This window comes from Periplaneta americana, chromosome 5 (genome assembly GCF_040183065.1).
Source record: "Periplaneta americana isolate PAMFEO1 chromosome 5, P.americana_PAMFEO1_priV1, whole genome shotgun sequence".
Taxonomy (NCBI): domain Eukaryota; kingdom Metazoa; phylum Arthropoda; class Insecta; order Blattodea; family Blattidae; genus Periplaneta; species Periplaneta americana.
Window position 1 is genome coordinate 192485872 of NC_091121.1, and position 576716 is coordinate 193062587.

General features: G+C 35.5%; 8 protein-coding genes across 14 annotated transcripts in view; 6 read left to right on the forward strand and 2 right to left on the reverse strand.

Moving 5' to 3' along the window:
* Positions 1 to 1933: 1933 nt before the first annotated feature.
* Positions 1934 to 253684, forward strand: Galphas (G protein alpha s subunit). The gene is made up of 11 exons (XM_069826965.1): positions 1934 to 2300; positions 2424 to 2496; positions 105461 to 105515; positions 119386 to 119505; positions 177314 to 177411; positions 214392 to 214446; positions 223897 to 223970; positions 233081 to 233260; positions 236453 to 236651; positions 242086 to 242295; positions 252287 to 253684. Exons 1-10 carry the CDS (start codon positions 2162 to 2164, stop codon positions 242230 to 242232), a joined length of 1140 nt encoding a protein of 379 aa, XP_069683066.1. The 5' UTR covers positions 1934 to 2161; the 3' UTR covers positions 242233 to 242295; positions 252287 to 253684.
* A 28799-nt stretch (positions 253685 to 282483) lies between these two features.
* Positions 282484 to 315348, forward strand: LOC138700379 (trafficking protein particle complex subunit 12). 2 transcript variants are annotated; one of them, XM_069826966.1, is made up of 10 exons: positions 282484 to 282766; positions 284147 to 284900; positions 292358 to 292569; positions 296102 to 296221; positions 296474 to 296584; positions 299466 to 299717; positions 302333 to 302479; positions 305913 to 306085; positions 309342 to 309492; positions 313099 to 315348. In XM_069826966.1, exons 2-10 carry the CDS (start codon positions 284225 to 284227, stop codon positions 313342 to 313344), a joined length of 2088 nt encoding a protein of 695 aa, XP_069683067.1. In that variant the 5' UTR covers positions 282484 to 282766; positions 284147 to 284224; the 3' UTR covers positions 313345 to 315348. The 2 variants fall into 2 exon arrangements, with proteins under 2 accessions (XP_069683067.1, XP_069683068.1); XM_069826967.1 differs by having other exon boundaries at positions 284178 to 284900.
* A 3194-nt stretch (positions 315349 to 318542) lies between these two features.
* On the reverse strand, positions 318543 to 324813 carry LOC138700380 (NADH dehydrogenase [ubiquinone] 1 beta subcomplex subunit 9-like). Its single transcript, XM_069826969.1, has 3 exons — positions 324651 to 324813; positions 321333 to 321475; positions 318543 to 318993 (listed from the first exon to the last, which is right to left on the reverse strand). Exons 1-3 carry the CDS (start codon positions 324749 to 324751, stop codon positions 318800 to 318802), a joined length of 438 nt encoding a protein of 145 aa, XP_069683070.1. The 5' UTR covers positions 324752 to 324813; the 3' UTR covers positions 318543 to 318799.
* An 802-nt stretch (positions 324814 to 325615) lies between these two features.
* On the reverse strand, positions 325616 to 330424 carry LOC138700381 (NADH dehydrogenase [ubiquinone] 1 beta subcomplex subunit 9-like). The gene is made up of 3 exons (XM_069826970.1): positions 329966 to 330424; positions 328753 to 328895; positions 325616 to 325939 (listed from the first exon to the last, which is right to left on the reverse strand). The coding sequence occupies exons 1-3, from the start codon at positions 330070 to 330072 to the stop codon at positions 325758 to 325760; spliced, it is 432 nt and encodes a 143-aa protein (XP_069683071.1). The 5' UTR covers positions 330073 to 330424; the 3' UTR covers positions 325616 to 325757.
* An 817-nt stretch (positions 330425 to 331241) lies between these two features.
* On the forward strand, positions 331242 to 346468 carry Der-1 (derlin 1). Its single transcript, XM_069826971.1, has 7 exons — positions 331242 to 331429; positions 331536 to 331702; positions 334021 to 334132; positions 338845 to 338936; positions 339115 to 339263; positions 341192 to 341302; positions 346150 to 346468. Exons 2-7 carry the CDS (start codon positions 331550 to 331552, stop codon positions 346304 to 346306), a joined length of 774 nt encoding a protein of 257 aa, XP_069683072.1. The 5' UTR covers positions 331242 to 331429; positions 331536 to 331549; the 3' UTR covers positions 346307 to 346468.
* A 9712-nt stretch (positions 346469 to 356180) lies between these two features.
* Positions 356181 to 363623, forward strand: LOC138700383 (uncharacterized). The gene is made up of 2 exons (XM_069826972.1): positions 356181 to 357400; positions 363334 to 363623. Exon 1 carries the CDS (start codon positions 356485 to 356487, stop codon positions 357397 to 357399), a length of 915 nt encoding a protein of 304 aa, XP_069683073.1. The 5' UTR covers positions 356181 to 356484; the 3' UTR covers position 357400; positions 363334 to 363623.
* Positions 363624 to 374266: 10643 nt separating this feature from the next.
* Positions 374267 to 415766, forward strand: Cep89 (Centrosomal protein 89kDa). Of its 5 annotated transcripts, none has more exons than XM_069826975.1 (12): positions 374286 to 374329; positions 375076 to 375149; positions 379821 to 380009; positions 381598 to 381767; positions 385158 to 385381; positions 393557 to 394092; positions 398736 to 398874; positions 401943 to 402123; positions 406363 to 406530; positions 408814 to 409045; positions 413873 to 414042; positions 415607 to 415766. In XM_069826975.1, exons 3-12 carry the CDS (start codon positions 379839 to 379841, stop codon positions 415746 to 415748), a joined length of 2133 nt encoding a protein of 710 aa, XP_069683076.1. In that variant the 5' UTR covers positions 374286 to 374329; positions 375076 to 375149; positions 379821 to 379838; the 3' UTR covers positions 415749 to 415766. The 5 variants fall into 5 exon arrangements, with proteins under 5 accessions (XP_069683074.1, XP_069683075.1, XP_069683079.1 ...); XM_069826977.1 differs by having other exon boundaries at positions 374312 to 374329; positions 381603 to 381767; XM_069826973.1 differs by lacking the exon at positions 375076 to 375149 and having other exon boundaries at positions 374267 to 374329.
* Positions 415767 to 500446: 84680 nt separating this feature from the next.
* Positions 500447 to 576716, forward strand: part of LOC138700385 (uncharacterized) — a 690392-nt gene continuing 614122 nt past the window's right edge. For both annotated transcript variants that reach the window (XM_069826983.1, XM_069826984.1), the window contains exon 1: positions 500447 to 501075. In XM_069826983.1, the coding sequence (XP_069683084.1) occupies positions 500973 to 501075 (103 nt within the window). In that variant the 5' untranslated portion in view covers positions 500447 to 500972. The remainder of the gene's footprint in view (positions 501076 to 576716) is intronic.

Below are 576716 nucleotides of genomic sequence, written 5' to 3' on the forward strand. Positions count from 1 at the left end.
GAGTACAAAAAAGGTATATTGAAATCACATTTTATCAGTGTCATTAACGGTATGCCATAACTGGCTCGTTTCCCAGGTTTCCTATGCATATTCGGCTTATATCGGCACATTTAAGCACTGATTGCTCGCCTCACAGCTGTCTTCAGTCATACGAATCGTATCCATCCCGAACTATTAGAAATTGTTGACCCTTTATATGAAAAATGTATAACAAAACCACATTTCTGTACTATAGCCTATCACTTACTGCACAAATGTATTTACAACCTTAAACTGTTTGAAGTGGATAAGTGATACCGATGACCTTATATAAAGGTAATTAAATTTATATTTCATCAGTCTTATTAACGGTATGCCACTTATTTCCCAGGTTTCGTAGCGTAACCGGCTCATACCGGCCCACTTTCAGCACTGTCTTAGTTTAAGAAGAAATCCTGAACGTTGTTAGAGATTGATATTGGAGAACGGAAATTTAGTCCTAGAATATCAAACTAATAATATCCATTAATATCAAAATAAACTGAACATTTGTGACATAAGAGTTCGCGCGTACGGTAGCGTTTGTGATTCGTATTCGGGAGGTAACGGGTTCAAACCCCGTGGCGGGACAATCTGACAGGGGTTTTTTTTATGACTTCCCTCAGTCACAAAGGCAAATTCGGATTGGAAATTTACATACCATGATTCACCACCGCCTCAGTCACCAATATCATGAACGTTATTCAAAATATGAAATCAGTTACATGAACACAAGCCATCTACAACAAAAACAGGAACTCAACAATAGTAACGACTGGTATACCCAGAGTTGTTAAAGCGTGTATAAATAAAATTAACAAAATAAAGAATAAACATACACACCTCAGAGAGCACTAACTTAAACATCAATAATCTTCATTCTATGACACAATAATGAATAACTTAAACCAGGCGGATCACATTGTTTAAACATATCAGAAAGCCCGCTTTATGGATCAATCAGGGTGTAGCCAATAGAAATGAGACTCCATAATGGCTACACACGATCTCAAATTACCATTTTTACTCTGCCATCTGTTGTCATCTTTAATGAACTTTTTGTTTAGATAAATGCATGATTCATTACGATCATATTATTTTATTTAACGTACCAGTAGTTCTATTTATATGGATTATGGTTTATGTGGAAATCACAATTATGCTACACTCAATTCATATGCATAAATTTCGGAACTCGTTTCTTTCTTTTATTTGTACTGGCACTGCGCATTAGAATTTCTCATTGCTGTTATCTCATGTTCTCGTTTGTAAACTCAAAATAACATGGAATAAATTAAGAAATTAAATAAAACGTACATAAAGTCGAAGATTAGCAATTAGTTGAATAGTATTAATTATAGAGTATATTACATTGCATACATTACTTTCTTTTCCATAAGATATCTGTATTTTTTCATTTAATTAATTTTTTAATACCAGGCCACTATTAGATCCTTGGGAAAGTAAATATTATGTAGCTGAATTAATACAGTTTCCTGTGGTTTGCTATACAATTATACAGATAACGAGAATAGCCTCACGTTCTTGTGGTAAATGGAGATAATTCATACTTGTCAGCAATAGATGGCAGAGTTGTCCGGGAAACAAGTATCCAGGGAAAGACGTACAAGCTTAGTAGCATTTAGGTCATTTGTTTCACCCGGCTGCCACCCAGCAGTGTTCCGGTCGAGTTCGGTATCGCGAAATGGGAATCAAGCAGTGGGGGGTTGCAGAAAATAGGAAACTCTAATATGTTTGTGACCTATTTTTGCTATAAGCTACATTTAAAGTGATCAGATATGTCTTATATTTTAATGACGTTGTAATATTACCTATTCGTTTGAAAAAAGGAACCGCGAGAGGAATAGGCTGCAACTCCCACAATGCATCTTGGCAGTAAGTGCAAGCCCTATCTCAAGTGATGTCTTACCTATGAATAGTTTTCGATAAAACAGTGTGTTAGCGAATTTCTAATGGATGACAAGTGTTGGAAAGTGTTTCAAGATATGTGTCGTTAAGTGTGTTGTGCTTTGCGTGTATTAGTAACGCCTACAAAATAGGGAATCTCGCCGTAAACGAGAGGCAGCGCGAGTCCCATCGGTGCTGCCTACCCACCATATTTCTTGATAACTGGCCTGATGCCATGGGTTGTTTTGGAGGTGGGGGCTCAAAAGCGGACCATGAAGAAAGTAAAAAGAGTAAGGAGACAAACAAAAGGATAAACGCACAAATCCAAAAGGATAAACAATTATACAGAGCAACGCACAGATTGTTATTACTAGGTAAATATTTTATCGCAGAGCTCAGTGTCCATTCGTCTAGTTTTGTCAGCCATATTGAGCAAGTAGTTTTGTTGATTTGTGTTTGTATTGCTGCTAATATGTAATGTTTTCATCTCTTACAAGGTGCCGGCGAATCGGGAAAAAGCACAATCGTAAAGCAGATGAGGATATTGCACGTAAACGGATTTAGTGAAGAGTAAGTTCAGTCAATTACTTACATGCTTGTTAGCCCTCTATGATTTTTTTTGTAATCCCCTAGCCTTATTTCTTCTAGTTTATTATCATTAGTTGTAAAGCACCGATTTTGTTTATTATGTAAATGTCTTCTAAGGCCAGAGGCCACCTAGAGTGTCAGTTGTAAATTATTTTAACATACATCATCATTTTCATTTCAAATGAGATTGATGATTTTAAAACTGCACAATTATTTTGACATAGTGCAGTCCCAGGCATATATTGTTTGTTTTATTTTTGTTGAACATGATAATGTGTACAGTGGGATAAAATTATTAGTGGTGTCATTTGTCTTTTGTTGCCAACATAAGACATCAAACTAACACAGTTCTGTGTGACAGTTCGTATGACTGTTCATACACTTCTGAAATTTGATATCGACATGCAGGAATAATAAATTAAAATATGTATTTCTACTAAGCCTACCGTAAATGTCTCACGAAAATACGGGACACTTTTATTACTGTCGTTTTTTTTGCAAGGAAATTGAAGTTACGAGGTTATTGAAAAATATAATAAGATTGAAAGAAGGGAGTTAACAAAAGAAAGAATATTGTTTATTGCCTTTAATGTTTATTCATGTCAAATTATTTACGTCATTTGAGAGTACTTTGCACTTATCTTATTGTCTAACAATACCTACCCTTCATACCATGTTTATTGATTTCAAAATGAAACATTTGCAAATATTTATAAAAATCAAATCAATAATTCCAACACTCCTAATGGTGAAGTAAATATCATTTAGAGAAATTTTTGATTTTGATATATTATGAAATAAAGTTTGATTAAAATACGGGACTTTTCCGCGTGCCGACAAAAATTGCGGGGACGCCGGAAAAAGGCCAAAAGAGGCGACTGGCCCATTTTTTACTGGCCGTATTGTAAGCTTACACAATATTGCCTGTAAATTAACAACACTTTGTGATGTACATTTAAATGTTTTGTCAACAGATTATCTAAATCTAAAGTGTTACGGTATTAGAAGTTTAATTTAATAATATTTTGTACTTTTAAAGTTTCGATTCAGCCTCTGTAAATACATCTCGAAGTTCAGAATGTTCATATAAGCCTATAAACATAAGTTCATTGTAGGTACTGTAAATTTTTTTTTTTTTTTTTTTTTTTTTTTTTACATGGAGCTCTAGACTTGAACAGGTCGTCCAACTGTTGCATTCATTCTCTTAAAAGAAGACCAAAGATTATGATACCGATTTTCGATCATTCTTTAATACATGGGAATATTTACAATTTAGTAGTTTTATAGTTTTGAAATGTCATGCATTTCGTCGGAGACATTTTTACCTTCTAAATATTGTGTTCCCATCTTCGTTTTTCCCTCTTGTAAACATTGCTTTGATGTTATCATACTCAGTGATAGTAAACCAATTAATTACACTAATTTCTAAACTCTGAAAGATGTATGCTGCAATATACTGTTTATAGTCATATTAGATGCATCACGTGTATAGTTTTAGTAGCTCCGTTAATGGTCATGGTTTTTAATGCAGTAGGCCTAAGTGGAGTGGGCGATTTTGCGTGTTTTGTCATTGACTTCAAATTTTATTTAACTTATATTCAGAGTTTATAGTTTCTATATTATTTATAACCTGCATTTCACTGTATTTTCAGATTTTTCAATTATGACATTGTTCATGTTATTTGAAAATATGATAATTTAAAAAATATTCCATCTAACTTACTCTTGAAAATCTTGAGAGAATGAAGAAATCAACTGCCGTAATTTTTTAATATGTAAATGACTCCACATAACATAAGTACTGATACAGCTGGGACATGCCTAATTTTAGTATCTTTCTTTTAACACTAGTGCTGTCGTTAAACATCTATGTTGATTTATAGCCTATCATACGTAAATTGTTTCAAACAATACTGTGTCTAATTTTCACTTTCTCTTTAGGCTTGTATGAAATGTGAAGAGAAAGTATTCAGATAGCCTACTTCAAATATCGATTTCGAATAGTTAGCGGAAATACAATTTGTGAGGATTTTTGGTACCCTAAGAGTGGTTTTGGGCATACGGTCTGGGTCCAGCGATTTCTTGTGAACCATCTCACCGATTTTGTTGTTAATGTTCAATAGTCCGGCTAATGAAGCATTATCATGCAATGATGCACGTGAAATATACACATTTTTACTGAAATATTAATACTTTCTTTTTATAAAGAACTAGCTGAAAGTACCCGGCGTTGCCCGGGTTTTCCTTTGTGCTTCTGTTTTCAAATGAACTGGTTGTTAAATTTTCGGAAATTTCGGAAAACCAACTATAGACAACCAAAACGAATTGTTTTACTAAGCTTTCCTCGCACATAAAGATGAATCTTTACTTAACTTCACTACTCCTTAGCCAAATGCCTGCCAGGTTTAACTAAATTTAAAACAATTGTAGATTAGGCACCGAAAAGAAAATATTTCATCATATGCCTGACATTCAACTTTGTTTTAAATTTATATATTTATTTGTTTTGTTTATTTATCTCTCCCGGTCAGTTACCGCTAAATTTCAAGTGTTTTATCTTAGTCGTGGCTGTCAGCGTATTAAACACCATTAATTTTTCTGCTGTCTCCTTTCCTCCCCGCCACAAATGTGACGTTGTACAGAGGCAGAGAAAAAATAATTATAAGATCTGTACATTTAACTGAAGCTGTGCTGACATACATTTCACGTAATTTCATGTCTATGTGTGCTTTCACTTGAACTTCAGAGACAGCTGATGGTAATTAGAGAATTCTCTTGTTCCCAGTCTGAATCGTTGGGGTGTCATCGTGAGCCTAAATTTATCTATCGGTTGTACCAAAGAATCAATATATACGTAGGCCTATGTAATTCAATTTATATTGGAATATTTTTTACTCCTTGACAGCTGTACATCCACTTATATCATACCCGGCCTTTTTTAAATATTACTTGAGACATTATATCTAACAAATTCAGAACACATTAAATATATTACTTTTTATTTTATATACAGAATGCAGATAGAGGCAAGAAGTCATTGTTCAGCATAAATAATAATATTCTGAAAGACATCCTATGTTATAGAAAATGAAGTGACCATTCTTTCCACAACGCTTGAAATACTACACTGGCAAGCTGATTACACAGATAAAATTTTGCAATAACACATTATTGGACATGGGCAATAATATTTTGAAAGATATGCAGTAGGCCTAACCATACAGTTAAAGAATCATTAGACAGTTTTGTTAATGATTTTTAGGCCTACGTAAATTACGTAGAATAAACCGTCAAACAGGATGGCGAAGGGTCGACAAAAGACATATTTTTTATAGGCTACATTATAATGTTATACAGACGTGGACAAATCATTAGCAAAATTGGAGATTTTTATTATATATTTTTACAAACTATGGTTCTTCAATTTAGACTACAGTTGACATCTTTACGTATTTCCAAATTATTAGAAAAAATCGAAGATTTGTATTGTATATTTTTACAAAATTTCACTCTTCAATTTAGTATACCTACAATTGATATTTTTGCATATTTACAAATTATTAGCAAAAGTGAAGATTTTTTGTATATTTTTACAAAATTCGACTCTTCAATTTGGACTACAGGTGACATTTTGGATATTTCCCAATTATTAGCAAAACTGAAGATTTTTATTATATATTTTTACAAAATTTGACTCTTCACTTTAGACTACAGTTGACATTTTTGCATATTTACAAATTATTAGCAAAATTGAAGATTTTATTATATATTTTTTACAAAATTTGACTCTTCAATTTAGAATAGCCTACATTTGACATTTTTACATATTTATATCTACTGTTATGATATAAATATGCAAAATTGTCAACTGTAGTCTAAATTGAAAAGTCAAATTTTGTAAATAGAATTATCATAAAAATCGTCAATTTTGTTAATAATTTGTCCACGTCTGTATTATAAAATTTATGTATTTGGTTGCATATTTGGCCCAAGTTTCAAATCCTCCCTCCAGAAACTCGTACTGTACTTTTAGAGCGTCTTATCGTCAAAATATTACCGATTCTTTGTCTTAAGCCCATTTGTTACGCCTGTTAGTGAACCACTGGACCGAGGTAAGATATTTCTAAACGCCACTTTTCGTAAATAGAAAAATACCCTAGTACCGATATTGACAGTTATTACATATAATTATGTATACTACAAGTCGTCATAAATGAAGTTGGATAACTGTTGAAATTATTTAAAAAAAAAATAACTTTTTGTGCAATCCAGAAAAGGGTCATTCCATGAAAATAGTGACACTAACTTATAGTACAAAAATTAAATTTAATAATTTGATGAAATTTTGATTTGGTTAGATTGGTAATATTATTAAAATATGTTGATAACATTTCATTTTAACTAAGACATCATTCTTTTGTTATAACTGTTCCTGTTTGTCTATGTGTGCAATTGACAAAGCTGATGTTCACAAATTTGAATGTATAAAAGGTAAGTAATGTTATTGTTTGTGAGAAATTAGGCACTAAACTTTTCTGTCATACTATTAAACTTTATCTGTATCTTAAGAGACATAAACGATCTGTGAATATTGTTCACACCATTCAAAGTTGAGACTTTTTAAAATAGTGGTTATATGTGTAACCTGAGTTACCAAACCATGTTTTTTTTTTCGTGTCTCAAGTTTAATAAATAGAATTGGTTCTTTTTATGATTTCTTTAATGTCATTAAATCATAAAGTACTGACTTATGTATAAAGAAGGGACTTAACCTAAAATCAAACGCCTGAAATTTATAAATGAAATATGGAACCTGAGTTGCCAGACAAACCATTCATAGAGAATAATGTTGATTTATGCCATATAATATTATAATTCAATTAAATGAAAACAGTGTTAACTGTAGTAACAATTTTCGCGTGTTGAGGTTATTCAGTAGGGTTTCCATATGTCCTCGCTTTCCTGGATGTCCTCCTTTCTTAGGGTTGAATTTTCGTCTGGGTGGGTTTCTTAGATTTTGGCTAATTGTCCGGGTTTTTAGGTTAAGTTTAAAATACGATGTTACTAGTGAAGGAAAATGCCTCAGACGTTTATAACAGTTACTTTGTAGTAACTGAAAACCTGTTCATTGTTACAGTTAAGTAACGCTTTAGCCCACCCAACTTTAAATGCTCTCGTGAACTTCCCTTTCTGTACTCTTTGACTGCGATATTATCGATGTTCTAGTTTTGTAATGTTTGAAAGTATTATTTTCAAGATATAGTACCAGTACTTTCACATCTATACAGTGCAAACGGAGCACTTAAAACAGTATTGCGAATTTGTAGACATTGAATACAAAAAACTGTTTTCTCATAGCAAGACAAGGTGGTTGTCATTATTTCCAGGTATCTCTCTAACTCATTCACATGTTTTCAGCTCCCAGTGCATTTTTTCTCTCACTCAGTAAGCTATGGACTGTGTTAAAAAGTTCTTTGAAGACTAGTTTAGTGAATTATATTTATTTCATTTGGTGTTTTTTTTATGAGTAGGTATGTTTCACTCGTATGTTTCAGAACATGATAGGGAAAATGATTCGGTTATGGAGGTTCTGAAAATCCTCATTCGTGTTCAGGCTAGGTATGCTTACTGAACGTAAGATCACCAACTTTATCTTTCTCAAAATTAAGAGCTTTCTAGAAGAAAATCGTAAGAGGAGTCTTGGTGCCTTGTCACAAATTCTGTGCTATGACAATTGCATAGAGTAGGCTATCTTGAAAATTGGTTGGAGCCCATGAAAGAGATGTCGTGCTTCATTTGGATGTCTCTTAGTGAATCACTTGACTGGGACAAGGTACAATATTCCATCAAATTTCTTACGAATAGGGATGTCTCCATAGATTTGTATTTGTATTTATTTATTTACACTGCAAGTGGGCAAGCACCTCGTGGCAGTGGTAGACACAATATAAACAATACAAAATACAATTATACAATACACAATACAATTCAACACAATAATTACAATTAATAATAATACATAAAATAACCTAATTAATAAGTGAACCTAATTTTACAATAGAACCGGGTCTTTCCCGGGGGTAAAAGGCGGTCAGAGCATGGTGCCGACCACACCACCTCATTCTAGTGCCGAGGTCATGGAAAGCATGGGGCTCTACCTCCATGCCCCCCAAGTGCCTTCATGGCATGTTACAGGGATACCTTTACCTTTTTTACCTACATATTTATAGGCCCTTCATAATTTTCACATTGGTACTGATAATAATCTTTCACTTTACTCTCATCTCACTCGCTGTAGTGGCACTATGACACATTTCACTGACACTATAGAACACATTTCATTGACACTATAAATTATCAGTGATCGGAACTATTCACTGCACTGTAAAACCATAACTTAACTGACTCACCACACTTCACTGATGCAGGAGCTCAAATAAGACATAATTACACCCTTATGCATACTTATAAACAGAACTACATTTAAACTAAACATTTCTAGTCTAAGGCCCTCTTACACGCTATTTTTAAATAATTTACAATTCAAACCAAGGAAGTAACTCGTCAGGCCAAATAAAATCATGTCACCTTAAAAAGTAAGTGTTAAATGTCACCTTAATTTTAATTCACACTTTATACACAACTTTTTAAGTTATTCTTGAATCTCCTTAAGGAAGGACAGCCCTCAAAGACCGCTGCAGGTAGGTCATTCCAATCATTTATAGTTCTATTTAAAATGAGAATTTACCTACATCCGTTTTCTGTTTCCTACATTTTATTTTAAAACCATGATCGTTCCTACCATAGTACGTTGGCTTCTCTAACCGAGCCGTTATGTCTACCCATGCTTTCTGACCTAGATGTACTCTATACAATAATGTTATTCTAGTTTTCCTACGTCTGTTTTCCAAAGTTTCCCATCTAAGTTCTTTTATTGTATCGTTTCCATATTCTCTTTTACCTTTAACAAATTTAGCTGCCCTATACTGGATTCTTTCTAAGGAATTTATCTGATATATTCTATAGGGATCCCAACATGTAGTTCCCTATTCCATTAATGGTCGCACTAATGTTAGATATGCTATTTCCCTCGATTTGGGGCTAGTCTTTTTCAAGATTCCCATAATAAAGTGAAGTGCCCTCCATGCTTTACCCGTAACATTATCAACATGCTCTCCCCAAGAAAGTTTGGAGTTTAAATACACTCCTAGGTATTTACAACATTGTTCTTGCAGAATTACAACATCACTGAATTCGTAATTTAGACTAGTTTCCTCTCGGGTTTTACAAAATATTATAAATTTATTTTTAGGACCATTTATTTTCATCCTATGCATTAATGCCCAGTTATAAATTTATGATGTGAAGTGCTTTGATCAATTCTGCAACCTCGAGAAATCTATGAATCAACACAAAGATGAGTTCGCTAATCTTCAGGCATATCAGAAGTGGACCAAGTATTTTGAGACTTCTAACATTGTGTGCCACTGAGAATTTTTGAAGATTGCACAGTTTGTTTTGGCTATTGTATAACCTAATATAAACGTGGAATGCATTTTCTCTTTCATGTAAAGTAAGTGGAGCAAAGAAAGAGGAAACATATCTGTGGAATCAGTGCGAAGTTTATTGCTAGTTCAGTATAATTATAAGCATGTTACTAGCAAAAATTTCAGAATTATCTTTTAAGTAATAAGAAATTATTAAACAAAATCAGATCTACAGAGAAATACACTTGGGGCAGTCAATATCAGAAAGATGGACGAAGTGTATCTCGAAGTGACAGATCATAAGGTAACTTTTTTGTAGCAATATAGGATACGAAAATATTGAAATCGTGTGTTATTTTTATTGTTTTTTTAATTTATAATTAGACTCATAGTTATAAAGATTAAATTATAACTAATTCACTTATTATCATTGTTTTGTTATTTAAGGTTAAGAAAATTGTTCTTGTTTTCTAATATCAGGCATTTGACAATGAAGTCATTTGACCTCTTGCACTTCAATATTTTTCAAAGATATTATCATGGTCAGCCACTGAAGCACAGCTTTTGAGGTGTTCTGAATCCATTTCTTGATTTGAGTTGCACAATGGGCAGTTAGGGGACTGATATATTCCAATTCTATGCAGGTGCTTGGCCAAACAGTGATGGCCTAGGTTAAGAAAATTACTACTATAGTCCCGTCACTCTAATTTCCAGCAGCCAATCACATTGCAGGTCGGCTACATTTAAACGTGTGCATCTTGTGATTCGCTGATGAAGATGTAAAGTATTTTCTAAGGCTGGATAAATACTTAATATATAATCGCCCGCCATTTTGGCTCTTTCGTTGGCGTTCACAGAAAGCACACGAGGACATTATTTGCTAAATTACAGTGCGTTTGATTTATTATCATAGGAGCTACGACATGATAATGTTTAAGGGTGTGGCAAATAGATCCTTCGTGTGGTAGCTCGGCAACGAAAGAACAAAAATGGCGAGCGATACTACCTACCTAGACTTTATAGACCCTTGACTTCCTAAGATGTAAGGAAAGAGGAGGAGTCATGCTGGGAATAACAGCGTTGCGACGATAGCAATATTTCTCAGCTTCAATAGTTTACATATTACATATATCAGTATTGTACATTATCTATGATAGCAATCTGTTCGGAAGTAGGTATCGATAAAATGTCCTCTTTTTTGCTTATAAAAATATGGCATTTCTAGGTTTCCATATCATTTATAGTGATCAAGATGCCATTGACACCAGCAGAGAAAGTGGAGGTGGCAGCAGAAATTAAAGGATGAAGGAAAATATGAGGAGTTTAAAACAGGCCATTCTGAAAAGCATCATCCTTTGACAATTGTGTCCTACAATTTAGATCATGGCAAGGAAACTGTTGTTGCATATATAGTGACAGAATTATAGAAGAAATACCATAAGCTATTGAAGATGTGTACATTTGGTCTGATGGTCCAAGTTCACAATTTACAAACAAATTCATCATAGCAAGTTTGACTGTTGTTTGAAAACGGCATAATGTAAGAATTATGAGGAATTACTTTGTGCCACATCCCATGGCAAAAGCCCTGCAGACGGATTTGGAGGTTCAGTTTAAGTGGCAAGTGAGGAATTCTGTCATAAGACGAGAAAATTTACTAAATGCTAAACATTTTGCATGTGTTGTAAAAAAAAGTTTCAGCTATAAAAGTCTTAAGAAATTACATCTGATGACATTAAGAGTAGGAACAATGTAATGAACTTGAAAGGAGTTTTTTGATAATGTAGCTCCTTTTCCGGGAATTTCCAAAATCCATTGTCTGCGCTTGGAAGACATAAACCACAGGGCTACATGTTAACAAGACATGCCACATCTGCAAAAGAGGCTAATCATAACAAGCCCAACAGAAGAGGAAACAAATTTTACCAGGCAGTATATGGATCCTTCTCTTCAGAAAGTGAAAGTGAGCAAGAAAGTCCTACGGCCAAGAAGGAACAGCGCATTCCGAATCTCACCGGACCGGTGGACAACAGTGACGTCACGCTGCAGCGAAATAGGAACAAAACTGCTGGAAGGTTCGATGGCTGTCATGGCAACTATACAAGTTGTTGTCTGTGCTACTCTAGCAAAATTTTGCGAAATTTCTGTACTGCTATCTCGTTCAAAGAAAAGAGAGCATAAACAATTTATTTCTTGAGCCAGTAGTAATAACTGGTCCGTTGACATGTTCGCTCATAAGCCATTAACATATTGGTTTTACGTTGTGGTCATTATAAACAATACAGTAGAACACACCGCCATGACACAACAGTGCACGATGTGATTCGTCTGCTAATTCCAGCCCTATACAAGAACCAATCAGATTCACTGATGGCGGCTGATGGAGACTGCCACCACCTCTGCAAGCTGATGGAACCGGTGCAACACCAGTGGAGCATCAGTGACGTCATTGGTGAAATTCGGAACACCGTGATGCCATCGGGTTGCTCAGCGCTGAGATTCGGAATACGCTCGAAGATATTAAACTAGGAACCTATATTCTGGTTAAGTTTGATGGACCAAGGAAAGCCACATACTATTATGTGGCAGTATGCCAAATTGAAATTGAAGTCAATGGTGATATTAAAATCATGTCTGAAAAAGTATGGTGGTAATGGCATTCGCTACAGGGTTGATGATTCAGATGTTATGTACATTTTGACTAAATTATGCATCTTTTACCAACACCAACCTTGGTTATGCAAGGAAACAAGAGTTTTCTATGATTTCTTTGATATAATTGATGTACATGAAGAGCCATAAAGGCAACGAGCTTATGTTAGTTTTAAGAATGTTGGCAAAACGTGCAACCTGAGTTACCATACTTAGTTACCAGAGTTACCATTCGTTGTTATATTTAAAAAACCATTTGTTATGGTATATGCTTTCCATTCTACGGAATAATAAGAGTGTAGCCTAATTGATGTTTTGTTATTTGATGTGTTATATCAGTGAAGAAGTGTGTTGTGTCAGTGAAGTGTGTTGCATTAATGAAGTGTGTTTGTGTCAGTGAAGTTTTATAGTGGTAGTACAAAGTATTTGAACAGTGAAATGTTTTGAAATGTCAGTGAAATGTGTCGTAGTTTCAGTGAAGTGAGTGAGTTGAGAACGAAATGAATGTAGTGCTGTAAGATACTTGTGCATGTACAGTATGAACATATATATATATATATATATATATATATATAATTTCGAGGGAAAAATTGTTCCGGAGCCGGGTATCGAACCCGGGACCTTTGGTTTAACGTACCAACGCTCTACCATTGAGCTACTCGGGAACTCTAACCGACACCGACACAATTTTTCCCTCTATATCCACAGACCTCAAAGTGGGCTGACAACCGTCAAGCAACCAACTTCGAGTGCACACTAACTCCGTGTGACTTAAATTGTGGTTTTCTGTTCACGAACAGTGACGTGTATTATGCAAATCAAGATTTCAGGTATAACTCCCTGTAAAGTTGATTTGAATAATTTCGAGGGAAAAATTGTGCCCGAGCCGGGTATCGAACCCGGGACCTTTGGTTTAACGTACCAACGCTCTACCATTGAGCTACTCGGGAACTCTAACCGACACCGACACAATTTTTCCCTCTATATCCACAGACTTCAAAGTGGGCTGACAACCGTCAAGCAACCAACTTCGAGTGCACACTAACTCCGTGTGACTTAAATTGTGGTTTTCTGTTCGGTGTCGGTTAGAGTTCCCGAGTAGCTCAATGGTAGAGCGTTGGTACGTTAAACCAAAGGTCCCGGGTTCGATACCCGGCTCCGGAACAATTTTTCCCTCGAAATTATTCAAATCAACTTTACAGGGAGTTATACCTGAAATCTTGATTTGCATAATACACGTCACTGTTCGTGAACAGAAAACCACAATTTAAGTCACACGGAGTTAGTGTGCACTCGAAGTTGGTTGCTTGACGGTTGTCAGCCCACTTTGAGGTCTGTGGATATAGAGGGAAAAATTGTGTCGGTGTCGGTTAGAGTTCCCGAGTAGCTCAATGGTAGAGCGTTGGTACGTTAAACCAAAGGTCCCGGGTTCGATACCCGGCTCCGGAACAATTTTTCCCTCGAAATTATTCAAATCAACTTTACAGGGAGTTATACCTGAAATCTTGATTTGTATATATATATATATATATATATACTCGTGGGTTTAAGTTCGAATTTAGGGTTAAGATGCAAATTATATTTACTTTAAATGTTATTTTAAGTGATTGCGCTTCATTTAATTTAGGATGCTGCTTGTTAATATTATTATACTACTATTATTATTTTAGTATTATTTATTATTATTAGTATTATCATTATTAATTGTCATTATTGAGTGTAATTAGTTATATCACTGCCACTGGGTATTTACCCATTTGCAGTGTGATTACATACATACATACATACTTACATATTCTTGTGTGCTAAGTTGTTGATAGAGATCAGCTGCATTCATATCGCCAGCATCAAAAGTTGTTAATAACAGAGGTCATTTACTATTTAAAGTGCTGAAGGTAGTTTTGTTGAAATGCAAGAGGCAAATGAATTCAGAATGAAACTTTGCCTTTTTTTTTTGTCCCACTCTTAACACTGTCAGCAACTTTATTTAGTTACTTTGCTAGGTAAATATATATTTTAAGGATCTTGGAAAAATGATTTATCATTTTTTGGACTTCTATTTCTTCTTTAATATTGATATTAAAATTCTGACAGTAACAGAAGAACAGAAAATGTTTGATTTAATATTTATCACAAAAATGCTTTTCCAGTTTTGTCCCACCCGTAACAAATTCTAAAAATGTTATTTCAAATGCATTAATAAAATCTTAAAAGTTTAAACAACGTGCATTATGTAGGATTAATATGTTTCATTTGAAAAATTCGAACTTGAAAGGTTGTATTGCATCATTTAAGGTAATATTGCAGTTTGAAGTTTAAAAAAAAAAAAACAGAGTAGGCCTAAGAATGTCCCACCCGTAATTATGGAAGGGCTGAATTTGTAAGTCCATTAGACATTTATGCCACAAAAGTTGTTCCAGAGAAGCCTCACACGAATATGAAAAAACCGATCATTCAAAAATTACATCATGCAAGGAATGCAGAGCTCTGTAATATTTAGAGGCCTTTACAAGAACATTGTAAGCTTTGAGTAAATAGTGCAGATTTTATGTCATTATGACGTGTTTATTTTGATGGTAGGTAATTGTAATATATATCAGCATTGAATTAAGTGTGCCTAAGCATTGTGTATGATGATGATGATGATGATGATGATGGTGGTGATGATGATGATAAAAATAAAACTGTATTACCAAGAATATTAAATTTCTACTTTCTTGTACAAACCTTTAATTTCATATCGTCTACAACTTCAAGGATTGTGTCCAGAAGTCATTGCAATCTGTTTTTAAGTGAGTATTAATCGTACTGAACAAACACTAGACATTCATAAGTAGAGTTCGGATTTTTATGTAAATTTACCCTAAAATATGCTCATAAATATGTAACTAAAAATCCTCAAAATATGTACTAAACATGTCATATCAAAATTGCACAGGGAGTTAAAAATAAATTATTTTATTTTAACTAAATAAGATTAATTTCATACAAATTTTACACATTTATGTACAGAATGATTCACGAGGATTAATGGTCACTTACAGAGTATATTTCCGAAAACATTCTGAGCAAAAAATGCCGTATAAACATTTGTCCTAATCTCAATATTTTCAGTGTTACACTAATTTGAAGTTGTTAGTAAAATACCTTTATTCTTTAATTTTACATTAAAAATATTACAGAAAAAGAATGAACTATTCAGGAGTATCATTCCTTTAATTAGCTAGTATTCTGCAGCTAAAAATGTGTTGTGAATTCCATAGTTGCTTCTTACAGATATTTTTCTCAATTTTTAACTACAACATTACATTATTCTTACGCATTTATCACATAGTTCTTACAAATCACGCCACTCTTGTAAATTCTTCAAGACTGTACATTAGGATACATAATTATACTGTAAATAATCAAGTTCGTAAAGTCGTATGATTTGTAACAATTTTTGTGATAAATGCGCAAGAATAATGTAATTTTTAGCTTCAGAACACTAGCCAATTAAATAAATGATACTTCTGGATAGTTCATTCTCTATTTGTAATATTCTTTTACCCCTAAAACTAAAGACAAAAAGATATTTTACTAACAATTTCAAATTAATGTAACTCTGAAAATATTGATATTAGGACACATGGTTTTTTTCTATTATTGTATCTTCAGTTGAGGGGAAGGGGGTAGCCCCATTTTACACATGTACCTATGTTAGGGCAATAGTTTTACACAAAAGAGAGAACCATAAAGACAAATGGAAAACAAAATAAAGTAGTCTACACAATGTAAACAAAACATAAACAATCCGTAATTTAGACATTGCGATTGCAAAGCAAACATCAGGCATCTATTTGAGACAAACAGAAAAGCAGTTACAACACACATACGTAACACTTCTTAAAAGCCGTTCTCTGTAACACAAATATGCGGCTTTCCCCAGGACACATATGTTTATATGACATTTTTTGCTCAGAATATCTTCGGAAAAAAAGCTCCGTAAATGGCGGTAAATCCTCGTGAATCACCCTGTATGTCACGGCATAGTTTTTGATTTGTTTTTAAAGTTAATCAAGGCATGAAGCACAATCTGCTGTAAGATATTCCTCAATATTTTCAGGAGTTGAAGTTTTGTCTGTGATAGAATAGTATGTTCTTATATACCGAAAATGATTTCTTAACATCGCATGAGGTTACTGGTACATATTTAAAGAAATGCATGTGGCTGTCAGCAGTGTCTTTTGGAGGACTTGCAAGGACTGCTTCGAATTCTTTGACGACCACATGAGTGATTGTCTTGCCCTGAATGCCAAAATATGTACTGACAACATTTGAGTTTAAAAAAGTGTATACATATTTTTATAATTTCATTTCATTTTAGTTTATGCTAAAATATTTATTTTTTTACGAAGAATTTAGTTTAACGACATTTAACATGGATGTTAATTTGGTTAAACGAGCGTTGAGCGGATTCCGCCGTTAATTTTATATAAAAATATGTACTTATCTTAAAAATATGTACTATTGTGCGAAATATGTAAAATTATGTTCTATTAAAATTAAATATAATGGTCTTAGCAGCTTAAATCGCCAAAATTTTTAGTTTTCAGATATATGCATACTAAGGGGGGGGGGGAGGGCATAATATACAAAAATCCGGACTCTATTCATAAGTAGTGGCACTCTTTGATCTTGTGCTCAGCGTGATATTTGGCCAATATTCTAAATAACACGACAAGTACACCAGAAGAGACTCATATGCCTATATTGTTCTTATTGAAAAAGACATATTTCCACTTCCTTTCGGGTATCGAAAAGGCTCCTCTCGATTTGTAGCTAAAAATGCTATCTCTTGAGATACAGAATGAAGACCCTTATTAGTACCAGCGTAATTAATTATTTCAGTACAAATTTGTGCCATTGGAGATGCTCCATATGCTACCATTTTAAACATAATTGAAATAAGGGTCGTTCAAAAATCGCGCCGGTTTTGAATCGCGTGGTATTTTTTTTTTTTTTTTGTTTGTTTGTTTGTCGGTTGTCGACATTGTTTTATTTCATTTCGATATCCATAAGCATTCCGATTGTTGCTTCAATCTGAATTTCTCGCATTTCGTCATTGTGTGTCTAGCCATGGAGCAGTTTACTGTTGGTTCGTGAAAGTGTGACTCTTAGTCCAATGAAATCGGTTCTTTGCCATTCCCAGGAATTAGGCATAGGATGTTCTTCAGAACGCTGAATTCTCCGATATGATCTCCATTACCGCCATGGTGCCACCACTCACTCTGCCCACGAAACAATTGAGTTGCTCCATGAGCGGTTCCCGGATCGTCTCATCTCGCGTAATGGTGACCACCAATGGCCACGTGATTTAACGTCTTGCGATTTTTTCTATGGGGTAATCTTAAATCATTGGTGTATGTCAATAAACCCTGATACATCCGCAAGTTAAAAGAGGAAATTCGACGAGTTGTCGGCGAAATTCAAGTGGAAATTTGTCAGGCAGTCATAGCAAATTTCACGGACAGAGTTCTTGCATGCCAGCGCAGTAGAGGGGGTCATATGCCATCATTTTCCATATCTGAAATGGGAAGGTGAGTTGAACATGTTTATGTCCTAGTTTAAAGTATTTTGTAAAAAGTAAAGTTCATAATTTGATATATCAAAACCGGTGCATTTACGCTCTTGCGTTCTTTCATGATTCCTAATCTATAATTTGTCACACAATCCTCCTGTTCATACCTCTGAAAGTGACCGCTGATTGATTTAGACGCAGCATATCAGAGGATTGAAGCTCTGTGTACGAGTACCTTCTGTGTAAAATGATATAAATTTGGTGGTAGAGGTTCACCTACTGGGTTTTTTTTTTTTTTTTTTACTGTACTGAAATCCGTCGCACAATTTACGCTACTGAACCAAAATGAAATATTCATTGTCATAAAATAAGGTAAATGATACGAAATAATGTTTAAAAACGATTGCTTAATTATTTATGAATAGGCCTATGTGATTTTCAGTAAACAGTTACCTGTCATCCACGTAATCTTGATAATATTGAAATTATGCTTATAAGTAGAACCCGGATGTTTAGGCATTTATAACAGTTAAAATAGGCAGGCAAAAAAGACAATAAAAAACGTAAAAAAAAGGCACAATAATCTTTGAAAAAGGTATTATAAATTTTAAAAAGGCGTAATATAATTTAACAATAAATTTAAATTATATCAACATAACTCACATATTTACTTCGTAGGTGTCATATGTTGACTTATAAAATACTTTGTCTTCGTGATTAACTGTCTTTTCGCAAACCTTACATAACAAAACTGTTCCATCGGTTGAAAACACATGGGCACCAAATTCACTAACGTAAGTATGAAGTTTACTTTTCAATGGTTTACTGAATTTAGGCTTTCTAGCCAACCGATCTTATACCTTCTGTCACCCGACAATAACTGACTGTTCCTCACTCATATTTCTTTCTCCTACAACAACAAAGACGTGTAGCACACAATTGTAACAGTAAGATTTGAAAATATGAAATCAAACAATTGGAAATGCAATGTGACAACTTCTATGAGAACGAGCTTAATATTTTAAAATTATAAAGCTGATTGTTGGTATCGTGAAGACATGATTCGGAAAAGTATTGAAAAAATTGAGTTGTGAAGCAAGGAAAAAAATAGATAAAAACCTACAAATCCGGTCTCTAGCCATATTGTATGTTTTACCCTAGGCTAGGAGTTACAGGTTTTGACGGTAACAACTTTTATCAGGTTTACTGCGCTGCCATCTAGTTGTTACATAAGGAGTCACGTCATAACTCCCACTTGAATTGCATTAGCGACTGTACTGCCATCTCGTGTTCGTTTACGGCGGACGGGTGGCGATCCTGGCGGTTGTTCTCTTCAAAGTGCAACCCATTTTAACATAGGAATGAGCAATCTATATGTGATCTGGGGTTTTACTTTAATTATTACACTTTTACTTCGTCATACTACTTTTGACCAATAAAATGGTACGAAAGCACGTCTTTCAACCAATCATGGCTGCTTATCGCACAATTTTATCGCATCCCTAGCATTTAATTTTATCGCGTCCCTAGCATTTGTTTCTTTGTTTGCCAACATTTCAAACTGCACTGGTCTGGACGTCAAAAAACAGAAAATTACAAACCACTCCAGTCGATGCACAGCAATTTCAAATATGACTCGCATTGGCATTCAAGAACAAGAATTAATAAAGATCACTGGTCATAGCTATGCATCTTCCCTGAAACTCTATTTACAAATTAATGAAGAGCACCATTCGGAAATCCTGAATAAGTTGAGGAATACACCACTTCTTTTACGCATACGTCCAATATAACGTCGACTGAACCACCAACCACTAAAACTTTAAAATTTGAAAATTGTACTTTCAATAATTGTTCCTTTTAAAATTATTCATGTTTATTAATCCTTAATTAAAACTTTTCTTGTCTCTAATTAAAACTTTCCTAACACTTGTTTATATTATTTAAGTTATGTTTGTTTATAGCTTCTGCTATATGATATTATGGATAGTCACGTAACAGAGATTGTTTAATACTAAGATTTATTGAAAATCATCTGTCAAGTGACGTTGATTACTGGGATCCGGATGATTGAAGTGGAATGCAAATGTTTTAATAAAAATGAAACTGAATCAACAAAGCCTTCTTGACTAGTAACCGTCCACAGAGTTCAATGAAGATTCCATAGTTGGCACAACTGATAAGAAAACAGCTATTCATAACACACTACTGCCATCTACAAGCGTAATATTTATAATGTTGAGATGGTACAAATTTGAAGACAGTTTTCTATTTTCGTAAGTGAGTTAATATTTTATTGTATTGGAGTACTTCGTTACTTCTAATCTTTATATACTTTCTTCTAATCGTGTAATAGTCAATTAAATCCCACTCGAGTTTTGATTTTCTCTAGATAAATCAAAACCTCTAGTGAGATTACTGTTGAGAAAAAGTCTGTAATTTTTGTAACTGAACATTTTACAATTGAAGAGTTCGCGGGAAAAACGATGAATGTCACATTTCTGTTAAGGATTAGATAATGATCTAATTGAGTCTATAACTGCAAGATGTAGTGCTGCTTCTATGGAAAATAAAGGAAATGATTACTGTATTCGTGGTGATAATTCTCCTTTTTACCGTTTTTCATAAGAACAACATTAAATTTCGCAGTGATCCATTGAATTAGATAATGACATCAACCTTAACAAAACTGTGACATTCATTGTTTTTTCCGCGAACTCTTCAATTGAATCTTTCTCCTAGATAATTTACAATAACACTTGCACTTTTTATCATTTCCTCCGGTACATTTTTTTGTCCAACCAAAAATAGCCATAAATCATTAGCAACATTTACAGCTTCGGCAAGATACATTTTGTTCACTATCATTGTCACGCCACTACATACAGATTCTTCATCACTTTCACTCACACTATCTTCTTCTTGCATTACACTACTGACATTGTCTTCTGTAACCTCCTTTTCAACAGTCACTGGATTGTCGATATCAATGAAATCTTCTGGCTTCACGTCTGTAGGTGTGTTATTCTTCTCACATATGTCTCCGGAGTTCTGGGTCCAACTCTTCAGTGTCATTGGCGGTCTCTTTTTTTTTCTTAAATCACTGACAAATTTCCGGACTTCCACCAGCAATTCATTATAACTGCTGAGGGCAAGCTTCTTCATGCTGAAGTGAACATTTCCATGGCTTCTAAAATTGATATGTTGGTGATACCACTTCGTTGTAATGATATGTATCATGAAGGGGAAATTTTTTATTTTTGTTGTAGTGAAAGTTTCGTTATATTGATGTTCGTACACTTGAAATAATTTAACACGAAACCTTATGCAGTTATCGGTTTACCGGTTATTTTAATAGTAATATGCGTTACAAGAGCGGTATGTTGAAGTTTTCATGTCCGAGGAAAAGTTTGAAAAAGCGAAACGTAGTAGAGCTTTTTTAATTTCCGAGAATTGAAAGAAAACATACCGCTCGTGTATCGTACATTATTTTGTGCGAAGATCGTTTATTATATACCTGAAAGAGGAATTTCTAATTAGTTGCAATGAAATCTCCATCTTGGTTTCTGTTCAATGACGGCAATTTGCAAAACAAAAATATCTATCTTCAACATTGTTGCTTTAAAATGTTTTCTGTGTTTACTATACTCCAGCAGGCCATCTTCCCCCCCCCCCCCCCCAGTCTATGTTGAGTCTGGAATCTTGTTGATTTTTTCACGGCTTCCTTAATATTACTTGCATCACGAATGCAGTAACTTTAGTGGAGTTGTAGAGTTTACTTAATTTTTGCAAATATTTAAAAACAATAATTAACAGTGCAATTTAGGTGAAATTGCAGTGGTAAGTTTCCAATTTATAATTATTACTATATTGAACGTCTCTAAAAATAATATGTTAAAAGCCTAAAGCAGTAAAAGCAATATGTCACTTAAGCGGTAAGAAGAGGGAAATTGTTGTTATGTGTGTTAGGTTGGGAATACTGAATGTGGAATTTTAGACTTTCCGCGGATTGGTTTTGTGCGGAAACCAAGCAAATACGCAAAATCTCGCACAAAATTAATTTAACCTGAAGAAGGTTAACCGATCAAAAATAACCGGTTATTTTTCGGTTATTATTATTTGAAATTTTAAAGTTAGAAAATTAGTCAGGAAAACAAATTGAGAGGTTATTTAAAATAGAAATCAAATAACAAGCAATCAACTACAAACCAACCAGAAGATAGGTGAGAGAACGTCATTACATGCTGAAGATCATCAATGACGTCCCTGATCAAAATACGAGTACAAATAATAAGAGGTTATGAAATTGAATTTAGTTAATTACTTTACTCACATTAGAGTCATAGTAAGATAAATAAAAAAATAACAAAATTGCCTAATTTTTATAATAATCTCGATTATGAAACATTTTGACGCGCAATTTATTCTCCTAGAACCAATAAATATTGACGTCAAAATTTCTCGCCGTTTGAAATGCTTCAATACCCGGAGATATATTATAAGTCAATCAGAGAAATTCGGCGATTAAAATAGATATAGATTATTGATATTAAACCGAAATCTCATTTCATTTTGCCATCTATGGACAGATGAAGTAAGTAAAGCAGTAACCCATACACATCTAGAATGGCTAAGAGACAATTTGTATACAGAATTGATTGCAAAGAGTACAAAGTAATAAAAATAAACGATGTTCGACTGACATTAAATTTGAGATAGACTTAAAATACATTTGATTCGATGCATATTTTAAAAAATAACCGGTCGTCTGGTTATTGAGGAAAATGACCGGTTGTTAGATTAAACCGGCAAGCAAAAATAACCGGTAATTAACCGGTTAACCGTATGAAAATAACCGGTTATCAAAATAATAGGTTATTTTTGCCCATCCCTAATGCAGGTAAGGAAGGAAATACAATTTTTTTCGTTGTACTGACGAATTCGTTAAACTGGCGTTCGTTAAAACGATATTTGACTGTATATGGACGAAGCTAGGAGCCCATGATCAGTAATTTGCCATTTTTTGACCAGGAAATGTGTAATAATACTTCCCTAGTGTTCTCTCGTTCATTTATGTATGTATGTATGTATGTAGGCTATGTATTTATTCACACTGCAAATGGGTAAATACCCAGTGGCAGTGGTAACTACTTAATTACACTCAATAATGGCAATTAATAATAATAATAATAATATTTGTACTGGTTCTTGACCATTGAAAGGAATATTAGCTTTGGGAAACGTATTATATGTCTTTCACGTGTTAAATTTTATGTTATCTTGTTAACATATTTCGGCCTGCTATTGGCCATCCTCAGAACTGATTGTTGCTGGTCTTGGCGCCTTTTGTTTCCTGTGGGGGTATGTTTGTGTAGTGTAATGTGGAGTCAAAGAGTTGTATGTGTTCTGAAATTGAGTTGTGTGTTGAGAATTTCATTTGGATGTGTTTTTGTGTGTTTGTATATTTCGTATTACACTACACAAACACACCCCCACAGGAAACAATACAAAAGGCGCCAAGACCAGCAACAACCAGTTCTGAGGATGGCCAATAGCAGGTCGAAACATGTTAACAAGGTAACATAAAATTCAACACGTGAAAGACATATAATATATTTTACAAAGTGATACAGTGTTAAAAGTTGTGTAATCAAGACGAATATTAGCTTCCATTTTTTTTTTTTGCCAGAATATGAATTATTTCGTATTTTGTACTTGGAAACATATTTTGTCCGAGATCGTGCGTATTTCCTTGGTTTCCGCACAAAACCAATCCGCGGAAAATGGAAAATTCCACATTCAGTATTCCCAACCTAACACACATAACAATTTCCCTCTTCTTACCGCTTAAGTGACATATTGATTTTACTGCTTTAGGCTTTTAACATATTTTTAGAGACGTTCAATATAGTAATAATTATAAATTGGAAACTTACCACTGCAATTTCACCTAAATTGCACTGTTAATTATTGTTTTTAAATATTTGCAAAAATTAAGTAAACTCTACAACTCCACTAAAGTTACTGCATTCGTGATGCAAGTAACATTAAGGAAGCCGTGAAAAAATCAACAAGATTCCAGATGCCGATGTTATTACTGCAATATGTTATATAAATAATATTGTTAAAATATTAAAATGAAAAATAAATCATTACATAACCTTACCGTTTGTTTTAAGTTCGCATTTATAGACTGGGGGGGGGGAGATAGACGTATATCACGGTCTGCTGGAGTATAGTAAACAAAGAAAACATTTTAAAGCAACAATGTTGAAGATAGATATTTTTGTTTTGCAAATTTGCCGTCATTGAACAGAAACCAAGATGGAGATTTCATTGCAACTAATTAGAAATTCCTCTTTCAAGTATGCAATAAACGATCTTCGCTCAAAATAATGTACGATACACGAGCGGTATGTTTTCTTTCAATTCTCGGAAATTAAAAAAGCTCAACTACGTTTCGCTTCTTCAAACTTTTCCTCGAACATGAAAATTTCAACATACCGCTCTTGCAACGCATATTACTATTTAACATCTAGAGAAATACTTTGTAAGAGTTTAACTGTTGTACCAAATTTCACATTATCGGAAGCAGTATGAGGAATACGGTAAAATATGTCATTTATGCTTGAAGTTGTTATTGGAGTTACATACGTAGTGTCAGGTATTTTCATATTAGATGGCGCACTTAAAGGCTACCTATTAACTTGAGTCACGTGACTTACGGCAGGAAGTAATTTTCTCGTAGCGCATCGCGATGAACACTATGACGTCAATATTATAACCACGTGATTCATATTTACGTTACCATTCATTTTGCACACGTCGTGTCCATGGGTCATAGTGGGGATAGGTGTTCTGTCATTCGTTGTTCTTACTTTTGAATGGATGGAAAAATAGACGAATGAATGAAAGAAAAATGGAGCAAGAATATGAAGCACTTTTGTCGAATCTTTGCATTGAGATATGGTGCTAATTATTGTGTAAGGTATCTAGTTAGGTTCTAAATCCGTAGGCGTCAAGGGTACGTTGTTATACAGAATAACGTGAATAATTAGGAAAGGAAAAAGTCCGAGAAGAGTACTTACCCTGATAGAATTCATATGGATGGGAGAGAATTTTGAAGGTGAAATGATATATGATATGTATTTCATGTCAACATTTACATCCATGTAATGTGGACCTCACAATTTTATATCCAGTGCCATAATTACATTCATTACAGATATACCTTTTGTAGACGCTCTTATAATTTAGATTCATACCTCTTACCTCATATCTTATTATTGTATCCTTCTCTTTCCCTTACACTCATTCACCATTTACTATGATCTCTTACTTTTGTCCCCATCTAAATTCATCTGTATTCCGCCTTTAAAATACTTACTTACTTACTGGCTTTTAAGGAACCCGGAGTTTCATTGCCGCCTTCACATAAGCCCGCCATTCGTCCCTATCCTGAGCAAGATTAATCCAGTAGTAAACATTATAAAATCTAATCGATCAGATTTAGATGCTGAGAAATTAATATAGGAAAGAAAGAGTATCTGGAAAACTGTACGGTAACCTCTAATTACATATGCTGATAGAATTTAGACCATACTTGCTGTGTGTTCAAAACCTTATTACATTTGTTTTCTGCACAGTTCGTAAGCCAATTAAGAAGGTGCAAATTCAAACAGCAGAGTTCTCTGAGAAGGAGCTAACGGTGAAAATATGTTAAATTTGCAAATGAGCAACAACCCATACAACATCTATCTTTCCATAAATATCATATCCCTCCTTCCTCAAATCCATCATAATATTATCTTCCGATCTACGTCTCGGCCTCCCCAAAGGTCCTTTTTCCTCCGGCCTCCCAACTAACACACTATATGCATTTCTGGATTCGCCCATACGTGCTACATGCCCTTCAAACTTCTGAATTTAATGTTCGTAATTATGTCAGATGTAGAATACAATGTGTGCAGTTCTGTGTTGTGTAACTTTCTCCATTCTCCTGTAACTTCATCCCTCTTAGCCCCGAATATTTTCCTAAGAACTTTATTCTCAAACACCCTTAACCTCTGTTCCTCTCTCAAAGTAAGAGTCCAAGTTTCACACCCATAAAGAACAACCGGTAATATAACTGTTTTATGAATTCTAACTTTCAGATTTTTTGACAACAGACTGGATGATAAAAGCTTCTCAACCGAATAATAACAGGCATTTGCCATATTTATTCTGTGTTTAATTTCCTCCCGAGTATCATTTATATTTGTTACTGTTACTCCAGGTATTTGAATTTTTCCACCTCTTCAAGAGATAAATTTCCAATTTTTGTTTCCATTTCGTACAATATTCTCATCACTAGACATAATCCTATACTTTGTCTTTTCGGGATTTACTTCCAAACCTATCTCTTTACTTGCTTCCAGTAAAATTCCCGTATTTTCTCTAATCGTTTGTGGATTTTCTCCTAACATATTCACGTCATCCGGGTGTATATGTATTTAATAATAATAATAATAATAATAATAATAATAATAATAATAATAATAATAATATTTATTCTGGCGAAGTTATGGCCATCAGGCCTTCTCTTCCACTTAGCCAGAAACAAAAAAACCTGATGCAAGTTGCAGTAATACAAGTTAATGATTACATACTAATATTTAACTCATGTCAACATATACATCAATGTAATGTAGACCTCACAATTTTGTATCCGGTGCCACAACTACATTCATTAGACGCTCTTATAATTTAGATTCGCACCTTTTCCCGTCATTATTGTACCCTCCTCTTTCCTTTACGCTCATTCACTTTTTACTATGATCTCTTACTTCTGTCCCCATCTAAATTCATCTGTATTCCCACTTTTAAAACCCAATGACTTAGTTCATTCAAAATTGACACTTTTACAACTCCTTTTTGATTTCCAGTTCACTTATATCGAGCACACTCTGCTTCAAATAATACTTCTTGTTGCTAATCCTTACTATGCTATTATCCAATCTGATTGTTATTATGTCTGTTTCTTACGTGCATTACATTTTCTTATCTCATTTATTTTCTCCATGCTATGCTTCGCTATCCTGGCTAGCCTCCCCCACCATACTCCTCGCCCATTTTCATTATCTCTATCATCTCACTTAACTTTCTACTACATTCTCCTAATTTATTATCTACTAGCCGTACCCGTGCGCTCCGCTGCACCTGTTAGAAATAAATATAAAGTAATTACATAATTAAAATAGAACGTTTCGTGTTTGATAGAAGGATAAATCGTTTAATATGTTACTTAGTTTAAATTATATTTACATAATTAAAATGCGATCATTTTGGTCCAGAGAGCACTCATTTGGTGCAATGACAATTCCTTTAATATGTTTCTTATTTGTTAATACATGCAACCATAGTTTAATGAAGACTGACATATAATTTAGTTTTAATGTGTAAACTTTATATTACTTGCTATATGTTTCCATTGAATTATGGTAATAACTTAATTTTAACTCTTGTTTTCTACGTCTTCAGTAAATTGCGCTTGGCCCACTATGGTTCTGAACCCTTCAAATAACTTAAATAGTGAAACAGCATACATAGTGATATTTATATTCCTTTCTTTCGAAAATGTAAGAATTCACGATCTCCTATGTACCATTGCCATAGAATGAATAAGTGTGTTTTTTTTCTTCCTACTCAAAGATTTTATATTTGGCACATAGGAGTTACTGCAGGAACAACAACGCTATAATCTGAGGCGGCGGTGAAAATGTATTGTATTGTTATTTTAAAAGTCTTGTATATCCTTAAATATCAGTCCTATCAAAATTTTGCAAAGAATAAAACTCATCGGAAATCATTTTCAAAGAAACTTTTGTTATGTAACATATTTCACAAAAATCAATAGTAAGCGAGATATTTTTAGATTTATTTAATTCAGGTCCCCTTATAACCCCCCCCCCCTTTTAAATAATGTATTTTGAATGTCATATAGCCTAAAATCTAAGTTACAACGAACTTAATTTATATTCCAATTTTCATCGAAATCCGTTCAGCCATTATTGTGTGAAAAGGTAACAAACATCCAGACAGACAGACATACAAACAAAAATTTCAAAAAAGCGATTTTCGGTTTCAAGATGGTTAATTATATATGTCAGGACCAATTATTTTTGTGAAATCGTAAATTACGAGAAAAAAAAGTTTGGCTACAGATTTATTATTAGTATAGATTATTCTTACAAAATTATCTATATCGACTTTCGCTGGACCCGAATCAACTTCACCCGTAACTGTTATAAACACGCCATCTTTTTTCTTCTCTTCATCTCTCCACATTTCATCCCTTGCACTTACAAAAACACTTTCACATCCCTTCTCTGCACTGACCTTCATTCACTTCCCGAATGACTTGAATTTTTGCTCGTGTCACTAGACTTCATTGCACTTGTGGTACTTAACCCCTTCTTATCTGTTTTCTTCACATAGGTTATGTTTTCTTCTTGTGTATTGTTTATTATGGATTTATTAATTTGTCCTGCAGAATAATATCTGTAATATTGACAATTAATATTTGAGGAGAAATATTCGCTCCGGCGCCGGGGATCGAACCCGGGTCCTTGGTTCTACGTACCAAGCGCTCTGACCACTGAGCTACGCCGAATTCAGTTCACAGCGCCGGATCGAATTCTCCTCCTTCAGTGTTTTCCTTTATGGCCTTACTCCAAGTTAGGCATATATGTTGACGTTTATGTCCAATGTCAACTGCCATTATACTAGGAGCGCACTCAGCTGAGTGACTTGTTTGGCCGGGATTCCGCAGTTAAGTGCACTGCTAGCTGTGAGAATATTATGGATTTATTAATTTGTCATACAGAATAATATCTGTAATATTATTTGAGAGAAAAATTCGCTCCGGCGCCGGAGATCGAACCCGGGTGCTTGGTTCTACGTACCAAGCGCTCTGACCACTGAGCTACGCCGAATTCAGTTCACAGCACCGGATCGAATTCTCCTCCTTCAGTGTTTTCCTTTATGGCCTGACTCCAAGTTAGGCATATATGTTGACGTTTATGTCCAATGTCAACTGCCATTATACTAGGAGCGCACTCAGCTGAGTGACTTGTTTGGCCGGGATTCCGCAGTTAAGTGCACTGCTAGCTGTGAGAATATTATGGATTTATTAATTTGTCATACAGAATAATATCTGTAATATTATTTGAGAGAAAAATTCGCTCCGGCGCCGGAGATCGAACCCGGGTGCTTGGTTCTACGTACCAAGCGCTCTGACCACTGAGCTACGCCGAATTCAGTTCACAGCACCGGATCGAATTCTCCTCCTTCAGTGTTTTCCTTTATGGCCTGACTCCAAGTTAGGCATATATGTTGACGTTTATGTCCAATGTCAACTGCCATTATACTAGGAGCGCACTCAGCTGAGTGACTTGTTTGGCCGGGATTCCGCAGTTATATGCACTGCTAGCTGAAGAATATTATGGATTTATTAATTTGTCATACAGAATAATATCTGTAATATTATTTGAGAGAAAAATTCGCTCCGGCGCCGGAGATCGAACCCGGGTCCTTGGTTCTACGTACCAAGCGCTCTGACCACTGAGCTACGCCGAATGGCAGTTGACATTGGATATGCTTAACTTGGAATAAGGCCACAAAGGGAAACATTGAAGGAAGAGAATTCGATCCGGTGCTGTGAATTGAATTCGGCATAGCTCAGTGGTCAGAGCGCTTGGTACGTAGAACCAAGGACCCAGGTTCGATCCTCGGCGCCGGAGTGAATTTTTCTCCTCAAATATTAATTATGTATTGTTGATCTCAGCATATTCTTCTCCTCGTTATTCTTTTTTATTTCCTGGTTTTATGAAGGTGAAGTGACCGAGAAGGGAACGTAATCTACTAGTAGGCATCAAGTGATACAATGAATTTTGAAAAAAAAAAAAAAAAAAGAGAGAGAAAAAAACGAAAAGTTATTACTAGAAAAGATAAGGAAGGGGGGAAAGATCGAAATGAGGGATGAACTCTTGGAATACGTAAGCGATGGAAATAGGCCGCAAAGCGGAATAACGTACTAAGTCGCATAAAAGGCCAAGCATTTTAAAGCATAAAAGGAGAACATAAAGTGGACTAAACTACTAGAACTTCTTAGGGTGACCATACATCCCGATTAATCGGAATTGTCCCGTTTTCGGGCCTTGAAAAGTCTGCCCCATAAATTTTACCTATAATAATTGCATACTGTCGACATGGAAGATATTTCTCTATGCTATAGATTGTATCTATTAATGATAACAATTTTTAGGTTGGTGCAACCCGTTTTGTTTCTCGATAGAACGAAAATATTAGAGATTTTTTTTTACCTTTTTTGTTCAGGCGCCAAGTTCAGCTAGGGTTTTGTCAATCTAATGCATGTTTATAGCGAACATTAGAACTGTGTTTTATTCCTTATAACAATACCAAAGAGAAATTCGCCGAGTTAGTTCTGTGGTAGCGCGCCTGCCTACAGACTAGTCCGCCCGGGTTCGATTCCCGGCGAGGCCAGAAATTTTCATGTAAAATTTCTACCTTGGGACTATTCGCAGTGTATATGTAGAGAAGACAATATGCCACTGTTGATAGTGATTCGTCCGTCGGACGGGGACGTTAAGCCTGACGGCCCCCTTGGTACTATTCGACAGGAGTAGGCTACGTGCCGGCACCGGGTTTCCCATTCTCCCTTTGTCACCATCCTCCTCACCAATTCGCCACACTACACTCACTCTAGTACACGATAAAACTCTTCACAGCTACACATCATGCATAACGTGGCCCGCTGAAGTTGTGTGCAACTTGAAAATGGGTCACAGTCCTGCCATCTATCCGCAATATGAGGAACCCGAATCACGCAAGTGAAGTGGGTAGGCATTAGATATACACACAATGCTAAAGAGGCAATGTAAATTTACAGAGGAGCTTGAAAAGAAATTTCCTTGCTTTAGAGCTATGGCAAATAGGCCTAACTATTCAGTTCAATATAACTGCATTGATCTTTATGTATATTTGCTTGCAAAACTTGAGTTGCTGAATGCAATAGCAACTTCTGCCAAGTATGATTGTTGTAAAGAAAGTAAATAAACCTCTTTAGAAACCTAATTTCTGACTTGAGCTAAATATTAATGGATTTGAAAGTGCATTTAATTTCTTCTTATTGCTATAATATACTATTTTAACAAGTATAATTTGAAATTATTAACATTTGTTCCTTTTAGTGTTATTTACGTTTCATTTTGGTATGTGCATTCGTTTTAGGATTGTATTTAAATCAAATAAATACTGGATTTTATATAAAAAAACATGGTGTCCCACTTTTTCACTAAAGATAGTGATTAAAGTCTCACTTTCACTCAAAGAAATTTTTGTCACCATAACAAGAACACGTAAACGGAGAAATGATTTTATACAAGAAAATGACAAAAAAAAACTATACTAGCTAAAGAAAGGAAACTAGTACCTTTTTCCATATGTTACTCCACCAAAATAAATTATCATAAATTACATGTTACGAGTAGGTTTTATTTTGTGTTAGAAGAAAATACTGATATTTGACCATTTTTTAAAACGAATTTATTTTTTATCAGACCATCTATCACAGATAGAGAAGTGATCTTGCATCATATTGTAGATATGACATCCATAAATACACACAAAAAATTTCATCACAGAATGTTCGATAGTTTTTTTAGTTCTGTGGGAAACGTTTCATCACTGCACAGTGAACTGAATTTTGAAAAAAAAAAAAAATAATAATAAGTTAATAATAATTTTTTTTAATTGTAAAAATATATATATTTTTTCATATAGTAGGACAGTGTTTTACACATACTAATTTTTATTATTGTACAAAATACAGTAAAGGAGGAAAAAAATGTTGAATATTTCCAAAATTTTACTGCTGTAAGGTGTACCTAACCCCTTAAACCGTGTGAGTGGTAAGATGTAAAATATATCACAGGGTTTGGTAAAGGCTGGTCAACAATAAACCGGGAACGTAAACGACAACGAGAACGAAAAAATTGTTGAAATACTTATATTTAAATGTGAACCATCACAATTAACGAGAAGCTTGCCGAAGCCCGAGAACGGGAACGTGAAGGTTGGCGAACTTTTAACTTTGCCATTCTCGTTTCCGGTCACAGCCTACTAGATTCATTCTGTTGTCATTAAAAAGCTATTTGATCGTCGTATATTTTGTAGCTAGGAGGCCGTGACATAATTTATTCTTCATCCATTGCTTTTAACTAACCCAGAAATTCAGTAGACTCACTTTCAATATGTGCTACGTGTATATGTGACCAAACTACCACGTGAATTGAATTCTTAAGTATTCAGTGCCATAAATGTTGAAGTTGGTTAACCTGTGCTCATGTTGGCTGGCTTGTACTCATGAGAGAACGCCATTGGTCAATTATACAGAAATATCAGAATGCGTAATATCGACTTTACATATCGATATGCATAGCTGTTTCCGTTCTCGTTCTGATTCTCGTTCCCGGTTTATTGTGGACCAGCCTCTAATTGGTAGGGTATTCAATACGGAAGAATAAAATTATGGTTTTGAAAATTTGACAATGTTTCTCTCGTTACTGCATAAATTATATGGAAAAGTATGTGTGAAATTACAGCGATAGCATTTAAATTTAAATTTAATCCTCATGAATACCATACGAGACAAAACTACAGTTTCTTTCTAAATACTCCCAAATGCCACACAACTGCTGGATTAAAACAGCAGTAATTTTAGTCTCAAAATATATAATGAATTAATTAGAGCTTACCCTCAGCTAAGTACACTTAACACACATAGATTTAAGAAACAAATCAGATTAATTATTTAATTGTTTAAGCTAATTGAGTTAAAAATTGATACTCTAATATTCATGTACTTTTGTATTTTCTATTTGTATATAGACCCTATTATTACATGTTGTATTATTTTACCATTTATTAATGTTATTGTGCTCAATGAACTCTCTTAAGTCCACACCTGTGGAGTAACGGTCAGCGCGTCTGGCCTCGAAACCAGGTGGCCCGGGTTCGAATCCCGGTCGGGGCAAGTTATCTGGTTGAGGTTTTTTCCGGGGTTTTCCCTCAACCCAATGCGAGCAAATGCTGGGTAACTTTCGGTGCTGGACCCCGGACTCATTTCACCGGCATTATCACCTTCATTTCATTCAGACGCTAAATAACATAATGTTGATACAGCGTCGTAAAATAACCCAATTAAAAAAAACTCTCTTAATTTTGTGATATATTTTGTATAACTGATCTGAACTGCGCCCGAGTACGAGCTTCTGCTCTTTCGGGCTGCAATGCCTAATGTAACTCAAGTGTGAAGTATTAAATAAAATAAATAAATAAATCTGTTGGTACTTGTCTCCTGAATTTAATACCTAATTTAAATTGCCGTATTTGTTGCTGTTTCTGATGTCCGTGGCAGTATTTTTGACCATGTTGTAACATGTAGTGGACCTTGTCTTGTAACTCGTAATGCCAAACAAATTAATACTTTATTACATCCTGAGCCACAAACCTTGCTATAAAAGCACGTCGTATAGTACAGGAGAAATTGCTGTGGTGCCGCGAGTTCAGTTTTGTTACCATGCCATCGCATTAGACTTAATAACGACAGTTACGAAAACAAAAAGCATAGTTGAAATACCAGAATTGCTTTTTTACTCTCTCCGTGTTTATGTATATGAGGAAATTAACGAAAATAATAAATTTTGAATTTCTCTTGCATACGTTTTCATCACGATTATGCGTCCACCCCTGCACAGTGTGTAATAATGCAAATCTAGGTAGGCAAAATAACTTCTCTGCATTCCAATGGATTTTTATGAAACTTTGTACAGGCCTTATAAATAGCAGTTATGTTTTGTGTACAAATTCTGACTACGTTTGTGCAAGAGTGGTTTTAGACTAACGGTCTTACTAATACAAACTCTATATACAGACGTTTAACTGTCTTATACAATGAGTAGCTCGTTTATAAGTCGTGTGTAAATTCCTTACTAATAATCACTTCATACGTCGTGTATAACAGTTTGTTACACAGCTACGTCATAGTTTCGTCATTTGAATCTCCCTAATTACTCTAAATTAATTAATAATTACATCTCTCCCCTCTCTTCGTAATTGAGTCACCATAAAGCCAAATAGCTGGTCTCTAAATTGAGACGATTCAACAAGGCTCATGACAGCAATCACCTCCTACATAATAGCCAAATTGGCTAGTCTCTTATATATGAGACAACTCATCCTGCCTAAGGTATTCCGTGGTTTTCCTAAGGCGTAAGACAAATGTCCTATAAGAAATGGGCCACGGACCTATATGCCCTTCCCCATATATAAACGACGTATGCCCTAGTTCAGAACCTATAAATTGTCTATTAAATGTACGAGGTCACTCAATTAGTCGCAATTTGAAAGGACAGGGACCTCTCAAATTGCAGATTTAGATTTCACGGCGCTTCTTCTGACGGCCTTCACATGTCTTGTCATCGAACAACAGATGACAGCGTCTTGCCATCCTAACGGCAAACACCAGCCATCTCCTCCTCGCCCCGTTCCGTGATCACTTGATCAAATCTCCGTCCCCCTCGCGTATGTGGTACCTAAGAGGTTACGTTCAATTTCGGCTTCCCCTTCAAAATTTTCTAGAGCTCCTTCAGTGGAGCAGCGTAACCCGGAGTGAGACTAGTGGCCACCAGGCTTGGAGCTCACATATTTAGTTTTGTACAGCCCCCAACCCCTTGCAAGGACGCGTTTTGCGTACCTTTTAAATTTGTCCTCTCAATTCTCTTTCGAGTTTTCGATTTTTTTTCGATTACTTCGTTACGAAAGGTAATAGAATATCTGAGGTTCTCTATTGCACCCGGTAGCGCGCTCTAGTGTGCCGTGTTAAGTATCGATAGTACAACTGGCTCTGATCGATTACCACACTATATTTTGGTCAAAGAGTACAAGCTACATCAATATTATTTTAATCATTCTTTGTTCTTTGGTTTGTTCTTCTGTGAATACAAGGCAACCATCATCAAAAAAAGACAGTCGATACGAACAGCTGTTAGAGGGGCGGCCATTTTTTCTCTATATACTACGCTTAAACAAGGGATTTCGTGTATATAACTACTGCAAAGCAATTCCCATTGTATAGTTACAGCCTGTTTATACGTCCATCGCTTATGCTTGGTTTATTAGTAACGTTTTCTGTCCCAACTCTGCATAAGTCTCGAATAAAAACTATACACTGTTTATTAGTAAGACCGTATAATAACACCTTCTCTCCTATCTAACAGATTTTTATGAAACAGTTTACGGAAGTTACAGGTGAAATATATTTTTGTGTACAAACTACAGTATATTTACGGTTGCATACTGTAAGAGGAAGTACCCCTTTACGGGGAGCGCATTTACGCAAAATTAACTTCTCTCCTACATAATAGATTTTTATGAAACTTTGTACAGGAGTTACAGGTAGCATATATTTTTATGTACAAGTTCTGATTACATCTGTATGCTACCTATAGGCCTAATAGTTGTACAAAGTTCCCTAAAAATATATTATATAGGAGAGAAGTTATTAATTTTGTCTAAATGCGCCACTATAAAGTGGCAGATCCTCTTATAAAACAAAAAATAAAATATTCCACCTGTAACTTTATACAAAAGTTTAATAAAATCTGTTAGATAGGAGAGAAGTATTAATTTTGTTCAAATGCATCCGCTAAAGGGGTAATTTTTCTTGTGCAAACGTAATCATAAAACATGTGTGCCACCTGTAAGGCATGTACAAAGTTTCATAATCGTTGGAATGCAGAGAAGTTATTAATTTTGTCCAGCTAATGATTTGCGTTTTGATTCACTGTGCATTTATTAAGATTAGATAAAAATGTGTCCAATGTATTTTTAACGTTATGTTCGATGTCATGTGAATAATTTTGCAGACCTGAAACACTCACAAGTGATTAAAACTTCCGTATTACATGATTCTTTTCTGCTGTTAAGCCAAATATGGAACAGTTACCGTATGCATCACCACTAAAAAAATAATTACTGATAAATGTGCAAGAACGCGCTAACTTTAAAATAGAGATTCAACGCTCTAAATGATGCTGCAGAAAATGGTAAAAGATTTGTTGTAACCGGACGTTGCAGCGATATTTTACTACTTAATTAACTTATTCCCAGAACATGAATTTCACCAGCAATCGAAAAGTATTGGGAATAAATTTGAATAAGGAACAAAAAAAATTTTTCCTTCCCAAGCACGATTCGAATCACGAAAGTCTTAGTTACCAGTCTGTCGTGCTCTGGAGTGAACAAGGCTCTGAAATCAGCTATAAGGGTCGGTCCGGTTTTTTTTGCCACTACTGTACCAACTGATAGAAAGTTTAAACTAGACTTTTCTTTCGTAGAGCGTAGACGAGTTTTGGATTGAAAGAATGCAAGAATACCTCGTGCTTACAAAATTATGTAGATCTTAATTTTTTTAATAATATTTGCAATCTCGTATTTATGCAAAATAAATTTGTCTATGATCTCCATCAAAACAAAAACGAGTAATTTCCTTCAACCTAAAATAGTAATATACGTTACAAGAGCGGTATGTTGACGTTTTCATGGTCGAGGAAAAGATTGAAAAAGCGAAACGTAGTTGAGCTTTTTTAATTTCCGAGAACATGAAAACAAACATACCGCTCGTGTATCGTACATTATTTTGTGCGAAGATCGTTTATTACATACCTGAAAGACGAATTTCTAATTAGTTGCAATGAAATCTCCATGTTGGTTTCTGTTTAATGACGGCAACTTCGGAACACCAAATATCTTTCTTCAACATTGTTGCTATAAAATGTTTTCTGTATTTACTATACTCCAGCAGGCCGTGATATACGTCTGTCTTTTTTTTCCCCCAGTCTATAAATGCGAACTTAAAACAAACGGTAAGGTTATGTAATAATTTATTTTTCATTTTAATATTTTAACAATATTATTTATATAACATATTGCAGTAATAACATCCGCATCTGGAATCCTGTTGATTTTTTCACGGCTTCCTTAATGTTACTTGTATGAGGAATGCAATAAGTTTCGTGGAGTAGTAGACTTTACTTAATTTTTGCAAATATTTAAAAACAATAATTAACATTGCAATTTAGGTGAAATTTCAGTGGTAAGTTTCCAATTTATAATTATTACTACTTATGTTAAACGTCTCTAAAAATAATATGTTAAAAGCCTAAAGCAGTAAAATGAATGTGGCGCTTAAGCGGTAAGAAGAGGGAAATTGTTATGTGTGTTACGTTGGGAATACTGAATGTGGTATTTCACACTTACCGCGTATTGGTTCTGTGCGGAAAACAAGCAAATACGCACGATCTCGCACAAATGATATTATTGTATGTATGGAATACAAATTCCAGATTTGAGAAGCTACTTTCTGAAAAACAGGCACATTTATAGTATTATTTTTTACTTTATAACTATTGAAATATTTTTATTTCTATTTTTATTTATTTTAGTAGTTTATTTCACGACGCTTTATCAACATCTTAGGTTATTTAGCGTCTGAATGAGATGAAGGTGATAATGCCGGTGAAATGAGTCCGGGGTCCAGTACCGAAAGTTACCCAGCATTTGCTCATATTGGGTTGAGGAAAAACCCCGGAAAAAATCTCAACCAGGTAACTTACCCCTATCGGGAATCGAACCCGGGCTACCTGGTTTCGCGGCCAGACGCGCTAACCGTTACTCCACAAGTGTGGACTTTTATTTCTATATTCAGCATTGTTTATATTTGTTTCTAAACACAAAATGTATGTTAACAAGGCGCTTTTTGTCTTATTTTGTAATTCATATCGTGACTCCCCTCAGCTTCTTACACGACTCCCAGGGGATCGCGACCCCCACTTTGGGAACCACTACTTTAGACAAAGAGACTGGAATCTGGAAAGTATCCCAAATTGATTTATAGGTATAAGGTCAAGAGACAAGAACAATATTGTGGTTGAGAATTGCGTTACGATTTCATGGGATCCTATGCGAAGATTTAAGTAGAGAAAAGTAAATCGAGAGGGAGAGTGTGCAAGTGTTAGAGAAATAAAGTTTCAGTTAAAGGTTATTGAATTTGAGTTGTTCAAGAAATAGAACACAGTGTTGGAACTAATTTTAGCATGTTGTAATTAACTTAGAACAGACATGTGAAAAGTGTCCTTGAGAGTTGTCTAGACAGATAAGTAAACAAACAGTGACTACTATTGTGACCTTAAGGCTTACAATAAAAAAAAAAACTTTGGAGTAGTTTCAAATTGTCTCGAACTGCCTATTTTTCAATTAATGTATATGTAGTCATGCATCATTGTGATTAAATCTTTAATTTTTAATACACAAGATGTGTCCTCGGTATTCACTGAAACGCGGCAACCCGACTCTCGGCCGAGCCGCTCGCAGACTTCGTTCATGCAGAGAGCTTATCAGTAGAGACCGGATTTTTATGTAATATCAAGGTGTGAAATATGTACATATTTATGTAAGAAAAATAAGCTGAATATGTACCAAAATTTGTAAAATCATGAAAATATTTAATATCAATATCTGGCAGGTATAGGATAGGTAAGACTCTCCAGTTGTGATTTCATAGAGCACCTGACATTTTTACCGCACACATTACTATTGTTCCATCTGTAGTGAAAGCTTCATCCATCGCAATCCATGATTTTATTTTTGTCGTTAGTGTTGAAGATACAGGGGCCATTTTAGTTAGTTAAAAGCAGTAGATAAACTCTTACGATGGAACAAACATATTACATATTTATGCAATAGATTACGTAAAACAATTTATATCTTTGTTATACTTCGGTCATATTTACCAATTAATATTTTACGTCTCATTTATTTAGCTTTATTTCAATCCATTCTCCAGTATGGAATTTTAGCGTGGGGAAATGCTTGTAATTCTAATCTCACTCCACTAATACTTATTCAGAAAAGAATTATTAAAATATGCCTTAATAAACCAATTGATTACTCATCGGAGCTTTTGTTTACTGATTTTAATGTTTTGAAAATTAAACAGATTTATTATATTGCCTTATTAATCTTCATACATAAAAACCGTAATAAATTCAAATTGTATCATCATAAATATGGAACTAAAAGATCCGATTTTATACGACTAGAGGAACCAAAGTGTTTAACAAGCACAGCTCTGAGCCATGGTACCTACTTTGGTCCAAGGTTATACAATAAAATAATTCATAAATATCCAGATTTGCAAAATTTTAGTAGCAGGAATTTCAAAAATAGCGTTAGGAATTTAATTTTTAAAGAATATATATTGATTAAATATGTACATGTATTTGTATGACTTAAATTGTTAAAATTGAAATTGTATTTTTAAATTTAATTTATTCCTGTAAATTTTTTTTTTCTTGACCCAGTTTGTATCAAAAATTATCTTTGTGTTTAGATATCTCTCTGAGCACGGGTTTTTTTACTCCTTCAGGGAAGAACTAAGATTGTATTTCTGTCAATGTTATTTTATTAACAATAAACACTAAACAATATACTTGCACTTTATACTGTAAGTATTAAAACTAGAGAACTGAGTGAAATGAATGACACAACAGTACTGCAAGCACTGTTTCGCTTTATTTGATTATTTATTTTAATCTTTCAACATCTTTCCAGTTTGTTCTTTTACTTCAGTTTCTTTTCAAAAGTCGGCTACTTTATTGTGGCTCATGCCAGACTTGACACGGGTTTTCCATGGAAGGATTAGGGAGAGGGTGGGTAAGGTTGCAAATTGCGTGGGAACGGCTTGTTAAGACGTGTGCAGTACAATTATAGTTCGAGACAAATCATGTCGCCCTCGTCCCACTTCACCGCATGAAGGCAACGCTACTTTGAGTAATTTTTACAATACAAGGTAGTTGTATGAGAAAGGTTGCCTTTTGTTCACTCATATTTACAGTGGGCGGTAAGGGGTGAGTGCCTCTTTTACTTCCTGGGACTAAGATGTTATGTTTCGTCCCGAAATATATCCTTTCTCGAGTAGGTAGGAAGGGTTTTTAAATCTGTGTATTTCAAATTGAAGAGTTCACTGCAAGAATGATGGATGTCATTTGGAATACATTTTCCAGGGGAAGCAATTGAACGTTTGAAATGCTTAGCGCTCAAAGCTTAACTGTGATTTTCCGATCATTACTAGACAATGACTATCAGTGTTAATGCCATATAACTCTCTATGTACATTCTATATGTCTTAAGCTATGCATTGACAGTCTTGGTTCATTTTCGACAAGAAAGTGACATCCATCATTGTTGCAGTGGACTCTTCAATTGTGAACTTCCCCAGCAGAAGTTTTCTGTTTCCTTTTAAAGAAGTAAAAATGATTAAACCCCCTAAATATGTAGATTTATGTAATACCAAGCCATAATATGTAATGTGGGGTAAATATGTAAAAATATGTAGTATCAAATATTAATATATTAATGGTAATTACAAGATTCGCAAAGATTTGTTATTTACATAAGGTTAGGTTGAAAGGAATATAACATGTAATTACATAAAAATCCCGTCCCTATCTTCATCTCATTCAGACGCTAAATAACCTAAGATGTTGATAAAGCGTCGTAAAATAACCTTACTTACTTACTTACTTATTGGCTTTTAAGGAACCCGGAGGTTCATTGCCGCCCTCACATAAGCCCGCTATTGGTCCCTATCCTGAGCAAGATTAATCCACCTCAAATCCATTTTAATATTATCTTCCCATCTACGTCTCGGCCTCCCTAAAGGTCTTTTTCCCTCCGGCCTCCCAACTAACACTCTATATGCATTTCTGGATTCGCCCATACATGCTACTTGCCCTGCCCATCTCAAACGTCTGGATTTTATGTTCCTAATTATGTTAGATGAAGTATACAATGCGTGCAGTTCTGTGTTGTGTGACTTTCTCCATTCTCCTGTAACTTCTTTCCTCTTAGCCCCAAATGTTTTCCTAAGCACCTTATTCTCAAACACCCTTAACCTATGTTCCTCTCTCAAAGTGGGAGTCCAAGTTTCACAACCATAAAGAACAGCCGGTAATGTAACTGTTTTATAAATTCTAACTTTCAGATTTTTTGACAGCAGACTGGATCGTAAAAGCTTCTCAACCGAATAATAACAGGCATTTCCTATATTTATTCTGCGTTTAATTTCTTCCCGAGTATCATTTATATTTGTTAAGGCTCATTCACAATGAAAATTGAACATAACGTAAGCGTTAACTTAAGAATGTAAGCATTACGGTAAAATTAAGATCATTCACAATGGGAACATAAACATAACCGCAAACATACTTGGTAACCATGGAAACATAACAACGACGCCATTTCCTCATATTCTGTCTTATACTTCAGCGATCCACGATTGTGTTGTTTGCAAATCACATAAGCATAAGCATGAAAGTTTGGAGTTTGCAAACTTATATGTTAACGTCTTACGGTAATGTTTATATCAATGCTTATGTGAATCATTGTGAATGAACCCATTTGGTAGCCTGGGCGCAAACGTCTGTATTCATGTTACGATTATGTTTAATTTTCATTGTGAATGGACCTTTACTGTTGTCCAATAACCTACTAAAATAAAATATTTACGTAAAAATCTTATTTTTACGAAATCAGAATGCATTTTATTTTTTTATTTTATTGGGTTATTTTACGACGCTGTATCAACATCTAGGTTATTTAGCGTCTGAACGATATGAAGGTGATAATGCCGGTGAAATGAGTCCGGGGTCCAGCACCGAAAGTTACCCAGCATTTGCTCGTATTGGGTTGAGGGAAAACCCCGGAAAAAACCTCAACCAGGTAACTTGCCCCGACCGGGATTCGAACCCGGGCCACCTGGTTTCGCAGCCAGACGCGCTGACCGTTACTCCACATGTGTGGACATCAGAATTTATTCTCTATAGCTTGCTGCTTAAGGAAAAGATTCGTATTCTGCTGGTTTTGTCTGGAATTCATTTTATGTGGCATGAGAAAACACTTTCTTCATTCGAATCCAGGACGCTGGGACGAGTGTGAATTGGCTTGCCATTTTAGTTACCCCACCACGACGAACAGGATGTCGGTCTTGTACTTGACATGTGAGACAGTTGGATCCTGATTGACCAGTAGCCCTCCCCCAGCTAATTTAAATGTTCGCTCCTTTTGAATCCGGTCCATCCTATTTATTATAACATATAGTGTGTGTAGGATGTAAGCTGTGTGTCCAAAGTTTTGTGAGGTCCAGTTGTCTGTTTGGGTAGAACTTGTAGTAATGGACTAATCCATTTCGCTGTGATTTGGCTAGGAAATTATTTATTGCTTAATTTTAAGAACATAATGTATTACATTATATGCTTCGAAATACCAAGAACATTTTTATAGTCCAGAAATTTACGAATGAAATAGTATATTACGGTGCAAGATTGGGAAGTGCTTTTTACAAAATCGAAGAAAAGTTTCAAAAACGCTCTCTGCTCGTTTTTCAGTTTCCAAGATTTTGTATTGTACAGTGGAACTCCACAAATTGATACAGCAATGGTCCGTGTGCGAGACGAGGTACGAACTCTGTCTTTCTACGGAGCACTGCGGGCATTGGTAAACATAAGGGCTGTGCAATGCTTTTTATGGCGTGCGGACCGAAACATAAATAATTAACATACATACTTTTAAGTAATATATCGTAGTATAACCAAAAAATATAACAAAACAAATCCGTGATTAAGTATAATACATACGTGATACTTCTGAAACATAAAACAAACTTATGGAGGAAAAACTGTCTAAATGTATCTACATACAGGGCTTTCATTTTAAAACTTCCCACTCAAAATAACTAGTTAATTAATTGAAATTCAATTTAAACAAAAAAAAAAAACACGTAAATTTAGATATTGAGGGGGAAGCTTAATTGCATTTTAGATTTCACCTCCCACTCCCAGTCACTCCCACTTTGAAATTTCAAATGGCACCCCTATATTTTTATACTTAAATACTAGCCGTACCCGTGCGCTCCGGTGCACCCGTTAGAAAAAAATATAAAGTAATTACATAATTAAATTAGGACATTTGATCCAGGGAACATTCGTGTTTGATATAAGGGTAAATTGTTTATTATGTTACTTAATTTAAATTGTATTTGCATAATTAAAATGCGATCATTTTGATCCAGAGACCACTCATTTGGTCATAAAAATTATTTTAGGAAATACAGGAAACGAATGTACAGAATAGCCTATCAAGTTTTCTGTGCATAAGAAGCTATTTTAACCTTACCTGTCCTCGATTCACTCAGAAGTTACTGTAATAACATTATAGCATTATGTCCATCTAGAGAAACTACACTTTCCAATGGTGAATTAATAATTAATTATACAAATCGGTTAATTTAGCTTCCGATATTACTTCATACAAACACAGAAACATTATCTGTAGGCTATCTTTCATAGCTTTCGATTGTTGCTGTCCAAGGCCCCTTATAGACGAAGTCATTTGTTTTTTAATTCATTACAAGGCCTTAGGTGGCAGTTATTCTAATTTTAAAACTCATTTATCTCATTAAATATCAGTCCTATCAAACTTTTTCAAGGAATAGAACTTATCGGAAATTATTTTTAAAGAAACTTTTGTTATGTAACATTTTACACAAAAATCAATAATAAGCGAGATATTTCGATTTATTTAATTCAGGCCCCCTTATAACCCCCTTTTAAATAATGTGTTTTGAATGCCATATAGCCTAAAATCTAAGTTACAACGAATTTAACTTATATTCCAATTTTCATCGAAATCCGTTCAGCCATTATCGCGTGAAAAGGTAACAAACATACAGACAGACATACAAACAAAAATGTCAAAAAAGCGATTTTCGGTTTCAGGGTGGTTAATTATATATGTTAGGACCAATTATTTTTGGAAAATCGAAAATTACCAGAAAAATTTCGGCTACAGATTTATTATTAGTATAGATAACGAAAAAATATAACAAAACAAATCCGTGATTAAGTATAATACATACGTGATACTTCTGAAACATAAAACAAACTTCTGGAGGAAAAACTGTCTAAATGTATCTACATACAGGGCTTTCATTTTAAAACTTCCCACTCAAAAGAACTAGTTAATTAATTGAAATTCAATTTAAACAAAAAAAAAACACGTAAATTTAGATATTGAGGGAGAAGCTTAATTGCATTTTAGATTTCACCTCCCACTCCCAGTCACTCCCACTTTGAAATTTCAAATGTCACTCCTATATTTTTATACTTAAATATGAAAGAGCATTCAATTGTTTATACACCACATTCATTTGTTTTCGTTTCTTTTCTTTTCTATCGTCGCCTGGCAACCTGCATTTTTGTTATTGTTGGTTAGAGCTGAAGAGAATAAAGCTACAAAAATTTATTGAGCATTTCATGTAATAGTTGTGTTCGTGTATTAAATTATTTTAAAATGGTGTATACCCTTCAAGAGAGAACATAAATCATCCTTATTGATTGAATTTAGGAAATTGCACAAAATAAGCTGTGTTTTCATCCTACAATCAACTGATAATAACAAAGCTTCTTATAATCACTACATAATTCCTCGTAATTAGATGAATTTTGTTTTATCCTATGCACTGTTCTGATCGAAATGTCAAATTCTTGAGCGATGGCTCTGATTGATTCACCTTTTTTAAACCGTTCCAATATTTGTAACTTCTGCTTCAACGTAAGTAGACATTTCTGTTCCCTGCCTTGCTGCCAACGTGTACCAGTATCTGCACACTACTGCACTGGTTGAACTGGTTAGCCCTGTGCAGCACGGGACAGGATGCGTTGACTTGCCTTGTATCGTGAAGTATACGAGAGCTAGCGTCTATTTCTGGAGTTCCACTGTACAATATTTTTTTATGGAATCATATTTTTAAAATTGCAAATACAATATACAGAGAGAACCGTCATTAATAGGCTTCGTATTCCAGCTACCTATAAACTGGAATGAAGTTGCCTCATTCGAAGTATATGTGACGTCACAGCGCAGGTATAAGTACGTTCGTATACAAAATAGTTACGCATCCTCTGCCCTCTTCCTCTATAAAACCGGGACGCAATTCTAATGAGTAGTCTTATCGATCACTGCTCTTACTAGTCTAGTCGTATTATTTAAATAACTACATCTTTGTGGCTGATTGAAGGTTCATTGCAGAGGTAAAATGCCTTAGGTAAGACGCTCAAGCGTGTAATATTGCAGGGTATAGTTGATATTTGAACTAATATTTTCACTATCAATATAGACAACATCTATACTAATAATAAATCTGTAGCCGAAATTTTTCTGGTAATTTTCGTTTTTCCAAAAATATTTTTTTTTTTTTTTTTATTTATTTAATAATAACATATACATAAAAACGTTACATTAAAATACCCCGAAAGAGCAAAGCTCGTGTTCGGGGACAGTTCCGTTACATAGATACACATACTTTGTAGACAAAATACTTAAGAAAAAAGCTCACATAAAGATTGTAATAAAATTAGTAAATAATAATACTAATAATAACTGAGTGAAAAAAGAGACGATGTTTAGATTGATGGATTAATATTAAATTATTATTAGTAGTATAATTAGTGCAGGTCATGTTGATATAGTAACCAAGATAAAATAGAAAAATACACTTAGGATAGAAATAAACTTGTTTTACAATACATGGTACATAATATATATACAGGGAAGTCTGTCATATAAATTTTTTAATTCTGGATCTGAAAATTTCATTGCTTAAAGTAGTCAATTCTGGATGAAATTTTATTATCGAATTATATAGCCGTGGACCATAATTTGTACTTTGTAGTAAAGCAGCAGATGTGAAATATTTAGGTTCAACTAATTTAAGAACTTCATTTCGTCTCGTATTATGAGCATGTGGCTGAGCTACAAATTTCATTCTATTTTTATGATAGAATTTCGTTAAAGAGTATTTATAAATTTGGTCAATTCTAAAAACATTCAATTCAGAATGGATCAAATTTGTTGGATAATCCAGTCGCCTTTTCAAACAAATTTTGATTATACGTTTTTGCAACATAATTAGAGGAAAAAGAGCAGTTTTTGTAATGCCTCCCCATCCAATTATACCATATTGGATAACAGATTCAACTAGAGCCAAATAAACCAAACGTAATACGTGAGTAGGCAAGTAATGGCGAAGGTTTACAAATTTGTAAATTGTTTTACGTATCCTGTTGCATAAAAAGGTGATTTGTCTATCCCATTTCAAGTGCTGATCAACAATAATTCCCAGGTATTTCACACCTACAGATTCTTTCAGGCAAGGGCATTTACAGGTTGTAGAGAGTTTACAAAATGAGTTGTGGATTATTATTTTTAAATGAGAAAGTGATTTCAATTTGTTCAATCCAGAGACTGTTAAAGAAAATGGCACCAAAGTAGTTTTAGTTATATTTAGAGATAGCAAATTTGCATCAAGCCATTATATAAGTATTCATTCTGAGACCGAAAATCGCTTTTTTGACATTTTTGTTTGTATGTCTGTCTGGATGTTTGTTATCTTTTCACGCGATAATGGCTGAACGGATTTCGATGAAAATTGAAATATACATTAAGTTCGTTGTAATTTAGATTTTAGGCTATATGGCGTTCAAAATACTTCATTTAACGGGGCCTGAATTAAATCGAAATATCTCGCTTACTATTGCTTTTTTGTGAAAAATGTTACATAAGAAAAGTTTCTTTAAAAATGATTTCCGGTAAGTTTTATTCTATGCAAAATTTGGTAGGTCTGATAGACTTTTAAAATAATAATACAATACGTTTTCACCGCCGCCTCAGATTGTAGCGTTGTTGTTCCTCCAGTAATTCCCATGTGCAAAATATAAAATTTTTGAGTAGGAAGAAAAAACACATTTATTCATACCATGGCAATGGTACATAGGAGCTCGCGAATTCTTACATTTTCGAAAGAAAGAAATATAATTACATATCACTGTTTATGCTGTATCACTGTTTGAGTTATTTGAAGGTTTCAGAACCACAGTGGGCCAAGCGCCATTTACTGAAGATGTAGAAAACAAGGGTTAAAATTAAGTTATTACCATAATTCAATGGAAACATATAGCAAGTAATATAAAGTTTACACATTAAAACTAAATGATATGTCAATCTTCATTAAACTATGGTTGCGTGTAATAACAAATAAGAAACATGTTAAAGGAATTGTCATTGCACCAAATGAGTGCTCTCTGGACCAAAATGATCGAAATTTAATTATTTAAATGCAATTTCAATTAAGTAACATATTAAACGATTTATCCTTCTAACAAACACGAATGTTCCCTGGATCAAATGTCCTATTTTAATTATGTAATTACTTTATATTTATTTCTAACAGGTGCAGCGGAGCGCACGGGTACGGCTAGTTGCATATAAATTGTGACAAAAATTACAAAAACAGTGCACTGAAAGACACTGCAATACCAAAAGACGCAGAAAGTGTGTTGAACGTAATCAAAAAGAACCAGTACCATCAAAATATGAAAATTATGGAGATATTAACTCGACGTTTAGCACGGATTTATGTAGCCTACCATACTGTTCAGTGCCAACATTCCAATTAATGAGTTAAATAATTCACATTTTAGGAAATTTCTAGAAAAGTACATATAAAATTAGTGGGTTTTCAGTGATGAACGACATGCAATATCCTAATGAAACACGAAAAAGTATCAGACAATAGGAATATCTTGTACTAATCATGCACCAAAAACGTCATGTGCTATTGAAAGAGTTTCTTGCAGTATAAAATCATTTCTAGTGACATTCGCATATGTTAAAGTTCCGTAACTTAAGTGGAATTGGGCGTTATCGCATGCAAAGTAATGGTAAAAATAGCCTATCTTCAAGCAGTCATAGATGTAAAACTATTTATCACAGCTATTTCATTTTTTAGTGATATATGTATACACATTAAACTTTAAAATGAAAAAAGAATGGTTAATCTAGTGTAAATCTTACCCCTAAATTAATTTTTTAATTTCAACATGTTTTATATAAATTCACTACATACCTGTGATTACGTACACTCTATTCACTTATCATAGCACACATTGAATTAAAATTTTGGCCACTTACTGCTAACAGATACTAAAACATACCCTACTAAAATTATTAAAATATCTGTAATATTATGGGCATAGGGCTTATACTAATCTTCAATTTTTTTTTTAATTTATTGACGGTGATGATTACTATAAGCCCTATGCCCATAATATTACAGATATATGAATAATTTTAGTAGGGTATGTTTTAGTATCTATTAGCAGTAAGTGATGAAATTTTCAATTCAATATGTGTTATAATAAGTGAATAGAGTGTACCTAATCACAGACATGTAGTGAATTTATAAAAAAATTGTGCTTAATTAAACAAAATAATTTAAGGATACAGATTTACTCTAGTCACCATTCTTTTTCATTTTAAAGCTTAATATGTATACACACATAGCTAACAAAAATGAAAGACCACTGATAAATAGTAGACTATTATATTTATGACTGCTAGAAGATAGGCTATTTTTACCATTATTTCGCATGCGATAATGACCAACTCCCCTTAAGAATACACATTATCACTGTATTCACTGCAAAGATCACGACGAAAATGAACGTCACGGTTGAAGCATGTGCTACTAGTATAGCTTCAGAATGTCGGGAGTTGACTGTACTCCACGAACACGCAGCGACAACGTGTTTATTTGTATCATCCGTTGCATTACCTGTGTTCGGCGTACTATATACCCAATGTGTCTTTAACTTCAGTCTTTAGGTAGATGGAATACGAAGCCTAGTCATTAATTTCAGGAGGCTATTCTTTGAGATATTTCAAATAAAAAAGTTGAATACAGTTTAGTTTGTTTTTTGCTTCCTTTTCCACATAACAAATATTTTATATAAAATATTTCATCGCATATTTTGGGAAAGCCATTGATTTAATTCCCAATAGCTATGCTCAGTCAATTATGTTAATAAATTATTGAAAGAATTTTAGTTTTGTCCTTTAAATGTGCAGAAATTTGATCCGAAGAAATGTAACATTTTAAAATTCCTTTTCAGAACGAAAAATTAAATTTGTTCAGATCAAATTTCTGCACATTTAAACGACAGAACTAAAATACTTCCGATCAATTAATATCATAATACACCGCTCTCTTAAATTGACTGAGCATATTGGAAATTAATTAAATGACTTTCCCAAAATACACCACGAAATGTTTCATAATTCCATGTTTCTGCCCCATACAATGCTACACTCCACACAAAGGACTTCACTAGTCTCTTCCGTAGGGTTAAGTATTGTTTCGTATTTCCGCTATGAGTAGTTGACAGTAGTACTTAGTATGCCATGATAGCAGTTTAACTTCATTACATGGAAATATAATAATGTATTATTGCTGTGTTTTATGATAATTAATTATTTACGTAAGTAATTCGGTTTTGTAAGTTATTTAATTTTATTCGTTGAGTAATCTTACTAAATTGCACTCGTGGTTTCACCTTACTTACTGAAGGAACCCGGAGGTTCATTGCCGCCCTCACATAAGCCCGCCATTGGTCCCTGTCCTGAGCAAGATTAATCCAGTCTCTATCATCATACTGTATGCCACCTCCCTCAAATCCATTTTAATATCATCTTCCTATATACGTCTCGGCCTCCCCAAAGGTCTTTTTCCCTCCGGCCTCCCAACTAACACTTTATATGCATTTCTGGATTCGCCCATACGTGCTACATGCCCTGCCCATCTCAAACGTCTAGATTTAATGTTTCTAATTATGTCAAGTGAGGAATACAATGCGTGCAGTTCTGTGTTGTGTAACTTCCTCCATTCTCCTGTAACTTAATCCCTCTTAGCCCCAAATATTTTCCTAAGCACCTTATTCTCAAACACCCCTAACCTCTGTTCCTTTCTCAAAGTGAGAGTCCAAGTTTCACAACCATAAAGAACAGCCGGTCATATAAATGTATTAGTACAATTTGACGAGCCCAAAGGTGAGCTCAGGAGGCTTCTTTTTGTGGCTTAATCTAAGTACACTGTGTTTTTGGAATCATTTTAAAGACCTTGTTTACTCTAGTCTTCAGATTTCATTCCGCTTGCCCTTGTTTTTTCTGAATGATTACGACGAAAGTAATTGATGAAATGTGTTGCAGGAGAAACGGGAATATTCTGAGAAACTATCCTAGCACTGTCGTTGTGCATTATAATTTCAACTTGGCGACGCTGGGATGTGAACACAGGTGTCTAGAATAGATATCCGACGCTTCAGTATATCGATGGCCCAGAACCAGACTGTTCAAAGTTCATTTTACTATTTTTTTTTTTTTTCAGGAGAGCTATTTTAAGCTCCTGACATTCATAGCTTCATGAAACAATTTGGAATAGCTTCATACCAACCTTATGGAGAGGAATATTTACAATTTTGTTCGATCATATATGCAGACAAGAACTGGAACAAAATGAAACACAGATTCCTTTCTTATAAGAAGTTGGTATGTTTATATACTCCGAGTCCACACCTGTGGAGTAACGGTCAGCGCGTCTGGCCGCGAAACCAGGTGGCCCGGGTTCGAATCCCGGTCGGGGCAAGTTACCTTGTTGAGGTTTTTTCCGGGGTTTTCCCTCAACCCAATACGAGCAAATGTTGGGTAACTTTCGGTGCTGGACCCCGGACTCATTTCACCGGCATTATCACTTTCATTTCATTCAGACGCTAAATAACCTAGATGTTGATACAGCGTCGTAAAATAACCCAATGAAATAAAATAAAATAAAAAATAAATAAATAAAGATATACTCCGAAATTAGTTATGTTCAGTTATCTCTATTGCAAGAATTTCAGGGCACAATATGATCCAGAATTCACGATTATTAGAATTAGAATTAGAAAAGCCCATTACATCCTTAGCAGGCAAGAGCCTCCTACCATCGGTAGGGCAGCTCTACTTTTGCTCACGGGGTGAGCTAGTCCCTGTGGGCCTTACTCAAAGTTGAGTCACTTCACTTCACTGTTTTGTGTTCTACTGTTACTTATTCTAAATCTAAAATTATGTCTTTCCACTTTTCTCTGTCTCTCTCAATACTCGTCCACTGCGGTCCTATCACTTCCACGAAGTCCTGTGCCCATCTCCTTCTTGGTCTTCCCCTTTCTCTTCTTCCCCTCCTTGGGTCCCAGACTGTAGTGGCGTATGCCCTCTGTCGGCGGGTAGTCCGGCTACACGTCCTCCCCATTTCCATTTCAGTCTTCTCGCCGTCTTGCAGGCCATTTCGATACCGCTTTTTGATCTCAGTACTTCATTTCTTACTTTGTCCTGTAGTTTAATCTCTAATATCTTTCTCTCCATTTTGCGTTGGCATACCTGTATCTTCTGTGCTTGTTTCTTAGCCAACGACCAGGTTTGGCTGCCATAAGTTATGGTCGGTATGATACAGATCCGTAGGGCTTCCAGTCTTAATTGTATATTAATATGTTTGTCTAAGAGCAGGAATTTGAGTCCCCAGAATTTCCCCCATGCTAGGTTAATTCTTATTCGAATTTCTTTGTCCCTCTTTTCAGTTAGGCTGACTTCTTGTCCCAAATATATATACCGTATTGGCCCGAGTGTAAGCCGCACCCGAGTATAAGCCGCACCCTTAATTTTAGGGGGAAAGGAGAAAAAAAAAGAAAAATTGAGTGCAGAATGAGAAAAAAAGGAAAATTGAGTGCAGTGAAATTTACCTGTCACATTATCCAGTTACAAAACTGTTTACACTATTTAAACACTTTTTCTTCAATTACGGTATTACGTGGGTAAATCACCAAAAATACCGGTACAACTAATCACCGTCTTCTCCAATGTCACTGCTGACTTCACTACTACCGGTACCGGTATTTGTTTCATCACTGTCACTTTGTTCATCACTCTCCGCTCAAAGTACGTCGTCCTCACTGCCATCCAGCGCACATTAGACTCATCCACACTAAACTTTTTGCCGGCTTCTCTATTAGACGTACTCCTAGCATGACGAATAACTGCAAGTTTGAAACTAGCGTCATAACTGCGCCGAATTCCCAAGCTTGTTGAAGCTTTTCTTTCTACGTTTCCGCTCATGGCTGAACCCGTAGCTACGTACAAACTGTTTTAATCTGTCCTATCATACAAAAGAGTACGATCACTGTAATATGAAGACTGGTACATTGTTGCGTCATATACCATACGACTGCTGACAATTTCAAACACGAGCGCGTGGCATTGTTGCTCCATTTCAAAATGATAAAATTACCGGTAGCAACATGCGCCACATTTCAAGTTTAAATTTATCGGCCGCGCAAATAAGCCGCACCCCAACTTTTCGAGTTTGAAATTTGAATAAAAAGTGCGGCTTATATTCGGACCAATACGGTATATTGTTTACAGTACTGAATGTGTCTGCCGTCTATCATTATTGGTGTCTCTATGTCGTTTGTCGTTGGTTTGGTCTTTGTAGAGTTCATCTGTTGTAGAGTTTATTACTGGTTGTTCTGTATGGTTGTGAAACTTGGACTCTCACTCTGAGAGAGGAACATAGGTTAAGGGTGTTTGAGAATAAGGTGCTTAGGAAAATATTTGGGGCTAAGCGGGATGAAGTTACAGGAGAATGGAGAAAGTTACACAACACAGAACTGCACGCATTGTATTCTTCACCTGACATTATTAGGAACTTAAAATCCAGACGTTTGAGAAGGGCAGGGCATGTAGCACGTATGGGCGAATCCAGAAATGCATATAGAGCGTTAGTTGGGAGACCGGAGGGAAAAAGACTTTTAGGGAGGCCGAGACGTAGATGGGAGGATAATATTAAAATGGATTTGAGGGAGGTTGGGTGTGATGATAGAGACTGGATTAATCTTGCACAGGATAGGGGCTTATGTGAGGGCGGCAATGAACCTTCGGGTTCCTTAAAAGCCGTTTGTAAGTAAGTAAGAGTTCATCTGTAGCCCCGCTTTCTCGCTTTCTTTGCTCAGATCTGCTAACATTTTCTGTAGTTCTGTGGCGGATTTTGCGAACAGCACTATGTCGTCTGCAAATCGTAGGTTTGATAGCATTCTTCCATTGATATTTATTCCTTTTCTCTTCTGGCTCCAGTTTAGTTTTCTGAATATCGCCTCGAGTGTGCATGTGAAGAGTTTGGGCGAGATGGGGTTCACGATTATTAAAATGTCTTAATTACGACTGGGATAACCTGCGTGGGTTTCTTCCTCTTTTTTGACGCATTCAAACAATATCAGTCACATAACCAGGAATTGAACTTCAATTTTGATCAAGTTTTGGATAGCCCTGATTTCAGATTCATTGTGTTTCAACCGCCTGTTCACATTTTCATCGAGCTTGAATGCGAATTAGTTTTAAACCGAATTTTTTTTTTCCCTATGTGAGCAGATAAATTAATCGGATAGACAGGACGAGAACGGAAAGGCATGTCGAAGACAATAGCATTCTGTAGGTCTCAACCTGTGTGTGTACTTAAGAAGCCGCCGGATATTCGAACACGCATAATTTGTCTGCGTAATCCAGGCATGTCAGTTGATGCCCACAGGAGCAAGCGCGCGCTTTAGAGCCCAGGAGAGCCTGAGCGCTTTACAGCGGAAAGGAAAGAGACAGACGAAAGAGCTGGTATATGCCGCTTGGTCGAGCTATATTCAGGGATGGCCGGCACTGATTCAATAGATAAAGGGAAGAGAACTTATTAAAACTGTATCCATGTTAATTTTTAGATTTGCCTGAGAAGTATAAGTGCATTATAAGAATGCAAGTTTTAATTTTAATGCTCATTTTTCACAAGTTTGATTTTTTTCATTCAAAAGAAATATTTTCTCAACTTTTGGTATAGAAAAGTGAAATTTTCAGGTATGGGCCTATTTATTTAGTAGCCTTACAGAATGTTTTCGTAAATCTAATATACCGTATACGGTATACGTATTACTGAAGGTAGTGTACTGAAAATTTTGAAAATATTCGCATGGAAATTGCTTGTAAGGAAATTAATTAACAGAGCAACTACTGTTACATCATAAGCAAAAGATACGTGCCCATGTGTTGTAAAAATGTCAGCTCTATAGCTTCAGCAGATTTCGAGAAAATAATTTAATATTCTGATGATAGGAAGTTGCTCACAAATATCACCTTAAAACGATATTGCGATAAGAGTTTTGTTATGTAATATTAGTTACACTTAAAACAGATACAGTACCTAGGTAACTTTGCTTTGTACTGTAATATTGTTTTGATTAGTTTATTGATTACTTTTGTAAGGCTAAAGATACCATCAATATAAATTCCAACTTACCATGTCATACTCAATCTCTTTCTTTGGAATATCACTTTCTTTATGAATGATGTGTTTCATCCACTTAATACAGTATAATATTATACTACTATGGAATTTAAGTGAGTATTCCTTCTTAACTCTCTATTATGTTATTAAGATTTAAAACAAAGTGCAAATTAAGAAATCAGTGTTAGTACTTTTGTTTTACAGACAATATAGATAATATTAAACAGAAAGAAGCCATATAAAAATAACGACATAAAATTTCACGTTCCGTTTGAAGTTTGTGCACCACTGTTTTATTAATCCAACAGGTTGCTTATTCATATACACAACCCTTCCTCTTTCCATACTTAGCCCTTGCTGCCCGCGCACGACGTCAAGGTCAGAAAAATGCGCTTGAATTGACATCACTGGCGTAATCGAAAGAAAAGTCGGGTGTTAAATTATGAAATGAGAATTTGTTCATCTCTTGTTCTCTTATTTTGAGTTTAGATAATCAGTTGACATACGTACATACTTGTGATTTAGAACAAAGGGGATCAGTTTTATGACTGATACATTTAAGTAGGTTCTGTAAACTGTATCTGTTATGCTTCAGATTCCTACCACTATTTTTGTGTATTTTCTTTCGATTTCTTACTTTGCTCTTCCTCCCTTTCTTTTCTCTCTTAACTCCATCCTCTCCATTTCACGTCTCTCACCTCATTCTTCCTCTCGCATTCATGCCATCCGTCTCCCATGTTCCACCTCTCTTCCTCGTTTGTGTCTTCGCCATCGTAATAGTAATATACGTTACAAGAACGGTATGTTGACGTTTTCATGGTCGAGGAAAAGATTGAAAAAGCGAAACGTAGTTGAGCTTTTTTAATTTCCGAGAACATGAAAACAAACATACCGCTCGTGTATCGTACATTATTTTGTGCGAAGATCGTTTATTACATACCTGAAAGACGAATTTCTAATTAGTTGCAATGAAATCTCCATGTTGGTTTCTGTTTAATGACGGCAAATTCGGAACACCAAAATATCTTTCTTCAACATTGTTGCTGTAAAATGTTTTCTGTGTTTACTATACTCCAGCAGGCCGTGATATACGTCTGTCTTTTTTTTCCCCCTCAGTCTATAAATGCGAACTTAAAACAAACGGTAAGGTTATGTAATGACATTATTTATATAACATATTGCAGTAATAACATCCGCATCTGGAATCTTGTTGATTTTTTCACGGCTTCCTTAATGTTACTTGTATCAGGAATGCAACAAGTTTCGTGGAGTTGTAGACTTTACTTAAATTTTGCAAATATTTAAAAACAATAATTAACATTGCAATTTGGGTGAAATTGCAGTGGTAAGTTTCCAATTTATAATTATTACTATGTTAAACGTCTCTAAAAATAATATGTTAAAAGCCTAAAGCAGTAAAATGAATGTGGCGCTTAAGCGGTAAGAAGAGGGAAATTGTTATGTGTGTTACGTTGGGAATACTGAATGTGGTATTTCACACTTACCGTGTATTGGTTTTGTGCGGAAAACAAGCAAATACGCACTATCTCGCACAAATATCTTTTCTTTCTCCATCGTCGCTTTTTGTACTGTACCTCTCCCTCTCCATAACTTGTGATACTTTTTATTGCAGAATTTCAAAATGAAATTTTAGATCGGTGGTTCCCAACCTTTTATGACTGACGACACAATTTACTGAATGCCCACGATATCGCGACACACTTATTTGTTCTATCAATAACAATAATATAATAATAAGTATAACAACTTCTATGTAGTGTCGGACATCCAATGTTGTAAATAGGTCGATGTTAATATGTAATCGAAATTTCTGTCAAAAAGAAAAAGCTGCAACTCGAGTGGCATTCGAAAAAAACAAAGGTATTCCCAACCTATCTATGCTGGATGTCGGATAAAAGATTGTTGTTTTTGAAAACTCACCTATTTTAATTAATGTGAAGCCTGCGCTTTGTGGATTGCACAGAGTTTCTTATGTTTATCATTTCAAAACTTTGTAGTGTTTAACTAACCTCTCCTTAGTACAACTACAAAACTTGCTTTAAAATGTAATATAAATGTTGTAGGTAAATGTTTTTTTTTTTCACACGAGTGATTTTGTTTTTTGCCACATCTGATAGATGTTATTGGATGTAAATGTAATTATTATAAACGGAGATCACAATCACGATAATGCAAGAACGTGGCAGAGGTCTGCATCGGACGTTTTCGCTCGAGCGCCAAATAGTTCATAGCATAATCCGATAGGTAGTACACATGCATGATGGGTAAAATTGTCACGAGCGATAAATCCTCGAACGGTATAAGCCGAGCGTTAGACATTCGTTCTTGTTACAGTGATGAACTGTGTAGTAACATCATAGATGTTTATCATTTCAAAACTTTGCAGTGTTTAACTAACCTCTCCTTAGTACAATACAAAACTTGCTTTAAAATGTAATATAAATATTGTAGGTAAATGTTCTCCCCCCCCCCCCCCACACACACACACACAGGAGTGATTTTGTTTTTTGCCACATCTGATAGATGTTATTGGATGTAAATGTAATTATTATAAACGGAGAACACAATCACGATAATGCAAGAACTGTATCAAGTTTTATAGTAATAATAATAATCTCTAATAATTAGTGTATCAATCTTTGCGTCTGTAACAGTTGTCCCGCATGATTATTCGTTTTATTATATTTTCTGTGACGTTATCTCTGTACTAATATTGTTATTAATCTACTGCTATATCAATAATATTTTGTAAAACGTTTCTACATTGTCGCAGTATATAGGCGGAACACTATGTGTGGACCTATCATATTATATGTGATAAATCAAATATTGAATAATTATTAATTAGCAATAATATATATCGAAGTTTTTCATACTATTTTATTTATAACTTCATGTTCCTGTTTCGGTACGTTCCATTGACTGTTCCATTAAACGTTTGTCATAAACGCAGAAAATAAAGCCTAATTTTTACCGTGTGGGCAAAACATATGTGTATCTTATCTGTCGCCTTCCATACAAGATAAGACATGTCAGTGAGATGACCTTGTACTGTGCTTCTATTTATTACGAGCGTATCACGACCGATCGTATCTCACTCGAGGGTGCGACACTCGACCGAGTTTAAGTGAGCGATTTAACTCCAATGCAGCACTCTGATACGCGGCCTTATGGTTGACTGGCCAACACGTAAATCATCTTCAAGATACAGCAATCTGTTCGTTTGTTTAAATTTCACTCTTTTATGGTGAGTCACTTTATTTTATTTATTTTAAAGTTTCTGTGGCACTCGTTGAAATAGTATTTCTATTCATTGCAGTGTAAGTACCTTATTGTAGGCGGCGTTCTTTGAAAGGAAAACAGGGTGGGAAGCTCGTATTATAAACATAGCAATCAGCGTGAGTAGGTACGTACAACTGCAACTGTAGCGGGAGAAGCTAAGCTCTCTGAGAGAGGATCTTTCCCGTCCCTGGGAAACCTCTACAATGCGGCGACAATGTAGATTGTAGGCTATATAGTAGGTGGCGAAAAAAATAACGTAACAGTTATTTTGTAACAGTTCCAAGCAAAGAACTGTCCCAAAATGCAACAGCTTCTTGGAATACTACGTTTCAAAATAAATGTTGTTCTGAGCTAGTACAAAATACTTGCTGTTACAAAATACTCGTTTCACTTTGGAACTACAGATGCCTCAAACTAGGAAGCTGCCTGGAGAGGGGAAGTAGTAGAGCTAACGGAGGGGCTCCACGTAGGCTCCGATACCCAGGTATAGTCATATTATCTGAAAAGTTGACCTCTTGACAATGTATTCAAGATGTACCCTCCCTATACAGCCTTCTCAACTGTTATTAGATCTAAGCTGTACCGTTCTAGTCCACAGTACACAGCAGTAGGCGGACAGTGGTAGGGGAGAAGTGCTCTATGCGCCTGCGCGAACGAGACAGCTTGCTAGTTTGAGGCATCTGTACATTATGACAACGCCTGTTCCACAGAACGGAACATCTTTGGCACTATTGGGAGCAGAAGTGGGAATCCTTTCGTCACACTGAAAGAAATGTTAGAAATTAAAGTAACAGATACGAGAAACTAAAGTAAAATATACGAAGAACTTCTTCAAAAAAATGTACAGATTATCTTGAAACTGTTACTGAGTATAGGATTCTAGTACGGCCGGCCCGGATGGCTCAAGCGGTAGGGGCACGGCATGTCTCTATCGCTTGGTCCGAAGGGTTGTGGGTTCGAGTCCCGCCTCGGGCATGGGTGTTGTGTTTGTATTAGTGTAAGTAAAACAAAAAGGAAAAGGGAAACAAACGAAAAAAGAAAAACAAAGATAAAAAAAGTACACAATAATTATTAACATAATGCCTGTATTACAGTATAGTAACTGTATTGTGAATTTTACCAAGGGGGATGAAAATATGTAGGTTAAGTTTTATTTACAAAAGTTTCCATTTTTAGTTTCATTATCAAGTCTTGAAATTAAACTAAATTATATTCAAACGTGACTGTATTGCAATCTAACCACTCAGCCATCCCAGAGATTTAAACTTACGTTACAATAACGAATACTTTAATTCAAATTTAGTGCTGGGTCCTAACGGTAGAGCAGTGTCGTTACATTAGTGTCCCGACACTGGACATTACTGCCCTAATGGAGGCACTCTAGCAGTGTCCCGGGATCCGATCTTGGTGTTTCGACATCAACTGTAGCGAAAGAGTGCCTGAAGCCATCCTGACGGGCTGCTCTAGGTAGAGCTGAATGTATGTATCCAGTCGTTCCTGTTATGTCCTCGCTACCGCCAATGTTATATCGCGTAGAAGAAGTTCAAGAAAGAGAAAACATAGGCCTAGCAGTGAATGGCTTTTGATGAGAAACACATTATGTGCTTACGTATGTCTTGATGGTGAATGGGTCGATTAGTGAACGAATCGTTCATTCCAACGACTAATAGTAAATAATCGATTTGTGGTATGAACGAATCTTAACGAATCACCATGGTATCGTAACCAACAATACGATTCGATTCTATTTACTTGATTGAGGTAACCTGTCAGCTGTCATTTGCGAACCGTGCCGAATGCTCCAGAACAAGCAGAGAGGAAGGATTTACGTTACTTTAATAAGCTGGGTTAAATAGTTGATATAGGCTGACCAGCGAATAGGGATTATAAAGAATGGACACTTCGCGTCGGTACCTTTGATGTAGCCGGACCGATTTCAATGACCTTCAAGCCAGCTAGAGCGTCAGATTCTGCTCTCTCCCTAGAGTTGGCGCTGACATCACACCAGCTAGCAGTCGACACAGCGGAAATATAATACATATAATTAATACATCTAGGTACATTATGTACTTAAATAAAATAAATTGGATCCATAAAATAATAAATCCTTCATTAACTGTAATGTCTAGACTCTAGAGTTCCTTTATAATGAGAGTTCAGACGTTGACCCCTACAACAATTAAAATATGTAATGATTTAATAGCGCTGAAAATGGAAAAACAAAACTCTTACGAGAATTAAAACCATATACCTATATTATATTATATACAAATATTAAACGAATTCGATACTTAATTTTATAATGCATTGTATTATTTTATAATATAATTTATGATATCTGAAATATAAAATATTATTATTACAACTAGTTTGTCACTGAGAAATAAGGAAAAGCTGTTAACTTGAATTTATTTGAAGCAAAGCGTTACTGGATTATACAATAAGGTAGGCGATGTTTGGATCCTGTGCCTTAATTCTATTCTCAATTATTATCTTAGCGTATGCTCGATTACACTACCTCTAGCGCTTGAAAGTGGAACTAGCCGCTGGCGCACAGAGAAACAAAACACAGGAAAATTCGCGAAGTGTCCATTCTTTATAATCCCTATTCGCTGGGCTGACCAGATTTTTTATGGTCCAACAGGGGACATCGGCAATTTCAAGAAAAACCACAAACACTTATCTGGGCTATTCCATATGAAATCGATCAGTAAAAAACCTCGCATTTTTTATACTCTAATTTTTCCCCTATTTATACAAGGTGCTGAGGAGAGTGCATTTTTCAAAAATGTACTATCGAAAGTCAAACGGTTTTCGTATTGTTGAGCGACAAATTTAGCGTATTTTATAAAAACAAGCCTCTTTCAGCACTCAGAACTCTGGAACCATTTACTGCAGAACATTGAACGAAAGCTCATTTTGAAGCTGACATTTGGTAGGTTATGTTAAGAAGTAATCCTTATTTTTATTGTACACAGAGAGACAGATAATCTGATTTTACTTACTTTTAGGCTTTTTGCCAATTTGTAAAAATGTAAAAAAAAAAAATTGAGAAATAAATCTTGCATTATTAATGGGGACTCGGCATGTTTGCTTAGTGGTACGGCAATAAGTTTCGAGGGTATTAAATAGATTATTTTCACACGCCTGGACTTGAACGGCGCAGTACCGCACGCACTGGCGGAGAGCTGAAGATGAGCGAGTGTTGGGCGTCATTTTACTCCTGTGTTTATGAAAACCTGTGATAAAGGTAGCACAGCCATGCGCTGCTAGACGACACATCACGTGTTTATGTCTCCTGGCCTTACCTGTCTCGGCTAGCTCCCGTCTCACAGTCAGCTGGTTAGTTCACTCGCGTACTATTTATTTTCTTTATTTGATATTTTCAATGCGGAATCTAACTATATATTTTTTAAATATTTTTTCCTTGGCAAAGGCGTCTTAATGAGGAAAAATCTAAATTTCTCCATTTCCATAAAAAGTAAGAAAATCCGTTTACTGTATATGGCAATATAAACTTTAATTTCTCAGCATCAAAATAAACCATGATTTTGATCATTGGGTGAAAGGGTTTCGGAGCTACAACAGTTTAAAGTTGCAAATTTTATGAAAATACGATAAATTTAAATATTTTTAATTTAAACACTATGAAGTTGTGATGCCTCAAACTTTGCACAAAGCATTGTATCACAGTTCTCTACATACAAAAAAAGTTTCATTGTATTTAGAAATTATAAGGTCAATTTTCTCTATATTTCGGTCGATTTGAGATGGAATAACTCATCTAGTCACTATCCGTTGAAATGTTGCAGAAATTATATGTAACCATAGATACAATTATAGAACTTTGCACACTAAATTTGTAGAGTATCTTAACTTTCTGAATTAAATGAATAAACACACACAATTATGGCCACTAAGAATTCAATTTCAGTACTGGCGCATATATCGAAGTCTTTCACATAATATTGTACACATTGAATTCTAACACACACATTTTACAAGTACTATGGCCGGTTTCACCGACCTTCGTTATCATTATAACGTCTCGTTAAATAATTTAATGACACGTTAGCCAGATTTTGTGTTTCACCAAGTATCATTATTGCTAACGCATCTTTAAATTCATCGTTAATTTATTAGGACCTATTCGTCGCGTTAAAACAGTGACGATGCGTTAAGAAGTCAACAACATGGCGGACGTAATTATTCGGTGATGAAGTTCTTTATTTAGAACTTAAACGTAACGACGAACTTTTATGTTGTAATAACACTCGGAATAATCATTTTGAAGATTTAAGTGATAAAGAATTCCACGAAAGCTACACATTAAGGAAATAAGTAGTAAGAATGATTAACGCCTCTTCAACAGATTCTTCTCGCTTTAAGATAACGTTGCGGGAAGTTTTGAAATAATAATTGATGATATGAACGGGGTATCAAAAGCTGTATTGTCTAGATATGTGAATAAAATATCAGAAGTACATCAACATTACAATAGTCATTATTTCTATAGGCCTAATCAGCTTATAGCTAAATTTTATGTTGTCACAGACAACATAGATTGTGTACATGTCCCAATCGTATATTCTGGCAGAAATATAGCCAAAAGATTCTGCAATAGAAGATCTGTTTTTCATTCAATATTCAAACAATTACATAGGCCTATGTAACGCTCCGCATAGAAAAATTGTGGCTAAACTAGCGCTGAGGTAGTTTCCTTCGTACTTTGCTTATACACCTTGCACATACGAATCTGTGACAGGTTACGTTTGATTAGTTTAGGTTTTTGTTATGCCTTGCATATACGATCAACTGCATTACCACAAAAAATCACTTATAAATTCAACGATTTTCACTTCTGAAACCAGCAGAACTACCTCAGCGCTAGTTTATTGAAATTGTAATAGGTTAGAATACGACAGACAGGAATCACCCACTTAACGCTTCTCCAACAGATTCTTCTCGGTTTAAGATAATGTTACGGTCTACACGGATAGCACAACATTCCAAAGGAGGATGCCTTTTAAATGGAAAGGGTGCAAAGAGATTTTCTTTTAGGAGACAATGGATACCCCTTAAAATCCAATTTAATGACACCTCTCCTGAATCCTGCCACACAAGCATGGCAAAATTGTTACAGGGTACTACATAAATCTGCATGAAATATTGTGGAAAAGTAGTATGCAATTTATGGAAGAGCGATTTCCCGCCCTAAATTTAGGCTTAATATAACTGCTTAGAATGCTTTGCATATAATTAATTGTGGCATCAATTTTTAAGCTGTCGACCTTGTAGTCCGCTAAATTTTCTCAGATTTCCTTTAGAAGTTATAATTTAACTGCTCTACATTTCTACTATTTACATTTGGAAGCATCTGTCTTTTTGTTTTCAACTGCGGTATGACAACATACTGTATTTAGGAAGATGTTCTTAAAATTACTGCCTCTTACCCGTTTGCCTATGATTGTTTCCTCATGCCAAACAAAGTCAGCCATGATCGTATGTAACCAATGAAATTCGCGATTTCGAAGCCATGGTTGTATGAAAAACAAAACATGCAAGATACAAGTACAAAATCCCCTCGTTAGTAAACGCCTGTTAATTTTAAAGTTACGAGGCTTGGTGAAACCGTCAACTTTTAAAGATCCCATTAAAATTAAACGATCCATTTGTTGACAAGTCGTTTGTGCTGATTTAAAGAAGCTTGGTGAAACCGGCCACTAGTCAGAAGAATATATCTTTTTAAGGATCTGTTCATTCCCATACAGCTTCATACTAAGTTCTTCACATGAGAAATGAAAGTTTGTTTTCACTTGTAACAAAGCTGTTTCAATTTTCATTCCTGACTTTTCATCAGTCCAGATTGAGTTCATTGTGGAGAAAAGTCTTTCAACTGGCGAATTACTGTCTGAAAGACACATGATTGACGAGACTATTTTGAGAAGATTTTCAAATGGAATAGATTTCTTTTTTAATGTTGAAAAACATCACACCAATTTTCACCTGTTGGTTTGTCACAAAACTTTTCATTTTTTGAACTACTGTACTTAAAAATGGACGCTGCGGCAGTTCTAACACTTCCGCACAACGCGAATGAAGACAAAGTTGGTATATCGTGTGCAGAATATCTTACACTGTACTCGCTGGTTCTTCTGTCTCATACTGAGAACCGTTCAGAAATGTGCATGAATCACAGCAGTTTCATCACTATACTCAAATATTCATGTGTAAAATGTCATTGAAACAAAATCAAAATTTCTGGGGACAAAAAGGGGACATTTGCTCCCCGGGGACAGTAACTCAAAAATTGGGGACTGTCTCCGGACGTGAGATGTTAAATGTTATGATTTATTTAACGACGCTCGCAACTGCAGAGGTTATATCAGCGTCGCCGGATGTGCCGGAATTTTGTCCCGCAGGAGTTCTTTTACATGCCAGTAAATCTACTGACATGAGCCTGTCGCATTTAAGCACACTTAAATGCCATCGACCTGGCCCGGGATCGAACCCGCAACCTTGGGCATAGAAGGCCAGCGCTATACCAACTCGCCAACTAGGTCGATGGACGTGAGATAAGTTCGGAAAGAATTACCAATGACAACAGACAAAAAAAAAACAATTTGTCAGCTGAGTGTATGATTAAAATTACATATTATGTAAGTTTCTTCAGTACTTGACAGGAAAAAACAACGTAAGTCCAGGACTAAAGTCGTTTTACCCCTTAACCAAATATTCTGCTGCTAATAAAAACTATACAGAAGTCGTGGATTAGAGTCATTCTACTAAACGATGCCCCTTGCACACAGTGACATAATCATTAGGGCTAGGATTTTGATGAAATTGCATCTTTTGTCTGGTAAGCCAGAAACATTGCTGCGTTAGTATTTATATGTTATGTGATAAACTGAATGTTTTAACAGATATTTGTTACGGCATTTTTTTTTTGCATTTTTTGCCTCTCACAACTCATAAGAGCATCTTTTATTTTATTCGGACATTTTTGAGGCATTTTCAGTTAATTTTGGCCATAAATCCCCAATATTAATATAAAATGTTTATTTCCTTTGATATTTTGTCCATTAATACTCATTTTTTTACTTGGTTATTTAACGACGCTGTATCAACTACGAGGTTATTTAGCGTCGATGGAATTGGTGATAGTGATATATTAGGCGAGATGAGGCCGAGGATTCGCCATAGATTACCTGACATTTGTCTTACAGTTGGGAAAAACCTCTGAAAAAACCCAACCAGATAGCAGCCCAAGCGGGAAACGAACCTGCGACCGAACGCAACTCCGGATTGGCAGGCAAGCGCCTTAACCGACCAAGCTATGCCGGTGGCTAATACCCTAGATCATATATGTAACAGATATGTCGGGCTTATAGACTTTGAGGTTAACAACTTTTGTCAGGTTTACTACGCTGCCATCTAGTTGTTACATAAGGAGTCACGTCATAATTCCCATTTGAATTGCATTAGCGACTGTGCTGCTATGTCGTGTTCGTTTACGGCGGACGGGTGGGGATCCTGGCGGTTGTTCTCTTCAAAGTGCTGCCGATTTTAACGTAGCGAGGAGTTATCTGTTACATATATGATCTAGGCTAGTTCCAATTATTTTGTATAGTATTTTAATTGTTTTACTACACAAATATTGCCATTTTAACGTAGTACACTCCAACCACTCCATGTTGGGTAACTTTCGGTGCTGGACCCCGGACTCATTTCACCAGCATTATCACCTTCATCTCATTCAGACGCTAAATAACCTAAGCTGTTGATAAAGCGTCGTAAAACAAAATAACCTAGTAAACCAACCACTCCTTCAATATAGACTCCTCTATACCTGCTAATTCCGGATAAGAGTGGCCTTGTGGTGGACTACATGGAAACTACATCAGGTAAAAAGTGTACCACTTAGAAAAAATTGTGTAAAATTAAATAAACTTAAATGTTGGTACTAGAATTTAATTTAATTACTGCGGCCGGGTAGCTCAGTTGATAGAGCAGCTGGCTACGGACTGAAAGGTCCGTGGTTCGATCCCAGGCGGTGACAGGATTTTTTCTCGTTGCCAAACTTTCAGAACGGCCCCGAGGTTCACTCAGCCTCCTTTAAAAATTGAGTACCGGGTCTTTCCCGGGGGTAAAAGGCGGTCAGAGCGTGGTGCCGACCACACTAGTGCCGAGGTCATGGAAAGCATGGGGCTCTACCTCCATGCCCCCCAAGTGCCTTCATGGCATGTTACGGGGATACCTTTACCTTTTTTACCTTTACTAGTCTAAATATTAAGTAGTACAAAACCTCTTTTCCTACTTAGCCAATTATGTATGAACAATTTTTAGGACATTTTGAAAGATTTTTAGTTCATAAATGCATTGTTTTCAGGAAATTTTTTCATGATTTATAGGTCATCAAAATCCTAGCCCTAATAATCATACTCTCAACTCAAAACCCCCAAAATGTGGACTTAAGCCGTTTTGCAAATTCACCATTCATTTATAATCCTCATAAATAAGAACCGATTACATAAAAATCGAAATGCCACACTAACACTCGATTGAGAGAGTAAATTTTTCGCGAAATAGAGGGATCCTTTTAATCTCTTGTCACTTTTTTATTATTATCTAGTGAACACGTTGATTTTTTTTTTTTACTAAATATTCACGGTTACAATGTCCGACAAAGAATTGAATCCAGTGATATGCGCTTTCTTGCCTTGTGAGGAATGTATGGTCCGATATTATGGCACGTGAATCGATAGAGGGAACGAGACGGCCGATCTGCCTGCTATTTTTGGGCCCTTATAAAAGCGAGTGGCTGCATGGAACAACAGAATGGAAACGTATTGACCGATTTTCTGCTTGAAGCGCGTTTCATTCACATGAAACAACGGGTGTTGGTACGCTATTTTGTCTCTCCAGATGCTTTGTCTGTGGACTGTATCAAACTTACAATTCATTCTCTTTCTGTGAATTGACACGTTCCGTCTGTTGAACATTAAGTGTTTGTAAAGAGGAATAGTTTTTAGACATAAACAATGCCAACCAAGAAAGCAAAATGGAAGTTACCGCGACACATAACGTGACTTGAGATGGGTGTTTTGAGAGCTGAAGTGTATAAATATTCAACTTTATTTTATAAAACGTAGATTTTATTAATGCCTTCGCTACTTACTTCCGAAAGTTTAATTATTTTAGTTCCTTTTACAAGTAAAACTTTGAGACGTTAGTTGTACGCGCATATGGTTTTCCGTCCCTCAGATCCCGACGTTACTTACTTACTGGCTTTTAAGGAACCCGAAGGTTCATTGCCGCCCTCACATAAGCCCGCCATTGGTCCCTATCTTGAGCAAGATTAATCCATTCTCTATTATCATATCCCATCTCCCTCAAATCCATTTTAATATTATCTTTCCATCTACGTCTCGGCCTCCCTAAAGGTATTTTTCCCTCCGGCCTCCCAACTAACACACTATATGCATTTCTGGATTCGCCCATACATCTCGGATATTTTCCCACATGCTAACTCTTCCTCAACTTCGTCGGAACTGGCTAATACGGCAAACCTATTTGAAATTTCGACCTGATAATGTTGCTTAGTTTCCTCGTCCTTTAATGTCGGAATATTGAATCTTCTAATATTAACTTGTTGCTCTACTCGCTTGGCTACTGATAGTCTTTCTCTTAGTTCTCCAATTACCAAATAGAATTACAGTCTGCCCCCCTGAAGGTTCGAATGTCTACTATATTAGTATGTCTTCTTTTATCTATCAAGATGTGAGCTATCTGGTTATGTGTCAATCCATCTGGAGAAGTCCAAGTATATTTATATACTAGCTGTACCCGTGCGCTCCGCTGCACTTATTAGAAATAAACATAAAGTAATTACATAATTAAAATAGAACAATGAGTCCAGGGAACATTCGTCTTTGATAGAAGAATAAATAGTTTAATATGCTACTTAATTTAAATTGTATTTAAATAATTAAAATGCTGTCATTTTGGACCAGAGACCACTCATTTGGTGCAAATATAATTCGTTTAACATTTTTCTAAATTAGTCTTGAATGCATCCTTTAATAAATCACCCCAAATTAATATAGTTGATTGTGTAAAAACGTAAGAATTCACAATCTCCTATGCATTACTACCATAGAATGAATAAATTTGTTTTTCTTCCTACTAAAAAACTTCAATATTTTGCACATAGCAGTTACGGAACAACGACACTATAATCTGAGGCGGCGGTGGAAATGTATTGTATTGTTATTTTAAAACTCTTGTATATCCTTAAATATCAGTCCTATCAAAATTTTGCCTGGAATAAAACTTATCGGAAATCATTTTTAAAGAAATTTTTGTTATGTAACATTTTTCACAAAAATCAATAATAAGCGAGATATTCCGGTTTATTTAATTCATGCCCCCTTATAAATAAAGCATTTTGAATGCTATATAGCCTAAAATCTACAGACAGACAAACAAACAAAAATTTCAAGAAAAGCAATTTTCGGTTTCAGGGTAGTTAATTATATATATGTTAGGACCAATTATTTTTGGAAAATCGAAAATTACCAGAAAAATTTCGGCTACAGATTTATTATTAGTATAGATATCCTTATGGGGGAATGTTGTACTTTTGACAATACATTTTTTTGTTGTGGCAAAGTTGACTAACCTAACTCCATTGTCATTATTAGTTATGTGTAGGCTCTCTTTTCCAATTATGTCTCTTAATCTTACCTGAAAGTTGAAAGATTGTTTCGTGACTGAACACTAAAGATTCCGAAAAACCATCGGGTCCACACCTGTGGAGTAACGGTTAGCGCGTCTGGTCGCGAAACCAGATGGCCCGGATTCGATTCCCGGTCGGGGCAAGTTACCTTGTTGAGGTTTTTTCCGGGGCTTTCCCTCAACCAAATATGAGCAAATGCTGGATAACTTTCAGTGCTGAACCCCGGACTCATTTCACCGGCATTTTCACCTTCACCTCATTCAGACGCTAAATAACCTAAGATGTTGATAAAGCGTCGTAAAATAACCTACTAAAATAAGAAAAAAAACATCGGTTTCTAGTTTTCATCCTCGCGCAGAAAGAACGTCGGAGCACATTGTTCTCCGGCTTCACGGCCAGTAGCAATTTGTAGGTAGGGATAAAAGCGCAATAATTAGTTTTCCTTTATTACAGTATACGTACAGCAATTCCTGAATATAACTTACTTACTCCTCTAAGGAAGACGAAACGGGACATTTCTTTCTCTTCTCATTTATTCATTTTAAGATATTTTCTATTAAACAGAATACTGGTATGGACAATAACATTTTATGGTCACTACAAGTTAATTGATAAACTTACTGTGACTTGTCTAGAGTAAAGGATATAGGTACATTTCTCAAATTATAATTCTCCCTTCACCCTTCTAATCACTTATTGTAATTATTACGTACATTACAAAATAATTAGTTACAACACTAGGTTAAAGTTACATTTCTTACTTACTTACAAATGGCTTTTAAGGAACCCGGAGATTCATTGCCGTCCTCACATAAGCCTGCTATCGATCCCTATCCTGAGCAAGATCAATCCAGTCTCTATCATCATATCCCACCTCCCTCAAATCCATTTTAATATTATCCTCCCATCTCCGTCTCGGCCTCCCCAAATGTCTTTTTCCCTCCGATCTCTCATCTAACACTCTATATGCATTTATGGATTCGCCCATACGTGCTACATGCCCTGCCCATCTCAGACATCTGGATTTAATGTTCCTAATTATGTCAGGTGAAGAAAACTATGTGTGCAGTTCTGCGCTGTGAAACTTTCACCATACTTACTTACTTACTGACTGGCTTTTAAGGAACCCGGAGGTTCATTGCCGCCCTCACATAAGCCCGCCATTGGTCCCTATCCTAAGCAAGATTAATCCACTCTCTACCATCATATCCTACCTCCCTCAAATCCATTTTAATATTATCTTCCCATCTACGTCTCGGCCTCCCCAAAGGTATTTTTCCCTCCGGCCTCCCAACTAACACTCTATATGCATTTCTGGATTCGTCCATACGTGCTACATGTCCTGCCCATTTCAAACGTCTGGATTTTATGTTCCTAATTATGTCAGGTGAAGTATACAATGCGTGCAGTTCTGCATTGTGTAACTTTCTCCATTCTCCTGTTACTTCATCCCTCTTAGCCCCAAATATTTTCCTAAGAACCTTATTCTCAAATACCCTTAATCTATGTTCCTCTCTCAAAGTGAGAGTCCAAGTTTCACAACCATACAGAACAACCGGTAATATAACTGTTTTATAAATTCTAACTTTCAGATTTTTTGACAGAAGACTAGATGACAAAAGCTTCTCAACCGAATAATAACAGGCATTTCCCATATTTATTCTGCGTTTAATTTCCTCCCGAGTGTCATTTATAGTTGTTACTGTTGCTCCAAGATATTTGAATTTTTCCACCTGTTCGAAGGATAAATCTCCTATTTTTATAGTTCCATTTCGTGCAATATTCTGGTCACGAGACATAATCATATACTTAGTCTTTTCGGGATTTACTTCCAACAAGGAAACATTAATCACCAATTAGGTACAGGATTCCTTGTACATAAAAGAATAAAATCAGCAGTAAAAAAGGTCGAATTTGTCAGTGACAGGTTATCGTATTTAGTACTTTAGGGTAGATGGTGCGATATCGTAGTTATATATGCTCACGCCTCTACAGAAGAGAAAGACGACCATATAAAGGATAGCTTCTATGAGGAATTGGAACACACTTTTGATCAGTTACCTAGATATGACATGAAAGTTTTATTGGGGGATTTCAATGCTAAAGTTACATTTCTTAGGTTTAAAAAAACAGCTGAAGTTTGAACTTTCGACCTCATCCTCTTACAGAAACCATCTATAATGTTTACCGATTTACCACAGAGACAGCAATATTATATCCCACATATTTCCAAATATATCACTATGCCACATACAGGTTCAGTCAGTGACTCAGTGGCGTACTGGCCCAAAAATATTTCACGGCAATTCGTGCAAGTTTGAGCCCTTAGTTCCCTATTTCAAAAATATTTACGTAGGATCCTTCTACAACCTCTTAAATTAATTCGGTTGAATTCTGAAACATCCTGTGTAAAGCTCCTGAGCTTCCTCGACTTAGCGTTCTAGAAGATGGCAGCACTACGTTCAGGCTATCTTTTTTACTCTCGATTAAAGGGTTAGGTACAGCTTACAGCAGTAAAATTTTGGAAATATTTAACATTTTTTTTCTTCCATTACTGTATCTTGTAGAATAATGAAAATTAGCATGTGTAAATCACTGTCCTTCTGCTATATGAAAAAATATTTTTACGATTTAAAGAAAATTATTTATTTATTTATTTTTTAATTTTTTTTCTTTCAAAATTCAGTTTACTGTACAGTAACGAAGCGTTTCCCACATAACGCAAAAATTATCCAGCATTCTGTGATGAAATTTTTTGTGTGTATTTAAGCATGCCGTATCTACAGTATGAGGAAAGATCACTTTTCTACCTTTGATAGATTGTCTGGTAAAAAATAAATTAATTTAAAAGAATGGTCAGATATCAGTATTTTCTTCTAACACAAAATAAAAAAATATATTATTTATTAAGGAATGTAGTTGAATCTATTGTAAACATGAGTTTCAGCAATAAAATAAAAGCGAGAGAATATGAAAAAGTTAAGCTTATGAGTTATGAGGGAAATGCTTCATCACTGCAGAGTGAAGTACCACCATTTTTAATTTTGAAGAAAATATATATAAATAATTGTTTTTAAATCATAAAAATAATTTTTTTCATATAGCAGAAGGGCAGTGTTTTACACATACTAATTTTCATTATTGTACAAGATACAGTAATGGAGGGAAAAATGTTGAATATTTTCAAATATTTTACTGCTGTAAGCTGTACCTAACCCCTTAAGGCCTCATATTATGAATTGTGGTGAAATAGACCATGGGTGGGATGCTTGCAGGAGAAATAGGAGTACCATCTAAAAAACGTACTCAACACCGATTTTGTCTAAGAGTTTACTTGACCTCCGGCACGGAAAGGTGACGTTTCAGCCTTTCAGACAACGGTGTAACTCTCATCTTTCATGAATACATTCTACTCTGAAGATTATGTATCTGTAATTTAAACCGACTACTGGAATTTGAATAATTGAAGTTTGACAAACCGGGGTTTCTTAAATTACCGTTAAATGTGGTGAAGTATTTCAACAAAGTTTACCAATTTTTAATTTACAATTCAGGTTGGAAAATGTTCAGCTAAGCCTCGTGTTAACAACAAATATCAAAATATGATTAATTATTATTCAGTCAATATGGCTTAAGCATTGCATTACATATGAAATAAAAACATATGAGAAAAAATATTGATGTGTTGCATCCTATTTAATCTTGATACAAACGTTTTCGCCCCTAATGGGGGATCTTCAGGTACAAATATAAGTATCATCTAAAATCAATTACAATACAAGCTTACATTTAAAACTACCTTGACTAGAATAAAGTACGACATGGTGACTATGTTATCTATATCAACATTAATTGTCCTGTCAAAATTAAAAATTAAAAACGAATTCATTTTAAAACAATGTGAATGTGCTTAGCCATGCTAAGTAGATCCCTTGTATGGTATCTCAAATGTATTGTGTTGTCAATAAAATTATTAAAATACTAAAACTGTACAAATTAAAATCTAATATTATCAAATGTGGAGTCATAAAGCATGTACAGCTAATTTCGTGGAGCAATTGGAATTCTCGTAAAATGTTCAATGCCCTCGTATCTGAAAACAAACATATATCTGTGATAGGTGAAATAGAGATTATTATGAAAAGTCATATGAAGGTATGAAATTACTTACAACATCATGTGAGTCTAAGCATCATACACGAGTTGTTGAACAGAAGGGATGTGTTTTTGCCCTTTTATAATTTTAAAACATACAGATTAATATGAATACAAACAACTTGTCATCGGATTGCAGCTTATTCCATTAGACCGATTACGGGCAAAAACACATCCCTTCTGTTCAACAATTCGTGTATGATGATTAGACTCGCATGATGTTGTAAGTAATTTCATACCTTCACATGACTTTTCTTAATAATTTCTATTTCACCTAGCATAGATATATGTTTGTTTTCAGATACGAGGGCATTGAACATTTTACGAGAATTCCAATTGCTCCACGAAATTAGCTGTACATGCTTTATGACTCCACATTTGATAATACTAGATTTTAATTTATATAGTTTTAGTATTTTAATGATTTTAAAATGAATTCGTTTTTAATTTTTAATTTTGACAGGACAATTAATGTTGATATAGATAACATAGTCACCATGTCGTACTTTATTCTAGTCAAGGTAGTTTTAAATGTAAGCTTGTATTGTAATTGATTTTAGATGATACTTATATTTGTACCTGAAGATGCCCCATTAGGGGCGAAAACGTTTGTATCAAGATTAAATAGGATGTAATACATCAATATATTTTTTCTCATACGTTTTTATTTCATATGTAATGCAATGCTTAAGCCATATTGACTGAATAATAATTAATCATATTTTGATATTTGTTGTTACCAATTTTTGTTCGTATTTATATGAGATTGAAATTCATTTATGTGCCACAATTTTCAGTTTGTTGCTGTGCCCAGTGTATACAGAGTCCGGGCTGTCCTACGCCATTGCGAGGTCGCGGCTCTGGCAAACTAAACCGGCACTGACAGAGGTTAAGGCTACTATATTTAGTGCCCATGATTGAAGAGAGAGTCGCAGTGTAGTAACCCGTTACAGGGGTTCACAAACTATTCCGTCCCCATATTGGCTAGCGATGAAGACTCTTATTTTAATGTCGTAGTTTTATTTTCTGTCCTGGAAAACCTTACTTTCACTTTCATTGATAAGAATCACATTAAAATAATCGTTCATTAACCAACCTGACCTCCCTTTCACTGAGTGGCATTGCGAGCAAAATTATTGGATAATATAGAATTTGGTAAATACAAGTTAGATCTGTGGACTAGTGTAAGAACCAAGATAAAATTACGAATCACAGAAGTGTAAAGTGCAGTGGCGGACGATAGGTTTGAAAGTTCAGGAGGCCAAGTCGTGACTGATGAGAATATAAAAATATAAGGCCTGTGACGTACCTCATTACCAACCGCGGAATTTATAAGTTTTAAGATACTAAAATTAGGTTTTCCGATCTATGTTTTAGGATTTCTTTAGGATTTTAAATCATATGTTTAGGAAATTATATGATTTTACAGGGGGAAAAAAATAAACACTGTTAACATATTACAACAGCTTGGTAAAGATTGCTTCTCTTTAGGATATTTGAAGTCCTAACCTACCAATTAGGTCTTTTAGATCATATTAAATTTAAGAATGTTATTCGTTGTTACATAAAACGGATAAGAAAAGCAATATTTCGAGAATAACGAGATAGCAACAAAATTGATTCGAACCTAAGAATCCGGGGCTTGCTCATTACTATAAAATAGCCTAATTTTACAGCAAATTCACTCGACGATCCTCTTTCTTCACAAACCAATAAATTAGGTCACAACATACTGAACAACTGCTACTAGAAGAAGTTAGAGACAAATCTGCATTTGTTTCTAAACTCTCGATATATTTTAAAAACTGTATAAATAAATACATCTCGTAATACAAAATAAAAAAATAACAGGAACACCCACAAACAAGAGAAAAATCCACCAACATAAAAGAAAATTTCTACTCAGGGAGAGGAAACTAACAACACGTGACTCAATTTTCTAAAACCAAGAAGGAAAGAAAGAGAGAGATCTTCCCAATACAGCCGAAAGCAGCTGTGATTATAAGTTGTACAGTTGTCAGCGGTGGGTAGGACGTCTCCAAATTCAGCTCCCCTCGCGCGTTCTAGTCAAGTTTAAACACTCCTCTAACCAGCCATCTTATTGGTTGAACTGTTGTTGTCATGGTTACCGGGGAGCAGAGTGATGTAGCTGTCTCCCGCTCTCGCATAGACACTGCAGGCTGCTAGATGTCGACTATACAGGTTACAGCGCTATCTGTTATTTTCCGGTACGAATTATTGGTAGTTTCTACAGTACAGTATAGCGAGCGGGCATCGCCAACTGGTTATGGTCGACTTTACGTAACATATCTTAGTCGTAGTGAATAGTAAAATTAATATAAAAGGAAAAATGTTCGTCATTTACTATAACTTGTCTGTGATCTTAATTTAGCTGGAATTAATACTGCCATATTGTGTGCTGGTAAAATATTAGGGGAGGCATGGCCTCCCTTGCCTCCCCATGAAAATCCGCCGTTGGTAAAGTGAGTCAGAACCTTGTAAAATAATAGACAAGTTGTAAACCTTTCTGTATCGGTGCCTTTGAAACTTAAAAATATACAGGGTAGAAGTGAAATAACCTCCCTGATTGAAAGCGATGATAGGGTACACTTAAATGAATAGAAAACGTATATTACGTTTTGTGATTAAATGCACTGTTAATTAGAAAATTACATTTGAAGTTTCAGCAGTCCGGCAACATCGCCGCGAACACACAGTTCTCGTGATACAGATGTAAGAGATTGCAGCGATATTTTACTACTTAATTAACTTATTATTCCCAGGACATGAATTTTTACCAGCTATTGAAAAGTATTGGGAATAAATTTGATTAAGGAACGAAAAAAGTTTCCTTCCTAGGCAGGATTCGAACCACGAAAGTCTTAGTTACCAGCCTATCGTGCTCTGGAGTGAACAAGGCTCTGAAATCAGCTATAAGGGTCGGTCCGGTTTTTTTTTTTTTTTGACACTACTGTACAATCAGAGCCACGAATTTAATGTTTCGCGATGTTGCCATATATTTTACTGCAAATAAGTTAGTACTAAACCTTGTATGCACATTCGTCCATAAGTTAATTTTATACAACATATATAGAAACTAATCTCAAGCTATTTACTAATTTTCAGTTAAAAATAACCTATAGTTAGTGGCTTTTATTCATTGGCCCCAAGAGTCTTTACTGATATCGACTTTGGACTTCACAGACTGATTCTGTTAATGCATTTGAACATACATGGGCACAATTTTGGGTTACGTGAGGCACTCGATATGAAATAGTTTGTTTACTAGGAGAGGAGACTGCAGAGTAGGATGGGAAATATAAACTGTTGTGACCTGCGTCATCTTATCGTAATCGCTAAGGCGGTCAATGGCGAATTATTAGGAAAGCGCTTGGTTAACGCGAGAGACTCGAGAACTTTTATTCAATTTGGCCAATTAATTCGGCAGCTTTAATCATAAACCTCTTTACTATTTCTCCATCATTAAATTGATTTAAATCACGGGCGAGAAATAGCGTAACTAGCCAATAATATTCCATCACGTTGTCTACGTTTATTTTCTTGAATATTCTGGCGTTTCTCAAGATTACTTAATAGATTTGCACGTTCTCGACCTAAAATAATTTCAGAAAATCATATTTCGTTTTCTACGCACATTTGATATTTTTTTTATAAACTTCGTTTGGAAATAATACGTACAAAAGACATTTAATTCCTCGTACCTTTTAATGCAGCGTGTTTAAGGTATAATGTCGTATTTAGTATACTATGCAAATGTTAAGATGATAAATTTTCTTCGGAATAGTACGAAAAATAACACTTAATTTGTCTTACCTTCTAATTCAGCATGTTCTTTATGACATAAGGAGTAATGTCATTGTATATTAAATTTATTAATGCCTAATAGGATTTTCGAGCATAACATACATCGTATGTGCTCCCCTTCTAAACAGCAAAAAAAAAAAAAAACTCTTCCTCCCATTTCTCATGAAATAATCGTTTTCTAGCGCGTATACGCTGCTTTGATAATGCCATTATGCCACCACTGATATTGCTTATGAAACTGATATAGAACCTGCCCACGCCTAGGAGCTACGTGAGGGAGGAATGGGGACTGTGAAGATGATGTCACTCAGAGCGATAAGCTCTGTGACGGTCAGTGAGGCACAAATTCTCAAGTGAGGCACGATGCCCATCTCTGCATTTGAATAACATAATATAAACACTCCTTGTGCAGAGATGTATCCAAACCGGGCCATTTTAAGCGTAATGACTAAGCACGAACATAACGAAACAAGAAACGTACAACCGCACGTGTTTTTGTTTACTCCGTGTACACATTCTGTCGCGGCCTCGATAGTAGCCACGCCCACACGACAGCAACGGTCCTGTGTTGTGGTATACCAAAGCTTTGCTCATCCTGTACAGTGAGAACAAGACTATGAATAAAAATAGCCTGTGGAATCTAATGAGAGCACATGCCTCCTACAGCAACTACGCTAGCTCAAGTTTACCTCACTTGGTTAGTCCGATGGAAATTTAATTATAGTAATAAACTAATTTCGTATTCCCAAGAAACTAGTTCGATTAATTAAAATATGTCTCAATGAAACTTACAGCAGAGTCCGTATAGGCCAGTTTCTATTTGATGCTTTTCCAATTCACTGCGGGCTAAAGCAGGGAGATGCACTGTCACAACTTCGCTCTAGAATATTCCATTAGGAAAGTTCAGGATAATAGATAGGGTTTGGAATTGAACGGGTTACATCAGCTTCTTGTCTGTGCGGATGACGTGAATATGTTAGGAGAAAATCCACAAACGATTAGGGAAAACACGAAAATTTTACTTGAAGCAAGTAAGGCGATAGGTTTGGAAGTAAGTTCCGAAAAGACAAAGTATATGATTATGTCTCGTGACCAGAATATTGTACGAATGGAAACAAAAATTGGAGATGTATCCTTCGAAGAGGTGGAAAAATTCAAATATCTTGGAGCAACTCGAGAGGAAATTAAACGCAGAATAAATATGGGAAAAGCGTGTTATTATTCAGTTGAGACGCTTTTTGTCATCATTCTAGTCTGCTGTCAAAAAATCTGAAAGTTAGAATTTATAAAAGAGTTAAATTACCGGTTGTTCTTTATAGTTGTGAAACTTGGACTCTCACTTAGAGAGAGGAACAGAAATTAAGGGTGTTTGAGAATAAGGTTCTTGGGAAAATATTTGGGGTTAAAAGGGATAAAGTTACAGGAGAATGGAGAAAGTTACACAACGTATATCTGCACGCATTGTATTCTTCACCTGACATAATTAGGAACATTAAATCTAGACGTTTGAGATGGACATGGCATGTAGCACATGGGCGAATCCAGAAATGCATATAGAGTGTTAGTTGGGAGGCCGGAGGGAAAAAGACCTTTGGGGAGGCCGAGACGTAGATGGGAGGATAATATTAAAATGGATTTGAGGGAAGTGGGATATGATGATAGAGACTGGATTAATCTTGCACAGGATAGGGACTAATGGTGGGCTTATGTGAGGGCGGCAATGAACCTGCGGGTTCCTTAAAAGCCATTTGTAAGTAAGTAAATAAACTAGTGCTACGTATACATAATTTTGAAGTTACATGTAGTGCTGAGAAAATTCGTTGATTAACACATTTTTCATCCGTTTTCTCAGCCCTACATATTTCTTTCTACTGGTTGTACTTGTAATGTTTTTCTTTCTCTGATTATTGTCTCGGCAGCGTGCGGTTATAATAAGAATAAGAATATCCTGTAAAATCCTATAAGGATAAAGGCCTCCCGTACGATACTCCCGGAGTAGCTTGTATTAATTAACTTACTGAGCTATTCCAAGTGATATCTTAAGCTTTCCTAACCTAATTGATAGCTAACCTTGTATTTACAAATATCATTGTACAATTTTTTCATGTATATGAGGTTGCTGCTGAAGATATTCGTGTTGATAGTCATGAGTAGATCGCGGAACTTCATTGCAATTGCATGTTTTAACTGATGTGGCATATTGAAAATGTAAAAGTGATTCTTTGCCGATCAAGAGTTTACGTTCGAATGAAACCAACTTTATTTTGCATATTTAAATGCATATATTAACATATTTCCTTGTTTTGCCCGATTTATTGTCTAATTTCTCTGTGATAAAAATAAAAAATCTCAAGAAATATAAAAATTATTATGAGAAATAAAAGCAGTAATTAATTACTGTTGAGGAAATGACATTGCTTCGACGATAATGAATACTTCTTCCTTGTATAGGCCTATAAGTTGGATCGTTTTCCACTTTAACATGAGGCTAGCTACTGCTCTGTGTACATACTAGCCGTGTAAGTGTAATGTTCCAGAAGCAAGGGCGAAAATACACTTCACCTAGATGTAATTTAGACTTTTACCACTTTTACTCTGATTTCGTAAAAACCAAAAATGAATGTATTTAGACACTTGCGACAATAAAGTCACGTATTGTTGAAGTCCTGGAACTGCTGCAAAGACAATGCTGCCAGTGCGCTCTGATTTCATAGAAACAAAACAATGTATTTTAACACCTGCGACAGTGAAGTCTCGTGGAGTCTAAATTTTCATTCCAACAAGTAATATTAGAGGAGAAAAATTCGCTCCCGAGCCGGGGATCCAACCCGGGTCCTTGGTTTACATACTAAGCGCTCTACCCATTGAGCTACGCCGAAGTTCGATCCGATAGTGTGGATTGAACCTCGGCGTGGCTCAATGGTTAGAGCGCTTGGTACGTAGAACCAAGGGCCCGAGTTCGATCCCCGGCGCCGGAGCGAATTTTTCTCCTCTAATATTGTTACCGTAACAGGCGTATTCTGTAGGACCAAAAAACAATTAATCTTTACGTAGATTCTTAGAGCAACAGTACATATTGCTGTGAAATCCCGGCCACCAAGTCACTTGGAGTCAGGCCACAAAGAGAAAAACACTGGAAGAGAGGGATTCGATCCGATGCTGTGAATTGAACTTCGGTGTAGCTCAATGGTTAGAGCGCTTGGTACGTAGAACCAAGGACCGGGTTCGATCCCCAGCGCCGGAGCGAATTTTTCTCCTCTAATATTAATTGTTACCGTAACAGACGTATTCTGTAGGACCAAAAAAAAACCTTTACGTAGATTCCAACTAGTGTTACTGCACAATCAAATAACCAGTGCATGATCGATCTGCTTACAAGTTTAAGCGCCGACATGCCGAAAGAAAAAAGTAGCAGGAAAGTTTTATTGAAGAAACTAGCCGTACCCGTGCGCTCCGCTGCACCCGTTAGAAATAAATATAAAGTAATTACATAATTAAAATAGGACATTTGATCCAGGGAACATTCGTGTTTGATAGAAGGATAAATCGTTTAATATGGTACTTAATTTAAATTGTATTTAAAATATTAAAATGCGATCATTTTGATCCAGAGACCACTCATTTGGTGCAATGACAATTCCTTTAACATGTTTCTTAATTGTTATTACCAATTATTTTTGGAAAAGCGAAAATTAACAGAAAAATTTTGGCTACAGATTTATTATTATATTATATTATATTATATTATATTATATTATATTATATTATATTATATTATATTATATTATATTATATTATGTAAGAAGTGTGTTGATAACGGATGTACTCGAATTAGAAAGTTTTTAATTTGTTGTGGGAGCTCTTGAATCTCAGGAGGAACAGCTTTTACAACAGCGCAACATAATCTGCTTGGCTCATTACCCAATTTCTTTGCATTGCATTTATTGCATATATATTTTATGTATTTTAACACGATTCAATTGAGCATAGTTAAAATTTGAATTACACAATAATGGATTGCTAAGCTAACGTACTATTACTGCATACTAAATCAATACACTCTCGTTGTTCGTTAATTCTCTGAGATAAAAATGAATATGTTCATAAACATTATTTTAAGAAATACAGGAAATGAATATGCATAATAACCTATCAAGTTTTCTGTGCATATGAAGCTATTTTAATCTTACCTGTCCTCAATTCACTCACAAGTTACTGTAATAACATTATAGCATTATGTCCATCCAGAGAAACTACACTTTCCAATGATGAAATAATAATTAATTATACAAATCGGTTAATTTAGCTTCCGATATGACTTCATACAAACACAGAAACATTGTCTGTAGGCTATGTTTCATAGCTTTCGAGTGTTGTGTCCAAGGCCCCTTATAGACGAAGTCATTTGTTTTTTATTTCAATACACCGCCTTAGATGGCAGTTATTTTAATTTTAAAACTCATTTATCTCATTAAATATCAGTCCTATCAAAATTTTTCAAAGAATAAAACTTATCAGAAATCATTTTTAAAGAAACTCTTGTTATGTAACATTTTTCACAAAAATCAATAATAAGCGAGATATTTCGATTTATTTAATTCAGGCCCCGTTATAACCCCCCTTTTAAATAACGTATTTTGAATGCCATATAGCCTAAAATCTAAGTTACAACGAACTTAATTTATATTCCAATTTTCATCGAAATCCGTTCAGCCATTATCGCGTGAAAAGGTAACAAACATACAGACAGACAGACATACAAACAAAAATTAAAAAAAAGCGATTTTCGGTTTCAGGGTGGTTAATTATATATGTTAGCACCAATTATTTTTGGAAAATCGAAAATTACCAGAAAAATTTCGGCTACAGATTTATTATTAGTATAGATGTTTTTCTGACGACAAATGTTTTTCTACTGATGAGAAAATCATCTTCTGTGCACTATGGCTTCTTAACACGAATTACTTCAAATTATTTTATTTTATATCATATTATTAAACCCCTAAAATGTACCTATATTTTACTACATATAACCTATTTCAATTTTTTCCCATATTTCATCAGTTTTCACTGCATAGTTGCATGCATATTTTCAAATTTTTTAGTGCATGAAGTTCCGTGGTCTAGTGATGGGTATGAAGGTAGTCATGAAGATTGTGATGGTAGTGGTGGTGCTAAGGTACTGTGATATGTTAAAGATTACTATGGTGAAGCAGTTGAAGTAGAAAAATAAAATTAGTATGAAGGTTATGGCGAATATAATTTGTGAAAGTTAATTTTCCTCGTATTTTTCAGACTCACAGCGAAGTGAACGCGTTTCAGTGTGCAACATTTTAGCTTTCTTTGCTTATTGCTGCTTGGACCAGCTGCTGCTAATTTTCTTTTTCCCATATACGATATGCGTCAGAAGTCGCGACCTCCGTTTAGAAATACAAATTGGTGACTACTTTGGAATGGCGGGATCTTATTGAGTCTAATTAAGCTCTGGAACAGCACGTGTTAAATTGAGTGTATGTGTTGCTTAGAGATGTCATCGCAAAGCAAATGTAACAGACTTTTGTGTAATTCGCGACGAATGGTAACTTCACTATTTGACAATTACAACATCATAACTATATGATTTATCTCAGTTATTAATAAAATAATAGTCACAACATCAATTTTTGTAGCTGGAGGATATGTCTTTATTTGAAACTTATTAAACGTTTGAGGCACAGAACTCTTAATTAACAAATTTGAGGTGGATATAATCCATGTATTGTGGGTCTCTATCACCACGGCATGGCGCGTCCTCAGGTTGCGGATCGAGGAGACGGCCTCCAGATATGGAGGGTAGCTGTGAATATATTGAATAAGCAGTCGCGGACAGCCGATGAGGGGTAGTCCTCCAGCTTGGGGGTTGGGCGAAGGGCTAACAACCTATCACCGTAAAAAACAGCTTTTTACGAAACCTTCAAATAAGCCTCGGAATGGGAGTAACAAATATAAATGATACTCGGGAGGAAATTAAACACAGAATAAATATGGGAAATGCCTGTTATTATTCGGTTGAATAGCTTTTATCATCCAGTCTGTTGTCAAAAAATCTGAAAGTCAGAATTTAGAAAACAGTTATATTACCGGTTGTTCTTTATGGTCCAGGTGGCCCGGGTTCGAATCCCGGTCGGGGCAAGTTACCTGGTTGAGGTTTTTTCCGGGGTTTTCCCTCAACCCAATCCGAGCAAATGCTGGGTAACTTTCGGTGCTGGACCCCGGACTCATTTCACCGGCATTATCACCTCCATTTCATTCAGACGCTAAATAACCTAGATGTTGATACAGCGTCGTAAAATAACCCAATAAAATAAAAATAAAAAATTTTTTATGGTTGTGAAACTTGGACTCTCACTTTGAGACTGGAACATAGGTTGAGGGTGTTTGAGAATAAGGTTCTTAGGAAAATATTTGGGGCTAAGAGGTATGAAGTTACAGGAGAATGGAGAAAGTTACACAACACAGAACTGCACATTGTATTCTTCACCTGACATAATTAGGAACATTAAATCCAGACGTTTGAGATGGACAGGGCATGTAGCACGTATGGGGGAATGTAGAAATGCATATAGAGTGTTAGTTGGAAGGCCGGAGGGAAAAAGACCTTTGGAGAGGCCGAGATGTAGATGGGAAGATAATATAAAAATGGATTTGAGGGAGGTGGGATGTGATGATAGAGACTGGATTAATCTTGCTCAGGATAGGGACCAATGACGGGCTTATGTGAGGGCGGCAATGAACTTCCGGGTTCCTTAAAAGCCAATAAGTAAGTATTGGTCAAATGAAATGAAATAGAGATAAAATTTTCAAATTTTTGTTTTCATAAATTTGCATACAAATTAGGAGATGGTTTTATTTGAAGCCACTGTGGCACAACTTCACGACATTAAAACAAAATAGAAAGTGTGATGGATTCAAATGAAGCCACAATGCCTCAAAGAGTTAAATAATCGAAGTTACAAAAATCAGACTATTCGGGTCCCTGTTAATCTACATATTAAGGAGCGCATAAGAAAATTGAAATAAACGTTCGGAATTGAACCAAGAAAAAGCGTGATAGGATAGCAGTTAGTAATTAAATTATTACAGTATGATATATTGCTTTACAGAAGAACTTTTGGGGGGGGGGGGCTGAATTGAATTTTGGTAATTTCTGAACTATGAAAGATATATCGTCGTGCTTCATGCAGTAACTGTATGTGCAAAATATACAATTGTTCAGTAGGAGGAAAAAACATATTTATTCATCCTATGGCAGCCGTACATAAGGGATTGTGAATTCTTACATTTTCGAAAGAAAGAGATATAATTACATATAGGGGATTTTATTATTTGCTGTACCACTATTTAAGTTATTTAATAGAGCAAAAATCTGAAAATCCATAAATAAGTCACATAGAAGTTATTGCGGGAACAACAACGATATACTTACTTACTTACCTATTTACTAGCTTTTAAGGAACCCGGAGGTTCATTGCCGCCCTCACATAAGCCCGCCATCGGCCCCTATCCTGTACAAGATTAATCCAATCTCTATCATCATATCCCACCTCACTCAAATCCATTTAATATTATCCTCCAGTCCACACCTGTGGAGTAACGGTCAGCGCGTCTGGCCGCGAAACCAGGTGGCCCGGGTTCGATTCCCGGTCGGAGCAAGTTACCTGGTTGAGGTTTTTTCCGGGGTTTTCCCTCAACCCAATATGAGCAAATGCTGGGTAACTTTCGGTGTTGGACCTCGAACTCACCGGCATTATCACCTTCATCTCATTCAGAAACTAAATAACCTTAGATGTTGATAAAGCGTCGTAAAATAACCTACTAAAATAAAAATACACGCCATTGCAGAGTGTGTTCCATGCACGAGAATAAGGTGATACGGTCAGCTGCGCGCTATGAACATCTTTTATTTCTGTAAAATATGAAGTACGGTACTCGATTTTTAACTGACTGATTAGCCCTGGAGACGTGGAAGTTAAGGCTGGTTCACAATAAACCGGAAACGAGAATCGGAACGAAAACGGTAAAATTGTTAAAATGTATACATTTAAATGTGAGCATTCACAATTAACGAAAAGCTTCCCGGAGCCCGAGATCGGGAACGGAGAGTTGGCCAAGTTTCAACTTTGGCGTTCACGTTTCCGATCACAGCTCACTAGATTCATTCTATTGCCATCTAAAAGCTATTTTGTCGTCATATATTTTGTAGCAAGAAGACCGTAACATAACCTATGCATTATTTTTTTGTGTGCTGTGCATCATGGAGCAAGTTTTATTTGATGAGATTCTAATATTGAGTGTTGAGGAAAATCCTCACGTTTACGATAAGCGGCGCGCCTCGTATAAAGATGAGAAAATGAAGGAGAATACGTGGCTTTCAATAGCTGCGTCTTTGAACACCGATCGTAAGTGAATCATATTTTATTACTGTATTGGTTGTATTACACACTACATATTCATGCTTCAATTCAATAACTACGGTTGTGTTCATTTTTGTTCTATTACAAATGTTTCTTCTCTAATTATTTTAAGTTATGGTAGACTTAAAATAGGTTGTAATGATAAAGATGCATGGGCATATTTATAGTACCGTACCTAATGAAATGTTTCAGTTTAAATTTCGAAGTTGGTTAACCTGTGTTTATGTTGGCTGCCTTGTACTCATGAGAGAACGCCATTGGTCAGTTATACACAAATAACATCAGAATGCGTAATATCGACTTTACATATCGTTATTGACATGCATATCGATATGCATAGTCGTCTACGTTCTCGGTTTATTGTGAATCAAAAATTTTCATATTCACGTCCTCTGCTTCTCGTTTTCATTCTGGTTCTTGTTCCCGGTTTATTGTGAACCAGCCTTTAACTGTCTTCAACATGAGTCCATGTAATTAATAGTGTTTCGCTTTACCGATTGAGCTAATCCAGCTTCTCTGGTAGTTGTAGTATGAATAAATATCCGTAACAAAGGCTCATTATATTACACACAGGCACTCCGCATTTGGTACTAGTGACGTGTGTTCCTGGAATGCCAAGTAAGAACAGATTTTCCTTAGAAAAACATGTATTATACTAGAGGGGAATTGAATCCAGTTGGTGTTCTACTGTATTTGACGGCTGCAGTGTACGCAACGGCTATGGTGCGCATTATTAACGTTTCATAGAAGCTATAGTCATTGATTCGAATCCTACTTACACATGGATATTTGTCCTTTCTTAGTGCGGTGGCCTGCATATACAGGGTGATACAAAAGTCCAGCGACATGACAAACTTCTTTATTAGTGCAGATAGCGAAAAATTCCATTCTCATTTAATGTATATGTCATTTATTTGGGGACATAATAAGAAAACTGCTTTGAGACCTTTACAAATTATTCAAAATAGAGCTTTAAGAAATTTATTGGGTTTTCATTACTTGACTCCAGTTAAATATCTATATCAATTTTCTTTCGTTGTACTAGTTGAATCAAGTATCAAATTAGGTGCTGCTATTTTCATGTACAAAGTTATTAACAATTTAATACATAGTAATATTACATTTCAGTTTAATAAAGATATACATACTTATTGAACAAAACAAAAAGACAATATATATTTTTCTCAGCATAGCTCCGTAACTTATGAAACGAAAGGACTTAACCATTTTTTAATAACAGCTTTTAACCAACTTCCTTTAGAATATAGACTTTTACCAAATTGCCGGTGTTTTAAAAATTGTTTAAAAATGCGTTTTTGGGAAAATTATTTATTTTAATTCTCAGTTGATTTATTTATTTCATGGTTTCAAACTTTTTCTTCTTTGTGCCCAAAACTTCATGTTCTGTTATTGTTTGTTTTTCACAGACTGTAGTTTCATGACTTTTCAATTACATTGTACAACATATATATGTGTTCTTGTATAGCCCCTATATATGAGTTATACTCGTTGGGGCATACTCAATAAATTAAAAAAAGTGGGAAAAAGTGAAATTTGTTGGAAATATATAGTTTTCAATCTAATATGCCTGAATTTTCAACGTAGAATACGCCGTTGAGGCTGTAAAACAGTACGACACATCCGACAGTCCCAGTGCTGCCAAATTAGTGGCTTTTCCACTAGTTCTAGCGGATTTCAGGTAAATATTATTTTAACGGATAAAAATAGTTGACATAGCCTACAGAGTTTATATAACTCCTCAGAGAGCAAAGAAACATTTCTTTGCATTGACAGCATAAGAATTCAGAGGAATTTCCTGGCGGTTTTTCCTGAACTTGTATTGGGAACACTGCTAATTTTATTATCGTCATAATTTCGTAATTTACCCAGTACCTCAGTACACTATGGTGACTGCTATAACGTAAATGCCCCCTTTAAGGACGAAGCATTTTACAACGGTATTTTCCACTTTCATTGTACCAGTGTACAGTCTCAACGGTACATTTGCGTTGAAAATTCAAGCACGTTAGATTCAAAACTAGATATATTTTACAACTTGCCCTTTTTCCATTTTTCGCTATCTGCACTAATAAGAGTTTGTCTATTTCGCTGGACTTTTGAATCACTCTTTATACTTGGCTACGTATCTTATGGCATTGTTGCATGCTCCTCGTGCATCGTTGAAAGTTAAATTATTTTTAAATACGAATTATAAAAAAAAAGTGATTGCTTACTGCAAAAGTTCGATTTCGCGCAAATGTTTTCAATATAGGAAAAGTGGTTTTTAGTATACCTTCGTTAAGTACAGCTATTCTGTCTGAACTACTGGATAGGAATAAATGCATGTCAAATTCCGTATATTACTTAGCAGTTCTTCCCCCCCCCCCCTCCCGAACATTTTGTCTCAAATTTTCGGAGGGGGGGGAGGAAGAATTATGAGTCATTAGTGATTGAGTAGCGTTTTGTAACTTTACGAAGAGAGAAAATATAACTTCGGAATATGTATGATAAGTCTTTGTGTTAAATTTTAACGTACCTTGTTAACATGTTTCGGCCTATTTTGGGTCATCTTCAGAACTGGTCGTTGTTGGTCTTGGCGCCTCTTGTTTCCTGTGTGGGTGCGTTCGCAGTGTAGAGTCAAAGAGTGTATGTGTTTTGAAATTGAGTTGTGTGTTGAGAATATCGTTGGAGTGTGTTTTCGTGTGTCTGTATATTTCATATTGTTCTAGTGTGTTGAGTTTCTGGCTTTTTGGTTGGATGTGCAGTATTTCCATGTCTGTGTTGATGTCTCTGTAGGTGTGGTTGGCATTTGTGATGTGTTCTGCATATGTGGAGGTGTTTTCTAATTTTGTTATGGCTGTGATGTGTTCTTTGTAATGTGTTTGAAATGATCTGCCTGTCTGTCCTATGTAGAAGTTGTTGCAGATGTTACATTTGAGTTTGTATACGCCTGTGTGGTTGTATTTGTTTGTGTTGTTTGTGTGTTGAGATGTTTTTGTAGAGTGTTATTTGTTCTGTATGCGATGTTGTAATTTAATTTCTTGAATGAGGTGCAATTTTATGTGTGTTTTTGTTTTCGTATGTTAGTGTGATATATTTTTTGTGTTCTTGTGTTTGTGTTGTATTCTTCTGTTTTTCGTGGCTTTGTTTTGTCTTACGTATTACTATTATGTTGGGGTTGTATCCGTTTTCTTGTGATGTAGTTGATTGTGTTTAGCTCTTCGTTGTAATCCTGTTGGTTCATTGGTATGTTGAGTAGTCTGTGTACCATTGTTCGGAATGCAGCTTGTTTGTGTTGTGTGGGATGGTTGGATGTGTTGTGTATGTGTGTTGTTGTTTTTCTGTATACTTGGAATGTGTGTTTGTTGTCTATTTTTGTTATTGTGATGTCTAGAAAGTTTATGAAGATGACCCAAAATAGGTCGAAACATGTTAACAAGGTACATTAAAATTTAACACAAGAAAGACTTATCATACATATTCCGAAGTGATACAGTGTTAAAAGTTGTGTAATCAAGATGTATAATGTAGAAATGATAAATTAATATTATTTCAGACAACTAGAATGCACATAAATAGTGTCACCACCGTGTGAATCATATCTTTTCACCCTCACACTTACAATGCAACTAGTGTAATTGTGGTTACAGGCTAAAATAGAAATATATGAATAGTGCCTGAGCCAAAGTTACAAAATAGTGTTCCCACATCAACACATCGTTACATTACCGCTAGAACTTTTCACCAGAAGATACGGTACCGGAAGTATTAGTATTTTATATACTAAGTATGCTGTATCGAAGTGAGTGGGTACATAATCCGATTTCCGTTTCTTTTTTTACACTCTAGTTCAATATCGAGATTATGGGATTTCAGTAATTTTAGTTTCTCTATTGAGATATCTGTAGGGGAAGCAGGGGCAAAACGGAACCCGTAACATTAAATTGACCATAAGGTGTTAAATATGACGTAGAACAATCTGAAAATTTGTAGATATGTTCTTTAATACGAATTTTCGTAAAATAAAACAAAAATGGCAAATCAGAATACATAATGCACACCATATAATAAGAAACTATCAAAATGGAAATTGGTCCGTTCTGGCCCATGCCTGGGGCAGAAAGGAACCGTCTGCCTCACTGTTATTACACAACCTTCCGTAGATTTTGAATATAGGTCGTTGCAATACAGACATTGCGAGTCACTCTCGTTTCTTCATTGAATTCAGATGGTTTATCATTTTGGGGTTAATGATTTTTATTTCTTGTTTTTTTTTTTTTTTTTTGTGATCACTTTCAATGTTTCTTTTTTCAGAGTTGAATTCCAGTCCTTTCTTCTTGTTTCTCTATTTTTCCAGCGATCTGTTTTAAGTCCATTTTTGCACGAAGTGTAGTCTTTCGTTCGTGCTTCGCAATTGAATGTTACATCTCTAAAAGTACAGATGTAGATTTATGCCCACGTGCATCAACGTCGGTTAGTGTAACCATCGGTTAAAATTGTCACCTAATCCCTAATTAGGCATTTTTACGGTGGATCGACCTCGGTTACGACTTAAATAGAAGGTTAACCACAGTAATCTCTAACCGGCCAAATATGAGCGGTTAAAGGAGATAACCAGCGATTAGTAGAGCAAGTAAAGCAAAATGGCGGCCAGAACCACAGGTGATTATTTCTAAGACGATTATTATTATGCAGTACTTGAATTACTTGGATAGAGCGTGAGCGTGGAGGTTCTTTAGTGGAAAGAGAGAATTCTTACGAGGAATTAGATGACAGAAAATTTCAGGAGGGGTTTCGTTTATCAAAATCTACAAATGAATCACTTGAAATAACACAAGAACAATCATATTTCTCCTACGGATCGGTTGCTTATATTACGATTCTATGTAACTGTTATTTTCTGTATTTTAAGAGGGAATACTCGAATACCGGTATCTCTTTCTCTATGTCACTGGCTAACAAAGAGAGGTTATGGATGGATCTTACGATAATGCACAATTCCCTGGTTTAATGGAGTCCAAGATCGTACACACATTCCTACCAATCTTCTGCATCCTTTTCCTTTATGGATATTCCATCTTTTTTATATAATACATTTAAATCTAGTAAATAAGTCTATCGATACTTCAACCTAACATTGGGATATAATCATTTTTGGATTCAATTTTCCATTTTGTACGATTTTAACCTAACAATACTGAAAAACAAAGAAATGGAACTCACAAATATAATAGCGCCCAAAGGCAAACAAATGCAACGCGAAAATGTAGGATACGTGCATTTCGATGTAGAACATAGTGGGCGCAGTCGTTTTTAGACATTGACTATTATCTTTGCAGCGGTATGGATGCTTTCCTTTAGTCATTTTGTAGAAACAATGTACAGTCATAGACTTTACTCTGGTTAAATGAGGTGTCAGTTAGCCATGTTTTAGTAATCGGTGATTATGAATGGTGCACATAAATTACGTTTTAACCACAGCTACTGTTTAACCGTCGTTTCGTAATCTATGATTACTGCGTTTTTAATCAATGTTGATGCACTTCGCCATTAGAATGGAAGTTTTTCAACGACAATAAGAGCCAAGTAAATAACCAGCACTTTCATTTGCGTGTGAGCAGTAGTATGTTTTTTGACTTGGTTATTTAACGATGCAGTAGCAACTACTAGGTTATTTATCGTCGATGAGATTGATGATATCGAGGTGAAGTCGAGGATTCGCCATAGATTACCTGACATTTGCCTTACGGTTAGGGAAAATCTCTGAAAAAAACCCAACCAGGTAATCATCCCAAACTGGGATCGGACCCGCACCCGAGCGTAACTTGGGATCGGCAGGCAAGCGCCTTAGCCGACTGAGCTACGCCGGTGGCTCGTGTGTATTTGGCGTTTTGTAATTTATTTATGCATGTATTTATAGTTTTATTTATTAGTTCCTTCCACGCAATAATTATGAATATATGTTAAATATTTTATATTTTTTTCGTAATTTTTTTACATTTTTCTTTGAAGTAAAAATTGGATACATACTGTAGCGAATAAATGAGAACAGAAATAATTTTAAGGAATAATAAAAATTCTAAATCTTTTTTTTTTCGAAATACTCTCTATCACCACGGCATGGCGCGTCCTCAGGTTGCAGATCGAGGAGACGGCCTCCAGATATGGAGGGTAGCTATGAATATATTGAATAAGCAGTCGCGGACAGCCGATGAGGGGTGGTCCTCCAGCTTGGGGGTTGGGCGAAGGGCTAACAACCCATCACCGTAAAAAACAGCTTGTTACGAATCCTTCAAATAAGCCTCGGAATGGAACTGATTCTCTGGCACGACCACAGCAAAGATGCATATAGAGTGTTAGTTGGGAGACCGGAGGGAAAAAGACCTTTAGGGAGGCCGAGACGTAGATGGGAAGATAATATTAAAATGGATTTGAGGGAGGTGGGATATGATGATAGATAATGGATTATTTATTATCTATTATTGGTAGTATTGTTACAATAATACTAGATCTTATAATCTTATTAGTGTTCAGGTAAAAGGGCGTATCCCACAAAAGAATTTTTTTTTCATAAACAGCTATAATTAAATTTTAACACATTATTATTAGTTACTATAGCCTATATGTAGAAATTTGTCAAAAACATGTCTCCACGTTTTACTTACTTACTGGCTTTTAAGGAACCCGGAGGTTCATTGCCGCCCTCACATAAGCCCGCCATTGGCCCATATCCTGAGCAAAATTAATCCAGTCTCTATCACATCCCACCTCCCTCAAATCCATTTTAATGTTATCTTCCCATCTACGGCTCGGCCTCTCTAAAGGTCTTTTTCCCTCCGGCCTCCCAACTAACACTCTATATGCATTTCTGGATTCGCCCATACGTGCTACATGCCCTGCCCATCTCAAACGTCTGGATTTAATGTACCTAATTATGTCAGGTGAAGAATACAATGCGTGCAGTTCTGTGTTGTGTAACTTTCTCCATTCTCCTGTAACTTCATCCCTCTTAGCCCCAAATATTTCCCTAAGCACCTTATTCTCAAACACTCTTATCCTATGTTCCTCTCTCAAAGTGAGAGTCCAAGTTTCACAACCATAAAGAACAACCGGTAATATAACTGTTTATAAATGAAGAGTTCGCGGGAAAAACGATGAATGTCACAGTTTCCTTAAGGTTGATGTCAATATTTAATTCAATGAATCACTGCGTAATTTAATGTTGTTCTTATGAAAAATTGTAAAAAGGAGAATTATCACCACGAATACAGTAATCCTTTCCTTTATTTTCTATAGAAACAGCGCTATATCTTGCAGTTATAGACTCAATTAGATCATTATGTAATCCTTAAAGAAATGTGACATTCATCGCTTTTCCCGCGAACTCTTCAAATTCTAACTTTCAGATTTTTTGACAGCAGACTGGATGATAAAAGCTTCTCAACCGAATAATAACACGCATTTCCCATATTTATTCTGTGTTTAATTTCCTCCCGAGTATCTTTTATATTTGTTACTGTTGCTCCAAGATATTTGAACTTCTCCACCTCTTCAAAAGATAAATTTTCAATTTTTATATATCCATTTCGTACAGTATTCTGGTCACGATACATAATCATATACGCTTTATAATTACATTTTAATTACACTAATTACAGCAAAAAGCCAAATTAAAAAAAAGAGGGTTAAGCCCTTTCACCTAACACCATCGATATGATAGTCTAGAAATGCACTGTTTGTGGTATTAAGTTCAAACTGTGTACGAACTTCATCGCGTTAGTACCATGTTTGATTCAAGGAATATCTAGGCGTAAATGGCAGCCCTCCAAGTGGCCTTGGACAGAGTCCAGCGACATATTACAGCTTTATTTCTCGCGCCGTGCTGGAATTATAACTTTTGCGCCACGTGTGTGAGACGGGTTGTCTAAACAGTAGGCTGCATGCTTAAAGACGCGTACACTGTTCTACATGAAACGTTTCTCGTACAGTATGCAGCGTTTCATGCCCGCTATAAATTGAATCCAGTAAATTGGACCTTTAAGCTTCACCCACGAAAGGTTTATTCTAATGCTTAGCCAGAACGGAGACCTTGGTCGGTTTCATCAACCATAGTAAAATTAAGAAAAGTTGACAAATGTAGAATATTTCATTTTAATTTTATAATTATTACTCTCTAGTTATGAATAGGGCGAGTTAATTTAGAAAAGATTTCTATAGCGCTAAGGTCTTACAGAATTTGGAAGAGAAGTTAGGTATCGTTCCTCTTGCTCCAAACATCAATCCCGTAACACTGATATTTCGACTCGAATCTCAGCTGGAATGCACAGGTAAAATATGTCTGTAAGAAAACTTTCTCAATCTTGCATTCTCTGAAAAGACTGAAAAATGTCTTTCCTTCTAAACTGAAACAGATCTTGATACAGACCCTGGTGATGCCTTACTTTGACTATTGCGACGTTTTGCATAGTGATCTTAGTGTTGAATTATCATTGAGGCTTCAGCGTGTTCATAATGCTTATGTTCGTTTCATTTTTAACAGCCGTCGCTATGATCATGTCTCCGAGTATTTCTTACAATTATCTTGGCTTCGTTTACGGAAGAGACGTTCAGTTCATTCACTCTGTTTGCTGTATCAGATTTTAAATAATTCCACACCTATTTACCTAGTTCCTCGCTTCACACTTTTAGCATCCCACCACAACCGTGATACACGTTCACAGCATAACCATGTTCTATCAATTCCACTCCATCAAACATCTCTCTACTCTGCTTCCTTCACAATACACACAGCCCGTTCCTGGAATTCCTTGTCACAGGAAATCAGGAGCAGTCGGAGTCTGAAATCTTTTAAGTACACACTACTTAGAAATGTTTTTAATGAACAGAACTAGACTCTTGCGGAAGTTTCTAAATAGTCTTAAATTACCAAGTTGTTATTTTTTTTCTCTCTGTCTTCTTCTTTTTTTTTCTCTTTTCTTTTTTTTTTATTATCTTTATATATTACTTAATCATTTGTGTTTGTATGCCATTTAGTAGGACTTTGCTAATCAACATTTTATGTCTTGTCACCCATATGTATTCTCCAATTAGTATATTAACTGAATAATATATCTCAAGTAAATTAATCGTCCAATTTGTCTCGGGCATTTTAGATCTTATAAATTGTGTGTGTGTGTGTGTGTGTGTGTCTGTGTGTGTCTGTGTGTGTGTGTCTGTGTGTGTGTGTCTGTGTGTGTGTGTGTGTCTGTGTGTGTGTGTGTGTGTTTTTTTTCCCTTATGTTATGTAACTGATTTTGATTATGTGTAATTTTCTACTTTATTTTATATATTATGTAACTGATCTTGTCTATTGTAATTTCCTACTATATTTTATGTAATTTCTAAGTTGTTTTCTTTTGTGTTGTTTTGTAATCAAATTTTGTATCTCATGTATTTGTATTATTGAAACCTGGTTGAGTGGAAGAGAAGGCCTCATGGCCTTAACTCTGCCAGGGCAAAATAAACCTACTACTACTACTACTACTACTACTACTACTACTACTACTACTACTACTACTACTACTACTACTACTGATATCGTGAAGTTGGTATTTATCTTTATAATACGGGATGGTTGGAACGTAGATTGCTCGTTTCTCCTCATGTACGTCTTCAGTCTGTCCTTTATATGTTTCAAACCTGATGATGGGGTCAATGATCATACCCTGAGACAGGGATTCGCTAATGGCGATTATGTCAATGCGTCTGTTACTGCCATTGTCGGCAGTTCCGTGGACTTCTTCATAGACGGTGTATTTTAGTTGAAGGGTACACGGGAATAACGATCAAGGTCCATTTTAGAAAGTTTCGAGAAAAACGAATTTTAAAGTTTAAGCACTTAATACTTTGTTATGTGTGTATTAATAGAAATTGACGTAGTGGAATGTCAAGAACGATGATTTCTTATTACTAGCTAGACCACATGATAGTACTTCCTTTCCACTATAAGATAGCGTTATTAACTCAATTTCGATTTTTGATGGACCTTGATCCCGTGTATCCTTCAGTTTTCTAAGGACATCGGCCAATTTAGTTCTAATTGTATGGTGCCTATGTATGTGCAATGTTTTACCATAAAGACAACCTCCCAGGACATGTCCAAGGGTTTCTACTTCACTGAAGCATCGCCTGCAGTGGTTGTCATGAGACTACCGGGTATGGCTCTTACAGCACTTACGTTGGCAATCATATTCATAGCCTCTTTCCATTCACCGCTAGTCATTCCATCGGGCTTAGTTATTCATGTCATGTCATTTCGTGCTTGGAACAGTCGATATTCACAAAACGTGCATCAGGACTTACCGGCCATTATTCTGCGTGGCTATAGGCAAACTATTCACACCGTGGTAAGAATAAACATGAGTATATAGTATATACTGGACTTTTTTTTAGTATATACTCTTGTTAGGAAGAATAAAAACATTTTGAGTACCTACTCATTTTTGATTACATACTCATAACATGGAAGCATAGTACAGAATATATATTCATGCTTGATAAGAATAAAAGCTAGTATATTCTCATAATTATAAGTTCGTTCTCATGTTATTCTGAGTATGCTTTGTAGCAGGCTCAATTCTGAATATTTGTTGATTTGTATTCAGTTTAAAGTTAAATAAAAAAAAATGGCAGAATTTATGAACGATGTAGTACCCCACGGAAAAATATAGAAAAATACGTGAACTTCAGAACCCTTTAACGCTTCACAAGAGTGAATGTGAAAAAGGTTAAACACGTATTTGTTATTCATAAAAAAAACATAGCCTATAAAAATATGAATGGCTATCAAATTATAAGGTTAGATTGTATTATGCAAATCAAGATTTTCAGGTATAACTCCCTGTAAAGTTGATTTGAATAATTTCGAGGGAAAAATTGTTCCGGAGCCGGGTATCGAACCCGGGACCTTTGGTTTAACGTACCAACGCTCTACCACTGAGCTACTCGGGAACTCTAACCGACACCGATCCAATTTTTCCCTCTATATCCACAGACCTCAAAGTGGGCTGACAACCGTCAAGCAACCAACTTCGAGTGCACACTAACTCCGTGTGACTTAAATTGTGGTTTTCTGTTAACGAACAGTGACGTGTATTATGCAAATCAAGATTTTCAGGTATAACTCCCTGTAAAGTTGATTTGAATAATTTCGAGGGAAAAATTGTTCCGGAGCCGGGTATCGAACCCGGGACCTTTGGTTTAACGTACCAACGCTCTACCACTGAGCTACTCGGGAACTCTAACCGACACCGATCCAATTTTTCCCTCTATATCCACAGACCTCAAAGTGGGCTGACAACCGTCAAGCAACCAACTTCGAGTGCACACTAACTCCGTGTGACTTAAATTGTGGTTTTCTGTTAACGAACAGTGACGTGTATTATGCAAATCAAGATTTTCAGGTATAACTCCCTGTAAAGTTGATTTGAATAATTATTTAGATTGTATTGTTAAATATAATTAACAATTACAGTTTATTTTGTAAAATTTGAATTGCAAAATGCAATATATAATAAAAAATAGAATTAGCATAACTGAAATTCTAGAAATGGATTGTAATCTCTATCCAGCATCCCGTAATGACGATTTCCCAGTACTATTTTCTTGTTTCCTGTTTTTTAACATCACTTATCTTATTCTCTCTCTCTTTCATTTTATTTCTTTTTATTCATTTATTTACTTATTTGTTTGTTTATTTAATTAATTAATTTGTTTATTTATTTACTTATTTATTTATTTATTTATTTATTTATTTATTTATTTATTTATTTATAAAAACCAAAACAAACCACTACAGCATGCGGATAGCATGTGAAAGTCTATAAAAAAAAAACTGAGCATCACGGTGCAATGTGGCCAAAGAGGATAGGTAACACGAGTACATACTAACTTTTAAACGATCAAGAAGGCTGTAGAGATGAGTATATATTCGCGTTAGGTAGAATGTCTTTATTCTTACGAATATGAGTATGTTATAGTGGTTACGAGTATACTATAATCACAGGAAGTGCTCATACTCAAAAGTATAAACCTTGAGAAAGTACTTAAGCTTTATTCTTACTACCCACAGAATAAGGGACTGGCACATTAGTAGGGACACAGAATCATTTCTCATGTGTGGAAAATTAAGCTCGCCTTTACTGCCGTGATTATATTAATTTTGTAGCTAAAAGCGGCACCACTTCAGTCATGTAGGAGGGAAGTACTGAAAATAAATAAAGTAAGTTCTTGTGCGTTGTCTTTTAAGTTTGTTAGCCGAATTTCTACTCTTTCTCATAAAGCGACCTTTTGTACTATGTATTCTGTTCTTGTATTAGCAAAGCATTCACGAACGCGACAAGAGGGATATTTGTACGTTACAAGAATACTATCGGTAAAATCATCACGATCTCGCTGCCAGCAGTATTCGTACAGGATCTGACTTACGTGATGCCTGAGCTCGGCTCGGCATTCCGGAACTTGTGATGTGTGCTTCATAAGCCGTATTTTTATCGCAGCTTATTTGTAAACATTTCAGTAGTATATTTTCTGGGAGTGCAGTGTTGTAAGTAATTACTGTACTTCTGACATAAAAATGGAAATTCACAAATAATACGGATTTAACCCTCCGCCGGTAGCATGAATAATACAGAATTCGTTGGTAATAGGGGTTGCTTACGACCCCAGGCATTTAACATGCAAATGAACAACTACTGTAGATTTATTTTTTCATGAAACCATTTTTACTATTGAATTGTGACTTTTCTACGCACAAAAATAACGTATCTATAATAAAAATATAAAATACAGTAAAACCCCGATTATCCGTCACCCTATTAACCGATTGGTGGATTATCCGACTGCATTTCTCGCTCGTAGAAAAAAATATGAAGTACTGTACATTATATTAGTAGGAATTTTTTCTACAGAGTGTTTTTTATAAATCTTTACCCTTACGCATTATGGCCGTACTGTTTAACTTCCATGCAAAATATCTTCTACAAGCACCAAAAGAAAACAGGGTGTACTACGGCAAAAAAGTGCAAGTAATTGAGTGGTTTGGGAAAAGAGAAAATGTGGTTCATTTCACATCACAATACGATATATGAATTACAACTACGCGATTTAGGCTAATGAAAAATAAAGTATAAACTGTAAAAAATTTGTAAATCTGCAACATGAGACCTCTAGTATTCCTATCTTTCAACAGACAATCGTCATAAGGACTTTCTTTAGCCATTAAAAACCCGTCGTTGAAAACCAGACTTAAGTACACTAAATAATGTTTTAATAACTGACTTACCGGAAAATCAAACTTGAATACCTAGCGTATTAAAAAAAGACCATGGAGGAAATTACGAAAATATTATGTACTTGGTTTATGAAAACTTTTTATGGTACGGATTATCCGATTTTTTCGATTAACCGTTCACTCCACCCCCTTCATTACCACGGATAATAGAGGTTCTACTGTAATATAATAGTACATTATGCAACGAGCCTATAATGGTAGTAATTAAGACGCGAGTATGTTTATGAAACGAGCGCAAGCGAGTTTCATAATTTTCATACGAGCGTCTTAATTACCATTATAGGCAAGTTTCATACGACTTTTTATGCTCGACCATATTTCTAACTTGAAATTATTCATAAGTATTCATGTTATTCTTATCTGACTGGGGAGCGGAATTGACCTTGTGCAATATCTCGTAAATTGTGAGATGTGCGCAGACGCGAAAGTATTGATTTTTTCCGAGAAAGAAATGTCATTGGCCTTGATATAATCTAGAGAGTAAAATAAACATTAATCTTGATATAACCTTGAAATTGATTTAGACATTGAAAAACGAGATGACAAATTGAATTTATTTGAATATTATTTACAACTAACGCTAATTATTATAGTAACAGAACATAACCTTCTGCGACAGTATTAGATTTCCAGCCTCCGTGACGTTTCGCTAGTTGTCTTTCGATTGCATATCCGAGAATAATCGATACTTGCGCTTTCATATTGCTACAATGGTGTTTTCTGATTGGTGGAACACCTGAACTTTAATGAATAGGTGTACTTTAATGAGGTCCATTAAAGGGCTGCTACCAGGTGTATAATTACTACATTTCGGCATGGTCGAGCATAAAAGTTTTTTTTTTCTCTGGAAAGTTTTCTTTCCTTAATCGCACTATCAGGGATTGGAATGCTTTACCTGCAGACTTACTAAAGGCTTTACTAATACACGGTAGTATATTATGCACGCTATTTAAAGGGTGTAATTGATGTTTTGTTATTTGAAATATTGTATCAGTAAAGAAGTGTGTTGTGTCAGTGAAGCTTTATAGTTTATAGTGGCAGTGCAAAGTATTTGAACAGTGAAATGTTTTTGAAGTATTAGTGAAATCAGGATAGTATCAGTGAAATGTGTCGTAGTTCCAGTGCAGTGAGTGAGTTGACAGCGAAATGAGTGTAGTGCTGAAAGGTACTTGTGCATGTATGAATATATCATACTCGTGGGTTTTAGTTCGAACTTAGGGTTAAGATACAAATTAGATTTACTTTAAATGTTATTTTAAGTGATCGTGCTTCATTTAATTTATTATTATTATTATTATTATTATTATTATTATTACTAATTTATTATTAATCATATTTTTTATTAATTGTGTTTATTAATTTCCATTATTGAGTGTAATTAGTTACCACTGCCACCTGGTATTTACCCATTTGCAGTGTGAATAAATATACATACATAGCCTACATACATACATACATACATACATACATACATACATACATACAGTTTTAAGGTGTCGAAAAACAGTCTATAGAAATATCCTTTCTCTGCTCACTACAAACTGGTCTGCCACGCTATGAACTGCCTGTCTTCACTTTTGTTATTTTCTCGAGAGCAAAAGAAACATCTAGAATATTTGTTTAGCTTGATCGGCCTGAGTTCGATCTCTTAGAGATCCTTACCTCGTTTCATCCCTACGAATGAAGTTAGATTCACAAAGAGCTCACGGACAAATTATTGTCTAAATGTCATTTCATGTGAGGAGATACAAGTTGGAAATTCAGGTTATTAAGAAATTTCCTTCTTTTTAAGTTTCTTTGTGATTTTGTTTGACCAATGCATTTATAGCAGCTAGATTTAGAATTCCAAACAACATACAGAGTGGCCAACGACGCGTGTATGTTGAAACTGTGTAACCATGTATAATTATGTCGAACTCGTCAACACCTCCTTTCATATCATTGTAAAATTAAATTATTTCTATGTAAAAGTACACAATTTAAATAAAAGAAAAATTAAATATTTGCCATCCTGAAAGGTAACAGGGGTGGTGAACAGTTCCTAGGAACAATTAAATCCATTTAGAGCCGGAAATAACGGGACTATCGTTAGGGCAATGAATATTCTGAATCTATGAACAGTCAAACGAGATTACATAGACGGGCATAAAATAAGAAACAGAAATACCAATTGTAACACATAGAAGATAACCGGAGGTTTAAACAAGAATCGAACATTGTTTCCATTTAGGGTGAAGGTTGGTAATATTGTGATAGTTCTTTTTGAGAATTCATTACAATTTTACTGAGCGAGAGAAGGACCGATTTTGTGCATAAACTTGTCCACGAACATTCCCTTAATACATTGACGCAAAGAAACCGATCTTCCTGTCGCTCACTAAAATTGTAATAAATTCTCAAAAATAACTATCACAATATTACCACAGTCCACTATATACAGTCACGAAGCTTGAGTTTTGAGGGTGCTAGAAACAATAGACTGTGACGGTACTATTTTGCATTGCTTGTAATGAGGCGATATTAGCGATCCTAGTGGTGAGCAACTATCTGTTTGCATATTTACTACGTATTGAGCTTCGCGACTGTATATACTAGACTGTGCTATTACTCATCACCCTACTACCAACCTTTATCCTAACATAAATATTATTTTGCGAGGTAATTGGGTATTTGACTTCAGATTACTCTATTAGATCTTAAAGAAATAAGATATTGCTTAAATATTTAGGTACCGGTAGCTAAAGGAAGTACCACAACCATTATCAACACCACCGACAGCGAATCCATCGTCACCACCGACACCAAAACAACTTTTACCTTCACAACCACGACCGCTACTGTTGTTGCTACTGCTGCTACAGTTTATAGTCTCTTACACTAAATGACATTTGCAGTACAAACGTTTTGTTAATTGAAACATTTTCTATATCGTGTTATTCATCTTCAAGGGTGGTACGCCTGTACGTACAGCGTTCTGGTGAACTGTGGATACTGATGTGATTTTTGCAGTATCGGTTTCTCGGAGTCGTTGCCAGCGTTGCGGTGGAATTCTAGTGGAAATTGATCTCGTGAGGGTTAGCCTAACACAGGGGTGGTCATCATCACACTTGTATGAGCTTTATCTCTGATAAATTCCCCATACTGTGCATGTAATGGTTTGTTGTCACCGCCTTTCATTCCATAGTACGTTGTGTGACGAGAGAGTATCTGTCTTGAAGTTTGGAGACGGTATTGAACAGAAAAAAGAATGGTATATGCCGTCCATTAGTCGCTATGTTGTAAATTTAATTTTGTTACTTCGTAAATTATCACATTGAGGGAACATATATACATAACAACAGTAGAATCACAGTCTACTATATACAGTCACGAAGCTTGGGGTGATTTTTTGCATTTCTCACGATAAGCAACTATGGTGGAGCGCTGTGAGTACTAGGAACAATAGACTGTGTCACTGCCATCGTGATCTAATACAGGCCGTAAGGCAGACCATGTGACTCGCTTAACCCGATCACGAAGGGCGGCGTTTCAACCATATACATTAATTGGAATGCATAAAGAGTAACATATATTTCTCTAAAATATAGTGTAATTGCATTAATAAAATTTAAAACAATGATTAGGAGACACTTCAGACATAATTCCTTGCTAGTTAAGGTGTAATATTATTTTTGGTGTGAAAATTACGTTGTTCGTATGTGTAATACCTGCCTTTATTTCGATTAAATATTGCGAAATTCTTGTACATTCATTTATGCACGATTCAATAATATTCAGTTGCACCGTACGAATATTTAGATATGTTGAAATTATAGGTTGTGCCTAATTTTAGTGGTCTCCAATGCCCTGCCACTACATATGTATGTTATGTCATATGGAAAGTATAGGTTATGTTTACTATATTTAACTTATATTCCTATATTCGCAATTATACATTATAATTAAACATAATGTCATGTATGACACCCGTCACATTCTATTTGTCTGTATTTTAATACTACAATTGAGTACTGAATTATTGTATTTATCTACTATCTAAGAGACGAAGTAACACAATCGTAACTAATTTCATAGGAGTGGTATGGTAAATTTTCTGTCTACACTTAAGGAAGGTAGATGTGCTAAATTAAAATTACAATATAAATTCGTTTTTATTGAACCTCAAAATAGCTTCCATTCTAAACTTAAAATGTTGATGCGAACAGATTATGTTAACACGTAAATTCTCTTCACATTAAAATAACACAGTTTTGTAATTATTTCTGCAACATATTATGCAACAAGAAGTAAACGGAACTTATGGACACATTACATTAAATAAAGCTTAGCAATTATACGCAATAAAGTTATAATATTTCACTGAGCTCCATACACTGAAAGAGAAAACCCGAACATACATTACGGCTTGGTCTAGATCGAAAAGGCATTGACTGTGCCGTATTTCGCTTTGTTGTGAAAAGTTGTGTAAACTGTAAAATGTTCGTTATCGGTTGTAATAACTGTAAAGGGCTAAAATACAATAATTTGAATAATAATATGGGACAAGGAAACGTTTGTGGTACTATAAATATTGTAAGAAAAAGAAGTCAGAGTTATCCTTCTTCCGAAAGATCCAGGAAGGTGAGTTTATAAAATATAATATATACTTTATGAAAATAATATATAAACCTTATGTATTTCATATTTCAATAGTGGAAGGAAAGTGTTAATTTTTTCAAAAGAATACGATATCGAAAGTACAATACATTTTATCGTCTGCTGAGAAAAGGGTCTGTGATGAGGCGATAGTAGCGATCCTGGTGGTTAGCAACTATCTATGGATGCGTATTTTAACTGTCTATGTTTGCATATTTAGTACGTATTGAGCTTCGTGACTGTATATGCTAGACTGTGGTAGAATTGTGCTCGGTCCCTTTCCACCCTCTATGTAAATGGCACATACCATATACGGTTCATGATAATGCAGATGTATTTCTGTTTAAATGCCCTGTGTTTGAAATAAACAGCATAGTAGGTATCGCAGTGGCGTAATTCTGTTGTCCAGACATAAGATTTCGTATTGTAGCATATTCAAAAGAGCTAAGCCAATTACAAGAGAAAGTATGAAATATTTAATCATGAAAGCTGTACATCAGCGGTCATCAGCACAGTGCACCCTCGGGGTGGCGTCTCTTACCCGCGGACTGCTGGCGGGTATGCTCCCTCTCCCTTCTGCACGACGGTGCATATTCCGATACACTCCTTACTGTTTACCCATTTCAGCAAGTGCTGACGACCACTGATGTACATCATTTAGTCCAGTGATGTCAAAGCAAGCGCATTTTTCTGACCTTGACGTCGTGCGCGGGCAGCAAGGGCTAAGTATGGAAAGAGGAAGGGTTGTATGTAAGGTATGAATAAGCAACCTGTTGGATTAAGAAAACAGTGGTGCACAAACTTCAAACGGAACGTGAAATTTTATGTCGTTATTTTTATATGGCTTCTTTCTGTTTATTATTATCTATATTGTCTGTAAAACAAAAGTACTAACACTGATTTCTTAATATTGCATTTGTGTTTTAAATCTTAATAACATAATAGAGATTAAGAAGGAATATTCACTTAAATTCCATAGTAGTATAATATTATACTGTATTAAGTGGATGAAACACATCATTCATAAAGAAAGTGATATTCCAAAGAAAAATATTGAGTATGACATGATAAGTTGGAATTTATATTAATGGTATCTTTAGCCTTACAAAAGTAATCAATAAACTAATCAAAACAATATTACAGTACAAAGCAAAGTTACCTAGGTACTGTATCTGTTTTAAGTGTAACTAATATTACATAACAAAACTCTTATCGCATTATGCTTTTAAGGTGATATTGGTGAGCAACTTCCTATCATCAGAATATTAAATTATTTTCTCGAAATCTGCTGAAGCTATAGAGCTGACATTTTTACAACACATGGGCACGTATGTTTTGCTTATGATGTAACAGTAGTTGCTCTGTTAATTCATTTCCTTACAAACAATTTCCATGCGAATATTTTCAAAATTTTCAATACACTATCTTCAGTAATACGTATATACGGTATATTAGATTTACGAAAACATTCTGTAAGGCTACTAAATAAATAGGCCTATACCTGAAAATTTCACTTTTCTATACGAAAAGCTGAGAAAATATTTCTTTTGAATAAAAAAAATCAAACTTGTGAAAAATGAGCATTGAAATTAAAACTTACATTCTTATAATGCACTTATACTTCTCAGGCAAATCTAAAAATTAACATGGATACAGTTTTAATAAGTTCTCTTCCCTTTATCTATTGAATGAATGCTGGCCATCCCTGAACATAGCTCGACCAAGCGGCATATACCACCCCTTTCGTCTGTCTCCTTTCCGCTGTAAAGCGCTCAGGCTCTCCTGGGCTCTAAAGCGCGCGCTTGCTCCTGTGGGCATCAATTGACATGCCTGATTTAGTCGATTGGTTCGTCGGTTTTCCCGCATGCGAGTCAGACGTTGCAGATCAGTACAGGACATTCTTTTGAAGTTTGTTAATGCTAAGTAGTCCCGTTGAAATCTGATTTTGTTCTGTGTGTCTGACAAGAACTAACTTCAATCATGACCCCTATATTATGGGAGAATTTTACGTGATAATTCGTTGTTTGATCACTTATTTTGTAATCGAGATGTTTGATTACCTCTAGTATTAAGTTTATTTTTTTATCGAAAGTTACTAAAAACGAGTTGCCATTTGTATTTGAAAATTATAAAGATTGGCTTCCAGTTTCGTATATTTAATCATCATTAGCGTCCCTGATCAATCTCAACATTTCTTTATAATAATGTACCAAATATAAACATCTGGCTGTTCAATTCTGCATGATTTTCTAGATAATAAACATCTTTGTTGAATCAACCTGTGTGTTGTGTGATTTCATGATGGCAGATTTCTTTTCATGTTGTAATATATTATTTTTGCATTGTAAATATTACTATCATTAATTTCTTTTCTTTCTTTTTTCCAGAGAGAAAAAACAGAAAATAGAAGATATTAAAAAGAATATACGAGATGCAATATTAGTAAGTATCTTTCATATTTATTTGCTTTAAGATTACGTTATTCGCTTAGAAAATACTTCTTGCAGTTGGTAAACACAATTGCTTTAATTTCAATTTGAATTTCAACATTTTAAAATAAATGCATAAAATGAATGAATGCACAAAAGAAAAAGTTGTACATTCATGAAACTTCAACATCGTCATCTTTATTTAAATTTGTATAGGTAAGAACAGAAGTGACCATATATGCAGGGTGTCCCATTTATCTTGTGCACCTATTATAACTTTTTTGTTTGGATAGGTATTGGAATTTTTATTATGGATTTATTAATTTGTCCTACGGAATAATATCTGTAATATTGACAATATTAGAGGAGAAAAATTCGCTCCGCTGCCGGGGATCGAACCCTGGTCCTTGGGTCTACGTACCAAGCGATCTGACCACTGAGCTACGCCGAATTCAATCTACGGCACTTTTTTTTTTTTTTTTTTTTTTTTTTTTTTTTTTTTTTTTTACAAAATTGAGTTCACTGTGCAGTGATGAAGCGTTTCTCACTTAACTCAGAAACTATCCAGCATTCTGAGATTAAATTTTTTGTATGTATTTATGCATGTCATATCTACAATATGATGCAAGATCACTTCTCTACCTTTGATAGATTGTCTGATAAAAAATAAATTCATTTTAAAAATGGTCATATCAGTATTTTCTTCTAACACAAAATAAAGAAATATTATTTATTAAGGAATCTAGTTGAAAGAGCTTGATATTGTAAACATGAGTTTCAGCAATAAAATAAAAGAGAGCAGAGCGTACATGAAAAAAAGTTTGAGTTATGAGGGAAACGCTTCATCACTACACAGTGAACTGTCACCATTTAGAATTCTGACAAAAAAAAATTTAATCAATTTCTTTAAATCGTAAAAATATTTTTTTTTTTTTCATATAGCAGAAGGACGGTATTTTACACATACCAATTTTCATTATTGTACAAAATACAGTAATGGAGAAAAAAATGTTGAATATTTCCAAAAATTTTACTGCAGTAAGCTATACCTAACCCCTTAAACCAGCGTTTCTCAAACTATGGTGCGCGGACCACCTGTGGTCCTCGAGGTCTGCCCTTGTGGTCCTTCAGAAAAGACAGAAGAAAAAATAAAATTCAGACGAATTGCGTATCACACTATAGCTGAAAATCTCAGAGTTTGGAAATGACACACGGCAATTGCCTTTCACTTTTTCTCCCAGTACTGACATTTTATGAAATTTATTACCCTACTCGTCTACCGAATTCCCACTCTGCTCTCGGCAACAAAAGAGGGATTTAAAGCACTATGAACGTGGTGTTTCTCGCCATCTTTTCCCTGCACAGCCCGCGTCTCTAACCCAGCCAGGGACCACCCGAATTCATAACAGGACCAAAGTACCGAATCTTTTCATGTATTTATGACTTTCTTAATAGTTTTGCCGACACCCAGTCTGCACACTGAAATGGTCACGTACTGTACATCGTACATCAATAATAGAACGTGCCAAATTGCATATTTACTTGTTGAAAATCGGGTGTGTTTCTGCATTAATTCTTTTTATTTCTGTTTTTCCAGATGACGATATAAGAAATTTTAGACCCCGACTATTTTAAAATCCGGGCGAATAAGATCAAGAAATTCAAATTACAATACTTTTCTAATTATATTTTTGTAGCCCATCACAAGTAACTTAAAACAAATTCTGTGCATTATTGATTCATCGCTTGCCTTTTAGCAGTTATTTCTTTGAAATCCTTATTTGGTACACGCTAGTAGTTGTCTATGTCTCTGTTAAATAGTGCCCATTATACATAATGGAAAATTAGCTTCGATCCGGATCTTTGAAAAGAAAGGAACGTGATTATACGCTTCATTTAGGCAGTGCTAATAGTTCAGGAGCTGTGTGTGAAGATATTAATATCAGTGATTCTAGTGCCATTAAAGAAATATCTAGTCCTGTTCAAAGAAAAAATACTTCCGTAAATATTACAAGAGTTATTTGGAACTTGGATTTATTTGGTGTGGCAGTGAAAGTGAACCAAAACCTCTGTGCGTTGTTTGTTACGAAGTGCTTTCAAGCGAGTGTATGAAACCCGCGAAATTGAAACGGCACTTAGAGACGAAACACGTAAGTGTAAAAAGTAAGCCTTTAGAATTATTAATGTGAGTACCAACATTTATTTATTTTGTTAATTAATAAGTTAAAGATTATCAAAACTCTAACAACCTTGAATTATTAAAAAAACGAAAATAAATGTTCTTATATTAACATTAACTTAATTAGTTAATACTAATATAAAATTAACTAAAAATAAATTAATTTTAATTAACTAATTCTATTTGAAATTATAAATATACTGGTATTAAAATATGCTACAAAAATGATAAATTTGCTTTCGAAGGGAACAAGAGTAAGGTGGTCCGCGAAATTGTTCTGATTTAAAAAGGTGGTCCTCACTTTGAAAAAGTTTGAGAAACGCTGCCTTAAACGGTTAAAACATGAAGGGGTAGGAGTAGAGGACAGTGAATATGTTTGTAATAAGGTGTAACAAACACGACAGGCCTTCTTCTGCAGAGCGAACATCGACGAATATCGAGGTTCGCCATACTTGACAAACTTGAACTGAACATAGCGTCTGTAATGCACGATGCGAACTTGAGTCATTTTTCTATTGAATTCGTGAAATGTATTGCGACTTTACATTAAAAACGTGAAAATATGCACAGTATTGTGGAAAACTCACCAATACTAGTGTTATAAAGTTAAATAGTCTGTATGTAATTGTCATAAAATTGCAAGAACTGTAATTTGGCTTGAAACTTTATTGCAGTCTTACATATTATGGAAGACATTTTAATTATCTTAGTAACGTAATAAACCTAAGTGTGAAATGACGGGATGAGTGTGTGGCATTGATAAATCTGCATGTCTTCACTTCCTGAATTTTGTTATTAATCCAGTAGTTACTTATGGAACTTCGACCTGTCACGCCGGAGTCCACACCTGTGGAGTAACGGTTAGCATGCCTAGCCGCGAAACCAGGTGGCCTGGGTTCGATTCCCGGTCGGGGCAAGTTACCTGGTTGAGGTTTTTTCCTGGGTTTTCCCTCAACCCAATATGAGCAAATGCTGGGTAACTTTCGGTGTTGGACCCCGGACTCATTTCACCGGCATTATCACCTTCATCTCATTCAGACGCTAAATAACCTGAGCTCCTGAGCTGTTGATAAAGCGTCGTAAAATAACCTACTAAAATAATAAAAAAAAAAACCTGTCACGCAGACGGCACGGTTTCGAGTCCCGGTGTAGTGTGCTGTGAGAAATCCATTGTGACATAGGTGACAATGTACTATAAGCAGTAAAATGAGCTGCAGCCAGGAAGTCAAAAGGAGGATGACAATGACAAAGGAAACTTTTAATAGAAAAAGGAGCATCTTCTGCGGACCTCTGCAGAAAGAACTAAGGAAGACACTAATAAAGTGCTTTGTGTGAAGTGTGGCATTGTATGGGGCCAGAAACATGGACATTACGACGAAGTGAAGAGAAGCGAATAGAAGCATTTGAAATGTGGATATGGAAAAGAATGGAGCGTGTGAAATGGACATACAATAAGAAACGAAGTTAGACTGCCTCCGTGGTCTGTTGGTCAGCATGCTGGCTTGCAGATCCGGTTCGATTCCCGGGCTCAGCTCCCGCTGAATTTTTCTTCAAGAAGAAAAATTACCTCGGTGTCTAGAGTCTGAAAATTTGTATGAATGTGGGTGTGATTGTGAGTGTGCCGGGTTAATATTAATTAACCAATCATCAATATACTGTGTAAAATACATCAGGACTGTCGCTGGGCAGTAACCTGAACACACGTTTCAGCGTCATATTGTTGACAAGTAACTCAATCTGTTAGCACAACCATAAAGCATCTAATGGATGCTATAGAGTTACCAACAACGAAAAAAGAAAAAAGAAAAAAAACGAAGCTGTGTTAGGAAGAGTAGATGAAATAATGATGCTGAAACTGATCATAAAGAGGAAAAGGAACTGGTTAGATCACTTACTGAGGAGAAACTGCCTACTGAAGGATGCACTAGAAGGAATGGTGAACGGGAGAAGAGTCCGGGGCAGAGGAAGATATCAGATGATAGACGACATTAAGATAAGCGGATCATATGCGGAGACTAAGAGGAAGGCAGAAAATAGAAAAGATTGAAGAATGCTGGGTTTGCAGTTAAAGACCTGCACTTGGGCAGAACACATATGTATGTAGTATATATGAGTAGCTTAATATCAAAGACGGACATCTGACCTTAATCGAAATTTAGATAGCTGTGGTTTTTATACAATTTTTAATGCTCTTTCCTGTTATAGTGAAACCATATGCAAACTCTAACACTATATTTATAAAATAAATTGTGTTAAATATTACAAAGAACACTGTGAATTAAAAAATTGCCTCTAGATCAAAACTATGGAGACGACGGATGTCCGTCTTTGATATTAAGCTACTCATATATATATATATATATATATATATATATATATATATATATATATATATATATGTATATGTATATGTATATATATATATGTATATATATATATAGGGGAAAGTTGGGTAGTATCGGACATCGGGTAATATCGGACAGTGCGTTTCTTTCATCTACCACCATATGGTAGTACCTGAATGACATGGTTACGTTTCTGTATGCGACATCACAGAAACGTAACCATGTCAATCAGGTACTATCATTGTGTGGTAGATGAAAGATACTCACTATCCGATATTACCCGATGTCCGATACTACCCTACTCTCCCTTATGTATGTATACCTGACAAGACCAGTTAAGGTTTTACAGGGTGGGAGGGGTATACGCGCAAATATTTTGATATTTGTTTAGGAAAAATTCAAGTGAAATAACGTACTATTTACTTTTTCTCTTGCTTTTATGTAGAGGATTTCACGTTAAGAAAAAATATTGAGCATATGGGGCTATTTCATGAAATGATCAGTTGCCATAGAAACGCCTATCTACCACATAGCTTGTACAATGTATTATAGATGGTTCCACGTTAAGAAAAAGCATTGAGCATATGGGGCTATTTCATCAAATGATCAGTTGCCATAGAAACGACTATCTACCACATAGCTTGTACAATGTATTATAGATGATTCCACGTTAAGAAAAAGCATTGAGCATATGGGGCTATTTCATCAAATGATCTGTTGCCATAGAAACGCCTATCTACCACATAGCTTGTACAATGTATTATAGATGGTTCCACGTTAAGAAAAAGCATTGAGCATATGGGGCTATTTCATCAAATGATCAGTTGCCATAGAAACGCCTATCTACCACATAGCTTGTACAATGTATTATAGATGATTCCACGTTAAGAAAAAGCATTGAGCATATGGGGCTATTTCATCAAATGATCAGTTGCCATAGAAACGCCTATGTACCACATAGCTTGTACAATGTATTATAGATGGTTCCACGTTAAGAAAAAGCATTGAGCATATGGGGCTATTTCATCAAATGATCAGTTGCCATAGAAACGCGTATCTACCACATAGCTTGTACAATGTATTATAGATGATTCCACGTTAAGAAAGTATTGAGCATATGGGGCTATTTCATCAAATGATCAGTTGCCATAGAAACGCGTATCTACCACATAGCTTGTACAATGTATTATAGATGATTCCACGTTAAGAAAAAGCATTGAGCATATGGGGCTATTTCATCAAATGATCAGTTGCCATTGAAACGCCTATCTACCACATAGCTTGTACAATGTATTATAGATGATTCCACGTTAAGAAAAAGCATTGAGCATATGGGGCTATTTCATCAAATGATCAGTTGCCATAGAAACGCCTATCTACCACATAGCTTGTACAATGTATTATAGATGATTCCACGTTAAGAAAAAAACATCGATTTCATGGGTTTTGCTATTATAGAAGCTGTGCGGTAGGTTGGCGTTTCTATGTCAACTGGTCATTTAATGGAATAGCCCCGTTTGCTCAATGATTTTTTCTTAATGTGAAGTCCTCTATAGTTTTCCCGTATTTTACGGTATGATGTTTTATGAATGTTAGTACTGCGAAACGCCTATCAGTTTAGACTATACGCACGTCTTTCGATTTCATTAATATACTCGAGCATAAACAGTTACGGGTGAAATTCGAACGTATTACAGTACAAAATAAATCATGAATGCAATCCCATGTTCTAATGTAAAAAGATAATTATTGTGTTTTGATACAGATCAATTATTTGATAGCTTGTTGCCACCAGTCAGCTACAAACAAGAACGAAAATCTAATTTCTTTATATCTCACTCGAATGCAAGAAGAAGAATAGGTCTTAAGAGCTGTTGCTCTCTTTTGCAAAAGTGTATAACTAATGGCACAACTAGTGGGCCTTATAACATGCTGGGCCTTAATACCCCCAGGTACCATAGTAGAAGGATCGATTCAGTTGCTGACATCTCTTGTCAGTGATAAAAAAAACAGTAGTAATGTTATCGTCCGGTACTGAACGAACTCCCCCTACAATATTGTACAATTCAAAGACAGCGTTAGTTGCAGCGGTTAACTATTACTGGCCTTTATGTAGTAGTTTCAAAATAGCTGAACGAAAATAGTAAGTTCGTTTTATCAAACTGGCCATTCTTTGATATTCGTCTAAATGTTGTTTCATTTCATTGACACAACATTTGTAACTTGGTTTCAGGAATTTCATTAGTGCATTAGGCTATCAGAATTCAAGCTAATGTAAACATCAACAAAGGAACTTGGCGTAATTCCAGCTACCACAGGGAAGTCTGTATCGTAAAATTAAACATTTCTTTTTGGCTGTCATTTCTTCAGCAGAAGGTCAGGATTATTTACAGTAGCTTAGATTAACGTACCTTTTGAATCTTTATTGACTGAGAGTAGGCTATATTAAATTTAGAGCTTTCCTTCTCAGTTATTTTTTGTTTACAGTAAATATTATGTTTGTTTTTTTTACAGTAAATATTACGTTTTTTTATCATCTTAGTGTAATTGTTCATTCACGTCCACAGCTGTGGAGTAACGGTTAGCATGACTGCCCATGAAACGTGGGTCCGGGTTCAAATCGTGGTTGGGACAAGTTAGCTGGTTGAGGGTTTTTCCAGAGTTTTCCCTCAACCTTTAAAGGACAAATGCTGGGTAATTGTCGGCGTTGGATCCTGGGCTCATTTCGCTGGCATTATCACCTTCATCTCACTCAAACGCTAGATAACCATAGCAGTTGAGAGAGCGTCGTAAAATAACTAATTGAAAAATATTTGTTCATAAAACATAGTTCATTCAATATACAACCTTTTAATTATGAGTATGCCATATTTCAGACTTGCTCCAGCCACGTCTTGTGACGTAGAACAAATGTTCTCCATGTATGAATAGTTTTTCTGAACATAGGAGTATTTCTTTTGATAAATGAAAATGTACATTATTAGGTATTCACAAAAAGTATAGCGACATACCACTATGTATTTGATTTGCTACTTTTATACGTATACAATAGTAATATGCGTTACAAGAGCGGTATGTTGATGTTTTCATGTTCGAGGAAAAGATTGAAAAAGCTCAAGTACGTTTCGCTTTTTCAATCTTTTCCTCGAATATGAAAACAAACATACCGCTCGTGTATCGTACATTATTTTGTGTGAAGATCGTTTATTACATACCTGAAAGACGAATTTCTAATTAGTTGCAATGAAATCTCCAGCTTGGTTTCTGTTCAATGACGGCAATTTTGGAAAACCAAAATATCTCTCTTCAACATTGTTGCTATAAAATGTTTTCTGTGTTTACTATATTGCAGCAGGCAGTGATATACGTCTGTCTTCCCCCCCCCCCCCAGTCTATAAATGCGAACTTAAAACAAACGGTAAGGTTATGTAATGATTTCTTTTTCATTTTAATATTTTAACAATATTATTTATATAACATATTGCAGTAATAACATCGGCATCTGGAATCTTGTTGATTTTTTCACGGCTTCCTTAATGTTACTTGCATCACGAATGCAATAACTTTAGTGGTGTTGTAGAGTTTACTTAATTTTTGCAAATATTTAAAAACAATAATTAACAGTGCAATTTAGGTGAAATTGCAGTGGTAAGTTTCCAATTTATAATTATTACTATATTGAACGTCTTTAAAAATAATATGTTAAAAGCCTAAAGCAGTAAAATGAATATGACGCTTAAGCGGTAAGAAGAGGGAAATTGTTATATGTGTTACGTTGGGAATACTGAATGTGGTATTTCACACTTACCGCGTATTGGTTTTGTGCGGAAAGCAAGCAAATACGCACGATCTCGCACAAAAATTATTTTCGATTGAAGATTACGAAGTTTCTAATTGACAATTAGTGTCTTTCTATAATTGTGTGATGTGTTTCTTGTTCTTTGGCTGTTGACCATTGACACGAAGACAAGTTTGGTTACCACTCGACTGTAGATGTTTGTTGTGCTGGTTTATTGACGTTTAGAGTCGACCTCGGTAGCGTAGTTGGCCTTCTATGCTCGAGGTTGCTGGTTCGATCCCGGCCCAGGTTGATGGCATTTAAATGTGTTTAAATGCGACAGGCTCATGTTAGTAGATTTACTGGCATGTAAAAGAACTCCTGCGGAGCAAAATTTCGGCACGCTAGCGACTCTGATATAACCTCTGCAGTTGCGAGCGTCGTTAAAATATATATATATATATATATATATATATATATATTTATTTATTTTTTTTTTTTTTTTTTTTTTTTTTTACGTTTAGAGCTGCGTTGCCGCTCTTCATTCGATAAAGATGTAGTCCAAGCTCACACAACTTAATCGTTTCGGTACCAACTTCCTTGTAATGTATATATGTATGGTGAGATGAAATCTTGTGTTCATACCTCAAGCAGTAATATAACATTACTAGCCGTACCCGTGCGCTCCGCTGCACCTGTTAGAAATGAATATAAAGTAATTACATAATTAAAATAGGACGTTTGATCCAGGGAACAACTTTTACAACAGCGCAAGATAATCTGCTTCGCTCATTACCCAATTTTTTTTGCATTGCATTTATTGCATATATATTTTATGTATTTTAACACGATTCAATTGAGCATAGTTAAAATTTGAATTATAAAATAATGGATTGCTAAGCTAACGTACTATTACTGCATACTAAATCAATACACTCTCGTTGTTCGTTAATTCTCTGAGATTAAAATGAGTGTACATAAATATTATTTTAAGAAATACAGAAAACGAATGTACAAAATAGCCTATCAAATTTTCTGTGCATAAGAAGCTATTTTAATCTTACCTGTCCTCGATTTACTCAGACGTTACTGTAATAACATTATAGCATTATGTCCATCCAGAGAAACTACACTTTCCAATGGTGAAATAATAATTAATTATACAAATCTGTTAATTTAGCTTCTGATATTACTTCATACAAACACAGAAATATTCTCTGTAGGCTATGTTTAATAGCTTTCGATTGTTGATGTCCAAGGCCCCTATTTCGATTGTTGTTGTCCAAGGCCCCTTATAGACGAAGTCATTTGTTCTTAATCCATTGCACCGTCTTAGATGGCGTTATTTTAATTTTAAAACTCATTTATCTCATTAAATATCTGTCCTATCAAAATTTTGTAAAGAATAAAACTTATCGGAAATCATTTTTAAAGAAACTTTTGTTATGTAAAATTTTTCACAAAAATCAATAATAAGCGAGATATTTCGATTTATTTAATTCAGGCCCCCTTATAACCACCCTTTTAAATAAAGTATTTTGAATGCCGTATAGCCTAAATTCTAAGTTACAACGAACTTAATTTATATTCCAATTTTCATATAAATCGGTTCAGCCATTATCGCGTGAAAAGGTAAGAAACATACAGACAGACATACAAACAAAAATTTCAAAAAAGCGATTTTCGGTTTCAGGGTGGTTAATTATATATGTTAGGACCAATTATTTTTGGAAAATCGAAAATTACCAGAAAAATTTCGGCTACAGATTTATTATTAGTATAGATTATAATTTGCATTGAAATACATGGATCGTTGAGAATTAGTGGCTACATTTTAGTTTACAACAAAAACGTATTCACAATCGATATAATTACAGTTCCTAAAAATACTCTTGTCTAATATCTTCACCAAAATGAAACTGGTAATAGATCATGAGGAGAGATGTGATAAATCTAAGTAATTTTTTTCTCTAACATTCACCGTTTTAGAGGATATCTTTATGTTTCTATGAAGCATTTCGCAACATCACGGCTGCTGCAATAACTCTAACAAGCGCTGCTTGCACTCCTTACCTTCCTTTCCCTCTTTGCTCTACTCAATCGGTTGCAAAATTTATTTTAACGATTTTCGCAGCTATTCAATTTAAATTCATGGCTAAACGGTTTAATTTAAAAAAAAAAAAACAAAAACAAAAGATGCACGACATTAGGTGTTCAGATTGTTTTTACCTATCTGCTTGTAATAGCAATCAGCCATTTCTCTCGGGCCATTACCGCAATAGAGCGCTGCAAACATTGTGCAAAAACTATATTTTTTCCTGCGTAACAGTGCTTCATCGAAGGAAAAATGTAATAAAAGTTTTGTTATATCTAACATGTAGAATCACTTCTTAAATTTTGGTGTATCTGTCCCCTTCCAGCCTGTAGGCCTATAGTTTGGACAGAGTTCTGCTTGATGGTTTGATTAATTAAACCCTTGGATGTGTTGCACTATATGATTTTACCTGGCAGTATTTTCTTAATTGTACGTAATAAATTACAGACTACACGTTTGATGATTACTGATTAGTTTGTATGCAAACTTTACTACGAATTTGAGGTTTTCTTTTGAACACAATTACAGAGGGTTGGTTCCGATCTCTGATAACGAATTTGAATGACGTCATGTGCGTCAGGAATCACACTGGCAGCTGAATTGCGGCAAGAGGTGACAGACCAATAGTGAGTGATTTCATAATCAGAGTGCACGGTGTATCACAGTAGCAATGCCCAAGAAAATCGAGCATTTTTGGGAGAGGTACTTAACAACTCTTTCCGACGCCAAGTCCAGTTACGTGAAAATCATAGGAGCCTGCAAAAAAACGTGGTTTCATTATTTCCAAGAAAGGCATCTTGTGTGTACCTAATAAGACTGGCAAAGCTCGGATGGGATTAATTCCAGAGTGGAAAAAGCAAGCAAATCCACACCCCGTCACAAGTCGCCGCACATCACGAGATGATACAAATTCGAGTTTTACCAATCTTATTAAGTACATACAAGATGTCTTTCTTGGAAATAACGAAACCTCGTTTATTGCAGGCTTCTTTTATTTTCACTTAACTGTACTCGGCATTGGAATGGGTCGTAATGCACTCCTCCCAAAAAGGCTCGATTTTCTTGGGAATTTCTGCTGTGAGTCGCCGTGCACTCTGACTATGAGATCACTCACTGCTGGTCTGTCACCTCTTGCCGCAATTCAGCTGCCAGTGTGATTCCTGACGCACATGATGTCATTTAAATTCGTTATCAGAGATCGGAAACAACCCTGTATAATTCCATTACTAATCTATTGTTACAAAACTTCCACAAATTTTATTACAAGAACAAATGGTTTTTAGTTCTGTTTGTTGTCTAATCCATCGAAGTTAAACGACATTTGATACAAGTTGAGAGGATGCGAAGGCATTTCTTTCCCCTTCTATACTTGCATCTAGTCCGTCAGCGACAGAGATGGTAGCTGTTACCTCTTATACCTGCACCCCCCAAGCTGGACACACGAGAAAATAAAATATTAAATAAAGTACTAAGTAAATAACAAAATACAGTCATACAGATGTTTGACAATTACATGTTTGGGTATATTTTAGTACCTTTCATACAATATTTTCAACTAATAATTAATTAAATGAAGGAATGTTAGCTTCTAGTATGCATTTAGAGGGGAACGACACAGTGCAGACTGTCCCATTCTGTATGCCGTAGAGTAGCAACTAGCGGTGAAGAAAAAATTTATCTTCTGCTATCAGTAACTTTTTATAGTGCCAGTTGATTTTAAAAGCAATGAAAATTAAATACAGATGCTTAGTGTAGATTTCCGAAATAAAGATTACTGGTACAAATGTTAAATAATTAAATTTGTCACTGTGTTGAAAGTCAAATAGTCGAATGTTTGTGAAATGGACAGAAGCAACTTCCCCTTCACTGATGGTAGAGAGTGTGAGTAGAGGGGAAAGGCCTATCAACCAAACTGAAATGGGGTTTAGTTTTAAGGGTTGTGGTACAGTCTTAGACAAAAACACTGGCCGGCTGCCATACGCTACGTCCCCTTCGGAAGACTTTGGTTGATTCCGTGAGAGCTTAGGTTTACACGTGAAGGAATTTCTTATGTACGACTCCACTGTGGTTTTTTTTTCTTTATTTTGTTTGTAGCTTTTTCTGTCTGTTTATAAGTCAAGTGTTGTGAATAATCTATAACAAAGATATATTAAAGGAGTAAATTAGGTACAAAATAATCGTCCTTTTCCTAGTGTGAACCAGGCGCTGCCCGAAGTGTTCTTAGAAGCGGTCATTTTTTGTCTAAGGCTGTACGTAATGGACTGCCTTAATATGAGCGTAATAATTGCATATGAGAAAACCTGACAGTGGTTGTACTGATGTTTCGTACTTGTATGTATGTATGTATGTATGTATGTATTTATTCACACTGCAAATGGGTATATACCCGGTGGCAGTGGTAACTAATTACACTCAATAATGACAATTAATAATAAACACAACTAATAAAAAACTAATTAATAATAGTAATAATAACAACAATAATAATAACAATAATAATAATGAGCATCCTAAATGAAAATGAACCCTAAGCTCGAACTAAGACCCACGAGTCTGACAGGTTCATATCTGCACAAGTACCTTTCGCCACTACACTTATCTCACTGTCAACTCACTCACTGCACTGATTCTACCTGATTTCACTAGCACTTCTAACCATTTCACTGTTCAAATACTTTGCACAGCCACTTCACTGACACCAACACACTTCACTTACACAATAGACTTCACTGGCACAACACACTTCCTCACTGATAGAACACTTCAAATAACAAGATATCAATCACACCCTTTAGGTAGTGTGTATAATATACTACCGACTATTAGTAAAGTCCTTAAGCCTATTTTTAAATACATTTTTGGTTATTGGTAAAGCCTTTAGTAAGTCTGCAGGTAACGCATTCCAGTCCCTGATAGTACGATTGAGAAAAGAAAACTTTCCAGTGTCCGTCCTCTGTCTTCTTTCCCTCAATTTATATGAGTGGTCGTTCCTTGAAGAGTAATTTAGCGGCTGCAACCTATTTTTTATTTCGCTCCAGGCAGGCTCACCTCTGTATGTTTTGAACATTGCGCATAATCAAATTCGCGTTCTCCGGTCCGTGAGTGTGTCCCATTTTAATTGTGAATTATTACGACAACGCTTCAGAGCCCGTTTTTTAATCTTTTCCAGTGTCTTAATATGTTCTAGTCTGTAAGGATCCCAACATGCAGCACCATATTCCATTACTGGACGAACTAGTGATTTATATGCAATCTCTTTGGATTTATCAGAGCCTTTTCTTAGTACCCTCATCACAAAGTGTAACGCTCTCCATGCCTTTCCCGCTGTGTCAGTAACGTGTTCCCCCCAGCCGAGATCGCTGCTAAATGTTATTGACATTGTTGTTGCTACTTATTGCCAGACTATACTTATAACTTTTATTGAATAATGAAACACAATCTTTCATTTGAGAGCTCTTTGTTAATTTGTTGTTTTATGTTACGCAGACAATTACGGGTGCAATGAGCACATTGACGCCTCCCATTGCTCTAGAGCATCCATCCAATCAGAACCGAGTGGATTACATCCAGGATGTTGCCTCGCAGCATGACTTCGATTATCCACCGGTAAGTCTAAACATATGTAGATATAATCAGTTCTTTTGTAACTTATTTTAATTGTGCAGAATAATGAATTGATAGTGCAATACATATTGTTCGCATATTTGTGTGAAATTTGATATTCTTTTTAGGCGATTAATTGAAATTTGTACTTTTTATGACATTTACTGCTAAAAGCATAGTTATAAGAATGTCTTCGGAGATAAATCTCGTAAGTGATGGTAAATCGTCACGGCCTTAACTCAGCCAGAAAAAATAAAGCATTATTATTATTATTATTAATATTATTATTATTATTATTATTATTATTATTATTATTATTATTATTTGTGGCGTACTTAGTAGTAAATGTTAGATATTTTGTTCAAGTCACGACCGTAGATTCGAATTTTGAATAAATGATTTTTCTGTCATTAGTATAGTTCGCCAAGCTGTGGTTGATGGAGACCCGGCTTCGTGTCAAAGTCATGTCACGATGGTTCCACTTATGTTTGAAATCGAATAAAAAGTTCAAAATGGGGGGTAGGATATGTTACGAGAGGAAATTAAAACCCTCGCTGAAGAAGAAAAATATTTATTTGGGTGACAGTATTCCAATAATAGTGCATGTACCATTGATTAAAAAGAACTGGTCAGTTATCTTATGAATCCAAAAATATCCACCCTGGCCATGTATACTGGCTGTGTGTGTGAATGTTACATTTAGTATTGATTATTGGAGGTGGTCAGTGAGGACAGCTCGTAGTTTTTACATCTGCGAACTCCAATAAAACACAATTGAATATGAAATCAATGCACACTGTCTTTCTGGACCTCAGTGGATATATGTTGGACATAAAATACGAAGGACATTCAGTATGCATACATTTGCGCCTTATAGTCATCAGTGGTGAAGCTGTTGGCATGCTTGTCATCACAGATTTAAACTGTGCCAAAGATTGTTGAATTTTAAGGACGTTTAAAGTTTATTAGTGTAGCTTTCTTGTGAAGAAAATAAATGCCAGGTGGTCCATGTTGTAGATTTACGTTATGTAAAAAATGTATTTCTGAATTAAATTAATGTAAGTTAAATTTAAGGACCTTTCTTTACCTCTGTCAAAATTAACTCAAGAAAAGGACAACAAGCCTTTGGGATCACAGATTTTGGTTATTCTTTTTGGAATTAAATTTAATTTAAAACTAAATAAGGCGAAAGCAGATTATAAAACGGTTACATCAGCGAATAGGGATTATAAAGAATGGACACTTCGCGTCGGTACCTTTGATGTAGCCGGACTGATTTCAATGACCTTCAAGCCAGCTAAAGCGTCAGATTCTGCTTTCTCCCTAAAGTCGGCGCTGACATCACATCAGCTAGCAGTCGACACAGCGGAAATATAACACATGCAATTAATATATCTAGGTACATTATGTACTCAAATAAAATAAATTGGATCCATAAAATAATAAATCCTTCATTGACTGCAATGTCTAGACTCTAGAGTTCCTTTATAATGAGAGTTGAGACGTTGACCCCAACAACAATTAAAATATGTAATGATTTGATAGCGCTGAAAATGGAAAAACAAAACTCTTACGAGAAGTAAAACCATATACCTATATTATATTATTATACAAATATTAAACGAATTCGATACTTAATTTTATAATGTATTATATTATTTTATAATATAATGTATTATATCTGAAATATAAAATATTATTATTACAACTAGTTTGTCACTGAGAAATAAGGAAAAGCTGTTAACTTGAATTTATTTGAAGCAAAGCGTTACTGGATTATGCAATAAGGTAGGCGATGTTTGGATCCTGTGCCTTAACTGTATTCTCAATTATTATCTTGGCGTATGCTCGATTACACTACCTCTAGCGCTTGAAAGTGGAACTAGCCGCTGGCGCACAGAGAAACAAAACACAGGAAAATTCGCTCAGTGTCCATTCTTTATAATCCCTATTCGCTGGTTATATGTTACAGAGTTATTGTTAGCGTAAAGGCTGGTTCACAGTAAACCGGAAATGAGAATCGGAACGAAAACGAAAACGGTAAAATTGTTAAAATGTGTACATTTAAATGTGAGCATTCACAATTAACGAAAAGCTTGCCGGAGCCCAGAATCGGGAACGGAGAGTTGGCCAAGTTTCAACTTTGGCGTTCACGTTTCCGATCACAGCCCACTAGATTCATTCTATTGCCATCTAAAAGCTATTTTGTCGTCATATATTTTGTAGCAAGAAGACCGTGACATAACCTATGCATTATTTTGTTCTGTGCTGTGCATCATGGAGCAAGTTTTATTTGATGAGATTCTAATATTGAGTGTTGAGGAAAATCCTCACGTTTACGATAAGCTTTCAATAGCTGCATCTTTGAACACCAATCGTAAGTGAATCATATTTTATTACTGTATTGGTTGTATTACACACTACATATTCATGCTTCAATTCAATAACTACTGTTGTGTTTCATTTTTGTTCTATTACAGATGTTTCTTCTCTAATTATTTTACATTATGGTAGACTTAAAATAGGTTGTGATAATAAGGACGCATGGGCATATTTATAGTACCGTACCTAATGAAATGTTTCAGTTGAAATTTCGAAGTTGGTTAACCTGTGTTTATGTTGGCTGCCTTGTACTCATGATAGAACGCCATTGGTCAATTATACACAAATAACATCAGAATGCGTAATATGGACTTTACATATCGTCATTGACATGCATATCGATATGCATAGTCGTCTACGCTCTCGGTTTATTGTGAATCAAAAATTTTCATATTCACGTCCTCTGCTTCTCGTTTTCATTCTGGTTCTCGTTCCCGGTTTATTGTGAACCAGCCTTAAGTTGTGGCCTGGCCCCTTTCCGTTCGTATACATATTATCTTTTTTCTTCTCAGTGTATTAGGTAGCTTGGAACTTAACCTGCTCAGTCCTAGGGAAAATTTTGGGATTGAAAACCTATGAAATTTTAATATAGTGTTGGAAATAGACTGTGTAATCGCAAGAGGGAACAATTCAGCAAGCAGAGCATGTACAGGGACATCATTTTATTTTTACTAACATTTTTAATATTAACCTGGCTATACCTTTGGATTAATGATTGAGACCCGGAAACACCGTTTGCTACCTTCTTCCACGACTGGAGTTCGATGATACTGGCGTAAAATACAAACAAATCACTTTACTAGGTACAGGAGGGAAGAAAAGTAGTTCATCCATTTACGTAAAGTAGGAAATATCGTGATTTTGAGTTTGATAATTTTCATTATGTTTTGTTTAATCAAAATAGCCTACAGTACAGTACACAATAAGTGTTTTTACTCACGAACTGAATTATCCATGCGAACGTATTCATTATGCAGTGTATATTATACTGTCTACAGCACATTAGCGTACGATATAGAGAATGAAGTTAAATTGAAAAAAAAATAATCATAATATGGATATTTAAGCACATTTTTTAAAATGGTGGCAGTTCATTTCGATACAGGCTTCAGTTCTTTTCTGCCTATTATCGCACTATAGACTGTTGCATCTAATTCCAATTACCAGTTTCATCCTTCATACGTAGTAACTCATGTTGAAATAATTCTGTACCTACTCTATGAAAGAGTACCTTACGTACTGTAAATTCAATCTTCACTTCTGCCCGACTCGCACAGATAAAATTACTCAGACATGCTATCTACTGTCCGTCCAAGTGGTTATGTCGCAGGATCGTAGAAAGGGGGGGGGGATCACGTGATAGTTAATTAACCAGGCCCTTTTATTTGTTATTTTAAACAATTGCATAATATTACGTAGACGTCCAATTAATTCCTAACAGAAATTAACGTTTTCAGACAAGAGCTAAGAAAGCCCAGCCACTAGTCTTTACAGTGGAGCGATCAGAAGCAGGTGGGGGAAATCGGAATGCGATGTAGGCAAACGGACGACAGTATCTGTGCGAAAATATGATTCAATATTGGAAGTTTTCGTCACTGGAAAACGCGAACATATTTCTGAAACGTACTATAATCACTAACTCAGTACTGCGGCCTTGGTTCTGTGTGGAGGACTGTTGGAACTTCGTTAGTAGAAGGGATGAGAGTGAAGTACATTAAAAAACTCCGGTACAATAAAAGTTGAAGTAAAAATAAAATGATGTCCCTGTACAAACTGGTATCTGTGAAAATCGACGATACGAAAATTAGAAGATGTGGGATTTTTCAAACCACAAAATTTACATTTTTCTTACGCACTTATCACGACGATTGTTACAAGTCACGCCACTATTGTAAATTCTTGAAGACTGTACATTAGAATGCAAAACTGAACTATAAAGAATTAAGTTGGTTGAAGTCTTGTGATTTGTAACAATTTTTGTGATAAGTGCGTAAGAATAATGTAATTTTCAGTTAAAAATTATTTTAAAAAATTCTGTACGAAGCAACTAGAATTCACAACACATTTTTAGCTTCAGAACACTAGACTGGACGGCAGTTCGGAAGGCGGTCGGCTGCTATATGCGCCGTAGCATTTCTGGCATGTGACGTCACAAGCTTGTGCAGCAGAACCAATCGGAATCAGTCTGTAACAAGCACTTCCAGAGTTCATTTGTTCACGAGTGAGTGTTTCAATACACTGAATAAGTAAAACTAACATTTACTATGTATGTGTAAGATAAATAAATGGAAGAAGAGACTGTAAAAAAACAAGTATTGCACTGGCAGTTGCGGAAAATATTGTTTAAGGTGTATAATTATTTTGAAAACGTTGACAAGCAGAACGCTGCCGGCCATCTTGATGCTGGCTGCAACGTTGTCAACGTGCAAGAAATGACTGCAGAAGCATGTATGTATGTATGTATATATTCACACTGCAGTGGGTATATACCCGGTGGCAGTGGTAACTAATTACACTCAGTAATGACAATAATAAACTTATTAATTAAAAATACAATTAATAATGCTAATAATTAATAGTAACAATAATTAATAACAATAATAATAACAACAACAACAACAACAACAACAGGGAATATACTAAATTAAATGAAACGATCACTTAAAATAACATTTGAAATAAATCTAATTTGTATCTTATGTATGTATGTATGTATGTATGTATGTATGTATTCACACTGCAGTGGGTATATACCCGGTGGCAGTGGTAACTAATTACACTCAGTAATGACAATAATAAACTTAGTAATTAAAAATACAATTAATAATGCTAATAATTAATACTAACAATAATTAATAACAATAATAATAACAACAACAACAGGGAATATACTAAATTAAATGAAACGATCACTTAAAATAACATTTGAAATAAATCTAATTTGTATCTTAAAACTAAGATCGAACTAAATCCCACGAGTATGATATGTTCATATCTGCACAAGTACCTTTCAAATTACACTCATTTCGCTGTCACCTCACTCACTGCAATGGAACTATGACACATTTCACTGATTCTATCCTGATTTCACTGACAGGAACATGTTTCACTTACACAGCACACTTCACTGACACGACATACTTCTTCACTGATACAACACACTTCACTGACACAACATAATTCCTCACTGATACAACACTTCAATAATAACATATCATTTACACCCTTTAAATACTGTGTATAATTACCGTCTATTAGTAAGGTCCTTAAGCCTATTTTTAAATATATTTTTGGTTGTTGGTAAAGCCTTTAGTAAGTCAGCAGGTAAAGCATTGCAGTCCCTGATAGTACGATTGAGAAAAGAAAACTTGGGATTGATTGATTACCGTGCAAAGAATATTGTTAGTGAAGGAAAGAGGGTTTGTTTGGTGTCATGCTTACAGCAATCAACGGCTAAGGTCATTATTGTCTTTTGATAATTTGAATTCTCTCCTGCGCTATTTGCATCGCACGTGCTCGTGAAGTACGATGTGGCAATGTTGCACGCTGCCTTGCCCTCTCTGTCTCTCTCGACACAAACGCTAGAGGACTACCGCCTTCCGAATTGCCGTCGACTCTAGCCAATTAAAGAAATGATACTTCTGAATAGTTTATTCTCTATTCTTTTACCCTTAAAACTAAACAAAAAAGATATTTTACAAACAACTTCAAATTAGTGTGACTCTGAAAATATTGAGAATAGAACCCTTGATTATATGACATTTTTTTGCTGAGAATGTCTTTGGAAATAAGCTCCGTAAGTGACGGTAACTCCTCGTGAATCACCCTGTATAAAGTAAGTTTTGCTGTAGTCTCCAAAATCATATTGTCATTATTGTTGGCAAACCGAATTACACGAGAAATCCCAGTGAATTGTTCAGTTCCCTTTTTTTTTTTTTTCTTTTGTGACAATATTGGCAACGCTGCATGTACTCGCTACTCCTCTAGACCGCCCTCTTCTTTTACTCATAAACCTAATATTTGTTTAATTTATTTACATGTGAAAACTAATATAGGGCGCAAATGGGTGAAAAGAACATGAACATGACGTATTTTCCTTTAGCAAATAATTGAACATAATCTTTTGAAGTCTTCCTCCATAATATCTGAAATTGTAGAAATTGAAGTATGTTTTGGTTTGTATTGACAGATCTCGATTATTGTAGCTGTTACAGTTTTATTATTATTATTATTATTAGGCCTATTATTATTATTATTACTACTACTACTACTACTACTACTACTACTATTTTTAAGTTTGTGAGCACCACCCACATGTAATACTGAGTGAGCTAGGACCATAAAATCGAATAGGTTATTAGGTCTATATGAATACAAAAATAAAATAAATAAGCAAATAAATATTTAAAACATTTACCAAGATAATCATTAAGGAGCGGATTTTTATGTGCTAAAAATTTAAATATATTTATTTTTTATGTGCTAAAGAGTATGAAAATATTTGCTAAAAATAAAAAAATATTTCTTTTAAATATGACAAAAATACCTTACTTAGCTTGGAAAAAAAATGTTACTAGTACTCGCCAACCACACTTGAGTACTAGTAGTTGGCCGAGAATTGCAGTGAACAACAAACTTCCTCTCCAAATTCTCCCTCACAAATGCATGCCGATTATCTATGAACAACGACTTATACTGTGAAAACGATCTTTCCACATCATAGGACATCAGACGTGCATATTTAACACCGTCAGTTTCACTTACAGGCAAACCCTCCAATACTTATGCAACTTTACACATTTTTTATATCCACTGTTTTTTCCCAAACACATTCTGGAATTTGTCCCTTTGTACTTGTACTTCTGAACCTGGGAGCGAGTCTAGTTTAATTTCCACGGCACGCATCTCCCTATTTCAGACAACAGGTTTTTGGATGTTTCGAGTTTTTTTATGGTGTCACACAAAAAGCTTAGATTTGCTAATAGGAAAGCCAAAACGTTTTTTTAAACAACCATCTTTTAGTATATCTTGAAGGATATCGATTGACGAACCCCGATAACAGGGAATCACAACAAGATGTATTGCCTTACTTGATAGACTTGAGCGAGAGGCGAGAGATTTGTTTAAATTAAATAATGTTCATACCCGAGCTCTTACCTGTTGTGTTTCACAAACAAAGCGTGGAATGAAATCATCTTCAGCAACAATAAACATTCCTAATTATGTGTTGCAAGATCTCTCCTCCTTGCCCATGTTAATTTATTCTCTAATAATAACATTGATGTGCTGCCTAGCAGTTCTCAGAACTTGAGGCGATACTATTACAAAAATGGACCAGGATACACCACACAACGCTTAGAAACATGAAGCAACCAAAAATTCTTAAATAGATTCTGAGTGACATAATTGATTTAGTTTTAAAATACTTGAAAGTTCTTGTAAAAAATTATTTACGTAAAAAAACTCAAAGATTTATATGTTTATAATAGATTTCCTGAAAATATGTATTTACATAATTTTATTGTGAAAATATGTGTTTTTATGTGAAATAAAATTCGGGTTTTAAACTTGAAACTTCATGCAAATCAAGATTTCAGGTATAACTCCCTGTAAAGTTGATTTGAATAATTTCGAGGGGAAAATTGTTCCGGAGCCGGGTATCGAACCCGGGACCTTTGGTTTAACGTACCAACGCTCTACCACTGAGCTACTCGGGAACTCTAACCGACACCGATCCAATTTTTCCCTCTATATCCACAGACCTCAAAGTGGGCTGACAACCGTCAAGCAACCAACTTCGAGTGCACACTAACTCCGTGTGACTTAAATTGTGGTTTTCTGTTAACGAACAGTGACGTGTATTATGCAAATCAAGATTTCAGGTATAACTCCCTGTAAAGTTGATTTGAATAATTTCGAAGGAAAAATTGTCAGCCCACTTTGAGGTCTGTGGATATAGAGGGAAAAATTGGATCGGTGTCGGTTAGAGTTCCCGGGTAGCTCAGTGGTAGAGCGTTGGTACGTTAAACCAAAGGTCCCGGGTTCGATACCCGGCTCCGGAACAATTTTTCCCTCGAAATTATTCAAATCAACTTTACAGGGAGTTATACCTGAAATCTTGATTTGCATAATACACGTCACTGTTCGTTAACAGAAAACCACAATTTAAGTCACACGGAGTTAGTGTGCACTCGAAGTTGGTTGCTTGACGGTTGTCAGCCCACTTTGAGGTCTGTGGATATAGAGGGAAAAATTGGATCGGTGTCGGTTAGAGTTCCCGAGTAGCTCAGTGGTAGAGCGTTGAAACTTCATGTTCGGAATTTTTAACTTTGTTAATTTTGTTTTATCACACGCAAAAATAATATTTAATTACATAGGAATCCGCTCCTTAATAATCATACCTTGAACTTGAATGTTACTCAGAATTTCAGTGATGTCCAAAAAGAAGTTGCTTGTAGCTACACACAAATAGTCCTGCAGATGTGAAGTAGTTAATCGTGGTCGTGCTTTGTTCTTGAGATATTTCATAAGTAGAGAGGATTTTCATGCACTATCAAATCGTAAACTATGCATGCATCCATGCGCTATGAAAAGGCCAAATATGCAGAATGAAGAAAAAAAACACTGAAAATATGTACTATCAAAATTGAAACTTACATTTTATTTTCGAATTGCACAATGTACTAGTAAAAGTCTTTCCAAAGATATTCTTTTTCCTTGCTCCACTGTGTCACAAGATCTCTTGTCGAACATTTAATCGGGGGCATTACAACACTTCACAGATTACCTCAGAACACAAATACGGAAGCTAATTCACAAAACACCTGTACATGTAGCCTACTACAGACCTTTACCTATCTACCTTTCCAAATGAAAGACATGTTAGGGGAAGCATGTTAGTGCTATTGTCGCCAAACTAAAAAAGTATGGAAGGGAGCAGAACAGGCATCCTTCTAATAATAATTTTAGCCTCAGGGTAAGAACAAGAGTTTGGAATTCCAGTGTGACAATACAATGAGACGATTAGCTGGTAAGGTTCAAAGTCCTCGGGTAGAAACCCTGCAAACCGTTAGCATTTCACTTATATTTTTCAGTACATATACTCAAATATTGTAAGCTCAGAAATACCAAACTCTACGAGGCAACATTTATAAAATGCAGCATCATGGGATTTAATATAAAATATGCAATGAAACTATAAAAATGGATGTAATATGCAACATAAACCTCAAAATATGCATTATTAAACTTAAAATCTAAAAAAATAACATGTATTGTGCATGAATTTACCACTAAAAAGTCCAAAACATGCAAATAAGCACAGAAAAAGTATACATACTCGTATTTCGAATCACTAAGCCATGAAACGGATATTTACATACCCGGCCCCGGAACAATTTTTCCCTTGAAATTATTCAAATCTGCTTTACAAGGAGCTCTACGTGAAAGACCAGATTTGCATAATATATACGTCACTGTATACGTTAATAGAAAACCACAATTCCAAGTCACACAGAGATTGTGTGCACTCGATGTGGGTCTCTGGCGTTTCGTCAGCCCACGCGAGTTGTGTGGATATAAAGGGAAAAGTTGAGACGGTGTCGGGTGGAGTTCCCGGGTAGCTCAGTTGGCAGAGCGCTGGTACGTTCAACCAGAGGTCCCGGGATCGATACCCGACCCCGGAACAATTTTTCCCTTGAAATTATTCGATATTTACATAGTTTGAGAACTGTAACAAGCTTATATAAAAACATGCATTTGCATGAAAATCCTGTCTATATTCATAAGTGAGAAAGTTTTTTTTCGAATAGGTAGGTTGTCCCGAATATGGCCAGATATTTAAGAGAAACACTCCCGTAGTATTTGGAGTCTTATTGTATCTTCTGCCTCCCCCCACCCCAAAAGGCTATAAATATCTCCTTTTAAACCAAATATTTCAGCGCTAATGAGGACTGCAGATCTTCCGCACGAAAAGCCATATTATTCACTTGAATAATCTTGATTTTGCTGATTAAGCCCACGCCGGATTGAAAGTGGTTATACACTGTGAAATACGAGAAAGCCTATCAGGTAGCTAAAATATTATAATAGATGGATACGATCACTATTTGTTTCGGCTTGTACAATAAAGTTTGAATTGAAAAATGACCTCAGGAACGTTCGTGCTCGCGAGCACTTTTTTACTCGCATGACGAGAGCACCACTTGTCATTAAAAGCAGTGTTGCCAACTCAGAATTCCATTTACCGCTGCACAGGTTTAAAAAAACCGCTAAACTGTAGTTTAAAAACTCCAGATTTTTCTTAACACATCATTTCCAAATTTGAAATAGAAACTATATAGTTTTAGGAACTGGAGAATTTTAGGTTTCAAATTAAAAAAAAAAATTCTAATATTTATAATATTCTGGAAATTGAAATAACACTCACCTCTGCCCAGAAGTTTGTTGTGAATGGCAATTTTATGTTGTGCATAATTATCAGCATGGGTAATTAAATCTAAATATTTAGCATTCAATATCACCTTACACCATTTACATCGAGCTTTCGAACTATCACCGGTAACTTCTTCCACCCAGTCTTTCAACACATTATACTTTTTTTTTTTTTTTCACACATCTCTGAACTTTTGTACTTATGTAGTTTTATCGCGGCATATTCAAAATTGAATGAAGTAGATCAAGAATATACTGGACACTTCGGAAATAATCACATTCACAATCACACCAGTCGGTTCGAAATCTGATTTCACACTGAGCTGGAGACGTGCCTGCTAGCAATGGGTCTGGTTTTAAGTTTTAAGTGTATCTGTGTTACATAAATTTTAATGCGGAACGATAAATTAAATATATATCATAAATGAAAATAATAATTCAGTTCATTATCTATTCTTTATGATTAAATGCATTAATTCATTTATAAAAACAATGCATACATTAGATTAAGAGTTTAATGAATGTGGAATACCTATTTGTACAACAACAATGGATGAAGCAGGAAATGGATGTGGTTGCACCAAATTGAGTTCACATAAAACGATGATATTGTATAGGCCTACTCGCACAATGCAAAAGTGTGTTAATACCATACTAAACTCTGGTTTATGATTAATTATCATTGTCCGCAAGTACATATAAAAATTATAACATCTTTACAGAAAACTAAACTTAAATAGTACATTATGCAACGAGCCTATAATGATAGTAATTAAGACGCAAGTATGTTTGTTTATGAAACGAGCGCAAGCGAGTTTCATAATTTTCATACGAGCGTCTTAATTACCATTATAGGCAAGTTTCATACGACTTTTTATGCTCGACCATATTTCTAACTTGAAATTATTCAGAAATATTCATTTTATTTGTATCTGACAGAAAATCGGATCTTATATATAGCTCGTGAATTGTTACATGTGCGCAGACGCGAAAGTATTGATTTTTTCCGAGGAACAATAATGTCATTGACCTTGATGTAATGCAGAGAATGTATAACCTGGAAATTGATTTAGAACTGAAAAACGAGATGACAAATTGAATTTATTTGAATATTATTTACAATTAACGCTAATTATTATAGTAACAGAACATAACCTTCTGCGACAGTATTGGATTTCCAGCCTCCGTGACGTTTCCCTCGTCTTTCGGTTGCATATCCGAGAATAATCGAAAACCTGAACTTTAATGAATAGGTGTACTTTAATGACATGCATTAAAGGACTGCTACCAGGTGTATAATATACTACATTTCGGCATGGTCGAGCATAAAATATCATCTCTCTCTGCCTGAAATCATAAAAAACGCCAAATAAATAGCTAGCCGCTGACGGTAAAATTCTGTAGCTGATCATAGTCCTGAAAACACCAGATTTAGCTACAAAACCGCTGACTTGGCAACACTGAAAAGAGCACCAGGTTGAGAACGCCTGATCTATACAAATACTCGTATATATTCCATTACGTAATAGGCTATAATGAAATTCTAAAGTACCATACAGAAGTAAATCTGGCTGCAGATTTAGTTGACCTGGCCTACAATTCCTGGCAGAGAAGTGTAAATTTATAACGTAGGGACTGGCTGTGTATCTGTTTAGTTTGCCCTGGTCTGCTGACCTCAAGGCAAAGAAACTTCGCTACTTGTGACGCACTAGTGTTAAAGCTTCTATGTAAAATCTCTTCAGTAGATGTAGTGCAAATAATAATAATAATATTATTATAAAACTGAAGGATAGTTTACGTCCGGAATCTTTTACCGTGGAATGACTCATCATGCCATGTTCTCAGTTTTTCTTGTGAAAGATAAATGCGGTAGCTTCCCGTTGTTTTCCGCACACCACTCTTTCGCATCTTAAAAGATCCCAGAGGACCCCAGCGTAGAGGAGTGGATTTGCTGCTGGAGCTAAATGACAGCTGTGAGCAATATGGGATGAAGATAAATGCAAACAAGACGAAGACCATGGTCATAGGAAAAAAAAATAAAAAAGGTAAACTCGCGAATTCTAAATGAGGCAGTAGAGCAAATGTGGTGTACGTTTACGTCCGGAATCTTTTACCGTGGAATGACTCATCATGCCATGTTCTCAGTTTTTCTTGTGAAAGATAAATGCGGTAGCTTCCCGTTGTTTTCCGCACACCACTCTTTCGCATCTTAAAAGATCCCAGCGTAGAGGAGTGGATTTGCTGCTGGAGCTAAATGACAGTTGTGAGCAATATGGGATGAAGATAAATGCAAACAAGACGAAGACATGGTCATAGGAAAAAAAATAAAAAAAGGTAAACTCGCGAATTCTAAATGAGGCAGTAGAGCAAATGTGTACTATAAACAGTAAATACTTGAGGTCTACTATAAGCAGTAACATGAGCTGCTGCCAGGAAGTTAGGAGGATAGAAATGGCCAAGGAAGATTTTAATAGAAAAAAAGGAGCATCTTCTGCAGATCGCTGGAAAAGGGACTAAGGAAGAGTCTAGTGAAGTGCTTTGTATGGAGGGTGGCATTGTATGGGGCAGAAACAAGGACATTACAACGAAGTGAAGAGAAACGAATAGAAGCATTTGAAATGCGGCTATGGAAAAGAATGGAACTGTAAAATGGACAGACAGAATAAGAAATGGAGCTATGTTGGAAAGAGGAATGATGCTGAAACTGATCAGGAAGAGGGAAAGAAATTGGTTGAGTCACTGGCTGAGAAGAAACTGCCTACCGAAGGATGGACTGGAAGGAATGGTGGACGGGAGAAGAGTTCGGGGCAGAAGAAGGTATCAGATGGTAGACGACATTAAGATATATGGATCATATGCGGTGACAAAGAGGAAGGTAGAAAATGGGAAAGATTGGAGGAAGCTGGATTTGCAGTGAAAGACCTGCCCTTGGACAGAGTACTGAATGATTGAATGAATAAATAAAAGTGATAATAATGATAATGATAATAATAATAAAGAAATAAATAAATAATGTCAAACTTTTCCTAGTTTTTCGAACTACTTTTTGACATGTTATTCTATAGGAATGTTCTGTTACATTCATGGATCAAGTCTGTAGCCGGGATGTCAAAACGCCTGTATTACGTGCTTATACTGCAAGCAATACAAATCCAGCAAGATTAACTTTTTAGCTAGGTACAATACATTTTATCGCTCTTAAGTAAATGTTATGCGGGTTCTTGAGGGGGGGCTTTGACATCCCTGGTCTGTAGTTTATTCTGGAATTTAGATTTTTAACGTTACCTGTCGTAATTTTAAAGTTTGTAAATGGCGAACAACCAGTACATTGATGAATAAGGCGCAGTAACAATAATTGGTAATTGTTTAGTCAACTGACCGAAGACAGGTCTGAACCTCACAAGTATCTGCATGGCACCACTTATGAGGCACCTAGGCCAGGAGATAAAGGGGTAGGGTGGCCAGTTCCTTTCCCCTTCCATTGCATACATCGCCGATTGGCTACATATTCCACTAATCAGACTTCAGATGCATACAAACAATAATTGTTCTCCCTGTGACACATATTGTCAAGTGAGATGTACTGCCTGATAATAGATATACATATCAGCTAGAACCTCAATCAGAGGTAAATTGGTAACAATAATAATCGCGAAGGTTCATTGTCGTCCTCACATAAGCCCGCCATCGGTCCCTATCCTGAGCAAGATTAATCCAGTCCCTACCATCATATCCCATCTCCCTCAAATCCAGTTTAATATTATCCTCCCATCTACGTCTCGGCCTCACCAAAGGTCTTTTCCCCTCAGATCTTCCAACTTACACTCTATATGCATTTCTAGATTCACCCATACGTGCTACATGCCGTACCCATCTTAAACGTCTGGATTTAATGTTTTTAATACTGGGTGTTAATTTCAAAATATGTCATGACGTCACTGTTGTGAGTCAGTGATTTGAAGCGACTTTCAGCTTTTATGTCAGAGAAGTTGTCTATTATTCAAGGCGTTCAATCTGAACTTGAGAACGCATACGGTATAACTTGAACGTCGTAGCAACAGATGGCGGTCTGTAAAGTCTGTGTGCTACCATAACCTCTTTCGAACTGTTTTGCGCGGGCAAGTCGTACGCAAGGTATTTGTTATCATCGCATCGGTTGCGTACCGCAACATTCCACAACACAAATCAAATGTTCCGTGTCCATGTTGACCGTCGAAGTTAATGTCAACAAATACGTAAGTAATCGTCTTAACCCTCTCGCCATATCCCGACAGTAAGAAAAAAAACACCCCAGTATGTGTTTCCAAACAGTTCACATTCCTGCCACTATCGGCGTTACCGTACGTATCGGTACGTACTCTTCAGAATGAACGCCGCACTTGCTAGGCAACTTCTCTGGCACATGAGTAATACGCCTCTGCAGAAGTGTAGGAAGAATGAATACTCTAGGCTCATCGGCTAGCTACATGACGGCATACAGCGAGCCATGACACACTTTGAACTGAACACGCAGTATTATGTCGTCCCGCGCCGTGGCGTCGCGGTCTAAGGCATCCTGCATAGGACTCGCGTTACGGAATGCGCGCTGGTTCGAGTCCTCATGGGGGAAGAAATATTCTCATGAAATTTCGGCCAGTATATGGGACCGGTGCTCACCCAGCATCGTGATGCACTTGGGGAGTTACGATAGGTAGCGAAATCCGGTTGCGAATACCAGCTATAACGGCTGGGGGGATCATCGTGCTAACCACACGATACCTCCATTCTGGTTGGATGATCGTCCACCTCTGCCTCGGCATGTGGGCGTAGGCCAGCAGCCGGCTGGTCGGTCTAGGCCCTTCACGGGCTGTAGCGCCACGGATTATTAATATCATGTCAGATGAGGAATACAACGCGTGCAGTTCTGCGTTGTGTAACTTTCTCCATTCTCCTGTAACTTCATCACTTTTAGCCCCAAATGTTTTCCTAAGCACCTTATTCTCAAACACCTTTAACCTCTGTACCTCTCTCAAAGTGAGTGTCAAAGTTTCATAACCATACAGAATAACCGGTAATATAACTGTTTTATAAATTCTAACTTTCAGCTTTTTTGAGAGCAGATCTGATGACAAAAGCCTCTCAACCGAATAGTAACAGGCATTTCTTATATTTAATCTGAGTTTAGTTTCCTCTCGAGTATCATTTATGTTTGTTACTGTTGCTCAGATACTTGACTTTTTCTACCTTTTCAAAGGATAAATTTTCAATTTTTGTATCTCCATTAATAATAATAATAATAATAATAATAATAATAATCTCTTCCTGGTCTCAACAATTTGGGCTTAACCTAAACGCATGTAAATCACAGGCTATTCTGTTCGCGAACCGTAGATTAATTCCTGAAGTCAACGACCTGAATATTCCACCTGTGAAACTGAATAAAACAATCATCCCGTTTAGCTCTACCGTAAAAAATCTCGGAGTACATTTCGAATCTAATCTCAATTGGGATACGCATATTAAATATACATGTAAGAAGGCATTCTCTATTCTCCATTCACTAAAAAGATTGTATCATTATCCATCTAAATTAAAACAGACGCTGGTACAGACGCTCATTCTACCTCACTTCGATTATTGCGACGTTTTGTTCAGTGATCTCAGGATTGATTCCGCTCAGAAACTACAGCGTGTTCATAACTCGTGCGTCCGCTTCATTTGTAATGTTCGATACTATGATCATATCTCACCTTCTTTCAAGAAGTTATCATGGCTTAGGTTACATGAGAGGAGAAATCTGCACTCACTTTCTCTCTTATATCGAATTATGCACTCTTCATCCCCCTATTATTTATTCGCTCGATTTCATACTCTCTCTCGCTATCATAATATTAATACTCGATCACAACGCGATAACACGCTAGAAATTCCACTTCACGCATCGTCTCTGTATTCCTCATCCTTCACTGTTGCTACCTCTCGTCACTGGAACTCTCTGCCGCCTGAAGTCAAGGGCTGCCGAACATTGAATTCTTTCAAATCCAAGTTAGAAAATTATCTTATGACGAGTTGCCAAACTAACTTACTATTATGACAAGTGTTGTATTGCATGTTTCCACGTATTCACATTTTTTTTATGTTCTAATGATATTCAACTTATTTTATATTTTTGTTTTCATATTTTCCGATAATGTTATATCTCTAATGTGATAAGTTGAGCTATATATAATCTTAATTTTTCTTATTGTGTGTACTTAGAAATATTGTATTCACTGTATACTTTGTACTGCACTATTTTATTACTACTATTAGTATTATTATTATTATTATTATTATTATTATTATTATCATCATCATCATCATTATTACTATTCTTATTTATTATTATTATTATTATTATTATTATTAATTGTCTTTTTTTGTATGCCTCATTTATTTTGACCTGCTGTTCACATATTATTATGCTTTTTTCTTTCTTTCTGTATGTTATATTATGTCTGATTTCTTCTTATTTGGTGTTTATATTTTTTATTATTATTATTATTATTATTATCTTATTCAGTTTTGTGTGTAAAATTGTAGTGTAATTTGTAAATTTGTAGTGTTTTTGTAACGCAGTCTTTAATTACTCCTGGTTGAGTGTTAGAGAAGGCCGTATGGCCTTAACTCTGCCAGGTTAAATAAATCATTATTATTATTATTATTATTATTATTAATAAATTTTGTTTATATTAAATGATGAAGTACCAAATTTAGTATTAACCCTTACCAGAAATCTAGATGTAATAATAATAATAATAAATAACAATAATAATAATAATAATAATAATTCATACATGTGTTATAAAATTAGGCTCGATTTCTCATTGGAACTCTGGTCATGAAAAAAGCAAATTGAATGTAGAGGCGGTTTGTGTAATCAATTTGGCGCGTAATACGAGTGTAAACAAAGAGAAGCCACGTGAAGCAGTCGCTTGGAACACGATGCGAGGGGCATTCCATTCATCTGAAAGGACGCTTTATCCACCTGGTATGTTCCACACCCCGATAGGAAGTGAGTGACACTGAGTTCTGCTTATCGATCTTACCGCATATGGATAAATTGTTTATGTAGCCTAAATGAAATTACGAGTCTTCAGTTACGCACAATGCTACTAAGAGCACTACAGCACTAAGTGAAAACTTAACAATAATAATAATAATAATAATAATATTAATAATAATATTTAATTCGACTTTTCATATTTATAATTAATACATATCCTAATTTCTGAAATGTTAATGGGTGATGTAAATTATTTTCCAGTTATAGATTAAATATGAAATGAATATAATATATAGGCTACTTCTATTTTAACAGAAATAGAACACTGAAAGAAAATAATATAAGAAGAAACGAAGTTGCGCCTTATTTTGAAAATGGAGTTTTGTTTTATTTATGTTCTGTAGTATTACAAACGATTAGGGAAAACACGGGAATTTTACTTGAAGCAAGTAAAGAGATAGGTTTGGAAGTAAATCCTGAAAAGACAAAGTATATGATTATGTCTCATGACGAGAATATTGTACGAAATGGAAATATAAAAATGGAAATTTATCCTTTGAAGAGGTGGAGAAGTTCAAATATCTGGGAGCAACAGTAACAAATATAAATGATACTCTGGAGGAAATTAAACACAGAATAAATATGGGAAATGCCTGTTATTATTCGGTTGAGAAGCTTTTATCATCCAGTCTGCTGTCAAAAAATCTGAAAGTTAGAATTTATAAAACAGTTATATTACCGGTTGTTCTTTATGGTTGTGAAACTTGGACTCTCACTTTGAGAGAGGAACATAGGTTAAGGGTGTTTGAGAATAAGGTGCTTAGGAAAATATTTGGGGCTAAAAGGGATGAAGTTACAGGAGAATGGAGAAAGTTACACAACGGAGAACTGCACGCATTGTATTCTTCACCTGACATAATTAGGAACATTAAATCCAGACGTTTGAGATGGGCAGGGCATGTAGCACGTATGGGCTAATCCAGAAATGCATATAGAGTGTTAGTTGGGAGGCCGGAGGGAAAAAGACCTTTGGGGAGGCCGAGAAGTAGATGAGAAGATAATATTACAATGGATTTGAGGGAGGTGGGATATGATGATAGAGACTGGATTAATCTTGCTCAGGATAGGGACCAATGGCGGGCTTATGTGAGGGCGGCAATGAACCTTCGGGTTCCTTAAAAGTAAGTAAGTAGCCTATAATCTTGTACAGAGAATCTGACGTTTGACTAATCAGCAGTATATGATTATATCTCATTTCTCTTGGTGAAGCTTCTATATCGTAAGCTGCGCCGGGCGTTGCTTGGAATCCTACATGGGTTTTCCACAATTGTAAGGCGAATGTTAGGTAATGCTGTGGCAAATTCTCGGATTCATATTGCCGAATTAATGTACCGTCGTCCACTTAAAAAGCGGAGTTATACTTAATCTTGTAGCCTCGTGGAACAAAGTACGGTGTATAATAATAATAATAATAATAATAATAATAATAATAATAATAAAGGGTAAAGGTATCCCCGTAATATGCCATGAAGGCACTTGGGGGGCATGGAGGTAGAGCCTCATGCTTTCCATGACCTCGGCACTAGAATGAGGTGGTGTGGTCGGCACCACGCTCCGACCGCCTTTTACCCCCGGGAAAGACCCGGTACGCAATTTTATAGGAGGCTGAGTGAACCTCGTGGACGTTCTGAAAGTTTGACAACGAGAAAAAATCCTGTCACCACCTGGGATCGAACCCCGGACCTTCCAGTCCGTAGCCAGCTGCTCTACCAACTGAGCTACCCAATAATAATAATAATATTATTATTATTATTATTATTATTATTATTATTATTATTATTATTATTATTAATAGGTAGTACCCAAGACAAAATCTATACTTAGCAGTGACAACACTGGCTTTCTTGCTTTTCTCAAGGCACATTTCAGTGACTTTCCAAAATATATTGAGTACCTGAAAGATGCAATTGGTGTCATTGACTCGCTTCTACAGAAGCAAGTACCAGGACCCGTGGGTGAAGCCGTCACATTAAAACTGAAGAAAGTATTGCAGAGGAATCTACGGTTTGAAAAAATGAAAAATGTGTGCTCCATTCTCCAGGGGGTGAAAGCTTCAATTGTCGGTTACCATGGGTATCTGATGCAGTGGCAGCGATGAAATTTGCACCTATGGCGTCATGTGCTGTCAAAAGAACCTTTTCGTCCTTGAAATGTATTTTGAGATACAATAGAAAAAACTTCTCAATCTTGAAAAGTATTTGAGGGGCTTAGAACAAAAAGCAGGTAAGTGACATTATTAAAAAAAATGAGGTAAGTGCGTGTTGTGATAGCCCTAAAGGATGTTTCTTTGGGAAAAAATCAGGGAAATGATCACACTATGCAGTGCTGCTATATGGGCATCATTTCACCAAGCTAGTGGATAATATTCCATTGCATGTAGAACTTTAACTGTAATTTCCTCAAAACTAGGTTTCCGTCACTTACCTGCTTTTTGTTCTAAGCCCCTCATTTGGTCTTATATTGCAACCTGGAACAGTACCAGTAAATAATGTAAATTTTGATAAATTAGTGTTAGTATTGTTTATTGTTAGTAAAATAACATGTACAAAAATACAATCTTAATTCTTCCCTGAAGGAGTAAAAACACGTGCTCAGGGTGTTATCTAAACACATACTTAACACAAACAAAGATAATTATTTGAGACAAAGTGGGTCAAGGAAAAAAAAATATATAGGAATAAATAACTTTAAAATTATAATTTCAATTTTAACAATTTAACTCATACAAATACATATACGTATTACGAGTAAATCAATATATATTCTTTAGAAATTAAATTCCTAACACTATTTTGTAAATTTCTGATACTAAAATTTTCCAAATTTGGGTATTTTTCAATTATTTTATTATATAACCTTGGACCAAAGTAGGTACCATGGCTCAGAGCTGTGCTTGTGAAACACTTTGGTTCCTCTAATCGTATAAAATCGGATATTTTAGTTCCATATTTATGATGATACAGTTTGAATAGTTTGGTTCTTGAAAAGGTCAGTTTCATGGTCCATGTTGGCTTAATAAAGCTCTATATATATATATATATATATATATATATATATATATATATATATATATATATATATATATAATTTGAACTGGTAATAGAAATTACGGGAAAACGGCTGAACGGATTTTAATGAGTGACCCCTCATTTTCATGCCTGGCATTCGAAGTTTTTCTTAAAAGTAGTAGTTTTCAGTGAAATGGCAATTTTCCTACGTAATTTTCCTATTTTCCAAAATCCATCTGTTGTCAGTTTTGAGAACTAATTTTATTTAATCACGGCCGACTTGATTGAATTTCAGAACAAAACAAAACACACACTACAATAAACAATAGGCTATTACACGAAGGCCATGACCTGCAGGATTGCCGACATATCTAGAGCTCAAATTCAATTTGTTATTAAAAATAATTTACAGATCTCATTCTGCAGGTTATAATTTTGTGAGTACAGCTGTGTATTGGATATTCAAATCTACGAAACTTGAGGTGGTTTGATGACATTATTACCATTTTAGAAATTACATATTATTATGGTTAATATCATGATGCGTCTATTTTTCATTAATTATACATAATATTAATGCTATATTGATGACATGAAAGTGAAACGTTTTGAGGTTATGTAAGTAAATGTAGAGAATATCTTAATTTAGATCTTCATTTCTATAATTTACTGAGTGGCGGCTATATATAACTACAAAACTTACGTAAGATAATAATATTGTTTTTAAAAATCAAATATTTTTATAGTTCTTAATCAAATGGAGTTGGGTCTTTTTCATATACTTAATGGCGGTGTAGTGTAGATATTGATATGTGTCATTGTCTTCAGTATTGGCTCTAGAGAGCGCAAAAAATACAGTTCCTAAGGAAAGACCAAAAGATATTACTTACTAATAAAATAAGAGGCCTAGAAAATTTTGTAGTCTCCAGATCATTTCAGCATGGTGTCTTAGTAGGATAAAATGATTTTAATCTCTACATTTCAAGTTCTACATGCAGCAAAATGCTATTGTTCGAAAGCTTAGCAAACCTGACATTTTTTTAACTTTTGCCTACAAGCCACAATGACCTGAAACAGCTATTGCTATCGTCCTGACATTGATACTTGCGTTTCTGCGTTGAAACTCAAAAACTGAAGGTGGATAGGTTCAAAAAAAGTATGTGGCCTAAAAACCCCATTCAGAGGGAGTATGTTTCATTATTATGGAAGCAAATAACTATCAAAATGTCAAGTATTCTTCATTGAAAATAAATCTGAAAAATTTTTATTTGAACGTCTAACGAACTTAGTTCCAGCAGCATTTGCTGCACAAGCCACTAGTATATATTTATTTTTAAGACTAACTGTAAAGATACATTTTTAACGATCTGGCAGTTTTTGCGACCTCTTTTACAGGTTGGATATAAAACGTAAAAAAAGGTATTTCACCTATTCCAAAAAAAACTAAAATGGTCTTTTTAAAAACCTAAAAATCCGGTCCCTATTTATTAGTTACTGTCTCTTTATACTTTGAAAATAACGTATTGTCATAAGAGATGCCTTCGCGTGGTAACGAAATTCCGTTCCCTCATTAGCCCTACCTGGCGGTATATGCGTGAAAAACGGCTTTAGCCGTTGCGTACATCGCGGCCGGCTATACTGATGGTAGAGCCCGGACGAGAAGTTATGGCACCGGCGCAAAGGATGCATTTTAGTTCGTTTGGTTGGACTCGCTCTCCCACTAAACTGGAGGGGTGTTGGGTTAGTTGGTTACTAGCATTCCGAGTGTTCAGATCGTTATTGCTAATACTGAAAACATTGTTCTTCTGACCGCCCTCATTATGGCATTGTCTAAGGTGTGAAATCATAGAGTAGTTCATAGTCAAGGACATGAAATAGCATACAATGTATGGAAATTCATGTCAGAAGAGATTGTAAACGGAATACCAATTCCATTGAAAAGCGTATGTGCAAGAGTACTGGCTGCCACCGGTATTTCAAAGCGAACCTTGGCAGAATCTGGAAAGAAGGGGGAAATATTGAGGCAGGAACAGCAGATTCTTTCTCCAGTCCGGAAAAATCACAGCCGAAGAAGAAGATTGTTGCAGCTGTAGACAGGTTTGATGAGAAAGTCATAAGAAGATTCCTCTATAATTTCTCCGCTACCCATAAACAGAGGCCGACTCTGCAATCGCTTTTTCCAAGAATGGATATCAGTGTGTGATTATGTGAAGAAAGTAGAGAATAATTACATTGAAAGTGAGCACGCGATGGACAGTATTTTGGAGAACATTTCCATAAACGTAGGGACATCTGATTCCAGCACAAATCAGTCGTCTGATTCGGACGGAGAATAAGAATATAAAGATGGAATAGCGGGCGTAATTTCATTAGGTACCTTGGGGCTCTTGAGTAGGAAAGTGGTGATACTAAGATAAGACGAATGTTTTTGGAAAGAGATGAAACTCTTATGCTTGCCGCTCTGAGCTTGAGAACCGTAACCCAAACAACCCCCACTCCTCTACCCTGCTGACCGGCAATTTAAAACTTAGCGCAGGTTGGTGCCATAACATCTCGTCTCAGCTCTACAAGGCTTATTTTCTCGATTTGGGGACATGATAAGTACCGACATTGTAGGAAATTGTAGTAGAAAAACTTCTTACGCCCAACTGCAGTCTGTCTCACACTGAGATGCGAAGTCTAGCACTAACAATTTCATATTCATTTATAGCATTGATTATTATCTCGAAATGGACTCGTAATACCTGACTTCACTGAAATGATAAGGATGGGCTGCAGGTATATGCGACAGCAAGAAGGGACTATCACTTTCACAGAATGCTGTGCATGAAATGTTGCAATGTTGTTGTATCAAATTTCTAAAAAACGACAGTTTTGTGAAATATTTCAAGTCTAACAAGTAGCATTGGCGTCCTGTCTTTCCATTCGTTGCATTGAGAAGCGAGGAATTGCACAGATTTGCATAATGTTTTGATCTGGTTCGTCACTTACTCTCTAGCACCAAGGCTGTATGCAGCGTTCATGAATTTCTCGTCTTCTTTTGCACGTTCGTTATCTGTTACTTTATTTACATTGGTATTGAATTAGACTATGTATGTGTAACCTTGAAGAAAATTGTCGTCTAACGCACCTCCAAGCTATTAAACATTACTTAAACATACAGATTCATACATGTCAGACCATGTGTCAATATTTTAAGCGTAGAAGTATGTCTAATGGCTACGTAATTAACTCATACGTACCACTACCCCATTTCTTAGTTCGTTGTTGGTGCAGTGATGCCGGGTGTCCTTGTTTCTTTACATAACATCATGTAGGAGTGATACTAAATTTCTGATGAAATGAATCTATACATTTCCATTGATATATTGGTTAATAAAATGTTGACCCCTTTTTTTCGTAAGTTATTTTACGACGCTTTATCAACATCTTAGGTTATTTAGCGTTTGAATGAGATGAAGGTGATAATGCCGGTGAAATGAGTTTTACGACGCTTTATCAACATCTTAGGTTATTTAGCGTTTGAATGAGATGAAGGTGATAATGCCGATGAAATGAGTTTTACGACGCTTTATCAACATCTTAGGTTATTTAGCGTTTGAATGAGATGAAGGTGATAATGCCGATGAAATGAGTTTTACGACGCTTTATCAACATCTTAGGTTATTTAGCGTTTGAATGAGATGAAGGTGATAATGCCGATGAAATGAGTTTTACGACGCTTTATCAACATCTTAGGTTATTTAGCGTTTGAATGAGATGAAGGTGATAATGCCGATGAAATGAGTTTTACGACGCTTTATCAACATCTTAGGTTATTTAGCGTTTGAATGAGATGAAGGTGATAATGCCGATGAAATGAGTTTTACGACGCTTTATCAACATCTTAGGTTATTTAGCGTTTGAATGAGATGAAGGTGATAATGCCGATGAAATGAGTTTTACGACGCTTTATCAACATCTTAGGTTATTTAGCGTTCGAATGAGATGAAGGTGATAATGCCGGTGAAATGAGTTTTACGACGCTTTATCAACATCTTAGGTTATTTAGCGTTTGAATGAGATGAAGGTGATAATGCCGGTGAAATGAGTCCGGGGTCCAGCACCGATAGTTACCCAGCATTTGCTCATATTGGGTTGAGGGAAAACCTCGGAAAAAATCTCAACCCGGTAACTTCCCCGACCGGGAATCGAACTCGGGCCACCTGATTTCGCGGCCAGACGCGCTAACCGTTACTCCACAGGTGTGGACTTTAGACTGCCTCCGTGGTCTGTTGGTCAGCATGCTGGCTTCAGATCAGAAGGTCCCGGGTTCGATTCCCGGGCTCAGTTCTCGGTGAATTTTTCTTGAAGAAGAAGAGTCTGGAAATTTGTATGAATGTGAGTGTGATTGTGAGTGTGCCGGGTTAATATTAATTAATCAATAATCACAAATATTAAAATACATCAGGACTGTCGCTGGGCAGTAACCTGAACACACGTTTCAGTGTCACATTGTTGACAAGTAACTGCATCTGTTAGCACAACCATAAAGCATCTAATAGATGCTATAGAGTTACCAAGAATGGGGAAAAAAAGGTGTGGACTACAGTACTTTAGAAGTGTTTTGTTTATAAAGTGCATTCACAATACCATTTTTTTACTATATCTGAACATATTACTATTTTATCTACGGAGTTTATTATATGGAAATGAATGTGATTCGAAAGGAATTAGATATCAAAATTATAAGACAGAAGAAACATTTTAGCTAGTTGAGATAGCGAATGACTGTAATAATGTGCTACAAAAAACTGATGTCATAAATCAGAACACTCGTAACGTCTATCAAAAGGCAAGAGCATGGAAATCTGTAGCTATAGGGGAACAACTTAGAAAACTCCGTTGATCTGCGCATGCGTCAATCTTAAAGAATGACACAATATACTACTCGCCTCCTGTGTTTCCAGGCGTAATTCCGAAGACCAGAATACTATATATTGGCATAATGCAACAACAGTTATGTTTTAGTGTAAATTAAAAAGTACCTAATATAAGAATGAAACTAATATCAACATATTTAAAGCTGAATTACATCGGAATTTCCAGTTAAGCATTGGAATATAAACCAAGAGTATTTAAGAATGAATTACATCGGAATCTTCAGATAAGCATTGGAATGTCAATGGAGAGGACGAAAGTGGAAAGACCCAAACAAATATAGAAGATACTTTTTCAGGCGTGCCAGGGTGGTATGTGTTGTCTAAGACACTATTATTATTATTATTATTATTATTATTATTATTATTATTTTATATAATATTCGTACTGAATTTGGTATTCCCAAGAAACTAGTTCGATTAATTAAAATGTCTCCCAGCGAAACTTACAGCAGAGTCCGTATAGGCCAGTTTCTGTCGAATGCTTTTCCAATTCACTGCGGATTAAAGCAAGGAGATGCACTATCACCTTTACTTTATAACTTCTCTCTAGAAAATGCCATTAGGAAAGTTCATGATAACAGAGAGGGTTTGGAACTGAATGGGTTACATCACCTGTTTGTTTATGCGGATGACTTGAATATGTTAGGAGAAAATGCACAAACTATTAGGGAAAACAGGGGAATTTTACTTGAAGGAAGTAAAGAGATAGGTTTGGAAGTGAACCCCGAAAAGACGAAGTATATGATTATGTCTCGTGACCAGAGCATAGTACGAAATGTAAGTATAAAAATTGAATGTTTATCCTTTGAAAAGGTGGAAAAATTACAATATCTTGGAGCATCAGTAACAATATAAATGACACTTGGGAGTTAATTAAACGCAGAATATAGGAAATACCTGTTATTATTCGGTTGAGAAGAGTTTGTCATCCGGTTTGCTTTCAAAAAAGCTGGAAGTTAGAATTTAGAAAACAGTTACGTTACCGGTTGTTCTATATGGTTGTGAAACTTGGACTCCTACTTTGAGAGAGGAACAGAAGCTAAGGGTGTTTCACAATAAGGTGCTTAGAAAAATATCTGGGGATAAAAGGGATGAAGTTATAGGAGAATGGAAAAAGTTACATAATGTAGAACTGCACTCATTGTATTCTTCACCTGGTATAGTTAAGAACATTAAATCCAGACACTTGAGATGGGCAGGGCATGTAGCACGTATGGATGAATCCAGAAATGCATATAGAGCGTTAGTTGGAAGGCCGGAGGGAAAAAGACCTTTGGGGAGGCCGAGACGTAAATGGGAGGATAATATTAAAATGAATTTTAGGGAGGTGGGATATGATGGTAGGGACCGATGGCGACCTTATGTGAGCGGCAATGAACCTGTGTTTTCTCTAAAGGCATTTTGTAAGTATTATTATTTTTATTATCAATATTATTATTATTATTATTATTATTATTATTATTATTATTATTCATCCAGTCTGCTGTCCAAAAATCTGAAAGTTAGAATTTATAAAACAGTTATATTACTGGTTCTTCTGTATGGTTGTGAAACTTGGACTCTCACTCTGAGAGAGGAACATAGGTTCAGGGTGTTTGAGAATAAGGTGCTAAGGAAAATATTTGGGGCTAAGCGGGATGAAGTTACAGGAGAATGGAGAAAGTTACACAACACAGAACTGCACGCATTGTATTCTTCACCTGACATAATTAGGAACATTAAATCCAGACGTTTGAGATGGGCAGGGCATGTAGCACGTATGGGCGAATCCAGAAATGCATATAGAGTGTTAGTTGGGAGACCGGAGGGAAAAAGACCTTTAGGGAGGCCGAGACGTAGATGGGAGGATAATATTAAAATGGATTTGAGGGAGGTGGGGTATGATGATAGAGACTGGATTAATCTTGCACAGGATAGGGACCGCTGGCGGGCTTATGTTAGGGCGGCAATGAACCTTCGGGTTCCTTAAAAGCCATTTGTAAGTAAGTAAGTATTATTATTATTTAGTCATCATCATCCTTCACGAATTAGGCCTCTGTAGACCTGTTTCGGCCCCATCTAGCAGTCTTCTAAAAGGTCTTCCTGGTCGACGATGTCCTCTAGGTTTATACTGCATCATAATTTTTGGGATTCTTGAATTTTCCATTCTTCTTACATGGTCTAGCCAATTTCATTTGTATCTGTTGATTTTTTCTTCTACTGACTCTACTTTTAATTGTTCTAAAATTTCTTCATTCCTTTTTCGGTCTAAAAGAGTATATCCTGCTGTCCTCCTGAATAATTTCATTTCCGTTGCTTTGATTCTGTTCATGTCTTTTTTCTTTAATGTCCAAATCTCGCTTCCGTATAAAAGGGTGGGTAATGCTAGTGTATTATATATTTTTATTCTTGTAGATTTTTGTACTAATTTAGCTTTTAATGTACTGTGTATTATTTTGATAAGATATTTCACATCCCAGATAATTGAAATTTTGTACTTGTTCGAGGCATTGGTTATTGTGTATTATCTTACTTCTGACTGGGTCTTGTCCTAAAAATACCATTACTTTTGATTTCCATCCCGAAATCTTTTAATATTTTATTAATGTGTGTAATCCTCTTTGTAAATTATCCTCTGAATTGGAAATTATGACTTGATCATCGGCATAGAGTAAGGTATTTAATGTTAGGACACTGGTTATTTTGATTCCTGATGTGTAGATTTGGTTCCATTTTAAAATAATTTCATTTATATAAATATTAAATAAAGTTGGTGATAGTGGACAACCTTGTCGAACTCCACTATTAACCAATTTTCTTTCGGATATACAGTTATTTATTTTGACACTTATTTCGCTGTCTGTGTAGATTTCTATTATATTTTGTAATAGCAAATTTGGAATATTTTTATCTTGTAATATGTCGAATAAAAGGTCTCTCCGGACTTTATTATTTAATACGAGGCTTTTTGTGCACATTTGTCCTTATATTTCAGTCCTTTTTATGTACAATTCCGGTCTCTTTGTTGATTATGCTCCAGTTATTAGCCTATAGGAAAATAATAGAAGTCTAGTAAGCCGCAGGAGCAGTAATGCAGTAGTACAGGGACATCATTTTATTTTTACTAACATTTTTAATATTAACCTGGCTATACCTTTAGAGAACCGGAAACACAGTTTGTTATCCTCATACACGACTGTAGTTCGATGATACTGGCGTAAAACACAAACAAATCACTCTACTAGGTATAGGAAGGAAGAAAAGTAGTTCATCCATGTACGTAAACTAGGAAATATCGCGATTTTGAGTTTGATAATTTTCATTAGGTTTTTCTTAATCAAAGTACAGTACTGTATTAAGAATAAGTGTTTTTACTCACGAAGTGAGTTATCCATCCGAACGTATTCATTATGCAGTGTATATTATACTGTCTACAGCACATTACCGTACAATATAGAGAAAGAAGTTAAATTGAAAAATAATCATAATATGAATATTTAAACACAATTTTGAAAATGGTGGCCGTTTATTTCGATACAGGCTTCGGTTCTTTTTTGCATATTATCGCATTATAGACTATTGCATCTAATTCCAATTGCCAGTTTCGTCCTTCGTACTAGTAACTCATGTTGAAATAATTCTGTACCTACTCTACGTACTGTAAATTCAATCTTCACTTCTGCCCGACCCGAAAATATAAAATTACTGATACATGCTATCTACTGTCCGTCCAAGTGGTTATGCCGCAGGATGGTAGAAAGGGAGGAAATCACGTGACAGTTAATTACTTAACGAGGCCCTTTTATTTAAGTTAAATTAAACCGCTGTATAATAACGAGTATTACGTAAACGTCCAATTCCAAACAGAAATTAATGTTTTCAGAAAAGAGCTAAGACAGCCCAGCCACTAGTCTTTACAGAGGGGCGAGCAGAAGCTGGTGGGGGAAATCAGGATGCGACGTAGGCAAACGGACATACCTGTGCGAAAATATGATTCAATAATGAAAGCTCTTTCGTCACTGGAAAACGCGAACATATTTCTGGAACGTACTATACTCAGTAACTCAGTACTGCTTACTATCTGCGGTCTTGGTTCTGTGTGGAGTTGGGACTTCATTAGTAGAAGGGGTGGGAGTGAAGTACATTCAAAAACTCAAGTACAATAAAAATTGAAGTAAAAATAAAATGATGTCCCTGTACTACTGTTACTCCTGCACGTCAAGAGCTGTGAATCGGTGTTACTGTACCGTGCCTGTCTGTGCAATCACTGGCTGACGATTCCCAATGCGTGCTGTTAGCATTTGGGACAGATATGGCAGTAGGCGGATGTCACGCGCCCGCGTCAATTGATACACTGCTTTGTTATCTTCCCTGAACTTTGTTGCAAGTCGCGCTGCGTTTTAAAACAATTAAGCCTGTCTGTTGAACAATGGAGCAGTTGGAGGAGCAAGCGATTTAGTTAGGTAATCCTGTGCCTTGAACTTAATAGCATCACTGAGTTAACGCTATAATTAATAAATTATGCATTATTACTTAGTTTTCAATTTAGGTCACAATGCTAGGGATCATCGTCGTCATTGTCATTCTCATCGGAATGTTACCCGAACGGCTGCAGGCTCGGATTTCACACTGGAGATTCTGGTTCATATTCCAGTAAGCCTAAGTGAAATTCTCTTTTTGGATAGGGACTGTTTGGGCCAGATTTTTTTTATGAATACTTAGTTCTTCTTATTGGTATTTTAGATTTTTCTCCATTAACGCTTTGAGGCTTGAAACAATCACGCATTATATTTTGATTTAATGTCGTGAAGTTGTCACAGTGGCTTCAATTAAAGCCACTTCCTAATTTGTGTGCAAATGTATGAAAATATAACTTGTTTGCAAATTTCATCTCTATTTTATGTATTTTATTTTATTTGACCAGAGTAATTTTCCAAACGGTGCTAAATCATTTATAGACGATTTGTTATTTTATAGATTAACGTTATTAAGGGGAGAGGATGGTATTTTTTTTTAACTTTTTTTCCTATTTGGTGTAAAATATTGATTTTTTGTATGTAGAGAGCTCATGGCTATAGCAACTCAACCAAATATAAATATTTTGGAAAAAAATTTTGGGAGCCAGATTTGAAACCAAAAATTTACCCAGTGCAGGATTTTACTAAACTCGATATATCTAAGCAATTTTTAAAGATAAATTTAAACACTTTGTTACAATTTATTTGTAAAAGCATTCTCTACAAACTGTCTATAACAGAATTTTGATATTAGTTCCTACATTTGTAAAATAAACAATTACAGTTTGATAACATTTTTTTTTATTTTCTTTCTTGCAAACAGACAGACTTATTTTTAAAATGAAATCAATTAGGAAAATTCTGTTACAGAGAAAAGTTTCCTAGTAGTCTAGAGAATGTGTATTCTAAATTTCATACATATATATTTAATACTTCAAAAATTATATCGATTTTTGTCTGGCAATGTAGCAAAAAAATAAAGTTCCAGAAACAGCAATCAAAGGGAGTGTGATTTAATAATCCAGAGCGCAGGAACTTTAAAAATGGCGTCTCAACATCCAATAAGAGCACAGATATTCACAAAATGTTATACAATGTACGTATTCCACACACATCACAGAGTATTTTAAAGAAAAATTTGGTTTTGAAAAAAAAATGAAGTTCCGGAAACAACAAACAAAGGGCGATGTGATTTAAAAGTCCAGAGCGCAGGAAGTTTAAAAATGGCGTTTCAACATCCGATAAGGGCACAAATACCTACAAAATATCATACAATATATTCCACACATAACACAGAGTATTTTAAGGAAAAAATCTTATTTTTCGAAAATTGACTTATTTTTCACCAAAAAATACCATCCTCTTCCCTTAAGGCTCATTCACAATGAAAATTAAACATAACGTAAGCGTTAACTTAAGAATATAAACGTTACGATAAAATCAAGAAGTCATACCATCATTCACGATGGGAACATAAACATAACAGCAAACATACTTGGTAACCATGGAAACATAACAACGACGCCATTTCCTCATATTCTGTCGTATACTTCAGCGCTCCACGATTGTGTTCTGTTTGCAGATCACTTAGGGGAGAGTCGGGTAATATCGGACAGTGAGTTTCTTTCATCTACCACACAATGATAGTACCTGATTGACATGGTTACGTTTCTGTGATGTCGCATAGAGAAACGTAACCGTGTCATTCGGGTACTACCATATGGTGGTAGATGAAAGAAACGCACTGTCCGATACTACCCGACTCTCTCCTAAGCATAAGCATGAAAGTTTGGAGTTTGCAAATTTTCATGTTAACGTCTTACGGTAATGTTTATGTCAATGCTTATGTGAATCATTGTGAATGATCCCATTTGGCAGCCTGGCCGCAAACTTCTGTGTTTATGTTACGGTTATGTTTAATTTTCATTGTGAATGGGTCTTTATTTCCCATACGTCTATACAGGCATACACTTGAAACTTTCCAAACGGTGTTATTTTCCGTGTTATTCCCATTATAATCTCACAGTTCCCCCCCCCCCCCCGAAGTGTGCTAAGTCAGTACTATGAATGTTCCAAACTTGCTAAATCATTGTGATGTGATATTAAAATAATTATTACTAAGACATTGCCTGCTTTAGGGTTTACGTGTAATGCAAAATGTTCAAATAAACATACATATTTACTAAACATGTTTTCAAAATGGGGATTGGTAATATTATAGATTCTGTTATTTGACACTGTTATGTAGCACTAGCTATAAAGATATTTCTTTGTGATGTGATATTAAAATGATTATTATTAAGACATTGCCTACTCTCAGTTTTACATGTAATGCAGGTTCATTGCCGCCCTCACATAAGCCCGCCATCGTCCCTGCCCTGAGCAAGTTAATCCACTTCCTACCATCATATCCCACCTCTTGAAATCCATTTTAATATCCTCCCAGCTACGTCTCGGCCTCCCCTAAGGTCTTTCTTTTTCCCTCCAGGCTACCAACTAACACTCCATATGAATTTCTGGATTTGCCCATACATGCTGCATGCCCTGCCCATCTCAAACGTCTGGATAAGTGTTAAAATCGTTATAAACATTTAAATTTGAACAGTTTAAACATATATTAAAAATTGCATACAGTATTTGGAAAGTATCATTTAAATACTCAAAGTGTGTTTAACAAATGTGTCAACTTTGGCTATTTTTCAACAATTACTTTTATACAATTATTTTAACAAATATGTGACTTTTCATAATTTTCTCATGTAGCGCTCCTTAGATACAAAAAGACATTAAAGTAATGTAACATCTGATAAATTTGTTAGTTGGTCGTATGTAGCATTGTAGTAAATTCATATATAGGAATATTGATTTCAGTCCGCTTATGGCCAAAGATTAATTTCCGACAAATTCCGTGAGATTTATGGACAAAAGAGTCTATGGAGAAAGCTTTCAGGAATTGATTGGTTCTCTTTCTACCATTTTCGCTATCCCTGTATAGGCCTAATCATCACACTGCCTCTGACTAAGCCCTACAGTTCGAAATAAAAATTACTTTATATTAAATTAATGTGTTAAGGCCCATTCACAATGAAAATTAAACATTACCGTAAGACGTTAACATGAAAGTTTGCAAACTCCAAACTTTCATGCTTATGCTTACGTGATTTGCAAACAGAACACAATCGTGGAGCGCTGAAGTATACGACAGAATATGAGGAAATGGCGTCGTTGTTATGTTTCCATGGTTACCAAGTATGTTTGCTGTTATGTTTATGATCCCACCGTGAATGATGGTAGGACTTCTTGATTTTACCGTAACGTTTACATTCTTAAGTTATTGCTTACGTTATGTTTAATTTTCATTGTGAATGAGCCTTTACTTCTAAGTTCGCGTGCGCACATAGAAACATACATAAGTACACTTTTCACTGTTTTCTTTATTTCTTTCGAATTTTATGCCCATATCTGTATTGATTTTTTTCACAATCTTCTTCTTTAATGGACCTTCATACGATACTTTACTGTTAATTTATATCTTAAAGAAGAAACATGAGGCTGATTCATAACAATATAATATGTAAGTATGGTTTGCTTTAGACATGATGTGATGGACAGTCGTCATTGATGCAACACAGAGTTGGCAATCCATTGGCACGTGTCTCTCACCGATGACGACGCTATTTCGGTTGAACTTGGTCGCATCCATGTATGGAACAAGGAAGTTGGGCCGCTTACACCAGCGTACAACTTTATTACGTGTGCGACGCTTCTTTCAATATTGAAATCGAGTTTAAATGGTTTCCTTGCAGTAGAGGGTTGCTGATGTTGAATATTATAGATCGAATATGTAGCGAAGGACGTGGTTTACCGGAAGTGGAAACGAAAGATTATTGGCCGGAAGAGAATGTCGTTCATCACTTTATCAGTGAATGGATGAGTTCGAGGAAGGAAGAGCTATTAATAAAACTACATGAGAATTATGTCCACGAAACCACTGTTTGTTGTATAGATATGACATAATTTATTTATTTACGGTATTTATGTAATACTTTACACTTGAGCTACATTAGGCATTGCAGCCCGAAAGAGCAGAAGCTCGTGCTCGGGCGCAGTTCAGATCAGTTATACAAAATATATCACAAAATTAAGAGAGTTCATTGAGCACAATAACATTAATAAATGGTAAAATACATGTTGTTGTTGTTTTCTAATGCCAGGCGTTTGACAATAAAGTCATTTGACCTCTTGCACTCCAATATTTTTCAAAGATATTATCATGACTAGCCACTGAAGCAAAGATTTTGAGGTGTTCCGAATCCATTTCTTGGTTTGAGTTGCACAATGGGCAGTTAGGGGACTGATATATTCCAATTCTATGCAGGTGTTTGGCCAAACAATCATGGCCTGTTGCCAATCTAAATGCACCTACAGACGATTTTCGTGGTAAATCGGGAATTAACTGTGGATTTTGATGCAGAGAGTTCCATTTTTTCCCTTGGGATTGAGTTATCAAATTTTGTTTGTTGAAGTCTAAGTATGTAGATTTAATAAATCTCTTCACAGAGTAATACGTAGATTTAGTAACAGGTCTGTAAGTTGCAGTGCTGCCCTTCTTTGCTAAAGCATCCGCATTCTCGTTTCCCAGGATTCCACAATGGGATGGTATCCATTGGAATACAATTCTTTTATTGAGTGATAATAATTGAGAGAGACGACACGTCGGCAACGTTCTCGCCGCGGTCCGCACTAATAACAGCCAATCGGCGCACAGCTCCTCGGCTGACTCCCTCTGGCACTATAAATTAAGGAGCTAGGTACCCTCAGATATCACTTAACCCTGAAGATGAGGAAGATGAACATCCTCGAAACGTCGGTGGACCACCAACTTATGACCTGGCTGGAAGCCCGAGAAAATTTCGAATTATCACGTCGCCAGGAAAGCTTCAGTAGTTATTTCAGCATTTTAGTTATTTCTGCTGTTTGAGATGAAGGTGTGTGTTTAGAGACGATTGATAGAATAGCTGCTTTGGGGTCTGACAATATAACTGCATTCCTAAATTTACTGATGTGGCATAGAAGATTCCTGAGACATTCACTTATTGCAATGATTTCACCATCAAAACTTGTTGTTCCATATCCAAGAGATCTATAAAGGGAGAAGAGACAGCACGTAACACCTGCACCGGCACCTTGTTCTCTGGAGATCAAGGATCCGTCGGTGTATAAATGAAGCCAGTTTTGTGGAGGGTACCTAATATTAATTGTCTCTAAAGACAACTGTTTCAGCATTTCATTGTTTACTTCTGATTTCAGTATTTCTTCTGTTAAATTTAGATTATATTCTATATTTAATAGAGTTAAAGGGTTTGGTTTAATTTGTAAGTTTTCTTTTAAATTCGGGATATTGATTTTCTGTTTTAATTCTTGAACAATGGATATGAAACTTTTTTGAGTTTTCAATCTACAAAGAGGACTGTATGAATGCCAATTGTTACCTGGTAATCTGATAAGTTTTTCATATTGAATCATAATCATATGGTAAAATACATACAGCATGTAATAATAGGGTCTATATACAAACAGAAAATACAAAAGTACATGAATATTAGAGTATCAATTTTTAACTCAATTAGCTTAAACAATTAAATAATTAATCTGATTTGTTTCTTAAATCTGTGTGTGTTAAGTGTACTTAGCTCAGGATAAGCTCTAATTAATGCATTATATATTTTGGGTCCAAAATTTCTGCTGTGTTTTAATCCAGCAGTTGTGTGGCATTTGGGAGTATTTAGAAAGAAACTGTAGTTTTGTCTCGTATGGTGTTCATGAGGATCAAATTTAAATTTATTGTGATTTTTGTGGAAGTAAATCAGCAATGTTTGTTTATAAATTTGTTCTAGATTTGATACACCAAATTCCTGTAAAATTAATTTTGCTGGGTAATCAAAAGGTTTATATAGACAAATTTTGATAATTCTTTTTTGGAGCAAATTTAAAGGATGGAGAGTCGATTTTGCCATTCCTCCCCAATCTAAAATACCATACTGAATTATTGATTGAAACAGAGCTAAGTACACAGTACGCAGAACATAAACAGGTAAATAAGAGCGTAGAATGGAAAATTTGTGGATTGTTTTACGCAATCTGTTACACAGGAAGGATATATGCTTGTCCCATTTTAAATGTTGGTCAAAATTGAGGTTGTATTCTGTACATGTATGTGAAGGTGATAAGTTTTCCATCACATAGGCTACTTTAGAACTATTTTTTTCTCTTGTACGGAGGAGGGACCCGAAGGCTTACACTGCAGCCTGAGACTTATTGTGCTATTCTGTGAATGATTGGGTAGCCGAACGGCCGCGCCCTTGTACAAGTACAGCATGCCGCACCGTGAACTTAACCCGGGCTTTTGTATGGGTGTTATGTGAGTTATATAAAATACAAAGAAAAAATACTGTGATGATACAAAATTATAGTTTGAGACTTTCACGAAAATAGACGTTTTAAGTGTATCTGAAACGTACCAAAAAAGTGACTTGTGAACGTCTCTGCCCGTCCATCTTAAAACAATTTAAGGGGTTAATGGATTTTGTCAATAAACTACGAGTAAAATTATCCGGGAATTGTTATGAATTATAATGATTTTAATAAAAAATGAAGTATTTATTTGAAATCAAACAATTAATGAACAACCACTTCAAGAATTGAGAAATGATTTTTTTTTCGTCATATTCTGTGTCACTGGCAAACAAGACTGTGAAGTTACTATCGACGGAAGAACGCATTTAAAACGAAATTAAGTGTAGAATTGCCGTAGTTTTATTTTTCGTTGCGAATTTTGTCAAAATCCGAACTCCTTCAGAAGTGAACCAGGTAAGGAAGATCGGAGAGCCCGTTGTTAGCACTACCTCTCGGTTCTAAAAACATACAGTATGTGCGTAGATGAACCATTGAAGCAAGACCGTGTTCTCGCGCCATAGTCCTGGACATTTATCACGCTCTAATTCTGGACAGTCATCACATCATATACTGTTTTCCAGCCCAGATATCTTCAAAACAACCGCCTTCACGAAGTGCCGACATTGATAAGGCAGCATCCAACTATATGATTTAATATTGCTTTGTTTACGTTTAGCCTATTTCGCTTAAGAATTGAGCATAAGGACTTTTGCTAATAATAAGTAGGCTTCGTATTACAGCTACCTAAAGACTGAAGTTAAAGACACATTGGGTATATAGTACGTCGAACACAGGTAATGCAACGGATAAGGATATAAACAAACAGGTCGTCGCTGCGTGTTCGTGGAGTACAGTCAACTCCCCACATTCTGAAGCTGTACTAGTAAACACATGCTTGAACCGTGATGTTCATTTTCGTCGTGATCTTTGCAGTGAATAATAACGTCCATTCGTTAGTTACGGAACTTGAACATATGCGGATGTCACTTGAAATGATTTTATATTGCAAGAAATTCTTCCAATAGCACATGACGTTATTGGTGCATCATTATGTAATGCAAGATATTCCTATTGTCTGATGCTTTTTCGTGTTTCATTAGGATATTGCATGTTGCTCATCACTGAAAACCCACTAATTTTATGTGTATTTTTCTAGAAATTCCCTAAAATGTAGATTATTTAATTCATTAATTGGGATTTTGGCACTGAACATCATGGTAGGCTACACAAATCCATGCTAAACGTCGAGTTAATATCTTCATAATTTTTCGATTTTGATGATACTGTTTTTTTTTTTCTTTTATTACGTTCAACACACTTTATGCGCCTTTTGGTATTGCAGTGTCTTTCAATGCACTGGTTTTTGTTACTTTTACGTGCATTTTACACAATTTATATGTAATGTTGTCTATATTGACAGTGAAAATATTAGTTCAAATATCCTTAACTATGCCCTGCTATATTACACGCTCGAGCATCTTACCCAAGGCATTTTACCTCTGCAATGAACCTTCAATCAGCCCCAAGATGTAGTTATTTAAATAATACGACTAGTAAGAGCAGTGATCGATAAGACTACTCACTATGACTGCGTCCCGGTTTTGACTTTCTAGAGGAAGAGGACAGAGGATGCGTAACTATTTTGTATACGAACGTACCTGTACCAGCACTGTGGCGTCACTTATATTTCGAATCAGGCAACCTCGTTCCAGTTTATAGGTAGCTGGAATACGGAGCCTAATAATAAGTAGAGACCGTTTTCTTAGTCCAAGAACATTGGAGTGAGTATAAGTGTGCACGGGATATACTTTACGTCACGTGTCCTTCAGTAGATACCCTGCTCACAAACACAAGTAACGCGCACTATAGGATCGTTTTAAACAGGTTCCTTACTCCTAAACAAGTACAGTATGCTTCAGTTTATCAATATTTATTATATTATGCATTACTAGTTGAAATAAAGGTGCCTAAAACAAGTGCGAAAGTACTGAAGTGAATAGAGGAATTCGGAAGACAGTATGTCTGTGTAATTGGCGACATAATTGTGTGTAAGACTGACATAATCTGATATAAAAGATGGCATTTACAGCAGCACTGTAATTTAAAAAAATATATAAACAATTTGAAATTGATGAAGTTTGACGCTGTACCTGCAACTAGCAATCCAGTGCCAGGAGGACGAATTTAGCGGAGATCTGTATGAAATGATGGTGCATACAGCATTTCTTTAAACAAAGTTTTTGTTGGAAAGTACACTTGTACACAGAGGACAGTAGGCCTATATGTGTTACAGTAGCATCGGTATTTTAAGTTAAACTTTACTTCAAAGATTATTGTAATATATTAGGCTTAACGTTTAATTCACGGCAATACCTGTGTTGTACCGGTGTTTTAAGTTAAAACTTTACAACAAAAATTATCGTAATATAGAGTTAAACATTGCATTAAGAGCGGTGCCTATGAAACAGTAACATTTTTAGTTAAACTTTACTTCAAAGATTATTGTAATATATTAGGCTTAAACATTTGATTCAGGGCAGTATCTATGTTGTACCGGTGTTTTAAGTTAAAACTTTACAACAAAAATTATCGTAATATAGAGTTAAACATTGCATTAAGAGTGGTGCCTATGAAACAGTAACATTTTTAGTTAAACTTTACTTCAAAGATTATTGTAATATATTAGGCTTAAACATTTGATTCAGGGCAGTATCTGTGTTGTACCTGTGTTTTAAGTTAAAACTTTACAACAAAAATTAACGTAATATAGGCTTAAATATTGCATTAAGAGCGGTGCCTATGAAACAGTAACATTTTTAGTTAAACTTTCCTTCAAAGATTATTGTAATATATTAGGCTTAAACATTTGATTCAGGGCAGTATCTGTGTTGTACCTGTGTTTTAAGTTAAAACTTTACAACAAAAATTAACGTAATATAGGCTTAAATATTGCATTAAGAGCGGTGCCTATGAAACAGTAACATTTTTAGTTAAACTTTCCTTCAAAGATTATTGTAATATATTAGGCTTAAACATTTGATTCAGGGCAGTATCTATGTTGTACCGGTGTTTTAAGTTAAAACTTTACAACAAAAATTAACGTAATATAGGCTTAAATATTGCATTAAGAGCGGTGCCTATGAAACAGTAACATTTTTAGTTAAACTTTACTTCAAAGATTATTGTAATATATTAGGCTTAAACATTTCATTCAGGGCAGTACCTTTGTTGTACCGGTTTTTTAAGTTAAAACTTTACAACAAAAATTAACGTAATATAGGCTTAAATATTGCATTAAGAGCGATGCCTATGAAACAGTAACATTTTTAGTTAAACTTTCCTTAAAAGATTATTGTAATATATTAGGCTTAAACATTTCATTCAGGGCAGTACTTTTGTTGTACCGGTTTTTTAAGTTAAAACTTTACAACAAAAATTAACGTAATATAGGCTTCAATATTGCATTAAGAGCGGTGCCTATGAAACAGTAACATTTCTAGTTAAAATTTTACATCAAGGTTTATTGTAAGTTAAAATTTTACAACAAAAATTATCGTAATATAGGGTTAACATTGCATTAAGAGTGGTACCTATGAAACAGTAACGTTTTTAGTTAAAATTTTACATCAAAGATTATTGTAAGTTAACACTTTACAACAAAAATTATCGTAATATGGAGTAAACATTGCATTAGGAGTGGTACCTATGAAACAGCAACATTTCTAGTTAAAATTTTACATCCAAAGATTATTGTAAGTTAAAACTTTACAACAAAATTTATCGTAATATAGAGTAAACATTGCATTGAGAGTGGTACCTATGAAACAGCAACATTTCTAGTTAAAATTTTACATCAAAGATTATTGTAAGTTAACACTTTACAACAAAAATTATCGTAATATAGAGTAAATATTGCATTAAGAGTGGTACCTATGAAACAGCAACATTTCTAGTTAAAATTTTACATCCAAAGATTATTGTAAGTTAAAACTTTACAACAAAATTTATCGTAATATAGAGTAAACATTGCATTGAGAGTGGTACCTATGAAACAGCAACATTTCTAGTTAAAATTTTACATCCAAAGATTATTGTAAGTTAAAACTTTACAACAAAAATTATCGTAATATAGAGTAAACATTGCATTAAGAGTGGTACCTATGAAACAGCAACATTTTTAGTTAAAATTTTACATCAAAGATTATTGTAAGTTAACACTTTACAAGAAAAATTATCGTAATATAGAGTAAACATTGCATTAAGAGTGGTACCTATGAAACAGCAACATTTCTAGTTAAAATTTTACATCAAAGATTATTGTAAGTTAACACTTTACAACAAAAATTATCGTAATATAGAGTAAATATTGCATTAAGAGTGGTACCTATGAAACAGCAACATTTCTAGTTAAAATTTTACATCCAAAGATTATTGTAAGTTAAAACTTTACAACAAAATTTATCGTAATATAGAGTAAACATTGCATTGAGAGTGGTACCTATGAAACAGCAACATTTCTAGTTAAAATTTTACATCCAAAGATTATTGTAAGTTAAAACTTTACAACAAAAATTATCGTAATATAGAGTAAACATTGCATTAAGAGTGGTACCTATGAAACAGCAACATTTTTAGTTAAAATTTTACATCAAAGATTATTGTAAGTTAACACTTTACAAGAAAAATTATCGTAATATAGAGTAAACATTGCATTAAGAGTGGTACCTATGAAACAGCAACATTTCTAGTTAAAATTTTACATCAAAGATTATTGTAAGTTAACACTTTACAACAAAATTTATCGTAATATAGAGTAAACATTGCATTGAGAGTGGTACCTATGAAACAGCAACATTTCTAGTTAAAATTTTACATCAAAGATTATTGTAAGTTAACACTTTACAACAAAAATTATCGTAATATAGGGTAAACATTGCATTAAGAGTGGTACCTATGAAACAGTAACATTTTTAGTTCAAATTTTACATCAAAGATTTTTGTAATATAGGCTTAAACATATTATCATTAAAAGTAGTGTATGTGAAACAGTAACATTTTTAAGCTAAAAGTTTACAGCACAGACAGTGTTTATTCTTTTGTAATACACAACACAGCCCTACTCTTGAAGCAATTCTTATATGTCTGTCTGTGGTGGTAGAGAAGTTTGTCTTGAATCTTACAGCACTACGCGCCACTACTCTTCATCGTCATTTCGATCATTGCACAAACTCCGTACTCACTTAACTTCAAAGAGTAGTGGCTAAGATTCCGTCTCTAATAATAAGATACTAATACCACAGTCTAGTATATACAGTCACGAAGCTTGAGTTGTGAGGGTACTAGAACAATAGACTGTGAAGGTACTATTTCGCATAGTCTGTAATGAGGCGATAGTAGCGATCCTAGTGGTTGGCAACTATTTATGGATGCATATTTACTACATATTGGCTGGTATGCATAAAGTTGAAGTAAATGCTATTGCTAAGGTTTTCGTAAGATATACTACGGTCTTTATGTATAAAAATCCATAGTAAATTCTTTCCTGCATAGCAGAAAGTTCATCTGGAAGGCCGTGTTTAGCTTATGCTAGAATTTGCAGTTTAAACCACTTTTTATATGCATAACAAGAAGTATGTACTTCTACTTCTAAGTGTAAACTAAAAAAAATAGTAGTCTGCCCTGTTTGAGACTTTGTTAGCTCAGCACAAGCATTTGTACGGTTTAATATGGCAGAATTCATGCAAATTCGCGCTAGAAAAACCTACTAGAAAAGACGAGAACCATTAGAGCGTGATTATAAGAAGTTGTATAGGTTTTCACAAGTAAAAAATGTTATATGATCAATTTTTGTAATGGACTGCCGAAATGTTGATTTTGAGATAACTGGAATTCTGTCAGTTGATTTTTGTTATTACTTAAAATAATGTATATTTAACAAAATGATTCTATGATGTATTTGTAATACATTTAATTTATGTGAAGAAACTCCGTATGCGTACAATATTTTAGGTTACGTGTAAATTTAATGACTAACATTTTGGGCCTATCTGATTTATGTCTGATTTTCACTTTACTTTACTTTTTCATGTTATTTATTTTCTTCATAATTTGCTTTTCGTCAATTTTTTTCTTGCTGTAAACTTCCGACTTAACTTTCATAGCCTGGATGGCTTTTTCTTTATCACTTCTTGCGACAGGCACACTTCCCACTTCGTCGTAATTGTCCTTTTTCTTGTTAAACTAACCAGATTTTGAGGACAACAATCAATTTTCCCAAGAAATTAACATAAATACATGGAAGGCGAAAACTAACGAATCTTAGCGGATAAGACCGAAGTACTTACTTACTTACTTACTTACTTACTTACTTACTTACTTACTTACTTACTTACTTACTGGCTTTTAAGGAACCCGGAGGTTCATTGCCGTCCTCACGTAAGCCCGCCATTGGTCCCTATCCTGTGCAAGATTAATCCAGTCTCTACCATCATATCCCACCTCCCTCAAATCCATTTTGATATTATCTTCCCACCTACATCTCGGCCTCCCCAAAGGTCTTTTTCCCGCCGGCCTCCCAACTAACACTCTATATGCATTTCTGGATTCGCCCATACGTGCTACATGTCCTGCCCATCTCAAACGTCTGGATTTTATGTTCCTAATTATGTTAGGTGAAGTATATAATGCGTGCAGCTCTGCGTTGTGTAACTTTCTCCATTCTCCTGTAACTTCATCCCTCTTAGCCCCAAATATTTTCCTAAGAACCTTATTCTCAAACACCCTTAATCTCTGTTCCTCTCTCAAAGTGACAGTCCAAGTTTCACAACCATACAGAACAACCGGTAATATAACTGTTTTATAAATTCTAACTTTCAGATTTTTTGACAGCAGACTAGATGACAAAAGCTTCTCAACCGAATAATAACACGCATTTCCCATATTTATTCTGCGTTTCATTTCCTCCCGAGTGTCATTTATATTTGTTACTGTTGCTCCAAGATATTTGAATTTTTCCACCTCTTCGAAAGATAAATCTCCAATTTTTATAGTTCCATTTCGTACAATATTATGGTCACGAGACATAATCGTATACTTAGTCTTTTCGGGATTTACTTCTAACCCTATCGCTTTACTTGCTTCAACTAGAATTTCCGCGTTTTCTCTAATCGTTTGTGGATTTTCTTCTAGCATAGTCATCCGCATAGACAAGCAGCTGATGTAACCCATTCAACTCCAAACCCTGTCTATTACCCTGAACTTTCCTAATTGCATATTCTAGAGCAAAGTTAAAAAGTAAAGGTGATAGTGCATCTCCCTGCTTTAGCCCGCAGTGAATTGGAAAAGCATCAGATAGAAACTGGCCTATACGGACTCTGCTGTAAGTTTCACTAGACACATTTTAATTAATCGAACTAGTTTCTTGGGAATACCAAATTCAATAAGAATATTATATAAAACTTCTCTCTTAACCGAGTCATACCCCTTTTTGAAATCTATGAATAACTGATGTACTGTACCCATATAAGCCCGAAGTACTGTCAATAATCGATATAATCGAATACTCTTGATAGTTTATACTACCGTCGATTAGTACATACTTCGTAGTAGTAGCAGTAGTATCAGGTTTATGCATACAAAACGAAGTATATACTTCTACTTGAAGTATCTTCTACAGTCAAAGCAAAAGGTAATATTACAACTTTATGCATTCAACCCATTGAGCTTCGTGACTGTATATACTAAACTGTGCTAATGTTAATCAGATGTTTTAGTGTATCATTTTTAATAGTTTTCGTTTACAGTAATATTCCCACATTGCCAGTAACTGTGCCTATTCTATCTGAACACTTCGACATACGAGTATATGAAGAGTTGGAGAATTATTTGTTCTGAAGCTACGCTGTATGCAAACCTGTTGGTTGATACATAATCAGCAATGTTTTAAGTTGTAAAATTGTTGTTCTTCATAGAAATAACTATATTGGGATTATTTATTTTGAAAGAAATCTTTTGGTGCCTATATTTTCCAAGTGTAGGCCTACTCTAATTTTCCTTTGAACATAAAAATTGAGATATTTTCGTTGCAAGGCCTTCTACTCTAACAGTGACCTTTCGCCTGTTCAGGCGTTACAAAATAACAGTTCGTACAAACATACAGAAGTGAAATAAAACTAACGTTTTTCACTGTAAAATGTTTATTATTTAAAAGTTATAGTAATTGTCTTTTATGTGTATATGCAGGAAAGAACAAAAAAGAAATAAGGTAGTGATGCAGTGGGTGTGTGGACTCACGGATCAGGAATGTGATGGCAGAACTCCACGAAGCGGAAGACGATAGGCTGAAAATTGAGTATTGGTATGGAAGAGTGCTCGCGAAGCGTACAACAGTTCATTGAGCGGAAATTGGGCCAATGAATGGAAAAGAGGTCATTGAAAGGAAAGTTAATCAGTCTGTCGATAAACAGTGGATTAAGAATTATACCCTTTTTCTCGATTCGCTTCACGCACCATCATGGTTTACCCTTGTGCAGCGTGCGTCTCAATTTGCCGCCTCCATTCACATGCCAAATACATTTTCTTCTGTTAAGAGTAACGACCACTAAGTATAGGTTAGTCTAGACCGATTAATGTGTACGAGTTTGGAATACAATGGGCCGTACGAATGTGAGATTTGATTCTGACATCTTAGTTCGGCAAGGGATACAAGGAAAATCGTAAAGTATTTGTTTTAAAGTTTGTTTCCGTTTCTTTGGGCTCTAGCGACGAGAAAATCACCTTCAATAAGTTTTGAAATACTATCAATCATAAGCGCATTTTAGGTCATTTAGAGCCAGATGTCATTATTAATGTGTTACAATGAACTTACTCGGGAGGAATTTAAACACACAATAAATATGACAAATGCCTGGTATTATTCGGTTGAGAAGCTTTTATCATCCAGTCTGCTGTCAAAAAATCTGAAAGTTGGAATTTATGAAACAGTTATATTACCGGTTGTTCTTTATGATTGTGAAACTTGGACTCTCACTTTGAGAGAGGAATATAGGTTAAGGGTGTTTGAGAATAAAGTGCTTTGGGGTTAAGAGGGATGAAGTTACAGGAGAATGGAGAAAGTTACACAACACAGAACTGTACACATTGTATTCTTCACCTGACATAATTAGGAACATTAAATCCAGACGTTTGAGATGGGCAGGGCATGTAGCACGTATGGGCGAATCCAGAGATGCATATAAAGTGTTAGTTGGGAGGCCGGAGGGAAAAAGACCTTTAGGGAGGCCGAGACGTAGATGGGAAGATAATATTAAATGGATTTGAGGGAGGTGGGATATGATGATAGAGAATGGATTAATCTTGCTCAGGATAGGGACCAATGGCGGGCTTATGTGAGGGCGGCAATGAACCTCCGGGTTCCTTAAAAGCCAGTAAGTAAGTAAGTACAATGAACTTTCGGTCCTAGAATTTAAAAGATTTTGCTTATACGCGGTTAAATTGGAGAATTAAGAAGGTTAATGATTTTTCTTTGTTCTTATGGCTAGAAGGATATCTACAGAATGAGTCACAAGTATGGCTACTAGAGATGAACAAAACTGTCGCTCTCGCTCGCTGTGTTCGTTGCATTTGTCTTTCGAGTCTCATCTCGTGACTCTCGTGCTCTTAGAGTCTTGCTCATCATTCTCGAAATAGCATTTTGTCGGCGTGTAAAGATTTCGTAACTTTGAATAACATACATCATTGAAATAAATAACATTAGGCTTATATATATATATATATATATATATATTTAATTGAAACAAAACAAAACAGTATCATAGTTATCAAAATGCTCTGGTTCTGTTATCTGATATTACTTATGTTATATAAATAAATAAATGAATAAAAAGCCACCAGCGTGGCTCGATCGGTTAAGGCGCTTGCCTGCAGGTCTGAAGTTGCGCTCGGGCGCGGGTTCAATCCCCGCTTGGGCTGATTACCTCGTTGGGTTTTTCCGAGGTTTTTCCCAACCGTAAGGTGAATGCCAGGTAATCTATGGCGAATCCTCGGCCTCATCTCGCCAAATACCATCTCGCTATCACCAATCTCATCGACGCTAAGTAACCTAGTAGTTGATACAGCGTCGTTAAATAACCAACTTAAAAAAAAAATAAAATAAAATTCTCAAATAAATTTGTATTTCTAAGAAACATAAAACATAACGTTAAATAAAGCGTTAATATTCTTTTACTTGAAATTGTACACTTGATCTCAAACATACGAAAAAAATTCTTAGCCTTTTAATAAGGGCCTAGTAATTAAATAAAGACTGGGGAACGGATTATTATACACTGAAAGGTAGAGATGATGTTTCAAATAGACTACTTGATTGTTTATGCATATATAACAGTTGCTAAAACAGATAAAAGTTCAGTCTGGCATAAACTGTGATGATTCAAGGCTGCTTGAACGTTCCAGAGTTGACCATTCCCGAAGTCTTGATTGCTTGATTCACTCACAAGCATTCAACGACGTCGTAGGCAATATTGTCGTGCGGGTTTTCGACTTTGCGGGCGCTGTTAGTCTTGATTTCTCGATCGTTGTTCAACTCTAATGGCTATACGTTTGATCGCCACGTGTGATGACCATAGATAGGTAGGAAGTTCGTTGAGTACAGCGAGGAAAATTGATTTTTTTTATTTTATTTTATTGGGTTATTTTACTACGCTGTATCAACATCTAGGTTATTTAGCGTCTGAATGATATGAAGGTGATAATTCCGGTGAAATGAATCCGGGGTGCAGCACCGAAAGTTACCCAGCATCTGATCCTATTGCGTTGAGGGAAAACCCCGGAAAAAACCTCAACCAAGGTAACTTGCCCCGACCAGGATTCGAACCCGGGCCACCTGGTTTCACAGCCAGACGTGCTGATCGTTACTCCACAGGTGTGGACATGAAAATTGATGTCACCCGCGCCTCGCCCAGCTTCCGCTCGCTACAGACGATACACAGTACACATAAACAAGGCATAGTATCATTCTGTGGAGCCGTGTACAGTCGTGAATAGTTTGAAGAATATTGTTAACTGATATTTTTAGGTTCTGAACAAAGTGAGCTAGTCTGTTATTGTATTATTTACGTAATGTTAATATTACACATGATTCCAAAAAAGTAAACTCATCTGTTATTAATAATTATGCAAACAGGAGTGTGTAACACGTTTATTTTTTCCCGGATTATTCTTCGTTAAATGTTGACGTCTCGAGTTGCTATGCATTTAGTTGCGTTACAGTCCAAGTTCAACATCGGAATTACGATACGAACTTCCTAGCTACCATTACAATAGAAATTAAACATTTTCTTGAAAACAATTATGGGTTTAATATTATGTGCCACATACGAGATACACTATTAGATTCACAAAGTTGTTGTTCACCTGATGATGGTAAGACATACTGTATCATATTTCAGATTTACTCCAGTAACGTCTTGTGACGTAGAACGAATATTTTCTGAGTATAAATGTTGTTTTTTGTTTCTGAACATAAAAGGAGTATTTCTTTTGATAAAATGAAAATGTCCATTGTTATTTGTTATAATGAGGCTAGAATCATAATTGTCTACTTTGTATGTTATTTTTATAGGTATGGGTAAATTGTTTTAGACTGGGAGTTACGAAGTTTATAATTACAAATTCTTGTTTTTTATGTTATTCGTTTATTATTTTCTTGTTCTAAGGCCGTGGACGATTGAAGCAAAAGTTTGTTTACCACTCTGCTGTACATGTTTATCGTTCTGGTATATTGACATTGAGAGTTGCGCTACTAGCTTTCATTCGGTAGAGATATATAGTCCAAGCTCACACAACTTAACACAGCAGAGTTTAAGTAAAGATTTTTATTTTTGTGTGATTTTTCAAAATACGGTACAATTTAAATTTGGAAAAATTGTAATGATTCATATTATTTTGGACTACATGAGATGAAATTTTGTACAGAGTTTATTTATACACAGCATGATGTATGTAAAAATTTTCAAAGATATATCTCGATCGGTAAAGAAAATTAAAATTTCACCTAAACGTAGGTCTATCTTTAAAATACTCAAAAAAAAATTTGTGCCAATACTGAAAACGTAGGCCTATATTAATATTTGGATCAATCACGTCGAAGAACATCTGACGACGTAGTTTCATCAAAATCAGAGCGGCCCTAATTTTTCGCGTCAAACAGGTGTCTTCCAACCATAGTGCGTCGTTCATATCCCGACATGATACGCATTCCTACCAGTCCTTTCCATCCAGTCATTGCCCAAGCTGTGACTGATCCACATCATAAACGCGTCTCTTTTCGATCGCTGGTAAAATTCATGTTCAGGGAATAATGAGTTAAGTAGTAAGATATCGCTTCAATCGAAAAGTGTTGGGAATAAATTTGAATAAGGAACAAAAAAAAAAAGTTTCCTTCCCAGGCAGGATTCGAACCACGAAAGTCTTAGTTACCAGTCTATCGTGCTCTGGAGTGAACAAGGCTCTGAAATCAGCTACAAGGGTCGGTCCGGTTTTTTTTTTGCCACTGCTGTAGCTACACTTTTTCCCTATGTATTACAGATATAATTGGATCACAAAGTGCCAGGTATTTCAATACAGTAATTTTATAAAATCCGAAGTTTGTTTTTCTCGGATGGGATGTAATTGTTAAAAAGGTGTGTTAAGGGGAGAGGATGGTATTTTTTGGTGAAAAATGAGTAAATTAAAAAAAAAATTCTTTAATATACTCTATGATATGTGTGGAATGCTAGCATAACGTTTTGTGGATATTTGTGCCCTTATCGGATGTTGAGTCGCCATTTTTAAACTTCCTGCGTTATGAATTTTTAAATCACTCGCCCACTTTTATTGTTGTTTCCGGTAAATTAAATTTTCAAAAAAAAAAATTTCTTCAAAATATCCTTTGATATGTGTGGAATGCATTGCATAACATTTTGTGGGTATTTGTGCCCTTATCGGATGTTGAGACGTCATTTTTAAACTTCCTGCGCTATGGATTTTTAAATCACACGCCCGCTTTTATCGATTTCCAGTAACTTTATTTTTTTTTTTGCTACATTGCCAGACAAAAATGGATATAATTTCTGAACTATTAAAGATACATGCATGAAATTTAGAACACACATTCTTTAGACTATTAGGAAACGTTTCTCTGTAACAGAATTTTGTTAATTGATTTCATTTTAAAAATACGTCCGTTTGTTTGCAAGAAAGGAAATCAGAAAATTGTTATTAAATTTTAATTGTTTGTTTTACAAACGTAGGGACTAATATCAGAATTCTGTTACAGACAGTTTGTAGAACATGCTTTTACAAATACATTGCGAAAAACTGTTTGAATCTATCTATAAAAACGGTTTAGATATATCGGTTTTAGTACAATCCTGCATTGGGTTTTCTTTTTTCAAATTTGGGCCCCAAAATAATTTTTTTTTTCTTCGAAATATTTTTATTTTGAGTTGCCACAGCTATGAGCTCTCTACATACAAAAAAAATAATATTTTACACCAAATAGGAAGAAAGTTTTAAAAAATACCATCCTCTTTTCTTAAGGAAAAAGTGCCTGTAGTTAAAATGTTATTTCATTATGCATTTATCTGAAATACAAATGATTTCTGAAATACAATTGACGTTCTCTGAAATACAGTTGACTCAACTGATATACAAATGATGCTTTCTGAAGTACATTTGATTTATTTGATATACAAATGATGCATTCTGAAATACATCTGGAAAAGGCGTTTAGTTTTACCATTTTCTGCTGTAGACCTGCTCATAATCTTCCCTACTCAGCCGCTGGGTAATGGGTATTTCATTAACGCTGATTCCGTTACATCGACTGTTTTTGGACATTCCTGATGAGCTGCGTCTAAATTTAGAGATTTGCAAAGGAACCGACAGTGATTACCATAAGCGTATACAAACAAACGGGCTGTGAACGAAGTGCTGGGACTCCGGTATTTAATTTTACAAACGTATTGATCTGTTAGTTATTTGAAGTGGCGTATACACGACTTTTCTCCCCGTTGCCATTGGTTTATGTAAGCGTATTCATTGAGCTGCAACACCAGTTCGCACAGGATTCGACTAGTTTTTAATTCAATTGACAGAGTGACAAAGAAGCCGGGGGTAACGTCTGTCCAAGTTGCAATTCGTCATAATTCCACTACATTCAACTCTGTTTTGCATCTTCGTAGCTCTGGTGAAGACATTTGGATATGCCTATCAAACTGCAATTCATAAACTTTCTCCTCGCTCTAGGTATTCATTCATCAATGCTACCTGTGTATGGATGCTTCTCCATAGCCCGGACGGAGTTTACCGTAAACAAATATTAGAGTTTTTTACCCGAAAAAGGCAGTACAGAATATTTAAAAGGAACTAACATCAGTGTCCACGACCTTCGCTGGATTCGAACCCATCATTTAAGCTGTGATAATCTGTGTGTATCCCACAGTTGACATTTAATTTGATTATTACACTTTTACTACGTCATACTACTTTTGACCAATGAAACGGTGCGGAACAACGTGTTTCAATATGGAATTATAGGATGGGGTAGCTCATTTAAATCCAATTTTAATCCACTTTATTTATTACAGAAGAAAATAATTATCTATTTTCCATCTCAAAATTTGTTTCTAGACTTTAATGTACTTAACGAAAGACAAATTCATTATATTGTATTAATAAAATTCATACATAAAAATCGAAATAATTTTGAATTGTATTCTCATAGTTATGAAACAAAAGGTATCAATTCTTTAAGATTGTTTGAACCAAAATGCAACACTGTTACAGTATTTAATCATAGTAGTAATTTAGGCCCAAGAATATATAACAAATTTATATTTAAATATCCTAATATTGTCAATTCTAATAGTTCTAGTATCAAATTTAAAAAGTTATGTTTGGATTTTATAAAAATTGAAAAATTGTAAATTTAAATGTATATACTATAATTGCACAGTAGACATAAGACAAATTGTATTGTATAAATTATTAATTTCAATTCAGGAATCCGCCCCTGAGCACGAGTTCTACTCTTTCAGGGGCGAGCTAAAGTTTTTCTGTATATTTTATATTTTATGTTACAATTATTAGCAAAAAAAATAAATAAATAAACCATTCATGGCTGTTATCCTACAAATTTTATCACTTCCCTTTGCTTTTATCACCTCTCTAGCATTTGTTTCTTTCTTGTCAACATTGTACTTTCAATAATTGTACCTTTTAATTGATTCATGTTTATTTCGTCATCCTTAATTAAAATTTTTCTATCATTTACCTTATTTATATTATTTAGGTTTTGTTATAGCCTCTGCTCTATGAGATGATAGTCACTTATTAAAGATTGTTTAATGTATATTGATAATTGAAGTGAAATGCAACTGTTTTAATAAAAATAAAACTGAATGAACAAAGCCTTCTTGACTAGTAATCGTTCATAGAGTTCGATGAAGATTGTATAGTTGGCACAACTGGTAACAAGAGAACAGCTCATCATAACACACTACTGCCCTCTAGAAGAATATTTGTAATGATGAGAAGGTACAATAATACATTTTCAAGACAGTTTACTAAGTCAATATCTTTATATATAATTTGAACTGGTAATGGAAATTACGGGAAAACGGGTGAACAGATTTTAATGAATGACCCGTCATTTTGAAGCTTGGCATCCAGGGATTTTCAGAAAAATAGTAGCTTTCAGTGAAGCGTTAGGTTTCCTATATAATTTTCCTATTTTCCAAAATCCATCTTTCGTCAGTTTTGAGAACGAATTGCATTTCAGAATAAAACAAAACACATTACAATAAACAATAGGCTATTACACGAAGGCCATGACCTGCAGGATTGCTGACACATTTAGAGCTCAAATTCAATTATTGGTTATTAAAAACTTCAAGACTTACTAAAAATAATTTACAGTTCTGATTCTGCTGTGTATAATGTTCGGAGTACAGCTGGTATTGAATATTAAAATCTACAAACCTTGAGCTAGTTTGATGACATTATTACTATTAGAAATTAAATATTATTATAGTTAATGTCATGATATGACTATTTTTCATTAATTATAGATATTAATGCTATATTGATGGTATGAAAGTAAAACGTTTTGGGATTATGTAAGTAGATGTAGAGAATATCTTAAATTAGATCTTCATTTCTATAATTTATTCAGTGGCGGATATATAACTACAAAACTTACGTAAGATAATAATATTGTTATCAAAAATCAAATATTTTTGTAGTTATTAATCAAGTGGGGTTGGGTCTTTTTCATTTACTTAATGGCGGTGTGGTGTAGATATTTATATGAGTCATTCTCTTCAGTATTGGCTTGAGAGAGCACAAACATTATAGTTCCTAAGGTAAGACCAAAAGGTATTACTTATTGATAAAATAAGAGACCTAGAAAAATTTCTAATCTTCCGATCATTTAAGCAAGATCTCTTAGCAGGATAAAATGATTTTACCCTCTACATTTCAAGCTCTACATGCAGCAGCTATACCAAGATGCAATGTCTATTGTTCGAAAGCATAGCAAACCTGACATTTTTTTTATAACTTTCGCCTACAATCTACAATGACCTGAAATAGCTATTGCTTTACTTCCACATGAAAAACCCAATGATCGTCCTGACATTGTTACTTGGGTTTTCGTGTTGAAACTCGAAAACTGAAGGTGGATTAGATCCAAGAAAAAGTATTTGGCACAGAAAACCATTCAGAGGGAATATGTTTCATTATTATGGAAGCAAATAACTTCCAAAATGTCTGGTATTTTTCATTGAAAATAAATCAGAAAAAATTTTATTTGAACGTCTAATGAACTTAGTTTGCAGCATTTGCTGCACAAGCCACTAGTTTTATTGTATTAGAGTACTTTATTTCTTCTAAACAGCTTGTTACGAATCCTTCAAATAAGCCTCGGAATGGGACTGATTCTTTGGCACGACCACAGCAAAGGAAACTGCACGCATTGTATTCTTCACCTGACATAATTAGGAACATTAAATCCAGACGTTTGAGATGGGCAGGGCATGTAGCACGTATGGGCGAATCCAGAAATGCATATAGAGTGTTAGTTGGGAGGCCGGAGGGAAAAAGACCTTTGGGGAGGCCGAGACTAAATGGGGAAGATAATATTAAAATGGATTTGAGGGAGGTGGGATATGATGATAGAGAATGGATTAATCTTGCTCAGGATAGGGACCAATGGCGGGCATATGTGAGGGCGGCAATGAACCTCCGGGTTCCTTAAAAGCAAGTAAGTAAGTAAACTTTATATACTTTTTTCTAATCGTGTAATAGTCAATTAAATCCCACTCGAGTTTTGATTTTCTCTAGATAGATCAAAACCTCTACTGAGATTACTGTTGACTTTACTTTATTGGGTTATTTTACGACGCTGTATCAACATCTAGGTTATTTAGCGTCTGAATGATATGAAGGTGATAATGCCGGTGAAATGAGTCCGGGGTCCAGCACCGAAAGTTACCCAGCAAAATTACTGTTGATAAACTATTACATTCTCGTAGGTACCTATTAATTATAGAGAGTAAGTGTTGTGATAAAAGTTTATTTCGGGATTTTCATGGAAATACATTTTCCAACATATCTGATAACCAGACATCGGATTCTAGGGCAAATGCCTATTTTGTTTCTTTAGGAGAAAAGTAAAAATAATTATTAATATTTGTGTTTCATGGAAATTGAAAGGTATTCAAAGAGTTTTATAGTGCCCTAAAATGCCCTAAAACGGTTATTATAGCCTAATTTGTTAATATTCGCCTAAAAATGCCTAACTCACTGTAAAGTTTCGCATTTTACTCTTACTTTTTATAATTTATACATGCATTCACTGCGAAATTAAGGCATTTAAAAAGTGGAAAGTTTGCTTCACACCGGCCATGAAACCATTGATAAAGGAAACAAAATGTTTTGAATCTCACGACACTCGCAATAGATTTCACCGAATTTAACATGTTTGGAGGCATAAATGCCGACAAAGAACCAACCTTAGTTTTGAAGCAGGCAACAATCACAACATGTGCTGCTACCGATTCAGAGATATACTATACTATAAAAATGACTGTTTTCGGTCTGAAACCGATTAGCTGTACTGGCCTTCAGAGTGTCATAAAATCACAATTTCTGGTGGTGTACTGTGCAGATAATTATAATAAAGTCTGGGCATGGAACTGAATTTCAATAACTTAAAATGAGTAATCTTGATATCAATAATCATTATTTCATTAGTTTCAATATATTAAATTTGTGCAGCTCTGTTTATAAATATAATATAGTATTATTTTTTAATGTTTAAACATATTTTTTTGTGCGTATTTTAGTGTATAACTAAAAATTTCAGTGAAAGAAATAAGTATGATACCTTGATGTGCCTAAAATGCCTATTTTCATTAAAATAGAGCCTAATTTTACAAATTCTGAGCTTATTTTAGGCGCCTAAAATTGCAATTTTTAGTGCCTAAAAATCCGATGTCTACTGATAACCTAAACGTGGTTTTCGTTGTGCCGTGTGTCCGTATCTCCGTCTGTGTTTACGGAACAGTATTTTAATAAAGAAATCGGTGTCATGTAAATGACTCACGCTTTCTGATTTTATATTTTACGTAGTAACTAATAAGACTTCTACTATACGTAAGCTCGTGCCAAAAGAATTATATACAACCATTTTTTAACATAGGCTATTGTCTTTCTCTTTATCAATTCACAAGCTTCTAATCACATTTTAATAGTAACATAAGAATGATCATTTCGGTTCAGAAACAAGAGTACTCTAGGCTCTTTACCTCTTTTCCTTTCAGGTGAAAGCAGTAATACGAAAATGATATTGATATGACTTTGAATGGAAGTCAACTGTATTCTAAATGATTATTTCGAAAGGTTCACTACTTTATGGATGCCAAACATGGTCGACAACAAACAGACAGACGAATGCGCTAGAAATATGCCAAAGGAAAATGGAACGAAAGATATTGGGAATAACTATGAGAGACAGAATTTCCAATGATTCGCTGTCCCAAATGGCATCAACAACAAACGTCACACAAAGAGCAAACAAATTGAAGTGGAAGTGGGGAGGCCACATCGCGCGGATGAAAGACGAAAGATGGACATACAGAGCCACCATGTGGGACCCGCGCACAGGAGACCGGCACAGAGGCAGACCAAGGAAGAGGTGGGCAGACTTCTACACAACACAAGCAGGCCAGCAATGGTCCAGAATAGCAAGAAGCAGGGGAACATGGAGAACAATTGGAAGTCGACTACAAACGAAGACAGTGCCAGCCACAAACAACATCCCAAGTTGACTCAGTGAAAGTGCATTCAATATAATAAAAGTGTTAGTGAAATCAAATTAATCAAAGTGACAGCGAAATCAACTCCAACCAGACAAAGAAACACTAGACACAACCTAACGCGGAGTAGCTCACCGCGTTAGTGAAACAGAGCTACCCTCTAGCAGGAGGCCCTTGCCCTTCAAGGGACACATTAAGCTATTATTATTATTATTATTATTATTATTATTATTATTATTATTATTTCCAAAGGTTATTAAATGCTTCTCAAATTCTGCTTAATTCTAGAAATAATGTGATCTATTTCTAATAATTGTAACTGTCCTATTCTAAATTAATCTCAACAAGTGAATTATCTCAGAATAATAATAGACCAACACGTACTGTACATTTGGGATAAACATGCGCTTTCTCTTTGCATTAGATTAAGAAAAAATTCACTGTTTTGCTATCCTACGAAATTACTTGACTATCCATACTTCACGACTGATTTACCTCGCAGTAGTACAAGCTACAGACGTGGACAAATTACTAGACTAAAACATTTTTCTTGGAAACATAATATAATTCGTCATATCAACTATCAGTTTAATTCACAGAGTCTCTATTGTTGTAAATACGATTGTTTACATATTCTAGTATATTTTTCCAACGATTAAGTATATTTTGTCTGGCTGTGTTGGTACAACTGGTATTTTAATTATATACTGCAGAAGATATTCAACAGTCTGTTCTCCCATGGCCTGCAAGAAGACCGGACATGAACGAAATTGAAAATCTGTGATCTATAATGAAGAAGAAAGTGAACAAAAACAGGCTTACAACAAAACATGGACTGATTTAAGCACTATCTGGTATCTGGCTAAATGATGCTGATATTCAAAGAAAGCGTCAAACTTTGGTTTCCAGCATCCCTGACAAAATCATCGTGTTAATAAAGAATAAGGGAATGTTCACAAAATATTAGTAACCTCTAGACTCAATTTTCTGTTCATTATGTCTGTGCAAAATACATTTTTGTTCATTATTTCTGCCGATAAATACAGCTTTGTTGCACATATATTTAATTTAGTCTAATGATTTGTCCACGTATGTATATTACAATATGTTATTATAGGTTAGGGTTGTGGTTTTAGTACTTCTCTCATGGCAGTAACATTACTACAGAAGATAATTATAAAAATATGTCTTAATAAGCCTTTTGATTATCCCTCAGAACTAGTGTTTTATGAATTTATCAAATGTATAACAATGGAAGTTGTGCATTTCTATAAATTGAATTGGACTATTGATAGTGATTGCTCACCGCTACCTTTGCTACCCTACTGGCTATAACACCTGATAAAGTAATCGTTTTTCGTAGTAGCCACCGACGTAGCCTAATGGTAGCTGACAGCATATGTATTACGTTGGAATCCCTTTTGAGCTGATTATTCTTTCCACTGTAAGGTAAATGTCAGGTAATTCCATGACAATCCACGGACTTATTTTTCTATCACCAATTCCACTGACGCTAGATAACCTTGCAATTGATTTAGCCTTGTTAAATAACTGATTTATGAAAATCCTAGTCACGAATGTTGTTTGAGCAAGGGGTGTATAACACAGAAATATTATTAATGGATTGTCGGAAATTTTACAGAGGAGTAATGACAGTTTTCTTTCTTTACAGGAATTCTACGAACACACGGAAATACTATGGAAAGATAGAGGGGTTCAAGCTTGTTTTGAACGGTCAAATGAATACCAGCTAATCGACTGCGCAAAATAGTAAGTACACTGTTTGTTGTAATTTGTAGCGCATGTGTAAAACATCTCCATTTTTTGTATTTACTTATGCTTTATATTTATGCAGATGTTTTATGAGTATGGAACAGATTTTTAGATGCTAAAAAAAAGAGATCAAAGATTTTATAAAATCCAATTTAGGACTTTTAGGAGTTTATATAAAATTAACATTTAATACTTTTAATTTAGTAAATTTCTATTTTATGTGGAATTTATGTACAAAAAACTGGTGCTGACAATGAGTACTATGAACTGAAGACTCAGATTATACAGGATGCGGCAGAGGAAACGTATTTTTTGATCGGCTAGTACTTGGCAAAGAGGAGGGTTGGGGATTTCCGCCGCTTGCTAGTAGACAGCTTCGATTATGCAGTTTCAGTAGCCATGGTGCCGTGGACCTTGGAGTATCGATTGTTTGTCTCTGAAACAAAGTCCGTAATTTCCATCCGGTTTTGGAGATATCCATTGGCCGCCTCGCTCACCTGACTATGATTATTTGTTGGGTAAAAACGTAATACGGCGAACTCTAAGCTCCGCCCACGACCCCTTTCCACTTTTCCCCTACAAGCTCACCACACACTCTACGTGATAGGCTAGTGTTGTGTCGAATGCACATTTCATGTGGGTGGGGATAACTTCCCCTACTGGCGTTCGCCGTATTACGTTTTCGCCATTTTTTTTTTTTGTGGTGTTACCTCAAATCAAAGATCTACATAAATAAACCCCACAGCATTCAGGAACTGAAAGATTCCATTCGCCTGGAAATCGTGGAAGAAATTAATGAAGAGCAATGCAGAAGTGAGGTTGCGAGAGTACATACACAAGGAAGGGCGTCACGTAACAGATGTTATTATTCGGAGATAATTCAGAAATAAATAATAAAGTCTGTAAATTAAGATGATGTACCTGGTTTGCCTAAAAAATAAAAATTAAGATTTATAACAATGGGTTGCTATTAAAGGAGAAAAATTCGCTCCGGGCCTGGGACCGAACCCGGATCCTTGGTTCTACGTACCAAGCGCTCTAACCATTCAGCTACGCCGAAGTTCAATCCACGACACCTCTAATAACAAATGTTACCATAACAGATAATTTCTGTAGGACCAAAAATTAATATTTACGTAGATTCTTCGCCCAGTAGCGCATATACTGTGGAATCCCGGCCACCAAGTCACTCAGTTGAGTGCGCTCCTTCTATAATGGCAGTTGACTTAATATATGTCAACATTGTACATGTCGAACATGGAGTAAGGACACAAAGGGAAATCACTAGAAGAGAGGGATTCGATCCGGTGCTGTGGATTGAACTTCGGCGTAGCTCAGTGGTTAGAGCGCTTGGTACGTAGAACCAAGGACCCGGTTCAATTCCCGACGCCGGAGCGAATTTTTCTTCTTTAATAACAATTGTTGTCCCGCGCCGTGGCGTCGTGGTCTAAGGTATCCTGCCTGGATTCGCGTTACGGAATGCGCGCCGGTTCGAGTCCTCATGGGGGAAGAAATTTCCTAATGAAATTTCGGCCAGTGTATGGGACCGGTGCCCACCCAACATCGTGATGCACTTGGGGGGCTACGATAGGTAGCGAAATCCGGTTGCGAAAGCCAGCTATAACGGCTGGGAGGATCATCGTGCTAACCACACGATACCTCCATTCTGGTTGGATGATCGTCCACCTCTGCTTCGGTATGTGGGCGTGAGGCCAGCAGCCGGCTGGTCGGTCTAGGCCCTTAACGGGCTGTAGCGCCACGGATTATTATTATTATTATTATTATTATTATTATTATTATTATTATTATTATTATTATAGTCCCGTCGCTCTAATTTCCGGCAGCCAATCACGTTGCAGGTTGGCTACATTTAAACGTGTGCGTCTTGTGATTCGCTGATGAAGATGTTAAGCATTTCCTAAGGCTGGATAAATACTTATTATAATCGCCCGCCATTTTGGCTCTTTCGTTGGCATTCGCAGAAAGCACACGAGGACGTTATTTGCCGCTCAATTATTTGCTGAATTACAGTGCGTTTGATTTATTATCATAGGAGCTACGACATGATAATTGTTAACAGTGCGGCAAATAGATCCCTCGTCTGGTAGCTCGGCAACGAAAGAACAAAAATGGCGAACGATACTACCTACCTAGACTTTATAGAGCCTTGACTTCCTAAGACGTAAGCAAAGAGAAGTCACTCCGGAAATAACAGCGACGCGACTATAATAACAATTGTTACCATAACAGATAATTTCTGTAGGACCAAAAATTATTCTTTACGTCGTACCTTCTGAGTCAATATATTTTGTCATTGACATTTCACTGTTTCTTAATTTTACGGGTACTGTATATACAGTGTATTTGTGAATTATATTAGCGATAAAACGACTCTGAAGTTGTGTTGTTAGAATGGCTTATTAGTGAAAGAATATTCCTGGCGACATGGAATTAAATACTTTCAGATACCGAATGAAAGGGTGACTTCCAATTCGAACGCCGAAGCAGCTGGAAAGTGTACCAAAGCTGAGTCATCCATTTCCGAGCAGACGAGGGCTAGTCGCGTGTGTGTGAGAGAGAGAGGACTAAATTTTGCACACATCACATACCTTTGAAGAACATGCCAAAATTTTTGGAGAGGAAGAGAAATGAAAGGAACATATACTAGCTTCTAACTAAAAATCGTCTATAAATAAAGTAATCTGGTAGGAACGTATGTCGAGTCCGCCTGAGAACGGCCATGTCTGATGCTTACAGTCCAATTAGTCAATTAGGCGCTTGTTTCCGACGATTTAGGTTTGGCAGAGTGCAAACGCTACCATTGACCTTAATTTAATATTCCTTCCAGCCATGTTTATAATTTAGAATTTTATGTGGATTTCTAAAATCGTTCATCCGAAGTATATGATAGAGATAGACCTCAAGATTCCTAATAACAATGAAGATTTACATACAGGCAGACTTTTATAAAACAATAAAATTACAGTTCTAGTACTGTTTGTGGTTCTGAAGACAGAAGGTTAAAATAAATAGAGAAGTAATTGTTAGGATTTGTGACGGGAGTAAAGGCTGGTTCACAATAAACCGGAAACGAGAATCGGAAGGAAAACGGTAGAATTGTTAAAATGTGTACATTTAAATGTGAGCATTCACAATTAACGAAAAGCTTGCCGGAGCCCAGGATCGGGAACAGAGAGTTGGCCAAGTTTCAACTTTGGCGTTCACGTTTCCGATCACAGCCCACTAGATTCATTCTATTGCCATCTAAAAGCTATTTTGTCGTCGTATATTTTGTAGCAAGAAGACCGTAACATAACCTATGCATTATTTTGTTCTGTGCTGTGCATCATGGAGCAAGTTTTATTTGATGAGATTCTAATATTGAGTGTTGAGGTAAATCCTCACGTTTACGATAAGCGGCGCGCCTCGTAAAAAGATGAGAAAATGAAGGAGAATACGTGTCTTTCAATAGCTGCATCTTTGAACACCGATCGGAAGCGAATCATATTTTATTACTGTATTGGTTGTATTACACACTACATATTCATGCTTCAATTCAATAACTACTGTTGTGTTCATTTTTGTTCTATCACAAATGTTTCTTCTCTAATTATTTTACGTTATGGTAGACTTAAAATAGGTTGTGATAATAAAGATGTATGGGCATATTTATAGTACCGTACCTAATAAAATGTTTCAGATGAAATTTCGAAGTTGGTTAACCTGTGTTTATGTTGGCTGCCTTGTACTCATGAGAGAACGTCATTGGTCAATTATACACATATAACATCAGAATGCGTAATATCGACTTTACATATCGTTATTGACATACATATCGATATGCATAGTCGTCTATGTTCTCGGTTTATTGTGAATAAAAAATTTTCATATTCACGTCCTCTGCTTCTCGTTTTCATTCTGGTTCTCGTTCCCGGTTTATTGTGAACCAGCCTTAACGCTCCGAGACGAAAAAAAAAAACCATTAGGAAAGAACTTGAAAGTTGAGAACATAAATAGGTACTGAAAAATAATAAACGGTGTTATATAAATAGCATTTTCCTCAAATTCATTGTTAGAAATTTCTAATAAAGTCATTCTTAATTAAACCTGTGCCGAATGAATTGTGTCATTCGCCGTACAAGAAGAAACTCAAAAGTGGAAAATTTAAATACTGAAAAATATAAAAATAGACGGTGTTATATAAAAGACACTTTCTTGCTATTCATTTTAAGAAGTTCCTGATAGAGTCACTGTTGGATAAACTGTGCCAATGACTGTCCAACATAAGCTCTAACCTCTTATCTTTGCATCACAAGCCTCTCAGCATATGAACATCACTTACGAAGAAGCTATGAAACGCAGGGTTCGCTGTTCGTATTTCTCTTTGGTATGAGAAGATGTTATTCGAATCTGACATAGATTCATCTTGGATAGTAATTTGAAACGATAACTAAATTTATATACTCTAGAACGACACTGCCCAAACCGTGCTCATTGAAGGTGAGCATTCATCTGAAGGAGGAGAGTCGAAGAAATAACTCGCGAGCGCACAGTAGAGATGGTATCGTTGCAGTGTAGGAGAAGAAGTGGCCTGCTCTAGTTAACTGTTCAGAATTCTTCAATTTTCTCTTGTGTCTTGAGTTACAATTACCTGTAGTGCATAATGGACGTAGGGAAACGAAAGAAATGTGATCACCAACCTTGTTCTTTTCATATGTTATGGGAAAGCTGTTATTTTTTTGTAGCACTGGAGAACATTCTCCATCCTTATATGTCAGAAAATTATAAAAGGAAGACGAAAACATAATATAATGCGCCACTACGACACCATACATAAAGCTGTGTATGATGATTTTGTTGGCGAAGATCACAAGAGAAAAGTTGAGTTAAAACTATCTCTATAATCCTAAGGCCCGATTGTATAAACCATTTAATCTTAGATCAGAGGTTAAATTGATCCTTGTTTCAGCTGAACTTGGAATTTTGTGTTGTATAAAGTCTAATCTGAGATTAATTTGTCTCAAACTAAAGTCAACTTTGACTGAAGAAATTTCTCCGATTAAGTTAGATGATCCAAGTTCAGTTATTTCTTTTCTGTTTGAAATATACGAGTGACAGATTATGCAAATAAAATATCCATTATTATTAATATTAATAGATATGTTAGGTACATTTATATATATTTCTTTCAATTTCTAGCCTTAATACACAAACATTCTTATATTTTATATGTTCAGCAGTATCAAATAACATAACCTATAATTATATTATGTTTATAACAACCATTAATTATTAATGGATATGATAGGTACATTCATAAATGTTCAATTAACTGTTTTATAAAGCTTTATTATGTTTAGCAGTATCAAACACCATAACATGATAACAACTTGGAGAACAGTCAACCTTCTTCTTATTGTCCTCCATTATTTACATTGCACAAAAAAAAAAACAGTGTCTCCAACAGACTGTACGGAAAGTCGCCAAAAGTAGTTGTAAAGTCGCTAGATTTCTCATTATCAACAAAGAAAGATTAAATTTTGTCTCTATAGGGTGCTAAAAAGGTCACTAAATCCCTATTTAAGCAATATAAAAGTTAAAAGAAATTGTTGTTGAAAAAGAGTTAAAGTCGCTAGATTGGCAACACTGAACAAACCTGTATAACGTGGTCCGCGCATCACGTATTTCACCTGTTTATGCGATGTTGCCAAATCCGTTTCACGTGAACTTAGATTGCATTTGAACCAAGGTAATTTGATCGCAGAAAAGGTTTATACTCGTACAATAGAAGAAGTGTCTGAACTCGGTTCACTTTTCGGTCTTCGATCAAAGTTGATCTTTAGTCAGGGGGTTTTATACAATGGGGCCTAAATGTATCGTCACATGTTGAGTGGTTTTAAACATTTAAAGTCCACACCTGTGCAGTAACGGTCAGCGCGTCTGGCCGCGAAACAAGGTGGCCCGGGTTCGAATCCCGGTCGGGGCAAGTTACCTGGTTGAGGTTTTTTCCGGGGTTTTTCCTCAACCCAATAAGAGCAAATGCTGAGTAACTTTCAGTGTTGGACCCCGGACTCATTTCACCGGGATTATCACCTTCACTTCATTCTGACGCTAAATAACCTAGATGTTGATACAGCGTCGTAAAATAGCCCAATAAAATAAAATAAATAATTAAACATTTAAAATATATATTTCAGTTTTATCTATAAAATGCTATAAAATTAAAAGGACACGATTCGTTTCATTAAGTAATTCTATATTACAATTTTAAAATGTTGTAATATTTATTAATTTCTGTGCAATAGGTTTCTACAATTCATAAAAATTATTTAAATTTTGACATATACACGTCAAAACAAACAGCAACGCCACCATTGCTTTTCGGTAATCGTTCCTTGCGCGAGCTATACCTCAAAATCGACAAATATTCTCGTCGATAAACATTGAAAACCGCACTAGGAGCAGTGATTGTCGAGATGTTCGAATGCTGATGTAACTAAATTGACGCACATCCCCGGACTAAACTGACAAACCAGGTTGAAAGGTCAAACGAATTATGGATCAAACTGACAGCGACCCGAATCATTTCCTAGAATGGGACCAAACATCTTTTTAAAAATATTATCGAAAGTGATAATTCATTTATTGATTTTTTTTTTTTTTTTGTTAAAATCGAAGTTTCTCCTGAAATTTACTAGATTTTTTTTAAATATTTTCGAATGTGATAATGAATTTGCTCATTTCAGTTTTTGTTAATATCCAAGTGTCTGATGAATGAGAAAATAGAATTCAAATAGAGAGCTGCGAACAGAATATGAACGATACTGTTGTAGGAATTCAGTGTTCCACTTCTAACTTCAAAACTGTGTAACCCATATCGCATATGAATGGTTGTTCCGTATTTTCAGTGTCGTCCCATTGTAGCTAGATCATATCGAGAACGTACGCTGAGAGAGTTGAGGTGAATAGCCCTGGTAGGCTGTGTTTATACTACTACTGTTTATATATAAAGTTTACGATGATGTGGGCGTTTGACATTTTATGAGTGAGGTCATATTTATAATGATGTGAAATAACTTAGAACTTCCGTCCTGAATATATTTGTGGCGTTAAATTTAACTCTGACTCTTCCATGTTCTCGTTACAGTTTATGTTATGTCTAGTTTGTAATTAAATTAGTGTGTATACGTGACATTTCATAACGTGTACCAAAACATAGTTAGTTTGTTGCAATTACATCAACGCCTGCAGTTCACCTGCCCCGCTTGCTCGATGTATTAAGTATACGCTTAGGTTTGTTTTGTTAGGTTAGTTAAAGCGGTTAGTGACTGTCCTTGTACAAAATATTTTGTATTTATCTCTTAATTTCTAAACATCTGACTGACAAGGCAAGAAATTCAGAAGTAATTAACTTTTTTGCACAATCATGCTATCTTTGTATACTTAACGTCATTGTTGCATGCCATGTAACTTGAAGATACAACACGTTCAGTGGTTACTACGGAAACGCTGAAAATAACAGTGCAGTAAGTAAATTCCCTACAAACGTACCTCCAAACCTTTTCTGATCGCGTCTTCAATTTCGTTATCTACTTTATCATAAAACTGTTGTTCATATTATAATCCATAATATGTTTTCAATTTAAAGCTTTCAAACAAAATATTCCTACAATTCAATTTCGTATATTTCAATAGATTTTTATTTATTTGAACATCCAACAAACAAAAACAAAAGAATATAAAAACACGGTCACCTAGAAAATTACACATTGTCATTAACAAAATGACAAACGTTCGATTCGAAATTAATATATAACTGAAATATACAGGGTTAGTTAAAAGTCCCGCACCACCTAAACAACTTTTGAAGTGACATGAAACTCGGTATTTGAGGATAACCATATACTAAGAACTCAATAATGGTATTGCCGAGTTTTTTCTACTTCCGGTTTAACTGGAAGTAACTCTAACTCTCTTATTTTAAATGGAACACCCAATATATTATTTTATTTTTGAATAGTACTCATTAAGAGCTTTTCAAAAATTACCCACACTTGGTACTTCTGTACAAATTCAGTGTTGCTAAGTCAAGAAAACAGAAAAGTGTATCGAATATTAAAATAATAAAATACTCCTTCCTTAACAAAAACAAAACAAAGCTAGCTCACCTTCTAAATTATGTGTTCAAATTGGTAGCCCTCAGCTGCTTTACAATGTGTCACTGGATCATAGAAACCATTTAAGGAATGATTTAACCAGGCTTTAGGAATATCTTGCACCACTTCCGTTTTTATTTAGCAACACTCCATGGCCGCATTTCAAATGCTTCTATTCGCTTCTCTTCATTTCGTCGTAATGTCCATGTTTCTGCCCCAAATAATGCCACACTCCACACAAAGCACTTAACTAGTCTATTCCTTAGTTCTTTCTCCAGAGGTCTGCAGAAGATGCTCCTTTTTCTATTAAAAGCTTCCTTTGCCATTGCTATCCTACTTTTCACTTCCTGGCAGCAGCTCATGTCACTGCTTATAGTACACCCCAGTTGCATATTAAATGATTTCGTTTCTCTGCTTTTAGAGTAGTAGTTGAGGACAATGAAATACATACTTCCTTATGGCTTTTAAGAAACTCGGAGGTTCATTGCCGTCCTCATATAAGCCCGCAATCGGCCCCTATCCTGAGCAAGATTAATCCAATCCCTACCATCATATCCCACCTCCCTCAAATCCATTTTAATATTATCCTCCCCTCTACAGCTCGGCCTCCCCAAAGGTATTTTTTCCCTCCGGCCTCCCAGTTAACACTTCATATGCATTTCTTGATTCTCCCATACGTGCTACATGCCCTGCCCATCTCAAACGTCTGGATTTAATGTTCCTAATTATGTCATGTGAAGAATACAATGCGTGCAGTTCTGCGTTGTGTAACTTTTCTCCATTCTTCTGTAACTTCATCCCTCTTAGCCCCAAATATTTTTCTAAGCACCTTACTCTCAAATACTCTTAACCTCTGTTCCTCTCTCAAAGTGAGAGTCCAAGTTTCACAACCATACAGAACAACCGGTAATATAACTGTTTTATAAATTCTAACTTTCAGATTTTTTGACAGCAGACTAGATGACAAAAGCTTCTCAACCGAATAATAACAGGCATTTCCCATATTTATTCTGCGTTTAATTTCCTCCCGAGTGCCATTTATATCATTTATTTATATCTGGAGACGGCCTCCAGATATCGGGGGTAGCTGCGAATATATAGGGATATCTTATGAGAAGTTTTACCGTTAGATGGCAGGAGCGTTCCATGCGTTTATTATATCATTATGCTACAGATGATTACGTTCTACCGCTTGTTGGTTTTCTGTGCGTGTCAAACTTATATTTATAATTATTTTGTATAACCTAGTATAATTTAATATAATTCAGTATTTTCTTACCTCATAATTTAATTTAATTTAAAATAAATAAGAGCGTAATCTTGCATAATACTGAGCGATTCCCCTTAAGAGATGGATGGGAAATCTGCAGTATGCAGAATATAGATATGAGTAAATTGAATATTCATGAACCTAAACGAGAACTTTGAGAACGAGGTACACGAATAAAAATAAATAAATAAAATAGGTCCTTTGTCGAAAGTAAATATTACCTCTTTAATCATTAGTATTGTAAGTTCCGTACGCTAAAAACAGGATATGCAGCCACCCTTGTGGTTTTTTTTTAATAGTGAAGGGACTATCGAGATTGAATTCCTCGTATTTTTTTTCCTCTAGTTGCAGAAAGATCAAATGCAATGTTTGATAAGATGATATAATATGATCGCAGTAGTATCACGATTAGTCGTGCGTTTTGTAGGTTAAGAACATGCAGTTTTGAATACTATGTAAGATGATTTTGAAAATTTGAAGTAAAAACATGGTTTTAATAATTAATCTACAGCACATTAAAAACATTATTCGCGAAATGGATTTCACTATCGTGGATAATAAACATCTCAGTTAATCGAGAGTTTACTGCAGGCGTAAACTTCGGAGACTCCTTGAAATGCTGAATATAACCTAAGCTAATATAGCTTGCTGCGAGGTTGCATATGTTTTCATTAATTTACTATTCCCTCTTCCAACATGAAACTGTAGCCAGCAATTCCTTACTTGAAGTAATTATTTTTGTTTAATTGCTAACACTTTCTAAGCGCAATTTCATTAGTTAAATTTTTAAGGTTCAAAGCATATATCCAGAATATTTCGGGACGTGAATGAAGACAAAAAGCTTTCCCTGGTTTTACATATAGTAACACAACAAAAATTTGCCATTTTGAGTGTTTTTAAGAGTATTTAGGCCCGATTGTATAAACCATTTAATCTTAGATCAGAGGTTAAATTGATCCTTGTTTCAGCTGAACTTGGAATTTTGTGTTGTATAAAGTCTAATCTGAGATTAATTTGTCTCAAACTAAAGTCTACTTTGACTGAAGAAATTTCTCCGATTAAGTTAGATGATCCAAGTTCAGTTATTTCTTTTCTGTTTGAAATATACGAGTGACAGATTGTGCAAATAAAATATCCAGTATTATTAATATTAATAGATATGTTAGGTACATTTATATATATTTCTTTCAATTTCTTGCCTTAATACACTAACATTCTTATATTTTATAAGGCTCTATCGTGTTCAGCAGTATCAAATAACATAACCTATAATTATATTATGTTTATAACAACCATTAATTATTAATGGATATGATAGGTACATTCATAAATGTTCAATTAACTGTATTACTAAACGAAAATTGTCGTTTTATAAAGCTTTATTATGTTTAGCAGTATCAAACACCATAACATGATAACAATTTGGTGAACAGTCAACCTTCTTCTTATTGTCCGCCATTATTTACATTGCAAAAAAATCAGTGTCTCCAACAGAGTGTAATACGGAAAGTCGCGAAAAAGTAGTTGTAAATCAGCTAGATTTCTCATTATCAACAAAGAAAGATTAAATTTTGTCACTATGGGGTGCTAAAAAGGTCACTAAATCCCTATTTAAGCAATATAAAAGTTAAAAGAAATTGTTGTTGAAAAAGAGTTAAAATCGCTAGATTGGCAACACTGAACAAACCTGTATAACATGGTCCGCGCATCACGTATTTCACCTGTTTATGCGATGTTGCCAAATCCTTTTCACGTGAACTTAGATTGCATTTGAACCAAGGTAATTTGATCGCAGAAAAGTTTTATACAATAGAAGAAGTGTCTGAACTCGGTTTACTTTTCGATCTTCGATCAAAGTTGATCTTTAGTCAGGGAGTTTTATACAATTGGGCCTTAATATACTAATACCCTATGTAAACCCTCAATGTTTATTTACCGGAAAACAAATGCACACGCAAAGCACATCCCTCAAAGTACACGCGCACTATCTGTTGGTGCTAGTTCAAGATATCCCTATTGAATAAGAAGTCGCGGACACCCGGTAAGGGGTGGTCCTCCAGCTTGGGGGTTGGGCGAAGGGCTAACAACCCATCACCGTAAAAAAAAAATAGCTTGTTACGAAACCCCAAAATAAGCCTCGGAATGGGACTGATTCTCTGGCACGACTACAGCAAAGAAATACATAGGTAATATACAGTAGTTGATAACATGACATTAACTAAAGGAATCACTGCGAAACACGTGAGGTGTCACTTTTGGAGATGAGGAAATACTCTATTTTTACCGTGTTGATAAATTAATATACTCAAGCAAGTCGCGGTAACTTGCTGTACCGAAATTGAGAGACGTAATAACTGTAGCCTTTGTTTATCGTTTGCACAAGTTGTTCTTATGACTCATGTTTGTTTAGAACAGGTACACAACGTAGATGAGCTGTTGTTATTTTTTAGGCATGGTCGCACAAGTACTGTATCTCCAGTACCGTCTTCCTTGTATTGTGAAACTCAAGTTTCTCGCTGATAAGCATAGTACAGCCCAAGTAGTTGCTGAAAGTTTCATTCTCTATCGAATATGATAAAAATCTATTACAATATTATGAAGTATCGATCCATTGCTATTTTACGCTCCTCTCTCGTAGTATCGAACCTGAAGTCTCTGACTTCAGCGTCAGTTCTAGGAATTTCTGTGGTTGACCAGTTTTCATGGAACTTTTCTCCCAAGTTTCTTATGGTGTTGATATCATGAAAAGGTGGATTTGGTGTAATTTCTCGTTAGTTTATGCGCCGGTCATAAGGATGGTTGTCCACACCTGTGGAGTAACGGTCAGCGCGTCTGGCCGAGAAACCAGGTGGCCCGGGTTCGAATCCCTGTCGGGGCAAGTTACCTGGTTGAGGTTTTTTCCGGGGTTTTCCCCTCAACCCAATGCGAGCAAATGCTGGGTAACTTTCGGTGCTGGACCCCGGAATCATTTCACCGGCATTATCACCTTCATTTCATTCAGACGCTAAATAACCTAGATGTTGATACAGCGTCGTAAAATAACCGAATAAAATAAAAAAAATAAGGATGGTTACAAACTATTACGAAGACTATTCAACTTATAGAATGAATTTGCGATATTGTCTAATAACGTTTCAGAACCGCCTTAAAATCAACCAATCACAGTTATGTTTCTTGATAAGACGATTTGTAAGGAAGCGTCGTATCTGATGAAATGCCTCGTGCAGTGTCAATCACGGAAAATCAAGAAATGTATCTGTTCCAAATAATTTTTCCATGAAATTGTCTTTTCTTTCTGTAAACGGCTCAGTGAAACTTATTTTTTACGGCCCTCGTAATTGCGTTTGAAAGGCCAACATTTGTAAAGAGTGCGGCAAAACTTCCTCCCTATTTTAAAGTTTAAATAAAGAACAGGTGGATCAAAATAAGGACCTGTATTAATATGAATTGTATCTAAACAGTGGGAAATTTAGGTTGACATGCGTTGCCATAGCGATATCAAATGACATGCTCAAAACTACAAGAATTGAATAGGACATTGAATACACGGAATTGACATTCAATTAGTGCAAATTGTAATCTTTAACGAATTTCAACTATGCCGTGGACGGTGAAGAACGTGCTTACGCTGTGATATCGTTTCTGGTAAGTGGTAATTTCGTTGTTGCTGCTCACATGTTTCCCGGACGCTTAATTTCTTCACGTGGCGACGTCCCCTGGCCATCACGAACACCAGACCTCGCACCCTGCTATTTTTTTGTATGGGGACTTCTTAAGGCTAAGATGTTCAAACATCGGCCGAGGACTTTGCCAGACCTAAGAAATGCAAGAAATTGGTCTTATTCCTCAAGAAATGCTAGTTAGGGTGTTGCAGAATTTCCGAAGTCGCATTCAACAATGCATTGATACTGAAGGACACCACTTGAGAGACACGTTATTCAAAAAATGAAAAATTCCCACTGTTAAGATACCATTCATATTAATAAAGTTTCCTTATTTTGATCCATCTGTTTTTTATTCAAACTTTAAGTTAGGGAGGGTGTTTTGCCGCACCCTGTATAAGCATTTGTTTTGACATTATTAACATTGTGGGGGCAAAAAAAAGAACTTTATCTGCCCCCATGAGAATGTTCGCTTGTGAGTTTTCTGGTTAACTCACGTCTCAATCAGAAACTGTGATTCGGACTATTTTCCAGCATTGAAATCGACTGGGAATAATACAAATTTCAGAAGTATACAATGAAATATAGAAGAGCACCTCAGCACATGTTTGGACTTCGGTCCTACGTTCATAGACATCTATGACGTAGTGCAGAGGGCGGCCACTAGAGGGAACCCAAGAGTTGGAGCTTAATCTGAGACGATTCTGTCCGACGCCGGGGTGGTATCCGGTGTGGCTTAGTGAATAAAGCATCAGCACGTAGAGCTGAAAACCCGAGTTCAAATCCCGGCGCCGGAGAGAATTTTTCTCCGTTCCATTACTCTTTCATCGTATGATGACGCAGAATATCTGCTTGGAAATATCATATGTACTTCGGTACATTAAAATAATATATATGATATGCGTAAATCACTTTGTGATTTAAGACGGCGCTTATTCCGTCGGATCCCGGCCAACTAGTCACTCATAACGAGTGCACCTCAGCACATGTGTGGACTTCGGTCCTACTTTCATAGACATCTATGACGTAGTGCAGAGGGCGGCCACTAGAGGGAACCCAAGAGTTGGAGCTTAATCTGAGACGATTCTGTCGGACGCCGGGGTGGTATCCGGTGTGGCTTAGTGGATAAAGCATAAGCACGTAGAGCTGAAAACCCGGGTTCAAATCCCGGCGCCGGAGAGAATTTTTCTCCGTTCCATTACTCTTTCATCGAAATATAGAAGACTTTCGCAATCATCATCATGGCAAGCAATGGATCTAGTGAACCGTTGCGGTCTCAGAATCATTCATGCCAGCACACTTCCGTACACAACTGAACGAAAAACATTACGAGATAAAGTTAATGGACAGAACTAATGCTTTCGTGTAATTCTTTCAATTTTTAACATCGAAAGGCTCCTGGAATCTTTTAATTGGAAATAAATCTATAAAATTGAAGTGTTCCAGTAAACTAGGATTCGAACTGATTCTTGGAATCGTTTCCCGTGATTCGTAATTCTGCCGGATGTATAACGGCCATGTCTGATTTACGTTTGTGAAGTATTTTTCTACAAAATAAGCAATAAAACGGCTACAAGAGCAGCATGAACCGATTTCCCATCGACTCTAGTGTTACAATCGTGTACAACACACATAATTAACCACCCTGAAACCGAAAATCGCTTTTTTTTTTATTTTTGTTTGTATGTCTGTCTGTCTGTCTGTATGTTTGTTACCTTTTCACGCGATAATGGCTAAACGGACTTCGATGAAAATTGGAATATAAATTAAGTTCGTTGTAACTTAGATTTTAGGCTATATGGCATTCAAAATACATTATTTAAAAGGGGGGTTATAAGGAGGCCTGAATTAAATAAATCGAAATATCTCGCTTATTATTGATTTTTGTGAAAAATGTTACATAACAAAAGTTTCTTTAAAAATAATTTGCGATAAGTTTTATTCCTTGAAAAATTTTGATAGGACTGATATTTAATGAGATAAATGAGCTTTAAAAGTAAAATTACTGCCATCTAAGGCCGTGTAATGAATTAAAAAACAAATGACTTCGTCTATAAGGGGCCTTGGACAGCAACAATCGAAAGCTAAGAAAGATAGCCTACAGAGAATGTTTCTGTGTTTGTATGAAGTAATATCGGAAGCAAAATTAACCGAGTTGTATAATTAATTATTAATTCACCATTGGAAAGTGTAGTTTCTCTAGATGGACATAATGCTATAATGTTATTACAGTAACTTCTGATATAATATAATGTAATATGTAATATTATATAATATAAGTTATTTGAAGGGTTCAGAACCATAGTGGGCCAAGCGCCATTTACTGAATACGTAGAAAACAAGGGTTAAAATTAAGTTATTACCATAATTCAATGGAAACCTATAAAAAGTAAAATAAAATATACACATTAAATCTAAATGATGTTAATCTTCATGAAACTATGGTTGCATGTAAGTTAATAAAAATTAAGAAATATGTTAAAGGAATTGTCATTGCACCAAATGAGTGTCTCTGGACCAAAATGATCGCATTTTAATTATTTAAATTAAGTAACATCTTAAACGATTTATCCTTCTATCAAACACGAATGTTCCCTGGATCATATGTCCTATTTTAATTGTGTATATTTATTTCTAACGGGTGCAGCGGAGCGCACGGGTACGGCTAGTAATAATAGTATCGTACAAAAATATACTATAAATATCATTACCGTAACATTAATAGAGTAAGGCCAAACATCAAAGTTTTGTTACGCTAGGTTTGACTATGGGCTGCAAAAGAAATGCCGATACGAACTTATATCGTTTTCCGAGGACTTTAACATACATGGCGAGGTGGAAAGCTATTTTCCTGAGATTAGGTTTTTTTAAAGCATGTAAATACGACTTTTATCATATGTTCACGTTATTATTTTATGAACTTTTATATTACAACATTAATAAGGATACTACATGAAAATAGTGAAACTGCAATTATATGGTATTCCACAGCCTTCCCTATTATCCATAGATGCTGTCATTGTTACAATCGATATATAAGCCAGTTACGTTTCTTATTGTATTAACAAAAAAAGTAGCAATTTTATTATAAATATAAGTACAGAACTGAAAATTGAACCTAACTGATACATTTAACTACACATTTCTTCTTTGCATGGAAAAAATATCTTTAGAAAATTGTATTTGTGTTGTTTCTTAAGGGAAGACTCCACTGAAAATCAAGAAAATTTTTCCAAATTTCGTTTTAGCTATTTCACTTATTCAGAATTTATATTTTCATACCCCAAATGGATTCAGCTCAATTATGATTACAAATACTCGTATGTTTACACTTTTTAAATTAAGGCTGGAAGGGGGCGTGGAATTTAAAGAGCTATCAAAATTGTTTTTCATCGAAAAATTCTTTTTTAAAATTTCTGATTACAAAACTAGTAACTTTTTGTTGGCTCCCTGAAGTTACTAGATGAATGTAGCGGAGGAGAATATTAATTTACATAAATATTCATTTTATTTTCAAATCTATTTTTCTGTGTTCATTTTTGTTGTTTCAACACCAACTTTCTTATGCCAAATATTAATCAATCTGGATGAAATTTTTACTGCAAGTATTTATGAAGTAGCTGCATGTTTCTATGCATTTATTTTGTGAGAAATGCTGCTAGTTTATTTCATTAAAATTTTTCTTAAGAAAAATATTAATAAAATAAACTAGTAGCATTCTTAAGAAAAATATTAATAAAATAAACTAGCAGCATTTCTCAAAAAATAAATGCATAGAAACATGCAGCTACCTCATAAATACTTGCAGTAAAAATTTCATCCAGATTGATTAATATTTGGCATAAGAAAGTTGGTGTTAAATCAACGAAAATGAACACAGAAAAATATATTTGAAAATAAAATGAATATTTATGTAAATTAATATTCTCCTCCGCTACATTCATTTAGTAACTTCAGGGAGCCAACAAAAAGTTACTAGATTTGTAATCAGAAATTTTAAAAAAGAATTCTTCGATGAAAAACAATTTTGACAGCTCTTTAAATTCCACGCCCCCTTCCAGCCTTAATTTAAAAAGTGTAAGCATACGAGTATTTGTAATCAGAATTAAGCTGTATCCATTTGGGGTATGAAAATATAAATTCTGAATAAGTAAAATGGCTAAAAATATTTGGAAAAATGTTAATGATTTTCAGTGGAGTCTTCCCTCAAGCGAAGTCCTCGTAACACGATGATATTTAAAATCGATAGCGACTTCGACTCGGCATTTCTTTTGCAATCCAGTGTACGTAATAATAAACTCTTCAAATGTATAGCTCTTTCATGGAACTAATCTAGGTCCCAGGAACAGCTGACCAGGATACTATTTTTCGAACTCTGCCTCACTTTATTACGAGTGTGATCTGCTCTAGATAGCCATGCGGCTCCACAGCTGCTATAGCGTCGTTAAATTATCCACTACGTTAAACTAGAAATCAATATTATTACTTCATAGCAAGTCGTTAGAAGGGTTTTTATATTGAAACTGGGTTCAATCCATGTGGAGTCCACACCTGTGGAGTAACGATCAGCGCGTCTGGCTGTGAAACCAGGTGGCCCGGGTTCGAATCCCGGTTGGGGCAAGTTACCTGGTTGAGGTTTTTTCCGGGGTTTTCCCTCAACCCAATACGAGCAAATGCTGGGTAACTTTCGGTGCTGGACCCCAGACTCATTTCACCGGCATTATCACCTTCATATCATTCAGACGCTAAATAACCTAGATGTTGATACAGCGTCGTAAAATAACCCAATAAAATAAATAAAATAAATCCATGTGGATGGAAATACAGACAGAGCACATGTTTCACGTAAATTAATATTTTATGTTCCACTGAAAATCAATACATTTTTCCTTATAATTTTTTCAACCAAATTTTGACAGCATGTTTACTATGTAAAGGGCTAACAAAATCCAAATTTTGTACTCCCTAATGTTTTTGGCTTTTGATTTTTTTTACCTACTATTTTAGACGTATTTTCAAACCCAAGTTTTTAATAGAAGATCTGAAATTTTAAGCTTCCTTTTGTTTTTCATTTTTGTTTTATTTACCGATAAGCTACTATGATATAAATGTATAAGTTTTTAATTGGCCATCTATGCTTATCTTTTGCACAATTGTGATTCTAATTACATGAATTAGTCTATCGCATTAACGTTTTCGATACCTTATTTTGTATCATCATCAGATGCGTATGCATAGTAATAATTAAAATTAAAAACCTAGCCAGTTGGTGTATGTGTTGTGAACTTCCATGATATGTTTGTGTGCATGTGATACTTGTTCATATTTTCTATGGTGGTATCTTATGTGCTATTAACTAATGACACTAAAACTTTTACATCTAAATTAATATCTAAAATACAATTTAAAACTGTTGTTAAAAGTCACAGTGGTTATTGTTATATCACTGTAGTTCATTTCTGTGATTTGACATGTTGCGATGTTGAATGGGGCGATGTTTTTAAAAATTGTGAATTTTCACAATTGTACAAAATATAAGCATGGGTGGCCAATTAAAAACTTATTATACATTTATATTCCTTTTGTTTGTTATACTGACACGACATAGAGAAACATTTCTATGCATTAATTTTATGAAATACAGTACAACCCCGATTATCCGTCACCCTATTAACCGATTGGCGGATTATTCGACTGTCTATTTCTCGCTCTTTTTTTTTTTTTTTTTTTTTTTTTTTCAGAAATAAATAACTTATATGAAGTACTGTTTTGTATATCACATTAATAGGTTCTAGCCTACATATGTTTTTGCTAGAGAGTGTTATTACAAGCCTTTATAGTTACACAGCATTGTCTACCGTTCGAATTGACTTCCTATAATATAACGTGTATATAAAATGTCTTCAACGGGTGTTAACAGAAAACGTGTTGTGCTAAGTATCGAAAAAGAAATGGAAATAATTGAATGGTTTGAGAAAGAGAAACTGTGGCTCATCTCGCATCAGAATACGAGATTGGAGTTACAACTGCGCGATTTAATAAAAAGAAAAAAAAAATAAGGATAAATTGTAAAAAAGTATGTAAATCTACAACATGAGACCTTCTTTATTCTTATCTTTCCAGAGACAGTCATTAAAAAGGGCTTCCTTGTCCTTTAAAAACCCACAGTTGACAATCACACTTAAAATAGTGAACTTCTGATCCACTACCTAGCGAGTTAAATACAAGACCATGGATAAAATTATAACATCATTCATGGTACGGATTATCCGAGTTTTTCGGTCAACCGTTCAGTCCATCCCCTCATTACCACGGATAATAGAGGTTCTACTGTATTTCATTTATTCACTTTCAAAAGTGTTTTAATTTTTTAAATTTCAAAAATTGTATTTATTCTACAACTCATGAAAAAAAAAAATAAAACAAACTAGCAGCATTTCTCACAAAATAAATGTTTAGAAACATGCAGCTACCTCATAAATACTTGCAGTAAAAATTTCATCCAGATTGACTAATATTTGGCATGCAAAAGTTGGTGTTGAATCAAGAAAAATAATCTTACGGAAAAATGGATTTGAATGAAAATTTGCGTAAATCAAAATTCTCCTCCGTTACATTCATCTAGTAACTTCAGGGAGTCAACATTAGAACAAAAAGTTACTAGATTTGTAATCAGAAAATTGTAAAAAAGAATTCTTTGACGAAAAAATAATTTTAACAACTCTTCAAATGGCACGCTCCCTTACAGCCTTAATTAAAGAAAAAATAAACATTTATAATCAGAATTGAATTAAATCAATTTAGAATATGAAAATACACATTCTAAAGAAGTGAAATAGCCAATAAAATTTACAACCGAACTCGATAACCGAATTATAAATGAGAACGATCTTTTGTATAGTAACAAGATGTCCCTTAGTTACATTGTGATTAGTGTACTACGTTACTAATCAGTGTTGTTTGCAACGAAGGGGGAAAGTAACTGGCCACCCTACCCCATTATTTCCTAGCTTAATTGCACGATAAGTTGGGGGGCTATTTTTTGGTATGAACAATATACGCGAAATGTGTTAAAAACTTAATTTTATGCATGGGAAATGCAAGTCCTTTAATAAAAGTTCAAAATTAAGTGAAATATATCGACGAATTTTCGGGAAATTGACAGACATCTATGAAAATTATTTCACAACCACGATATTTTCAACATAAAAACAGGATTCATGGAGAATTCGCACAAAAATGATTCTTTCTTCGAAATAAAAAATTATACTGCATGTATTAATGATTGTCTTAGCACTGGCGTATTTCCTGATGCTTTAAAGGTTTCCAAGGTGATTCCCATTTTTAAGAAGGGTAACGATACGGAACCCAGTAGCTATAGGCCAACTTCGCTTATTCCTGTTTTTGCTAAAATATTTGAAACTGTAATAAAGAATCAAATTTGTGAATACTTTGAATCTAATAACATGTTTTCTAAATCTCAATATGGATTCAGATCTAATTCTAATACAACCAAAGCTGTTATTAGTTTTATCAGTTATATTTTAGAAGTTCTTGAGGAACATAAATTCAGTTCTGCTACATTTTGTGATTTAAGTAAGGCTTTTGACTATGTTTCGCATGATGTTATATTAGAAAAATTACAGTATTATGGTATTAGAGGTAATGAATTAAAATTATTTGTGTCTTATTTTTTAACCGTCAGCAGTGTGTATTCATTGATGGCAATAAATCTAAGCTCATGAATGTAAAATATGGTGTGCCTCAAGGATCAGTGTTGGGTCCTATCCTATTTTTAATAATGGTTAATGATTTGATGTGCAATGTCTCTGCTTATTCCGTGGTATTCGCTGATGACGCCACTTTCTTGACAAGTCATGGTGATATTAATGAATTGAAAACTCTTAGTAATTTCGTTTTTAATAAAGCCAAGAAATGGTTTAGTTCTAATAAATTTCTTTTAAATGAAAGTAAAACTGCATCTTTGTTGTTTAGTAGTACAGTCATGGAAAATAATAATTTTAAACTTCTTGGTATTACGGTGGACAGCACACTTACATGGGCAGACCATGTTGAGTCTGTAAAAAATTGTCAAGAGTGATATTTCTTCTGCGAAATTTGAAAATGCATGTTCCGAAGAATTACATTAGAGATGTCTATTTTTCTTATTTTCATAGTATACTTTCTTATGGACTACTTTTATGGGGTAATAGTTCTCATACTAATAAGGTACTTATGTTACAAAAAAAGCTATTAGAATTATAACTAATTCATCAATGAAGGCACACTGCAGATCGTTATTTGTAAATGAAAAAATTATTACTTTAACATCACTGTATATTTATCAAGCCCTAAATTTCGTCAAAGAAAATTCACATATGTTGACACATAGGAATGATGTTCATATATACAACACCAGAAAGTCCACACCTGTGGAGTACCGGTCAGCGCGTCTGGCTGCGAAACCAGGTGGCCCGGGTTCGAATCCCGGTCGGGGAAAGTTACCTGGTTGAGGTTTTTTCCGGGGTTTTCCCTCAACCCAATACGAGCAAATGCTGGGTATCTTTCGGTGCTGGATCCCGGACTCATTTCACCGGCATTATCACCTTCATTTCATTCAGACGTTAAATAACCCAGATGTTGATACAGCGTCGTAAAATAACCCAATAAAATTTAAACACCAGAAACCGTGACCTTTTTGACATGCCTAAGTGTAGGCTGACTAAAACAATGAATAATTATTTTATCATGTCGTTAAAAATAGCAAATAAATTTCCAAGATATCTTTTTAATCTGGAAAGGAATCTTTTAACATACTTGTCTCTGGTTGGTTAATCAACAAACCATTTTATGAAATTCATGAGTTTTTTAGTGTCAACGTTGTTGAGAGTTTTTGAATTAATTTTATTGTTTTGTTGTTTACTTTTTATTGAATTTGTCAATTGCACAATGTTGTGTGCTCTGACTGTACAATACTGAATATAATTTTCTTAATTTCTATTTTCCGCAACAACTGCCATATCACGGATAATAGAGATTCTACTGTACTGGTACAGGAAAGGTTCCGAAATTGCTTAGAAATGCAAAGACTGTACCAGGAGAGGATATTAACTCAGATCATGCCCTGCTGATAGGCGAAGTAGATATTCGTCTGAAGAAGATAAGAGAAAGACAGGTGAGGAAGAAATTGAACATGGAAATATTGAAGAATGAGGACGAAAAAAGAAAATTTGAAGTAAATTTTCAAGAGAAAATCTCTATACTAGAATTCACACCTGAGAATAGTAATGAGTCCTGGACTCATTTAAAAAGCTGTATATAGACAACAGCAGAAGAAACAATAGGACTCAAAGAAGGTGTGAGAATTAAGAAATCTTAGGTCACAGGGAAGATGTTGGAGAAGATGGAGGAAAGGAGAAAATGGAAAAAATCAACACAGAAGAAGGTAGAAGAAACTACAGGAAATTAAACAACGAACAAAGAAGAGAAACTGATAAAGCAAAGAAAGACTGGATGAAAGAAAAATCTGAATAAATAGAGAATCTAAAGAGAAAAGGAAGATGTGATTTAATGTACCGCGAAGTAAAAGTTTGAACTTCACAGATAAGAAAAGGAAATCCATGTGGTTGACAGAGGACGACATCGGAAATGAAATAACAGACAAACAAGGAATACTAAACAGATGAACGAAATATGTAGAAGAGTTATATGAGACAAGGAGTCGTCCAGATGAATTAGCTATAGAAGACGAAGAAGCCGTATCAAAAGACGAAAAAGGATTTTCAATTTTAAGACAAGAAGGTGAACTAGTGCTTAAGAAAATGAAGAATGGGAAAGCAACAGGAGTTGATGGAATCCCCATTCAGTTAGTGAAATGCCTGGGTGAAGACAAGAAGCAAATTCTATCATTATGTAACGAAATATATGAAAAGGCGAATGGCCTGAAGATTTTACCGAAGAAAAATAATGCCAAGAAATGTAACGAGTTGACTACTATCAGCCTGATATCACACCCGGCGAAGATTCTCTTGCGAATATTGAATAGACGTTTTTATTCTAAGATGGAAGAGCAGTTGGAAGGCGAGCAGTTTCGTGTCAGGAAGGGTAAAGAAAGTACGAGAGATGCAGTTTGACTGCTACGAACAATCGGCGAAAGATACCTAGAGAAGAATAGAGAGGTGTATGTAGTATTTGTGGACCTAGAAAAGGCTTTTGACAGAGTGGATTGGAATAAACTGATGGGGATCGTAAAGAAAATTGGTGTGGATTGGAAAGAGAGAAGGCTGTTCAGTAATTTTTGTATGAAACTAGTGAAAAGATAGGAGAAGAAATGTCAGAAGGAAGTGGAATTGGGAGAGAAGTACGACAAGGTTGCCTTTTATCACCTACTCTGTTCAACATTTGCTTGGAGGATTTAGTAAAGAACTGTTTTAAGAACATGGGAGGTGTGATAGTAGGAGGAAGAATAAAAGTGCGTAAGATATTTTGATGATGATATGGCATTGTTAGCAGAAGAGGAGATGATACTGGAGCTAAAAGACAGCTATGAGTAGTATGGGATGAGGAATTGAATATAAAAGTAAATAAGACGGAAGATCATGGTCATAAGAAGAAAAATAAAGAAAGTAAAATTGCGAATTCTAAATGAGGCAGTAGAGAAAGTGGACAACTTCAAATACTTGGGGTGTACCATAAACAGTAACAAGAGCTGCTGCCAGGAACATAGGCGGAGTTCTGGGGGGGGGGGGGCATGGGGAGGCACTGCCCCCGCCCAAACTTGTCTGAACTTTTTTTTCTATATTAACATTATAAAATATTGAATGCAAAAGATTTTCTTGCTTTTGTTTATGATTAAGTTTCTGTGCCTAAATTGACGAATTAATGTCTTCAGATAATGTGCCTGGACTATAAATTTCTGAATTCCCGGGGGTAAAAGGCGGTCAGAGCGTGGTGCCGACCACACCACCTCATTCTAGTGCCGAGGTCGTGGAAAGCATGGGGCTCTACCTCCATGCCCCCCCAAGTACCTTCATGGCATGTTACCTTTTTTTCTTTTTTTTTAATAAAAATTTCTATATCTCGTTTGAGGAATGGAAGAACTATAATGCTTCTTTTGCAACAGCCTGTACTCCTGTGCTAGAAGTCAGCAGCGGCCATCTACTGAATTAGGTGTTAGTGAAAAAAACCACCATAGTCCCATGTTAAAGGAGTGGTAATTTTCAGTAGTTTTCATAAAACAACCATAGACCAAAGATTGTTTTGTGAAAACAGCCATTTTCCAGGAAGTTGGTACAATGGTAGCATTTAAAAATAATATCCCATTCATAAACAAGAGCAAGAAAAGTCTTTTGAATTTAATATTTTGTAATGTTAATAGAAAAAAAAAAGAGTTCAGACAAATTTGGGGGTGGGGCAGTGCTCCCACATACCCTCTCATAACTCTGCCTGTGGTCAATAATAATAATAATAATAATAATAATAATAATTAAAATGTGTCTCAGTGAAACATACAGTAGACTCCGTATAGGTCAGTTTCTATCTGATGCTTTTCCAATACACTGCGGGCTGAAGCAGGGAGATGCACTACCACCTTTACTTTTTTTTAACTTCGCTCTAGAATATGCCATTAGGAAAGTTCAGGATAACAGGCAGGGTTTGGAATTGAACGGGTTACATCAGCTTCTTGTCTATACGGATGACGTGAATATGTTAGGAGAAAATACACAAACGATTAGGGAAAACACGGAAATTTTACTTGAAGCAAGTAAAGCGATCGGTTTGGAAGTAAATTCCGAAAAGACAAAGTATATGATTATGTCTCGTGACCAGAATATTGTACGAAATGGAAATATAAAAATTGGAGATTTATCCTTCGAAAAGGTGGAAAAATTCAAATATCTTGGAGCAACAGTAACAAATATAAATGACACTCGGGAGGAAATTAAACGCAGAATAAATATAGGAAATGCGTGTTATTATTCGGTTGAGAAGCTCTTATCATCCACTCTGCTGTCCAAAAATCTGAAAGTTAGAATTTATAAAACAGTTATATTACCGGTTCTTCTGTATGGTTGTGGAACTTGGACTCTCACTCTGAGAGAGGAACATAGGTTAAGGGTGTTTGAGAATAAGGTGCTTAGGAAAATATTTGGGGCTAAGCGGGATGAAGTTACAGGAGAATGGAGAAAGTTACACAACACAGAACTGCACGCATTGTATTCTTCACCTAACATAATTAGGAACTTAAAATCCAGACGTTTGCGATGGGCAGGGCATGTAGCACGTATGGGCGAATCCAGAAATGCATATAGAGTGTTAGTTGGGAGACCGGAGGGAAAAAGACCTTTAGGGAGGCCGAGACGTAGATGGGAGAATAATATTAAAATGGATTTGAGGGAGGTGGGGTGTGATGATAGAGACTGGATTAATCTTGCACAGGATAGGGACCGATGGCGGGCTTATGTGAGGGCGGCAGTGAACCTTCGGGTTCCTTAAAAGTCATTTGTAAGTAAGTAATAATAATAATGTTTTATTTTCGCTGGCAGAGTTAAGGCCATAAGGCCTCTTCCACTCAACCAGCCTTAATCAATGCAATACATATTGTAATTACGAATATTTACACTACACTTAAAAGGTTCTCCAGCAATATTCTTCAGTTAAGTTAACGACTAGTAGACTATGCCCTATTATAATTTGTATTAAACCAACAGATGAACCCCTATACAACTCGGTCCGAAACATCGTGGATATGGATGTAACACTGTAAGAAACATGCACCCCAAAAATACTTTCATTAAGGGAACGCACAGGTGAAATTACTAAATCTTACAGTTTTCATTTTTTTTCTCAAAGACTAAGGATACCAGAATAAAATTATGTGACACGTGTCCTTATTAAGATGCAATAATTTTTTTAATTGGGTTATTTTACGACGCTGTATCAACATCTAGGTTATTTAGCGTCTGAATGATATGAAGGTGATAATGCCGGTGAAATGAGTCCGGGGTCCATCACCGAAAGTTACCCAGCATTTGCTCGTATTGGGGTGAGGGAAAACCCCGGAAAAAACCTCAACCAGGTAACTTGCCCCGACCGGGATTCGAACCCAGGCCACCTGGTTTCGCAGATAGACGCGCTGACCGTTACTCCACAGGTGTGGACAAGATGCAATAAAGGGCAGGAATTTTTTTCAACGTGATTTTCTTTCATTTTCGACGTGTGGAACCATTTATATATTAATTTAATTAATTTATATATAAATGGTTCCACACGTCGAAAATTAAAGAAAATCGCGTTGAAAAAAATTCCTGCCCTTTATTGCATCTTAATAAGGAAACGTGTCACATAATTTTATTCTGGTGTCCTTGGTCTTTGAGAAAAAAAATGAAAACTGTAAGATTTAGTAATTTCACCTGTGCGTTCCCTTAAATGATCATATTTCGATATACTGTACCACGGTCAAGCTATAACGAGGGAGTAAGTAAATGATGTCCCCCGTAACCTCGTTATATCGGGGTTCTACGGTTTTGCTTTGCCCCCCCCCCCAGGAAACTATTGTCTCTCCGCCTGTGGCCAGGAATTCAAAAGGAGAATAGCAATGGCCAAGGAAGCTTTTAATAGAAAAGGAGCATCTCCTGCGAGGAAGAAGAACTAAGGAAGAGACTAGTGAAGTGCTTTGTATGGAGTGTGGCATTGTATGGGGCAGAAATATGGACATTACGACGTAGTGAAGAGAAGCGAACAGAAGCATTTGAAATGTAGATATGAAGAAGAATGGAACGTGTGAAATGGACAGACAGAATAAGAAATGAAGCTGTGCTGGAAATAGTGGGTGAAGAAAGAACGATGCTGAAACTGATCAGGAAGAGGAAAAGGAGTTGGTTGGGTCACTGGCTGGGAAGAAACTGCCTACTGAAGGATGCACTGGAAGAAATGGTGAACGGGAGAAGATTTCGGGGCAGAAGAAGATATCGGATGATAGACGACATTAAGATATATGGATCATATGAGGAAACAAAGAGAAGGGCAGAAAATAGAAAAGATTGGAGAAAACTGGGTTTGCAGTGAAAGACCTGCCCTTGGGCAGAACACATGAATGAATGAAGATATTGGTAGTTCCCGAAATTTTATTTCAGAAAGTATCTTCCTTCTGTTAATAAAGTATGACACAATTAGATACAATTTAACGTTATGATTACATCTCATGTGTTTTAAGATATTGCTTTTTCGGATAGGTAACGTAAGTGCTTATTAAATTTGTGATTTATCAGTAGGCATTTTTATTAGTTTTAGAATAAACATTTTAAATATTTTTGTTAGAATTTTTAATAGTATATTAAAAATGTGATATGAAAGCTGAATCCAAGTATTTTTACCTTGACTTCATTGCGCCTAATTATCATAAAATGTATGGAGATTTTTGTTAAGACGATATCCCCATTAGATATGTAAAATAAAAGTAGAGGAACACCGGTTCAAAGATTTGACTGATACACGCATTCCTTCGTGTACACAAGATGGGATCTGAAGCAGCGTTTCATTTCTTGTCGCTGTTCGGGAGAGAGCCCCGTTTTCACCTCGTTTCTTGTACTCCTGCAATGAGTAAATTTTTGTTGAGGTTACGGCGCGTCGCGATATTGTGGACCAGCTAACGGCGGCAGCAACCTTGCCTTGCCTTGCCTCAACTATTGATCTCGCAGAGTGTCCGGACCTCCACGCCTGCCAATACGACAGCTAGAAAACGCGCCAAATAAACGAACCCGGTTTCTCGATATATGAAGGTTATCTATACTCGTCATCTGTTTCATTCAGCAAGGTTAATCGGTTTCAGCTATGCAGTAGCCGAGAACACACTACTTGCTCGAGCAACAGCGGCCTATGTACTGTAACATAATGAAAAACACATTAGCGGAATGCCGAGCCGTGTTGGTAGGTCCGGGTCCCAAAGCCGGGCCGTTCTGAGCACAGCAAAGACCGGGGTTGCTATTTATAGATCGCGGCCAAACTAAAAATGGCAGCGAGTGGAAAATAAACATTGAAGCGTAATGTAGTCAAGGTCGTGGGTGGGGGTGGGAATGGCGTAATCCTCCCCTAGGCTTGGCTCCGGAGGGTTGTGATAGCATGCAATACCATGTAGGGGTAGGTAGAGGTTGCGACGATATGATGTAGCTTTCTTCTGCTGTGACTCAGGTGATAGCGTTTCTGATTACAGATCTAGCGGACCCGAGTTCGATTCACGGCAAGTGTGCTGCAGAACAGGGCTTACAACCGGTTTTCATTCGACCGGTCAGAGAGCATCCGACTGAATATTCGAATTTCAACCGGTTACCCCTAATGTTTTGCAGGCTAGAAAGAACACTGACATTTTCTGAGTACACAAACGGAGTAACAATTGAAGGAAATTTACCATGTGTAATTTCAAAAATGTATGTGTTTAATATTGGCCTACAATTGACACAGTGAGATCAATAACCATTAAAGTCCATTTACACAAGTTTCGAGAAAAATGCAAAAATACTTTTTTATTTCTTACCTAATTATTATTTTTTCCTCGTAATATTTCTGGTTGTTTTAGAGATGAAGACAAAGTGGTATACAGTGAAACCTCTCATTTACGGACATCGAAGGGACGTAACAATCTGTCCGCATCTGGGAGGTGTCCTTTATTGGGAGGGAGGCTCTCCCCAATGTAACAGTAAATTTATAATATGCATTATGTATCCCTTCACGCTTTAAATGAAATGTATTACTGTAGTTTAATTCTAAATACAGTCTACTGTACTACAGTAAATTCTTTGCAACTTTCAACTACAGTAGATAAGACCGAAAAAGGAAAATACAGCACTGTGCCATGGAATTTAATTCTAGCAGTCTTACTAATAAACCGTGTATAGTTTTCATACGAGACTTATGCAGAGTTGAGACAGAAAACGTTACTAATAAACCGTGAATAAGCTATGGACGTATAAACAGGCTGTAACTATGCAATGGGAATTGCTTTGCAGTAGTTATTTACACGAAACCCCTTGTTTAAGCGTTGTATATAGAGAAAAAATGGCCGCCCCTTTAACAGCTGTTCGTATCGACTGTCATTTTATGATGATGTTTACCTTGTAACCACAGAAGAACAAACCAAAGATCATAGAATAATATTCCTGTAGCTTGTACTCTTTGACCAAAATGTAGTGTGGTAATCGATTAGAGCCAGTTGTACTATCGATATTTAACACGCCACACTAGAGCGCTCTACCGGATCCAGTAGAGAACCTCAGATACTGTTATACACGACGTATATAGTGATTATTAGTAAGGAATTTACACACGACTTATAAAGGAGCTACTCATTGTATAAGTATAAGACAGTTAAACGTCTGTATATAGAGTTTTTATTAGTAAGACCGTTGGTCTACAGTTATGCAGTACTGCAATTTACGGTTTTCAACTTAACCTTTACGTTCAGGTGCCATGTCTCTCGAAACAGAACTGATTGAAGTGAAGAGAATAATCCTACTAACCCTATCATGTGTGGAATACAATTTCACGATCGCGGAAACCTTGGACCCATCAGACAGGTTAAATTTTATGACTTTGTTTATCCATCCGCTTCCAGCTAACAAGGGGTAGCCGACTGAGCTAGTGGTAGCCTACGAGATCCTTATTGTCTTCTTTCATGTTAAGGAATTTCTGTACAGTACTCAAAACTAATTTTTCCATTTTTGTAACACATTATTTCTTGAAATCCAAGTTCTGTCCGCAGTCAGGAGGTAAAGCAAGCTTTAGGACTGTGAAACAGCTGTCCGTGTCCGTGTCTGAGAGTGTCCGTAAACGAGAGTTAAACATATCATTATTGCTATATTATTTCAGTTGGGACATAAAAATCTGTCCGTATATGAGAAGTGTCCGTATCTTGGGGGTGTCCGTAAGGAAAGGTTTCACTGTACCGACTTTTAAAGTCGTAACACTTGTGGAAATATCCAAAGTTTAATTTCAAATTTGAAAACAATGAATGGCCGGAAGTGGACTTGAATGGTTATTGATCTCACCGCTTCAATTGATTGCATACTTTATCACACTTATCTTCATAACATATAACCTAAACGAATAGATTAACTAATCGACACCGGTAACAACAAAGGATATAAGTGTAATGCATAATATGAAATCTGGTGTGTAAAGAAATGCAAGAATAGAATAAATTGCAATTACTTACTAAAGACAAGAGCAAATAAGTACATACATTATATTGCAATGTTACAGTTTAAACCCAAAATGCATATCTCTAAAATAGTAGTTGTCTTTTATTACTCTAAGCAGATGCATTATTTCATTAATACATCTTTTTAAGAAGATATGTTTTGCTCTTGACGATACCAACTGTAATACCTGAATCAATCAGTTAATCTATACTAATAATAAATCTGTAGCCGAAATTTTTCTGGTAATTTTCGATTTTCCAAAAATAATTGGTCCTAACATATGTAATTAACCACCCTGAAACCGAAAATCGCTTTTTTGAAATTTTTGTTTGTATGTCTGTCTGTCTGTATGTTTGTTACCTTTTCACGCGATAATGGCTGAACGGATTTCGATGAAAACTGGAATATAAATTAAGTTCGTTGTAACTTAGATTTTAGGCTATATGGCATTCAAAATACATTATTTAAAAGGGGGGTTATAAGGGGGCCTGAATTAAATAAATCGAAATATCTTGCTTATTATTGATTTTTGTGAAAAATGTTACATAACAAAAGTTTTTTTAAAAGTAATTTGCGATAAGTTTTATTCCTTGAAAAAATTTGATAGGACTGATATTTAATGAGATAAATGAGTTTTAAAATTAAAATAACTGCCATCTAAGGCCGTGTAATGAATTAAAAAACAAATGACTTCGTCTATAAGGGGCCTTGGACAGCAACAATTGAAAGCTATGAAAGATAGTCTACCAGAGAATGTTTCCGTGTTTGTATGAAGTAATATCGGAAGCTAAATTAACCGATTTGTATAATTAATTATTATTTTACCATTGGAAAGTGTAGTTTCTCTAGATGGACATAATGCTATAATGTTATTACAGTAACTTCCGATATAATATAATATAATATAATATAAAATAATATAATATATAATATGTAAGATTATATAATATAATTTAAGTTATTTGAAGGGTTCACAACCATAGTGGGCCAAGCGCCATTTACTGAATACGTAGAAAACAAGCGTTAAAATTGTTATTACCATAATTCAATGGAAACCTATAACAAGTAAAATAAAATATACACATTAAATCTAAATGATGTCAATCTTCATTAAACTATGGTTGCATGTAATAAAAATTAAGAAACAGGTTAAAGGAATTGTCATTGCACCAAATGAGTGTCTCTGGACCAAAATGATCGCATTTTAATTATCTGGATGCAATTTAAATTAAGTAACATATTAAACGATTTATCCTTCTATCAAACACGAATGTTCCCTGGATCAAACGTCCTATTTTAATTGTGTAATTACTTTATATTTATTTCTAACGGGTGCAGCGGAGCGCACGGGTACGGCTAGTCAATTAATAAATGAATAAACCAATCAGTGAATCAATGAGTCGGTGGATGGATGGGTAGATTGATGATTGGTTGGTTGTAGTGAGAGAATTATCAATTAAAAAGTAGGCCTACACGATGATAATCGCGTCCTTGCAAGGGCTCTTGTAACCCCTGCATGGCTCAATGTGGTCTGCCCTTGCCGTCCACCCACAAAGAGTGAGTTTATCGAATATTCGATAAACCAAACCTGAGACACTCCGTGGGACGGAAGAGCGTTGCATACTGACTACAGCGCCGTGTTTTGTAAACTCCTTACCTTGCGCTATGTGGTAAGGGAGTCCCTTTTGTGAATGTGTAAATGTTGATTTATACCAATACAAGATAAGAGGACGGAACGGGTGAAAGATCCAGCCCCAAATAACATGTGAAATGGAGTGATAAAAGACCATTTGGAGTCATCTTATATGGTCTAATGGTCAAATGTTTAGCCTACTGTTGGATCCGTAGTTCGCGGAGGACGATGCACTTTTAAGAACGATAAAAATCTATTACATGACATCCTTCTGGATGTATGTAAGTAAAGCTTGGTGACCCATGTCGTAGATTTATGGCACATGAAAAAAACCCTGTCCCTTAGTGACAGAGTTTCAAGCAAAATTTGCCAGTCGTTACTCGCTCACCTTGAAATTTTGAGGTAACATAATGAACCGTACGGATGATCTGTTGCGTGTTCAGTTCAAAGTGTGTCATGGCTCGCTGTATGCCGTCATGTAGCTAGCCGATGAGCCTAGAGAATTCAATCTTCCTACACTTCCGTAAAGGCGTATTACTTATGTGCCAGAGAAGTTGCCTGGCAAGTACGGCGTTCATTCTGAAAGGTACTTACCGATACGTACGGTAATGCCGGTAGTGGCAGGATTGTGAACTGTTTGGAAACACGTACTGAGGTGAGTTTTTTTCTTTATGTGGAGAGGGTTAAGACGATTACTTACGTATTTGTTGACATTAACTTCGACAGTCAACATGGACACGGAGCATTTGATTTGTATTGTGGAATGTTGCCGTACGCAATCGATGATAACAAATACTCTGCGTACGACTTGTCCGCGCAAAACACAGTTCGAAAGATGTTATGGTAGCACACAGACCGTACAGACCGCCATCTGTTACTACGACTGTTACTGTTCAAGTTATACCGTACACGTTCTCAAGTTCAGATTGAACGCCTTGAATAATAGGCAACTTCTCTGACATAAAAGCTGAAACTCGCTTCAAATCGCTGACTCACAGCAGTGACGTCATGACACACTTTGAAATGAACATCCGGTAGGTTCGCGTGTGATCCGTATGACCCAAAGTATTCGGGGAATAATATACTGTACATGTCATATGATGATGATGATGATGATGATGATGAATGGTGCTGGAGTTGCACCTGAGGTTACTGCTCTGCGAATAGGGGGTTTTGTCTCTAACCACCCATTGGAAACAGTTGTACAATTGTCACGGCCGACTGCCCTTGGAAGTAGGTGAAGGGGTGGTTATTTACTGTCGGACTGTGATAGAGTCAGAGGCAGTTCAGAATCAATGACTGAATGGAATATATATTTTTTCTACTCCCCTCCCCCCCCATGTGTTTGATTAACGTCCAATAAAGAAATCCTTTAATTGCGTTTAGTCGAGAATCTAACGTATTTTCGAATGACACATGAGTATTATTTGAAATTCATTATGGACAACGTGGATCCCGATTTTTGTTTGTTGATCATCTGAACCTTTTCCCTGACAGTACGAGAAAAGAGTTTGTAAAAGCCCTGTTACATGAATCATAAATACCCAAGAATTTGATTAATCAGAAATTATCAACAGTAATCTCACTAGAGGTTTTGATTTATCTAGAGAAAATCAAAACTCGAGTGGGATTTAATTGACTATTACACGATTAGAAAAAAGTATATAGAGATTAGAAGTAACAAAGTACTCCAATACAACTGTCTTCAAATGTATTATTGTACCATCTCAACATTACGCTAGATGGCAGTAGTGTTTTATGGTTATGTTTTCTTATTATTATTAGTTGTGCCAACTATGGAATCTTCATTGAACTCTGTGGACGGTTACTAGTCAAGAAGGCTTTGTTGATTCAGTTTCATTTTTATTTAAACATTTGCATTCCACTTCAATCATCCGAATCCCAGTAATCAACGTCACTTTACAGATGATTTTCAATAAATCTTAGTATTAAACAATCTCTGATACGTGACTATCCATAATATCATATAGCAGAAGCTATAACAAAATATAACCTAAATAATGAAACCAGGTGTTAGAAAAGTTTTAATTAGGGATGATGAATTAAAACAAACGTTTTAATTAACGATGATGAAATAAAAAATAAGCATGAATAATTTTAAAAGAAACAATTATTGGAAGTACAATTTTCAAATTTGAATGTTTTAGTGGTTGGTGGTTCAGTTGATGTTATATTGGACGTGTGCCTAAAAGAAGTGAACTCGTTGATGTACATGGTGTATCCCTCAACTTATTCAGGATTTCCGAATGGTGCTCTTCATATATGACCAGTGATTTTTATTAATTCTTGTTCTTGAATGTCAATGCGAGTCATATTTGAAAGTGCTGTGCATCGACTGGAGTGGTTTGTAATTTTCTGTTTTTTTGACGTCCAGACCAGTGCAGTTTGAAATGTTGGCAAAGAAAGAAACAAATGCTAGGGTATTGATAAAAATAAACAAATGCTAGGGACGCGATAAAATTGTGCGATAAGAAGCCATGATTGGTTGAAAGACGTCCTTTCGTACCGTTTAATTGGTCAAAAGTAGTGTGACGTAGTAAAAGTGTAATAGTAAAAAATAAACTGATTTTACCGCGTTTAGTTTTAGGACCGAGTTCAAATCCCGAGGACTATAAGTGAATTTTTATAGTAGTGTTCGGAATGATTTTCTCGGTTTACTCCCTTGTGCTGATTTCTTCAGTCACCTTTTTGTTACTAATGTAGTAGCAACGGAAAACTACTACACCATGCTGCTTTCCCCCAGGAGACCCAAAACGGCTAACATACCACAGAGCAATTGAGCATGGAAATTCTACGAGTTCCCTAAATTATTAAAGTTAAAAAGCTTTAAAGAAAAGTGTATGTTTTGAAAGCATAAGAAAGAAGTTAAAATCTTCTATTAACTTTACTTAAATTAATACACTTAAACCAAACACAAAAATAAATAAATTTTCAGTTTCGCCACCATAGACAGAAAGATACGAATAAAGAATAAGTTTCAAAATTCCGATTTATTTGCTCAATTGTCGATGTGCTTCGGTGTCTCATCAGAAGCCAGTGATTCCATTTGTCTTCTTTATGCACCACTTACACGATCTGTAATAGTGCGTCAATAATACTACTGGCAGTACGCATCAATATTTTAGCGACCCTACACGATCAGTATTATCAATACAGGGTGTCAAAAAAGTTTGTGTACAACGTTTCAGGGATGATAGAAGAGATGAAAACAAACATTTTTATGTGACAAAAACCTCTCAGACTTGCCATTCCGGCACTACGAGTTCTGTTTGTTCCTTTAGGATGTTGTGTACGAGTCTCATTCCACTTATCTCATATTTAAAATATTATTCGCAATAATTATAAATTAATTTAAACAAGTCCCTTTGCCTTAAAGTTCGAAGAATGTGGCGAATTATATTTTAAATTTTAATTTCTCGAAAGTACCTACTTAAAGCTGCGGTAATGTTTTGTGGTGCAAGTTACGAATATATCTTTAAGTCGAAGCGTAAATAATATAAAACTTATTTTTAAAAACTCTTAACTTGATGCATAATTCAGCTCCATCGATCGGGAGTTATTTCATTCTTTGTATTGTATTGTATTTATTAACGTTCCATGGTATTCATACATTGCTTACAGCTAGAATATGGAACAAGTCAAAGAACTTAATACTGTTATAAAATCTTAATTTATAGTCACAGTCTAGATGAAATATATACAGAAGAGGTTTACAATATAGTCTACTAGTACAACACAAAGTTTTAGTATCAATTTCATGAAGCGTTACTGAATGTCATGAATTCACCTACAGAATAGAAGGCGTGAGAAATTAGGTACTTCTTTAATTTGGCCCTAAATAATTTTATGTTTTGAGTTTCATTTTTTATATCGATAGGGAGGTTGTTAAAAATGTTTACTGCCATATAACGCACTCCTTTTTGATAGCACGATAGACTTGCCGATGGAGTATGAAAGTCATTTTTTGACGTGTATTTATGCTATGAACTGTTGAATTAGTTACAAAGTTTTCACCATTACATACGAGGAAGATTATTAATGAAAAGATATACTGACAAGCCATGGGCATTATTTGTAGTTTTTTTGAAAATAGTCCTACACGATTCCCTAGATTTGGCACCTACTATTATTCTAATTACTCTTTTTTGTAATAGAAATATATTGTTACTATCTGTGGAATTTCCCCAGAATATTATTCCGAAACTCATTACCGAGTGGAAGTATGCAAAGTATATTGTTTTTAAGGTATTGATATTTACTATCTTTTGCATAGATCTAATAGAAAAACAAGCTGAATTTAGTTTGGGGGTAATTTCTTTAATATGATTTTTCCAATTTAACACATTATCGATTTTTAAGCCAAGAAATTTGGTTGTTGTTGTTTCTAATAGGGATTTATTGTTAATTATTGCGCTAGAAATTTGCGAGGTTGAATTTGGACAGGATTTAAATTGAATTATGTTATTTTTGTTACAATTTACTCATTACCGAGTGGAAGTATGCAAAGTATACTGTTTTTAAGGTATTGATATTTACTATCTTTTGCGTAGATCTAGTAGCAAAACAAGCTGAATTTAGTTTGGGGGTAATTTCTTTAATATGATTTTTCCAATTTAACACATTATCGATTTTTAAGCCAAGAAATTTGGTTGTTGTTGTTGTTTCTAATAGGGATCTATTATTAATTATTGCGCTAGAAATTTGCGAGGTTGAATTTGGACAGGATTTAAATTGAATTATGTTAGTTTTGTTACAATTTAATACCAATTTATTGACTGAGAACCAGTCCTCGAAGGTTGTCAAAAACTGGATCTGATTTTTCTGACATGTCTGCAGAGAACTGGGAAGAATAAAATGTTCGTGTTTACACTTCATGAAAGGTTAAATGTGTTCTTTAAATCACCGCATGAAATCTTTGTCCCGAAGTTTTGATTTATAGTATGTATTTTGGCGAAAATGTCTCCTGAGCCATAGTGGGCCGTAGGTTCACCCTCCTACGTATTGTGATCACACATTGATGCATGTTTTCTATTGTTTCAGCTTCCTAGACAAAGTGCACATAATCAAACAACCGAACTATACACCTACGGAACAGGTAAGTGATTTTAAATTATTAGCTAATGAGATTTGTCATCTATTGCATGCTGTAAATTTTTATCAGCTGTTTATTGTTTCTGAATTTATTCTCTTTCTGCGTCACATTCTTTTCGGCCTTTCTTCATTCGAAAAATCGAAAGAGAATTGGGAGGACAAATTTAAAAGGTACGCAAAACGCGTCCTTGCAAGGGGTTGGGGGCTGTACAAAACTAAGTATGTGAGCTCCAAGCCTGTTGGCCACTAGTCTCACTCCGGGTTACGCTGCTCCACTGTAGGAGCTCTAGAAAATTTTGAAGGGGAAGCCGAAATTGGACGTAACCTCTTAGGTACCACATACGCGAGGGGGACTGAGATTTGATCAAGTGATCACGGAACGGGGCGAGGAGGAGATGGCTGGCGAGACGCTGTCATCTGTTGTTCGATGACAAAGCATGTGAAGGCCGTCGGAAGAAGCGCCGTGAAATCTAAATCTGCAATTTGAGAGGTCCCTGTCCTTTCAAATTGCGACTAATTGAGTGACCTCGTATATTTAATAGACAATTTAGGTTCTGAACTAGGGCATACGTCGTTTGTAATAAAGGGGAATATATATGGGGAAGGGCATATAGGTCCGTGGCCCATTTCTTATAGGGCTCATCCCGACATTTGTCTTACGCCTGAGGAAAACCACGGAATACCTTGGGCAGGATGAGTTGTCTTATATAAGAGACTAGCCAATTTGGCTATTATGTAGGAGGTGATTGTTGTCAGGAGCCTTGTTGAATCGTCTGGATTTCGAGACCAGCCATTTGGCTATATGATGGCTCAATTACGAAGAGGGGGAGAGATGTAATTGTTAATTAATTTAGAGTAATTAGGGAGATTCATGGGGATATGAGTGCAGGTCCGTGGCCCATTTCTTTTAGGGCTCATCCCGACATTTGTCTTAGCGCCTTAGGAAAACCACGGAAAAACCTTAGGCAGGATGAGTTGTCTGAATATTTTCTCCGTTTCACATCTGTAAGTTTTTATAACTGTGTCTACATTTTAATCTTTTCTTAAATCATTTCTCCCTCGTTTCCCTTTCCTCATCACGTCATAGCGTGGCTGTTATCCATATCGTACTATAAAGAGAAACTCCACTAAAAATGACAACTTTTTCCCTGATCATCTTTTCAACCAAATTTTCAGAGATGTTTACTATGTAAACAACTAACAAAATCCAATTTTTTAAAGTCTGTGTGATGTATCTTGTCTCACTGTGAAAAGAGAGAGAAAGGAGATATGTCTTACCTCGTCTGTATCGTTACGGCGATGGGGGCGTGGAGCAATGCCGTTCATCCATCCAGTGGCGGAAGGGACTAGTTGATACATTCTGTAGCACAAAATAAAATAACAAAATATCTCTCTTCGTACTGTGTAGTTCCGTCACTGAGCTTGTCTTTCAAGAAATTGAGTTCCGGTACAATAAAAAGGTTTCGAAAGGAATCCTGAAAATTTACAACTCTCCTATAATCTCCACCCTTATTTGAAGGGACTTGGTTTTATTGCTACTGAGACAAGATAAACCTTACCAGGTATAACAAAATCCAATTTTTTGAAGTATGTGTGATGTATCTTGTCTCACTGTGAAAAGAGAGAGAAAGGAGATATGTCTTACCTCGTCTGTATCGTTACGGCGATGGGGGAGTGGAGCAATGCCGTCCATCCATCCAGTGGCGGAAGGGACTAGTTGATACATTCTGTAGCACAAAATAAAATAACAAAATATCTCTCTTCGTACTGTGTAGTTCCGTCACTGAGCTTGTCTTTCAAGAAATTGAGTTCCGGTACAATAAAAAAGTTTCGAAAGGAATCCTGAAAATTTACAGCCCTCCTATAATCTCCACCCTTATTTGAAGGGACTTGGTTTTATTGCTACTGAGACAAGATAAACCTTACCAGGTATAACAAAATCCAATTTTTTTAAGTCTGTGTGATGTATCTTGTCTCACTGTGAAAAAAGAGAGAAAGGAGATATGTCTTACCTCGTCTGTATCGTTACGGCGATGGGGGAGTGGAGCAATGCCGTCCATCCATCCAGTGGCGGAAGGGACTAGTTGATACATTCTGTAGCACAAAATAAAATAACAAAATATCTCTCTTCGTACTGTGTAGTTCCGTCACTGAGCTTGTCTTTCAAGAAATTGAGTTCCGGTACAATAAAAAAGTTTCGAAAGGAATCCTGAAAATTTACAACCCTCCTATAATCTCCACCCTTATTTGAAGGGACTTGGTTTTATTGCTACTGAGACAAGATAAACCTTACCAGGTATAACAAAATCCAATTTTTTGAAGTCTGTGTGATGTATCTTGTCTCACTGTGAAAAGAGAGAGAAAGGAGATATGTCTTACCTCGTCTGTATCGTTACGGCGATGGGGGAGTGGAGCAATGCCGTCCATCCATCCAGTGGCAGAAGGGACTAGTTGATACATTCTGTAGCACAAAATAAAATAACAAAATATCTCTCTTCGTATTGTGTAGTTCCGTCACTGAGCTTGTCTTTCAAGAAATTGAGTTCCGGTAGCCTGTACAACAGGAAGGTTTTGAAAGGAATCCTGAAAATTTACAACCCTCCTGTAATCTCCACCCTCATTTGAAGGGACTTGGTTTTATTGCTACTGAGACAAGATAAACCTTACCAGGTATAACTCCCAAATGTTTTTGGATTTTTTTTATTTTTTTTTTATTTTTTTTAGGAATATTTTCAAACCCAAGCTCTTAGGAGAAGATCTAAATTTTTAAGCTTAATTTGTTTTGGTTACATTCACAAGACGTAGAAAAACATTTCTATGCATTCATTTTATGAAATGTCTCATTTATTCACTTCCATTTTTTTTTATTTAAAATGTCATTCTTCCTTTAATTTATGAAAAAAATATTAGGCTAATAAAGTAAACTAGCAGCATTTCTCACAAAATAAATGCATAGAAACATCCAGCTACCTCATAAATACTTGCAGTAAAAATTTCATCCAGATTGATTAATATTTGGCGTAAAAAAGTTGGCGTTGAATCAAGAAAAATAAACTTACGGAAAAATGGATTTGAAAGTAAAATGAATATTTATGTGAATTAAAATTATCCTCCGCTACATTCATCTAGTACAGTAGTGTCAGAGTTGTAAGCTCCAAAAGCAGTCGTGGAGCTAGAGTCGGAGCTTGAACTTGCTTATGTTGTGGAAGCACCGGAGCTCGGAACAGGCATAGTGGAGCGCTCCGCTCCGTTTAGGCTGTGTCTGACAACGCTGATCTAGTACTTCAGGGAACCAACTTTAGAACAAAAAGTTACTAGATTTGTAATCAGAAATTTCTAAAATAAAAATTCTTCGATTAATATAATTTTGACAGCTCTTTAAATGCCACGCCCCCTCAAATACTTACTATAATAATACCGGACAGCTAGCAGTTCTGCGCGCGAACGGCGTAAGTGCTGCTATCTAGGCGGCACGGTCTGCTGAAACCCGTAAAGCAAGCTGTAATCTACTATAATGTACATTGTTGCTGGGATAGTAAATAGTTTTTTTATTAATTAGTGCCATGTTAAAATGTCAAGGTGTATATGTGTGCTGTTTATAACTGCTACAATTACAGAATTACAAACTGTTCCAAATCGTACTTTCGATTTCTGAGGGATCATAAAATGTGAGTCAACAACATTCTTTAGTAGGCCTAATTCCTTCGTCTCTGTGTTGATAGAAGAACAATAAAAATTTTTATGTCTAACAAATGAATAGAAGTTAAAATGTATTGGAAATTGGAAGATTTTATCAAATTAAGCTTTATTGTTGTCCACGTGCCTTTACTAATTTTACAAACATCACATTATTACAAATTTTATCTTTACAGTTGTCAGCAATGGGTATATAAAGCGTTATTGTAAATTCATTTTTAATGTCAGAATTAATTTTGTCTCGCCAAAGAAAAGAAAAAATACGCAACAATTGAAGGGTTCAGAGCCATAGTGGGCCAAGCGCCATTTAGTGAAAACGGAGGAAGTAAGGGTTAAAATTAAATTAATATCATAATTGAATGAAGATTGGCATGTCATTTAGTTTTAATGTGCATACTTTATATTACTTGCTATATGTTTCATTGAATTATGGTAATGATTTAATTTTAACCCTTGTTTTCTCCATTTTTAATAAATGACGCTTGGCCCACTATGGCTCTGAACCCTTCAATTAATTACGGCAAATAATTTTTTTTATTTTATTGGGTTATTTTACGACGCTGTATCAACATCTAGGTTATTTAGCGTCTGAATGAAATGAAGGTGATAATGCCGGTGAAATGAGTCCGGGGTCCAGCACCGAAAGTTACCCAGCATTTGCTCGTATTGGGTCGAGGGAAAACCCCGGAAAAAACCTCAACCAGGTAACTTGCCCCAACCGGGAATCGAACCCGGGCCACCTGGTTTCGCGGCCAGACGCGCTAACTGTTACTCCACAGGTGTGGACGGAAAATAATATGAAGCATGCAGTATTTCTCATAATATGCAGCTTTGATATAAAATAATGTTACATTAAATACTATTCAACATTTCTTAAGTGTCTCGTATATTATTCCACATTACTACCTCACGTTTTAAACAATAGTCCGATTCCCGCTAATTTGTATTTGTGGATGTAATTCCACGCCGCTCCGCTAGATGTCAGGTCCGCGATATTTCACACTCACGTCAGTGCTGCTAGTATATACCTGTCCGGTATTATTAGAGTAAGGTATTTGCTTACAGCTTTGCACGCAGATCGAATTCTAGCTGGATTTTTGTGATTAAGAGGGGGAAAGCGGCAAGACCATCGGATATTACAGTGATCGGTTTAGAGACGAATAATCGAGATTCTATTGTACGCTAGTTCTCGATCATGATCGTGATCATTATCGTTTATGTACAGCCTTAGACACAAAAAATGACCGCTCACCTGTAGCGTGAATTTGTCTTAAGTCCACTTCGGGCAGCGCCTGGTTCACACTAATCAAATAATATTTATTTTGCACCTAATTTATTCCTTGAATATAATATCTTCGTTATAGATTATTCTTAACACTTGACCTATAAACAGACACAAAAAGCAACAAACAAAACAAAACAAAGGAAAACAGAGGGGAGTCGTGCATAATTAAATTAATTAATTTACGAGTAAACCTACGCTCTCACGGAATCAACCGAAGTCTTCCGAAGGGAACGTAGCGTATGGTAGCCAGTCATTGTTTTTGTCTAAAGGCTCATTCACAATGAAAATTAAACGTAACGTAAGCGTTAACTTAAGAATATAAACGTTACGGTAAAATCAAGAAGTCATACCATCATTCACGTTGGGAACATAAACATAACAGCAAACATACTTGGTAACCATGGAAACATAACAACGACGCCATTTCCTCATATTCTGTAGTATACTTCAGCGCTCCACGATTGTGTTTTGTTTGCAAATCACGTAAGCATACGCATGAAAGTTTGGAGTTTGCAAACTTTCATGTTAACGTCTTACGATAATGGTTATGTCATATGTCAATGCTTATGTGAATCGTTGTGAATGATCCCATTTGGTAACCTGGGCGCAAACTTCTGTGTTTATGTTACGGTTATGTTTAATTTTCATTGTGCATGGGCCTTAAGACTGTACATTGTAAGCAGCGTCAAAATCAAATGCCCACTATTGGATATAAAAGATCAACTTAATGAACCACACCTGAGGAGTAACGACTAGCGCGTCTGGCCGCGAAACCAGGTGGCCCGGGTTCGATTCCCGTTTGGGGCAAGTTACTTGGTTGAGGTTTTTCGGGAGTTTTCCCTCAACCCAATATAAGCAAATGCTGGGTAACTTTCGGTGCTGGACCCCGGACTCATTTCACCGGCATTATCACCGTCATTTCATTCAGACGCTAAATAACGTAAGATGTTGATAAAGCGTCGTAAAATAACCTACTGCACCCCAACCACGAGAAAGTCTCCAGGGAATGAAACGAAGCGGAGTGATGCTGTGAATGAATGTTGATGTCATAAGGTCACACACGTGGGTACTCGTATCTCTATTGGCTATCTCTCAAAGCACAAACCATAACACTGATATACACATTTTTATACTACCCTAGTTACAAAATTAGATCACTGTTAATCTCCTGGTATTTTAATCCCTCCATACAGGAAATAACATATGCAGGAGAGCGCATGATTTTTAAACTGACGTTATAACTCTAATATTATCTGTCTATTTCGCTCCAATAGATGACGCAATAGTAAGCACATTCCTTTCACGGTTTATCTCCTGGTTGGAGAACAGTACTAAAAAAAAAACAACTTAATGCCTACTGTTCACATAAGGGGACACATGGAAAACCCTTATACCTAAATCTGCCAATATTTAAACTACAGTTCCACAGAAACTTGCAGTGATAATAATTAGATATAATTTTTGCAGTGTTAAAATCAAATACCTTACTATTTGTTATAATGGGCCATTTAGGAATGTTTTAAGGTGTGAGACGTAACTTTTAGAGGAATGTTTTTTTTTTCTTTGCTCACTGTTACACAATATATGAGAAAAGTATTTTTAAATTTGCGTATGTGAATATGAATGCACATATCTTAAATAGTACATTATGCAACGAGCCTATAATGAAGGTAATTAAGAAGTGAGTATGGATATTTATGAAACGAGCGCAAGCGAGTTTCATAATTTTCATACGAGCTTCTTAATTACGATTATAGGCGAGTTTCATACGACTGTTTATGCTCGACCATATTTCTAACTTGATATTATTAATTTTCATTGTATCTGACCTTCAGCAATGTTCCATATGTTGTGAGATGTGCGCAGACGCGAAAGTATTGATTTTTTCCGAGGAACAAATATCCACATTGACCTTGCTAGGCCATAAGAACCTACAGAGATAACATTGAAATTAAATTAGACATTGAAAAACGAGATGACAAATTGAATTTATTTGAATATTGTTTACAATTAACGCTAATTATTATAGTAACAGAACATAACCTTCTGCGACAGTATTGGATTTCCAGCCTCCGTGACTTTTCGCTAATTCTCTTTCGATTGCATATCCGAGAATAATCGATACTGGCGGTTTTATAACGGTAGAAAGCTGAACAGTTGTAACCTGAGTCGTCATTGGCTGAAAGACCTGACCTTTAATGAGTAGGTGTACTTTAATGACATGCATTAAAGGTCTGCTACCAGGTGTATAATTACTACGTTTCGGCATGGTCGAGCATAAAATAAATTATCTAAGTATCTTGATCCGTATCTTCATTAAGATTACAGAAGCAGTTATACAGTGTGTTGCAGAATTCATAGTAACACAAAGCTATGTGTTTTTAACTGCGACACACCATATTCCATTCCCTAAATTTGTTATACTCTTCATCCTTATTTAAATTATATAAGCACGAAGTATCGTAGCTTTGTATTCAGGATCATTAACAAATAAAAGAAATAAATAAATTTCATGTATACATTTACATCCATATCATGTAAAAATATATTTGTAAACCCTATAACTTAAATATAAAACAATACATTAATTACGGGCGTGTTCCAAAGGTTGTGGGACACTCTGTATATACTTATTTATCCTGTATGCTGGTGAGATCAAACTGTGCACAGTTTAAGTGCCTCCACTTACGGCATAAGCTTAGTAACTGTTTCCTTGTTAGAAGCGTGTATATATATATACACTGTATTTATATGCAGACTCACGTCATTTTGAATAGTACATTATGCAACGAGCCTATAATGATAGTAATTAAGAAGCGAATATGGATGTTTATGAAACGAGCGAGTTTCATAATTTTCATACGAGCTTCTTAATTACCATTATAGGCGAGTTTCATACGACTTTTTATGCTCGATCATATTTCTAACTTGAAATTATTCAGATGTATACATTTTATTTGTATCTGACAAGATCGGAAGTGACCTTGTTCTAGGTCGTGAATTGTGAGATGTGCGCAGACGCGAAAGTATTTATTTTTTCCGAGGAACAATAATGTCATTGACCTTGATGTAATCCCGTTAAACTTGGTATAACCTTGATTATTGAATTCGACATTGAAAAACGAGATGACAAATTGAATTTATTTGAATATTATTTACAATTAACGCTAATTATTATAGTAACAGAACATAACCTTCTGCGACAGTATTGGATTTCCAGCCTCCGTGACTTTTCGCTAATTCTCTTTCGATTGCATATCCGAGAATAATCGATACTTGCGGTTTTATAACGGTACAAAGCTGACTTGTCATTGACTGAACACCTGTAAACTGAGTTGTCATTGGCTGAAAACACCTGTACTTTAATGAGTAGGTGTACTTTAATGACATGCATTAAAGGTCTGCTACCAGGTGTATAATTACTACATTTCGGCATGGTCGAGCATAAAATACTTTAATGTCGTTGTTGATGTGATTCGGTTTTAACATTCTTGCTAGGAAACTGAAAAATACTGAAAGTGTATAAGACAAAAAAAAAAAAGCATAGGCGGTCGACATATTTTGGCTGAAGAAATTCGAAGTCGTGCAAAACTTCGCGTAGAACGTTTTTTGAATAAAGCAATGTTTTTATTTTTATTTTTAATGTGATATCAATTAATCCAAAATTAGTGACTCTAGAGATTTTTAGCGACCATCTTGCGGACCGTATGACGGAAACTGGTGGCGTAGCTGCGGACAGTGAAAGTGTCGCTTAGCAACAAGAAAATAAAATGAGTGCACTTTTTCTTCCCCTTCCTTTATTTTATTTCCTTTCTTTTTTCTGTTTTATTTTCTTTTTCATTTGTTTAATCTTTCTTAATTCCATTCTCTCTTCCGCATTTAAGTGTGCTTAAATGCGACAGGCTCATGTCAGTAGATTTACTGGCATGTAAAAGAACTCCTGCGGGACAAAATTCCGGCACATCCAGCGACGTTGATATAACCTCTGCAGTTGCGAGCGTCGTTAAATAAAACATAACATCTCTTTTTCTTTCTTCCTTTTTTTTCTTCGTTTCTCTTCAGTCCATTCTTCCTTTCCTCCTCTTTCATCCTCTCTTGTCTTTTTCCATCGTACTTTTTTCTCGTTGATAGGTTTCTTTTGTCTTTATTGATTCCTTTCTTTTTCTGACATTATTAGGCAGTTTAACCTAATTTGACCACAGCGACACTGCAATTTCTGTTACTTGCAATTTTTATCAAAGATTGTTTGCCTTGCACTAACTTGGAACATTTTTAAACGGATATTTCTTTCTGAGGGAAATATTTCATTCTCATTTCATTCCTAGAATATCTTTAAGTAAGGTGAGTATTTTCATTTTTGAAACGAAAGCTAGTTAATTTGGAAATGATCAATATTATTGATCACCTTTTAAGTTTTATTGTTACAGATACATAATAGAATGAGTGTTGTGAAGAACTGTCTTTTCTTTACAGGATATCCTGAGGTGTCGGGTCTTAACGTCGGGTATCTTTGAAACAAGGTTTCAAGTGGAAAAAGTCAATTTTCAGTGAGTGTTACCTACTTTCATTATTGTGTAATTCGAAGTAACAGAAGTGTGTAAAATATCTTGTTAATATGCGTAAGTATGTAGGTGTGTGAATGAGTATAGATGCGTGAGTTTTGTTTTACTAGTTGTGCAAACAGTTTATCTTGTACCCAATAATGAAAGCTCCTTTTCAGTTGTCATCTGTGTTTACAAAGTGGAAGACGGGTGAAGCAAGCAAAGAATCGGTATACACTTTAGATCCTTGCCTTGAACACCGTGTGTGAAAGAAATTCTATCCAGTTGAGAGTTTCTTGATGGGCACTGGCACTATACAGTATATTCTTATAGGTTCTCGCATGTCTGAAACACAATTTTCATACTGTAACAATCATTTACATCGACATCACGTTGTTACTGTCATATATAAAGTAATACAGGATGTTCACATGGAACCTTTACAACTTCAGATGTAAATAACAAATTATTGAGACACGATAATATTATCAGTGAATTCTATGAATGGGAATGAGGGATAATTATTATAGGAGTGTTAATGTTAAAGGTTGAGAGATTATATATAGAGTGAACCGTAAGTGATGTCATTAATTTCAGGGGGTTATTCTTTGAGATATTTCACACAAAAAAAAAGTTTAATACAAATTTGCTCGTTTCTGCTTCCTTTTTGAGATACAAATTATTTTATATGGAACGTTTCATAGTGTATTTTGGGAAAGTCATTCATTTAATTCCCCATATGCTCAGTCAATTTAAGTGAGCAGTGTATTATGATAATACATGATTGAAATAATTTTAGTTTTGCCATTTAAGTGTGTAGAAATTTGATCCGAACAAATGTAACGTTTTAAAATTTATTTTGAGAGCGAAAATGTACATTTGTTCGGATAAAATTTCTGTACATTTAAAGGAGAAAACTAAAATTCTTTTACAATACAATGATTTGATGTTTTCAGTCAATAACTTAACTTCATATGTATGTAAGGTGTAAGCACTTATATTACTGTACATTATTTATTTTAGTATAAACGTTTTCATCGTTCCTGACGACATCATCAGATACATATTTATAATAATAATAATAATAATGGCTTTATTTAACCTGGCAGAGTTAAGGCCGTAAGGCCTTCTCTTACACGCAATCATGATTAAAACTTGCTTACATAGTTGAACATAAAACTGGATCAGAATTACGTAATTACATACTGATACAATTTAGGTACATAATGAGATCAAAAGAAGTAGTTACATAAAAATTTACCTCATAAAATAAAAATAAACATAGTGGAATACATATTAATGTTGTTAGAATCAAATACGAATCACATAAAAATAGAAGCCGATAATTTAATAAAAAATGTACACAGTAGAAATAAAAATAAAAACATTAGTATACATATTAGTATTAGATTACAATTAAGTAGGATTCACATAATTAAACCAGAAACCGACAATTGAATAAAATGTACACAAAAAATAGATTACTAATAAAAAAACAACACAGTGAGATACATATTGGCGTTAAGTGATAAATAAACACGATTTACATGATTACACAATAAAAATAAGAAACAAAAAAAAAAATAAAAAATAAATACAGTGGAACACATTCCATTAAATACTGTATTTGCAACGCTTTAGGTCTGGCAACTCATCATAAGATATTTTTCTAATTTACATTTAAAGGAAATTAAAGTTCGGCAGCCCTTGAATTCAGGCGGCAGAGAATTCCAGTGACGAGAAGTAGCAACAGTGAAAGATGAAGAATAAAGAGAGGATGTGTGGAGTGGTATTTCTAGCGTGTTATCATATTGTGACCGAGTATTTAAGTTATGATACTGAGAAAGACTGTGGAATCGGACAGATAAGTAAGAGGGAGTAGAGGTGTGCAAAATTCGGTATAAGAAGGAAAGGGATTGTAACTTTCTCCTCTCATTTAACCTGAGCCACAATAATTTATCGAAAGAAGGCGAAATGTGATCGCAGTAGCGGACATTACAAATGAAACGAACACACGTATTATGAACACGTTGCAGTTTCTGGGATAAATCCACCCTGAGATCACTGAATAAAGCGTCACAATAATCGAAATGAGGCATAATAAGAGTCTGTACAAGCGTCTGCTTTAATTTAGCTGGATAGTGGTACAATCTTTTTAATGAGTGAAGAGTGGAAAATACTTTCTTGCACGTGTGTTTGATATGCGTGTCCCAGGTAAGGTTAGATTCAAAATGAACTCCCAGGTATTTTACAGTTGAACTGAACGGAATGATCGCTTTATTCAGAGTCACAGGGGGAAGGTTCAACTTATTAATATCGGGGATTAATCTTTTATTCGAAAATAAGATAAGATTTATGTTACAATGTAATAATCTCTTAGTTTTAAATGCCTTTGTCCTTATTACCAACAATTAAAACCCTGATGCAATGAGGATAGTTGAGCATAAAATATATTAAAATCAACGTAATTTAGGAATTGAATTTGGAAAGATCAATAATCTCTTATTTTATGTACATATGCCCTTATTGTCGACTGATTAAACCCTTATTAGATAATTACAATACATGTGAAATATAAAATTTGCAAGTCTTCACATTTTAAGAATCTTAAATCAGAAAGGAATCATTATGAAGTATTGTGTGAAGACATGCTTATAATTATCACTCTTTGTTCAACTTGCTTACAATCCATGTTTTTGTTAACCTATTATACACCTTTCATTGTGAATGTGTTGAAATGTCATTCAAATTGATAATGCTTTGTATGAATGTGAGTGTGCCGGGTTAATATTAATTAATTAATTAATTAATTAACGAATCATCACAAATATAAAAAATACATCAGGTGTCTCTGGGCAGTAACCTGAACACACGTTTCAGCGTCACATTGTTGACAAGTAACTCCATCTGTTAGCACAACCATAAAGCATCTAGGAGCTGCTATATAGTTACCAACAACGAAAAAAAAAATTGATAATGTTGATGTATATACAATAAAATATAGGTGTTAGATTCATACGTTGAAGCATTTAAGCCATCGATGTTGATAATGACGGCATTACAACGAGCAAAATATTTCTATGATGAAAGGTAGTCCTCTAATATTAATTATGACGCAGAACTGTACGTACAATTGTAACTGATGATGGTCTTCAATGTAGGAAGAAATTAATAATGTTATATAATTCAAATTGAAATAAATATTAGTAGAATTTGTTTGATTTCAAATTATATGCTTATTAAAGATAATTAAGATCAAAGTATTGTGTCTAAAAACATGCTGAAAAAGAAATATTAAAGTAGATATATCATTAAGTTGACGAATTGATTTTAAATTAATATAAAGAAAATATTAAGATTTTGAAAAATATTTGTGTAACATGTGTTACGTACGTAGAAACTTACATGATTTTATTAGAGGAAGATGTCCAAATTCTATAGACGATGTGGAATGTTAAGGCTGGTTCACAATAAACCGGGAACGAGAACCAGAATGAAAACTAGAAGCAGAGGACGTGAATATGAAAATTTTTTATTCACAATAAACCGAGAACGTAGACGACTATGCATATCGATATACATGTCAATAACGATATGTAAGTCGATATTACGCATTCTGATGTTATTTGTGTATAATTGACCAATGACGTTCTCTCATGAGTACAAGGCAGCCAACATAAACACAGGTTAACAAACTTCGAAATTTCAACTGAAACATTTCATTAGGTACGGTACTATAAATATGCCCGTGCATCTTTATTATCACAACCTATTTTAAGTCTACCATAACGTAAAATAATTAGAGAAGAAACATTTGTAATAGAACAAAAATGAACCAACAGTAGTTATTGAATTGAAGGATGAATATGTAGTGTGTAATACAACCAATACAGTAATAAAAGATTCACTTACGATCAGTGTTCAAAGATGTAGCTATTGAAAGCCACGTATTCTTCTTCTTTTCTCATCTTTATACGAGGCGCGCCGCTTATCGCAAACGTGAGGATTTTCCTCATCATTCAATATTACAATCTCATCAAATAAAAGTTGTTCCATGATGCACAGCACAGAACAAAATAATGCATAGGTTATGTCACGGTCTTCTTTGCTACAAAATATACGACGACAAAATAGCTTTTAGATGGCAATAGAATGAATGTAGTGGGCTGTGATCGGAAATGTGAACGCCAAAGTTGAAACTTGGCCAACTCTCCGTTCCCGATCCCGGGCTCCGTCCCAAGCTTTTCGTTAATTGTGAATGCTCACATTTAAATGTACACATTTCAACAATTTTACCGTTTTCGTTTTCGTTCCGATTCTCGTTTCCGGTGTATTGTGAACCAGCCTTTGTAAGCTAAGTTGCGGCGTTGTAATTTTGGCTGAAATGAGATGAAAATTTAAATAATGAAAAATTAATGAACTCTTAAAATAGTCAATAAAGTGTGTCTTGTGATATTAACAGATATGTTATGAATTTTAATATTGTTGGATAACATGGTTAAAATTCTTTTGTTCATTTATTATCATAATGCACTGTTCTCTTAAATTGGCTGAGCAAATTGGGAATTAATTCAATGGATTTTCCAAAACACGCTGTGAAGTGTTTAATATAAAACAATTTTTACTTCAAAAGAAAGCAAAAACGAACAAAATTCTATTCGATTTTTTGTTTGAAAGAATGACTCTCTGAAATTAATGACATTACTTACGATTCACCCTGTTTATATAAGATTGATGAGTTTGTGAGAGAGAAACATTTTGTGTGGGTGGATGTGAAGCAGTGTGAGAGTTTGCGAGAGGTATTTGCGCGTGTGTGCGCGTGCGTATTGTGTTTCAAAATGCATGTACGCTTGAGGTCGGTCTTCTGGGTGTGTGAGTGTGTATGTATTGCTTGCGTGGGTGGACGTGCGTGGGCTTGGAAGTGCGAGCACTTGTGCGTGTGTGTACGCCCCCTCTAGTATATTGAGGAGGTTATGGGCGAGCACTGTATTAAGGGACTGCTAGCCTTGTTGACAGCTGAGTTTGGGGATGTTTTTCCCGTGCACTCTGCCAGACATCTTTCGCAACTCACTCCTCTGTACCCTGATGTTTGTATTTAGTTGTTTCTGTTTATTTCGTAATTACATTTTTAATTCCTGGTAAGGGATTTTATTTATGAACTACATGTAAATTCTACTCTATATACAGTCGGACACTAAAGTCTACATACACCCCCATTTTTAGCATATCTTGTACAACTCTGAATGCACAGATGTTAACGTGAAACTCTATGTCTGCGTCCACTTCCATAACAACAAAAACCAAGGTATTCAGACCAGTATCTTGCACTACAAGCTTGATAGATGCAACTGTTTGTGTTTACTGAAGTACAGAAGTCAACATACACTTCGATTCTTTCGTCAGTTGTAGGAGAGACGTTGCAGTGAACACAGTAAAATTGGTGCAGTTTGTTGATACAGTAGCTGTGTATTACAATACATAATTTGATCGCGTATCATGGATCCAAAAAGAACTGAAATACCAGTGGAAGTGAGAAAAAATATAATTGAACTCAATAAAAATACCTTTCCACTGCGTAAAATTGGGGAAATTGTTAGAAGGAGCCATGCAAGTGTCCAAACCGTAATAAGAAACTACAATGATCGAGGTAGTGTAGAAAACAAAGCTAAATGTGGAAGACCAACAAAATTATCTAACAGGGAGCAACGACACATCACTAGAAAAGTGAATTCAGATCCCAAAATTACAGCTACGGAGTTGGCGGTAGATGTCGCAAATACTATTGGAAATATTGTTCATCCCATCACAGTACGAAGACTTCTGAAAAAGCATGAGTTTCAAAGTAGAACAGCAAGGAAAAAACTATTCATAAGCATGGTAAATGAACAGAAGCGCCTAGAATTTGCAACTCTGCATCCAAACTGGAATACAGTGTTCTTCACGGATAAGAGTAAATTCAACATCTTTCAGTATGATGGAAAGCAAAAGCTCTGGCGAAAAAGGAATGAAAGTTTGAAAAAGAAAAATCTTGTCCCATCAGTGAAGCATGGTGGTGGAAATATTCTTGTATGGGGTTGCATGTCTGGAGCTGGGTTTGGGAATTTAGTATTTATTGAGGATATTATGGATAAATGGAAGTATTTCACCATATTAAAGGAGAATTTGAAACAATCTGTTGAGAAACTGGGACTAGGAACAGACTGGGTGTTTCAGCAAGACAATGACCCCAAGCATACGGCCATTGTCGTAAAAGAATGGCTAATTTACAATGTACCAAAACAGTTGCATTCGCCTCCCCAGTCACCAGACATCAACCCAATTGAACATCTTTGTGGGGAACTAAAACAAAAGAAAAGGCAAGAAGGATTTGAAAGCTGCCTTAGTGAAAGAGTGGAATAAATTTACATCAGCGGACACAAAAAAATTGGTGGAGTCTATGCCTCGACGTTTAGAAGCTGTGATAGAAGCAAAAAGTGGAAATACAAAATATTAAATGGTGCCTGAAAGTAAAAATAATCAAAATGTATGTTGACTTTTGTACCTGAACGGTTTTTCTTTTGTGTGCTTAAGATGTTATTATATGGAATTGTTATTAATAATGCAGTATATATGTTGTTTTTCATTTCCTAAAATGTCTGTTTATGTCACAGAAAGTGAATACATAATATTTTCTTTATTGATTTTGAATTTAAGTGTTACTTTTAGGGTGTATGTAGACTTTTGTGTCCGACTGTATGTTTCGAAATTTTGTATACTGATTTCGGAGAAAATTATTAGTATTATTATTATTATTATTATTATTATTATTATTATTATTATTATTATTATTATTAAATATCCTCTCAAAAGAACCCTAATTTACCAAGCGGTATGCTAGGGTTTTAGTTTGGTTATACGGTATACTACGTATAATATTATATAAATTTAGCTTCCCTTATGAAAAGGTTGCCAGATTTGACAAAGTGTATTACATATAATTTGGAAACACACCTGAAAGGTAATATGTAAACTACTACTTATTTTATGTAGATATATAATGGTGAAAGATAGCTCTACATAATAGAGAAAATAATTATGGGCGATTTAAGAATAGGCCTACTTTATAGCATTGATTCACACTTTGTTTTAGAACTTTGAGAAATTGAACTCAGGAGAGCTTTCGAATTACGTCTATATCAACCAACTCCTATCAGTAATAAATCAACTTCGATCCTCGCATAATGCTCCTCGATAGTTTCCCATATTAGCCAATAGATGCCACTAATAACGATCTTCATCCCCAAACTTAATTGTTACGAAATTACAAACACTGCAAAATTATTGAAATGGTGTTAAAAGGAGATGAATTTTTGTTTAAGGAAATAGAAGCAAGAAAAGAAATTCTATAGCACGTATTTATAAAAATGTATCTTAATCAGTGGCGGCTCCTGCATATTTCTTAAGAGGAGGAAAGAAGTTAACAGCGCAAAATGACACCTTCTTGAGAGAAACAAGCTACAAATTAGCCTACATGCATACATGTAAGACCAGGTAGTGTTAGGGTTGGCCTTTCCTTTTGTATAGCAGTAATCTGTTTTTGTAAACTGAGTTTCCTAAAGTTTCCAAAATATATTATGTTTTCACTTCCATTCATTGTTGAATAATTGCACAAATTAACAATTACAAGGAAATTCACAACCTCGCAGCATTTTTCACGCACACTACAGCATCACACGTGTTGGAAGAGACCAGCTACTAACACGTCACCGGAACCGTTTTACGGAAATGGGAATGAGAAATAATCTGTTAGGAAAGCGAGAACACTGCACTCATCCACGTGGTGTGTGTTGCCACATGTACATTTTACAAGTTCAGTATCACATGCTTTTGAAGAATGTCAGTTCTTGTAAAGTCATACTACCATTATTGTTCAAAGCTGCCGGTGGCCGATTAATTTTTTTATGTTAAAAATAATGTAGTTTGCAGTACCTTCAATTTCAAATATATTTGTACAAAACTGACAACGTGGCTGTTGTCCTGTCTAGTAGACAATGAATGGAAGTGAATTTCAGAGTCCAAAAAGATCTGCAATACTAACTTAGAACTACTTCCTCTTTGTTTTATATAAATCCAACTTCAACTTTCAGATATCCTTGAAAGTTTCAAACCATGAATATAGCTTACATAAGGTGCAATGAATATATTTTGATTTATAATTTTAAAAAAGTTTATATGGTGTCTTTCATAGCTTTGTGTTAAAACTGTTTTTATTGTGTCTCCTCCTAGATGACGTGTTATAGTCTGGTTGAATGCAGCATCGTTAGATGGCAGCGGTAGCGAGCTTGCTGCACGACCAGTCGGTTTCTATTTCCCTCCCATGCGCTGATTCAGAGGAGGATCTCCTCCCTCTCCGTTCATTAACTTGCTTTAAAACTCTGCTTCTTTCTCTGGCCGCTAGTGCGCTGTTGTCTGTGTGTGTTAACTGCAGTAAAGGAGGAATGGATTGACTTTCCTCCACACAAACAATCTCGCATCCTTCTCACAGTTTTCTAGTAGCACGTGAGTGCGCGTGGTTTAAAACTCGATCAACCGAGGTTTTCTTATAGCTGTGAACTTAAAAATTATCGAAGCTTCCTCGAATTTCAAGTTATATATTTCATTTGGTATTTACTTTCTAAAGAAGAAAAATGTGAGGAGGACGTTCCTCCCTTCTCTCCCCCTAGGAACCGCCACTGATCTTAATATTATGAAATAAATATATTTAAATCGCATTAGTACATGTATGTATTAGTTCCCTTTCATTGGTAGAGAATACTTGACAGTTCACTAGTAAGTTAAAATTACTAGTACTTTTATGGAACACAATCATGAAACTTCATTAGTAATTTGTAAGTATGGAGTGGTAAAGTACTAATGTAGAAAAGTCTTTTGTGGAACAGAAACTCCAGTATTTGTACTACTTACTAGAGAATTTACGTGTAATGTACCATACTTTTATGGTATAGGTCAATTCTTATACTGCTTTTTGAATACGAGTACTTTCGTAACAGTATCACGTAAGTATGTGGTTTGAATGATGGAAATAATGTGTGAAGCCATAAAACAAATTATATATATTAATATCCGACGTGTTTCAGTATGTTTGATGTCGGTGGACAGCGGGATGAACGACGGAAATGGATTCAGTGTTTCAACGATGTGACAGCCATCATTTTTGTGACGGCCTGTAGCAGCTATAACATGGTCCTTAGGGAAGACCCCACACAAAATCGGCTAAGAGAGTCCCTTGACCTTTTCAAGAGCATCTGGAACAATAGGTGAGTTGGTATTTTTTTCTTTCAGCAATTCTTTAACTGCTTTCTGCTTTAAATGGTTTACTTTACAGGTTTTTATTTTTTTTTTTTAGTTGGTTATTTAACTACGCTGTATCAACTACTAGGTTATTTAGCGTCGATGAGATTGGTGATAGCGAGATGGTATTTGGCGAGATGAGGCCAAGGATTCGCCATAGATTACCTGGCATTTACCTTACGGTTGAGGAAAACCTCGGAAAACCCCCAACCAGGTAATCAGCCCAAGCGGGGATCGAACCCGCGCCCGAGCGCAACTTCAGACCGGCAGGCAAGTGCCTTAATCGGCTGAGCCAAGCCAGTGGCCTTAAGGTTTTTTCACTTGCCAGAAGTTGTTCTGATACTTCCATGTCCCCATTAAACTCAGTGCATGTATCTTGATCATATCGCCTGAAAAATTCGTCTATGCAGGTTCTGCCACACTTTCCTTGTTGAGTACATACAAAGGTACTTATTGGTATTCTTTCTTCTGGCGTCCTTAATGTGCTCGTATTGGTGTAAGATTATAATCTCTCCTGTTGGATTTTTTCAGCATTAATTTGATAGACTACCTAAATTCGTCTTGAGTCTTGTGTACATTACTTTTAACACTTTATTACAGAAGATTGATAAATGAGCAACTTACTAGCAGTGGCGACTTCTCAAAGGGGTTGCAGGTCTGTACACCCGCCAGTAATGTTCCTTATCTCCCTGCTTTGTTACTATTAAAAATATAATTTTATTTTACAATTTTCATTCATGACTATCTGCAGCTGGCGTCTTGTTTTGTACGTCTGTAGGAGCCTCCGAGCCTCTTGGTTTGCAGAGATGTTGAAAACCTATGAAAGGTAGTTTATAGAGATGTTCGGCTATTGCGGGGACAGGGAGTTAGAGGCGTGGTCTACTGCTTTCCTCATTGAGAACGGTTTGTCGCACTCCCTGACATGGACACAAACGTCAGTGTAGAAGAAACTAAATTCACTGGGAAAGCATCTGTTTCAACTAGACATTTGTCCTAAGTAGTAAGCATGAGAAATGTATTCATTCGGCTTGTGCAACGAACAGTCGCATATTTCGCACATTACTTTCTCAATCTGCATGCACACAAACGGCACAATACATAAAGGAGCTTGTATTTTGCTTTAAAGTTCTAAGAGTTGTCGTTCTGGCAATAAGTGCTGCTATCTCCCGACAGCCTACGAAAGCTGTATTTGAATTTTATGAAGGAAAACGTTGCACTTGGTACTTGGTAGCATTCTGATGACGATTCTGTGCTCAGATGTTTTTCATGAGGGTAAATCGCAATATAGAGAGCTCCGCCCACGACCCCGTCCACTTTTGGACTTTCTGTATAAATAGGTATGCTTGTATTTAGTCATTTTAATTATTAATTGCATATAAATTAGCTTCATATGTATACGCCCTCAGGTATACACGGTTTTAAACTTTAAAGTATGTTTAACTCCTCTTCGATATCCATTGTGCAACACCATATTTTCAAATCACCAGCCGCCACTGCTTACTAGTGTTGTATGTATAACACTAGTAAGTTGCCCATTTATCAATCTTCTGTCTAAATTCATCTTATATTGCAACTTTGATACTTTCTTGCTTCTCTGAAGTCTGTCCATTTCTATCACCTTGAATTTCTGTTATGTGGAAACAGTTCATCCTCTGCCCCATGCTATACAATGCAAATGTTATGTAACACTAAGTTTTACAGCTGGATACACCATCATCTTCCATACTTTTGAGTGTGGACCGTCTTGCAAATAGCATAGTTCAGTGTCCTTTCATAGATCTACAGAGGCCTTGTGGAACTCATGTTATGCTAGACGCAAAAAGAGATCCAATTCAATGTTAGGCAGGTGCTCATAATTCAGTTAAATTCATTCATTCATTTATAGTTTTCTGCCCAAGGGCAGATCCTTCACTACGAACCAACATTCTCCAGCCTTCCCTCTTTTTCATCTTCATCTTTGTCTATATTATTTAATGTACCGAAGTACATATGATATTTCCATGCAGATATTCTGCGTCATCACATGATGAAAGAGTAATGGAACGGAGAAAAATTCTCTCCGGCGCCGGGATTTGAACCCGGTTTTCAGCTCTACGTGCTGACGCTTTATCCACTAAGCCACACCGGATACCACCCCGGCGTCGGACAGAATCGTCTCAGTTTTAAGTTCCAACTCTTGGGTTCCCTCTAGTGGCTGCCCTCTGCACTACGTCATAAATGTCTATGAACGAAGGACTGAAGTCCACACATGTGCTGAGGTGCACTCGTTATGAGGAGGAAACCCAATAGTTGGAACTTAAAACTGAGAAGATTCTGTCCAACGCCGGGGTGGTATCCGGTGTGGCTTAGTGGATAAAGCATCAGCACGTAGAGCTGAAAACCCAGGTTCAAATCCCGGCGCCGGAGAGAATTTACTCTTTCATCGTGTTCATCTTTGTCTCCGCATACAATCCGTATATCTTAATGTTGTCTATTATCTGATATCTTCTTCTGCCCCGAACTTTTTTCCTGTTCACCATTCTTTCCAGTGCATCCTTCAGTAGGTAGTTTCTTCTTAGCCAGTGACCCAGCCAATATTTTTTTTTTCTCTTCCTGATCAGTATCGGCATTTTTCTTCCTTCAGCCACTCTTTCTAGCACAGCTTAATTTCTTATTTTATCTGTCCATTTCACGCGCTCCATTCTTCTCCATTCCCACCACATTTCAAATGCTTTCTCCATTTACTTCTCGTAGTAATGTCCATGTCTCTACTCCATACAATGCCATACTCCACATAAAGCACTGCAATTGAAGTATAGTAATTTTACATCTTGATTACACAACTTTTAACACTGTATCACTTCGGAATATGTATGATAAGACTTTCTTGTTTTAAATTCTAACGTACCTTGTTTACATGTTTCGACCTATTATGGGTCATCTTCAGAACTGGTCGTTGTTGGTCTAGGCGCTTCACAGGAAACAAAACAAGAGGTGCCAAGACCAGCAACGACCAGTTCTGAAGATGACCGATAATAGGTCGAAACATGTAAACAAGGTAAGTTAGAATTTAACACAAGAAAATCTTATCATACATATTCCGAAGATATAGTAATTTCTTCTGAATATCAGATAACCATATTTTACATTAATTCTGTGTGTTATGATATTATTTTTAGGTGGCTGAGGACGATATCGGTGATTCTGTTCCTCAACAAGCAAGACTTGTTGGCTGAGAAAATAAAGGCTGGCAAATCACGTCTAGAGGAATATTTTGCTGATTTTACACGATATCAAACGCCAATAGATGCGACAGCTGAGCCTGGCGAGGACCCTGAAGTGATCCGAGCCAAATATTTCATTCGTGATGAGTTCCTGGTTAGTGAAGTACATAATAGACATAGTTGTTTGTTTTTACATTGTTTATTGTTTGAGTATTCTACATTATTGTATGATTGTTTGTGTCTGTGGGTAAAGGTGTAAGATGTAAGATCACTTGGACACGTGCTTGGACAATGCCCCAAAGGCGAGCTGCTGATCAATGCTAGACATCATCGTGTACGACATGCTTTGGCGATATCGTTAAAAACTTTAAATTGGGAGATTCATGAGGAAGTACATTGTGTATCATCAGATGGTTCTTTCAGACGGGCAGACATTATTGCTATTAACGTTCGCTTAAAACGGGCTCTTGTTCTTGACCCTACTATCCGTTTCGAAAGGAACCTAAATCAGGCCACCGAAGTTGATATTGAGAAGAAGTCTATATATGAGCCTTGTCTGCCTTATCTTTCTCAAAAGTACAACGTCCCTCTTAAACAATGGTCTGTCATTGGTTTGCTGTTTGGCAGTATAGGTTCAATCACAAAATTCACATGGAATTATCTTAAGGAATTTCACATTCCTTTTGATTATGTAATGTCTATTCTTATAAATATTATCAAGGTTTCTCTTCAAATATTACATCATCATCTCTATTTCAATTAATCAACTTATATTTGCCTTCAACCATTAACTTTCTTTTTTCTTTAATGTACCACATCACATTATATTGTACATGTTTATTGTATTCAGGACCCTTGTGGTCACTCAAATTCTTTGAGCTGATGTCTATAATTTAGAAATTTATTATACAGTATCTAATATTGATTTTCCATATTTTATATTAATTCAGCTTGCAAAAATTTTGCATCTTGGAATTTTAACAACTTGTTTTCTTTGGACATGTTATGTTTTGCAATAATTTGTAGTCTTATGTATAAATGTTTGAAAATAGCTATTTGTACCTGTAATTTTATCAGTATCGGATTTGGGAGCCCAAATAAAAACTTTTTTTTTTTTTTCATTTTGAAAAAAATTAATAAAATTTTGGACTGGCCTAACTCTATTATAAATTGACCTAGGGTAAAACTTCTTTCACCAAAATTGTCCCATACCTATGGAATATGTTACATACCGGTACTAAAATTATTTATTAATCTTGAACTATTCAAAAGATATGCTGCATTATATGTATGTATATGTTATTATTATTATCCTAGATCATATATGTAACAGATATGTCGGGGTTATAGGCTTTGAGGTTAACTTTTGTCAGGTTTACTACGCTGCCATCTAGTTGTTACATAGGGAGTCACGTCATAATACCCATTTGAATTGTATTAACGACTGTGCTGCCATCTCGTGTTCGTTTACGCCAGACGGGTGGCGATCCTGGCGGTTGTTTTCTGCAAAGTGCTGCCGATTTTAACGTAGCGAGGAGTTATCTGTTACATATATGATCTAGGTTATTATTTATCATTATTATTAATTATTGTTTTTTTATTAGTTGTGTTTATTATTAATTGTCATTATTGAGTGTAATTAGTTACCACTACCACCGGGTATATACCTGTTTGCAGTATGAATAAATACATACATACATACATACATACATACATACATACATACATACATACATACATACATACATACATAAACACTTTAGAAAAATAATATTTGTATATTTTTCGGATAAAATAATTATAATCAATTGAAAATAATAATTTTAGTTTACAACATAGCCACATGTTTAAGCTTTAATTTGGTACCACAATGAAGTATTTTGCCCAATTGAAAGTCTACTTTTTGTCCGTTGGAAGAATAATAAATGTCGGAAAATGTAAAATAGGAGAAAACAGACACTGAAGATGACTTAAGGTATAGAAGGTATAGTGTAAACCTTGATAATTTCGTGGCAGTGGTTATTTTGTGATATTTTTTCCTGATTCTTTCGTGAACTGACCATTGGTCTTACGAGATTCAAATTTCCTCCGGGAGATTGCATATGTTTTCCAGTTCCCAGAAACGTACAGCTACTCTTTGTGAAGCAGCTACAATAGTTCACAGAAGAGCCAGGAAAAAATATCACGAAATAGCCACTGCCACAATATTACCAAGGTCCACTCTAATGTGTTTATATTATAAATGTCCGAATAATTATGAAATTATTGAGATGGTGGGTACAAGTTATATATTTTTGAAAACTAGAAGAAATGAGCTTCCAGATGAGGCGAAAACATTATTTACCAAAAGTTTGAAGAAATCTGACATTTCTAGAGTCGAAGTACCTTAATGTTGTTAATAAAGTTATCACGTTAATATGTGGCCCATTTATTTTCACTGATGTAAAAGATCATTTCTTTCACAAAGTAATAGTTCTAATAGTCTATTTTCCAGAAGAAACCTTTGTCTCGATTTGGTTCTAGTTTCCCAGCTTCTTTGATTTAGAGTCTAGAAGGAACTGAAGTCATGGCACAATATTTGACATAAAACGTACTTTCGTAATGTATATATAGCTGTACTATCAGATTGCTATGGCCAGTAATGAGGTCAGGGGCAGCTCGTCCATAAGAGCACTCCCTACTTTGACAGGAAAATAAAAATACTATTTATTTTAATTTGTAGAAGAATTGTTACAACTTTTATTGGTACATTGCTTTATATTTCATCTGGCCGGGAATATGTACTGTTATTTTATGCATAATCTTTTTGCGCGTCGACTGTACTCCAATTGACACTGCATTCAGCCGTCTTGGGATCTGCAGGGTGGGACAGCTCACAGTGAGTGTGTCTTGCATGGTCAGGGGGTAGAGAGGTGAAGGGAAGCAGAGGTAAAATGCTGCTGTTTAAAACCCACATTATTTTTAAAAATATTGATTATATCAAATTTTGTGGCCAATATGAACTTCCTCTTAGGGGACATGATGAAAAAACGATTCGAAGAACCGTGGTGTATTTCGTGGATTGCTACAGTTCATGAGTAATCTAAACGAACCTCTCTAAAATCATTTGGAACATGCCACTGTTTAGGCTAAAGGTAATTCTAAAACAATTCAGAATGAACTGTTAGATTGCATGTTGAGTGTCTGCCGATCTGAAATTCAGACTGAAATCGATGGTATTAGTTTTTTTAGCGATTGTGGCAAATGATGCCACAGACGTCTCCCCACTAAGTCAGGAAGTTTTGGTTTTTCGATATGTAGTGCATTTATTTTGTCCTATACTTATTAGTAATGATATCATCAAGAAGTGAAATTTGTATGTACGAGGGGGATCCAGGAAATAACGACCATTTTGTTGTAATAATTAAAAAATATATATATTTATTTGAAAAAACAAAGTCTGTTACATAACTGAAGCTTCCTTCACTTCTCTACATAATCACCACCTACATTTAAATATTTGTCGTATCTGTTCACTAGCTTTAGAATTCCCGCGTTATACTCCTCTGCCGCCAGTTCATTAAGCCAGGTGTTCACTGTCTTCTTCAACTCTTCATCACTTCCAAAATGCGTACCACCCAGAAAGTCTTTCAGCAATTCGTCGAGTGATGTGCGCCTGTCTTGCAAGATTCTGTCGTTCACTTTAGTCTTCAGGTCTTCTGTGATGAGTGATGGGCATCCGGGTCGAGTTTCATTGTGGACATTTGTTCGCTCATTGTTGAACATTTCGCACCATTTTCTCACATTTCTTTCATTCATTACAGTATCACCATACACTTCTTTCAATTGCCGGTAAATTTCTGCAGGTTTCAAATGTCGGGCATTCAAAAATCGAATCACACTCCTCACCTCACAGTCGGCGGGATTATCAATCACGTCGTTCATTTTGAAGTAACACAAAATGCACAATGGCGACTTGTTGCAACCAGTACTCACAACATTATGAGAACACATGTTAAGGAAGCCAGTTGACCTTCAAACAAGGAAGGGGAGTCAGCTGCATGGCAGGTATGCGCGAACGGTCGTTATTTCCTAGATCCCCCTCGTACCAAAATCTACTGCAGCTCCCCCAATCCACAAGTTCACGAGCCGCCACTGAATGGGGTCGAATGTCACTAATTCATGTTTAGATGATTCCAGATCAGCAAACTTTATCATTAGGACGAACCAAAATTTATTTGTAGGTACTTAACTTTCTTTAAAAACGCTCTAAAATGGAGAAAGAATTTCCAGTTACAGTCTTATTACTAGACATCGGATTTTTAGGCACTAAAAATTGCAGTTTTAGGCGCCTAAAATAAGCTCAAAATTTGTAAAATTAGGCTCTATTTTAATGAAAATAGGCATTTTAGGCACATCAAGGTATCATACTTATTTCTTTCACTGAAATTTTTAGTTATACACTAAAATACGCACAAAAAAGTATGTTTAAACATTAAAAAGGAATACTATATTATATTTATAAACAGAGCTGCACAAATTTAATATATTGAAACTAATGAAATAATGATTATTGATATCAAGATTACTCATTTTAAGTTATTGAAATTCAGTTCCATTCTCAGACTTCATTATAATTATCTGCACAGTACACCACCAGAATTTTTTCTAAATTCTCCACAGTTAACCTTTGCCTTTTGTCACTGAGAATCATTTTGAAAGCAGGCGCAAAAATACAAAGTTCCACTTATTGTTGCATTTCCTGGTAGTGTTAACACTAGGAGGACCATTCTTTTAAATATTTTGTAACGGTTTACCCTACTAATTCGCAGTTTTACGACTTTTCATAAATATTTCAAAAACACTCTTTCTCCAAAAATTGTGATTTTATGACACTCTGAAGGGCAGTACAGCTAATCGGTTTGAGACCGAAAACAGTCATTTTTATAGTATAGTATATCTCTGAATCGGTAGCAGCACATGTTGTGATTGTTGCCTGCTTCAAAACTAAGGTTGGTTCTTTGTCGGCATTTATGCCTCCAAACATGTTAAATTCGGTGAAATCTATTGCGAGTGTCGTGAGATTCAAAACATTTTGTTTCCTTTATCAATGGTTTCATGGCCGGTGTGAAGCAAACTTTCCACTTTTTAAATGCCTTAAATTTCGCAGTGAATGCATGTATAAATTATAAAAAGTAAGAGTAAAATGCGAAACTTTACAGTGAGTTAGGCGTTTTTAGGCGAATATTAACAAATTAGGCTCTAATAACCGTTTTAGGGCATTTTAGGGCACTATAAAACTCTTTGAATACCTTTCAATTTCCATGAAACACAAATATTAATAATTATTTTTACTTTTCTCCTAAAGAAACAAAATAGGCATTTGCCCTAGAATCCGATGTCTGCTTATTACATCTAATACAACATTTAAAGATTTTAGGGTGGTTTTAGAGCAAGTATAGTAAGCTTTTAGGCTATGATATATGCAGAGCATAGAAGTGGGTGTGCCCTAAGGAGCGAGTGAGAGAATAAAATTGACGTTGGAAATGTTCCTTCCCTGTTCTGGTTGAATTGAAACTGGCAGTAAGTTGATATGTTAAATGTTCTAGCGTATCAGCACAGCTAGTGGGGATGGGAAGCACTACTGCTACCCTCATTTCACATGTGCGGTGGACACAGAGAACATTCGGCGCGTGTTCAACGACTGCCGTGACATCATCCAGCGCATGCACCTGCGCCAGTATGAGCTGTTGTGATGTCATGGTAGTAGCACTACTGTTGCCACCACCACCGCCACCACCACACAGCATCTGCAGCAGGTATTACTTCTATTTATCATATAAAGTTATTTGTGACTATATATTGAGGAGAAGAAATGTGGTCACCCACTTTTGACCTGGAGTTTGAACAGATGAAATGGTGGAATTTATGACATGAGATATGAATGAATGAATATATTTGTTACTAGCTGTACCATGCGCTCCGCTGCACCCGTTAGAAATAAATATAAAGTAATTACATAATTAAAATAGGACATTTGATCCAGGGAACATTCGTGTTTGATAGAAGGATAAATCGTTTAATATGTTACTTAATTTAAATTGTATTTAAATAATTAAAATGCGATCATTTTGATCCAGAGACCACTCATTTTGTGCAATCACAATAGGGATATCCTGAACTAGCACCAACAGATAGCGCACGTGTACTATAAGGGATGCGCTTTGCGTGTGCATTTGTTTTTCGGTATATAAACATTGAGGATATACGTAGTGTATTAGTATATTAAATACTCTTAAAAACAACTAAAAATGGCAAATTTTTGCTATGTTCTTAAATGTAAAAACCAGGGAAAGCTTTTTGTCTTCAATCAGGTCCCGAAATATTCTGAATATATGCTTTAAACCTTAAAAAATATGAGTAATAAAATTGGGCCTTGAAAGTGCTAGCTATTAAATAAAAGTAACTACTTCAAGTAAGGAATTGTTGACTATAGTTTCATTTTGGAAGAGGAAAAAGAAGAATAAAAACATATGCAACCTCGACAGCGAGCTATGTTAGCTTAGATTATATGCAGTAGTTGTAGGAGTCTCCGAAGTTTACGCCTGCAGTAAACTCTCGATAAATTGGAATGTTTATTATCCAGGACGATCCCTAGTGAAATCCATTTCGTGAATAATGTTTTTAATATACTGTACCCTAATTATTAAAGCCATGTTTTAAGTTTAAATTTTCAAAATCATCCCACACAGTATTCAAAACTGCATGTCCTTAACCTATAAAACACACTACTAATCGTGATACTATTGCGATCATATTATATCATCCTATTAAAAATTGCATTTGATCTTTCTGCAACTACAGAAAAAATGCAAGGAATTCAGTCTTGATAGTCTCTTCCCTATAAAAAAAAAACAACATTGGTGGCTGCATATCCTGTTTTTAGCGTACGGTTCTTAAGTACTAATTATTAAAGAGGGCAATATTCACTTTCGACATATTTCCTATTTTTTTATTCGTGCATATTTTTCTCAAAGTTCTTGTTTAGGTTTATGAGCATTCAATTTACTCGTATCTATATTCTGCATATTGCAGATTTCCCCACCCATCTCGGGGAATCGCTCAATATTATACAGGTTTACGTTATTATTTATTGTAAATCAAATTAAATTATGAGGTAAGAAAATATTGAATTATATTAAATTATACTAGATTATACAAAATAACTGTAAATATAATTTTGACACCACAGAAAACCAAAAAGCGGGAAAACGTAATCAACTGTAGCATATGACAAAACATAGCCCTACAACATTTTGCGCCGCATGGAACGCTCCTGCCATCTGACGGTAAAACTTCGCATAAGATATCCCTATTCCTTTGACATGTTTCTTAATTGTTATTACATGCAACCATAGTTTAATGAAGATTGACATATCATTTAGTTTTAATGTGTGTACTTTATATTACTTGCTATATATTTCCATTGAATTATGGTAGTAACTTCATTTTAACCCTTGTTTTTTATGTCTTCAGTAAATGGCGCTTGGCCCATTGTGGTTCTGAACCCTTCAAATAACTTAAATAGTTATATATAGTGATATGTAATTATATTTCTTTCTTTCGAAAATGTAAGAATTCACGATCACCTATGTACCATTGCCATGGTATGATTAAATGTGTTTTTTCTTCCTACTCAAAAATTTTATATTTTGCACATAGGAGTTATTGCAGGAACAACAACGCTATAATCTGAGGCGACGGTGAAAATGTATTGTATTGTTATTTTAAAAGTCTTGTATATCCTTTAATCGATATTACTTTATACAAACACAGAAACATTCTCTGTTGGCAATGTTTAATAGCTTTCGTTTGTTGTTGTCCAAGGCCCCTTATAGACGAAGTCATTTGTTTTTTATTTCATTACTGCGTGTTAGATGGCATTGTTATATAGATTTTAAAACTCACTTATCTCATTAAATATCAATCCTATCAAAATGTTGCATAGGATAAAACTTATCGGAAATAATTAAAAAAAAACTTTTGTTACGTAACTTTTTCATGAAAATTAATAATAAGCGAGATATTTCGATTTATTTAATTGAAGCCCCCTTACAACCCCCCTTTTAAATAAAGTATTTTGAATGCCATATAGCCTAAAATCTTAAGTTACAACAATCTTAATTTATATTCCAATTTTAATATAAATCAGTTCAGCCATTATCGCGTGAAAAGGTAACAAACATCCAGACAGACATACAAACAAAAATGTCAAAAAAGCAATTTTCGGTTTCAGGGTGGTTAATTATATATGTTAGGAGCAATTATTTTTGGAAAATTGAAAATTACCAGAAAAATTTCGGCTACAGATTTAGTATTAGTATAGATTAAGCAATATCTTAATATAGTTTGGCAACCCTACATTCCATTGAACATGGAATCAGTTATTTTTACTCTGGTTCCAGCTAAAAGTCACAAAGTGGTGACTCTTCTCGCTCATGATTGTGAGAAGTTTGTTTCTTTTGAAGCCTACGTAGAGATTTCTGAGGAGTGTGTTGAAGCCATTCTCCAGTTTCTTCCAGTTTTTCCTTGGTAAACACAGCAATTTCTCCTAGGAATTTTATCATGCACAGATCTCGTTTCCTTCAGTTTCTTCACAAGTTTACCCACACTGTCTATCTGTAGAGCAAGTTTGCCAGGAGTCGTCACATTTCTGCAGGAACTTGTTTTCACATAAGAGCCGTACATTAAAATTCTTAGTTGCAGTGTTTACTTATTAGACCTCTGCATTCTCTTGAAAACGGCTGACCAAACTCTCCGATCAGTTCTCAATTGTGAAGAAGGCAGCAGGAAATGATTGGCTCAAGCACATGCAGTCAAGAATTTATAACCAATCGGTTGAAACATTTACTCGGTCGCAAGCGAGCACTAGGGGTTGTTGCACTATAATTTGGCTATTCCATCTCAAATCGACCGAAATATAGAGAAAATTGAAATTTTTAAATACAGTGAAACTTTTTCTGTCCGTAGACAACTGTGATACAATGCTTTGTGCAAAGTTTGAGGCATCACAACTTCATAGTGTTTAAATTTAAAATATTTTAATTTATCGTATTTTCATAAAATTAGCAACTTTAAACTGTTGTAGCTCTGAAACCCTTTCACCCAATGATCAAAATCATGGTTTATTTTGATGCTGAAAAGTTAAAGTTTATATTGACATGTAAACAGTTTTTCTTACTTTTTATGGAAATGGAAAAATTTAGATTTTTCTTAATTAAGACACTTTTGCCCACGAAAAAATATTTTTTAAATATATGGTTAGATTCCGCGTTGAAAGTACAAATAAACACATATTTTTTACTGGTGCAACGTTGATAAGAAAGTATTGAAAAATCAAATAAAGAAAATAAATAGTACGCGCGTGAAGTAACCAGCTGACTGTGAGGCGGGAGCTACCCTACAAGCAAGCAAGGCCAGGAGACATAAACACGTGATGTTTCGTCTAGTAGCGCATAGCTGAGCTAGCTTTGTCACAGATTTTCATAAACACAGGAGTAAAATGACGCCCAACGCTCGCTTATCTTCATCTCTCGGCCAGTCCGTGCTGTGTTTTGCCGTTCAAGTCCAGGTGTGTGAAAATAATCTATTTAATACCTCCGAAACTTATTGCCAAGCCACTAAGCAAACAATGCCGAATCCCTCTTAATAATGTAAGGTTTTTTCTCAATATTTTTTTACATTTTTACAAATGGGCAAAAAGCCTAAAAGTAAGTAAAATGAGATTATCTGTCTCTCTGTATACAATAAAAATAAGGATTACTTCTTAACATAACCTACCAAATGTCAGCTTCAAAATGAGCTCTCGTTCAGTGTTCTGCAGTAAATGGTTCCAGAGTTCTGAGCGCTGAAAGAGGCTTGTTTTTATAAATATGCTAAATTTGTCGCTCAACAATACGAAAACCGTTTGACTTTCGATAGTATATTTTTGAAAATGCACTCTCCTCAGCACCTTCTATAAATAGGGAAAAAATTAGAGTATAAAAAAATGCGAGGTTTTTTACTGATCGATTTCATATGGAATAGCCCAATTACATCACCTTTTAATGCCAGATACCTAAAACAGCCTACCTTAGAAGGTTATCATTTTGTTTTTATTTCAGTTAGCACGAAAATTAGGATGTATTTGAGCATTTAAACAAGGAAACATAATTTTTAAATAACACAGTTCTTTAAATGAAATCATCATCATCATCATCATCATCATCATTATCATCATCATCTTCCTAACAGGTGATAGTCCTAGAAGGACTGTTCCGGTCTACAAAAGTTTTTCCGCCATCTCTTCACAGGGCAAACCAGTGATCTTTTCCCCGTTGGTGTGTAGTTCAAGATCGCTCAAGGAATCCTTGTTCTAGGCATACGCTTGACATGGTGTATCAGTTGTCTTGATATTGATGAATATACTGCAGTACAGGTTCCATTCCCAGTTCTTGTAGGATGTCTTCATTTCTTTTATGATCCCATTTAGTATATCCTGCTGTTCGGCGAATAAACTCCATTTCACTGGCAGTGAGCATATTCCAAATCTCACCGGTGAGCAATCCGATGGTATCACGGTGTTCCGAATTCCACCGATGACGTCATTGATGCTCCACCGGGGAAATCAGCTTGCAGAGGTGGTGGCAGTCTCCATCAGCCGCCATCAGTGAATCTGATTGGTTCTTGTATAGGGCGGGAATTAGCAGACGAATGACATCGTGCACTGTTGTGTCATGGCGGTGTTTTCTGCTGTATTGTTTGTAATGAGTAAATATGGAAGCAAGCTTTCGTTCTTCCTCTTCCAAAAGTCAAAGTTCCCACCGACCCGAACGACTATAGACCAATCAGTATCCTGCCAGCCATATCAAAAGCACTGGAAAGAATCATACACAGACAAATTACTAACTACATGAACGAACACAAACTATTCGACAAGTATCAGTCAGGTTTCAGAGCTGGACACAACACAAGCACTGCTCTACTTAAAGTGACAGAAGACATTCGTGAAGCAATCGACTCTAATAAAGTAACAATACTAACACTTCTTGACCTTAGCAAAGCTTTCAACTCTGTAAATTTTGACATACTCACCCATAAATTGAGAAATCTGCATTTGTCAGAGACTGCTGTGAGTTGGTTCGAATCCTACTTACGGGAAAGACAACAATGTGTTGTATCCGGGAATCGAAGCTCTTCCTGGCTTAACATAACATCAGGTATACCACAGGGTTCGGTACTCGGACCATTGTTGTTCACAATTTATGTCAATGATATTACATCTCATGTAAGGCATTGTAACTATCACTTGTATGCTGACGACCTTCAATGCTACATCTCTTCCCGCTTAGATCGAATAAATGACGCTATAGATAAATTGAACGAAGACATTGACTCGATTGTGACATGGACAAAGAAATTCCATCTTAATATTAATCCTGGAAAGACACAAGCAATCATATTAGGACACAAACGGCAAACCGACGCTGTAAAGCACCTCGACATTTCCCCCGTTAAAGTAAGTACAGTGCATATCCCTTTCAGTTCTTCAGTAAAAAATATTGGCATTCACATGGATAATAATCTCAACTGGGACATGCAAATCACAGAAACCTGCAGAAAAGTATATTCTATTATTCATGTGCTAAAAAGGATAAATGTTCATCTTCCCTCTTGCTTAAAAAAGTCCCTTGTGCAGACACTTCCCTATTTTGACTATGCTGACATTTTACTGACTGACCTTTCCAGCAACAACAAAACGAAACTTCAACGTGCTCATAATTTGTGTGTACGTTTTGTAAGCAATGTTCGTAAATATGATCACATTACCCCATCCCTGGAAGCAATAGGTTGGCTTAAACTAGATAAGAAAAGAAATTTACATTCACTTCTCCTTCTCTTCGAAATCTTGAACTCTTCTATTCCTTCGTACCTGTCGTCTCGCTTCACTTACCTTTCTTCCCACCACAATCTGAACACACGCTCTCGCCATGAAACAATACTAACAATACCATCCCATCGAACCTCCTCATACTCGTCCTCTTTCACAATAGCCCTGCCAAGACTCTGGAATTCGTTACCTGCTAGCATCAGGGACTGTCGAAATAAAATTGAATTCAAACGCAAACTTACTAGCATTTGGTCAGTAATTGAGACTCGTTCAGACATGGTTTCTTGTAAATAGTTCTCTTAATCTATCACAAAATATTTCAATATCCGGTAATTTCATCACTATAGAATTTTGTTATTGTAGGTTTAATTTGTAATTTAGTAAATTCAAAAATATTCTTTGTTCTTAACTTCTATGATAAAATGTCTAGCTTTCATTAATCAGGTATTCTTGTCGTACTTTAATTTTTATTGTAATTGTAATTGTAAATTTAATATTAATTGTAATCTTATTGTTCATGTTATAGTTGTAATCCCCTGGTAGAGGGGCAGAGAAGGCCTGACGGCCTTATCTCTACCAGGTTAAATAAATAAATACTAAATACTAAACGTAAAAACAATATGTTAATGGCTTATGAGAGAATATGTCATCGGACCAGTTATTACTACCGGTTCAAGAAATAAATTGTTTATGCTCTCTTTTCTTTGAACGAGATGACAGTACGGAAATTTCGCAAAATTTTGCTAGCATAGCACAGACAACAACTTATACAGTCGCCATGACAGCCATCGATCCTTCCAGCAGTTTTGTTCCTATTTCGCTGCAGCGTGACATTGTTGTCCACCGGTCCAGTGAGATTCGGAATACACTGAGTAATTCTATTTTCATCGCTTTTCGTAGGGTCCAAGCTTCGTTGCCATAACAAAGGGCAGGTCTTGCTAAAGTCTTACACAGACGAGTACGGGTATGTTTTTGGACTAAAGAGGGATTCATTATACTGTTGATAATGCCTGCAAATAATGCTTTACATTATCAGTATGTTGTCCAGCATCCATCTTTTCGAACTCATTATATAAGTAACGAAAATGTTTAATGTAACTTAGTAAATATGTGATTGCATAAAAAGAACAGAGATTTTGTGAAGTGTATCAGATTTATTGGAATGTAGACTTTCACGGCTGGCGTCATAGGGATCGATGTTATCCGGGCTAAAAGGCCGTGGTTTGTTGGAGCTGTTGCTACCATACATTTCGTCTGCTGCTGTGGCAGACATCGTCAGTGGTTTGGCACACGGGAGTGCAAAGGTCTCCTTAGCGTGCTGGGAACAACTGGGAGGTTGTCTAGTGGTATTTAAGGTCAGTATGGGATCATGGCTAACCATTGTTGCCGCAGTCTGCACTGATGGTCAACGTGTTGTGATGAGCTATCATTGTGATCGGCTGTTGTGTGAATGGTTTAATGCATGTGTTTCTCAGAGCTGGCTGACAAAGTCATGGTACCCAGCTCTGAGAAACACAGCATTAAACCATTCATACAACAGCCGAACACTAAGGTAGCTCATAACAACATGTCGACCACCGGTGCGGACCACGGCAACAACGGCGAGCCACGATCCATCCCAACTTTAAATACCGCTAGACAACCAGCCACACCCCCAGTCGTTCCCAGCACGCTAAGGAGATCTTTGCACTCCCGTGTGCCACACCACTGACGATGTCTGCCCCAGCAGCAGACAAAACGTATGGTAGCAACAGCGTCAACAGAGCATGGCCCTTTAGCTCGGATAATATCGATCCCTGTCTCAGATTTCTTCAGAAGCAGACATAATCTATTTCATTCACAGTATTTAATAAAAATAAACCAAATCTACATGTTCACTTTGCTTAACATTTTTACAATAGTGTATATTAAGAGATGCTTAATCGCAGGCAATGATTGACGTTGGAGCTGCTTACAGTAAGGTGTATGCAGATTCTATTATTTCAGCGATCATATCACGAAATGTCAAGGATGGAGCAAACAAAATTCGTGCTGAAGATATTCCAAAATCAAAAGAATCAATGGAAAAATCGCCATTTGGTGCGGTAAAAATTAATAATTTTTGTTCAGTCTTATCTAGAATTTTCTCCTTGGTTTCTTTAATGTATTTACTTTTGTCCTGTGCCATTACGAATGTAACTGTGTGTGTGTGCGTGTGCGTGCATGCGCACGCGCGCATGCGGTAAAAATTCGATCTTTGGTCTTCAATCATCGCAGTACACAAGACTCGTGTAAGTTCCATTTCCAGTTCTTGTTACCTAAACACAGAGTATGCTATGGACGAAACGAACACACATGTTTCTTCTTCCATCCTTCAATTGCAAGTGACGTCATTAAGTTTTAATAGTTTAATAAAAATATTGGTCTTAAATGGTGAAAGTTGTCTGTCATTATGGAAAAAGAAATTTATATTTCACACATACAGTAGCATGCAAATTAATCCGAACAACGTAATTACTTATGCAAAAACACTCAAACGGGATAAAAAAAAAGGATCTAAGACATACCTCAGTAATCTATGTGGCCTCCCTTGTTCCTAATAACAGCTCTGAGACGATTTGGCATGGATTCCACTAATTTCCCACAAATATTCTTCATTTCTTCGTCGCGAAACCATACACCAATGAGGGCAGAAATCATCATCTCCTTTGTAGAACAATCCATTTTTTGCATTCTTCTTTTGCAAATTGATCACAAGTTCTCAATGGGGTTGATGCCGGGTGAGTTGCCTGGCCAGGGGAGTACCTGAATATTCTTCTTGTTGAAGAATTCTGTAGTTTTTCGAGATGTATGGCATGGTGCCAGGTCTTGTTGGAACACACCTCTGCCATCCGGAAATGATTTTTGCAGCTGGGGTACGATTCTGGTTTCCAATAAGTGAATATATTTGTCAGAATTCATCATTCCCTTGATAGGTATTAATGCTCCAGGCCCTTCATGTGTAAAACAACCCCAAAACATTACTTTAGGGGGGTATTTGGGTGCTTGTTGGAGATGAGCTGCTGTTACTTTTTCGAATCCTTTCCGTACGTAAGAAACACGGTGGCCGTGGACCTCGAAATGAGACTCATCGGAAAAAAGTACATTCTTCCAGTCATTCACTGTCCAGTGTTGATGTAATTTTGCCCACATTAAGCGTTTTTTGCACATAACAGGGGTTAGCAGTTGCTTCTTAATAGGCTTACGAGCCCTTCGTCCAGCTTCCAAAAGCCTACGCCACACTGTTGTGACGTGAATATTTGCCCCAGTGGTAGCCATTAACTCGCGGGTTAAGTCGACAGCAGTTAGTCTAGGATTTAATTTACTTTTCCTGACAATTAAAAACGATCATCTGCAGGTGAAGTCTTCCTTTTCCGGCCACAGTTTCCTTTTTTCTGATGTGATGATGGATCCAGTCTCCCTGTATCGTTTTATGATCGAATTAACAGTAGCCAAACCGATGTGAAATTCTGCAGCAATTTGCCTCTGTGTCATAGAAGAATGCTCTGCTAATGTTATAATTTTAGACCTGTTTTCGTGGAGTTGTATCCATTTGTGAAGACGACAGAATGTACACAGGATTGCAGTATTAAGTCTTCAACACAACTGAAATGCTTATAAGTACAAAACGACAGGCAAAATGTTACATATTATAAAAAAAATAATAACAGACCTTCAACAATGGAATTACACGTACTACAGATGTCAGTTAAAGCGGTATGAGCAGCTGTGAGGCCAACAATGACAGAAAATGTAAAAATATGTCATGTTCGGATTAATTTGCACGCTACTGTATTAATGCATATATTGTTTAATTAAAATACATTTTTTAATTTTTATTATTATGTTTGTTGTTAATTCAGGTAAGCATCGCAGCCACCACCAACACAACTACTGTTACCATTATCACCAGTCGTTACTATCGTCGCTGTTATAATCACCACCATGTCACCACTGTTATCGCCACAGTGGCAACCACCGAGGGAAGGGGGAGGGTTCATGATCATAAAGAGCTTTGTCACGGACGTGTTATCACTACAGTTTTATTCATGATAATTGTTTAGTCAAATGGGATGCCATGCCTGTTTAAGTATGTATGAGTTTAACCTAACTTTGAGATGCCATCCAAATATTGGAAATTGTTCTCAATGGTTAAATATTTTCATTAGAGAGCTGGGGATGGCCAGGATACTCTTATACTGAAATGAATTTTGAATGGTTACTATTGGGCGGGAGATTCGCAATTAATTTCTAAGCATGGTGATTATTAAGGTATGAAAAGATGCTGTTAAGATCTATTTGAAGAGTTTTTAAATTTAATGGAGTGTAACAATCTGATTTCTTGTCAACATGTTTGAAAATGGATGCAGACACAAGTAAGCAAACTTAACTTGATGGAGAACTGTAGAAGAGTTGTTTCTAAACAGTATTGCTTTCCGAGGAGAAGGAACAGAAGACATTGTTATAATTTTATGCAAATGTTTTAAGTTTTATACACTTTTAATGACTGAAATTTAAATTAGATATTTTATTTCAAGCCATAATTACTTTATCCAACATATCACTAGTTGTACAATATCCAACAAAATTGTGATACTAAATGTTTATCATTAAAAATGTTGCAGGATTTTATCTAGAGCTTTTTTTGTATAAGGATTGACCACAGTGTTATATTTGAACTTATTTTTCGTTTTATTTTAACAGTATTCTATATATTGTTTAGTCTTCTTTTTAGTGATGTTGTGAAAACGGTGTTAATAATCATTTTCGAGGAAGTTACAATGAATGATGTAAGTTGTGTTATGTTTGTAATAGAATATACTTTTATTTATTGTTGACATATTAGATTATAATATTTTATTTAATATGATTGTAATTAATGATATTTTACTTAACTTGTAATAAGAATTTATAAAAGAGACGCCATTAAACAATTGATAATAGAAACAATGTTTTATATTACTTCGAGATATTAAATGTTGCAGAATATTAAGTGTTCATATACACTGCTCGTACAATTTCGTTTTTACTTTTTATGTTCTTTATATCTTTGTTTTGATATAGTTTTGAGTTTAAATTAAATTGAATGAGGAACGTATGTAGATATGGTATCAGATATCAAACCTTTATTGCATCCAAGCAATTTCAGCTACTTATTGATACATTAGTAAGATTGTTAAATGAAACCAAACACAGAGAACATACAGAGTGATTTATATAGAACTGACACATTTCTGTCATTAATTGTTTCAAAACGAATTGTGCTAGCGACAACTTATTATACCTAAAATGTAAAGGAATTTTGGGAGATTATTTATCTCTATAGCAAATGTTGAAAATGTCCTCCATCCTGCATAAGGCACAACTCAACACGTGGTTCCATGTTACTGGCCACTCGTTGGAGGACTCTGTTGTCAATAGCTTGAATCTCCTGTGTGATGTTATGCTTCAGATCGTCCAATGTCTGGGGACGTGTGGCGTAAACCCTGTCTTTTAAGTAACCCCATAGAAAGAAGTCCGGCATTGTCAAATCCGGAGATCTCGGTGGCCACAGGTTGCTGGAAATTATTCGGTCGTCAAAGAAACTTGCAATTAGTTCCATGGATTCATTTGATGTATGGCATGTAGCGCCATCTTGCTGAAAATATCCTTGACTCAGCTCTACATCGTCCAGTTGCTCAACAAACTCCATGAAAATCAGTCGGTACTCTGCAGTGTTCACAGTCTGGTTAAAAAAAAATTGGCCCTTTTCACTCACCAGAGATCCAGTTGTTTCCAATTTATTTACCAGCCCCAGTATTGTGTTTCTTTTGGGAGGATTGCGAACACCAAATTCTCTCTGGTATGCCCTTTGAGTAGCTGTAATTGAATTCGTAATCCAGTATTGCTTCACAAGGAAGAGTCGTTGATTTAATGTGTACTGCATTTTCACGTTGACACAAAATGTCGAAAACAGCTGCCAACAATAGCAATAAAACATAAACATCTGCACATCTAGTGACAAGGAATCGAAACTCCAGAACATTCTGCTTAATTTGGTGCTAAAATTGGGTCATTGAATGAATTTCCAACGGAATAATTAAAGAAAGAAATGTTCAGTTCTATATAAATCACTCCGTATTATATGTTTTTAAACAATGAAATAGAATTTACTATGTGTGAAAAAATGACAATCTAGTATCACAGATGGAAGACCAAAATATCCCTTAGCTTAAATATAATGATACTTTCAATCATTTGCCAAATGTCTGTTTAGAGACAGTGCAGTTCTCCAGAATGAAGGAATGAAATGTGTTCTAAAAGAATACTTCGAGCATTTAACGAAGATGTGGCAGCTCTTGATAAATTTCTAGATATCCACATTTATAATTGCCCTACATAACTGTAATGTAGGTTATTGACTGCACCAATAAATTGTGGGACAATTTTTTTTTTATGAATACAATCTGTGGTGATAACACTAATCTATTTGTTAGTGCAAGTCATTGTATACATTGAAGGGAAGAAAGTTGAGAACATTGTATCAATAATGATTTTGTAAACATCATTGCAAATATCATTAATGCTAACGTCTATTATGTAATTATATTGTAAAAAAAAAAAAACAAGATAAATGCATTGTAATGGCAATTGTGTAAGGAGGAGAAATACTTGTAATGAATTTAAAAGTTAGTCATGATTGGAACTGTAATTTTTATTTGTTTTCATCTTACCATTGTAGTAGTGTGGTATGGGAGTTTTCATTTCACTGCAGTGCTAACAGACATTTGCTTGAAATAACAGCAGCAATTTGTGGCTCTCCTGGACCGAAACTCAACTATATTGTTGGTATTGTTGTTGTTATTATTATAATTATTATTATTATTATTAGCATCATATATTATTATTATTATTATTATTATTATTATTATTATTATTATTATTATTATTAAAAACAAGTGGTTGTAAGTTGCGTTAATGTAGGTAAACATAGAAATGTTACCTGTCCCATTTAAACAACCCTCTTTTCATGCTTGTTTCAGTCGTGCAAAAGAGATGTCTGCAGTTCAGAGATGGTTTCTGAATTCCATTACTATTTTTTGTAACATTTTTCAATATCTTCTTGTCAAACCGTTAAACATATGCTGCCAAACTTATGGCCGGTTTTTCCAAGTATTGTTAGAAAATTTAACGACTGTTAAACTCTAAATAGTTTGTTAATTGAAGCATCAGCTGGAACAACGTTGTAAGTTACAAAATTTTCTTTCGGCGTGTTTCCGTGTAATAATGTTGTATGTCATGTTACCTTGCTATACCCTTTGGCTTGCAACTGTCCATCAATGCAGTACGTGAAACTTGTCCACTCAAAAGTTTGCTACCCTATAAGAACAACGTTGTACGTGTACACATTTTTGCCGCTCCTGTAAATTTTACCAAATGTAACTTATAACATTGTTCCAGCCGACGCTTCAATTAATAAAATTGTATGTTTTCAACACCAGTTTGGTTTAACAGATTGTTAACAGTTTGTTAATTTTAAATGTAGGATTTCGGGCAGTTAACTCGTTTAACAGTTAGTTAAATATGGACGATGTCTCCACAGCTGTTCGAACAGAAGTTGCGAAATTAATATGTTGTGTCTCTCTGTAGGGAATGTTTAGCATATTACTGGTAACATAACATTTAAAAAATACTTTGGACTGTTTAAATACATCAGTGTTATTTTATTTCTTTTGTATTTCGTATCCATAATAGCAATGAGGAAATATAACCTTAATTTGTAATTATTATTCAGCACGTCACCTACAACTTTCATTTGTCAACTGTTGTTTATGGAGTGTGGTCTACTATAACAGGTTGTCATTTTATGCAAGTTTCATGACTCACTCTATAATGTAGAATTTAAAGATTAATTTTAGCCAATCAAAAATTGTCTTACATGTGTGGAATCATTACCAACTGCTGTTGAGTAGTTAATGCTAACAGACGTTATAGTTAAGTGTTGGTTATCTTAAACAAAATTATGTTGAACAAATGAAAAATATATTAACAAAGCGTTAAAAATAAACAGACTGTTAATTTAACATTCGTTAAGCAAAATTAAACATTACTTGGACAAACTGGCCATTAATCTAACAATTGCAGCCTTCAGCACTTAAAGAAACAGACATTCATGATGACCACAAGGTAGATTAAGATAAGGAGTTGTAATAGTAACGTAATAATTGTTGTGGGATAAAATCTGGCTTGAAACCCTTCACATATCTTGCTAGGGCATCCAATGATTCTTGTATAATCTATTCTTATGAAGTCCATTCTAGTTATTTGCTGCCAAACCCGTATTTTATGTTAAAAAGTGTTCTTAAATTATTTTTTTAAATCCTAATTAACCCAAAATACATTTTGATTCAGCACTTAACAATACAAATTTTTTGAAGAGTCAACAGCTTGTCAAAGCTTTTGCCTTCCTGCCAAGCAATCACCCCTCTTTCTCCACATCTATATCAAACTGCATGCCAGTGTAACCATCAAAACTTACAGCCGAGTCATTTCTTTTCTTTGTTGTACTCGCTGAAGTGTTTGGTGTCAACACTACTACAGTGAAGATACGGAATCACCATTACATATCACAATGAAACAATGGCTGCAAAAAGGAAAATACTTTCCCCTGCCAAAAAGTTAATTTAATTTACAAAATGAAAAAAAAAGAAGTCCAAATGTGAATATATCCGAGGTGGGGAGAAGAAGACATGATTGGCATGCAGTTTCCCCTTAATGTTTTCCATTTTTTTGTACAGTATTATCTATAATTTACTTATTGTACACCAAGAATTATTTAATAGACAGAAAGGCATTTAAAAAATTAAATATACAGTGTGTTCCTAAATGGTTATTGGGGCTTCAAAGTTGTTTAATTTCTCTCACTTGCATTATATAAGAACAAACCTTACATGGGAATAAAGAGCAACTCTCAGTTTTCACACCATACCTTTTAAGTGTTCAACGTGAGCACCATTTGTCACATGGCAGATATCCAGCCAATAGTCAGCAAGTCTAGAGCAGCACTAATCCTTCTCAACTCTGGCAGGTCAGCATGTAGCGGCAGCAGCTATGCATTGTCCTTCACATACCACCACAGAAAGAAATCTCATGGTATGAGATCGGAGAACCATGAACTACATACGAAAACTGCTTTGATATTCTCGACTGTTTCGTTGTCACACTCTGACATCCAGGACTGTTCCCTTTACAGATGCTTTTATTCGACGAATGTTATCAGATGGAGGATAAATTCTAAATTATTGCTGTCAGAGAGCTCATTGTTCAGATACTACAGAACCGCGCTTCACAAATTGCAACACAAAAATAGACTGATGCATGGGAGTCGCCATTTTGTAAATGTGACGTGATGCAACAAAGATGAGGAACAAACGCTGTGAGCAGAATATCCGAAATTTACACAGCTCTTCTTTCATTATATACAAGAAACATACATTCACTTTCATTTATAAAGCCATGTCAACCACCTGAAATCCCGATAATCATTTAGGGACATGGTGTATTAAAAATCTTAACAACTCTAGTTGGAGATCTTTGTTTATTAATAGCTGTTGCTTGAATATTAAATGTTGGTAGATGAAATTATATTTATTATTTAGAATTATTAAAATGCAAAGTTGAAATAGAAATTATGTCTTCTCAGGTCAATATTTTATATTAAACTACTTAAGTAATTATAATAAAGTTTTGCAAGTAAATTGAATTTTTGTAAAAGTATTCAAAATCTTTTAAACACGCAAACCCTAACTTAAGGTTAATTATTCTATGTCCCCAGAAAAATGTTAAATAGGGGTCCTACTTAAATGGAATCTCTGTTGTTGTGTAATTTTTTTTTATCCAATGCCACCAGGTTGTCTTTTCGACATTTTTGGTCTTCTCTCCTGGCCGTGGCTTAGTTGTTAGCCACTTCTGAGGTTGGGGCTCCTGGAAGGTGGAGTTACATTACCTGATGATGTGATAGGATGATTATGATAATGTGGTGAGGTCTTAAATCTAAACTTAACCTAAATTCCAAACCATGGACAAACACAGGAATAATCCCCTTTAAGGAAAAATTCCTGTGCTCTAACCGGGAATCGAACCCGGGACCTCATGAACTATAGCCAGAAGCTCTGACCACTAGGCCATGAGACTGGTCTGACAACGAGAAATAAAAAGTATATTTCGAACTGGTATAAATTATGTCAGACTATTGGGACTTAGCTTGTGTAAGGTTATGAATCAATTGAATCTAGCAATCATAGAGGTCTCTTAAATGTGGTTTACAAGTAGTAGTATTACTGTATGATGAGATATTTACTTGTATTTGAATAACCCATTGGCAAAAGTTGTTATATCCACTTGAAATTTGTTTTGGGCAAGAGTGAAAAATCTTGTATAATTTTTGTCATTCAAGCTATCAAAACTATCTTAAAAAAAAAAAAAAAAATTTTAGTTAACAGAACGTGTATAATTTGGAATGAGAAATGCAGTTTATATTTATTTAAGTAAAATGCACTTGATACTTTTTACAGCTGGACAAAGGATTTAGCTGATTTTGGAACTGAAGTGTCTACAATTTTTATTTTATGTATAGTTGCAATTGCATTTAAATCTTAGATTAGGCTATTGAATTCTACATAAAGTTATAGTTTGAAGAATTTTATTGCCCTATTAATGGAGTCTATACACAAAATTGCATACTACTGTATATTACAAAACACTTTCAGTTATGTACAAAAAATATAGCTACATTTTTTTTTATTTAGTCAGGTGTTTCTAGTTTAATGAAATGAAAAAAAAATACTAACAGTATTATAGGGGGAGTCTCAACTAAATTACTTTCATCCTCTATCATCGCAATAATGTTGTTACTCTGAAAGTAAAATAGATAAATTAGCGAAGTATAAAATATTCAAACAGAAACAGCTAATCTTTGAAAAGACGGATACAACAAATTAATAAACTCGAACTTGTTGATACAAAACTACTATATTAATAATATATAGCCATTGTCCAGTGCTATTACCATAGTATTATTTTCTCCTACTCACATATTTATAAATGCAACATAATTTTATTATAAATGAAAATAAATTTCCCTGATGGTTATACAAAAAGAATGTAGCTACTTTTGCAACTTGAAGTTTGAGGTTGCCATTTTAGCATAATGATTTAGCTGTTTTTGCAGTCGTAAATCTGATTAATGGTTATAACTTCAATTGCAATTGACCACAGTAAGTATTCAACTTTTTTTGCAACTTGACCCACTTTTCTTCATCAATTTTATGTGGTTTGTAACAACTGTTTCATATGTTTAAAATGTTCAATTCGAAACCAAGGAGGAAATAAATCCAGGGGTACCAAAACTTTTTTTTTAGCTGCTTTTGCCAATAGCCTACTCACTTGAAAATTAATTGTAATTTCGTAACTAGTAATACCTCATCTACGAAGAAGTACAGTAATTGCAGGTAAGATTACAATACTTTAATAGGTACCGGTATGTAACATGATTTTTTTTTTTCGATTATTATATATTCTTAGCATTGGAAGGCATTGGAGTGTTTCTTTCGTAAGTTGATCTGACGATTTCTTTGTCTTACCCCAAGATTAACTTTTCCTTTCGAAGCTGACATTTCATTTATTATTTTTGGTTCTTCCCCATCTTGCGTCTCTTCCCCATTTTCAAATTTAGCATTCACTTTTTTTCTTGTGATAAATCTGTTTGTCTTAATAATATGTTACATAAAGCACATAACAATTTACATAATGGTACTTTGTCATTAATACTTCTTCATTGACATTGTAAAGTGAGGTTATGTGAAAAGTATAAAGTGGTTGAATATTAAGTTGCATAAGAATGAAGAAGACTGAACAGGAAATTTATATTGAAAGTATAAAGTTTCCAATATTGAAACAAAAATTACTGTGTTGGGTTGGTTATGTGACTTAGAAAGAAAAATTAATCAGTTGTTTGAAGAATCTCAGAAAGGAAATTGTTAGGCCTCGACCAAGATTTATTGACAATTTAGAAAGTTTTATTAAAAGTTTTCCAAATGAATGACTGTAAGATAGTTTGTGAAGAGAAACTTGCATGGAACTAAATCTTCAATTGGGTAGACAGGGCTTTTTTTATCTTATAGTGCTTAATAATAATAATAATGTTTGCGGACTTAATTATAATCTTGAACTATCACGTAAGTTGTATTCTTTCGACATTAAAAATGCAGGATTCTTTACGCCAGGATTATTGTTACTAATCTCTCTCATCCTACTCCTATTAGTATTAATATATATGTGTAAATGTACATTTATGCACCTTAGTAAATTGTTTGAGGGGACAGGTACAATTTTGAGTCAGTTCAGTATGTAGTTTAATGATGTTCTCCACAAAGCAGGATCGAAAGTGAAATGTTTGTCATAATTATAAATTTTTTGCAGTTTTGTTTTCCAGTGCCACATTACAGTCAATTTATTACCAGCATACAGAACGTATGCTTTTGTTAATTGTTTAGAATTTTAAAAATTAAGGTTTGTGATTACTGGAATTATTTGATAGACCTACATTACCCCCCCCACCCCTTATTTTTATCAATTGAAATGATGGTAGAAATGTGTTAACTTCTCTTCAAAATTAAACTAATTTAAAAGCAGAGAAAAGAGGGTGAGTGTGGACAATTTTTAACGAAGGTCAATAGTGGTAAAATTATTATTGGCTTATTATTATTATTATTACTATTACTACTATTAATATTAATTTTTACAGTTGAGTTTGTTTCAGGAGAGAGGAATGAAAGTGATGTAAGCAAAAGCACAAAGATTAATCCGTCGTTACTTTAGAAAAATAATATATATATAAATATACACATATATTTTAAAACAAGAGAAAACGCTTGTATTGTTGATAATATTTTACGCTTGTAGATTTTGTTTTTATTGTGTATTGTTAACAGCTGTTTATTAGTTTATGTTGTATTTTACTGTCTTTTTCTTTTATTGCTTTTACAAAGATATGTATTATTTATCTATATTTTTATTTATTCATTTAACCCGGTAAATTACAACAATTTTATTCAGAAATGCTGAATGGTGAGATATCGACAGGCACTTTATGGTGTTTCATAATGAATTAAATTGTAAAAGAATTGTTTCCTGCCATTCAGAAATGGAAGAACAGTCAAATCCTTAAAAGCAGAAGTGGCAGGTGAAAACAGATTATTTATTAGAAGCAAGCAATGAAGTTGCTGCAGCCACTATTGCTTTCGAAGGAGACTTTATTTTTCAGTTTTGTATTACAAGAATAATAAGTAAACAAGGCATCAGTGCTTTGTTTATAGCTGTATAGAGTGTACTCACTTGCAATAGATGAATTGCTATAAAATTATAAACCTGCACAAAGCATGATAAGGACTCTGATGTACTGGTTGGGATTAGGAGAAAAAGTTTAAAAAAGAAAAAAAATTGCAAATTACTGTAGAAGAATAACCAGCTTTGACTTCAATACAACCTACCTTCATGCTTAGGTGAAGACTTGTAGTATTCTTTTCTGTTCCATGTCATTATTATTTTAATTCTGAACAAATATGTGTACTGTGTAAGTGATGATAAGAATTACAACATGTTACCCTCAATAATTCCCTTTGAATTGGATTTTGTTCCTTGTAAGCTCAACAATAATTTGATGCAAGATGCCAGTTGGAAGTTTCAGAGTACTTCAGGTCATATAACAAAATCTTATGCTTTGTTTAAATGTAAAACATATATTACTACGAATTGTAACATTTTGGTTTAAATTTCGTTAGATATTATATATATGATGTATATTTCTCAAAATCTTCGGTCCTGCTGGCCCTTCACATTTCTGTATTCGGGCCAGCATTCCCTTATTTGCACGTATTTTGACACTTGAAGCCCGTTCTTGCTATGTCTTTCATGTCCCTTCACTTTCACTTGACCATCCTTTTACTTTATCCACTACTATTCTACTTCCCTTTTCTTATTCTCAGTTCCCTTAAAAATCATTCCTACCTTCATAACTAAATACTTTAAATAACAATACATATAACTTATTTAATATATAAGACCTAACCCTTGTTGACTATTTCACTAAAAACTTGAACTATTATTATATTCACTGTCTAAACTCTTCTCACACAACACTTTAGCGCTCGTATCCTAGCAACATTGCTTTCACTCTATTTATAACACTATTTAACACTGAAGAAAGTACAACAGCTCACTTCCATTTATCCATTACCTAGATGAACCTACTATTATTTCAACCCACTGATGCACCATTTCCTCAGATTATAGACAGATTTATCTCCACTATTGCCCCCTCTTTTCGCACTCCTGGCACGCTTTACACACTCACTACTTCCCCTTCTATTCCGCTCACTTATTTCGCTTCCTCGTTCACCAGTCTCTTCTTTCGTCGGTCCAGCATTCCTCTCTCTCTCTCCTTCTCCTTTCTCCAATTCTGTTGTTAGATATTATGTGTTAGCTCCTACAGTGCACACATGTAGGCTGTAGTTCAAAGTTTAAATGTTTCCAGGATAAGTTTATGAACAGTGCTCTCCAAACTCAAAACACTGGCAATATAGTTTTATGAATAGAGATGATCTTTTCTCATGAAGAAAACTTGACACTATGAAACAGAGAGAACGAGATCTAAGTGGCAGGATGTTTATTAGGGCTCGGATTTTTAGGTGCTAAAAATCGGGAAAATATTTTTTGTGTGTTAAAATCTGGAAAATACGTGACAAAAATGAAAAAAAAAAAAAAAATTAATTAGGTTTCACTTATTTTATGTGAATATAAACAATATGCAGTACTCACCAGTATAAATTATGCTGTCTCTCCAACTCCTGAAGAATTACAGTACACAGTGAGATTCATCCTCAAGTTGTCCATCACAAATGACTGACGACTATCGCGAAACACTGCCTTGTACTGGGGAAAAAGAGTGCCCTGGTCATTGAGAAACAACATACAGTACACTCCCTGCAGACATGTTTATAATTGGAAACGAAAACACAGGCAGCTGATGTTTATGAAATTATAATTGCTTTCTGAATCAACATTATGATAACTTACAAGACACTCCTAAATGACACATCAGTGTTTATGTGTGTTACAGTACAATTTTTTACTGGTGACAGCTCTTATCGCTTATGATGAGAGAGCAGATAGGTAATTCCGAGAAACAGTTGCCAGCTGTCTCGTCTGCACTGAACACTCGGATGATGATTAATCTGAAATGGGGCTTTTTTCGAAAACTATTTGATGAAAACTTAATTTTTATGTGAATATTTGAAAATATGTATTTACATTTATAAAATTAAAAATATGTGTTTTTATGTGAAATAAAATTCAAAATATATGCTCAGGCGACCTTGTCCAAAACTGACAACACAATTACGAATTTCTATTACAGTGCAAATAAAATATTTATTTACCTAAGAATCCTAGCCATAAACTGATTAATGGTATAAACCATAAGTCTGGCCATTGAACAAGAATATACCGGTAATCATATTTCTTTGTTAACTGTGTTAAGTTAAAGAAAAATTGCAATTTACTGTAGAAGAATAAGCAGCTAGGACTCATCTTCATGTGTACCTACATACTTTACTATGTATATTAAAAAATTGGTACTAGACACTAAGGGATAAGTAATATTGTTTTTTTAAATATCTGTGTTTCATGTTTGAAGAATTGCTGATGTCGCCATTGTTTGAAGGAAGACTTTAAACCACTTTGATACATATTTAGCAGTTAAATTTTAATATTCACTATATTAAGGTTACCAGATTTTTTTCATAATTTTCGGGGACAGATATAGACTTATAAAAAAAACTTTTAACATTTTTGTTAGATTGCTGTTCACTTCTATTGTTTTTACACAATTTAAAGAATTAAAGCACTGCTACTCATTCTATTATGTACTAAACTACTGTTGTTGTTTTTCCCCAGAAGAGTGAATTTATTAAGCAGGTCTTCTCTAGATCCTAGTTTTTTTTCCCCCCAGAAAATTTCTGACAGGTCATGTTGAAGTTGGCACGAACAGTTTCTAAATTCATTTTAGATTTTTGGGGTGTCCATCCACATCATGTTCATTGAAGAAACTCTCTTGACTGAATCATTACTTCCAGGACACAGATAGTTCAGCTTCTGGAGTTGTGCAGAGGGAATCATTTTCTCAGAAAAACAAATTTAAAATTTCACTCAATTTTGAGCAAAAGTAGCATTTTATTGATTCCACTTTGTCATTTTCTCTTGTCACATAGCCTATGTCTTCAAGCAATAAATTATCTTCATCGAGATCAAGTCCATCTAAGTTTGAAGAAAAGTAATGGACTGACTGTCGCTTCAAACTTTTCTCTTTCTAGAGAAGATCTCAGCAACTTAAGTACATTTCATAGATATCTTCTCTTGTTAACGAATAACTGAGGCACTGGAATATTCAACAGAACTTCTTCTAAAGATGCCCAAATGTTGCTTAAATGATGGTGGAATAAATTTATCTTCTTTCCTGGAGTTTAGTTTTTTCTTAATTTCGATAACAACGTAAGAATTGACTACATCGGCCTTGAAAAAGTCATTAGGAACATTGATATAAATTTTAATGGTACCATATTTAATAGGACCAGACAGTGCATGGCCTATGTGGATGATATTGTGGTCGTGAGTAGATCTCTTGGAGTGCTAAATGAAATAGTAAACCAAATTCAAACAGAAGCAGAGCACATGGGGTTAAAAATTAATAAAGAGAAAACTAAATATATGAGAAACATAAGATCAAGTGGCGTTTGTAATAAAGATATTATAATAAATGGACAGAAATATGAGGAAGTAGATTCTTTTAAATATTTAGGAGTTTTAATTACCCAAGAAAACACTGCAGATGCGGATATGAGGCAAAAAATTGCTGGGGGGAAATAGATGCCTGAGAGCCCTTAACAAAACTTTGAGAGCAAGTTGCATAAGTAAAAAAGCAAAACTTACATTATATAAAACAGTTGTAAGACCAATGTGCTTTATGGCAGTGAAACTTGGACTCTGTCGAAGAAAATGGAACAACAACTGATGACATGGGAAAGAAAAATTCTAAGGAAAATCTATGGTCCTAAATATGAGAATGGGCACTGGAGAATTAGATATAACACAGAACTGAAAACGCAGTATAAATCTCCAGATATTGTTGCTGAAATCAAAGCCTGTAGGTTGGAATGGTTAGGACATGTAATCAGGATGAATGATCAGAGAATACCAAAAAAGATTCTAAACACAAAACCAGAAGGCAGGCGCAATATTGGTAGACAGAAACTAAGATGGTTGGATGGAGTGGAGGACGATTTAAGGACTCTAGGCGTGAGAAGATGGAGGCAGAAGGCTCTGGTTGGACAGGAATGGACCAAGATCGTAAGGGAGGCCAAGGCTAGACTGCAAGGGCCGTAGTGCCAAAGAAGAAGAAGAAGACTTGACTGCAGTTATGTTCTCACCCTCAGTTTGGATTATGACATCATTAAACCATATCAATAATTAACAATGAAAATCCGAAGATATCTGGGAAAAAAAAATATATATATATAAAATTTGGGGACATTCCGGAGACGAATTTTGTCTGGGAACAGAAAACAAAATTCGGGGACTGTCTCCTTGAAACATGGATGTCTGGTAACCTCACTATATCATATTAGATGTAAATTTAGTCATGTCCTTAAGAACTGATGTACCTGGTAATCAATTCTTAGAGAATTTTAGGAGTCGAGATAGTGGAGTTGGTAGTGATTGGTTACAAATTCGATTTTGGCAAGATATGAAAAAGTGATAGTTCCTTTGGTTGTTGAGCTTAACCGAGATTCTTGGAATGCTTTTCCAGTAAGAAGAAAGAAGTGAAAAGTTCACTTTCTTGCTTCATGTTGAGTGCTATAATTTGTATACAGTAGTAATCTGAAATACCCTTTCCCCCCCTCCCCCCATTTCAAAAAGTTAGGTTACTTGGTCTAAGACTTCTTTTGAAATTATGGAAAAACCTAATGCTTTTGTGCTGTTTGAGTGACAGTTTTGTCAAGATCGGTTTATAAAAATATTCTTTAAGAAAGAAAGAAATTCAAGTGTAGGCTACTTGTGTTTTATATAGGATTGTGATCAAAATTTTTGTCTAATCGAAGCACTAATTAATAATTCCTTGTATAGTTACGACTGGCGGCCAGGTAACTCTGTTGGTAGAGCAGCTGGCTACGGACTGGAAGGTCCGGGGTTTGATCCCAGGTGGTGACAGGATTTTTTCTCGTTGCCAAACTTTCAGAACGGCCCCGAGGTTCACTCAGCCTCCTACAGAATTGAGTACCGGGTCTTTCCTGGGGGTAAAAGGTGGTCAGAGCGTGGTGCCGACCACACCACCTCATTCTAGTGCCGAGGTCATGGACAGCATGGGGCTCTACCTCCATGCCCCCCCAAGTGCCTTCATGGCATGTTACGGGGATACCTTTACCTTTTTTTTTTTATAGTTATGACTAAGTTTTGGTGCACACAGGAAGTACATGATATGCATGGTTAGAAATTTTTTAAGTTTAATGAAGTAAAATAGGAATTTATTTTTTATGATACTAAATATAGATTGAGTTAGAAATGGTTGAAAAACAGGAAAAATAGTTAATTAATTTAAATTCTCTTAATTATTTCTTAGACGTTAATTTACCTCAAGGCTATCAACGTATTATATATCTATAATAAACACTACACATTTTTCCATATAGCCTATTCATTAAAGTATATTTTTGTGAAAAAATGTTGTAATGCAATGCAAATCAAGTGGTCAAGGTTAAGGTAACACGAATTACGCACATGTAGGAAAGCAGTCCTTGAAAATTTATTGGAAAGTAAAGGTGAAGTGTTGTCATAATATTTATTGCTTTGTGAATGTATGTCAAATTACAACAAACAAGAGAGATCACATTTGAGAACCATATTGGTGTCATATTAGATGTGCTATAATAGATACGAGTTTGCATTTATGTTGATTTGCCACTTTATTGCAATTTTATTATGTAAAATCATGCGAGCATCTGGTAACGGATTTGTCTGATCTTTCTCCAGTAAATAAATTTCCATTTGCGTCAATTAATCTGTGCTCTGAACTTTTCATTGACATGGTAATCAATAGGGATAAGAAAGATTCAGGTTTTCTTTAATTTTCAGCACTCTAAAATTACACTAATTTAATTTTCATTTGTTTCAAGAAATATAGTTGGTAATTAAATTGTGCAGCTGTGATTAACCCCAAGGAAACGTGTTGTAATTCATATCATGTAGTACACTGTATAATTGTTTCAGTTTATTAGCACAATTATTTTTATTGTCATTGTATTACTGTACTTTGCGGAACATGAAGGGGGGCAAGGTACAAATACCACAGTTTGGTGTCTGACATCCAGTGTGAATGTATGTGCATGTAAGAGAGTTAATTCTTTTGTAGATGTAAGTGGTCTTCAGTAACTGCTTCTGCTGCCGTGATATTGCAACTTTTTTACATAAAAATATTTAAAAATTAAACACAAACAAAAATAATTATAACATACGTTGCTAGTCCTTTATTATTATAATTTATTTGTTTGTTCGTTTGTCTTGCTCTTGTCTATTTTTCCACTCTGTGGTGAAACAGATTATGTGACTACTTCAGCTGATACTGTGAATAGAGAACTATGCAACTTTGTAACCAAAGTTAAATGTTACTAGAAGATGCCCATATAGCCACCCCTACTGGTTCATTTCGTGGGTACTATGGACAAGGGTCAGTTATTTTAAAAATACATCATGACTAATGTAAATACATTGTATTATCTGTGGAAACTAAAGATTGTTATCAAGTTCTGTATTTACTTAAATATGAGGTACATGTGTTAACATAATATTTAAGTTTTGATACATAGTTTTGTATGTTATCGATTAAAACATAATTTGGTCCACAGTGAAATGAACATCATGTGCAGTTATGTTTGGGTAAATATAATATATCATAAAAGAATCCATTTTAGGTTATAACAATCTTGGTCCTAAGTATATGCTACAAATATCCAGATATCCCGTTGATATGCTTGCATCAGTTTTCTAAATCTTGTATTTTAGGGCTCATATCTTGGGCATGAGCATCCTGGTTGTGGAGGCTGAATGCTTCGGGTGGAAACTGTGTAATGAGTACGCAGTTGACTAGAACCTGATTATCCAAATAGGTCAGCTGGTAAACCTACAGAATGGCACAGTTAGTTGAAAACGAGTCACATTCACTAAATAGTCACCCAGATAGGATGCCATTTGATATTTCACTGGCCACGTCAATTTATCTATTAGGCTGGATAATCAGCTTCTGTTGTAAAAGAAATAGAAACTTGTTCATAAATGCTGCCCATAAATTCACAGTTCTGTGAGAGCAATCTTGTTTCTTTGTCATTGTTGGGTGTGAAAGTTGAAAGTGCAATCAAAACAAAAATAAAGTTGTGTTTTCCCCCCTCTCCCCTAACAGTCGCTATCATTGCTTTTAGTTGTTTAAAACGAGTTGCTATGGGAACATTTCCTTAATCAGAACTGAAATAAGCTAAGCTTTCCAAAGAGTGTTGAAATTTTTAGCAGATTGGTACAAAAGATGTAAAGAAATATATACATATATATATGGAAAAAAAAAAACATGGTCAGTTTTAATTTTCCCCTGAAACATGTGAACTTTGCTATATTACAGTATATTACAAAATAACAAATAATTAATAATGAAATAAATATTAACTGTGTTGATAAAACAAAATAGTCTGCAAGCCAGTGAATACATGTTGTTACAATAAAGAATCTTCTTTAGTGTGTGTGTTGCGTGAATGTGTACGTGTGCTCGCATGGGTGTGTGTGTCGTGTTTGCTATCGAGAAAATGTGATTGGAAGTATGGCTGAATATCCTTGAGAGAACAAATGTGGAAAATAAAATTATCGTGATTGAAAGATATATAATTTGAGAAATGTGAGTGAATAGAGAAAGATCTAATAAAAATGAAAGCTTTTGTCATTTTGTACAAAAGTGAAATGACTGTCGTAGTATTATAATAATTGTTCTGAGTCTTTGTTGAAAGCAGTAAGCAAAATGCAAAAGGAACACTTGATTATTGGTAATATTTTAACGCATCCCCAGGTAGGGGCATCGTGTCATTCACTTTTATTTTTTAGTTTCTTCTTGAGTATCGTTAATAGCTCAGACCCAGCTCGATTTGATGTGACATTTGTTTATTGCATCTTTTCTTTGAGCAGTAAGACTAATGTGTTTCTTCATCTTTTTAGATGATAAAAGAGTTGTGTGTTGAGAAAACATTATAAGTAGTGAAAGAAAACAAAAGTAGTGATACTGTACAATGTAAAAACAGACCTCTCCTTGACACGTCCAGGCCAGCTACTCGAATCATGTGTCAACCTTATTATCATCATTATAACTATACGTATATGATACAATAGCACGATTTCTGGACGAATCATTTCAAAATGCTTATATTGATCACTGTACATTGTGTAATTGTGAATAAATTTACAATGTCATTTACAAGAAATATATATTTAATGTGTGTTAGCAGGATGCAAGGAGATGAGTTTCTTTTTGAGAAAGAATAAATCTAATTATATACATATAACATGTAGTTTGTAATTCCTTCAGTTTTTTTATTTTTACCCCAGTGTACAGTGGTCCAAATCACGTATCTAGCAGGACAAAAATAATTTTGGTCACTCTTAAAGTAAGCTATTTTCTTTTACACAAATGTAATGAGTGTTTGTATACAAAACAAATATGTTACCTTTAAGTACCACTACTGTATAAAGTTGCCTGGAACTCGCATTGCAGGATGCGCGCTGATTCGAGTCCTCATGGGGGAAGAAATTTTCTCATAAAATTTTAGCCAGTGTATGGGACCGGTGCCCACCCAGCATCATGATGCACTTGGGGAGCTACGATAGTTAGTGAAATCCGGTTACACAGACCAGCTATAACGGCTTGTGGCTCATCGTGTTAACCACATGATACCCCCATTCTGGTTGGATGATCGTCCACCTCTGCTTTGGCATGTGGCCGTGAGGCCAGCAGTCAGCTGGTCGGTCTTGGCCCTTCATGGGCTGTAGCACCACGGATTATTATTATTATTATTATTATCATTATTATTACGATTAAAGAAAACACGGAAATTTTACTTGAAGCAAGTAATGCGATCGGTTTGGAAGTAAATCCCGAAAAGACAAACTATATGATTATGTCTCGTGACCAGAATATTGTACGAAATGGAAATATAAAAATTGGAGATTTATCCTTTGAAGAGGTGGAAAAATTCAAATATCTTGGAGCAACAGTAACAAAATAAATGACACTCGGGAGGAAATTAAACGCAGAATAAATATGGGAAATGCGTGTTATTATTCGGTTGAGAAGCTTTTATCATCTAGTCTGCTGTCAAAAAATCTGAAAGTTAGAATTTATAAAACAGTTATATTACCGGTTCTTCTGTATGGTTGTGAAACTTGGACTCTCACTCTGAGAGAGGAACATAGATTAAGGGTGTTTGAGAATAAGGTGCTTAGGAAAATATTTGAGGCTAAGCGGGATGAAGTTACAGGAGAATGGAAAAAGTTACACAACACAGAACTGCACGCATTGTATTCTTCAACTGACATAATTAGGAACATTAAATCCAGACGTTTGAGATGGGCAGGGAATGTAGCACGTATGGGCAAATCCAGAAATGCATATAGAGTGTTAGTTGGGAGACCGGAGGGAAAAAGACCTCTGGGGAGGCCGAGACGTAGATGGGAGGATAATATTAAAATGGATTTGAGGGAGGTGGGATATGATGATAGAGACTGGATTAATCTTGCACAGGATAGGAACCGATGGCGGGCTTATGTGAGGGCGGCAATGAACCTTCGGGTTCCTTAAAAGCCATTTGTAAGTAAGTAAGTAATAAGAGTTTGTGTACAAAACAAATATGTTACCTTAAGTATGTACTGGTCTGTATAAAGTTTGATGAAAATCTGTTAGATAGGAGAAAAGTTGATAACTTTGCATTCATCCCCTATAATGGGGTAGTTTCTTTTACACAAATGTAATGAGAGTTTGTATACAAAACAAATATGTTACCTGCAACTACTGTACGAAGTTTCATCAAATCTGTTAGATAAGAGGAAAGTTATTAATTTTGTCCAGCTAGATTTACATTTTAGACCACTGTGCAGTGTGCAAGCTGAGTTACCATTGTTATAGAGTAACAGTTTGCCCTATCCATTAACACCATAATGTAATATCCATAACACGTAATCCTAAAGAAAGTTCCGTAATTATTGCTCTGTCTCCTAAAGGCACCAGGCAATGTGACATGAAGGAAAAATGTGTTGTTTTTTTTTTTCTTGTCATATCACCAATGGCAGTGGCTTAGAAACTTTTTTCTCTTTGAGAATATATGCAAGTACAGTGTGTTTTGTGAACTATACTTTTATTATTTAAAAAACTCACATGTGCGCATGCACGCTAAAAAACACACACAATAGTATATTACAAGTGTGGTCAGTGCATTATAACAGAATTAAGGAAAAGTTGGAGAAGACAGACGAAGTTAAGTCTTCTTTCTTTTCGAGATTCTGTTATACACTTAACACATGTATTGCATACTATTTTTTAGCCGATCTTAATAAAAAAATAAATTATTATTAATCATTTTTAATTTAAATAAATAGTTTTTTTTGGACGCTAACATTTTCATATGTGATCGCCGTTTGTTATTTGTTGATAGGTGTCATTCATTTGTTATTATTTGTATTTGTCGATATGTGTTATTCATTTGTTATTATTCGGTGGTGATTGTGAAAATGTTGGAATAAAATAAATTATAGGAAGTTTAGGTTTGTGTTCAAAGAAGTAGATAGGTGACACATTAATTATTATACATCAATATAAATAAATACCATATAGAAAATGTTTGTAGGTGATATATTAATTATACATCAGTACTGGTAAGTGCTTGAATACGTACTTTATTCCATGGATGTTTTTGCATTCAGCCACGGCCCCATGAGTAATGCTCAGAGAAACAACCGGAAGTCGTCAGAAATGGTATTCACGCTTACGTCTTATCTACATTAATTATTGTTTTCTCACAAATCTCCACTCCAATAAATTAATTTAGAAAGAGGTCAGGTATAATAAGACATTTAGTTATTTCCTCATAGCACATAATAGTGCACGACACTGATAATTAGTTACTTTTAAGTAAATAAATAAAAGTTGATTTGTTTTGTTTACTTACCGCGTGTGTTGTAAGTTTAACTTACAAGGTCTACCAACAATATCGGTAAGGTTGTTAAAAAACACAATCGGCCAAAAAATAAATAATGATACTACTGTGTTTATGCTGACTACTGAAATGTGCAATTCCATATTGTTTCAGAGCTGCAGTTTGATGGAGTTGAAGTAATTTTGTGATACAAAACATTTTTTAGTTCTACTTAAGGTAAGATTGCCAGATTTTTTTTCACAATTTCTGGGGACAGATATTGGTATATTAAAAAGATACTTTTAACATTTGTGTTAGATTGCCGTTCACTTATTTAGTTTTCTACATAATTTAAAGAATTAAAATACTGGTACTTATACTGCAGGGCTGTGTCTTCTGCAACTGGTACTGATGATTTTAATTTACTTCTTTTGTGGTTATGGATGGACAGTATAGAAGAATGTGTTCCAGATCTTCATCATGATTATTACACCACAGACAAGTAGGATTATCAGAAATGTGAAATTGGTGTAGGTACAATTGAGTGACAATGTGACCTGTTCTGGCTCTTTTTAAACTACAGTGGACTATAGTGGACTTTATGTTGTCAGCAAACAGCTGGATACATTAAGAAGATTGATTGATCCTGGATTTTTGGGATATCCACATCATGTACATTGAAAAAACTCTCTCCACTCATTCATTCATTTATTTTATTCCATAGATATTACTGGTACATGAGCAATGAAGCTTTAAGATGTGGAACAAGTCAAAATTTTACAATATTACAATTATAATTTTTACAAATTTTTATAGTTTTACAATTTAGTAATTTTCTACAATTTTGTGCAATATTTTGGCGAGATGTAGTGAAATGAGGTGAGGTCCGAGGATTTGCCAAAATATTATCCGGCATTTGCCTTTTGGTTGGGGAAAACCTCGGAAAAACCCAACCAGGTAATCAAATCAAAGGGGTTGATGCCAAGGACTCGCCATACACCATCCAGCTTCAGTCCCACGGCTGTGGAAAACCTCGGAAGAAACCAAAGACCAAAGGGGGATCCAACCCAAGCCCGAACACAGCTCCGGATCAGCATCCCAGCGAGTCTGCCGACTGAGCTACATCGATGGCTCTACTAAAAGTATACAATACATAGGCAATCAGATTATTAAATTTACAAACGCAAATGGTCATTCATCAGTTGAGCTATATGTATAATACAAAACAAGTAAGTTAATTAAATTTAAGGCATAAACAATTCAACCAGTTGTGATATACAGAAATTGATAATACATATCATGCAAACTACTTCAAATTACAAACACAATTTATCAATAGAGCTATATAGATTACTATTAAATTTAAAGCATATACAATTCATCGGCCAAAACTATACAAATATATACAATACAAAGTAGCATACTTTCATTAAGCTATACAAATTTGTGCAATTAATATCAAGTAACTGAAGCATTAGTTCCAAGACACAGAGACAATTCAGTCAACTTCTGGAGTTGTGCACAAGGAATCATTTTCTCAGAAAAAATAAAATAATTCCACACCATTTGAACAAAATGTAGCATTATCTTCATTTCACTTTGTCATTTTCTCTGAAATCATATATGCTTCAAGCAAGAAATTTCATTGAATAAATTATCTTCATCCAGGTTAAGTTCATCTACATAATGGACTGTCTCTTCTACAGGGGTAATATAAGTACATTTCGTAGATATCTTATCATGTAAATGAATAACCCAGGCACTAGAATTTTCAAAAGTATTTTCATAGAATTCATGGAAGACACAAAGAATTCTGTTGTGAAATAAGCGCCACTTCTTCTAAAGACGCTCAAATTTGCTTAATTTTTTTGATGGTGGAATAAATTTATCTTCTTTCCTGAAGTTCAGTTTTTTTCATTAACTTCAATGGAAATGGAAAACTCGACTGCAGTTGCGTCATTACCTTCAGTTTTGATTATGGCATCAAGAAAAATCGGCAGAATTGCATTAGCAAAATTTATCATAGCAATATGCAAGGACCATTAAACAATAATTAATAAATTAACAATGAAAACCCGGGTTATCTGGGAAAATATTATTAAATCCAGGGACAAATTTTTTCTGGGGACAGAAAGCAAAATATGTGTGGTAACTTTACTTTAAGATGCTCGTAGGACATAAATTAACATTCTGTAATTCATTTATAAATTATGTTTCATTTAAATCTTACAACAATTTATTACAAAATTATGTTAGGTTTTTCAGTGTAGGCTATAAATGTTGTGGTACACATAGAAATGTTACTATGTGTAGGTTATGCAGCATAATAGTACTTTATGCAATGAGCCTATAATGAAGGTAATTAAGAAGTGAATATGGACATTTATGAAATGAGTGCAAGCGAGTTTCATAATTTTCATACGAGCTTCTTAATTACCATTATAGACGAGTTTCATACGACTTTTTATGCTCGACCATATTTCTAACTTGATATTATTAATTTTATTTGTATCGGACCTTGAGCAATGTTCCTATGTTGTGAGATGTGCGCAGACGCGAAAGTATTGATTTTTTCCGAGGAACAGATGTCCACATTGATCTTGCTAGGCCATAAGAACCTACAGAGATAACATTGAAATTAAATTAGACATTGAAAAACGAGATGACAAATTGAATTTATTTGAATATTATTTGCAATTAACGCTAATTATTATAGTAACAGAACATAACCTTCTGCGACAGTATTGGATTTCCAGCCTCCGTGACTTCACTAATTCTCTTTCGATTGCATATCCGAGAATAATCGATACTTGCGATTTTATAACGGTAGAAAGCTGAACAGTTGTCATTGGCTGAACAGTTGTAACCTTAGTCGTCATTGGCTGAAAGACCTGACCTTTAATGAGTAGGTGTACTTTAATGACATGCATTAAAGGTCTGCTACCAGGTGTATAATTACTTCATTTCGGCATGGTCGAGCATAAACATATTTTTATCATGTGCCTGCCGTGTTTAGTTCTCTTTCATTCAGATCGGTTCTTTATAAGAATTATAGCTGTGCCTTAATGTGCTATGTTGAAATTATTTCCATTAATTTATTATCCATCACTTATCTGCATAGAAGGCCTGGCCCACACCTGTGGAGTAACGGCTAGCGCGTCTGGCCGCGAAACCAGGTTCAATTCCCGGTCGGGGCAAGTTACCTGGTTGAGGTTTTTTCCGGGGTTTTCCCTCAACCCAATATGAGCAAATGCTGGGTAACTTTAGGTGCTGGACCCCGGACTCATTTCACCAGCATTATCACCTTCATCTCATTCAGACGCTAAATAACCTGAGATGTTGATAAAGCGTTGTAAAATAACCTACTAAAATAAATAAAAATAGTAGGCCTGTTCAACAAACAGCTGATCCTTGCAAGCTATGTTATTTGTACATCATAGAGAAAATAATATATATAGACTACATATAAGTAAATTATTGTGGCCCATGCATATTTGCATACATTTCTCCTTGATGCATGTGTCACATCATGTCAATCAGTAGATTTTTTTTTAATTAATTAATACCGATTGTTCTGTAAGGTTGTGAAACTTGGACTCTTACTTTGAGAGAGGAACAGAGATTAAGGGTGTTTGAGAATAAGGTTCTTAGGAAAATATTTGGGGATAAGAGGGATGAAGTTACAGGAGAATGGAGAAAGTTACACAACCCAGAACTTCACGCATTGTATTCTTCACCTGACATAATTAGGAACATTAAACCCAGACGTTTGAGATGGGCAGGGCATGTAGCACGTATGGGCGAATCCAGAAATGCATGTAGAGTGTTACTTGGAAGGTCGGAGGGAAAAAGACCTTTGGGGAGGCCGAGATGTAGATGGGAGGATAATATTAAAATGGATTTGAGGGAGGTGGGATATGATGATAGAGGCTGGATTAATCTTGCTCAGGATAGGGACCAATGGCGGGCTTATGTGAGGGTGGTAATGAACCTCCGGGTTCCTTAAAAGCCATTTGTAAGTAAGAGCATATTCCGAATCTCACCGGTGAGCAATCCGATGGCATCACGGTGTTCCGAATTCCACTGATGACGTCATTGATGCTCCACCGGTGTCGCACCGGTGCCATCAACTTGCAGAGGTGGTGGCAGTCTCCATCAGCCGCCATCAGTGAATCTGATTGGTTCTTGTATAGGGCGGGAATTAGCAGACGAATGACATCGTGCACTGTTGTGTCATGGCGGTATGTTCTGCTTTAGTTCTGCTGTATTGTTTGTAATGAGCACAACGTAAAAACAATATCTTAATGGCTTATGAGCGAACATGTCAACGGACCAGTTATTACTACCGGTTCAAGAAATAAGTTGTTTATGATCTCTTTTCTTTGAACGAGATGGCAGTATGAAAATTTCGCAAAATTTTGCTAGCGTAACACAGATAACCACTTACACGGTCACCATGACAGCATCGATTCTTCCAGCAGTTTTGTTCCTTATTTTCGTTGCAACGTGACGTCATTGATCCCACCGGACCAGTGAGATTCGGAATACGCTGTAAGTAAGTAATGATTTGCGTCATTCACCCAAGCGTTCCCATCTAGTGAGCGACATGCCAAAACTTGTAGTTCTTTCACCCACCGTGAAGATGTTCCCTTGGTGCACCATAGGAATCGAACTACATAACACCGTATGATAATGGTGATGATTAAATGGAGCAGTGGTGGAAAACAGGAGTATTCCGTAAAAACCTAACCACCAAACCCCGTTTTTGTCCACCAAAAATTCCAGTTGAACCTGCCAGGATTCAAGCCCGGGTTACCAGCATGGAAGGACGATGCTTTAGCCATTCAACTATCCAGCTCTCCTGGCTGAGAATCCGAGAAGAGTTATTCCATATCCAACACCGGGAAAACCTTAAGTCCTACAAGAAATAAATGTTTTACAAAATATCATAAGACACTTTACTTTCACAAAAATAATGTCATCTTTTTTTCATATGGGATTTTTTTCTGACTTTAGATCTTAAATTTCTTAAGAGGGAGGGAGAGACCTTAAGTCGAGTAAAAATATAAAGAAATGACAGTGTTACTTCTCAAAAATAAAAGGGGAGGGGGAATTGTAAATTAATAGCACTTGAATTATCGGGAGTAAATCTCAAAAGCAAAGGGATGTAAGTGCACTTACGTTATTTTCCATAAAATGTGATTAAAAGTTACTGAGCATTCGTAAATGTTAATGTGCGATGTGGTTAAAAATATATTTCTTTACCACTGAAATTTTAAATACTTTAGTTTACCCTGGATGCACTTAAATATTTTTTTTATAAATTGCTTGCTTCTAACCGCCTCAATTGTATTTAAAACAGAGTTAAATAAAATCGCCACGAATTCGATAATAATTTACCGAGTCAGGTCAACATTTGTGTTTCTTTAAATGGTATTCTTGTAGTCTATGCCATATTTTTCATAACTGTAATCGTTGTATAACATCAATTTTATAAAACGTTAATGATGGAATATCCTCTGATTGAGGTTCTGGCTGATATGTGCCTCTATTATCAGGCAGTACATCGCACTTGATATGTATCAGAGGAAGAACAATTGTTTGTATGCATCTGAAGTCTGATTAGTGTAACGTAGATAATTGGCGATATATGCAGTGGAGGGAGAAAGGAACTGGCCTAGTTGCCTCATAAGTGGTTCTTTTTTGTATCACTTGTGAGGGTCAGACCTATCTTCGGACACTTAACTAAACAACAACAATAATGGAATGTTAAATAAAAGAAATAAGAATAAAATGTGTATGAAAGAATTGCGTAAATTTAATTACTGAACTATTTACAGCAAATCTGTTGTGTTCTGAAATTGCCCTTTCAATTATTGGAATATAAATACCAGTATCCTGCCTTTCAAATAAATGAATGGGATCTCTGTTTTAAAACATAGCTGAAGTTTTATTCAATGAAAAATAATTCAAAGATCCGTTCCCAGATTGTTAATACTAATAGAAATCCATGGCAAACTTGACCAATATCTAATTCCTTCAAACAGAGAATTACTGTATGTCTGCTCATTCTTTTTCAGCTTTGTGTCTTCCCACAGTACACAGTCTAGTACACGCCTGCACAAACAGCACTCGGAGCGGGAGAGCGGTGTTTACCGCTCGCCGAAACGGAGAGGAAGATACATCAGAATGACATAGACTTGTTATAGGTAGAGGAGAGGGAAACGACCACTCAGTTATCTAGTGGAGTGCAGTGTGTAGGCCTATTCGTTTCACGTTGCTTACCTACTGCTACAGTACAGTATGGAGGAATCTAAAAGACGAAACATAACATTTAATGATTTACAGCTCGAACTTATTGATCTTCAATGTGACCTAAGGGCTAAAGATCGTTTGAATAATACTACTAGCCTGGTTGAGTTTTACAAGACTAAACATTAGCAATAATATCCACGACTACACAGGCTGGCTGTGAAAATGATTGCTGTTTGGCTCAACATTTATATTTGTGAGCAACTGTTTTCTATAATCAACTTTAATAAAGGCAGACATCGAACATCTGTAACTGATGTTTCATTACGATCAGTAGGCTACTGTTCCTTTCAGCTGCCAACAGCATAAAATCTCGTTTTGATGTACTGATAAATAAAAATATAACAAAATGATATTGTACATTTAAGTAGCTGTAGAATTTCTATCACTTCTGTAAAATAAATATTTCTTTATTAATTAATAATAGTCCAAGATAGTTTTGCAAACACTGAACGGGAAAACGCACTCGTAATAGTACTTCCTTTTGTGTGCACTTTGTACGAGATCACCCCTTCTTCCAGTCCACCCTTATACAGAGCGCAGCTAATATCTGCATTCTGCTCATGAGCTGTGAGCCGGCCCGGAGACTGCAAACCTTGTGCAGGCCTGGTCTAGTACATACAGTCACGAAGCTTGAGGTGATTTTTTGCATTTCTCGTGATACAACACTCCAAGCGGTTAGCAAGTGAGAGTACTAGGAACAATAGACTATGCCGGTACTATTTCGCATTTTCTGTGATGAGGCGATAGTAGCGATCCTAGTGGCTAGCAACTAAAGTTCAATTGTTATTGGATGCTTATTCCTTACGTATTGAGCTTAGTGGCTGTATGTATTAGACTCTGTTTATACCAGGGGCGAAGCTGAAGGGTAATCTGTGAGCCTTAGATTACCCATTCGATTTTGAAGAAATTAGCGCATTTATATTTTCCTGTTTTCATTGGTACAGGTAAATGAAATCTCTCGTTTTCGGTCTAGTTACGGCGCGGAACCAGCACGTAACTACAATGTGGCTACTCGCTGATACTGCTTCAAACCAGGCTCACGGCAGCAGCTAGAGAAAGCATATGCGCATGCGCCAAGCGGAGCGCTTGCATACGTCACTAATGCTAGACAGCTCTGTGAAGAGCCTAGACTCAGCAGCACCGATCTCAGAGTCTGCTTCTGCTACAAACGTCCCGAAATTCAGCTACAAATACCAAAATGAAGCCACACACATTCAGAGAGTAATAAACAGAATCCACGACCTATGCTATAGTTACAATGTTGGAAGGCGGATGTATTGGAAATGTCATTCATTAATTTAGGACCAGTTCATTTTTGTTGCATGGGCGACTCCCAATAAAGACCCTGTCAGGTGTCGCCGAATTCATGAATCCAAGAATTGATGGTTAAACAATGGGCGCTATTCACATAACAGGAAATGAAAACTGAAAATACCAAAGCTTTCCTTGCCATAAATAATGGTCGCTGTGTCCGGAATTCAGTCCTACCTTAAATTTTCTGTTATGTTTTCGTAATTTTTTGCGGAAGCGAGAAACTTCTTATGGCTATTAGAGTGTGAGAAAAAATTTGATAGAAGAACGTGTTTACACATAAAATTGAGAGTATTCACAAATAGTCATTCGATCGAATCTCATTCGGCTACATTTTTCCATTGGACTATATAGCTAAAAGCTACGTTTACCGAAATCGGCCACGGTTGGCAACGCTGCAGTCTGTGTGTGAGAAATAATAGGGCAGTATTCATTTTTCGTCGGTCTGTTTCCGTAAAGTGCAGATGTGTTCATTATTATCATGTATCATTCATTATCCACTTACGTTTTTATTCAGATAATCACCTGTGGGTTCGGTATTTCGGTACTACGAATACACTTAGTATAGAATTCGAATTAGATTAACTACTAAAACGAATGTGTTTGTAACGGTTGCTAAAGAATACTACGTGAAAACGAACTTTTCGACGCAGGAGCATGACTATTGGTTAGCAGCAGCGTCTTTAAATAACGACGCGGTGGTGAAGTGAGAGATATTCCAGTGCATGTTTGTGAGTTTAAAAACATGGATCACAAACGTTATTCTGACCAAACAAAGCATTTGCCTGCAGGTTTTTTGCTGAAATATTTTTTGAACAATGGCCTAGAAAAAATCTATCAAGAAACAGTGCGGCTCATAAGGCTGATTCTCATCTTCCCTGTGTCTACTGCGTCGAGTGAAAGAAGTATGAGTGCAGTGAAGAGAGTTAAGACATTTTTAAGGAATTCCATGTCAGATTCTAGAGATTCTAGACTGAGCAATTTGAGTACTCTGGCTATTGAGAAGAGTTTGTTAAACAGTCTTTTCAGGGATTACATCTTCAAAGAACGCATCATCGACATCTATGCAGAGCAAAAAACACCCCGACTGGAGTTTACCTACAATATATATATATATAACTTTAGAATACCCAGTTGCATGAATGTAGCTTCGCCACTGGTTTATACTGTGTATAGTACGTGAGTATATTTCTAGACTCTAAAGCTCTACACTTGTCTTGCCCTACGTGTCACCATCAGCAAAGAACGGGACTTGCTGGTACATCTGCTTATACAGAGAGTCCCACACTCAAGGGAAGATGTGGTAGGGCGGGTACACTGGTGATAGGGACCCATCTGAAGAGATGGAGGTGGGTGCCGTTGAGATGCTCCCCCAGGTGTCCTCCCGAGTGACAGGGTGGTGGGATTGAGGGCGACACTTGGTTATTTTGCGAGTTAGATAGGGTGTGGGTAGGGGCGTCGTCCCTCCTCATGACTGTTACCTTGACGTGGTTGGAGGACTTCCGTGCCTCTTTGATTTTGGATGGATCAAAGAGGCCAGACTAAAGGCAGTCAGATAGGAAAGATAATCAGGGATAGTTTGAAGTTAACAGAAGAATGATTCCAATAAGACATAACACAAAAAAATCTTGGGTCGTGTGCACTGCCTGGTGCACCTCTTCATCAGAATGAAATGTCTTTCTTCCCATTGCCTCTTTGAGTGGTCCAAACATGTATCATTCGGGACAAAGTCTGGTGAGTATGGCGAATGTGGAAGAGTATCAAAGTGAAGGTCAATGATTGTTGCAACTGCTGCAAGGGCAGTATGTCATGTTGCAATATGACACCTCTAATCAGACGTCCACATCACTTTGGTTTGACTGGAGCTGGAGGCCGAAGATGATTTTTTAACAGATCTGAATAAGTGTCGCCAATTCAGCGATTTTCTCGCTAGATCTAGCGTTCTTCATTGTTAGTTTAGCGGGTAAAATTTATGAAATTTGTATTGCTCATATAGGGATTTAGCGGTTTTTTTAACACTAACAGCGGTAAAATAATCTTATTTTTACATTGACACTATAGCAGTTTAGCGGTTTCTGTACTGTAACTTGGCGAGTTTTTAAGAATCGAATTGGCAACACTGATCTGAATATGACGCACTGGTGATGGTGTTTCCCCTAGGCGTGTAGTGCTCCAAGATAACGTCTCGTTCGTTCCAAAAGAGAATCAGCATAATCTTTTCTGCAGATGACTGCATCCAGAACTTCTTGGGGTTTGGTGATGAATACATAGACAATAAAAACAATTAGCGATTTCTGCACTGTTTCATAGCGAGTTTTTAATAATCGTGTTGGCAGCATTGTGTGAGCTCTGAAAGGCAATGCGAGATGTCAGACGTTTGTGGTTGGAAGATTATGTTTTACGACTGAAGTAAGAAATTGATTTGAAGTAGAGTAGAGTTCAGATTTATAATTTGGCAGACATAATAAACACTCGTTTCAGATTTTAGATTAAATTACGATGCGAATTTGATATTGATATCTAACTATACTAAAACATAGGCTATTTAAAGATAAGGAAGAACTGTACGAGCAAAGCTCGTGTTCTGGCGTAGTTTTATTTACATACAAGAAATACAAAAGTAAATACACGGAAATATTACTGTAGTGTATCTCTGAACTAATTTTCAAAATATTCATAACTGAAGTATGTCAATTATGTAAAGAAGGTTGTTTGTCCCGAATTCTGTACATGCATAATAGAACTGAAAAAGAAGTTATTTGATTTATTCTTAAAATGTTTCTTTAGATATATAAATATATAGAAATTAAGGTTAGTGTGTAGCAGCATTAACAACGTGTTATTATTGTAAGATTTGTTGGAAACAGGGTTAAACGAGCGTTGAGGAACTTAGCCGATTTTGGAATAGACACCGACCCACTTAGGTTAATTTCAGTTAAGAAACACGCCAAACGAATTATCTTTACACCAAAAACGGGTGCTCCCTGGACCAAATTATCGTACTTTATAATTATTTCAATGCAACAGAAGTCTGAAGTCTTGCTAAAATCGGCGGAAGTCCCTCAACGCTCGTTTCACCGTGACATGGGGCCGAGGAATGTAACAAGATTAGAGAGGATAGCTATATTTGAATTAACATTTCTTTCGACTTCTGACAGCTCTCTAACACGTGGATTACGGGTCTGCTGTCATGGCAACATTGTCAACATTCTGTACTGGTAGGAACCAGTCAATCGTATGTTCGGCAGTGTGGTTGCCATGACAGCAACCCGTAAACTACGCGGCTTGCAAGTTGTCAGAAATCGAAAAAAACGTTAATTCTACTATAAGTGACATAAAGCCGAGGAATGTGACAAGATTAGAATGGGATAGATGAGGGTATAGATAAGTGTCAGGAAACCAAAAACTGTGACAAGATTAAAGTGGGTTAGAAGAAGTAAATATGAGGCCGAGGAATGTGACAAGGTTAGAGTGAGTTAGATGAGAGGACAGGTATATGACAGGAGACCGGGATGATGCCGCTAAAGTAAACAAATACGAAAATCTGTTTTGGTGTTAGGCCTATATTTAATGAAGTCATTGTTGCTTGAAAGGTATTAATTAATTGGACGTGATGGTTTAATGTTCATATTATTTAATTGTAATCTAAATTTAATATGTAGATACTTGAAATTTTACTCTGTTCAGGAATATCACTTCGTTTTTGACATATAGGCTAGTGTGAATAGCTACCCTCCATTGTAGGCTACTACGTGCTATATAGTTATTTTTTATTTGATGTACTTGCAGCATGGACTGATGTAATTCTGGAAAATTTCAGTATAAAGTTAACTGTCCAGGAGGATACATTAAAATAAAGAGAAAAAAATGAATACAAACATTTCAAAGAAGAATTCAGAAAAACCTTCACTCAGTCAGTATTTTTCCCAACCTTCATCAGCATCATCTGGTGCAAGTTTCTTTGATCAGATTTCGTCTGGCAATGGTCCTGCCATGATGACAAGTGTTCGAGAAAGTGCAAGTTCTCAGGATCTCTTTCAAGCAGCAAGTGCGCCATTACCTTCAACAGTATCCCAGCCTACACAAACCACAGCAACAGTGACATCAACAATAATTACTGAAGGATCCATTCGAAAACCACCGACATCGATGGGAGTTATTCCTGAAATATCAACATCTAGTCAAGTTACAGCAGAATCAGGAACCAAGCTTCATGAGAAAATGTTGGATGCTGATATTAAAACTCCAGTGAAAGAAGAACCTGTTGTCTGTAGGATTTTTTCATCTCAAGAACCAGCTCCAGACAGTCAGAATATGATGTCAGGGAAGTCATTCTTTGATATGCTAGGTTCTAGTACTGCTCGATCACCTCACAGTGTGCCATCACCCTCGGTTGTTGCTCCTCTAATGGGGATGGATTTGATGATTCCTGGATTGCCTACAAGTAGCAGTGCGAGCAGTATGATGACGTCCCCAGACTTCACAACAACCACAGATGGATCATTCCTAACGCCTTCATCACCCACAACCCCAACTCCAACAGGTAAAGTATGATAAACATTATCACTATGCTGTCTGTAAAGATAAAATGGTGGCAGTGTTCTTCTAGTATATACACCGTGTTCCGCTTATAAGTATAATAAAAGAAATAGTTATAATTTCATAACAATGCATGCAAATGGGTTAAGATTGGTACCATTGTAAAGAGGAAATTGGGAAGTTTTAATCCATTGTTGTTACTTATTTTTAGAAGACTCACGCATGCGCAGATCATTAAATAAGAGAATTCGTATCGTATCTTTAGTCAGTCAGCATGTGGACGCCACAGCAGAAAGCCTTTTGTGTGCTGTCATTAGCAGAACATAGATCCATAATTCGTGTACAGCGCTTGTTTCGCCGTCAGTACAATCTTAGACCGAGGGAAGCTGTACCGACGTACGTCTCAATAATGAAATGGGATAGGCAGCTCAGAGAAACAGGAAGTTTGTTGTCTAATGCAGGTAAACATTCCAAGCGTAAAGTGTCTGACGAAAATGTCGAACGCATTCGCGAGGCATTTCAGAGAAGCCCGCGGAAATCCATTCGACAGGCTAGTGTGCAGTTGAACATCCCACCAACAACAGTGCATACAGTGCTCCATAAAAGATTGCGTTTGCGAGCGTACAAGCTGCAACTTCATCAGATGATTACGCCAAATGATAAACTGGAACGAAAACGCTTTGCAGAAACAATGTTGGATAAAGTGGACGATGAGACACATTTCTAACTCGAGTCTGTTTCTCAGATGAGGCAACCTTCCACGTCAGTGGAAAAGTAAACCGACACAATTGTCGCATCTGGGGGTCGGAAAATCCAAGTGTCGTAATTGAACACCAACGGGATTCCCCTAAATGGAATGTTTGGTGTGGGATCATGCGTGACAGAATCATTGGTCCCTATTTCTTTGCTGAAAAGACAGTCACTGCAAACACGTACCTGGATATGTTGCAACTGTATGCTGTGCCACAACTCCCAGATGGAGCAATTTTCCAGCAAGATGGGGCTCCACCACACTTTGCCAACATGGTTCGCACATTCTTAGACGAACAATTCCCTGCAAGATGGATCGGAAGAGGATCACCGTACATCACATGGCCTGCCAGATCACCAGATCTAACACCACCTGATTTTTTCCTGTGGGGGTTTGTTAAGGACCAGGTCTACAGGACGCCAGTACGTGATTTGGCAGACTTACAAGAAAGAATTTATGCTGCTGTCAACAATGTTACACCACAGATGCTTCATAACACTTGGGTCGAGGTTGAATACCGGTTGGATATTTCCCGTGCCACCAATGGAAGCCATGTTGAGGTTTATGGAACATAAGGTAACAAAAATTCCCAGTTTTCATTCTTTGTAGCAGTTGGTTTCAACTATATACTTGTATTAATTCAGAAGTTATAGCTATTTCTTTTGTTATACTTATAAGCGGAACACTCTGTATATATATATATATATATATATATATAATGTGAGTGAATGTAGAGTATCCAACACCCACTGAATGAATATTTCACTTTTATCACTGCCAATGTTGCGCTATAATCGTATATGCAAGGTAGGCTATAACAAAAACCTAAATTAACCAAACCTAACCTGTCAAAGAAGCAACAAGTTATACTAAGGCCGTGTCTCAAAGCTACATTTTCAACTGAGACCAGCCTCATGGTCTAGTGGTCAGAGCCTCTGGCTATAGTTCATGAGGTCCCGGGTTCGATTCCCGGTTAGAGCACAGGAATTTTTCCTTAAAGGGGATTATTCCTGTGTTCGTCCATGGTCTGGAATTTAGGTTAAGTTGAGATTTAAGACCTCTCCTGGCACTACATTATCATAATCATCCTATCACATCATCGGGATAATGTAACTCCGCCTTTCAGGCACCCCAACCTCAGAAGTGGGTTACAATTAAGCCACGGCCAGGAGAGAAGACCAGAAATTTCGAAAAGACAACCTGGTGGCATTGGATAAAAAAAAAAAAAAACATTTTCAACTGAAGTGAACTAGATTGTTGACTAAATAGCCGGATGTGACGTCAGAAGTTATGATCCAAAGCTACACAGTGCATAGCAATCAAGTCCGTAGTAGCTAGTAAACGAAAATGCTTGCTTGATTGATGACTTGTTCACTAAACAAACATGGATACCTCATCAGCAAACGGGGTTATGAAATCTGAAAATGCTTTGGAAGTGAAATAATGTAAATACAATGTAGAATAACACGTTAACTTTGAACACTGGCATTATTAGTACCTTCTGTACAATGTTCTAACATTATTGTAATATATTAAGCCCTCATCTTTTCCACATAAGTCGTAATGGATCTGCATAAGACACTGCCTTCTTAATTCAGTGCTGCACCGTGATGCCATGGTTTTTTAGAAAAATAGTCTATGAAGAAGGCCATGTTTCAAGCATACGTGTCCAAAGCTCCCTAGTTTGTAGTTTAGAAGTCAGCTAGTTGCTAGTCACTAGTGTGTAGTATGGACTTGAGCTTTGAGACACGGCCTAAATATGTGTAAAATTGGCCTGTCTCTCTATAGTGGGCAGGACATAAGTAACATTGACCATAATTTGAACTGGTAATGGAAATTACGGGAAAACGGCTGAATGGATTTTAATGAGTGACCCGTCATTTTGAAGCTTGGCATCCAAGGATTTTCAGAAAAATAGTAACTTTCAGTGAAGCGTTAGTTTTCCTACATAATTTTACAAAATCCACCTTTCATCAGTTTTGAGAACTAATTGCATTTCAGAATAAAACAAAACACAAACTACAATAAACAATAGGCTATTACACGAAAGCCATTGCCTGCAGAATTGCTGACATATTTAGAGCTCAAATTCAATTTGTTATTAGAAACTTCAAGACTTACTAAAAATAATTTACAGGTCTGATTCTGTGACGTGTAATTTTCTGAGTACAGCTGTGTATTAGATATTAAAATCTATAAAACTTGAGATGGTTTGATGACATTATTACCATTAGAAATGAAATATTATTATAGTTAATGCCATGATGTGACTATTTTTCATTAATTATACGTATTAATGCTATATTAATGATATGAAAGTGAAACTTTTGGGGTTATAGGCCTATAAGTAGATGTAGAGAATATCTTCAATTGGATCTTCATTTCTATAATTTACTGAGAGGCAGCTATTATATTTAAAATTACAAAACTTACGTAAGATAATAATATTGTTATTAAAAATCAAATATGTTTATAGTTATTAATCAAATGGGGTTGGGTCTTTTTCATACACTTAATGATGGTGTGGTGTAGATATTTATATGCGTCATTCTCTTCAGTATTGGCTCGAAAGAGCGCAAAAATTACAGTTCCTAAGGAAAGACCAAAAGGTATTACTTACTGATAAAATAAGAGGGGTACAAAATTTTGTATTCTCCCGATCATTTCAGCAAGATCTCTTAGCATGATAAAATGATTTTACCCTCTACATTTCAAGCTCTACATGCAGCAGCTATACCAAGATGCTATGTCTATTGTTCAAAAGCATAGCAAACCTGACTTTTTTAACTTTCACCTACATTCCACAGTGACCTGAAATAGTTATTGCTTTACTCCCACATGAAAAACCCACTGATCGTCCTGACATTGTTACTTGCGTTTTCGCGTTGAAACTCAAAACTGAAGATGGATAGGTTCAAGAAGAAGTATTTGGCATAAAAAACCATTCAAAGGGAGTATGTTTCATTATTATGGAAGCAAATAACTTTCAAAATATCTGTATTCTTCATTGAAAATAAATCTGAAAAAGTTTTATTTGAAGGTGTAATGAACTTAGTTTGCAGCAATTGCTGCATAAGCCCCTAGGAAATTATAATATCTGCTGAACATATTTTATTTTTCGTTGCTGTCTGTTATTTGAGATGAGAGAATTGCAGAAAAAAATTACTGTTCATATCTTACATGTACCAAATTGGTAATTATTTATAAATACTGCTTTTGGTTTTTTATTAAATTAATATTTTAAAACCTTCTGATTATTATTCCTAATGTGGAAACAGAAGAAGTGAGAGTGGAAAACAATTGTAGTTTAGATTAAATATATTTAGTTACTTACGGATATCTGCCTATTGGAAGTGGTCTACAGCCATGTTGCTGTGTTTGATGTATAATAAGAGGAGGGGCTTGTGACAGGAACAGTTTGACTGCATTGCTCGTGCACGGACTTCTCATGCAGTGGCAGCGTGATCTTGACCGGAATTTATTTTCACGTGTATATTCCAGATCAAATCAAGAAGTTCCCTTCGTGCTCCGGTTACACATCTTGCATATACGAAGGTTAGGTTTGGTTAGTTTAGGTTTTTAGTAAGAAGTCTGCACATGCGCAGACAGCCAAGATGATCCTTGCACGTGTATAAGTGGATGTTTTATGACGTCATAAAGTCATTGATTTAATTTCTAATACACTCAGTCATTTTAAGAGCACAGTGTTTTCTGTTATGTAATTCGAAGAAAATGTAACTTTTTATTCTGCAAAGAAATTTTACAATGTTATACCACAATCTAGTATATACAGTCACGAAGCTCAATACATAGTAAATATGCATCCATAGATAGTTGCTAACGACTAGGATCACTACTATCGCCTTATTACAGACAATGCAAAATAGTACCTGCATAGTCTAGTGTTCCTAGTATCCTCACAACTCAAGCTCCGTGACTGTATATACTAGACTGTGGTTATGCATTTGTTTGGTTCAGATTTCTGCATATTTAACAGACAAAACTAAAATTATTTCAATAATTTATTATCAACTTAAATTGACTAAGCATATTGGGAATTAAATCAGTGGCTTTCCCAAAACATGCTATGAAATGTTTCATATAGTAAAACAATTTTTATCTTGAAAAGGAAGCAAAACGAGCAGAATTATAATATTAAACTTTTTTGTTCTAAATATCTCAAAGAATATCCCCCTGAAATTAATGGCATATATATATTTATTGTTGAACAATAACTGCCCCCTGAATTTACGGGCTGCCATTACAGGACAGAGCATAGCAAACATTTGGTTGTTTTAACTATTAACAATACTGTTCACTGTGTATAATGCACTGCATCTAGAAATTCATATCAAAGGGTGTAGTAGAGTAAAATCTTTGTAATCTCTTTGTAATTATAACCTCCTTGTCAATGAGATTCTTTCGTTTCATTGTTGTGGCAAACTTAAATATGTATAAGAATAGGTCCCTACAATTCTATTTAGTTTAATAAAGCCTAGAAATCAGGTTAATCATTTAATTAGTAGGTATAACAATTTATTAAACTAAATACCTATTTATTATGGAAGACATTCTACTTTCTGAAAGATTCAATCTCAGTCCTGATGAAATAAATGTTTCTAAAGAATGGATTCATTGGTTTACAACTTTCGAAAACATAATTTTTTTCGACAAAAATAGAGGAAACCATCAAACTGAAGGTAAGTATCAATTTTATTTCTCTTTCTGTATATGAGTACATAAGTGAGTGTAGTAATGATAAGGCCATATGTATTTTCAAGAATACTTATACAAAACCTGTAAACGAAGGTTTTGCATGACATAAACTCAAAAGTAGACGTCAGGAACCTGGAGAAAGAATTGACAGATATATAGAATCACTTAAATGTGTGGTTAAAGATTGTAACTTCAAGGCTGTTACTGCTGAAGTTAACAGGGACGAATGTATTCGAGATGCTTTCATAGACAGTTCTCAGTCAGCTCATATTCCTCAAAGGTTAATGGAAAACTGCATTCTATCTTGGTAGAAGCATTTAGTTAAGCCAGAACCATCAAACTTGCTCAACTTAAAAATCTTGGCATTACTTAACACCAACGTCAGTGAATGCTGCCATCAACAGTAAACCTGCAGTTTCAAATACGTTTAAAATAATGGAAGCTAAACCTGATTTGAAACAGCGGTCATTTCTGTTACTTCTGTGGCCTACTGAAGCATAACAGAGCTATCTGTCCTGCCAGAGAGGCGATTTGTGGAGCATATGGATGGGGCATTATCAGAAAGCGTACAGGCAAAAGTTTAGACGTATAACTTTCAGAGATTCACGATCTACAACTCAATTTTCGGAATTTGGACAATGCCAGATGGGAAGAAGTTTATCAGGAAGCCTTACATTCTGTTTGCTCACTGTTATGTACATCTATCAATACAACACCACACGAACGACTATGATGGTGAGCCCTGGACCAGCCCTAATGAAGTAAACTGTTCGTTATTCCAAGTATGAACCTATTGTTGAAGTATTTTTATTGGGATGAAACCTGAGTACTCACACGTAATACTGTCTGACAGAAGAGAAACAACAATGTCCACAAGACATCTGGCACTTCTAGGAATTTATTAATCTTGTTGTATATACTCGTAGATGCCTTTCAACCACCATTATATAGTTCCTGTAAGATTATTGATCTATCTATCTTATAATAGATCTACCCAAATTTCTATGCCCCTCAAGTTTATACTCGTAATATAGCGTCCATATTATGGAAATCTTGTTATCTTTCATTTTGTTGAAATGTTTAGTACCTAATTCATTTCTATTAATTTTTTTTTCATTGATATTAGATGTCTTAAGTCCCTCTCTGATGTCCTCATTTCTACTCTGATCACACAATCACACTACCTACAAAACTAAAGAAATGCATTTAAATAAGTTTAATTCTTCTCTTGTAATGCAATATTAACCAAAAAACTGAGCATCAACTTATACACCAAAGACTCAGGTTCAGAATCTGTTGTATTTGGTGTCAAGTTTTCCCGCCAGAATTCCACAACATTTACGTCATTGATCACATCGTGGTACATAGATCCACCTCTCATAATCCCCTTGAGCAACATCTGACTCAAAATAACGTACAGTTCTGGAATGTTACATGTATAGAGAAACTTTTCTGTCAATGATAAGAAAACAAGTCACTTCCATTGAAATACATACTGTTATTGATTTGTGTTAGTCGTCAGGTCTCTACGAATTGTTGAAACCAGATTACATATTAATCTAAGTCTGATAGTTGGCCTAACACTAGCTCAGTCAGAAGATGCCTTTTCACAGGTCCGATCTCCATCTTTCTGTGTCATTTGTGATATACAAACAAGCTTCGGGGCATGTTTCTCCAAGTAATACGATTCCTCCCTCACATTCTCATTCAGTAATTATTTCATTATGCTTATTGATACTTTATCTTAAAAAAGACTGTCTTTAAAAGTAATATTCAGTGAAAACTATCTATTATCTCATTATAATACTGTATGTAGTAACGAGAAAATTCTGTATTGAACAGTTAACGTATAATAACAAATTTAAGAACAGCAGTTATCATTCCCCAAAAGGGAGAACTGTAAAGTTATGTTACAGTGATAGTACTATGTCTATATTGAATATAGTTTTTAATTCACTATAAAGTTTTAATTGCAGTTTTTACTTGGTTTATAGGAGACACAGTAGAACATGTTCTGAGTGATGAAACATTCTCTAAGACATCCAATACAGTTCATCCTAGTGAAGGGGAGAGACGAAGAGATGCATGGATACCATCAGATCGAACTCGTCATGCACTGATCACAGCAGCAACATCACCACCAGGCACATATTTCCCTGAACGTGACCTGTTAACAATGCCTGGTGTGGTACTAGAGGAAGAAATGGTATGTTGCTTCTGATAGATAGGAAGGGGGGAAGGGAGAGGAAGACTTTTTCTCGTGTGGTGTGGTACTAGAGGAAGAAATGGTATGTTGCGTCTGTTAGAGAAAGAGGAAGGGGGGAGGGAGAGGAAGACTTTTTCTCGTGTGGTGTGGTACTAGAAGAAGAAATGGTATGTTGCGTCTGTTAGAGAAAGAGGAAGGGGGGAGGGAGAGGAAGACTTTTTCTCGTGTGGTGTGGTACTAGAAGAAGAAATGGTATGTTGCGTCTGTTAGAGAAAGAGGAAGGGGGGAGGGAGAGGAAGACTTTTTTTCGCGTGTTCATGCTCTTGGTTTTTACTTATGTCAGGGTTTGTGCCTTTTCAGACGGGCATGAGATGGGACTCTCATAACATGTGGTCTCCACGACTTCGAGCCTTCATTTAAGACTACACAGAACATCACATTGACAGTAGACAAAATCCATATCCACAGCTTCCATGCAAAGTTAAATGTACTATTTCAGCCATTGCTACCCTGCATTAGTGATTGGTGATATATAATTTTTTGTTTCTCAGATATTTAAAAATATAGGCTCCTAGTTTTATATCTCTTTTCATGAACAACATAACATCACTGCTATTCCAAAACGCCATAACACCAGAAAACAACATTTTTTCAGTAAGAACAAAAATATTAATGGAACATTGCTTACTTGCCTCAAGAATGATGCCTTATTGGTGTCTCGAGGTTCCAACCTGTCTTTGGACAGTTGACTAAACAGCAACAATAAGCAAGCAAGTGTTTTCATAAAATGTAACTACTAAAATCCTTGCATTGACCATTTACTAGATTTTGTGTTGACAGAATAAATCCTCGGGCACAGGTTCAATTCCGCTTGGGCTCATTACCTGGTTGGGTTTTTTCACCGAGATTTTCCCAAACCGTAAGGCGAATGCCAGGTAATCTATGGCGTATCCTCTGCCTCATCTCGCCAAATACCATCTCACTTTCACCAAAATCCATCGATGCTAAATAACCTAGTAGTTGATACAGCGTCGTTAAATAACCAAGTAAAAAAAAGAACAGAATAAATCACTAAAAACTTGTATATCTAAGCATTAACTATACGAGGTTTTGTAGTAACAGGTATGTATCATTCCAATGTACCGTACGTAGTTTTGTACATCATCATTAGGGATGGTAGATTTCTGCAATCACGATAAATGCGATTGCAAAAATGTTGTCAAAATAAGTAATTTTATTTGTTTAAAAGTATGTTAAGTATATTACTGTAGTTCTTTCATTCACGATAAAATGTAAAATTGAATACAAAATGCAAAATGTATGTGTTTCTGTGAAATTATAGCGAAATAACATTTTATGAGACATTTTTGTATTTTTTTGTAAAAAAAAAATTCGAATCTATCTAAAAGTCCTGCCACATACAGATTTTTACTTTTTACTTTCTTTTTTTTTTTTCTTTCAATTTGGTCACCTCTCCATGTTAGCTTTTACAGTATGAATAGCATAGGAATGTGGCGCCTACCTGATGCCCTTTTTGTTGTTATCTGTACCATTATTTCGAGGGTTCAACTAATCTGTCTGGTGCTGATGGCAGAATATTGGCTGCCTATGCAATCTCTTTAGGCTCAGAAGTAAACGTTCTGATGGGGGCAGATAAAAAAGTTAAATTTTTTTCTTTCATCATGTTAATAATGTGAAAAGAAGTGCTTATACAAATTTTGGCCACTCGACCGCAATTACGACGGCCGTAAAAAAATAAGTTTGTCAGGGGCCGCTAACAGAAAAAAGAAACAGCTTCATGGACAAATTTGTTGGAACGGACACAGCAATTGTTGAGCTATTTTTCAACATATTTTCCATCGAAATTGAGACATTTCTCATACCATGGGCTCGACAGAGAGAGGTGCAGACACAGTCAAGCGCTGGTTCTGATCTGAGGCGGCTGACTTCTACAACACAAAAATTGATTCTATGGTATGACAAATGTCTCAATTCCAGTGGGAGATATGTTGACAAATACCGCAACAATTGCTGTATCTGTTTCAATAAGTATTTCTATGCAATTGTGTTTTTTTCTATAAACGGTCCCAGGGAAAATCACTTTCTGGACGGCCTCGTAATTGCGGTCGAGTGGCCAAAATTTGTATAAGCACTTTTTTGACATTATTAACATGATGGAAGAAAAAAATGAACTTTTTTATCCGCCCCCATCAGAACATTTGCTTGTCAGTGTTCACTCACAAACGAGTTGTATGTGCTAACAAATGACGACAATGTTAATTTCTACCACGAAACTTTCCATAAAAAGTGTTCCACCCAAATGCTCAATTTTAACATTGAAAGTGCTAGAAAATGCTAAATTTGATTTTTTAAGTGCTAAAATCTACCATATCTAGTAAAGGTTTTTCCATTTTAGAAATAGAATGCAACTAACTAGCATAAATTCTAGAAAGATCTTAGGTCAAATGACTTTATTTTCAAATGCCTGGAATTAGAAAACAACAACACATTTTTTTTTTAATTTGATCACCTCTCCATGTTAGCTTTTACAGTATAAGCACCTACCTGATGCCCTCTTTGTTGTTATATATGTACCATTATCTTTAGTGTTCAACTAATCTGTCTGGTGCTGGTGGTAGAACATTGGCTGCCTATGTGATCTCTTTAGACTCAGTGTTTACTCACAAATAAGTTATATGTGGTAGCGAGTGATTGTGATTGAGTAACAAGATGGATCAGGATAAAATCACACTATATTGTTTCTTAACATTCACGATTTCACAGTAATTTTATATGTTCCTTTGCTTATTTGTTATTTTCAAGTATTTTAACTGTAAAAATCTAGAAAATGTACCTATTAACACATTGAAGACATTTAATTTCTAGTCGCTCTCGGTAACATAGTTGGTATAGAGCTGGCCTTCTATGCTCGAAATCCTGGCCGAGGTCGATGGCATTTAAGTGTGTTTAAATGCGACAGGCTCATGTCAGTAGATTTACTGGCATGTAAAAGAACTCCTGCAGGACAAAATTCCAACACACCGGCGACACTGATATAATCTCTGTAGTTGCAAGCGTTGTTAAATACCATAATTTAATTTAATTTTTTAATTTCTACTACTAAACTTTCCATAAAAAGTATTCCATCCAAATGCTCAATTCTGACATTGAAAGCGCTATAAAATGCTAAATTCGATTTTTAAAGTGTTAAAAATTTGTAATTTTAAGTGCTAAAACCTACCGTCTCTAGTAATTAATATTATACCTTACAGGTTTTTCCATTTTAGAAATAGAATGCAACTAATTAACATACATTCTAGAAAGATCTTAGGGAGCACATCGAAGACAATGACAATAAAAACAACTACTACAGTAATTAAGAGTCTTGTAATGCAGCTAGTGAAACGTTTTCATGTCAGGCATCAACAGAAAGCATAGGTTTCTCGTGAAAGAAGTTTTTCAGAATGTTTCACTGTTTGACATAAGTATAATTATAATTATGATTTATTGATTATTTTTATTATTTCTTTAGGTTGATACAGTCCATGAAGTAGTGAATCATTATTTGGGAGAGGCAGAAGCAGCAAAACGTAAAGTTCTGACTGTAAATGATGTTACACAAGATGAGAGAGGACTTCGAGAACTTATTCAGGTACTTTCATTTACTCATCATCAAACTATGCTAATTTCAGACTCTGCACTTACAAAATTATTACAAGATGTGTCACTTCAGCAGATCATCACTGCAATTAATTGTTCCTGTGGTATAGAAATAACTTTTAAATTTCATTTTTATATATATTTTCCACTACTTACTAATAAAATTGTCTTTGTGTCGTGGAAGTGCTTCTTTTTAAATTGTTCCTTTGTTGTAACATCTTATATTGACTATCTTTATTTTCAGGCAGGTTGTTTCCGAGCTGCAATCAATTTAACTGGTCGTCTGCTCACAATATATGGCCAAGGAGCTGGACGAGCAGGCCATCCAAGCAAACACACAGTACATTCCATTCAGGTATAAAAATACGAGGGTCATTTCATAAGTCATGGCAACTATATTATATCAGCCAATAAAGCTGCAGGAATAGAAATTCACTATATGTGGTTCGCAATGCTAGTACCAAATTGGGTCCGGGTACAGGAGACAATGGGTAAGAGAAATTGAAAGATGCGTAAATAGAAATCATTGTTTTATTATGCACAAAAGAAAACAAAGTACATTACTTATAGCTAACATGCATCAAAATAATCCCCCAGGGCTTCCACACATCTTTGCCAATAATGATGCAGGCGTTGAATACCATTAGCTGTGTGTGATTCGCGTATGTGTAGAGCTGAGACGAGATGTTATGGCACCAACCTGCGCGAAGTTTTAAATTGCCGGCCAGCAGGGTAGAGGAGTAGGGGTTGTTTGGGTTACGGTTCTCAAGCTCAGAGCGGCAGGCATATCCGTTTCATCTCTTTCTAAAAACATTCGTCTTACCTTAGTATCACCACTTTCCTACTCAAGAGTCCGAAGGTACCTAATGGAATTACGCCCGCTATTCCATCTTTATATTCTTATTCTCCGTCCGAATGAGACGACTGATCTGTGCTGAAATCAGATGTCCCTAAGTTTATGGAAATGTTCTCCAAAATACTGTCCATCACGTGCTCACTTTCAATGTAATTGATCTCTACTTTCTTTACATAATAATCAAATGCTGATATCCATTCTTGGAAGAAGCGATTGCAGAGTCGGCCTCTGCTTATGCTTAGCGTAGAAATTATAGATGAGTCTTCTTAGGACTTCCTCATTAAAACTGTCTACAGCTGCAACAATCTTCTTCTTCGGCTGTGATTTTTCCGGACTGGAGAAAGAATCTGCTGTTCCTGCCTCAATATTTTTCCCTTCTTTCCTGATTCTGCCAAGGTTCGCTTTGAAATACCAGTGGCAGCCAGTACTCTTGCACACACGCTTTTCAATGGAATTGGTACTTCATTTACAACCTCTTCTGACATAAATTTCCATACATTGTATGCTATTTCATGTCCTTTACTATGAACTACTCTATGGTTTCACACCTTAGACAATGCCATAATGAGGGCGCTCAGAAGGACAATGTTTTCAGTATCAGCAATAGCGGTAGTAGCAGAACGATCTGAACACTCGGAATGCTAGTAACCAACTAACCTAACACCCCTCCAGTTGAGTGTGAGGGTGAGTTCAAGCAAACGAACTAAAATGTGTCCCTCGCGCTGGTGCCATAACTTCTTGTCCGGGCTCTACCACCTCTTGTCGAAATGCTGTTAAAATGTCCTCCCCATTTGCAAACTGCTTCCCACGCAGTGACTTCTTTAATTGCTTCTCATAGTTCAGAATAGCACTGACGAGCATTTCTGCCACGAAGAACTGCAATTTTCACGTATAACTGCTGTTCAACTTTACTTACATCCATATTGCAGCACAGTCTCTAGCATACTAACTTTTGCGTGTGCTGCCAACTAGCCACCAATGCACACAGACACATCCCATACAGGGTACAACAGGTTTTCTAACATATACACTGAACTAACCACATTTTCGGTTATTCGGAAGATATAACATAGTTGCCATGACTTACGAAATGACCCTTATATGAATTCAGTTAATAAAATATATAACTGCTAATCTAATTGACAACTTTATGTGGCAAGTTCTGAGACTAAATTTTTATTGTAGACAAACCAGGAGTAATCCATAAATTTTGATATGTTTAAACCTCCATTCATTTTTTATTTCAAATTTAAACCAAATCAAATGGAAAAATCACATGCTACGAATGGAAACCTCATGAATTCCATGGAAAATTTTGAATTACCAGCCCAGAGGAGAGCATCCATTAGGAAGATGCTGACAAACAGTGGCTTGAGAACATAACAGGCTGGTAAAGGCCTAAACATGTAGAAGAATGATGATGGTGATATAAACCAATTACAGTAACTGTAGTTACCTGATGCCAGTGTTCAGTAGTTCTTTATAGAGTGTTTGCTATTAGTTTCTCTGTATTTAAAAATTGCTGGGACTATTCAGTATTTTGAATACTGAAAAAGGCCACTGGCGTGGCTCAGTCGGTTAAGGCGCTTGCCTGCCGGTCTGAAGTTGCGCTCGGGCGCAGGTTCGATCCCCGCTTGGGCTGATAACCTGGTTGGATTTTTTCCGAGGTTTCCCTAACCATAAGGTGAATGCCAGGTAATCTTTGTGAATCCTCGGCCTCATCTCGCCAAATACCATCTCGCTATCACCAATTTCATCGACGCTAAATAACCTAGTAGTTGATACAGCGTCGTTAAATAACCAACTGAAAAAAAAAAAAGAATTCTGAAGAATTGTTTATGGTTGATGGTATGTAAGTATAATTTGTACTGAAGTAACTTAATTAGGTTGCGTTTGTACTGTACATATAGGATTGTATAGTCGAGATGCTGTTATTCCCAGTGTGACTCCTCCTCTTTGCTTACGTCTTAGGAAGTGAAGGCTCTATAAAGTCTAGGTAGGTAGTATCGTTCGCCATTTTTGTTCTTTCGTTGCCTAGCTACCAGACGAGGAATTTAATTGCCACACTGTTAAACATTATCATGTTGTAGCTCCTATGATAATAAATCAAACGCACTGTAATTCAGCAAATAATTGTACGGCAAATAACGTCCTCGTGTGCTTTTTGCGAACGCCAACGAAAGAGCCAAAATGGCGGACGATTATATTAAGTATTTATCGAGCCTTAGGAAATTCATAACATCTTCATCAGCGAATCACAAGATGTACACGTTTAAATGTAGCCGACCTACAACGTGATTGGCTGCCAGAAATTAGAGCGACGGGACTATAGTACTGTATATAAATTGTGTATAATTTGTTTTTTTTTTTTTTTTCCCAGCTTTGGTTCACTCGGCTAGCTCTTCACATGAAACTTCGCTCCTTCTCACTAGCTGAAGTGGAATCAGAACCATTTGGAGATTTAGATCGTCCAGATCTATACTTCCAGTTTTATCCAGAGCTGTATGGAGGTCGCATGGGTTCATTGGTTCCGTTTGCCTTCCGTCTGTTGTTAGCCGAATTACCACAGTATTTATCAAAACATCAAGAGGCTCTCAACAGATTACATGCCTTGCTGGCTACTGTACGAAAGGTATGCTGTAGGCCTGTATATATTTTTTATGTTTGGGGTCTTAGATTTTGCCATTTGTTGAATAGATTAATAACTGGTTTCTGTTCACGATTGTTTACAAAGTATGTAACGTGTTGTTGAGTACCATCCAGGGGCAATTTCTCAGGGCATGCTATGCTTGCTGCGCAAGCCCAATATTTTCGTAGAATGTGTATTTCTCAAAATGGCGTTACGTACATTAAAATTTATTTTGATTTTTGGAATACTGTATAGGCGTAATACCATCCGCAGGTTGCACACCGCAAGTATCGCAATGCTTGCTCATTTCTTGGAGCTACAGGAAAGACGTAGAAACAGCGAGAATATGATGCATGCGCAAGTGCCTTCCTCCTTGGTCCGTCCTAGGCGCACATGCTTCTGTTATGTGTTGTTTGAAGCTCTGGTCCGAGAGCTACACCAACGACTATTTAACGTTACACAGACCAGTATTGGCAGCCAGAATGTGCTGTGATTTGAGAGTGCAATGTAATTGTATGAGCGGAATGCATGTGTTAGCTGCTGCATGTATTATTAATTCTTAAACATTAATTTGAAGTATTGCAATGAGTTCGGAATTGTGTGTTATTGAAACCTTATTATTAAATCCATTTTCCCGAAGGACTATTCAAGAGAAGACAGACATTATAGAGAATATGTGCGCTCGTTCAGTGCAGCTCAATACAACAATATGCATTGGTCGGCAGGGTCGAAAAAACTAAATAAACTGTTTTGTTGGCCATGTTTGTTATATTATATCGAATTTCTACATCTGATAAGCGAATATGATCCATTACTCATAATGATTTCATAATTATAAAGTAAATTATTTATGTGGGTCTGATTATTTTTATTAATTATGAATTATTATATCCTCCCATCTTCCCCTACGAATAAAAGAGCAAGCCTAACTTTCGTGACTAGCATTCGCCCCTGGTACCATCCATGTTTGTTCTGTAAGGCTGGGTCCACACAGAATCAGACGCAACACAATATTTCGTTTTACATCTTCTCACGACAGCTTAAAACTGTCTGCTCACGACAACTGATTTGCTGGCTGTGTGAGTTTGGAAAACTGGCCTAGATTAGAAAAGCGCATCAATGAAGAGAACTGTCTATATGAGAAATTCTATTGTATTTGGTTATTTCCTAAGGAAGCTTAATATGCCTAAAAATCTATACGATTGAAAGAGTCTTAAAATTAAATACTACTAATGTAGTGTACAAACATCATTTTGTATCTTTATGACAGCCACCGGCATAGCTCAGTCAGTTAAGGTGCTTGCCTGCCGGTCTGAAGTTGCGCTCGGGCGCAGGTTCGATCTCCGCTGGGCTGATTACCTGGTTGGGTTTTTTCCGAGATTTTCCCCAACCATAAGGTGATTGCCAGGTAATCTATGGCGAATCCTTGGCATCATCTCGCCAAATATCATATTGCTACCACCAATCTCATCGACGCTAAATAACCTCGTAGTTGATACAGCGACCAACTGAAAAAAAAATGTTTATGACTACTGCATGACTCACAATAAAGAAAAAGATTATTTTTTAAAATCAATAATGAGTGATAGTATAGAGCAGAGGAATAGGCCTGCTACAAATTATTAATATCAATTATTATTCACATGGTACTTTCATCTCATTTGCAATTTTTAACATATTTTTAGAAATCACATTGTTGTGATATTGTTCCAGAGATTGTACTAAAACAACTAATCTATCCGCAACGAGCCCCATTAAGAATAATGTGCACTACACAACAAAATAGTATTTGTAGATAGTGAAAGCATTCAATCATAGCCACTACTAACGCATGCGCAGTACACTGCAGCTATCAGACAGTCTCCTCGCAATGAACTTCAAGCAGTCATTCGATGTTGTCTCTCCGTGTCTCCTTATGTCTGCTTGCGATCGTTGTGCCGCATCTCTGATTCTGTGTGCACTACATAAGAAATCAATGGGAGACAAGTACCAACAGAAAAAATGTCACGCCGCATCTGATTCTGTTTTACAATAATGTGTTTCAGATCTTATCTTTGATTTCTCTATTATATTCTACTCTCCGTAGGCCTACAGTGCCAAATATTTGTTCCTTTTTTAAATTCTCGTTCTATAAAGAGAAAGTATTATGACGTTGCAAAAATTTGATTACGATTTTTTTTTTATTGTCCAACGGCAGAGCCCTTAACTTGTCGTTATTCACTGTCTACGAGTGGAGTCATAGATATCGTTAGTGCTGAGAATCATAGACCACTTAATTTGACTGTTTTTTTTTATTTATTTATTTATTCATTCATTCATTCTTGCTATATAAATCATCATAATTTTGCTTACTGTAAACAGCATTATTATTCTGGAATAAAATTTGGTTGTGCTTAATGACAAGGAATCTATATTACTACTAGCGTCTAGTTTATTTAACAATTAATAATATTTGTAAACTTGTAACAACTTAAATGTAATATTAATTGTAATTTTATTCTTCATATTATAGTTGTAATCCCCTGGTAGAGGGGCAGAGAAGGCCTAATGGCCTTATCTCTACCAGGTTAAATAAATACTAATACTAATACTAAATCTGTCTTTTGTGACTGTTACAGATTATTCGTAATCTTGACAGCGGTCTTTGTGAAGATGGTAGCCCTGCAGAATTGAGTTCATCAGATCGTAGTGAATCAAAGAAACTATGGAGTGGTCGAGAAGCTCGTATTCTCCATTCCATTGTCAACTGTGCCCTTTATCAAAAGGTAAGTGAACATTTAAAATACAGACTTTTTTCTTGCACTTTATAATTTGAAAAACCGTGAAAAAGTACAGGTTGCCCTGAGGCTTGTCAAATATTTCAAGAAGTATAAATTCCGAAGGCATTGTTTTGATCGCAAATCTATATTAAGACACAGATATACAATGACTACTGACACACCTCTCCTCCCTCTTCCCTCCCCCTTCCCCTCTTCCTCCCATCCATGATATACTGGTAGTCGTTTTTTAATGCATATACACTGCTTTGATAGTGCATGGAGCCATCACTGATACTGAATTTATTTATTTTTTATTGGGTTATTTTACGACGCTGTATCAACATCTCAAGTTATTTAGCATCTGAATGAAATGAAGGTGATAATGCTGGTGAAATGAGTCCGGGGTCCAGCACCGAAAGTTACCCAGCATTTGCTCGTATTGGGTTGAGGGAAAACTCCTGATACTGAATATAAAACCTGTTCACACCTAAGAGTTGGTAAGGAGCTAGGGGAAGAAAGAAAGAGAAGTGTGAAATTGATGTCATACAATATAGTAAGTGATATCAAGGTTGGTGAGACACCAGTCCTCAAATGAGGCACCAATGCCCATGGCTGTGTGGCTGCGACTAGAAGAATTAAAAGTCGAACATATCTCGAAGTACATCCATAATTACAAAGGTCAATGGGAATAGCATATAGACAGACTTAATCCCAACAAATTGTCGGAATTGAACCTACAATATAACTCCCCTCCCCCCCCTCTCAAAAAATAAAGTGACTAGAGATCATAACAGGCCACTGAAGCCTAATACGGTATGTGGCAAAACAAACGACACTGAAATTATTGCTTATCTGCTGTCCACGTTTCCCTAGCAACGAAGTATTTATTTATTGTATATAATAGTTTGGCGTATTGTGAATTCAGTCAAATACTTTACTATAATAATACTGGACAGCTAGCAGTTTTGCATGCGAACGATGCTGGTGCTGCTACCTACCTGCCGGTGTGGAGATACTCGCGAAACAAGCTGTAATCAACTGCAATGTATATTGTTGCTGGGCTAGTTAATAGTTTTATTAATTAGTGCTGTGTTAAAATGTCAGGGTGTATGTGTGCTGTTTATAATTGTGACAATTGCAGCATTACAAATTGCTCCAAATCGTACTTTCGATTTCCGACAGTTCATAAAACGTGAGTCAACAAAATTCGTTATTAGGCCTAATGCCTTTGTCTCTGTGTTGATAGAACAATAAAAATTAGCTTTTTTTATTTAAGCCTAATAAATGAATATAAGTTAAAATATATTGGAAATTTTAAGGTTTTAGCAAATTAAGTTTTATTGTTGTCTACATGCCTTTACTAATAATTATTACAAGCATCAGAATACTACCATTTTTATTTTTGCAGTTGTCAGCAATGGGTATATAAAGCTTTATTGTTAATTCATTCCTAATGTCAGAACTGATTTTGTCTCACTAAAGCAAAGAAAAAATATGTAACAATTAATAATTACAGAAAGTAATATGAAGTATGCAGTATTCTCATAATATGAAGCTCTGATATAAGGTAATAATTTTACATTAAATACTATTCAACATTCTTAAGTGTTTCATATATTATTCCACATTAGTAACTCACGTTTTAAACAATAGTCCGAATCCCGCTATGTTAATATTTGTATATGTGGACGTAATTCCATCCCCCTCCGCTAGATGTCAGATCCGCGATATTTCGCACTCACACCAATGCTACTAGTATACAGCTGTCCGGTATTATTATAATAAGATATTTGATTCAGTTTTACGTTAATTTCTGCAATTATGGTTCTTACAACAGAGGAAAAAGTGTTTGTCATGGAATATTATTTCCAGTCATATGAAATGGGACGTCAGATTGGGACAGGTTTGCTTCATGTTAAAAAGTGTATGAGGAGCGATTTAATAAGGAGCACCAAATAACAGAACCATGTTAGCTGCCATTGATAAGTTCCATCATACAGGATCAGTCTTATGTCAATGTACCCTTCCTGCTCCCAGGATCTCACGGCCCCAGATGCCTACATATGGGACATGTTGAAAGAATCGGTTTTCAAGGCAAATGACCCATCTACAAATATTCCGAATTACGCGAGAGGATAACGTCATTTTTGTGTCCTTACAGCAAGCTTTGTTCATGGACATGTTCAATAATCTTCAGAAACTTTGTGAACAATGTGTGGCATGTAATGTACACACCGGGACCAAATCTGTTGGCGAATCCTCAGCCTCACCTCATCTCACTACATCTCGCCAAAAAATCGTAATTGTAATCTTGTAAAATTTCGACTTGTTCCACATCTTAAGCTTCATTGCTGATGTAAGATCTTTGAAATACAATAAATGAAATGAAAATGAAAATGCTTGGTGGATTTAAAAACGTGTTTATTTGAAGGGTTGTTTGCAACGATTACTTTTGTAGATAATTGATTAAATGGCGATCTTACTCGTGTTAATTATATAAGCATGTGCGGCTTACAGCTGTTTCGGTATTACTTGACACCATCCTCAGAGCCTTCTGTGTCTTGGCGTCATCTCAACTTCGCTGCCTGTTGTGTGGGTGCGTTCGTGTGATGAAGAGTTGTGTCAAACAGTGTGTGTGTTCTGAAATTGATCTTTGTGTTGAGAATTTGATTAGGGTGTGTTTTAGTGTGTCTGTATATTTCATATTGTTCTAGTGTGTTGAGTTTTTGGTTTTTGGGTTATATGTGTAAGATTTCCATGTCTGTATTTATGTTATTGTATGTGTGGTTGGCATTAGTTATATTTTCGGCATATGTAGATGTATTGTGTTCTCTGGTTATTGCTTTAATGTGTTCTTTGTATCCAGTTTGGAATGATCTGCCTGTCTGTCCAATGTAGAAACTGTCGCAACTATTGCATGTGAGCTTGTATACGCCTGTGTGGTTGTATTTATTTGTTTGTGTGTTGAGATGTCTTTGTAGTGTGTTTTCTGTTCTGTATGCTATGTTGTATTTCTGTTTTCTGAATGAGGATGCGATCTTGTGTGTGTTTTTGTTTTCGTATGTTAGTGTGATGTATTTGTGTTCTTATGTTTGTGTTGTGTTTTTGTGTTCGTTGAGTTTTTGTTTTGTCTTATGATGTTGTCTATTATGTTTGGATTGTAACCATTTTCTTGTGCTATGTATTTGATTGTGTTCACTTCTTCATTGTAGTGTTGTTGGCTCATGGGTATGTTGAGTAATCTGTGTACCATTGTCCTGAATGCAGCATGTTTGTGTTGTGTGGGGTGATTAGATGTGTTGTGTATGTGTGTGGTGGTGGTGGTTGGTTTTCTGTATGTTTTGAAGATGTGTTTGTTTTCAACTTTTATGTATACTTTTATAGATTACTTAGAAACACTAAGTATAGTATGTTTGTAAATGTTCTATGTTCTATACAGGATTACAGTTTGGCTGTGCAAGTATTGGAACTGTTACTGAAAAGTCGGGACTGGGGTAATCACCAGAAACGTGCTCTTCAGTCTGCTCTTGGAAGAGTGTATCTACAGCTAGGTGATGTGACTGGTGCTGAGAAGAACTTTACTCTTGCTCGGGAATTGCGACAACAGCAGAGGTAAGAGTGTGACTTGCATAAGCTTTATAACATCTTAATCCTTCGTGGTATTTGTGTCAATATAAAGGAACTTTTGGATTTTTTAATCGTGTTTGAAACAGACCATAAATTTACTTATAAAGGAAAGTCACAGTGTAGAAATGGGATAGTTTAATGAAACCTATTAAAACAAATTGCACTAGAAACTATCAACACAAGATTCCCAGAAATGGAGTGGCACACATCTACACCGATGACTCTAAAATTGGCAATAACTTTAAGGATATGATTGGTGCTGGAATATACAGTAAATTATTTTGTTCTTATATATCTCTTGGTAAAAATTCAAGTCACTTCGATCGAGAACTTAAGGCTGTCAATTCAGCATTAAAACAGCTTTTCTGTCACTTTAACCTCTTTAATAAAGCTGTTACATTTAGCTGTTCTAAATCAGCTATACAAGTCATTAATGCAAAAGCTTATACAACACAAGAATTGCTGATACTCACCAAAGTATCCATCCTCTTCACAAAATAATAGTTTTGCAATGGATTCCTTTACACTGTGGAATTCTTGGTAATGAGATAGCAGATTTCTTAGCAGAAAAAGGCACAATGATTCAACAAATTACAAATTTATGTTTGTAGTTTGTTCTCAAAACTAATAATTAAGAAAATCATCCAATAATCAATCAATCTTCTTAATGTATCCAGCTGTTTGCTGACAACATAAAGTCCACTATAGTTCACTGTAGTCTATTCAGTTGTTGTTTTTCACGAGAAAAGAGGGGTATTTTGATTGGCGTTCATTATAGATGCCTGTTGCTAGTAGCCAGAGGTGAGGTGTAGTCAATATATACTGCAGGGCTGTGTCTTCTGCAACTGGTACTGATGATTTTAATTTACTTCTTTTGTGGTTTATGGATGGACAGTATAGAAGAATGTGTTCCAGATCTTCATCATGATTATTACACCACAGACAAGTAGGATTATCAGAAATGTGAAATCGGTGTAGGTACAATTGTGTGACAATGTGACCTGTTCTGGCTCTTGTTAAAAATTTTTGAACATGTCTGGGCAAGTTTTTGTACATTTCCAAGTCATTTGGTGTCTTTTGTACAGACTAAAATTTTTCTTTTGTTAGAAGAGAGCCAATACGAAATACATGAAAAATTAATACATGAGAGTGTAAATAAGCAATGGAATATTTTATTAAACAATAAAAATTTAATTCCAGAATGTCTACGAATGAAAGCTGTGGCTCTTTTTCGATTATATACGGGACGTGATTGTTTGGCTGCCCATCTGTATAAAATAAATATTTTTCCTATTTCTAATTGTTTACTTTGTAAAGAAGATAATATTGTAACTTTATTCTTAATAATTCACCCGACAACAATGGGTATTCCACTCAACACAGCAGCACAGAAGTCGTTATTGCACTCCACACGATGACAATGACAATGCACGACTTGTATTATTGAGAAGAACAACATTGTACTCCTAATTTCAATTAATGTTCACAGCGCACTATGTGCAGAACAAAATTGTCAATTCTCAGTTCACAGTTCATTTGCCTTGGCTAGTTCTTGTAGCTCACTGTTTAAGTTCACTGCATATCGAACTCATGTCTTCCAGATGCGTCGCACTTGCCTGGATATTGCCACAGTTGCGGATTCAAGTTCACTGCACGTCGAACCCCAGTCTTCCAGATGCTCTCGAAGGCTGGCTTCCTTGCTCGCTCGAAGACTCACTTGTAGACTGACTCTAGAACTTTTATTTATTACACCATAACTACTGGAATCTTCAATTCATGTGGCTTTCAGAATCTCCGAAAGAGATCCCCGTCTCTATACTTCCTTACTTTCGCCCAATCATAGTAGCTTTTCTCCCCCCTTTGCACCGTACTGCGGCTAGCATCAGGGGTTCGTGTTTCCCCGCACCTCCTTCTTGCTAGATGCGCACGCAACTCTCTGACCCAACGAGAATATTCCAAATGGCGCCACAATGCTACAATGGATATGACACACCTCAAGAACTGTAAAAATTTAACAGCCACAAATCTGTCATTACGATACTGGGAAGCAAGAACGCAAATGGACGAAAAGTTCCAAATTACTCAGATTCATAACTCTTAAGAATGGAATGATGAAGTCTTACATGATACTCATGCCCATCTAACATTGCCCAAAACCAGTAATAATGCTGGATGAGAACCGACTATTAGCTGCCTAAAGAAAATAAAATCTCTTCCCAACTCTATAACCTTGAAACGAATGCAGACTACTGTATTAAAATAGCAAAAAAGAAGATGAAAATAGAATGCTATTTTATTTAAAACCGTTTTAATTAGAATTGCTACAGAGAAATCTTTTTTTTTTTATTCAATGCAGTGGCACTTGACTCGAGTCTTTGGCCGTACAATGGCGATAAAAACTAAAAGGAAAGAAAACGAAATAAAGTGAACAATGTGCAAGGAAACTATGAAGGAGTGGATGTCAGCACTGCTGCATTCTTTCTCTGGCCTCCCAGTACCTATCCACAAAGCCAACAGATGAAAGAGCTGGACAAGTCTTAATGTGGTTTGAGTCCATGGTGTCGGAACATCCACAGAGCATGCAGTGGGGGCTGGATAATACACCCAGGCGGTGGAGGTGATTAGCCAGACAGTTGTGACCTACTGCGATGCGGAACGTCGCAACAGCTTCTCTTCTGGGCCATTTGGGGAGAGTGGAGTTTAGTGCATCCTTCCAGTGTTTATCTTTAATTTGGTCCTCCAAACCTTATGGAAACGTTGTCTCACTCGACTGCTTATATTTGTAGATGCTCTATGGAATGGCAGCATGTTAGAATATGAAAGGGGGATAGTTGTTCCTTTCTTTGCCAGAAAGTCTGCTGCTTCATTCCCGGCAATACCGCAGTGAGAAGGTATCCATTGCAGATGTACAATTTTATTTAGTTTCTTGATGTCTTCTCTGCATTGTTGAATGTCATCATTAGCTGGTTGTAGTAAGTAGTTTCCAATTGCAGATATCGCTGCTTTTGAGTCACTGATGAGGACAATGTACAGAGAAATCTTACACTAGCGTTCTTGTGCTAAGGTGTACCTTCACCATAAACTACATATGTGCTCCTTTCTACTTGGTTTATATCACTTCACGTCACAGAGTTTCAGAGCTGAGATTATAGACTGTACTTTTCATCGAAAATAGAGCTTTCAGATCACTATTGTCCTCCTTAGAGGAGAAAAAAATAAAGTGAATTATATTGTGTTGTAGTAATGCTGGGAGTGTATTATCTGGAGCCTCAGTGGCCTCTGATCTGCGTGACCTCATAGACCGAGGATTGATGGCTGTGGCACAGAATGCTTTCCAGGAAGCCTATGATTGCTTTAATAAAGCTTCTGCTCTAGATCCTTCAAATATTATGGTAAGAAATACAGACATTATCTGCATGTAGATTTCAATGTGAAAAACAGTTTCTTGACATTCAGGATCGCAGATGTGTTATCCAAGTGCACAATACAGTAAACGAGTCATTTGTGTATGTGTTCCTAATGATAAGAAATAAACATGAATATCATTAGTAGCACATGAATTGTTGCAAAACACATAGAACATATTAGAAAATGTGTGTCATCTTCATTACCTTTTTTTTTCTTTTCCAGTTTTATTGATGCATATATACAGAGTGAACCGCAAGTAATGTCATTAATTTTAGGCGATTATTCTTTGAGATATTTCAAACAAAATTTTTAATACGTTTTTGCTTCCTTTTCGAGATAAAAATTGTTTTGTAATAGTACATTATGCAACAAGCCTATAATGGTAGTAATTAAGACGCGAGTATGTTTGTTTATGAAACGAGCGCAAGCGAGTTTCATAATTTTCATACAAGCGTCTTAATTACCATTATAGGCAAGTTTCATACGACTTTTTATGCTCGAACTTATTTCTAACTTGAAATTATTCATAAGTATTCATGTTATGGTTATCTAAGTGAGGAGCGGAACTGACCTTCTAAATTGTGAGATGTGCGCAGACGCGAAAGTATTGATTTTTTCTGAGGGACGAATGTCATTGACCTTGATATAATCTAGAGAATAACATGAACATTAATATTGATATAACCTGGAAATTGATTTAGAATTGAAAAACGAGATGACAAATTGAATTTATTTGAATATTATTTACAATTAACGCTAATTATTATAGTAACAGAACATAACCTTCTGCGACAGTATCGGATTTCCAGCCTCCGTGACGTTTCCCTAGTTGTCTTTCGATTGCATATCCGAGAATAATCGAAAACCTGAACTTTAATGAATAGGTGTACTTTAATGAGGTGCATTAAAGGGCTACTACCAGGTGTATAATTACTACATTTCGGCATGGTCGAGCATAAAAAAATAACTAGTACACAACATTGAGAAATTTATTAAGCAATGAGGAATATAAAAATGGTGCACATCAAGCAGAAAGGCAGAGGTGTCTCATTATTTCATGAATACATGCCAGCTAACCATTGGATAAGAACAAGGAATGGTCTCTCTGTATTCCAGTGGAAGGAGGCAATTAAAATGATAGGACAAATGTCAAACGTGCGTGCCATGCCAGGTCGGTCTCAGGATGGCTCCCAGTGTAGATATTGCACTGTGATAGAAACCTTACCTCACATCCTGGGATTCTGCCAACATGGAACTCTCATCAGGAATACTAGACACCATGCAATACGAGAACTTATTGCTAAAAGTCTTCCTTCCTTCTACGAGGTTCACCAAGAAGTCCAGTGCCTTACAAACAATGGAAGTTCTCGGCAAGTTGACATCATTGCCATTGATAGAGGAAATGACAGAGCAATTATCATTGATTCCACAGTGCGCTTTGAAACTGCAGTTGAACAACCCATAGTAGTACATGAAGAAAAGAAGACCATCTATAACCCTACAATTGAATACTTCAGGGATTACTATCATATACAGGGACAGATTGAAGTATTTGGATTACTACAGACGTGGACAAATTATTAACAAAATTGACGATTTTTATGATAATTCCATTTACAAAATTTGACTTTTCAATTTAGACTACAGTTGAAAATGTTGCATATTTCTATAATTACAGTAGATATAAATATGCAAAAATGTAGGCTATTCTAAATTGAAGAGTCAAATTTTGTAAAAGATATATAATAAAATCTTCAATTTTGCTAATAATTTGTAAATATGCAAAAATGTCAACTGCAGTTTAAAGTGAAGAGTCAAATGTATATATAATTTATTTCAAGAAATAGTCTGCCCAGGCATCCTGGGTTGCCAAAAACACAGAATAACACACATATAAGAATAGTAATGATTACAGTAAGATAGATGAGCCAAATTGAAATGTGAACTAGGAGCTTAAGTTTAAGAAATAATAAATTTGTACATATATTTGTAACAATCACACACTAACGAATAGAAAAGGGGGGGGGGGGTATTATGATATTCCGTATAAATGATTTTTCAGAATTGCCACAGACCCTTTAATGGTTGAAGTAATTATTTTTGGAATGATGTCATGGATTCCAAATGTTTTGATAGTGTTTACAGTTGATCGTGGGATGGTGCCCCTCGCTCCGATCATTAAACCATGTACTTCCCAGGTGCCTTCCATCTGATATTTTTCTCGAAAATACGGAATAGTAGGCTCATAAATTTGTTGTTTTTCTTTGTTGACCTCGGATGGTTGGGTCTGGCTCATCTCAAATCTAACAGTTGGGTCCAGTATAAAGCCTTTACTATTAGTCTTGTCTAGAGCCACGATGTCCGCTCTTCTAATTCCGCCCCTTCAGTTTTGCTAACAATTTGGACATATCCAAAATGTCACCTGTAGTCCAAATTGAAGAGTCGAATTTTGTAAAAATATACAAAAAAATCTTCACTTTTGCTAATAATTTGTAAATATGCAAAAATATCAATTGTAGTCTAAATTGAAGAGTCAAATTTTGTAAAAATATACAATACAAATCTTCAATTTTTCTAATAATTTGGAAATACGCAAAGATGTCAACTGTAGTCTAAATTGAAGAATCATATTTTGTAAAAATATATAATAAAAATCTCCAATTTTGCTAATAATTTATCCACGTCTGTATTTGGAGCAAGGGGAACAATTCCAAAATTCTCAGTTGAATGTTTTAAGTCTTTTGGAATTCCTTTAAAAATTTTGAAAATTATTGCTGTAGATGTAATGAAATATTCTGTTCAGATGTTATGTAATCACCCGTACACCTAAATTTCTTTATATTCTATCTGATTACTAATAATTGTTGAATAAACGTACTTTCCATTTGAAAATAATAATCATTCCACAAATCTTTATTTTTATTTGTTTAGTACTGTATGCTGTGTCTTTTGGCAACCCTTACTGAAGGACAGTTACCCTTGTGTGATTTATATATAATATACCGTGTTTTGTTAAAGCCACTGATTTAATTCCCAATATTCTCAGTAAGTTTAAGAGAACAATGTATTATGATAATAAATTATTGAAAGAATGTTAATTTTGCCCTTTAAATGTGCAGAAATTCGATTCGAACAAATGTAACATTGTAAAATTCCTTTGCAGAATGAAACTAAAATTCTTTCAATCATTTATTATCATAATACACTGCTCTCTTAAATTGACTGAGTGTATGGAGAATTAAATCAGTGACTTTCCCAAAACATGCTATGAAATATTTAATAATAAAACAATTTTTATTTTGAAGAGGAAGCAATAACGAGTAAAATTATATTTAAGGTTTTTGTTTCAAAATGTCTCAAAGAATAACCCACTGACATTAAAGACATTACTTATGGTTCACCCTGTATGTAGTTAGTAGTTACTGTATTTCTTAAATTAAAAAAAAAAAAAGTTTAATTGTATGTTGGCATATGTTGCGTTTGCAAACTCCTTTATATCAAACTGCTAAAGTGACTTTGTAGCACGTATGAAATTCTTAACTACGAAAAATTAATCAATGTCATTAATATTAATTGGATTTTGTTATCAGTTGCTGAACAACATGGGTGTGTGTCTGCTATACCTTGGCCGTTTGAAAGAAGCTCTGTCACTACTGGAAGGCGCAGTGAACAATAATCCAACTCAGGGCTTGCACGAGTCTCTCCTGTTGAATGTTTGCACACTCTACGAGCTGGAAAGTTCTTACAGCAACCAGAAGAAACTTGGTATGCTCCGACTTTTGAGTAGATATAAAGGTGATGGAATTTGCGTAGCATGTCTCAAGCTACAGATGTAAGATTTTGTATATATATATATTTTATTTATCTTCGCTTATAATATTTAAAGAAATCTAATTAAGCTGTTAATAGTAATTACTTCAAGAATAAACAGAAGAATAGGGTATAATAATAAATATGACGTAAAGGGCCTTGGTCATTCAAATAGTTTGTTTATTCCTCTTTGTTAGCAGCCTTAGGGCCGATTGTATAAACCATTTAATCTTAGATCAGAGGTTAAATTGATCCTCGTTCTAGCTGAACTTGGAATTTTGTGTTGTATAAAGTCTATTCTGAGATTAATTTGTCTTAAACTAAAGTCAACTTTGACTGAAGAAATTTCTCCGATTAAGTTAGATGATCCAAGTTCAGTTATTTCTTTTCTGTTTGAAATATACGAGTGGCAGATTGTGCAAAAAGAATAACCATTGTTATTAATATTAATAGATATGGTAGATACATTTATATATATTTTTTTTCAATTTCTTGCCTTAATACACAAACATTCTTATATTTTATAAGGCTTTATCGTGTTCAGCAGTATCACATAACATAACCTATAATTATATTATGTTCATAACAATCATTAATTATTAATGGATATGATAGGTACATTCATAAATTTTCAGTTAACTATATTACTAAACGAAAATTGTCGTTTTATAAAGCTTTATTATGTTTAGCAGTATCAAACACCATAACATGATAACAATTTGGAGAACGGTCAACCTTCTTCTTATTGTACGCCATTATTTACAATGCACAAAACAAACCAGTGTCTCCAACAGAGTGTACGGAAAGTTGCCAAAAAGTAATTGGAAAGTCGCTAGATTTCTCATTATCAACAAAGAAAGATTCAATTTTGTCACAATGGGGTGCTAAAAAGGTCGCTAAATCCCTATTTAAGCCAAATAACAGTTAAAAGAAATTGTCGTTGAAAAAGAGTTAAAGTCGCTAAATTGGCAACACTGAACAAACCTGTACAACATGGCCCGCGCATCACATACTTCACCTGTTTATGCGATGTTGCCAAATCCTTTTCACGTGAACTTAAATTGCATTTGAACCTAGGTAATTTGATCGCAGGAAGGTTTTATACAATAGAAGAAGTGTCTGAACTCGGTTCACTTTCCGATCTTCGATCAAAGTTGATATTTAGTCAGGGAGTTTTATACAATTGGGCCTTAGTCCTCTATCTGCTCAACCCCATGCCCTGTTCCACATCATTAATCCACTTTTCGTAGTCCTGCTTTTCTTTCTACGTCCTCCTGGATTTCCACACCTTTCCTCAGGCAATCTAATATGTTTCAGTTGTTTAATTGTGTTGCTTTCAGATTTCATTGAAATTATCTGACTTTTCAAGTATTTTGAATCCTACATTTGCTCTTAACCTCCATGGACCTCCACACTGTAATGGATCTGAAATCTGGCGTAGAATTTTCCATTTGCATCTTGAGACTACATTCCAGTTAATGACTAGCGCGAGTTCATAGAAGTTTGATATAATTGTTGAATCTTGTGCCTCTTCCTTTTTGTCTCCTTCAAACAGAACATTTCGATAAAAAGGGTGATCAATCAGTAGATCTCTCGTTCACTTCTGCACTGAAGTAAACAAAAGACAGTAGAGAGAGAAATAAATCGTCCGGCCTTAATTAAGGATGACCACGAGGATCCGGAAATTAACAGCAAATAAAAATATAATTAATTAAATATGAGTATTGTTATAAAAATAAAATGTAATAATTAAGCACCACTGATTATCAATTATAAAATAAAACCTTAAAAGTTGACTTTAAAATTATATTTATAAATAAAAGATTTTATTTAAAATTAGCATATCCTTAATTAAGGCCTTCTGAGTGGTATAAATGAAATTGTGTAATCTGCAGGGAATCTTTAAGAATTTGCGAGATAATTTTTTGAATTTCAAAAGATGATATTGATAATTGTTTTAAAAAATTATATGTAAATTTTGGTAATGAACTCCGAGCACCAAAAAATAAACCTGTCACTGACCAATTGAAGAGAGGGATGTTATACTTGGCACTAAGGTAGGGAATACAAGGTTCATAAATGGCCCTCTTTTCCTGATCAACCTGATGAGCTTGGTTTAGATCTCTCTCCATGCTTATAGTTGGATCTATGATAATAGCCTTTTGTTGTTGCCTGTTTATTGCTATTATATCCGCTCTTATGTGAGAGTCGTCTACAGAACTTCTTCTTGAACTTCCCAACCCTTGTTCCGAAGAAGACAGGCGATAGCTCCACGGACTCTATGATGCCTGTTGTTACGCAATAACTCTCCTTTCCGACAAAAGCCCAACACGTGGCCAAGAGTTTCTGTCTCGTTGCAGCCAGGTTGACGGCAACGGGTCGTGCTGAAAGCTCCACCAGGAACAGAGCGCACTGCAGTAAGGTTGCAGGATATCTTGAATGCATTAATATATTCCAAAGACGACAAATTCTTTTTGGTGCTGACCCATGAATTGGCTCTTGGATATTCTTCATAGATGACTACACCTTTCCCCTTATGAGGTAACTGACACCAGGATTCAAACGATCTCTTTCGCAATTCATCACGTAGATGTCTTCCAGTAGCTTGAGGTGTTATGCTGGGTTCAGGAATTTTCAGGCGCTTGAGAGCAAATGCAATAATTTTCATTTTTACAATTAATTATACAAGATGGATGTCCAAAGAAAAGTGCAATGTATTTTCTGGCTGAAAAAATTTGAATCTGTGACTGTTCATCATTGTCAGTTTCATTAAGCATATCCACAGCAAACTCAAATGTTTTGTGATAATCACCTGGATGAAGTGCATGTAACAATTGAAGTTTATAAGGAGTCAGATGAAGACTTTTTTTAAGCTCTATGAACTGTTGTTTTCGGAAGTCTTAATTGTCGAGCACATTTACGAACTGATTTCTTTGGACTCTGAACAAATGCTCTTCAGATGGCGTCTACTGTTTCATTTGTCGATGGTCTTCCAGTACGCTTTCTCTCCAATAGGCTTCCAGTCTCTTTTAACTGTCTATCCCAACAGCTAATGTTATTCTCGTGTGATGGTTTAAACACGCGAAGAAATTCACGTTGTACACGAAATATTCTAATTTTAAAGTAATTTCAAGATAGAAAATAATGGTACATTATGCAACGAGCCTATAATGGTAGTAATTAAGACGCGAGTATGTTTATGAAACGAGCGCGAGTTTCATAATTTTCATACGAGCGTCTTAATTACCATTATAGGCAAGTTTCATACGACTTTTTATGCTCGACCATATTTCTAACTTGAAATTATTCATAAGTATTCATGTTATTCTTATCTGACTGAGGAGCGGAACTGACCTTGTGCAATACCTCGTAAATTGTGAGATGTGCGCAGACGCGAAAGTATTGATTTTTTCCGAGAAACAAATGTCGACATTGACTTTGATATAATGTAGAGAGTAAAGTAAACATTAATCTTGATATAACCTTAAAATTGAATTAGACATTGAAAAACGAGATGACAAATTGAATTTATTTGAATATTATTTACAATTAACGCTAATTATTATAGTAACAGAACTGACTTTATTTCAAATATAGGTGATTTATTGTGTAATTGGTGAAATCTCGCGCTAATTGTCTTTCGATTGCATATCCAAGAATAATCTATACTTGCGCTTTCATATTGCTACAATGGTATTTTCTGATTGGTGGAACACCTGAACTTTAATGAATAGGTGTACTTTAATGAGGTCCATTAAAGGGCTGCTACCAGGTGTATAATTACTACATTTCGGCATGGTCGAGCATTAAATTATATATGATACTGATTTTTTAAAGCAATTACAAGTAGCAAAATCTCTGTCTTTGTTCTGACCCAGCACTCCCTTCCTTGGTCACATATTTCGAGACTTTTTTTTTATGAGTTCGGATTTTTATATATCATATTGTGATATATGTACAGTCTTAGAAAAAAGTTTTTTTCGCACATATATTCTATTATAAGTTCCAGAAAGGAGGCAGTGCACATGATCAGAGGACGTGCAACATTAGTCACAATAAAAGGACCAGTTGAGGTAATAAAATTAGTTTTGTTTCGTTGTCTGATCATGCACACTGCCTCCTTTCTGGGACTTATAAAGTATGTGTGACAAAACTTTTTTCTCAGACTGTACTTTGTCTAGTGACTATTTTAAACTCTGGTAGAAAGTAATTCAACATAATACAAGGTGAGTCAAAAGTCGCTTTCCCCAGTATCATTCTTATAGTCGCGACGCTGTTATTCCCAGCGTGACTCCTCCTCTTTGCTTACGTCTTAGGAAGTGAAGGCTCAACAAAGTCTAGGTAGGTAGTATTGTTTGCCATTTTTGTTCTTTCGTTGCCAAGCTACCAGACGAAGGATCTATTTGCCACACCGTTAAACATTATCATGTCATAGCTCCTATGATAATAAATCAAAGACACTGTAATTCAGCAAATAATTGAGCGGCAAATAACGTCCTCGTGTGCTTTCTGTGAACGCCAACGAAAGAGCCAAAATGGCGGGCGATTATATATTAAGTATTTATCCAGCCTTAGGAAATGCTTTACATCTTCATCAGCAAATCACAAGATGCACACGTTTAAATGTAGCCGACCTGCAACATGATTGGCTGCCGGAAATTAGAGCGACAGGACTATAGGTTTCATACTTGTACACATACACAGATGTCATAACTTGAATAAATAAATATCTGATGTAATAAGTGGTGAGTAGACAACCATGTTCGTTTGTCAACTGTTTTTCCAATGTCATGTCTTGTTATTGTTGCTATTTTGTTTTATTGTGTTGGGTTGCATTTTTATACTATAACTGCTAGTTTCTTTTGAAGTGAATCGCAAATGAACCGCAGAATGTGACTCGACATGATGTGGTTTTTTGCTTTGGGATATCCTGAAAAATTATGTTTTTGTTCAGAAACTGCAGGATCGGCATCAGTTGTGATAGATGATCGAATAGTCATTCGTGAAAATCGTGAGTTATGTTCTGCCATCTGTAAATCAGTGTCTAAACATTGTGAATTGTATCTCGAGAAACAGGGCCTATATTCTGAATAAAATCTGTAAAGGAATGTGTAGTCAAATGTAAATTGAATTAAATGGAAAGAAGTATTTGCGGAAAGCGACTTTTAACCCACCATCTATGGACAGAAATAAATGGAGCAAAGGATAATTAGAAATATATCACTAATCCAACAAACAATTTTATTAGCATTAGTAGTGCACAACTTCGCTTTGAATGATAATGTACAAAAAACATACCCATTTCATTTTATTTTATATAGGTACAACACAATGAAATGTTCCAGATTTTTCCACAGCAATGGCCACTGCCTTCCATCGCTACCACTTTTCATTCTTACGTGTTTGAAGCTACCAAGTCAAACCTATACACAGACTGTCTTAATTCTGTGTTCGCCATACTATTGATTATTATGTATCTATTTAATGGTGTGCTTCTTCTTTTGGTGGTTTCCCATATTTTTTCTCCCACATTTCAATGAACTGTTTCTTGCGAAGCTCACGGCGGGCAAAATATTCTGGATACTGCGCTTTTTCTAGAGGATGCCAGTAGTCTAGCACCCAGTCTGGTGGCACGACTTCACGGAGGTATGCTGTTCCTCCTGGAGATTTTGGAACTAAAATCATAACATACAAGTCATTATTAAATGATTCTGTACAACAGTGAATATGGGGCAGTCACAGATGCAAGATGGCTGGTGACTGGTATTATGCTCCCTTACAAAAGAAAATTAGCTTTTTTTTTTTTTTTTTTTTTTTTACATATTTTAAAGTAGAATAATTCTTCTCAGGTTCTCAGCCAGGTGAGTTGGAGATTTACTTCCAAGCTTTCGACGGCTAGCTCTGCCATCTTCTTCAGGGAATGAAGTGATGTGGGACCACGTCTAGCCAGTATATATACAATAGTAGGGCTTCCTGCTGCAGGCCAATCAGGAGCTAGTTCCTAGTCCCCACTGCCAGGTGCATTCTGGTTGGTGGAAGCGGTAGCCAATCAGGAGCTAGTTGCTGGTCCCGACTGTCTGCCATGTGCTCGTGGTCTAAGCGTATTGATGGCAGGTTTCCATGCTGTACTCAGCTGTAGACCCCCATCTCTGTTGAAATTATTGCCATCTAGCTGGATTTCGATGGCTTCCTTGATAACCAAGTCCCAGTAACCTGATGTCTTGTCCAAGAGCTAGCTATCGAAAGCTTGGAAGTAAATCTCCAACTCACCTGGCTGAGAACCCGAGAAGAGTTATTCTACATCAAACGCCGGGAAAGCCTCAAGTCATACATATTCTAAAGTGTTCATTATCTTTCATTCTTTTCTGTATAACTTCTTTACTTATATTTCCATGTTGGATAGGTACCATATATATATTTCAATACTATACTGAGAAATATATAAGACTGTGATTGACACTTCATGGGCGAACTCACATATATGGAGGCTTGGTGTTACCTCCTTACATAATCATGAATTGTTATTGGGCAAGATAACGCCGAGCCTCTACACATGTGAGTTCGCCGATGCAGTGTCAATGACAACCTTATAGCCTACTATATATTTCCCAGTAGAGCGCATATGCCCTACCCCACAACCAGAAATGTTTAATTAAATAAAAAGAACACAAGAGGCGATTCTCTTTTCTCAAGGTGTTCCAATCTACAAAGAGCTAAATTAAAGACAAAATCCCTGGAAAAATCTAAGAAAAAGAGTTGGTATTAGTATATTCTATTTTCTACTTTTCCCCTCTTTTTAGTGTCTCTAACAGACAGCCTTCGAGGTCTTTTTTTTTTACAGTCAAGTTAGCATGAGCACGAATGGAAGCATCAATAGGAAGAGACAATGAGTCCGTGTTTTTATTGGCAAATATTTGAAAAGAATACACCATAATTTTTATGAGCAATACATATTATTCACATTCCATCCTAATATTCAAATAGATAGGCAAACATTATGTGCGTATAATTTATTCGTAAGTTTTATCTTAAAAGAAATAAATAAATAAAAACCTTGTCATTATGCCACCTCTCTCTCCCCCTTATATCTGGTTTTGCTACTGTTCAAGATTTTACGGAAGAGGACTGATATGGAACAGTTCACTTTCAATGGTTCTATTTTTTACTTAATTCTTTATTTAACATTTCTTTTAAACAACAGAGGCTATCAGAGATGATGATGATCATAATAATAATAATAATAATAATAATAATAATAATAATAATAGGTAAAATCTAAATACTTAGGGGAAAAAACAAACCTACTTCGCAGCAAAGATTCTGAAACTAGGCGTAAACAGATATGCACATTAGCTAGAATGGAATGTTAACTAAGTGTAATCAGATACACACATTAGCTAGAATAGAATTTTTAAATGTTTTAATTGGTTATTTTATGACGCTTTATCAACTTTTATAGTTATCTAGTGTCTGAGTGAGATGAAGGTGATAATGCCAGCAAGATGAGGTCAGGTCCAGTACCAAAGTTACCCAGCATTTGCTCTTACTGGGTTGAGTGAAAACTCCGGAAAAAACCTCAACCAGGTAACTTGTCCCAACAAGGATTTGAACCTAAGCTCGTTAGTTTCACAGTCAGACATACTGTTACTCCACAGAGGTGAACCATTTAAATGTTACATTAAAACATTTAAATTATGGTTTATTTAACAATGCTCACAACTGCAGAGGTTATATCAGCATCGCCGGTGTGGCGGAATTTTGTCCCGCAGGAGCTCTTTTACGTGCCAATAAATCTACTGACATGAGCCTGTAGCATTTAAACACACTTAAATGCCATCGACCTGGGCCGGGATCGAACCCGCAACCTTGAGCAGCGCTATACCAAGTACGCTACTAAGGATGTACACTGGCAAACTCTCAAGGTCATTTGAGACTTCTCCAGCCCCTTAAATATGTCCCACTCTTTCACTTGTGACATACAGCAACCTTAGTTTGAGGCCATCTTTATACTCACATTTCTTCGGCTGGTAATGCTGTAGATTAAATAGTTCACTTTCCCCTTTCTCCAAGAGTTGTTTTGCTTCAATCAAATCTTTTACATTGCGCTTTTCTTCAAATCGTTGCCTTAGCAACACAGCTTCGTACCTATATACCTCACTGATCAGAAAAAATAATAATTAGTATAATAATAATAATAATAATAATAGTAACATTAATGGTGGTAGTTGAACATCAGTAACAGTAATAGTAGCCTACACCTTAATATAAACTATAACCGTTCAACTGTAACTGTCAGAAAAACATAAATTCCCACAAAATGCATACTTTTGCACAAAACATGTATTCCCTTCGTCCTAATCCAGAATGGATGCATTCTCCCTGGGCTAGACACAATCGTTACATAATTAAAATAATAGCTGTAAACGTTATTTTCGTTTTCAACACATGTTTAAAGCTTTCTCTAACAATTTAAGAGGCAACCATTCATAAATATTTTTTCTTACAAGTAATAGTAATTTATGTTATAAGCATGTCCATTTATATTTGCATACATTATTTAAAAAAAGTTGCTTTTTCTGTGACTGTTCTTGGGACATGATAGTTTGGCATGCTGTTATTATCTGATACAAAAATTTAAATAATTATAATAACTCATTTTCAAATAAGACTTTTACTAGTTTAGGTATGGCCCATTTTTTATGTAATGCATCTTGGAAGGCAGATGCAAAGTATAAAATGAGAAGTTCAACCATTTCTCCATAGCTGCACAGAGTCTAGCAGCTAGAGAGCTGGATCCAGGTTTGATCCCCAGTGTACCCCTGATTTATAACGTGTGTTGGGCAAACCCATGGTCTAGGTAGCACAGGGGTTTTCTCTGAGAGCTTCGGTTCCCCTAACATTCCAACAAATTTCCATAATCATCTCATCTCATCACGGGTGTAGTGTAGACTAGCATCCTATGATGCACCCTGGGTAACGACTCTGTCGGTAAATTCATCTACACAACTGGCTTCATATGGGTTAATGACGAACAGTCAAGTACCCGCCATTAGTTTAAATAAAAAATAAAACCATTTCCTTGTAAATGGCATAAACACCACTACAATATTAACAACAAAAGAGGATACAAAACTCCATGTTTCTGTTCCTTTCATGTAGTGTTGGATTTTCCATGGTATTGTCATTCATTACAGCTTAGGTCTATACTAAAATTATCTTTCATCCCATCACTGTGTTTGTCAGTCAGTTTATATAATTACATAAATACGGTATTTTATTTTATTTTTAATTTTGTTCGTATGTCGACATTTTCTTCCACTAAAATGTGTTATTCCATTCATTTATATTTTTTTAGTTTAAAAATCAGTATCCGAAATAATATGTAGGCCTAACTTATTTAAAAGCTGTACTTCTTGAGTACCAGTACCTATGTGAAAATGGCACTTATTTAATTAAATTATTTATTTTTGTTTTGAAGGCATATATTTTCATATTACACTGCTATTCAGATATAACACTGTCGTTTATACTACAGATTCGGATATATCGGCACCATAGGTCTTATGCCTGACACTGAGTTGAAAAAAAAATTCCAGTAATTACGTATGTAGTAATCTGCCAGGACACATACAAATGTATACAATTATTTTAATTAAATTTTCAACGTTTTCTTATTATTAATATAATGTCAGCTTCTTTAAATGGGAAAGTATGTGCCATGGACCTCTTGTGGGAAGATCGTGGCTGGCCGATGCTTACTACATAATTATCAAAATGCTTTCCTATGTGGAGTTTTTGTCTGCAGGTGAGATTTTAAAAAAACGTAAAGAATAACGGAATAGACAAAAAAACTCAAATATGATCGTAATTTCACTCAGATATTCAGATTATGTTCAGAGCAACAATCAAATTTGAGAAAAACTTTATAACCATCGATAATAGAACACATATTCAGATTCTGTTCAGAGCAACAATCAAATTTGAGAGAAAGTTTGTAACCATCGATTATAGCACACTAATCTTATAATACACGTAACATCTCTATTCTGCAAACCCATGTTATAACAAGGGAGTATTAGCCTATTAAGCAATTCGGTGTAGTTCATGCTCTACTTTTGCTATGGAATTCTGAACAGAGGTATGCATATAAAATTGCTTTAATAATTTTATTTTCGTTCTATTTGTTCCCTTTCTTGTTAATGATTTACACCCATTAATATTTTAAGTTATAGGCCTATGAAGAAGATAACAATGTAGGCCTAGATTTTATAAACATGTGTTCATGAGAGAAAAATGAGCATTGAGGTAGTTCCGGTGATTCTGAAAGTGAAAATGTTCTAACTTGTAAGAGTTGCGAAGATGAATTTCAAAAGTTCAGGATTTTATAGAGAAATATTTCAAGAAAAAGAAATTGTTCGGAAATGTAGTTAATTACGTACGTGTGAAATGAGAGGTACGCGGTAATAGAAGTGCAAACGTGATTTCTAGTGAAGGAAAGGTACGTAGAAGCATAAAACACATACGATGTAATGTGAAGAACACAAAACTTGTATTAATTCAATAACCACTGGAATACAACAAATAATAATGAAATAGACGCAAAATTTCTATATTATAACTTCGTTTCCACGTCGGTCATTACGCTAACAGGTCTATCACTAAACAAAAATCCTGCAGAGATTCGTATATGCATGCATAATAAAAGCCTAAACTAACCTAACCTGTCAGAGATTGGTATATGCAAGGCATAGCCTGAGTGTACCACTAGTGTGAAACTTTCGTAAGGTCACCAAAGTTTGTTGGTATGAGAGGTAAGACACTTGAAAGTGTATAAACGAAGTGGGAAGGGAACTACCTCAGCGCTCGTTTAACCTGAAAACTTTATGCATAAATTATTACATTTTAATTTTTATAAATCGTAACTTTATTATTAAAATGTTACATTGTATCCATTATTGTATATATTGGTTTCTCTTTAACGTTTACAAATTTTATCGTGACTATTATTGCGTGAAATAGTATACACAGTGATTTTACTTGTAATTTCGTATAAAGATGTCAAAATAAAAATTGGATTAAGTAACTGCAAATGGAAGAAAATATTTATTATTGTATTCTGCTTCTATCAAGGATAATACTAAAAATGGGCACATGTAACAAGGTAATTTCCAAATTTACTTTTTTGTCACTTGTTTACGAGTAGTTCTACAATTCGGCAATATACTGTTAAATAGACCTTAGGTTTAATTTACTCCAGATGAAAATTACATATAGGCCTATTATATGCATATATAAAAACATATATAACAAGCCACACTATGTTGTTACTCACCGTCTATCGTACCACGATTCCAAGTTCCTCAGGGCCCTTTTGTAAAGGCTACACACCTTTTTGGTGTGTGATAACAAATATAATTTTGTTGGCACCGACATTTTTATATGGGCCGATCAGTGGTGTATTTTGGATCAGCTGTTCCGGTCAAAAACACCATCCGAGAGTCCGGTCCACAGATACACAGGTGTGAGACCACGAATGCAAGTAGTTGTTAAATCCTGACAAAAGATAGCACCACATAGCGGTATGGTAATACATTTGCTGTATAATAGAGCTCTGCTTTTCATTAAGAACGACCGACCGAGAGTCATCATGATATGCGCGATCGGTCGCTCGTTCTGCAGGCTGGCTGCCGCGTGTCCTGACTCCGTAGAATGCAAAATACCCAACCGAAGCAACACGGACGACCGGTCGTCTCAGCCATATGAAGGATATCATGGACTGAAAACTGTCTTCGATCGATATGTTTAGAGTATACGCTATGGAAATTATTAAACTGTATGATGCCCTCAAGTTGCATCTACACGGTTCAGTTTTCCATGCGCATACGCATGCAATCTGGGAAGAATATTGAAAGAAAAGAATCAAGATTAAAACGCACGTTCAATTAAGATGCATGAAGATTTTTTGTTTACATAGTGTCCCGTTAAATATTAATCTTGCATGCGTTGCTTGAATGCTTAAAGCTAAAAGAAAAGTTGAACCGTGCAGATGTACAATAGTTTCTCAATATTAACAAAATAAAATCGTTCATATTTTATTATATATTAATTATGGTTTATTCAATGACTCTTCTAACTATCGATGTTATATCAGCGTCGCCGATGTGCCGGAATTTTTGTCCCTCAGAAGTTCTTTTACATGTCAGTAAGTCTACTGACATGAGCCTGGGCCGGGATCGAACCCGCAACTTTGAAAAGAAGACCAGCGCTATACCGACTACGCTACCCAGCGTTCGCTTAGAATGATAAATACTGTAGGCTACATGAAATATTTTGTATTAACATTGCAATGAGCTGTATTCAAAATTAATACCAGTACATAGTTGGTGTTTAAAAAAAAAGAGACTTGAATTCTAAAGATACAAATCTGTAACACACATGTTCATTTATAACATTTCCTCATATATTTTCTATTCCACATTTTAACAAACTCTTCCTTTCGTTTTTCACGACGTGCAAAATATTCCGGGTACTGAGCCTTTTCCAATGGATGCCAGTAATCAAGAACCCAATCAGGCGGTACTACTTCTCTTCCATAAGCTTTTCCTCCAGGTGAATGAGGAACTGAAAGTACATATAAAAAAACTCTTAAGCAATACTTACATTTTCGCATTATACAGGGTGAATACTAAATGCCGTCTTCGAAGACCGGAGTGTGATAGAGGATATTATGGCGATGAAATTCGAGTTAGGAATCGTCATTGCATGATGATTAGTTATGGAGATATTAGTTGGCAATACCTAGAAGTCAAATGGGGCCATAGTTATTTTTTATCCATAGAGCGTAGTAATTGGAGTTAAATGTTAAGAACACACCAACTGTGCATGCGCGACATGTACCTGCCCCTGAAATGGTCCGGTTTCTTGTTTCAGCGCAAGAACTGCGAAGAAAATAACTAGCTGGTTTGTTTTCAAGTACTGTACTGTGAGTTCTCTGTGCAGTGTCACAGTTTAAACTAATGTTACACTACGTATCTGTTTCGAATTGTGAAGTAGAATAAGCATGTGATGCTTATATTGCGTACGTCAAGCAGGTGCCGGTTGTCAAAGCGTGCTGCGCGATCCACTCGTTGTCCGGTATTGAACTAAATCCTAGCAAAGCTGTGTGCGCGATGCTTGTAGTGACGAAAGTGCACTTTAGAAGTTCGGGATGTTCGACGAGGATATGTGACAGTTACAGCCTGTGCTTAAATCCGTGAATACAGAAGCTCTTCCCACGGAAATAATACTTGCCCCATTCGACACTTGGAAAAAACTGCAAGATAATAGTTTATTTTATTTTTTTATTTTATTGGGTTATTTTACGACGCTGTATCAACATCTAGGTTATTTAGCGTCTGAATGAAATGAAGGTGATAATGCCGGTGAAATGAGTCCGGGGTCCAGCACCGAAAGTTACCCAGCGTTTGCTCGTATTGGGTTGAGGGAAAACCCCGGAAAAACCTCAACCAGGCAACTTGCCCCGACCGGGATTCGAACCCGGGCCACCTGGTTTCGCAGCCAGACGCGCTGACGTTACTCCACAGGTGTGGACTCAAGCAAGATAATAGTAATTGATTCCCATCATATTTATGCATGTTTTGATGTGGTCCATTATGCCCTGGTCTTCGAAGACAGCATTTAGTATAGTGTGCGCAACATAACATTGAACCGCTGCCAATTTTATATAATAATGTAAAGAACACAACACAAACACGCAACATTCCAATCCACGATACACAGACTCATCAACATTCCTATGAGCCAATAAGACTATGTATAAGGAAGAAATACACACTATCAAATACATAGCACAGGAAAATGGATACGACTCCAACATAATAGACAACATAAAAGAAAGACTAAACACAAACAATAAAACGCAGCACAAACACAAGAACAAAACAAATACATCACACTAATATACGAAAGCAAGAACACATAAAAGATTGCATCATCTTTCAAGAAACTAAAATACAACATTGCATACAGAACATAAAACATACTACAAAAACATCTTAACACACAAATAAATACAACTTACAATACAACTTGCAATAGTTACAATGACTTTCACATCGACCAGACTGGAAGACCATTTCAAACGCGTTACAAGGAACATAACACAGTCATAACCAAACTACACAACAATTCAACCTACGCAGAACACATCACAAACTCCAATCACAACTACAGCAACTTAGACATTGACTTGAAAACACTAAACGTCCAATCGAAAAACCAGAAAGTTGACACTCTAGAACAATATGAAATTTACAAACATACAAAAACGCCCCCCCCCAGCACATCCTGAACATTCAACTCAATTTCAAAACACACACCCTTTTCGACACAATAATGAACACATCCCACCACAACAGGAAACCAGAAGATAACGCAGGACCTTCACTAGGCTTTGGACAATGAAGAATATCACTTCGAAACTAGTCAGCCAGGTAAATTCCTCATATTAACACACTAGAGAAATAACTGATTAAATGGCGATTTTACTCGTGTTAATTATGTAAGAATGTGTGGCTTACAGCCGTTTCGGTGTTACGTGACACCATCCTCAGAGCCTACTAGATCTCGGCGCTATCTCAACTTCGCTGCCTGTTGTGTGGGTGCGTTCGTGTGATGAAGAGTTGTGTCAAATAGTGTGTGTGTTCTGAAATTGATCTGTGTATTGAGAATTTGATTAGGGTGTGTTTAAGTGTGTCTGTAGTAGGCTCTGAGGATGGTGTCAAGTAACACCGAAACAGCTGTGAGCCACACATGCTTACATAATTAACACGAGTAAGATCGTCATTTAATCAATTATTTATATTCAAGTGTTAAAAGTAGTGTACGAAAGATTCAACAGTAGAGAAGTTACAGATTTAACCTATGGACTTAGGTATATGGAAATAATAAAGATGTGGAATAAGACAGAAAGCAGTGGCGGCTGCTCATATATGTATCACTAAATTACAGACAGAATGAGGAATAGGCCTAAATGGCGGATGACATTCAAATTTCTTGAGTTTAACCTAGGAACCTAGAATCACCAGGTGTCACGCGCGATCCGATGGAACAACAAAATATATACGTGCGCGCGCACGCATACACACAAATCCTCTGATTGAGGCTCTGGCTGATATGTACATCTGTTATCAGGGAGAACATCTCATTTGACGATATGTGTCAGAGGAAGAACAATTGTTTGTATGCATCTGAAGTCCGATTAATGTAATATGTAGCTAGTCGACGATTTATGCAATGGAGGGGAAAGGAACTGGCCACCCTACTCCATTATCTCCTGGCCTAGTTTCCTTATGAGTGGTGCTTGTTGATATCACTTGTGAGGTTCAGACCTGTCTTCGGACAGTTGACTAAAGAACAACAATACACATACATACACGCTATGGGACAGTAATGCTGCCTTCTAAACAATTCTTCCTCTCCGCAGAGCAATAATTTTCGTGCTTCTTCCTTGTCCGTAACACGACGGTTTTTTTCAAAACGTTCGCGAAGTAAAATTGCCTCATAACGGAAATGGATTCTGAAATAGAATTAACATTGATGTATTTGAGTTACTTATAAGTCTAGGTATTTAAATTCCGTATTATAAGAAATAGATTAATGTATGCACACGTAAATTTTAATCCATTGCTATTGTCGTATATATCGTTTATTGCAGCGTTTTTCATATTGCATATAATAATTTCAAAACTTTATTAGGTTTAAACAAATTTAACTATAAGAATGAGGTTCACTGCATATATGAATTTTATGTTTCTGCAATTGACAACATCTTCGAACAATTTTATAGTCCTATTTATCACGGCTCATAAGTGAAGCAGATAAGAACATCCTGTTTTCTGGTATTAGCAGCGGAAAATAAAACAGCAGAATTTAAGAAATCAAAGCATAGGAGGAAATGTGCAGTTATTTATAAACAGCATTCAAACGTACACAACTTTATAAGTAATACATATATTTACACTAGCAGAGTTTTTCTCCAATTTAACAATGAAGATATCTACATTTAGTTGCTGGGAATACGTTTAATGAATAAGCAATACAGTAAGAATAATACGCCAAAACAGACAAAAATATTATGAAAGTTACAGTATCAAGTTCTTGTCCATGTCTTAAATGAATTTCTGTCAATATGATAGCTTGCAATAGATAATAATCTTCGCATTTTACATATTAACTAGGTACTATATATCCATATATCACATTGCTGTGTTCTCACAGCTCGAAAATAATATTTAAAGTTATGTACGTCGTTGTCTGATCTTCAGAAGAACTCAATATGTTAAATTAATTATCTGTAGTTCATGTATACATATCGTTAATTTGTTGAATTATTATCTCTTTACTTCAGAATACCGCGTAAGTACTTATGTACAAAGACTGCAAATTAAAAATAATCAAAACACATGTTCTTATTGATGGCACAAGGGTAAATAAATATATAAGTACATAAAAAGTATATGTCCCCTGGACAAAAAATAAATAATTAAATAAATCAATAACGAAATATGTACTTACCTATGCGGTATTTTTAAGTCGTTCCATTATTATTAATTAATGCATCTTGCGAATAGAATTCTATTACCTTACCTATTATTACCGACCCACGCTTGTAAGTTCCTTAAAGCATCTTTATAGAGTTTACATACACGATTTTTATGGGTAATTAATCTCAAAGGAACAGATAGACCAGACATTTAAACCTTTATAGCTTGAGCTTTTAGACAATCAAGCACAAAATAATAACGTTCAGACGAAGTCTTCTTTCTCTCCTGGGCTTGTTCTTCTACAAATGTACACAAATTTAAAGTTTATTGTTGTAACTCAGTGTTGCCAATATTTAATGACAATTCCCACACAATTATTTATTTTCCTATTTTTCCCATAGAGAACTTTGCATTATCCAAATATTTTTTCCCGCAGCTATGTAATGAACATAATAAGTAATGCAAATTTCATAAATACATAATTTTAGACCTTGTTACAGCATAAATTAATTTGAAAATATGGTACCTATGCAGCTAACAAAATTAAAATTTCATAGAGAAAATTAACACTGCTAATAGAAATACTGGTGATATTGTACTGATAAATATTGTCTATTGTTATGGTTTTTTTTCAAAACAATGTCTGTTGTTATAGTTATCAACAATTTTATTGTTTTCAACAAGATGTGCATGTTTTCAGCTTATTAAAATCTGATTACTAAAAGATGTCTTATTACAATTTAATAAACTGAATCTTATTTTAAAGTAATGGATAATATATGCTGTTGAAACCTATACTATTTGATGTGGATATATATAAGTGAAAGTAATGCTGAGCAATTAAAGAGTTTTTGGAAAAACAATCATAGTCCAAAAACATACATTTTCAGGAGAAACAAAAAACTATCTGGCATGGGTGTTGTTGACACTTCAAGTATGAAATTCATCATGCCATTTCTTAAGGTGTTGTAGAAACTTGGGAAAACTGAAGTACAATTGCCACCTGGGATCTGCAAGCATGAATGACGTCATGCGTTGGGTAGCAGTACTATAAATATATGCTCGCGCATGCGCACTCTGTTCACAGACGAAGCTAACAGCCACTATGCTTTCAGATTTCAGGCGACTAGTGTACATTTATAACGAAACCAAAGCACTATAATGTCAAACTTCGTATTGTATTTCGCCTCCACTCTTGCCTCCGCTCAGTGTTGCCAAACGTACGCATGCTCCTGCTTGCAACTGAAGATGGCTCTGCTAACATGGATTAGAGTGGGATCGTCATTCTTAGCGCTTCAGGTAGTGAAAATGTGAGTTAAAGAGTTACTTTGGGCTATTGTTTAAACCATTTCTTGAAATACCATGGTTTTCGATACATCGAACTTAAATGAAGGAAAAAATGGTATTCATTCTGGGGTGGTTGAGGACACCGAATTGTTGATAGGACACGTGTCATTAAATTATTGAAAGACTTATAAAGTTTATATTCTGTGATGTGTATTTATGGCGCTTTATGCTGACTTCTGAGATATTGTTATTGCGTAACGTTATTAGCGTCTTCGTATAGGTATGTGTTCAGCCTGAATTCTATCAAGAAATTATGTGTAATTATTTGGCATTTCATAATAGATTATTTGTGTATATTTTGATTCAATTTCATGATCTTCTTTCAGAGTACTTGGATAAAATGAGTGACATAGCCGATTGGTTTAAGAGACTACCACTATTCACACGATGGTGGCTTGCACTGACTGCAGGGTTTTCGTTACTTGGGCGTTTTGGAATATTCAAAGCATACCAGTTGGTGTTATTGTATGAACCTTTCATAAAACAATTCCAGGTAAAGTATTCCAGTATTTCCTTCCAAACATTAAGTGAAGACCATAAGATGTTAACAATAAAGTTACACTTAGTAGTAGGGGTTTGGCCAGTCTTCGATATCTCCCCACACCACACTCGGGACTGACGTCTGATTTGTGTTTCGTTTTGGGCTAGATGGGTGGGTAGTTAAGTGACATGTGACAATTTGGGAAAATCTGAAAGAACAGATCATAGAAGCTATTGTATGTTGTGTTATGCTAAATGCGTGCAGTGTCGAATGCACATTTAGTGAGTCACCGGGACGGAGGGTAGACAGTAGACAGCAGCTGCCGTGCGGCGAAAGTGGGGACTGGGGATAACTTCCCCTACTGGCGATCTATTCAGATTTAGCCTAAACCATGTTCTGGAGTTTATCCCCAACGATTTAAGTACGTTTTCTCTGCTATGTGTAGTGTAGGAAGATATCGAAGTTTCACCCACAATGGCTCATAGACATCCAAAATGTTATTGTACAACCCTCTCTTTCCACTGCTTAAATCGCCAGCTCGTAAGTTAAAAAGAAAATTACGTAAATTTTTACAATAGTGTTCCCAAAGGTCGGCGGATAGCAAGGACCCCCACCAAAGACTACGGGATAGAGAAGGAGAGGGGTTTGGGTGAGTTAGTGACTTTCTTAGACAATAGTAAGTATATGTAAGGCATACCAAAAGCCTAAACTAATCTAACATAACCTGTCATTGATTCGATCTTACGAAAATTCTCCTTTTCTCTGTGATCAGTAAGGAAGGAAACGCACGGAAATGAGATGTATATGCTGCTCCCCCCTTCTGCCTACCCCATCCACCTCGACTGAGGAATCCCACCTGCCTGCCACATTCACAGCAACTTTCCGCCTGTATTTTGGTGCGAAATTGGTGTCGGCTTTCAATTTTCCTTTTATTTACGGTACATATGACTCGATTAAAAGCCAAATACATACATATATGTATCTCGAACACTTTTAAAAATGGAAACAAGTGGATAATTCAGACAGTTTAGCAGCGTTGACTACACTCGCCACTAGTCACTGGGTTATAATATTACCGAGCCATGTTAAACAAAAGAGAATCGAAATGTTGCTAGTAAAATGCATTATATGGTACATTCTCAATGGACCAAATTGCATTTTTCATTCTGAAAAGGAAATTTGAAATGTTACATTTGTTCAGATCAAATTTCTGCACTTAAAGGACAAAACTAAAATTGAATAATTTACAGGGAGCTTCACCTGAAAGACTAGATTTGCATAATATATACGTCACTGTGTACGTTAACAGAAAACCACAATTCCAAGTCACACAGAGATTGTGTGCATTCGATGTGGGTCTCTGGTGTTTCGTCAGCTCATGCGAGTTGTGTGGATATAAAGGGAAAAGTTGAGATGGTGTCGGGTGGAGTTCCCAGGTAGCTCAATTGGTAGAGCGCTGGTACGTTCAACCAGAGGTCCCGGGATCGATACCCAGTCCCAGAACAATTTTTCCCTTGAAATTATTCAAATCTGCTTTACAGGGAGCTTCACCTGAAAGACTTACTTACTTACTGGCTTTTAAGGAACCCGGAGGTTCATTGCCGCCCTCATATAAGCCCGCCATTGGTCCCTATCCTGAGCAAGATTAATCCAGTCTCTACCATCATAGCCCACCTCCCTCAAATCCATTTTAATATCTTCCCATCTACGTCTCGGCCTCCCCAAAGGTCTTTTCCCCTCTGGCCTCCCAACTAACACTCTATATGCATTTCTGGATTCGCCCATACGTGCTACATGCCCTGCCCATCTCAAACGTCTGGATTTAATGTTCCTAATTATGTCAGGTGAAGGATACAATGCGTGCAGCTCTGCGTTGTGTAACTTTCTCCATTCTCCTGTAATGTCATTCTGAAAGACTAGATTTGCAAAACTAAAATTCTTTCAATCATTTATTGCCATAATACACTGCTCTCTTAAATAATTGACTGAGCATATTGGGAATTAAATCAATGGTTTTCTCAAAACATGCTATGATATGGTTCATATAAAATAATTTCTATCTCCAAAAGGAAACAAGAATGAGCAAAATTATATTAGACTTGTTTGAAATATCTCAAAGAATAACTCCCTCAAATTAATGACTTTACTTACAGTTCACCCAGTATATGCAGGACACCTGGAAACTCTAGTTATTCTTCATGTCAGCTAACTACCCCTGTGTAACAGCATAGTTACAACTAAACTTTGTCTAAATATAAAAGAATTATCTTTATTTCTACTTTGATATTAATAGTATAGCTATTCTTATTTAATGTAACAATCTGTTGCAGATATGGAGACCATTTACTGCTGTTTTTTATTATCCACTGACACCACCAACAGGATTTCATTTCTTAATAAACTGCTATTTTTTATACAATTACTCACTCAGGCTTGAAACAGGTAATTAAAAAGCAATATTGATGAGCATTTTTATATTGATGTTACTTCTGTAGGCATGTTTATGTTGTGCTCTTTTCTCAGATTTACGTTACCTAACCACACTTGAATGTTGTTGTAGTTCTGACACATGTATGGCCAAATGGTTAGTAGCCTATGTACTTTCAGTATTGGAGATCTAGGTTCAAGATAACAGGCAAAGTCCATTCAAGTGAGTAAGACTTCATATCTTAGTAAAACCTGCTGAAATGATCACTTCTACTCAGCCGCGGTAACCTCCAATCACTGTCAGTGACCAGACAACTTCATAGATTTACCTCTGCTTGACAGTCAGCCATGAGCTGTTCAGAATATTGGTTTTTTTACTCTGTCTATGAGGAAAATCATATAGAATCTCATTCTTTGAAATCGCAGAATATATTATATTTTAAGTTCTTTCTGAGGAATGTCATGAGATCAGAAGTGGTTAGATTACTGCTATTGTTTGTAATATTGCTTAATTCCTTGTTCTGCAACTTCCCAGGAGGATAATGCACATACAGCAGAACTCTGTTATAACGACATCCAAGGGACCTTAAAAATTATGTTGTTATAAATGAGTGTCGTAGTAACCGAGTTTCATATAATCAGTGTAGTGAGGTGGAAAATGAAAAATAACAAACTTAATTAATTTTTTTTTATTTTGCAATTTATTTTGCGTAATTTTCAGAAAAGTCTATGAATATGTTAGAAATTTATTTTTTCAGTCGTTGACTTTACTACTTTATATATTTTGTTAGGTGTTAACCTTTACATAATAAGTTGTGTGATGTATGAACGTTTTCGTTGAGCATGTCAACATCATCAGATACACTCTGTCATTTTACAATATCAATACTCTCAGTGTTATCTACACAAACAATACATGTTTACTATCATATAAGGATGAAACCTATTAAAAATTATATGAATTAGTTTTATAATGTTCAATTGTGGATACCCCAACTGTCAACAATTAAAATATACTTATATTATCATGGATATATTCTTTGCAAGTCATCACATGTGAACGATATTATGAACGATGTAATGATATGAGGCTAAAAGTAAGATAAAATATAAAAATGAGCTAACTCTATTCAATGCTTTACTATGCATGTGAGGATTTGCAAATTACAATATTTTGTTACAAGGTATTCACTTTTCCATATCATGGTGTAAAATTCTAGCCTGTTATAACTGCCTATATTTTGTAGATCTTGGTGTTATTATTTATGCCAATATGTTGGGTTTAAACTGTTTATAGTTAATCAGATGATGGGCGTATGTTCTGTTGTTGTTCACTTAACCAGTACACGACCAACATCCACAGAAAACACTTCTACAACAAAGATCTCAGACATTCGATTCACACCATGTTAAATAAACTTCCACAACATCACTACTGGATTGAATAATTATCCTGTAACATGAACAACAACAGAACATACGCCCATCATCTGATTAACTATAAACAATTTAAACCCAACATATTGGCATAAATAATAACACCAAGATCTACAAAATATAGGCAGTTATAACAGGCTAGAATCTTACATCATGATATGGAAAAGTGAATACCTTGTAACAAAATATTGTAATTTGCAAATCCTCACATGCAAAGTAAAGCATTGAATAGAGTTAGCTCATTTTTATATTTTATCTTACTTTTAGCCTCATATCATTACATCGTTCATAATATCGTTCACATGTGATGACTTGCAAAGAATATATCCATGATAATATAAGTATATTTTAATTGTTGACAGTTGGGGTATCCACAATTGAACATTATAAAACTAATTCATGTAATTTTTAATAGGTTTTATCCTTATATGATAGTAAACATGTATTGTTTGTGTAGATAACACTGAGAGTATTGATATTGTAAAATGACAGTTTGTATCTGATGATGTTGACATGCTCAACGAAAACGTTCATACATCACACAATTTATTATGTAAAGGTTAACACCTAACAAGATATATAAAGTAGTAAAGTCAACGACTGAAAAAATAAATTTCTAACAAACTTAATTAGGCTTATTTTAGATTTATGTATTCACTTTTAAGCGTACCATGAACGTAATAAAATACACGTACAATTATAAATGCAATATTCTGTATTAAAACAGTTTGTTCAATACTCACCAAACTTCTTTACTTAGAAGTCAAGTAATCAGTCATTTTACTCTATTGTCTTCTATTTTCCCAATACACACTTTCTAAATTACGTTCTATATGCATTATTCCAGTTACAATTTCACTGCTCCTTCCCCTAGCTTCGATCCATTCTGTTCAATTGCAGCAACAATTTTATCCTTGCGCTTCCAAATCGTTTGGACTGTGCAATTAACTAGGCCAAACTCACGACACACGTCAGCTTTTTTAATTCCATTCTCAATTTGATGAATCACTAACTTTTTCTTCGAACGTTAAAACTTTTCTTTTAGTGGCCATACTGCATGCACTTAATGAAAACTACCTGGCCGAAACTGATCGTACGCAAGTGCCATTAATACGGCATGAATTCTGGCGGGTTAAAGGAAATCTGCCTCCATTCCAGAAGTCTATGACAGAAGGGGACAATAAATAATTCGCCAGATTTCAACAAAATATTTCTAAAAATACTTTGGTTCTTAGACAATCTTATTCCAAACTGAGGTTGAAAATGACGTTATATGCGAGGTAGACGCATATACGTTTGTCGTATTAAGCAAGGTAGAAAAGCATATGTCTTATGAGGAATTAGTTGGGACCACAGAATATTTGACGTTATAGGCGAGGTGTCATACAAAACGCTATAACCAAGTTCTACTGTATTATGAACAAGCGAATTACTAATTTCTTCGCAACAGTGAATGAAACAGCAGGACTTCATTGCTTGTAAAGTACTAGCGAACTTTCTGTAGGCTGAAACTTTATTTCAAAATTAGCATTACATTTATCAAGTTTTTATATATACTTCAGTTTGGTTACTGATCTCAGACACACAAAAAGAGGATACTATGCATATATTATCTTGTCCAGAAAATTATAGGATAAGGGAATTTCTTATTGAAGAGTCGTTTCTAAAACTAAAAATCAGATTTGCTTATATAAGAAATTATGTAGATTGCATTCAGTAAGGAAGCTCCCAGCAACATCATCATTAAACAAAATATCTGCTCGAAATAATTTATGGTTAATTGCATGTTTAATTAAAATTGTTCATGTTTATATGATGGTCATTTCATAAGTCATGGCATCTATATTATATCAGCCAATAAAGCTGCAGGAATAGAAATTCACTATAGCGATTGAAAGTCACTGGAATGTGCTTTGCAATGCTAGTACCAAATTGGGTCCGTGTACAGGAGGCAATGGGTAAGGGAAATTGAAAGATGCGTAAATAGAAATCATTGTTTTATTATGCACAAAAGAAAACAAAGTACATTACTCACAGCTAACACCCTTCAAAATAATCCCCCAAGGCTTCCACACATCTTTGCCAACGCTAATGCAGGCATTGAATACCATCGGTTTTGTGTGATTTGTCTGTGTGTACCACCTCTCATCAAAACGCTGTTAAGATGTCCTCCCTGTTTGCAAACCACTTGCCACATAGTGGCTGCTTTAATTGAAGAATGAGATCAAAGTTGCATGGACTGAGATCAGGCGAGTAGGAAGAGTGTTCCAACGCACTATCATCCAATGCTTCTTGTAGCTCAGAATGACACTGATGAGCATTTCTGCCACGAAGAACTGTAATTTTCACGTATGACCGCTGTTCAACTTTACTTACATCCATCATGGAGCACAGCTCTAGCATGCTAACTTATGCGTGTGCTGCCAACTAGCCACCAACGCACACAGACGCAATCTGGCAGTGGCATCCCGTACAGTGTACAACAGGTTTTGAAACGTATACACTGAACTGACCACATTTTCGGTTATTCGGAAGATGTAACATAGTTACCATGACTTATGAAATAACTCTCGTATTAGTTCTGTCATATGTTCACGACATACTTTATAGAAAGGAAATGCTACTTTATGTTTAAGAGATTAATTCTTTGAATTTTGAAAGTATGAAATCCTCTATAAATGTTATTAATACAGTGAACTAGATGTTTAGTAGCATGTACTGGTAATTTAATGAAAAGCATAATGAACCATAATTTAGAAAAACGAAAAGCATAATTTACAGCTGCATAAAGCATAAATCTTGTTATTATAGATTATATTAATTTGTCCTACAGAATTTATCTGTAATATTGACACTTAATATTTAAGGAGAAAAATTCGCTCCGGCGCCGAAGATCGAACCCGGGTCCTTGGTTCTACGTACTAAGTGCTCTGATCACTGAGCCACGCCGAATTCAATCCACAGCACCGGATCGAATTGGAGTCAGGCCACAAAGGGAAACATCGAAGGAGGAGAATTTGATACGGTGCTGTGGATTGGATTCAGTGTGGCTCAGTGGTCAGAGCGCTTGGTACGTAGAACCAAGGACCCGGGTTCGATCCCCGGCACCGGGGCGAATTTTTCTCCTTAAATATTAAGTAATAAATCTTGTTGCCTAGCTGATAAGAGATGACAGCAGCAATAGTACTAGTTCTTCCTGTGGTGGCAGTACATGCTGCTGCTGCTGTTGTACCAGAAGTGGTTGTAATAATGCTTGTTTGTTAATACATTATTAATATTTCTTGTCATAGGCATTTTTGATGGACGGCCAGCGGACTACTTCTTCATGCTTATCTTCAATTGGCTGTGTTGTGTTACTGTAGCATTGATAGCTGATATTCCAGTAAGTATAGTTTGTCGCATATTGTATTCTGAGAGAAATATCTACCACTACATTTGTGGAGATGCAAAAATAATAAAACGGAAATAAATTGAGAATCTAGAGTTAGATTACAATATTTTGGCTACAAATGTACATAATTTGTTTTGTGAATTCTTACAATTTCGAATTCTGTTTTCAGCTTCTAATGGATCCTATGGTTTTGAGTGTGCTGTATGTATGGTGTCAACTAAACAAAGATGTCATTGTTAACTTCTGGTTTGGTACCCAATTCAAAGCCATGTACCTTCCGTGGGTTCTGTTTGCTTTCAATCTTATTATATCTGGAGGGTAAGTTTATATCTACCGTTTTCTCGTATTGTAATTAACATTCCATACTATTGTTTTCGTGTTCACATTTTTCTATTTTCTAATTCAAAATATATAAGAAATATTGTGATTATTCATAAAATTTATTTGTAGAATTTGGTTGAAATACACATCATAAGCATCCATGATATGTTTACTTTCTAAGACTTCATTTGTCTTCCTCCATATTACAATGTATAGTGTTATGGTAAATATTAAGAGAAAATATGTGATACTGTAAAAAAAATAAATGTTACGAATATGACTCGTGTGTTTTACAAAATTCAGTTACCAATTGTTCGTAATCTATTTTCATGAACTGTAATCTGCAAAACATACAGAAATTACATTATTTACTGCACACTGAATATGAAAGTAAAATTTCACTTTCTGTATTGCACATAAAAAGCGTTTTTGAGTTATAATTTTTTATTAATATACTTAATTAATTCTTCTCATATCCAGTGATATAGCACTCTTTATATTGTAATTGTTTGTAATATTACTTAGCTATTTATGAAAATCAGTATAGATGGGGTTACATTCTGATGAGTGTGTCATAAGTCTATGTCTTTACCGAATTTCTTAAATTTTTTTTGGAAGAAATTTTGACTAAGCCTATACATTTGCGACTTGTACAGAGGAGTGATATTTTACATGGAACATATTTTTTGTCCTATTTCCATAACAACTAAAGATGGATTAAGTTCTAATATTTATACATTTTTTAAATGCCGTTAAAGCTACAGACATCTCCTCCTCCACTCATAGAAAATTGTTTAATTTTGCTGTACTTTTGTAATAGCTGGACTTACGTTAATTTTGCAAATTAATTTGTGGCTCACTAGTCGGTAATTGTTCAATTTCTCCATGGGTACGATATATATAATACAGCCCATTATACCTTTGCAGGCCTAAAAAAACTTTTATATGCCCTAGAGCCAAAAAAAAATATGTCGTATGTTTACTTATATTTATTTAATTGGCAACAACTTATCTTCAGCTTGTTTGGCTTTAATAATAACTTCAGAAGGAATTTCGGTTGCAACAGATCCTGACGTCATTTCCAACATAACAGAACATTGTTTATTAAATTCAGAGACTGGTAACTTAACAACAAAGAAATAATAGCATCATGCATGGCCTCCCTCAACGAATAATTTTTATTCTATGTATTCTTTTTTTTTCCTAGTGTTCACAGTCCTTAGATACCAAAACAAAACACACTGAACAAGACATACAAACACAACGCGAATTTCTAACTTAAAACTCTTGTCATAAAGTTTTAATTTATTCATTTATGGACTAGTGTGCCACAAAAAAATATATGAGCTTTTGGCGAAATTTCATGTTTAAACCTCGGGTCAGAGGCCCTCGGCAGTAACCCTGTAGCCCTCGCTATAAACACTTTCATTTCGTCCTTGATACATAAATTACTATTTTACCCATACATTTTACGACTAGAGGTATAATTATGTAGATAATATTTCAGACACAAGGATTTTATTATGACTTTATCTCATGTAACAAATAAAATGAAAAAAAGAATGATTTGTCTCATATAACAAAATTTAAAAAAAAAATTGCTGATTTTAGTAAATTGAGATTTTGTTCGTTTGTATGTGTGTTTTTTAATAATAAGTCCTTACATTTTAATAAATTACATTTCATGTACATGATTTCCAGATGAATTATCTTGTAGATATTACTTCCAGAAAGGCGGCCATTTTAATACAAGTGATCATTAAGTGAAGTTTACTGTAGTAGGTACAAAACTCTGGCAGTGGGAGTGTTGTACTTTTGCAAAAGAAAGGGATCATTAAGGGTGATATCCGTATAAATTAACAAATCTTTATTTGAAATAGTGTTAATTTGAATTGTTGTATGACACTAACTATTTTATCTTCTAGTGGAATCTTGGAATTGGTAGGAATACTGGTTGGACATCTCTACTTCTTTCTGATGTTCAAATATCCTCAGGAATTGGGTGGACCAACTTTACTCAGCACACCATCAATATTGTAAGTTCACAAAACTTTCACGATTTTTCTACAGTATCAATCCTTAATTTCCCTTTGTTGTACTTAAATAATAATAAGAATAAAAAGGCGTTGAATGTATATGGACTACATATACCATGTATGTGGCCCACTCCATTAACACGTATAGGCGAGGCAGCAACATTGTCAAGTCACTAACTGTCCAAAAAAAATGGTATTATACACGTCAAATCGAAAAAATAATTTATATATTTTTTTTAGTTAGTAGCATATTATTTTTATGGACAGATAACTTTATTATTTAATTTAATAAACAGTGCGATAAATTTAAAATGTCTGTAATGCCAATTTCCCCAATTTTCGGAATATGTATGATAAGCACTTTCTTGTGTTAAATTTAAACGTACCTTGTTAACATGTTTCGACCTATTTTGGGTCATCTTCAGAACTGGTCGTTGTTGGTCTTGGTGCCTCTTGTTTCCTGTGAGGGTGCGTTCGTAGTGTAGAGTCAAAGAGTGTATGTGTTTTTGTTTTCCAATGTTAGTGTGATGTATTTTTTGTGTTCTTTTGTTTGTGTTGTATTCTTCTGTTTTTTTGTGGTTTTGTTTTGTCTTACGTATTACATCACACTAACATACGAAAACAAAAATACATATAAAATTGCAACCTCATTCAAGAAATTAAATTACAACATCGCATACAGAACAAATAACACACTACAAAAACATCTCAACACACAAACAAACAAACAAATATAACCACACAGGCGTATACAAAACTCAAATGTAACACCTGCAACAACTTCTACATAGGACAGACAGACAGATCATTTCAAACACGTTACAAAGAACACATCACAGCCATAACAAAATTACAAAACACCTCCACATATGCAGAACACATCACAAATGCCAACCACACCTACAGAGACATCAACACAGACATGGAAATACTGCACATCCAACCAAAAAGCCAGAAAGTAAACACACTAGAACAATATGAAATATACAGACACACGAAAACACACCCCAACGATATTCTCAACACACAACTCAATTTCAAAACACATACACTCTTTGACTCTACACTACGAACTCACTCTCACAGGAAACAAGAGGCGCCAAGACCAACAACGACCAGTTCTGAAGATGACCCAAAATAGGTCGAAACATGTTAACAAGGTACGTTTAAATTTAACACAAGAAAGTGCTTATCATACATATTCCGAAGTGATACAGTGTTAAAAGTTGTGTAATCAAGATGTATATATCCCCAATTTTTTCTTAAAAAATCTGAAATTTCACTAATTTTTACAATATTCATTTGGCAACTGTATATATAAAACATGTTTTTAAAAAAATCATGTCAAGTTTATCATTTTCAACAGTTGAAAGATTAATCAACTCAGAATATGAACCATTTCTACGAAATTTCAAACAATAAAAAATAGGAAAGTTTGAATGTACAAAATATAATTCTTGAGTATCCAAGGAAAAGTGCAATTGCATCTTTTCGAATACTCAGAGGGTATGATTTTGTCAAAATACTTGAACAGAATTGTAATTTTTTCTTCACCACTTTGTCCATTGTTCAGTCTTCAGGAAAAGATGGATCAGAATCATCTTCAGTGATGTCCAGCCCTTTCCTCTAAACCCACTGTGTGTGAAAAATATTGGAGCGGAAGCGAGTTAATGGCTTTATTACAAAGAATTCAGTATTAGTTAACGACGACAACAACATTTTAAAATGCACTATTTCATGGCACAGTTTAAAATAAAACAAAAAAAAAAAAAACATGTTTTTTTTTTTTTTTTCAACACCGCATATTGATATTTTCTCTATTGTTGCTGCTATATTCTTTCTCTTTCTCCTGTCAATGTATAATCTTGTAATAATCTGTGTTTATAGAATAACTCTTCTCGGGTTCTCAGCCAGGTGAGTTGGAGATTTACTTCCAAGCTTTCGACGGCTAGCTCTGCCATCTTCTTCAGGGAATGAAGTGATGTGGGACCATGTCTAGCCGGTATATGTGCAATAGTAAGGCTTCCCGCTACGGGCCAATCAGGAGCTAGTTCCTAGTCCCGACCGCCAGGCGCATTCTGGTTGGTGGAAGCGGCAGCCAATCAGGAGCTACTTGCTGGTCCCGACTGTCTGCCGTGTGCTGATGGTCTAAGCTTATTGATGGCAGGTTTCCATGCTGTACTCAGCTGTAGACCCCCGTCTCTGTTGAAATTATTGCCATCTAGCTGGATTTCGATGGCTTCCTTGATATCCAAGTCCCAGTAACCTGATGTCTTGTCCAAGATGGTGGTGGTGCCGAAATCTATCTTGTGACCAGTTTCTAGGCTGTGTTGGACTACTGCAGACTTATCGGGGTAATACAGTCTTATGTTGCGTTGATGTTCCTTGCAGTGTTCCATAATGGTGCGTCCCTTCTGCCTGATGTAGCATTTCCCACACTCACAAGGTATTTTGTAGACACCAGGTGTCCTAAGACCAAGGTCGTCCTTAACTGGTCTCAGCAAATTCTGAATCTTTGTGGGCGGCTAATGGATGGTCTTAATCTCTGCCATCAATACACTTGGACCACCAGCACACGGCAGACAGTCGGGACCAGCAAGTAGCTCCTGATTGGCTACCGCTTCCACCAACCAGAATGCGCCTGGCGGTCGGGACTAGGAACTAGCTCCTGATTGGCCCGCAGCAGGAAGCCCTCTTTTGCAGATATACCGGCTAGACATGATCCCACATCACTTCATTCCCTGAAGAAGATGGCAGAGCTAGCCTTTGAAAGCTTGGAAACAAATCTCCAACTCACCTGGCTGAGAACCCGAGAAGAGTTATTCTACATCAAATGCCGGGAAAGCCTCAAGTCATACATCTGAGTTTATGTTATTACTGTATTTACCCGCATAATAGACGCACTTTCTTTTTCGATTTTCATAACTAAAAACTAGGGTGGATCTTTTATGGGAGGAAAAAATTTTGGTGGAAAAAAAAAACACGTATTAAAGATGCACCAGCTTGATAACTTTCAGCCTATAATTCGCTGTATAACTTGAATATTTCGATGGGTTCTTATTCATTGTCGAAACACAATTTTATCAACATAGTTGATTTCTGCAGATGTCCTAAGAATTCTGTGTTATTAATTGGAGAGTACCTATATTTTGCACGCATAGAAAAAGAACCAATCATGATTGCGACTGCCTCCGTGGTCTGATGGTCAGCATGCTGGCTTGCAGATCCGGAGGTCCCGGGTTCGATTCCCGGGCTCGGCTCCCGGTGAATTTTTCTTGAAGAAGAAAACTTACCTGGGTGTCTAGAGTCTGGAAATTTGTATGAATGTGAGTGCAATTGTGAGTGTGCTGGGTTAATATTAATTAACCAATCATCAAAATATAAAATACATCAGGACTGTCGCTGGGCAGTAACCTGAACACACGTTTCAGCGCCACATTGTTGACAAGTAACTCCATCTGTTAGCACAACCATGAAGCATCTAATAGATGCTATAGAGTTACCAACAACGAAAAAAAAAGAAATCATGATTGCAGTGGTACTATGTGTTGTTGTTTAAAAACTTGAATTTAAACATACTAAGCAGTGCATCCAATCTTACGACTTTCAACATTATTAAAACGATCTTTGTTTAAAATGAGATGTGTTTATTATGCGGGGATTTTTCACGCAAAAAATTTGTGTGCGTCCATTATGGGGGGACATCTATTACATGGGTAAATACGGTAATTTCATAACTTTTGGTGTACCTAAACTTTATCTTTCCTATTACCCTTCTTTGTGACTTGTATGATTGAAATACCAGCATAACAACGAAGGATAGATGTGAAAGTGCTTTAGAAGTTCTAACTAGGATGTCTGAGTACTACTTAAAGACCCTTACTTACTTACTTACAAATGGCTTTTAAGAAACCCGAAGGTTCATTGCCGCCCTCACATAAGCCCGCCATCGGTCCCTATCCTGTGCAAGATTAATCCAGTCTCTATCATCATACCCCACCTCCCTCAAATCCATTTTAATATTATGCTCCCATCTACGTCTCGGCCTCCCTAAAGGTCTTTTTCCCTCCAGTCTCCCAACTAACACTCTATATGCATTTCTGGATTCACCCATACGTGACCTCGAAAGTTACCACATTTGGTTTTGTCCCCCTTTTTAAAAATAGGTACAATTATGGACTCCTTCCATTGTTCTGGTACAATTTCCTTTTCCCAAATAGCAAGTACAAGTTTATAAATTTCGCTATATAATGCACTTCCACCCTCTTGTATTAATTCTGCTGGAATTTGATCAATACCTGGAGACTTGTACTTTTTCAGATTTTCTATCGCAACTTAAAGACCCTCTCTGATAAATAATGGAAGGGAGGGGGGGGGGGTACATTAAAAGAACACACGAGTTGCTTATGCACTTTATTCTTCTTCCTCCTACTATCATTCCTCCCATGTTCTGAAAACAGTTCTTCACTAAATCCTCCAAATATAGATGTTTAACAGGGTAGGTGATAAAGGGCATCCTTTATGTACTCCTCTTTCTATTTCACTTCCTTCTGACATTTCTTCTAACCTAACTTTGACTCATTGATTCATATAAAGATTATTGATCAGAATTGGAGTGGTTTGACAATTAAAATACGTACTTATCATGATTATAGAGTTGAAAGGAGATTAGATTGAAAAATGAAGTGCTGTTGGTCACATCAGGTGTTTTTTTTAGGCATATGGTAACTTATTGAGTGACCCTTGCATAATATAGAAACTGCTGTAATGGAATGGAAGTTTGTGTAGTTCTAACTGTAATGTGCAGTTTATATATGAAATGAATGACTTCCTTTATTTTCTTGCAGATATAGTTGGTTTCCTAACCAGAGAGGTGGTGTGCATGGCTTTGGCATTCCACCTGCAACGAGACGTCCAGCTAATGATGGAGGAGGAGGAGGCGGTGGTGGGGGAGGTGACAGACACAATTGGGGAAGAGGTCAAGTTCTTGGCGGTAACAACTGACCATTTTAAGTGCAAAGCCAACTTGAGATATTTTGTTAAATAACACAGTTTGTTCTGTGATGACTTTCACTGAAGTGTGTTTTTTAATCAAGCAAAATAATGATGGAATAATACTGTTATAAGTGTTTTTTCTTTCTGGTGAATGGATCAAGTTCTTAGACATATGGATAGTTTCATTTTCGTAATTTCATGTGATGTTTCTAAGTTGGTGTCCACGTAGAGTTTCGGATTCCATTAATGAAACTAGCAAAGATCACCATTGGATGAAAAGTTAATATTCGAATTCTGAGATCATCTTCAGTTTCAGATTCAGTTATAACACCAAGAAAAAAACTGAGAACAATAATCCATATTGTTTGATATACTATTGAAACATAACATATTCTTGTATTTATGTTCTTCGATTTTAATATCTCTTACATTATATTTTCAGTATGAGAGTTTCGTTTTTTTTTTATATGGGGAGCAAATTTAGTTTGTTTAAAATCCAGGGATAACATACAACTACCAAGTTCTTGGCTTATAAAAGACCTAGTCTTTTTTGGCCAGCTAATGCTATAACTAGAATTTTCTCAGCAGCCTTTGTATTGTACAGTTACATTTGGTTCTTTTATATGCAGATGATTCTTGACGCGTCTTCAAAATGTCCTCTAGTGTCAAAATTTGGAGTGATGAAAAAAATTTCATTACCATTCGTCATACTGGCCAATTGAAACAATAGAGAATTTTTTCCCTTTTTAACATTCACTCGAATCCTGGATATTTCTACTTAATGTAACGACTTATTTGTGTTGAATCCAGTGGCGGCCGGTGAGGCAGTCTGATCGTGGTGCCAAAAATGAAAAAGGTTGCACGCAAATAACCCTAGTGAAAGATGATAATCATAGCTCACGTTTACATTATGTTATATAAAACACATTAATTAAACCAGCTATTTTACCAGGTGTGCAGTTAATAATGCACCTAGTAACAGTTAAAATAAATTTCTAAATTATAGACATCAGCTCAAAGAATTTGAGTGACCACAAGGGTCCTGAATACAATAAACATGTACAATATAATGTGATGTGATATATTAGGAAAAAAGAAACATTTCCGAAACTAATAACGAAATTTACAAATATAGATAATGCAAATCTTTCACAGTATGGTTAAGTCAAATATAAATAACTTTTATAACTAGTAAAATTACCGGAAAAATACACGAGATGAACAATGATATATATATATTTATTTATAATAAATGAACACGTTTGCACTTACTTAAACAAGTCAACGAAGCCAAGGCAGCGGCCTGAATAAGACATGTTCATGTCCTGCACAGATCCCATGTATCGTTAACAAAAGCATCAATACTAGCAACAGAGTAGCGATATTTAGTTGCCGCAAAATAAAACAAATATTACACAAAATTAACAAATAGTGTTACATAAGATGAAAAAAATATTTATCTTTCTAAAGCGAACCATGACTGACTGTCTCTGCATTCAATATAGTTGAATGGATAATAATTTACACATCCAAATTCAAGTTGTGTACATTAGCTTTGAATTGGTAACATTACATTAAGATTTGGCGCGGAACTTTAACTTGTGTTTTCGTGCAAATCTGCGCTTGATGGTTCCTTACCTAACGTCTCCAACAACCCTGCCATCTAGCGAAATTTCTGCATTACTGCGCTCTAGCGGGCGGAATATTAACTACTGAGTCAAATTAAATTCGGCTCAAAGTCTGCCATAAGAAATGCATATAAACTAGAATCAGTAGCCTTTTGTACAGCATTATATGGATGTAGGAAGTGCCATACCGAACTGGCTCCAACATTCGGAAAAACACTGCAAGAGTGCGTCCCAATCTGTGCACACGCTTGTTCAGATGAAACACGAATAAAATGTATAAACTATTACAACTGCTTTTTAGGATATTATTTTTTGTTTCTTTCATTGGTGATGCCATGGCACACTGGCACTGCCCCAAAAGCCGCCCCTGGTTGAATCCAAGAAATGCTATTGCAGGCTTTGAAGTTATTAATGTATATTATGTTTGACATTTTTAAGGCAGTCTTAATTTTCTTCTAACATATTTCTGATATGCTAAGTATGATTGAAACATTGTGATGTAAAATACTGGAAGGAAATGCATGTTACGTCTAATTTCTGATCTGTTAATCTTTCAAGGACCAAAGTAATATAGATGTCTAATGTGTGTTACATGTACCCGTAATTAACACTTGATTCATTGTGTTCCACGTGTGTTCACTGTTACCAGCCTGAGATCATTTGTTGTCTTCGTCTGAAAGAAGAATATACTTCAACATTCACCCTACGAAACTTTATCATTTGTAAAGAGAAGTCTGAATGATTTGTTTGGGAAAAGAAAATTGTATGTGCTCTTTTTTTTTTTCCCCCTCTCAATGGAATATATAGAATTTCGGAAGAAATGTTTTCACATATTGTGTTAATTTTGGTATATTGCATTTGAAGTTTAAATGCAAAGAATTTTGCAATTATTTTTATTTGCAATAATCCTTATGTTCTGATTTTGAAATTTGACATAGCATATGTTTGTATTGGTATGCCCTTTTTACATCATCCATTTAATTATAAAATATAATCTGTTTTCTTCAAATTTTTTTCACATCCGTTTTTGAAAAAAGAAATGAGATAACACAAAAACACTCATTTAAGTGTTGAATTGCATACAAAATATACAATATATATATGCTTTTGTTGGTATTTATTTTAATTACGTTATTTTATACTGTTACAGTTTTCATTTCGAAATACAACTATATATTTTAAAAGTTAATATTGTTGTTAATACCTATTGTGAATAATATTTGTATTATAATGTTGGTTTGTTTAGACTAAGTCAGTATGTCTCTTCTTCCGTTTTCTTTTTTGGACAATATCGTAGCAGTACCGTCAACCGGGTATACTTTACACAAGGGGGGTAACTTTACACATTTATAGAAACTTGTTTAGAAGGCAGCACATTACAGACAAAGTGTAGCAACTCCGTGGAACTGATTCTATGTGACAAGAGCACATATGTGTGGTAGACTGAAGTGTGTGGCATTATTAAAACTGTTATAAACCATTTTTCTAGAAATGTTTAAAGTTACCCCCCTTGTGTAAAGTATACCCGGTCGACGGTATGTCTGTTAATTGAACCATTGTGCATAACACCCATAGAGTTTAAACAACGACCAAAGGCAAGTTTATTTTGCCTTATGTTCATAGGATTCAGAAGCAATTTGTTCAGAACATTAGATCAAGATATGTGAAAGAATCTCTTAGGCTGAGATTATGATCACCGTTCGTTTGTGTTACATTTTGTTACGGTGAAGTTTGTTGAAGTTTAACAAATACAAGTTCCGTGTATTTGATTACGATTAACGTTAAAATGAACAAACACAAGATGGCACTGATTCGACATTGCCAAGGTCTAGCTTCAACAAACCCAAAGAATAGTAATGTATGTTACAAGAGCGGTATGTTGACGTTTTCATGGTCGAGGAAAAGATTGAAAAAGCGAAACGTAGTTGAGCTTTTTTAATTTCCGAGAACATGAAAACAAACATACTGCTCGTGTATCGTACATTATTTTGTGCGAAGATCGTTTATTACATACCTGAAACACGAATTTCTAATTAGTTGCAATGAAATCTCCATGTTGGTTTCTGTTTAATGACGGCAACTTTGGAACACCAAAATATCTTTCTTCAACATTGTTGCTATAAAATGTTTTCTGTGTTTACTATACTCCAGCAGGCCGTGATATAGGCCTACGTCTGTCTTTTTTTTCCCCCAGTCTATAAATGCGAACTTAAAACAAACGGTAAGGTTATGTAATGATTTATTTTTCATTTTAATATTTTAACAATATTATTTATATAACATATTGCAGTAATAACATCGGCATCTGGAATCTTGTTGATTTTTTCACAGCTTCCTTAATGTTACTTGTATCAGGAATGAAATAAGTTTCGTGGAGTAGTAGACTTTACTTAATTTTTGCAAATATTTAAAAACAATAATTAACATTGCAATTTAGGTGAAATTGCAGTGGTAAGTTTCCAATTTATAATTATTACTATGTTAAACGTCTCTAAAAATAATATGTTAAAAGCCTAAAGCAGTAAAATGAATGTCGCGCTTAAGCGGTAAGAAGAGGGAAATTGTTATGTGTGTTACGTTGGGAATACTGAATGTGGTATTTCACACTTACCGCATATTGGTTCTGTGCGGAAAACAAGCAAATACGCACGATCTCGCACAAATGTAAGTTGAATGTCATCCAATGACAAATCAGAAGTGCGGCCATATTGCTGCTGAAATATTAAATAAAATAATATTAATTAAAGATTACGTAATACGAGGAACAATCTTTGATCGATTATGTCAGGTTACATGAATATATTTCCTCTATAAGGCACAAAACACATTTTTGTTTAAAATTATGCATAATAGGCAAAAAACATGAAAGCATTCATAACACCTAATACAACAATTTGTACGACGTAGTTCTCTTTAGTGTATTGGTAAAGTGAAAGGCTGTGGTGTAATTGGACCCAGGTTCGAACCTGAAGTTAACTTTTTTTTTTAATAATTTATTTACATTATTTTAGATACGTTATTTTATTTTAACCTGAAATAAAGGGGATTTTACTACATAAATATATCTGTAATTCGCACTATTTCAGCTGTTATTGCTTTATCATTGTCGTCATTCTATATTAATATGTCGTAACATTTTTGCAGTACTGCTATTTTATTTATGTTGTCTCAGACTTACCATAAAATTCAAGGTTTATCATAAGTCCTGCGCCATGGTGTCATGGTCTAAGACATCCTGCCTAGGATGCTAGAAAGCTTTTGTCATCTAGTCTGCTGTCAAAAAGTCTGAAAGTTAGAATTTATAAAACAGTTATATTACCGGTTCTTTATGGTTGTGAAACTTGGACTCTCACTTTGAGAGAGGAACAGAGATTAAGGATGTTTGAGAATAAGGTTCTTAGAAAAATATTTGGGGCTAAGAGGAATGAAGTTACAGGAGAATGGAGAAAGTTACACAATGCAGAGCTGCACGCATTGTATTCGTCACCTGACATAATTAGGAACATTAAATCCAGACGTTTGAGATGGACAGGGCATGTAGCACGTATGGGCGGATCCAGAAATGCATATAGAGTGTTAGTTGGGAGGCTGGAGGGTAAAAGACCTTTGGGGAGGCCGAGACGTAGATGGGAAGATAATATTAAAATGGATTTGAGGGAGGTGGGATATGATGGTAGAGCCTGGATTAATCTTGCTCAGGATAGGGACCAATGGCGGGCTTATGTGAGGGCGGCAATGAACCTCCGGGTTCCTTAAAAGCCAGTGAGTAAGTAAGACTGGGTGTACGAAGTTTTCATATTTCCTCTGTGAATGTGACAGCAGATCAAGGAGCAGTCATTGGGAACAAAAACACTGGCTCTCATGCATTAACCTTGTGATCCTTTCCTGGATTTATTTTCGCGTGCACATTCCAGATCAAATCAAGAAGTTCCCTTCGTGCTCCGGTTACACATCTTGCATATAAAAAGGTTAGTTTAGGTTTTTATTAACTAAGTCCGCGCATGCGCAGTTATCATCTCACAGCCTGTCACTAGCTACATGTGATCGTAACACCATATCGTCTGCATACATTAGTAATGAGACTCTACTGGGTGTTCAGTTTAAAGTGTGTCATGGCTCGCTGTATGCTGTCATGTGGCTAGCTGATGAGCCTAGTAAATTCAATCTTCCTACACTTCCGCAGCTCAGGTGTATAATCTAAGAGGCAGAGAAGTTGCCTAGCAAGTACGGCGTTCATTCTGAAGAGTACGTACCGATACGTACGGTAACGCCGGTAGTGGCAGGAATGTGAACTGTTTGGAAATACGTACTGTCGGGATATGGGGAGAGGGTTAAGACGATTACTTACGTATTTGTTGACATTAACTTCGACGGTCAACATGGACACGGAGCATTTGATTTGTGTTGTGGAATGTTACCGTACGCAACCAATGATAACAAATACCCTGCGTACGACTTGCCTGCGCAAAACACAGTTCGAAAGAGGTTATGGTAGCACACAGACCGTACAGACCGCCATCTATTGCTACGATGTTCAAGTTATACCGTACACGTTCTCAAGTTCAGATTGAAGAACGCCTTAAATAATAGGCAACTTCTCTAACATATAAGCTGAAACTCGCTTCAAATCGGTGACCCAACAACAGTGACGTCATGACACACTTTGAAATGAACACCCTGTAGTTGATGGGTGATTCTACTGATGTCTGCTGTGGCTATGTTGAATAGACTTGGACTCATCAGATCTCCTTGTAGTACTTCATTAGTTTGTGAAATGAGATTTGATGTGCTTATTTCATGAATAATTTCAAGGGAGAATTGTTCTGGGACTCTTCACTTAGCACACGAATGCTCTACCGACTAAGCTACCCAGGAACTACACCCGTGTTGTGTTCCTGGGTCCCAAATTTTCCATTTATATCCACACAACTCAAGTGGGCTGACAAGGTATCAGAAACCCAATTTTGAGTACACACAAACTTTGTGTTACTTGAATTGTGGTTTTCTGTTAACATATCTACAGTGACATATATATTATGCAAATCCGACTTTCAGGTAAAGTGAATTGTGGTTTTCAAGCAGTGGCGGCTCCTGCATATTTCTTAAGAGGAGGAAAGAAGTTAACAGCGCAAAATGACACTTTCTTGAAAGAAAGAAGCTACAAATTAGCATACATGTAAGACCAGGTATTGTTAGAGTTGGCCTTCCTTTTGTATAGCAATAATCTGTTTTTGTAAACTGAGTTTCCTAAAGTTTCCAAAATATAATATGTTTTCACTTCCATTCATTGTTGAATAATTGCACAAATGAACAATTACAAGGAAATTCACAACCTCGCAGCATTTTTCACGCACACTACAGCATCACACATGTTGGAAGAGACCAGCTACTAACACGTCACCGGAACCGTTTTACGGAAATGGGAATGAGAAAATAATAATCTGTTAGGAAAGTGAGAACACTGCACCCATCCACGTAGTCTGTGTTGCCACATGTACATTTTACAAGTTCAGTATCACATGCTTTTGAAGAATATCAGTTCTTATAAAGTCATACTACCATTATTGTTCAAAGCTTCTGGTGGCCGATTAATTTTTTTATGTTAAAAATGATGTAGTTCGCAGTACCTTCAATTTCAAATATATTTGTACAAAACTGACAACTCGGCTATTGTCCTGTCTAGTATACAATGAATGGAAGTGAATTTCAGAGGCCAAAAAGATCTGCGATACTAACTTAGAACTACTTCCTCTTTGTTTTATATAAATCCAACTTCAACTTTCAGATATCCTCGAAAGTTTCAAACCATGAACATAGCTTATATACAGGGTGTATCAAAAATACGTGTACAAACTTCAGGCATGGGTTCCTTACACCAAAAGAAGGAAAAAAGTTCATATGAACATATGTCCCATAATCCTTTGTTTCCCCGTTAGGAACTGTTCAACACATTGCTACACTCATAAAATGCAACACACAAAACTCATAACCAATGCTCGAAATGTCCTCCTCTTGCTTCTAGACATGCATGCACTCGTCGAATCATGGACTGTCACACCCTTTCAAATACTCCGGGATGATGTCGAATGATTTCGCAAGCTTCCATGACACGTCGATGAAGAGTTTCATGATCCAGGATGTCTGCTCCATAAACCAATTGTTTAAGGTGCCCCCAAAGATAAAAATCCAAAGGATGAGGTCGGGAGAACGTGCTGGCCATTGAACTGGTCCTCCTCTGCCTATCCATATGTCATGGTAGACATCAGTCAGTGTATCTCGAACAAGGCGACTAAAATGTGCTGGAGCCCCATCATGCATGAACCACATATTTTGTCTTATGTTCAGAGGCACATCTTCGTGCAGTAATTCTGGAAGAGTGTTTTGGATAAAGTCCCTGTAGATAGCACCTGTAAGACGTGCTGATAGAACGTATTGACCTACCAGACAGTCACCTACAATTCCAGCCCACACATTAATCCTAAATTGTTGCTGATGTCTAGCCTGAAATACAGCACGAGGATTACGATCTGCCCATACGTGTTCATTGTGGAAATTGGTAATTCCATCTCTCCAAAACGTTGCCTCGTCTTAGACAAAACTGATGAGACAAATAATGGACTGGCTATTTGTGCTACAAACCATCGGCAAAAGTTCTCCCGTGGTGGGTAATCGGCAGGCGAAAGGCCCTGCACACGTTGCAAATGATACGGATACAAGAGCTGCTCGTGAAGTACCCTCCATGCTGTACTGTGTGATGTACCAGTTGCCACAGCCAATTGTCTTGTACTGATACCTGGATCGTCTTCGACACAGTGTAAAATGTCTTCTTCGAGGTTCAGCGTACGAACAACTCTTGGTCTTCCTCGATCACCAGTCTGTGGTGCAACGGTTCCTGTCTCAGCAACGCAACGATACACAGCAACAAAGGTTTGATGATTCGGTTGTCTTCGGTCTAGAAACGCCATCTGATACAGCCATACACCCTCGCGTCCATTACCAATCGCGCGACCATACATAAAAATGATGTCAGCCTGCTCACGAAATGAATATCGTCCTGCCATGGTTGAACGAAATACGTTAACTCACTCCACGTTCACAATTGCAACGTTGAAGACAGACTAATGACAAATGACACATGTAAACAAGTCTCCATGGCAACACTTCGCCATCTGCAATCCATTTCTGATACAACGAGTCACAGCCTTCTATGAATGAGTGCATAAAGAAATGAAGTTTTGAGGTTGGACCTCGAAGGCCGTTGGACGCAAACTTTTAGTAATAAATGAATAACGGGGAAACAAAGGATTATGGGGCATATGTTCATATGAACTTTTTTCCTTCTTTTGGTGTAAGGAACCCATGCCTGAAGTTTGTACACGTATTTTTGATACACCCTGTATAGTGCAATGAATATATTTTATTTATAATTTAAAAAAACGTTTATATGGTGTCTTTCACAGCTTTGCGTTAAAACTGTTTTTATTGTGCCTCCTCCTAGATGTGTTATAGTCTGGTTGAATGCAGCATCGTTAAATGGCAGCGGTAGCGAGCTTGCTGCACGACGAGTCGGTTTCTATTTCCCGCCCATACGCTGATTCATAGGAAGATCTCCTCCCTATCCATTCATTTACTTGCTTTAAAACTCTGCTTCTTTCTCTGGCTGCCAGCGCGCTGTTGTCTATGTGTGTTAACTGCAGTAAAGGAGGAATGGATTGACTTTCCTCCACACAAACAATCTCGCATCCTTCTCACAGTTTTCTAGCAGCACATGAGTAAAACTCGATCAACCGAGGTTTTCTTATAGCTGTGAACTTAAAAATTATCGAATCTAACTCGAATTTCAAGGCATTTATTTCATTTGGTATTTACTTTCAAAATAAGAAAAATGTGAGGAGGACGTTCCTCCCTTCCCTCCCCCGAGGAACCGCCACTGTAATTTCAAGTGATGTGGTTTGTAAATGTGAACAACGAAAGGCTCGCGCTAGTTTCATATGGCGGACGCGCTTTAAATACGAAAGGCTCGCGCCAGTTTCATGGAGGCTGTGAGATGATTAACTCTCTTGTATTACATGGCCATAGCTGATTCGTAATGGGTAAAAAGTGACTGGCCTGACGTCGACTGAGAGGAGAGGCTTATAGTAGTCACGCACATAAATGCAGTAGAGAATCGCGGTGGCAATGCATGATATATCCGCTCATGCGCAGTTAATCATCTCATAGCCTCTGTGAAACCGGCGCGAGCCTTTCGTGATTCGAGCGGTGGTGGCCGGGGTAATATTTTGGCTCATATAGGAAATTTTCATACCTCTATAGGGAAACTTACTTCTGACTAATTGGCGACACTGAATTGGAGGTAATGCGTTTTAATTTTCAAGAAAGTAAGAATATTCAACGGAATTTAACTTATTTAATGTTAACATACTTAATTAAATTAGACTCACGTCAGACTTTGCATTCAAACAATGAGAAGGGACGCTAACACCGGTTAGTAGAGCTGATAGTGAATCGATAAAGAAATTGAAGTGAAGTGAAAAAGTTACTCACTTTTTACTCGCAGACATGGCGTGCTCTGGATGTAACATGAGCTTGTGTGAGTGTTTAGAGAAGAAGAATGACGAGGAAGCAATGGATTTTATGATAGAACACGGAGTGATTAAGGACTCAACTTTGTGTGGCAGGTGCGAAGGACCTCTGAAATTGGTTAGGGGTTCAATGCGATTCCAGTGCGGAAAGTACATACGCAAAGGAAAGAAAGCTCCTATGAAGTGTTGTTTTACCGTGTCGGGAAAGAAAGGCACATTTTTTGGCAATTGCAACTTACCTATGCTAACGGTATTTAGATTTGTCTCTTTCCTCCTGCATCTGAAACCTCCACGACACACACTAGTGAAGGAGGAGCTCCGCATGTCTGACAGTAGTGTTGTGAATTGGTATAGTTGTTGCAGGGAGGTCTTCATCTATTCCATTCAGCAAGACAGTGAAGTAATAGGGGGAGAAGGTCTTACTGTTGAAATACATGAAGCGAAATTTGGAAAAAGTAAAAACTCTTCTCATATAATAGAAGGCCATTGGGTTTTGGGTGGAATAGAGCGTGATACGGGCAAGTGTTTCCTTGTGTCCGTCGCGCAAAGAGACAGTGCCACTTTACTCGCGGTAGTAAAGGAAAAAATCCGTCCAGGAACCACGATTATTAGTGACTGTTGGAAGGCATACAACTGTTTACAGGAGGAGGGTTATGTCAATCTAACAGTTAATCACACCTACAATTTCGTGGACTCGGAAACTTGTGATATCTCAGATAAAGTTGAGGGAACGTGGCAGGAAGTTCACAGCAGTAGACCAAAATATGGCGTGAGAAATGGAAATTTTGTGGGGTACCTTGCGGAATATTTATTTAAGCGCAAGTACCCCCGCCAGGAGCGTATACACCATTTCTTTCGGGCTGCCGCATCGCTGTACCCGCCACAGTATTGAGGTGAGTGTGGTATTAATGTATAGTTTTAGCACAGTCTAGTATATACAGTCACGAAACTCAATACGTAATAAATGTGCATCCATAGATAGTTGCTAACCACTAGGATCGCTACTATCGCCTCATTACAGACAATGCGAAATAGTACCTGCACAGTCTATTGTTCCTAGCACCCTCAAAACTCAAGCTTCGTGACTGTATGTACTAGACTGTGGTTTTAGTTACTAAATGCATAATCCCTGGTTTTATGTGAGTGACAGTGTTATCTCTGGCGTCGAGTGTCAAATGCACATAGCTAATTTTGTAATGTGTTAGATAAATTTATTTTTCTCTAAAAAGTGGCCATATTTCATGGTTTTTCGAGAATGAAAATGACTGAAAAATGGCACAATCGGCACGAGTGCACATTACCGGAGCCGTCAGATTTTTACATATGAAGAGTACAGGGAAAGAAGCTTAGTCCACTTTAGCAAATTGTTTAGGACATCAATTGGCTAAACTAGCGCTGAGGTAGTTCCCTGCGTACTCCGCTTATACACCTTGCATATACGAATCTGTGACAGGTTAAGTTTGGTTAGTTTAGCCTTTCGTTATGGCTTGCATATACGATAAACTGCATTTCCACAAAAAAATCCCTATAAATTCAACGATTTTGACTTGCAAAATCACCTAAATTACCTACCTCAGTGCTAATTTCATCACCAAATTGTCTTACGGGTTCGTGGAAGTAAACTGTCGTGGAATAAAATCTGTTCCCTTTTCTCGTTTATCTACTCTGTTCTTCTTTCTTTGTCCGTTTCTTCTCACTTCCTACTACTCTCTACTATCTTCATTACACTCTTTTTTTTTTTATCAACACACACTCGCACATATACAAAGTGAACCGTAAGTAATGTCTTTAATTTTAGGGGGTTATTTTTTTTTAGATATTTCAAACAAAGTTTAGTGCAATGTTGCTCGCTTTTCTTCCTTTTCGAGGTAAAAATTGTTTTAATATGAAACATTTTATAGCGTGTTTCAGGAAAGCCATTGATTTAATTTCCAATACGTCCAGTCAATTTAAGAGAGAAGGGTATTATGATAATAAATGTTTCAAAGAATTTTAGTTTTGTCTTATAAGGAAATGTGCAGAAATTTGATCCGAACAAATGTAATATTTTAAAAGTTATTTTCAGAACGAAAAGCTACAATTGTTCAGATCAAATATCTGCACATTTGAAGGTCAAAACTAAAATTTTCAATCATTTATTATCATAATACAATGCTGTCATAAACTGACTGAACATATTGGGAATTAATTCAATAGCTTTCTCAAAATATGCTCTGAAATGTTTTTTTTCTCTCTCGAAAAGGAAGCGAAAAGAGCAAAAATTGTGTAAAACTGTGTAGTTTGAAATAATCCCTTGAAATTAATGACATTACTGTTCACACAGTATATATAGACCTATATTAATTATTCTTATCATATTGGAGTTACGGGAATTGATACAGAAACCTTCTGCTTAGTATTCTCTCATCGTAACCATTAGACCACAAGATTGTTGAAAAGCTCAACATTAAAATTCTACATACAGACTACATCTTGAGTACACAACTTTTAACATTATACCTATCACTTCGGAAAACGTATTATGTGTCTTCTTAAATTTTATTACCTTGTTAACATGTTTCAGCCTGCTATTGGCCATCTTCAGAACTGGCTGTTGCTGGTCTTGGCGCCTTTTGTTTTGTTTCATGTGTGGGTGTGTTTGTGTAGTGTAATGTGAGTCAAAGACACCCACACAGGAAACAAAAAAAAAGGCGCCAAGACCAGCAACAGCCAGTTCTGAAGATGGCCAATAGCAGGCTGAAACATGTTAACAATATAATAAAATTTAAGAAGTGAAAGACACATAATACGTTTTCCGAGATTAAAATTCGTTATAAGATATAACTTCGGTAATGTGTTTAACCCTTTCAGTCACGAATTACTGTGTGTTGTTGTTTGGAAAAGTCTAATTGTTTGTTCTTGACTCCTTTTAAGTTTTTTTGAATTGCCCACAGTATCATTTTTACAGCACGAAGCCTGGAGTTCCAGATATGAACTGCCCACTCGCTCTCTACAACTTATTGTCCATGAAGCGGCATTGAAGTTGCTGTCCTCTGTAGAGGATGCAGTGAATGATAGGGTTAACCAATTTCAATTGTCTATAAAAATTTATCGATTCATGTAATACCGAAATGATTGCAATTTAAATTTTACGAATGACAATTACACTTTTACTACGTCATACTACTTTTGACCAATAAAACGGTACGAAAGGACGTCTTTCAACCAATCATGACTGCTTATCGCACAATTTTATCGCGTCCCTAGCATTTGTTTAATTTTATCGCATCCCTAGCATTTGTTTATTTTTATCACTACCCTAGCATTTGTTTCTTTGTTTGCCAACATTTCAAACTGCACTGGTCTGGACGTCAAAAAAAAAAAAAAAAAAACACAAAATTACAAACCACTCCAGTCAATGCACAACACTTTCAAATATGACTCACATTGGCATTCAAGAACAAGAATTAATAAAGATCACTCGTCATAGCTATGCATCTTCCCTGAAACCCTATTTACAAATAAATGAAGAGCACCATTCGGAAATCCTGAATATGTTCAGGGATACACCATATACATCACCGAGTTCACTTCTTTTACGCACACGTCCAATATAACATCAACTGAACCACCAATCACTAAAACATTCAAATTTGAAAATTGTACCTACTTTCAATCATTGTTTCTTTTAAAATTCATGTTTATTTTTTATTTCATCATCGTTAATTAAAACGTTTCTTGTTTATGTCATCATCCCTAATTAAAACTTTTCTAACACTCGTTTATATTATTTAGGTTATGTTATAGCTTCTGCTATATGATATGAATAGTCATGTATCAGAGATTGTTTAATACTAAGATTTATTGAAAATCATCTGTCAAGTGACGTTGATTACTGGGATCGGGATAAATGAAGTGGAATGCAACTGTTTTAATAAAAAATGAAACTGAATCAACAAAGCCTTCTTGATTAGTAATCGTCCACAGAGTTCAATGAAGATTCCATAGTTGGCACAACTGATAATAAAACAGCTATTCATAACACACTACTGCCATCTACTAACATAATATTTATAATGTTGAGATGGTACAAATTTGAAGACAGTTTTGTATTTTCGTAAGTCAATTAATATTTTATTGTATTGGAGTACTTCGTTACTTCTAATCTTTATATACTTTCTTCTAATCGTGTAATAGTCAATTAAATCCCACTCGAGTTTTGATTTTCTCTAGATAAATCAAAACCTCTAGTGAGATTATTGTTGATAACACTTCAAAACTTCACATTGACAATTCAGCAATACAAATGAAGACAGCGAATTAGATATAAGTGAGTAATAAAATGACATTCATTCTTAGTTTTCTGCCCAAGGGCAGGTCTTTCACTGTCAACCGAGCATTTTCCAATGTTTCCTATTTTCTACCTTCCTCTTTGTCTCTACATAATATATCTTAATGTCATATAACCTAACCATATGACAACTCCCATGTTTAAGAAACTATAGCAATCATATTTTTCCCATGGTTACAGTTGTTGACAATCATGGAACGTTACATCATTCCACAATGTGTAGAAATAGTTAACATTTATTATCAAAATGGATCATTTGTTTGCCAAATATTCCACGCATTAAGTGAAGTGTGCAGTGTGCTAAGATATTGAGCTATGATCAGGGCTGGGCAAAATACTGACATCCAAGTATTTCAAATACAAATACAAAATACTTCAAATAATTGTAGGCCTATTTGAAATACAAATACAAAATACTTTTAAAAAATTAACCAAAATACATTTGTATTTCAAATACTCGATAAAATATATAGGCCTAAAGAAATAAGAATATTACTGAAAATCTAAAATATTATATTAATATTAAAAGTATTTTACCTCGAAGTTTTATATAAACACTGTAACTGAACTTCTTCCTTTTCCCAGTCAGCAATGAAATTATGCTACATATGAATAATTACTGCTTCCTTTGAAAACAACCAGTTCCTCAAATGTTCATAAGATAAGGATCCCCTTGCTTGTAAATGAATCAATCCTACAAAACAGAACAGTCTTTCTACAGGCGTAGAGGAACACAAACTTGTATTATAATTTATAATAGCTTGTTTCACTGTTGGGTAATTCTCTAGAGTGCACAGGGTTGTCCCTTTGCCATTGAAGAATTGTATGAGCTCACACTCCACAGCAGACAAGTTCTTTTCTTTTTGCTTTTCAAAGTCTATTTTACTTGAGTTGAAAACATAAGAATTGTTTTCATTGTCTTCATCATCTGAACTGACCAAAGATGTAGCAGACAACTGCTCAGCTGATTTCACAACACATATTCTGTGCCCTCTTCTTATCACTTAGTGAGGAAAAGTCAGGTAGCCATCTCATCTTCAATGATGGGTGGAGCAAGCTGCCAAAATAGCTCAATTTTCTTCTGGGATCAGATCAAACATCACTTTAAATCTTGATGAAAGTGAACTTATTAGGATTGGAGTTATTTGGAATAGATGGTGTAGATTACTAGGTAACAGAATATGTAATCTGTTTTTAAGGAAAATTAATGTGAACAAAAGTTGGCCGTAATAGCACATCTTCTCATTTGCATTAAATTAAGGGCTACAGCAATGGGTTTCAGAACTACACAATATTCTTCAAGGTACTGAAACTCAACATGTTTGAAGGTTGGCAATCCCAGTTTTTCACATATACTGTTTATATCATGTTTGAATTGCAATATTTGAGAGACTGAGTCATAAAGAGAATTCCATCGAGTTGACCAAGGAAACTTTAATGAATATTTCAAGACATCTGATATAATTTCTGAGTATTTGAGTCTCCTAGACGCATTCCATAATGCTGAACATTTAGCAAGTGTTGGGTGATGGATCCTTGATGCTGTTGGAGATTTCTTAATGGCATTAAGGAAATCAGTTGCGGCAAGAAAACTAAGTGTATGGCTAGCATATCTGAAATGGGTAGGCAAATAAGACAAAAATTCATTCTTCAAATCGAAATCCAAAACTTGAAGAACAAGAAGAAGAAAAAAGTATTTTGAGTATTTGAAATACAAAATACATCAATTTTATGTATTTAAATACAAAATTGCCCATTTTCGAAAATCCTTACAAATTACAAAATACAAGTGTATTTCAAATACGTATTTGAAATACATGTATTTCAAATACTGCCCAGCCCTGGCTATGATAAGGGTTTAGTTTTGATCTCAATTGGAAGGTATGAATCTCAGAAACATCTCGTTTCAGCAAGATGGTGCCACGTGTCATACTGCTCACGAAACAGCCGACCTTTTGAGGAAGAAGTTCAGAGGCTTCATCATTTCACATGGTGGTGTTGTTAACTGACACCCGAGATCATGTGATTTAACGCTGCTGGATTACTTCTTATGGGGTTATGTTAAATAACGGATTTATGCCAACAAGCCAGGAACAGTTAATGACCTAAGGAACAATATTACGTGCATTATTCATGAAATTGAGCCTGGTTTATGTTTTATGTTTGTCATTGAAAATTGGAAGACCCATATATGCACAATTCAATGAAGCCATGGCGACCATTTAACTGACGTTCTCCCCCATAAGTATTGACATTAAATGTACTTCAAAATAATAACAATAAAATAGATAAACCTCTTTCGTTTATACAATTTATTTCATTTTAAAAGTATGACACTCTTATTGGAAGATCCTTTATATTTCTTTAGAAGTGAGATTTCCTTCAAATTGGGAATCAGTTGCATTGTTTTTGAATGCATGTGCTGAAAATAGTTTTAATTTCAGAGAGAAGAAATTAAATTTTCGTTTTTTGACAGCTCTATATCTTTATTTCCAGATTTTCGTCTGCTACTGGACATTTTAAGTCTGGATGACTGACTGCAATGTACATAGTGTAACTACAGACTTTGAGGATAAAGTCATCAATGCTGCAAGATCTTGCTTGCTTAGATGACAGTGTATGTCCACTAGCAAAGGTGCTAGTGACATATTATGTTTCTCTATAAGTTGGCAATATATGGACAATTGATGTGGAAGCTAGAATAAGATGGAATTAGTTATACTGAAAATATACTATTTATATGACATGCATGTACTTCATGAGTAATAAATAGTGGTTGTCAAGGAGTGCTTTTCTTTGTGGAATGTTGTATTTACCATTGAATTTAAATTTTCCCACCAAAAAAGATGGTATATATTCGCTATGTGCATCATATTGGAATGTCCTACAGAGTCCTACGTTTCACATGACTGTATTTTGTCCAGACTTTAAAGGTGATGAGGATTCAATGGAAATAACATGTGACCAAGCTGTATATAAAATAACTAATTATTTATATATATATATATATATATATATATACATATACATATACAGGGCGTTTATAAAATATGGGGCAAAATTTCAGGTAAGTATTTCCCACATGTAGACAATCAAAATAGTTCATTACAACATGTGTCCGGAAATGCTTTATTTCCGAGTTATGGCCTTCACAACATTGAAATTCACCAGAACGTTTTTCTTTCCGCAGGTCGTTGCCGTCAAAGGAGACATTAAGAGGGCACTCTGACAGTTCATTCCAAGGCGAAGGTTACATTCAGTGTTGTGTAGGCGTTAGACTGTGCGACATGTATTCAAATCAAGAGCTGGCACAGATACACTTCATGTACGGTAAGGCGGACGGCATTGCTGCGCTGGCTCGTCGTTTGTACCAGGAGAGGTACCCACAGCGACAATGTCCAGATCGGAAGATATTTGTACGTCTCCATTACCGTCTGTGCGAGTATGGAAAATTTAACTCTCCTGGTTTGGGAAGGGGACGACCAAGATCTACAACTCCAGAAGTATAGGAGGAGATTCTGGAGGCTGTGAACATGACTCCTTCTATCAGCACACGAAGGGTAGCGTTGCAAGTCAATGTTCCTCATACGACTGTATGGAGACTGTTGAAAGAGTGTCAATTGTATCCTTATCATTTGCAACGTGTCCAGGCCCTGTCACCAGCAGATTACCCTGCACGAGTTAGGTTCTGTCAGTGGTTCTTGCAGCAGTGTGGTGTAAATCCGAACTTTCCTGCCTTAGTATTATTTACAGATGAAGCACAGTTCACACGAGATGGCATAACAAATTTCCAAACTGTTCCATCTCATCACCAAGTGCGGTTCTCCCTCAACATGTGGGCCGGTATCATTGGTGATCGATTAGTTGGACCCCATGTACTTGTAAACAGACTTACGGGGCAGGCGTACACAAACTTCCTGGAAAACACCATACCTCATGTTTTAGAAGACACTCCACTGATCAATCGTCAACACATTCACTTCTTGCATGATAGCGCTCCTGCACACTTCAGTCGTACAGCTCACCGGTACTTGGATCGAAGGTTTCCTGATTGATGGATAGGTAGAGGTGGCCCAATTGCTTGGCCTCCACGCTCACCTGATCTGAACCCTCTCGATTTCTACTTGTGGGGCAATTTAAAATCATTGGTTTATTCGTCTCCGGTACCTGATTTGGAATCCCTTCGGAATCGAATTGTGGCATGTTCTGAGGACATACGCAATACTCCTGGAGTTTGGGATCGTGTTCGCAGGTCAATGAGACATCGATGTGAGGTCTGTATTCAAGCAGGAGGTGGACATTTTGAACATCTTCTGTAATGACAACGACCTGCGGAAAGAAAAACGTTCCGGTGAATTTCAATGTTGTGAAGGCCATACCTGAAATTATGCCCCGTATTTTTGAAACACCCTGTATAACTAATGGCGTGTACTTGATTGTTCATCATTCACCCATATGAAGCCAGTTATGTAGACCAATTTACCAACAGTCGTTGCCTAGGGTGCGTCGTAGGAGACTGGTCTACGCTACACCTGCGTTGAGATCAGATGATATGGAGATTTATTGGGATGTCACATGGGAACCGGAGCTCCTGGAGAAAACCTCTGTATTACCTGGACCACGAGCTTGTCCAGCACAAGTTATAACTCTGATCGAACCCGGGTCCACAGGATTACAAGTCCACACTTTAACCACCAGACCACCATGGTAGCTGATATAAGCATATAAATAAATATACTATAAATATATCATATTAAATACATGAATAAAAGAACGCTAAATGAATATAACAAAGTTGAATGAAATATTAACAGACTCTAGAATTAGGAAACTATAGTCCTGTCGCTCTAATTTCCGGCAGCCAATCGCATTGCAGATCGGCTACATTTAAACGTGTGCATCTTATGATTCACTGTTGAAGACGTTATTCATTTTTTAAGGCTCGATAAATACTTAATATAATCGCCCGCCATTTTCGCTCTTTCGTTGGCGTTCGCAGAAAGCACACGAAGACGTTATTTGCTGCTCAATTATTTGCTGAATTACAGTGCGTTTGATTTATTATCATAGGAGCTACGACATGATAATATTTAACAGTGTGGCAAATAGATCCCTCGTCTGGTAGCTCGGCAACGAAAGAACAAAAATGGCGAACGATACTACCTACCTAGACTTTATAGAGCCTTGACTTCCAAAGACGTAAGCAAAGAAGAGGAGTCACACTGGGAATAACAGCGTCACTGCTATAGTAGCCAGAGTTGGGGTGTAGTCAATATATACTGCAGGGCTGTGTCTTCTGCAACTGGTACTGATGATTTTAATTTACTTCTTTTGTGGTTTATGGATGGACGGTATAGAAGAATGTGTTCCAGATCTTCATTATGATTATTACACCACAGAAGTAGGATTACCGAAATGTGAAATCGGTGTAGGTACAATTGAGTGACAATGTGACCTGTTCTGGCTCTTGTTAAAAATGTTTGAACATGTCTGGGCAAGTTTTGTACATTTCCAGGTCATTTGGTTTCTTTTGTACAGACTGTAAAATTTTTCTTTTGTCAGAAGAGAGCCAATTGTTGATCCATACTTACTTACTTACAAATGGCTTTTAAGGAACCCGAAGGTTCATTGCCGCCCTCACATAAGCCCGCCATCGGTCCCTATCCTGTGCAAGATTAAGCCAGTCTCTATCATCATACCCCACCTCCCTCAAATCCATTTTAATATTATCCTCCCATCTACGTCTCGGCCTCCCTAAAGGTCCTTTTCCCTCCGGTCTCCCAACTAACACTCTATATGCATTTCTGGATTCGCCCATACGTGCTACATGCCCTGCCCATCTCAAACGTCTGGATTTCAAGTTCCTAATTATGTCAGGTGAAGAATACAATGCGTGCAGTTCTGTGTTGTGTAACTTTCTCCATTCTCCTGTAACTTCATCCCGCTTAGCCCCAAATATTTTCCTAAGCACCTTATTCTCAAACACCCTTAACCTACGTTCCTCTCTCAGAGTGAGAGTAATTGTTGATCCATAGGTTTGTAAAATGAGACTTTACTGAAGCAAAAGCACTGGATAGAGATATCACTTGAAGAGGTCTTGGTTGCAAATATGTTGCCTGTTTTGCAATATTATCGACTTTCTCGTTTCCAGGTATACCACAATGTCTAGGTATCCATTGAAATGTTATTTCCTTTTGGAGTTCTTTTAGTTTACTTAGTTGTTTCTGAATTGGAATAATTCTATGTGCATATAGGTTTGGTACATATAAGAATATAAATGAATATAAGAAAATTGAATGAAATATTAACAGACTCTAGAATCAGGAAACTAAATATCTGACTTCTCATAGAACATAATAAATAATTCTGTATATAAATCTTATTTAGTTGGCGACAGACAAGTAGCTGTGAATAAGATCTGTGGTTTGGTTCAATTAGTCAGCTAGTCAATCCCAATAAATTACCTCCGAGATCCCGAGCTTATAAACCAAATACATTATAACAACTGAAGTATGTTGGAGTTAACCTAGCTGGCCTGCTAGCTTTGGTAAACTATCCCATACGACTTGCCAGGCTGATAACTCCATGCAAGCAATGGAACTGGTAACCTAGGTTCTTTTTCCATGAGTACTTGTTTGATGGTGCTGCCACCTAGTGATGAGGGAAAGGAGTCTCCCATAGCAACAAGAAGAGCCTAGCATCAAATATTTGAGCTGATATATGGCTCAATATATACTGCTAGCAACCCTTTATATGACATATACCTCTTGAATTTGTAAGTTCTAATTACCACTAATTGCATTCGTGAATTATTTATAGAACTCTAATGTAGCCTATAACAACTGTTAAATATCTTGTTAATTTAACATTTAATTTTTGTGCTGTTATTAAGTGTAACAGGTTGTTAAACTTTTAATATGGCAAGACAACCTATTTTCCTGAACAGTACATATAAAAGAATTGAGCCCAGAATATATTATGTTACTGTCATGCTGGAAGCTGAATGTGTGATTGTTACAGTGTGAGGCAAATACCAGTGTTTAAAAGTGTGTGTGTGTGTGTTATATCTAGTTTGTCAGTTCCCAACAGAACTCAAAAGTAAAAGACAATGAATACATTCAGAAATTTAGAAAACTGTCACTTGCCAGTAAAGAACTGAAAAACTGATTATTTTAAATACCCGCTGCTCCCTCTATTGTGCATTGTAGGTACTGTCAGTGAAATTTAAAATCATGTCTGATTGATTTACTTGTTCATCGTAGGAGTAAAAAACTGCAGAACCTCTTTCTTCTCAGTGACTTTTGAAATTGAATGTGTGTGTAGTTCGGCATGTAAATAAAAGTTCCACTGCAAAAGCTATGTTAACTCTCTTTGTACTTAATCATTGTACTATTAGATCTGTGGATCACCTTTGCGACTTCTCAAAAAAAGTTTCACAGATGACGAAAATACCATATGAAGAGTCCACTGCAAGAATGATGGATGTCACTTTCTTGTCGAAAATGAACCAAGACTGTCAATGCATAGCTTAAGACATATAGAATGTACATACAGAGTTATATGGCATTAACACTGATAGTCATTGTTCAGTAATGATCGGAAAATCACAGTTAAGCTTTGAGCGCTAAGCATTTCAAACTTTCAGTTGCTTCTCCTGAAAATGTATTCCAAGTGATATCCATCATTCTTGCAGTGGACTCTTCATATGGGTTTACATCAAACCAAATGTAGTGGCATTAAAAAAAATATTCTTTACTCACTTCAAGATTGATCTGAAGAATGACTTGGGGAAGGATATTTTAGTGTTATAGTAGACGAATTTACAGACATAAGTTAGTGTCACCAATTGTTGTTGTTTACTTATCTGAAAACTTGTGTTGCCTTGTTTCCACTTCTTTGGAAATTATCGAGTTACAAGAAAGCAGTGTTTGTGAATGGTTTACACTTGCGGAAAGTCCATGAAACGGGCACTAATAAAGCTGCAGTGTTGGTAGGTGTCAGTGGGGTTTATCAAAATCCTAAAAGAGAAATTCCGCATCTTGTGTTGATTCCATGTACAGGGTGAGGCAAAAGTCTCCATACAAATGGTGATAGTAACTCTGCAACAGATGCATTACAATATATGCAATATGTATGTCATAAATTAAATGTGAATCAGAGACCTGCAAGAGAGCGAGCGCGGGATATCGTTATCAGTCCAGGAAGGCACTGACTGAATGAATAGCGATCATATACGAATAGTTCCGATAAATCACGAAGTAAGGCAACACACCGAGCGATCGGGTCTGACGACGAGCGCTCGGTGTTCATGAGTGCTCTTCCGGTAGCAGTAAGCAGTAGGTGAATTGTAGGCTTGTCTAATCAGTACGTTTCATCAAAACGAATGTTGAAGATGATTCAATAGTATCGACGTCGATCTCAAGCAGAGGCTCGGACACCGTCTCTGTTGATGGTAAAAGATTACAAGACACGATGTCAAAAGTATATGCCGAAAATAAAGTTAAATCAGCAGAGTCAGAGTAGTGGAAGAAAAGGGAAAGCAGTTACCTACTAGCTCTGCTTGGACTAAATTCGGAGAAGTAAGCGATAAGAATACCTTAAAGTACATAGGATTGTCCACACCTGTGGAGTAACGGTCAGCGTGAAATCAGGTGGCCCGGGTTCGAATCCCGGTCGGGGCAAGTTACCTGGTTAACGTTTTTTCCGGGGTTTTCCCTCAACCCAATACGAGCAAATGCTGGGTAACTTTCGGTGCTGGACCCCAGACTCATTTCACCGGCATTATCACCTTCATTTCATTCAGACGCTAAATAACCTAAGCTGTTGATAAAGCGTCGTAAAATAACCTACTAAAATAAAAATATTCCCAAGTTAATGAGTAAAGTTCATATTACGTTCGAGATGAAACAAAATATATCGCTACTAATTTATTATTTGCATTTCATACTTCGATAGACATTTTTAGTTGTCACGTATTAAATGTAATTTCTCGGTTTTATATACATTTTATAGTAATATAACCAAACATTTCATTTGCATTTACAATATTATCACGATTAAATTTGTGTCTCAGTTTGTTTTTGAAGTTAAATGTTAAACTGAGTAGGAATGAAATATATTTATACAGAAAATCATTTCAGGCTGTTTCAATCTAAACAAAGAAAAATGTGTAATTAATTAAATTTCCACTAAAATATATAATTGTTGAAAACAATCGAATGATTTCTATGATTATTCCATTGTAGGATTAAATCATTCGAATGCATGAATGAATTGTTCAATAACATTGCAGTATGTTGATTAGTCATTCTATACGTAGGCCTATAGCCTGAGAGCAGTGCTCTTTTTTCTTATCACCATGTAGGTCAGGTGTTTAATTTAATAAAGATCAGGGTCAGATACTGGGGCTGTTAGAAGAGTCAGTACGCTACAACCACACAGAACATTCGAAGCTTATCATTCTATTTTTGCGTCATATGATTCTGAACTCGAAGCTCTTATCATTATCTTAAAATGGAACATATTCTGTTATGCGAGTACATATTTTGTGTAACTTCATACGGCTTGTTGTGGTGGTAAGCAAAATCAATGAATAATCAAGTGATATTGTGAATATTTCTATTATTTCGAATGGTTTTGATAATCAAATGAATGCATTCGATTTTTACCAATGCTGAACTACGTAGTACTGTAGCTTACTGCTTCGCGTACAGTGGTTGAAGCGAGCGCTCGTTCCGACAGGGGAGCGATCCCCCGGGCGAGCTCGAGCGATTACACACGAAGTGCATTCGGTAAAACCGATCTCAGATATCGTTAAGCATCGCTCTCTTGCAGGTCTCTGATGTGAATGTCAAACTCATTACAATAAGAGGATCTCATATATATTATTTAATGTACCGAAGTACATATGATATTTCCATGCAGATATTCTGCGTCATCATACGATGAAAGAGTAATGGAACGGAGAAAAATTTTCACCGGCCCGAGATTTGAACCCGGGTTTTCAGCTCTATGTGCTGATGCTTTATCCACTAAGCCACACCAGATATCCACCCCGGCGTCGGACAGAATCGTCTCAGTTTTAAGTTCCAACTCTTGGGTTCCCTCTAGTGACCGTCCTCTGCACTATGTCATAGATGTCTATGAACGTAGGACTGAAGTCCACACATGTGCTGAGGTGCACTCGTTATGAGTGACTAGTTGGCTGGGATCTGACAGAATAAGCGCCGTCAGGTGATTGACCAAGTGCTTTCTCGATTATGAAATGCCTACAAGCGTCCTGAGAGAGATTGGTACTGGTATTGTGACATTGTATTATGCTGAACTCAGCGCCAGCACATCAACAGTCACAGAAGATATGCTCGAATTGCAGAGAGGAAGAAAATGAAATTAAAATGTTTTAAATAATTGATTGAATGGCGATCTTACACGTGTTAATTAACACGAGTAAGATCGCCATTCAATCAATTATTTATATTCAAGTGTTAAAAGTAGTGTACGAAAGATTCAACATGGATAAAATGTTTTATTTCCTTCAGTTCCCTGTGTACTGTCCGCGTTTGCTTTGTTCATTGTCTGAAATAACATATTAAACTGTGATAACTTGGCAGATAATAATGCAACAGTTTAAATCGATTGTAGTGAAGAAAGTATCTACTACTCTGTTTAGAGGTTTTCTACTTTATGAAATAGCCTATGGTAGCATATGATATGAAATATATGATAAGAAATTACTTCAGGGAATTACTGCTATGAATATATTTTGGTGTTAACAACAGTACCAGTTATATAATAATGGTGAGTAGATGACAGAAACAGTTGTCTCTAAAAGTTTATTATTATTATTATTATTATTATTATTAGCAGTAACACCAATGGTTTCACTCATATCTCATAGATAGGAAACAGAAAGTTGAAATCAATACAACTATGAAATCTGCATTGACGTGGGGAACTATTAATAATGGAATTCCTCGAGGATCAATATTAGGTCCCCTACTTTTTCTAGTGTTTATAAATGATCTTGTCCCCCTAATAAAAGATGTAGGTCATCTCATATTATTTGCAGATAACACAATTATAGTAATTACAGCCAATAACTCCATCACATTCCAATCTTCAACAGAGGAAATTCTCTTCAAAATATGTGACTTCTCAGTCAATAAACTGGTATTAAATTGTAACGAAACTAACATAATTCAATTTAAATTCTGTCCAAATTCAACGTCGCAAATTTCTAGCGCAATAATTAACAATAGATCCCTATTAGAAATAACAACAACCAAATTCCTTGGCTTAAAAATCGATAATGTATTAAATTGGAAAAATCATATTAAGAAATTACCCCCAAACTAAATTCAGCTTGTTTTGCTATTAGATCTATGCAAAAGATAGTAAATATCAGTACCTTAAAAACAATATACTTTGCATACTTCCACTCGGTAATGAGTTTTGGAATAATATTCTGGGGAAATTCCACAGATAGTAACAGTATATTTCTATTACAAAAAAGAGTAATTAGAATAATAGTAGGTGCCAAATCTAGGGAATCATGTAGGACTATTTAAAAAAAACTACAAATAGTGCCCATGGCTTGTCAGTATATCTTTTCATTAATAATCTTCCTCGTATGTAATCATGAAAACTTTGTAATTAATTCAACAGTTCATAGCATAAATACACGTCAAAAAAATGACTTTCATACTCCATCGGCAAGTCTATCATGCTATCAAAAAGGAGTGCGTTATATGGCAGTAAAAATTTTTAATAGCCTGCCTATCGATATAAAAAATGAAACTCAAAACTTAAAATCATTTAGGGCAAAATTAAAGAAGTACCTAATTTCTCACGCCTTCTATTCTGTAGGTGAATTCATGACATTCAATAACACTTCATGAAATTGATACTAAAACTTTGTGTTGTACTAGTAGACTATATTGTAAATCTCGTCTGTATATATTTCATCTAGACTGTGACTATAAATTAAGACTTTATGATAGTATTAAGTTTTTTGACTTGTTCCATATTCTAGCTGTAAGCAATGTATGAATACCATGGAATATTAATAAATACAATACAATACAACATGAACTGCTACCAGAAAGTCAACTGGAGGATAATGGCAAAGGAAGAAAAAGGAACATCATCTGCAGATCTCTAGAAAAAGAACTAAGGAACAAACTAGTGAAGTGCTTTGTGTGAAGTATGGCATTGTATGGACAGGAACATGGACATTACGACGAAGTGAAGAGAAATGACTGGAAGCATTTGAAATGTGGATATAGAGAAGAATGGAATGTGTGAAATGGACAGAATAAGAAATGAAGCTGTGGTGAAAAGAGTGTATGAAGAAAGAACATTGCTGAAATTGATCAGGAAGAGAAAAAGGAATTGATTGGGTCACTGGGTGAGAAGAAACTGCATACTGTTCTCCAACCAGGAGATCACCCATGAGAGGAATGTGCTTATTATTGCCTCATCTATTGGAACGAAGTCGATGAATAATATTACCGTTATAACGCCATTTTAAAAACCATGCGCTCTCCTGCATATGTTATTTCCTGTATGATGAGATTAAAAGACCAGGAGATTAACTGTGATCTAATTTTGTAACTAGGGCAGTATTAATATGTCTGTATCAATGTTATGGTTTGTGCTGTGAGAGCTAGCCAATAGAGATGAGTACCCACGTGTGTGACCTTATGACATCTTATGACGACAACATTCATTGACAGCATTATCCCCCTTCGTCTCATCCGGCAGAGACTTTCTCGTGGTTGGAGCACAGTACTGAAGGATGTACTGGAAGGAATGGTGAACGGGAGAAGAGTTTGGGGCAGAAGAAGATATCAGATAATAGACGACATAAGATATATAGATCGTTTGCAGAGACTAAAAGGAAGGTAGAAAATAGGAAGGATTGGAAAATGCAGGGTTTGCAATGAAAGAGCTGTCCTTGGGCAAAACACTATGAATTGTTTATGTAGAGGGACTGGGAATCTTTACTGACAGGGAGCACCCTCCTGATTGGTTAAATGATGTGAATGTTACTATCGAGTATATTGGCAAGACGGTCTTAATATTGGTGTTTCAATCGATATGAAATATATCACCAACTTGTAAATTAACAGACAGTTTTCGTAGCAACATCATATTGGATTGTGTTCAAGGGAAAATACAATACGAGAAATGGAAAAATTATAATTTATTATTTTGCGATCAGATTTACAGATTATCGATTACTTCCGCTGACCTTTTTCTTGCGCACTATGGTGGCCACACCCCTATAATGTACAAATCTATTCCATAATTAATAATATAATGTACACATGTACTGTTGTTTTACTGGGTTGATTTTAACGGATTTTAGAATTAACTTTCTTTAGCGGATTTCAAACTTCGTTTTGACAGCAAAAATGTTTTGTGTTGGCAACCCTGCTTTTGACTGCCTGCAATCCTGGCGAGAGAAAAGTGAAATATTGAAATGTACAAGGTGAGTGGAGTGGCGTTTATTCAAACTTAAAACATAACTTGTCCCCTATATTATTATATATGATCTAGGCTTGTACTTAGGTAATGGGTTTGACATTCACATGTGTCATTTTGCGCTAAGCACTTGTTACTAATAGATCTCATCAAACCCACCTAACCTTATTACTGTCGATAGTGCTACTTGTGACAATCTCATCAAACGCTACCTAACCTTAACTGACAGGAGGACTACTTTTTACTAATCTAGGCCTAATCTGTCTCTTCAAACTCTACCTAAACCTCGTCACTAAAGTTGGGGTTACGTTTCATTAAGGGTTGAGAAGAATGAGGGAGAGGTAGAAAATTAAACAAAATATTTTCCGGGATGAATGGCACAAGTGAATGTCAGGCATATTATTTATCTGTTCGTTTTTAATTGATGCAACGTACAGACGCCTTTGATTATACATTAAGATCGAGGCGTTAAGTGTCAAGCAGATGTTTGGATTTATATAGTACAACAGGATACCAACACACGAATTACACAGACTTTTTATCCATTCTTTGTGTCTTTTCGAACAGCATTTATTCATAAACGATGCCTCTTTCGGAACAGCTCATGCGTAAGCTACTGCAGTATAATTGTTTAGCCCCGATTATATGTGGTTACCGTCTTACGTCTTGTAATACTTGTACTACACTTCTAAAAAGCTTGTGCGTTTAGACAAATGCAACATGTAGATAATAGCGTTTTATTCTTTCCTCCAGGATCATTTTTGTAGGGATGCAGAACCTACAATGTGGCTCCTTATCGAGAACATGTAGCCTACTCTTTTCTGAAGGTATGTTGTTTGTTGTTTAGTCAATTGTCCCCAAAGATAGATTGGAACCTTATAAGTCATAAGTGACACCAATACGGCGTCACACTTGTCCAAATTGTGGATCCTTATTCTGAAGGTGCAAAGACAATGAAAAAGAAGTGTGGGTCTTTTTCTGAAAGTAGTATGGAAATTGAAAATGTTTTATTCTGTTTGAAGTTATAGAGGTTTGATTGTGGATCTTTATTTATTTTTTTTCTTAGATATGCTAGATTCTAGAGTAGTTCTTTTGAAGATATGGAGACTAGGGTATGGATCTTGTTCTGAAGGTGGTGGAGTCTAGGCCTAGATTATTTTTTGTGAAGATAGACTATAGAAATTAGAGTGTGGTGCAAAAATTAATCTCAGCCCTATCCATTGTGGTCAGAAGAAAATTGATTGACAGCTCATCATAAAAGAGATCAGAATTCATTTTCCCACAGGTTCTGCAGCATTTGTAATAGAATAAAACTACTTCGGAGTTTAGTCTTTCTCAGGTAGCATATCAATAGATCTAAATTAGCTACTTTATTTTCCTGCCATACTTATTATACAGTACTCCATGATTACCAAATCATTGTTTCAGTTTAAAAGAGGTAAAGGTATCCAGTGATGCCACATGGTGTGTAGGCTGGGTTGAAATCCTGTTGGGACAAGTTGCTTGGTTAAGATTTTTCCGAGGTTTTTCCTCAATCCATTAAGAGCAAATGCTGGGAAACTTTCGGTGCTGAATCCTGGACTGATGTCGCCTGCATTATCACCTTCATATCGTTCAGACGCTAGATAACCACAGCAGTTGATAAAGTGTCGTAAAATAACTCACAAAAAATGAGATGAAAAAAATTCTGTCACTATCTGGGTACAAACCAGGACCTTCTAGTTCACCTCATAATCCAGGAAATGATGGGGTAAAGTGACTAATTCCTTTTCCCCTCCATTGCAAACGGTATATTGCTGACTATGTATATATTACATTAATCAAATTTCAGATGCATAGAAACATTTTTATTGTTCTTCCTCTGACACATATCGTCGTCAAGTGAGATGTACTGCTTGATAATAGTTATAGGCTACATATCAGCCACAACCTAAATCAGAGGTGATAAGGTTCAATACCGGTAGCTTTTTTTAATAGTTTTAACACTTTTAAAGCTGTAAGTCTTTAAGAAAATTTTATACTTTTCAAAATGGCATTCTTTACAATTTCAAAAAGTTTGACATTTATAAGTTGTATGTTACTGTTTCAGTAAATATATGTCATTATTTTGCACAAATCTCCATGATACATTTCTTCATATTTCACATTTGCTTCTAATTAATTTGCTGTTACTAAAATCAGTAAACCCTACATATTTAAAATTGATATGAATTTAAAAAGATATTAGTCTTTTATAATAATATTTTCTCCTACTTAGGCCTACTTTTATAGGGAATCATTCAGTAAATAGTACATTATGCAACGAGCCTATAATGAAGGTAATTAAGAAGTGAGTATGGATATTTATGAAACGAGCGCAAGCGAGTTTCATAATTTTCATACAAGCTTCTTAATTACCATTATAGGCGAGTTTCATACGACTTTTTATGCTCGACCATATTTCTAACTTGATATTATTAATTTTTTAGCAATGTCCCGTATGTTGTGAGATGTGCGCAGACGCGAAAGTATTGATTTTTTCCGAGGAACAGATGTCCACATTGACCTTGCTAGGCCATAAGAACCTACAGAGATAACATTGAAATTAAATTAGACATTGAAAAACGAGATGACAAATTGAATTTATTTGAATATTATTTACAATTAACGCTAATTATTATAGTAACAGAACATAGCCTTCTGCGACAGTATTGGATTTCCAGCCTCCGTGACTTTTTGCTAATTCTCTTTCGATTGCATATCCGAGAATAATCGATACTTGCGGTTTTATAACGGTAAAAAGCTGACCTGTCATTGGCTGAACAGTTGTAACCTGAGTCGTCATTGGCTGAAAGACCTGACCTTTAATGAGTAGGTGTACTTCAATGACATGCATTAAAGGTCTGCTACCAGGTGTATAATTACTACGTTTCGGCATGGTTGAGCATAAAATAATTTATGAGCAGAAAAAATTCGTTCCGGTATCGGGAATCGAACCCGGCATTGATGATACAAAGGAGGAGAGTTCGGGCGGCACCATGAATTGGGTCTCGGCATAGCTCAGATGGAAAGAGTGCTCGGCGTGCAAAGCTGAGAGGTCCTGGGTTTGATTCCCGGTGCCGGAAGGAATTTTTCTCCAATAATAGGTATATACATACAAGTACTTCTATGGCTGCACAGCCACCATTTTTCATTTCCGATCATGGTTCCATAACAAAAAATATTTCCAATAGTATCCTCTCTATTACTTCTTAAATTTAAGAAAAATCGTTCTGAATCACCTGTATAAATCATAAATGAACACTCATTGAGAAACACAATAATTAGGCCTATTATTTTCTGTATTATTTTCCTTAGTAGACTAACAATCAAGGTCTTTAGTATCCTTATCACTACTCAGATATTTCTTTAGGCATTTTTCCCTCGAACCAAAATGTCGGCCAAGGCGAACTAACCTTCTACTGGAGTTCTGTCACACTCACGTTTCGCAAATAACCCACTCATTCAATATATACTATGAACAAAATTTGTTCAATAGTTAGAAGAAATCACTACCCAGACAGACTGGATGCTGAGAACTACTTTTTCAGTGTTTAGGATGCTGCAAATGGTGTATTTACATGAAAATCTTAATTTTTTATCAGCGTCGCCATGCTTTCTTTTATATTTTATATACAGGGTGGTCATAAAGTCTCGATTCATTTTTGTGAAATAATGATTATTCAGACATGAACTGTATATAGGGGTATTATAGGCTAATGGTATGCACATATGTAATTCATCATAACTCAACATGACTACCATCCATTTCAAAGCATTGTGTGCAATGTTTGAATGTTGACCTAAAGACATTCACAAGTATATCGCCAGAAATAGCTGCAGATACTTCTCGAATACGATTTTTCAGTCCTGTAGATCTCTTACTTTGGTTTTGTACACTCGTGACTTGATAAAACCCCAGACAAAAAAACCTAAGTGCGTCAAATCAGGCGAACGTGATGGCCATACTCTTAGTGAACCTCTGCCAATCCATCTGTTGAGAAAGCATTGGTTGAAGTATGTTCTTACATCTATCGCAATATGAGAGGGTACTCCATCTTGCTGAAAGATAACCGTGTCAACAATGCCATCCTGCTGTAACTATGGTTCCAGAAATTGTTCCAATATGTCCAGGTAAACGTTATCTGTAATGGTAATTTCTGTAAATATGAAAGGACCATAAACAGTGGTTTTTGTGAACCCAAGCCACGCATTCACTTTAGGCAAGTCTCTTTGCCATTCAAAGATAAGATGTGGTGGCTCAGTACTTCATATTTATTTATTTATTTATTTATTTATTAATCTATTTATGTCCATAACAGGGCAAAGCCCCAATTACAATAGACAGTACAGATTAAAAAAACATAGAATTGCATACAACACAAAAAAGAGGTAAAACAGATACAAGTGTAATTACAAATTAAAAATGGAAAAGAGAAGGAAAAAAAATAAATAGATACCACCTAAATAAAAAAGACAGATACAGATATAAATGAAAAACACCAAATAAAAACAAATAAAAAAGAGCCAAGTACAGACATCACAGCCAAAAATGCAAAATGTAGGCGTACCTATAATTGGCAAATTGCAGAGCAAATACAACACCATGTTAATAAATTCAATATACAGCACTACACAGCAGGCCCAATAGGCTCAATTCATTTATTCAGAAAACTCACCAACACAGAACATGTGTTTCAAGTAATGCTTTACATAACTTTTTCTTGTACATATTGTATGATAACGAAAAATCTAAATCCTATTTATTTGATAGATGATTGTAAGTTCGAAGCATTAATAAAAGTGGAGACATTTTATGAGATAGTGTTTTTGTGACAATGCGACAATTGTGTTTGTTAACTTTACCACAAGTGTGGAATGTGGCCTCTTCACTAAACAGGATATGATCCAAGATGTATTCAATGTTTACAGCCTCAATTAAACCATAACAAACTGTCCTATGAACTGCAAAATCTTCATCGTCTAGTTTTGCAACACCTAAATGTGATAAGGTCGTTTTTTTCAGTATAAACTTCAAAACTTTCAAAAGAGTTGATCTTGGAACATCTAACTGGTTTCTTAAACTATGACTTAATGCTTGAGGATTTCTCTTGATGGCTTTTCGAATATTTTCCATAGTCTCTTTGGACACAGAAGATCTACCAGTACATTGCTTATTGGCGACATTTCCTGTTCTCTGGAATTTATTGACAAGGAGTCGAATGTTTGCACGTGTTGGCGCTGGTTTTTGGAATTTACATACATACTCCTGCTGCACCTGTGGATATATTAAACTGCACAATCTGACACCGACAATAGCATCCGGTCTTCAATACTCATCAGCGTTGAAACAAATAACAAATTCCAACAATAATTAAAAAATGGAGCGAGATATATGTCCACTCTGTAATGAGAAAGTGGAAGTTATTCAAGCCTTTATTGGTCAGTTTACATATTCTAGTATTTATTGTTGGTTACAGGATATCAAGAGTTCCATTATGCCACCACCAGTGTTCACTTCAGTCCCTTCACTACCAATGTTTGTGGTACAGTCAGGTGAAAACAGAATGTCCCAATTAGAGGAGCCAGAGCCATCCAATGCCCAGTCAAATTCAGACGTTACATCTGGTGGAATTGAATCAGAAACTCATCAGAGGCATCACAGGAAGGTATTGTCATGAACGCCACTCTTATTGAGACTTAGAAATAATGTAATTAATGTCTAAAGACTGTCTTTCTCACTATGAATTTTCGTTATTTTCAATTTCATCAAGTGAGTGCCGTCATCAGGGTTCCATCATTTTACAAAAGTTCCTTTTATATATATTACAATTCAATGCATGTAAAATGAAAAGCATGGTATACTGATATGCGATCAAGCTTTGAAACACCAAAATATGCAAAGAGACAAAATTCCCAGTTTACTTGTAACTAATAGAGGATTATATCGCATCCTAATTATTCATGATAATGAGATAATACAGTATACTCCCAATTATCCATGAGCAGGTTATCCATTTTGCAGATTAACCGTGCATGATTTTGGCTCAATAATTAATTAAAGAAAATATAAAAAAACTTAGTTTTTTCCGAGGTTTTCTCCAGCCATAAGGCAAATGTCAGGTAATCTATGGCGAATCCTCGGCCTCATCTTGCCAAAAGTTGATACAGAGTCGTTAAATAACCAAGTAAAAAAAAATCTTAGTTTTTCATTACATGGTCCTGCATAACCATGAAGAATTCCGTGGTTTTACTAAAATGATTGTCACTTTCTTGAAGTAAGTGGTAAAAGGTACACCATCATCTATAACAAATGTTTTTGTCTTTAGTTTGTCCACTAAAATAGTGTTTGGCTTGTAGTATGTTATGTTTGGCATTATCATTTATAGCAATATAGCACTGCTGGTGTGTTTTCCAATAATCTTAATTTAATTAAGAATGTATGAGACGGTAAATCTCTGAATGCCACTTTTTGTGATTTAAGTAAGACCTTTGATTTTATTGAACATAATAGGCTATTTTATTGGATAAATTAAAATTTTATGGTATTACCACAGTCTAGTATATACAGTCGCGAAGCTCAATACGTAGTAAATATGCAAACATTAGATTAGTTGCTCACCACTAGGATCGCTAATATTGCCTCATTACAGGCAATGCAAAATAGTACCGTCACAGTCTATTGTTTCTAGCACCCTCAAAACTGAAGCTTCGTGACTGTATATAGTAGACTGTGGTATTACTGGTAATGAATTTAAATTATTTACTTCCTATCTAATCTTATTTAAACAATGTATTGAGATTAACAATAAAAGATGTACTATTAGAATTATTCAGCATGGTGTTCCACAGGGATCAGTGCTTGGTCCTGTTCTTTTTTTAATTGCAATCAATGATATTGGTTTTTATATTCACGCTCATATTGTGCAATGTGCTGAGGAGACTACTATTTTCAATTGTAACAGGAACATTAATGCATTAGAAAATGAGGCGAAGACATATCTTTCTGAAGCTACAACTTGGTTCAATGCTAATGGTTTTGAATTAATCTAAGATAGAAACTATTTTATTTACTTTATCTAATTGCAATAATACTATAATATCAATAATTTTAATATGTTGGGTATTGTTTTGATTCTAAATTAACTGGCTGGAATTCTATCCTGTGTTTCTGGAATAAAAATCTCATGTGCTATCCATTTAAGCAATGGTGTTTAATTTAAATGGAATTGACAACTTGCTGACTTCATGTTACAGCACAGCAAAAGAAGGACTCGGTCTTTGGACAAACCTGATAGTGTTGGAGAGGGGAATAGTAGCAGAGAGGAAATGGTGCTTCCACGAAGGCATCGCCACCACCATCATAGACGTAAACCTCACAAAGACATCTTACAAACACCTGAAAGAGAAGGGATAACATTTCAAGGGTAAAAGATTTGCTTACACCTCAGACTTTTTTTTGAGCATGCTGTCTGTTCGTTCATATGTGAAAAAGCTGTACACCTACAGAATTGAACAAATATTGTATAATATGTTTAGTAATTGTGAGTCCATTTATTGAAGAATTTGCGACAAAATTTGAGAATTTATAACTGAACATTTTTAACTCCTTTCCTTGAAACCACACTTAGTGCTGGGAATAAGTGAAAGTCTGAAGGTGCCAGATCTGGACTGAAATATGAGTATGGGAGAGTATAAAATTTGTTCTGCTTAAAAATTCTCTTGTCGAGTCTCAGAAATGCTTGGTTTTGCATTGTCGTGAGATGAAAATGATGAAGTACAGTCATAGAGGTCCCAAGTATGACAAACACATTGTAACATTTTTGTATGAATTTGATCGCTTACTCTGATATGTCTTTTCTGAATGAGGTGCATCCTTGAAATACACTTCGCCAAACTTCTTCCCCTCTCCTCGAACACTTTTAATAGATCTGTTCACACAATAATAATAATAATAATAATAATAATAATAATAATAATAATAATAATAATAATAATAATTATCATCAGTGTTGAGAAATATATGCACTAAAAAACCTAAAATATGCATTAAAAATGCCGAAATATGCACTTATACATGCGCTAAAAATTCCTAAATACGCACATTTATGCACTGTTCAACTTTATTTAAAATTCTTTAATTTCTTTGACTATACTAGGAACCTGAAGTTCATCTCTGATATGGGTATTTTTCCTGTTGATCGAACCTGATAAAGTGATAACACATTTGTAGTTTTTAAAACTTTTGGGTAGGCCTACTTCTTGTTTAAATGCAAAGTTCACTCCCATGCCAGAGTTTTTAATATATTCATATTTTCATAATTTTACGAGGATCATTTCATACGTCATGGCAACTATGTTATATCTTCCGAATAACTGAAAATGTGGTTAGTTCAGTATATACGTTTGAAAACCTGTTGTACACTGTACGGGATGCCACTGCCAGATTACGTCTGTGTGCATTGATGGCTAGTTGACAACACACGCAAAAGTCAGTATGCTAGAGGCTGTGCTCCAAGATGGATCTAAGTAAAGTTGAAAAGCGGTCATACGTGAAAATTGCAGTTCTTCATGTCAGAAATGCTCGTCAGTGTCATTCATCCAATACGAGAAGTATTGGATGATGGTGTGTTGGAACATACTCCCTACTCGCCTGATCTCAGTTCACTTCGATCTCATTCTGCATGAGAAGTGGTTTCCAGGGAGGACATCTTAACAGCGTTTCGACAAGAGGTGGTAAACATAGACGAATCGCACGCAGCCGATGGTATTCAACACCTGCATAATCGTTGGCAAAGATGTGTGGAAGCCCTGGAGGATTATTTTGAAAGGTGTTAGCTGTAAGTAATGTACTTTGTTTCCTTTTGTGCATAATAAAATGATTTCTATCTACGCATCTTTCAATTTCCCTTACCCATTGCCTCCTATACCCAAACCCAACGGTCAGCGCATCTGGCGCGAAACCAGGTGGCCCGGGTTCGAGTCCCAGTCGGGGCAAGTTACCTGGTTGAGGTTTTTTCCGGGGTTTTCCCTCAACCCAATATGAGCAAATGCTGGGTAACTTTCGGTGCTGGACCCCGGACTCATTTCACTGGCATTATCACCATTTCATTCAGACGCTAAATAACCTAAGATGTTGATAAAGCGTCGTAAAATAACCCAATAAAAAAAATACTAACCCAAACCCAATTTGGTACTAGCACTGCGAAGCACATTCCAGTGATCTTCAATCACATATAGTGTACATACTTTGTTTTCTTTTGTGCATAATAAAACAATGATTTCTATTTACGCATCTTTCAATTTCCCTTACCCATTGCCTCCTGTACTCAGATCCAATTTGGTATAAGCATTGCAAAGCACATTCTAGTGACCTTCAATCGCATATAGTGAATTTCTATTCCTGCATCTTTCTTGGCTGACATAATATACTTTGCCATGACTTGTGAAATGATCCTCGTATATCTAAATAAACGTTGTAAACTGGAAACTTGTTATGTGAAATTTGATCAATTATATTTCCATCTGTAATGATCTCTACAATTTCTCCACACATTGCCTTTTAGACCATATTTATGTTCGATTTTGTTTAGTGTGATGAAAATAAAATTGTCAGTCCTCTTTTGTTATTGATATTTGGTCCTGTACATGCAGTATTACTGTATTTGGATTGTGTTATTTCTTGTTTACTGATAATTTATATTTAAACATTATTCTTACATCCCATATTATTTGCAGATGACACAAGTATCATAATTGCAGCCAATAACTCCAATGCATTCCAATCTTCAAAATATGTCAATAAGTTTGTATTAAATTGTTACAAAACTAACATAATCCAATTTAAATCCTGTCCAAATTCGCAAATTTCAAGCGCAATAATTAATAATAGGTCCATAATAGAAACAAATTTCTCAGCTTACAAATCAATATGTTAAATTGGAAATATCATATTAAAGAAATTACCCCCGAACTAAATTCAGCATGTTTGCCATTAAATCTATGCAAGAAATAGTAAATATCAATACCTTAAAAACAATATACTTTGCATACTTCCACTCGGTAATGAGTTTTGGAATAATGTTCTGGGGAAATTCTATAGATAGCAACAGTATATTCCTACTACAAAAAATAGTAATTAGAATAATAGTAGATGCCAAATCTCGGGAATCATGAAGGACCAATTTAAAAAAAACTACAAATAATGACCATATATATTTTCATTGATAAATTCCCTCGTATGTAATCAGGAAAACTTTGTAATTAATTCAACAGTTCATAGTATGAATACTCATAAAAAATGATTTTCATACTCCATCAGCAAGTCTATCATGCTATCAAAAAGGAGTGCGTTATATGGCTATAAAATTTTTAATAGCCTCCCTATGGATATAAAAAATCAAATTCAAAACATAAGAATATTTAGTACCAAATTAAAGATGTGCCTAATTTCTCATGCCTTCTATTCTGTAGGTAAATTCATGACATTCAACAATGCTGCATGAATATTTCTGTCTTGTATTAAGTATCGACACTAACCCCTTGTGTTATACTAGTACATTGTAAAACTCTTCTACTGTATATATTTCAACTAGACTGTGACTATAATTAAGACTTAGTAGTACTATTAAGATTTTTTTGACATGTTTCATATTCTAGCTGTGAAGCGATGTACAATACCACGGAATGTAAATAAATACAATGCAATATGCAACTGATTTAATGATTAGGACGTCACATACTAAACTTAAAATATTATTTAACTACACGTGCAGCTTTATTCTTTAATGTCTGCAGATCTATCATTTGTTTTACAGAGAACCAACTCAGTCCGATGTATCAGAGATTCCAACAGAACAACAGCCAAAACCAAAGCCTCGTCGAAAACTTCACGTCGGTGGAATGGAACACAGTCAAAATCGGACAGGGAGTCGTTCTGCTTTGTTGCTGGAGTTGGATAGAGTCACAAAGGAGAATAAAGAACTTTCCCGACATCTACAACAGCTATCACATTCTAGTCAAGATTCAGGTTACCAGCAAAGTAAGTATCAAACACTTTTATTTCACTCAAAAGTTTACATTCTCGTCTGTCACAAAAGAAGGAGATCATTTAAAAAATTGTAAATTATATATGGTTTTTAGGAGTTCATTTACTAAACGGCATTTCATGCAAGTTGAGAGGGCACGAAGACATTCTTTTCCCCTTCCTCTTGCCCAGATACCGGCAGCGACCGAACAATAGCTGTTACTTCTTATACCTGCACCCCCTATGCTATACACAGAAGAAAATAAAATATTTAATAAAGTACACTAGGAGATATAAAATACTGCCATACAGATGTTTGACAATTACTTGTTTCAGTATATTTTAGTGTCGTTGTTATAATATTTTCAACTGGCTACTAATAAAATTAAGGGATGTTGGTTTGAATTAAGAAAGGGGAGCGACACAGTGCAGATTGTCCCATTGTGTTTGTCGCAGTGTAGCAACTAGTGGTGGAGAAAACATTTATCTTTTACCCTGGATGGTTTGTGATTTGTTTCATCCTTACAGTTTACTTTGTAGTGTTTTTGAATACCGGTATAGAAAATATGTTGTTGTTTTCTAATGTCAGGCGTTTGACAATAAAGTCATTTGACCTCTTGCACTCAAATATTTTTCAAAGATATTGTCATGGTTAGCCACTGACGCACAGAATTTGAGGTGTTCCGAATCCATTTCTTGGTTTGAGTTGCACAATGGGCAGTTAGGGGACTGATATATTCCAATTCTATGCAGATGCTTGGCCAAACAATCATGGCCTGTTGCCAATCTAAATGCAGCTACAGGCGATTTTCGTGGTAAATCGGGAATTAACTGTGGATTATGATGCAGAGAGTTCCATTTTTTCCCTTGAGATTGTGTTACCAAATTTTGTTTGTTGAAGTCTAAGTATGTAGATTTAATAAATCTTTTCACAGAGCAATATGTAGATTTGGTAACAGGTCTGTAAGTAGCAGTGTTGTCCTTCTTTGCTAAAACATCCGCATTCTCATTTCCCAGGATTCCACAATGGGATGGTATCCATTGGAATACAATTCTTTTATTGAGTGATATTAATTGAGAGAACATTTTAGTTATTTCTGCTGTTTGAGGTGAAGGTGTGTGTTTAGAGACTATTGATAGAATAGCTGCTTTGAAGTCTGACAATATAACTGCATTCTTAAATTTTTTGATGTGAAATAGAAGATTCCTGAGACTTTCACTTATTGCAACGATTTCTCCATCAAAACTTGTTGTTCCATATCCAAGAGATCTATAAAGTGAGAAGAGACAGCACATAACACCTGCACCGGCACCTTGTTCTCTGGAGATCAAGGATCCGTTGGTGTATAAATGAAGCCAGTTTTGTGGAGGGTACCTAATATTAATTGTCTCTAAAGACAGTTGTTTCATTATTTCAGTGCTTACTTCTGATTTCAGTAGAAAATAGTATAGAAAATATTGTACATAGTTCATTGTTAATTTCTTATGTAAGTAGGTACATGATTTTTTTATTTAGCCTTAGGAGCGTATTTTATCGTAGTTTGTAAATTATTTAAGGAACAATGTTATAAAACATAACAAAGGTAAACCAATGCGAAGTGGTCAGAAGAGATGTGTATTGAATTTATTTCATACGTTATGTGCTGAAAATCCAACTTACAGTTTAGAAAAGGTGGCTGAGATGACGGGGAAAAGCAAGCGTTTATCGCATCAGAAGAGAGGCGAAGATGAATGACAATAAATTAAAGAGTCCGGTGAAATTTCGCAAAACTGTTCCACTATTAGAAAAATACGACGAATTCACAAAGTCAACAGTAAGATCTAAAATTCACCAATTCTTTTTTCGCCAAGAACTGCCAACTTTAGACAAAATATTTCTAGCTCTAATTTTATTTTAACGCATGTCATAATACAGGTTTTGTATTATAATGTTATTATTCATAATTCCACTTAAATTCACTGCATAGTACTATAATTTGTGTAGCTGAATGTAGAAACGCATTGTTACTTGTTCAGTAGACCTATGCTTATTAAGAGCGAAATACTCAAATTTAATGTCAGTTGTACGCTTGTTTTAGTATTTATTTGTTCTTATGTTACAAGTAATTGTCGTATATTGACCTCATTAAATATTTTTAATATGCAAATTATTGATATAGACAGTAATAAAAATGGAATAAACTTCTTGGTATAGACTTTCGAAATACAGATTTTGTCACTTTGTGTTGTAAGTCATTTAGTCGAATGTTTTTACGACGGACTGTAGCACCTTCCCCTTCACTGACAGTAGAGAGAGTGAGTAGAGGGGAAAGCCTCTCAACCAGACTGAAATGGGGTTTAAGATTTATTCTAGGATGTATTTCACGGTAGAACCTGCTTGTAAAGGGTTTTCCAATAAGAGTGTCACACTTCTAAAATGAAATAAATTGTATAAACGAAAGAGGTTTATTTATTTAATTACTATGCCATTACATATGGAAGAGAAAATCAGTTAAATGGCCACTGCAGCTTCATTGGGTTGCACATGTACGAATGACAGACACACATAAAAGAGACTCAATTTCGCGAATAACGCATGTGATATTGTTCCTTAGGTCATTAACTGTTTCTGGCTTGTTGGTATAAATCCGTTATTTAACATAACCCCATAAGAAGTAATCCAGCGGTGTTAAATCACATGATCTTGGGTATCAGTTAACATCACCACCACGCGAAATTATGAAGCCTCTAAACTTCTCTCTCAAAAGGTCGACTGTTTCATGAGCAGAATGACACATGGCACCATCGTGCTGAAATGAGACATTTCTGAGATTCATACCTTCCAATTGAGGCCAAAAATAATCCTTTATCATAGCCCGGTATCTTACACAGACCGTAAACTTCACGTAATGTATGAAATGCTTGGCAAACTGATGACTTTTTTTAATAATACATTTTAATGATTTCTACATGTTGTGGAATGGTGTAACATTTCATTATTATTTGTCAACAACAACTGTAACCATGGGAAAAATATGACTGCTGGCAGCTGTTATATGGTAAAAGTACGACACTCTTATTGGAAGACCTAATTGGGAGGTGATAAATGCAATAATTGCACAGCTGATATGGGTGATAAAGAGTTAGGAAGTTCATATATTTGCATTTTTTTCAACTATTGTTACTGATATGTTAATTAATTATTTGTATGATCACATGATACATATTCTAGTCTCTTAGTTGAATTGTATTGTGCATATACATGCATATTTTTGCACTACGTCATATTTTATAAATATATTTTAACATTGGCCTCTTAAAAGACTTAAAATCAGTAGCGGCCGGTGATCGAAATCCTCGGTGAGGCCAGATGCAACTAGTTTAAGTGCCTCCGATGGGAAATGTTTATTTATGATATTAATTATTATTGTTATTATATTATTAATATCATTATTACTGTATTATGATTACTATTATTATTATTATTATTATTATTATTATTATTATTATTATTATTAGTCTATTATTATTAGCCTACTATTGATAAAAAATAATGTCACTCACCAAATAAGCTGTTATGCTCTGAGTTTCAGTGATTGTTTCAGTGTGGTGAAGCAACACATATTATGTGTTGAAATTCCCCTTTATTTCTTTTCTTTTTATTTTTTTCCCTTGACATCAATGAACAAGGTCAACAGAGAAGTTTATTTTACACCACATTACCACTTAACCATTTATGTTGCCCATACCAGGATGCAATAGAAACTCGCGTTTTAAGATTATCTGTCAGAAAAATTGTCAGCGATGTCGTAGGTATCTTGATAGACTCTCTCTTTATTTAAAACTTCCTTCCTTTCTTTCAATATTATTTCTTCTCGAAAAAGGACACTCTAACAATGAATTAACTACACCAGCATTATTTCTCGCATTTGTTTCCCTTTATATTTTCTCGAAATACATAACAACATTGGCCCAGATTCACTAGTGTAGTACGAAATACAATAATACAATACCTTAGCTTAAGTCATAAACTAAGACATAAGAGGAGGGAATAGTGTGGGTCTCTGCCTGCCAGAGAGCTGGAATTTTGTGTTATTTATGGCCTATTTAGGAAGACAAGTCACCATTGCTATTCCCACCCCACACTACCCTTGAGGCCGGCCCATGGATGGGAGGAGTGAAACCTGACCAGACCAGATGAATTGTGCCTCAGCTACAATGTTTTAAACGCAAGCTCAAAGGCTGCGAAAATAAAGGAAATTCAGAAGCCAGACCCAGCACGGGCGATTCTGGCCTCAAGAACAAATTTTATTGCAAAACAGGTCTATAGACATCACAAGCCAGACCCGGCACGAGCGATCCTGGCCTCAGGAACAAATTTTACTGCAAAACAAGTCTATATACATCACAAGCCAGACCCGGCACGAGCGATCCTGGCCTCAGGAGCAAATTTTACTGCAAAACATGTCTATATACATCACAAAGTTTTCAAATGCTTCTACAGCGATATATGTTTCATTCAAATAACTAATACATTATATAAAAACACAAAATTTGATTTCAGTTAAGCCAAGTGACTAAGTAATTTACAATTCATTTTTATATTTCAATATGCCTGGTGAATTACTAAATAAGTATATAATAAATTTTCAATCTTAAGACATATCAACTTGCAAATGTTTATTTGCTATTTAATAAGATATGTGAACGTTTTCGCCGTTTGGGGCATCCTCAGATATAACAAAAACAATGTAATCTGAAACCTATAATAATAAATTATGCAAATAACAAAGAATAAAGAACAATTTATATATGTAATATATGATATTCATGAGCTTTATGTAAAATGTGACATAATACAGGATAATTGTTAATATAATCTATAGATTTTTAATTGAATTGGACGGATATTTTATACATATAGCTCATGTTACAAATAAAATATACAATTATGATTAAAATTTGTCAATAATGTTAAAATTTATAATGCTAATTGATAAAATAAATATATTAAGAGTACTCATTAGTTGTCGTAGGATATACGATAATTGCGTAGGTTGATGTTCGTGTGTTATATATGTTTCATCTGAAAGTTAAGATGGAGAAATGGTAAGTGCAAAAATATATGCGCGTTATTATATTATATACAAATTATTATATAGAGACGCAGATAATTATAGGACTACTTACTGAAAAACGTTCGCTAATGAACCAAATGTTATGTTGGAGATTGCTGTTTTAATTTGTTATCTGATTTGGTGACATCTTATTAATTGTAAATGATTGTTATGTGTAATCAGATTATTGAGATATTATTTGAACTGAATGCTCGTTGGTTGTGGATGTCGTGGAGTATACGATGATTTTCGTAGTAGATAAATCGTAAGTTAGGTATGAATTTCAATCATTCACTGAAAGTTAAGTAGAGAAAATCAACATTATAATTTATAATAATTAGACGAGCTATAATCCAAATATATGTAAGTGATTTAAGGCAGCGATAATAATAAGATTACTTACAGAAATCGTTCGCTATGAAATGGGTGTTGTTTGACATTGGTGATTACTCTGATTTGATGACATCCTATTGCTTATGGCTATTGCGTGTCATCAGATTTATTGAAGTATCTAAATGAAGATATTCTATGAATAAATAATAAGAATATTAATTACTAATTTACAATTTGCTATGAGGGTAGGATGTAATTATTTAATGAATTTATTAGTATTCGAATACTTACATTTGTGTGTGTTGGTGTTGATGTGTTGGTGGTTTTAAGAGAACCGAGGCCTAGATAATCTTGTGTGTGTTGAGGTGTGTGGCAGCGGAGTGATTTGAGAGGAACTATTTGAATGGCGTATTACAATCAGTGTGAGTGGGTCTATTTTAAATTGCATACAGTGGATTTTTAAAGTTTAATAAATTTTCGTTAATTATATTTTGATCTTTATTATGGTAGTAGGCAATGAAGAATTCTTCTGCTTTGTTATTTGCATAATTTATTATTATAGGTTTCAGATTACATTGTTTTTGTTATATCTGAGGATGCCCCAAACAGCGAAAACGTTCATATATCTTATTAAATAGCAAATAAACATTTGCAAGTTGATATGTCTTAAGATTGAAAATTTATTACATACTTATTTAGCAAGTGACTGAGGCCCAGCCTCACTTGCCTCAGTCAATCAGCTGCCACTGGATAAAATACCTAAACATTCTTTTAAACGACTTTAAAATTAACAGTTTTGGTCGACTGATGTTAAGAGTTTAACTTATTAACACAATAACAAACTAAACTAAATATTCCTATTTTATAACAGTTTCTTAAAAGTACACTAAACAATATGTGCCTGACAAAAGTACCTTGCGTAAAACATATTATGTTACTCATTTTTGCAAAAATGTAATGTTAGCTATACAAAGAAAATTACAGAATTGGTTTCTGTGGGTATCTATAAATGAGACTGCCAATGCTCAGGACTGTTTCACTGAAGACGTAATAGTGGGTGTTCTAAATCAACAATGATTATTTCATATCTTTTCAATTATCTCCCGTTATACATCACTAACAGTGGCGTAAGTTGTGTGGGATTGCCTCTGGAATTAATATAACTGAGTAATTTAAATATGACAATGAACTCTACACAAAATTACTGTTCATTTAAACATGAAGGCTTTTAGAGCCAGAAAGCATCAATCAATCAATCTTCTTAATGTATCCAGCTGTTTGCTGACAACATAAAGTCCATTGTAGTCTAGTCAGTTGTTGTTTTTCACGAGAAATGAGGGATATTTTGATCGGTGTTCATTATAGATGCCTGTTGCTAGTAGCCAGAGTTGGGGTGTAGTCAATATATACTGCAGGGCTGTGTCTTCTGCAACTGGTACTGATGATTTTAATTTACTTCTTTTGTGGTTTATGGATGGACAGTATAGAAGAATGTGTTCCAGATGTTCATCATGATTATTACACTACAGACAAGTATGATTATCAGAAATGTGAAATCGGTGTAGGTACAATTGAGTGACAATGTGACCTGTTCTGGCTCTTGTTAAAAATGTTTGAACATGTCTGGCAAGTTTTGTACATTTCCAGGTCATTTGGCTTCTGCACATTGTATTACCACGTTATTTTTTTTTTCTAGAGAGTCTTATTACAAGCTTTTTCCCTTACACAGTATTATTTATTATTTATTTGTTATTTTGCTAATAATTGTAACATAAAATATAATATATACAGAAAAACTTTAGCTCACCCCTGAAAGAGTAGAACTCGTGCTCAGGGGCGGATTCCTGAATTGAAATTAATGATTATACAATACAATTTGTCTTATGTCTACTGTGCAATTATAGTATATAAATTTAAATTTACAATTTTTCCATTTTTTATAAAATCCATACATAACTTTTTAAATTTAATATTAGAACTATTAGAATTGACAAGATTAGGATATTTAAATATAAATTTGTTATATATTCTTGGGCCTAAATTACTACTGTGATTAAATACTGTAACAGTGTTGCATTTTGGTTCAAACAATCTTAAAGAATTCATACCTTTTGTTTCATAACTATGAGAATACAATTCAAAATTATTTCGATTTTTATGTATGAATTTTATTAATACAATATAATAAATTTGTCTTATGTTAAGTACATTAAAGTCTAGAAACAAATTTTGAGATGGAAAATCAATAGGTTTATGAAGACATATTTTAATTATTTTCTTCTGTAATAAATAAAGTGGATTAAAATTGGATTTAAATGAGCTACCCCATCCTATAATTCCATACATAATTACCGATTGAAATAAAATTAAATATATTGTACGTAATAAACTTATTGACAAGTAATTCCTCAATAAAACAAAATAATATACTATTTTACGTAATTTGAATTGTCGTACTGTATAACTTCTATATGAAAATTTAATTTAATTTAATGTTTTGTATGGGTGTCAAAAGAAATTTCATTGTGCTAAGAATGGAAAAAAAAGTGTATAATTGAATGGTTTGGGGAAAGAGAAACCGTGTCTCATCTCACATCAGAATACGAGATTGGAGTGTATAAATCTACGACACGAGACCTCCACTGATATCTTTCCACAGACAGCCATTGCAAGGAGTTTCCTTGCCCCTTAAAAACCCGTCGTTGACAACCAGAAAGCTTAATAAAGTGCGTTTGTTTAGAATCTTGTTTTTATATTTCAGCTGCCGTTGATGAAACTCTTCGCAAGAAAGATGAACATATTGAGAGACTTATGGCTGAGGTTCTAAAACTTGAAAGAAGTAATAGGGATCTAGAAACACAGTTAGGTAAATGTGGAACGGAGTTAGAGAAATTAGAGAATCGTCACACAAATGATATAGAACAAATGAATAGCTTGCAGGCAAAAAATCAAGAGCTCGACGAAGATGTTACAATGCTTAAGAATCTTGTATATAGGTTAAATATTGAAGTGGACAGGTATCAACAGAAACTTCATAAACATGGTGGTACAGGGGAGTTACCCCCATTGAAGAATATTTCAACAACTGTTCAAGACAAGGAAGCTTCAGCAATGTGGAACAACATCAACAAAAGTGCACTTGGTCCCCTGCTTGACGCGTATCAAGAGACAATAAAAGAGAAAGATGATCTGATTCATAATTACGAGCAAGACTTGAATAAGTTCGTAGCCAACTGTAAGCAAGTTGTTGCCGAGAATGAGAAACTGTATCAAGAGTTAGAAGAGGCAAATAAACAAGTAAGTGTAAATACAATCTAAGTAGAGTAAAGCAAAAGAAAAGTGTTGTTATTCCCAATGCCCATTACATGCCCTGGTTCTGCTTTTAGCTTCTCTGTGTAATCCATTTGATTCATTACTTTTTGCAAGCTAATATTCTTGAATTTCTTTGCAGTGCATGATATTACCACAGTTTAGTATATACAGTTGCGAAGCTCAATACTTAATAAATATGCAAACATAGATACGGAGGGATCCAGGAAATAACGACCGTTTTGTTGTAATAATTAAAAAATATATATATATATTTATTTGAAAAAACAAAGTCTGTTACATAACTGAAGCTTCCTTTACTTCTCTACATAATCACCACCTACATTTAAACATTTGTCGTATCTGTTCACTAGCTTTAGAATTCCCGTGTTATACTCCTCTGCCGCCAGTTCATTAAGCCAGGTGTTCACTGTCTTCTTCAACTCTTCATCACTTCCAAAACGCGTACCACCCAGAAAGTCTTTCAGCTTAGTGAAAAGGTGAAAATCGCTAGGAGCAAGGTCTGGACTATAGGGCGGATGATCAAAGATTTCCCAACCGAATTGATCCAGCAATTCTCGAGTTGAAGTGTGCGGGCGGGCGTTGTCATGAAGAAGCACAACTCCTCTCGAAAGCATTCCTCGCCTCTTGTTTTGGATGGCTCGCCGTAGTTTTCGTAAAGTCTCACAATAACGATTTGCATTGATCGTAGTGCCTTTTGGCATGAAATCCAGCAAAAGAACACCTTTGCGATCCCAAAAGACAGTAGCCATGATTTTTTGTGTTGAGAGAGTCTGTTTGAATTTTCTCGGTTTCTTGGGTGATGAGGGATGATGCCACTGACGTGATTGGCTTGGTCTCTGGGGTGTTGTGAGACACCCAGGTCTCATCACCAGTCACAATTTGATCAAGAAAGGTGTCTCCATCTGTGTGATATCGCATCAAGAATGTCAATGCTGAGGCCATTCTCTGAGTTTTGTGTTGGCACTCAGTTGCCGTGGAACCCATTGTGCACAGATTTTGTGGTAGCCAAGATGTTGCGACACAATTTCACCAAGCAAAGAACGAGAAATGTCAGGAAAGGCAATATGCAATTCGTCGAGTGATGTGCGCCTGTCTTGCAAGATTCTGTCGTTCACTTTAGTCTTCAGGTCTTCTGTGATGAGTGATGGGCGTCCGGGTCGAGTTTCATCGTGGACATTTGTTCGCCCATTGTTGAACATTTCGCACCATTTTCTCACATTTCTTTCATTCATTACAGTATCACCATACACTTCTTTCAATTGCCGGTAAATTTCTGCAGGTTTCAAATGTCAGGCATTCAAAAATCGAATCACACTCCTCACCTCACAGTCGGCGGGATTATCAATCACGTCGTTCATTTTGAAGTAACACAAAATGCTCAATGGCGACTTGTTGTAACCAGTACTCACAACATTATGAGAACACATGTTAAGGAAGCCAGTTGATCTTCAAACAAGGAAGGGGAGTCAGCTGCGCTGCGGGTATGCGCGAACGGTCGTTATTTCCTGGATCCCCCTCGTAGTTGCTGACCACCAGGATCACTACTATCGCCTCAGCACAAACACTTTCCCGAGCAGACGATAATGTATGTTCGGGTTTTCTATTTCAATGTATGGAGCTCAGTGAAATATTATGTTATAACTTTATTGCGTATCATTGCTAAGTTTTATTTAGTGTAATGTGTCCGTAAGTTCCGTTTACTTCTTATTGCATAATTTGTTGCAGAAATATTTACAAAACTGTGTTATTTTATTGTGAAGAGAATTTTACATGTTAATATAATCTATTCGCATCAACATTTTAGGTTTAGAATGGAAGCTATTTTGAGGTTTAATAAAAAAGAATTTATGTTGTGATTTTAATTTAGCACATCTACCTTCCTTAATTGTAGATAGAAAATTTACCATACCACTCCTATGAAATTAGTGTACGTACAATTGTGTTACTTCGTCTCTTAGGAAGTAGATAAATACAATAATTCAGTACTCAATTGTAGTATTAAAATACAGACAAATTGAATGTAACGGGTGTCATACATGACATTATGCTTAATTATAATGTATAATTGCGAATATTGAAGTAATGGTACAGTAAACATAATCTATAATTTCAACATATCTAAATATCCGTGCTGTGCAACTGAAAATGATTGAATCGTGCATAAATGAATGTACAAGAATTTCGCAATATTTAATTCAAATAAAGGGAGGTATTACACATATGAACAACGTAATTTTCACACCAAAAATAATATTTCACCTTAACTCGCAAGTGAATTATGTCTAAAGTGTCTCCTAATCATTGTTTTAAATTTTATTATTGCAATTACACTACATTTTAGAGAAACATATGTTCTGTTTATGCGTTCCAACTAATTTATATGATTTAAAAGCCACCATTCATGATCGGGTGAAGCAAGTTACATGGTCTGCCTTACAGCCTGTATTAGATCACGATGGCTGTGACACAGTCTGTTGTTCCTAGTACTCACAGCGCTCCAAGCGGCTAGCAACTATCGCGAGAAATGCAAAAAATCATCTCAAGCTTCGCAACTGTATATATTAAACTGTGATATTACCTTCATATAATAGTTTCCTTTCCTTAACACATTGTCGCTGTGCCTCCAAAATCCACTGTGTGTTTTTAAAAAGATTTTGCAGGTCAAAGAAACAAACATTATCACTTTCAATTCCCTTGATTTTCAAAGACATTTTGGGTATAATTTCAATCATTACAAGAAAAATGATGTAATTATACGGAAAATAGTTTTGGATATCAAGGGAATTAAAGGTGGTAATACTTTTTTTTCTTTGTCCTGCAAAATCTTTTAAAAAACACACAGCGGATTTTGGAGGTGCAGCAATGGCTTCCAGGTTATAATGTCCATAACAAAATGTCCACATGTACAAAAGGTCCACAAGAAAATGTCCATAAACTAAATAGTCCAACATTTAAATTCCTACATAAAATTTGTCCATGGAGTAAAAAAGCTCAACATCTATGTGGTCCACCATATTATACAGCCCATCATACGAGAAGGTCCATCATACGAAATCAATTTCAGCTTTTGCCATTGCATGGAGTCATTTGAGGTTTTGTATTTCCTTTAGTATATTGCCTAACTGCAAATAAGACTGAAAATACTTACCGCACTGTATGTAATGAGATAAAAAATTATTCAGCACATTTAAAACTCACTTGCAATCCTACCTATACAATGTCTGATTTTGAAATCGCCAATATGAATGCTTGTTGACTGGCATTCCATTAGGCAGTAGTGAATTGGTGTCTTTCTCACTTCAGTCAAGCAATATGGAGAAATGTAGTCAACAGGTGTCTGAGGGCACAATATTTGGGTATTGAGAACCCTGAAGTAAGAAACCAAATACAGGAAATTATGGGATTGTCGTTTATTCCGCTAATTTGTTGAGGATGTATTAAATGAAAGATTTGTGGACGATATCTTGGACTTGGCATATTACATTGAAATTACATATATTACTGGTCATCCAGCAAGAGGGCGAAGGCAAGCAGTTCCCCATAGATTTTCTCCTGAGACATGGAACGTCTATGAATTAGTAATTAATGGCGGACAGCACATGAATAATGTGGTTGAAGAATTCCACTCTCAATCCCAACGACTTGTGATGGCATATCACGAGAACATTTCGCGATTCATTAGCCATCTGCAACTCAGATCCTTGGTGGGCATACAAATATTAAGCGGCCAGTAAATAAACTGTAGCTTATATCAGTAATCAAACGAGAATTTTCAACAAGATTACAAAGATAGGAATGAAATTTTTCGATATCTTAGAGCGATATCATACCATTTGAAATTATATAGTGACCCTCAAGATGAACAATATATGTATCTTTTGTATTACGGAACATAATTGAAATGACAATAAATTTTTCAGCACATTCCTTGCAGTTTTCCTTGTCGGACATTTTAGCGAAATGGACGAATTTATTTATGGACATTTTAAAACGTAGGGCATTTTTAAGAAGAGGACTTGCTGACAGTGGACCTTTTCAGGTAAGGACATTTTTATGGCATGGACGAGTTTTCTATATGGACATTTCTAAACGTTGGAAATTTTTGTAGAGAGAAGCTATTGCAAAGTGGACCACATCTCACTTAACCGCAGCAATGATATGTTGCATGTGTTGTCCTTATATAATAGAGCTCTGCATAGAGCCCGTGAGCCTGGGCATCCACTCGACACCTATCCAGAACAGTGGATTACTGGTACCATGAGTTATTGTTTAGTTCGACTTCATGTTTCGTAACGGCATTTGTCTCATCTCTACTCTGTCATAGACACAGAGCATTAATTATTTGTTTTACCTGGGAGACTAGGAACACAAACTTTTAGACAAGTATTGGCATTGTTTTGGAAGAAAAGAAACTTAAAATATAATGATAGAGGTGTAAAACCTAATTAAATCATAAAAATGGCCAAATGTACTTAGCAAGTTTTGGGATCACAGTTTTCAATTGATGATATGTTAATAATATAGGATAGTGTTAGTGTAATATGGTATATTACATTAATTATTTTTCGTATGAAATATATTAAAAGAAGCCAATTTTATTCTTTTAGATAGAAGAAAGATCTGGTACGTGGCAGACTTTACAGCAGGATGCTTCTCTGGCACAGGAACAGAATGATTTGCTTACAAATCAAATTCAGCTTCAAAAAGACAAACTGCAGGAAATACAAACAGTTTATGATGAACGAGGTGGGTTCTTTGTTGAAACATTTTTAACTTTAAATGAATGTGATATTGTCGCTTGCCCTTCAAGTTGTCAAGTTATGTACACGAAATATTAAAATAATTAACAGATATTTTAAATAAATCATGTATGTGCTGTTACTGATTAATGATAATTGATAGTCAATAAATCGTAATATACTACTTACAGTTCATGGGCTTCTTCAAACTGTTCTTTATTATGAAGTACTCATGATATTTTGAATTATGAGAAGCAATAAGGCACAGTTGTTTTACCCTAATCTATACTAATAATAAATCTGTAGCCAAAATTTCTGGTAATTTTCGATTTTACAAAAATAATTGGTGTTAACATGTATAATTAACCATCCTGAAACCGAAAATCTCTTTTTTGAAATTTTTGTTTGTATGTCTGTCTGTCTGTCTGTCTGGATGTTTGTTACCTTTTCACGCGATAATGGCCGAACAGATTTATATGAAAATTGAAATATAAATTAAGTTTGTTGTAACTTAGATTTTAGGCTATATGGCATTCAAAATACTTTATTTAAAAGGGAGTTATAAGGGGGCTTGAATTAAATAAATCGAAATATGCCCCTTATTATTAATTTTTGTGAAAAAGTTACATAACAAAAGTTTCTTTAAAAATGATTTCCGATACGTTTCATTCCAAGCAAAATTTTGATGGGACCAAATTGCACCAAAAACGGATGTTCTCTGAACCAAATGATCATATTTTAATTATTTGCATGTAATAACAATTAAGAAATACGTTAAAAGGAATTATCATTGCACTAAATGAGTGTCTCTGGACCAAAATGATCGGATTTTAATTATTTAAATACAATTTAAATCAATTGATATATTAAACGATTTATCCTTCTATCAAACACGAATGTTCCCTGGACCAGATGTACTATTTTAATTATGTAATTACTTTATATTTATTTCTAACAAGTGCAGCGGAGCACACGGGTACAGCTAGTTAGACATAAGTTCATTATTTGCAGGAAGTAGTTTGCTGTGAAACAATATTTGTTATTATCATTCTTTTGTCGTACCGGTACCTGAAGATTCAGATGTTAGCACATCTTCAAGAATTCTCTATTGTTACATCCTTTGTGAAACAGTAAACGTATAAATTCTAAATATATATATCATGAGAACTTAATTCGAAGGTTGATCTATTTACTTCATACCTGATCTACGAGTATTTATCCCTGGGGAATCAAAACTTAATTACATTATTTTTTAACATACAGCAAACTCTCGATTATCTAGGCTAAATTTTTTGAAGGCGCTACTAATAACAAAATTTTTCCATTTTTTTAAAACTTCAAACTTTAGAAATTGCTAATACTAATCCGTGGTGCTACAGCCCACGAAGGGCCAAGACCGACCAGCCGACTGCTGGCCTCACAGCCACATGCCAAAGGTTATTTAACGTCTGAATGAGTTGAAGGTGATAATGCCAGGGAAATGAGTCTGGGGTCCAGCACCGATAGTTACCCAGCATTTGCTCATATTGGGTTGAGAGAAAACCCTGGAAAAAACCTCAACCAGGTAACTTTCCCCGACCGGGAATCGAACCCGGGCCACCTGGTTTTGCGGCCAGACGTACTAACCGGCTCTAGGGATCATTCTAGTTCATGTGATGTTTTGATCGATTACATATTTCAATTTTAAAGCAATTTTAACTAGAATGTTCTAGAATCACCTGGAATTTGAGTTCGAAATTAAAGGGTATGAAAGAACCATGATCGAACCCTCACAGACAGTCGAAATGTTCATAGAACCCATTACCCTGCTGAGAGGTATGAACCATCTTGAAAGATCCGCGTATTAGAAATTAATGTTTCTTTCCTCAAACACATCATATGAATCAATACAGTATATTAATCAGCCCATCCGTCTATGTTTATTTATTACATAGGTTGGATAAAAAGTAATGGCAACACTGCTGTCACGTGACGATGGTGCGTTCGAGAGTTGCCAGCTGTGTGGACATGAACAAGGACTGTTAGATGAGTTAGTGCAGCCAGCGGCGACAGTACTCTGTCAATCTACTGCAGTGTGTAGAACGTTGACTTTCATAGGGATAGTGCGAGCGCCCTGAGACCATCCTTACAAAACTAGAGCAACATTCCTGGATCAAAATTGAAATGGCACGAGGTCATAGTGCACAAGAATGTTTTCAGGGACTGCGTGAAGCATGTGGCGATGCAGCGTTGTCATATCGCACAGTTGCACGATGGGTTAAAGCATTCCGGGAAGGCCTTGTTGCACCGGTACCAAAGGGAAGGTGACGACTTTCTTGGACGAATCGTCGCTATGGACGAAACCTGGACTCGCTCATATGAACCAAACTTGAAACGCCCATCAAATGAATGGAAGCATCCCGGTCCTCCTCGTCCAAAGAAAGTGCGCCCTACACAAAGTGCTGTGAAGGAGATGTTCATTGTGGCGTATGACATTGATGGGGTAATACTGCACCACGCTGTACCTCCAAGGCAGACGGAAAACGCGGACTACTGGAACATCCACCGTACTCACCCGATATGATCCATGCGATTACGATCTTTTCACCAAAGTGAAAGAACCACTGCGAGGGACCCGGTACAATACCAGAGATGAACTTATCCGTGCTTTAGGGCGGTCAGTACGGAACATTAACAAAGATGGACGCTGATAGTGTACGACGCCTTCCAAATATTTGGCAAAAGGTAATAAGTATGGGGGGCGACTATATAGAAGGTACGTAAATGTTGTACCCCTGTGAATAAAGCCATGTCAGAAATATCGAACTGTTGCCATTACTTTTTATCCAACCCTAGTATTTTAGTTGTTTTCAATTATTATTAAAATTAAAATACAAGCGTTGCAAATTACAGAATTCCAACGACGAAAAAATGTCCACTCTAGCCATGTTGTGCATGATGCTTAAAACAATTTATGAATGGCTTGAATCAGACAATTTGTATAATAATGAGTGGAATTTATGAACCATAAACGGTATTAAATTTGCATTGTTTATATTGTTATAAGAATTACCCTTATTTCATGATTTCATTCAGTTGCAGAATTGACCAAAGACAATGAAATGTTGGTGAATAAATTCCACCAATATCGAGGAGACTTGCTCACTATGAAAGGTCAATATTCAGTACTGAGAGAGGAGTATGATAAGCTGAAGAAAGACGCAGAAAACAAAGTGCCATTTGCTGTGCATTCAGCATCTGTATCAGAATGCCGGAGGCAAGTCGAATTTTGATAAAAGGAATTTGCATGATCTAGTACCTTATATAGGGTGACCATAATGTTTTGAGCCAAAAGCGAGACATAAACACGGTTTTTGAGTTGAAAACAGGCCAGGTATCACAGCTCTGTGTACCAAGTGACACATCATTGCTACACTTGTGCAATAATCATTTCCACCTTCTCCTAACAACAGAAGTTGCACATGAAATGAGAGAAATAATGAAAATTAATTCGTAAATTTGTGAAACTTGACATTACATACTCGATTCTACGTTTTGATGGGTGCAGGATTTGTTTGTTAATTTAAAGAATCTGTTATGCCTATATATTGTCGTTTAAAACATCTGTGACACATTCTTTGTGATAAACATTGACTAGTAAATTAAGTAACTCGTAAAATTTTCAGTCAGATGTACACACCAATATTAGAACATTGTTTTTTATTTCTGTTAAGGGAAGAGGTACACCATTGGCCTGCAAAAATTTAGTGAAATTCATTTATATATACAGTCAACTCCGGATATAGTGAACCTCTGTGGACTTGCATATTTTGTTCACTATATCCGAAGTGTCTTTCTCATAATCTTAAATGTCAGAAATGAATAAAATTGTGAATAAGAAAATAAAATATTTCTTCGGAATATGTATGGTAAGACTTTCCTGTGTTAAATTTCAGCAAAACTCATTTACATGTTTCGACCTATTTATGGGTCATCTTCAAAACTGGCCGTTGTTGGTCTTGGCGCCACTTGTTCTGTTTCCTGTGAGGGTGTGTTCCTGTGGTATAGTGTAGAGTCAAAGAGTGTGTGTGTTTTGAAGTTGAGTTGTGTGTTGAGAATTTCGTTGGGGTGTGTTTTTGTGTGTCTTACCATACATATTCCGAAGTGATACAGTGTTAAAAGTTGTGTAATCAAGATGTATAAAATATTTCATTTTTGTGGAATGAATTACACTGTTACTCACAGTTGATTTACTTAAACCATGCTGTCGACCCACGTCTGCTTGCGAAAGACCACATTCAGTGTTACTTATAATATTCGCCTTATCTTCCAAAGAAAACACTTTACTCTTCGACATTTTTATACAGTACATTCAGGTAGAAATGACAAACACTGTTATAGTGTGACTGCGTACTCAGCCTTGGAATTTCCCGGGTCACTTAATGGGAACTGGGAGGGGGTTGATGGAGTTTGAAAGCTATCAGAATCTTACCTTCATTTATGTTCTGTCCTTCCCCCCTTAATAAAAAAAAAGGCAATTTCATTTTCTGTTTTTTCGATGCTATCCATCATAATTGAAATGTTTCTGAGAACAAAAGGCAACCCTTTGACAGTGAAGGATTATAAATAACAGTAGAGTAGTGTGCCTGAGAACAGAATGGCAATCCTTCGACGGTGGAGTGAGGCAAGGTCGTCACGCGTTGCCTGGAAATGTTCATGTACTTTTTAATGTATGCGTGTTGGGACCAACAATTTAGGTTCACTATAGCCGAATGTTCACTGTATCCAGAGTTGACTGTATGCCTCAGTTACTATAAAAGCTAAATGAACAAAACTTTTCATGCTTAATATACATACATTACACTTTATAAAACACTATTCAGAATATTAAAATATCTAATAATTACCTGTAAAAATAATTTCAAATTTTCATAATTTATTTTACAATTTTAGAGCATTTACATAATAAAATATACAATTAATTAAATATATGCATGATTCTTTTATTGGAATGTTTTAAGGACTTTTACTTATTCCTTCAAGAAATATTTCTTTTCTTAATTGTCTTCAATATTAAATTGTCTAAAATTTTTTATTGAGGACAAAAACTAGCAACAAAATACATATCATCCAACTGTATTATCATCATTCTGACGATAGCATCAGAGACAACACCTGATGATATTGGTAAACAGTTGGAATAAATAGATGATCATATTAAATACCTACTTGTGAAATTTTATTTCTTATTATTTAATCATATTTTCCTTATTAGGAAACTTTTAGACGTGAAATCTTGAAATAACTACTTTCCGGTGCAAAAAGGAGACAGCTCCAACATTTTTATTGTGTTTGTGACAACTGTATAAATGAGCTGTTGAAAGCAGAAGTGGTGTAAGTCAAAATTGGGTAATGAGGTTTTAAGTAAAAGTTTTGTAAAATACAGTGCAAAGAAGCAATTAATATGTCCTTCGTGCAATCCACTGACTACTAATAGTTTAAATAAATTGAATATTAATTGCTACTTTGCGCTATATTTTAGCCTCATTTTTTATATTACAAAGAATTCATTCATTCATTCATTCATTCATTCATTCATTTTATTCCATAGATCTTACATGAGCAATGAAGCTTTAAGATGTGGAACATATCAACATTTTACAATATTACAATTACAATTTTTACAAATTTTTATAGTTTTACAATTTAGTAATTTTCTACAATTTTTACAATGTTGTACAATTTTTTTTACATTTTGGCGAGATGTAGTGAGATGAAATGAGGTCCGAGGATTCGCCAAAATATTACCCGGCATTTGCCTTTTCGGTCGGGGAAACCTCGGAAAAACCCAACCAGGTAATCAAATCAAAGGGGGTAATCAAATCAAAGGTGTTGATGCCAAGGACTCGCCATAGACCATCCGGCTTCAGTCCCACGGCTGTGGAAAACCTCGGAAGAAACCAAAGTCCAAAGGGGGATCCAACCCAAGCCCGAACGCAGCTTCGGATCAGCAGCCCAGCGAGTCTGCCGGCTGAGCTACATCGATGGCTCTACTAAAAGTATACAATACATAGCCAATCAGATTATTAAATTTACAAACGCAAACGATCATTCATAAGTTGAGCTATATTATAATACAAAACAATTTAATTAAATTTAAGGCATAAACAATTCAACCAGTTGTGATATACAGAAATTGATAATACATATCATGCAAACTACTTCAAATTACAAACACAAACAATTTATCAGTAGAGCTATATAGATTACTATTCAATTTAAAGCATATAAAATTCATAGGCCAAAACTATACAAATATATACAATACAAAGTAGCATACTTTCATTAAGCTATACAAATTTGTGCAATTAATATCAAGTAGATTAATTCAATTTATAATCATAAACAATTCATCAGTTGAGCTATGCATATTACCATTCAATTTACAGTAGGTCTATATACAATTCATCAGTAGAGCTACACAGACTAGTAATCATTTTAAGAACATATACATGGATTTTGCTTCTGCATTGGACTGACACCATACTTCAATCCTTTTGGTATTATATTTGCCTCTTTGCCTCATTATATGGTTCATTTCAATATATTAAACTTGGTTTTGGTGTTCCAAATAAGTACTTTAGTACGATTCTTGGCATCTCTCAGTGCAATCCCTACCCGGAGATCCGATTAAGGGACTATTTAACCTCCGGAAAATTTTTTTCACACCAATCAAAATACTCCTCATTTCTCGTAAAAAACACAACTGTATAGACTACAGTGGACTTTATGTTGTCAGCAAACAGCAGGATACATTAAGAAAATGGATTGATTGATTTGCACTATATTTTACAGAATGTTTATTTTAACCTCATTATCCATTTTTGACTTACACCACTTCTGCTTCCACACCTATGGAGTAATGGTCAGCGCGTCTGGCCGCGAAACCAGGTGGCCCGGGTTCGAATCCCGGTCGGGGCAAGTTACCTGGTTGAGGTTTTTCCGGGGTTTTCCCTCAACCCAATACGAGCAAATGCTGGGTAACTTTCGGTGCTGGACCCCAGACTCATTTCACCAGCATTACCACCTTCATTATCACCTTCATATCATTCAGACACTAAATAACCTAAATGTTTATACAGCGTCGTAAAATAACCCAATTAAAAAAAAAATTAAAAAAAACCACTTCTGCTCTCAACGGCTCAAATGAAAAAAATTAAAACACATGGTTGTTTTTCTTGCTGAACTACCTCAAATCAATACAAAAATTTTGGTTAAAATATTACATCCTTTCACATTCAGTTTTTTGTTTCTCCTGAAAAGTTTATAAAAATGGAGTTACCCCCTTTTTGCACCAGTGTCTCCAATTAAGAATAGAGAGAGAATTTCAAATTCTTTCATAGAATCTACTGGAAGACTTCAAACATATACATTATGGCGGTAGTGACTTTGTTTATGATATTAATGAAATTGTAATTAATTTGTTGTAAATTCATTGAACTGTATATAATTGCAGGTTATTTGAGGAACTGAAGGCGAAATACGAGACTGACAAGACCCACCTAACAAGTCAAGTACAAGAGCTACAGGCAGAGAAACCCCATCTGGAGGTGCAACTTGCAAATGTGACATCAGAAAACAAACGACTACAGATCCATGTGAAGACTCTCGACAGGTTACTCAAGTATGGCTATTAGAACATTTGTGTTATTTCAGGCTTCGTATTACACTTGGTTGGGTAGATTAATAAACTTAACATCTTCGTTAGATTGAAAACTATTTAACCATTTAAATCAGTTTTACAGATAAATATATTATTAAATCATGTAGAGGGTAGAGGGGCAGAGAAGGCCTGATGGCCTTATCTCTACCAGGTTAAATAAATAAATACTAATACTAATGTTAAAAGTAATTGTAAAATAGTATTAATTGTATTAAAAAATTCAAATGATGGTTTATTTAATGACGCTCACAACTGCAGAGGTTATATCAGCGTTGCCGGTGTGCCAGAATTTTGTCCTGCAGGAGTTCTTTGACATGCCAGTAAATCTACTGACATAAGCCTGTCGCATTTAAACACACTTAAATGCCATCGACTTGGGCTGGGATCGAACCCGCAACCTCGAGGATAGAAGGCCAGCGCTATACTGACTACGCTACCGAGGCCGACTAATTCTATTAAATAATTTTAAGTTATTTATTTATTTATTTATTTAACCTGATAGAGATAAAGCCATCGAGCCTTCTCTTCCCCTCTACCAGGGAATTACAACTACAATATTAAGAATACAATTACAATTATAATTACAATTAATATTAAATTTACAAATACAATAAAAATCGAAGTACTAAAAGATTAACTGATTAATAAAAGCTAGACAGTTTATTGTACAAGTTAAGAAGAGAGAAGCATTTCTTTTATTGATTGAGTAAAAATTAAACCTACTCTACGCAGTAAGAAAATGCTTAATAAGATTGATTTTGAACGCTACTAAATTCCGACAGTCTCTGATGTCACAGGGTAGGGTATTCCACAACTAAGTAGAACTTCACCTGACATAATTAGGAACATTAAATCCAGACGTTTGAGATGGGCAGGGCATGTAGCACATATGGGCGAATCCAGAAATGCATATAGAGTGTTAATTGGGAGGCCGGAGGGAAAAAGACCTTTGGGGAGGCCAAGACGTAGATGGGAGGATAATATTAAAATGGATTTGAGGGAAGTGCGATATGATGATAGAGACTGGATTAATCTTGCACAGGATTGGGACCGATGGCGGGCTTATGTGAGGGCGGCAATGAACCTTTGGGTTCCTTAAAAGCCATTTGTAGGTAAGTAAGTATGCAACTAAGTTTTCTGCAAAATTACTGTCTCTCATTAACTTGTAAAGCATACTGGATCAGTAAAGATGCAAGTAGACCTATTTTGGTGAAATTTTCAAGTATAATAACAAAAGAAAAAAATTTGAGTAGATGAAAAAACTTAAAGAACTCAAATATTAGTTTGGAACACGATTTTGATTATGAAGTAAGATGCAGGAGAAGAATATTGATTCCTTTTATGAAGGCTGAAGGAAAAATGGTCATTTCGTTAGATTATACAGAGACAAATTAAAGATAAATAGGGAAATATTTCGCTAATATGTTTTCGCAGGATATCAGCCGAGTTAAGATTTTGGAATGCTCCAACCAATCCCGTTTCACCTGAGACAGCCTAACACCTATATAACCTTTCGACTTTCTGTTCGGACATCACTTCCCTGAAGATGGCTGCAGAGATAGCAGTCGAAAGCTTGGAGCATTCCAAAATCTTAACTCAGCTGATATCCCGCGAAAACATATTAGCGAACCAACGCCGAGAAAGCCTCAAATCATACATAGGGAAATATTTGATATGAAATCGTCCACACCTGTGGAGTAACAGTCAGCGCGTTTGGCCGTGAAACCAGGTGGTCCAGGTTCGATTCCCGGTCGGGGCAAGTTACCTGGTTGAGGTTTTTTCCGGGGTTTTCCCTCAACCCAATACGAGCAAATGCTGGGTAACTTTCGGTGCTGGACCCTGGATTCATTTCACCAGCATTATCACCTTCATTTCATTCAGACGCTAAATAACCTAGATGTTGATACGGCATCATAAAATAACCCAATAAAATAAAATAAAAAAATATGGAATTATGTTTGAAAAATTTGAACCATGCAGAAGTAAGGACAAATGTTAATGAAAAGAAAAGAAGATGTCTGAAAGAGGTGATAAGGAACATAGTAGTAAAACATACGATGGGAGAACTAATTGGAAAACTTGCAGGTGAAGATGTCTTTATACAGGAAAGAATAGCAACATATACTTCTATAATAATGAGAAATTAAAATGATTAATAGTGTTTACTTGTGGCTATTGTGTGTTTCTATAAGAGAACAATTGAAGGAAATCTCGTCATCAAAAGGTCTTTCATATCCATTTCAGGAAGATGCAGAATCGATGTGAAGAATTGCAGAGTCGTCTGGTAACATGTCAGGTCTCACGAGATGCATCTAAGAGGCAACTCCAGAAAGCTATGTCCTTTGCTGAAGAACTTGTTGCAGAACAAGAGAATCTCTTACGTCAACTGCATGCAAAGCAGGAAGAAAATAATTCAATAGCCAGACTGGGCACTACTATAGTTTGTCGCATGGGTTCTTTGAAGACCAAATTGAAGGTGAGTTACTACATTCGTTTTTTATGACATTTTCTGGTTTTGAGCGTAGCTTACTTTAGGCATTTCTAGCTGAATTTAGGTATGTTTATAGCCATCTTCATGACTGACTTCATTTTCATCATTATTTCTTTTTCTACTTCTATCATTCAGGTGTCTGTGTCGAATATTTTCATCCTGTTCAAATGGTGTGCCAGCGATCATGACTTGTTAGAATTCTAAATTTGGCTATGGGATCATTGTGGTCTAAAAAATGTAGGGCTTTTCTTTCGATATCTATATTGATTCACTTTTTTCCTTGCTTTGTTGTTTTGATGTGCTTAATATAAGTTTGATCAAGCTTTGTTTTGATTTCTTGTATTACTGCGTGTGTTGGCTTTGATAGTTTGGGTTGTTGCGATATTTTAGTCCCCCCCCCCCTCTTTTTTTTTTTGGCCAGGTGGTGGGCCCATTTGTTTCTCACTAATCCGATGTGTGACGAGATTCAGCAGTTTCCTATTTTCTACTATTGATGGGATTTTAGGTGCGATATTTGATGCTATTGCTTCTATAGCTGCTTTGCTAAAGTTTTGGATCCTGGTCATTAAATTTAATAGGGGAGTAGTGGGTACAGTGAGACACAAAATCTTAAGACATATGTATGCAAGTGATAATTGAAGTGTTTTTAAAATCAAGTGCGATAGAAATAGACATTAAAACATGGAGTATAATAATACATAAACAAAAATGTTAATAGATAAAGGACATAATATACAATACGTGTTTGTCAAAAAAATGCAAATGTCTCACTGTTCCCATTCAGGAGGGTACAGTGAGACACCACAGTGTCTATTAACGGACATTGAAATGATTTACATTTATTTCAAAAGAAAACAAAAACTTGCTGTCTCTTTATCTTGACATGTTCTGTAGGCTTATTTAGAATCATTTTGATGTCTGACTTTGAAACCATTGAAACATCTGGAACATTTGGAAAAGTGAATTTTCCAGGACATTTCAAACTTTTGTGAAAAAATGAAATGAATTTTTGGTGATAACAAAGCTTATGATTATAAGAATTTAATGTAATTCTTTATTATTTTTTAACATTTTCTTAAATTTTGTGAATAATTTTTTATTTATGAAACCATTAAAATGTAATGTATCCATTATTTTAAGCTACAGTTCCTAAATTGGTTACTAATATCTTCATTTTTAATGTTAGTTATTGGTAAATGTAATATAGTTACAGTTTGTTTTTGCAAATCATTGGTACATGGGAACAGTGAGACGTCTCAGTGTACCCTTCAATGGCATGTCTCACTGTTCCCTTTATGCATAGTTCATTTAAAAACGACGCCATCACTTCAAAATTAAAACAAGAATGACGAAACTTTGCCAAACATAATCTCAAATACCATAGTATTAGGTAACAAAACATTCATATTTATATCTCATTTGTATATCCAATATAACCTTCATTAAACACAAGCCAAAATTTTACTTCTAGAGTGAAAAATTACGAATTATTTTTTCATCACTCACCTTTATAACTAGAATCAAATCGAGTATGAAAATACTGTTACTTTACTCATGCAACATACAACTCCACTGTTACCAGCATCTCAACATCAAAATTTACCATCTAATAAAGAATATCTCACTGTTCTCCCTGTCTTACTGTACCCACTTCTCCCCTACTGCTACTTCCATAGCTTTACATTCTCCTCTGAAGGCTGATTTACCTTTGCCTGATGATATGTAGTGTGCGAATTCTTTGCAGTAAACTCCCGCTCCAGCATTTCCTTCGATCTCTAGTCTTGAACCGTATGTATACACTATCCACCAATCTGGTTCAGGATACCTCTCAGTTATTGTTGCTAGTGCTGTTTGCTTTAACTGGGTCGAGTTTCGGCTTTTAGCCAGAGAATCCTTGATGTTTCAGTTGGTAGTTCAAGTTCTGGCAATCTATACGATTGACTGGGGAAGGTGTTTTGTCTAGGGCAGCCGCGGCGAAAATGCGACTCATGAGCACATTGTGGCTCGCAGTGCTTTTCTCTCGCTTCCTACCTACAACCCCCACCCTCTCACTCACTGGAGTCAAACTCCGTTCTATTTGTATTTGTCTCGGACCTGCGAGTGGCGTATCGTCGCAATATCTCTCTCGAAACCATGTACCTCTATAAAAACGAAAGTTTCAAGTAGGATGGGAGGACGCATTCTTTTGCTTACAATATGATGAAAATATTAAATGTATGATTTGTTCACAAATATTACTAGGAAAACGGTTGTATAACATAAAACGGCATTATAAGTTACTACATGTTACTGATGAAACATTAAAAGGTTAAGTGTTATTATTATTATTATTATTATTATTATTATTATTATTATTATTATTATTATTATTATTATTATTATCATCATCATCATCATCATCATCATCATCATCATCATCTCTGTACGTCGATCCTTTTTCAGCAGATGTACGAATAATGCGGTTAGATTTTCAATTTAAACTCGCAGATTTACAATGTGACGTTAAATGAAAGCTAGATGTAAGGACTTGACAGATATTGAACTTTTCAAATCTTTGGAAAAAAAATAAATATTTGAAGCTTCGTTCTTTCGCTTGCTCTGTTGAAGCCATGTTTGCTACAACTTACGTTTATGAAAAATTATTTTCAACAATGAAAATAGTAAAAATCAAATTTAGATCACGACTGACAGATAAAATACCTTCGTGATCAACTACGATTGGCAGTAAGTGACATAATTCCTGATTTTGAAACTTTGTCGCAGAGACATTCTGAAGACAGTTAATTTTAGGTTGTGATAATGTGTCCTATGTTTTCTTGTTCATTTCTTTCTTCGTTACACGTCCTAAACATTAACTTCCCCTTCGGTTGTCCACCTCCCTCCATACGTGCTATGCACGTTGCAGCTTACACAGTGGCTCGGCGCACCATGGCCTTTTTGCCACGGCTGGTCTAGGGGCTCGGTAATATTGTTTTTCTGGCTGCAAAAGGATATCTGTCGGATACAGGGGGGAGAGCCATTAATCCTTCCCATTGAAGGCTTTAAGGAACCAACCTGGACAAATACCCAATGTCCCATCCCTACCTTCCCGTGGTGCAGCTGTTAGTAAGCATAATTTTACGAGCTGAACTAAAGGGAGGGGCTACTCATCAATTAGCACTGGTCAGCTTGATGAGTTAATGACTGAATTTGGTATAATTTTCCTCTATTCAATACCTAATTCCCTCTTTACCCTTTCCTATCCAGTCCTCTGACTGAACTCTTACTTTCTTCGACCCCGACGGCATTAGAGCATTTGAGGCCTAGGGGTTCATTTCCCTTTCCTTCCTCCTCTTTCTACTTTTCTGTTCCTAGTGCTGACCTGCTATGGCACTAAAATCGTCCTCCAATGGCTTAAGGAGGGAAAGCTGGTGATCAACAAGATCTCCCAGCTAGGTCCAATGGATCCGTCGACCAACAGCAGGTGTGGTCCTCCAGACATTGTAGGGGTTGTGTGTGAATGAAGTAGCCACCAAAACGTTAAAATATGGTGTTCACTTAAATCGGCTACAACTTGCCATTTTCTCCAATATGAAAATCTGTGCTTCAGTGGCTGGCCATGATAATATCTTTGAAAAAATTGGAGTGCAAGAGGTCAAATGACTTTATTGTCAAACGCCTGGCATTAGAAAACAACAACAACATATTGTTTTTCTCAAAGATTTCGTTTGTTACTTGTTGAAAGGATTTTTTAGTGTTTCACTTTTCTTGTCATTTTACTGCTTAAAATCAGTTGACATCTGAGTACTGCTGCCGCTACTTTTCTACCATATCATGCTATTGGTTTCACATAGGTATTGTATGTGTTATTCATTGTTCCAGTACCCATTTCTTGCCCGCTAGTCTCTTTGATATTAGAGCACTTTTCTCTACTTTGTTGTTTAGTCAACTGTCCGAAAACAGGTTTGAAACTCACAAGTGACACCAACATGGCACCACTTATGAGGCAACTAAGCCAGGAGATAATGCAGTAGGATGACCAATTTCTTTCCCCCTCCATTGCATACATCGCCGATTAGCTACATATTACACTAATCAGACTTCAGATGTATACAAACAATTGAGGAGATTATTTTCAAAACGTTCCATGTCCATTCCATAACTTTATGGGAAATCACGAAAAATGTTTTCAGGTCTAAAATTTCTTACCAGCTAGACAAGAAACATTATGAAACCAGAGAGATTGGGTGCATTTAGGATTAAATGGGAGCATGAGACTTTTTGGTTCCAAAGCTGGAACTAATATTTTGTCGCTATATCTTTGAAAAATATTGTAGTGCAAGAGGTCAAATGACTTTGTCAAATGCCTGGCGTTAGAAAACAACAACATATTTTGTCGCTATTTTGCTGTGGACAAAAATCAGTTTGACTTCAATAGTCACTTTTAACGCAAGATTTTAGTGGTTTAGAGGGCGTTCTGAAGCCAAATTCTGACAGTCCTGTGTAGAGTTATATTTGAAAAATGCATTGACACAGGAAGCTCATTTTCGTTATCAGGTGGACAAGAGACGTTTTGAAAATGAACTCAATTGATCTTCCTCTGACACATATCGTCAAGTGAAATGTACTGTCTGATAATAGATGTACATATCAGTCATAACCTCAAACACCTCAAGGTGTTTCTCTACTTTCTCAACTGTTTTCTGAATTTGTTCGTTTCATTGTTCTATAGTTTTTATTTTATTTTAGTATTCTCGTTTGCTTTCATATAATAGACTTCACTTGAACTTTACATAATTTCAATATACTATAGTGCTTTTTCTTTCTTTTCAGACAGTACAGAAAGATGCGTGGACAGAACTAGATGTAGTTGAAAAACGCATACGTCGACAAGAGACAGACGTGGGAAGAATGAAGGACGAATATCATAAAGAAGTTTTACGCTTGCGTAACCTTGTCAAACAGAAGGAGATTATCATAGGTCGTTTGCAGCGAGAGAAAACGTAAGTAGAGATGTTAATTTGTAACATAACTTGTATATGATTAATGCAATATTATAACACCTATTCAACGAAAGAAATAGTGAAATTTGATAAATTATACATTGTTTATTTGGTTGTACAAGTTCTGGATGCAGTGCCATTTATAGGTTTGTTGTGCTTCCAAAGGAATAGGGATATTCTGAACTAGCACCAACAGATAGCGCGCGTGTACTTTGAGGGTTGTGCTTTGCGTGTGCATTTATTTTCCAATATATAAACATTGAGGATTTACGTAGTACATTAGTATATTAAATACTCTTAAAAACAACTCAAAATGCCAAATTTTTGTTGTGTTCCTATATGTAAAAACCAGGGAAAGCTTTTTGCCTTCAATCAGGTCCCGAAAGATTCTAAACATATGCTTTCAATCTTAAAAAAATATAACTAATTAAATTGCGCCTGTTAAACAAAAATAACTACTTCAAATAAGGAATTGCTGGCTACAGTTTCATTTTGGAAGAGTGCAAAGAAGAAAATGTTAATAAAAACATGTACAACCTCGACAGCAAGCTGTGTTAGCTTAGATTGTATGCAGTACTTGTAGAAGTTCCTGAAGTTTACGACTGCATTTTACAAAGAAACGATACTTGGCCTACAGTAAACTCTCGATGAACTAGAATGTTTATTATCTAGGACGATCCGTAGTGAAAAAAATATAGGTATAAGCCTATAAATAATATAGTCTATGTAACTATTGAAACCATGTTTTAACTTCAAATTTTCAAAAATATTTTCATCTATATAGTATTCTAAACTGTACGTCCTTAACCTACAAAATGCACGAATAATCATGATACTACTGCGGTCATATTGTATCATCCTATTAAAAATTGCATTTGATCTTTATGCAACTAGAGAAAAAAGTAAGAGAATTGAAGCCTGATAGTCCTTTCCCTATAAAAAAAACACATTGGTGGCTGCATATCCTGTTTATTGCGTACGGTACCTAGTTACAATACTTATGGTTAAAGAGGCAATATTCACCTTCGACAAAAATCCTTCTTTTTTTTATTCGTACACCTCGTTCTCAAAGTTCTCGTTAGGTTCATGAACATTCAATTTACTCGTATCTATATTCTGCATACTGCAGATTTCTCCATCCATTTCTTAAGGGGAATCGCTCAGTATTATGTAAATTTACGCTGTTATTTATTGTAAATTAAATTAGATTATAAGGTAAGAAAATATTGAATTATATTAAATTATACTAGGTTATACAAAATAATAGGCTATAAAAATAATTCTGACACGCACAGAAAACCAACACGCGGGAGAACGTAATGAACTGTAGCATATGACATAATACAGTATAGCCCTGTGCCGCATGGAACGCTCCTGCCATCTAACAGTAAAACTTCGCATAAGATATCACTATTATCTGGTGATCAAACCTAGTAAGTCATTTTAGCCATCTCTGTGAAGCATTTCCAATGCATATACTGTAACTTAATTGTGTGTGCGATTACATGATCAGCAAAGGCATTTACTATTCACTTAAAGTTGTTTGATTCATTCGTGTTTATAGGAAAACTCAAGAAGATCTGGAAGTGGTGTGGCGAGCAGCCACATCGGAGGATATTCGTATAAAAGAGAGATTGAAACAAGCCAGCTTGTTGCCTGGAAAGGAATCAGACATACTTCGAAGCCATAACAGGACTTACAATTAAAAGCTGTATCCTCGATAACGAAAATAAATATTACTCCAAGCCACTAGACTGAATGTTATCCATTCTTCAAATTCACATGAGCATTAAAGGAAGTGTTCACTAACTGAAAAGGATTTGTTGGGTGCAGTCTGATTACAGTATCGCTCGCTTGTACACATTTCCAAATTGATCATCAAATAGTGTTATTTACTGCTAGAGTGCATTATTTCATTTTAGTGTTCTGTAACTTAAGGGAGGTGATGGGTGAAATTTCTGTGTTCTACATTTTTCAAGTTATGTCCTTGATTTTTCTGTACACATAATCACGGTGTGATAGATAATGATGTGGTGAAGTTTCATTTCTGTTAGTTAATTAGTTTGTGAGTTATTAACAAAAATATTTTGAAAAATTTGCATATGTGACCCATTGCGCGAAAAGGGACCTAAAGTCGTAAAAGGAAATTTTACAGGAGAACAAAATAACGAATTTGCGGTGTAAAAACTGCAGTTCTATGTTTCGACATCTTGCGCTACCTGTAGGCTTTTTTTACATACTAAACTAGGACGTAGTTTTACACAGTGCTTCTTAAATACCTAAATCTTTCTTATAGTTGCTAAGAAAACAAGTGAAAGTTTTAATTGCATTTTCCTCGAAAAGTACATAATGTAATATTAACATTCAATAAGTAATATATTAAAAACTATAGCACCTATAACCTTTTTGCTGTAAAAAAAATCCTAATATAAACAATAGCACGTGACTGAAGCTTCATTGGCCGCTGTTTGGCGCTATAGATTCTCAGTACGTGTTCCCGCCTACTGTTGTACATTCTGTTTCATGTTAAACATTTCCCGTTACTTGTCAAGTAGACCTAACCTCACTACTATGCATTTGTTTGCTTAGGAAACATTTACTTTATAATTACTCTAATTAAAATCCACATAACTTATTACATACATTTAAGACTATTTGTTTTCCTCCGCTTTTGAGAGGGTTTCTACTCTTATGTTTAAAAACCAAACACACCGAGGATGCAGAAGCGATACTTCAGTACCACGTGCTTACGTGAACAACTACGAGCTCAAGTGACGCCAGCTTGTTACAAGAACAGACTACCTCGGTATTACTTTTGGTATTCATCCGCATTCATAGTACATAACAAAATATAAAAGTAGCTTTTCTTTTACATAGCGTTTTACATATGAGAGAAGTTATATGTTTCATTGTATTTAATAACTAGAATTCAATTTTTTATTTTCAAATAATACAAGATGATAGTTTCCAAATACGAACTATATTTTCCTACGTCTTGTGAATATTTCGACTGTGAGCCAATCACGGGTATGACAGCCAGTTGCTTGTGTTTACAGTAGGATTTTTCTTACAGCGAAAACAGTATAGAACCATGATTTTTTTTAATGCTCAGTATACCATCCTCTTTTTGAAACCACAAAAAAAAAAAAAAAAAATGAAAAATCTGACTTTAGGTCCCATTTTCTATAACTAGTCACATATTTAAAAATGAAATGTGACGCTCAATTTTTCAGTAAAATATTTGAAATTTTTTTGCAAGACCAGTGGCATATTTAGAAAAACATCACACATTAGTTTTCCTATATCTTTACTACAAAAAAAGGGGGGGGGAATTTTTATAACCACTGCATACCTAATAATAAAAATGTTCCTTCACCTCTATAAATATTTCATTTTTTTATTTCAAAAAGTATTTACTTAATCATAAAACCCATGCGCTGTTTTGTTAACCACAGTGTGTAGAACATGCAGTAAAAATCTCATGTTCCTAGCATCAAAATTATAATAGCCTTTACACTTCGAACCTGATGAAATGTGCTGAAAAAAAAAAGTGTGAGATAACAGCTTGTAAAATTTGCGTGGAACTGAAGTTCAAGGGTGCAGCCATTTATATATTGTATAATTTTTTATGCTTTCGGGTTTGAAACTTGCTCAACATATAAATAACATATTGCTGATTCATTTTTTACAAGAAAACGAAATTGAGAATTTTGACTGAAAATTACCAAAATTTCACTTGTCACCTGCCTTCAATAAACTATTAAGAACATACCTGTTTATTCATTATTTTCTCAATCTCATTCCATATGTTCTTGTTGCGTATTAATTTGCTATTATTCGTATTTGATAAATTGTTCTTCATACTTTGTTATCTGTCTGTGCTTCATACTGTTGGTTTAACAAAATAAACTTCGCAGATCATCCATTTCATTTATGCCTTGCAGTCATGACCTCCTTTATTTTGATCATGGCCCTTAGAGTATGGAAGTCCGTCTAGAATTCTCTGGCTAGAATTCTGGACGGAATCTAGTCATGCAGGCAGAGGTGATATGGCCAAATGTGCAATGCAATACTTAATTTAAAATACTGCAAAGAATAAAAATACAAACGAATCTTTTCCAGTTAGTGAGTGCTTATCTGGAGAGTCACACATGTTCATATGTGTACAAAGATGTATTATTTATATAATAATGTATTATTTAAAATACGTGTAATATTGTAATTGCCAGTTATTTTTATTTCTTTACTCTAGTCCGTCCATAATACATAGATACCCCCAAGTACAAATGTTTTCTCATTCTTAGGTGCTAAAAGTTATTGGAAGCAGAGTGTGTAATTATATTTATTCTCCCTTAAAATAATTTTAATAATTGTGTGTGTACTTGTGCATGCACGTGTGGTGGGAAATTAAATAAGAATTTCCCGGTTTTATAAGGACTGAAATTGGTTGGATAGTTGGAAGCCAATGCTGAGCACTTTATAAATAAATATTTTGCTCTTGTTGACCTGTTTCAGATTAAGTGGTACTCATCTTCAGTTTGTGCACTCGCACTAGTACTTTTAAGGTAGACGTCATTGTCTTCTTATTCTCCTCATCCTCTCCCCTCCCCTTCTTTTCCCTCCTCCCCTCTCCCCTCCCTCTCCTCTCCCCACCACTCCCCTCCCCTCCCTCTCCTCTCCCCACCACTCCCCTCCCCTCTCCTCTCCTCTCCTAGCAGGACGTATCTGTTGCTAAGATGTGGTCCTGTAGAGAATTTTCTCTGCATCAATAAAATTCAAAGCAATTATGTAATTCAGACTATTCTGAAACTTTTTTTAATATAATGTACATACTCCTACTCTTGCTGAAATAGAGATTAATGTTACACAGGTGAACGTCTTTAAATAAAGTTATACAGTGCACCTATCACTGAAATTTGTTAATAGGGTAAGACTGCCTAAGAGTACACAGTTGCCATCAGATTTGTGAACCAAAACATATATTTTAGCAGTGAAATCAGCTTAACCTGTTCCTTGTCTTGTGGGCCCAAGAGTAAGGTTAGGATTATGATCAATGTTTGAATGAAAGAACGAAAGACAGCATTGATTCAACACTGTCCAGATCTAGCGTCCACAAACACAAAGAAACGTAAGTTGAACGTCATCCCATCATGAATCAGAAGTGTGGCAGTGCGCTTCTTTTGTTTTTACCTCTTCTTTTGATGTAAATGGAGCCATGTTACTACTGAAATCTTAAATAAAGTAATATTTGAAATTACGTAAATGTGGGACGATCTTTTGATTGAATATATTTCCTCTTTATGTAATAAAATATATTTTTGTTCAATATTTAAGAATTCAAAATTAAACATAATAGACAGCAACTGTGAAAGTATTCATAACACCTAATTCAATCAATATACTACATAGATCTTTGTAGCATGGTGGTAATGTAAAAATCCGTGGTGTAATTGAACCGAGGTTCTAATCTGAGTTCAATTAATTTTTTTTTTATCTCTTTGATAATTTATTCACATTATTTTAGATAAGCTATTTTATTTTAACCAGTAATAAAGGGAATTTTACTACATAAATAATACATCTGTAATTCAGACTAGTCCAGCTTTTGATCTATATTATTCTGTCATACCATATTTTTCTAATACCGATATTTTATTTATGCTATCTCAACTTACCATAAAATTCAATGTTTATCATAAACAGCTGACTGTCTGGCGTGTGCATTTCAGTACTCATTATGGCCGGCAGAGCGTTAGTTGTCATGAATGTCGATCATAATACACAACATATGGACGAAAGCAATGTAACGTAATGCAGATGAACGATCGTAATTCCAACCTACTGAATCAGTTTTTCAGTAACAACACTCCTCTTGATTCTAGGTTAGTTTGACTAAAATTTTGAAAATACATACTCTTAGGCAAATAGTGCCCTAAGTGTATGCAATTAATTTGCACTAGAGTATGCATTGTCAAAAAGAGTTGTTGTTTAGTCAGCTGTCTGAAGACAGGTCTGAACCTCACAAGTGTCACTAACAAGGTACCATCTATGAGGCAACTAAGCCAGGAGATAATAGGGTACAGCCCATTCCTTTTCCCCTCCATTGCATACATCGCCAACTAACTACATATTACACTAGTCAGACTTCAGATGTATACAAACAATTGTTCTTCCTCTGACACATCGTCAAGCGAGATGTACTGCCTGATAATAGATGTACATATCATCCAGAGATACAAGTCTCCATACAAATGATTTACTTACACAGTTCATATACATAAATTTTTGTTCAACAGTTGATCCTGGTGCAATTGGCATGGACCCATCGACAGCTCTGATACTGAATTCAGTTTTCTCTATATTTTAATAATAAATTTAATTGCACTGGAATGAGCTTCAATATGTGTCTATGCACTTGCTTTTATAAGTTCATTTAATGTCAATGTCCTTTTTTTTTTTTTTTTTTTTTGCACAGGTTAAAGTGATATAGTTCACACTTTTTCGGTCACATATTTTGCATACGCATTGTTCACTTGGGTGGTGGAATCTTGTATTTATGCACATTTTGTGATGGAACCCATGGACCACGAGTCCTACAATTTCATATCTCTGCAGTTAATTACTGTTGGTACAATTCCTATCCACTATGGCATCTGTTCCATAGAAGTTGTTATCTATCTCTCTTTTCTTCTGCTTCCTTCGTGCTATCACTGCTTTGTATGATTCTGTAGCTGGTAGCAACATCTTGAGTCTAATATCCTCCAGGAAGAAGGTTTCTCTAGCGAGCGTATAGACCATTGTGTTTGGTGCATACTTGCCTACTCCTATGGCCGTCTTTAGAAATCTTGCTTTTACATTTTCAAGCTTTTCCATGTCACTGATCATCAGTTTGTCCCATGTAGCGACGATGGTCTGATATACAAACTACATCAATTAAACTTCCCTGATATTTACATTCATCTGCTAGCTGACTACCTTCAAAATCGTAAATTTCAAATTCGAATAGGAGCAGCCCTCCTTACCTCCAGAAACATCGAAGCAGGCGTTCCTCAAGGATCTGTTCTTGCACCTGTTCTTTACTCCATTTATGTCCAGGATATGCCTACAATGCCAGACTGCCTACATAGTCTCTATGCTGGTGACACTGTCATATTTACCAGACATTTTAATATTCATGCAGCTTGTGTCAACATGCAAAATGCCCTAAATATATTAACACAATGGTCAACCAAATGGAGGTTAAAAGTAAACGGCGAAAAATCTCAATTGATGGTCTTTACTAAACGTTTTCCCAGGATTATAGACCAACTGAGTATTCAAAACCAAATAATACCTTTTACCACACCAGTTAAATATCTTGGAGTACTTCTAGACAAACGTTTATCTTACAGGCATCACATTCAAAACATAAGAGACAAAGCATTTCAAAGATACATGGCACTCTATCCACTTTTCAAAAGTCTGGCTTAAGGAAAGCAAAAGTCCTGCTGTATACATCAGTCATCAGATCATACATCAGCTACTGCTGTGAGATATGGGGCCGAGCTCATCCTCGCCACCTGAAGAGTCTGGAAGGAATTCAGAGAGCTGTCTGCAGAACAATCACTGGTGCACACTACCTCACGAACAATGTCAAACTCTACAGTGAACTTCATATACCCTTCCTGGTTGCTCATATTCAAGATGTACAGACTACATACAGGAACAAGCTACTTCATCATGCCAACCCTTTACTAAGAGACATAACATTAATTCAAACAAATACTTCCGTCTTTGACGGTCTTAGTAATCAATTTTCTTTAACAAAACCTATTTACATTTCAATTTGTAAAATCATATTTTTGTAAAAGGCAAGAGTCCAAGAGACCTGGTACTTTTAATAAAAACATCTTAAAAAAAAAATATATATATATATATATATATATATGTAGCAACTGGTGTGATTACTGTGTCAAACAATCTCATGGCTATTTCCAGTTTTAGTGCTGTAATGTTCCTAATGGAGCACATTGCTCTTATAGCTGCTGATGTTCTTTCCTGTATGTGTGTATTGTGAGACCCAGGTACTTAAATTTGTTGACTGTTTTCAGTGGTTCTTCTATCATTATGCTGTCATTTTTTTTTTAGATTCTTCCTCTTCTCCTGAATACCATTTGTATGGTTTTGTCTTGGTTTATGTTGAAATCGTGTTCTGCCACCCATTCAGTGGCGGCCGAAGGCCATTCTGTCAAGTGGGGCACAACCTTAATGATGAACCCTGAAAATTAAAAACATATAAAACCAATGTATGTGCACTAACCTTTCTAATTCTTGTAGATGAGCTCCATGTTTCGGTTCTTTCTGCGAGAAAAACCTCTATAACTCTGTTGTTGAAGTTCGGAATAGAATGTACCATCTTTCTCTGCTACGCCCAGAGGAAAGTTAAATGGAATTCTAAGTGTAATTCACAGAAATGAGCTGATTCTCACTCGTTCGTACTCACAGATCACGGAACTGCCTGCCTTCTTACTACCGCAGCACTGGACTTGGGGAAACTCAGTTGAAAACTGTAGTGTGCACTGAAGGCGGCAAAACGCCCGCCAAGATTCTCTATTGTCAGTGACAAAGCTTTTTGAGAACTGCCAACTTCATGTATTGTAATGTAAACTTTTTTTTTTTGGATACGATGGAAGCATAAAAGTTTACAGGGAGCATTAACAACATAACTGTGACAAATGAATATCTATATATACATACACACGTGATTTATACAATGAGTCGAGCTTCTAAATTAGTAAACTTACATTTAACGTTTTTCATGTCAAGTTTAGCTGTAAAATTTCGTCTGCTATTCAGCAAGTATCAACACCCCTAAAAATGGCACGCAGCTAATTGGACTGTTCCTAAACTAAAGAGGCTTGGTGGGCACGGCAAATACAGTACCCAAAGCACACGGTCTGAGGCAAAGAGCTCCGCCTTCCTACAACTCACACCCCCATCCCTTCCTCGTCCATCGCTGGGCACGAGAAGAGAGAGCCCATTTTATTACCTGTTCAGAAAACTTGGGTTTCGTAGACTACTACACATTCTGAAAACATTAGTAGCAATGAAAATGTGAAACTCTTTAAGTTATTATTTCATAATGCAATTAAATTGTATTATAATATAATCATAATACAATAATAAAAATCACTGGGAGGGCACGTGCCCATGTACCCCTTAATAAAAGCTGCCCCTGCACCCATTGTTGTCTCTAATTTCCGGCAGCCAATCACATTACAGGTCGGCTACATTTAAACGTGTGCATCTTGTGATTCGCTGATGAAGAAGTTATGCATTTCCTAAGGCTCAATAAATACTTAATATAATCACCCGCCATTTTGGCTCTTTCGCTTGCGTTTGCAGAAAGCACACGAGGACTTTATTTGCTGAATTACAGTGCATTTGATTTATTATCATAGAAGCTACGACATGATAATGTTTAACAGTGTGGCAAATAGATCCCTCGTCTGGTATCTCTGCAATGAAAGAACAAAAATGGCGAATGATACTACCTACTAGACTTTATAGAGCCTTGACTTCCTAACACATAAGCAAAGAGGAGGAGTCATGCCGGGAATAATGCGTCGCGACTATAATTCTTCTTTGTTTTCTAATCTAGGGCCATGTCCACATACATTATTAGCATGGCTCCGTTCAATTTCTTCCCAATGACTGCTGTCATTATATTGAATAGCAGAGGGCTTATTGGGTCACCCTGCATGACTCCATTTGTTTGCTGTATGTCCTCTGAAGTCGTAACTTCATCTGTTATCTGCACCCAATTGTGTCTCATGATGTCCTGAATTATTCCTGTTATAGGGTACTCATTACCTTTAAGTTTTTGATTTAGCTTTTCTCTGTTTATGCAGTCGAACGCTTTTTCGTAGTCTATGAATACCATGTAGTACTTTCCTTTTGACTTGTTAAGGGCTTCTTCGATTTCTCGTAGTAGTGCTGTTGCTGCTTGCAGTGTGGATTTTTCCAAACTGATACTGTGGTATGTATTGCTGTGTGAGTTCAGTTTGTTAGTGATTATCTTCCTGAATATCTTGAAAGCTGTGTTTTCTAATGCCACCCCCTCCTATATGAGTTCATGTCGACTGTGCTGCCTTTCCCTTTGTACAGTATCTTCAGTGTTGCCCTTTTCCATTGCTAGGGTGTGGGTCTTGTGTTCAAGCACTTATTAAAGAGTTCTGTCCTTATTTTTTCCAACGTTTCTGTTATTGCCTTTAGGTGTTTGTAAGGTATTTGGTCCGGGCCGGTTGCTTTTTTGATTTTTGCTTCTCCAGTGCCTTTGACTAGGCTACTTCTTCCTCTGTTATTTCCATTTTCTCTTCCATTAACTCTTTGAGTTCTTGTTTGTGCCTATTTCATAAGCTTCTATATATTTTGATGTAGAATATAGATTTCACAGTAAATGCAAGCTGGGCCATCGTCGTCAGAGTCCTCCATTTCATCTTCTTCTGCTGGGAAACAGCTTTTTCACTACTGTCCTCTTCGGTCTTTTGCTTCCAGTAGCATCATCCTCAAAGAGTCGTGAACGGGGTGAAAGTCATTATAGCTCAAGATTTTGATCTATTTTCCCTCTTCTTCTCTTTGCATCCGTTTAGGCTGGGAAGGAGATCTTTTGACGACACATAATAATAATAATAATAATAATAATAATAATAATAATGGTTTATTTTAACTGGCAGAGTTAAGGCCATACGGCCTTCTCTTCCACTTAACCAGTATGATAGAAAATTACTACAATGCTGTGAATATAACATAATTAATACAAAACAATACAATTCAAAGCAATACAAGACAATATAATACATAATTAATATAATACAGTGACAATTCTTTTCATCTTCACAACACCAATAAAATAATTATGTAATAATAATAATAATAATAATAATAATAATAATAATAATAATGGTTTATTTTAACTGGCAGAGTTAAGACCATTCGGCCTTCTCTTCCACTCAACCAGTATGATAGAAAATTACTACATTGCTATGAATATAACATAATTAGTACAATACAATTCAAAGCAATACAATACTACAATACAATACAATATAATACATAATTAATACAATACAATTCAAAGCAATACAATACTACAATACAAGACAATATAATACATAATTAATACAATACAATGACAATTCTTTTCATCTTCACAACACCAATAAAATAATTATGTAATAATAATAATAATAATAATAATAATAATGGTTTATTTTAACTGGCAGAGTTAAGGCCATTCGGCCTTCTCTTCCACTCAACCAGTATGATAGAAAATTACTACATTGCTATGAATATAACATAATTAATACAATACAATTCAAAGCAATACAATACTACAATACAAAACAATATAATACATAATTAATACAATACAATTCAAAGCAATACAATACTACAATACAAGACAATATAATACATAATTAATACAATACAATGACAATTCTTTTCATCTTTACAACACCAATAAAATAATTATGTAATAATAATAATAATAATAGTAATGATAATCATACCTAAATTAAATTAAATTATTAAACTCGATCACAATTATAACTTCAATTTGACTGTGCCCATAAGAAATTGTTTAGCCTTTTCTTGAAAGTGGTTATTGTCTGGCAGCCCCTAATCTTCTGAGCTAGAGAATTAGATCCACTTAGAGGATTTTCTTCTCCTCCCAGATTATTTGTAGTTTGAAATGGAGAATCCTCATTGTTCTGCCCACCACCTGATGGCCCCATCTCATTTTCTAAGTTGATTTCTTCAGAGGTCTTCTGCACCTCTTTCTCAGTCACTGATGAAGACATGAATTCGTCATCTTTAAAAATTGAGGGAACTTGGGGGGGGGGAACCCCATAACCTTGAATTACTCAACTGTTATCTGAATTCAAGCAGTGTTAAAGTGGTAGGATGCGTATTTTCCGGGCTAGAGGGCCGTGGCCTGTTGGTGTTACAACCAAACGTTTCGTCCACTGCTCCGGTGGACATCTTCAGTGGCGTGGTACACGTGTGTGGAGAGATCTGCTGTATGTATCAGGAACTGGCATTGAGACTGGTAGCACGTCGATATTTAAGGTGTGGGACAGTTGTGGGTTGTCGTCGTCGCCACAGTCCGCACCAGTGGCTTCAGTGTTCTGATTGTTTGTCATAGTATCTAATTGTCAGAGAAAGGGTTTGATCTGTGTGCTTCTGAGGGCCGGATACCAAGCTTTGTTGACCTTGAGTCCTTCCTCCTTACAGTTAAAGTTGTTTTTGTGTTTATGAATTTCAATAGCTTCTGATGTAACCTGGCATAGAACTGTGGCGTACTGCTTAGGATGTCGGTGTCCTGGAACCTGATGTTGTGATTCCCATTTTTAAAAAAATCTCATCCACCTGGTACATTGTTATGGGCCAACCTGAGTGATTCGTGACTTACTGATCACATTTCTCAGATAGTGACTTCTTCAATGGCCCAAAGAAAGACACATCGAGTGATTGCAATTTATGGCTAGCATGCAGTGGCAAAGATAACAAAATGATTCCTTTCTCTTGACAATATTCAATTGCTGCCAAACTGCAGTGGGATATATGGTTGTCCAGTATCAGCAACTTCTTCTTCTGCTGGGATGGAACCACATGTTCGCTGAAATGCTCTAGCCAAGATCAGAATTTATGGAGCTTGAGTTAGATACCATTCCCAAAATATGTGATGTGTTCGAGCACAAAATTCTGTCTTGTATCTCTTTCTTGGAAAGATGCGCCTAGGTGGATCATAATAGGCTATTACACTGATATACCATACTGGAGTTAGAGTCGCCCCACATTTTGAGAGACAACTTTAGACAATATACACAAGACATACTTGGAGAAATGATTTTTGGAAGTGTATTGGGAACAGTTGGTACACTTGTCTCATCCATATTGAAGATATCAATGGCTGAAAGTCGATGATTTCGTCAAACTCTTTTTTTTTTTTCTTCGTGAAATCTATCAAACTGAAATCAATTGAACTCTATGACTTTTCCCAATCAGCACTTTTCTGGTTGTCGTAAAATTAATGATGATGCGTCTTACAGAAGTTTCTGTTCCATTTCTCACCTTCCATTCTCTTATCACCCTAGAAAGCTAAGGTCCTACATCAGGAGCATTAAAGCTAATGTGTAGTCATTTTGACGACCATTCTTTCTTGCATTGAAGGAAGAGGTTTATTTGTATTTTATAATTGCTAATGCAATACATTTGTTCCTTACAGTATTATAAACATACAAAATATTCCTGATCTCTCTTAACGTCTATCTTTACATTCAAAACTGCATATTATTTGGTGTTCACCACATACTGCTCTGGAACACTTGTAGCAAAATGCTTTCGTCATCCTTCTCTTGCTTGGACAGAAGGCGCAGATCTTGCATTTTCTTGTTTCCTGGGCTTCTGCTTCATCCACAGGCATGTTCACATGAAGTATTTCCGCTATGGACAAACGTAGCCAGTGCGGTAAGTTGCGCATTCCAAGATGATGTCACCCATGAATTCATAAGTGCAGAGTGAAGTTCCTTTCCAAACTGACGCCTAGTCAATGATTTTTCTTTATTGCTGATCTTGTATGTGTAAATCACATAACTTTTCTCTAGAGCGATATTGATCGTACCAAAAAAAAAAAAACACAGAGCAGCCATCTTCTTGTCTTTCTGCTGCACAATTGGTCCAATGTATCCATTGCGCCTTTTGTTGAATTGTAAAATTCGATGATGTCCGGTTTTTTGGAAGTTGGGTTAATGGATGCTGTGTCGTGAGTTGTCGAAAGAAGCAACACTACGTTGTTTGGTTTTGTTTTGTAGGGCACAAGAGTTTTTTCTTGATCGAAACAGAACATTGAAGTTCCTACTTTCCTAGTCTTATAGTTGAGTAACTCGGGCAGAATTTCCCGCTTATTTTTGCGTAGAATGCCCACTATTTTCAAATTATAAGGAGTTTTCAGGAGCTCAGATGCTAGTGGGGTCGATGTGAACCAGTTGTCCATTGTTATGTTGCGGTTGATTCCAATTAATTAATTTTCAAACTTTCCCTAAAATAGGGGTTGCCCTGAAGGACAAAGTATACCGAATATACAAGTATTAGTAAATACGTACAATTTTATGAAAATGTTTTCGTGAGAAATATAATTATTATTATTGTGTTATTAATTTACTTTATATATGTGATTTCTCAGACAATAGATTGAATATTTTAGAGCTATCAAAGAAACAGTCTTGGCCAAAGAGGATTCAGGTTTGAACTCTTTGCAGAAATTAATAAATTTTTTTGTACTCGTGCCTTTAGCACCCACTAATAACTCAATAATTTCAATGGTTTGTAACTTATACATATTTAAATAATAAGGAACAGTTGGACCATAAATTTGATTCTTCTCATTGTTGACATCTTCCGGTTGAGTTGTATTCAATTGGAAGCAGATAGTAGGATCTATTATATAGCCTGTTGTGTTGTTGAAGGCTAATATATCAACCCGCCGACAGCTTCCTGTTTCCGATAGACCATGGATTTCTTCATAGGTGGTATATCCCTTGTCGCAAAAGCTTGAGTGATTGCAGACCTGATTTTGTGATGCCTGGCATTGCGTAATCTCTCACCATGCGGGCAAGATCCAAGAACGTGGGCAAGGGTTTCTATCTCTTTGAAGCAGTGACAACAATGGTTACTGGGCTAGATAAGGCATTGCCTCGAACATGTACTTAGTACCATTGTCACATACCATAATTTTAATGCCATACTTTGATGGTTTGTTAGGGATGTACATTTTAAATGGACATCTCCCCCTGAAGGCTAGAAGTTGTTCATCAATTGTAAGGAAAGAACCAGGCTTGTACGATTCCCTACAGGCAGCTATAAACTGTTTCCAGATCTCCCTTATTGGAGCAAATTTGTCTGTTTGCCTTCTTTCAAGTCTGGTTGTGTGGTCATCGAAACGCAAACATTCACAAATGAAGTTGAACCTATCACAACTCTTTGTCGCTTCATATCTCAACCCCGCAATATTCTAAATCAAACAATTCCATTGATGGTAAGTGGTTATTCTTCTGAACTGCAGACAATATTAGAATACTTTGAAATGCATTAAATTCTTCTACATTGAGCTCAGATACTGTTTCCTTTTGAACACTATAATTCGTATGTTTAGTTGCAATTTTTTCATTTGTGTGATGAATTATTTTCTGACGCATTGTCTGAGTAAAAAATAAGGAAAATGCATCCTTCTGTGAGTCCACATTTCTAACGTCAGCTTTTGGTCCTTGTTGAACATGTACAATATTATATTATATATAAGCTACTGAACGAGTATTTGGTGGTTTCGAAGAAACTGCAGAACAACAATGCCCATTTTTTCCCTCGATAATTTTATTGCTATCCAGCAATTAATTTTGAATTGTTTTTGTAGTTCCTTGAAATTGTGACGAGCCCTATAAATGATCTATAATGTGGAGTAAAATCAGTCAAATCCCGAAATATAGTGCGGTTTGTTGAATCTTCTGATTCGGCAAGTCCTCACATCACTAATTGAAATGCGGCACAGAATTTCACACAGTTAATTATTTTAAATAGACCATATCTATTTTTAGAAAAATTTTCATCTTGTTTCTGAATGTTAATCCAATACGCAGAATCAAGCTGTGTTGGAATATTTTAATATCTCTAGCAGTGACAAATCTGTTTGACTTGAAATGAGTTTACGAATTTTCATGCTTTTCTATTCTTTTAAATCAAATTAACTAAATTCTTCACTCCGGTGTTTGTCCATGTATTTCCTCCTCTAAACAGAATACAGAAAGCGTTTTCATGAGCGCAGCAAAAAACGAATCGTTTCCATTACACGTTTCGGTATTAAAATGACTAGTAGGCTACATGATTTCCTCGACTTTTTCCAGAAATTTCAGTATTTAAATTTAGTGTAGGGCTCCTAATTTCTTAAGTTAACGTGCAATTTCTCTTTTAATTTCAAAAAGAGTCGGTCGATTAGTTTTTCATTTCATTCATTTTTAATATAAAATATTTCCTTAGACACACTGACTAATCACGTCACACCACCCACAGTACTATAACACACTGGAACTGTAATGATATACAGTAGTCCAGAAGCCTATGTGTTCTAACGCAGGTCATAAATAGAGGAGGGTGTTCAGTTCTTTTGTATATTCGGAGAGAGCTGCTTCGGTTGCAGCTCTACTGCAGTCTTATGGGACGGTGAAGAAAACCAGTTTTCTGCTGCCAACTACCCTATGTTGAGCTCCAGGAACTGCCGATCACAAATCCAAAAAAGTACACTACAGCTAAAATTCTCGAGCAGTTCAAGGCTCCTACAGACAGTAAAATTTGGAATCGAAGGAGAATGGATTGGAAATATAAATGAAACAATGAACTAGATTACGTAAAAGCACGTTTTACATTTTAAATTTTACAGCTCCATGTAAGTGGCAGCTCTGCAGTTCTTATTGTAGAGTTGCCCCTAATCGTCTGATATCTTCTACCCCAAACTCTTCTCCCGGTCACCATTCCTTTCGGTGCATCCTTTAGAAGGCAGTTTCTTCTCAACCAGTGACCCAGCCAATTCCTTTTTCTCTTCCTGATCAGTATCGGAATCATTCTTTCTTCACGCACTCTTTCCAACACAGCTTCATTTCTTATTCTGTCTGTCCATTTCACAGTCTCCATTGTTCTCCAACTTGCTTCTACTATACCTAAATTACATACCACTACGTTATTTAGATATTGTAGAAGCAAGTTGTAGCTGATGATGCCGTATATTTAACAAGTATTAACAGTTAATATTAAATTGAATGAAGTAGCCACCAAAACGTTAAAATATGGTGTTCACTTAAATCAGCTACAACTTGCCATTTATATCAGTCCTCTAACTGCCCATTGTGCAACTCAAACCAAGAAATGGATTCGGAACACCTCAAAATCTGTGTTTCAGTGGCTGGCGATGATAAAAAATATTGGAATGCAAGAGGTCAAATGACTTTATTGTCAAATGCCTGGCATTAGAAAACAACAACAATAACATTTTAACATTATTTATTGTATTTAACTTCACGTTACCTTTCATTTCAAATCCTTTTGCATCTAAGCAATTATAATAATTAAATATATGCATTACGAATAAATAGTGCAGACTCATAAATAGTATTTAAAAATTATAGTTTCAAAAGCCAACAATTGCAAATATTGATCTGTCTCTTTAAGTGAAATATAACAATGAAATATTTGTCACACAAAAAACATAACATCAGCGGTTTTCCCTCTAGATATGGCGTTTTTAGTGTTGGTTCAGAGGGTAAAATTTGTGAAGTTTGTATTGTTCATATAGGAATTTAGCAGGGTTTTTAACAACCACAGCAGTAAACTAATCTTATTTTACATTGACAATGTAGCAAGTTAGCACTTTTTGCAATGTTTCTTAGTGGGTTTTTAAGAATTGAGTTGTCAAAACTGCATAACATAGTACCTCCTCTGACAGCGACACAAACTCAATGATGCTTGCTAGTGCATTGGTCGGCCTACAAATCGCATTCCCTGTGCTTGGTAGATCCTGCAATCTACTAGATAAATAATATTAACCCAGTGTGTACTCTGAGGTAATCTTACTGTACTATATTTGAAATAAAAAATCGTTGAATTTATTTGATGTAATATTCAGATTTGTTATATACAGTTAACAGTTGATAGGTTATGTGAAATTAAATATTGTATATGAACATTAAAGAATTGATTCAATCAATTTTCTTCTGCAGTGTTTCACCTCTCTTACCTCTCCTCTCCCTCTCTCCTTCCTCCAACAGTTTGGAGGTTGCATGTAGGTGATATAGCTGCCATAACCTAAAAATATGGTGCCTACATTAAAACAGTTACACTTTTTGCTCCATCACTCCACTATATTGGAGAACAAGAAGGTTAATGCCTTTATTGCCAAGAACTCTGCATTAGTTAACAACAGCATATTATATCTCGTGCAATAAAAACTATAATAACTGCTTTTAATGGTTATACTTAAAAACTGAAGCTACAGTAGTAAGTACTCTCACTCTAAGTATGATGAGGTAAGTACAAATTTTATAATTTACATTGAAAGTTTGCTTAGCTACTACGAGGCGTGTTCTTAAAGTAAGTTGCAAAAGGGTGTAGTAAGTAAACGGGAAGATATTTACAAACCATTTTTGTTGCATTGTATTCCCCACACTTCAATTACTTCTCAACATAATCTCCACCATTATTGAGGCATTTATCGAGTCGTGGCACAAGTCTTTCTATCCCCTCATTGTAGAATTCACCCGCCTGCGATACGAACCACTCCCGCACTGCTGTTTTCACTTCATCGTCGCCATCAAAACGTCGACCACCGAGAAACTTCTTGAGGTGCAGGAAGAGATGAAAGTCACTCGGAACCAAATCCGGGCTGTAGGGGGGATGGTCAATTTGTTCCCAGCCAAATTTCGAGATGAGATTTTGGGTGTCACAAGCTGTGTGTGGCCGAGCGTTGTCATGAAGCAACACAAATCCATTGCTCAGCATCCCACGTCTTTTGTTCTGAATTGCGCGATGGAGCTTCTTCAAGGTCTGACAATAGGTTTCTCTATTAATGGTTTCACCCCGAGGCAAGAATTCGATGAGTAGGACTCCTTTTCTGTTCCAAAAAACAGTGCACATGATCTTGCGTGTTGACATGGTTTGTTTGAATTTCTTTTTCCTTGGCGATGCAGTGTGCCTCCATTCCATGGACTGCTGCTTCGATTCAGGTGTCATGTGAGACATCCAAGTCTCGACACCTGTCACGATATGGTCAAGAAACTCATCGCCTTGTTCACTGTAACGTGTGAGAAAGCTCAATGCACTGGAAGCTCGTTTGGTTTTGTGTTCCTCGGTGAGCATCTTTGGGTACCCATCGTGAGCACAATTTTCGATATCGTAATCGATCTGTCACAATTTTGTAGAGAAAACTCTGCGACATTTGTGCAAAATTCAAGGAAAGCGAAGAAATTGTGAACCTCCTGTCCTCATGAATTTTTTCATTGACAGCACGCACCAAATTGTCATTGATCAAAGATGACCGACCGGTACGCTGCTGGTCATGCACAGAGACGCGGCCCTCGTTGAACTTCCCAACCCATCTCCTGACCATTCCATCATTAATGGCATCATCACTATACACCTCACAAAGTTGACGATGAATGTCAGCTGGTTTGATGTTCCTCACATTCAAGAAACGGATAACAGACAGCATCTCACAGTTGGTGGGGTGCTCGATCACTTTAAACATTTCAACTGATCACAACTAACCACACACACGGACTGAAGCTCTGAAACTGCATGCACAGCTTGCCTGAGGACTGAAGAAGAAACACGTATGCGCAAAATAACGATTGCAGCGATGCGACGGCTATAATTGAAAACAGAACTTGCTTTAAGAACACGCCTCGTACGAGCACGGTAATGGTTAGCATGTGTAACTGTGAAACAAGTGAGCTGGGTTCAAATTCTGTTTGGGACAAGTTACAAGTTAATTGCATAGGCGGTTATGCCCCCCCCCCCAAACTCGTCTGAACTCGATTCTTTTTTATTAACGTTACAAAATATTGAATTCTAAAGATCTTTTTTGCTTTTGTTTATGATTAAGTTTCTGTGCTTAAATTGACGAATTAATGTCTTCAGACCGTGTGTCTGGACTATAATATTTATTTTAAATATCTGAATGTATAAGAATTTCTATACCTCATTTGAGGAATAGTCTGGAAGCACTGTAATACTTCTTTTGTAACACCCTGTACTCATGTGTTAGGAGTTTGCATGTGTTCAGACCGCCACTTGGAGAAATATGAATAACGTACAGATGCCTCAAACTAGCAAGCTGTCTCGTTCGCGCAGGCGCATAGAGCACTTCTCCCCTACCACTGTCCGCCTACTACTGTGCACTGTGGACTAGAACGGTACAGCTCAGTTCTAATAACAGTTGAGAAGGCTGCATAGGGAGGGTACATCTTGAATACATTGTCAAGAGGTCAACTTTTCAGATAATATGACTATACCTGGGTATCGGAGCCTAGGTGGGCCCCCTCCGTTAGCTCTACTACTTCCCCTCTCCAGGCAGCTTCCTAATTTGAGGCATCTGTACTGCACAACAATGCAGAAAAATAAAAGTGATCCCAGTATAATGTGTAAACTTAAAGGCGAGATTAAATAAAATAATTAGAGTTTACATTTCATATGATATCTTCAGGAAAGCTTAATGTAAAAAAGTTTCTGTTAGCACTGTTACGTAGTTCTATTGATGTATACAATGTGTTTCTGTACGAGAGAGATTGTTTTAAATTTTTCCCTATTATGTAATTTGTAGTAGTCTCACTTTGAGAGAGGAACATAGGTTAAGGGTGTTTGAGAATAAGGTGCGTAGGAAAATATTTGGGGCTAAGAGGGATGAAGTTACAGGAGAATGGAGAAAGTTACACAATACAGAACTGCACACATTGTATTCTTTACCTGACATAATTAGGAATATTAAATCCATACGTACGCGCTGGTTCAAATCTCGTGTGGAAGAATTTTCTCATAAAATTTCGGTAGATATATGGGATTGGTGCCCACCCAGCATCGTGATGAATATAGGGAGCTACAGTAGGTACTGGTGATGCCACTTCTGCTGAGGTATGTGGATGTGAGACCAGTATTCGACTTCGGCCCTTCATGGGCTGTTGCACCACGGATTGATTGATTGATTAGATTACTGGAATTGTTAAGATTTCTTATTCTTAATATATACGAAGAAACTGTCACATAGGGCTAAATATGAAGTTTTTGCACAAATAGGAATATATAATATACATTATAAAACCTTTCTCAATGACGTATATTTTTTATGCTCGACCATGCCGAAATGTAATTATACACCTGGTAGCAGCCCTTTAATGAATCTCATTAAAGTACACCTATTCATTAAAGTTCAGGTGTTCCACCAATCAGAAAACACCATTGTAGCAATATGAAAGCGCAAGTATCGATTATTCTCGGATATGCAATCGAAAGACAACTAGCGAAACGTCACGGAGGCTGGAAATCCAATACTGTCGCAGAAGGTTATGTTCTGTTACTATAATAATTAGCGTTAATTGTAAATAATATTGAAATAAATTCAATTTGTCATCTCGTTTTTCAAATCAATTTCAAGGTTATATCAAGATTAATGTTTATTTTACTCTCTAGATTATATCAAGGTCAATGACATTTGTTTCTCGGAAAAAATCAATACTTTCGCGTCTGCGCACATCTCACAATTTACGAAATATTGCACAAGGTCAGTTCCGCTCCCCACTCAGATAAGAATAACATGAATACTTATGAATAACTTCAAGTTAGAAATATGGTCGAGCATAAAAAGTAGTATGAAACTCGCTTGCGCTCGTTTCATAAACATACTCGCGTCTTAATTACTACCATTATAGGCTCGTTGCATATTTTACTAATATGTGCAATAAAATTAGTATAAAATCGTCTAGCACGACATAATTCTGAATGGAATTGCTTTCGTACGTTTCAAAATATTACACGCAACATGAATATTGCATAGGTAAATCCAGTCTCTAATAATAGATTGTGATGGAGAATTAGCAGTGTGACATTAAAAGAAGCGGAAGGACATCGAGTAAACCTAACTGAATATCGTTGTGTGTTATAGATTTCACTTGCGCTCGTCGGAATTTGAACTGAGGTCTTAGGCGTGGAAAGTTGATTATCTAGTCATTTGTCAAAATGCAGCGTAAAATGTATTGTTTACAATGTGGTTTCATATAACGCAGTGTCTTCCAGAAATAGCCCCAGGCGATAAGGAAATTGCAACTCGAGTTCAATGACTTTGTAAATCTAAAAATGTGTGACATTGGAAACGCAGTGGTGGATAACGCTTCATGCATGGGCGTGTCTGTGAGAACGCCTGATTGGATTTGTGTGATTTATTGCAGAAAACAATGGGAGGAAGGTGCTGTGGATTGAAGCTGCAGTAAGCCTGAGGGTTTAACGGATTATTTAGGCCTTAGGGCGTAAAAACTGGCTCGAACGTCTGAGCTACCCCTAAACGTAGCATGCTGACTTCGTGTGCAGGAGATCTGGACTTCGATTCGAGACGAAAATGCTTATCTACGTCTCTCCAAAAATGGGCATATAGAGTAATGTCATTAATTTCAGGAGGTTTTTCTTTGAGATATTTCAAACGAAAAAGTTTAATACATTTTTGCTCGTTTTTGCTTCCTTTTCGAGATAAAAATTGTTTTATATGAAACATTTCATAGCGTGCTTTGGGCAGTGCTTTTTTTCTGGCGGAACGCGCTGGAACGGCGTTCCGGCATTTTTTTGTTGCAGTCTTCATCATGAAACTGAAATATGTGTGAATAACTGTTTTAATACAATTTTTCTTTGAATTCCGCTTAGACCTTGAAAGTCTTAGTTGAACGAAAAGGAGGTTAAAAACGACAAAATTCCCGTGCAGTGAACAGAATCGCCTCTTCGTCCGCTATAAAATATTCTGCACAGAGTTTCACAACCTTTTTCTACAGAAGAAAAGCAATAGGAAAGCCTTTGATTTAATTCCCAATGTGTTCAGTCAATTTAAGAGAGCAGTGTATTATGATAATACATGATTGAAATAATTTTAGTTTTGTCCTCCAAATGTGCAGAAATTTCATCTGAACAAATGTAACTTTTCATTCTTAAAAGGAATTTTAAAATATTACATTAGTTGGGATCAAATTTCTGCATATTTAAAGGACAAAACTAAATTGTTTAATCACTTATTATCATAATACACTGCTCTCTTAAACTGACTGAGCATATTGGGAATTAAATCAATGGCTTTCCCAAAACACGCTATGAAATGTTTCTTATGAAACAATTTTTATCTCGGAAAGGAAGCACCAACGAGAAAAATTATATTAAACCTTTTCGTTTGAAATAACTCAAAGAATAACCCCCTGAAATGAATGACATTACTTACGGTTCGCTCTGTATATTTTCTTTCAAACCCGTGTCCACACCTGTGGAGTAACGGTTAGCGCGTCTGGCTGCGAAACCAGGTGGCCCGGGTTCGAATCCCGGTCGGGGCAAATTACCTGGTTGAGATTTTTTCCGGGGGTTTCCCTCAACCCAATACGAGCAAATGCTGGGTAACTTTCGGTGCTGGATCCCGGACTCATTTCACTGGCATTATCACCTTCATATCATTCAGACGCTAAATAACCTAGATGTTGATATAGCGTCGTAAAATAACCCAATAAAATAAAAAATAAATAAATTCAAACCCGTCACAATTCACGAATATTATTATTATAAATCTTTAATATTTTTAATTGACTGTGGCTTATATGACATTGTTTTTGGTTAGAAATTCATGAAACTGGATTTGGTTGCCATTAGAAAAGCTAGTTTCTAAAAACAGAGTGTACCGAGTGTATCTCATTTTATTTTTGTCCTGTTTTGTCTAAAATGGTGTTTTTGCGTAGTGTTGACAATAGAATTAAGGAATCTCATTATTTTTGTGTCTCGTGTCTATCCAGAGTTAGTGTGTGAAAGAGGAGAGGCCTTATGGCCTTAACTCTAACAGAATAAATAAAACATTATTATTATTATTATTATTATTATTATTATTATTATTATTATTATTGCTGATGCGTGACAAACTTAATATTCGGCTCTAGTACATGAAGTACAGAAAGCGGAATAAGAAAATAGAGGAATAAAAAAAGAACAAGAGGAAGTGGAAATGGGTTGGAAAGTAGGAGAGACAAAAGGGGAAAATGAAGAAGGAAGAAGAAATGAAGAAAAAAGGAATATCAGAAAAAAAAGAGGATGAGGGAAAACGTACAATGAGAATAGAAATGAGGGAAAGAAGTATAAAAGAAGGTGGGGAGAAGTATTTATTTTATTTATTTATTTATTTATTCTGGTGTAGTTAAGCCCATCAGGCCTTCTCTTCCACATCACCAGAAATACAAATACAATAATAGAAATAAAAGGAAAAAATCACACTGTAAACAAATAAAGCCACACAAAAATATACACAGGTTGCAGTCACACAAACTTTAGATGAGTGATTAAATATCGTAACTAATTGTATCCTAATTAACTAACATAAACAAGAAACTTGCAGTTTCAATCTAGAGTAAAAAAGCATAAATCAACACTTCTAGCAATACCTAAAAGCCATTAAATAACACAAAATTTTCCAATTTAATTTTCAATTGTGATAAAGTCCGGTAGTCCCTGACGTCATTAGGCGAAGTATTTCTACAGTGTAGGAAGATGAGTATAAGAGGAAGTAGAGAAGAATTCGGTGGAAGGAGAGAAGAGGATGAATGAAAAGGAGTATAAAACCGGAAGAACAACAAATAGGAAAGAGCAGGAGAACAATAAATGAGAGAAAGTGGAAGTGAATTTGTAGGAGTGGTAAAGGAAGATAACGTGGAAATGAAGACGAAAAAAGAAGTAAGAAAAGGCCAATGAAATGGGAATAAAATACGATGAGGGTGGATAAGCAATGGAAGAAGAAGAAAGGAAAACAGAAGCTGATAAGTAGGAAGGAAAGGGAAGATAATAAAGGAGAAAAATCGAAAATGAGAAGAACAATCAGAAAAAGAAAGAAAAGTAGTCTATAGTTAAAGGGGAATACGGACTAAAAGGAAAAGGAAAATAAATCTAAGAAGAAGCAACAAAGTAAAAGAGGTCAAGAAGGGACGGAAGTCAGTAACATTATTGAAGAAGAAAATAATTAATATAACAATACTTAAGAGGAAAGGAAGGATTTTGTTTACGTAAGGCGCTACAAAATCCTCTCTAGATGTTTTGATCTTTCTGTGAACCAACACTAGACTCTCTCTCCCACATGGAGGGTCTCCCTGATCTAGATTAAGTACCATATAAATTATTCTCATAATTGACAGTATCAGTGGTTTCGTATTAAATCTAGTATTTTTTTTACAATCATTAGAAGAGGATGAAATTTTGAATTTATAATTCGGGTATATTTATGTCAGTGACTATTATCTTCGCCATCTATTCATAGAAGAAATAAAGAAGCCACACTTACATGAACAAATTATTATCGATTACTATCGGTCAGGTATCTTTGAACGCTAGTGTACATGAGAAAGATGAAGAGCAGAAGGGTAAGAAAAAAAGAAGAGAGGTTTGTTTATGTCATTCTCGTGTTAAGGTAAGCGTTCACTACATCGTATCGCACTCATCGGACGAATCGCACGGATCGGAAAATGACAATCTTTGCTGTAATTGTTATGTAAACGCGTTCACTACATCGTATCGCACTCATCGGACGAATCGCACGGATCGGAAATTGACCATCTTTACTGTAATTATTATGTAATCGCGTTCACTACATCGTATCGCACGCATCGACTCTCGGCAAATCCGTCCACGTTTCTCGGATGAGCAACTTTTCCGATGCGTGCGATCATGGCCTTCTTTAATAAATCAATTTTAATTGGTTAACTGTTACTATTATGTTGTGCCATGTTCAGTGTCGCGCCAAAATGGCAGACGGGAAACTTATTTCGCGTGTAGAAAATTGCGAAGAATTATATAATTTGAGGCGTTCCCATTACAGTAATCAAGTCGTTTCTTACATATATATTATGTAACCAGTATCTCTTTCGTTTCTTCCTCTTCAATTAAGAAGCGTGAAACAATTACAAATTCTTATTCGCTAACACTCATGTTTATTAGACCTAACCTCAACACTTCTCTGTTTTCAGCATGTCAATATCGTACGTCATATGTTTTAAACAGCTGATAGGGAATCCGATGAGGTGGAGCCGTTACAGTGAACGCACTGCACTTAAAATATCCGTTGCGTGCGATTAGTACGAGGAGTGCGATACGATGCAGTGAACGCTTACCTTTAATATACGAAATGGAGAGCACGATAATGTCTTCGTTTGCTGTTAATGCGTTCTTTTCCTTGTCAGATAGGAAACGCACGTAGAAAGCAGCACGCAATTTCTATCTGAATTTCGCTCACAGTAGTCATAATGGTCGCTAATGAATTCATACCCTTGATGGGGCTTTCGTGTTACTTGCCCATTCTTCAAACAGCAAGCATCGCGATGTGGGTGCGGTGTACATGTAAATTGAAGACATGGGCACTATCAGAACCAGTTTTCAACCAAGGTCAATAAAAACAAATTCATGAGTTAACCATGGTTGCGCCCGCGCCTATGGATTCGCATTGCCTCGGGTAGTGACAGCTCGACACCCGTTACTTTAACGAGCTAGTTTGGTCTAGCGGAGGGATTTTACCATAGGCGCCGAGGTTTAATTCTCGTACGTACATAATCTGAAATTTGTGTGGACAAGGCGCCCGCAGAACTTCGCTTCTCCTAGCCAATTCCTTTACAAACCATCATTAGTAAAAACAATTTATTTGTTTATTTAGTCAATGATAGGATAGAACACATACAGGGTGTTAAAAAAAGTATCCAATATTTTAGGAGGTGATAGTATGCATCAAAACAATAAAAATATCTAATAAACATGGATCCTACAACGCATACTTTCTGAGGTATGAACACTTGTTCATAGGAGGTGCTCAATGTGACGTACATTCATGGCAATGCATTTTTCTGCCCTACAATATAGCAGGCTACCAGATAATCATACCATAGTTGACACCCTGGCATGGAATGCTGATACGTCGCAAGGAATACTGAAAACAAAAGTCTGGTTGGGATATGAGCGGGGTTCAACAGAGATGGTGTTGTGAATTTTCGTAATCAGCATGTGTGGGCTGCTGATGAAAATTCTAATGCACTTGAAGAAACAAGGCATCAGCACCGATTCTCAATCAACGTATGGGCAGGCGTTCTTGGCGATAGATTAAGGGCCATATGTGCTACATAGAGATTAACTGGGGATCGTTATAAGGACTTCCTAATTAATGTATTGCATACCTTGCTGGAGTGTGTGCCATGTCAGCAAAGACTGCAGATCTGGTTCATGCATGATGGCACACCAGCACATTTTTTTCCGCAATGAGCATGAACACCTGACGATGACATTTCAGGACCGCTGGATTGGTTGAGGAGGCTCCATACCTTGGCCTGCTCGTTCCTCAAATCTAAATCCCCTAGACGTTTGGTTATCAAGAACAACCAGGTCAATTTCAAAGAGTGCGTGATTCCTTACGCCGAAGAGCAGAGGAATGAATTACCATGAATGGACGTCACATTGAGCACCTCCTATGAACAAGTGTTCAGATCTCAGAAAATATGTGCTGTAACACTGTTTATTAGACTTTTTTTTCTTGTTTTGATGCATACTAGCACCTCCTAAAATATCGGATACATTTTAACACCCTGTATACGTATATATACAGTGCGTCCAACTCAAGCCTGGGCCGCGATGTCTTGCATGCGTGATACGCGCACGTGGTGTAGTAGGTCACGGTGTTTATTCAGCTCTGGCCCGGGGGGGGGGGGAGACACGCGGAATCACAACGGGTGGAGAGCAGATGACTCACCCGAAGGCCATGCAGCTGCTAAATGCGTCAGTTGCTTGCTTCTTTGTGCTGACGGTGGCAGAGGCGGCACGACGTCATTATTCTCTTCTCTATCGTCGCTGTGTTTGTCCTTGACAGTGTGATTAACGATGATATCCGAGGTTGTCGTCGAAAAGTCAACCACTCTTTACTGTGTTTCCCACCAGGACATTTCTCGATCTCGTGGACGAGCGATTTGTCAGGCATAAGCCGAAAGGAGAGACCGAACTAGTCACTATTATAGATCTGGTTAGGTTTATATTTATATCCTCCTATCTATCTATTAGTTTCCCTTGAGAGAGGGGCACGGCCTGGGGACTACCTTCGCACGTAGGCCGCTTGGGTGGACCCATTGTACTATCCAGAAAGTAATGACGCATCACGATTGCTGTGGCTTGTGTCGATGCAGGTATGTTACACCCGGTTTGGGATGAACTAGACTATCTCCTCGATGTGTGCCATGTGGCACGAGGAGCACATATTGAACATTTGTGAGTTCCCAAAGTAAACTTTAAGAATTGAGGGGTTAGCTGGAAGAAGAGCGTTAACTCATAAGTTTTGAGATAATCAACAAAAACTAAATGTACCCTGCATCTCTTGCTGGAATATGACAGCATCCATATAATATATTGTATGTAGTAGTGGCGGCTCCTGCATATTTCTTAAGAGGAGGAAAGAAGTTTACAGCGCAAAATGACACCTTCTTGAGATAAACATGCTACAAATTAGCCTACATGCATACGTGTAAGACCAGATAGTGTTAGGATTGGCCTTCCCTTTTGTATAGCAGTAATCTGTTCTTGTAAACTGAGTTTCCTAAGTTGTCCAAAATATGTTTTCACTTCCATTCATTGTTGAATAATTTCACAAATTAACAATTACAAGAAAATTCAAAATTCGCAGCATTTTTCGCGCACACTTCAGCATCACACCTGTTGGAAGAGACTAGCTACTAACACGTAACCAGAACCGTTGTACGGAAGTGGGAATGGGAAATAATCTGTTAGGAAAGCGAGAACACTGCACCCACTCACGTGGTCTGTGTTGCCATAGGTAGGTACATTTTACAAGTTCAGTATCACATGCTTTTGAAGAATGTCAGTTCTTGTAAAGTCATACTACCATTATTGTTCAAAGCTGCAGGTGACCGATTAATTTTTTTATGTTGAAAATAATGTAGTTTGGAGTACTTTCAATTTCAAATATATTTGTATAAAACTGACAACTTTGCTGCTGTTGTCCTGTCTCGTACACAATGAATGGAAGTGAATTTCAGGGGCCAGAAAGATCTGCGATACTAACGTAGAACTACTTCCTCTTTGTTTTATATAAATCTAACTTCATCTTTCAGATATTCTGAAAGTGTGTTAAAGTGTTATGTTTTATTTAATGACGCTCGCAACTGCAGAGGTTATATCAGCGTCGCCGGATGTGCCGGAATTTTGTCCCGCAGGAGTTCTTTTACATGCCAGTAAATCTACTGACATGAGCCTGTCGCATTTAAGCACACTTAAATACCATCGACCTGGCCCGGGATCGAACCCGCAACCTTGGGCATAGAAGGCCAGCGCTATACCAACTTGCGAACCAGGTCGACTATTCTGAAAGTTTCAAACCACAAATAGTAGCTTATATAACGTGCAATGAATAATATATTTCGTTTTATAATTTAAAAAAAATGTTTATATGGTGTCTGTCATAGCGTTGCGTTAAAACTGTTTTTATTGTCTCCTCCTAGATGACTTGTTATAGTCTGGTTGAATGCAGCATCGTTAGATGGCAGCGGTAGCGAGCTTGATGCACGACCAGTCGGTTTCTGTATTTCCCGCCCATGCGCTGATTCAGAGGAGGATCTCCTCCCTCTCCGTTCATTTACTCGCTTTAAAACTCTGCTTCTTTCTCTGGCCTCTAGTGCGCTGTTGTCTATGTGTGTTACCTGCAGTAAAGGAGGAATGGATTGACTTTCCTCCACACAGACAATCTCGCATCTTTCTCACAGTTTTCTAGCAGCACATGATTGCGCTTCGTTTAAAACTCGATCAACTGAGGTTTTCTTATAGCTGTGAACTTAAAAATTATCGAATCTTCCTCGAATTTCAAGGCATATATTTCATTTGGTATTTACTTTCAAAAGAAGAAAAATGTGAGGAGGACGTTCCTCCCTTCCCTCCCCCGAGAAACCGCCACTGGACTATGTAGTGTAATATATTATAGTGTAATACGTTCTCTTGTGATTACAATGAGTTCCATGGTTAATGTTTAATTATTGTACGAGAACGAAGCATTCAATTGTTTTAAATTACGTCCTTCTTCCATAAAAGAGGGTTGAAAATACTGCAATACTGTTAACTTTTCTATATTTATAATATTTCTATAGGGAAGGCTAGATTTAATGACGGTCTATACTACAATAATGAAGATAATTACAATGTATGTTCTAAAAAATATATAGCCTATATATATGTACGCTTACTAAATTGTTATCACAACATCTATACTAATAATAAATCTGTAGCCGAAATTTTTCTGGTAATTTTCGATTTTCCAAAAATAATTGGTCCTAACATATATAATTAACCACCCTGAAACCGAAAATCGCTTTTTTTGAAATTTTTGTTTGTCTGTCTGTCTGTCTGTCTGTCTGTCTGTCTCTCTGTCTCTCTGTCTGTATGTTTGTTACCTTTTCACGCGATAATGGCTGAACGGATTTCGATGAAAATTGGAATATAAATTAAGTTCGTCGTAACTTAGATTATAGGCTATATGGCATTCAAAATACATTATTTAAAAGGGGGGTTATAAGGGGGCCTGAATTAAATAAATCGAAATATCTCACTTATTATTGATTTTTATGAAAAATATTACATAATAAAAATTTCTTTAAAAATCATTTCCGATAAGTTTTATTCTTTGAAAAATTTTGATAGGACTGATATTTAATGAGATAAATGAGTTTTAAAATTAAAATAACTGCCATCTAAGGCCGTGTAATGAATTAAAAAACAAATGACTTCGTCTATAAGGCGCCTTGGACAGCAACAATCGAAAGCTATGAAAGATAGCCTACAGATAATGTTTCTGCGTTTCTATGAAGTAATATCAGAAGCTTAATTAACCGATTTGTATAATTAATTATTAATTCACCATTGGAAAGTGTAGTTTCTCTAGATGGACATAATGCTATAATGTTATCACAGTAACTCCTGAGTGAATCGAGGACAGGTAAGATTAAAATAGCTTCTTATGCACAGAAAACTTGATAGGCTATTCTGTACATTCGTTTCCTGTATTTCCTAAACTAATTTTTATGACCAAATGAGTGGTCTCTGGATCAAAATGATCGCATTTTAATTTTTTAATTAAATTTAAATTAAGTAACATAATAAACGATTTATCCTTATATCAAACACGAATGTTCCCTGGATCAAATGTCCTATTTTAATTATATAATTACTTTATATTTATTTCTAACGGGTGCAGCGGAGCGCACGGGTACGGCTAGTTAAAAATAAATAATTAATCCCACTTATTTCACGTTATCATTTTAACTGAAAATAATCTACCTCGAATATAGGCTTACAAACACTATACCACTTTAATTGATCTAATAACCTAACATAAACAACATCTAGAATCTTGTGAGGCTTATTGGAGTGTTTGCCTCTCATAAAAATATGTCATTACAGTATCACCTAGTTTCACTATATTTTTTACAGTAATCACTCGTTTCTTAGATATTTTAAACAATGACAGAATTAAGGACTTGCATAAAAATTCTTCTCAGTCATGATACTGTATACCCAAGAACATTCTCGTTGCCATGCTTTTACAGTCAGTTGTTTGACGTTGCTTAATGGTTCTCCTCTCCAAATATCCCATAAGAAATGTATCCTGTTGGGTTTATATTCCAGTTTCCCAAAATCCTCAATGGAAAATAGGTTGTTTCTCTGTAGACATCTCATATTTCTTCTGGCAGCAACTGGCTTAAATGTTTTGCTGCTAACTTGTCAGAAATATGGTCGTTCCTAAATGACTGACTGCTAGCCTGGATCTAACATTTTATAGCACTGCATACGCCTATATTATTAGTACCTTATATGCATACCCCATTGACAGAATGAATAGTAATAAAGGCTAATTGGGATTTCCCGGTCTCTGATCGGGCCAAAAACCCTGATAGAACTTATAATTAACCCTGAGGTGAATTTCAGTGAAGTCCGGAGAGCCTAATTAGTCTAACCCACTCTCCTCACCTCCACGCTGAGACCCCCTGGGATCTTTTAAGATGCGAAAGAGAGAGTGGTGTGCGGAAAGCAACGGGAAGCTACCGAATTTATCTTTCCCAAGAAAAACTGCAAACATGCCATAATGAGTCTTTCTACGGCAAAAGATTCCGGACGTAATTTTTGGACAGGCAGAATAAGAAACGAAGCTGTGCTGGAAAGAGTGAGTGAAGGAAGATTGATGCTGAAACTGATCAGGAAGAGGAAAAGGAATTGGTTGGGTCACTGGCTGAGAAGAAACTGCCTGCTGAAGGATACACTAGAAGGAATGGTGAACGGGAGAAGAGTTCGGGGCAGAAGAAGATATCAGATGATATTCATTCATTCATTTATTTTATTCCATAGATCTTACATGAGCAATGAAGCTTTAAGATGTGGAACATGTCAACATTTTACAATATTACAATTACAGTTTTTACAAATTTTTATAGTTTTACAATTTAGTAATTTTCTACAATTTTTACAATTTTCTTACATTTTGGCGAGATGTAGTGAGATGAGATGAGGTCCGAGGATTCGCCAAAATATTACCCGGCATTTGCCTTTTCGGTGGGGGAAACCTCGGAAAAACCCAACCAGGTAATCAAATCAAAGGGGGTAATCAAATCAAAGGGGTTGATGCCAAGGACTCGCCATAGACCATCCGGCTTCAGTCCCACGGCTGGGAAAAACCTCCGAAGAAACCAAAGTCCAAAGGGGGATCCAACCCAAGCCCGAACGCAGCTCCGGATCAGCGGCCCGGCGAGTCTGCCGACTGAGCTACATCGATGGCTCTACTTAAAGTATACAATACATAGCCAATCAGATTATTAAATTTACAAACGCAAACGATCATTCATAAGTTGAGCTATATTATAATACAAAACAATTTAATTAAATTTAAGGCATAAACAATTCAACCAGTTGTGATATACAGAAATTGATAATACATATCATGCAAACTACTTCAAATTACAAACACAAACAATATCAGTAGAGCTATATAGATTACTATTCAATTTAAAGCATATAAAATTCATCGGCCAAAACTATACAAATATATACAATACAAAGTAGCATACTTTCATTAAGCTATACAAATTTGTGCAATTAATATCAAGTAGATTAATTCAATTTATAATCATAAACAATTCATCAGTTGAGCTATACATATTACCATTCAATTTACAGTATAGGTCTATATACAATTCATCAGTAGAGCTATACAGACTAGTAATCATTTTAAGAACATATACAATTCATCAGCCAAACTATACAAACATATACAATCAAATTAGTTCAATTTACAAACTTATTTTCGTTAAGCTATACAATTCATATGAAGTAGATTAATTCAATTTACAAGCTTAAACAATTCATCAGTTGACCTATACAGTATACTATTCAATTTACAGTACATACAATTCATCAGTTATGCTAAACAAAAAATACAATACATAGTAAACAGATGAAGTCAATATAAAAACATATTTTAGTTGAGCTATATAAAATTGTACATGTCATTTAAGTAGAATAATTCAATTCACAAGCATAAACAATTCATAGACGACATTAAGATTATATGAATCATGTGCGGAGACAAAGAGGAAGGCAGAAAATAGGAAAGATTGGAGAAAGCTGGGTTTGCAGTGAAAGACCTGTTCCTGGGCAAAACACTATAAAGGAATGAACTAATTCAGTAGATGGACGCTACAATACGCTCACTATATGCCTAATATCTCAAATTTATATTTTTTAAGCTATGGTTCTTTTTTTTTTTTTAACCCTTCAATTGGAATTATGGGACAGTTTTGTGACACGATAATTCTAAGATGTACTAGAAGACTTGCACCAAGTATAAAACAATCCAAATTTGGATTTCAGTAAATCCCATTAGAGATCATGAATACTCGGATAGATGAAATAACAAGAAATCGAAGTGGTGATAACGCACAAAGAGGTGTTTTTATGCTAAGTAATAGTAGTGTCCCATATGATAAAAGAAAATATGGATGCAGCAAATAGCTGGGCGAGGCAGCCAACAGCTAGCGAGGGTCCGAAGTTTTTCTAACGTTCTTATATTGCATTGTATTGATCGCCAGGCCCTTCGCTGCAGCTGTACGCAGAAAGTGTGGTCTTCAATTAAAATAGTGATTACAGACTAGCAATCCACGCTAGTTACACCTGGATCGAATTCTACGCAGCAGCGGCGAGTACTTCAACTGACCTAAGTTATCGGTTATTTAACGACGCTGTATCAATTACGTGGTTAACTAGTGTTGATGGTTTTTGTGATAAGATGGCATTTTGGCGAAATGAGACGACGATTCACCATGAATAACTAACATTCTCCTTACAGTTTGAGAGAAACTTCAGAAAAAAAAAAACAACCAGGTAATCAGTAGAAACAGGGCTCGAACCCGTGCCCGAATACAGTCTCGGACAAGGAGATCAACTGCTTACCTGAACCGCAGTCTAGTATATACAGTCACGAAGCTCAATACGTAGTAAATATGCATCCATAGATAGTTGCTAACCACTAGGATCGCTAATATCGCCTCATTACAGACAATGCGAAATAGTACCGGGACAGTCTATTGTTCCTAGCACCCTCACAACTGAAGCTTCGTGACTGTATATACTAGACTGTGCCTGAACTACATTCTCAATCAGAGAAAATATTGCTATTAAACAGGTTCATGCTTGTATTTGTCCTTATTATCTCAAAAGAAAAATTTACAACCCTTTACAACAGCTCAATTGATAGCATTTTCCGCTACAAATTCAGCTAACTCGGGTTTGATTCTGAATTGGGGGGAGGGGGGGTGAATTTTCTATCTAAATAATGCCATTATTTTCGGAGAGTTATTCCTTGATATATTTCAAACAAAAAGTTTTGCTCGTTTTTGCTCCCTTTTCGAGATAAAAAGAATTTTATCTGAAACATTTCATAGCGTTCAAATCTCACATATAAGGTCACTTAAACAGTGTTCATGGGTTAGATGAGAAACATGCAATATACAGTATATGAACACTTTTAAAAGTGTTCACACAACTGTGTTATATATATTGTATGTTTCTCATTTCATAGCGTGTTTTATGAAGGCTATTGATTTAATTCCCAATGTGCTCAGTGAATTTAACAGAGCAGTGTATTATGATAATACAGTAAATGATTGAAAGAATTTTAGTTTTGTCATTTAAAATGTGCAGACATTTGATTCGAACAAATTGCACACCCAGTAAAATACTGTCGTAAGTTGAAAATCGTATATTACTTTCGTAAATTATTTACAACGCTGTTTTACTAGATGGAGGTATGAAATTCTAATAATAAAATAGTAAGCTAAATTATCGAAGGGTTTGGTACCTATTTATTAAAATATTTGTATAGCAGTATTTTACTAAGAAATAGCACATCTTTATAAATCACAAATTTCGAGTTATGACACTATTTTACTGGGAGTGCGAAATGTAACTTTTCTTTCTGCGAAGAAATTTTAAAATGTAATGTTTGTTCGGATCAAATTTCTGCATATTTAAAGGACAAAACTAAAATTCTTTCAATCATTTATTATCTTCTAAATGAGCATATTGGGAATTCAATAAATGACTTTCCCAAAACACGCTATGAAATGTTATAAAACAATTTTTATCTCGAAAAGGAAACAAAAAATGAGCAAATTTGTATTAATCGTTTTTATTTGAAATATCTCAAAGAATAACCCCCTGAAATTAATGACATTACTTACAGTTCACCTGGGTGTTTCTAATCTTGTCCTTCGACTGAGGGTCGTAGTCAAAGGCATCGCACCCAGGACTCGCGTTACGGAATGCGCGCAAGTCCGAGTACTCATACGAAACGAATTTTCTCGTGAAACTTCGGCCAGTGTATGGGACCGGTGCTCACCCAGCATTGAGATGAATTTGGGGAGCTACTATACGTAGTGAAATCCGGTTTCGAAAACCAGCTATAACGGCTGGGGGGATCATCTTGCTAACCACGATACTCCGTTCTGGTTAGATGATCGTTCACTTCTGCTGAGGCATGTGGGCGTGAGGACAGTAGCCAGTTAGTCATCCTTGGTCCTTCAGGGGCTTTGCAATAAAGACTTAATTTTTTTTCTTATCTTGTTTTAGTCGAGGGATGAAAGAACATTCTAGTGGCACTTCATCGAACCCTAGACTACATAGCTAAATTGACATAGCTAAATCACAATATCTACAAAGAAAGCGGCGGCTCGGACTTCATAACATTTAATAAAAATAGTGGTAATGCACTATAAGCAAGATCGAGTCTGCGATTTCATTCTCTTCCGGATCAGTTTCAGCATTATTCTTCCTTCATCCACTCTTTCTACAACAGCTACATTTATTATTCTGTCTGTCCATTTCACATACTCCATTCTTCTACATATTCACATTTCAAATGCTTTCAGTCGTTTCGCTTCACTTCTTCGTAATGTCCATCTTTCTGCCCCGTACAATGCCATATTCCACACAAAGCACTTCGCTAGTCTCTTCCTTAGTTCTTTTTCCAGAGATCCGCAGAAGATGCTCCTTTTTCTGTTGAAAGCTTCCTTTGCCATTGCTATCCTCATTTTTACTTCCTGGCAACAGCTCATGTTATTTATTACTAGACGGCGGACTTAGGATACCTTAAAGGCTCATTCACAATGAAAATTAAACATAACCGTAACTTAAACACAGAAGTTTGCGCCCAGGCTACCAAATGGGATCATTCACAAAGATTCACATAAGCATTGACATAAACATTGCCGTAAGACGTTAACATGAAAGTTTGCAAACTCCAAACTTTCATGCTTATGCTTACGTGATTTGCAAACAGAACACAATCGTGGAGCGCTGAAGTATACGACAGAATATGAGGAAATGGCGTCGATGTTATGTTTCCATGGTTACCAGGTATGTTTGCTGTTATGTTTATGTCCCCATCGTGAATGATGGTATGACTTCTTGATTTTACCGTAACGTTTATGTTCTTAAGTTAACGCTTGCGTTATGTTTAATTTTTATTGTGAATGAGCCTTCGGCAACAAGTTGATGTACAACGGAGCTTAGACATGTGACGTTATTCTCGTAGGTACATTTTGTTAAGAACGCAAAATGACCTGTCAGCCGTCCCGTTGAGCGCTGTAGGAACCGAACCTAAGCCAGCAGAGTGCTGTGCGCAGTCATAGTGAACAGTTGTCTGACGTTAGTGTCGTGGTTGTTTGTCACAGTGTTGACGTGTACAGTAGAGCGTCTCGTTTAGGCACAGTGAAAACGTAAACAAAGTGCAGGTAACGTGTGGGGGAGGTCGAGCCGTACGATAAACACGAGGGATGCACAAGGTTTTAGTTACAATTAATTATATTAATTAACATTAATTGACATTATATTTTCCAAAAACACACAAAATAAAAGAACACAAATTGCATAACATTATCATATACACAGTTTAACAAACAAGGAATTGTAATGTTGAAATAATTCAATATAACAAATCAAATTTTGCTACTTAGTCAATATGATGTTGCTTTCAAGCAGCATTTTTAAGGTCATGAATTTCATTCTCTGTATGACTAACATAATATCACCGTCTTCTGTACTGCAAATGAATAAATTGAACTTTGAGAAGGGATAACTTTTATGTTTAGGAAATAATGTTGTCACTTCAGACCAAGATACTGTAGTTTTGTTAATTCGGCCACAGAAGATGGTGCATATAGCCTATAAGGTATGTATTCATGTACTTTATTTTCAATCATAACCTACTGCACTACCTTCGTTTATGTCCACAGTGTGTGCCCAGTAACGAGTGTGTAAAAGCTATCCTAGTCAATGCTTGCGTATCCCGGTTCATCCTCTATTTATTACTTATACAGGGACATCATTTTATTTTTACTTCAATTTTTATTGTACCTGAGTTTTTTAATGTACTTCACTCCCATCCCTTCTACTAATGAAGTTCAACCGTCCTCCACACAGATCCAAGACCGCATATACAGTCATAGTAACCTTACGGTTATAGTAAACAGTACGTTCCAAAAATATGTTCACGTTTTCCAGTGACGAAAGAGCTTTCAATATTGCACCATTTTCCATTTGCCTACGTCGCATTCCGGTTTCCCCCACCTGCTTCTATTCGCCTCTCGGTAAATGCTAGTGGCTGGGCTGTCTTAGCTCTTTTCTGGGAACATTAATTTCTGTTAGGAATTGGACGTCTACGTAATATTATACCCATACAATTGTTTAAAATAACTTAAATGAAAGGACCTCGTTAAGTAATTAACTGTCAAGTGATTTCCTCCCTTCCTACGACGCTGCGACGTAACCACTTGGACGGACAGTTCATAGAATGTCTGAGTAATTTTATCTTTTCGGATTGGGCAGAAGTGAAGATTGAATTTACAGTACGTAAGGTCTTTTTTATAGCGTAGATACAGAATTATTTAAACATGAGTTACTGATACGAAGTACGAACCTGGTAATTGGAATTACGTAGAATAGTCTATAGTGCGATAATATGCACATTAGAACTGACGCCTGTATCGAAATGAACGGCCACCATTTTAAAAAATGTGTTTAAATATCCATATTATTTTTCAATTTAACTTCATTCTCCATAGTGTACGATAATGTGCTGTAGACAGTATAATATACACTGCATAATGAATACGTTCGCATGGACAGCTCAATTCGTGAGTAAAAACACTTAGCGTTAATACTGTACTTTATTTTGATTAAACAAAAACCTAATGAAAATTATCAAACTCAAAATCGCGATATTTCCTAGTTTACGTAAATGGATGAACTACTTTTCTTCCCTCCTATACCTAGTAAAGTGATTTGTTTGTATATTACGCCAGTATCATCGAACTCCAGTCGTGGAAGGGGGTAGCAAACGTGTTTTCGGTTCTTAATCGTTGATCCAAAGGTATAGCCAGGTTAATATTAGAAATGTTAGTAAAAATAAAATGATGTCCCTGTAGTACACCTCAAAATAATAGGTTATTTGAAGCTGTCCACTTGTTCCAATGTCGCATTTCGCTTCGTCTTGTTGGCATTTATCTTCATCCCATACAGTTCACAGCTGTCATTTAGCTCCAGTAACTTATCCCTTAGTATCATCTCTAGTTCTGCTAACAACGCCATATCATCAACAAATCTTATGCACTTTATTCTTCTTCCTCCTACTATCACTCCTCATATGTTCTGAAAACAGTTCTTCACTAAATCCTCCAAGTGCAGCGGTGACCAAAGCGGGTGTCGTGATTACATCGTGTAATCACATACATTCAAACGGGTACGAGGAGTTTCCTGTATATTGCTGTGTGTTTCATTCACTTACTGAAGGCAAGCAGTGGCGGTATCATGTCGCTCTACAAACTCTGTCTCTACAAGCAGTAAGAGGTGGTTTCGTAAAGAATGAGGAGAACTTTTTTGTTGTTCTGTCGGACAAAATGTAATATGTTTACTTTGCTCAACGGTTCAATTAGGAATATATATAGAAACATTAATTGCCACACTGAAAAATGTATCATTGTTATTATTATTATTATTATTATTATTATTATTATTATTATTATAATTATTACTACTACTACTACTACTACTACTACTACTACTACTACTATTACTACTACTACTATTACTACTACTACTATTGCTACTACTACTACTACTACTACTACTACTACTACTACTGATCATTAATTAGGGCTATGTGTTTCTCCTATAATTTTCTCTGTACGTGCATGAATATTGATATTTTTAGATCTTCTCCCTTGAAGAATAAAATTATTAGGTTTTATCTCAATTTTAATCTTCCTAATCTTTAGATGAGGGTAATTATTTATTAGTTATTCATTTAATAATAATATTGTAGAAAAACTGATTCAATATTATGTGCCAATGAACTGTTAAACGCCAGGAATTGACATGTCTTAAATCATGGCAAAGAAGAGAAAGATGAGCTAAATAAATGTAAGGAAGTCAGCTACCTAATGGGGTTTGAAATATCTCGTGCTCTAAAGCCTTTTAATAGAAAAGAATTTCTCAAAAGAGTAATGATTAAAATAGCTTAAATAACTTGTCCATAAGAAGTTTTTAATTTTTAAGAACTACGAATTTCTCAACCAAGTATCGAGAGAAGAATTTATAAAGTTCCTGATTATATTCAAGAGGAAGGTTAAAAAAAGAAGCAAGAAAAATCGTATATTATTCACCGGCTCTTGATGACAGCAGTGACATTACTGATAAGCAAAGCTTGAAATTTTTATCCGCGGGATTGATCAAGATGTTAGTACAGGAACCACCACTGGTTGTAGTTTTTAAGCCAAGTACCTTTCCTCCGTCTCCTTACTTCATAAGCTGTCTGTCGCATGTAAACACTGGAGCTCGAGTTTTGGTCACCTCTGAAGTAGATGCTTAACAGGGTAAGTGATAAAGGGCATCCTTTTCATATTCCTCTCCCTATTCGACTCCCTTTAACATTTCTTCTCCTATCCTGACTCATTATTTTCTTGCTTTATATTCACGGAATTCCGCATACCTCAGCCATTGCCCTTCTATTTACAGCTGGAGTGTGCTGGCAGAAATTCTAGGTTTGATTGCGTTATCGTTAGATCCTCTAGTCTAGCCAATATTGAAGGTACAGTCAGACATTTAAACGGTGCCAACGAACGCTTGTGCTCGTCTGCTTGGAAGCCGGAGGCCGAAATTTAATACCATCCCAAGTTCTGTGCTCTTAGTAATTTCCGTCCCATACCACGCTGTTATTTACCCCATGTACGACATGAGTCATAACGTAGCGGAATGCGAGAACTATCTAAACGCAATCGCTTTTTATGTAGGCCCAACCATGCTGCAGCGTTGTCAGTAGAGTTGAGCTTAAACGATATTTTCAAGTATCTGTGACAAGTGTGACTGTGACAATTAAATATCTGTGACTTTTATCGGTTATTTTGTCACACCGATATTTTATATCGATAAGTAAGCACAATATGCATGAATTACACCGATATTTTGTCACACCGATAAAAATTAACAGGAAATATTGAAGAGCAGTGCAATGTGAATACGATTTCTCTATACACGCCACACATCAGTGGTTTATATGGGAAAATCCAACAAATAAATTATGTACATGTAGGCCTACCATTAACAAATAAATACTAACCTAACTGAACAGTAACATGTAAAAAGTTAACCTCATATACCAAGAGGTTATATCTTAGTTGATTGTATATATGGAATCAGTTTATAATTTTTTAATGTAGTTGGGTATGGAGAAATTGAGGTTATGTGATTATCCCAATCGTTTTAAAAATTAATCCCCTTTATTGTATATAATATAATGGATAAATTATTTTAAGTCGTGCATTAACATTATAATATTGAGTCAGAATAAAAATTAACGAAACATAAGTATTCGGAAAAACAATGGAAAATATTACAAAACAAAAACAGTTGTTCAGACAGGATTTTACAGAAGAAGTATTGGTAACCAATGGTATTATTATTTAAATCGTGTAATCACTGTATCATTTATAATAAGATGGTAAACTAGCGCTGAAGTAGTTTCGGCGATTTCGGATGTGAAAATCGTTGAATTTGATTTTTTGTGGAGATGCAGTTGATCGTATATCCAAGGCATAACAAAGCCTAAGCTAACGAAACCTAACCTGTCACAGATTCGTATATGCGGAGTACGAAGGGAACTACCTCAACGCTAGTTTAGTCGTTGATCGTATATGCCTAGGCATAATAAAAGCTTAAACCAACCAAACTTGACCTGTCCCAGATTCGTATATGCAAGGTGTATAAGGGGAATACGAAGGAAACTACCTCAAGGTTAGTTTAGCCAAATAAGTTGCCCGTCATATTAGCCAGTTTTGTCTCGTTCGGTTTTAATATTCTATAGGTACTGTTGTCGGCTTGTGAGAAATGCTTCGAAAGTTCGGAAGGGCATAACGTTCAGTGACACGGAGTGAATTAACATGATTTACGTTTGATACACCTTATTTTCAAATGTAATTAATTATCCCATTTATGTGTAAGTGTAGACCTATTTTAAAAGTGTGCAAGGGCAATGAGAACGATTTGATGGAACAGTGTCTGCTAGATGTCAATTTTTTTTGGAATTTATAAAATTGACGATTTTTGCTAACTACCCCATATTATATTTAAAATTTGAAAGTTACTTGCAAGTTGATGATTTTTAACAATATCTAGATAAATATCACTAAATATCAAGTTTAGAACATTGATTAGGCCTATTAATTGAGGTAAAATAACACCCCACACGAGCACCAATGTTAGGAAGCACTGTGCGATTTCCTAAGAGTTAATAACCATAAACAACATACCGGTAATTAACTTATTACAAATAATTTTATCTTAAGTTTAATTATTTTAATTAATACTACCCTGCACTGTTCGTGTTAGAGCTTTACATTAAAATTGGATCATACATAAATGAGAGAAGTACAGGTAAAGTTATTAAAATAATGTTGTAGGCTCCTGTAACTATTCTGTTTGTAATTAATAGTATAACTAAATAAAAATATTGTTACTGCGTAAAAATTGAGTGGAAAATACTTATACATTAATATAAATTCACAGTAATATGAAAATGTGAAGAACTCGGGGAATAAAAGGTAAAAAAAAAAAAGGTAAAGGTATCCCCGTAACATGCCATTAAGGCACTTGGGGGGCATGGAGGTAGAGCCCCATGCTTTCCATGACCTCGGCACTACAATGAGGTGGTGTGGTCGGCACCACGCTCTGACCGCCTTTTACCCCCGGGAAGGACCCGGTACTCAATTTTATAGGAGGCTAAGTGAACCTCGGGGCCGTTCTGAAAGTTTGGCAACGAGAAAAAATCCATACATAAAGTATTTATAAAACATATATACAGACTAAATATGAAAACAAAATGTCAGATTCATGATTATATTATTATAATGCCGCTAATAACTTTGCAACACATCATCACTTTAAAAAAATAATATTGAACAAAATATCACGAAAAATAATCAAATACCACCGCCCGATTCCTGTTATTGTATCATGCGCATGCGCAAACCCACGACGTAGAAGAGAAAATATCAGTCACAGACGTTGCAACGGTCACAGAGTACGGTTGCAACGGAGCAGATTTCGATAGCGATATTTTGTCACAGATATTTCGCGTCATCAGTCACAGGTTTACCTGTGACAAAATATCGGTTCGTGAAATATCGGCCATCTCTAGTTGTCAGTCTGACTGGAAGCACACCAGAAGGAACCGAGTACTATTGCAGTCAGATCCGTGGAGAATTTGAGAGGAAAGCGACCAGGAATATTTCAGTTTCAGTTCTGAGTCACGGTTGATCCCTTCTACTCTCCTCTGTATTTTATATCGCAATGATTTAGACTCCAGACGTAATACTATCAGGGGATACCTACGTCAGCAGACGATGGCACGTTGGCGCACAGTTTATCCATTTGAGCTGTAGTCCACAGACTGTAGTCGCCAGAACTTAACTGTGTAAACTCTTGCCTGGGAAGCGGACAGAAGTAACGAGCTGTTTAGAAGCTGCGTATTTTCCAGGGACTGCAGAAATGACATACGAAGTGGCATACGAATCCGCCTTCCTTAAGACTCAAGAGCACTGTTCACAACTCGAAGGGAATTATTTTGAATTAACCATGTGTTGCTCGAACCGATGAACTATGAATGCGAGGTTTTCGTAAGAGAAAATTGTGTTTAAAGTTTCTGTTATCCGTCAGTTTATTCTATTTTTTTACATATTCAACGTAGGCCTACTTTTTCAACAACAGATGTGATGAACTGATGATAATATGACAACGTGTAATGGAGAAAACAGCGTTCCACTTCAATAAGTTATGATTAAAGCCCGGATTTCTAAGCACAATCAAATAGTAAAATAAGCAAGCAAATAAGCACGACAGATGGTGAAAATAAGCACCAAAATAAGCAAAAACGAAATATGATGATAAATTATATATTTCATAGAACTCTTATCTTATTGAAGGCTGTTGCAGTATACAAGGAAGGGCATCCTGAGATTTTCCTTTATGAAGCTCCTGCGTCTGTCAGTGAAGAATGATTTGCACAGTGAAAATGTTCTTTCGACGTCGCATGACGTCACAGGCGCATGTGGAAAGCACCACAGTTCTTCGGTGAATTCCTCTTCAATATCTGTTTCTTCACCAGAAAGCTTTTTGTAGAAATTTGACACAGTGTATTGTAACAGGAAATTTTCTGTAATACCTGAGTCTGTCGAACGCAATTTTCGCAACCCCATGTGCTTCTGAAGATAATGTTACCGAAATTTCGTCTATCAGAGAAAGTGAATGTGCCAAGGAATTATTTCGAGCTTCCAACTGCTTTAAAATTTCAGGTATTTTGGAGAAACGGTTGTGGATGTACTGAATCTTTTCTTGGATGCCGTTTTTAGCAAAACATTCGTGGGCTGTGGCAATGCTGACTGCATCTTCTGCATTTATGGAATTCAAAACATTTTTCACTTGACTGAAATGTTCCGCGTAGTATGACATAGCCTGTAGCCACGTACCCCATTGAGTTAGACTGGCTGAGGAGGTAAAGGCAAATTTGGAAGGAGTTCACGAAATTTTTTAATGCTAATCGGTGACTTTATAAACACTTTCTTCACTCTGAAAACAAGAAGATCCACGTCTTATACTGCCTGGTCGCAGAAGCTTGGCGGGGAATCCCAAGGTTCTCTCCTAATTAGAACTACGCCGTATTGCACAACATCCTGGGTCATACTCTAGCATTGCTTTCTTACGCATTCGACTGAAGTTAATTTTTTATCAGCCAATAAAAAAAGGGAATCAGTGATAAATAGACTTCATGGAATTGCCACGAGAATCGTAAGGTTTACTGCACACTCGGTATAGACTGTATGAGAAAGGGACGTGCAAAGGATAGAGTATGCCTCTAATGTAAACACTGAGCAGTATATTGCGGTTACAATAAAACCTGTATCCTGCATTCAAGAAATATAATGAATGATCATTGAAGTAGGAAATGTCTAAACATGTAAATACACAATTATTTTGTAGTGAGATATATCAACTCTTAAAAATTTAATGTAAGATACTCACATCATCCTTGAATATGTACATTGCAGTGAACAGTTACGTACATTTTGAGCGAGTGCAAAGTAACCTCCTCCAATGGTCCAGTTTTTATTTTGGGAAAATGTACGTTCAACATCACACGATGTAATATGTACATATTTGAAGAACGGAAAGTCACTACTTCTTAGTACTCCAACTTCAGATGTCTTGTCGTGACCTGATAGTACATCATTTATAATACGAAGTTGTTTGTGAATAGGCAGAATTTTTAGAAATAATGTTTCCCAACTTACATTTCACTCTTTCTGAAATTAGTGAATTGTTAATTTTGGATAACGGTTTGTGATATTTTATCCATTATATTAAGGCCTTCTCAGAGTTGTAGTTTAGACGATTCTAACAGGATGATGCTTTTGGACACGACTTTAAAATTAGAATCAATGAACAGAATATCTTCCAATAGCTGTTCAGAAGGCAATGATTTTACAGCTCCAACAGCGGAACTGTCTGTGCTATCCAATGCATCAATTACCTCCATTCTTTTGGCGTAATGTTCTGCATAATAATTAACAGCATCCAACCACGTTCCCCAACGGGTCGAGATTGGCTGCGGGGGTAAGGGTATTCCAGGGGCAATTGTTTGGAACAGCAATACTCTTATTATAGTATGTTTGATTGAATTCTTGTCTGCACTGAACAAATGTTAAGCTTTGACTATTCCAACCACAGTAATGCAAAAACAAGTGCTTACATAGGTATACATTAGCTGTAGCTGCTCTATCTATTTGGACCGGTCACAACTCTTAACATGAACTGCTTATACTACCAGACCGGGCGGTCGCTCACCTCCTCTATACTACCGTACATCGGCAACCTGATTGCATGCTGCGTGTGGCAATTCAACGAAGTCTAGTGATAAATAACGGCTAGGAGTGGAATAAGCACTTTTAAAATTACAGTTTTGGGTAAAATATGCTGTTTTAATTAAAAATCGTAAAATAAGTAAGCAAAAACGTTTTCCTGCTAAATAAACATTTATAAGCATTAACAAACATAGTCAAAACTGCTTATCTAGGCGTGTCTTACGAAGTATAACCTTTCTGCTTACCTTTAAAAGTGTGGAAAATAATGTGCATTTTGCTTAGAAATCCGGGCTTTAATGATGATGATAGAGAATTGTTGGGATTCTACAGGGGAATCGGAGTACCCGGAGATAAACTCTGTGTTGCTTGGACCACGGACTTTCCCAACACATGCTATAAATTCAGAGTATACCAACTGGGATTTGAACTTGGACCCCTGGCTTATAAACGCAGAGCCCTAGCACTGAGAGACCATGATTGTTATAATAATAATAATAATAATAATAATAATAATAATAATAATAATAATAATAAGGCTTTACAATTTCATATAAGGTAAACAGGGGTAATCGGAACCCATAATCAATATAATAGTTCAGCTTTGACATGTAATAATTTGCTGAATTCAAATTAAAATTTATCTAAAATTTGGACAATACCTTACCTAATTATGGTGAAAAGGAAGAAAAATTACATTATTACGTTGAGATCCACGAACACAAAACATATTTGTCGGCTCATAGGTTACATTTGCCCCCAGTGTTGGGGCTAATGTAACCTAGTACCTTTCTGCAGCAAAGCTCAGAATATATCTTGGGGCAATTAAATAATATGAAAAAAATATTACACTCTGTATACGAGTTAAATGAGAATTTTGTATTTTGGGCATTTACTACACTGCAAATATTTAAATGACAAAAAAGCATTCTTTATGTTCCTAAGAACTTTTGCTTAAGGGGTTAGGTACAGCTTACTGCAGTAACATTTTTTGGAAATATTCAACATTTTTTCTCCAGTACTGTATCTTGTACAATAATGAAAATTGGTATGTGTAAAACACTGTCCTTCTGCTATATAAAAAAAAATTACGATTTCAAAAAAAGAAATATTTATAAACTTTTTTAAATTCAAAATGATGCCAGTTCACTGTGCAGTGATGAAGCGTTTCCCTCATAACTCATAAACTTGTTTACTTTTTCATGTTCTCTCTCTTTTATTTTATTGCTGAAACTCGTGTTTACAAAATCATGCTCTTTCAACTACATTCCATAATAAATAATATATATATTTTTTTAATTTGTGTTAGAAGAAAATACTGATATTTGACCATTTTTAAATTAATTTATTTTTTTATCAGACAATCTATCAAAGATAGAGAAGTGATCTTGCATCATGTTGTAGATATGCATTAATGCACATAAAAAATTTCATCACAGAATGTTAGATATTTTTTTAGTTACGTGGGAAACGCTTCATCACTGCACAGTGAACTGAATTTTGAAAAAAAAATGTAAATATTTTTTTAATCGTAAAAATATTTGTTTCATATAGCAGAAGGACAGTGTTTTAATATACTAATTCTCATTATTGTACAAGATACAGTAATGGAGGAAAAAATGTTGAATATTTCCAAACTTTTACTGCTGTAAGCTGTACCTAACCTCTTAAGACAAATTGAAAGAATCAAAATACACATAGAATCATAATTGTATAATTGGGCGCGAAAATGTTTCCATACAAGAATAAAATATGTGAAGTAGCTTCTAGTAGCATAAACATTCGATATTGTTGGCTCAACTTCAGAAACTCGCCTTTTTGCGTTTAATGGCATGCGTTGAACTTGCCCCAAATTTACATTTACCCCGGCTCACCTTATTCGAAATGTTGCCTTCTCAACAATTTTGCTCCATATTATTCTACCTCTATCCAATTTGTAATATCAATAGTTTTCAATTCTTTTATTGCATTATCTTCCCTCCGTTTCTTCTCTGCCTGTGTTCCTTTTTCAATTGTTTTCAGTTTATACATTTATTTAACCAACTAGCCGTACCCGTGCACTCCGCTGCACCCGTTAGAAATAAATATAAAGTAATTACATAATTAAAATAGGACATTTGATCCAGGGAACATTCGTGTTTGATAGAAGGATAAATCGTTTATTATGTTACTTAATTTAAATTGAATTAAAAAGTTAAAATGCGATCATTTTGATCCAGAGACCACTCATTTGGTCATAAAAATTAGTTTAGGAAATACAGGAAACGAATATACAGAATAGCCTATCAAGTTTTCTGTGCATAAGAAGCTATTTTAATCTTACCTGTCCTCGATTCAGTCAGAAGTTACTGTGATAACATTATAGCATTATGTCCATCTAGAGAAACTACACTTTCCAATGATGAAATAATAATTAATTATACAAATCGGTTAATTTAGCTTCCGATATTACTTCATACAAACACAGAAACATTCTCTGCAGGCTATCTTTCATAGCTTTCGATTGTTGCTGTCCAAGGCCCCTTATAGACGAAGTCATTTGTTTTTTAATTCATTACAGGGCCTTAGATGGCAGTTATTTTAATTTTAAAACTCATTTATCTCATTAAATATCAGTCCTACCAAAATTTTTTAAGGAATAAAACTTATCGCAAATTATTTTTAAAGAAACTTTTGTTATATAACATTTTTCACAAAAATCAATAAAAAGCGAGATATTTCGATTTATTTAATTCAGGCCCCCTTATAACCCCCCCTTTTAAATAATGTATTTTGAATGCCATATAGCCTAAAATCTAAGTTACAACGAACTTAATTTATATTCCAATTTTCATCGAAATCCGTTCAGCCATTATCACGTGAAAAGGTAAACATACAGACAGACAGATATACAAACAAAAATTTCAAAAAGACGATTTTCGGTTTCAGGGTGGTTAATTATATATGTTAGGACCAATTATTTTTGGAAAATCGAAAATTACCAGAAAAATTTCGGCTACAGATTTATTATTAATATAGATAATAATTCGTTTGTCATTTTGTGCACATCTCTGAACCATATAAATCAGAGTCGTGATGAAATTTTGTAGCGATAAAAAGGAGAAATGGATGGATTATGAAATAAGATAAATAAATGAGAATATATTTATGGGTTTATTAAATTTTTATAAGCCTTATACGATTCTTACAATTAGTTTGAGATAAAGGATAAACAACACGCAACAATTGATATTGTGCATATAGGTACGAGAATGAACGAGTTGAACAACGTAGTTGAAACAGATATGCAGGTAAAGAAGTCGGAACGCCACTATTGCGAAGAGCTGGTGTCATAATTCAAAAGAAGGCGCTGCTGCTACCGAATCTGATAGCGATCTCTCAGGAGTGAGAGAATCGACTTGCTTATATTTCCTTATTGAAGATTAGAATCTGGACCGGTTCGTTCGAATCTGTAACGGTTTTGGAAGCCAGATGTTCATTTATTCTTATTTCTTATTTTCAACTGTTCCTTTAGTCAGAGCATGAAGTCAGATATCAGAATTTCAGTACAAATCTCAACAGCGTCCATTATTCATGACCGTTTCTTCTTCTTCTTCTTCTTCGTTCTCATCCTCATTCTTGTCCTCCCCTTTTCCTCCGTCTGGAGAGTATTCAAAGTCACATTTTCATTCCGTAGTACAGTTAATCAGTTTGCCAGATTGTGGGAAATTTCCCACAGACGAGGAAAAATAAGCAAAAATTTTAACTTGTGGGGGAAAAAAAGGAAAGGTAGGCATTAGACACACACATATTTTCCTATTTTTTCTCTTAATGTGAGTGCCAATTTTAATTGTTGTTTCCTGATATATATACAGGGTGTTTCCGAGGTGGTGTTACAAACTTTCAGGGATGATGGCGAAGGGCACATGTATCAATTTGAGATAAGGAACCCTGGTCCGGAAATGACTGAGTCGAAAGTTATAAGCAAAAATAGTTGTGTGGAAATGGAATTGTAATTTGGCACCACGTGCCCTCCTTCCCTTAACTTTTGGAACAGTCGTGGAAAAATGGTATGGGCCGCATGTCTCCTACGTGGGTACTCGGCCCGATGCAATCTGTGAGCTTGTCTACTGTTCCCATTGGCTCATCCGTATTCTAAAATCAGGTCTGCTTATTCCGCTCTCGTGTACTCCTCCATTTCACTAGGACTGATCGACTGGACACTGCAACTTGTACACATACACTGCTGTCTACAGACGTGCATATCAGGACCGACCATGTCTGTTACACATTATGCTATCTGCATTGCTTTAGTGTAGTTTCCTGTCCCCACCCCTCAGACAGCGCACTGAATGGAATACTGTAAGTAGACAACGTAAACAACGTCAGATGAATACAGTATGTATAAGAAGTACAGATAAATACACATAAATAAGGCGTACAGAGGAATAAAATTATTTCATTTCCACATAACTATTTTTGTGCGAGATCGTGCGTATTTGCTTGCTTTCCGCACAAAACCAACACGCGGTAAGTATGAAATACCACATTCAGTATTCCCAACGTAACACACATAACAATTTCCCTCTTCTTACCGCTTAAGCGCCATATTCATTAACGTATTATTTTTAGAGACGTTTAACATAGTAATAATTATAAATTGGAAACTTACCACTGCAATTTCACCTAAATTGCACTGTTAGTTATTGTTTTTAAATATTTGCAAAAATTAAGTAAACTCTACAACACAACAAAAGTTACTGCATTTGTAATGCAAGTAACATTAAGGAAAAAATCAACAAGATTCCAGATGCCGATGTTATTACTGCAATATGTTATATAAATATTATTGTTAAAATATTAAAATGAAAAATAAATCATTACATAACCTTACCGTTTGTTTTAAGTTCGCATTTATAGACTGGGGGGAAAAAAAAGACAGACGTAGCCTATATCACGGCCTGCTGGAGTATAGTAAACACAGAAAACATTTTATAGCAACAATTTAAAGATAGATATTTTAGTTTTTAAAACTTGCCGTCATTGAACAGAAACCAAGATGGAGATTACAACTAATTAGAAATTCCTCTTTCAGGTATGTAATAAACGATCTTCGCACAAAATAATGTACGATACACGAGCGGTATGTTTGTTTTCATGTTCTCGGAAATTAAAAAGGCTCAACTACGTTTCGCTTTTTCAAACTTTTCCTCGAACATGAAAACATCAACATACCGCTCTTGTAATGCATATTACTATTGTTTGTAACTTTCGACTCGGTCATTTCCGGGCCAGGGTTTCTTATCTCAAATTGATACATATCCCCTTCGCCATCATCCCTGAAAGTTTGTAACACCACCTCGGAAACACCCTGTATATATATATATATATATATATATATAACACGGATATGTCCGCTTTTGGACGCGATCTCCACAATTAAGGACGCTTCTTGACAGTGCAAAACCGCTTTCATGTTACTCTTTCTTTCCATCATTTTTGCAATTATATATTTAGCTAATTATATGACACGTATTAATTATACATTAGCGATAGATACGCAGCGTTTAGAAGTCAATTTTTCACAGTAAAGGGCAGCTGACTGTGGTTACAAGGCCGAAGGAACAGCGTGTTCAGTTTCTCAAGCAGTTAACAATGGTAGCGAAAAAGTGAGGGTCAGATATCTTGACAGCACTCTCAGGGGGGCGTGGCAGCATCTAGATTTATGTTCTCAGGCAAAGGGCAGTAGTTTTTCTCGGAAAGAGTTCGCCTTTGTTATTACCGAAAATATTTTTAGAGTTATTTATTTCTTCGACTAGCTCTCTTGTATGTGAATAAGTGTGTTGTAATAGTAATATGCGTTACAAGAGCGGTATGTTGAAGTTTTCATGTTCGAGGAAAAGTTTGAAAAAGCGAAACGTAGTTGAGCTTTTTTTTTTCCGAGAATTGAAAGAAAACATACCGCTCGTGTATCGTACATTATTTTGTGCGAAGATCGTTTATTACATACCTGAAAGAGGACTTTCTAATTAGTTGCAATGAAATCTCCATCTTGGTTTCTGTTCAATGACGGCAAATTTGCAAAACAAAAATATCTATCTTCAACATTGTTGCTTTAAAATGTTTTCTGTGTTTACTATACTCCAGCAGGCCGTGATATACGTCTGTCTTTTTTTTCCCCAGTCTATGATGAGTCTGGAATCTTGTTGATTTTTTCACGGCTTCCTTAATGTTACTTGCATCACGAATGCAGCAACTTTAGTGGAGTTGTAGAGTTTACTTAATTTTTGCAAATATTTAAAAACAATAATTAACAGTGCAATTTAGGTAAAATTGCAGTGGTAAGTTTCCAATTTATAATTATTACTATATTGAACGTCTCTAAAAATAATATGTTAAAAGCCTAAAGCAGTAAAATCAATATGTCACTTAAGCGGTAAGAAGAGGGAAATTGTTATGTGTGTTAGGTTGGGAATACTGAATGTGGAATTTTAGACTTTTCGCGTATTGGTTTTGTGCGGAAAGCAAGCAAATACGCACGATCTCGCACAAAATATTTTTGGACGATGTGAGTAGTAATTGCTCTTACTATTGTTGCCATGCATCGTAATTAACGAATACCACACCTTATCTGGTTGCTATGCAAACAAAAGAAATCACAATGTTGTTATAATTATGTATCTACTGCACTAGTGCGGTATAGAAGCAAACATAGATTTATTTAGAAAATAGTATATTGTGATATTAGGTTGGTAAGTGCTCTATAGCAGAGACGAAGAAAAGTTTCAAAAAACGAGGCGCTTGCGCTGAGATTTTTTTAATTCTCGAGACTGTGTTATGCACTTATTGCATATTATTATATTTTTTTTTGCACAATCATAAGTTATATCTATTTTCTTTATTATATATTTCAGTTATCTATTAATTTTGAACTGAACGTTTGTCATTTTGTTAATGGCAGTGCGAAATTTTCTAGGTGACCGTGTTTGTACATTCTTTTGTTTTATTTGTTGGATACGACTGTCTTTTATGTGTATGCATTGTTCAAATAAATAAAAAGCTGTTGCAACACTGCCTGCTGGATCACATCCTGTGGCTCCTTACACTGCCTACCCAATCAACGATTATGCTCGAGTAGCCGCTAGGTAGCAGGTAGTGACTTTGCATATACTGATAATGTTAATAGCGGTGGGCACTGCCTGCCACCTAGCGGCAAAATAACTTTGATTGAGCAGGCAGTTTACGCAGCTATAGGATGCGATCCAGCAGGCAGTGTACGAAATTGAAATGTCTGAATATTTTTCTATAAGCAAAGAGAATGACAGTCTTTATCCCGCAACATTTAATAATCGTTCAAATTTCACGTTCAATTTTAATGTTAATAAATAAAGTCTTAGCTTGTTTTGTCAGAGTTTTTGTTCTTTTTTAATTTACAAGTGACTCTATGTCAAGTTTGTAGAAAATTCACTTACAACACAGCTGTATTGTAAGTAATTTAACCACTGAACGTGTTGTATCTCCAAGTTACATGGCATGCAACAATGACGGTAAGTATGCAAAAAGAGCATGATTGTGCAAAAAAATATTAATAGGATGTTACAAATCGTAGGTACAATAATTATTAAATATTACCGGAGGATAGTTTTTAACATCGAGAACTCTGACCACAAGGTACCTGGAGACGTCAGGGCCTACTTCTTAATATAAAATAAGCCAGTATATTTTTCTTACTTATCTCCACACTTTTCTTATCCAACCATTTAACAAATACCTCATAAACATTTTCATATCTTCTTTAGACTTTTCCGGTATTAACTTAGCGCAATCGATCCTCCATACTTCTTCAATCTATTCATTCACTAAATCCGCAACTAATTCTTCTGTCGTAATCATTAAATGATTACAAAACTTCTAATTAAACTCATGTACCTTCTATTAGACTTCTCCGGTACTAAATTTCACATTCGGATATAAACGCCTCTTCTACTTCTGCATCTTCTGGCACGTTATCTAATAGCTACTTCTTCCATCGGAATATGGCGTCAAAATAAACAAAAGTTATTTATGTGAAAACAAAAGTAGCTACCTACATACTCCCATAGCAACGACATCTGTTTTCATCGCAATACTCTTCTAATATTCCAATTAATACATCTTGATTACACAACTTTTAACACTATATTACTTCGGAACATGCATTATATGTCTTTCTCGTACTAAATTCTATTGTACCTGGTTAACATGTTTCTGTCTGTTATTGACCTTCCTCAGAACTCCAATTAATATTGATAATGTCCATCGTCCAAAAAGTACTCGTACTATGCAATACACGCGCAAGCGTCTCGTTTTACAAACTGTATTCGATTGTTATAGTGCACTTATCAGTTTTGTATTGCAATATATACGGTCGGCAAAAAGATCTGACGTTTTTAGGTTGGCAGTAACTGTGGCTAAAACGGTCACGCAACGATGGAAGGATAGGAAATGAACCCCATTATTGATGTCATTTCAGTCGCAATGGATCCGTGGAACGCATCGCATCGGGAATTTGCAGTGGAGATGTTTCTCAAAGCAAATGATTCAGTAGTTCTTACGCAGCGTAGGTTCCTACAACATTTCATTGTGGATCGACATTGGCGAATTTCCCAAGGCTTTTATACTTCCCCTTCAATATCTAAATTTACGTGTTTTTTTTTTGTTTAAATTTAATTCAATTTAAATAATTAGTTATTTAGACTGGGAAGTTTTGAAATGAAAGCCCTGTATAAAACTACCATATATTAGGAAAATTTACTGGAAAAATTACCGAACATTAGTCACCCACGTTAAAATTCAACTCCATCATCCCCGCCTATCACCTTATCATCGGAAATAATGAATTCCGCTTGCAATTAACCACACTCCTTCACACTGTCAAATTATCGGAGTCCAGAAGGGTCTAAATACTCGTATCAAGAGATATTAGAAAATTACCAATATCTTATACATTAGTCTACGATTTCATTAATTTCAGACTGCACGCTAAAAAATCTTGTTCCGACTTACTATTGTAGGCCTATATTGTGAAATCTTTATGTACAGCATACATACACGCAAAACAGCCACGGAGTATTCACAATGAAAATTAAAAATAACGTAGGCGTTAATTAAAAAATGTAAACGTTACGGTAAAATCAAAAAGTCATACCAGCGTATAGGTAATTAAGTATGGACACTTCGCGTCGGTACCTTTGATGTAGCCGGACTGATTTCAATGACCTTCAAGCCAGCTAGAGCGTGAGATTCTGCTTTCTCCCTAGAGTTGGCGCTGACATCACACCAGCTAGCAGTCGACACAGCGGAAATATAACACATATAATTAATTAATAAATCTAAGTACATTATGTACTCAAAAAAAAATTGGATCCATAAAATAATAAATCTGTCATTAACTGTAATGTCTAGACTCTAGAGTTCCTTTGTAATGAGAGCTGAGACGTTGAACCCAACAACAATTAAAATATGTAATGATTTGATAGCACTGAAAATGGAAAAACAAAACTCTTATGAGAAGCAAAACCATATACCTATATTATATTATATACAAATATTAAAAGAATTTGATACTTAATTTTATAATGTATTATATTATTTTATAATATAATTTATTTTATCTGAAATATAAAAAAAAAAATATTATTACAACTAGTTCGTCACTGAGAAATAAGGTAAAGCTGTTAACTTGAATTTATTTGAAGCAAAGCGTTACTGGCTTATGCAATAAGGTAGGCGATGTTTGGATCCCGTGTCTCAACTCTATACTCAATTATTATCTTAGCGTATGCTCGATTACACTAACCTCTAGCGCTTGAAAGTGGAACTAAACGCCAGCGCACAGAGAAATAAAAGACAGGAAAATTCGCTCAGTGTCCATTTTTATAGTCATACCATCATTCACAATGGGAACATACTAATAAACATGTTGTTTTCTAATGCCAGGCGTTTGACAATAAAGTCATTTGACCTCTTGCACTCCAATATTTTTCAAAGTTATTATCATGACCAGCCACTGAAGCACAGATTTTGAGGTGTTCCGAATCCATTTCTTGGTTTGAGTTGCACAATGGGCAGTTAGGGGACTGATATATTCCAATTCTATGCAGGTGTTTGGCCAAACAATCATGGCCTGTTGCCAATCTAAATGCAGCTACAGACGATTTTCGTATTAAATCGGGAATTAACTGTGGATTATGATGCAGAGAGTTCCATTTTTTCCCTTGGGATTGTGTTATCAAATTTTGTTTGTTGAAGTCTAAGTATGTAGATTTAATAAATCTCTTCACAGAGTAATACATAGATTTAGTAACAGGTCTGTAAGTAGCAGTGCTGCCCTTCTTTACTAAAGCATCCGCATTCTCGTTTCCCAGGATTCCACAATGGGATGGTATCCATTGGAATACAATTCTTTTATTGAGTGATATTAATTGAGAGAGCATTTTAGTTATTTCTGCTGTTTGAGATGAAGGTGTGATAAACATAACCGCAAAGATGCTTGGTAACCATGGAAACATAACAACGACGCCATTTCCTCATATTCTGTCGTATACTTCAGCGCTTTAGGATTGTGTGTTTCCAAATCACGTAAGCATAAACATGAAAGTTTGGAGTTTGCAAACTTTCATGTTAACGTCTAACGGTAATGTTAATGTCAGTATTTATGTGAGTCATTGTGAATGATTCCCTTTGGTAACCTGGCCGCAAACTTCTGTGTTTGTGTTACGTTAATGTTTAATTTTCATTGTGAATAGGCTTGCTGACATTGTTCATAGTGGTGTATTTAATTTGCTTATATAGGAAATAAATTTGAGCGCTGAATATTCATAGGATTGCTTGAAATGCTGGTTCGGATGACGACATGTCTATTTCGGTGAATACGTGGGCGGCCAACTCACACAGGTGTGTCTGACGGTCATCAGGTCAGCGGAAGTTTTTGAATCCAGATTGTTAACTGCTGTCCGCTGTAATTTTTACGTCGGGAACTCCTCACGCACCTCCCACCAGGCTGTCGTATTGCAGAGACTGATGCAGAATCCGCAAGTCCGCTCGTTTCATGCTCTGAAAACTGTTCAAGGCGTGTCCCATAAGGATGACATTCTGAACTGGTTCGTTTGCAAGAACTGGGAGAAAGGAAATTTCGTTATCGAGTGGATTAACCGTCGTTCAGCCAAGGTGCACCCAAGACACCCAAGCGAAAATATTCATCCTGATATTTCGATATTTTTAATATTCACGAGGGAGGAGGACAATGCCATGATCTACTTGGAATTCCTCAAGGATCAATATTAGGTCCCCTACTTTTTCTAGTGTTTATAAATGTTCTTGCCCCCTAATAAAAGATGTAGGTCATCCCATATTATTTGCAGATGACACAAGTATAGTAATTACAGCCAGTAACTCCAACACATTCCAATCTTCAACAAAGGAAATTCTCTTCAAAATATGTGACTGGTTCTCAGTCAATAAATTGGTATTAAATTGTAACAAAACTAACATAATTCAATTTAAATCCTGTGCAAATTCAAGCTCGCAAATTTCTAGCGCAATTATTAGCTAACAATAGATCGCTATTAGAAACAACAACAACCAAATTTCTTGGCTTAAAAATCGATAATGTGTTAAATTGGAAAAATCATATTAAAGAAATTACCCCCAAGCTAAATTCAGCTTGTTTTGCTATTAGATCTATGCAAAAGATAGTAAATATCAATACCTTAAAAACAATATACTTTGCATACTTCCACTCGGTAATGAGTTTTGGAATAATATTGTGGGGAAATTCCACAGATAGTAACAGTATATTTCTATTACAAAAAAGAGTAATTATAATAATAGTAGGTGCCAAATCTAGGGAATCGTGTAGGGCGATTAAAAAAACTACAAATAATGCCCATGGCTTGTCAGTATATCTTTTCATTAATAATCTTCCTCGTATGTAATCGTGAAAACTTTGTAACTAACTCAACAGTTCATAGCATAAATACACGTCAAAAAATTACTTTCATACTCCATCGGCAAGTCTATCGTGCTATCAAAAAGGAGTGCGTTATATGACAGTAAAAATTTTTAATAGCCTCCCTATCGATATAAAAAACGAAACTCAAAACATAAGATTATTTAGGGCCAAATTAAAGAAGTACCTAATTTCTCACGCCTTCTATTCTGTAGTTGAATTCATGACATTCAGTAACACTTCATGAAATTGATACTAAAACTTTGTGTTGTACTAGTAGACTATATTGTAAATCTCGTCTGTATATATTTCATCTAGACTGTGACTATAAATTAAGATTTTATGATAGTATTAAGTTTTTTGACTTGTTTCATATTCTAGCTGTGAAGCAATGTATGAATACCATGGAATGTTAATAAATACAATACAATACAATACAATACAATACAATACAATACAAAACCACAGCTACGACATGACCAACGTGGTTCACTGATTCTGTAGTATGTGAACTCATAAGTACTTATTGCTTTTCTGCAAACAGCGGCAAAAATGTTGTCTACAGTCGGAAAGATTTCATACACGTTCCTTCGAATTAGGTCACGACTAAATTAATCGATTTTACGTAGGTCTGTTCTTTTGTTCTGAACGCACGTTTTTGACTTGGAATATTTTGCTTTATTTATCTATAGTAATCTCAGACCTCGAGTGACATTTATTAGGACTATTTCGTGAATAAAATAAAAATGTAAATAATATATCCCTAAAATTCGCTCACAAAATGTTAATAATTGTATATTTATGAAACCCATTCAGACATTGTGAAGTCGAAATAGATGAATAACGATTACAATAATAAAGAAATTGAATGTTATTCAGTAATGCCAATACTGCGCTTTTCTCTTGTTATAATAACTAGACATCGGATTTTTAGGCACTAAAAATTGCAGTTTTAGGCGCCTAAAATAAGCTCAAAATTTGTAAAATTAGGCTCTATTTTAATGAAAATAGGCATTTTAGGCACATCAAGGTATCATACTTATTTCTTTCAGTGAAATTTTTAGTTATACACTAAAATACGCACAAAAAAGTATGTTTAAACATTAAAAAGAATACTATATTATATTTATAAACAGAGCTGCACAAATTTAATATATTGAAACTAATGAAATAATGATTATTGATATCAAGATTACTCATTTTAAGTTATTGAAATTCAGTTCCATGCTCAGACTTTATTATAATTATCTGCACAGTACACCACCAGAATTTTTTCTAAATTCTCCACAGTTAACCTTTGCCTTTTGTCACTGAGAATCATTTTGAAAGCAGAAAAACTTCTTTCAACCGAAATTGATGTGAGAGGCGCAAATTTTAAAGTAGGTACAATAGAAACATCAATACTTACTGGAACATTTACACTTTCCCCCGATATCACTCTTGATACTTTTTCCAACAATGAAAATCCTACATTCTTATTTAATACGTTGTCCCACTTATTTTTAACTTTTTTCCCAGTTTCGCCCAAAGCAGAATGTATGTTCACTTCAGCTTCCTTTACTATTGCTATTTGGCTACAAAGAGATTGTTTTTCACGTTCTAATTGTTCAATGCTTGCAGGTATGAAAGAAAAGTTTGATGTTATGTAGGCAATATCGTTTTTCACTCGTGAGTCATTCAGACAATCTTTCACTGCTTTCACACACGCTGCACTATCAGTTTCAGGTAATTTATCAATAACTGTGACCACTTCTTTAAAATACTTAGAATAATACACCACTGACTTAATCCAGGTTCCCCATCGTGTAACAACCGGCTGAGGTGGGAGTGGGATATCTGGAAAGTTCTCTCTGAATATTGAAATCCTGGATGGGGCTTTACAAAAACATTTTTTTGTGTTAGAAATAAACGAATTGACAAGAGGAAATTCATTCTGGATTGTTTCAGAAACCCTGTGAAGGCATGTGTTAGACAGGTTACATGCTTGGGGTTAGGATAAAATGTTTTAAGAAGTGGAGCTGCAGCAACCATGTATGAGGCAGCATCAGTACAAAACAACAGAACTTTAGAATCGTCTATATTACCTGAGTATAAAGACTGTAGGCCTTTATTTACAAAATAAGCAATGGCTTGGCTATTCACTTTCGAAAGTTCCTTAACACATACGAGGTGTGGAATCGAAGGTCCATCAGGACTAAGTTTTCCTACTACCATATTTGCTATATACCTATTCATAGGATCTGAGGTTTCATCCACAGAGACCCATATGTAAGAATCACCTATATCCTCCCGAATGGAAGCTAAAGTTTCATTGTATATTCTGTCTAAGTAATTTTTTCTTAGGGTCGACTCAGATGGGATATTTTCTTTGCAGTATTTTTGTAAAAACTGTCTTAAAACCGGATTTTCAATTGCATTCCAGGGAATGTTAGCAGCAACAAACGCTCTGGTTAAATCAGCATAGAAATTGCTGCTGAGATTGGATGAAGTAGGCTGTGTTAGTAAAGTTTGTTGCAGTTGATTTTTCTGCTGAGCTTTAGCCTTATGAGCCGCTCCTTGCACATGCTGCTTTAGGTGGCACTTCTTTTCTTGCGAAATATAAAAATGTCAAGTAAACTGAATTAAAATAAAATCCTAATTGTTGTATTGCCGTATTTCTAGCACAAAGTTAGTGGGTTTGAACAATCAAAATTTTAATGACCTGCAAATATCGGAATTTAAAAGGTTAAAGTGTAGTGGTCTTAAAAAGAATTATACCTCAGGATAGCTCAGTCAATGTATAAATATTATAGGCCTACTCATTAAAATTAATAGAATTTATATATTTCAACTATTGTTACATACCTGTTTGCTACAAATCTTGCAGAATATTATTTTTCCATCATAAGTGAATTCTGAATATTCTGTTAGCCATTGCCGGAAAAATGTAGATTTTGCACTTATATTTTTCGGCATTATCGCGTTAAACTTCACAGGAAAACGTCCTATCGCTCAAAACTTCTCAACACAAATAAGGTGAGGGAAAGAGCAACTGTTAACGAGCATTCAAATGAACCGTTGTTATTGAGATTCAATTGGACAAAAATACAAAGTTCCACTTATTGTTGCATTTCCTGGTAGTGTTAACACTAGGAGGGCCATTCTTTTAAATATTTTGTAACGGTTTACCCTACTAATTCGCAGTTTTACGACTTTTCATAAATATTTCAAAAACACTCTTTCTCCAAAAATTGTGATTTTATGACACTCTGAAGGACAGTACAGCTAATCGGTTTCAGACCGAAAACAGTCATTTTTATAGTATAGTATATCTCTGAATCGGGAGCAGCACATGTTGTGATTGTTGTCTGCTTCAAAACTAAGGTTGGTTCTTTGTCGGCATTTATGCCTCCAAACATGTTAAATTCGGTGAAATCTATTGCGAGTGTCGTGAGATTCAAAACATTTTGTTTCCTTTATCAATGGTTTCATGGCCGGTGTGAAGCAAACTTTCCACTTTTTAAATGCCTTAAATTTCGCAGTGAATGCATGTATAAATTATAAAAAGTAAGAGTAAAATGCGAAACTTTACAGTGAGTTAGGCATTTTTAGGCGAATATTAACAAATTAGGCTCTAATAACCGTTTTAGGGCATTTTAGGGCACTATAAAACTCTTTGAATACCTTTCAATTTCCATGAAACACAAATATTAATAATTATTTTTACTTTTCTCCTAAAGAAACAAAATAGGCATTTGCCCTAGAATCCGATGTCTGATAATAACATAAATACGTTTTCATTAGGCCTATCTGCTGAAATCATAATTCAATTTAAACATTTTATAGTATAATTACAAGTAACCTGTTTAATACATTAATTAAATGAACAATTGTTATGAAGGAGTGTCATTTTCTTTAAATACAGTGGACATGGAATTAGAACAGTCATGTCAATTGATGCCCATAGGCGCAAGCGCGCGCTTTAGAGCTAAGGAGAGCCTGAGCGCTTTACAGCGGAAAGGAAAGAGACAGATGAAAGAGATAGTATATGCCGCTTGGTCGAGCTATATACAGGGATGGCCAGCACCGATTCAATAGATAAAGGGAAGAAAACTTATTAAAACATATCCACGTTAATTTTTTAGATTTGTCTGAAAAGTATAACTGCATTATAAGAATGTAAGTTTTAATTTTAATGCTCATTTTTCACAAGTTTGTTTTTTTTTTTAATTCAAAAGCAATATTTTGTCAACTTTTTTTTTATAGAAAAGTGAAATTTTCAGATATAGGCCTATTTATTTAGTAGCCTTACAGGTACTGAAACAATGTTTTCGTAAATCTAATATACCGTAAATACGTATTACTGAAGATAGTGTATTACAAATTTTGAAAATATTCGCATGGAAAATGTTTGTAAGAAAGTGAATTAACAAAGCAAAATATATGTGCCCATGTGTTGTAAAAATGTCAGCTCTATAGCTTCAGCAGGTTTCGAGAAAATAATTTAATATTTTGATGATAGGAAGTTGCTCACTAATATCACTTTAAAAGCATAATGCGATAAGAGTTTTGTTATGGAATATTAGTTACACTTAAAACGTATACCGTACCAAGGTGACTTTGCTTTGTACTATAATATTGTTTTGATTAGTTCATTGATTACTTTTATAAGGCTAAAGATACCATCAAGATCAATTCCAACTTACCATGTCATATTCAATCTCTTTTTTGGGATACCACTTTCTTTATGAATGATGTGTTTCATCCACTTAGTACAGTATAGTTGTACCACTATGGAATTTATGTGAATATTCTTTCTTAACTCTTTATTATGTTATTAACGTTTAAAACACAACTGCAATATTAAGAAATTTGTGTTAGTACTTTTGTTTTACAGATAATATTCTTCTTCTTCTTCTTTGGCACTACGGCCCTTGTAGTCTAGCCTTGGCCTCCCTTAGGATCTTGGTCCATTCCTGTCCAACCAGAGCTTACAGATAATATAGATAATATCAAACAGAAAGAAGCCATATAAAAATAACGACATAAAATTTCACGTTCCGTTTGACATTTGTGTACCACTGTTTTCTTAATCCAACAGGCTGCTTATTCCTCCGTCCATTCCTAGCGCTTGATGCCCGCGCACGACGTCAATGTCAGAAAAATGCGCTTGCTTTGACATCACTGAATTAGAAGATGAAGATGTGGATGTGGAAGTAGGATTTCGCACTTTATTTAGTACAATGGATTCATGCTCGTCGATTTACGTGGAAACAGTTGGCGACACTGACTAAACAAAAGAACGACCATGCGGTAAATTGATAGTGACAAATCGAGCTGCAGGAATTATCGTGATGTATGACTCTGATTGGTTGGAATTCAAAATTTGATTACACTTCATTGGCCGAAGTTGAAATGACGTCATACATTGTTGTAGCTATTTCCTTCAACGTTGTGCACATTGCTCCTGCCACAGCTATGTTATTTATTTACATAAGAATCTGCTCCCTACTCATGACAAGGAACAGACTAAAATGTCTATTGTAGAAAAATAAATTTCTGCTCTCCTGATAGAAATTAAACTTGAATCCGCAGAAACGTTGCCTCCTGAGCTACAGCAAGAGACATATGAATAACTTAAACCTATGATTACCATTGCATGACTGAAACAACACAATGCATGAGCCTGTGTATAGAGGGTCATAATCTCAAGATTTCAATGCATCTAATCTTGCCCCTACCAACACTTCCGTCTGGCCTGGCAGTCTGATTACATTTACCCCGCTCGATTGACATAATCAGGATACGCTGCTATCGCCGCCTCTGCATAACTGCATACGGAAGTGGTATCCCACAAAGGTGTGTCCGTGATTGCCACCGCGTTTTGTCATTTAATAACAATGGTTCTTAATATTCAAGGATTCTATTCTGTCCAGAACACTTAAAAGGCGCTGTAATACATCACCATCATCATAACCACCATCATTATCATCATCATTACAAACTATTATATTTCTTTAAAGAATAAATCGGCCTATAAGCAACTCGACAATTTTATTTTGTTTTGTTATCTATGTTTGTTTTCATAGAAATAGACCGTGGGCATATTTTCCATGGAGGGCTATTTTTAATCAAGCTTAGAGGTCCTAAATAAAACAACAGCCAAAATCTCCTCTATTGCTAAATCGAGATTTCTTCAGATGTTAGCTCTGGTGAAGCAGAGTGACCAGCGAATAGGGATTATAAAGAATGGAGACTGAGCGAATTTTCCTGTGTTTTGTTTCTCTGTGCGCCGGCGTTTACTTTCAATTTCAAGCGATAGAGGTTAGTGTAATCGAGCATACGCTAAGATAATAATTGAGAATAGAGTTCAGACACAGGATTCAAACATCGCCTACCTTATTGCATAATCCAGTAAAGCTTTGCTTCAAATAAATTCAAGTTAACAGCTTTTCCTTATTTCTCAGTGACGAACTAGTTGTAATAATAGTTTTTATATTTCAGATATAATAAATTATATTATAAAATAATATAATACATTATAAAATTAAGTATGAAATTCGTTTAATATTTGTATATAATATAATATAGGTACATGGTTTTACTTCTCATAAGAGTTTTGTTTTTCCATTTTCACTGCTATCAAATCATTACATATTTTAATTGTTGTTGGGGTCAACGTCTCAACTCTCATTATAAAGGAACTCTAGAGTCGAGACATTACAGTTACAGTTTTTTTATGGGTCCAATTTATTTTATTTGAGTACATAATGTACCTAGATATATTAATTATATGTGTTATATTTTCACTGTGTCGACTGCTAGCTGGTGTGATGTCAGCGCCAACTCTAGGGAAAAAGCAGAATCTCACGCTCTAGCTGGCTTGAAGGTCATTAAAATCAGTCCGGCTACATCCTAGGTACCGACGCGAAGAGTCCCTACTTAATTACCTATACGCTGGAGTGACCCTCCACCGACAAGAAATATCCCAAGTCCATGTCTTTATACACATTTGTGACGTCTTCAAATTTCGTTCCCATGTAACAACATCCCAATTTTATCACTTCGGTCACTGTTTCGTTGTCGGCAGTGCCAACTTGGGATCGTCACTGGATTGACAGTCTGGAAAATGGAGGACGCTCGCCATCTGAACGAAGTTTCGAGTGAATCTGATTGTGAAATTCGTCTGAAAGAAAGTGGTAAGCCTGCAAATGGAGACAAAAGAAGCGTAAAATAATGGAAAACTGTGAGGAGGAGCAAAAATATACTCAACAACGTCCACCAAGAAGCATGAAGAACAACATCTTGAGTAAAGAGCAGCATGCAGCTTTGAACATTTCAATATTTTCGTTTCTTTTTCTTTTTTATTTAAAATAATTTCACTTTCAATCATTTCAATTACACTTTCGTCCGTCCAAAATCTTTTGTCTGTGGAGAATGTGAAGAGTTGGACACCAAAATTTTGGTTGAAAAGAACACAGCTCTTGACATCTTGAAAAGGAGGAATATTCATCAACGAAGGGCAAACGACTAGAATTTACAAGAGTATGTTTTGTTACGGAATTTCCTTATATATAATCGATGTTCAGATGTAGGTTAATTTACTATTTTTGTCTGAAATAAGTTATATTTTGTTCAGACGTTTTGTTTCTTTATGTGAATTTAAGTTTATTTGGTATATTTATAATGAAGCAAAGTTTAATTCAGTACAGCAAAGAAGAGCTAAAATAAAACAACGTGCCAAGTCAAGCTTAAATAAGCCTTAATTATTGTTTGTATTGTATTGTATTTATTAACATTCCATGGTATTCACACATTGCTTCACAGCTAGAATATGGAACAAGTCAAAAATCTTAATAAAGTCTTAATTTATAGTCACAGTCTAGTTGAAATAAATACAGAAGAGGTATACAATATAGTCTACTATTACAATATAAGATTTTAGAATCAATTTCATGAAGCGTTGTTGAATGTCATGAGTTCAACTACAGAATAGAAGACGTGAGAAATTAGGTACTTCTTTAGTTTGGCCCTAAATAATCTTATGTTTTGAGTTTCATTTTTTATATCGATAGGGAGGCTATCAAAATGTATACTGTCATATAACGCACTCCATTTTGATAGCACGATAGACTTGCCGATGGAGTATGAAAATCATTTTTGACGCGTATCTATGCTATGAACTGTTGAATTAGTTACAAAATATTCACGATTACATACGAGGAAGATTATTAATGAAAAAATATACTGACAAGCCATGGGCATTATTTGTAGTGTTTTGAAAATGGTCCTACACGATTCCCTATATTTGGCACCTACTGTTATTCTAATTACTCTTTTTTGTAGTAGGAATATACTGTTACTATCTGTGGAATTTCCCCAGAATATTATTCCAAAACCCATTATTGAGTGGAAGTATGCAAAGTATATTGTTTTCAAGGTATTGATATTTACTATCTCTTGCATAGATCTAATAGCAAAACATGCTGAATTTAGTTTGGGCGTAATTTCTTTGTTATGATTTTTCCAATTTAACACATCGATTTTTAAACCAAGAAATTTGGTTGTTGTTGTTGTTGTTGTTGTTGTTTTTAATGGGGACCTATTATTAACTATTGCGCTTGAAATTTTCGACGTTGAATTAGACAGGATTTAAATTGAATTATGTTAGTTTTGTTATAATTTAATACTAATTTATTGACTGAGAACCACTCACATTTTCTGTACCCAACAAGCGCACAAACGTTACTGTAAAACTTGATGCTGTATGCAGTTTGATTATATAAAACTATAACCTGAAACTTTTTAATAATATGAAACCTAGAAATTAATAATTCAAATAAAACCTTCTCCTGTAAAATTTGGTTTTCTAGACTTGGACTGTTGTTTTATTTGGAACTTCAATTATTAAGCTTATTCTTCTTCTCTCCATTTGTCACCAAAAACAACAGTTTCCTTTGTAAAACAGAAGAGTGAGTAGTTTTTGATAGACAGTATTATTGCGACATGTAGTCCTTGTTTTTACTTCTATGTTAAACATTTCGTAATGCATTTTTCGTTTATTTTGAACTAATAATATTTTTGTCTTCATTTTTTGTAAAGCGAGTCCCTCTTTAGATAATTTTAGGCACAAGGTTCTGTCATTTGTGAGAAATTTGTTCTCACTTTGAATTCTTTCATGTCACCTCGCTGGGAAAAGAGATCTAAAAAGAGCGATAGAGATAGTGAAGTCTGAGTCCTTGCCACGGAGAAGAAGAAGATAAATGGTAGTATACATGAACTGGCACTGCTGAATGTAGCTTTGATTAGTGATAAATGAACTGTCCTACATGTGATCTAATTGCAATTCTTTATCTGAAGTCGTTTTCTTACTACAAAGATGAGATAATGATATGATCGTAATGGAATAATGATGAATTCAGAATGGCAGTGTGAACTGAGAGATGTCCATAAAATCTGTTGCAGTCATTTTACCCACCACAAATGTTACAACATTTTTCGAGGATCGAATCTTAAATCTTTGACGAAAAGTCATCAGCTGGTTGGGCTACAGTCGCGTCGGTCGTGTCTGGACGTATTGCATCACGCTGCAACAGTTTTAAAATAAGTTACTGAATGACAGTCGTAAATTTACCATCTAGAAAGAGAAATTGTGTAAAGTAATTTATTTGTGTGTAAAATTAGAACACAAAATTTTATAAGTAATTTTGACGCACACAAAATAATTTTAGCATGTTTGCATAATAAATTCATTGCACAATAATACAGGTTAACCGTAAATAATGTAATTCATTTCTGGGGGCTATTTTTCGAGATGTTTCAAACAAAAAAGTTTAATACATTTCACTCGATTTTGCTTCCTTTTCGAGATAAAAATAGTTGTATAGCGTGTTTTGGGAAAGCTATTGATTTAATTCCCAATATGCTCAGTCAATGTACAAGAACAGTTTACTATGACTATTACACTCTTACTACGTCATACTACTTTTGACCAATAAAACGGTACGAAAGGACGTATTTCAACCAATCATGGCTGCTTATCGCACAATTTTATCGCGTCCCTAGCATTTGTTTAATTTTATCGCGTCTCTAGCATTTGTTTAATTTTATCGCTTCCCTAGCATTTGTTTAATTTTATCGCGTCCCTAGCATTTGTTTAATTTTATCGCGTCTCTAGCATTTGTTTAATTTTATCGCGTCTCTAGCATTTGTTTAATTTTATCGTGTCTCTAGCATTTGTTTAATTTTATCGCGTCTCTAGCATTTGTTTAATTTTATCACGTCTCTAGCATTTGTTTAATTTTATCGCGTCTCTAGCATTTGTTTAATTTTATCGCATCTCTAGCATTTGTTTAATTTTATCGCGTCTCTAGCATTTGTTTAATTTTATCGCGTCTCTAGCATTTGTTTAATTTTATCGCGTCTCTAGCATTTGTTTAATTTTATCGCGGCTCTAGCATTTGTTTAATTTTATCGCGTCTCTAGCATTTGTTTAATTTTATCGCGTCCCTAGCATTTGTTTAATTTTATCGCGTCTCTGGCATTTGTTTAATTTTATCGCGTCCCTAGCATTTGTTTAATTTTATCGCGTCCCTAGCATTTGTTTCTTTGTTTGCCAACATTTGAAACTGCGCTGGTCTGGACATCAAAAATATATATAAAATTACAAACCACTCCAGTCGATTCACAGCAGTTTCAAATATGACTCGTATTGTCATTCAAGAACAAGAATTAATAAAAATCACTGATCATACCTATGCATCTTCTGAAATCCGATTTACAAATAAATGAAGAGCATTCGGAAATCCTGAATAAGTTGAATACACCATGTAGGCCTAAATCAACGATTTCCACTTCTATTACGCACACGTCCAATATAACATCAATTGAACCACCAACCACATTCAAATTTGAAAATTGTACATTCAATAATTATTCCTTTTAAAATTATTCATTCGGAAATTCTGAATAAGTTGAATACACCATGTAGGCCTAAATCAACGAGTTCCACTTCTATTACGCACACGTCCAAAATAACATCAATTGAACCACCAACCACATTCAAATTTGAAAATTGTACATTCAATAATTATTCCTTTTAAAATTATTCATGTTTATTTTTATGTCATCGTCGTTAATTAAAACTTTTCTAACACTTGTGTATATTAGTTAGGTTATGTTATAGCTTCTGCTCTGAGAGGATAAAAAGAACTTCTGCTATATGATATTATGGATAGTCACGTATCAGAGATTGTTTAATATTAAGATTTATTGAATAGTAATCATTACAGTGTCTGTATAAAGACACTACTGCCATCTAGCATGCATCTAGCGTAATATTTGTAATGTTGAGATAGTACAATAATACATTTGAAGACAGTTGTATTTTCGTAAGTCAATTAATATTTTATTGTATTGGAGTACTTCGTTACTTCTAATCATTATATACTTTCTTCTAATCGTGTAATAGTCAATTAAATCCCACTCGAGTTTTGATTTTCTCTAAATAAATCAAAACGTCTAGTGAGATTACTGTTGGTAATAAATGATTGAAATAATTTTACTTTTGTCCTTTAAATGTGCAGAAATTAGATCCGAACAAAGGTAACTTTTCGCTCAGCAAAGGAATTTTACGATGTTACATTTGTTCTGATCAAATTTCAACACATTTAAAGGACAAAACTGAAATTATTTGGATCATTACTTATTTATTTATTTGCTATTGAACATAACATAACTGTTCTCTTAACTAAGTATTAACTGTTATCTAAGTATTAATTTACTTACGAAATATTTATTTGTTTGTTTATTTAAATATTTGTTTACATATTTATTTGTTATTAAGTAAGAACTTAACACTGTCCTGCTGCAGACACTTAAAGAATTTTGACCTACTCGACAATATATATATATATATATATATATATATATATATATATATATATATATGAGGGCTAACGCAATATACTGTGGTAGTATGTATGATATATAATCCTGCTACTATTATAGTAATAATATAGTAATAATAATAATAATAATAATAATAATAATAATAATAATAATAACAACAACAATAATCAGTGCTTTTCTTCTCGAGAGACAATGATAGAATATTTTCAGTAATACTATGGCAATAATAAAATATTTTCAGTAATACTATGACAATAATAGAATATTTTCAGTAATACTATGACAATAATAGAATATTTTCAGTAATACTATGACAATAATAGAATATTTTCAGTAATACTATGACAATAATAGAATATTTTCAGTAATACTATGAAATATTTACAGTAATACTATGACAATGATAGAATATTTTCAGTAATACTATGACAATGATAGAATATTTTCAATAATACTATGACAATAATAGAATATTTTCGGTAATACTATGACAATAATAGAATATTTTCAGTAATACTATGACAATAATAGAATATTTTCAGTAATACTATGACAATGATAGAATATTTTCAGTAATACTATGACAATAATAGAATATTTTCAGTAATACTATGACAATAATAGAATATTTTCAGTAATACTATGACAATGATAGAAAACTTTCAGTAATATTATGACAATGATAGAATATTTTCAGTAATACTATGACAATAATAGAATATTTTCAGTAATATTATGACAATGATAGAATATTTTCAGTAATATTATGACAATAATAGAATATTTTCAGTAATATTATGACAATAGTAGAATATTTTCAGTAATATTATGACAATGATAGAATATTTTCAGTAATACTATGACAATAATAGAATATTTTCAGTAATATTATGACAATGATGGAATATTTTCAGTAATATTATGACAATGATAGAATATTTTCAGTAATATTATGACAATAGTAGAATATTTTCAGTAATACTATGACAATGATAGAATACTTTCAGTAATATTATGACAATGATAGAATATTTTCAGTAATATTATGACAATAATAGAATACTTTCAGTAATACTATGACAATGATAGAATACTTTCAGTGATATTATGACAATAATACAATATTTTCAGTAATACTATGACAATAATAGAATATTTTCAGTAATATTATGACAATGATAGAATATTTTCAGTAATACTATGACAATAATAGAATATTTTCAGTAATATTATGACAATGATAGAATATTTTCAGTAATACTATGACAATAATAGAATATTTTCAGTATTATTATGACAATGATAGAATATTTTCAGTAATACTATGACAATAATAGAATATTTTCAGTAATATTATGACAATGATAGAATATTTTCAGTAATACTATGACAATGATAGAATATTTTCAGTAATACTATGACAATAATATAATATTTTCAGTAATATTATGACAATGATAGAATATTTTCAGTAATACTATGACAATAACAGAATATTTTCAATAATACTATGACATAGTATAATATTTTCAGTAATACTATGACAATAATAGAACATTTTCAATAATACTACGACAATAATAGAATATTTTCAATAATACTACTACATAATATAATATTTTCAGTAATACCAGGACGAATTCCTTCTATTCGTCCTGGTAATACTGTAACAATAATAGAACATTTTCAATAATACTACGACAGTAATAGAATAATTTCAGTAATACTATGACAATGATAGAATATTTTCAGTAATATTATGACAATGATAGAATATTTTCAGTAATACTATGACAATGATAGAATATTTTCAGTAATACTATGACAATAATATAATATTTTCAGTAATATTATGACAATGATAGAATATTTTCAGTAATACTATGACAATAATAGAATATTTTCAATAATACTATGACATAGTATAATATTTTCAGTAATACTATGACAATAATAGAACATTTTCAATAATACTACGACAATAATAGAATATTTTCAATAATACTACGACATAATATAATATTTTCAGTAATACCAGGACGAATTCCTTCTATTCGTCCTGGTAATACTGTAACAATAATAGAACATTTTCAATAATACTACGACAGTAATAGAATATTTTCAGTAATACTATGACAATGATAGAATATTTTCAGTAATACTATGACAATAATAGAATATTTTCAATAATACTATGACATAGTATAATATTTTCAGTAATACTATGACAATAATAGAACATTTTCAATAATACTACGACAATAATAGAATATTTTCAATAATACTACGACATAATATAATATTTTCAGTAATACCAGGACGAATTCCTTCTATTCGTCCTGGTAATACTGTAACAATAATAGAACATTTTCAATAATACTACGACAGTAATAGAATATTTTCAGTAATACTATGACAATGATAGAATATTTTCAGTAATATTATGACAATGATAGAATATTTTCAGTAATACTATGACAATAATAGAATATTTTCAATAATACTATGACATAGTATAATATTTTCAGTAATACTATGACAATAATAGAACATTTTCAATAATACTACGACAATAATAGAATATTTTCAATAATACTACGACATAATATAATATTTTCAGTAATACCAGGACGAATTCCTTCTATTCGTCCTGGTAATACTGTAACAATAATAGAACATTTTCAATAATACTACGACAGTAATAGAATATTTTCAGTAATACTATGACAATGATAGAATATTTTCAGTAATATTATGACAATAATAAAATATTTTCAGTAATATTATGACAATAATAGAATATTTTCAGTAATACTATGACAATGATAGAATATTTTCAGTAATACTATGACAATAATAAAATATTTTCAGTAATATTATGACAATAATAGAATATTTTCAGTAATACTATGACAATGATAGAATATTTTCAGTAATACTATGACAATAATATAATATTTTCAGTAATATTATGACAATGATAGAATATTTTCAGTAATACTATGACAATAATAGAATATTTTCAATAATACTATGACATAGTATAATATTTTCAGTAATACTATGACAATAATAGAACATTTTCAATAATACTACGACAATAGTAGAATATTTTCAATAATACTACGACATAATATAATATTTTCAGTAATACCAGGACGAATTCCTTCTATTCGTCCTGGTAATACTGTAACAATAATAGAACATTTTCAATAATACTACGGCAGTAATATAATATTTTCAGTAATACTATGACAATGATAGAATATTTTCAGTAATACTATGACAATAATAGAATATTTTCAGTAATACTATGACAATAATAGAATATTTTCAGTAATACTATGACAATAATGGAACATTTTCAATAATACTACGGCAGTAATAGAATATTTTCAGTAATACTATGACAATAATAGAAAATTTTCAATCATATTATGACAATGGAACTGGTCACCCTAACCAATTATCTCCTGGCATATTTGCCTCATAAGTGGTGTCTCGTAGGTATCATTTGTGAGGTTCAGACCTGTCTTCGGACAATTGATTAAACAAACTATGACAATGCGAAGTAACTGCTGAACTTCCTGCGGCCTTTCCACGTCATCACTGAGTTTTAACCAAGGAATGAAACGCAGGATGGTCGCATACTCGGCTGCCTCTGCACCGGCCGGCCAACCACACTTCCTGAGTCCGTGAGAAATAACGTTCTCTCGTTTCTGGCATGTTCAAGTCTACCATACAGTGACCACCAGGCAAGATCCACCGCAGTTTCTCGGATCTACGTACGATTTCGTAGAAACCCCGCCTATTGACTAAAATTGCACGTGGGAAATACCCAATTGCGTCTACTGTTTCATTCATTCATTTTAGTAATATCATCTCAGTTCGACACTATATAGTACGTTATTTGTATTCCTTGAAAGGGGAAGCTTACGTAATGTCAGATAGCTACGAGAAAGAAGCGTAGATAACATTATCAAGATACGTTCTGCACTGTGACTCAGCACTTCTGACTACAAATTCAGCGGACTAGGGTTTGATTCCCGGCAGTGAAGAGAAAATTTATCGGGAGACACATGTTCCTTGTCTTGAGACTCTTCTGTGTTGTTTTCAGCGGTGGCCTAAGTTGCCATGCTGACCACATGCTCAGAAAGTTCCGTTAGTTGTTCATATTTAGTGTAGGTTCATAAATAGGGACCGGATTTTTATGTAATTACATATTATATTCCTTTAAACCTAACCGTATACAAATAACAAATCTTTGCGAATCTTGTAATTACCATTAATATATTAAAATTTGATACTACATATTTTTACATATTTACCACACATTACATATTATGGCTTGGTATTACATAAATCTACATATTTAGGAGTTTTATTCATTTTTATTTCTCTAAAAGGAAAAAAAAAAAAAAAAAAAAAAAAAAACTTCAAGCAGGGGAACTTTACAATTTGAAATACACAGATTTAAAAAGCCTTTTTACCTACCCAAGAAAGGATATAATAATTGTTCTGCACACGTCTTAACAAACCGTTCCCATGCAGTTTGCAACTTTACCTACCCTCTTCCTAATTCTTCCAGGGAAAACCCTTGTCAAGTCTGACATGAGCCGCAATAAAGTAGCCGACTTTTGAAAAGAAGCTGGAGTAAAGGAACAAACTGGAAAGATGTTGAAAGATTTAAATAAACAGCTTTTCAGGTTATTGCTTGACCATTTTACTTTAAATTTAGTAGACCTAAAGGCCTACGGAAATGGGATTTTCCGAGCAATTAGAAAGTATGGTTCTCTGCTGGAATAATCCTACCCTTCTGAATGAGACAGGAATGTCACTTTTCAAAGAACAGTTTTTAAATGCCTGTAGTTCGAGATTTTAGTAGGTACTTTGTTTCTTACAGGGAGCAGCTAAAATGCATGTGTCCCACATCTCCTCTTATTTTCTCCTAATCCAGTAAAGCGAAACAGTGCTTGCAGTACTGTTGTGTCATTCATTTCACTCAGTTCTCTAGTTTTAGTACTTACAGTATAAAGTGTAAGTGAGTTTATCTACTGCTTTTAACTAATATAGCCCCTGTATTTTCAACCCTAACGACAAAAATAAAATTATGGATTGCGATGGACAAAGCGCATACTACATATGGAAAAATAGTAATGTGTCAAGTGTGTGGTAAAAAAGTAGGGTGCTCTACGAAATCACAACTGGAGAGTCTTACCATCCTATACCTGCCAGATATTGATATTAAATATTTTCATGATTTTACATATTTTGGTACATATTCAGCTTATTTTTCTTACATAAATATGTACATATTTCACACCTTGATATTACATAAAGATCCGGTCCCTATTCATAACTTTAGAAGGGTAAAGACAGTACGTGTTAAACTAAGGTCAGTCTTTGAAGAGAAAATATTATAAACTCTTGTAAGATGTCCAGTTTTTATCCCCTTTAAGTGTTATATACTGTAATATTTTATATTATGTTTATTGTGAATGTTATAATTTGGTGGACTTCTAGTTGTTTTCTTTTAACTTATAGTATGTCGTACTTCTTCCACCAAATCCATATATGTAGCCGTCGACAAGCTTCTAGTATACAGGGTGATTCACGAGGATTTACCGTCCCTTACGGACTTATTTCCGAAGACAATCTGAGCAAAAAAGTCATATTTGTCCAATCTCAATATTTGCAGAATTGCACTAATTTGAAGTTGTTTCTAAAATGCCATTATTGTTTTGTTTTAAGGGTAAAATAATATTACAGATAAAGAATGAATTATTCAGGAGTATCATTTCCTTAATTAGCTAGTATTCTGAAGCTAAAAATGTGAATTCCATAGTTGCTATATACAGATTTCTTTTCTCGATTTTTAACTACAAAATTACATTTTCTTACGCACTTATGACAACAATTTGTTATAAATCACGCCACTCTTGTAAATTCTGTAAGACTGTACATTAGGATGGACAATTAAACTGTAAAGAATCAAGTTCCTAAAGTCGTATGATTTGTGACAATTTTTGTGATAACTGCGTAAGAATGATGTAATTTTTAGTTAAAAATTGAGAAATAAAATCTGTAAAAAGCAATTACAACCAAAAGACAGACGCATACTTACGTAATGATACTAATATTGTGATTTCTCTAAGTATGACAGGGAGTGAGCTAATGTTATACGTATACGTGTCTATTTTTTAGAGATATGTGTAAACCGTGAAATCATATTTTACTACGTATCATTTGAGGTCATGCCTTATTGGTGTTACTTACGATGTTCCAACCAATCTTCGACTGCTGACTTGAAATTGACTACTATTTATTTTAAGACTGTATTTTTGTAATACGTTTTCTCATATTGCATGAAAGACAACTTGAGTTAGCTTCCCCTGCTCAAAATTTCATGCTACGCCACTGATATATATTTTTTTTTTCAACATGAATCGCTTACATTCGTACTATTGCGGTTAGGCGATATTGCCATTGTAGCAATTAATTTAGCTGGTTGTCTTCAATACAATATTCTGTTATTGTTCCGTCATTTTAATTCAGCCTCAATGTACATTTCATATAATAATTTTCAGAACATTTATTTGCTGAGGTGTATTTAAAGTGTGGTATTTTGTCCAGAATAAAATCGTATAGGATTCTTATAGGCTATTGTTATTGTTATTACAATATGCTTTGAATCCTTAGCAGGGACGTTAAATGTACGAAACGAATATTTCATTACGTATGTCACACCACTATTATGGCGCGCTGCGATAAATAAAAAAAACAGTTATTGCAGTGGATTTCTAGGAACTATCTTGTAAATACATAAACACATTTTTATTTTTATTCTTTTTATAAGTAACCAATGGCGTGCAAGGTCGTTCCCAGCGTCATTGACACCTGGGGCATCTTGAAGCACAGGATATTTCTTAGCATCGTGCTGCTACTGCTATTTACGTAATGTGATTTATTTTCATAGCTCACAAATATCTTAAATGTTTGAATTGCTGTATAAGCCATCAAGTAAAGAGAACTTATGAATCACAAAATAATAGTAGCAATAGAAGCAGTATAATAATAATAATAATAATAATAATAATAATAATAATAATAATAATAATAATAATAATAATAATAATAATAATAATACTTACTTACTGGCTTTTAAGGAACCCGGAGGTTCATTGCCGCTCTCACACAAACCCGCCATTCGTCCCTATCCTGTGCAAGACCAATCCAGTCTCTACCATCATATCCCACCTCCCTCAAATCCATTTTAATATTATCCTCCCATCTACGTCTCGGCCTTCCCAAAGGTCTTTTTCCCTCCGGCCTCCCAACTAACACTATATATGCATTTCTGGATTCGCCCATACGTGCTACATGCCCTTCCCATCTCAAACGTCTGGATTTAATGTTCCTAATTATGGCAGGTGAAGAATACAATGCGTGCAGTTCTGTGTTGTGTAACTTTCTCCATTCTCCTGTAACTTCATCACTCTTAGCCCCAAATATTTTCCTAAGCACCTTATTCTCAAACACCCTTAACCTATGTTCCTCTCTCAAAGTAAGAGTCCAAGTTTCACAACCATAAAGAACAATCGGTAATATAATTGTTTTATAAAATCTAACTTTCAGATTTTTTGACAGCAGACTGGATGATAAAAGCTTCTCAACCGAATAATAACACGCATTTCCCATATTTATTCTGTGTTTAATTTCCTCCCTAGTGTCATTTATATTTGTTACTGTTGCTCCCAAGTACTTGAATTTTTAATAATAATAATAATAATAATAATAATAATAATAATAATAAATTTATTTATTTATTTATTTATTGATATTTATGGGCCGGACAACAGCCATTGGCCAATAAAAGTCCAGCACAGTGATACAATTAATACATTAAAATGAACAACTGTAGTACAAATTAACTGAATAACTGAGATAATAACAACAAAATGAAGAACATAGATTACAATGATTAATTTACAAAAATTAATACTATTGTATGTTATGGAAGAAAGTTAATTCTTATAGAAAGTGTTACCAATTTCTGTAGAAAGATTATTGAAGTAGGTAATATTGAGCAAAGACATTGCCATGTTCAATACTTCTATACATTGAATGGATCGAAATCGCCTACATGTAAATTAGCATTTTTAATAGATCTGGAGACCGGAGAGAAAGATTTAGAATTTCCAATATAGAAGAGTTTGTGATGTCTCATGTCCTTCATAGGAATGCGAAAGCTGACACTGTTTAAGAAAGATTGACAATTAATGTCACCTTTAAGGACCTTACATAAAAATAAGTAATCGAGATCATGACGTCTAGCATACGACATTTAAAGTACTCGCATTTTTTCTCATAAATTATACCCGAAGTTATTAGGGAGAAATCTGAAGAACATAATGATATAAATAATGGTAAAAGGTAAAAAGGTAAAGGTATCCCCGTAACATGCCATGAAGGCACTTGGGGGGCATGGAGGTAGAGCCCCATGCTTTCCATGACCTCGGAACTAGAATGAGGTGGTGTGGCCAGCACCACGCTCTGACCGCCTTTTACCCCCGGGAAAGACTCGGTACTCAATTTTATAGGAGGCTGAGTGAACCTCGGGGCCGTTCTGAAAGTTTGGCAACGAGAAAAAATCCTGTCACCACCTGGGATCGAACCCCGGACCTTCCAGTCCGTAGCCAGCTGCTCTACCAACTGAGCTGATATAAATAATAATAATAATAATAATAATAATAATAGGCCTAATAATAATAATAATGATAATAATAAACCTGTTTAAAGACAGATCTTTTTAGCTTCCCAGTCCCATGGAACTTCGAATTTATCTGCCCATCTTCTTGCCGGTCTTTTCAATTTTCTATTCTCCTCAGTCCTGAGAGTACAGTATACTATACTATACTTCATATAGATTATGATATAAGATGTATGTGCAGATACCCGAAGTATAGTCTAATATACCTGCATTTGTGTCCTAACTATAACCTGCAGAATTTTTTCAGCATTTTTCTTCATGTCAGTGACTTTTCTTTTTGAAGTGTACAATTATATTGAACTTCAAAAATATAACAACAAATGTCTCAGGACTCAGGACGCTATACAATATGCTTAAGTTTCAATCGCGTTAGTTTCGGCAGTTAAATAACATCGCAGCCAACTCAACTCCAGAAAGCTAACCGCATGCTTTAGCTGGTTTAACCAAAACTTGAAACAGTACAAATAAAACTGTCTATGAAACTTGGCGAGGAAGCGCCAATGAAAATTTCCTTATACAAGTAGTTACCAGAGATGAGGTGTGACAGCATTTTGCCGTCATAGCTCCGAACTGTGACAGCTCCGGAAAAATCGCTGTGACAGATAAAAGTGATTTTATCACAGTGTGATTTTTGGTGTTTGGACGATTCTTGGCGATTGTGAACGTTTCTCATCACGAACCGACAGATATTTATGTTTATTTCTCTTCTGCGAATTGATATACCGGTGTCATGGCTTATATCAACAATAGTGATTAACGCGGCGAATATAACAAAGACACTCTGAGCTGTGTTATCGCGATGTGTGGGAGCGAATGTTCGCCAAAGAACGTTTACGAATGGTTGGCTGAATCTTTCGCTAAGAATACAGCGAGTGCACTGTAGCTTCAGTATAAAAGAGTTGCTGACGTTAACCTTTTGTGTAGGACGATAATTAAATAGATCCCAGTTATGTTGTCCTTCAAGTTAATCTTTTGACTTGTAGTTGTCTGGTCTCTGGAGTTGTCGCCATGTACTACATGTAATCAATAGCCATCGCTATGAGTCACATATCGATCGGAGATGACGAGTTCTCGGAGCTATGATTTTGGAACTTTAGTGACAGTCGGAACCAGTGACTTTTTTTTTATTTTATTGGGTTATTTTACGACGCTGCATCAATATCTAGGTTATTTAGCGTCTGAATGATATGAAGGTGATAATGCCGGTGAAATGAGTCCGGGGTCCAGCACCGAAAGTTACCCAGCATTTGCTTGTATTGGGTTGAGGGAAAACCCCGGAAAAAACTTCAACCAGGTAACTTGTCCCGACAGGGATTCGAACCCGGGCCACCTGGTTTCGCGGCCAGACGCGCTGACCGTTACTCCACAGGTGTGGACGGAACCAGTGACAAAGTCACAGGTCTTTAAATCACTCCCCACAATTAGTAGTTATCAGTTACTCAATGAACGTGATACAATTCTTAAAGGTAAAAGCCCGGATTTGTCGGCTCGATGGCAAAGTAGTCCGAGGAGCTTTTGTTTACAGTAGGGCCTACATGAAAATCAACAAGACAACTTGTCTTAAACACAACCCATACAACAATGCAAGGAATACTGTGAACCTCTTTAAAATTTAAAGATACGAATATCGAAACAATGATGGTAGGTACAAACATGATTTTTTTCATGACTTAAACATCTTCGCGTGGTATTCTTGAGAGGATTCAAACTACTTCAACTACGCTACACTCCTTTTTCATAGAAATGTGTAAAATAATTGGGATATAGAAATATCTGCGGTCTACACATGGTGTAGTGCTTCTTGCATATTTCAAGTAATTTTATATTTTCATACTGCGCAAACGCTCCGATGGTGGTGAGTCTACATTGTTTTGTAGATTCTACAATTATTACGGCTTGTTCCTCCTACAGGTGGGTAGGGGGACGCTTGGGTGAACGACTGTCAAGAATCCTCCATTGAAAAAAAAAGTATGTATGTATGTATGTATGTATGTATGTATGTATGTATGTATGTATGTATGTATGTATGTATGTATGTATGTATGTATGTATGTATACAGTAGCTATACTGGGTGTTCATTTCAAAGTGTGTCATGATGTCACTATTGTGAGTCAGCGATTTGAAGCGAGTTTCAGCTTTTATGTCAGAGAAGTTGCCTGTTAATCAAGGAGTTCAATCTGAACTTGAGAACGTGTACGGTATAACTTGAATGTCGTAGCAACAGATGGCGGTCTGTGAAGTTTGTGTGCTACCATAACCTCTTTCGAACTGTGTTTTGTGCGGGCAAGTCGTACGCAGGGTATTTGTTATCATCGATTGCGTACGGCAACATTCCACAACACAAATCAAAATGCTCCGTGTCCATGTTGACCGTCCAAGTTAATGTCAACAAATACGTAAGTAATCGTCTTAACCCTCTCCCCATATCCCGACAGTAAGAAAAAAAAAACTCACTTCAGTACGTGTTTCCAAACAGTTCACATTCTTTCCACTACTGGCGTTACCGTACGTATCGGTAAGTAATCTTCAGAATGAACGCCGTACTTGCTAGGCAACTTCTCTCGCATTTAGGTAATACACCTCTGCGGAAGTGTAGGAAGATTGAATTCTCTAGGCTCATCGGCTAGCCACATGACGACATACAGCGAGCCATGACACTTTTTGAACTGAACACCCAGTATAATAGGCATAAGCCTACATAAATAAATCATACACACTTCACAGGTAATATAAAACACCCTTTGACTTGAGGGGAAGGGAAAAGGAAAGAAGATACCCCCGTCCATGTCCTTTCCGTTTCACCGCTTTAGAAACGAACACATACAGTAGTAAAGCACTGTGCATCAGTGGTGGATTTTAGGTGACCAGCGAGAGTCGAAAGCTATGATGTATGCCTTATACAATCCGTCACTCAGCAATGCTTACCTTCAGGTCTACTCGTATCGGTCCGATACATAACTGTCTTTGCCGGGGAATGTGGAGTGGGGAGTTAAAGGTTGGTCTGCAAGACCTCAATTGAGGTGTTTACGCCCATGACTGATATAGACAGTAGAAACTTTTAAGTGTAAACCCTTAATATAATGCTGTATTAGTCACACCACCACCACCACCACCACCACCACCATCATCATCATAATCATATTTCTTCTTCTTCTTCTTCTTCCAGACACAAACACAATTGCTTGCGATGATCCCATATCAACATTTTAATGATCTAAGTTTCAACAGTCATCTTCCTAACGGTAGGTAACGAGAAATTTCGAAATATTTCGAAAGGAATTCGTATTTGTGTAAAATGTATTAAGTTATGTTTGAAACATTAAGCAAAAATATAGTTTTCATTAATTATATAACGAGAAAAGTTGTCTCATTTCAAATTGAAGCTAATGTTCCTCTCCGGAAGAGTTTCTCTTAACAAAGAACGTCTGCAGAAACAATGTAATACGTAATATACCTACGATTTTCTTGCAGTAATTTTTCACTCCGGAATGACATCATCATCCTCGCCTAGCGGTTCCACTTTGTGCTTATGAGACTTGGTGATGTTCCAACACGAAGACAGGAAGGCGCTAGACCAGCCTCGGACTGATGGGAACTTCGTTATGTGGCTCGAATTAAAGAAATGTTGCTTCCAGCGTGCACCGGCTTGACAGAAAAAGAACTGTATACGCCTACCCTGTGCTCCAGCATTTTCTAACATGTAGAATAATTAATTACTCGTATTTTCAAATTGCGAAAAATTTGAAGAGACTGCTTTTAACGTCATATAGGCCTAAAGCTCTAGACAAATGAAAGTGCTTGCTTCTACAAATGCAACAGTTTCGAGTTCGATTCTTTTAGTGGTTTATTTTACGGCGCTTTATCAGCTGCTATGGTTATCTAGCGTCTGAATGAAATTTATTTTTATTTATTTATTTGTTTTGCTAATAATTGTAACATAAAATATAAATAAACAGAAAAACTTTAGCTCGCCCCTGAAAGAGTAGAACTCGTGCTCAGGGCGGATTCCTGAATTGAAATTAAGAAGTATATAATACAATTATACAATATTGGGTGAACGACTGTCAAGAATCCTCCATTGAAAAAAAAGTATGTATGTATGTATGTATGTATGTATGTATACAGTAGCTATATAATAGGCATAAGTCTATATAAATAAATCATACACACTTCACAGGTAATATAAAACACCCTTCTATAGAGAGTACAGAATAAAATCCTAAAACTGCTATATATGAAAAAACATTCATGTTACAACATACTCCAATCTTATGAATCCATGCTGGTTGAATTTAATGTACCATCTCTCAGCAGTCGCAGGATAAGAGCACAACAAATGTATTTGTTCAAAACCATAAATGGCTTAATAGACAACCCTGATCTTCTACAGCTAATTAGTTTCAATATTGGTAAATCAAAATTTGAGAAAGCGATCTCTCTTTTATTTACAGATAACAAAAACACTATCTCATAAAATGTCTCCACTTTTATTAATGCTTCGAACTTACAATCATCTATCAAATAAACAGGATTTAGATTTTTCGTTATCGTACAATATGTACAAGAAAAAGTTATGTAAAGCATTACTTGAAACACATGTTCTGTGTTGGTGAGTTTTTTGAATAAATGAATTGAGCCTATTGGGCCTGCTGTGTAGTGCTGTATATTGAATTTATTAACATGGTGTTGTATTTGCTCTGCAATTTGCCAATTATAGCTACGCCTACATTTTGCATTTTTGGCTGTGATGTCTGTACTTGGCTCTTTTTGATTTGTTTTTATTTGGTGTTTTTAATTTATATCTGTATCTGTGTCTTTTATTTAGGTGGTATCTATTTGTTTTTTTTTTCTTCTCTTTTCCATTTTTAATTTGTAATTACACTTGTATCTGTTCTACCTCTTTTTTCGTGTTGTTTGCAATTCTATGTTTTTTTTTTATCTGTACGTCTATTGTAATTGGGGCTTTGCCCTGTTATGGACATAAATAGATAAATTTTTCTTATGTCTACTGTGCAATAAGAACATATAAATTTTAATTTACAATTTTTCAATTTCTATAAAATCTATACATAACTTTTTAAATTTAATACTAGAACTATTAGAATTGACAAGATTAGGATATATAAATATAAATTTGTTATATATTCTTGGGCCTAAATTACTACTATGATTAAATACTGTAACAGTGTTCCATTTTGGTTCAAACAATCTTAAAGAATTCATACCTTTTGTTTCATAACTATGCGAATACAATTCAAAATTATTTCGATTTTTATGTATGAATTTTATTAATACAATATAATAAATTTGTCTTATTTTAAGAACATTAAAGTCTAAAAACAATTTTTGAGATGGAAAATCAATAGGTTTATGAAGACATATTTTAATTGTTTTCTTCTATAATAAATAAAGTGAATTAAAATTGAATTTAAATGAGCTACCCCATCCTATAATTCCATACATAATTACCGATTGAAATAAAGTTAAATATATTGTGCGTAATAAACTTACTGACATGTAATTCCTCAATAAAACAAAATAATATATTATTTTACGTAATTTATTACAGAGATAATTAATGTGTTCGTTCCATTTTAAATGATTGTCAAAAATTATGCCTAAATACTTAACTTCAGAGGACTCCTTAATAATCGGACATTTACACTGTATAAGGCTACAATTGTAATTTAATACTTAATATAGATGTAGGAGGTTTGTTACATTTTTCAGATAATAAGAATTGAATAATTATGATTTTATTTTCGTTGATAGAAAGATAATTTATGTCAAACCATTTTTTTATTAATGTAAGTCCATTATTTGAATTATTATATGCATCATACCAGGTTTTTCCACCAAAAAGTAAAACTGTGTCATCTGCATAAGAATAATGAATACCATTGTATTGTTGTAAGTCAATTTTTAATAATAAATGAAGGTAATAAAGCCAGCAAAACGAGTCCAGGGTCCAGGGCAGAAAGTTACTCAGCATTTGCTCTTAATGGGTTGAGGGAAAACCCCAGAAAAACCTCAATCAGGTAACTTGTACCAACCAGGATTTGAACCCGGACCCGCTCGTTTCAAGGTCAGGCATGCCAACCGTTAGTCCACAACGAATGACTCGAATTCGATTTTCGGCAAAGAAGGAAAGTTTTATTTTCTTTCAATAGGTGCCTGGTATTAGGTTCTTATATGGTTTTGTGTCGTCTTCGCAGGCACTATCCTAATCGCGTGGCTAAATAGTAGTTCTAAGTTACTTGCCAATGTCTATTGCTGTGAAAATGTTCACAAAAATGAGAACGGACCCAGTTCTTAAGAATTGAAGGGCTCCCTATTTTTCTTCTTTCATACGTTAAAAAATATTCGCGATAGGAATTTTACAATGTTACATTTGTTCTCACCAAAATTCTTCATATTTAAAGGACAAAACTAAAATTCTTTGTCATTTATTATCTTAATACACGCTCTCTTAAATTGACTGAGCATATTGAGAATTAAATCAATGGATTTCCCTAAACACGCTAAGTAATGTTTCATATAAAACAATTTTTATCTCAAAAAGGAAGCAAAAACGAGCAAAATTGAGTATTATGCAATACCGAAGAGGGATGAAGAAAGAAGTAGAAAATAATTAATATGTTGTTTAAATGTTTCTCTCTTCTGTTCTAAAAATAAATTTCTAGTTAATTTCCTAAGATGTTGATAAAGCGTCGTAAAATAACCTACTTAAAAAATCTAGTTAATTTCATTGTATATGACTGAAACAAATAGTATAATTCTGTAAATAATATATAAACCCTATAATGGATCATAAATATTATGGACTGAGAAATATGGAGTAAAAATATATAAAATGGGCAGAAATGTCTGAGGACATTTTTAGTATGGTGGGCGAAATCATACAGTGGACGATTTTTATAAGTTGACATAAATAGGTGGACAGAATTGTTATGGATATAAAATTACTCTGGACTAAAATCCTTAATTGGACGAAAATTTATGGTGCACGTAAATACTGTGGACGAAATGTCACTAGACAATCCGTCTGGTAATCGGTAATACCTAAGCATGAAGTTTAAGATGAATTATTACTAGGATAACCGCAAACAATTTTTTACTGTTAAGTAGGCTACATACTATAGCCTATATAATAATTTAGCAAACGATAATTAATAGGGTATTACTGTACTGATAATCATGGTATTTATTTGTTATATATAGACATTTTGTTTTAAGGAATTAATTACATATTGAAGTTTATAAAAGGCTAATAGATCTTCCCAACATCCCGTGAGTTTACATTGGCAATATCCTTTCCTCGGGTTTTCAACATTATTCGGTCTGGCACGTGGACTGGAGTATCCCGATATTGATTTTCAGACTGTTGCGTCATCGCACGCTGTAACACAGACCAATCAATATTACTTCATTGCCATAAAACAAAGAAAATCGTGTGCTTTAAATTTAATTAGCAAAGGTATTCCTTCTTCAGTGCGTTGACCTTAGGCCGGTCTCAGCTCGTCCTTGCATCCACGAAAAAGAAGGATCATTTCTAAATAACGGTCTTAACTTTACTTCTTTTCGTTGGTATGCTGTACCGTACAATGCTGGCGAATGCAGTTCGTCCTCTATGAACTGTCTACCAACAGCGTTTATGTGTTGGTAATTGGTGCTAGTATCATTGTGTTATTTCTATTATGGTACTTTGTATCTTATAATAGTTAAAGGTATACGTGTATTCATACTGAAATAAATGTTAAATGTAATATTTTGTTAAAAATATTACGTATCTATTGAATTCAAACATTAAGCAGTATGTTGGCTTAATATCTCTCTATTGGCAGCACTGCAGTGGCGCGCTCAGTTAGCGATCGATTCGGCCAATGGAGAGAATTGTTTTCCTGATACGTCACATCCTGCTGACTTGTCGACTGCTTTTATGTTGTCTGCTAGCGAGTAGCGTCCGACATTAGTTATGCTGCGTCGGAATGTATTTAATATTTACACAGTAGTAATTAGTGTTTACTCATATAATGTGCGACCAGAAGTGACGTAAGGATTTATTTTTGCAGTGTGTATATTATACAGGGAGCAAATATCGATTTGTAAGTGGTTATATAGAGCTTGTGCAACAAGAAGGCATTCACAGTCGTCGAGTGTAGTTACGAATGTTGTTGTGCAGAAGTGTTAATAATGTACTTGTGATAATAGTCAGTTATTGAACTAAAATACTTTGATATTTGAAATATGAGGACGTTATATTTTTTGATAGATTGTTTTTTGTATCGGTGACATTGCCACTCCTGCGACGCCTAGCGGATGTAGTGGGGACTACTTACCAGTGTAGCGGTGATGATGTGAGGAAACGCAAGTGAGGTGGGAAAGAGTGAGAAAAAAGACTAAAACATTAATTATGATTAACAGAATACGGAAATTGCACTAAGTGAAAAGTTCCTCTTCACAATGGAGTTTGATTTTGATGGAAGTCTGAAGGAATGGGCGAAAGATAAACCTCTTAGCATTTTACAACTAGATCCTGCTGATAGAGCTGTACTTCGAATTGCCGGTAAGCTAAAAAAACATACCAGCTTTAAATGCAATCTTATGTAAAGGAAGTGGGTTTTATGAACGTGTTTTGCTGCATATCAATTTGCAATTCTTATCTCTTATGACGAACGTATAATGCGTAACATGTAACACCGTTAATATTAAAAGAGAGTGATCATATGTTTTAATCAATAATCGTAACGAATATATAGAACAATATGAATTTTGTTCCATTGTTGTATTTCAGATGTGTCATTAATAGAATGACGTTTGTATACATAGTTGTTTAAAACATTAAAGTGACGGTAGCGTTATTGCTGACTTGTACATTATTAACAAATTGAAAAATTACCAAAATATCGATTACATTGCAGGAAAGTGTAGTTATCTAATGTTACACAGCAACTTTTGAGTAAAGTAATCAATAATATTATTGAAAACGAATAAAAATATTGGTGTCGTAAATATCTTCCAATGATAAGCATTTAGGCCTAATGATTTGACAGACGTTGAGCGTTAGTACGAGACAAAAAAGGGGTGGGTTATACTGTTTCGTAAGAGGGAAGAATATTATACATTTATAAGTAGCCTATAATAGGTTACTGTTGCAGGCTAGAGAAATGACTACAGTTTTGTAACTTGATTAATTTTATTTGAAAACCTTGAAAACTAGTGTATTTGTGGAATGTGTATTAAATAATTAAAGCGACATTTAATAGTATTATGGAAATGTTCTTAACGTTAGTTTTCGTTCTAGAGAAAAGTTTTCTTGTTTAGAATTACAGAAAAATTGTTTTTCGTGAGAAATTACATTTTGTAAAGATCTTTCGCTGTAATTAAGCAAAATAACATGTTTATTTTTACTTAAGTTATGTGTATTATTAAATAATGTAGTTAAATTTGTTTTAATATCAGTGTATGGTGTCGACTATTATGATGTTACTGTATTTATAGTTCAGAACCAGAACATTACATTGAGTTTATAGGTTTTTTCAGGGTAATGGATTAAACCCTCCTATAGAAAGTGATTTTTAACAATATACAGTAGGCCTAGATATTAAATTTTGCGTTCAGGTATATACGATTTTCTGATTATTTGTTTTTAAAGCGGTATTAATGAATATGAAAATATATCCAATAAATTAAGCTGTATATGACTTAATTTAATAGATAATAGGTTTTACAAAATTAACATCGATGTATCATCTATATATATAAATAATCGTGTGTCGAAGTGTTAACTTCAGTGAAGTATAAGTTCAAGGACGGGTATGCTACCGGAAGATAATGGCCCATTGCTCGTGAATGAGACGCAATAGCATGCATTAGATTCCTGTTCAATTAACAACGTAACGTGTTGTACCTCCCAGTGCATACAAAAGTACCACGAATGAAAGACAGTTTGCTTTGAATAAACTAGGGAAGAGAGTTTGTTTATGTGCGTTGCCCTAAAAAGTACAACATAATTATGTGCTCAAATATTTATAAGTAGGATATTTATACTTCATTCATAGTTTTCTGCCCAATGGGAGGGAGGTCTTTCACCGCACACCCAGCATTTTCCAATCTTTCACCTTCCTCCTAGTCTCCTCGTGCGATCCATATAATTCCATGTACCTTAACTGTTGTTCACAAAAATGACATTAATTGGATTAACCGTACGATCGCTCCAATAGACTATACCGCTTTCCATTTCAGTTTATTTCTTATTGTTAGTGTGATTTCAACCTAATTCGCTAATAAACAGAATTAAATTTATATATAAACAAATAACACTATGTAAGTGCATTAGGCTGTAAAGTTTGTGGTTTCTTCCAACTCGACTACATTTTTATTCCGCCATCTCCTGATTCGTAAGATTCTTCTACATGACGACTTTAATTCTATAAATGCAATTTGTTGCTGGCATACGTTCTACGTCACACTCAAATTAGGCCTATGATTATGTTCTGTGCTGTTTAAAGCGATGGTCTTGTTGATGTTTGTTTGTAATCGTAAGAGTGAAGACGAAAAGGATCGAAAGGGCCAGTCATTTCACATTGTTAACGATGATAATGGTCATAATGAAGATGAAAGTGGAATAATCTTAAATAACAGTGAAGATTTGGGCTACGAACCGTATTTATCTCACGATAAACTACAAGATGTCGGAACAGGCCAAATAATTCTAAATTTGACGACGATGATGATGATGATGAAGTTTCTCAAAAAGTGTACTAATACCGGTACTGAATGTTGTGTTGTAATCCAGGTATACCGACTTAGATTGTTGCCGGTTCATTGGTTAGTTACGATTTTCCGCATTCTTAGCGTACCAATGCAGAAGAGAACTGCAACACAAATAAAATAATTTTTTCGTTCAGCGAGTTTCTAAAATCTGTTGACTCTCTTAAAACTTAAGATCCAAGCCATTAAATTCTTATACACCATTTGCATTCTCCTCACAGTATGTACGATATTAATTGAAGGTCATGATTTATGTTCAGCGCTGTAACTGTATGTATGTATTTCGATATCGTGAATTGTCCAAAGAATATAAAATACGATATGCGACTCAAAACAATGTGTAATCAACGGCAAAGTAGCATATAATTTAACAGGACCAACAGTAAAATGACTTGACTGTCATAATACAGTATGGTTAACGACACTTTTTATGGATCTATTTTGTTCCAGAATTGCTTTACAATTTATAGCATAGCAAAATAGAATAAATCGTTCTCTGTGACTCAGTTGATACTGTTTAAGAGTACCCATGAGTGAAATTACGAAATTCTAAACTGTAAAAGCTAGATTTTTCGAATTTGTACCATAAGTGTATACTAATGTAACTAAAGGACTAGCAAAAATTTGTCCTTGTAGCTTTCATGGTTCACAAAAGTATGGAGAAGTTTACATTTTTGGGGGCAAGTAACTCAAAAAGTCCCTTGCGTAACAATTTTATTTTTTTCGGTCTCATAATTTGTGAATAGGCTCACGAAACAAATACAGTACTTCTTTAAATAACGCTGGGTTTCAATGTAAATTCATTAGATAAGCCTCTAGAATTTTTTTAATATCGTATATTTTTTCTTAAAAAAATTAAGAAACAGAAAAAAAAAATATATGTATTGAAATTGTATTCACTATAAAACTCAGAGCTATTTTTATTCACTACTTATCTGTGAACTTAAATACCAAGTTTAAACTATCACAAAATCATCTTCGCAAGGAGCAATTTATAGGAATGAAAATGCTAAAAATTGAAAGTGTGAAGAAATAGCAAGGAAAGATTTGAATACATTAAGTTACTTGTATTATAATTCTCCTGGTTCACCAGTCAACTTATGGGAACATCTAACAATCAAAGTAGCGCGGTATATTGAAGCAGAAATCAATGAAAATGCAAGTAAATCCGAATTGCTTAGTACAGTGCAAAACTGAGCTTGTCGCAGCTGGAATTTAAAGCACCACGGGATTTTGAAAATGGGGGATGCTACTTTATTTTTTAATAGTGGGAGCTATGTAGTATTTTGTGCTGAAAAACAAAATAGTGATTTTTGAGAGATTTCCTTCAAAATTCACTCATGGGTACCATTAAAAGACTGCAAATTCAACTCTCAGAGTTCGATTCCTGGGAGCAAAGTAGCTCTTAATATCTCATGGGTTCTTTCTTTTATCCATTTTATCTTCCCTGTAGTACGGACTTATAGACCACTGCCATGTAGGGGAGAGAGGGTATTGTAGGTCTCTCTAGATGTGGATTGGTAAAACGCAAGGCCACTGCAGAGACATCACAGGACATTATGGACAACCATTCAGTTCCGTGAGCGGAAAATAAATTTTCTTCCATTGCCTACGCCGGGAATCGAACCACAGGCCGCTTGGGTAGGGCGTACGCTACCTCAGAGCCACTTCGGCGAACCTCTCGTGGGTTCCTTGTCGTTTATTTGTTTCATGATGTCTAATCGCTGATATTACAATGTGCTCATCGCATAACTAAAGAGTATCGCAGTTTTTAAATCTTACATCTAATTTTGGTTTAGAATCATCAGTTTATCACATGAGTACCCGGCGATCTTGTGCTACGAGTCTGTGTAGTTAGGGAAACACGGAAATGAACCTGGAATGAAAACCGAAAAGGAGAGCTGGAGAGTGAAACAGAAAGAGAAAAAAGGGGGAAAGTGAGTGATGGTGGGAGGGTGACGGAGGGATCTGCGGTATATGGCAAAGAACAATAATTTTTCATTCGTCTGTGTTTGTGTTTCTTCTTACCTGCGACTGTCTGGCTCTTTCTTTCTTTCATATACTGTATTTGTCTTTACCATCACAACCACCGCCTTCATCATATTCCTGATGCAGTCAATCTGTTAAAGAATGTTCTGTTCCCATGAATAAAAAAGTAATGTTCATATCATAAGATAAAACTAATCTCTTCGTTTTGATGTAATTTCTTTCCTTTTTTTATTCATCGTATCTATATATCCGTGAGTCTCAATTTTTTAAAAGTAATAAATAACTACTTACTCTAAAGAATTTTTAAAATTCCGCGAACCACCGTGAACTACTGAAATATTATTGTAGACCTGCCTATACTTTTCTAAAATAGCCTATACAGGCCACCATTTTTTTTAACAAATTATCCATCTTGATTTAAAACTTGCAATACATTTCTCAAAGATACACCAAACTGTACCTTCACTCGTTCAATTGTCTGTGTAATACAAAAAATTCACTTAACAAATTTATGATATTTGAAATGGGTCACCATTATGTGTTTTTATTTCAAATGAAGAGCCATTGTTCTTGCTAAAATAATTATATCTAATATGCATCATTCCAGGATAATTTGACCCGACACTAGGAATAATATTCATCTAGTTACACAAACAGACATACGGTACACAAAACCTCTCTTGAAATAGCTGTAACAAGTAAACAGACATACCGTACATAAAACCACTCTTGAAATCTCTATACACAAATAAACAGACATACCGTACACAAACACTCTCTTGAAATCTCTGTACACAAATAGACAGATATACCGTACACAAAAACTCTCTTGAAATCTCTGTACATAAATAAACAGACATACCGTACACAAAAACTCTCTTGAAATCTCTGTACACAAATAAACAGACATACCGTACACAAAACACTCTTGAAATCTCTGTACACAAATAAACAGACATACCGTACACAAAAACTCTCTTGAAATCTCTGTACACAAATAGACAGATATACCGTACACAAAACCACTCTTGAAATCTCTGTACACAAATAGACAGATATACCGTACATAAAACCACTCTTAAAATCCGCCTATGTTACTCGCCGATTACCCCTCTTATGTAACCTAAATTTCGATAAACCACTCAATCTGGCAACCCTGTACGTCATACGTATAATGAAAATGGAATCCAGATTTTTCTTCAACAATAACATGACCTCGACACTGTTCCTTGTTACTTCTTTGTTGTGTGTAGCTACAAGATTATGTCCGCCAAGACCGGAAGCAGGGTTATTTGTCCTATGCTGTGAGACTCTTGAATGCACACACTCGCTGAATTTTACGGTGTAATGTGCACTTCGACATGGTTATATGGTGCTGGTGCCGACTATATTCTTCCCGCAAGGTAGACGTTACAAACTAGAAGACGATAAAATACTGGCGTAGATGTAGCCATAGCTCGTAGCAGTATATTTTTAATATCTTCGCTAGGTCAGTATTCATCGATATTGTACAGAGACAGTTTGTTGTTGGCATTGTTCTATCTATGATACCGAGGCTGTCTCAAAGCTCAATCCATACTACACACTAGTGACCAGCAACTAGGTGTCTTATAAACTACACACTAGGGTTTTTTTTACGGATACTAGCTCATTCGAACCTTCTTTGTTGGAATCCAATGGAGTGAGGTTTCTGGGAAAGTACGATGCCGTGGTTTTCTTTTGATTTCAGCGTCAGTATTTTTTAATTGGTTATTTTACGTCGTTGTATGGGCATTGTATGGGGCAAAGACATGGACATTACGACGAAGTGAAGAGAAGCGAATAGAAGATTTGAAATGTGGATATGGAGAAGAATGGAACGTGTAAAGTGGACAGAGAGAATAAGAAATGAAGCTGTGTTGGAAAGAGTGGGTGAAGAAAGAATGATGCTGAAACCGATCAGGAAGAGGAAAATGAATTGGTTCGGGTCACTGATTGAGAAGAAACTGCCTACAGAAGGTTGCACTGGAAGGAATGGTGAACGGGAGAAGAGTTCGGGGCAGAAGAAGATATCGGATGATAGACGACATTAAGATATATGGAGCATATGAGAAGACAAAGAGGAAGGCAGAAAATAGGAAAGATTGGAGAAATATGGGTTTGTAGTGAAAGACCTGCCCTTCGGCGGAACATTAAATGATATGAATGAATTACGACGCTTTTTCAACTGCTATGTTTTATCTAGCGATTAAGGGTGTTTGAGAATAAGGTTGTTAGGAAAAAATTTGGGCTGAAAGGGATGAAGTTACAGGAGAATGGAGAAAGTTACACAACACAGAACTGCACGCATTGTATTCTTCATCTGACATAATTAGGAACATTAAATCCAGACGTTTGAGATCGGCAGGGCATGTAGCACGTTTTGACGAATCCAGAAATGCATTTAGAGTGTTAGTTGGGAGATCGGAGGGAAATAGACCTTTGGGGAGGCCGAGACGTAGATGGGAGGATAATATTAAAATGGATTTGAGGGAGGTGGGATATTATGATAGAGAGTGGATTAATCTTGCACAGGATAGGGACCGATGGCGGGCTTATGTGAGGGCGGCAGTGAACCTGCGGGTTCCTTAAAAGCCATTTGCAAGTAAGTATAGTTATCTAGCGTCTGCATGAGCTAAAGGTGATAATGCCAGCGGAATGAGTCTAGAGTCCAACTCTGAAAGTTACCCAACATTTGCTTTTAATGGGTTAAGGAAAACCTCAATCACGTTACTTGTCCCAATCAGGATTTGAACCTGGGCCCCCTCGTTCCACGGTCAGGCATACTAACCGTTACTTCTCAGCGGTGGACCAGCATCGGCAATAAGGACGTTCGTGAATTAATGGAAACTGCAATGACTAAGATATTCAGTTACACCGAAAAAATCTTCCCACCATTTTTTTTTTTCCGTCCAGCACAAATATCGTCTGTATTCGGACCTATGGAGTGTACCCAGCGAATAGGGATTATAAAGAATGGACACTGAGCGAATTTTCCTGTGTTTTGTTTCTCTGTGCGCCGGCGTTTAGTTCCACTTTCAAACGCTAGAGGTTAGTGTAATCGAGCATACGCTAAGATAATAATTGAGTATAGAGTTGGGACACAGGATCCAAACATCGCCTACCTTATTGCATAATCCAGTAACGCTCTGCTTCAAATAAATTCAAGTTAACAGCTTTTCCTTATGTCTCAGTGACAAACTAGTTGTAATAATATTTTTTTAATATTTCAGATATAATAAATTATATTATAAAATAATATAATACATTAAAAATTATGTATCAAATTCGTTTAATATTTGTATATTGTATAATATAGGTATATGGTTTTACTTCTCATAGGAGTTTTGTTTTTTCCATTTTCACTGCTATCAAATCATTACATATTTTAATTGTTGTTGAGATCAACGTCTCAACTCTCATTACAAAGGAACTCTAGAGTCTAAACATTACAGTTAATGACGGATTTATTATTTTATGGATCCAATTTATTTTATTTGAGTACATAATGTACCTAGATGCATTAATTATATGCGTTATATTTCCGCTGTGTCGACTGCTAGCTGGTGTGATGTCAGCGCCAACTCTAGGGAGAAAGCAGAATCTCACGCTCTAGCTGGCTTGAAGGTCATTGAAATCAGTCCGGCTACATCAAAGGTACCGACGCGAAGTGTCCATACTTAATTATCTATACGCTGGTGTACCTTTATTTTGTAATTTTATTAACATATTGTATATTCTTGTCTAATATTTTGTTATATCATTGGTCTGTGTGTGAAGATATATCCTGCTATGCAGCAGTTTGTGTTAGTGACCATATGCTGACTCGCCTATTTTGGGGTTCTCCTTTACATCCCCTTGTTCGGGTGAATAGAATTCCGTGCTCTTCCGGAAGGATTCCTGGTGTGAAGGGTCCGTCCGTTTGGAGCACATGATGTCCAGTAAGAGAAGAAACAGAATGGAAAATTTTATGCACTGAAGCTTCTGAAAGCTGACCCTAGAAGGGCTCGAGACGATTGCAAGGCTAATTGTCGCGACATAGCGTCTAGTATATAGTAAACAGGGTCGAATGCAATTAGGCTTACTATGTTTATGCTGTGGCTCGGATACTTGAGGGAATCGTGCCCGAGTACAATTAATTAATAACGAATATTGTCGGTAGGATACTGTAATAAAGAAAATACGTACTTGACTAGATAAAACGCTAAAGTATCATGAATTAATGAGTCCACGAGGAAAAAACGGTTGTCATTTACAGTAAATACATAAGCAGAGCTATCATTGCCAATTTAATGTTTTTATGTATGGTGTATATAACGTAAGAGCCATTCCATGGTTACGTATGTGACATTTGCACACAGTTTTTTGTTTTAAAATTAAGTTTAAATGTCTGTCACGATGAAAAGCGACCCGTTTTACAACGTTTCTGCGTACGGGCTATTCCATATGAAATCGATCAGTAAAAAACCTCGCATTTTTTTATACTCAAATTTTTTCCCTATTTATACAAGGTGCTGAGGAGAGTGCATTTTCAAAAATATACTATCGAAAGTCAAACGGTTTTCGTATTATTGAGCGACAAATTTAGCGTATTTTATAAAAATAAGCTCTTTCAGCGCTCAGAACTCTGGAACCATTTACAGCAGAACATTGAACGGGAGCTCATTTTGAAGCTGACATTTGGTAGGTTATGATGAGAAGTAATCCTTATTTTTATTTTACACAGAGAGACAGATAATATGATTTTACTTACTTTTAGGCTTTTTGCTTATTTGCAAAAATGTAAAAAAATATTGAGAAAAAACCTTGCATTATTAAGAGGGATTCGGCATTGTTTGCTTAGTGGTATGGCAATAAGTTTCGAGGGTATTAAATAAATTATTTTCACACGCCTGGATTTGAACGGCGCAGTACCGCACGCACGACCGAGAGCTGAAGATAAGCGAGCGTTGGGCGTCATTTTACTCCTGTGTTTATGAAAACTTGTGATAAAGCTAGCCCAGCTATGCGCTACTAGAGAAAACGTCACGTGTTTGTCTCCTGGCCTTGCTTGTCTCGGCTAGCTCCCGCCTCACAGTCAGCTGGTTAGTTCACGCGCGTACTATTTATTTTCTTTATTTGATATTTTCAATACTTTCTTATCAACGGCGCACCAGTAAAAAAATATGTGTTTATTTGTACTTTCAATGCGGAATGTAACTATATATTTTTAAAATATTTTTTCCTAAGCAAAGGCGTCTTAATGAGGAAAAATCTAAATTTCTCCATTTCCATAAAAAGTAAGAAAATCTGTTTATATGTCAATATAAACTTTAATTTCTCAGCGTCAAAATAAACCATGATTTTGATCATTGGGTGAAAGGGTTTCGGAGTTATAACAGTTTAAAGTTGCTAATTTTATGAAAATACGATAAATTAAAATATTTTTAATTTAAACACTATGAAGTTCTGATGCCTCAAACTTTGCACAAAGCATTGTATCACAGTTGTCTACGTACAAAAAAAGTTTCATTGTATTTAGAAATTGTAAGGTCAACTTTCTCTATATTTCGGTCGATTTGAGATGGAATAGCTCCTTTAGTAGTACGGCGTAATTGGATGTGATACAATTATTAGCCAACAGGTTCGAAGCTCATTTTGCTGTCCGGCAACCTCGAGAAACTGCAAGACACGAGATCAATTTATTCACCAAATAAATGCTTGTGGTAATGCATACAAATAGAAATAAACTATAATGTTATCTGATAAGATGAGGTTGATATGTGTAAGGCAAGACTGGTAATTGATTATACATATTATGAGAGGCACACAAGTTAGAAGTGCGTAGTATTATGCGTAAACACACTTCACTGTTAATTTGCATAAAACCATGTTACGTATGTAAACGCGTTATAATTGCCAATCAGGTCGATATTTCCATATCATAATTGGATGAAGGATGCATGTACGCCATAGACATAGAGTATTCTCTTTTTGTTTTCTTTCCGCCGCCTCCCATACATAATAAGAACGAAAACAAACAGTACTCCTCGCCTGGACAGCAATAATACATTAAAAGCATAATCTTCCAATAACTAACCGTCTTTATTCCCCTGCGGTGGTCAGACCTCCGGCCTGTCACGCAGGCAGTCCGTGTTCGATTCCCGGCCCTAGTAACACTTGTGGCGGACAAGGTCGCAGTTGGGGTTTTTCTCGGCGTTCTCCCGTTTTTCCCCATATTAGGCTTCTATATCATTCCGTCACCATTTCTCCATTTCGTCAATCAAGAATTATTAATAATTGGTGGCCAAGTTTTAACTTTGCCGTTCTCGTTTCCAATCACAGTCTGCTAGATTCATTCTGTTGTCATCGAAAAGCTATTTGGTCGTCATTTATTTTGTAGCAAGGAGGCCGTGACAAAATTTCTTGTTCATTCATTGCTTGTAACTAACCCAGAAATTCAGTAGAATCACTTTATATAATATATTATGCTACGTGTATATGTGACCAGATTACAACGTGAATTGAATTCTTAAATATTCCGTGCCTTAAATTTCGAAGCTGGTTAACCTGTGTTTATGTTGGCTGGCTTGTACTCATGAGAGAATGCCATTGGTCGGGTATACACGTGGCTAACGAGAAAGACAGGCTTTGGCACGAATCGGAGTCACGTGGTTATCATGGTCTAGTCATGGCCATCTTGACAATCGGCTAATATAAATACATACATGTTAAAAGTTGTAAAAAAACAAAGGAATTGCTGTAGTAAACCCATGACCATCTTGACAAACGTCTAATATAAATACATGTTAAAAGTTGTAAAAAAACAAAGGAATTGCTGTAGTAAACCCATGACCATCTTGACAATCGTCTAATATAAATACATGTTAAAAGTTGTAAAAAACAAAGGAATTGCTATAGTAAACTCATGTTAAACGTGCATTTATATACAGGGACATCATTTTATTTTTACTTCAATTTTTATTGTACCTGAGTTTTTGAATGTACTTCACTCCCACCCCTTCTACTAATGAAGTTTAACCGTCCTCTACACAGAACCAAGACTGCATATACAGTCGTAGTAGCTTTACGGTCATAGTAAACAGTACGTTCCAAAAATATGTTCCCGTTTTCCAGTGACGAATGAGCTTTCAATATTGAATCATTTTCGCACAGGTACTGTCGTCCATTTGCCTACGTCGTATCCCGGTTTCTCCCACCAGCTTTTATTCGTCAGCTAGTGGCTGGGCTGTCTTAGCTCTTTTCTGAGAACATTAATTTCTGTTAGGAATTGGACGTCTACGTAATATTATACAACTGTTTAAAATAACTTAAATAAAAGGGCCTTGTTAAGTAATTAACTGTCACGTGATTTCCTCCCTTTTACGACCCTACGACATAACCACTTGGACGGACAGTAGATAGTATGTCTCAGTAATTTTATCTGTGCGGGTCGGGTAGAAGTGAAGATTGAATTTACAGTACGTAAGGTACTCTTTTATAGAGTAGGTACAGAATTATTTCAACATGAGTTACTAGTACGAAGGACGAAATTAGTAATTGGGATTAGGTACAATAGTCTATAGTGCGATAATATCCAGATTAGAACTAAAGCCTGTATCGAAATGAACGGCCACCATATTCAAAAATGTGTTTAAATATCCATATTATGATTATTTTTCAATTTAACTTCATTCTCTATATTGTACGCTAATGTGCTGTAGACAGTATAATATACAGTGCATAATGAATACGTCACATGGACAGCTCAGTTCGTGAGTAAAAACACTCATTTTTAATACTGTACTGTATTTTGATTAAACAAAAACCTAATGAAAATGATCAAACTCAAAATCGCGATATTTCCTAGTTTACGTAAATGGATGAACTACTTTTCTTCCCTCCTATACCTAGTAAAGTGATTTGTTTGTATATTACGCCGGTATCATCGAACTCCAGTCGTGGAAGGGGGTTAGCAAACGGCGTTGATCCAGAGGTATAGGCAAGTTAATATTAAAAATGTTAGTAAAACTAAAATGATGTCCCTATATAAACTTGTTCAATGTTGGCCATGTTATGACTAAGAATGTGATGTCGCGCCGTACAGTGTTGCCAACAATTGCTCATATAATCCCGCTAGATAGCTGTCGAAAACCCGCGTTTTTCTAACAAATATCTCTGGATTTTAATGTATAATTATTATTCAGTTTTACAATAATAATAATAATAATAATAATAATAATAATAATAATAATAATGGTCAAAATAGACCATCCACCCGCAAATAACGACATTCGCTCCCCAGTGTAACGAATTTTGCACACCTTTATCATTCCAATGTGGCGCTATTAAGCAGTTTTGAACACTTTTTTTCACAGCCACAACATATTTCAGTTCTTATTGCACTATATAATATGTTACCTTTAAAATCCGATAAAACCAGTTTCAACTAGTAAAAAGTAGTTTTAAAATGTAGAGGGATAGATAGAAAGCGTATTTTCGTAAGATCTAGAATCAATGACATGTTAGGTTTGATTTGTTTAGGTTTTTTTATTTTATTTTTTTTTTAATTTTATTTATTACTTTTTATTTTTTTAGGATTTAGCAAACAAAAACCTACAGAAACCAAACCTAACCTGTCATTGATTCTGTATCTTACGAAAACTCGCTTTCCATTTATCTATACTGCTTAAACTAGTTTTTACTAGTTTTGACGGATTTCGAGTTTTAACGGTAACATATAATATGTAATTATCACTACATTAACACATCCATTATTTCACAAAACACACACTGAACGAATTAAATATTATTATGAAGGCTGCTTTTAATGCTAATATGAATTTCATTTCAGAAACTTTGAAGATTAAAAACCGCTAGTATTCCCGCTAAGCGGGATAATATAATTTTATCCGCGAGACGGTTATCCAAAACAGCTAGAAAACCGCTGAATTGGCAACACTGGCGCCGTAGTCTGTCTTTTTCGTTAGCCACGAGTATACACAAATGATATCAGAATGCGTAATATCGACTATACATATCGTTATTGACATACATATCGATATACATAGCCGTTTCCGTTCTCGATTTATTGTGAATAAAAAATCTCCACGTTCAAGTTCTTTGCTTTTCGTTCTCGTTTCCGGTTTATTGTGTACCAGCCTGAACACGTCGCAGTGCTGGACCATAATGCCCTCTTCTAGTAAGTTCGATTCCATCCCATTTCATTCCAGCCATCTTTATTTATATCTTACCATCTTTAGCATAAAGCGTCGTAGTTTCTGTTTTTATTCACATTGGCGATGACGACGACGATGATGTAATGATAATGACGTACGAGTATAATGACATGGTTTAACACCAGGGGTGTGTAACTGCAGGCCGCAATGAAAATTACCAAGCTTGTTTGGCCCCTGGAAGGAGCGGTTTGGTCTTACAATACGGTCGGTGTATAGAGACAGACCATTACCTACCCAGTTGCTCTCAGAGCACGTAATATGTGACTTGATTTATGAGTTTTTCTTTGTGGAGACTGCGATGTGCGCCGTGCCGCTCATTACTGCGGGATTTGGTTCAGTTGTCGTTTCCACGCAATGTGTCAGTAGCAACATCTGCCGAGGAAAACCTTTGTTCGACGAAGGGATTTGCTATTTCAGTACTTAATTAGTTGTCGCGCTGCTGTTGTTGCAATGCAGTTGCAGGATGCGAATCCGCCGTCATACAAGAACGAGTAGCCGTCCCGGAATTTCCGGACTCCCGGATGAAGAATGGCCTGGGTAAAATATTGAATCATACGAGCACTTATAGGGCTCTGGCTCATCTTCTATTCATGATATCATTTCACTTCGTGAGAATGAATGTAGTCCTGGATTTCAGTATTAATGAAATCACATTGTCATCTTTTATTGGTCTGTAGTGGTTGTTGCGTTTGATTCTGGTAAAATTCATGTTCTAGGAATAATAAGTTAATTAAGTAGTAAAATATCGCTGCAATCGAAAATTACTTGGGATAAATTTGAATAAGGAACAAAAAAAGTTTCCTTCCCAGGCAGGATTCGAACCACGAAAGTCTTACTTACCAGTCTATCGTGCTCTGGAGTGAACAAGGCTCTGAAATCAGCTACAAGGGTCGGTCCGGTTTTTTTGCCACTATTGTACATGGCAATGACCTTCAACTTCCCTGTTCATAACGAGCCAGGTGAAGGGGATGTTCAGAGTAACACAGCCTTACGTGCATTCCCTGCTGATTACACAGCGTTGCACGATCTCGTAATTATTGTATTTTTAAATGCACATTTTTCTGGAAAACTATTCAAGAGACAGCAAAATGGTGTTTGACTTTTTTGTTGCTCTTTACTAAAGGAATCATCCACCAGAATTAATTACATTACGTACGGATTATCCTGTATATTAGTCCATGTAGTAATACAGATTAAGTAAAATGTTTAGAATTTTGTTTTATGCAAGTTTGTAAAGAGTAGCTATATCTAGTCTTGCAAAATGGCGTAATTCTTAAAATATAACAGAAAAATGTCTAATAGACCAGACATGCATTTTCACATCACACCGCTCGCCATTCTTCAAAGACAGATTTATGCATTGTTTGGTAGTAAATGGGGGGCCATTTTGAGCACCTTTTGTAAACTGAAATCAACGTATGATACAACACAACAATGATAATTTTGGTTTTAATGGGTTTTCTTGCTTTAAAATCCATATATTGCATTACTATTGTCTTTTTTAAATTATAAATTTAAATAATATTAATATTGTTATTTATTTGTTTTTATTAGCTTTATTCACTTGTTTCTGTTAGCTTTTTTGTCTGCAATTATTTAATCCAAAGCCTTCTCAAATTGGTTTACTGAAGCATTTGAATTTCCCTTTATTGAGTACATATACATTGACATTAAAAGAGGTAATTTAAAAAAAAACAGTAATTTATAAATGGCAAAAAAATAATAATAATTTTGTAGGTACTGAGACCTGAAGAATCAGTGTTGTTAAATAAAAATGGAAGTGGTGCAAGATATTCCTAAAGCCTGGTTAAATCATTCCTTAAATGGTTTCTATGATCGAGTGACGCATTGTAAAGCAACTGAGGGCTACCAATTTGAACACATAATTTAGAAGATGAGCTAGCTTTGTTTTGTTTTTGTTAAGGAAGGAGTATTTTATTATTTTAATATTCGATACACTTTTCTGTTTTCTTGACTTAGCAACACTGAATTTGTACAGAAGTATCAAGTGTGGGTAATTTTTGAAAAGCTCGTAATGAGTACTATTCAAAAATAAAATAATATATTGGGTGTTCCATTTAAAACAAGAGAGTTGGAGTTACTTCCGGTTAAACCGGGAGTAGAAAAAACTCGGTAATACCATTATTTTGTTCTTAGCATATGGTTATCCCCACATACTAAGTTTCATATCACTGAACCGTATGCTTCAAAAGTTATTTAGGTGGTGCGTTTATTATTTTAATATTCGATACTCTTTTCTGTTTTCTTGACTTAGCAACACTGAATTTGTACAGAAGTATCAAGTGTGGGTAATTTTTGAAAAGCTCTTAATGAGTACTATTCAAAAATCAAATAATATATTGGGTGTTCCATTTAAAATAAGAGAGTTGGAGTTACTTCCGGTTAAACCGGAAGTAGAAAAAACTCTGTAATACCAGTATTGAGTTCTTAGTATATGGCTATCCTCACATATCAAGTTTCATGTCACTGAACCGTATGCTTCAAAAGTTATTTAGGTGGTGCGGGACTTTTAACTAGTTCTGTATATGTACGCGGCCGGGTAGCTCAGTTGGTAGAGCAGCTGGCTACGGACTGAAAGGTCCGGGGTTCGATCCCAGGTGGTAACAGGATTTTTTCTCGTTGCCAAACTTTCAGAACGGCCCCGAGGTTCACTCAGCCTTCTATAAAATTGAGTACCGGGTCTTTCCCGGGGGTAAAAGGCGGTCAGAGCGTGGTGCCGACCACATCACCTCATTCTAGTGCCGAGGTCATGGAAAGCATGGGGCTCTACCTCCATGCCCCCCCAAGTGCCTTCATGGCATGTTACGGGGATACGTTTACCTTTTTACCTTTACCTGTATATGTATACTGTGTATATTTCGTGTAGTAATACAGATTAAATAAAATGTTTATAATTTTGTTTTATGCAATTTTCTAAAGAGTACAGTAGGCCTATATAGGCCTATATAGGCTTGCAAAGTGGAAACTTCTGTGTATTTTGGCGTAATTGTTAAAATATAACATAAAAATGTCTAATAGATCAGACATGCGTTTTCACATCACACCGCTTGCCATTCTATCTGGCGCTACATGCTTTCTTCTAATTCTACATTTATGGGTTAGTTGTTCGTTGGAGTCTCAAGTCTTGACACACACACAAGTCACGCACTTACATGTTACACGTACATACGAACACGCACATACAGCTTGTAGAGTGGGGGCGGCGATGGGTTATGGGCGTTAAGGCCTACAAACGTCCTTCCTCATCACATAAACGATACGTGGAAATCATTAAGAGTTTAAACTGAGCGATTGTGTTACAATCACTACTCCAGGGTTCTCTTCCGTCTCTGTCTTCCCAGTAAGGCAGGAAGCTGTGGTTTATAGTAAAGTGATTAATTTCCACAGTAGGTGAACGTTCTCAAGACACACATTGTTTTCTTCATCACATGCGTTATAATTGAAGGACAGCCGTAGTTCAGTCAGCGAATATTTTACCGTACGGAATTATTTTTGCAGCTGAACATATTCGTCCTTATAAATCAGAGTAGTATACTAGCATAGTCTAGTATAAATAGTCACGAAGCTTGGGTTGATGAGGTTGCTAGGAACAATAGACTGTGCAGGTACTATTTCGCAGTCCACACCTGTGGAGTAACGGTCAGCGCGTCTGGCTGCGAAACCAGGTGGCCCGGGTTCGAATCCCGGTTGGGGCAAGTTACCTGGTTGAGGTTTTTTTCCGGGGTTTTCCCTCAACCCAATACGAGCAACTGGGTAACTTTCGGTGCTGGACCCCGGACTCATTTCACCGGCATTATCACCTTCATATCATTCAGACGCTAAATAACCTAGATGTTGATACAGCGTCGTAAAATAACCCAATAAAATTAAAAACTATTTAGCATTGTCTGTAATGAGGCGATAGTAGCGATCCTAGTGGTTGGCAACTATCTGTGGATGCATATTTATTACATATTGAGCTTCGTGACTGTATGGGCTATTCCATCTCAAATCGACCGAAATACAGAGAAAATTGACCTTGAAATTTGTAAATACAAGGAAACTTTTTTGTACGTAGAGAACTGTGATAGGCACAATGCTTTGTGCAAAGTTTGAGGCATCAGACCATCATAGTGTTTAAATTAAAAATATTTAAATTTATCGTATTTTCATAAAATTAGCAACTTTAAACTGTTGTGGCTCCGAAACCCTTTCACCCAATGATCAAAATCATGGTCTATTTTGATGCTGAGAAATTAAAGTTTATATTGACATGTAAACAGTTTTCCTTACTTTTTGTGGAAATGGAGAAATTTAAATTTTTCTTCATTAAGACGCCTTTGCCCACGAAAAAATATTTTTAAAATATATGGTTAGATTCCGCATTGAAAGTACAAATAAACACATATTTTTTACTGGTGCACCGTTGATAAGAAAGTAAAGAAAATATCAAATAAAGAACAAATAGTACGCGCGTGAAGTAAGCAGCTGACTGTGAGGCGGGATTTAGCCGAGACAAGCAAGGCCAGGAGACAGAGATGTGATGTTTCGTCTAGTAGCGCATGGCTGTGCTAGCTTAATCACAAGTTTTCATAAACACAGGAGTAAAATGACGCTCAACGCTCGCTTATCTTCAGCTCTCGGCCAGTACTTGCTGTACTGCGCCGTTCAAGTCTAGGCGTGTGAAAATAATTTATTTAATACCCTCGAAACTTATTGCCGAGCCATTAAGCAAACAAGCGAATCCCTCTTAATAATGCAAGGTTTTTTCTCAATATTTTTTTTACATTTTTACAAATGAGCAAAAAGCCTAAAAGTAAGTAAAATCAGATTATCTGTCTCCTTGTATACAATAAAAATAAGGGTCACTTCTTATCATAACCTACCAAATGTCAGTTTCAAAATGAGCTCCCGTTCAATGTTCTGCAGTAAATGGTTCCAGAGTTCTGAGCGCTGAAAGAGGCTTGCTTTTATAAAATACGTTAAATTTGTCGCTCAATAGTACGAAAACCGTTTGACTTTCGATAGTGTATTTTTTAAAATGCACTCTCCTGAGCACCTTGTATAAATAGGGAAAAAATTAGAGTATTGAAAAAATGCGAGGCTTTTTACTGATCGATTTCATATGGAATAGCCCGTATATACTAGAGTGTGATACTAGTATAAATGAGCAATTGTAGTGTTGGACAAGGATGGAACACGGCTATTGAAACAACAGTAGTGGAGTGGTAGTGGTAGTCCTCTTTGCACAGTAACAGCTAATAAGCAGAATAGAGAACTCCATAATTATTTAGTTACGAAATCATGCCAACTAGTTAATGTTACTATGTAATGCGATCTGAACTTGGTGTCTCAGGAGACTGAAATACGGCTAAATTATGAGGACATTACAATAGAGGTGAGCCAGATGGGCAATAAAACACAGAAGCCAATCAAAATGTAATTGAATTTCTTCGTTATATAGAATGTTAAAAAAGCGTTCAGTGTTTTAAGAGGTGATAGTACAGACGTGGACAAATTATTAACAAAATTGACGATTTTTATGATATTTTGTTTACAAAATTTGACTTTTCAATTTAGACTACAGTTGACAATTTTGGGTATTTCCATCATTACAGTAGAGAGAAATATGCAGAAATGTCAATTGTAGTTTAAATTGAGGAGTCAAGTTTTGTAAAAATATATAAAAAAATCTTCAATTTTTCTAATAATTTGTAAATTAGCAAAAATGTCATCTGCATTGAAGAGTCAAATTTTGTAAAAATATAAAGCAAAAATCTTCAGTTTTGCTAATAATTTGGAAATATCCAAAATGTCAGCTGTAGTCCAAATTGAAGAATCGAATTTTGTAAAAATATACAATAAAAATCTTCAGTTTTGCTAATAATTTGTAAATACGCGAAAATATCAAATGTAGTCCAAATTGAGGAGTTAAATTTTGAAAAATATGCAACACAAATCTTCAATTTTGCTAATAATTTGGAAATACACAAAAATGTCAAGTGTAGTCTAAATAGAAGAATCATGTTTTGTAAAAATATGTAATAAAAATGTTCAATTTTGCTAATAATTTGTCCACGTCTGTATAGGTCAAAACAAGAAGAATAATTCTAATAAACACAGGTCCTAAAATCAATATCTTCCGAAATCTGAGTACTTATTCATCGACATCATAGGATTATCAATGTGATTAGTAGAGGGCGGATGTTGATGACCTAAAAATCTGCTTAAAATGATCATTAAAATTTCCTTAAACTAATGGAAAAATGACATAGAATTAAAAGAAAATGACATTTAAAAATTATGCACCGTGTTCGCACCAAAACTTCTTAAAAATCAGTCACCTTGTTTCAATGACTACCCTGCAAATCTCGGAGAGAGGAGGCAACTTCCTGGAATTTGGCTAAGATAAATGAAAAGAACATGCAACAAAATTAAGGTTTTAAGGGAAAAGTATAGATTTTAATGAGGGTTGACAGTGTGTTTCAATCAGTGGTGGTCCGTGTCAGTGCCTTCATTCTCCGTCTCTTCCTCCTTTCGCGCTTCTCTTTTGTTATATTGTATTTTATTCATGGAGTGCAGTTTCATAGAAAGGACTTTGCCGACAGACCTACTGTCACCTACCAATGTCTTCCTTACTCTGACGGAAATCTTGTCTTCTCCTGTCAGTAACCAATCACAACCCTCGTTCAGAAGAATTGACAGGCTACCGTCAAATCCACGTGGAGGCAGAGTTGCCGCATCTTTTCCGAATTCCAAGAATCCCGTCAATCTCACTGTCTCATTTCGAGGATCACCAGGATTGTGGCAACTGTGCAATGTTGGGACGAGGGGACAGGATGGAATTGTCAGATGTGTTTGTGTAGGAAGTCATAAATCTGTAAGTGGGTGTTCAAAGGAGCCACCGAACTGCACTCCTTGAAATAAAATGGAGTATACCAGATCTTCCAGATGAGGGAGTGTAAATGACAGAACAAATTGTGGGCACAGCGTGCATTCTTGCAATCTTTGTGTTAAAAATACTGTCTGCTACAGTAGACATCCCTTCCGAACCATGTTGAGGACACAACGTCCTGTCCAGGACATGGTGAAAGTTTCCCTCCTTCCAAACATAAATTCTAAAGACACACTCGTACTGACAAAAGAACAGTAGTGGTCAAAGCCCTCACTTAAACTAAGCTGCTGTCAAGCATTTTATATTATTTCCGTTGTGTGAAGTGAAGCCATCAATGGAATGAGGGATGGACTTAAGAGTCTGTCCCAAACTATAAAACTCAAACTTCACTGTTATTCACTTATTCAGTAGGTAATTACTACTGACCTATTTGCTTAGAAAATGATTTAACAGACCTATCGGTAAAGAAGCAAGTAAAATGCATTCCAAATGATCTAGAAGTTCTTCAAAGTATTAAAAATGATCAAAAAATGCCGAAAAAAGAGACGTATTCAAAAACGTAAAAAAGGAATGTAAGAAATTACTTTTTTACATTGATATTAACATAGAAAGGATTTCTATATTAATAGGCATCGTCCTAATGTGAAAAAATAAGATGATGACTTTTCATCAACATCCGCCCCCTGGTGATTAGCAATAATAAAGATCATTCAAATTTTGAGAGACGGTAGTATTCACCAAAACAAGAAAACAAGTCTAATTACAGTAAATGTGGATCCTAATATTAAATTATGCACGAAACATAGGCTATGAAATTTGTATTGTAAGAACAGCATAATATCTTCTAATGGTGAGCTTTTTCGTTATTTCTTATTGGGTATCAGGGCGTACGCAATGGAGAGCGTTACCGGGTTTGAACCCCTTCTTGAACTTTTTGAAAACATGACATATTTAGATCTGAGTAGTTTTTTAAGATACGATGATGTCACAGCATTATTTTCCACGTCGGAAATTCGCTTTGCCGTGTAGTACTTAATGTGAACAATTATAAATTGCAGTCCGCGCTGGCGTCACATCCTACGGACTCTTATCGATCAGTGCTCGAACTCCGTGCGCTTGGTCTGAGAGCTGTGGTGCCACAGGTTAAAGTGCATGACGGATGGAGTTTCCGTGACCTATTTAATCACAAGTGATCACGTGATGTGGGGGAAACACTGTTCTCCCACTAGCCCTGATCCGCCCTGGTTTTCAGGTTCTGTCTCCTTTTTATTCCAACGTCCTGTTCAGCCGGTTCAGTTCAGACGACATTCCTTGTGGTCGGTGAATCCTGACCTGCTTGTTTTTTCTGCGAAGTACACATATATGCAGTATTTTACTATTAGGTGTTTTATGGAGGCGCACCGGCTAGAATGCCGTCAAATCCAGATGGAACTTGTGGTGGACAAAGAGGATTTCTGAATAGACTTTTCTCACGATGCTTCAGTCCTCTAGAGCAGAGATGGGCATCGTGCCTCACTTGAGAATTTGTGCCTCACTGACCTTCACAGAGCTTATCGCTCTGAGTGACATCATCTTCACAGTCCCCGTTTCTCCCTCACGTAGCTCCTAGGCGTGGGCAGGTTCTATATCAGTTTCATAAGCAATATCAGTGGTGGCATAATGGCATTATCAAAGCGGTGTGTACGCGTTAGAAAATTATTATATGAAAAATGGGAGAAAGAGTTTTTTTTTTGTTGTTTAGAAGGGAAGAACATACGATGTATGTTATGCTCGAAAATCCTATTAGGCATTAATAAATTTAATATACAACGACATTACTCCTTATGTCATAAAGAACATGCTGAATTAGAAGGTAAGACAAATTAAATGTTATTTTTTCGTACTATTCCGAAGAAAATTTATGATCTTAACATTTGCATAGTATACTAAATACGACATTATACCTTAAACACGCTGCATTAAAAGGTAGCCTACGAGGAATTAAATGTTGTTTGTACGTATTATTTCCAAAAGAAATTTATAAAAAAAATATCAAATATGCGTAGAAAACGAAATATGATCTTCTGAAATTATTTTAGGTCGAGAACGTGCAAATATATTAAGTAATCTTGAGAAACGCCAGAATATTCAAGAAAATAAACGTAGACAACATGATGGAATATTATTGGCTAGTTACGCAATTTCTCGCCCGTGATTTAAATCAATTCAGCGACGGAGAAACAGTAAAGAGGTTTATGATTAAAGCTGCCGAATGAATTTGCCAAATTGAATAAAAGTTTTCGAGTCTCTCACGTTAACCAAGCGCTTTCCTAATAATTCGCCTTAGCGATTACGATAAGGTGACGCAGGTCACAGCAGTTTATATTTCCCATCCTACTCTGCAGTCTCCTCTCCTAGTAAACAAACTATTTCAAATCGAGTGCCTTACGTAACCGAAAATTGTGCCCATGTATGCTCTAGAGTCATAACTCACAATAAGAAACTTTGTTTTTTTTTTTTGCAATTAAACAAAACCTTACATTGGCAGAAATATTTTAAATGTGCCGTCTATTAAGGCCTCCCCACACCGACGCGAAATATTCGCAGCGGTGGGGAATGTTTCGCTTCGCGAAGTTGCCACTGTCCCAGCGTACATTGCGGCATATGAGTGTGCCCACACCGACGCGAAAGTATCGCCGGACGTCTGCGAATCTGCAGCGTTGAAATTTAGATTCGCCGCCTGCGCGGTTTTTTGCGCTGCCGCCGCGAATTTTATGATGGCGTTCTGTGAGAAATTGTTTTTTTTTTTTACATTGGGGAAGTTAATTGAAGTGAATTTATTATGGCTGGCAGAGTAACTGTCTCATGCCCCCATGTTTAAATTGCTACCAGTAAACTTCATTAGAACCAGGTACCCAGCTTCGAAGCCGGGTGAGAATTAATTATAAGGAAATATCCCGTTTTATACGATTTATTCCAGAGGATTACAAGTAAGTAAGGAAAAAGGGCAATATGAGATGCAATCCAATTGAAATTAAATAAAAATTGTAAGTTATTCACATCTTTCTTCTTCTTCTTCTTCTTCTTCTTCTTCCATGGCGCTATATCTCATGGCTGAGACCCGGCCTCCTCAAGAATCTTCCTCCACCCTTGTCTGTCCATCGATACGGTCCACCAGTTTCGAATTTCCAGACTTTTAGCATCTCCATTCACTCAAATCTGAAATCGTTAGCCTTAAGGTGTTTTCGAAGTCGTTTACCAGTAAGGGACAATCCGGCTGATTTATCTTCTTTAGGTTTCGTAGCATGGTTCTTTTTACGACGAGGGGTCGCAAGCCCCTCGGTCATTCCCCATCCTGGAGGACCAGGGAATCTTCTGTTAGAGTTACCTTTCCTTACAATTACCTGAGTAAGTCTCGTTTTAAAGCGCCAGACACCCGCTCTCACCCCTCCCCTTACGGGGCTAGGATTTGCTAGTCGTGTAGGCAGGTGAAACCTGCCAACTTGAGCATTTATCGACATTTAGTAGAGGCCCTTGCTCGGCACAGGGACCTCCATCGAGACTCAATGACCAGCCATTCACTCTCCCCATTTTACCGGACTTGGGACCGGCATAGAGTGGGACTAAAATGCCCCACTTCATGGCTGGGTTTATTCACATCTTTAACATATGAAGAGTCCACTGCAAGAATGATGGATGTCACTTTCTTGTCGAAAATGAACCAAGACTGTCAATGCATAGCTTAAGACATATAGAATGTACATAGAGAGTTATATGGCATTAACACTGATAGTCATTGTCCAGTAATGATCGGAAAATCACAGTTAAGCCCTGAGCACTAAGCATTTCAAACTTTCTCCTGAAAAATGTATACCAAAGTTACAGCGAGTTCAGAACATGTGCGTCAGATACGTGTGCAACATCCGACGATATGATCACATATCACCGTCCTTCCAAGTCTTTCGTGGCTCCGACTTAAAGAACGCAGAACTTTACACTCTTTGTCTTTACTCTTTCGAATTCTGCACACCTTAACACCAAATTACCTTTCGTCTCGTTTCTCTTATGTATACTCTAACCACGACGTAAATACCAGATCACTTATCTGTGGCACGCTAAGTATACCTCTTCATAGAACATCTTGTTATTCATCATCTTTTACAATATCCACCTCGCGTCAATGGAATTCCTTGTCACAAAGTATTAGGGGCTGCAAGACATTAAACACCTTTAACACCAGCTTAAAAGATAACCTTATTAGCATTTCACTCCAATCATACTGATTTAAACTATCACTGACTACATTGTTACTTCTTTCTTTAGACATCATCCTAATAGTGCTGTATTTTCAAAATTGTCTCATAATAATATCTTTCTATTATCTAATATTATTTGAAATATATTAACATTCTGTGTATGTTAGCTTAATTCTGCTACACAGTTTATTTCAGTGTTTAATTAATAGTTCATAGTATTTTGTTGTTTAATTCGTAAATAACTATTGTATACATGTAACTCTCATCTAAATCAAATTGTTGAATTCTTTGTAAGTTCATGCATATGTATATACACTTTTTGCTGGTTGAGTGGAAGAGAAGGCCTTATGGCCTTAACTCTGCCAGCTAAAATAAATCATTATTATTATTATTATTATTATTATTATTATTATTATTATTATTATTATAAATGGCATCTATCATTCTTGCAGTGGACTCTTCATATCTAAAGAGAAAAATTCTAGCCTACATACGGCCTGTCTATTAGGAATAATTTCATATTAGCATCTTTGTTGCCTTTTATTAGTCCTTAAGAATATCATAGTATTGCTTAGTACAGAAATGTATTTCTAGAGGACCTACCTATTTGAACTTTGTGTTATTTAACATCTTACTAAGGTTTAATAGTTCAAAGTTAATAATTTTCTTAGTTTAGGAAAGGTTTCATTCTTGAAAGCAAATATATAAGCCTATATTTAATAGCAATTTTTGTCAAAACTAACACTAGTTTTATTAGCAATTGGGTAGATTTTTTAACGAAGGTAGCGTGACCAAGTCATGCTCCTTGAATCATCATGACCATGTTAAGGTTTGTCCAACTGATCTGTTTATTCATTCGCAAGAAATTTCCCAATTCTAGTAGCCTTGAAATCCTTTTAACAAGTGGGCATAGAAGGGAGTTAGATGCTTAAAGGTCGAGAAATATTTGAACAAATTTGACAGACCTCTCAAGGTCTAATATAACACGCTCACTGCTTTAGTCCAAGAGGGTCAGCCTTTTCTTTATTAAAGATCTGGTACAATTCTTGTTATATTTATTCAATGTCTAAATTTTATCCTAAGTTATGCCACTGTAGTAAGACAGTAAGATAGTATCCATTACTATGTTAACTACTGTAATATATATTTGTTACATTTTATCTTTAGTTGCAGATCGGCTAACCATTAGTTTCACGTTATATCCCATTCATGTCATCTTGAAACATTTATCCATACAATTTTAAACTGTAGTATTGGCACTGCCAATTTGGCAGTACTGCTTGTTATGTACGCGGTAAAAGCCACCTCAGAGAAAAATACTTTAGCACGTGAATTGTTGTATTAGTTATGGAGTTATCTTTAGGTGCAAAGTAACCACATGGAAGAAACGTAAGCAACGAAAGGAGAAGAAACAAGATATAATAAAGAAAAAGAAGATTGAAGGAGAGTCACATTTCAGCCACAACGGAGTATTTTTTCTTAAAACAACCATCGTCCACAGTTACCTACATTTACACATGTATTTCTATGAGGCAATTTAAGTTATAAATGTACTTCAGTTTTCCCAAGTTTCTACAACACCTTAAGAAATGGCATGACGAATTTCATACTTGGAGTGTCAACAACACTCATGCCAGATAGTTTTTTGTTTCTCCTGAAAATTTGTCTTTGGACTATGGTTGTTTTTCCAAAAAACTAGTGTTTTTGATCGATAAAAGTGTTTAATCGATTAACTATTTGAATTTAATCTGTTAATTGATAGATTAATCAAGTTTTGATCCATTTAAAAGAAATGTTTTAATATACTGTAATACACAATTATTGTTAAATTTAACTTGTGTTCGGTGATAAGCGTAAGTATTAAACGTTGTATATCTGTATATATTGTATCGTTACATTACAAAACAACTATTTTAATTATTTACTAACATATTTATTATGAGGCTTGTAATTTATTGTGTCAGTTTTTCCGGGAATTTTTGAGACAAACATAAATAACAAAAAGTATGAAGACTCACCTAGTTAATACTGCTTCATCCATGATTTTAAACATGTGAGTGCATTCACATGCTCCGAATTAAGTAACAATGTTTCCTACATCACTAAACACGAAAAAACTTTTTTTCTGTCAAGCACTTCTCCACGATCGTTCAATTTAAATCCAAACGTTTCACCGAATTTACCTCTCAAATTCTCATATGACATAATGTAGTTTACACTTTTCACAGACCACAGAAAATTGATTTTTTTTCTTTATCAAACTAAACACACAACCTTCATATACAAACTCAGTACAGAAACTGCAACTGCAAAAGTACAGCGGTCGAAACAGAAGACTGGCCCCTATTGTAATCGAATTACCAGATTTTAGAAAGAGAAGAAGATATTTACGCTCTCACTTGCACACAGTGTAGATATCGCTATTTTATAAGGGATGAGGGGGACGAATCCCAGAAAAGTATGTATTTCATATGCTAAGAAGATGAGCTGACAACAAGGTGGAAGTTTTTTTGGAAAACCATAAAACTTTATAAGGGTTTCGCATTATGTTTCAACTTTCAATAGAGGTAGACTAGGTCACTGTCCTCATATTTCCATCTCTTTCTGAAGTGTTTGTGCAAAGATTTTCCCTACGCTACCTGGTTTACAGTTAGAAAATAACAGTACTATTGTGCTTTTAAGTAAGCAGTTTCCTAGAGAGTAATATTGTCGGAATTTTTAGTATGAGTTTGTATTAACAAAATAATTAATATTAACTGCAACCGATTAATTTTAATCTACTCGATTATTCGATTAAATATTTTTGATCGATTAATCTTACAACAGAAATTGATCGATTAATCGATTAAATCCCACAACACTACAGAAAAACCCTTCTTAGTCTGCATTAATTTCTTTCTTCCTGCCTGTTGTTCTTGCAATCCGCGGAGAATTTGGTCTTTATCCATCTCTAGACATTTAGCGACTTGAATAATTTTCTTAGACATATAGTGAGAATCCCCTGACATGGGGTCAGCATATCTGTGAACTTCCATTTAAGATAATGCAGGACATCACATTGATAACAGATATAGGCCTACAATCGCCAGACACGATTCCAGTCTACGACCATAACATTCACGCAGCGTTGAAAGTTGAGCCATACCTGTTGCGTACACCACTTCCGGCGGAAAGAACCGTAAGTTAATTTTAATCATTGAAGAATATGCATTTTCACGCGCTGTCCACTGTGTTAATCTTCCGTTTATCTTATCGTTGATGCTTGCTGTTTGACTATTGTGTAGTTACTATGGTTTCACAGCGGCTTTGAAAATGAATTAAATGGCCCCCTGTGAGTATCCTAACATTACGAGCCTCTCTTCTGCCTCATTGTGCAGAGAGAAGGTTAATTTATCAAGAGTATTCATGCAACTAACTTCTGTGTTGATGTGTCATTAAAAAACACACAGTTAACTTTTTTTGTAGACTCATCTTGTATTGAATACGCTCAACCTTTGAGTTCAAGGATTACAAAGGCGCGGACAATCCCTGGAAATGCGTGGTAGTGCATTGAGGATCAGACCTATTTTAGTACGAAGATCGGGTAATTCAAGAGTGGTTCAAAGGACTTTTTTTGGCTGATTTTGGTTCTTGCCTCAAATAGTCTGGTCTTTGTGAGGTGGTGTTATTTAGAGTCGAAATTCCAACGTGAGCGAGAAATGGCTGAACAATTTTTCCTGGAGCACTCTGTGAGGGACAGTGTCTTTTTACGCTCTTTAAATTCACCACACGGAAGTCGTAGCTTTTCTTCCCTTCCGGAAAAAGTCATGATAAGGATTTAATCGCCCTTTAAAATCAGTCGCACCGGCTGGATTTGAACGCAGTAACTTTGAATCCAATGACTAACATGATAATCACTAGACCACACAGAACAGCTTGTTAATTAGAAAATTACTGTAGGCTTACATATCTTTAAACATATTTGTTTAGTTTCCCAAATAACTCTATCGAATTCAAATATTATTTAACGTATTTTCCCTTTGATGCCTTTACAACTTTCGATATAACTCATTCAATTGGTTAGCAAAAATGCATTTAAAGTGGGCTAGGTCTGAACGCTCCAGCTCTAATAGAGCCAATGTGCCAAACTCTCGCTAAGTTCTATTCCTTCCTACAAGATTTTGTAACAACGATGCTAAATAATTTATGAGACAGCCTAGTTTCACAAACTTTACACTCGTGCCAAAAAGATAACTTTACGAATATGTGTCATACAATGTTTTCTCCTACGGTAACACAGATTTACATTAAACAAATATTTCAAGTTGGAGAGGTTATAAGATCATAATGTCATGGCCGCCTAAACTCAGAACCATTAAGAAGTAAGTATTCATGGAATGGCAACCTATTTTTTTTTCATGTTCACGATTTTATGGCCGTCTAAACCGGTGACATAATCAACATAGCGGTTGGGAACAGTTGAATGATAAATCTTGTTACAATGAGTAATATACGCGATGTAACTTCAGAATAATAAGGACCTTCACTTTTCCGTAAATGAAATGCTAATCAGCAAGTTGCGAGGAAAGCTGCGAGATTTAATCACTCAAAATATCATTTACGATGCCAACTGGCTTATGCCATGTTTGTGAGAACTCACCAATGTTTGCAGGAACGGGTTGTTTGCAACAAAATTTCAAAAGGATGGCCTTGAGTTCGGTCCTAACTGGTTACACTGACTATACTGTGCTCCAACCACGAGAAAGTCTTTCCGGAATGAAACGCAGGGGGGTGATGCTGTGAATGAATGTTGATGTCATAAGATGTCATAAGGTCACACACGTGGATACTCGTTTCTCTATTGGCTAGCTCTCACAGCACAAACAATAACATTGACACACACATGTTTATACTACCCTAGTTACAAAATTAGATCACTGTTAATCTCCTGGGGTGCTATTCATAGACATTTCGCAGCACGCGCTACAAGCGTACTAAGCTAGCCCCGGCTATCCACTGGTTACTTGTACAGAATTCAAATCATATCCTATCGCTAACACTGGTTTATGAATACGACAAACGCTGATAATCCACCGAAAGCCCGCGCTAAAAATGTCTATGAATACGGCCCCTGGTCTTTTAATCTCTCCATACATATGCAGGAGAGCGCATGGTTTTTAAATTGACGTTATAACGATAATGTTATCTATCTACTTCGCTCCAATAGATGACGCAGTAGTAAGCACATTCCTTTCACGGTTGATCTCCTGGTTGGAGAACAGTAACATATCTAGGATTGTAACTACCAAACAGCATTTCTGGACATAGGTTCCTGTATGAAAGTTGTTCATAATATTGTATCCTTTATCATCATTAAGAGTTTGTAACATAGTCACTGAATCACCCTGTATTATAGCTTCGTACACAAAATTAATATTTTTCATGCCCAAAAACAAGCATTCTATATTTGAAATACCAAGTGCTTCAAGTCTCTAGCATAAGTAATCAGTAAGAGTGTTTACGACACATTTCTCCTTTGCTTCTTCACTCTCATTTTCTGCATCATAATCATCATAGCTAACCTACCCCATTATCTCCTGGCTTAGTTGCCTCATGAGCGATGCCACGAGGTTCGAATCTGCCTTCGGATAGTTGATGAACAAAAATCATCACCATACTCATCATCTCATCATCTTCAGTAACAACATTGTTAAGGTAATCGTAGTAATTTTTTTCGTGAATTTTCGTAGTCTTCATTTTTATTTTTCTTTTTCCTGTTCTTCTTATCTTTTTCCTCATTATCTTTGTTCTCTTTATCCTCATTCAGTTCATGTCTCACCCCCTATCATACTTTTTCTCAAAACTTAACCGTATTGAAATACATGCAGTATATTGCTTTACGTTCACCTACTTATTGACGTTCCATTTTTTTGGGTCTTCGGGGGAAACACAGACGTTAGGTCGTTTTTATAATTTTCACAATTTTAATGTCCATTTTATTATGTCCATTACATAAAAGTCCATTACACTACATCCATAAATATACGTCCAATGAAGTATATGTGCGCTTTATTTTAGTCCAATTGCACAAATTTTATGTCCACATTTTTACGTCCACTACATGATTGTACAATACATTATGTCCATCTACAAATTTACTTCAATTCCCTACTCAGTCTCTTCTGCCTGTTCATCTTCACACAGCTTCAGATGATAACTAATAGCTTTGAGGTAAGTTCTGATGTGTCCTTCTTTGTTGTAGTGATTGTAATTCCGAACAATCTCTTCTACTCGACTTAAATTCTGTAGGTACGACCTTTTACTAGGGTGTCGCACATTCAAATGCCGGCCAAGCAATTGGATTATTATAATTTCATTATTCCTTTGGCTTTTCTTGATAAATTCCATGAAATTCCAGACCGACGCGTGATGCGTGACGATGTGTTTCTACGGTTGAAGGGTGGACGTTCAACATTGTTTGCTATTCACCATCCGTACCATTGCATTCAATCGGACAGTAACATCAACGCCTCTTCATCTTCTATTTCAGATAGTTCTTGAATAACAGTACCTTGAGGTGGTCCGTTTGGGTGACTTGCAGCCCTGTATTGCACTCAAGCGACTATTTCCTTAATGCGATTCTCGGCCGGGTTTGCGATATGCGTATGATTGATTACCTTCTTTAAAGATTTGTAGGCCTATGTCATGCTCCACATTCCTGTTTGTGCAACATCTTGCATTACACACATCTCTCTTTTCACATCTCCACTATCTATTTTGCCCATTACTGCTGTATGAATGATGATAACTAGACTTCGTTGAATTGCCACACGCAGCATGCAATCAGGTTGCCGATGTACGGTAGTATAGAGGAGGTGAGCGACCGCCCGGTCTCGTAGTATAAGCAGTTCATGTTAAGAGTTGTGACTGGTCCAAATAGATAGAGCAGCTACAGCTAATGTATACCTATGTAAGCACTTGTTTTTGCATTACTGTGGTTGGAATAGTCAAAGCTTAACATTTGTTCAGTGCAGACAAGAATTCAATCAAACATACTACAATGAGAGTGTTGCTGTTCCAAACAATTGCCCCTGGAATACCCTTACCCCCGCAGCCAGTCTTGACCCGTTGGGGAACGTGGTTGAATTCTGTTAATTATTATGCAGAACATTATGGAAAAATGATGGAGGTAATTGATGCATTGGATAGCACAGACAGTTCCGCTGTTGCAGCTGTAAAATCATTGCTTTCTGAACAGCTATTGAAAGATATTCTGTCATTGATTCTAATTTTAAAATCGTGTCCAAAAGCATCATCCTATTAGAATCGTCTAAACTACAACTCTCAGAAGCCCTTCATATAGTGGATTAAATGTATCACAAACCATTATCCAAAATAACAATTCACTAATTTCAGAAAAAATGAAATGTAAGTTGAGAAACATTATTGCTAAAAATTCTGCCTATTCACAACTTCGTATTATAAATGATGTACTATCAGGTCACGACAAGACGTCTGAAGTTGGTGTACTAAAAAGTAGTGACTTTCCGTTCTTCAAATATGCACGTATTATATCGTGTGATGTTGAACGTACATTTTCCCAATCTAAAAACTGTTTAAGTGACCATCGGAGGAGGTTACTTTGCAGTCGCTCAAAATGTACATAACTCTTTACTGTAATGTACATATTCAAGGATTATGTATTTTACATTAAGTTTTAAGAGTTTATATATCTCACTACAAAATAATTGTGTATTTACATGTTTAGACATTTCCTACTTCAATGATCATTCATTATATTTCTTGAATGCAGGATACAGGTTTTATTGTAACCGCAGTATACTGCTCAATGTTTACATCAGAGACACGCCCCCTTCTCGTACAGTCTATACTGCGTGCACAGTAAACCTTGCGAATCTCGTGGCAATTCCACGAAGTCTAATGATAACAAAAAAATGATACAATAGCAAAGGTTTTCCTTTTTTAGACTGGATCAATTTTGCTTCATCCATGGTTGTGGCTCAATATAGCCTACTTTATAGAGGAAACAGGGTAGCCGTTTCCATAGTTTCGATGAACACTGATGCAGGAAGCAAAGAATACTGCTGATGTAGTATTAAATAAAGCGGACATTAAAAAAGTGGACATAAATGACAGTGGACTTAAATAAAATTGGACATAAATAAAAGTGGACATAACAGTCATGGACCCAAAAAAATGGACGCACATAAAATGTGGACAAAAATGAAAGTGGACAAAAATATTAGAGGACATAAGTCATATGGACATGGTTTCAATGGACTTAACGTCTTGGAAACCTTCGGGAGCGGTAAAGGTAAAAAAGGTAAAGGTATCCCCGTAACATGCCATGAAGGCACTTGGGGGGCATGGAGGTAGAGCCCCATGCTTTCCATGACCTCGGCACTAGAATGAGGTGGTGTGGTCGGCACCACGCTCTGACCGCCTTTTACCCCCGGGAAAGACCCGGTACTCAATTTTATAGGAGGCTGAGTGAACCTCGGGGCCGTTCTGAAAGTTTGGTAACGAGAAAAAATCCTGTCACCACCTGGGATCGAACCCCGGACCTTTCAGTCCGTAGCCATATCATTAACAAAACTTAAAATACACTCTTTGCTTGATTGGAAGATGATATGCACAATGCTACTATTGTATTCAATCTCTGTCATAATTCAATTGGAATTTCCTATTTTAAATTCTCTGTGTTATTTTATTGTAGGGCCTAAATTGATGTTACGCCGTATCAGAACGGATTAACTTCATCTTGCCGTTGCTTGTTGGGCAACGAGTTAATATTATTGTAAGGAGAATGAATGTGGTAAGCACTACAAGAACTTCGTAGTCTCCAGAGCGGAAAGAACAGTGACATTTGTATTGCAGCTAAGAGCTAAGGAATGTACTGCACGTATATACAAGAGCCGCTACTGGCTATGACGTGGACCCTTGTATGACGTCATTGCGACCTCCTCGTTAGCTTCGAAACGCATGTCGTAAGACTTTTTTTTTACCTTATAGACTTTTTTCTCTCTCTTTCTGTACTGCTTTCGTTTTCTTATTTTTTCTTGTCGTGCATTAGCTATTATTACAGTGTTTGGGGATGTAGAAGAGGTAATCAAATTCATTATCTTTATTAAGAAAGCAAGCTGCCATTACCGAGTGATGATAGTATCATTTCTTTTGTTTTAAATGGTACTTGGAAAGTATTTTGTAACAGATGCATTGTGTATACGGTTGTTATGGCGCACAGTTTTCTTTAAACTTGCTATCATGTTCTCGAATTCCCAATTGTAGGCCAATTAAAATAAGTTATACAGGGACATCATTTTATTTTTACTTCAATTTTTATTGTACCTGAGTTTTTGAATGTACTTCACTCCCACCCCTTCTACTAAAGAAGTTCAACCGTCCTGCACACAGATCCAAGACCGCATATACAGTCATAATAGCCGTACGTCATAGTAAACAGTACGTTCCAAAAATATGTTCGCGTTTTCCAGTGACGAAAGAGCTTTCAATATTGAATTATTTTCGCACAGGTACTGTCGTCCGTTTGCCTACGTCGTATCCCGGTTTCCCCCACCAGCTTTTATTCGCCAGCTAGTGGCTGGGCTGTCGTCTTAGCTGTTTTCTGAGAACATTAATTTCTGTTAGGAATTGGACGTCTACGTAATATTATACAACTGTTTAAAATAACTTAAAAGGGCCTCGTTAAGTAATTAACTATCACGTGATTCCCCCCCCCCTTTCTACGATCCTGCGACATAACCACTTGGACGGACAGTAGATAGCATGTCTGAGTAATTTTATCTGTGCGGGTAGGGCAGAAGTGAGGACTGAATTTACAGTACGTAAGGTGCTATTTTATAGAGTAGGTACAGAATTATTTCAACATGAGTTACTCGTACGAAGGACGAAACTGGTAATTGGAATTAGATGCAATAGTCTATAGTGCGATAATAGGCACATTAGAACTGAAGCCTATATGGAAATGAACGGCCACCATTTTTAAAAATGTGTTTAAATATCCATATTATGATTATTTTTCAATTTGACTTCATCCTCTATAGTGTACGCTAATGTGCTGTAGACAGTATAATATACACTGCATAATGAATACGTCCGCATGGAAAGCTCAGTTCGTGAGTAAAAACACTTATTGTTAATACAGTACTGTATTTTGATTAAACAAAAACCTAATGAAAATTATCAAACTCAAAATCGCTATATTTCCTAGTTTACATAAATGGATGAACTACTTTTCTTCCCTCCTGTACCTAGTAAAGTGATTTGTTTGTATTTTACGCCAGTATCATCGAACTCCAGTCCTGGAAGGAGGTAGCAAATGGTGTTTCCGGGTTTCAATCGTTAATCCAAAGGTATAGCCAGGTTAATATTAAAAATGTTAGTAAAAATAAAATGATGTCCCTGTATAAGTATTAATAATTTCCTTTTACTTTTTAAAAATGTTTGTTGCAAAATCGCTTTATCTTCTTCTTAAAATTATTTGAGACAACGCAGTATTAAAATTAACGTAATGTTTTTCAAAGATAATAGGAACATCGAAATCTAGCTTCTAAAGCCGACTTGAATAATTTAAAGGGAAATATTGTTCCAGGGCCGGAAATCGAACCCGAGACCTTTGGCTGAGCGCGCCAACTCTCTGACTGAGCTACCCAGGAAATATACCAGATCCTGGCTCAATTTTTCCCTTATATCCACATACCTCAAGTGTGTTCACAGATAGAGCCCAGCATTGAGTGCACACTTACTGTGTGACTTACATTTTGTGGTTTTCTGTTATCGAAACAGTAGCCTAATGTGTATTATACAAATTAGGCTTTTCAGGTATAGCTCCCTGTAAAGCTGACTTGAATAATTTCAGGGGAAAAATTGTTCCAGGACTGGGAAAATAGAGCCGAGTTCTGGTATAGTTCAGTCGGTAGAGTGTTGACGTGATCAGCCAAAGGTCCCGGGTTCGATACCCGGCCCTGGAACAATATATATAAAGGCATTGGGAATAATGTAGACTATAATTTATTAATGTTGTAATTGTTATTTATAGCCTACATGTTCCTAATGTGAATAATTTCAAGGGAAAAATTTATATAAAGAGTACATGGGAAAAACAGTCAAAGTCACAATTCTTTTAAGAGTGACGTCATTATATAATTCAGTATATTACTGAAAAATTTATGTGTTTTTCTTATCAAAACTGACGAAGAAGAAATATCACCACGGGTACAGTTATCCTTTCCTACTTTTTCATTAGGAACAGCAATCAATTTTGCAGTAACATACTGAATTAGAAGATACATCACCTTTAAGAGAATTGTGACTTTGATTGTTTTTCTCCTGTAGTCTTCATATAGGCCTGTATACAGGGAGGATCGAAAAGTAACGCACAGCAACTGTTTGTGGCAACATACTTAATAGGTAAGCAAAACGAAATAATGTACAAGAAAGCTACAGGTTTTCCCTATTTTTCGACATGGGAACCAAGTCTCTCCAAACATTTCTCCCGTCGTGACACCAGATTGAGTACACCTCGTTCATAAAACTCCGTTTTCTGGGCGTATAGCCACCTGCACAAGACTGACTTCAATTCTTCACCCAAACCGAAGCGTTTGCCGTTGGCGTCCTAGGAGTTTCTTCATGGTCCGAAGAGGTCTAAGTCAGATAGTGCGAAGTCTGGACTGTAGGATGGATGATTGCCGCCTCAGTGCCTCTGACATTGGATGGTGTTGCAGTGGTCACTGGTCAGCCGGATCATACTTCGTCGGTAAGATTTACTCGGCCCTCTTCGAAGAACCTGCACCACCTGGAGATGTTGCTAGGCTCCAGACAATCAGCACCAAACACTTCCAACATTTCTCTGTGAATTTCACTCGTACTTTTTCGTTTTTCCCCACAAAAACGGACTACAACTCGCTGTTCTTCACAACTAGACGATGCTAGCACACGCGCCATCTTTACTCAGTAGTTACCGCTCGTTCCGCCAGGGTGACACCTGATCGAACCATTGCTGTCGGGCTATTCCATATGAAATCGATCAGTAAAAAACCTCGCATTTTTTATACCCTAATATTTTCCCTATTTATACAAAGTGCTGAGGAGAGTGCATTTGCAAAAATATACTATCGAAAGTCAAACGGTTTTCGTATTATTGAGCGACAAATTTAGCGTATTTTATAAAAACAAGCCTCTTTCAGCGCTCAGAACTCTGGAACCATTTACTGCAGAACATTGATCGAGAGCTCATTTTGAAGCTGACATCTGGTAAGTTATGATAACAAGTAATCCTTATTTTTATTGTATATATAGAGAGAGATAATCTGATTTTACTTACTTTTAGGCTTTTTTGCCCATTTGTAAAAATGTAAAAAAATATTGAGAAATAACCTTGCATTATTAAGAGGGATTCGGCATTGTTTGCTTATTGTCACGGCAATAAGTTTCGAGGGTATTAAATAAATTATTTTCATACGCCTGGACTTGAACGGCGCAGTACCGCACGCACTGGCCGAGAGATGAAGATAAGAGAGCGTTGGGCGTCATTTTACTCCTGTGTTTATGAAAACCTGTGATAAAGCCAGCCCAGCTATGCGCTACTAGACGAAACATCACGTGTTTATGTCTCCTGGCCTTGCTTGTCTCGGCTATCTCCTGACTCACAGTCAGCTGGTTAGCTCACGCGCGTACTATTTATTTTCTTTATTTGATATTTTCAATACTTTCTTATCAACGGTGCACCAGTAAAAAAATGTGTTTATTTGTACTTTCAATGTGGAATCTAACCATATGTTTTAAAAATATTTTTTCGTGGGCAAAGGCGTCTTAATGAAGAAAAATCTAAATTTCTCCATTTCCATAAAAAGTAAGAAAAACTGTTTACATGTCAATATAAACTTTAGTTTCTCAGCATCAAAATAAACCACGATGTTGATCATTGGGTGAAAGGGTTTCGGAGCCACAACAGTTTAAAGTTGCTAATTTTATGAAAATACGATAAATTTAAATATTTTTAATTTAAACACTATGAAGTTCTGATGCCTCAAACTTTGCACAAAGAATTGTATCACAGTTGTCTACGAACAGAAAAAGTTTCATTGTATTTAAAAATTGCAAGGTCAATTTTCTCTATATTTCGGTCGATTTGAGATGGAATAGCCCTGTCTGTAGCACAAGATTCAAACTAACTATCTGCCAACTTAGAACGTCCTAACCAAAATAGTATTCCGTAAAAAAAATTGTGCGTTACTTTCCCGATTCTTCCTCGTATCTTTAATTTGTGGAAGCTGACGTAGCATACGTTACCAGCAGTGTTCTCTTTCTTTCATATCACGTCTACGGTCATTAACAATAAAATTATATCTTCAAAAGAGTTTTTCTATATGAACTGCTGCACAGAAGGCTAAATAGATTTGAAGATATTTGCGGAGTTCTGGTACATTATCTTAGGATCTTCGTTTGCTGAACAAAATCAACTGTTTCGTCATGGTTTTCTCTCGTTAGCTTTAGAATACACGTCCTACGCAAAAAATGTCAGAGTGAATGTTTTAAAGTTGAGCAGTTCCTGTACTTTCTTGCTTATTGTGGAAATATTTTTAGCTCTAGTTTAAACTACTCTGCAACTCAAATGAGCCTCGTCTTGTTGCTTGGTGTTTTGGTGCTGCAGTCTTTGTCTTAAATTTTCCTCAGTTTCGTTAGCCTTTAGGTTACCTTTTAAGCAATGTTTTTATACCATATTTCTTCTACTGTTTACAAATATCACGAAATACTTTCGTACAAGTTCAACCTTCATTTGCGAGCCGTTTTCTGCGCTGATGTGTATTGTTCTCGATGTTCGTTCTGTCCTTGCAATTGATCGTACCTGTTCGTAGACACATTCTTGTTTAACACACCATCTGTATCTGCTTCCATATAATCAAGCATGGAGACAACGCCACAGCTGAGAATGCGGTAGAAGAGCTTGTTAAGGGATTTCAACTTTGGTATATAAGTTACGTATATTTTTGTCAAAATGATGCAAAGGTCAAGTTTGTTTAAATTATGGTAGGGAAACGCGCTCAAGAAAAGAAGAGAAGCATAATATTTTCCATAAATACCGTTAGAATTTCGTAAATATTACAAAATAAGTACGTAATTTTTACTTTAAAATATTCTCGTTGCAAAAATTCTCGAAAATAATATCAATGTTTCATTCATCGCAATGATTTAATTCTTATAATATGGTTCGTGTTGGGTTAAATGCGGAAAAAATGTATATCTAGCCTCGTATCTTCTGAGTGAGGTTCTGGGTGATATGTACATTATTATCAGGAAGTAGGTACATCTCACTTGGCGATATGTGTCACAGGAAGAACAATTCTTTGTATGTTTAAGTCTGACTAGTGTAATATGTGGCTAGTCGGCGATGTATGCTATGGAAGGGGAAAGGAGCTGATTACTCTACCCCATTATCTCTTGGCCTAGTTGCCTCATAAGTGGTGACTTCTTGGTATCACTTGTGAGGTTCAAACCTGTCTTCAGACAATTGGATACTTTAAAGTAGAAGGGTGCAAAGTGCCAAAATGAAACATTGGAGATAAGATAAAAAAATGTATCTATAAGAATAATTGTACACATATTTGTGTCATGTTTTTTTTTTACTGATAGAAAACAGCAATAGTACAGTGTTTACTCAATAATAGTGGTATGTAAAGACATTATTTCTCCATATTTAATTATATAACACCGATTGTGAAAAGGGTTAAGTAATGGGTACAGTTGCAGTAGAATGGTACAAAGTCCAATACCTATTTTTTCCTATTCTGGAGCAATTTTTACTCTCAGATCTGCCTGCAGAACTGCCTATGCTCCTCATTTGGAAGATAGGGAGTCATTGCTAGTAGATCCCCCTTCTTTTTTCATTAATTTCCCTATTTTATGCTTTAACTTGAAACAATGCTGGCTGCACATCTTTCATGTTTTTTTTTTCTTTTTAAGCACTTTAATGGTATGCACTGCTTCATTATCATGGGACTATTTCACAGAAACTCTACCTGCTTTACTAACACCATACTGAATGCAACATGCCTTAGAAATATTCAAGTTCTTGATGGAAATTAGTTGATCAGCAACTCTTGCATATTAAGGAAGTATGATTCTAGCGTTGAAACGGTTTGAAATGGTTTTACAACTTTAGAGTCTTGTACGATTTTAAGCAGGTCACTAGGAATGAAGGCTTTTGTCACTTTCTGTCGTTTTTCAATCAAAGCGAAATCAGAATCGCATTGCAAGAAACTGTGGCCGCTGAGAAGGAAACGTTGTTCTATGTGCTCAAATAAACCAATGGCAACTAAAAAGAGACACATGAAAACCATTACATGGTTTTTTTTTCAGCTGCACAGTTATCAGATTCTTCTTGTTTTTTATGTCCATATACATCAGTTTTAGTACACACGAGGCAATCTCATTGGCACCTCTACTCGCGATGCGTTCATCCTACATACACATGTAAGACTGCATTGTATCACATGCACAAACTCCAAAGTTATAACGTGAAAGCTGACATCTGTAAAACATTTCGCTGTGTGTAAGTCTGGGCACAAACATGACCTGTTGAAGATCCATTGCATTCTATGATGCAGCTCAATTGGGCGCTTACCGGCTGAAACTGCATGGTGCTGGCAACGTAACATCTAAATATCTCGCTTAAGAAACACAAGTGGATGTAGCCTCTTTCATACATCATCCTCCTAGGCACAATGCACTTTTCTGCATAATAATTTCGTTTTCTATGATTTTGGCACTTTGCATCTTTCTACTTTAAAGTATCCAATTGACTAAACAACAACAACAACAATCTACCCTCGTTAACAAAAATAAAATATAATATAATAATATAATATAATATAATATGTAAGTATTTATTTTGCTAATAATTGTAACATAAAATGTAATATAAACAGATAAAACTTTATCTCACCCCTGAAAGAAACTGAACCATCAATAAACTTTGAAGGATATGTGCTAGGTTACTCGTCTTTAGTCGCATTGCGAAAGGACAGAGAACCTTTCAATTTGCAGATTTAGAATTAGCTGCGTCTCTTCCGACGGCCTTCACTTACCTTAGTCATCGACCAGCAGACGAATTGGTCTTCTCAACTCCACGTGCACTGCGAAATGACAAGTTCTTTTCAATGTGCAGACCTTCCGTCATTTCTTCTTAGTCCTGTCCTGTGATCAGTTTGATCACATTTCCCTCCCAGCGCGTATGTGGTACCTAAGAGGTTACGTCCATTTTCAGCTTTTCCCCTTCAAAATTTTCTAGAGCTCCTTCAGTGGAGCAGCGTAACCCGGAGTGAGACAAGTGGCCAACAGGCTTGGAGCTCACATATTCATTTTCTTTCAGCTCCGAACCCTTTCCGAGGATGCGTTTTGCGTGCCTTTTAAATTTCTCCTCCCACTTCTCCTCTTTCAATTCAATTCAATTCAATTCAATACAAAAGAATTGTGTTAACTTGCAAGATGTCGACACTTTTTAGAAACAGACAAAGTTATAGTCTGTCTGTATCCCTATCTTTCTCTGCGACCGAGTGGCAACAGTTAAGAGACTCTACCTATTCACAAAAGAGTGACTATTGACGTTTTGTAGAGGATGGAGGTATCTCTTTAGAAAGCAAACACTGTTACATGATCCACGGAAACCGTAAACTACTCGTATCCTTTTGCATTTCGTTTTACTTCTGGCTTTGAAATACTTTTTTCTTATGAACATACCGACTTTTATTTATCTTGTTTTCATACTGGCAGAAACGGTTCATAGGAAATGTTATAGGATAATGGAAACGGGTTTCTTTCCTCTTCCCCCTTCCAACTTCATTGTGAGTAAGGAAGACTTTTTCCCCCCACGTATTCTCTCTATTGTTAAATTTGATGTCAAGGTTATTTCTCTTCAAATTGAGGGTATATCCTATTTCTCCCTTTTTTTTTTTGTTTTTTTTTTGCCCCTTATACTGACGGCCATCTTTAATCAATCTCTGTCTAAACATAAAAAATAATATATTATGATGAAATGTAGGGTATATTACAAGTATGCAGTTTTAATATGTACAGTGAAGAATAATAAACTGTGGAATAACGGTTACCATGCCTGGCCGTGAAACGAGCGGGCCTGGGTTCAAATCCTGGCTGAGACAAGTTACCTGGTTGAGGTTTCCTCCGGGTTTTTCCCTCAATCTATTAAGAGCAAATAATAATAATAATAATAATAATAATAATAATAATAATAATAATAATGGATTTATTTAACCTGGCAGAGTTAAGGCCGTAAGGCCTTCTCTTATACTCAACCAGGATTAAAACTTGCTTACACAGTTGAACATAAAACTGGATTGGAATTAAGTAATCACATACTGATACAATTAGGTACATAATGAGATCAAAAGAGGTAGTTACATAAAATTTACCTCATAAAATAAAAATAAACATAGTGAAATACATATTAATGTTGTTAGAATCAAATACGAATCACATAAAAATAGAAGCCGATAATTCAATAAAAGATATGTACACAGTAAAAATAAAAATAAAAATAAACACATTGGAATACATATTAGTATTAGATTACAATGAAGTAGGATTTACATAATTAAACCAGAAACCAACAATTGAATAAAATGTACACAAAAAATAGATTAATAATAAAAAACAACAACACAGTGGGATACATATTGCCAGAACAAAGGTACATACTTTTTTATATAAAAACACTCGAGCACCCCCAGAAAAAGTTACATGCTCGTGCTCAGGGGGCATTCCTCATAATGTTACGACATTTTATTAAATAACAGAGTAAAAAAAAAAAAAAAAAAAACAGATATCACAATAATTGAGCTATAAATTTTCTTTGTAAACAGCAATTTTTAATTGATTTTTTTAAAATAAGGAGCGTTAGCAAATTGTATGTTTGGGAGTCTAGCTATTATCATGTTATAAAACCTTGGGCCGAAGTTGCTACTGTAATTTATTATATGCTGCAGTTGTAGTACATTTAGCTGCTGTCAAGCATAATATGTTGCCTGATCTTTTGGTTTTATATTTACGTGAATACAAATTAAATATATTTCGGTTTTTATGTACGAAATTCAATAATACATTGTTATAAATTTGATGGAAGTCAAATACTTTAAATTCTGAATACAGCAGCTCTGAAGGATAATCAAGAGGTTTATTAAGCCATATTTTTATTATTCTTTTCTGTAGCAGAGTTATTGGAGATAGACCTACTATAAGCACTACCTCACCTATCATGCCGTATTGTAACATAGCTTGTACTAATGCGATGTAAATCAGTCGTAAAGTATGGACAGTCAAGTAATTTCGTAGGATGACAAAATAGTGAATAATTTTTCTTATCTATTGGATAGAAAAAGAACATGTTTATCCCAACGTAAATGTTGGTCGATTATTATTCCGACATATTTAATTTGAGATTCATTTAGAATAGGACAGTTACAACTGTTAGAAGAACAATTGAATGTAGGTCCTATGAATTTTTAAACACAAGAGCGAAACAGGAGATTTCATACCAACAGATGTTAACGAAAATGGTACAACCGTAGTTTTAAATGCTGGGTAACTTTTGACGATGGATTTTTATTTTATTGGGTTATTTTACGACGCTGTATCAACATCTAGGTTATTTAGCGTCTGAATGAAATGAAGGTGATAATGCCGGTGAAATGAGTCCGGGGTCCAGCACCGAAAGTTACCCAGCATTTGCTCGTATTGGATTGAGGGGAAAACCCCGGAAAAAATCTCAACCAGGTAACTTGCCCCAACCGGGATTCGAACCCGGGCCACCTGGTTTCGCGGCCAGACGCGCTGACCTTTACTCCACAGGTGTGGACTCGACGATGGATCCTGGACTCATTTCGCTGGCATTATCACTTTCATTTCATTCAGACGCTAGATGATGATGATGATGATGATGATGATGATGATAATTCTTTATTTATACTGGCAGAATTAAAGCCATAGGGCCTTCTCTTACACTCTACCAGGTCACAAAGTAGGCCTATACAATCAGTGAAAAATTTAACAAAAAGTTAAAGAATAGAATACTAACATATTACAAAAAAATAATGATAATAGCATAATAAATCGACACTAAACAAAATGAAAATAATACCGTAATAGAAAAAAAAAAGTAAAATACATTGAAATATGTTAAAAGCAACTCATTTAGTACAAATAGTTAATATGAAAAACGTAAGGAAGAATATAACAAAATGGAATGTAATAAAATAATAAAAAAAGAAAAGAAATACGAAAATTAAATAAAATTCACAATAAAAAGGGTATGATAATGAATTCATCTGGTGATCAAGAGAACAAAAAGGGTAAAGGAAGGAAAAGAAATTTATATATTTTTACAAAACTATCGCAGAGAAAAGGGCTTATAACTGAAAGGAATCAGAATTGAAAAAGTGCAGTTTTAGTTTATTTTTGAAACTAGACAATGTCCGTCAGTCTCTGATATGTTGTGGTAGAGAGTTTCAGAGATGAGCTGCAGAGACGGTGAAAGATGAAAAGTAGAAGAATGTTCTGTGTTTAGAAATGGAGAGTGTGATATGGTGTTGTGAGCGAGTATCTATTTCGTGATATGAGGACAAATGTTGAAAACGAGAAGCTAAGTAGCTAGGGTTGATAAACAGTCGTAATATAACCAGTTAAAATACAGGGACATCATTTTATTTTTACTAACATTTTTAATATTAACCTGGCTATACCTTTGGATCAACGCCGTTTGCTATCCCCTTCCACGACTGGAGTTCGATGATACTGGAGTAATATACAAACAAATCACTTTGCTAGGTATAGGAGGGAAGAAAAGTATTTCATCCATTTACGTAAACTAGGAAATACCGCGATTTTGAGTTTGATAATTTTCATTAGGTTTTTGTTTAATTCAAAATACAGTACAGTATTAACAATGAGTGTTTTTACTCACGAACTGAGCTGTCCATGTGGACGTATTCATTATGCAGTGTATATTATACTGTCTACAGACATTAGCGTGCAATATAGAGAATGAAGTTAAATTGAAAAATAATCATAATACGGATATTTAAACATTTTTGAAAATGGTGGCCGTTCATTTCGATACAGGCTTCAGTTCTAATGTGCATATTATCGCACTATAGACTATTGTACCTAATCCCAATTACCAGTTTCGTCCTTCGTACTACTATAGTAACTCGTGTTGAAATAATTCTGTATCTGCTCTATAAAAGAGTACCTTACGTACTGTAAATTCAATCTTCACTTCTGCCCGACCCGAAAAGATAAAATTACTCAGACATACTATCTACTGACCGTCCAACTGGTTATGTTGTAGGGTCGTAGAAAGGGAGGAAATCACGTGACAGTTAATTACTTAACGAGACCCTTTTATTTAAGTTATTTTAAACAGTTGTATAATATTACGTAGACGTCCAATTTCTAACAGAAATTAATGTTCTCAGAAAAGAGCTAAGACAGCCCAGCTACTAGCTGGCGAATAAAAACTGGTGGGGGAAACCGGGATACGAAGTAGACAAATGGACGACAGTACCTGTGCGAAAATGATTCAATATTGAAAGCTCTTTCGTCACTGGAAAACGCGAACATATTTTTGGAACGTACTGTTTACTATGACTGTATATGCGGTCTTGGATCTGTGTGGAGGAAGGTTAAACTTCATTAGTAGAAGGGGTGGGAGTGAAGTACATTCAAAAACTTAGGTACAATAAAAATTGAAGTAAAAATAAAATGATGTCCCTGTATAATGACGGTCAGTTTTCTGTTTTATAGTCACAGGTCTCTATTGTTTTCTGATTCGTTTTCTTCAGAAACATTTGCATTCTTAATCGAGACATTGGTCCACAGTAATATATGTCGGCAAAGCAAGGAAATTAACTGGTGGAGCTAATAACACTTGAGTTTTTGATTTAACCAGGGTTTTTATGCATCTTGTAAATTTATTACACGAAATATCTAGTTTTATTTCCTTTGAAAAGAAAGCTTAGACTAATGATCTTTGCCACTTATTAAAAACTCGTCATTCTCGACTGAGTTTAAGCTCTTGAGTCCAAAAGCAAGCACAAGAAATACGAGACCAGGTTTCTCGCTTAAAATCTAGCGTGCACACCAGTTTTTCAGACGATAGGCTACACACCACACGTCATAAAACTTCGCTTTCTTTTTCTATTATTTCTTTCTCATCGTTACCATCTTCATTTCTCTTCATTTTGTAGGCTTTCATTTTACTAATGGACTGGTAGCCTATCTCGTTAATTAACTAACATCACGTTGGAAACGGACGTACCCATCACTAGAGTCGGGCAGACTGCCTCATATTATCGCCCGTTCTCGGTTGCGTAATCACCGCAGTCTCGCCCAGTGCGCGAGTACCTAACGTAGCCAAATGACTCATTGATAGAGAACACGAGATTCTCTTGCTCCCGAGATTACCGATACTAGATCACTCCCGACAGTCTCGGACGTCTATACGGGACTGTTGTACTGATAAGCAAGCAATATCGCTCGGGCCGTGCTCCTATAGGAAGCATTGGCTTATGCATTTCCCGGTTCTTTAAATATATATCATGTCGTAGCTCCTATAATACTTAATCAATCGCGCTGTAATTTTTTGGATTGATAGCTCAATGTCTAAGGAAAACATAGGAAAAAAATCGAACTGAAAATATTTTTTGGAAAGTGAGAAAAAAAATATTAACTTCGATGGAGATTGATGTGTTCAGAATAGACATTTGCAACTTCACCTTTCACCTTTGAAAACTTTTTTGTTTTTCACGTTAGATGGGGGGTCAAAGCGAGAGAAATGTTGAGAAAGGATGGAAATTACTTTTAAAAGTGATGGCCACTCAAAATTTTTACTGGTTCTCGAATAACTGCGAGTTAACCTGTTAGCGCAGGACTCATGACTCAAACGTTTGTTCCGTAAAATTTGTACGGAACCTTTCAACGCATGAAAACTCGTTATTGGACGGATAGTATTAATTGATATTTTAATAAAGATAGTTGAAAATGAGGCTATATAGTCCAAGATGGTTTACACTTTATAATAATTAGGCTATCTTTTATAGCAACTAAATAAAAAAATTGTTTGTAACACAATGATATGAAACATGAAAATATTAAAAGCTGGTTCACAATAAACCGAGAACGGAAACGGCAACGAGAACTAGAACGGAAATATTTTTAAAATAAATGTATTTAAAGGTAAGCATTCACAATTAACTATTCTGAATGCTCACATTTAATACTGTACATTTATTTTAACATTATTTCCGTTCTCGTTTCCGTTCCCGGTTTATTCTGAACCAGCCTATACTATAGAAAACTACACTTTCTATTGGTGTGCACGTTATAAATTATTGTTAGAGAACAATCATTATCGTATTCTAGCCATGTTACAATATAAAATTATATAGGCCTATATGATTTACAATAATTATCCTATGTTATAGGAACGAGAATAACAAATTAAGAATTAATCAGATTTCTAATACTTGTACCTAATGATAACTTACAAGACAGTAATAAATAATAACCATCATAATAATCCTGACAATCATAATCTTAATCATCCTAATGATTACGATAATGATGATAACGGTAATACTACTAATAATAATGATATAATGATAATAAGAATAATAATAATAATAATCGCTGTAGAGTAAACGGTTAGCACACCTGACTGTGAAACGATCGGCTTCCGGTTCGAATCTTGGTTGGGACAAGTTAAGACTGGTTCACAATAAATCGAGAACGGAAACGACAACGATAACGGAAATATTGTTAAAATAAATACATTTGAATGTGAGCATTCACAATTAACTTTCACGTTCCCGTTAATCTTCTCGTTAATTGTGAATGTTCACATTTAAATACATTTATTTTAACACTAGCTGTACCCGTGCGCTCCGCTGCACTTATTAGAAATAAATATAAAGTAATTACATAATTAAAATAGAACATTGGGTCCAGGGAACATTCGTGTTTGATAGAAGAATAAATCGTTTAATATGTTACTTAATTTAAATTGTATTTAAATAATTAAAATGCTATCATTTTGATCCAGAGACCACTCATTTGGTGCAAATATAACTCGTTTAACATTTTTCTAAATTAGTCTTGAATGCATCCTTTAATAAATCACTCCAAATTAATAGAGTTGATTGTGTAAAAATGTAAAAATTCACGATCTTCTATGCACTACTGCCATAGAACGAATAAATTTGTTTTTCTTCCTACTAAAAAATTTAATAGTTTGCACATAGCAGTTACGGAACAACGACGCTACAATCTGAGGCGGCGGTGGAAATGTATTGTTATTTTAAAACTCTTTTATATCCTTAAATATCAGAGCTATCAAAATTTTGCCTGGAATAAAACTTATCGAAAATCATTTTTGAAGAACCTTCTGTTATGTAACATTTTTCACAAAAATCAATAATAAGCGAGATATTTTGGTTTATTTAATTCAGGCCCCCTTACAACCGCCCTTTTAAATAAAGTATTTTGAATGCTACATAGCCTAAAATCTAAGTTACAACGAACTTAATTTATATTCAAATTTTCACTGAAATCCGTTCAGCCATTATCGCCTGAAAAGGTAACTAACATCCAGACAGACAGACAGACAGACTTAAATATCAGTCCTATCAAAATTTTGCCTGGAATAAAACTTATCGGAAATCATTTTTAAAGAAATTTTTGTTACGTAACATTTTTCACAAAAATCAATAATAAGCGAGATATTTGGGTTTATTTACTTCAGGCCACCTTATAACCCCCCTTTTAAATAAAGTATTTTGAATGCCATATAGCCTAAAATCTAAGTTACAACGAACTTAATTTATGTTCCAATTTTCATCGAAATCCGTTCAGCCATTATCGCGTGAAAAGGTAACAAACATCCAGACAGACAGACAGACAGACATACAAACAAAAATTTCAAAAAAGCGATTTTCGGTTTCAGGATAATTAATTAATTATATATGTTAGGACCAATTATTTTTGAAAAAGCGAAAATTACCAGAAAAATTTCGCTTACAGATTTATTATTAGTATAGATTATTTCTCGTTGTCGTTTCCGTTCCCGGTTTATTGTGAACCAGCCTTTACCTGGCTGAGGTTCCTCGCCTCAACCCATTGAGAGCAAATTCTGGGTAACTTTCGGCACTGGACCCTGGACTCATTTCGCTGGCATTATCATCTCATTCAGACGCTAGATAGCTATAGCAGTTGATAAAGCGTCGTAAAGTAACTAATTTAATAATAATAATAATAATAATAATAATAATAATAATAACCCTCATTTATTCTCTGTTGTTATGATAAAGCAAATATAAATTACACTCAGGAGGAAACGCAGAATAAATATGGGGGGAAATGCCTGTTATTATTCGGTTGAGAAGCTTTTGTCACCCAGCCTGCTCTCAAAAAACTTGAAAGTTAGAATTTATAAAACAGTTACATTGCCGGTTGTTCTGTATGGTGGTGAAATTTGGACTCTCACTTTGAGGAACAGAGGTTAAGGGTGTTCGAGAATAAGATTCTTAGGAAGATATTTGGGACTAAGAGGGATGGAGAATGGAGGAAGTTGCACAACGTAGAACTGCACGCATTGTACTACACCTGACATAATTAGGAATATTAAATTCAGAGGTTTGAAATGGGCAGAACATCTAGCATGTATGGGCGAATCCAGAAATGGATATAGAGTGTTAGTTGGATGGCCGGAGGGAAAGGACGTTTGGAGAGGCAGAGACGTAGATGGGAAGATAATATAAAAATGGATATGATGGTAGAGACTGAATTAATCTTGCTCAGGTTAGAGACCGATGGGGGGCTTATGTGAGAGCGGCAATGAACCTCCGGGTTCCTTAAAATGCATTTGTAAGTAATTATGATCAATTTGTGAAAGGATCTACTCTATTTCGTAATTCTGTCCTTCCTCTTGCAAAAGTGTTTCCATTTCACATGCAGCATTTTATCAGTTGGGAAACAAAAATATCTTTTGTCAGAGTCTTTGGTCCTTTATAATATAAATAAGTATTAATTATTTTATTTAGTCCTTACACAGCACAATAATTACCCATGCTGATGAAGATGCCGTTGCATAACAACAAAACATCCAGATGTGAACGCGCAATATAATAATACAGTCGTGTGTTATCCATTACTATAGCGTATACAAAACACTATCGAATGATTAAATATGCAATGTCAACGAAATGCTGATAGCGAGAAAGTATATCATAGCTCCAACCATAACGTGTTATTGTTTTAGACTAGCTTAGGATTAGGTAACGACTGAAAGTGCTGCATTATTTTGCTTCTCCAGAAAGGCAATAAGTAGTTCATTAAAATAGTGTGACTTCTGTAAGAATGTCGACAATCATAATGTGCTGTATTATTGCATACCACACTGCTGTGCCTTCTTAAATTACTTTATGAACATTAATATTTCAGAAAGAGTCACGAATTTCAGTGATGAGCGGCAATTAAGCCGGCAGTCAGTGTACGCATTTCGTAACGATAAGTCGGCCGTGCGATAACAGGCCGGGACCCGGTATTCCTCGTTCCCGAGAGTGCCAATCTCGAGATTACGATTCTCGGAACTGGCGTTATCGGCCAGCCAGTCTCGCCTACGAGACGAGCGGGAGTAAGAGGCTGTTTGCCCGACTCTACCCATCACATCACGTTAACTGCTTTGTACGTTAATGCCATCTTTGATGCTTCTTAAGGGGACACTCAACTATATTTTGGAACTTTTTCCTATTTGACCAATCTTTTTCAAATTTGGAGAAAAAGTTTAATATGCACATGGAAAGTAACATGCAAAATCTCAGCTCATTAGATCCAATACTTTTCAAAATAGAAAAATATTTCAATTTTTAATCAATCATTAATTGAAATATCACTTTTAATTATCATTTTTTATTTTTTGGCTTTGTGCATTTGACTGTGACTTCTCAATGAATAGGGGAAGAATTCTGCTTATTGATTTAGTTCTGTCACGTAAATTAGTGTAGAAATTTAATTTTTCATTTCTATGACACTTTTTCTGAAATTTTTAAGTTGAGTGTTCCCTTAAGGGGATACTCCACTAAAAATGACAACTTTCTTCCTAATCATTTTTTTCAACTAAATTTTGTGAGCATGTTTACTGTGTAAAGGATTAACAAAATCCAAATTTGAACGCCAAAATGTTTTCGCCTTTTTATTTTTATTTTTTTAGAAGTGTTTTCAAACCCACATTTTCACTAGATCATCTCATTTTTTAAGCTTCCCCCTTTTTTGTTACATTCACAAGACATAGAGAAACGTTTGTATGCATTAATTTTATGAAATATCTAATTTATTCACTTTCAAAAATGATTTTGAAATTTTGGAAATGTTATTTTTTATAATTCATGAAAAAAATATTAATAAAATAAACTAGCAGCATTTCTTACAAAATAAATGCATACAAACATGCAGATACCTCATAAATATTTTCAGTAAAAATTTCATCCAGATTGATAAATATAGCATAAAATAAGTTGGTGTTGAATCAAGAAAAATAAACTTACGGAAAAATGGATTTGAAAGTAAAATGAATATTTATGTAACACATAAATTGTCCTCCGCTACATTCGTCTAGTAACTTCATGGAGCCAACTTTAGAACATAAAGTTACTAGATATTTTGTAGAGGAGAGTTGGGTAGTATCGGACATCGGGTAATATCGGACAGTGACTTTCTTTCATCTACCCCCAGATGATAGTATTTGAATGACATGGTTACGTTTCTGTGATGTTGCATACAGAAACGTACCATGTTATTCAGGTATTAGCATCTGGTGGTAGATGAAATAAACGCACTGTCCGATATTACCCGATGTCTGATACTACCTAACTCTCCCCTAATCAGAAATTTGTAAAAAAGAATTGATAAAAAAATAATGTTGACAGTTCTTTAAATGCCACGCTCCCTTATAGTCTTAATTAAAAAAAACTTAAACATATTTGTAATCGGAATTGAACTAAATCCATTTGGGGTATGAAAATATACATTTTAAAGAAGTGAAATAGCCAGTAAGCATTTTTTGGAAAATTTTTATGATTTGCAGTGGAGCCTTCTCTTTTAAACGCACTTCGTAGAATGAGAAAATTAATAGAATTTATTTAAAATTATAGAAGTAAAAGTGTATTAGAATTCTTAATGATAGAAGCATTAAATTGTGAATGGTCCGTTAAGGGTAGAAACAGTGCATATTTTACATGAAATATTTGCATTGCATTTGACAGTGTTGAGTCGAAATTTGTGAAGTGGCATTTCATCTTTAATTTAATTTGAAAAGAGATATTACCTGACATAATGAAAAGCCAGCCTTTTCATTAGGACGTCGTGAACGAGCTCGCCTCCAAAGCACGAGAGAATTAGCTTAATCTACAGAGTATATCGAAAACTCCTTCCCATCAGTACTTTGGTTTGGTTATGGATATGCAATAATAAATATTAGTGCTGCCAATCGATAAAAATATTAATCGATTAACGATGTGAATTTAACCGATTAGTCGACAGATTAATCGAGCTTTGATCGATTTGAAAAAAATTCGAATATACTGTAATACACAATTATTGTTAAATTTAATTTGTGTTCGGTGATAAGCATAAGTATAAAATGTAGTATATATTATACATTGTATCGTTGTATTACAAAACAATACTATTTTAGTTATTTTATGCTCGACCATGCCGAAATGTAGTAATTATACACCTGGTAGCAGTCCTTTAATGCATGTCATTAAAGTACACCTACCGGTACTCATTAAAGTACAGGTGTTCAGCCAATGACGAGTCAGCTTTGTACCGTTATAAAACCTCAGCCAATGACTAGTCAGCTTTGTACCGTTATAAAACCGCAAGTATCGATTATTCTCGGATATGCAATCGAAAGAGAATTAGCGAAAAGTCACGGAGGCTGGAAATCCAATACTGTCGCAGAAGGTTATGTTCTGTTACTATAATAATTAGCGTTAATTGTAAATAATATTCAAATAAATTCAATTTGTCATCTCCTTTTTCAATGTCTAATTTAATTTCAATGTTATATCAAAGTTAATATTTAGTTTACTCTGTAGGTTCTTATAGGCTGTCAAGGTCAATGTGGACATCTGTTCGTCGGAAAAAATCAATACTTTCGCGTCTGCGCACATCTCACAATTTACGAGGTATTGCTCAAGGTCAGTTAGATACAAATAAAATGGATAATTTCAAGTTAGAAAAATGGTCGAGCATAAAAAGTCGTATGAAACTCGCCTATAATGATAATTAAGAAGCTCGTATGAAAATTATGAAACTCGCTTGCGCTCGTTTCATAAACGTCCATACTCGCTTCTTAATTACTATCATTATAGGCTCGTTGCATAATGTACTATACTAACATATTTATTATGTAGGCTTATAATTTATTGTGTCAATTTCTCCGGGGATTTTTGAGACAAATACAAATAAAACAAGTATGAAGACTCACCTAGTTAATACTGCTTCATCCAATATTTTAAACATGTGAGTGCATTCACATGCTCCGAATTAAGTGCCGCTCTACGTTTAGTTACAATGTTTCCTGCATCACTAAACACGAATTTTTTTTTCTGTCAAGTAGTTCTCCACGATCGTTCAATTTAAATCCAAATGTTTCACCGAGTTTACTTATAAAATTTTCATAGGCCTATGATATAATGGAGTTTTCACTTTTTTCACAGACCACAGAAATCTGATTTTTTTTCTTTACCAAATTAAACACACAAGCTTCATCTAGAAACTCGGTAAAGAAACTGCAACAGAACCGCAGACTGGACCCAATTGTAATCGGGTAAGAAAACTTTAGAAAGAGAAGAAGATAGTTACTCTCTCACGAGCACACAATGTAGCCATGGCTAAGGGATGAGGGGGGCGAATTCCAGAAAAGTATGTATTTCATATGCTAGGAAGGTGAGCTGACAAACTTAATAAGGGTTTCGCATTGTGTTTCAACTTTTAATAGGGGTAGACTAGGTCACTGTCCTCATATCTTAATCTCTTTCTGAAATGATTGTGCAAAGATTTGCCCTATGCTACCTGTTTTGCAGTTATAAAATAACGGTATTATCGTGTTTGAAGTAAGCAATTTCTGACAGACTAATATTGTCGAAATGTTTACTCTGAGTTTGCATTAATAATTAATATCAAGTACAACCGATTAATTTTAATCGACTCGATTATTCGATTAATTATTTTTGATCGATTAATCTTACAATAGAAATTGATCAATTAATCGATTAAATCCCACACCACTAATAAATAGTAATGCCTTTCGCAAAAATCGTATCAGGAAAATAAATTAAATATTTCAAAATTTTGATTACACGAACTTTTGAAAAAAATTCTTGTTCTTTTGAACTCCTGCCCACAGTACTCCTGTTCAAGAGGATTTTTTTCTCTTACTGAAATATAGTATTCTGAGGACTTATTTTTAGAAACTGACTAACAATGTAAGTGTAGAATCGGCGAGAGAATAGAATATCAAAAGTTAAATTGTAAAAACGTATGTAGTTATCCAGAAATAAAAAAAAAAAGTTTCTCAAACTCAAATCACGAAAGAAATGTAAATATATTTAGAATCAGTCTTACAATATGTCAATAATCAAATGCGAAATTGGAAAAGACATATCAGAAGGATGGAGAGAGGACGCAACCCTAAACAAATCTTGCAATATCTTCGTCGTGGAAGATCTATTTGTCGCCCGACGAAGAGATGGCCTCATGTGAGACCGTAACAGACCACTTGGCCTAATACGTGTCTAGATGATGATGGTGATCACTTGTTCATCATGGTACAAAGCTATCGCTTAAGATAATCCTGGACAAAGGCATGGTAAAGGACACGCACTCAGTTCCTATGGGAGGAAGTAAATCCCTACTTCCGTATCTAGAATAATATCCGAGTATGTTTGATTTGCAGCTAGAAACTTTACTATTTAAGCCACCACAGAGGACGCGATGCATACTTTTAAAGTCAGTGTTAGTGACTGCGATTTGTAGAAATTATTCAGAAGAATAATGTTGAAATGAAAATGTCAGAATAGGGTTACCATGAGAAGAAATTCTATAGGAGGACATGGAATCTAAAATAAGAGGACATTGCTGATAAAGGAGAACTTTTTAAAAATTGGTATGAACAAAATTAAAGATAAAAACAATGGCACACCTTAGTCAATTTTCTCACTAGTTGCTGGATCATTATTACATCTGTACCCTACTTATCGGTGGAGCCCACTTTGTGCACGAGAGCCAGAAGGGACCAACTTATTTCTTGTAACAAATAACTATGGAACTGTTCACAGGACACGTCTTTGACATGATGATACCTCTGACTGTCTCCGTTAGCATGCGATTTCGTTCTTTTGTCCATTGAGCAGATATTAGGGAAAATACTCTCTCAGCACTTCCATTGTGACTTGGGATAGATAAATAGAATTGACATATTTTTAAGAGTTCTGAGAAAGTTTCAGTGCTCGCAGAACTATTGGAATTAAAGAATTTGCACCATTGTTTATCTAAACTTAAATCTTTGTCCAAATTAACTTGATTGACATATCTTTGTACATTGCAGAATAAAATTGATAAAATAGCTTAGAATCATGAATAGTGACTTTTTAGAGTGTAAGAATTCAATGCATGTCAATAGATAATCATCTTTTGTGTTTTTTATGTGTTCCAGCTTCAACCTTTGAAAGCAGTTAAAGTCTTTCATAGATTTTCACCATTTGTTTAGATATTCTATGCATAATATCGCACATTATTCAATATTTATGTTAATTCTAGTTGAAATGCGAAATGCCGGACATTTCATATATATTTTTTTTAAATGCCTGCCAGACAGGATAAAATGATTAAAAAAGAGAACATGTCCTCCTTTTGCCGGATGGATGGTAACCCTATGTCAGAAGTCATTGAAGTACTGTGAAAATACCTTCCCATTGCTATTTTATACACTTGCATACTTCACAAGTGATGAAAGAGTGATGGAACGGAGAAAAATTCTCTCCGGCGCCGGGATTTGAACCCGGATTTTCAGCTCTACGTGCTGATGCTTTATCCACTAAGCCACGCCGGATATCATATGTACTTCGGTACATCAATATATATATGATATGCGTAATAAATCACTTTGTGATTTAAGACGGCGCCCATACCGTCGGATCCCGGCCAATCAGTCACTCATCTGAGTGCACCTCTACACATGTATGGACTTCGGTCCTGCGTTCATAGACATCTATGACGTAGTGCAGAGGGCGGCCACTAGAGGGAACCCAAGAGATGGAGCTTAATCTGAGACGATTCTAAACGGCGTCGGGATTGTATCCGGCGTGGCTTAGTGGATAAAGCATCAGGACGTAGAGCTGAAAACCCGGGTTCAAATCCCGGCGCCGGAGAGAATTTTTCTCCGTTCCATCACTCTTTCATCACGTGATGACGCAGAATATCTGCATGGAAATATCACATGTACTTCGGTACATCAATATATATATGATATGCGTAATAAATCACTTTGTGATTTAAGACGGCGCCCATACCGTCGGATCCCGGCCAAACAGTCACTCATCTGAGTGCACCTCTACACATGTATGGACTTCGGTCCTGCGTTCATAGACATCTATGACGTAGTGCAGAGGGCGGCCACTAGAGGGAACCCAAGAGATGGAGCTTAATCTGAGACGATTCTAAACGGCGTCGGGATTGTATCCGGCGTGGCTTAGTGGATAAAGCATCAGCACGTAGAGCTGAAAACCCGGGTTCAAATCCCGGCGCCGGAGAGAATTTTTCTCCGTTCCATCACTCTTTCATCACGTGATGACGCAGAATATCTGCATGGAAATATCACATGTACTTCGGTACATCAATATATATATGATATGCGTAATAAATCACTTTGTGATTTAAGACGGCGCCCATACCGTCGGATCCCGGCCAAACAGTCACTCATCTGAGTGCACCTCTACACATGTATGGACTTCGGTCCTGCGTTCATAGACATCTATGACGTAGTGCAGAGGGCGGCCACTAGAGGGAACCCAAGAGATGGAGCTTAATCTGAGACGATTCTAAACGGCGTCGGGATTGTATCCGGCGTGGCTTAGTGGATAAAGCATCAGCACGTAGAGCTGAAAACCCGGGTTCAAATCCCGGCGCCGGAGAGAATTTTTCTCCGTTCCATCACTCTTTCATCACGTGATGACGCAGAATATCTGCATGGAAATATCACATGTACTTCGGTACATCAATATATATACTTCACAAGGCCTGTTAGAGATCCAATCCCGCGTCTCTTTGGTGGTAAGCCATCTGCATACTGATCTACGGCTGGATTTTGTCAACTCGATTCATGTTTAAGCAAAAAAATTTCCTGCCAGGAAACTGTTTAGCATGTTGGATTTATTGAATTCTATTGCTGTTCAGATCGTGCCAGATATGTTTGTGTTTCTTTCTTTTGATGTACTGATGATGACTGACTAGAAGCTTTTCGATGCTCCGAGGAATCCACATAAACAAACGGCTGCATATCATTTGCATTTTGAATTTAATATTGGTGCCAGTTGTCTCGGGGATGCCTTTTTTTCGTCATGTGCTTACGTGAGATATAATCAGTATCATAGTCACTGCCTTATCTTTAAGATTATCTTAGTTGCACTCCCTGATTTCACATTACAGCAATGACGACGGCTATTTCATATTATTTTTGTCGCGGTTTTCAGATTACGAACTCTTGCATTACAATCATTAGCACCAACACTTGGCAAGTTAAACATTTGAATTCATTTTTTTTTTCTCGTTTGAATCTGTTTTAACTCTTATCATAGTGTGAATATCGATGGCTTTTATAAACTCGTTTGGGTTTATCGTGAACCTGTACAAAGCATTTTTTTTAGGCTTCACGGACAAACACTGGGACTTCTCTGATGTGTAGTAAGCACGATACCGCGAAACAACAACCACATCTTAGACGGGATTCGAACCGACGACTTGTATCACTTAACTACTGCAATTCAGTACGATCGGCTTAAGGCTCATTCACAATGAAAATTAAACATAACGTAAGCGTTAACTTAAAAATGTAAACGTTACGGTAAAATCAAGAACATTCACGATGGGAACATAAACATAACCGCAAAGATACTTGGTAACCATGGAAACATAACAACGACGTCATTTCCTCATATTCTGTCGTATACTTCAGCGCTCCAAGATTGTGTACTGTTTGCAAATCACGTAAGCATAAGCAGGAAAGTTTGGAGTTTGCAAACTTTCATGTTAACGTCATATGTCAATGTTTATGTGAATCATTGTATCCCAGTTGGTAACCTGTTAGCAAACTTCTGTGTTTATGTTACGGTTATATTTAATTTTCATTGTGAATGGACCTTTAGAGTCAATATGTCAGCTTGCTCTGGACTTGTCGTGACTTCGAACTCCTTTTCCGAACATGAAAACCAACTATCCTACATTTCTATTCATTTTCGTAGTATTAATGTGATTATTTCGTTCTTGTCTACATGTCAGCCATTTTTTTTATCGGTTGGATACTATTTTGCTGTCTAGCAGCATGATTAGTAGGGGGCGGATGTTGATGATCTAAAAATCTACTTAAAATGATCATTAAAATGCTCTTAAACTAATGGAAAAATTACATAAAATAAAAAATGACATTTAAATATTATTCGCCGTACTCGCACCACAACTTCTTAAAAATTAGTCACCTTGTTTCATTGACTGCCCTGCAAATCTCGGAGAGAGGAGGCAACTTCCTGGAATTTGGCTAAGATAAAGGAAAAGGGCATGCAACAAAATGAAGGTTTTAAGGGAAAACTATAGATTTCAATAAGGGTTATTGGGTTATTTTACGACGCTGTATCAACATCTAGGTTATTTAGCGTCTGAATGATATGAAAGTGATAATGCCGGTGAAATGAGTCCGGGGTCCAGCACCGAAAGTTACCCAGCATTTGCTCATATTGGGTTGAGGGAAAAACCTGGAAAAAACCTCAACCAGGTAACTTGCCCCGACCGGGATTCGGACCCGGGCCACCTGGTTTCGCAGCCAGACGCGCTGACCGTTACTCCACAGGTGTGGACTTCAATAAGGGTTTATAATGTGTTTCAATCAGGTATGGTCCATGTCAGTGCCTTCATTCTCCGTCTCCTTCCGCGTTTCATTTTTGTTACCAGATCTTCCAGATGAGGGAGTGTGAATGACATAACAAATTGTGGGCGCAGCGTGCATTTTTGTAATCTTTGTGTAAAAAATACTGTCTACTGCAGTAGACATTCCTTCCGAACTATGCTGAGGACACAACGTCCTGTCCACGACATGGTGAAAGTTTCCCCCCTTCCAAACATAAATTCTAAAGACAAAAGAACAGAAGCGGTCAAAGTCCTCACTTAAACTAAGCTGCTGTCAAGCATTTTATATTACTTCTGTTGTGTGAAATGAAGCCTTCAGTGGAATGAGGGATGGACTTTAGAGTCTGTTCCAAACTATAAAACTCAAACTTCACTGTTATTCACTTATTCAGTAGGTAATTACTACTGACCTACTTGCTTAGAAAATGATTTAACAGACCTATCGGTAAAGAAGAAAGTAAAATGCATTCCAAATGATCTAAAAGTTCTTCAAAGTGTTAAAAATGCCCAAAAAATGCCGAAAAAATATAAAAATGACATGAGTTCAAAAACGTCAAAAATTCAATATAAGAAATTAGTTTTTTACGTTGATATTAACATAGAAAGAATTTCTATATTAATAGGCATCGTCCTAATGTGAAAAATAAGAAGATGACTTTTCATCAACATCCGTCCTAATCATTACTAACAATGTCCGTCCTTGTTATTTTCCTACGAACATCAGCATTTCAGTTATTTCTGATACCTAAAGAGCTGAAGTTAAATGCAACAAAAAGAATTTAAAAAAAAATTACTGGCATCACATATGTATCTCGGTAGTATACAGTGTGTCCCAAAAGTCTTCATACATAGGAAATATCAGTTAAAAATAGAAATGTCACACAATGCGCTCAATATAACGGCTTTCGAGACTCAGGCACAGATCGGTGAATGTGTTCCAACTTGTTTTGATGTAAAAGCTGCAACATGTCCGTCGCCACATGACAGACATCGACGATAAGGGCTTCCAGATGAAAGGTGTTGGGGGAAATCAAGAAATGTCAATTTTTAGCGATTTTATGGCTTACAGCGCATTTTGTAGTGGCAACTGGGACTACAGAACTGTCAAATCACAAACAATTTAAAAGTGGAAAATATCCATGTAAGGCAGTGATGTCAAAGCAAGCGCATTTTTCTGACGTTGACGTCGTGCGCGGGCATCAAGCGCTAGGTATGGAAGGAGCAAGGATTATGTATATGAATAAGTAGCCTGTTGGAGTAAGAAAACAGTTGTGCACAAACTTCAAACAGAACGTGAAATTTTATGTCGTTATTTTATATGGCTATTTGCTGTTTGATATTATCTATATTGTCTGTAAAACAAAGGACTAACGCCAGTCTCGTAATACTGCAGTTAATAACATAATAAAGATTTAAGAAGGAATATCCACATAAATTTCATAGTAGTAAAACTATACTGTATTAAGTGAATGAAACATCATTCATAAAGTGATATCCCAAAGAAAGAAATTAAGTATGGCATGACAAGTTGAAATTGATAATGATGGTATCTTTAGCCTTATAAAAGTAATCAATAAACTAATCAAAACAATATTATAGTCAAAGCAAAGTTACCTAGGTATATGTTTTGACTGTAACTAATATTACATAACAAAATCCTCATGCATTATTCTTTTAAGGTGATATTGGTGCGCAACTTCCTATCATCAGAATATTAAATTATTTTCTCGAAATCTGCTGAAGCTATAGAGCTGACATTTTTACAACACATGGGCACGTATCTTTTGCTTATGATGTAACAGTAGTTGCTTTGTTAATTCATTTCCTTACAAACATTTTCCATGCGAATATTTTCAAAATTTTCAATATTTATCTTCAGTAATACATATTTACGATATATTAAATTTACGAAAATATTGTTTCAGTATCTGTAAGGCTACTAAATAAATATATCTAAAATTTCACCTTTCTGTAAAAATTAAATAAGTATATAATAAATGTTCAATCTTAAGACATATCAACTTGCAAATGTTTATTTGCTATTTAATAAGATATATGAACGTTTTCGCCGTTTGAGGCATCTTCAGATATAACAAAAACATATAATCTGAACCTATAATAATAATAATAATAATAATAATAATAATAATAATAATAATAATAATAATAATAAATTATGCAAATAACAAGAATAAAGAACAATGCATGTATGCAATGCATGAGATTCATGAGCTTTATGTAAAATATGAAATAATACAGGATAATTGTTGATATAATCTTTACATTTGAAATTGAATTGGACGGATATTTTATACATATAGCTCATGTTACAAATAAAATATACAATTATGATTAAAATTTGTCAATAATATTAAAATTTATAATGATGATTGATAAAATAGATTTTAAGAATAGTCATTAGTTGAGGATATACGATAATTTGCGTAGATGATGTTCGTGTGTTATGTATGTATTTCATCTGAAAATTGAGATGGAGAAATAATAATAAGTACAAAATATATGCAAGTTATTATATAGAGACACAGATAATTATTATAAGACTACTTACTGAAAAATGTTCGCTAATGAGCTAAATGTTATTTATGTCGGATATTACTGTTTCAGTTTATTATCTGTAAAAAGTTGAGAAAATACTACTTTTGAATAAAAAGGAAACTCGTGAAAAATGAGCATTAAAATTGAAACTTAAATACTTATAATGCACTTACACTTCTCAAACAAATCTAAAACTTAACATGGATACAGTTTTAATAATTTCTCTTCCCTTTATCTATTGAATCAGTGCTGGCCATCCCTGAATATAGCTCGACCAAGCGGCATATACTACCTTTCTTGTCTGTCTCTTTCCTTTCCGCTGTAAAGCTCTCAGGTTCTCCTGAGCTCTAAAGCGCGCGCCTGCCCATATGGGCATCAGTTGACATGACTGATGTAAGATAACGTAGGACATTTAGTACACCGATTAAAAACCAGGAATGTTCAGGTATTAAAAGTTGTTTTTTTTTTGTTTTGTTTTGTCCCCCCCCTCCCCCCCCGATAATAATGTTTCATGACATTCCCTGTATTCTCCCGACACCTTTCAGATGTTGAGAATCCCGGGATTTCTCCTGGTAGTTTTATACGTCATGTATTAAGTAGGAAGTACAATGTCAATATTGTTAGTGAAGCCTTGTGGTCTACTATTGTGCTGAGTAAGATATTACCTTTTTTGTACGACCCCTTCAAAAGCAGTTCTCCTTTAGCTTGCTTCAATTGAATGAAACCCTGGCAGTGCGTTTCAAAGCATTCATTTCGTAAGCTTGGATTTGGTTTTTTGCTGCAAGTCATGCTACCAAATTATGAGAAAGGCGTGTTGCTTCTAATGAAGTTCATCTTGATGCAGCTCTCGGTCCTGTACAAGGTAGTATTAGTATGTTTGTATAGGTAATGGACCGAAATTAATGTGAGTGAAAAGGTTTTGATCAGGGATTGGTTGTGATCCTTGTATTTTAATTTTAAAGCAGAACTGTTATTCATTCAAGAGCCCCTAAGTTATGAATGATTCAGCCATGTGACGAAGCAGGAAACGTCGAAGGTGTCTGAGCTAATTATGTATTCCATCACGAGTGAGATAAAACAAGAATTTCGTCAGAGTTATAGTGAGATAGTAGATGCAGTAGAATAGACAGCTCTTTCCAAGTGATTGGTAGTAATTGGGATTATGTGACTTAAATTATGAATGTTACTGCAGTTATTACAAGTACCTAGCTAGCGTGATCCTTAGCTGGATTTATTTTCGCGTGCACATTCCAGATCAAATCAAGTTCCCTTCGTACTCCAGTTACACATCTTGCATATACGAAGGTTAGGTTTGGTTATGAAATGATGAAAGAGAGATGGAACGGAGAAAAATTCTCTCCGGCGCCGGGATTTGAACCCGGGTTTTCAGCTCTACGTGCTGATGCTTTATCCACTAAGCCACGCCGGATACAATCCCGACGCCGTTTAGAATCGTCTCAGATTAAGCTCCATCTCTTGGGTTCCCTTTGGTGGCCGCCCTCTGCACTACGTCATAGATGTCTATGAACGCAGGACCGAAGTCCATACATGTGTAGAGGTGCACTCAGATGAGTGACTGATTGGCCGGGATCCGACGGTATGGGCGCCGTCTTAAATCACAAAGTGATTTATTACGCATATCATATTTATTTTGATGTACCGAAGTACATATGATATTTCCATGCAGATATTCTGCGTCATCAGATGATGAAAGAGAGATGGAACGGAGAAAAATTCTCTCCGGCGCCGAGATTTGAACCCGGGTTTTCAGCTCTACGTGCTGATGCTTTATCCACTAAGCCACGCCGGATACAATCCCGACGCCGTTTAGAATCGTCTCAGATTAAGCTCCATCTCTTGGGTTCCCTTTGGTGGCCGCCCTCTGCACTACGTCATAGATGTCTATGAACGCAGGACCGAAGTCCATACATGTGTAGAGGTGCACTCAGATGAGTGACTGATTGGCCGGGATCCGACGGTATGGGCGCCGTCTTAAATCACAAAGTGATTTATTACGCATATGTACCGAAGTACATATGATATTTCCATGCAGATATTCTGCGTCATCAGATGATGAAAGAGAGATGGAACGGAGAAAAATTCTCTCCGGCGCCGGGATTTGAACCCGGGTTTTCAGCTCTACGTGCTGATGCTTTATCCACTAAGCCACGCCGGATACAATCCCGACGCCGTTTAGAATCGTCTCAGATTAAGCTCCATCTCTTGGGTTCCCTCTGGTGGCCGCCCTCTGCACTACGTCATAGATGTCTATGAACGCAGGACCGAAGTCCATACATGTGTAGAGGTGCACTCAGATGAGTGACTGATTGGCCGGGATCCGACGGTATGGGCGCCGTCTTAAATCACAAAGTGATTTATTACGCATATCATATTTATTTTGATGTACCGAAGTACATAGCACGTAGAGCTGAAAACCCGGGTTCAAATCCCGGCGCCGGAGAGAATTTTTCTCCGTTCCATCTCTCTTTCATCATCTGATGACGCAGAATATCTGCATGGAAATATCATATGTACTTCGGTACATCAAAATAAATATATTAGGTTTGGTTAGTTTAGGTTTTTATTAACCAAGTCCGCTCATGCGCAGTTTGATCTCGCAGCCAAATTCTTCTTGTCGTGAACTACACGTGTAATTACTATGGGCCGATTGCAGAAACGATGACCGATTTTAAGTCTTAGACACTGTTTCACTAAACAACGTCTAAATTACGTACGAATTTCCGTTGCTTAAACAATGTTCAGCCGGTGTTTAGTAAGATACAGTTTTAGTTGCGGTTTTAGCTGGGAAAGAGAAGTATGGAGTATCTTGCATTTCGATTCTTTGCCAAACAACAATGGCGGAGCCAATGGAAACGTTTCATTAACGCGGGCGCCAAATGGAAATCAGCTGATTCACAACAGGCATAATGACGAAACGTATTTCGAACTTTTCAAAGGAAGAAAAGACCGTGTTGTCGGACATTGTAAGAAATTACGATGTTGTAGAAAATAAGTCCTACAACAGTGAAACTTTGGAGAAGAAGAAGGCGGCGTGGAGGAAAATAACAGAAAGCGAAAGCTTGCTTCTTTGTATCTCAAAAGGATTAGTAGTAGTATTAGTAGTAGTATTTATTTATTTAACCTGGTAGAGATAAGGCCGTCAGGCCTTCTCTGCCCCTCTACCAGGAGATTCCAACTACAATATCAACAATAAAATTACAATTAGTATTAAATTTACAATTACAATTACAATTACAAATAATATTACAATTAGTATTAAATTTACAATTACAATAAAATCAAAGTACGAAAAGATTACCTGAATAATTAAAGCTAGATAAGTTATCATAGAGAAACAAAGAATATTTTATATTTACTGAATTACAAATTAAATCTAGAATAACAAAATTGTATAGTGATGAAATTATTGAATATTGAAATATTTTGTGATAGATTAAAGAAACTATTTACAAGTAATCAATTACTGACCAAGTGCCTAGTAAGTTTTCGTTTGAATTCAATTTTATTTCGACAGTCCCTGATGCTAGCAGGTAGCGAATTCCAGAGTCTTGGCAGGGCTATTGTGAAAGAAGATGAGTATGAGGAGGTGCGATGGGATGGTATTGTTAGTATTGTTTCATGACGAGAGCGTGTGTTCAGATTATGGTGGGAAGAAAGGTAAGTGAAGCGAGACGACAGGTACGAAGGAATAGAAGAGATCAAGATTTCGAAGAGAAAGAGAAGTGAATGTAAATTTCTTTTCTTATCTAGTTTAAGCCAACCTATTGCTTCCAGGGATGGGGTAATATGATCATATTTACGAACATTGCTTACAAAACGTACACACAAATTATGAGCACGTTGAAGTTTCATTTTGTTGTCGCTGGAGAGGTCAGTCAGTAAAATGTCCGCATAGTCGAAATAGGGAAATGCAAGTGTCTGCACAAGGGACTTTTTTAAGCAAGAGGGGAGATGAACATTTATCCTTTTTAGCACATGGATAATAGAATATACTTTTCTGAAAGTTTCTGTGATTTGCATGTCCCAGTTGAGATTATTATCCATGTGAATGCCAAGATTTTTTACTACGATCAAGCAAAAGATTGCGACGTAGAGGAGGCCGTCGAAGTAGAAATAAATATCTCCGGAACCGTCGCAACACACCAATATAATTAACGTGCTCCATTGAATTGACACTGATACACTCGTTCCTTGTGTGAGATTGCGATTAAACATTGTTCTAGACGGTGTTTAAACATCGACTGCTAAACATCGGTTTTAGACATCGTCTACTATTAAACATCGTCTTCGCAACGTGGCAGCCATACTTAGGCGTTGTTTAACCTTAAACATTGTCTAAATATTGTTTCTGCAATCGACCCTATGTGTTTATTTACTACACATCGACCGCATACAAGTGTGCATAGGTGTTTATTTTGGTTGTGGGAAAAATCTGAGTTGCGTGGGAAATTTTATGCATCTTTGTGGGAAAATGAAGGTGAACTTTCTGGCAACAATGTGGGACACTCCCGACAATAGGAAGAAACGTGACATCGCGGCGGTGAGTCTGATTACTAGGTTGGATTTTGACTTTCGTAAGAAATGACCGGAAAATTTTACTTAGAACTCTGTAATTTTTGGACACAGTTCATGTCGTATAAAAAGTGTTAGATTTTTCAAGCTTTACTTCTTACAGTTCTTGCTGTGAATGTTGTGTGAAGGATCTTTAAGGGACATATAGGACTGGTTTTTGGCCAAAATGGTAGAAATAAATATTTTTGTTCTTTTTATGTAAATCAGGGCTGGACAGCAAGAGCGGATTCTACTCTCTCACGGGGAGCCATATGATTTCTCTTCATCCCCTTTCTTCCCCGCCGAACACCGCACAGCGTTGATTCAGTGACGGATGAATATTAAGTGCCCCCGTTTAGAGTCTGGATCCGTTCCCAATGTGCAGCCCTGATTTAAATAATTACCGATACCTTATATATTTAACATTTGTCCTATATTTAGCCTCTGCCCACCATTTTAAGACATCTGGCGGCAATTTTTAAAGAGTTACGCACAGCTATTTTAAATCTAACACATTGACTAAAAATTGCGTTTTCTCAAAACTACGTTTTTGGTCAATAAAAAGATCCCCAGTGGCTTATATTTACTCCCATTTGAATGATACTTTGCAAGAATACTCAGCATACTCCAACACACAAACCTGTGCATGGAATCAGCTTTCGCTGAAAACTTTTCATGATATGAATTTTTAACTTTTAAAAATTAAATAAAACTATCAAGCAAAATTCAGGATTTCTATGAACATTTTTTATCTCATTAATCAATGCTCAAATTTAAAGGTCCATTCGTAGTTTTCGTAATCATGAAATGCAAGTCCTTCACAGAAAATTTTAATTCGCAATAATAATTTTGAAGCCACCAGGGATGTTCTGAATTTACGCACTTCTACACCTACCTACCTTGCCTCCCGTCTCAGTTACCTGTCATCATAACATAATCTCTTCACACGCACGCAAAATAGCCGCATACTGGTCATACCAACACGTAAGACATCATCGTATTCATCATCATACACAATTTCGCTCTCGCGCTTGTGGAATACCCTACCCAGTGACATCAGAGACTGTCGGAATTTAGTAGCGTTCAAAAGCAAGCTTATTAAGCATTTTCTTACTGCGTAGAGTAGGTTTAATTTGTACTTAATCAATAAAAGAAATGCTTCTCTCTTCTTAACTTTTACAATAAACGGTCTAGCTTTTATTAGCTGTCTTTTAGTACTTTGATTTTTATTGTATCTGTAAATTTAATATTAATTGTAATTATAATTGTAATTGTATTCTTAATATTGTAGCTGTAATCCCCTGGTAATTCAGAATAAATATGGGAAATGCGTGTTATTATTCGGTTGAGAAGCTTTTATCATCTAGTCTGCTGTCAAAAAATCTGAAAGTTAGAATTTATAAAACAGTTATATTACCGGTTGTTCTGTATGGTTGTGAAACTTGGACTCCCACTCTGAGAGAGGAATATAGGTTAAGGGTGTTTGAGAATAAGGTGCTTAGGAAAATATCTGGGGCTAAGCGGGATGAAGTTACAGGAGAATGGAGAAAGTTACACAACGCAGAACTGCACGCATTGTATTCTTCACCTGACATAATTAGGAAGATTAAATCCAGACGTTTGAGATGGGCAGGGCATGTAGCACGTATGGGCGAATCCAGAAATGCATATAGAGTGTTAGTTGGGAGACCGGAGGGAAAAAGACCTTTGGGGAGGCCGAGACGTAAATGGGAGGATAATATTAAAATGGATTTGAGGGAGGTGGGATATGATGATAGGGACTGGATTAATCTTGCACGGGATAGGGACCGATGGCGGGCTTATGTGAGGGCGGCAATGAACCTTCGGGTTCCTTAAGAGCCATTTGTAAGTAAGTAAGTAATCCCCTGGTAGAGGGGAAGAGAAGGCGTGATGGTCTTATCTCTACCAGGTTAAATAAATAAATATAAAATGAGTGAAAATTAGTGTCTAAGAAACTAATGCATGAAACTGGATTAAATTTAGTACTATTATTTAAATGTAAAGTTACAACAAATCCACCGAATTTGAAAGCAATTGATAAAAAAACTTTACAAGTTCCAAAACTCACTCCCAGTGTCCCTTAACTTTCAATCACATTTGGCTGATAGTAACCCCTCTAGAATCAAAGATGACAGAGATTAAAAAAATCTTGCGAATATGCTTGTAAAAAAATCTATACTTCACACAGCATGCGAATGCTTGAACCATTTTGTTAGATATTTTAATATATGCAAGTTGTGTTATATTCACACTAGAAATTCTGTTTTTGAGGGCAGTGAAAGGTTGTTGTAAAAGTGCCAAACAAATACCAGCCTTGCTAAATAATATACACTTAACGTAGACTTGTTGCGTCAGTAATTAAACTATTTAGTAATGGAAATATTTCTTTTACTTGATTATTAAGCGATGCTGTATCAGCTATCGCCTTACATTTAGAGAAAACCTCAACGAGGTAATCGGCCCGAGCAAGAATCAAACTCACGTCCGAACGGAGCAGGCAAACGCGCTGCCCCTGAGCTACGCCGATGGCCTGGTAATATTGTTGATCGTATAAGAGAGATCCTGGAAGTGTTGGCCTCCAGACACATTCTTGGAACTAAATGTTTCAGGCTTAATCTGTACCTGTATGATAGGGATGTTTCCTTCCGGTCGGATTTATTTATTCAGTTCTTCAAGCTGCGGACTGGGAAGTTCACACGGTTTTTTGCTTGCAACCCAGGAATTGAATTATCAGACTCAGGAGACGTAATCATGTGTATAGTTTAGTTCATGTAACGATGTTATGATTTAGTATTAGTATTTAGTAGTATTAGTATTTATTTATTTAACCTGGTAGAGATAAGGCCGTCATTCCTTCTCTGCCCCTCTACCAGGGGATTACAACTATAACATGAACACTAAGATTACAATTAATATTAAATTTACAATTACAATTACAATAAAAATTAAAGTACGACAAGAATACCTGATTAATGAAAACTAGACATTTTATCATAGAAGTTAAGAACAAAGAATATTTTTGTATTTACTAAATTACAAATTAAACCTACAATAACAAAATTCTATAGTGATGAAATTACCGGATATTGAAATATTTTGTGATAGATTAAGAGAACTATTTACAAGAAACCATGTCTGAACGAGTCTCAATTACTGACCAAGTGCCTAGTAAGTTTGCGTTTGAATTGAATTTTATTTCGACAGTCCCTGATGCTAGCAGGTAACGAATTCCAGAGTCTTGGCAGGGCTATTGTGAAAGAGGATGAGTATGAGGAGGTGCGATGGGATGGTATTGTTAGTATTGTTTCATGGCGAGAGCGTGTGTTCAGATTGTGGTGGGAAGAAAGGTAAGTGAAGCGAGACGACAGGTACGAAGGAATAGAAGAGTTCAAGATTTCGAAGAGAAGGAGAAGTGAATGTAAATTTCTTTTCTTATCTAGTTTAAGCCAACCTATTGTTTCCAGGGATGGTGTAATGTGATCATATTTACGAACATTGCTTACAAAACGTACACACAAATTATGAGCACGTTGAAGTTTCGTTTTGTTGTCGCTGGAGAGGTCAGTCAGTAAAATGTCAGCATAGTCAAAATAGGGAAATACAAGGATCTGCACAAGGGACTTTTTTAAGCAAGAGGGAAGATGAACATTTATCCTTTTTAGCACATGGATAATAGAATATACTTTTCTGCAGGTTTCTGTGATTTGCATGTCCCAGTTGAGATTATTATCCATGTGAATGCCAAGATTTTTTTACCGAAGAACTGAAAGGGATATGCACTGTACTTACTTTAACGGGGGAAATGATTTCGGTATACGTTAGAGATAAGTTGTATAGTCCTGTCGCTCTTATTTCCGGCAGCCAATCACGTTGCAGGTCGCCTACATTTAAAAGTGTGCGTCTTGTGATTCGCTGATGATGACGTTATGCACTTCCTAAGGCTCGATAAATACTTAATATAATAGACCACCATTTTGGCTCTTTCGTTGGCGTTCACAGAAAGCACACGAAGACGTTATTTGCAGCTCAATTATTTCCTCAATTACAGTGCGTTTGATTTATTATCATAGGAGCTACGACATGATAATGTTTAACGGTACGGCAAATAGATTCCTCGTCTGATAGCTCGGCAATGAAAGAACAAAAATGGCGAACGATACTACTTACCTAGACTTTATAGAGCCTTCACTTCCTAAGACGTAAGCAAAGAGGAGGAGTCGCCCCGGAAATAACAGCGTCGCGACTATAGTAAGACTAGTTATTAATTTTCACACAATATTTTTGTTATGTATGTATATGTATATGTATGTATATGTATGTATGTATGTATGTATGTATGTATGTATGTATGTATGTATGTATGTATGTATGTATGTATGTATGTATGTATGTATGTATGTATGTATGTATGTATGTATGTTCATTCATTTATTCTTTTCTGCCCAAGTGCAGGTCTTTAGCATTCTCCAATCTTTAGGCCTACTATTTTCTGCATTCCTCTTTGTCTCCGCATATGATCCATGTATCTTAATGTCGTCTATCGTCTGGTATCTTCTTCTGCCTCGAACTTTTCTCCCGTTCACCATTTCTTCCATTGTATCCATCAGTAGGTAGTAGACAGTTCTTACTGAGCCAGACCCAGCCAATTCCTTTTTCTCTTCTTGATCAGTTTCAGCATCATTCTTTCTTCACCTATTCTTTCCAACACAGCTTCATTTCTTATGCTGTCTCTCCATTTCACACGCTCCATTCTCTTCCATACAATCTATATATATAATTTGAACTGGTAATGGAAATTACGGGAAAACGGCTGAACGGATTTTAATAAATGGCCCCTCATTTTGAAGCTTGGAACCCAAAGTTTTTCGGAAAAGTGGTAGTTTTCAGTGAAATGTCAATTTTCCTACACAATTTTCCTATTTTCCAAAATCCATCTGTTGTCAGTTTTGAGAACTAATTTTTTCGAATCACGGCCGACTTGATTGAATTTCAGAACAAAACACAAACTACAATAAACAATAGGCTATTACACGAAGGCCATGACCTGCAGGATTGCCGACATATTTAGAGCTCAATTCAATTTGTTATTAAAAACTGATTCTGTAGTGTATAACAATTTTCTGAGTACAGCTGTGTATTGGATATTCAAATCTACGAAACTTGAGGTGGTTTGATGACATTATTATCATTAGAAATTAAATGTTATTATAGTTAATATCATGATGCATCTATTTTTCATTAATTGTACATAATATTGATGCTATATTGATGACATGAAAGTGAAACTTTTGAGGTTATGTAAGTAAATGTAGAGAATATCTTAATTTACATCTTCATTTCTATAATTTACTGAGTGGCTGCTATATATAACTACAAAACTTAAGTAAGATAATAATATTGTTATTAAAAATCAAATATTTTTATACTTATTAGCCCAGTGGGGTTGGATCTTTTTCATATACTTAATGGCGGTGTAGTGTAGATATTGATATGTGTCATTGTCTTCAGTATTGACTCGACAGAGCGCAAAAATTACAGTTCCTAAGGAAAGATCAAAATAAGAGGCCTAGAAAATTTTGTAGTCTCTAGATCATTTCAGCAAGATCTCTTAGTAGGATAAAATGATTTTACGCTCTACATTTCAAGTTCTACATGCAGCAGCTATAAGAAATTGCTATTGTTCGAAAGCTTAGCAAACCTGACTTTTTTTAACTTTTGCCTACAATCCACAATGACCTGAAATAGCTACTGCTTTCTTCATGACATTGATACTTGCGTTTTCGCGTTGAAACTCAAAAACTGAAGTTGGGTAGGTTCAAGAAAAAGTATTTGGCCTAAAAAATCCATTCAGAGGGAGTATGTTTCATTATTAAGGAAGCAAATAACTATTAAAAAGACAAATATTCTTCATTGAAAATAAATCTGAAAAATTTTTATTTGAACGTCTAACGAACTTAGTTTGCAGCAGCATTTGCTGCACAAGCCACTAGTTTATATATAAAGGGGAAATGTTACCTTTGGAATGTCAAGTAATATCGTTTTTATGTGTAAGTCAGACCACGAAAGTTTGTCATATTTTGGATACGTGTAAAATGTTTTCATTTATGCAATTATTTTTCTTTTTCAATTTCGTTTCCATCTAGGTTCTTTTCTTCTTTGTAATTGATCAATTAATTTATCTAGCTACACATTGTTCTCCTTTATTCATCCATCCATCCATTCATCATCCATCGGACCACTCAACTGCTCATCCGTTGAAATTCCTTCCTGTCATTTATTTTCTCTTTATATTAAGGATCATTCTATATCATTTTCTAACCTGTTTTCCATTTTTGGTTTGTCGACTTTGCTCATTTAGCCTAATTACTTTTTCTCCTCGACGTTTTAATCCCCAGCATAACGCTCCTGAGAAACAAAGTCTTATCTGAAACTAGTGATGAATAATTGCAGAATTCATCTGAGTGCAATTGCTTACTCATTCAAGAAAGAGGAGTAATCTGTTGATTGATTGTAATATTGATCGCGGACTTTGTTATTATTCCTACGCGCCACCGGGCCTTACCAGCAGCGTTCATAGTATTGCATATCACTTCCTGTTATACCAGCTTACTATGACAAATAATACAATTTATTCCAGGTGAAATGTGCACGAGGCAACGTCTCACATTGGCATACTTATTGTTTTGTCAACTGTCTGAAGCTGGTTTTAACCTCAACTCATAAGTAGGGAGCGGATTTTTATGTGCTAAAAAATTTAAATATATTTATTTTTTATGTGCTAAAAAGTACGAAAATATTTGCTAAAAAAAAAATATATATATATATATTTTTTTAAATATGACAAAAATACCTTACTTAGCTTGAAAAAAAAAAATATTACTAGGTACTCACCAACCACACTTGAGTGCTAGTAGTTGGCCGAGAATTGCAGTGAACAACAAAGGTCATCGCCAAATTCTCCATCACAAATGCATGCCGATTATCTCTGAATAACGTCAATTTCACCTACAGGCACATCCTCCAATATTTGAGGAACTTTACACATTTTTTTATATCCACTGTTTTTCTCAAACACGTTCTGGAATTTGTCCCTTAGTAATTGTGCTTCTGAACCTGGTAGCGAGTCTAGTTTAATTTCCACGGCATGCACCTCCCTGTTTCAGACAACAGGTTTTTGGATGTTTCGACTTTTTTTTATGATGTCACACAAAAAGCTTAAATTTGCTAATAAGAAAACCGAATCGGTTTTTTAAATAACCTTCTTTCAGTTTATCTCGAAGGATATCGATTGACGAAGCCCGATAACAGCAAATCACAAGATATGTTGCCTTACTTGATAGACATGAGCGAGAGGCGAGAGATTTGTTTAAATTAAATGATGTTCATACCCGAGCTCTTATCTGTTGTGTTTCACAAAAAAAGAAATGAAATCATCTTCAGCAACAATAAACATTCCTAATTATGTGTTGCAAGATCTCTCCTCCTTGTCCACGTTAATTTATTCTCTAATAGTAACACCGATATGCTGCCTAGCAGTTCTCAGAACTTGAGGCGGTACTATTACGAAAATGGATCACGGATACACCACACAGCGCTTAGAAACACGAAGCAACCAAAAATTCTCAAAAAAGATAACGTACTTCAGAGTGATATAATTGATTTAGTTTTAAAATATTTAAAAGTTTTTGTTAAAAATTATTTAAGTAAAAAAACTCCAAGTTTTGTGTGTTTATAATAGATTTCCTAAAATATGTATTTACATACTTTTTTTGTGAAAATATGTGTTTTTATGTGAAATAAAATTCGGGTTTTAAACTTGAAACTTCATGTTCGGAATTTTTAACTTTGTTAATTGTGTTTTATCACACGCAAAAAGAATATTTAATTACATAGGAATCCGCTCCTTACTCATAAGTAACAACAAAAAAGGCATAAGTGACTAGAATTTGTGACTAGTGTTTCAGTATACGTAAGTTGGCATTTTATTGCTTAATATTGATAGGAAAACTTTCTGAAAATGGACACCTAGGATTAAAAAGAAATTATAAAATATTCTTGGAAGATAACGAAGAGGAATTGGCAGGGGGGACAGGAGAAGAAAGAAACACGAGGATTTTTTCTAAAGTATTTATTTATTTATTTAGTATTTATTTATTTAACCTGGTAGAGATAAGGCCGTCAGGCCTTCTCTGCCCCTCTACCAGGGGATTACACTATAACATGAACAATAAGATAACAATTAATATTAAATTTACAATTACAATTACAATAAAAATTAAAGTACGACAAGATTACCTAATTAATGAAAGCTAGGCATTTTATCATAGAAGTTAAGAACACAGAATATTTTTGTATTTACTAAATTACAAATTAAAGCTACAATAACAAAATTCTATAGTGATGAAATAACCGGATATTGAAATATTTTGTGATAGATTAAGAGAACTATTTACAAGAAACCATGTCTGAACGAGTCTCAATTACTGACCAAGTGCCTAGTAAGTTTGCGTTTGAATTGAATTTTATTTCGACAGTCCCTGATGCTAGCAGGTAACGAATTCCAGAGTCTTGGCAGTGCTATTGTAAAAGAGGATGAATATGAGGAGATCCGTAGGTATGAAGGGCATTGCGAAAGATGTTCATTATTTTCAATTTACGTATATCATAATATGTGTAACACGTTCTTTTATATAAATAGTTATAAGAAGAGTATGCAGGACTTCTTTTTCGAATTTCCGTGCGAAAACACTTCTAAACAGAATAACGTTTCGGATTATTGTAGGTTCATATTATTTGCCCAAAGGGTTACAGAATGAAACGTGGATTTCTTTAATGCATGAAGACACTTTCTACATGGTATGTGCTCTTTGTTACGCATGGCAATCGGTACCCAGAGTTTTCAAATGGGTCATGACCTCCCATTGCTTGTCTCATACATTTGTAACACAGTCCTAGTTTCTCATGTAGGTCATTGCTGCTGCTTGTGTCGTATCGTTTGGTTATCGATCTTTCCCACTAGCACTACGTAGATTATTGACTTCAGTGTACCTTGTCTCCAATTACGTTGAACAGCGGTTTAGACTAAATTTAAGTGAGGGTGGCCTCTTCCTTCAAACATCTCACATTTAAGCGCTAACGTTGTAATCAGTGTCTCATGTCCTCCATTTGTAATTTGGACCCAAAATATATCATGCATTAATTATATAATAATAATAATAATAATAATAATAATAATAATAATAACTAAATAAATATTAATGCAACATTAAATCATTACTATAGTGAGGATTAAATCATTGCTATAGTGAGAATTAGGGGAAGGTAGGGCAAAGTGGAATGAATTTTGATATCATCTAATCCTGTCTTTGTGTTAAGTTGTATCACAAAGTTTTTATACACAAACTAAACGTTATACATCCGTCAACATTTAAACACAAAAATAATCTTATAATGAATGAAGACAACAAAGTAATTAGAAAAATAAGAGGACCCTTTAATTTTCCACTTTACCCTCACCAAGAGGGCATAGTGGAAACTCGGAGAGGGCAAAGTGGAAATTACAGAACACACTATATAAATGAAAATATTGTTTAAGATATGTAAAACATAAATAATTGTCCATATTTAAAACATTTTCAAGCACTGCAGTTGTCACATAGGCTAG

Bases quoted from the DNA above. Each gene is read 5' to 3' on its own strand.
- Galphas (XM_069826965.1), top strand. From the start codon at position 2,162: ATGGGTTGTTTTGGAGGTGGGGGCTCAAAAGCGGACCATGAAGAAAGT. The intron at 2,301-2,423 runs GTAAATATTTTA...ATCTCTTACAAG, and splicing joins GCACAGATTGTTATTACTAG to GTGCCGGCGAATCGGGAAAA. The intron at 236,652-242,085 runs GTTAGTGAAGTA...TAAATGTTCTAG, and splicing joins TCATTCGTGATGAGTTCCTG to CGTATCAGCACAGCTAGTGG.
- LOC138700379 (XM_069826966.1), top strand. From the start codon at position 284,225: ATGAATACAAACATTTCAAAGAAGAATTCAGAAAAACCTTCACTCAGT. The intron at 299,718-302,332 runs GTATGCTGTAGG...TGACTGTTACAG, and splicing joins TGCTGGCTACTGTACGAAAG to ATTATTCGTAATCTTGACAG. The intron at 309,493-313,098 runs GTAAGAAATACA...TTTTGTTATCAG, and splicing joins TAGATCCTTCAAATATTATG to TTGCTGAACAACATGGGTGT.
- LOC138700380 (XM_069826969.1), bottom strand. From the start codon at position 324,751: ATGTCGGTGCCAACAAAATTATATTTGTTATCACACACCAAAAAGGTG. The intron at 321,476-324,650 runs GTGAGTAACAAC...TTTTCTGATCAG, and splicing joins GAATCGTGGTACGATAGACG to TGAGGTATATAGGTACGAAG. The intron at 318,994-321,332 runs GTGAGTATAAAG...TTATGATTTTAG, and splicing joins GCATTACCAGCCGAAGAAAT to TTCCAAAATCTCCAGGAGGA.
- LOC138700381 (XM_069826970.1), bottom strand. From the start codon at position 330,072: ATGTCTGGTCTATCTGTTCCTTTGAGATTAATTACCCATAAAAATCGT. The intron at 328,896-329,965 runs GTAAGGTAATAG...ATTCTATTTCAG, and splicing joins GCGTGGGTCGGTAATAATAG to AATCCATTTCCGTTATGAGG. The intron at 325,940-328,752 runs GTATGTATGTGT...ATGTACTTTCAG, and splicing joins GCATTACTGTCCCATAGCGT to TTCCTCATTCACCTGGAGGA.
- Der-1 (XM_069826971.1), top strand. From the start codon at position 331,550: ATGAGTGACATAGCCGATTGGTTTAAGAGACTACCACTATTCACACGA. The intron at 338,937-339,114 runs GTAAGTATAGTT...TTCTGTTTTCAG, and splicing joins CATTGATAGCTGATATTCCA to CTTCTAATGGATCCTATGGT. The intron at 341,303-346,149 runs GTAAGTTCACAA...ATTTTCTTGCAG, and splicing joins CTCAGCACACCATCAATATT to ATATAGTTGGTTTCCTAACC.
- LOC138700383 (XM_069826972.1), top strand. From the start codon at position 356,485: ATGGCGTGCTCTGGATGTAACATGAGCTTGTGTGAGTGTTTAGAGAAG.
- Cep89 (XM_069826973.1), top strand. The intron at 402,124-406,362 runs GCAAGTCGAATT...ATATAATTGCAG, and splicing joins TCTGTATCAGAATGCCGGAG to GTTATTTGAGGAACTGAAGG. The intron at 409,046-413,872 runs GTGAGTTACTAC...CTTTCTTTTCAG, and splicing joins CTTTGAAGACCAAATTGAAG to ACAGTACAGAAAGATGCGTG.